The sequence below is a fragment of the Peromyscus leucopus genome, chromosome 14, assembly GCF_004664715.2.
Source record: "Peromyscus leucopus breed LL Stock chromosome 14, UCI_PerLeu_2.1, whole genome shotgun sequence".
Taxonomy (NCBI): Eukaryota; Metazoa; Chordata; class Mammalia; order Rodentia; family Cricetidae; genus Peromyscus; species Peromyscus leucopus.
The window spans coordinates 68,809,776-69,353,709 of record NC_051075.1 but is presented as its reverse complement, the minus strand read 5'-3'; the positions used below and the strand labels follow the sequence as shown (position 1 = coordinate 69,353,709).

The 543,934-nt window shown below is 46.9% G+C and overlaps 6 protein-coding genes and 1 long non-coding RNA gene across 12 annotated transcripts; 3 read left to right on the top strand and 4 right to left on the bottom strand.

Moving 5' to 3' along the window:
• Window positions 1-15,187: 15,187 nt before the first annotated feature.
• On the bottom strand, window positions 15,188-45,731 carry Golga5 (golgin A5). The gene is made up of 13 exons (XM_028888271.2): window positions 45,509-45,731; window positions 42,476-43,043; window positions 38,125-38,349; window positions 36,458-36,677; window positions 35,555-35,678; window positions 32,816-33,019; window positions 28,426-28,596; window positions 26,618-26,746; window positions 24,392-24,490; window positions 21,586-21,811; window positions 19,825-19,930; window positions 17,020-17,083; window positions 15,188-15,665 (listed from the first exon to the last, which is right to left on the bottom strand). The coding sequence occupies exons 2-13, from the start codon at window positions 43,011-43,013 to the stop codon at window positions 15,585-15,587; spliced, it is 2,187 nt and encodes a 728-aa protein (XP_028744104.1). The 5' UTR covers window positions 43,014-43,043; window positions 45,509-45,731; the 3' UTR covers window positions 15,188-15,584.
• Window positions 45,732-81,319: 35,588 nt separating this feature from the next.
• Lgmn (legumain) lies at window positions 81,320-120,600 on the top strand. 4 transcript variants are annotated; one of them, XM_028888262.2, is made up of 16 exons: window positions 81,320-81,398; window positions 84,872-84,936; window positions 93,207-93,265; window positions 96,710-96,871; window positions 108,347-108,444; window positions 109,163-109,244; window positions 110,703-110,788; window positions 111,417-111,492; window positions 112,357-112,419; window positions 113,120-113,186; window positions 114,307-114,425; window positions 114,529-114,618; window positions 116,222-116,422; window positions 118,767-118,937; window positions 119,745-119,812; window positions 120,083-120,599. In XM_028888262.2, exons 4-16 carry the CDS (start codon window positions 96,728-96,730, stop codon window positions 120,123-120,125), a joined length of 1,308 nt encoding a protein of 435 aa, XP_028744095.1. In that variant the 5' UTR covers window positions 81,320-81,398; window positions 84,872-84,936; window positions 93,207-93,265; window positions 96,710-96,727; the 3' UTR covers window positions 120,126-120,599. The 4 variants fall into 4 exon arrangements, with proteins under 4 accessions (XP_028744095.1, XP_028744097.1, XP_028744096.1 ...); XM_028888264.2 differs by lacking the exons at window positions 81,320-81,398; window positions 84,872-84,936 and adding an exon at window positions 85,413-85,523 and having other exon boundaries at window positions 120,083-120,600; XM_028888263.2 differs by lacking the exons at window positions 81,320-81,398; window positions 84,872-84,936 and adding an exon at window positions 85,413-85,564.
• Window positions 120,601-124,173: 3,573 nt separating this feature from the next.
• Rin3 (Ras and Rab interactor 3) lies at window positions 124,174-237,079 on the bottom strand. The gene is made up of 10 exons (XM_028888274.2): window positions 236,768-237,079; window positions 205,654-205,861; window positions 193,146-193,263; window positions 165,009-165,081; window positions 155,914-156,005; window positions 142,897-144,396; window positions 139,163-139,471; window positions 132,005-132,136; window positions 127,185-127,348; window positions 124,174-124,790 (listed from the first exon to the last, which is right to left on the bottom strand). The coding sequence occupies exons 1-10, from the start codon at window positions 236,806-236,808 to the stop codon at window positions 124,470-124,472; spliced, it is 2,958 nt and encodes a 985-aa protein (XP_028744107.1). The 5' UTR covers window positions 236,809-237,079; the 3' UTR covers window positions 124,174-124,469.
• A 9,990-nt stretch (window positions 237,080-247,069) lies between these two features.
• Window positions 247,070-255,601, top strand: LOC119089009. Its single transcript, XR_005092785.1, has 2 exons — window positions 247,070-250,266; window positions 253,777-255,601. It is a non-coding gene; the product is annotated as an uncharacterized LOC119089009 (long non-coding RNA).
• Slc24a4 (solute carrier family 24 member 4) lies at window positions 251,621-393,904 on the bottom strand. Of its 2 annotated transcripts, none has more exons than XM_028888294.2 (17): window positions 393,121-393,904; window positions 391,019-391,129; window positions 307,340-307,416; window positions 304,564-304,638; window positions 302,876-302,960; window positions 302,198-302,301; window positions 301,382-301,456; window positions 297,713-297,738; window positions 295,831-295,884; window positions 294,082-294,224; window positions 289,717-289,886; window positions 284,929-285,133; window positions 268,486-268,652; window positions 261,285-261,399; window positions 256,275-256,387; window positions 255,771-255,836; window positions 251,621-254,419 (listed from the first exon to the last, which is right to left on the bottom strand). In XM_028888294.2, the coding sequence occupies exons 1-17, from the start codon at window positions 393,248-393,250 to the stop codon at window positions 254,267-254,269; spliced, it is 1,869 nt and encodes a 622-aa protein (XP_028744127.1). In that variant the 5' UTR covers window positions 393,251-393,904; the 3' UTR covers window positions 251,621-254,266. The 2 variants fall into 2 exon arrangements, with proteins under 2 accessions (XP_028744127.1, XP_028744130.1); XM_028888297.2 differs by having other exon boundaries at window positions 294,139-294,224.
• Window positions 393,905-504,457: 110,553 nt separating this feature from the next.
• Cpsf2 (cleavage and polyadenylation specific factor 2) lies at window positions 504,458-533,870 on the bottom strand. Of its 2 annotated transcripts, none has more exons than XM_028888243.2 (15): window positions 533,726-533,870; window positions 527,482-527,663; window positions 526,400-526,559; window positions 526,215-526,320; window positions 524,641-524,770; window positions 522,854-522,969; window positions 521,570-521,757; window positions 520,026-520,316; window positions 514,918-515,018; window positions 514,374-514,574; window positions 512,154-512,306; window positions 511,241-511,466; window positions 509,804-510,103; window positions 508,039-508,173; window positions 504,458-507,663 (listed from the first exon to the last, which is right to left on the bottom strand). In XM_028888243.2, exons 2-15 carry the CDS (start codon window positions 527,628-527,630, stop codon window positions 507,571-507,573), a joined length of 2,349 nt encoding a protein of 782 aa, XP_028744076.1. In that variant the 5' UTR covers window positions 527,631-527,663; window positions 533,726-533,870; the 3' UTR covers window positions 504,458-507,570. The 2 variants fall into 2 exon arrangements, with proteins under 2 accessions (XP_028744076.1, XP_028744077.1); XM_028888244.2 differs by having other exon boundaries at window positions 527,482-527,653.
• Window positions 533,871-533,903: 33 nt separating this feature from the next.
• On the top strand, window positions 533,904-541,556 carry Ndufb1 (NADH:ubiquinone oxidoreductase subunit B1). The gene is made up of 3 exons (XM_028888245.2): window positions 533,904-534,200; window positions 539,877-540,015; window positions 541,443-541,556. Exons 2-3 carry the CDS (start codon window positions 539,885-539,887, stop codon window positions 541,477-541,479), a joined length of 168 nt encoding a protein of 55 aa, XP_028744078.1. The 5' UTR covers window positions 533,904-534,200; window positions 539,877-539,884; the 3' UTR covers window positions 541,480-541,556.
• Window positions 541,557-543,934: the final 2,378 nt, after the last annotated feature.

Genomic DNA, 543,934 nt, shown 5'->3' with positions numbered 1-543,934 from the left:
TGAAACAGGAATTTTGAAAGACTGTCCTACCTTATGTTGGCAAAGTTTGGGAGTCATTTTCTTTTGTGTCCTGCTCATCCAATTTGTACAGTATATTGTCAGCAATTGAGGCAAGGGCAGTTTCTTGCCCAGTGGCTAACTCTGCCACAACAAAAGCAAACTCCATATGGAGGAAGAGGAGGCAGAGTCTCGAGCTCTTGGAGCTGGGTTGGTCTTACACAGTGTACCTGAAGGGAGATGGGAGTGATATGAGCCTGTGCCAGGTCTGATTTTATACCTACTGGCCACAGTTGGTCCTGAAGCTCAAGTTATCCCATTGAGTAGATGGTGAGTGACATTCAGTCTAGTCATCCACTCATGCCGGTAAAGCCACATAGACTAGTCATTGCCCAGGAGACCTGCCAGCTAAGTACAGCCAATCTGCAGGCTCAGCCAAGATTAGCTGGCTTGGTCCAGATGACCAGAGCTTTCTCCTGACCTGTGGGCAATAACATGTGTGTCACTGAGTTTGAGGAGTGATTTTTGTTAGAAAACAGTAGCTTATTGATGGGGTCATTTGTATAATTTATCCTCAGGTGACAGCCATGTTCAGAACAGTATGTTCCCAATTTCTACTGCTCAGGATTGGGCAAACTAGGTGGTCCTAAGCATCCTGGAAAGGACCTGATAGGGAGGACATTCACCTTGCAGTGGTTCCCAGGCTGCAGAGGAGGCTACTCAGGGCTGGAACCACTATTCCTATCCCCTTGGGGTCTGTGAGGCTCTGGCTGATTGTCGTAAGTGGCTTTCAAATGCTTACCACATGTTTCCACTTCAGTGAAGATGGATCTCACTCAAGCTTGGAGCCAACTGCAAGGAGCAGGACCCCGGGAGAGGCTTCGTTTTAGACAGCTGTTACCTATGAGGCTTTGAGAAGCCTCCCACGCTTTCCCAGACTCAAAAGCTTCCCACATGTGTGGTGGCATGTCCCAGTGAGATGGAACTGGAGAGGCCCAGGCTTTCTATTTATTTTCAGCTAAAAGGCACACTCCCTGGGTCAGACAGATGGCTCAGTGGGTAAAGGCATTTGCTGCCAAGCCTGAAGACCTGAGTTCAATCCCTGAGACCCCACGTGGTGGGAGGGAAGATCCAACTCCCCCAGCCTGTCTTTCTGACTTCTACATGTGTGCCCTGGCATGATGTGTGTGTTCTCACACAAATAGATAAGTGTAATTTTTAGAAGTTTTAAACCCATTTTCTCAGGATACCAGTAATCTGTGTTAAGGATCCTTGATGGTTTTCAGACAGGTCCACAACCCAGGCCCAAAGCAGAGGCCCACACCTGCTTGGGCTAGGTAGTCAGCCACACATCTTGGGGTGTCACATCATGGAAAAGTGACTAGGCTGAGGCTCCTGTGCTAGGGTCCCAATCCTGAGGTACTGGCTCTCAGTTCTCTAGCCGGCTGTAGAAAACTGAGTGGAAACCCCATGTCCAGGTTGTTAAAATGAGGGATTTGGGTCAGATGGGTCTCTTGGCACCCTTCACACCCTTAAAGTCTACTGTGTTAGGTCCTAAGGGGGGGGGGGGTTCGCTTTGGGGATTGTCCTCATGGAAATGCCAGTGAGCTGCCCTACTGGAAGGGGAGAGTCTTACTAAAATGGCTGAGCCTGACTTCTGTGGAAAGCACAGCTGAATCCCAGCTGTGTGGGGTCTGCAGCTTCAACAGCAGGAAAGAGCTGGAGTCTCCCTGCATGGCAGTCTGCAGCATCCTACTCATGGAAAGCTGGTTACTCTGGTAACAGCTCTAGGAGGGTTGGCCTATCCTGGGAGAGAGCCACAGGGGAGAGCCCTCTCTGGCCTAATTTAACCTCCTGCACTGGGATTAAATTTTACCAGAACTTCTGAAATATTCACTTCATTCCTCCAGATTTCTAGTTAAAATGACCAGCTTTTGTAAAGTTTATTCAAGGAGTAGACACAAAAGAATCTACCTTCCCTCACAGCCATAATAGACCTGTGAGACAGCATTCTATGTGTAGACAAGCCTGCCTTCTAATCCTTGCCTGTGGGAGCACAGAGAGAGCCTCACTGCTGGTGGCTGGGGGAATTCATACAATCTTCTGGAAGGTAATCACAGGACTCGCAACCCAATAGACTTTGATGTGCTCCGACCCCTCACTTTTGCTTTAAAGCCAAGGAAAGATCGGAGCATCCAGTTTTTCATGATGGCGTTACTGTGAATGGTGAATTTCTCTCTCCTAAGCATCCAGTGTTAGAGCAATGGGGTAACTTAGTGCCGCTGTGACCGAGGACTTAGAAAAGCAATCTCAGGCAGTGCTTAACAGTTTTAGGACTTGTATTGTGTGTTAGTTTGTTGTTGACATAAGCTAGGGTCATTTGAGAAGAGAAAACCTCATTTGAGAAGCTGCCTCCATGAGATCGGCCTTTAGGCAAGTCTGCGGGCATCTGGGGCATTTTCTTGATTAATGATTGATATAGGAGGGCCCAGCCCACTGTGGGCACTATCACCCCTGGGCTGTATAAGAAAGCAGGCTGAACAAGCCATGAAGAACAAGCCTGTAAGCAGTGTTCGTCCATGGACTCTTCTTCAGTTCCTGCCTCCAGCTCCCGGGGAAGAGACCAGGCCAGGGCAAATTAGGGCAATTTCAATATCAGTAAGACCGATGAAGATAATGAATTTCAACGAATTGAATTTCAGAAAGGAATCTGCAAGTGACATAATGACAGGATTTAAAATGGGGACAGAGCAGAAGAAAGAGCCTTCAACCATATGAGAAGGAACGGTGAGACACCGTGACAAACATTTGCAACTACAGATGGGATAAGCTGGCCAAGGGCGATCCAAGCTTCTGCACACCTGCTGGAGTTTTATTGCTAGTGGGAACTTCACATTGTCTCCAGCTGTCACCCTACCCATCAGGCATTTTAGCAGCAAAGAGGAAACACAGTGTGTGTGTATGTGTGGTGTATGTGCATGGGTGTCGAGCACAGGTCTGCACACACCACAGAGGCCAGGGGAGGAGGTCAGGTGTCCTCCACTGTCACTGTCTACCTTATTCTCTTACAACAGAGTCTCTCACTGGACTTGGAGCTAAACTAGCAGCCAGAGAGCTCCAAGGATCCTCCTACCTCTGTACCCTTCAGCACGGGGATTGCAGGTACATGTGTGGCTGTACCCAGCTTTTTACATGGGTGCTGGGGAGTCAAATTCAGGTCTTCATGCTTGTACAGCAGGCATTCCTACCTACTAAGCCATATCCCCAGAGCCCAGAGATCATTTGTAGTGTAGTGTAGTTCAGTGACAGACCTTGTTGCCCAAAAAAATAAGTGGTAGAAGCACCCACATTGACCTCTGGCCTCCATACACGCACACACCAGTAAACACACACACACACACACACACACACACACACACACACACACACACACACACGAGTCGTGAGCTCATCAGGACAGATAGCCACAGTGGATAGCTATTGTTTTTATTGAGCCTTCATTTCGCCTTCTTTGTTTGTTATTTTAAGCCCTGCTGGGAATGGAACTCAGGATGTCACACATGCCATTCAAATGCTCTGCCACCGAGCTATACCTCTAGACCCATCAAAGAGGGACAGGAAAAATTCACAAAAAACACCATGGCTACCTTCCCTGCTTCCAACACATACTTGCTGAATTCTGGGTAGCTCTCCTGTGTCTTCCTAAGTCCACGGAGTTGTCACTAAGAAATGGGGGCAGCGATAGCCCTGAGGAGCACCGGCTGTGGCTTGAAATTTTACAATGAGTGTATATTTGTGTATTGTGTGATTAAAAAATACAATTAAAAATGGAAATTGTGGCTAGGGTGGAGCTTTGTGGTAGAACTTAGCAAAAGAGGGAAAGAGAGAGAGAGAGAGGGAGAGCGCTGTATGTACAGCATAACTTCATCCAGAGCTTTTCTTCTTGTGCTTCTAGGCATTACTATAGACATGCATACACAGCCAAAGAAAAAAGTCTGGAAGAGAGCAGGCCAAAACATGCTGGCTGACTAACGTGGATGAGTGGGTCTGTGAATTATTGACAGGAGTCTTTAAACTTGTGTCTTCCACAATTAAGGAATGTTACTCTAATAATCAGGGCGGGAAACCCACTCCAAATGATTTGAAATACTTTAAGGTCTAATTTTATGGCTGGAAATACAGCAAATGCTCTTGTTCACCTACTTTGAAAAGGCAATTTCCTGCTGGGGTGGTTGGAGAGGCATCTGTTCCTAGAGTCCAGAGCCATGGATCCGACCTGAGCAGGACACACCTGCTTCCTCTCACCCTGCTGGAGGGTCATCACCCTTCAGCAGAGTGCACCTGGCTCTGCCCCAGGACTACAAGTCCTTTGAAAGAAATATGGCAGATCGCCACCAGGGGCTAAAAGCTACTGGAAAGTTCTAGCCAAAGATGTGTAGTTGAAGGCCACATGCCAGACAGCTGTTAGGGACTGCTTGTAATGAAGTCGTCCAAAACCACAGCCATGAGAAAACAGGATATGTGTGACCCTGACAGTGAGTAATCAGAGGACCTTGGTGGCTGTCCAAACCTGTCTGCGTGTCTGTACGATTATGGAATTAAACAGGGAGAGTGTCTGTCCAAGCCACCTGTGGTCACAGTATACTGAGCACAAGTCTCGAAGTCAGGCATGGGCAGCATCACCTTGAGGAGGGATGGGATTTCTTGCAGGATGAGGCCCATGTTGAGTGGGCAGGGGGAAAGTTAATAGAGAGCTCTAGATTGTGTCCAGAGCCAAAGGCTCTCTGATGCCTGAGAACACTATCATCAACTAGAGGAAAGGCTCCATGCTGTTATCTCTGAAGGAACAGTGGTCTCTCAGCAAGAAGCAACGCCCAGTGGGATGTTCAGATTTCTGTGTTCCTGAGAGTAGCCTTCTCAATGTCTCCTCCAAGGGCTATGTTTGTTCCACAGGGCTGTGATAACTGGTTGTCAGTGAGGCAGGCCATTTTATACGTTCTGTCTCCTCCCAGTTGAGAACAAAGCACCCAACCAAGCTGACATTTGAGTAGGCTTCACCACTTCAAAAACAGCCTGTTAGGACAATGGCATTCTCCCCTTGTCTACGAATGAGAATATTGAGGGTTGGAGAAGCTGTGTCTTGCCGGACTTGGCAGCCTATACCCACCAGCCACAGACAGTTTTTTTGTCACTCAATTAGTCCTGGTTTTGAAAATTGATTGTTTTTTCTACAAACCTACCTTGAGTTCTTATTTTTTTAGAAGCATAAATATTTACTTGGAACAAAGGAGTTTGCATACAGTGTTGAAAGTCTACAAATTCTTGTTAAATTCACATTTGTACTTCACCTTTGTAAATAAACATTTATAATCATTTTATACAGATATAGATCTGTAAAAACAACATCAAGTTCAGTGGTCCTTTAGCATTTTCTGGAATTCCTTTGCCTATTCTGTTACCAAAAGGATGGCCTCTCATAGTTATTGATTTAAAAAACTGTTTCAATGAAAGCATGAAATTTGCAGGCAAATGGATGGAACTAGAAAAAAATCATCCTGAGTGAGGTAACCCAAACCCAGAAAGACAGTCATGGTATGTACTCACTCATAAGTGGATTCTAGATATAAAATAAAGAACAATCAGACTACAACCCATAGAACCATGGAGGTTATATATATAGCATGGAGGTCTCTAGGACGACTGTGGCTTATAATAAATTTTGGTTTTACTCAATTATTGAAAAAAAAATAGCCAAATGAATGGAAACACATGAACTATGAACCAAAGGCTGAGGGGCCCCCAGCTGGATCAGGCCCTCTGAATAGGTGAGACAGTTGATTGGCTTGATCAGTTTGGGAGGCAACTAGGCAGTGGGACCAAGTCCTGTGTTCATTGCATGAGTTGGCTGTTTGAAACCTGGAGCTTATGCAGGGACGCTTGGCTCAGTCTGAGAGGAAGGGACTGGACCTGCCTGGACTAAGTCTACCAGGTTGATCGCAGTCCTCGGGGAGGATTTGCCCTGGAGGAGGTGGGAATGGGGGTGGGCTGGGGTAAGGAGAGGAGGTGGGAGGGGGGAGAATAGGGGAACCCGTGGCTGATATGTAGAACTGAATGGTATGGTAAAATAAAATAAATAAAATTAAATTAAAAAAATAAATTAAAAAAAAAAAACTGTTTCTTTTCAATACCCTTACAAGAAAAAGACAGAGAAAGATTTGCCTTCACAGTGCCTACTTATAATAATTCTCAACCAGTTAAAAGATTTCAATGGAGGGTCCTACCACAGGGAATGTTGAATAGCCCAACCCTGTGCCAATATTTTGTACAACAGTCGTTGGAAGTGATACGTAAAGATTTTCCTAAATCTAAATTTATCACTATATGGATGATATATTACTAGCTGACTCAAATGCAGATACTTTTGAAAGAATGTTTGAAGAAGTAAAGAAAATTTTGCCTTTCTGGGAATTACAAATTGCTCCCAAAAAGATACAAAGAGGAGATTCTATTAATTATTTAGGATATAAAAATAGAGCTACAAAATATTAGACCCCAAAAGGTACAAATTAGGAGAGATCGATTACAGACTCTTAATGACTTTCAAAGATTATTTGGAGACATTTCTCATCTACGAACTATTGTTGGGGTAAAAAAATGATGAACTGAATAATTTGTTCAAAACCTTACAAGGTGACAAGGACTTAAATAGTCCAAGGGAATTATCACCTGAAGCTGAGAAGGAATTGGCCATGGTAGAAAAGAAAGTACATGAAGGACATGTGGATCGTATTGATCCAAGCTGGATTGCATTTTGGTTATTAAAAAAAAAAAAAAAGCCAAAAAACAACTTTCATTGCATTTGTTTGTTTGTTTGTTTGTTTATTAGTGGGGAAGGCATGTGTGTGCCAGAGCTTGTGTGTGGAGGTCAGAGGGCCGCTTTCAGGAGTCGGTTCTGCCACCATATGGGTGCTGGGGAATTGAACTCAGGGTGTCAGGCTTGGTGGCAAGCTTCTTCGTCGGCTGGGCCATCTCACTGGTCCATGCCTTGAGTTCTTAAGAACCCCTTGCACTGCTCTAGATTCTGGGTATAACTGTAACCAGAGAAGGATCTGAAGGCTGGAGTTCGGTGGAGTGATGGAGCCTTGGTCCTGTGCTGAGAGGCTCCTGTGCAGTGGGCATGTGTCACTAGGAGGGACACCATTAGTGTTCTTTTGCTGTCGAAGCTGATTGCTGTGAACTTGATGGCTTAAATAATATAATTTACCCTATAGTTCTGGAGGTGAGAGGTCTGAACCGGGTTTCACTGGGCTAAAGGTCTGGGCAGGACTGTTTCTTTTGGAGACTCTAGGGGTGTCCTCCAGCTTCTGGAGCGGCCTTTGTTCCTTGGCTCCCGGCCCCTCCCTCCACATTCAAAGGCAGCTCTATGCTGCTCTCCCCTGCATTCAGCAGCACGCATACTCCAGCTCTTCTGCTTCCTGCCTCTGCCTTTAGGGTCCTGAGACTCAAGCAAGCTTGCTAGTTCAGGTTAATGCTATTTTATGATTCCTCAACCATACCTGAAACATCCCTCTCTACACTGGTTACGGGAATTAAAAAAAACATGTGGATGTCTCGGGGCGGGGAAGGGAACATCATTCTGTGTGCTGTTGACTCCTAACCTGGGGTTTTGCTTGCTTGCTTTGTTTTTTTCTTTCTGGGTGGAAGGAGCCTTAGCTTTGATTTCACAGAGAAAGTAGCAGCTAAATTGCCAGGCTGGGGTATGCCAGGGAGGAAAATATCTTAGCAGAGGGGATGTCTGGGTTAACATGGGTTAAGAGCAAGCAGGGCACATTGGTGGATTTGTTAGTTATTGAGAGGTGCGTCACAGTAAAAACCTGGCGCCTTCATTCAGACTTCACACACACACACACACACACACACACACACACACACACACACACACACGTGCATCTTCCCCCAGGAGGAGTGGCACATGTATCTTCACTGATATTTCAACATCAAAGCAGGTCAGGTCTCATAGCCCAGGCTCAGGGACACAGGAAGCCAAGCTTTGCCACAGGCAAAGGCAGGAATGGCTGGTACAGTAACAGACTGCTACCATGGGGGAATGTCACAATGCTAGTGTGCACCTGCAGACACGTCTAGGCTTTGTGTGTAAAAGCAGTAAGGTTTTTTTGCCTCCCCCCCCCACCTTTCTCTCTCTGTGGGAGAGTGGGGGGGCGGCTGAATGAGGCAAGGACATTGAATTCACTGGGGATGGAGTTACTAGCAGTTGTGAGCCACCCAACATGGGTCTGAGGATTGAACTCGGGTCCTCTACAGGAGCAGGGCATGCTCTTAACCGCGGAGCCAGCTCTGCAGCCCAGCTTGGATGCTTTACATGTTTACGGCTTTCCTTCTTGGGAATGCTCACATACCTGTCTACTTTGTTTCTCTTCCTTGCTGTGGCTTTGGGACCCAGAGCAGTTGTGTGAACATGAGGGGAGAGAGGAGAAGCATCAGTTACCTGACAAGCAGTGCTCTGTGATCCCACAGGGGCTGACTATGGCTTTCTTCGTGTAACGAGATCAGGCATGTCTAAGTTTTGGTGGCGTGACAGCAGGGATGCCTGGCAGTGGCTCACACGAAAGTTAGTGAAAGGGAGATGCTTGCCTACAGATGCCGAAGGTTCTACTCCTAGATTTTGTCTTTCTGTTTGTTTTTGACTTGAACAGTGACGAGGGGTTAACCTTGAACATGGAGATCAAGAAGTCTGAGGGGACTTTTGCTTTCCTTGATTTGGTGTTATGTGAATGCAAGATTTCTCCCCACAGGGTCATGGAGCGGGGACTTGGTTACAAACTGCTAAGATTTTGGGAAGTGATTGGCTCCTGGGGGCCTTGACCTAATAAACAGACTGATCCCTTGATGGATTGATAATAGAGAGGTGCTGCAAGGACAAGGTGGGGCCTAGTTAGAGGAAGTTGGGAGGGGTGTTGTTGGGGGTTACATGATGCCCTGGCCACTGCCCTATCCACTGCATGTCCCTTTGCTTCCTGCCCCCCAGTGCTCGGTCCTTCCCCGTGCCCTGACCCTTCTCCAACTGTGACCCACAATAAATCCTCCCCTTAAGCTGCTTACGCAGCTTTTCTGTCACGCCAATGAAAAGTTCAGTGCATTTCGTCTTTCTGGTTAAACGCATTTGGGCAGTGATAAAGGTGAAGCTGTCTTCACCTCACACGGGGCGACTGCAGTCTCCAGACCCCAGACAAACACGGCTCGGCACAGGTTCTCTCTGTTTAAAGGTGGTGTTGACTCAGAGGACAAGGGATCACTATGCAGACACAACAAGAAGTTTTGAATCCTAAGTCTTTCCATTGGCTGACAGTCCCTTGGGCTGGCTCTGCATGCCCCCTCGTCCAGTTCTGTCCTGGCCACACTGGCTCCTCGTGGTTCTGAGCATACTGTGTGTTGCCCATCCAGATGTTTGACACTCACTGACCCTCCAGTGTAGAAAGTCCACCCCATATCCTTCTTGTCCCAATGACCACAAAAGCACCACCTCCCCAGTGTCCCACTTCACACCCATGGCCCATTTTACCTCTATTCAGTGACTTAACTCTAAATGACAGTCACAGTTTGCCTTCCCCACTTAACTGTAAATTCCCTGAGGGCAGAGAGTATGGTTCACATTCTACATCTGAGAAATGGCTGGGACACAGAACATTTATAAATTCAAATTATACTCTCACTGCCATTTAAAAGAAAATCATTCCAGATCTTTTTCTCTTTTAAAAATACAAACCAACATCAAACAAAAATGTGGAGCCTGATTTGTGTTGGCACACTACTGAGCAAGGGACCTGCCTGGAGTGTGGCTGATATGCCCCATGTCACTCCATTGAAGAAAACTGATTTCTCTCATCCCAACAGCTATCAAGGACATGGGAGGGCTTGAGGGATTGAGGAGAATAAATCAAAATATATTATATGGAAGAGATTGAATTTTTGAACAATGTTAAGGCTGTTAAAGGCCAAGACAACTTTTGAAGTTGGATTAGCTGCATTTTGCCTTTTGATATGGCCATGAACCTGTTGGGATTAAGGGCATAGTGTGGCTTGGATGAGAAATATCCCCCCATAAACTCCCGCATTTGAACACTTGGTCCTTAGTTGCTGTTTAGGGAGGGCATGGACATAGAGGAAGTACAATATGGTGGATGAGCTTTGAGGGTGTATAAGCTCACTCCACTTCCTGTTCTCTTCTACTTCTTGTGTGCAATTAAGATTTGTGATCTCATGCCTGGTGCATGGGTGGGCTTTTTGGAGCCCAGTGCCTAGGGTGTGACACCTTGCACAGCCTTGGTGCAGGGGGGAGGGGCTTGGACCTGCCTCAGCCGAGTGAGTCAGGCTCTGCTGACTCTCCATGGGAGACCTTGACTTGAAAAATGTGGGGATGGGGGGGAAGGCTGGTGGGTGGGAAGAGGGAAGAGGGGGGATCTGTGGTTGGTATGTAAAGTGAATAGAAAATTTGTTAATAAAAAAAAATTAAATAAATAAATAAATACAGCTTGGTATTGGCATTAAAAAAAAAAGATTTGTTACCTCTCAGTTTCCTGCCCCTGGGTCCACACCTTCACCATATTAATGGACATCTAGATGTCTAGCCCTTTGGAACCAAATTCCCAAATAAGCTCTTCCTTCTGATATATATATTCCCTTCCAGGAAGAGCTGGAAAAGCTATTGTGTCTTATGGTTTGAAAGGTACCGCCACTGTGGGAAGGAAGGCATGGTGGGGTTCATGCAGCCCTAGAAGGGAGGGCATGGTGGGGTTCACACAGCCATAGAAGGAGGGCATGGTGGGGTACACACAGTCATAGAAGAAGGGCATAGTGGGGTTCACGTGGTCATAGAAGGGAGGGCATGGTGGGGTTCACGTGGCCATAGAAGGAGGCATGGTGGAGTTCACGTGGTCATAGAAGGAGGGCATGGTGGGGTTCACACGGTCATAGAAGGGAGGCATGGTGGGGTTCACACAGTCATAGAAGGGAGGCATGGTGGGGTTCACGCGGCCATAGAAGGAGGGCATGATGGGGTTCACGCGGCCATAGAAGGAGGCATGATGGGGTTCACACGGTCATAGAAGGGAGGCATGGTGGGGTTCATGCGGCCATAGAAGGGAGGGCATGGTGGGGTTCACGCGGTCATAGAAGGAGGGCATGGTGGGGTTCACGTGGTCATAGAAGGAGGGCATGGTGGGGTTCACACGGTCATAGAAGGAGGCATGGTGGGGTTCACACGGCCATAGAAGGGAGGCATGGTGGGGTTCACACGGTCATAGAAGGGAGGCATGGTGGGGTTCACACAGTCATAGAAGGGAGGCATGGTGGGGTTCACAGTCATAGAAGGAGGCATGATGGGGTTCACACGGTCATAGAAGGAGGCATGATGGGGTTCACACGGCCATAGAAGGGAGGCATGGTGGGGTTCACAGTCATAGAAGGGAGGCATGGTGGGGTTCACAGTCATAGAAGGAGGCATGATGGGGTTCACAGTCATAGAAGGAGGCATGGCGGGGTTCACACGGCCATAGAAGGAGGCATGATGGGGTTCACACGGTCATAGAAGGGAGGCATGGTGGGGTTCACGTGGTCATAGAAGGAGGCATGGTGGGGTTCACACGGCCATAGAAGGAGGCATGATGGGGTTCACACGGTCATAGAAGGGAGGCATGGTGGGGTTCACGCGGCCATAGAAGGGAGGGCATGGTGGGGTTCACACGGTCATAGGAGGGCATGGTGGGGTTCACGTGGTCATAGAAGGAGGCATGGTGGGGTTCACGCGGTCATAGAAGGGAGGCATGGTGGGGTTCACGCGGCCATAGAAGGAGGGCATGGTGGGGTTCACACTGTCATAGAAGGAGGCATGGTGGGGTTCACACGGTCATAGAAGGAGGCATGATGGGGTTCACACGGTCATAGAAGGGAGGCATGGTGGGGTTCACGCGGCCATAGAAGGGAGGGCATGGTGGGGTTCATGCAGCCATAGAAGGGAGGCATGGCGGGGTTCACGCGGCCATAGAAGGAGGCATGGTGGGGTTCACGTGGCCATAGAAGGGAGGCATGGTGGGGTTCACACGGTCATAGAAGGGAGGCATGGTGGGGTTCACACAGTCATAGAAGGGAGGCATGGTGGGGTTCACAGTCATAGAAGGAGGCATGGCGGGGTTCACACGGTCATAGAAGGAGGCATGGCGGGGTTCACGCGGCCATAGAAGGGAGGCATGGTGGGGTTCACACGGCCGTACAAGGAGGGCATGGTGGGGTTCACGTGTTCATAGAAGGAGGGCATGATGGGGTTCACGCGGCCATAGAAGGAGGCATGGTGGGGTTCACAGTCATAGAAGGAGGGCATGGTGGGGTTCACACAGTCATAGAAGGGAGGCATGGTGGGGTTCACGTGGTCATAGAAGGAGGGCATGGCGGGGTTCACGTGGTCATAGAAGGGAGGGCATGGTGGGGTTCACGCGGCCATAGAAGGAGGGCATGGTGGGGTTCACGCGGCCATAGAAGGGAGGCATGATGGGGTTCACGTGGCCATGAGCTACCTGCTTTATATCCTAGCAGGTTAGGAAGACAGAGAAGTGGGGCTAGACTCTGTAGCCAAGGCCTGCTCCTAGTGGCCTACTTCCACCAGCCAGGTCTTAGCTCTAAAGGTTTCCAACCTCCTCAAACAGCACCATCAGCCAGGACCAAGAGTTCAAACACAAGAGCTATGGAGTTTACACACAAACCTTAACAGGTGAAGAACTTCTAGGAGGGAGGGATGGGAAATTTCCTCAAGCAGGCCTTATTTCTCTTTTCTTTGTACAGGTTCTCTGGATGTGCCATGGGTCAGATACAGGGTGGGAGCAAGCAACTTCACAAGCATGGGGCAGGAGTGGTTATCTACATCAGGCCTAGCTCGTTTGGAGTGTTCTGTTCTACAGCTGTGCAGTTAGACAGGCCTTTAGCAGATTTCCTCTTTCTCCTCAGAGAGTTCTATCCCTTAATTCTAAGAGGCTAAAAAGGAGAAAGATCCAATTGTTTCTCCTTTGGGTTTCTTTTTTGTTTCTTGTTTTTTGGAGACAGAGTTTCTCTGTGTAGCTTTGTGCCTTTCCTGGATCTCGCTCTGTAGACCAGGCTGGCCTCGAACTCAGAGATCCACCTGCCTCTGCCTCTCGAGAGCTGGGATTAAAGGCGTGTGCCACCACCGCCCAGCCCCTTCGGGTTTCTTATGACCAATCGGTCTCAAGAGTCTTGGGCCATGGGTCCTTGCCTCTCAGGCATCACCAACTCCTTCCTTCTTGTACCCACACTGAGGTCCATTCTGCCACTTCCAGCACTCAGGTGGCCCCTGGCAACAGGGGACTGGAGCCCAGTGAGGCCTAAGGAGTGTGCCCTATCCCACAGGTAAGCGGGGCATCTGCCTGGACCCTGGGCCCTTCACATTCTGCTCTAGGTGTGGTGGTGCACGCCTTTGATCCCAGCACTCAGAAGGCAGAAGCAAACCAAACCAAACCAAAAGGTCTTTCCTTGGGAAGTTTTGCTCTGTAGCCGCAGAAAAGATGGTTTTCACAAAGGACAATGTCTAGAAAGGGAATTTTAAAAATAATCTTGTTTTTCAACTGACACCTATCAATACAACGCAGTCCAAGAATTCTATGCATGTCTGAAATCCCTTTGAACACTGTTCTGGTGGAAGCCCCACCTTGCAAAAACTTTCCAAATACATGCACTGGCCCTAGACAGTCTACCGACCTGGCCTCTTGCAAGCCCTCTAATGAGGTCGAAGTTTCACATTGCCTTGCCCAGTTTGTGAGTGGTCAAGAGTAATGCATCTGAAACTCAATTAAAGACAACTGACTGTAGAGCCACGATCCCGGAAACCCTTAGTCAAACATTGCCAAAGCCAAGAATGTGCAGACTGGACAAAAGACTCACAGATGTCCCAACAAAAGCCAGGAGGACACAAAGACGGGAAGTCTGGCAACACACAGCAAAGAGCATGTGCTGTTTTCCATTTTAAGGGTGGAACCTGGTTTTAATCATTTTCCAGAAACATTTCCAAATTAGGAGAAAAAAAAAATCTTACAATCCATTAACAAGATTGAACTCTTCCCTTACTTGTCTGAGATAGACCTGACTCCACAGCTCAGACTGTGATGGCTCATCCCCAAGTAAGGCTCCTGCCAGCGATCTCCTAGATTCAGTGCCGAGCACTATGCCGAGCCCCCCGTTTATAGGATGTGAAACCCCCTACCTTTTTCAATTCTGCCACACTGAAAACAGAAGCCCAAACATGCCTAACATGAACTCGAAAACTGCATTTGAGTGTAGGAAACAGGAAACAAGCACTCCACAATATGCAAGAGTCTAGGGCTTTCTACTTACTCCCTGCATGCCAGTTCAAGTCATGGCAATGGAGTCACCAAGGTTCTCAGCTGGCATCAAGTGACCACATCAAGACATGCCCAAGAAGAGGACTGCTCCCACTCAGAGCCATGTGTATTAAGTTCATACAAAAAGACCACCAGGACCTGCGTGACAAGCAACATGTGACTCCAGATGAAGAGGAAAGACAATTCAAAGATCATGCTGGGCATACAGAAAATGTCCCCTTCAAAGGTTCACTATAGTACCTAGTTTTAGTGTTGGTAAACAGACATCTCCCACATGCTACAAGCAGAGGCTAACAACCCCATGAGCTGACCCTGAGACACAGGCTGGGGAAAAGGAAGACAACACGGGCAGAAAGGAGAGCAGCAGGGAACACCACAGTCACCTAGCGACTGTGGCTGTGTCACTAACCACTGGAGAGGTCTTCCCTAGAAAATCATTATTAAAGAAAGGAAAATGCACAGTGTGTTTTATTTATGTATTTTAAAAACCAGTTATACCATGCCGAGCGGTGGTGGCGCACGCCTTTAATCCCAGCACTCAGGAGGCAGAGCCAGGAGGATCTCTGTGAGTTCGAGGCCAGCCTGGTCTGCAGAGTGAGTTCCAGGAAAGGCGCAAAGCTACACAGAGAAACCCTGTCTCGAAAAACAAAACAAAACAAAACAAAACAACAACAACAACAAAAAAAAAAAACAGTTATACCAACCAGGAACCTAACATGCAAAAATGAAATAGTTGCAGTTAAATATATGAAAATAGAAAGCACACTAAGTTCTTAAAAAAGAAATCTTTTTATTTTTATCCCTAAATACAATTAGTTTCCCTGATTATAACCCATAATCAGTGTCACCTAAAATATAGAAAGGTCTGTACAGAGCAACAATCCCCAGGGTTCTCTTCTCTCTCTGTTTTTCTCTCTCTGTCTCTGTCTCTCTCTCTCTCTCAACCAACTGTACTCAGAAAAAGCAGAGCCAAATTTATTACTGTCTGCATTTAGAGACTCTTATGGAAATCAGGGAGAGTCAGACACCAGAGTAATAACTTAAAGATTAAAAGCTTTCCGTGAGGAATCCATCTTGTGCACTGTTCCAAGCAGTCTTAGGCATTGGTCTTTCTGCAGACCCCAGCTCTGGACAATGGCAGGCACTCTTGGGAACCAGCGGCTCAGTTCACTTGCCATACGGTTGGTCATGGTGCATTTCTGGTGAGTAAGTCAGCAGGACAATCATGACCCAGAGGTGAAGCAAAGCCTAGAGGGAGAGAAAACAATTCATGTGTCAGTCTTTAAGGAGTGTGCAGGGAGGACAGGGACCATGCCTTGTCTTTGTACCCTCTAGGACAAGGTCTGAAACACAGCAGCAGGGGCTCGGTATGTATACTGGCTGGACAAAGACAAATGACCAGTGGTGAACAAAGAGCTGCACACTGCAGATCTAGCTGGAGAGGCCCCAACACCAACACTCCTGACTTGTCGAATCTGCAGGACCAACCAAGCGGATGGCTGGCTGTGCAGAGCTGGGAAAGCACTGTTAGGCAGACAGCGCTGGCTGGCAAACCCTGTGAGACGGTTAGTGACTGGTGTTCTGAGGACAGCTTAGCCAGCTCTGGTGAAGAGATGGGAAAGCACACTTGACAGGAGCAACACGTCAGTGTCAGAGGTTGAATTAGTGACAAATCCCCGGCTCCTTTGGGGCACTATGAATGGTTCCATCAGTGGGATGTGTAAATTCTGTAGGCAGCACACACACAGCATCTAATGCCAACCGGTGCCCACAACACTCATGGTGGCAGGCGCCTGGGCAGTCGGCCCTGTGAGGTGCACTCTGAAATCTTTCTGATGCCCTTTTTTCTTCCTCCCCACCCATCCTCCTTTCCTAAAGCTTTTTATTTAGAGGAATGACTCCTCCCTCTAGTGGATCACATAGAAATTTCTTTTCAAGCAGGTTTCTTTCTCTTTCTTAAGAAAATAGCCTTTAAGTCAGCCTAATCTCTTAAAAGACACCCCTATACTCAGCACAGTGAGTGGCTTTTAGGCACAGCACACATGAACCAGCACCCCAATTTCTGCAACTGGTTCTGTGCAACTAAAAACCCAGAAGAAAATGAATTGGTCTTGAGATCCTTCTAGAAAAATAAAGTAAAACACATGAAAATAATCAGAGCAACTTTACAGCATTAAGATAAAAATTAAATCAGTGGTTCTCTACTGTATTTTTGTCATTAGACTTAAAAATGGAGGTGACTGTTAAAACTACATTACAGTTAACTTTATCTTCGGGAAAAGCCTCTGAGCAATGTATGTTCTCAACATAATAAATGGCTAACTTGTAATGTATTTAGAGAAAAGTTTATCAAAAATGAGCTCTATTCTCTATCAAAGTTAATTGGTAAAATATGAATAAGATTAGCAGCCAAAACAACAGACAGTAATCAAGTGTGGCACTACTTTTTAAAATAAATTTACTCGGCCGTGTGCACGCTTTAATCACACTCGAGCAGAGCAGGGATCTCGTGAGTTCGAGCAGCTGGCTACAGTGTCAGAATGCGAAAGCTAACAAAAACGTCGAAAAAAAAAAAAAAAAAAAAAAAAAAAAAAAAACTCACCATATAGATAATTACAAACACTCGTGCTATGGGGTATCTTCGGAGAAAAATTCCCAAGCGAATACTGTGCAAACAGGTGAGAAAAAAGGAATTATACTCAAAGCAAATCTTCCTGAGTTAACATCCTTTTTTGTGTGTGTTTGGTTTTTTGGAAATAGGGTTTCTCTTTATAGCCTTGGCTGTCCTGGAACTCACTCTGTAGATCAGGCTGTCCTCAAACTCAGAGATCCACCTGCCTCTGCCTCCCGAGTGCTGGGATTAAAGACATGTGCTACCACCACCTGGCTAATATCCAGTGGGTTTGTTTGTTTTGCTTTTGTTTTTTGAGACAGCACTCCACTGTGTAGCCCTGGCTGTCCTGGGACTTGCTTTGTAGACCAGGCTGGCCTTGAACTCACAGAGATTTACCTGCTTCTGCCTCCCAAGTGCCGGGATTAAAGACATGCACCACTACCACCCAGCCTATTCAGTATCCTCCCCACCCCCACCCCATCCCCCCAGATAGGATTTCTCCGTGTAGTTTTGGTGCCTGTCCTACATCTCACTCTGTAGACCAGGCTGGCCTCGAACTCACAGTGATCCACCTGGCAATGCCTCCTAAGTGCTGGGATTAATTTTTTAAAGCATCACTCAAACTATTCACGTGACTACCACAGAAGGATGGTCTAATTGTAGACTCACATGATTACTTAAAATGACTACACAAGAAGGTCAAACAAATACTTCTATTGTTATTTGTAGTTAGCTGTTAAAACTTCAGTTCAGCTGGAGAGATGACTCAGCAGTTAAGAGTACTGGCTGCTCTTCCAGAGGTCCTGAGTTCAATTCCCAGCAACCACATGGTGGCTCACAACCATCCGTAATGAGATCTGGTGCCTCTTCTGGCCTGCCTGCAGTCATACATGCAGATGGAACACTAGATACATCATAATACTAATAATAAAAGAATGCTGAAATCATAGGTATAAAAAAAAAAAACCAGTTCAAGCACTTACTTGGAAATGGTTAATCTAGAAACTTCTGCATAGACACATTTTTCCAAGAGGACTAAACCATAGGGATTCAGAAAGGGTTAGGTGTGGCAGTACACACCTTTAATCTCAGCACTGGTAAACAGATCTCTGTGGGTTTGAGGTCAGCCTGGACTGCACAGTGAGTTCTAGACCTGAGCTACAAAGTGAGACCCTGTCTCAAACAAACAAACAAACAAACAAACAAACAAACCACCCACCTCAGGCAGACATCTGAGTGAATGTGGTAGGGGCAGTATGGCAGCCACCCTCACTGCTCACAGCTCTTTGCAGGCTTTTCCTTATCAAGATGTGTGTATGAGGAGACATCCCTTTCCTTTGTCTTACTGCTGGTAGCACTCCCATGCCAGCTAAGTTTTCTAGGGTCTATGCTGAATACAAGCACTCTATTCACACAGCGACTACAGTCCTGTGGCTTCAGGAACAATCCCCACCCCTAAGTTTTTCTGAGACAGGGTTTCTCTGTGTAGCCTTGGCTGTCCTGGATCTCGCTCTGTAGACCAGGCTGGCCTTGTACTCACAGAGATCCACCTGCTTCTGCCTCCCAAGTGCTGGGATTAAAGGTGTGCGCCACCACCTGACTTTTTTTTTTTTTTAAACACCATAGCTTAGGGGGCTGGAGAGATGACTCAGCAGCTAAGAGCACTGGCTGCTCTTCCAGAGATTCTGAGTTCAATTCCCAGCAAACACATGGTGGCTCACAACCATCTGTAATGGGATCTGCTGCCCTCTTCTGGCCTGCATGTGTACATGCGGATACAGCACTCAATACACAAATCTAAAAACAATTACTAAAAAAGTTTCCTCTAAATAAATAACTCTATGCAATTAAAAAGAAAACAAAATACCACAGCTCTATTCTGACTCAGAAAGGCTAAGAAAACATTACTCTTACCACACACACAATTCATTAAGACCATGTCTAACTATCAACACTAATGGGAAAATTGGCATATTAGAGGTTTTTTTAAGATATGAAGTTCATCAAGGCTCTAGGTAAACTGTTAAAATATTTTCTTTATAAAGTGGATGCTTGAAAGCATAAAAATTCTGTATGTAAATACATAACATAAAATCTAAATATTACTTATGGACATATTAAAACAAGTTATAAGGAATATTGTTCAGCTCTCTATTGCAGCATCTTTTCTTCAACTCCACGATGAAGTACTAGATAAGACATCACATGGACACTTTCTCATGAGCAGAGGACTTATTTATTACTCAGTGAATTGTTCTGAGAAAGTCTCAATATGTGGTCCAAGCTGGTCTTGACCTTGGGAACTCAAATGGTCCTGTCTCTGTCTCCTTGGTGCTGGGACTGGTTTAGTGAGTGATGACAGCTTCAGCCATACATGGTGGTGTATGCCTTTAATCCCAGCACTGGGAGGCAGAGACAGGCATATCTCTGAGTTCAAGGCTAGCCTGGTCTGCAGAGCGAGTTCCAGGACAGCCAGGGCTACACAGAGAAACCCTATCTTGAAAAGAAAAAAGAAAAGAAAAAGAAGTGGATCTACCTCTTTCAAATTAGGTAATGCCAGCTTCTTGGTAGAGTTTGTTGGGAGGGGTTGGCCAGGACTGATAATGTTCAATAATGCTGAGGTACTGGCAGACTGCTTAAGACAACCTCACAGCTTGGGAGTATCACAAAGGAATAAGGGAACTGTCACTTTAAATATTAGCTCTGCCCCAATGGGCTCAGGGTGGCTGTACCAACTGGAAGACATTATTAAAATAGTTGAGGCTATCACTCATCCTGAGTGGCACTGCTTACCTAAATTGGTCAATGGAGCTAGCAGCTTTGCGAACCTTTCCATACATTCCTGCCAAATTAGTTTCTGTGTCATTAAAAAGAACAGGAACATTCCGAAGGCGTGTCCCTGTTGAAATAAGAGAACAGATTAACATACTGATACCAAAATTGACTTTCTAAGAAAACTAGAGTTGAAAATGTATCATATCATATGAGAAAGAATTTCTCAAGGCAGACTTTCTAAGAACGGCCCCTAGAGTAGAAAAAATCGTTAACACAGATCAACTAAGGAACTGCTTCAATTTCCACAAAATTTTAGTAGACACTAGAAAGTCTACAACATCTGGTGCTTTCAAGAGTCAACATTCCTGGGCCTTGGCTTTGAGAGAGGCCAGTGGTCCTGTAGCACTGAGGATGCTGGCTCCTAGATGGGCACTTCCAGCCCCCCCCCCCACTCCAGCCATCCGGCTGCTTATCTCTTTCTTCTGCATCACTAAGGGTATCAAGTTCATGTACCAACTATGATGATTTCAGTCTCTTTCTCTCTCTGGCAAACTCCTTCTCTTGATGTCTTCCCATTCTGGAACATAACAACTCCACTTTTCCATCCACTCAGGCCAAAATCCTTCACTCTTTTCTTGCAAGCTTATCAGTAAATTTTGCCAGCATGCTTTTCAAATAAGTTCTCACAGCCCTCCATCCCCCACCAATCCCACTCTGATCAAAACTACCATCTCTTACATAGGTTAATGCAAAGGCACCCTGGCTTCTCTGCCTGCCTGTGCTCTTAGCCCTCTGAAACTTAAGGGTTTTTTTTTTGGGGGGGGGGTGCTGAGGAAAAACCCTTACATGTTAGCAAATGCTGCACCACTGGACCACATCACCATGCCAGGTCTGAGTCACCCAGAGACATCACAATACGGTGCAAATCAGATCCCTACCTTACTTAGAGTGAAGTCCTTATATGTAGGTCTATGCAGCCTTCTCCAAGCTCTCTGAATTCACCTTGCCTCACTCCTTCCTGTTCCTGAATCATCAGGGCACCTGCTTTTCCAGCTACTTGGAACACTTTTCCTCCGGGCCTCTTTACAGTTCACATTTTTATCACACCCTTTGGAACTTTAATAATGTGTCACTTTTCAACTGGATTTTCCATTGGCCACCCTACTTAAATTCCAATTGATCCCTATACATGGCATCCTCTTTAAATTTTTTAATTTTTAAAGGAATGTTAAAGCCAAAGAACTGAGAGATTTCCTCCACGACTGCATATAGGTTTTATGAGGTTGTAAATTTAAAATTCTGACCTATCAATATTGGTGCTGACATACTCTTTTTGAATATGCATTTTAAAATCTTCATCTCAATAAACAAAAAAAACCTTCACATTTTGTTATCATAATTAAAGTGCATGGACAAACATGCAAATTAATACAGACATCAACACTGATTTACTAAGAGATAGTGAATACACATTGCCTTTAAGTGTACTGAAATTTCTAAGCTACTGAATTCCTGCCTTGTCTCTGTCAAGTATCTTCTTATTCCAACATGCTTCACAATGCCGGGCCCTCTTTCTCCAAGTCTAACAGCTGTGAGGTATTAGTCCAATCTACATCTTTCTAATGATTATACTAACAATACAGGAACCAGGTCTCACACCAGGAAAAGAGTCACTGAAGAAAATTCCTTTTCAGTAAAATGGGTCTTTCTGTAATTTTTCAGAATGTTTTGTTGCCGTGCTCTCTCTAGGCTTACCTTCAGTGCTCTCTCTAGGCTTACCTTCACCACTGTCAACTGCAGACATGTTAATGGAGGATCCGCTGCTGGGCCCGGTGGGGGCAGTGTGCACCTGCTGCTCCAGGCGCTCAAGCTGGAAGACCAACGAGTTCTTTTCTGTGCTCAGGCTCTCTAGCATGGTCTGCTTCTGGATGAGTGTCTCCGTCAGCTGATGGAGTCGGCTTTCTAGCTCTGACTGGCTGCTGTTGCTTAAAGTTTTGTTGGTAAGCTGCAGGGAAAGTGTCCACTTAATCAGTTCACAGGCTCAATGGTGTATGCTATAGAAAGGACATGAACTGGATCTTCAAATCTCTACAGCAATAAGAGATTTCTCACTGGCTAGAAGTAATCTTTAAACAACATCAGTAGGCCACCCACCAGCAGTTAGAGAATGTAATAGATGGGGTATTTCCTGGAATTCATATAGTACACAGTATACATATGTTATTGTGTTAACTTCTTTGTTATTATTAGATAGGGTCTCCTTTTGTATCTCTGAACTTACTATATAGCCCAGGTTGGCCTCAAACTCATCCTGCCTCAGCCTCCTGAATACTAACGTTATAGGCAGGTGCCACCAAGCTGGGATTCTTTTCTGGCTTTGTATTATAAATGCATGTGACTATGAAGACACATATAAACTACATTTCTTACTGCAGTTGACATGGTCAAGTTTACAGGCCACAGTTCAAACTTCTTAAACAGGATTCCAAATCCACAGTTCAATAGTGTGGCCCCCTAAAAGACTATGCTGTGATCCCCTAGCCATGCAACTTCAGACAGAACCGAACATTTCCATCACCACGCACAACCCACTTTCAATTCTGGCACCAGAGTTTGCTTTTGCCTATTTCTGGGTTTCCTGTAAGTAGACTGTCCTAGGGGAATAACGAACAGATTTAGCTAAGTTGTCACATCATTCCATACATTTTTATCATTTTGTTTTTATTTTATTTCATGTGTATGGGTGTTGTGTCTGCATGCATGTCTGCACACCTATTCATGCCTAGTGCTCATGGAGGCCAGAAGAGAGTACTGGATTCCCAGGAACTGGAATTACAGATGACTGTGAGCCACCATGTGGATGCTGGGAATCAAGCTCATTCCCAGGTCTTCTGGATGAGCAGACAGTATTCTTAGCTGCTGAGCCACTTCTCCAGCCTCAAGATATACTGGCTCACAACTTGTTTAGTCATTCACCTGCAGGGAAACCTGGTTGTTTCCAATTTGGACTGCTTATGAATAAACACAAAAGTCAAGTGTTTTTGTGGGATACACCTTCATTTGTAGTAAACATCTAGAGTCACAGGGAAGATAGTTGCTAACCTCACCAGAAACCGCAAACTGCCTGCCAGAAATAGTGGTTCATGACTATAAGCCCAGAACTTGGGAGGTTGCGGCAGAAGAATTACAGTGCATTCCAAGTCAGCCAGGACTAAATAGCAAGGCCTTACCTCTAAACAGATAAATAAGAAAAAATAAAGAGGGAGCCAGTTTCCCCAGCGCTGTGCAACAGCCAGCAGCACAGGCTTCTTGTTCTAACCTGAGAGCTGAGCCGCTGTCTTGAGCCTGTTTGGGACTCATCCTGATGACCCTGTGACCTACTCACAAGCACCTAACCCTTCAGAAAGGTCTGTTCAAGTCTTCTGCCCACAAAAACAAAATGGTATGGCAGCTTCTTATTGTCCACAGGAATTCTGGTGGCTGTTTGCTTCCCAGAGCTGGGCTGTGTGCGACACTGTCTGAGGAAGCATGAGGAAGGCTGAGGAGGTGCTGGAAACCCCCTCTCCCAGTCTGTGGCTCTCCTCCTTTCTTTTCTACACTGCCTTTTGGTAAGCAGAAACTTAAATTTTGATGAATTCAATTTATCAGTTTTTTTCTATGATTTGTGCCTTTTGTGTCTGCTCTAAGAAACCTCTCTTCTTAGTTGGGCAGTGGTTGCACAGGACTTTAATCCTAGCACTCAGGAGGCAGAGGCAGGTGGATCTCCGAGTTCAAAGTCAACATGGTCTACAGAGTGAGTTCCAGGACAGCCAGGGCTACACAGAGAAACCCTCTCTTGAAAAAAAAAAAAACAACAGCAACAACAATAATAACAACAACAACAACAAAAAAAAAAAAAAAAAGGGAAGGAAGGAAGACAAGAAACCTTTCTTCTAAATTGCATAAGGCCTTGTAGTTTAGGCCTACCCTCATCACAAAAACAATTTTTGAGGCTGGTCATGGTGGCACAAGCCTTTAATCCTAGTACTCAGGAGGCAGAGACAGGCAGATCTCGATGAGTTCAAGGCCAGTCTATAGAGTGAATTCCACACCAGCAAGGTAAGATCCTGTCTCAAAAAAAAAAAAATTGTAAACTTGACAAAAGGGGCAATGATTAAGATTTATTTTTTCTACTCCTATAGAATAGTTTTGAAAGAGTGGATGTATATGTAGGTGTTCATTATTTTATTTCACATTTTCAGAATTATAAAAAAAAGTATCGTGACTTTACAGATGTCCTACCCATTGAGCTATGAAGATTAATCAGTGAATTTTTGTCAGGAAAAGAAACAACAGTTATGAATGTGATAATCAGCACTCCCACACTCAGGTCAGAAGTCGTGCAGGTTTGGAGACAAGTCTAATCTCAGATGAAGTAGCTACAAGATACGTCTACAGAAGGAAGCCATAGTGTACTGCAATGAAGATTCAAGTGGTGTGAGATGAAAAATCTTCAGCAGCTCAAACCTCACATCAAATTCTGAAGGAAATAGAGAGAGGAGACCTCATTGAAGTGACTCAGGACACCCACTTTCCTCATTCCTACCTGATTCCTTAGTTTCTGAATTTCTTCCTCTCGATCTTTAATTCTGCTCTGCAGTGTGTTCTTTGTTCTATGCAGATCTTCTTCCATGTAATGGAATTCCTAGTGTAAGGCATGAATAAATTAATCTAAGTGTGCTCCATGCCACCTCCAGAGCCCCAAACCCACACTGACTCATACTGAGCACTCAGTTCATGTCACACTCACACAGAATGAACCAGACATGGATTTGGATAGGTTTGATGAAAAGTCAACACGTCAGCATGATGCTGTAACATTGGCTCTGAAATACATGCTAATAGGATAAATCATCAGGAAATACAATATATTCTTAGAGTAATGAGAAAGAATAGGTCATCATTTGTGAACATAAGATTTATTACAGAGTATTACTGTTGATCGTGATAAAACACTGAAGAAGACATTTGCTATCTATGATAAAGATTGATGCTGTCAGTAATATAATGTTTATAAATGATTTTTAAAAATACAAAATAAGGGCCAGTAAGATGGCTCAGTGGGTGCAAGGCTGATAACCCGGTAAAGATTTACTAGGAGTGTTACCAGATTTCTTCCATGTTCTAGTCTGTACAAATTCAAGGCTAAAATTACTTAATAAGGTACACATTTAATCCTAAAATTAAATACTTTACATCTGGCTGGGCTCTCTGACGAGTAAGTAGCCTACAGCTACAGTCAGCTTATGTTCCTCTACTTCATCGTTTACAAATGGCATTTGAGAGAGGGTGCAGGGAAACTTCTGCCACCTATCAAGCATGCAACTGTTGCCCTTTAATACATAGCATCTCCTTGAATAACCTAAAATGCAATTCTGAAAGGACAGCTAATCTTATAATTATATTAATTAAGACAACCTGCAACACACTTGCCTTGCAGGTCTCTGCTTGGTTTTTCTCTTAACATTAGTTTTAAGTACTATTTCCATAATAAGTCCTAATGAAAAACTCATTTAAAGAATTTAAATACACATAAAAAAGTAAAGAGAATTTAAAATATACAAAATTATGCCAGGTGGTGATGCACGCCTTTAATCCCAGCACTCAGGAGGCAGAGGCAGGTGGATCTCTGTGAGTTCGAGGTCAGCCTGGGCTCAAGAGTGAGTTCCAGGACAGGCTCCAAAGCTACACAGAGAAACCCTGTCTCAAAAAACCAAAAGAAATGTGGCTAATATGGCCACAAGTGTTTCTAGAAGTAGCAGTAGCAGTTTCACAATTCTAGGAAAGTAGATGTTAACACTTGAATACAATGTTTCATGTTTTTACACACACTCTGAGAGACAGATGGGATACAGACATAGGAAGTAGAAAGAATTCTGGGTTCTGAGCTGATGATGCTCTAGCTCATTTTACAGTATTGGGCAGTTATATCACCATCCTGTGCCCCATTTTCCATCTGTTAAGACAAAACAACAACAACAAAAACATGGGATAAAGTGATGCTCAGCAGTTAAGAGCACTTTATGCAAAATTATGAGGACTAGAGTTCAGCTCCCAGCATCCATGTAACAAGCCAGGAGTCCTGTAGCCCCTGCTCTGAGTAGATGAGGGCAGAGACAGGAGGATCATTAGGGCTTGCTGGTTCCAGCTAAGCTGAGACAACAAGTGCTCAAAGGACTAGGTAGAAAGTGATGGAGAAGGACACTGACATCCTCTTTTGGCATGTACACATGCACAGTCACATACACGTGCACACATACCTACAGAGATACATAAGACACACAAATAAATAAACAAACCTTTAAAAAAAAAAAAAACAATATTGCAGTCAGCAAGAAGGCTCAGTTGGAAGGTGTGTGGTGGTGCACGCCTTTAATCCCAGAACTTGGGAGGCAGAGGTAGGAGCCAACCCCCCAACAAAAACAAAACAACACAACAACAACAAAGGCTCAGTAGGTTAAGGCACTTATAGCTCAAGCCTGACAACCTGAGTTCAATCCCTCGACCCCATGCAAATATGGAAGGACAGAACCAACCCCACGAGTTGTCCTTTGACTTCCACAAGCAAGCAATGGCACATAGATGATAGCATGTATGTGCCTATACTGACACATCATACATATAAACAATTAAGAATAAACATAAAAAAAAAACCCAAACCAAAGTGGGTGAGACGGAAAAGCAAGAGGAATTGGTAAGCTTCTCCCTACCACTAACACTCAGGGTTAGGGTTAGGGTATAAGCTCTCTTGGGAGAAGTTCCCTCTCCTTACCTGTTTCATCCGGTCCAGCTCCGTCTCCAGCTCTTGTTTAGATGCTTTCTGCCTAGCTACCTGGTCTTGCAGATCTTGTAACTGTTCTCTCGATGATTCTGCTTCACTAACCTGCTGAGCCTCCATATCCTAAGAAGACCATGCACACGAAAGCAAAAACTAATGGTTCTGTTCAACACATACTGAACAACAATCATATGCTATGGACAGGGCTCAGCAGCTCCCAGAGGGATAAGGGGTCATGGGAATCAAATCAGGTATCTTCACTATGCAATTTGGCTAGGAGTGAGGGAATGACCAGGATGATACAGTTGCCTGGTCCACAAACCATCTAGCTTATGAATGACCAGCAGTTTGCTAGGCCATTCATGCCTCCACTGAAAAGCTAAGACTTTCAAAGAGCTGAAGTATAATACCAAAAGAGACTTTACTACCTTAGTTTCACTGCAGGCTGTAGGTAATGTGCACACAGAGAAAATAACTACTGACATCACTGAGGTTAGTATGTGAGCTGCTCCCAGCTTTACTACTGTTACTCAATTTCCTATCTCCCAATATTTCTTACTCTCACTTTTTCAAACTCAAAAGGAAGGCAGGAGTGGTGGTACACACCTTTAATGCCAGCACTCGGGAGGCAGAGACAGGACAGCTCTGGCTGTCCTGGAACTTGTTCTGTAGAACAGACTGTGCTCAAACTTGGAGATCCACCTGCCTCTGCCTCCCAATGCTGGAATTAAAGGCATGAGTCACCACACTGGCTGTATACCTATTTTTTAATTAAAAGATTATTATGTTTATGAATGGTAGGGAGCATGCCTGACACTGTCTGTATCTATAGGTCAGAGGACAAGGTGAAGTCAGCTCTTTCCTTCTATTTTTCTGTAGATTCTGGGGACCAAGCTGGTTATCAAGCTTGCACAGCAAGGCTCTGTGTATGCTGAGCCGGCTTGCCAGCTCTAACATCTTCTTTATTTGGCTAGACCTAACATAGATTTTGTAAATTTCTTGAACATGGGAAGAAAATGGGTCAGTGTTATTTATGATGCTGGGGTGAAATGTTAAAACACGTTTTTATATTCTTACCCCAAAAGCACTGAACATATATGAGTAAATTTAGCATCTACACAATTTCCAACTAGATGCAATTAAATTCTTTGGAAAAAAAAGACTAGAAGGTTCATTACCCTGCACTTAATCTCCAATCACCAGAGACCTTCTCGTATATCAAACATGCTATATTCATGTGGCCTAACTGGCCCAATTTACTGTTTTGTGCTAGGGGAACTGGACTGAGGGCTCCCACATGCTAGGTAAGCATGCTATTACTGAGTCATATCCCCAGATTGTTACTTTTAGATTAAACACAGCACTTATACACAAACTACAATTATAAGACTATGCATAAAAATATAATTAGTTTCTGAGTACATGCTAATATCAGGAAACATTTCAGTTTTATAAAAAAAAAAAAAAACTAAACAAATTCACTTTTCAGTAGCAGGATTTAAGATCCATACATTTAAAGATTCTTGTCTGTTTCCTGGTACAATTTAGGCTCTTAGGTACATGGCATCATGTGGTAAGTTCTTCACCTGTGTTTGGTACCCCTTGGAGTTACAATCAGTCAACAGAAAAGACACCTACTGCTGTAGATTGCTGTAGATACATATCTATATGGTAACTAACATTCTAGCAGAACGAAACACATTGTTTCAATATGCCATCTTCCCGTAAAATACAGAATCAACCTCTCAAACTGATGTAGCTGGGGTAAATGACTATTTGGGATGCTAAGCAGTGACTGTTACCTGTAGCTCAGATCTCAGCTGATGTATCTGGCCCATCAGCTTCTGGATCTCCTCCTTTTGCATCTCCTTCTCATGCCGAAGTTCTTCTAGCTCCATGCTGCTAGCAGTACTGCTATCTAGGCCTTCAAAACTGGAGCCTTCCTTTAAGCTGTTTATCAATTTTTCTTTAGACTGTTGTGAAACAGAGAGTATAATTAAGCAAAGATGTTATTAGCTTATTGTTCTTTTTATATTTATTTTATATGTGTAAGTGTTTTGCCTGCAAGTATGTCCGTGTATCATATAAGGCCTGGTGACCACAGAAGTCAGAAGAGGGCATCAGATCCTCTGGAACTAGTATAGATTGTTGTAAGCCACCAGCTGGGCACTGGGAACTGAATCCTCTCTAAGAGTAACAAGTGCTCTTAACTTCTGGGCCATCTATCGAGCCCCTAGCTTGTACTTCACTTCACTTTATACTGTGGTGCCGAAGACTGAGCCCAGGGCCACACACATGCTAAGCACACTTTTCACTAAGCATTATTCCCAGCTTGCTTATAAGTGTCATCTCACCACCAGACATTCATCCATAGAGGAAATCCACAGCTAATTAAAGCCATAGGGATAAAAATGCAAGAGATCCTGGCTGTACTGTCCTTGGATCTTTTGTTTTGTTTTTTTGAGACAGGGTTTCTCTGTGTTACAGCTCTGGCTGTTCTAGACCTTCACTTTGTAGACCAGGCTGGCCTCGAACTCACTGAGATCCGCCTGCCTCTGCCTCCTAAGATTAAAGGCATGCGCCAGCACCGCCTGTCCTGTCCTTGGATCTTAGTCCCCATGAACATGTTATAGTTGCAAATGTTTCATAAGATTGACCTCCCATTTTCTTCTTATCCCAATCACACTCCATGCAACTAATGCTTAGGGAGCATCCAAGATGTACTTGGCACTGTACCAAAGACCTCTGTGAGATAAAGACCTCTTCTGGAAAGCGCCTGCTGTCTCACAAACTAAACAGGAAATTAAAGGTACCCAGCAGAAGAATGCAATAAACCCAAACAAGGGGAAATGGTCAGATTACTGCAGAGTTCTGAGGAGGAGAGAAGGTTTCACTAGAAGTCAGCATTTATACTGACACTGAAATACAGCAAGTTTTAAAACATACCGAGAAACACAAAAGCACTGTGTGAGACAGCTCAGAGTTTGGGTCCATTTGTAAGTGCTTCAGATGCCAGGCTAAACTTTCATTTATTTTTGTTTTGTTTGAAATGAAGTCCCACACTGTAGCCCAGGTTGGCCTTGAACTTGTGGCAATCCTTCTGCTTCAGCTTCCTAAGTGCTAGACTAACAGGCAGGTGCCACCACATCTGGAGACAAATTTATTTTCATTTGACTTGATAGGCTAAATCAAATTACCAGACAGTGAACAGGAGAGTGCTGTCACCAAGATGCATTTTAGGAGGGTTGATCAGGAAGAAAGTATTGTACAGCAGGTGTCTAAATCATGGTCCATAGGTCAATCTGGTGGCCTGTTTCTGTACAGCTCAAAAACTAACCATGTATATCACATTTCAATATGATTGTAAGAAGTAAAAACAAAGAATACATGATTGTAACCATTTTAGTCCATAAAATATATAATATTTAGTATCTGGTCCTTTACAGAAAGATCTGTGGATCCCTGGCATGAAGGAAGAGCAGGAAGAAGAGATCTAAAAGACTTATGAAGATAACATATAAAGTGCCAGTTCTCAACCAGTAAGGATCGATTCTTTTACCTTGAATACAGAATGTTAAAGTTATTCTCCTTTCAAAAGAATTTTTCCTTTTAAGTGGCAGAATTATAGGCGTTTCCATTTCTTTCTTCAAACTTTACTTTTCAAATTTGCTACATTGAACCTCACCAATCACATACTGCCTCCCACCCCAATCACAGGACTCTAACCTGGCAACTCTCCCACATGCATCCAGCCTTTGGCCTTTCATTATGTAGCCAGTCAAGCTGTCACTGTCCTTACATCCTTACCACCCAAAGCACACTGGACCTCCCCCTTCTGAGAAACCCAGAGATTCCACATGCCAAATCCAAGAACTCTAGCTAGCCTTCATCACATTACAGAAGCTGCCTAACTGCCCATCACTGTCCTTGGGCACTCTACCCGGCCCAGCTTCTTCTGGTTCTCCAAACTTTGGCCACTTTCTTCTTAGGAGTTTTCTTTTTCTTTGCCCAATTTGTAAATGCTGATGTTTAGAATAGTCTAATAGTCCTAGGTCTCCTCTCAAGCTGCATATTATTCACAATTAATTTCCCCTACACCCTAACTGACACTATCTCCCATGGCTAACACCCATATCTTCTGCTGAGCTTCAGGCCTGAATTTCTAATTACCTTCCTGACACTTTCACATCATAGTCATATCAGTTTTTCAACCTCATTATAACTTGTCATAACCTCCCTCAACCCTAACATGTCATCATTCCTCTTTGTTCCTTTTAGAGGACAAGAAACAACATCCTTACATGCAAACAGAAACCCAGTCATCCCAGATTCCATCTGCTTTCTTTCCCTTCTCTCCAATTAAGTTTCCAATTTAAATTTCTCAACTATTCTATCTTCTACCCAGTAGCTATCCCATTAGCCATCTTCACTTTCACAAACCTAGGTCAGGCCACTAACACTTCTTATCATCACCTGTTAGCATCCACTTGCCTCTGATCTCACCATCTCACTTATTCCTTCATTACATTTCTTGAGTACCAGATATTGTTTCAGGATGCAACGATGAACAAGATGATATACAACTCTCACCTAAGTTCCTCACTGCTGCTACATTTCTTAATATCAAATCTTATAATGCTACTCAGTTTCTTTAGCACCTACAGGATAAAACCTGCAGGGGCTGTCACCATCTGGTTCCAGCCCGTCACTGGGTTTTATCCCCATCACCTAATCTTGGGCACTAGCTTCCCAGGCACACTGTGTTCTCTAAGGACCCCTGCTTCTGGCACAGCTTTTTTTTTTTTTTTTTTTTTTTTTTTTTTTTATCTAAATCTTTACCCTTGTGGGAGCCTTCCTACTCATCCTTCAAGGTTCTCTTTATAGTGTCAGCTCAGTGCAGTGAACCCTGGCACCCCTGGGCACATAAAGCATTTTTCTCTCCAAGTCCCACTGTACTGCATCAATGACCTTACTCTGTCAATTATTTATTTTGATTTTTTAAAATCTGCTAAGCTGAATGTACCCTTAAATCAAAGAGTTTTTTTTTTTTTTTTTTTTTTTTAAAAAAAGACTAAAGTTTTGTAAACAACTGTGTGGGTTCATGCTTTAGTGTCCAATGGCAGTAATATTTACCAGAACAAAACAATGAAGAAGCTGGTTTGGGAGTTGAGACTCTCAACCTAAAGAGCAAGCAGCAAAAACCCAAGGTCAGGAAGTGAGGGTTAGAGACATGCTGGAAGTCTCAGGAGAGGACAGGCAGAAGCAGAGTGAGCATACAGCAATGCAAGGTAGGAGAGAAGATTTAGGACAGGGCTTAAAGGGGCCTTTACTCTTTGGAGACTGGGAAGAAAACCCCAGAGAGCTGGAAACAAGAACAAAGTAGGAGCCAAGGTGGTATGTGGCACAGAAGGCCGGATCTCCAAGAAGGTGGGAGGGTCACAGAGTGACTGTGTCATCCAAGTCAAAGTGCATGCAAATAGCAAAATATAACCGCAAATACATGTTCAGGTCATCCTAGAACTTTTTGAGAAGAAAATTAAGAAATGTAATGGATAGAAATGATATGATGGAGCAAAGGGAACAAGTTCTTAATAAATGAAGATAGTCTAGTCCTAACCATTCTGATGTATCTGATGCTGAGACAAAACAGGAGCCAGTTCAAAGAAGAAAACATTAAAAAAAAAAAAAAAGGTCAAAACAAGAAACCAACTTTTTTTTTTTCTTTGGAAAGGGTCCCAAAATCTAGTCCCCATTCTTCTGCTAAGTGACCATATGCTTTTGTGAGCTAGGATACAGTAGCAGTAGTCATACACTTGAGAACAGTGAGACGTATGAGAAGCAACAAAAATGAAGCAGGCAGATGGAACCCATGCGCAGGCAGACAGACTACCCTAAATCAAACAAAAGCACACTTTTTCTCTCTGATGAGAAGTTGAAGGCTACATTGGTGACTGCAGTTTTTATAGGAACCACCAAAGGAGCATAACATAGGTGCTTAGCAACAACAGCGTCATCAGAGATGAAGGGAGCAAGCTGAAAATGTGAAGCAGGCAGTGGTAAGATCAAGAGAGTTTCTACCCTTTTCATAGGAGTTCTAAGTACAGCAGGGCAATGCAGCCAGCACATCATCTCGAGTATTTTAGAGTGCTGGTGCCTCCCAGCAAGCATGTCAGGGTGTACACTTGTGTTTACCTGGAGGATCCTTGTAGCTTTCTGCTTGTAGTCAAGTAACTCCTGCTTAGAAGACTCCAAGCTCGACCTGTGTAGCTTGACTTGCTGCTGGAGCTCATCAACCTTCTTCTTCTCCTCAGAGTACTTTCTTTCTGCCAGATTAACTGCTTCTGCCAAATTCTGACGTTCCACTTCCATTTTATTAAGGCGTGCAGCAAACTCACTCTGTGGTAAATTTTACATTATACTTATTCTGTCATTTAGCTTGAAATATATTTACAACCATGCATTCAGAATCTTAAGGGATTTATAGCTCTAACCAACAATGACGTCCAAAAAAGAATAGCAATGCATTAAAGTCAACTAGGAGTTTGCTCAAGGTGCAACAAGGTCTTTTTTGGGCTTAGTGAACTGGAATTTCCAATTTTGGTGCTGAGGATCTGTTTTCTAAGAAACACCCGGGTATGGTGTTGCACACCTAACTCCAGTACTTGGGAGGCAGAGGTAAGAGGATTGCCACAAATATAAAGCAACCCTCAGCAAATCAGTGAAAGCCACCTTTTAGTTTAGTTTAGTTTAGTTTAGTTTAGTTTAGTTTAGTTTAGTTTAGTTTGAGGCAGAGTCTCTCACTGAACCTGGAGCTTACCATGGCTAGACTGGCTGTCCAGAGAGCTCCAGGAGTCTGCGTGTTTCCTCTGTTTACCCAGAACTGAAGTCACTGATTTGTGCCACCATGTCCACTTTTTTACATGAATCCAATCCTAGGTCTTCGTGCTGGCATAGCACAAACTTTACTAAAGCATCACCCCAGCCTCACTTTATTCTTTTTTATGGCCTTAACAGGATTTCCTTATATGGACATACCACAACTTGTTTATCTCAGCATCAAGTAGCATTTTTATTTCCAGCTTTGCTCAGATATGAATACTGCTCTACACATAGTCAACAAGTTTTATGTGAACACACATTTTTTAATCTCTTAGACAGATAGATACCTAAAGTAGAACTGATAAACCATATGAGAACTCTATGTCTCTATGTTTAGCTTCTTGAGGAACTACCTGTTCTCAGAAAAACTTCTGAATATTTTTAGAACAACAGAGGTATGTGACTCTTGTTCATCTATAAATTTTAAGGAATCTAAATACAGACCAAATATCCCCAAGATAGTTTCAATATCTGAGTGAATGAATTGTAATGTGCTGTAAGTGTAAATAAAGTACACTATGTTTTAAAAATTCAGAAAACAGAAGAGAACATAAAATATCTCACTAATATATATTTTTCTTAGAAATAAGGTTTCTCTGTGTAGTCTTAGCTGTCCTGGAACTTGCTCTATAGACTAGATGGGCCTCAAATTCAAAGATCCACCTGCTTCTGTCTCCGGAGTGCTGGGATTAAAGGAGTGCGCCAACACCGCTCAGCCTCTCACTAATACTGTTTTAACATGAACTACATGTTGAAATACGTTATTTACGCCTTATCCAAAGTTCCCCAGAACCAGAAGTATTTCAGATTATAGAATATTTACAGATACAAAGTAAGAGTTTGCAACCTTGACTGGCCATTGGATTCAACCTTGAATATTATAAAAACAAACCACTAAACCGGGCACTATGGCAAATGCCCTGAATCCTGGCTTAGGAGGCAGAGGCAGGTGGACCTCTGTGATTTTGAGGCCAGCCTGGTCTACATAGCAAGATCCAGGACTTCTAGGGCTATGTAGTAAGACTCTATCTCTTTTTTGGTTTTTCAAGACAAGGTTTCTCTGTGTGGTTCTGGAGCCTGTCCAGGATCTCACTCTGTAGACCAGGCTGGCCTCGAACTCACAGATCCGCCTGGCTATGCCTCCCGAGTGCTGGGATTAAAGGCATACACCACCACCGCCAGACTCTATCTCAAAAACAAAGTAAAAACAAAAACAAAATAACCTTCCCCCATTGAAAAAAAAAAAAAACCCAAAACCTTTAGTAGATTCAGAGGTGACTTTCAAGTATAAACAGGTCAAAGACTGAACTACACTTAAAAATTCCTTGCCGGGCGGTGGTGGCGCACGCCTTTAGTCCCAGCACTCGGGAGGCAGAGCCAGGCGGATCTCTGTGAGTTCGAGGCCAGCCTGGGCTACCAAGTGAGCTCCAGGAAAGGCGCAAAGCTACACAGAGAAACCCTGTCTCGAAAAACCAAAAAAAAAAAAAAATTCCTTTAAAAGTAGAACTATAAACCAGCATGGTGGTGCACACCTTTAGTTCCAACTCTTGGGAGGCAGAGGCAGGTGGATCTCTGAATTTGAGGCCAGCTTAGTCTACAGAGCAAGTTCTTGGAACAGCCAGGGCTATACAAGGAAACCAAAACCAAGAGAGAGAGAGACAGAGAGAGAGACAGAGACAGAGAGAGAGAGAAGATGTAAATAGTATGTATAATTTTCTCTTGAAATAAATGAATCAGGCTAAACTAGAACTAGTCAAGATTAAATAAAAACAAACAAGATACCCCAAGATGAAACAAGATATCCCATTTGCTGAAATGGCAATGGTTGTTACAACCAAATTCAATGACAGATACACAGCTCTGATGAACATAAACCATTTTAATTTTCTCTCATACATAAAATTAACTTAGCAAGGGTTAAGATAATTTTTTTCAAATATCTAGGCTTCTGTTTGACAAGATGCCTGGTAGAATTCTGCTGAAGAATGAATGTGCTATGAAGTGCAGAGACAACCCTCTCTGCCTGAATACCAAGAGAAGGTCCCTTCTGACCTGCATTTGTTTGTAGCTCTCTTGCTCTCTCTTCAGAGTGGCATCCGCTTCATGCAGCCTCTCCTGAAGAGTTTGCAGAGCTTGATTCTGTAGGCTACTGCCTTCATTGTGATCCTGCATTATTCTAAAAGAAAATGCATCACATGAAAGAACACATTGCCACAGGGAGCAAGCCACCAGGTACCATAATTCCTAGAGCATCTATGAATTAGTCAAAGCAAAAAAGATGGTCTAAGACATTCTCCGCCCCCCCCTCCCCCCCGGAGCTGAAGACTGAACCCAGGGCCTTGCCTCTACCACTGAGCTAAATCCCCAACCCCAACATTCTTTTTTTTTAAATTAATTATTTATTTATTGGTATTTTGCTTGCATGTACGTCTATATGAGAATGTCAGATCCCCTGGAACTGTAGTTACAGACAATTGTGAGCTGCCATATGGGTGTTGGGAATTGAACCTGGGTCCTCTGGAAGAATAGCCATTGCTCTTAACCTTTGAAGCCATCTCACTAGCCTCAACCCAGGATGTTCTTTTTTTTTTTTTCCCCCAGAGCTGAGGACCAAACCCAGGGCCTTGTGATTGCTAGGCAAGTGCTCTACCACTGAGCTAAATCCCCAACTCCTAAGATATTTTTAACAGAATATTTTTGTATTTTTAGGCTAAATATAAGTACATACCATATACTAAAAAAGAATGGCACTATGCTTTTTAAATACTCTTAAATTTATAATTTTCTAACTATGTATCTCAAGGGTCAAAAAAATTTTAATCACTCACATTTCCAACGTTATAAAATTTTCCCTTTTAAATTTCTAAAAAAGCTGATTCTTCATAAGCTGTAAACACTACACTATTACCAAACATGTACACTCTAGCTTGCCTTTTCTTTATCAGAACCACCTACCGTGACTTTTCACTCTGTAAGGCTTCCAGTGCTTCTGTGCGGGAATTCAGCATCTGGTCAGCCTCCTGCAGTCGCACTTTGAGGACAGCCAGCTGGGAATCCTTGGCAGCCACTGCTTCAGTAAGGTCATCGACTTGGGCTCGTAGCTCCCGAGTTATCCGATCACTCTTGGAATGGTCAACGTTCCATTTTTCAACTCTTGCTCTTGCCTTATTTAATTCTAGAAAAAAAATGAAATTTCTCTACTCAAGCAAAACAGAACACATCTTTGCATGATATGCATAGTGAGATATGTAGTCTGCCACCAAAAACAATTTTAAAAGTACTGAAATGAACTTCATGGGGTTTCATGAAACATTGGTTTCAAAACATTTCATGGCTCCATTAGTCTGAGCAAATCAAAGGTTTTTTTGGTTTTTTTTTTTTTTTCCCTTTTTAATAATCTTATTCTGGCCCTCTGGCCTTCTTTCATGCCTAAATAAAACTTCCCACTGTTCCATCACACCTGATCTCATTGGCCCTAGGAACCAGAGTAGACATTTCCTATCCGTTTTCATCTCTCCTCAGCCACAGCCATAGTGTTCACACCCTCTCTGTCACCACATTACAGATATATTATTTCTTTTCTTTCTTTTTTTCCCCCAAGACAGAGTTTCTTTGTGTAGGTCTGGCTGTCCTGGAACTCACTCTGTAGACCAGGATGGTCTCGAACTCAGAGATCCACCTGCCTCTGCCTCCCGAGTGCTGGGATTATAGGCATGTGCCACCACCACCTGGTTTATTATTTCTTTTTTGAAAAGATTATTTTTATGTGTAGTTTTTGTCTGCATGTATGTATGTGCACCACATGCATGGCCAGTGCACCTGAAAATCGGCAGAGGACACTGGATCCCTAGAACTGGAGTTACAGATGGTTGTGACCTTCTCTATCGGTTCTGGGAATAGAACTCATCCTCTGGAAGAGCAGCCAGTGCTCTCCAGTCCCATCTGTTTCTTTTTGAATCATTTCTGAAGTATTAGAGGATTATCTACTTGTCATGTCACTGCACGGTTCTGGAGGGCACTAGTCACACAGAATTCCATGTGTATTTATGGTCCCTGGGGTGGCAACACTGTGACCCTGCCTACAAGTGTCTAGCACTTAACCCCAACTTTGGATCATGAAATAGTTCTCCTTAAAGCTCAGAATAAATAAATCAAATAATCAGATATTATTAATATCTGGTTTCTACTGGTTCTTAGTTAGTAATTTACATATGTAAACCTAGTAATCATCGGGCTGAAACAGAAAGACTGCTATATGTTTGACATTAGCCTAGGCTATAGTGTAAGAGTCTGTCCTCCCATATATTTTTTTTTTTAGTGGTTTCTTAAGAATCTGAACTAGGGGCTGGAGAGATGGCTCAGTGGTTAAGAATACTGGCTGCTTTTCCAGAGGTCCTAAGTTCAATTCCCAGCAACCATATGGTAGCTTACAACCATCTGTAATGAAATCTTGTGCCTTCTTCTGGCCTGCAGGCATGCATGCAGGCAGAATACTATATGCATAATAAATAAATCTAAAAAAAAAAATCTTAAAAAAAATAATAATCTGAACTAGCCAAAATTTAGGTTCTAAATTTCTGAGGAAAAAAACCTTTCACAAGCCCCATCTAATTAAGGCCTACCGTCTTGAGTTTCCTTGGATCTCTGAAGTAATGAGGCCATTTCCTGATTTAGAGACTGGACTTCATTCCTGAGCAGCTGATTCTCCAGTCGGAGGTTAGACAGCTCGTGTGAGTTGCTGCCATCACCAGGTGGCAGACTGTGCTCTGTGCTGGTGGCATTCGATGCCGTGCTTTCCTTTGAGGAGTCCTGGTGGCCTTCAGGCATAGACTCAGAACTATTTCCTTCTGTAAAACAAGAACACACTTGGGTATAACACACTGTCACTGTAAGCAGCTGTCATTTGCTTTTGGAATGCCTCTTGGTGAGTTAGTTGCTATAGTAAGGATTGCTGTGGTATGTCTTTTGTATGCTGTACATTACAGAGGAACTTTGGATGACTGTCCAGGCAGGCAGCTGTCTCTGTCATTCTAGATTTTTAGAAATCGCTTACAATGCATTTCCTGTTTACTTAGGTAATATTATATCCTCCTGGGATCTTTGATGCAATTGAAGACTAGATAGTCATAATTTTCCTTGGTTATAATAAAAGATAAATTAGATATGAAACTTTAGACTCACAAATATAGTATAGATGATAGAATATTTTCTTTAATTTTCCCAAATACAAATAGACTAGATATTGTACCTGTAATTCTTGCTTGATACTGTTTTGTTATATGTAATTTTACTATGTTAAAGTTAAAACTTTCCCTTTTGATTAGACAGAAAAGGGGGAGTGCTATGGGATGTCTTTCTTATGCTGTGAATGTGTTGCTCTGATTGGCTAATAAATAAAGCCATTTGGCCTATGGCAAGGCAGCTTAGAGGCAGGCAGGAAATACAAGCAGATAGACAGAAGAAAGGAGAGGAGAGAGAGATGCCAGCCTGCCGCCCAAGGAACAACACACCAGCAGATTGGTAAGCCACAGAACACATGGCAAGACAAGGATTAATAGAAATGGGTTAATTTAAGTTATAAGAGCTAGCTAGCAAGGAGCCTGCCATAGGCCATGCAATTAGTAATTAGTATAAGTCTCTGTGTGTTTACTTGGGTCTGAGTGGCTGCAGGACTGGGCAGAACACAGGAAAACTTCCAGCTATATAGGATCCCATAAAAATATCATTAATTCTCAACAGATACTCTCTAATGAAAATCTAGTCTCACAAATGGAGTCTACAGACCTTCAAGGACCCTCAAAGTCTGGACACAATGAAAGAAAAGGGACAAAATATAAAAATAGTTCTGGGAAGAAGAAAGCCAGAGATAATTTAAACACTAGATTTCCTTATTTCTGAAATGGTTTTGAAAAAAGGGGGTGCTGGGAAGTGGTGGCACATGCCTTTAATCCCAGCACTTGGGAGGCAGAGGCAGGTGGATCCTGTCTCGAAAAACCAAAAAACAAAGAAAGAGAGAGAGAGAGAGAGAGAGAGAGAGAGGGAGGGAGGGAGGGAGGAGGGAGGGAGGGAGGGAGGGAGGGAAGGAGAGGAGGAAGGAAGGAAGGAAGGAAGGAAGGAAGGAAGGAAGGAAGGAAGGAAAGAAAAAAGAGGGAAAGAGGGTATAAGTATCAACACTGAAAACACTGAGAAGGCACCAAAGAACAGCTGTGGGTTCAAGGCAATAAGACTAATACAACAGGTCACAGTAATATATTATAACCAAACTGAAATCTAAAATGTCTTACCAAAAGATGAGTTCAATTCATCTTGTTTTAAATTAACTTTTAATTTACTTTTATTTGTTTATTTAATTTTTAAATTTGTTTTTTGTTTTGTTTTTCAAGACAAGATTTCTCTGTATAGCCCTGGCTGTCCTGGAATTACTTTGTAAACCAAGCTGGCCTCAAACTCACAGAGATCCGTCTGCCTCTGCCTTCTAAGTGCTGGGATTAAAGGCATGTACTACCACCACTCAGCTTACTTTTGTATTTTTAATGTGTATAAATATTTGCCTGTATGTATTTGTACACCTTGTAAATGCCCTGTGTCTATGGAGGCCAGAAGAAGAGTATTGGATTCCCTGGAATTGGAGTTACAGACAGTTGTGAGGCATCATGTGGGTGCTATGAATCAAACCATGTCCTCTAAGAGCAGCCAGTGCTCTAAACCACTGAACCATTTCTCCAGCCCCACATTTAACTTATTTTTTAAATTAGACAGAAGGGGACTCTTCACAAGGTTAGATAACAAGTAATAACAAGGTGAAATCCTCAGTCTTTGGCAACTGCACAAATGCAAACTGAAAACACAAGAAGCCAGGTGTGGTGGTACACACTGTAATCCCACCTCTTGGGAGGCTGAGGCAGAAGGATCACCATAAAATGAGGCTAACCAGCGGAGCGGTGGTGGTACACGCCATTAATCCCAGCACTCAGGAGGCAGAAGCAGGCGGATCTCTGTGAGTTTGAGGCCAACCTGGTCTACAGAGTGACTTCAAGAACAGACAGGGATACACAGAAAAACCCTGTTTTGAAAAACAAAACAAAAAATATTGAGGCTGACCTATGAGATTAAGGACAACCTGGGCTAAAGTAGTTCTCAAAACTAATATCCCAGTGAGATCCAGGCTCATGGCACATGTAATCCCAGCACTAAGGAGGATGAGGTGGGACGGTTACAGGCTCTAGATCTTGTCTCAAAATGTCAATGAATAAAGAAGTAAAGAAAGAAAGACTTTTCCCCAAAAATTTGACTACAGGCTCAACAGGAAGAGGCTCTTGCTGCCAAACCTGATAACCTGAGTTAAATCCCCAGGACCTTCATAGGAGAGAACCCATGTAGGAGAAACAAATCCCTCAAACTGTCCTTTATCACTCCATGCTTCTGTGGCACACATGCACCCACACACCTCCAGAAAATAAACATATCTATTATTAAATATTGACAGCTCCTCATTAGGTCCAAAAATGTGTTAAAGATCTAAAAGTCTAATTTACAAATTTAATGCAAGGATTTAGATATGTATACATACACACACACACATACAAAACTTAACTGAAACTCACGGGCTGTTTTATCTGATTTCAGTGTTATCAAGTTAAAAATCATGAAAGTAGGAAAATTTCACATTTGTAACTAAGGGAAACTTTTAAGTAACTCAAAGTCAAAAGAAAAATCATAATTAAATTTAGAATGTATTTACCACTTACACATAAGTTTTAAAAATCTACATCTGTTAGTCAATAAATAAACTGTAAAACAAAGACTGTAGGGTGGCCTATAAATAAAAATTATATTAAGATCTCAATTCTTCTCTGGAATCTCAAAGATACCTTTTTTTTTTTTTTTTTTTCTTTTTTGAGACAGGGTTTCTCTGGGTAGTCCTGGCTGTCCTGGTATTCATTATAGAGTTAGGTTAGCCTTGAATTCAGTGATCCACATGCCTCTGCCTCCCAAGTACTAGTATTAAAGGCATGTGCTGCCGGGTGGTAGTGGCGCACTGCCTTTAATCCCAGCACTCGGGAGGCAGAGCCAGGCGGATCTCTGTGAGTTCGAGGCCAGCCTGGGCTACCAAGTGAGTTCCAGGAAAGGCGCAAAGCTACACAGAGAAACCCTGTCTTGAAAAAAAAAAAAAAGAGTTCTTCTGAATAAAGGCATGTACCACTACACCTGGCTTACAAATCTTTAAAAATATGATACAAACAGGAAATCAAAATACTGACTCAGTATTAAAAGATTACTAATTCTATTTTTCTTTTTTGTAGTACTAAGATTGAACACGAAGGCTTCCTGCATCCTAAGCAAGCGCTGCACTATTTAGCTTCATACACAGACTTTTATTATTAGTTTTTATTTTTAGACAGCATCTCACTAAATTGTCCAGGCTGGCCTGTAATTCATCCTATATCCTAGGCAGGCCCTGAACTTCTTATCCTCCTGCCTCAGGCTCCCAGGTAACTAGGATAATAGGCCTACATACCAGGCCTGGCCAGCAACTATAAAATTTTAAGGTGATAAATGTATGTTAGTGTTTTTTAGAGTAACAAAGAGAGGTGCTTCATAGGGGGAAAAAAGATGTAACATCTATCATAAAAAAAGAATGGGAAACAGGAAGGTATAAACAGAATACGAGCAAAATTGCTAGGGACGCAGCCTGGTGGTAGAATGGATGTCTAGTGTATACAAGGCTGAGTTCAGTCATGGGTATGGGAAAGGTCAACAGACAACATTCAAAAGTCCCTATTCTAACATAGCACTGACTAATGTAGACAACATTGTCACCCTTGTTTACACCACACATTGGCAAAGATCCTTCTCTTATACCTGTGAGGACAGTTCCTGTAATAGTGCGTGAGGAATACTATACAAACATTCTAACTTAGGATGACACATCCAATCTGCTTAATTCTGCAAGAAACAGGACTGACAAACTACCAGGACTTTGGCTCCCAGGATTTTCTTCAGTGGCCTTGATGGTGGTTACGCTGGTGTTCACAGAACTGACACTTGAGGACTGAGAGCTTGGAAAGACTGGTACTTTGCCCTTCTCTTTCTTGATTTCCACTCTCCCAGTGGGCTCCTTCTGGGAACTATTAAGAAAATCAAACAGCAGCTCATCATCAGGCTCTGACTTTTTCCTTCGAACAAACTGCGATGAAGGCCTAGGGACAGATGCATGTTCATTGGGATGGGAGGCCTCCCCGGCTGTCCTGGATCCGACTTTCACATTTGCTGTGCCAGCTATGACAGTGGCTTTTTGTCGGATGTTATCAGCAGCTGAGGAAATATAGTTAGCTTTAGGTCCAGTCTGGTATGGTGAATCTGTGTTTTGCTGGTGCAGTTCAGGGTAGTCAGTATTTTTGCTATAAAAGGTGTTGCTGGTATTCTCCTTTCTGAGAGCTGTGGCAGCCCCTTGATCAACTCGGTTTAAAAGATCTTCTGCCCTTCCAGCAAGATCAGCAAACCAAGACATGATGGTAGCAGGATAATCCTACTGATGAACCTGTTAAAAAGGATAGGATATGATCAGTGTATCATCCGGAAAGAGTCTTGGGTTAAAATCCTAACCTGCCTCTTACTAGTCAGGCAACCTTGAACAGATTACTAACAGAAGCTGAGAAACCCTATCTTGAAATGTCGGACAGTAAGTATACTTCCTTATAGAATGTTTTTGTAAATGTTCTGTCATGAGTTTGTGCTATGCTGCCTAAACTACCATGAACAAACCATCTTCCTATCCAAACTCCCAAGTAGTTGGGGCTACAGGGACTTATCACCATACCTAGCCCAGAATGGTTATAAGATCAAACAATAGGGGGAAACACTTTTTGATATACATAAAGAAACTTTTTGAGATGGCATAAAGAATCCCCTCTAGTAACTTCCACTATCATTACAACTACTACTATTTTCCTTATTTCAATGAAAGGCAAATCTTAACAGAGCAAAAACATATGTTAGAGACTACAATGCATTCCCAAAAATCCATATACTGAACTCCAAACCTAAAGACCTCCGAATGTGACTTTATGGAGACAGGGTCTTTAAAAATGTAATTTAAAGTAAACTGATGTCTGTGTTAGAAGAAATGTAGACACAAAGAGTCATAAGGAGAGACAAGGTGAAAACAAGAGAGAAGACAGTCATATGTAAGCCAGAAGAGGAATCCTCAGGAATCCTCAGGAATCAGCCTCAGACAAGAGTACTGGGCAGGTAAAAGCCCTTTCCCTGAAGCTTGACAATCTAAATTCAATCCATGGAACCCACAGGGGAAGGAGACAGGGGACTCAAGAAAGCTGTCGTCTGGCTACATACATGCTCACAACTGCAAGTGCACACACAACTAATAAGTAAATATATACAAATCAATACCTTCATCTCGGACTTAGACCACTGAGAAAAATCAACTTCTACTGTCTAATCCATCCAGCCTATGACACTTTTTCATGGATGCCCTAGCAAATTCAGACAGGATTCAAATAGCAAAGGACGTGCTCGGCAAAATTTCACTACAGCCGAATAAAAACAGTTCTCTGAAATTTGTTTCAGAGGGCTGAACTTGGGGGGGGGGGGGGGGGGGGGGGGGGGGGGGGGGACAAAAAAACAAACAAACAAACAAAACCCTCCTGATTATCACAAAAGCTGTTACTGTTAAAGTGAAGCACTCCCATGATTTATGGATGTACATATAGGTCTCAAGTAAATTTTTAATAATCTAAATACTTAGTACCTACCATGTGCATGTTAAGCTGAGTCCAAATTATTTTTAAATGACTGTATAAAAGATCTATCCTACCAACACATTTGAACACTTATAGGTGCCATGTAAGTCAAGGCAATGAAGGAATTAACCTTCATGCTATAGAAGAAAGTCAACATTCTTTGGCCCGGAACTGTTATGTAGCTAACTCTTGGGCTTTCTTCACTAAACTAGCATCAGAATTATCTTTCCTTTCATCGAAGCTAGGTCTTTGATTTCTGTGTGCACGCCCTTCTTTTGCCTTACAGTGCTTCAGGTCATTATAACTGTTGTTTTTAAAACATCGTCTCTCCCTCTTAGGGAAAGGGGAGTGGGTGGAGAAACACAATGTCTGTTTTGCTCACTAATGAATTCCCAGAATCTAGCCTACACAGGCACTCCTAGAAACATCACTGAAGCAGTTCATCTTTACATGCCAAGTGTTGTGCAAACAGTATCACGAATTACTTTCTCAACTACATTATGTGGCAAATTGCAATGTCCTTTAAAAAACAAACATGCATATGGTTTTAAAAGATCCCAGAGCTTAGATGGCACCTCAGACATTGAAATCTAAGTCAACCCAGTGTCAAGCCCACCTTTTAATCCCTTCCTCTCTGTATCTAACCTCGTCAATGAGCTCACTGTTTAGACACATTCTTTAGGAAACCCATTAGGTGTGTATTTCAGTTTATGAGAAATGAAATGAAAACGGAAGGTGACATGCATTCTGACTTATAAAACTCCACAAAAGCGTAAGTAAAATTTAGTAATGAGCTGGAGAAAACTGACTCTAATAAAAAAGCCTAAAACAACGTATTAATTAATGTTTTACCTCCCATCTGAAAGTTTATGGGGCTTTTAAAACACTACCATGGACCTTCGCATGGATTAGAGACACTGAGCTGGGGCCTGGGCTCTTGTCTCAGTGAGACTCCAAGAGGGGATTTCAGTGGTGCCAAGCCACCTGAAAGGTCAGATGTCACACAGAGGCGGTGTCAGGGGTCAGCGGCCAGGCCCGGCAGTCTGACGGACCCCGGGTGGCGAGGACACACCCCCATGGCGCCCCTACAGCAAGTTAGAGACGGGGGTGGAGGGCAGTCAGCCTCGGTGGCCGGAGCCCACGGGGCTGTGGCCCTGAGCGAAGACGAGCACGACGGCACTCGGGAAAGGCAGAGACCGGGTCCCACAGGCCAAGCCGTCCCGCCCGCGGCCTGGTCGCGCCTCACCTGAGGACGCCGAGCCACAACGCCACGGCCTCGTCGCCCACCCGGGCCGCCACAGCAGCGGGCTGCTCCCGGACCTGCCGGCTACCTCTTCCGGGAGACGTGGAAGGGCGGCGAGGACCTCAAAACAGAGTGGCCGCCCAGCTGCCTGAGCGGCGGGGAGCCGAGCGCCGCCCGCCGCCTAACAGGCCACTCAGGCGGCGGCGCCGGCGTCCGCGGGGCCCTAGCGCCTGGCCACGCCCCGCTTCCGTCGCTGGCCGAACCCGGCGCCGCGCCAGCGTGCGTGTGACGCAACCACCGCCTGCACGCGGCCGGCACAACATTGCGGGTCACGCCCACTATGGGGGCGTGGTCCGTGACGGGCTACGTGATGACGGGGGCGGGGGGGCGGTCTGAAGTGGGCGGGACGTAAGCATCTGGCGAGCTCGCACAGGTCTCTAAACTCCTCCTCCCTCTGGACTCCAAAAGTTTTGTAGGATTCCGAAGCAGAGGATGGGAATACAGAAAACATGATCCCTGGGCCTGTGAGATGGTTCAGTATATAAATAGGCAGCCTGATGGCCTGAGTTCCATCCACATAGTGGAAAGAGACTTGCACACAACACATACACATATTAATTAAGAATATGATTTTAGCTGGGCAGTGGTGGCGCACGCCTTTAATCCCACCACTCAGGAAGCAGAGCCAGGCAGATCTCTGTAAGTTCGAGGCCAGCCTGGTCTATAGAGTGAGTTCCAGGACAGCCAAGGCTGTTACATAGAGAAACCTTGTCTCGTCAAAAAAACCAAATATATATATATTTAGTATATATATTAAAGAAAACCTGATTGCTGATTTCATGGCACTTGCTTTTAAGTGACAGAGGCAGATATTACCTAAACCAATGAATGAACAATAATTTCAGAGCATTACAAAGGTTGTAAATCAAGAAAATCAGGGAGAAGTGACCAGAGGCAGGAAAATAAATCAGGCTGTCAGAGTCCCTTGAAGAAGAGATAACTTGAGCTGGGATCTAAACGACAGAGTAAAAGGCTTTTCATTCAATGGTACTATAGCTATGTTCTGCGTACAGTTCACAGACTTTGAAATCGTTCAATAATAAAATCTGTGTTCAATAATTCACTAAATGCTATATCTACTAGGTGAACAGGACAAGGCTAATTTGACCCTAATGAAAAGCCTACACTATATTCTCAAGTGTGTGCACTTGGGCACTGAGGAAACTAAGACTCAGAGATATTAATCTATCCAAGATTGCCTGTCCTAAAAGGGGGGGGGTCCATCTCACTCCAAAGTTTGTGCTCCTAGACTCCCACATTAAATACTGGGAATCATTGCAAACCATTTTCTTCCTATCAAGTCAGTTTAGCCCAGTCCAGTGAAGAGCAGAAGCAGATAATTGCTGTATCTATGATTTAAATGGAGAACCATTTTCGGAATCTTTGAGCTGCTTCATTCAATTTCCACAGCACTTTAGGAATGTACTGTTCCTATTGTGTGGCAGGTGCTATTGCAGCTCTCAACTAGTAAGTTGCTCTTCCTGTTAAGGGTTCTTTATCATCTGTGGTTGCCAGGTGACTGCAACACATCCCAGGATGGAGATGCCGTTTCCAGTTCTGCTGATGCTGATTTGATCATTTTGATCATATGACCCACCTTTTGCTGGTGGAATGTATATAAGCCTGTCTTCTGCCTCACCTAAACTTAAACTTTCAGAGTCAGTGATGTATTTCCTCCAGCTCTTTTTCCTCATGTAAGAGAGAGCTTATGTCCCAGCTGGGACTGTTCTGTCAGCCTGGGTCCTGAAAGGAAGAATGGAGCATTAAAACAGCTCACATCTAACATGTCACTAAATTAGAAATGGACCTTTGCAGTTATGAGCTAGTGAGATTTAGGATTGGCCTTTCCACAGCCTTACCTAATGAAACCTAGTACATTATCCTATCTTACAGATGAAGGCATGAGATGCAGTAAAATATAGTTACTTGGCCATGTTTCTTACTTTTCTATTGCTGTAAAGAGACACCATGACAAAGAAACTTAGAAAGTAAAACATTTAATTTGGGGACCCACAGTTCCAAAGGGTTAGAGTCTATGACCATCAAGGCACAGAGCATATGGAGGCAGGCAGACAGGCATGGCTCTGCTCCAGTAGCTAAGAACTTCTATCCTGATCTGGAAGCTGGAGGGAGAGATAGAGAGAAGAGAGAGAGAGAGAGAGAGAGAGAGAGAGAGAGAGAGAGAGAGAGAGAGAGAGAGAGAAGTGGGAATGGAATGGGCTTTTGAAACCTAAAAGCCCACCCCCAGTGACACACCTCCTCCAACAAGGCTACACCTCATAATCCTTCCTTTTCAGACAGTTCCACCAGATAAGGACCAAGCATTCAAAAATATATAAGCCAATGGGACCCATTCTCATCCAACCCAACCATACCATGTTACAGTTGAGATTTAAATCCAGGTTAATGTGACCCCAGAAATGGTTAAAGCTAACCACTGAAAGGTGAAAATGAAAAAAGTTGGAACAGAACCAAATCTTCCTTATCAAAAATATTGGCAGTAGCTGGGTGGTGGTGGTGGTGCACATCTTTAATCCCAGACCTTGAAAGGCAGACACAGGCAGATCTCTATGAGTTCCAGGCCAGCCTGGTCTACAGACTGAGTTCTAGGACAGCCCAGGTGACACAGTAAAACCCTGTCTTGAAAAATCAAAAAAAAATTTTGTGTGTGTGTGTGTGTGTGTGTGTGTGTGCGCGCGCGCTCCATGGACAGGCTGCCAAAAAAATATGTCAAGGACTGGTGGAGGAAAGAGGATCAGAAATTTGTATTCTTTTCCTCTGCCTTCAAGGCCAGGTCATGCTGTCTCTGATATGTGTCAGGTCCAAAGAAAGCTCCATTTCCCCAAATTCTGGTGGTTAAGCAAAAGCCAGCATTCCTCAGGAATTTGTGATGTTGGTTCCTCTCTACCAAAAGGAGCCTTTTCCCTCATCACTGTCTGATGTGGGATAGCGTTCTGTATGCTGTGTATATGTGTTGCTCTGATTGGTTGATAAGTAAAGCTATTTGGTCAATGGTGAGGCAGAATAAGGTTAGGCAGTACATTCCAACTGGAGAGAAAGGGAGGAGAAAGGCAGAGGGAGGAGACACTGCCAGCCGCTGCCAGGAGAAGCAAGATGTAAAAGTACTGGTAAGCCACAAGCCACGTGGCAAAGTATAGATTTATAGAAATAGGTTAATATAAGATGTGAGAGCTAGCTAGTGAGAAGCCTGAGCCATTAGGCCATATAGTTTGAAAATAATATAAGCCTCTGTGTGTTCATTTGGGTCTGATCAGCTGCAGGACCAGGCGGGACACAGGAAAACTTCCAGCTACAACTGGCAGAAGAAGCAAATGGTTATCCATGGTGCCTCTTAGCATACCAAAGTACATGCTGGCCTCCAGGCTCCCTCAGTATCACAAGTACTGTTACATAATTCAGGGTCCACGCTGGCCTCCAGCTCTCTTCACCTCCTCCCCTACCCTAACCTTCTCCAGTTCCTGTGCTTCCCTCCTGCCACCTACTCATTCTCCTTATGACCCTGCTATTTCGGCTATGCTCCCTCTTTTGTCCACTCTCTCTTCTCTTTGTCTTCCTCTCTCTGTCTCCCTCCTACCCCTCTCTCGGCTCTCCTGCATTCTCCTTCTCTCTGTGCCGCCCCGCCCCCCCAGCTCTGCTCCTGCTTCTCGCTTGGCCTGGTCCAGTCTTCTGGCCATGCTCAATCTACTACTTTCTCTCTCTGCTCTGGACTCCTCCAGATGCCTCTGCCTGTTCTCTTTCTCTCATATCTACAATAAAAACCTTCCCCTTAACCATGCCACAGAGTGGGCATGTCATCAGTTTATACAATATGATGCTGTATCTCTCCTAATGCTGACCCAACCCTGCCCTACGACCAGGACTGACTATAACACCCCCATGATTTCAAGGTGCTCTCATCTTAAAAAGCTTATTCTGAAGGATGATTTTGTGTCAGCACGTTTCCCAAAATAACCAATGTATCTTGATCTGATCTGTAACTGACTTAAAAAAAATAATTAAATAAAGTGAAGCAGCCCATTCACTCCCAAAGGAAATTCTTTTGTTTGATTTGTTTTGGCCTCAGAACAATAATTTTTTAAACATAAACATGCACTGAGATGGGCTGGCAAAATGACTTGGTGCATAAAAATGCCTGCTGTTGGGTTTGGGGATTTAGCTCAGTGGGCAGAGCACTTGCCTAGCAAGCTCAAGGCCCTGGATTCGATCCTCAGCTAAAAAAAAATATATAATGCCTGCTGTTAAGCTCAAGGACTGATTTCTGTCCCCAGGACCTTCATAGTAGAGAGAACTATTATCCTCATACCTCCACACATGCACAGCACAACACATTCATGCACTCACACACATCAACATCAAACAACAAAAATATGCCAATTAAAAAAAATTCAGCTGGGTGTGGTGTCACATGCCTTTAATCCCAGCACTTGGGAGGTGGAGGCAGGTGGATCTCTGTGAGTTCCAGGCCAGCCTGGTCTACAAAGTGAGTTCCAGGATAGCCAGGGCTACACAGAGAAAGCCTGTCTTGAAAAACCAAAACCAAAAACAAAAACAAAAACCTCTGAAGACTTTGATAAGAGTGTAGGGAAGTGGACATTGTACACACTATTGATAGAAATGTGGCCAGGCAGTTGTTACATATGTCTTTTAATTCCAGCACTTGGGAGCAGAGGCTGGCCTCGAACTCAGAGATCTGCCTGTCAATGCCTCCCAAGTGCTGGGATTAGGTGTGTGCCCCTCCACCACCCGGCTTTTTTGCCTTTCTTTCTCTCTCTCTCTCTCTCTCTCTCTCTCTCTCTCTCTCTCTCTCTCTCTCTCTCTTCCTTCCCTCCCTCCTTCCTTCCCTCCTTCCCTCCTTCCTTCCCTCCTTCCCTTCTTCCTTCCCTCCTTCCTTCCTTCCCTCTCCCCTCTCCCCCTCCCCTCTCTCCCTCTCTCCCCTCTCCCCCTCTCTCCTCTCCCCTCTCTCTGTCCTACTTTCCTGCTTCTCATGGCTGGCTGGTAGCTACCTGGCTTCTGGCCCCAGGCATGTCCCTCTCTTTCTCCCTCTTCCATGTCCCTCCCATACACACCTAGAGTTCTCCTACTTGTTCTCTCTGCCTGCCAGCCCCACCTATCCCTCTACTGCCTAGCTATTGGCCATTCAGCTTTTTATTAAACCAATCAGGTGCCTTAGGCAGGCAAGGTGAAACAACTGTAACACATCTTTACATAACTAAACAAATGCAGTATAAACAAATGTAACACATCTTTACATCTCTTAAAAAAGTAGCATAAATAAATTAACACATCTTTATGCAGTTAAAGTAATATTCCACAGCATAAACAAATGTAACACATCTTTACATAGTTAAAATAATATTCCACAACAGATAGATCTTTACATAGGACAATGGAGAAATGTGAATCAACATTTAAAATGGCCAAATCCTTGTTGAATTCCATACACAAATGAAAAAAAGAAAAGAAATAAAAAGGAAGGAATGGACATGACTGTTCTAGGTATGGTGGAGGAGAAAGTTTATTGTAAACATATTGGAGAGCACAGTCTGAGGCAGGGATATCTGGGAGAATCCAGAGTGGGCACGACCAAGCTGAGCTGGGCCACATGAAGAGAGTGGGGAGGGGAACCAGGTACAGTAGCCAGGAGGTCAAGGGTCCAAAAAGGGGCAGGTAACTGAAATGGTTGGATTATATAGGGAAGAGCAACTTAGCAGCCTAGGTAGGTTAGGGGGGTGGAATATGCAAGCCATACTCTATGACAGGACAGGCAGGGACTGAGGAATGCTGTGAGAACCTGTCTAGCTTTGATTTGTTAAAAAAGCACTTCTGAGCCGGGCGGTGGTGGCGCACGCCTTTAATCCCAGCACTTGGGAGGCAGAGCCAGGTGGATCTCTGTGAGTTCGAGGCCAGCCTGGGCTACAGAGTGAGATCCAGGAAAGGCACAAAGCTACACAGAGAAACCCTGTCTTGAAAAAAAAACAAACAAAAAAAAAGCACTTCTGTAGTAGGACAGGCCCATAGGGTTGAGGAAATTGGCTCAGACCAGTTGCCAAGGCATGCACATAACATACTCCTTATGAGCCAACCTGGAGGCGGCCTGAGGGCCTAACAACAGGTGCTATCAGAGTTCCTGCTTGATATCAGAGTTCCTGATCATGCTTAGCCAATGAGGGACAACTATGAAATGCCACCAAATTGCAACACAGACTGGGTGCTGCTGGGAGGAGGGTATATAAGGCCTTCCTCATTATTAAATAAATGAGTTCATCGTTTGCCTTCAACTGACTCCCTGTGTGCCATTGATGCCGTGCTTTCTCAATCCCCACCCCCCACCCCCTCACCCCCTTACTCCCCACCCCTCCACCCCACTGAGGGAGCCATTAGGATCCAGCAACACACCTCAAACTTGTTTGACTCTGCCTCAAGAGTGCTGGGATTATAGGTGTACACCACGATGCCTGATTTGAAACTTAGCAATACCCACTGAGAAAAAGAAATATTTATTTATTTATTTTTGTTTTTTTGAGAAAAAAATAAATCTTAACTCTTACTTGGCATTACTCATAAGAATAATTTCCAGGCCAGGTGGTGGTAGTGCACACCTTTAATTCCAGCACTCGGGAGGCAGAGGCAGGTGGAATCTCTGTGTTTAAGGCCAGCCTGGTCTACAGAGCAAGTTCCAGGATAGCCAAGGCTACACAGAGAAACCCTGTCTCAAACAAACAAACAAACAAACAAACACAGAACAAACAAAAAGAATAATTTCCAAAAAAAATATCAAAATATGAAAGGTAAAAATCATACCTTTCTACAAGAAATTTCTACAAGAAAACAAAGGTAACAACTCTATGACCTTGAGGCCACGAAAGCACTTGAATCCAGGCTAAGGAAAAAACAAAAACAAACAAACAAAAAGCTCTGAAAGAATTGTAACTTGAACTTTGAAAACATAGATTTGTATATTTATTTGTTTGTTTGTTTAATGTGTATATTGTGTAACTAAGAGTATATGTATGTGTACCACCTATGTGCAGGTATCCACAGAGGCCAGAAGAGGGTGTCAGATCCCCTAGAACTGGAGTGAAAGACAGTCGTGAGCAACCTAATGTAGTTGCTGGAAACCAATCCCAAGTCCTCTGTATTAGGTCCCTGGTAGTCCATATATCCAGAAGTGACCTCAAGATGGACTACAGGAGGATTTCTGAAGGTTAGATAAAAGGCAGCATTCCTCAGGAACTTGTGAAACCTATTCCCACCTGCCAAAAGGAATCATTTCCCTTACCTCTGTCAAAGGGACATATGTCTACTGTGGTACTTATCAGCATATCAAAGTCCAAGCCAGCCCCAGGCTCCCTCAGTGTCCCAAGTACCTGTTATACTTTTCAAAGCCCATCAGAGCATCCTGCCCTTCCCTCCCCACAGGTTCTCATCCTCTTTATAGCCCACAAGGTTTGTTCGCCTTTCTCTATTTCTATTCCCACTCTTGCTATTCTCTCACTCTCTCTGTCTCTCTCTCTCTCTCTTTTTTTAGATTTATTTATTTATTATGTATACAGCATGTATGACTGCAGGCCAGAAGAGGGCGCCAGATCTCATTACAGATGGTTGTGAGCCACCCTGTGGTTGCTGGGAATTGAACTCAAGACTTCTGGAAGAGCAGTCAGTGCTCTTAACCTCTGAGCCATCTCTCCAGCCCTCTCTGTCTCTTATTATCCCCCACTCTCTTTCTTTCTCTTACCCCCTCTTACTTCTCCCTTGCTCTCTCTTTCTCACACTATGCTCTAGTCCCTGTCCATTGCTCTCTCTCTATTTCCACTATTCTCTCCTGCTCCCTCACTTTCTTAGCTCTGGCCATGTCCAATCTGCTTTCTTTTCTCTCTGCTCTGGACTCTTTCAGATGTCTCTGGATATTTTCTCTCTCTTATTCATAATAAAACCATCCTAGTAATGGAGCAGCCATGTGGGCATTTTCTCCCCCGCTCCCAAACACTCTGCAAGAACAGCAAGTGCTCCTAACCACTCAACCATCTCTCCAGACCCAAATCTGAACTTTTAAAGATTAATTAATTTTGGGACAGAGCCCCAGTACATGTTCTTGCTGTGCAGACCAGACTGGCCTTGAATTCACCAAGAACCATCTGCCTCCTGAGTGCTTGAATTAAAGGAGAGAGAGAGAGAGAGAGAGAGAGAGAGAGAGAGAGAGAGAGAGAAGCCAACAGTCAGGAGAAACTTCATGGTGTGTACATCTGAGATGCCACTTGTGCTTGTTAATTATTAAAAACAGGAACAGTCTGAGAGGCTAGAAGATAGACTCCCTGGAAGGCAGACAGATTCGGGGAGGGGCCGTGGCTAGTTAATAAATGTGGGAATCTCCAAGATGGCTACCTTCTTCCTCAACCTTGAGACTTGGGGGACAAAGCTTGGCAGCTTTTGTCTCCCGCTACTAGGGGGCCCCCTACTGATGGACAGGCTCAACGAGTTCAAGACTGGATAAGGCTATGTCGCACCACAGTTCTGGCCAATCAACCATCCTAGGTTCCTTCAAACCAACCAGCTCTATAAGAGGTTTTAGAACCCCCAGAGGAGATTGGACTTTTCAGCCTCAGCTTTGCAGAGGGTCTTTTTCTCTGTGTGTCTGTTGCATGTGTGTGTTTCCTCACCCCCATAAATGCCTTTCTTAACTGCTGGTTCTGGTGGGATTTCTCTGCTGCTCCCTGTTGTGCTTCCGGTTTTCCCTGCTTTTTAATTCTTTAACTGGTAGGGAAAATGAAACCCACCGAGCCCCCCGGCCTGCACCATTTCAAGACCCCCTAGACTGTATACATCTAGTCCTCCTGACATCCAGTTGGCCAGAGCACATGAAAAGGTGTGTGAAATTATTAGTCACCAGAGAAACATAAATCAAAAGTCCCAGGAAAAGCTGTAGTACCCCTCCATAGTCACTAAATAAAAAGATGGGGAGCACCACGTCCTGCTGAGGATGTGGAACTGGGATGGGGGGACATTCCTGAAGGGAGTGTGAGTATGAGTGTGACAGGCCACTTTGGGAACGTTTTACTGTGACAAATGAAGTTAAACAGGCCTGTTCTGTGACCCCACAAAGGTCAAAGGCCTTCAGCCCTTCCTCTCGACCCTCCTCTCTGAGTTTGGACCACCCTCATTACATCATCTACTCGTCTATTCAGCCCCCCAGGCTCCCTGGCTATTCCAGCACCCTAACTAAGAGTCCTGTGTGTTTTCAGTTTGATTCTGTGACTCCCCTTCCTTGTTCTACCTGATGTCAGAAAATGACATCGAGGAAGCTGAGGAGATGGATTAGCAGTCAAGAGCACTTGCAGAGGACCAGAGTTCAGTTCCCAGTACTCCCGTTGGTCAGCTCACAACTACCTATAATTCCAGCCCCAGGGGATCTGATACCCTGTTATAGACTCTGTGGACACTCTCACTCACAAATGAAAATAATAATAAAAAACCTTAAAAAAAAAAAAAAAAAAAAAAAAGAACTGTTGCTCTATGTGCACTTTTAGCTTCCAGCAGCAGAGGGCACTTGGACTTAAAAATACATCTGTGCCTTCTCTCTGGATTGCCAGGTAAAATAAGCATTGTTCTATTTTGTTTCTAGAGTCTATGTCCACAAATGACATTTGATATTTCCTGGCCCATGTGGAAGTCCCTCCAGATGTGACAGGGAACTCTGCTGTTTTCCTGGTGGCTAAACTGCTCAGAGAGATGAGTTCCTCCACCACTGAACCCCTGAGGGAAACTCCCAGACCTACCTGGGTATTGACTGTTTGTATCTCTGATGTATGTGTTGGAAGTTTAATCCCCACAGCAAAGATGTTGAGGGTGGGGATTAAATTTAAGAACTCATTAGGTGGCCGGACAATGGTGGTGCACACCTTTGATCCCAGCAACCGTGAAGCAAGGGCAGGTGGATCTCTATGAATTCGATGCTAAGCTGGTCTTCAGAGTGAGTTCCAGGACAGGATCCAAAGCAACACAGACAAACCCTGTCTCAAAAAACAAAAGCAAAAAACAAAAAGAGAGGGAGAGAGAAAAGAAAAGAAAGACAAACCAGTAGGCATACTGGCCTGTAATCACAGTCCTTAGGTAAGTGAGGCAGGAGGGCCAGGAGTTTGAGCTATATAGCCAGTTCAAGACCAGTCTGGCCCAGGAGAGACACTGTCTTAAAACAAAAACAAGTGATTGGGTCATTGGGCAGAAATCATGGATTAATGTTTTTATCGTAGGAATGGGTTAGCTACTGCTGGAGCCAATTTCTAAGAAAAATAAGTTTGGCTCTCTTCTCTCCACCGATTTTCAGACTTTTGCCAGATTTCCTCATTCACGAATTCCCTAATGCATTCATTCCTGACACCTCTTTTATAAGCCTTGTCACATGATCAAAGCTGTCACTTTGCTTGCCTCTCCTAATCTCTTAGACTTTGAACTCTGGTGCCCCAAACTCCCCAAATTTGACGAGAACACTGATCTATCTCTATAGCCAATACCAATAACCTGACTTTGATGTTGAACAGTGATGTAAGCCCTGGACACTGGAAGAAGCTGGTGAATAGTACTCTGGATTTCTGAATGGCTGACTTTAGACATCCCCGTGAGTTCATAACTATTTCATTAGGACCAGTGAGATGGCCCAGTGGGTAGAAGCTCTTGCTGCTGCTGTCCTGAGCTCAATCCCAGAACCCACAGTGGAAGGAGAGAACCAACTCCTAACAGTTGCCCTCTGGCCTTCACATGCATGCTGTAGCATGCACGCCCACATTTATACAAAGGAGAATGCATGCGTACATGCACATACACACACGTACATATGCACACACACATACACACTAATTAATAAACATTTTAAAGGAAAAATTAAAATGCCTATGTCAATCATTTCCTCGATGCTACAACCATATCTGAGATTATGCACATAAAAAGATAAAAGCTTCATCTGACTCGTGGTTTTGGAGGTCCTGATCTTGACCCGCTGGTTCTGTTGCTTTGGGCCTCTGTTGAGGCAGCTGTGGAGGTATGTGATGGAATAAAACCACTTTTTTTTTTCCAGAGCTGAGAACCAAACCCAGGGCCTTGCGCTTGCTGGGCAAGCGCTCTACCACTGAACTAAATCCCCAACCCCGGAATAAAACCACTTAAACCATTGGCAGAACAGGAAAGGGGCTGAGTGCCATAAACTCCATTGTGCCATGCCCTCAGGGATTCACAGACCTCCTCATGGGTCGTCCCCCCAACCCTGTCCCCCCCATTCCCTTCCCACCCACCTCCATCCCCCATCCTAATGTTCCACTGCCTGCCAGTGGTGCCACACTGGGGACCAGGCTTTAATACACAGGCCGCAGCAATAATTAAAGTCTAAACGATACCAATACATACTGTGATATTATTTTATTGAAACATTTATGTCTGATACTGTCTTGCTACAATTGAAAGGACTCTGGTCTTGTGCTTCTCTCCCATTTTCTCTGCCTTGCTAAAACCCATTAATGACATTCCTAAAGCTAGCCCCCAAGGTCCATTCCCTTATTTGGTCCCTTTCTCCTCCTGAGCCTGACTACCAAGGTCCAGCTATCAAAATATTAAAGTTCAGCAATCGGCCGGGCGTTGGTGGTGCACACCTTTAATCCCAGCACTGGGGAGGCAGAGCCAGGCGGATCTCTGTGAGTTCAAGGTCAGCCTGGGCTACCAAGTGAGCTCCAGGAAAGGCGCAAAGCTACACAGAGAAACCCTGTCTCGAAAAACCAAAAAAAAAAAAAAAAAAAAAGTTCAGCAATCAGAAGCTCCCTTTGGTTCACTTAATTAATATGCCCAATCAAAATAAACCACCGTGGCCGGTGGTAATGGCACACGCCTTTAATCCCAGCACTCGGGAGGTAGAGCCAGGCAGATCTCTGTGAGTTCAAGGCCAGCCTGGTCTACAGATTGAGATCCAGGACAGGCACCAAAACTTCACAGAGAAACCATGTCTCAACGCCCCCCCCACCTCCGCCCCAATATATATACCACCACATTCTAGCCCATCCTTACACAGAACTCCCCTTTTTCTCATCTGAAAAATTATACCTGCAAGGTCATTTTGCCTGAGTCAGAAGCAGCCACTTTAACTTTTCTTCCCTGCTTAATAAAGGATCTCTCTGTGAAAACAGGTGTTTGGATGTGGTTTGTACCTAATCTGGGGTACAGGAGTAAATCCCCAATGTGCGGGGGGGCCAGTTGTGTGTGTGTGTGTGTGTGTGTGTGTGTGTGTGTGTGTGTGTGTGTATGTGTGTCTCCTTCAGCAACTGTAAATACCATCACTGTCCACAGTTTTTGTGACTCAGGAGGCTGCCTACCACAGGCTGCCTTCTGGTTGTCTCCAACTATTCAGTCCTTCGGATGTGAAAAATACATTCATCAGTCAGGCATGGTGACACACGCCTTTAGTCCAAGCACTCAGGAGGCAGAGGCAGGCAGGTCTATGTGAGTTTGAGGCCAACCTGGCCAACAAAGTGAGTTCCAAGACAACCAGGGCTACACAGAGAAACCCTGCCTTAAAAAAACAAACAAAAAGTTTGTCACTTCCCAGGATCTCAGGCATCTCTCTCTCTCTCTCTCTCTCTCTCTCTCTCTCTCTCTCTCTCTCTCTCTCTCTCTCTCTGTTTTTTTTTTTTTTCAAGACAGAGTTTCCTCTGTGTAGTTTTGGTGCCTGTCCTGGATCTCGCTCTGTAGACCAGGCTGGCCTGGAACTCACAGAGATCCTCCTGGCTCTGCCTCCTGAGTGCTGGGGTTAAAGGTGTGCACCACCACCACCTGGTTTGATCTGAGGCATCTTATCCCAGTGTGACAGGACAAGGCAATGCAGAGGTTCCTCCATCTTGTATTCTTGCTGAGGCCATTTCAGGTTTAATTAGAATTTGATGTCCTTAACGGAGAAGTCCATGGGAAATTACCAATCTCTATTCTAAGAACCGGAGGTCAAGATACCCCAGCTAACTTAACTTCTGTTAAACTGCCTGCTTGTGCTGACGCCCCTCCAGCAAACTGCTTATCTTAGCTTCCATTAAACTGCTTGCTTCCGTGAAGCCCCCCTGCAGCTGTCCACCCAGATGCCAGGACTCTGTTTTTGCCTTCAAAACCGCAGGCTCTGACACTCAGGGCTATACTTAGGTCCAGAATACCTGAGTGTATTCTCAGCGGGTGGGGTGCGGGGGCTGAAATAAAGGCTTTCAACTGGCTGTAAACTGTGTCTGAGAGGTCATTTCTGGTGGGTTCCCCATAACACCAGCACCAATCACTTCAAGGTGCAGAAGCTCACAATATAAATCACATTCAGTGAATTATTGTTAAAAACTTTGTGCAGGTATTGAATGACATGGAGAGATGTAACTTCTTTATCACCCCCTGTCCCCGGCAGTTCTCCACCACCCTTCCTGTACTCCTCCCATCCTCACTTAACCTCTCTCTGCCTCCTTTGTGCTTGTACAAAACTGTACTGGGAAATCTCAATTGGAAGAGACTTCTGCAACCTAGCACAGCGCGGCATTCACCACCAGCGAGCATGCACATGCTCCTCTCCATCCCAAGGCTGGAGCTTCCCAGTGCAGAACCACCCTCCACTTGAGCATGAGATCTGGGGGCGGCACATGATCACAACCACACAGGAAGGGGTGTTAGTTGAGGAACCTTCGAACTATTCCAAATCCCAGGCTTCAGAAGTCCTGAACAGGAATAGCTTTGTCCTCTAGTCCAGCTGCACAACAGAATAAACATTTCAGCTTGTGAAAATTACCAACTTAATCACTGCCCCACTCACCCATCTCCCCCAAACAACCATCCATGCAGCAAAAGAAAATATAAAATCCAAAATGAGTTAGATATTCTTCTTGGGGAAAATGGAAGGAACACCCTGAATTTAATCCAAAATCTAAGGCTAGAACTGAACCAAAATCCAGAAAACATGGAAAAAGAAAAAACAAAATCACATTAAAAAAAAAAAAGCTATATTGAACTTCTAATACCAGCACTCAGGAGGGAGAGGCAGGGGAATCTCTGAGTTCTAGACCAACCTGGTCTACATAGTAAGGTCTAGGACAGCCAGGACTACAAAGACAGACCCTGTCTCAACCATAAAAAAATTAGAAATAACAATAATTAAAAAAAAATCACATTCCGGTTCCTCAGAACAGTTACTCAAAATAAAAGTCCGTGAACCAAAAAGATAGCAGTTATCTGGATTGAGGGGGGGGGAGGGTGGCTTGGTGGGTAAAGTGTCTGATACACAGACATGAGGCTCAAAAATCAAGACCCTAGACCAAGAAACTGGGCGTGGTGGTGTATTCCTTTACTCAGAGTGAGGAGGCAGAGACAGGAGGAGCCCTGTGGAACTCACTGGCCAGCCAGCCAGTCTAGACAAATCAGAAAGTTCCAGGCTCAGGAAGAGACCTTATCTCTAAAAAATAAGATGGAGAGATTAATTCAAGAAGATAATGTCTCCCTCTGGCCTCCACACATGTGCACATACTTGTATACACACCTTTTATACACCCCCACATGAACACATATACACACAAAGAAATTTAAGAAAAGGTGGCTTATCTACCCTGACCCTACACACAGTGGTGGAGCAAGCTGCTGTTCATCAGTCTCAGTCTTTCTGTTCCAACACAGGACATGGGTGTGGGGCAGGTGGGAGGCAACACATGGGAAGCCTTGCTCCAGAGCCATGAGTTCTGAGTCCAGCAGGATGCATATTGTTAATGTCCTGATTGAAGTTTCCTGTTCTACCCTTTGAGTTATTACTCTCTGTGGAAACTAGCCTGGCTTTACTGCTGCGAGGTTTATATATAATATATAACATATATTATATATTCTGGAAAATTGTGGAAATCCAAAGATTTTTTTCACTTTAAAATCTTTTTAATTGTGTATACGTACATATGTCTGTATGTGCAGGTGCCCAAAGAGGCCTTGAAATATTGGATCTCCCTGGAACTGGAGTTACAGAGAACTGAAAACCATCTGATGTGGGTGCCTAGGAATTTACTTTGGCTCCTCTGCAAGAGCAATACACGATATTAACCACTGGCCATCTCTCGCCCCTCTCTTCCCCAAAGATTTTATTTCATGCCATCCTAATCCATTTGAGGTGCCAAGAAAGACAAGAAAAATGGAGGAGACATGAGAAGAGAAAGCACCCCTCACTCAAGAATCTAGCAGAGAGAAACTTCAGCAGGACTGATAAAATCTAAATTGCCTACAAAGATGGTGTTTAATTTTCCTGCAAACATCTCAGGCAAGGATGTGTTGACAACATCAAACTGTGTTTATGTAGGGCCCAATGTGAGCTGACTGTGCGTGATCTTCGAACTCAGCTTTATCAGCACTCATCTGCTCATCCCTAGACACCCCACAGACCTCATTTACAAAGGAAATCTGTCAAGATAAGAAAAACCAGCTTGTACTTTTGTACTTAATTTCTAAACTTTGCTTAATCTTTAAAACTTGTTGCAAATTACTTTAGGAGCAATGTGACTTGTAAAGACACAGAATAGTGTGTGTGTGTGTGTGTGTGTGTGTGTACGTGTACTGATTATGAAAACACTCAAAGTCTCTCTTTCCCTCCTCTGCCAGACCTGAAGTGTTTACTCTACTTAATTAACTCTGTACTCTTTCATTAGGACTTGTATTGAAATTCTCTTTTTCTACTGAAGTGAGACAACTGGTATACCTCAGTTTACATTGGTATACCCTGGCTTTATGTGCTGCAGGGGATTGAACCCTGGCTTTCATGTGTACCAGGGGAGCACTCTACAAACTGAGTTTTAGTCCCTAAAATTCTTTTCTGTGGCCTTAGTTAAGGATCCTGCTTCCATGATTGGAAGTCCCGGGATGGGAATCCCTCGAATTACTGAGGTGTGTCTCCCCACTACAGCTGATTGAATTAGCTGGCTTCTTCAGCAAGAGCCAGAGCACTTTGCCAATAAGGGTGCCAAATGAAGAGTCAGCACCTGAGAACAAACATATCCCTGAAATTGGCCTATTATCCCTCAGCAAACCATCTCTGTGACCAACAAGGAAGCCATAATGTCTTTTTTTTTTCAATTTTTTCTTTTATTTTTTATTTTTTCATTTTTCACTTTTTCAAATTAATCAATTTATCCACCTTTCTACTATCAGCTTGATACAGTATGTATTCCCATCTTAATTGTGAAATGTTTCATTGAGGCTTGCTCAGTAATTGAGTAGAACCAAAACTTATTATAACCCACAGTCATCCTAGGGTCCCCCATGCTATATATATATATATATATAGTCTCCATGGTTCTATGGGTTGTAGTCTGATTGTTCTTTATTTTATATCTAGAATCCACTTATGAGTGAGTACAAACCATGTTTGTCCTTCTGGGTTTGTGTTATCTCACTCAGGATTATTTTTTCTAGTTCCATCCATTTGCCTGCAAATTTCATGCTTTCATTGTTTTTCTCTGCTGAGTAGTACTCCATTGTGTATATGTACCACATTTTCTTAATCCATTCTTCAGTTGACGGGCATCTAGGTTGTTTCCAGGTTCTGGTTATTACAAATAGTGCTGCTACGAACATAGTTGAACATGTATCTTTGTGGTATGAATCAGCATTCCTTGGGTATATGCCCAAGAGTGGTATGGCTGGGTCTTGAGGTAGTTCGATTCCTAATTTTCTGAGAAACCGCCATACTGATTTCCACAGTGGTTGTACAAGTTTGCATTCCCACCAACAGTAGAGGAGTGTTCCCTTTGCTCCACATCCTCTCCAACATTGACTGTCATTGGTGTTTTTGATCATAGCCAGCCATGTCTTTTATGGCCATGGTGGGAGTGAGAAAGTAATGCTTCTATTTCAATCTACTGATTTCACAGACTGCCCCCTTCTCTGTGCGGCAGGAAAATACTCCAGGCTTGAACATTAGGAGGTGAAGATCATCAGGCACCATTCTGAGAGCGCAGTACCACACAGAAGAGAAAATAATGTTAGTAACTTGCTAGAATACTCTGAGTCGGGTAGATATAATGGAGATACAAAGCCACCGTGTCAGATCTGTTACCAGTTTTAGGACAAAGGCTGCTGGCTGTGTGAGTCCAGCCAGACTAGGCTCTGCCACACATGCCAATATGACAAAGGGATAATTAGTGGTGAAAGTCAGAGAACGAAGACTTAATCAGTGTGGCCACTTTGGGAAGAGGAAAGGAGGTCCGTGACTACCCACTTCCAAGTGTCTCCCCCGCACCTCCCCATAGTTTCTCATGTAGCCCTGGCTGGCCTTGAACTCAACTCAGAGATTCACTGCTTCTGCCTCCTGAGTGCAGGGTACAGGTGTGCACCACCACTGCCTGGCCCCAGTTCACTTTTGAGGTACCGATAAGGTACCTCAAGTTTAGAGGGGAAATGGAGGCTGGGATGAGAAGTTTGCATAATGAAGCATTCTAGGGTAAGGGTTAGCCCTTATCTACTGTCATGGCTTCAAGGGAGTGATTCAGTTTCCATAATGTGACCACTCTTACCCCAGGGGGCAGCCTCACCGGCAGAGATAATTGTGTCTTGCAGATGGTAGGGTGTATTTTCAGTCCGCCTGAGTCGGAATGACTCAGCAGGAAGTTGAAAGAGGCAAAAGGAGCCAAAGAAGGACAAAGTGCAATCAGTTCAACCAGAGACTAGACCAGAGGTTCTCAATCTGTGGGTTGAGACCTCTTTGGTGCCAAATGACCCTTTCACAGGGGTCGCCTAAGACCATCAGAAAACATAGATATTTGCATTATGATTCATAACAGTAGCAAAATTACAGCCATGAAGTAGAACAAAAATAATCATATGGTTGTGGGGGGGGGGTCACCACAACATGAGGAACTATATTAAAGGGTAGAGGCATTAGGAAGGTTGAAAACCACAGGACTAGACCCCCCATCACTCCCATTACTCCATGCTGCCTGTTTTAGCATGTTTGAGATTTTTCACAATAAAACGTTGAAATGAAAAAGGCCATGTGATAGCAGGTGGGCGTATTCCTGCTCAGCCACAGCGAAGGGACCGCTGCTCCAGCTCAAGGTCGCCTTCTCTCTGGGTCACCAGGCTCTATGACACACACTTTCCTAGATGGTCAAATTACCAGAAGGCTAGCATAATGACTTTTTTTTTTTTTTTTTTTTTTTGAGACAGGGTTTCTCTGTGTAGCTTTGCGCCTTGAACTCACAGAGATCTGCCTGCCTCTGCCTCCCAAGTGCTGGGATTAAAGGCGTGCGCCACCACCGCCCAGCTTCTAAATTATTTTTAAATAAAAATCATTATGTGGCTGAGTGGTGGCGCACACCTTTAATCCCAGCACTCGGGAGGCAGAGGCAGGCGGATCTCTGTGAGTTCGAGGCCAGCCTGGTCTATAAAGAGAGTTTTAGACTAGGCAGGCTCCATAGTGAGACGATGTTTTAAAAAAGAACCACAGACAAACACAAAACACGTAACTGGAGAGGTGGATGGCTCAGTGAGTGAACTGTTTGCTGCAACCATGAGATCCTGAATTCAGATCCTTGCCACCTGCAGAGAAGGCTGGGTGTGAGGATGGTATATACCTGGAGTCCCAGAGCTGGGAAGGGAGAGGCAGGAAGACCCCTGGAGCTCACTGACCAACAAGTAATGAATATTGAATCCATGAGCTCTACATTCTGTGAGAGAACCAACCCCCCCCCCCCAAAAAAAAAAAAGAGGAGTAATGTTGGGAGTGAGCAAGGAAAACACTGCCATCAATCTATAAGAAACCACAGCTCTCGTCTTAAAAGGGAGTAAGAGACCATTTATTCTGGAGCCATTTGAATGACCAGGGCCTGAGAACACAGATTTAGGTTACTCCAAACTCCATATTCCAGCTTGAAAGCAGTTTCACAAGGTTTTTATAGTTTTGCACAGCAAAGAAAGTCATGAATCAAGGCAAGTTTAAAATCCATTGGTGGGTACACCAGAGAGGTAGGTACAATGAGATGGGGGATGCTATTCTATAGGCTTAAGATGCCATCTGATGCATTCTTAGCTCTTGGATCAGCAGAAGCTGGTGTTCTGCTAAGTTAATAGCTTTGAAGAGTTGTTTTTTTTTTTTTAATTTATTATCACAATAATGTGTTAGTTCAGATACAAAGTGGGGCAAGACATGGCTGTTCCAGAGGCTAAAACTAACCTAAGATAACATAATTAGTCTCTGAACCTGCAAAATTCCAATTGCTCTACAACACTGAATTCCAATTGGACCATCAGTCTCTGCAGACACAGAAACTCCTTCCAGGAGCTTTTTTTGTTCACAGCCAGGGACAGCTTTTTTTTTTTTTTTTTGGTTTTTCGAGACAGGGTTTCTCTGTATAGCTTTGCACCTTTCCTAGAACTCGCTTTGGAGACCAGCTGGCCTCGAACTCACAAAGATCCGCCTGGCTCTGCCTCCCGAGTGCTGGGATTAAAGGCGTGGGCCGCCGCCGCCGCTGCCGCCGCCGCCGCCGCCGCCACCGCAACAGCTTTTTTTCATGAGTTTTTGTTCACAAACCTCTGGCCTCCACCCACACATCCACTTACAGGTATGTGTGAACACTCTGACATGCATGAATACATACACACAATAATTTAACTTTAATGGCAAAAAATTGCAGAAGTATATACATGGCCTAAATACATATAAAACAGGGCAAATTGTTGAACTGATAGATTTTTAAGTGTCAGAAACAAATAGGATACAGTCTTATGACTCAATAAAACTGATCATGGATATATGGATGTTTGTATTATAAGCATTTCTATTATTCGTGTGTGTGTGTGTGTGTGTGTGTGTGTGTGTGTGTGTGTGTGTGTGTGTGTATGCTGATAGTTTTATGTCAGCTTGATACAACCAGCATCATCTGAGAGGAGGGAACCTCAATTAAGAAATGCCCCTACAAGATCAGTTTGTAGAGCAAGTTAGTGTTGGCACATACCTTTAGTCCCAGCCCTGGGGAAGCAGAGACAGGTGGATCTCTGTGAGTTTGAGGCCAGTTTGGTATACAGAGTTAGTTCCAGGACAGCCAGGGCTACACAATAGAGAAACCCTGACTTGGCTTAGATGCAAGATTGTAAAACATCGGTAGCGAACTTCTGCCCTCTGGGGTTCTCCCATTGTGCTATAAGCCTGTATTTAAGACCTCCTCCCTCCTTCAATAAACTGCATTCAGCATTAAATAAATAAAATAAAATAAAATAAAATAGAATAGAATAGAATAAATGTTTTAAAGACAAGCTAAAATAAATGTCGCCGGGCGGTGGTGGTGCACACCTTTAATCCCAGCACTCAGGAGGCAGAGCCAGGCGGATCTCTGTGAGTTCGAGGCCAGCCTGGGCTACAGAGTGAGTTCTAGGAAAGGCGCAAAGCTACACAGAGAAACCCTTGTTAGTTATTTGGCCGCGTTGTGTTCTTACCCTGCAAGGAAATGTCACGAAACACGACAGAATCCGCTAATAAGAGTTTTATTAGAGATAAAGGGACAGAAAGTGTGCAGGCCTGTGGGAGAGACACGTGTGTGGAGAAGAAGAAGGAACCAGGAACATGGCGCTTGTTTTTTAAAGGCTGGGCGTGCCCAGGTCACGTCACTACTCCACGCATGTGTGTAGATCACATGGCCACGTTGCACGCTTACGTCACCATGAAACTGTGATACCTCAGTAAAACCCCCCACTCTATCCCCTACAGATGAAGAGAAGCTTAAACCAGGATTCGTAAGTGTAGATAAGAACTTAGACCCCTTTTCCCCAGGTGGCTGTATCTGCTACAGGGACTTTGGAAAACACAGTCAGGATATTCGACCAAAAGACTAAAAAGGGAGGCAGGTTAAAGTAAATTATATGGTCTGTGCCTTTAAGAACTAGCCTTACAAAGAAAGGGGAGTGCTCCTTCCAACCTCCCTGCTGTGAGTGAGAGATTTAGAAAGAGCCTCCCTGGAGGCTTGTATACTTAGACAACACCTTACTTTTGCATTCTGTACCTAAAGTCTCCAGTGGCGGCTTTGGGGACATGATCTAGGCACAACAAGACCCTCACTCTATTGTTTCAAAAAGGGGGCCTTAGACAAAGATATCTCAATATAGATAGACCCAGGCCAGTTTCAAGTCCCCAGAAATGATGGCGCCAGCCCCAGGAACAAAAGAACAGAGTCAGGATGTCTGATGGTAACCAATTAACCACGAGATGCCCCTCTCCAGAGATAACATGACCTGACCCCAGAGAGAAGTTGTAAAACTCCTGACAAGGCAAACAGACAAGCTAGAATAAGATAAAGTCCAGGCCCGGGAAAAACTGGACCAATCAAGGATGGACCTGTACTAACCCCCTCCCCTCTAAGAAATTTTATGGGTTTTGCCTATAAAAACTAACTTCCCCAAGAAAGAGGTACTCCTCCCTGGGTATAGGAATGAGTCCCTGTCTAGACTTGTATCTGCAGAATAAACCTTGCTGTTGCATTCTGGACATCCAAGGTCTTCGGTGGTCTCTTTGGGGGGTCACAATCTGGGCATAACAGAAACGTCATGTCACGAATCCTGGTCACGCGAGACGCCTTGACCCGGAAATGGCTATCTTGACCTGGAACTGGCTAGGCAGAAGTGTCCACCGGGCATATGCAAACACGCCCGACCGTGGGGGTGTGTTGTGAACCCTTCAACCTCGAAAAACCAAAAAAACAAAGTCAATAAGAATGAGAGCACACCTTTAATCCCAGCATTCGGGAGGCAGAGCTAGGCGGATCTCTGTGAGTTCGAGGCCAGCCTGGGCTACCAAGTGAGCTCCAGGAAAGGCGCAAAGCTACACAGAGAAACCCTGTCTCGAGAAAAAAAAAAAAAAAAAAAAAAAAAAAAAAAAGAATGAGAGAGAGAGAGAGAGAGAGAGAGAGAGAGAGAAACCCTGACTTAGAAAACCAAAAGATAAAAACAAATAAAAAAAATGCCTACAACCTGATCCTTTTTTTTCCCCCAAGACAGGATATTTCTGAGTATCCTTTGCTGTCCTGGAATACGCTCTATAGACCAGGCTGGCCTTGAACTCACAGAGATCCACCTGCCTCTGCCTTCTGAAAGTTGGGATTAAATGCATGCTCCACACCACCCAGCTAGAATTTTCTTAATTAATGATTGATGGGGAGGGCCCAGGCTATTGGGGTGGTGCCATCCTTGGACTGGTGGTCCTGAGTTCTATATGAAAGCAGGCTGAGAAAGCCATGTAGAGCAAGCCAGTAAGCAGCACCCCTCCATGGCCTCTGCATCAATTCCTACTTCTAGGCTCTGTTTGAGTTCCTGTCCTGACTTCTTTCAAAGATGAACAGTGATCTGGGGGTGTATGCCAAATAAACCCTTTTCTTCCCAACTAAGACTCTCTCTCTCTCTCTCTCTCTCTCTCTCTCTCTCTCTCTCTCTCTGTGTGTGTGTGTGTGTGTGTGTAGGACACTTGGAGGATGAAGGACAGTCTCGGTGTCATCTTCAGGAATGCTATCCTCGTCTATAGTCAGATATTTCTTTGGGCTTCCAGCTCACAAATATTGACAGGGAGACTTCTTATTAATTATGAAAGCTTGGCCTATAGCTTAGGCTTGTCCCACTAGCTCTTATAACAAATTAACCTGCTTTTATTAATCTATATTTTACCATGTGCTTTTTACCTTTCTTTTATTCTGTATGACCAACTCCCTCCATGTCTCATTGGTGTTTCCTCTGTGCCCTACCTCCTCCTACTTCCTCTCTCTGCCTGAAGTCCTACCTATACTTCCTGCCTAGCTATTGGCTGTTCAGCTTTTTATTACACCAATCACAAGAATGCACCTTCACACAGTGTACAAATATCCCATAATACCCCTCCTTTGAAATAAGGTGTCTCATTTGTCTGGAGGTCACCAATGCAGCTAGACAGGCTGGCTGGTGAGCCCCAGGAGATTCTGTGGTCTTATTTTGAAACATTTCCCAATAACAAATTATTTCTTTTTTTTAAAGATTTATTTATTTATTATGTATACAGTGTTGTTTGTGTGTATCCCTGCAGGCCAGAAGAAGGAGCCAGATCTCATTACAGATGGTTGTGAGCCACCATGTGGGTGCTGGGAATTGAACTCAGGACCTCTAGAAGAACAGCCAGTGCTCTTAACCTCTGAGCCATCTCTCCAGCCACAAATTATTTCTTGAAAAAAAAAAAAAAAAAAAAAAGCCAGGACAAGCCCTACTTACACTATTGTACCTGAAGCCACAACCAACGTAATAAAAGAAGAAAAATAAAATGTTTCAAATTGACGCAAATGATCCTGTTTTTTGTTTTTGTTTTTTTTTTAATGTCGAATGCCGTTTATTGAAGGAGGGAGAAGGTTGTTTTACAATCTTGAGGGTGAACCCCGGGGAGGGAATTAGCATAGGGAGGATATCAAGGTCAAGGTCAGCAAGCAAGGCAACAGTTACCCAAACAGGGGCCAGAGCCCTACAGGTCCCCCTTTTACTAATAAATGAGCTTCTGACTTAGGTTGCATGGGTGATCCTGGTATTGTCATAGTATCTGAAATAAAATCTTTTAGAGGATTTGGATAAGGGATTTAAAAAAAAAAAAAAAAACAATAGGAGCCATTGCTCAGGATTGGGAATACAATAAAGATGTGTAAGAGGCAGGCCTGAATGACTGAAGAAAAGGTGAGGACCTGGGTGTTTCTTACCACAAAGCAAGCACTCTTACTTGGTGTGTTGAATGTGCCTACACCAGCACTGGCTGTTTAAGTTTCATGTTGATTCAGGTCCCACTTGCAAGAGCCGTTCACCGAGAGACTTTCGCTGAGCCAGATATTTTCTGCTTCCTGTTTTTGAGTTTGTATTTCCTCAGTAGTGATCTGACTTTTAGAACAAATGCTTGTTCTAGAGAAAGAAGACAAAAAGAGGAACTCAGTTCTCGTGTTAACTATTTTTATTTTTGAGCTAACGCTATCATGTGTGCATTTTGCTGAATACCATAAGCAAGTCTTATTTCTTGTGCAATTCGGACCCAGCCGGGGAAGTCAGGGTTCCAGTATACCCACAGAAAGCAAAAAGGGATTTCATTAGCCCTCTTCCAGCTCATTACAGGGCTAGAAAGAGATGAACAAGAAGAGATAATAGTGGCAGTAGTTCTGTGATGTACTAAAATCTAAATTTGAAAAAGAAGGGCACTTTTGGAAGCATAAGAAAAGTAGGCCTAGCTGGGTGGTGGTATCACACGCCTTTAATCCCAGCATTTTGGAAACAGGCAGGCGGATCTCTGAATTTGAGACTAGCCTGGTCTACAGAGCTAGTTCCAGGATAGCCAGGACTACACAAAGAAACCCTGTCTCAAAAAACAAAAACAGCAACAACAAAAAACAAAAAAAGGAGGCCTAGTGATAACAGGAACTCACTCAACAAGTCGGGATATGTCAGCTCAGATTCTGCCCAGCCTCTCAACCTCTCTCCTACCCTGAGGTCCCTTGGCTGTGAACCAGATGCTTACTAGACCTTCTCTGCCTGAGCCCAGGTAGCCTGTATCCTTCAGGGCCTCAATTTATGTGTTTGAAAAACCAGGGTCCTGGGCTACTCATGGCCAAAGGTATTCCAGCTGTAAAATTACACAATCAAAAGTCAGAAAGAAAAAAAAAAAAAGTAAGGAAGGGAGTTCAGGGCTGGGGATGTGTGGCTCAGTGGTAGCGCATGGCGGCGGGTGCCTGTCATCCCAGGACTTGGGAGGTGGAGGCAGGAGGATCAGAAGTTCAAGGTCTCCTTTTTTTTTTTTTTTTTTTCAGGTTAACAAGCTTGCATTTAATAAGTCTGAAGTCATTCTCAGCACATGGCTATACACGGGCATCTGTGGAAACAGATTCATTTTAACAGGTCATAGTTTAAAAAAGTCATAGATACTGTGAGTTCTGTATAAACGGGTAGACGGCAAGTTAGTTCCTTTTGATTTATAGGCCTCAGTATCACTGCAGAATAAAGAATGTAGCCAAAGAAAGCGCTATCAGTCACTCGTACAGGACAGTGTTGTGTCTATAATCTGAAGCTTTCTGAACGAACAGGTTTAGGCCTGATGCAACTGTGAAAAGATTGCTCAGTGAATAGACTATCTGGGAACTGTACAAAGTGCCATTAACTTCCATCACTAATAGCTTACTCTTGCTATTTAAAATAGAAACTTGCTTCTGCGTCCCCATGGAGGCGGCCTGTGCACGCAGCCTTGATGCCCTGGCCACCTCGCGTCCAAGGTGTGCCAATACAGTCCAACAGGAACTTTGGCTTTAGGAAGGAGTCACAAACATGGAAAAGAATGTCTTTAATCGTCATTAAGTGTACGGTGGGGGGAGGGAGTGTGCTTCAGACAGTCTGGGCAGTGCGGGCGGCAGGCGACTCCTGCGGCTGACGCTGCAGACCCTATTTGTACATGACAAGACCAACAGGAAAAGCAGTCTCTTTCAAACAAACTTAAAAAATTGTTCCTAGTGCTTCGTATCAACAGAATGCATTTATGACAATTACGTGTACAGATTCACGCATCCTAGGATTTTCTTTATATCCTAAAGAAAACAAGCATTTACATTACTCATGATTTGTACTAAATTAAAAAAAGATCAATTGTACATTTCCTCCTCGGACAGGATAAACTACCGAGGTGTATAGCTTAACACCATCATCAGTTGTCTGCAAAGGAACAGAGGTTGAAAACAAAAATGCTTTCTTGAGAATGAAATGCCTCTCACTCGCTGCTACAACCAGCAAGTGCCAGCAGTAACCAAAATGGAGGGGGGCCCAGCAGGTCTCCCCGGGGAAGCCGACCAGCACACATTACAGTTTAAAAAGGAAGGTTGTGTATGCTATGTTACAAGTCCCAACTAGGTAGCGTCAAGTGACACTTCGAGACAGGGTTTCCCTGTGTAGCTTTGCGCCTTTCCTGGAACTCACTCTGTAGCCCAGGCTGGCCTCGAACTCACAGAGATCCGCCTGGTTCTGCCTCCCGAGTGCTGGGATCAAAGGCGGTGCGCCACCACCGCCCGGCTTCTTTGCTTGCTTTGTGATCATCCCCCTTGGTGGTGTGACAGGTCTCATGACGTTGGGCTTCTTTTTCTCTGTAGGCTTTAAAATCTAGAAGGAGCACATGAAGGTTTCATCCACACTCATCACGGCACCTGCATTGTCAAACTCACCACAGTAGTTGGGTGCAGAAAACAGAGTGACTAACTGCCTTTTTGTGAAAAACTCATACCCATTTTCAACTACCTGATGGGCTCTACATAAAAGATCCAAATCATGCTTATGGAGAAACTTTGCAACCACTTCTGCACCAAATGTGAAGGATACTCTTCTGTCATTTTCACCGTAGCCTAAGACATTTTTATCAGGGTCAGACCGCAAAAGATCACAAAGAAGACTCAAGGTCCATTTTTGGCTACATAGTGAGTTTGAGGCCAGTTTAGGCTATGAGAGAACCGCCCCGGGTTCTAGTCTATTCTAGAAAAGTCATCAGCAGTTGACTGCAGAGGGCTCTTCAGGTCATCTCCTCATTTGACACTCAGCCAGCATTTGCTAAGTGCTCATGGTGCTTTGCGGAACTGGGTGAAAGCACATCTCGGAACCTCACTGTGAATGAAGCAGTGATTTCTGAGCCAGACATGGTTTCAGGAAGTGGAAAAATCTGTCCAGGAAGACAGCAGAGCAACCCCACCTTCCTCATCCAGACCCTAGAGAAAGTATTCTCTAGGGAGGAGACTATCTTCAAACCTATTAGCCTGAGCTCCAGGGGAACCTAAGTGGAGGATCGTGAATATTTGAATGGGCTGAGGGAAGGGCATGACTTATGAATGTTGAAGTGGATCGGGTCTATTCTTCATCTCTCAGACCAGTTATTGTTCCAAACTGAGAAGGCTAAGTGAGATAGGACAAGAGCAGATGCTGGTGTGTCCCTATGTCCCACACTGCTCTAGGCTTCATCCAACCGACATGAACACATTCAGTCCTCACAACAGGGAGGAAGGAAAGTATAATCATTAGCCTCATTTCTCGGCCAGGGTAGCCAAGGCACAGGATGATAATTAATGCTTTCAAGATTGCCAACAGGTGTCACCAGCCAGACAGGGGAAGCAAGATGACAAGGCAGATCTGAGAAAAGGTGCTCCACAGCTGCTAAGTGTCTTTGTGTTGGGAGTCCTTCACGTTCATGTTCAGTTGACAACATATAGCCCTCATTAAGATGTGGGCTGCTGTGTGTTTACATGGGTATGGAACCAAGTCCACACAATAATAGCAATGAAGCTCAACATTTCAGCAGCTGGGAGAAGGGAAGACTGATTGCAGAAAGTTAATATTACCAAATAGTTTTCTAATTGTATAGACTAAAAACCAATGCAAAATTGATATCACTCTGAGGAAAACCATAAATGAGAACAAACTAAAAGGAGCAATATACTTCAGAATTGCCCCCCCCCCATGACGGGTGGGAACAGGAGTGGAGCCAGACATCTAGACATCCAGTTAGATGAGCACCATTTATTGAAGATGCTTTTTTCCACTGGATTCTTTATGAAAAATCAGACTTTCTGGACAGTGAGACATGTTTGCTCCTGGCAGCACCAATCTACTTTGGAGAAGATGATGGGCATTGAAGAAATTCCATATGGAGTTTACTTTCACTGTGGTAAAATTTAGCCACTAGGCGAAAAAAAATGTTCTTGCATTGACTGATTGACAGTATGTTGTATAAACTGGACATACAGGACCCATAGGAAAATGACTACTGAATTCTGCCAAAACAAGGTGAGATGGTCCTTCAGGTTCCTGCTTCATAGAGGAGACCGCCAGATATTCTACAGGACACAGGGAAAAGCAGCCAAAAAAACAACAACAACAACAACAACAACAACAAAAAACCTCTAGACCTATAGGCTGAAGATGGATGCCCCAACATTGCAGAGGAACTTTGGATGACTGTCCAGGCAGGCAGCTGTCTCTGTCATTCTAGATTTTTAGAAATTGCTTATAATGCACTTCCTGTTTACTTAGGTAATATATCTTTCTGGGGTCTTTGATGTAGTTGAAGACTAAATAGTTATAATTCTCCTTAGCTATGATAAAAGATAAATTAGATATGAAATTTTAGACTCACAAATATAGGATAGATAGAATATTTTCTTTAATTTTGCCAAATGTAACTGTAATTCCTGCTTGAAACTGTTCTATTATATGTAATTTTACTATGTTAAAGTTAAAACTTTCTTTTTTGATTTGACAGAAAAGGGGAAATGCTGTGGGGTAATGCTCTTGTACACTGGTTTAATAAAATGCTGATTGGCTAAGTAGCCAGGCAGGAAGTACAGGTGGGGTGGGCAGACTAGGGGAATGCTGAGAAGAGGAAGGGTGGAGTGAGGAGTCCCCAGCCAGACACAGAGGAAGCAAGACGACAAGGCAGAACTGAGAAAAGGTACCAAGCCATGTGGCTAAACATAGATAAGAATTATGGGTTAATTTAAGTGTAAGAGCTAGTCAGTAATAAGCCTGAGCTAATGGCCAAGCAGTTATAGTTTAAAAAAAATTGATTGTATTAAACTGATCAAGTGAAAATTGTGAAAAAGATATTTGTTTGCCATTAAAATTCATTGTTTTGCTCAAAAAAAAAAAAAAAAAAAAAAAAAAAAAAGAGATTGCCAACAATAAGCAGTAGACCTGGATTTAAACTCTTATGCCTGGAATATTGTACTCTGAACCCTAACCTCCCTAAATGGGTCTAGTCTATTCCTGGTAATAAAAGTGAAGTTGGGGTTGAATGAAAAGAGAAATAAAAAGGGAAGCGAAGGACATGACTGCTCCTAAGCAGGTGTGATGGAGGAGAAAGTTTATTGTAGATATGTGGGAGAACATAGTCAGAGGTAGGGATATCTGGGAGAGCCCAGAGTAGACATGGCCAGGCTGAGTTGGGCCATGTGGGTGTTGTACCCAGGGTCCCCCAAAGACCACTAAGAGACTGAACCTGATGCAAAAGCAAAGATTCTTTGTATTGTTATGAGTTAACTCAGGACTCTCTGTTTATCTGACACAGCAGCAGAGCAGGAAAGACCCTGAGTAGCGATGGGGCAGGGTTTTTAAAGCAAGCGGGGGCTTGGGGTCTACAGACTTCATAGGAGCAGACTCAGGATTGGTTTATGTGAGTGGCAATCATGTTAGTAACTTTTAATTGGCTAGGGTTAGTTGGGTTACAGTTACCATTTTTGGTCAGGCCTGGACAAGTCCTAGGCTCTGTCCTTGAGCTGCCATGGAGGCTGGCTGGCCTCTCACTTTCACAGTGACCCATGCACATAGCTCTAAGTTGGTGGGGTCCCAGACAATAAACAATTGACTGAACCTTGAGCGGTCAGAGTACATGCAGAAAGGGAGCTACTGCAAGGACTATGTCTTTTGTTCATGGCCCTCCCAGAAACTGCTCACTCAAGTCTCAGGAAACTGAAATTGAGGCCTGATCTTTGAGAGAAGACTGAGCAGCCTGTTATGGCCTCTGCTTGGCCCTTTCATGGGGAGAGGTAAAGGGCAAGGGAGGAGGGAGAAAAAGGAACCATGTGTAGCAGCCAGGAGGCCAAAGGTCCAAGAGGGAAGGCCAACCAGAATGTCTGGATTATATAGGGAAGAGCCTCTGGGGGAAAGGGTAGTCTAGTCCCTGGGCTGGAGAGTTCAGGGTAGAGAGCAGAGTATGTGAGCCATACCCTGTAACTGGTAGAAACTGAGGAATGCTGGGAGAACCTGTCAGCCAGGTCTGCTTGGCTATGTTAAATAGGCACTTCACCATCCCAGGTTTGAAACTTAACGGGGAGTCACCACAAGATCCAGTAGTTTTCTGTGGCTATTGGGATACAGACTTGGTGCCAAATACATATAAAGATGCAAAGAGATGCTGAGTGACTGCCAATCACTAAAAACTCTGCCTTTAAAGTGCTCACTGCCCTGCTGGTCTCCCTTTGCTATTGGACATGATAGCAGGGGCCTGGCTCACTGTGTTCCGAGGTCTCAAAGGTGAGGACCTGAGGGCGAGAGTTATTGGAGGGCACCCAGAATACAGCCTACCACTGAGTTAAGTGCTTAATCAGCTGACAGAAAGCTCAGTAAACTCCCTGCCTTTACTTACCACTCCATGTTAGTCTTTTCAGCAAAGACTTCATCACTGAGCTGCATCCCTGGCCTTGTAACACAATTTATTTAGTTAGTTTTTTTGAGACAAGGTCTCCTATAGGCCAAGCTGGCCTTTGAATTACTGATCCTCCTGCCTCTGTCTCCTAAGCACCTGGATTATAGGCATAGGAAGCCATGCCTGTCTGTTTAATTCAATTGATGTATTTTTACTAAGCACCTACTATGTGGTAATAGTTAACTATTTCAGATCTGAGCATTTAGAAAATAAATAGTTGAGTCCTAGCCATTAAGAATTTAAATTTTGAGGCTGGAGAGATGGCTCAGAGGTTAAGAGCAATGATTGCTCTTCCAGAGGTCCTGAGTTCAATTCCCAGCAACCACTTGGTGACTCACAACCATCTGTAATGAGATCTGGTGCCTTCTGGCCTGCAGTCATACATGCAGGCAGAACATTGTATACATAATATATAAATCTTTTTTTTTTTTTCTTTCGAGACAGGGTTTCTCTGTGTAGCTTTGCCCCTTTCCTGGAATTTGCTTGATAGCCCAGGCTGGCCTCGAACTCACAGAGATCCGCCCGGCAATAAATCTTAAAAAAAAAAAGAAAGAAAGAATTTGCTGGGGCGGTGGTGGTGCACGCCTTTAATCCCAGCACTCAGGAGGCAGAGCCAGGCGGATCTCTGTGAGTTCGAGGCCAGCCTGGGCTGCCAAGTGAGCTCCAGGAAAGGCGCAAAGCTACACAGAGAAACCCTGTCTCGAAAAACCAAAAAAAAAAAAAAAAAAAAAAAAAAGAATTTAAATTTTGGCTATCACCTAGAAAACTAACAAATTTAGTTTTTCTTTCTTTCTTTCTTTCTTTCTTTCTTTCTTTCTTTCTTTCTTTCTTTCTTTCTTTCTTTCCTTCTCTCTCTTTCTTTCTTCCTTCATTCCTTCTTTCCTTCCTTCCTTCCTTCCTTCCTTCATTCCTTCCTTTTTCTCTTCCTGTGCTAGGGATCAAACTGAGGGCTTCACACATTCAAGGTAGCATTTTTCAGGCTGTCTATATCCCCAGTCCCTCCCTCCCTCCTTCCCTTTTAATTTCTTTTACTTATTTCTTTTCATTTTTATGTGCATTGGTGTTTTGGCAGCATGTATGTCTGTATGAGGATGTCAGGTCCCATGGAACTGGAGTTAGAGGCAGTTGTGAGCTGTTATGTGGAATGGAACCCAGGTCCTCTAGAAGAGCAGCCAGTGCTCTTAACCACCAAGCCATTTCTCCAGCCCCTTCTTTTTTATTTTGAAGGCAGGGCCTTGTGTTGGGCTGCTCTGGAACTCCACTCAGGTTGAGTTCCTCAAACATGTGGTTGTCCTCAAACGTGTGGCAATTTCCTTCAGCCTTCCTAGAGCTGGTACTATAGACATTTGTCACCAAATTAGATACTACAATGATAAAGCTGGGTCGAAGGCTAGATCAAGAAAGGTATATAGGTTATTTTAAGTCAACTGACTCAAAAGTGATGCTCCGAGGAGGGGTTACCCTCCTGACCATAGGAACCAGCTGCGTGAGTGGAAGAGGAAGGACGTTTTGGGAACTGAATGCATAGAGGCAAAGGCTGGGGCCTGGCCAGTTGTGAAATGGCAGGAAATGAAGTCACAAGGAGAACCAGGGATCCGAGGTATCAGCAACACCCGTTGTTCCTGAAGGGATGGAATGGTTTTGCCTTGGAGATCGTGATATGAAGTTTTGGAAATGATGGTGATGGTAGCACAAGCATGTGGGTGTCACTGATGCTAGTGAACACACATTTAAAATGGGTATCATAGGGGTGGGGGTCTGGAGAGATCAGTTAAGAGAGCTAGCTACAGCCAGGGCAGCAGGGGCACACGCCTTTAATCCCATCACTCAGAGGCAGGTGGAGGCAGAGGCAGGTGGAGGATCAAAGCCATTCTGGTCTACAAAGCGAGTTCCAGCACAGCTAGGATTTTTACACATAGAAATCCTGTCTTGAAAGAGCAAAAACAAACAAACAAAAGTTTCCTGGGCCCCTTGGGTGCTGGTCAGGCTCAATTTCCTATCTACCAGATGGTTCCCTGGATGGGTTCAGGATGTGTTCATTTTGTGAATGTTTATTGAGCTTCACATTTACAATATTTATTTTCAAGATAGGGTTTCTTTGTGTAGCCCTAGCTGTCCTGGAACTCACTATGTAAACCAGGGTGGCCTTGAACTCTTAGATCCACCTGTCCCTGCCTCCCCAGTGCTGGGATCAAAGGTGTGCACCACCACCGCCAGGCCACATTTACAATTTGTGTGTTTTCTTTTTTGATTAAAATTGTGTGAGGCAGGCAGTGGTGGTGCACACCTTTAATCCCAGCACTCAGGAGGCTAAAGCAAGCTAACCTCTGAGTTAGGCTAGCCTGGTCTACATAGTAAGTTCCAGGACAGCCAGGGCTACAGAGAGGAAACCTGTCTTTAAAAAAAAATGTGTGTTTGTGTGTGTGTGTGTGTGTGTGTGTGTGTGTGTGTGTGTGTGTGAGAGAGAGAGAGAGAGAGAGAGAGAGAGAGATATGCTTGCAGAGTACAGTTATTCTTTCCTGAATGCACATGGATGTAGGGCTGTCTACTGTAGCTTGGGCAACCTACCAGGGGCCCCAACCCTGAGGGAAACTGACTTAGAGACCAGCAGACAAAGGAAGAGTAGAGGTTTATCTTGGTTTGTGGCTTGCCTTCTGGTGAGGGCTTTATTTCTATCTTGGGACATGGTGGAAGGGAAGAGGCGCTCATGTGGTATAAAATGAAGCAAGAGAAAGCCAAGGAAGTCAAATTCTGGCAATCTACTCTCAAAATCACTAGCCTCCTCTCACAAGAGCCAATTCACGCCTAAGAGAAGAGCATAAATTTTCATACTGTAGGTTCTATAGCCTACATACCACTATCTTTCCTCCTCCTCCTCCTCCACCACCTCCTCCTCCTCCTCTTCCTCTTCTCCTTCTTTGATTTTTCAAGACAGAGTTTCTCTGTGTATTCCTGGCTATCCTGGAACTAGCTCTGTTGACCAGGCTGGCCTTGAACTCACAGAACTAGGCCTGCTTGTGCCTCCCAAGTACTGGGATCAAAGGTATGTGCCTGCCGGGCGGTGGTGGCGCACGCCTTTAATCCCAGCACTTGGGAGGCAGAGCCAGGCGGATCTCTGTGAGTTCGAGGCCAGCCTGGGCTACCAAGTGAGTCCCAGGAAAGGCGCAAAGCTACACAGAGAAACCCTGTCTCACAAAACAGAAAACAAAACAAAACAAGAAATCAAAGGTGTGTGCCACCACTGTCCTGCTACCTACACACCTCTTTTTTTGGGGGTGTTTTTTTGAGACAGGGTTTCTCTGTGTAATCCTAGCTGTCTTAGAACTAATTCTGTAGACTAGGCTGGCCTTGAACTCACAGAGATCTGCCTGCCTCTGCCTCTGAAGTACTGGGATTAATGACATGAGCCACTGCTGCCACCACCACCACCACTATCCTGCATTTTTTTTGACATACCTCTTAAAGGCCCCATACCTCTCTCACATGATTGCACTGGGAATTATGGTGCAGCTCAGGACCTTTTAGGGACATATTCAAACAATAGCAGTCACTTTATGTGGTAGAGAGAATTGACTATGGGGTTTGGAGGGCTCAGGCTAGTGCTTGGCTCTGTTATGTACTTGGTAATTAGTTCACACTAATTACCACACTACGTGCTAGATCCTGTCTGAAGTTTTTTTCATTACATATTGTCTTCTCCGTTTGCACATCTAAAGCAGAAAGCCACAGTCCTTTATAAACTATAGAATTTTTTTATAGTTTTAAAAGCCAATCAAATGTATATAACTATTGAATTAAATTTATCATGCCCAATAGAATGAAAGATTAATTAACTGTGGTAGCTACTTTTGCTGTCAGGGTCTCCACTGTGCTAGCTGTAGTAAGCAATTATGAAATGGTAATCCTGGAAATAGTAGCAGTGGTGGCCGCCTCTGCTATAACAGCAACAACAGCAGCAGCAATGTCAAATTCTCTTCTGGAGTGTGTGGGCATCCACTGGCATGGATACAACTCCAGGAACACAAACCATCAAGGTCCATTTTTCTTGATCCCAGCATGACTTAAGGCAGCTCTGCAAAAGAACAACTAAGAACCATAAAGAAAAAACAGGCAGCTCACAAGGAGCATAACTAATGGTCTTATAATGGCTACAGGGTTCTGAACTTTTAAAGTCTCTATATTTCCACACTGTCCCTTGGGGGTTAAAGCAGAGTACTGTGGTTGTTATTGTAATGCCACAAATGCAGAAGCTGGAGCTCATTGAGTGGCAATGATTGTCAGGGGTTGTACAGCAGAAAGTCTTAGAGCTGGAATTGAGATCCAAGCAATCTGGACCCAGAGTCCACACCTTTGAGTGCCAGGTCAGACAGAATGAAAGGTTAAATACACGCATGAATGGATATATTCAGCTCTCTCTCTGAATAGCTAGGTCCAAATAGGGTGGTGTGGTATGGTGTGGTGTGTGTGGCGTGTGGCGTGTGGTGTGTGTGTGTGTGTGTGTGTGTGTGTGTTACCTCTCCTGGACAGTTTTTTTTTTAATTTTTAAGATCTTTATTGTTATTATTTTGTTTTTTAAAATTTTTTCCCATTTTTATTTATTTTTCTATTATCAGTTTGATACAGTATAAATTCTTATCCTAATAGTGAAATGTTTCATTGAGGCTTGCCCAGTAATTGAATAAAACCAAAACTTATTATAAGTCATGTTCATCCTAGTGTCCCCCCTACTATATAGCCTCCCTGGTTCTGTGGGTTGCAGTCTGATCGTTCTTTGCTTTATATCTAGTATCCACTTATGAGTGAGTACATACCATGTTTGTCTTTCTGGGTTTGGGTTACCTCACTCAGGATGATATTTTCTAGATCCATCAATTTGCCTGCAAATTTCATGTTGTCATTGTTTTTCTCTGCTGAGTAGTACTCCATTGTGTATATGTACCACATTTTCTTAATCCATTCTTCAGTTGACAGGCATCTAGATTGTTTCCGGGTTCTGGCTATTACAAATAGTGCTGCTATGAACATAATTGAGCACGTATCTTTGTGGTATGATTGAGCATTCCTTGGGTATATGCCTAAGAGTGGTATGACTGGGTCTTGAGGTAGATCGATTCTCAATTTTCTGAGAAACTGCCATACTGATTTCCACAGTAGTTGTACAAGTTTGTATTCCCAGCAACAGTGGAAGAGTGTTCCCTTTGCTCTGCTCTGGTGATATTTTATTTGTACTGAAATGTGATTTTATTTGTATGTTAATAAATGAAGTTGCCTGGGGGGTCAGAGCTAATAGCAAGCCAGGCGGTGATGGTGCACACCTTTAATCCTGATCACATGACAGGCAGATCTCTGTGTGTTCAAGGATACAGCCAGCATGGAGACACACGCCTTTAATCTCAATACCAACCATAGAAGACCTGGAGGTCTGTATAGACAGGCAGTGACGAAGAGGTCATGTGGTTGTGTTTACAACCACTGAGAAGGCAGAACAGAAAGTCAATAAAAAGACAGATACACAAGAAGTAGTTCTCTTTCTGAGGGGAAGGACAACAGCGGCAGCGACATCAGCGGCATCATCAGTGGCAGTGAAAGGTAAGAAAGGTTTTTACTATCAGCTCTTAGCTACTGCTCTGATCTCTTGGGCTTTTAACTCTGCATTTGGCTCTGTGTTTCTTTTTTTTTTGTGATATATATTTTTTATTTTACAATACCATTCAGTTCTGTGTTTCTTATTTAATAAGACTGTTCATGTACACATCCTCTCCAATATAGGCTGTCATTAGTGTTTTTGATCATAGCCATTCTGACAGGTGTAAGGTGGTATCTCAGAGTCGTTTTGATTTGCATTTCTCTGATGATTAAGGATGTTGAGCATTTCTTTCTTTCTTTGGTTTTTTCAAGACAGGATTTCTCTGTGTAGCTTTGCGCCTTTCCTGGAACTTGCTTTGGAGACCAGACTGGCCTCGAACTCACAGAGATCCGCCTGCCTCTGCTCCTGAGTGCTGGGATTAAAGGCGTGCACCACCACTGCCCACTGAGCATCTCTTTAAATGTCTTTCAGCCATTTGTGATTCTTCTTTTGAGAATTCTCTGTTTAGCTCTTTAGCCCATTTTTAAATTGGATTGTTCAGTATTTTGATGTCTAGTTTCCTGAATTCTTTATATGCTTTAGAGATCAGTCCTCCTGGACAGTTTTTTTGTAGCATCTGTGGACATTTTTTAATGTCACAACTTGGCAGAGGAATGCTACCTGCACCATGTGGCTAGAGGCCAGGCATGCTGCAAAGCATCCTCTAGCACACTGAACAGCTCTCCCTAGAACAAAGACTCACATACCCCACATGTCCGTGGTGCTGGGGCAGGAAACTGCTCTCACCCTAACCCAGAGCTTTCATACTTTCCCCAGCTCCTGCTGCAGTCTTTTGGTTGCTGTTTCTCAAAATGTGGGTCAAGGCTCTTTTATAGGGGTGGAATATCAGGTATTTACATTTCAATTCATATGGTGGCAGAATTACAGTTATGAAGTAGCAATGAAAGTGATTTTATGCTTGGAGTGCCACCACAACCCGAGGAACTGTATTAGAGGGTCGCAGCATTAGGAAGGTTGGGAACCACAGCTCTATGTACTCCCGACCGTCCTAGAATTCGCTATGTAGCTGGCTGGCCTTAAATTTACAGAGGTCCTTTTCCCTCTACTCTTGTATAATCTCAGTCTCTCATTCAATCTCTCACTGTTTGATTGCCGGAAACGGCCGTCTGTGCTGGTGTCTCTGACGAGCCAGGTGGCTGCCACACTCTGACATCACCATCTAACGTCCTGTCTCACTAACCTCTGACCCGAACACTGGAGCCACAACCAGGATTTTTCTGGCAGAAATTCTGCTGGAGTGTTTTCCTTGCCCGTGTGTCTACAGGGAGTCTGGTGCCAGCCTGCTTTCCAGGGGCTGTGTTGGTGCTTGCTTGAGTCAATGGTGCTTTCCTTTGGCTCAACACCTATCTTGTGCTGCTATCCCATGAGTGGGCACCATAGTGAAGGCAGTTCCCAAGGTCACAGAATCCCTCTCCCTCCCTCCGTCCTCTCTTCCCTCCCCTCTCTCTTTTTTTTGAGGCAGGGTATCATTATTAAGTAGCCCAGGCTTTTGGGGATTACATTGAGTTGTTTTCCTCATTAGAATTTTCAAGTTATACCCATTGCCCAAGGGATCACTGAACCTAAGTGGCTAATCTTTGTGGGACTCTTAGTTGATGCCAAGTGTGGGGGAATCTCAGCACTGAGGAGAAAAAGAGCTCCCTCAGGTCATACAGCCTGTAGTTGGCGGGTGTGGAGTTGAAATCTGAATCCAGACAACCTGAAAGCAGCCCTCACCCATGCTCCCAGGCCTGGGGTCAAACCTCTTTGACATCACCTTGCAGGTCTTCTGGGCACCTTGGCAACCACCAGCAGCTCCTCCCATTGGAGATCCACTTACAGTTCCTGCTCTTCTGGTCCACTCAGCTCAATTGCTGAGGGAGAGCAAAGGGGCTGTCCCAGGCCCTTTGTCTAAACATATCAGGCTACAGGTCACCACTTTCCTTTCATCATTAAGGCTTAAATAGTCAAAGTCCACCATTTATTGTGGGTAAAAAGGGAGAGGTTAAGGACACATTTCTTTCTTTCTTTTTTTTTTGTTTTTCGAGACAGGGTTTCTCTGGCCTCGAACTCAGATTACCCTGCCTCTGCCTCCCTAGTGCTGGGATTAAAGGCATGTGCCACCATCGCCCAGCTTAAGGACACATTTCTATATCTCCTGCTGGACAGTCAATTCCCAAAGGGAAGAAACAAAATCCTCTTTATCTCAATACTTGGCTACATGTGGCAATTCAAGGAGCCTGATAAACAGGGTGAATGAGCTTCGCACACTCATGGTGGAAGACCTGAAAGCATGTTTAGTCATGGGTCTTGACTTGAAGCCCACGTCACTTTGAAGCTTTACTCCTAGGCTGTATAGCTCATTGTATGCTAAAGCCAAGGACTGACAAAGGGTCAGTTGTTATCTTCATAGGGACGCCCTTACGGTCTGTTCGAGGCTGCCTTGTTTGCAAGAAATTGCCAGAGATAATACTAAGCTGGCAGTGTGGCTGTGATCTTATAATTTTTTGGTTTGTTGAGTAAGAGTTTCTCTGTGTAGTTTTGGGTCCCTGTCCTGGATCTCACTTTGTAGATCAGGCTGGCCTTGAACTCACTGAGATCCGCCAGGCTCTGCCTCCCTAGTGCTGGGATTAAAGATGTGTGTCACCGCTGCCTGGATTTTATTAACCAAGATAGGGAGCAGGCCTGGTGTGGGTTGCCAGGCCTAAGATTTACTGGGAAAAACAAACGCACAAGCAAACAAACATACAAACCACCAAAAAACCAAAAACTCAGGGCTGGGGAAATAGCTCAGTTGGCAAAGGACATGTTTTGCTAGTTTGATCTTCAGAATCTACATATTAAAAAACAAAAACAAAAAGCCAGGTGTGATGGGGCGTGCTTGTAATCTGACCATTAGGGAGAAGGACAAAGACTGATCCCTGGGACTCACTCACTGGCCAGTAGGCTACCCAACTCAGTAAGCTCCAGGCCAAATGAAATACCCTTGAGATACCCTTTTTCAAAACAGAAGGTAGATCTGGGCATAGTGAAGCATGTGTTTAACCCCAATACTAGGGAGGCAGAGGTAGGAGAGTCTCTGAGTTCAAGGCCAGCCTGGTCCACATACTGTGTTTTAGGTAGGACAGCCAAGACTACATAGAGAGACCCTGTCTCAACACCAAACCAACCCAAAACACACAGACAAAAGTAAAGGCGAATGGGTCCAGCAGTTAACCTCTGGCCTCTACATTCATATGCATATGCATACATACATACATACACCTGCAGGTACGTGCATGCGTGTACACACACCCCAGAAGGTGGCCCTGTCTTGGGTTCTGATAAACTCATGCAAGACTGCATGGATTTTATCACACCAACTCCATCAGTTCAACGTACTAAGCGCCGTCACGGCACTTGCACATACAGTATTTTTTTTTTTTCTTTCCTCCAGCTCACTGTGAAGCCCAACACTCGAGACAACAGCAGACTGGGATCTTGGGATTCAGGACGAGACTGGTAAGGTTTGCTCCCGCCACTGAAAGTGTTCTGGAAGCTTGAGAAAAAAAATTAAGCTCCATGATTTTGTTAGGTGTCCTGTCTGTAAAGTTGGGGTGGTCACTCGTCTCTTGGACTGATCACAGGTCAAGGCAGACCAACAAAATTACAACAGTTCCTGGGAGTGGACGACAGGGGAGCATCACTAGGTCCAATGCGCTGACATGTCAGGAGACCAGTGAGTCCTAGCGACCCTTCACTGCTCCTATAGTCCCCAGCTCAAGTCAAGCTCCTAATACAAGAGCGCAAGCCCAACCCCGGCCACAGGGCCCCGAGCCCCGCCCACAAGGCCCTGAAGCCCCGCCCACAATGTTGGTATTCGTAGTCTTTCTGGCTCGTCGGCCTCAGTCTCAGCATCTATTGGTTTTCTTAAACGCCACGCCCCGAGGCCGCACCAATCAGAGTACGCAGGTTTTCGAGCGCAGGGAGAGGTGGCGGCCCAGCTCAATCACAGCGGGGTGGACTCTGGAGGTGGTTGGTCTGAGGCTGCGCGACTCTCGGAGTTCCCACGGTCCTGCTGTCCGAGAGACAGTCACCCACCCGCCCAGGTAATCGCGGGCCCCCCAGGAGGACCCACGCCACACGAGAGGTGACTTACGGGCTCTTGGCTATGTTTTTTATTCCTCGACTCCCTCTGAGTAATAATTCCCTCCTGGGGCCACCCAGCCCTAGGCTTGTTTGTGTCGCGAGTGTGTTTTGCTGGAACGGCTGGTTCCCCTGGAGGGTTAAACTTAGACTGGAGGAGGAGTCGATTTGCTGAGGTCCCACAGCCAGGCAGCGCCTGGCAGGGTCCGGGTCGTGATTGTTGATGCTTTTAACGTGGAACATTGCACCCGTGGAGAGGGGCAATTCCCGATCTCAACAAAAATACCTCATAGGAATACCCCAAATATTCCTTCCGAGAAGAGCTGGTGGGTTTCAGGACTGCTCACATCCACCTTGAAAGTGAAAGATAGCCTTGTGTGGTCCCCGGCCCCTGTTAGGGTTAGAATTATTTCGTGCAAGCGGTTTAGACAGAGGGGTGGAGGATGGAGCTTATGTCACCTGCTCGGCTTTATAGATGAAAATGAGTGGTCAGGGTTTGAGACTCGCCCTGTGGTCTGTAGCGACTGGAATATTCTTTATTCTGGGACTGCAAAGCAAACATTTATTGGTCTGTAGTAAGCTTTTGTTTGGTTTTGGCCTTGACACAACACCTCAAACTCAACATGCTGGTTTTTAATTCAGTGACCTTCCTGCCTCAGCTTTCTGAAGGCTGAGATTACAGGATTCTGGGCCACCATGCTATGTTCGTTGCTAAAATTTTTGAGGCTAGTTTATTTTGTCAAGGATAGAGGTAGTCCTTCGTGTACAGGGACAACATCCAATTTTCATTTGGGAGGAAGCAGGACTTCGTGCAGCAGATAGTGAAGTTGGAGCTATGGGTGATGGACAGTGGCTAGTGTGGTGGAGGAGGAATGTGCATTACCTGGAATACAGCAAGGCAAAGTTGTGGACAATTTTTGGACCTAGAATTGTGGAGTCTGTTTAGAGTAAGGGATTACATGTGGGGAGTGAATTGATCAGGAGGAGAGACAGGTGCCCCTTTAGTGGGAAATTTGGATGTTGTCCTGAATATCCAGTGAGCTGCCTTTAGAGTGTAGATTTCTCTTTATCTGGAAGTGTTTGTAGCATAGAAAGTGTTAGAGGAGGCCACACTGAAGACTAGAAGGGCGTCACAATAGCCTCCAGGGGAGCTATATCTGTGGTAGGAAGAAAGAAAATTCGAGCCGGGTGGTGGTGGCGCACGCCTTCAATCCCAGCACTTGGGAGGCAGAACCAGGCAGATCTGTGAGTTCAAGGCCAGCCTGGGCTACCAAGTGAGCTCCAGGAAAGGTACAAAGCTACACAGAGAAACCCTGTCTCGGGGGGAAAAAAAAGGAAAGAAAGAAAGAAAGAAAAGAGAAAATTCGAGACCTGTTAAGTAGATGGCACCATGTCCAGGACATTGCTTATTGATGGGGATATGTTCTGCGACACATGTCAGTAGTCTGTGTTGCTGTGCATACACCACGGGGGGCTTTCACAGGAGCCTGGATAGTGTAGGGCACTCACTGGACAAGCTGCTAGGTGTGGTCAGAGATGATGTAGTGTGCATGAGAAGGATGAGGCTGCTGCCCGGCCAACCTGGCTGCTGTTTCACAGAATGTTTTCTATTTATACTAACTGGAGGACTCTCTGCAGTAACTAACTAGTGAAGGGTCATGCCTGGCACATAATTATGTGTGACTGGCAGCACAGGGGCTTGTTGTTACCAGCATCGCCAGAAACACATGAGTAAAGCACTGGGTCACAGCATCGTGGCAGCTACAGTGACACAGTGATGGGACATTCTGGCTCCTGATCTTCTGGGTCCACTGTTGTATATGTGATGTGGTTGCTGTTACAAACGAACAAGTCACATTTCACCGAGTTGAAGTGAAAACTCTGCCTCTGGAATTTTCCCGGGACTCTCTTTTGGAGAAATGCTTGTTATTCTTATTAATTTATTTTTTGAGACAGTGTCTCTATGTAGCGCTGGATGTCCTATAACTAACTATGTAGACCAGGCTGGCCTCACAGAGATAGACTTGCTTCTGCCTCCTGAGTGCTGGGATTAAATGTGTATGTCCCGTGTGCCACTCCAGGCCCCGTTTGTTATTTTTTTTTTTTTTTTGGTTTTTCGAGACAGGGTTTCTCTGTGTAGCTTTGCGCCTTTCCTGGAGCTCACTTGGTAGCCCAGGCTGGCCTCGAACTCACAGAGATCCGCCTGCCTCTGCCTCCCGAGTGCTGGGATTAAAGGCGTGTGCCACCAACGCCCGGCCCGTTTGTTATTTTTATGAGACAGGGTTTTGCTCTGTATTCAGATTGACCTCGAACTTGCAGTGATTCTCCTGCCTCAGCCTCTAGAATGCTGGGATTTTAGATTGTGACAACACTCTTGGCTCCAGCATTATTATTCTGGACTCTTTCTCTCCCTCCTCCCTCCCTCCCTCCCTCCCTCCCTCCCTCCCTCCCTCCCTCCACAATTGCACACCTTTCATGGCTCACATATGTCAATCAGAGGACACAGTTTACTCCAGGTTAGCTGGTCCTCTGGTATCTGTGATTCTCCCATTTCCTTCTATCCTTGGGTGGGTGTTCTGGGATTACAGATGCATGACTCAGTTTTTTTCTGGGTTCTGGGAATCAAGCCATCAGTCTTTCTTGGCAAGTGCCCTTACCCACTGAATTATCTCCAGGGCTGTCTAATATTTTTTAAGTTGCAGAAAGTTGCTTAGTAGACCAAAATTCAAATCTCAGTTTATGGTGAGGAAGTTGTCACATGCATTGAGGCTGTTGAAATCTGCATGATTAGATAAATATGTGGTGAGACTCATTTTTTAAACTAAAAAACCCCCATGATTCGATACTTATGTGTCCAGATTAGAGAATGTAAAGTTTGCTATCGGAAGAAAAGATGGAAGAAATGAGATTACTGTTTACCTTAGAACAGTGGTTCTCAACCTATGGGGGTTGCATATCAGGTATCCTGCATATCAAATATTTATATTATGATTCATAACAGTAGCAATAGTACAGTTATGAAGAATCAATGAAATAATTTTATGGTTGGGGTCACCACAGCATGAGGAACTGTTTTAAAGGGTCTCAGCATTAGGGAGGCTGAGAAAACCCCTGCCTTAGAACAAAGTAGCCCCTTACAAAAAGGGTGAATTAAACCCAGTGTTCTCAGCACTTGAGAGACAGAGGCAGGTGGATTTCTTTGAGTTCAAGGCCAGCCTGGTCTACCTAGAATTCCAGGAAACTAGGGCTACATAGACTCTGTCTCAAAACAGAACAAACACCTCCCCACCCCCATGGTTCTTGTAAATATCCTAGAGATTTGTGTATAAAGAGAGATTTGTTGTAGTGTTTGTGACATTGTTTATAGTGGCTAAGAAACCAGGAACAGGGCCGGGCGGTGGTGGCGCACGCCTTTAATCCCAGCACTCGGGAGGCAAAGCCAGGCGGATCTCTGTGAGTTCAAGGCCAGCCTGGGCTACCAAGTGAGCTCCAGGAAAGGCACAAAGCTACACAGAGAAACCCTGTCTCGAAGAAAAAAAAAAAACAAAAAAAAAAAAAAAACAAACCAGGAACAGCCCAAAACTCCAAAGTCAGGAAGTGTTCAGTGGATGGCTATAGATCTGTTTAAGAGTATAATGAGCCTGATAAAATTCTGGTTTACAATTCTTTCAGAGAAAACAAACAAACAAACAAACAAACAAACAAAAAGATACAGTAAAAAGTGCAAGCTCAGGTCCAGGCCTGGTGACACATGCCTTTAATCCCAGCACTCTGGAGGCAGGCAGGCCGGCCAATCTCTGTGAGTTCAAGGCCAGCCTGATATACCCTGATATACGGAGTGAGTTCCAGGACAGCCAGGAATCAATCAAAACAAAACCAAACAAATCAAACAAAATCAAAATCTAACAAAAAAGTCAAACTTCAAGGCTGGGTGTAGTAGTGCACACCTTTAGTTCCAGCACTCTGAAAGAGACTAGTGGGTCTTTTTGATTTCTAGGCCAGCCAGGGTTTTCTTTAAAAAGAAAAAAAAAGACAAAAGGACTAACCTCAGAGTTAACATGTAACTATGAAAGCTTCCTTTAGTCATTTTGGAAAAAGACCACAAACTGTAATGGAACCAAGTTTCAAAAATAATAATCGTGGTTTAAACAAATTCATATTTCAAATAGGCATTGAAAATAAAAGTGTTAAGTTGTCAGCCATTCACTAGAGGCTGTGTCTCTAGATGCCTGAGGCTTTGATTCTGTTTGCTTAGGAGTAGGTAGATGCTTGTGGTTTCTGTAATGGTAAAGATACTTTTTAAAGGTGAAGTTAAGATGTACATATCTTAAAAATGAACATGTGCTAAGGGCTTTGCTTAAATTATTAATAAGAAGACCTGTTGAGGTATTACAATCAGTTCAAAGGATGCTCCAGAGTGCAGCCATGTCTGTAGACTGGAAATACTGGAGTGTGAAATGGAGGAAGTCTGTGCCACCTCCCTTTGTTCGAATCCATTTGCATGTCTACATGAGAGTTTTTTGCATAGCTTTTATCCACAGGAAGTAGGTAGAGTAATTTTGATGGAACCAGAATTAGATGGGTCTAGAGAGGTTACAGTCTGGGTACAGTCTGGCTCCTCACCAAATCTGTCTCCTAGTTGAGGAAAATGGTAAAGTCATCTGGTAAGACATTTCATTTGAGATAGGATCTACTTACCTTAGTCTTCAAGAGGAAACCCAGAAGATGTGAGATCTTCGTACTATAGTCCTACTGGAGAGGGAGTGGTTTCCCTTGTTATAGCAGAGGGTCCTGTTTTAGAGAAATTAGGGCTGAGGATGAAGCTCAGTCATAGAGCATTTGCCTAGCACTTGTGAGTCCCTGGGTTTGATCGCTAGCATCTGAAAACAAGGCTGGGTACATGGCTCACTGTAACCCCAGCACTTGGGAGGTAGAGGCAGAAGCATCTGGAGTTATTTTGTGTGTGCGGGGTGGTGCGGGTGTTTCAAGATAGGGTTTCCCTGTGTAGCCCTAACTATTCTGGAGCTCTATAGACCAGACAGGCCTTGAACTCAGATCTACCGGTTTCTGTTTCCTGAGCACTGGGATTAAAGGTGTTTGCCACTAAATTGGGCTGCAAATCTGGGATTCTAAGTCGTCCTTAGTTACATAGTGAGTTTGAAGCCAGCCTAGGCTACTTGAGACTGTCTCAAAATACTGCAGAATACCATGTAATAAAGCAAAACAGAAAAGCAACACAGCAAAAAAGTTTGATTAAGGAAACTGCCTAGTGCAGAGGTATGCACACCTGTAATGCTAGTATCTTGGAGTTGGAGGCGGGAGGATTGTGTGTTCTGGGTCAGTCTTTGCTCTATAATGAGACCCTGAGTCAAAAACCCAACCAGACAATGGACAGTCATCCATACCACCTCTTTGTTCATCTTACATGTTGTCAGCTATTTGCAGGATGCTTTTACTCTAACCTCCCAGAGAACAGAGTATGATGAAGACTTTCCTGTTCTTCAATGATGTCATCATCTAACTAACTACTAGCTTCTTGGCTTGGCTTGATGCACCTGACCCAGATCCAGTCGTGAATGGTAGCTGGCAGTGAGAGGTCACACCTGTGGTGATGGAGATGTCATACCTGTCTTTGAACTTGACCTAGCTACTTAGATGACCCCACGACCTTGCCTTTATTACCTGTATGGCTCATGAGAATTCATCTAGACTGCTCACTCTGTCCCAATGTCCCTAGTTAAGTCCATTTGATGATCTGTTTCTTGAAGTTGAGGTGAGTCTTTAACTTGACTTTCTGGTCTAGCTGAACAGCATCATGGTAGGAATGACCAAGGATGAACCTTTGGCAGCTGGGAAAGTTTATGTTTGGCAGTTGACTTAGGGAGTGTGTGGCTCAAAGTCTCCATGGTGGGGCACACAAGAGCTCCCACTAGTGCCTTAAAATAGCACCAGAGAAGTCATAGGTGTCCTGGGGGAAGGGCTGAAGACCCACTCTGTGTTTGAACCCCAGGCTGGAGCTGTCTGTGGTCATGGACCCACCAGGAGCAGTGAGTTGGTGCAATGGGACAGGCATAGCCCACTCAGGCAGATTTATGTCACTCACCTGCAAGTTCCTCCTCTCCTCCCAGTCTCAGCTTCCTCCCTTTCTGAAAGTGATGTGTGCTTACAGGAATCACCCACTGTGAGAATGAATAAGGGGACCGAGGTGGACCTCTGCCTGTCTGCTGCTCCTTCCTAGCAGTACAGTGACACACGTATGAAAGGGCTGTGTTTGTACAGCTGCTGTAGTGTGGGCTCATCCAGGTGGCTAAACTGGCTGCCTCTATTGTACTGCTCACAGTCAGGTTGGACATTGATTCCAATACAGTCATCTGGGTGTCCTTGGGACTGCTTCCAAGGTTCCCTTGGATACCAACTAGGATGCTCAAGTCCTTTATGTGACATGACTTTTGTATAGAGCCTAGGCTTACTGTCTTAGAACTTTAATTCCTCATTGGATGACTTCCAATACCTAAGGTAATTGTCATCCTGCTGTGCTCTGGAGATGGTGACAAGAAAAGAAAGGCTCTTACAAATTCAGCATAGATGCCACCCCCATATCCATACATATATACCAGATGTATATGATGCGTTTATATGTGTGTGTGGGTACACACATTCATGTGTTTGAGTGCAGGTGTGTGCATGCTGCAGGTGCCTGTGGAGGCCATGGGGTAACCCTGGTGTTGATCCAGTTTGAGTAAGACAGAGTCTCTGTGGTTTACTGTCTGACCCACCAGCCTCTTGTGGATTCTTCTATTTCTGCCCCTAGTCTCGGTGTAGGAGTGTGGGGATTACAAATGACCGCTGCTACACCCGTCTTTGAATGGGTTCTGTTGATTCAAATCAGATCCTCATGCACACACAGTGGCAAGAGACTGACCCACTGAGACGCCTCCCTAACCCCTCCAAGTGGTTTTGATCCAAGCTTGGTTAAATCTGTGGCTCTGGAAACTTTGAACATAGAAAGCCATGTGGATTATATTTCTTACCCCGCTAAATATGAGGGGAAAAATCACATATCAATGCCACCCATGGAATGAGTGCTCTTTGGGACTAAGTCACACAACCAAACTTAGCAGAGGCTGATGTAAACCAGGGACCACTTTGGTAATTTATTTATTTATTTATTTATTTATTTATTTATTTATTTATTTATTTATTTTTGGTTTTCTGAGACAGGGTTTCTCTGTAGCTTTGGAGCCTGTCCTGGACTATCTCTGTAGACCAGGCTGGCCTCGAACTCACAGAGATCTATCTGCTTCTGCCTCCCGAGTGCTAAGATTACAGGCATGTGCCACCACTGCCCGGCTAGTTTGGTAATTTTGATGGGAGATTATACTAGCCATTCAGACTGTATTTGGGGCCAGGAGCTCATTCTGTTTCTTGGGCAAAGTCAGCAAACTGGCCCATAGGTCAAATTGATGCCTGTTTTTTGTTGTTGTTTGTTTGTTTGTTTTTAACAAAGTTTTATTTAAACAGCCATATTCATCCATTCCCATATTGTCTATGGTTGCTTTCATGAAATACTGGGAGGGTCAAATGATTTATGTTGGAGATGGTTTAGCTTGCAAAGCCAAAAATATTTGCTGTCTGGCCTTTTACAGGAAAGCATTGCTGACTGGATCTTGGAAAGCTTCCGGGCAGCTGAACTGAAGCTAAATAAGTAAGTGCAGGGCAAAGAAGCAGCAGGCTGCTGGTGGTCACGTGCACTTTCTGGTGGGGCCTGTGGAGAGCTCTGGGGACACGTGCTGCTGCTCTTTGGTGTCCTCTGGCTTGTCCTTTGTCCAAATATGCCTCATGGGGGGCCCTAATCAGGCCTTTAGGATTGTGGAGGAGCCTCCCTGGGTTGACATTAACAGATCAGCTGGTCCCTGCATTGAAACCACCTCAGCAGCTCACTAACCCTCCTTCCCCCACCCCCCTCATCACGGGACCAAACAGCAAACCTGGGATCGGATACTAGAGTTAATCCTCCCTCCATGAACTCTGCAGTGCCGTGAAAGAAATGGGAATTCTAGCTGGGTGTGGCGGTGCATGCTGTAGTCTCAGCTCTTGGGATGCTAAAGGGAGGGGATAGACATTGAGACTTGGGATGCTAAGGTATGACACACACACACACACACACACACACACACACACACACTTGGGATGCTAAGGTATGACACACACACACACACACACACACACACACACACTTGGGATGCTAAGGTATGCAGGGTGAGGAAGAAGAGGAGGAGGCAGGAAAAAAGGAACCTTAACTTACACTGACTGAGGCTTACAAACTCAGGATCTGGTTCTTGAATTTGAGACATTTGCAGTGACCAAGCATCCCAGTCCCAAGGGCAGGGGTGCTGGGTTTAGGGTCAGGGAGGATGGGAGCCCATGGATGGGGCTCATGCCTGAAGTCTCTGCATCCAAGTGCAATCTGAGGCTGGCAACATCTGTGTACCAGGAGTGCTTTAGAAGGGCAAGCTGTTCATGGGCCTGGCCTTCAGTCACAGTCTACCTAATGAGGTTCTCATGTGAACTGGGGCCTGATGTAGCCTCACGAGAGGCTCCACCCCAGGTACCCTGGCTTCCTTCCCCTTTCTCTGCAGACATAGGGCTTCCTTCCTTTCTTCTTTGTCTCTTCTCTGATTTTGGGAGTGTTAGCACAGAGGATGGGGCTTCTTCAGCTTAGAGATAGACCCAAGACCATAGTGCCTTAGCTGCTGTGTGTTTTCATGAGGGTGGAAACAAAGCGGAGCCTGTCCCACAGGTCCTCTCTGCTGAGTCCTCACACTTCTTATCACAGGGTCACAGGCCTGGGTGTGTCATTTCAGGACACAGGGAGAGGCTAATGTCACAATGTATGGTGGCTAGCATCCGGCCTTATTACTACCTTGTGTGTTAAAAGGTTTTTTGTTTTTTTGTTTTTTTTTGTTTTTTCGAGACAGGGTTTCTCTGTAGTTTTGGTTCCTATCCTGGATCTCACACTGTAGACCAGGGTGGCCTCGAACTCACAGAGATCCACCTGGCGAGTGCTGGGATTAAAGTTTTGGCATTAACAAGTGTGGTGGGACATGCCTGCAGCCCCAGCTTTTCTGGAAGCTGAGGCAGGAGGATTGTTTACCAGATGTTGGAGACCAGTTTGGGAAACACATCAGGACATTTGTCTCAATGCAAAACAAGTTTTGGCATTAAAGTATAATATAGGCTGGGTAATTCCTTAAGCATAAAGCCTTGAGATGCAGAACTATGGGGCAGAAACTAATGGGCTAGGAATCTAAAACACACAAGGCTGGTCTTGGGCTAAAGATACTCCAGAAATATGGGATGTGTCACTTCATACCTTCCTCTGCCTCCCTCTGTTTATTTTGAAAAAAATATTTTTTATTGTTAATTGTGTGTGTGTGTGTGTGTGTGTGTGTAAGTACACGTGAATGTAGGTGTCTGTAGAGCTTGGTAGAGCTTGGTAGAGGGGTGCCAGACTCTTGGCCCTGAGTTAAGGGCAGTTGTGAACGGCTCGACATGGATGCTGGGAACTGAGCTCAGCTCCCCTGCAGAAGCAGCACCCTCTCTTAACCTCTCCTTTTTAAAAACACGTGGGTAGTGTGGTGGTGGTACACGCCTTTAGTCCCAGGACTCAGGAGGCAGAGACAGGCAGATCTCCTTGAGTTCGAGGCCAGCCTGGTCTACAGAGTGAGATCCAGGAAAGGCACAAAGCTACACAGAGAAACCCTGTCTCAAAAAACAAACAACAAACAACAACAACAAAAAAACCCACGTGAAAATGTTTGCTCCACTGGGTACAAAGACACATGTACTTGGTGAGTGTCAAAGACAGGAATTCAAATTTGGTCATAGCTTATCCAGATGGCTCACACTTAGGCTTAAATCATTTTCACTATTGTTGACACAAAAACAGAGCTCTCGCCTCAGAGGGAATAAGAAAGCCAAATATGAATGACCTTAGCCCAGGGAACACAGATACCATGTGGAAGTGGTTGCATGTGGTTTTCATTAGGGGCAGAACAAAGAAAGTCATCGATCTAAGTATTTACCCCATCCAGTGGTGGGGATCGTAGACAGCAAAGTGGGGGTGTCACTGCTGTAGAAGTCAGATGCGAACCGATGACATTCTTGACTTTTGGACTGGTGGACTCTAGCAGTTTGCTAAGGCTACGTTGTGAGGTTGTGATAGTCACAAGGATGTTAGTTTAGACAGGGGAGGGCAGTGAATGATTTTCAAAGTAGCCCAAGATCATTTGGCTCCAGTCTGCAACATTTTAACTCCATAATCTTGAAGCCCAGTCCTTTGGTCTTGTAGAATCTTGAACACAGGTGCAGCATCTCTCCCCCACCTCCCCCATATTCTGTGCTCCCTTCCTGGAAACTTGAGTTCACATTATTGTTCATTGTACTGCATATTCAAACTTTGTAAGTAATCTACATTGGAACTGGTGAGGTGGCTCAGTGGGCAGAGGTGCTCGCTGCCAGGCCAGCGGACATTGAGTTCAGTCCCTGGGATCCGGAGTGGAACGAGAGAACCGACTCCCTAAAGTGGTCCTCTGACCTCTGTAACATGGCAGTACATGTTCCTACCCCAAGAATAAATAAAAAAATGTAAATACATCTGTCAAGTAATAAACATTTATTGTAATAAGAAGAAGCGGTTTAGGAGATTGCTCTGTCCTATCCACCACCCAGCAAAAAAACCTCCCATTACATTTTATGTCTGCTTTGCATATTTTTCTCTGCGCAGCTAGGTCACATGTGTGTTCTCGCACAAGCAGTTCAGAGTATGCTGTGGACATGTCACCGCACAGGATAGTTGGGATGTCATGTGCATTCTGGGCTGTGGTAGGAACTTGTGAAGTTGGCCTAAGTGCTCTCTGGATAGTATCCAGAGAGTTGGTTGTGGCATACCTGGCTCTTGTATGGAGGTTTGAGAGGTAGGGACAGGACTGCCCTTTGCCCCTCACCTGTGGCCAAAGCTCCGAGAGGTTCTTCATTGTTACCCTCAGCACATTCCTATGTGCTAAGCAGTATGCCCTCTGGCCCCAGGTGCTGTGATGTTATCTCTAGTTCCTGTCTCTTTAAAATCCCTCTGCACTTTCCTTTCTAGCTGACACTGTGGTGCAGAATGATCTGGAAAGCGGCTGTGCTTCTCAGCCTGGTGCTGGGTGCTGGTGCTCTCCCGGTTGGTGTGGATGATCCTGAGGATGGCGGCAAGCACTGGGTGGTGATTGTGGCGGGCTCCAATGGCTGGTATAATTACCGGCACCAGGTAAGAAACTGAAGTTTCTTTATTACTGGCTTTGGATCCACAAAGTGGTGTGGTCATTTTGGAAGACAATTTTGTCTTAGTATAATGCGGGATTTCCTTGTCTCTCACACTGGTGGCCTTCAGAACCAGTGTATTATTCCTTTTTTGGATCTGTAACTGTGTCTGAAGTGATGGCGGCATCACTTGCCTGCCTGTCACAATTCAAAAACTCAGTCTTCAGACATCACGGCATAACCTGGGTGCAAGATTACGAGGTGAAGCCCTTGGTAACGCCTTCATCTTACAGAAAGGACACTGAGGGCTAGAGAGGGGAGGCGACTTAACCGAGGTCCATGGCAGGAGGCAAGCGGGGCTGGAACTCTGGGAACACCACAGTCCTGACCCCTCTGCCCTCTGAGCCTCTGAAGCGGGGCTGGAACTCTGGGAACACAGTCCTGACCCCTCTGCCCACTCAGCCTCTGTCCCTTTACTTACCTTATGTCTCCTGGCGTTTCCATTGATTTGCAGAAACACACAACATCAGCTTGTGGAAATGAGAGGGAAAAGCATAGTTAACAGCCAGCCTCCGGTGGGGAAGAAGGGATGGCCTTGGGGAAGCAGCTTGGCAGTCCAGGAGAAGGTGAAATAGTTACCCCTCATCCAAAGATCCCACCCCAGGGTGTGGACCCAAAAGGAACAAAAAACATGTAAAATCTTGCACTGGTATCAGCCTTACTCAGATTAGCCAGTATGTGGATGGGAACATGATTGGTGTTAAGCCTAGATCCCAGGGACCCTTCAAAGACCAGCACAGAGACACCGGATCTGTATGCAAATGCAAAGAGGCTTTATTCAAGTCCGAGTTTGGATTCTCCATCTGTCTGCAGCAGTGGAAGCAGAGAGCCCCCGAGTCCAGGCAGAGTAGGTTTTTTTTTTTTGTTTTTTTCGAGACAGGATTTCTCTGTGTAGCTTTGCGACTTTCCTGGAGCTCACTTGGTAGCCCGGCTGGCCTCGAACTCACAGAGATCCGCCTGGCTCTGCCTCCCAAGTGCTGGGATTAAAGGCGTGCACCACCACGCCCTGCAAGAGTAGGGTTTTTAATCATAGCAGAGGTTGGGGTGAGGGGATTTCTAGGGTTCAGGACCTGGATTGGCTGACATTTGCCTAGGGGTATCTTGGTGAAGGAGAAATAGGTGTGTTCTAGGCTCAGTGACATTTGTCGGTCTTGCCGGGTGTGGCCGGTGGCGGCGGCGGCGGCGCACGCCTTTAATCCCAGCACTTGGGAGACAGAGCCAGGCGGATCTCTGAGTTCAAGGCCAGCCTGGGCTACAGAGTGAGTTCCAGGAAAGGCAAAAGGCACCAAAGCTACAATCCGCCTGGTCTAAAGGCTGACTTCTATGTAACTGATAACACTGTCATTTTAAAGTCGATTTAGCCAGGTGTGGTGGCGCACACCTTTAGTCCCACCACTTGGATGCAGAGGCAGGCAGATCTCTGAGTTGGAAGCCAATGTGGTCTACAGAACAGAGCTAGTTCCAGGACAGCCAGAGCTACACAGAGAAACTTTGTCTTGAAAAACCAAACCAAACCAAACCAAATCAACAACAAAAGTTGATTTAAACTTTAGATGCAAGGTGCGTAGATTGTCACAGGATCATGTTGTAGACTCTCCTCAGAGCATTCTGAGGTCTTTAATCCTCACAGTGAGGCTGTGTGGAGCCCAGCCTGTTCTCAATCCCTCTTTATCCACCAACACTTGGATGGAAGTGGCCAGCAGTTGGCCCGGTGTGGTTGGAGCTGGCAAGCGGTACATGGGGGGCTGGGTAGGATGCAGACCCAGCCAGCTGGCTTGAGAGCTGCCTGGTTCAGTAAGAGCTGCATGAGTCATGGAAAAACTCCTAGCAGCCACATTTGAAAAAGCTTAAAATATGTAGGAGGGGCTGAGGATAGTCTGTTCAGTAAAATGTCTGTTGTGCAGGCACTAGGACCTGGTTCAGCCCCTAGAACCCACTTAAAATAAAACTAAATACCAAAGAATATTGGGGTGCTCTTGTACTCCAAACACGATGTAAGGAGGTGGTGATAGATGGATCCCTGGGACTCACTGTCCAGCCAGCCTAGTCTGCCTCGCAAACTCCAGGCCGGTGGGAGACCATGTCTCAGAAAGGGGGTCTGTTGTGTTGGGGGTAGGCTGGAGAGGTAGCTCAGAGTTTAATAGCACTCACTGCTCTTCTAGAGGACCTGGGTTTGGGTCTCAGCTTCTACAGCTAGCAGCTCATAGCTTCCTGTTAACTCCAGCTCTAGGGGATCTGATGCCCTCTTCTGTACTCCTTGGGAAACTGCACATACATGTACATACAACCATACAGACATATAAATACGCAAATAAAAATAAAAATAGAGTAGCACCTGTCCTAGATCAAGGCAACTTTTTTTTTTTTTTTTTGGTTTTTCGAGACAGGGTTTCTCTGTGTAGCTTTGCGCCTTTCCTGGAACTCACTTGGTAGCCCAGGCTGGCCTCGAACTCACAGAGATCTGCCTGGCTCTGCCTCCCGAGTGCTGGGATTAAAGGTGTGTGCCACCACCGCCGCCGGCAACTTTTTTTTTTTAAGATTTATTTATTTATTATGTATACAGTGTTCTGTCTGCACGTATCTCTGCGGGCCAGAAGAGGGCACCAGATCTCATTACAGATGGTTGTGAGCCACCATGTGGTTGCTGGGAATTGAACTCAGGACCTTTGGAAGAGCAAGCAGTGCTCTTAACCTCTGAGCCACCTCTCCAGCCCCTCAAGGCAACTCTTATAAAAGAAAGCATCTAATTGGGGCCTTGTGTACAGTTTCATTGGTCTGTTCATTATTGTAGCAGGAAGCATGGTCTGGATGTAGCAGGCAGAGAGACACTGGCGTGATGTAGCTTTTGAAACCTCAAAGCCCACACCAGTGACACTTTCTCCAACAAGGCCACACCTCCGCAGTTCACCAACTGAGGACCAAGCATGCAAATATAAGATGAGCCTAATGGGGGCCATTCTCATTCAAACCACCACAGCACCTGAGGAGCAATTCCCCAGCTTGTTCATTTGCCTCCACATTCTCCTCTCTCTCCCTCTCCCTCTCCCTCTCTCTCCTCTCTCTCTCTCTCTCTCTCTCTCTCTCTCACACACACACACACACACACACACACACACACAAATGTGTAAACACAGAAAATAAATATATATATAGGAAAATTGACATTTTATTTAAACCAGGTGTCCAAATGAATATCAATTTACCATGTAGTTAATTGTTGAGATAGCCTACAGTCTTTAAAGAAGTTTTCATTAGATTTATTTATGTGTGTGTGTGTGAATGTGTGTATATGTGTATACTATTGCACATGTGTGGAGGTCAGAGGACAACTTGCAGGTTGTCTTTTTCTTTCTACCATGTGGGTCCTGGGGATCGAACTCAGGTTGTCAGATTTGGCACAAGCACCTTTATCAGTAGGGCCATCTTGATGGCCCCCATGTCCTTTTTTGATGCTAAGTCATTGAAGTCCAGTGTACACCAGGGTATCTGTTTAGACTGTCCATGGTGCAGGCGCTTGGCTCCTGAACAGTGGCTGGCTATTGGTGGGTTTTTCACAGAAGGTGCTGTGTCCCTGTGTCTGTCAGGGTGATTGTCTATATGTGTCAAAGGGGTTGGCTTAGGTGAAGTTCTGACTTATCTTGAATGGCCTTTGTGTGCTGACCAAAAAGGAAGTTTGGCCAGATTAAGCTTTGTTATCATGACTGATTCCTTTGCCTTTGAGTGAAAAGATAAGTCAAGCACAGACCACAGGCAGCAAGCTTGCTGGTTAATCAGCCGCCTGGTTTTTTATACAGCCATCTTAGGAAAATACACTAGTTGAACATTACCTTCATGACCATTTTTTTTTTTTGGTTGTTTGTAGATACAGCTGGTGCTTTATTGAATTTTTTTCAAAACAGGGTCTCATGCTATTGTCCAAGCTAGCCTTGAATTCAAAGTAATCTTCCTGCTTCAGCCTCCTGAGTGCTGGGATTGCAGTCAGAAGCTACCATGCTCAGCTGCTCCCAGAAACATTATTATTATTATTTAAAGATTTATTTATTATATACACAGTATTCTGTCTGCATGCCAGAAGAGGGCACCAGATCTCATTATACATGGTTGAGAGCCACCATGTGGTTGCTGGGAATTGAACTCAGGACCTCTGGAAGAGTAGCCAGCGCTCTTAACTACTGAGCCATCTCTCCAGCCCCTATTATTTTACCAGAAAAAACCAGGAGAACTGCTGGTTTTCCTGTTAAAATATGAAATATCAAATAGGTCAGGAAGTAGCTGCAGACATTAGTCTTTGTCTCCAACTAGGAAAGGATGGTGGAGCTGAGGCTGCGTGGGTGCTGCATGGGTGCTTCAGATTGAGTCTTTGTCTCCACCTAGGAAAGGATGGTGGAGCTGAGGCTGCATGGGTGCTACATGGGTGCTTCAGATGTGAGCCTTTGTCCACCTAGGAAAGGATGGTGGAGCTGAGGGTGTGGGTGCCTCTGTTCCTAGTGGACCTCCAGCACTGGAGGTTAAATCATTTAAGAACTCTCCCTTGATCCCATGCAGGTTTTAACTGGATGTATTTATAGAGGCTTGAGGTTCCCCCGCTTCCACAGGAGGTCCAGTCCTCAGCTCTTTTTTTGGTTTTAAACCATTTACCACATCCTTGCCAATGGCTCTGATATGCACTGTGGTGGTCATTTCTGCCTTGTTTTTTCTGGACCAAACTGGATTTCTGTTTTCCATACAGGAATGAGAGCAGAGGGGGCTGGTCTTGGAGACACTGGTGGGTCACTCTGTTGAGGACAAACAGGAGGCCTCTGGAAGCCCAGGGTCAGAGAAGAAGGTCCGGGTGAGGGCTCGGAGCAGGAGGGGACAGAAGAGTGAGGCAGGCAGCCTGCAGAATGGGGACTCCTCCCTCTCACAGAGGTGCCACATAGCATCTAAGGAAGGTGGTCAGGACTGGGAGGAGGGTCTGGCATGTGGGAGCTGAAGCCTAGAATGAGGTGAAAGGTCGTGGCTGGAAGTCATTCAGGAGCTGGACTTGCAGCAAATGGCTCGTCTTCCTTTGGGACATTCATGAGTCCACACAGTGAGTCAGGAGCAGTTCATGGGGATGACAATGTGGGGATAGGATACTACCTGCCCGTTACAACAGCACCCACTTTCTGGAAGGAGAATGCCACCCTTACTGGGTGTCTGTCCAGTGCCAAGCACTAGGCATGTATCTTCTCATTTATCCTCAGACAGCTCAAGAGAATGAGTCTTATTTCAGATCCGTTCTAAGACTGGCAAACTGAGACACAGAATGGTTAGGCAACTTGTAAAAGGTCACACAGCCAGGGAGAAGTACAATGGGATCTGAACCAGGCAGCATGACTCCAGTCTGCATTCATCACTTCCCTCTATCTACTTCCACGGCACAGGTATCTTTAAATTATCCAGATCTGTTTTAAAATGGTTCCTTTCTCTCTTATTAAAAATTAACATGTGTTTAAAGTTAGCACAGGAAACTTAGAAAAATCAGATAAACCAAAGAGAATAGATCGGTTGTGTTCATTAGCTTCCTGGTGTCTGGTGTAACATTCTAAACTGTCCTCCCCTATAGCCTCGCCCGAGGCACTTAGATAGAATTGACTTGAGCTGGCTCACCGTTCCATTTGACTTCTGTTACTTGGGAGCCCATGGTTTGCCAGGGGGTGTGGTGGTAGGGTGATAGAGGATGGTGGAGAGGCTCGCTGGCCTCACATTGACAAAGCTGGTTCTTGTGGGAACTCCCAAGTGCCAGATATATATGGGTCAGGGTGTAGCTATAGTTGGTCAGGTAGGTGTGTGTGTGTGTGTGTGTGTGTGTGTGTGTGTGTGTGTGACAGGAGAATGGGGGAAAGGGAGGGAAGGGCAAGGGGCTTCTGTGGAAGGAGCTATGGGAGAGCTGAGTGTTCCATGTGAACTGTGGCAACACAAAGCCACAGTGAGGGAATAGCCAGTCTGTCTGCCAGGTACCAGAACCTCTTCAGTGTTTTAAGTGGCAAATGCGGAGAGCTCTAGGCTGGCCACTTAAACTCAGGCCCATTTGACTAAAATCTATTCCGATTTTGAGGTCCTGTCTCCAGATAAACGCTCCTTGTTATAAAACGGTTACAGCAGCTCCCGGTGTCCCCTCCAAACAAAAACTGTAGAGGAGGAAAAAGAGGCCACCTGTGTCAGTTCCCGCTCTCGCTCCCTCTCAAGGGTGAGCCTCTTCCTGGGAGTCGGTTGGGAACTTTGCCCTCTCTGGCCGGCAACAGTTGCAATCACATATCACATGCTTATGTTCACATCAGCTTCTGGAGAAGGAAAGGGAGTTTCTAGGTCTGTCTGACTCAGTTCCTGAGGTGATGCAAGAATGACACATAGTCAAGACTGGAATAGGGATGGTGGGGAGAGTGGGAGTGAGGAACAGCGAGCTGTGTTAGAAGGACAAACTTACAAAGCCTCATTGTCTTCAGGTAACGAAAATTTGATGGAGACTGTCGTGGTAGCGCACGCCTTTGATCTCAGTGCTCGGGAGGCAGTGGCAGGTGGATCTCTATAAGTTTGAGGCTAGCCTGGTCTACATAGTGATTTCATGGCTAGCCGGGGTTACATAGTGAGACTCTGTAATAAAGATTTTTTTCCCTTGGACACAGGGTCTCTTTACATAGCCCTGGCTGTCTGGAACTCACTATGTAGACAAGGATGGTCTCAAACTCACAGAAATCCACTTACCTCTGCCTCCCGGCACTGGGATTAAATATGTGTGCCATAATGCCTGGCTAATACACATTTTTTGATAGAAAAGTTGGATTGTCTCCTACATAAGTACTAACAGGGGTGGGGCACCCCAAACCTTGTGAACCTGCTTAGCCGCTCCCCCCATAACCATACTCAGTGTAATACCACGACTGTCTGGCTCAGGACCAGTCAGCAGACTCTTCCAGAAAGAGCCAGGCAGTAAATATTTGAGTGTTTGGAGTGCAGAGAGGCAGAATGGAGGCTGGTGGGGACAGGAGCCAGGCAGCGGAAGTTGGGGAGGGGAAGCATCAGGGTGCCGACAGCAGCAGACAGTGCGAGCCATACAGTCTGTCCTTTAGACAAACTGCTCACTTAGGCTGATGTCTCTGAAGCTTGTCTTCATTGGTGCAGAGGTCAGCTGCTAATGCGTGAAACCAAACATCCTTTGAAGAGGGCATGCAGGAGAGGGTTGGGGAGGGGGGACTGGGTGGGGCTGACATGAGGCTGCTGAGCCCAACACTGATGAAGATGGGAGTGTTTGGGGTAGCTGGACTTGCTTTCCCTACTTACCCTGCTGTATAATGGGAACAAATGACATCAGCTCACTTTAAACCTCAGCCTCTTCCTTTGGAGTTGGTGAAAGGCTGGGCACTGCAGAACCCCAGCTCAGCACCTCCCCCCCACTGCACTTGGATGCAAGATGCCTGGGAGGCAGGATGCTGGGGAAACAGGATGTGGGCCAGGAGGGGAGGAGCTGTATGCACCTGTCAGGCAAGCATAAGCATGCCTGGCCAGAGAGCCTTTCCCGATGACTAAATACAGCACACACCAGCTGTATTTAGCCTTCGCTCCAAGTGCCCTGTCTTACTGTGCTTACAGCTGGTGGTGATGGCTGATGCCCACTGTATATGTGGCATCGTGAGAGGCTTCAGTATCAGGACGTCATGGGATTCCTCTGTGAGCCTGGCCTCTTCCCAGTGTCAGCTTTGAAGTCTGCTGAGTCACAACAATCTCTGCTCACCACAGAGGCTGTGCCCTGTATTGAGGTCATGCTCAGCCCGGCGTCATCTCCTTTGGCTTTTCTGAGGGGAAGACACCAGTTGTTCATTAACCTCTTCATCTCCGCGCAGAACCCTTTGAATTTACTAAGGTAGAGGCAGCTGAGTACTTCAGAGGACCCTGCATATGGTCCCAACTTCCCTTGGAAGCCACTGAATGGGGGTGGGGGTGGGGCATGGAGCAAGATACCTGGGTTTAGACCCTGATCTCATCCCACTTATAAAATGGAGTGAGCACCTGCCTGTCAGGGTGGTCCTGAGGGACTGAGGCAGCCCTGGAATGCATCAACACAGGACTCATCATCCCTGTGCCTCTTAAAGCCTCTGCCTTGACCAAGGCATTATTTCTGTGCCATCCCATCCATTTCAGGCTCTCAACTCTGGGTTATTTTAGTAATTTGCATGAGCCAGCACCAGAACAATTCTATCACCCCATGTACCCTATGTGGTCCCCTAAGCAACTACTAATCTACATTCTGTCTCATATATAAATTATAAATTGCCTTTTCTGATCCTTTGTAAAAGACAGGATCTCATGTAGCCTAGGCTGACCTTGAACTCACTATATAGCTGAAGATAACCTTCAACCCCTAGTCTTGCTGTCTCTACTTCCCTAATGCTGGGGTTACAGGTATGCTCTACCACAGTCAATCTTATGCAATGCTAGGGATTGAACCCAGCACCTCTTGCGTGCTAGTCAAGCACTCTACCAACACCCCCAGACTCTGACTAGAACTTGAATCTATTCAGAAGTCCACAGTGTAGTCTTTGGCTTTCTTAGATGATGTCCTGGATCACGGTCCACATTGCAGCAGGTGATGGTACTGCCCTCCTTCTTGTGACAATAGCATTCCACTGTGTGGACAGTTGGCTTGTCTGTGTCAGGTGATGGGCATCAGGCCTGCTTCTCATTTTGCTCCCATGGACAGTGTTGCTGAGCTCATGTATGTATGTTCTGGTCTTTGAGGATAAATGTTTTGTTTTTACTAGGTAGATACTTAAGGTAACTTGAGGCATTGTTAAGTAACTGTGCAGTGGTTTTCTACAGTGAGACTAATGACATTGAGCATCTTTCTCATGGACTTAGAGAATTGTCTTATTGGGTTAGGTGTTTTTCAAACCTTCACAAACTCTTGAGGGCCAAGCATTCTTTGTCTTTGGATGTAAGCCTTATCTAGTGTAGGTTTTGCAAATCTTTTCTATTCCCAGGTCCTCATATTTGGTGTGGCCAACACTTGACCACCTGAGCTCCAAGATCCTTTTTGTTTTCCTCATGGCATCTTTATTTTTACTCTTCAGTGCTGGGCATGGTACCCAGGGCTGTGTGTGTGCTAGGCAAGCGCTCTACCACCGATCTGCACTCCACCCCTTCAATAGCATTTCTTTAAGAAGATTTATTTATATTTCTAAATGGTATGTATGTATCTGTGTGTCAGTATGTGCATGTGAGTACAGGTCCCCACAAGCCAGAAGCTCCCCGGAGCTAGAGTTTCAGAAAGTCGCAAGCCACCCAACATGGGTGCTGGGAACTGAACTCAGGTCCTCCGCAAGAATAGTGAATGCTCTTAACTACTGAGCCTTCCCTCCAGCCCTTCTTCAGTAATGTTTTTGAAGCATTGAGTTTTAAATTCTGTGAAGTCTTATTTATTCGTTCTTTTCCTGATGGACCTTGCTTTTGGTGTCATATGACGTCATCACTCAAGGTCTTAAAGATCGTCTCTTATGTTACTTTCTTCAAGTTTTTTTCTAGCGGTGATCCATGCTGGGCTACCCTTGTGTGCTGTGGGACACTGCTCCTCCTTTTGCATGTGGCTCTCGATTCTGACCCCAGCACCACTGTTGGAGCTCCTTCCTTCCTTAGTGTGGCTTGGGAGGCAGAATGTGAAAGGCCTTCACCTTTGTTCTTTTTCCCAATTGTTTGGCTACTGTGGGTCTTTTGTAATTCCATGTCAATTTTAGAATCACCTTATCAGTTTCTGCTCATCTTTTCTTTTTTTCTTCCTTTTTAAATTTTTTATAGACAGGGTTTCTCTGTGTAGCCCTGGCTGTCCTGGAACTTGCTCTGTAGACCAGGCTGGCCTCGAACTCACAGAGATCCACCTGCTTCTGCCTCTGGAGTGCTGGGATTAAGGCGTGTACTATCACACCTGGCAAAAGTAACCATTGCCGTGTATATCTCTGTGTATATCCACCATTGCCCAGCTAAGGACAGACTCATAAGATCGATTGCTTAGACATGATAGCTGCTTTAGTTTGTGTGAACACTGAACAGAATCTCCACATGAGGCGAGTCTCAGATCCTATATGACTGTATATGTGATGATTGATGACTTGTTTTGTTTCTGTCTGGATTTTTAGCCCCTTGCTTTCTCTTGGGGCTTCTGTAAATTTAATGATTTCTCTGCTGCTCTCGCATGAAGAGCCATCAGGATCTGTAGTCAACATGATTGGCTTCTTTTTCCATGCACCTAGTGTGATGAGTGGGTCACCTCCTCTCCCCCAGCTGTAAGACGGGGGTCATGACCTTTATCACCTGAAGACTGAGGACTAATGAGATAGGGGCCTGAAGTCAGTCCAGGGCAAACTGAAGGTGGACGTTGTTGGCCTCACACTTAGCTGTCCACTTGTCTGGCAGCTCCTGAGTGCTGGACCCACGCTTCCCATACAGTCACAGCAGATGGATGGGCATCCGGAGGCATCTGGAGGCAGAAACCTGGCATTGTGGATGCTTTATTTTCTTTGTTACCTCATGTGCTACGTGCAGTGACTGTATATATGGAAGTGTCTGCCTGAGGGTGTCGAGGCTGGCCACACGCACCTCACTGTGTTTACTTAGGTTTCTGTTCTGGAACGACATTGTTAGTGGGAAGTTATGCAACGTGTTTCCTTCCTGGCCTCAATTGTTCTGCACAGAGTGCAGTGTGCATCATCTGAAGCAAGGAATTCCAACAGGAATGGTTTCTGTTCCTCTTGATGGCCTTCTTTTGTTTCAAATTATGAAACTAGTCATTTTTTTTTAAAGACGATAGATTTCTTGTTGCCTAGGATGACTTCAAACTCACTGTGTAGCTAAGGATGACCTGGAACTTCTGGCCTGCCTTTACCTCCCCAAAACGTATAACAAATGCAAGTGTGCCCCACCATACCCAGTTTGTGTGGTGGTGTGCTTGAACTTAGAGCTTTTGGCATGCTAGGCAAGCACTCTACCAACTGAGTTACATTCCTAACTATCATCATCATCATCATCATCCTGTGGTCTAAAATATGAACACAAGGTGCTTAGTACTTTCAAGGGCCCTTATTAACCTGTAGGTGTGACAGTGTGTGACTATGTGTATGTACACCTGTCCCTGTGTATTTATGCACGTCTGTGCCTGTATATTTACACACCTGTGTCTGTGTGTTTACACACATGTGCTTGATAGTACTACCTTGCTATCAGGTAAGTATGTAGATAATAAGAGTGGGATCTTTTAAAATTGATGTTAAAAAAAATAAAAATGAATGTTTTAAAAACTAATCATTTTGAACCTTGACCAGTAAGGAATGAGTCATAGCCTTCTGTAAGATTGTACCCCAAATGTGCCTCCTTCCCTGTGATATCTAAAAGCCGAGGGAATCATGTCTTCCAGGCAGACGCATGCCATGCCTACCAGATCATTCACCGGAATGGGATTCCTGATGAGCAGATCATAGTGATGATGTATGACGACATTGCCAACTCTGAAGAGTAAGTGGGGAGCTTTAAACTTGGCCACGAAACAGAATTTAAAAACACTGTCAGGCTTCTGGGGCTCCTTAGGTCAGTGGACCAGTGTGGGAACGGGAGTGGCCCCAGGAAAAAAGCCACAGGAATGTTGTATGTTAGGGTGCCCTGTGGGGTGGCAGGAAACAGGAGATGAGCAGAAGGAGGTACTCTGAGAGGGTTGAGACCCTGCACCCTGAAGTTGGGAGCCTGTTCTTAATCTCTGAGCCGGGGCACCTGCCTGTAGAAGGTTCTAGTTTATGCAGGACTTCCTACCATGCATGCTCCTTTCTGGTGTGTGTTTAGTATTCCATGTGGTTCTCTTGCACACTTGCCCAGGTTTTTCTGGAACTGAGAAAAGGCAGAGAGTGCTCTGAGCTTTAGCCATTTCTGAGTTCTGGCAGACTCCCTCCTGATTGTGGCACCTGAGCCTGGGTCTTCAGTTTTGCTTTGTGTCCTGTTTGTTTGGTTTTTCTAGACATGATTTCTCTGTTAGCCCTGGCTGTCCTAGAACTTGCTCTGTAGACCAGGCTGGCCTCTGCCTCCTGAGTGCTGAGATTAAAGATGTGTGCACGCACCACCACCGCCCGGCTTGTCCTTGTTTATTGAGAGCAGTGTTGTTTGCGTGATCTTGTCCCAAGATGCTCTCTGTTTGGAAGGGAGACAATTTGTGTTGCAACCGTGTCCTTGAATAATTTTTCAGCAACCCTACTCCAGGCATTGTGATCAACCGGCCCAATGGCGCAGATGTGTATAAAGGAGTCCTGAAGGATTACACTGGAGAGGTGAGCGCATCCTCATCTGCAGCCCAGTGGCTTTGGGCCTTAGTTTATTCATAGCTCCCCCTCCCTTATTTGTGCTTGAGAATTGAATGGGGAGAGATTTTCTTGGGGGAAATGGTGCTGGGCCTGTAACCAGGGTTCATATAATCTAGTCAAGTGTTCTACCACAGAGCCATATCCTCAGCCTTAGTTGTTGTTTGGATTTTTGAGATATGGGGTCTTTTTTTTTTCCCCGTTCAAACTAGCCTTGAACTCTTGGACCCATGTGATCTTCCTGCCTCCCCCGCCTCCCCACCCAGTAATGGGGACCATAGGCACGTGCTACTGTATCTAGTTTGATTAGTTTTGGAAGCCAACAGAGAAAAGGAAAAACAGGTCAAGTGTTCAAAAAAGGTTACAGTCAGTCTATTGCTATTTAGACTCTAGCCTTTGCATGTATCAAGCATGTTAATGTATTTCCTTCAGTGATAACCTGAATTTCGTGAGGTGTTAATTTAATCGGGTTAAAGATTATCTGCTCATTTATAAAAATTCATCTCCTCAGCCCACACCTAGCACAAAATATAGCAGGATTTTCCTGAAGATAATTTTTGTGGGGGATGGAGTGGAAGGGGGGTTCTAGACAGCATTTCTTTTCTCTGTGTGGCTCTGGCTGTCCTGGAACTCCCTCTGTAAACCAGACTGGCCTCAAACTCACAGAGACCTTCCTATTTAAATTCCTATTATTAATTTTCTAATACATTCCTCCCCAAATGCTTAATTTCCTCCCAGTTTATTGATACTGTATAAGCTGGCATTGATGGTCTTTGTACGTTTTTTTCTTAACTTTCTAAGGATGTCTTAGGAGGCAAAGAAACACTGGACCCAGAGCTTAGCATTTCTTTGTTTTGTTTTACTCTATGGTAACTTAAATTCAAAGGGAATGCGATATAGTTGGTCCCATCTTAAGAGAGAATTTCTTTCTCTATAGGGATATGTTTAAATCCTGGTGGTAGAATTGGGGATGATGTGGGTTTTTTTTTTTTTCCCTTTCTATTTTTTGCATTGGTTTTGATGCCCGAGGGTCCTTGGACATCTAGTTAGTATCCTTGGGACTCAGGCTCTGAGGTAGCAAGCTGGAGGCAAACCAAGGCCCTAACACCCTTAACTTCCTCTCTTTTGTCCTCTCTTTGAGTATTTTTATCCTGTGCTGGCAGAATCTTTTTGGGGGGTGGGGGTCCCCCACTTCATAGTTGTCGAGAAGGAATGAAAGGCTTGCTGAGTAGCCGCCGGCCTCAAACAAGGTGGCATTTCCACAGTTCATAGGTCCTGGGGCCCCAGGAATTGATGTCATCCTGGCTTGGTGTCGGGGTATTTGCTATTGAGCTTGAAGCTGGGTGCCCTGGGTCTGTCGTCACAGACTCTATAAAATGTTCTTGGAAGTAACAGCCGCATTCGGCTCTGACTCCCAATTCCTTGTAGGATGTGACTCCGGAGAACTTCCTGGCCGTGCTGAGAGGCGATGCAGAGGCTGTGAAGGGCAAAGGCTCTGGAAAAGTCCTGAGGAGGTACCGTCGGTTTCGTGGACTCCATCCACACTCTTAGAGCTGCAACCTTACCCAGAGGATCTAGAGAGGACAGCTTTGTCCTGACCCAGGATAGGTCACACAGGGCTGATATGTGGTTTGTCTGTTTCTGTGCCTCATACAGACCCCTGTCATCAGGGTCCCTTATGATTTTTCCCCCTTCATGACTTCATGCATGTACCATTAAGCAACAATCCTAGCACCCCCCCATTGCCTGCCCCTCCCTAGCACACCCTCCCATTTATTTTTTGATACAGGCTGTCATTAAATTGTCCAGGCTGCTCTTGAACTTGTAGTCTGACTCATCCTCTAGAATTAGCATGTGCCTGCATCCAGAAATTTTCCCCTTTCTGCATTTTTGAGACAGGGTCTCACTACGTAGTCGTGGCTGGTTTGGAACTCCCTGTATAGATAGACCAGGCTGGCCTCCAGCTCAGAGATCAGTCTGTCTCTAGCCTCTCTAGTGCTGGTATTAAAGGCACGTGATACCACGCCCTGCTCAAACGCCTTAACTTTTTGATGAAGGCAGCTTTTCAGAGACGTGGACATGGAAACAGGAACGGGAAGCTGTGGCTCCTTTGGCTCATGCTCTTCTGTCCTCTCTTGGCAGTGGTCCCCGGGATCATGTGTTTGTTTACTTCACTGATCACGGAGCAACTGGACTCCTGGTGTTCCCTAGTGCGGATGTGAGTTCTGCTTACCATTTTGATCGTCAGTTTTTGTTGTCATTGTTGTTTGACACTGGGGATTGATTGATTGAATGCAGGGCCTTGTGTTTGTTAGCCAAGGGCTGTACCTCTAAGTATGCTCCTAGTAATTTTTCTTAACATTAAAAATGGATTTTTACATTATTTATTTATTTATTTGTTTATTTTATTTATTTATTTATTTATTTATTTATTTATTTATTTATTTATTTATTTATTTATTTTATGTGCATGTGTGCCATGTCACCCATGTGGAGGTCTAAGGACCATTTTTGGAAGTCAGTTCTCATTTTTTTTTGTTTTTTGTTTTGTTTTTTTCCATCCTGCAGGTTCTGGGGATTGAACTCAGGTCATCAGGCTTGGCAGCAAGTCCTTTAACTGGCTAAGCCATCTCATGGCCCCCTTCTTAACTCTTTAAAGATAAATGAAAAGCATAGTTTTATTTATCTTTAAATTTTAAAGGAAAATAGAAAAGAAGGCCTGTGTGTTGAGATTAAACCTGTGACATGTTTTCTGAACGGCGGTATCAGCGCTGTGGTAGGGAGTGGGGGACAAATGTCGCAGCTGGAAGGCTGTATTTTCTAGCTGTTTCTCTCCATGCCACAGTATCAGTCAGGGCTGAGTACATTGCAGATACGGTACAAGAAAGTCTCCGAATGCCGAGGACGCTATGCACGGAGAAGCGTCTTCTCTTGTCTCTCATGAGCAATGGAATAGCCCGAGATGGCGTTCTAGATTTTACTGCTCACCGTGGTTTCTTTTACTGATTGGGAAAAGGACTTTATAAGGTGTTGGTGGCGTCTCTGGGCTGCTGGTCTGAATGTCCACCTTCTTACCTTTTAGCTTCATGTCAAGGACCTGAACAAGACTATTCGCTATATGTATGAACACAAAATGTACCAGAAGGTAACTTTAGTTCCTGAGTGCCTTGGGGAGGGAGGAGCCCGGGGGAGATACAGGAACAAAGTCCACACTGGCACAGCTGGCCCTTGGACAGGTTGCTGGCTCTGGATAGGGTTTCACCTGGTCAGCTTTAACCAGTGGAGTGCCAGGGTTCACTGTACCTCTTAGAGAGCTTGTTACCACACAGTGTGGGCCCCGCCCCCAGCTTGGACCTAGCAGGTATGGGCAGGGGCTGTGAATTAGCTGCTGCAGATACAGGGATCACATATGAGGACTGCAGTTCCTGAGACTACCCCAGTTTGGGACAATTGGGGAAGAACACCACTATCTTATTCTCTGTCCACTTTGGCCCTTTCTTCTCTGTAGAAGCTGTAGAGGGCGGGGTAAACATGAGGTTAATACAGAAAGATGGCCGCTTGTGGCCTGGCTCCAAGGAGCTTCTGCTGTCAGGTACCAGAACCGATGTCTTCAGCCTTGTAAGCTCCAGTCTTCCCTGTGTTCTGCTAACTCAAATCACTTTATCCATTGTGGAAGAAATGTGATTACTTTTTGTCAAATGGCTTCTGTAGCCTTTGGTAATAGCTTCTGTCCAGCAACAGTGACTCCCCAAATCCAGAGCAAAGGACAGTGGGCAGGGGTGGAAAGAGTGACGGCCCAGTGGCCGGCACTGCCTGCGGGAGCTCACCTGTCTTGATGTCTTCAGATGGTGTTCTACATTGAAGCATGCGAGTCTGGCTCCATGATGAACCACCTCCCCGATGACATCAATGGTAGGTGTTGAACAGGTTGAGGGTGGTTGTCCTTGGGTATTGCTCATTTGAGACCACGTGTTCCAGTGTGCAAGGCCACTGAGGGCAGATGGAAGACATGGTTGTGGCCAGATCTGGCTCCTTCTGCTGAACAAGTATTGGTAGGGAATAAAGATTCTGTGGGGGACTGGATACCCAGCTTAGTAGTCAGGAGCACTGGCTGCTCTTGTAGAAGATCTGGGTTTGAGTCCATCTAGAACTCCAGTTTCAGGGGAACTGATGCCCTCTTCTGGCCTCCTAGAATTCAAGGTACATGAATAGACAAACACTCACACTCACAAAATAAAATAAAGAAATGCTAAAACAACAACAAATCCCCCAAAAACAATAGTATCAAGAAGGGTCTCTAGGCAAGCTTTACAAAGACTGCCCAAACTTGACCAGCTCTGTTCCTTTGCTGTGTGTTGGTCACTCAGTGTCCATGATCTCAGGCAGGTAGGTGACTTGGTCCTTGAATGTGGGGATAATGACTGCCTGCATGTTAAGAGTTACATCTTAAATGCAGATACTTTAAAGGTCCTGCCCAGCTGAGTGGTTTCTATGAGGCAGAATTCCTGTAGTCCAGGCTGATGTCCGACTTGCTATGTAACTGAGGATGACTTTGAACTCCTGATTTTCCCTCTACCTCCCAAGTGCTGGGATTACAGGCATGCACTACCATGCTTGACTTTTTTGTTTGTTTGTTTGTTTAGTTTAACTGTTTTTTGCTCAGCAAGCATTTTGCTGTATTCCCAGTCCCCATTTCAGTGTTTTCTAAATAACTGTCAACCTTCCCTAGAAACCTAATTGGGCCCATATTCTTCTCGTTTCCCAATTCATTAAAATCTGTCAGCCATCTTCCCCTAAGTTGTGTTCTAAGCACACAAGTACACAAGATTTTGCTCATAGCTGCAGCAAGAGTCCCTCACTTGGCCATCTTCTGTCCCCATTTGAAAGGACTTACTGCTCTGAAGAGACAGGGCCATGCTCTCCCAGTGCTGAGTACAGCTTGGTGTCACCGAAGGAGGGACTCCAGTTTTAAGGGTAGTCCAAGGCTAGGCTAGGAGTAAAACATGGCTCACATACCTTTAATCAATTGTAGTTTACGCAACTACTGCCGCCAACCCCAAGGAGTCATCTTATGCCTGCTACTATGATGAGGAGAGAAGCACATACCTGGGTGACTGGTACAGTGTCAACTGGATGGAAGACTCCGACGTGGTAAGGCCCTTCGTGAGGACCGGTCAGCCCACTACGGTGTAGACCTCAGGCTTTGGTCCTTGAAGAAACAAAAGAAAAAACTTCCGTGTTTTTCTTCTCGCAGGAGGATCTGACCAAAGAGACACTCCACAAGCAGTATCACCTGGTGAAGTCCCACACCAACACCAGCCACGTCATGCAGTATGGGAACAAAGTGAGTGGGGCCTTGCTTTCTTGCTCCCTAGTCCTGGAGCCCCAAGCAGACTCATTCAGAACTGTCTCTTGATAAAGAGAAACCAGGTGTGGAATTGTCTCAGCATGGCTCTGCCTCACGTGGCCACTCTGTCCTGCGGTCTCAGGCTCAGGGACCAGACCTGCTAGGTTTGCACTTACAGACCTGGGCATTAGGGTGAGCTCTTTGAGTCTGTGTTCAGAGCCCTTGCTTGCAGGGTAGCCAGGTATACCTGGGAAGCACTGAGCTAGGACCTGTCATGTGGCAAGAGGCTGTGGAGACTGAAAGAAAGCCCACATTCTGTTTCATGACTGTCCCACTGAACTCCACATTTTGCATTCTCCAAAAATCTGTCTCATGCCAAGCTGCGAGTCATTAGTTTTCCTCATTGGCTAGAAGTTGGAGACTGTTCACACATACCTCACTGCTAACTCTGTCCAGCAAGGATCACCAGGGTCAGATAGTAGTACTCAGGGGGCCAGAGTGCTCTCTGGCTGCAGAGGCTTGAGCTTTGGGTGGGAAGGCTTTGGATGTATAGTTCAGCTGAAAAAAACTTAAAATGGAGCTTTCCAGTATGCCAATCCCCAGGCTTCAGAGATCTGTTCTTGGATGCAAGCTCAGGCATTCTAGAAGAAAATTCATAGCAGAAAGCCCAGCTCGCTTTAACACGTCCTGCAGAGCATGGCCTGAGAGGCTGTGAGTCTGTCAGCAGTGGGAGAGCCACAGCACACAAGAAGTGTGCCCAGGTTGCTTTGGCCTGGCCCGGCACTTGGATGGGTGTAGGAAGGAACAGGACATGGTGACAGTGACGCCAGGAATGCCCTGCCCCGCTACATGGCTTTGTCTTCAGCTTCCCATTCTCAGTACAGGTGCTTAGCTTAGTCCATTCCTAGTCTGTCTGTGTCTCTGTCTCTCTGTGTGAGTGATAGATCTTTTGGAACTTGCTGTTTTTCCATTTGTAGTTCGGTTTTTAGTTTTAGAATGAGTTTTGCATTAATGTTGCTCACTTTGAGAATGAGAGAGTCATTTCTTCCCCTGGGTTGAGTCTGTCTTGACCTGTGCGAGTAGACTCAGACTGCATTTGTATGCATTTTGTCAGCACCTGAGGCCCAGTGTCAGCCTGGCCCACGACTCTAGCTCTGCCATTCTCTTGGGACCCAGACTTCAGCTCTAGCCTGGACAGATGCCTGGAACCTCCATGCTGCTGCTGGTCCCTGGGGACAGGCAGGGGAGCAGGGGTGATGAGCACATCCAGGGTTGCTGAAATAAAACAAACTTTGCCCAACCATGGATCTGCAAGTTGGCTTTGCATGTGAAGGCGCTCTTCCTGCAAAGCACACTGGGTATTTCTGAAGTTCTTCGGTGGTAGATTTCAGCCACATGCATGTGTCATCTTGCCTGTCGAGTTGTCTCTGCCTGAGTTGGTCATGTGTTTTCAGGTGACTGGCGCCCTTTGGAGTTCTTAAAGCTAGGAGGGAACTATGACCTATGACCCTCTCACGGAGGGGCCGAGCCCTGGTATGCTTTGACACAGCTGCTTTTCTCACCAAACGGTTCGTGTTTGCTTGTGTTCTCCCCTCTCCAGTCGATCTCTGCCATGAAAGTGATGCAGTTTCAGGGTATGAAGCACCAAGCGAGTTCCCCTATCTCTCTGCCTCCGGTCACACGCCTTGACCTCACCCCCAGCCCAGAGGTGCCCCTGGCCATCCTGAAAAGGAAGCTGATGAGCACCAATGACCTGCAGCAGTCCCACAAACTCATGGGACAGATCCAGCAGCTTATGGATGTAAGTAGTGACTCACCAAAGGGACTCTTCCTTGAGACCAGGCCATCTAGACTGACGTGTGTGTGTGTGTGTGTGTGTGTGTGTGTGTGTGTGTGTGTGTGTGTGTGGCTCCTGGTATACACACAACCAGCGACCAGAATTTAGGCTGCTTCCTCCCCAGATATAGAAAGGAGTATGGCCTCTGTGCTCTTGGAAAGCAGAGCAGTAAGTTATTTTGATTCTTGACTTTGACCCCTTCAGCAACAGGAAGGAAAGAATTGAGGTCTAGCTCCTCAGAATCTTGCTAAGATGTTCTGGCTATGGGTGACCCCTTCCAGATGTTTCTCTCTAGTCACTAGTCAGTCTTTTTTTTGTGGGGGGGGGTTCGAGACAGGGTTTCTCTGTGTAGCTTTGGAGCCTGTCCTGGAATTTGCTTTGTAGACCAGGCTGACCTCGAACTCACAGAGAGATCCGCCTGCCCGCCTCTGCCTCTCGAGTGTTGGGATTAAAGGTGTGCGCCACCACTGCCTGGCTTTTTTTTTTTTTTTTTTTTTTTAAATCCAATCTATAAAGTCAGATTGTCTCATGGTCACAGCCTGACCTGAAACTACTGTCTCTCTGTCACAACTGTTGATGGAATTGGCAGGAGCATCTTTTTGATCAGAGCTGTGTACTCTCATTCCGGCCTGTTTGTTCCAGAGAAGCCACTTTGTGTTCATGCTTGTCCCCAGTCAACGTGGCACATTGATGGACACATGGAAAGATAAAAAAAACAAAAACAAAAACAAAAACAAATCCTTGTTTGTATTATTATTATTATTATTATTATTGTTTATTATTGTTTTTTGTATCCTGGGCTGGCCATCTCCAGCTTGCTACATAGCAGAGGGTGACCTTCACCTTCTGACTCTTCTGCCTTCTGGGTGCTGGTGTTCCATCATCCCCAGCGTGTGTGGCTCTTAGGATTAGGACTCGAACCCAGGGTTTTTTGCATGCGGGCAAGCGCTCTACCAGCTGAGCTACATCCCCAGCCCCCAGGTGGCTTTTCTCTTTTAAACTTGTCCCCTCTGAAATGACAACCTGAGTGGCCAGGATAGGTCAAGCACATGGGAACAAATGTCCTTCTGCTTTCCAATCTTTGGCCTCTTGATGCCTTTTATTGATCCTCGGGAGGTTTTGTCCATGGGAGTTATTACGTTTGTTGTGACTGCATTAAGAGTTAAAATGATTCAGGCAATGTGTCAGCTGCCTTAAATCCTAGCACTTGAGAGGTGGGGGCAGGGAGGTCAGGAGTCCTCAGCTACATACTGACTTAGAGGTTAGAGATCAGCGTGGGTTACATGAGACCCTGTCTCAAAACAGATAACAATGGCATGAAAGGGCATTCTGTCTTTATCCTCTGGGTAGTCACAGACACTAAACCCGGGTTTCCTTGTGTTGGTTTGAGCAATTGTGTACAGCGTAGAATTTCTCTGGTGTCTGCTGTAAATCTGAAAACTACTTCTAAGCCTATACACTTACTGGAGTCAACAGTTTCTTGGTAACTGTTGCATTGTTACATTTTTATGTAAAATAAAGAATTAAAAAAGTCAAGATTTTAAAGAAAGACATTTAACTTATTCAGAAATAAGCATAAGAAACAACCGTTTTTTTCAAAAACAAAGCAGGCTTTTCATGTGTGCAGAACAGCATCACTTCACATTTACAAACTTTTCTGTGCCCAGTGTGAGAGAAGACAGCTGGACACTGTGCTGATGTTTACCCTGTGGCTCTGGGGTTTTGGCTGGAGCATAGGGAAGCCGTTACAGGGACCACAAAGCTCTCTAGGGACCCTGTATTTGGGTCCAGCGCACCGTGGGTGGTGAGTGTGAAGAATTCAGCCATGAAGGAAAGGTTTCATGTGTGGGCCCGAGACTTGGATGGAGAAGTCAGGTTCAGGTTCAGGTTCGGCGGAGTCTTCTATACAGTGCTCTTTTATCCTCTGTGAGAAACCCGGGGCCTCTGCGCTTCCTATGTAACCAGCCATGGTTTCCTGAGCAGGCAAGGGTGCTCCAGAGCACGCAGCATCAAATGCTGAGACTAGCGGTGTGCTTCGGAGGCAGGCTTAAACCAGGCACAGGCTGCCCTCCCTCTGGGTGTCAGGTATCAGTTCTTCCATGGTGGAGGGAGGTCAAGAAGGCCAGGTCTTTCCAGTGTCCCAGAAGCCAAGTACACACTTTCCATCTCTCTTGAATGCATTTCTCGGCCTATTTTAATCCTCTGTGGGTTGAAGGCTACGTCAGGAGCGATGTTTGTCTATGCCTCTTACTGTAGGGCCCAGAGAGAGTCCATTAAGCCGATTTGAAATGCTGTCTTTTCTTCCTAGGCCAGGCACGTCATTGAGAAGTCTGTGTACAAGATTGTCTCCCTGCTGGCAGGGTTTGGGCTCTCTGCTGAGAGCCTCCTGTCGGAGAGAGCCATGCTCACAGCACATGATTGCTACCAGGAAGCTGTGACCCACTTCCGTACACACTGCTTCAACTGGCACTCCCCCACGGTGAGTCCAGCCAGGGTCCCCAGCCTCCCTGGGGCTGAGAGTGGGAAGCTAAACTCGGGTGCATTGGCTTATAGAAGGTTCTGTCTGGGCCTTCGGGACATGGATGCCCAAGTTCGGGGTTATATGTCTTGGTCCCAGGGAGTCTACCAGAGTTGTGGCTAACAACTCCAGTACTGTTGGCTTTGAAGCGTGCTTCCTTCTCTTGATGATATGGCCCTACCGGTCACCTGACCCTCACATCTGCCAGACATTGGCTTCTTCCTCTTCATGTCTCCTAACCATTCCCCAAGACCATGCACACCCTGGTCCATGGAGAGGGAAGAATGATGCTTCTGCCCATTGTAGAGGGTCAGTCAGCTAGCGGTCCCCTAAAAAGTCCTTACAAGGGAATGCTTGGATCCTGCTGGAGAAAGATGGGCAAACTGTGGCCTGTAGACCAAGCCCTGGCAGAGCCTGCTCTTGAGTCTTTGTCATCCAGTATGGAGTTTGGATGCCATCCTTCTCTCTGCTGGGTTTTCAAAATCAAAGGCAAGGTCCGCCACCATCCGGCCATTGCCAACGAGTCCTACCCTCAGACCTGACAGCGCTTTTGCAGACCCATCAGCTCCCTGAGGTCGTGTGTGGCCCTTACCTATGTGCATCTCTCCCGCGAGAGTATGTAAATACCTGTAGATTGACAAATGATGGAAGATCCATGACCCAAACAGACCTAGAACCCCTGGCTGAAGTAAATGGCTTTGTGTCTGAAAGCAGAAGCGAGGTGAGCTGACCGAATGGCTCATGTGCGGGTTCTTTGTTCTCTTGCAGTACGAGTATGCCCTGAGGCATTTGTATGTGCTGGCCAACCTCTGTGAAAAGCCATATCCAATTGACAGGTAAACAGCACTTGGCACTGGGAAGATGGGCATCATTCTGAATGCATCTGGGGGCACACCACTGGCGTAGGAAGACCTGGCCTAAGTAGACAACAGTGCCATGGCCCAATTTTGTTCTGGGGCCACTTGTCAGTGGAATCAGAGGGGCCGGCTTCGCAGTGGTGATGACCAGGGACTTTGTCCTAAGTGACTGCTGCCCAGGGTTGGATTATGTCTTGCTTTCTTCGGGGTTGGCCTAACTCACCACATTCGTCTTCCTGTCTCTCGCAGGATAAAGATGGCCATGGACAAGGTGTGTCTTAGTCACTACTGAACAGCTGCCTCCCCAGCGCTGCGTGAGGAGTGAACACAGTCCATTGGAATGTGTCCCAACCGGAGACTGGAAGGGTGGAGCCCGAGGCGGTACCTAAGCCCAGCTCCCCGGGAATGCTGTCAGCCCCTCCCAGGAATTGCTTTCTGATGATACTGACCCACTAAGAAGCCAGTTCCGGTGGGAAAGCTCCCTGGAGAAAGGAACTTTTGCTTCTTAGGAGTTTTGTTTTTTGTTTTCTTGTCCATTAGCTTTCAAGAGAAAATTCACTGTGGCTTCTGTAGCCATTGAAGGAATCTTCTGAGAAATTGGAAACTGAAACCTCTCCATCTCCACAGTGATTTTCCTGAAGAGGGCTGTAAGCCTCGAAGGGAGAATTATTTTTAGAAAAATATGATTTTTGATTGCTTTTGTATTTTATTCTGTGATAATGGATGTATTAAAAAATAATTGGTAAAGTGAGACGTTTGTTTCTGGCCTCTGGCTTCCTGGTCTGTGTTTCACACTCGTGGTGGGTCCTCTTCCCCTCCCATCACACTCCATTGCTCCACACTCTGTGAACTTGCAGCCCACGCCCTCAGGCCCCCACACCCCACACCCCTCAGGCCCCATGCCCCTCAGGCCCCCACGCCCTAGGCCGTTTCTCTTGTTCTGGAATGCCCCACTTTCCCTTCTTCCTCCATTCAACTTCAGGGGGCCTTTCGTCCTTAAGTTCGCTTCCGTCTCTCCATCTCCCTACCTGTTGTGGTTTGAGTGGGGAATGTTCCCAACAGGCCTCACTGCTGAGTGTTTGGTCCCTGGCTAGCAGCACTGTTTTGGGAAGTTCTGGAAACTTCAGGATGTGGGGCCTAGCTAGAGGAAGTAGGTCGCTGTGATACACTGTTAGAGGTTCTGCTTGATCCCAGGTCCTTCCTTTAGCTCGGTTTCTTGCCCACTGAGAGAGAGGTGTAGAAGCCCCTGTCTGCCATATACTACATTCCTGCCATTACGATGTTCTGCCCAAGTAACTGTGCACCAAACCCTCCGAGACTGTGGAGCAAAGTATTAGTAAGTCCCGCCTTCCCTAAGTTTTTTCACCACGGTGAAACAGTCTGACACTATCAAAAGCAGCTGTTCCTCCAGCCCTCTGAGGGTCATGCATCTCCAGCAGCATGGCCAGGTGCAAGGCAGGGAGGGGACAGAACCCTGGAGAAGGTGAGCTCCCCAGGGCTGAGGCCACCCACACTCTGTTTCTCTAGCACCGCACACTCAAAGTCTAGTGATGGGTTTGTCAGAGGTGGAGTCAGTGCTGCTGTATTCTATGCAGGGGAATATTGTACTGCAGCAAAAGGCAGGAAGTGTCTGTACAGGGCACAGCCTTATTAGGCCAACTGAATGAAGCAGTTGCTAAAACCATGTATCGTATAGCTTTGTTGATATGAAATGTGCAGAACAGGCAAATCCACACGGATGCTTATCGGTGCTAGGGACCAAGGAGGGAATAAACGGGAGTGGCTGCTGATGGGTGGACGCCTGCTCCCTCGGCCCCTGCCTACAGCATCTCACTGTTGCAAGGCAGGCCTGCCTGGAACTCAGGAATCTTCCTATCTCAGCCCCCGCCCACCTCCAGGTAGCCCGGATACAGGTGTGCTCCTTCATGCCTGGTTCAGTTTCCCTTCAGGGATGATGGAAGGGTTAGGAAGCGACGGTTGTGATTGATGGCTTCAGCCGTGCAAGCACGGTAAAGCCTCAGACACTGTGGGTTTGAATTGTGTGGGTCTATGTAGGAGCAGAGTCGCTTTTGGAGATTTGTTTGGAAAACACAGAGGACCTACATAACCCAGAAATAAAAAAAAAAATTTAAAGGTATGCCTTGAATATATAAAATATGTAGATAAGTCTATTTTATCACTACTATAAGTTATATACAGACCTATAATGAAAAGTTAAAATTTACATACACACACACACACACACACACACCTGGCATTGTCAACCATACATAAAAAGACATGTAAACCAAGTAAGATAGTGTTGCATCCTAGCTGCAAAAAGAGCCATTTCTTGGTATCAGCTCAAACTCAGGGCCTTGAAACAAGGACACGGAGCTTATCTGCTCTTCAGTTTATTTCATCTCCCAGGAAAGAGTGATTTCTCACACATCCCACCCTTCACCAACTATAACACTCAGTCCTAGGCTCTGGGGCTGGAGAAATGGCCCAGTGGTTCATGAGAGCATTGGCTGCTCTAGAGGACTCAGGTCCAATTCCCCAGCACTTGCCTGGTGGCTCACAATTGTGTGTAACTCCAGTTCCAGGAGATCCAGTGCCCTTGTCTGGCCTCCACAGGCACCAGGCACACATGTGGTGCACAGACAGACATCCAGGCAAAACAGCCATACACATTAAAAAAAAAAAAAACATAAAAAAAAACCAAAACCCCTAAACCCATGCTATGGACTAAGTTAGTGGTAAGGTCTTCAGTGGGCTGTTACTACTTAGATTTTGAGGGTGTCAAATGTTACATACTGTGGTGCTGGAGTCATGGCTCAGTAGTTAAGAGCTCTAACTGTACTTGCAGAAGACCTGAATTGGGCTCCCAACAGCTATGATGGCTCACAACCACTTGTAGCTCTGACTCCAGGGGCTTCTGACACCCCCTTCTGGCCTCCTTAGGCACTGCACACACCTGTGCATACCCCTGATACATAATGCACATATTAAAAGTAAAATGTCGTGGAGTTCTCTGCAGATTTCAACTGCTCGGGAGGTTAGATGACTGGCTTTAACCAGGAGAATTAAGTGGCATGTGAATTAAGTCTCGATAAAGTAAATGCCAGACGTAGTGGTATGTATCTGTAGTCCTGGCCACTGGGGAAGCTGAGGCAGGAGGATTGCTGAGTCCAGGAGTTCAAAGGTGGTGGGGGCAGCATAGCTAGGCTATGTCTCAAAAACAGAGCTGTAAGAAGGTCATATAGCCGGGTGGGTATTAAGATGGGTAGGGAGAAAGCAAAGGTAAGAAGCAGCATTGGGGTGAGGATGTAGCTCACTTAGTCAGGCAGCCCTGGGTTCCACCACCATATAAACTGGCCACGATGGTGCACACCTGTACTAACAGCAGTCCTAGAAGGCTCTAGATACTCAAGGTTATCTTTGGCTACATAATGAGCTTGAGGACTTTCTCAGGGGACCATGTCTCAATGAATGAATGAATGAAGAAAGGAAGGAAAGAAAGAAAGAAAAAGAAAGAAAGAAAGGAAGAAAGAAAGAAAGAAGAGGAATTAATGAAACCTGATAGTTCTGAGCAGCTAGCTGTCTTTATATATCTTGTTATCAGTGCGTTACTAACGTGGGGAGTCAAGGAAGACTTCCTGGAGATGGACTTTGAAGGACGAATATAAGGGCCAAGGGCAAAAGGATTGGAATTCCCAAGAGTAATAATAACAAAGGGTAGAAGGGATGGTTCTTGAAATCATCTAGAGCCTGGGGTGATGAGGACCAAGGACGGTGACGATGCACCAGGTCCCTGGACTGGTGAGCAGAACTTTGGCCAGTTCAGAGGACATGGCATTTGCAAAAGGGCTTTTATTACCGCCCCCCCTCACTCTCCCCCCTCACAGAGTGCATCTTGTCAACACTGATGACCTGTGGTGTTTCCACCAGGGGACAGGTCCTTCAATGCCCCCACCCCCCAGTCTCATGGCATTGGCTGAACTTGTCCATGTTTCCCTGGAGCTGGCTTGGCTATGTCCAGTGGGGCTCAGGAACCCTGGCAGACTGGGCAGTCTGGTAGCTGATGACAAGCACTGAGGCAGGGGTAAGGTGTAGGGCTGTCTCTTCAACACACACGTGGAGAAACCCCTGAGATCTTGGGTTGGTGTGGAACATCTCAGCTCCATCTTGAGGCTCAGGGAGCAAGCAGCTGGGGCCAGGAACCCCTTCGTTAGCCAGTCCTGGGGAAAGTGAGTTCTTTTCTTGAAGGTGGGGGTAGGGGGTGAGGCATGACCTGGGGAAGGCAGAGGGAATGGCCTGAGGGGCTGGGTGTGAGCAGGGTCAGGCTTGTTTGCTACAGCTGGCTAGAAAGCCTTTTCCTCCTCAGCCTTGTTTTTTTTTTCTTACTGTCTGTGCAAAGAAGAACATGGTGCCCCAGGTTATGACTCTGCCCTGTCCGTTTAGGCATGCTCCGTGGGTGGCATACCAGTGTGACCCACACAGGCACTTGTGTTGGGAGTATGTGTGGTCAGACACTCAGATGAATAAATGGGCATGGCTGACTGAGTTTGGGAGTGACCACTGAGAGCCGGATCCTTGTCCCTCTAGACTCCCAGTCTCAGGAGACCCTGCCACCACAGGTCAGCTGTGGGTCATCTCATAGGAAGTTGGGCTCCCGCACCACTAGACAGGGCTGGCTTGAGCCGTCCTTGCCACTGTCCAGGGGTCGATACACGAAGTGGAAGTCTCGCTTTGGCTCGCTCCGGAGCAGATAGCCCTTGATGCGGTGTGGCAGCGCCTCGTCGGCCAGCTGGAAGCAGCGCCTATCCACCAGCACAAAGAGCCGGTAGTTTTGGGGGTGTGCCACCTCAAACTTCTCGGCGCACTGTGCACACAGTGCCTGGGCTTCGGTGTCTGCCCGTGATGCCAGTGTCCGTGACTGCTGCTCGGGCTCCAGGTACGACACACAGATGAAGTCCTGCAGGCAAGATGGAGGAGACTTGACGTTACTAGGCTTGGCCAATAGCATCTTGGGTCAACCTCATCCCAACATCGGGAGCTAGGGCCAGCAGAAAGGAGCATGGTAGCATTGGACCTGTCTTTGTCTTCTCTGGACAGAGCGGTCTCAAATAGCTGTGAAGATGAGCATCTGTGCCCCCTTCTTACTCTGCCAACAACTGGGCCTGATAGATAACTTCCTTCTCTGGGTCTCACCTCCCCACTGGACTTACCCTGGGTGATTCAGTTATGTTTCAGATATGGATTTAGTTATTGCGTGTCTGCATGATATATCCATGTGCCCAAATGCCTGTGTGGAGGACCCAGGGCAGTTTTGTGGAGCTGGTTCCTCCTTCTACCTTTACATGGAGTCCAGGGATTGAACTTACATTGTTAAGTTTGCCTGGTTAAGGTGCCAAGCACCTTTACCAGCTAATCCACCACTTCTTGGCTGATTCAATCATTTTTGAGTCATGGCAAGGAGGGAGTTACCCCCTTCTCCCCGACACCCCCTGTGGCCCGTCTGTGGTTCTCTCTCATCCCTTTCTTATCATTCACGGTTTAATCATTCATTCAGTACTTGCCCACTGGGTCTGTCCTGCACCTAGGGTGCAGTGTTGGAAGGCAGTCTAAAGTGCCTGAACTAGCACCCACAGTTCAGGCAAGTGGAACAGTTTGGCCTCTAAGAGCAAGGGTTGCCTCTGTGGTTCAGAAGCAGGGTAGGAAGAAGCTCAGGGGACGCTGGAGGTGGGGAGCTGGGGAAGGGGTGAATTTAGGATGAGTGGAGGTGATGCCTGTGATACTAGGGATGAAGTGTTAAGTATGGGTCCATGAGCTCCCTGCCCTTCCCGGCTTTGAAGATGGTTCCATTTGCTGTGTGACCTGGACCTCTGCTGCTTCAATTGTAGACGGAGGGCAGTCCCAACTTCAAGGTAGTAAGACCCACAACTGCCCCCAAGCCAGTGTGAAACAATGTGTGTGGGGCTGCCCTACTGTGGATGGAGTACCAATATCAGTAGATGGTTCATGGCCACAACCATGAAAACACCAATGACCATGTTACAGGGTGGTGTGCACTTACAGGCGGCCAGGGTCTGGGCCTCAAGTAGTCTTCTGTTTCTTCCAGAAGGGAAAGGTGGGGCAGAAGTGCTATTGGGGGTGTGAGTGGTGGCGTGGCACTGGCTCATGCCAATATATACCAAGTTGGGACAGTCTATGTATGGTACGAATCTCCTTGTAACTCCTAGTTCAGCAATGCAAGTTGAAATTGACTTTGCTGGGAGTATTTATACCACAGGGAGTGGCAGAAGCTGAGGCCAGAACATTCTTTGCCCTGCCCATGGGTTCTAAGATGCTGTTGATTTGAGAGGGAGTAGAGATGCTGGATGGGCAGCTTAGAACATGGACAGGGAGTCAGAACTCATTCAGTTCAGTTGGCCGATGTGAATGGGAAATGGAGTTTCTGAGGGGGCTCGAGACCACACAGCAAGTTTTGGTAACCATTACTTCCAAATGATTAATCTAGGACTTTCTAGGATAAAGGTTTATTTATGTTTTGTTTTGCTAAGTTAAAGAATATGGATCAAATCAACTCTTAGTTCAAAGCTAGGTCTAGAATTCAGAACTCCTGCCTCCCAGAGGTCTGGGCTCCATTTTCTACACATAGTCCACACAGCTATGAATAGCTCTGGAGGGTTGTCTGGCCTCCTGGTCCAACTTCCTCCATTTTCTACATGTTGTAGTCTGGCTGTGTCCCAGGCTCTGGACCTCTGAGACACATGAACCATGGGCATTGTCCTCGCCAACATGAGAGCTTCATCCATAGAGGATTTACAGCATGACGTGATGAGTGGGGGAATGGGGGAGCAAGGGCAGGTGGCAGAGAGGAGACGAATGGTGTGTGTGTGTGTGTGTGTGTGTGTGTGTGTGTGTGCGCGCGCGCGCGCGCGCGCACTGGGGTGGGCTACTAGGGAACTTCTCATAGGAGGGCTGTTGGAGATGCTGGGTTGTTTTGTAGAAGCCAGTGACAACCAGTGAAGAAAAGGAGGTACACCAGCCTGGGTGGACACTGGGCAGCAGGGAGCTGATCTGGGCTGCTTGGGGACAAGTGGATGATGCAGCCTGGGGTGTGTGGAATGACTTGTTCCTCCCATACCACTTTGCCCACTGGGTTATAACACGTGTCTGGTGGCACTTCTATGACCAGCCAGGATCTACAGATCTGGGCAGATTGACAAGCAGGGGCTTGGATTCCTCTGTGGGAGCCCCACCATTCACCCTGAGGGTAAGGCTGGTAGGCCAAAGCAGCCACGCACAGAGCACAGGTGGCATCTGTGCAGTCTGCGGCCCCAGTCACGATGGTCCCCAGCATTACCTGCACAGAGGAGCGCGAGGCCCTGGCCTTGTTGAGCGTGCGCCTGCGTTCCCAGCGATGGATGGAGTCCTGCACCTCCATGCTCAGCTGCCTCGTCACTGTGATCTTGTCATAGTTCTTAATGTGCTCCAGGGCCCCATAGGTGGTGGTCAGATAGTAGGAACCTGGGGGGTCAAGGACACAGGTTGAACTAGGAAAGTCTGGATCCACTTGCACTGGGAGGGTCCGAAAGTGTGTGGCTCAGCCCACTGCTTCCAACATGCCTCTACCTCCATAGCCACCAGGGGGCGTCCACACTCTACAACCTGCTTCAGAGGCTTCACGCAACTGTAGTACACTGGGCAGCCTCAGCAGTTGGTATTTTACAGTACAGACTAGCTCACATCTTTCCTCGCTCACATCTTTCCTCAACCCCCTTCAAGAAGGAATCATTTGGAATACATAAACACATTCCATATATAACATATTTATATATAATTAATACACATAATACTTAGATACTATATAAAATAAAACAATTATATATTATACTATTATATAATATATATTTTATATAACATATATTACCACTTAGCCCTGGCCTGAAATTCAGGATGGAAACCAGGCTAGCCTCATAGAGCTCTTCCAGCCTTTACCTTCTGAGTGCTGGGATTAAAGGTGTGGTTCACCACACCTGGCTGAGGATATCTATTTAGCTCGGCCACATTAGGAGGAAAACAAAGAGACCTAGCAATTCCTCCAAGTCTGTCATCCAAACTCAGTATTTTTAAAATGATATTTTAAAATAAGTTTTTAATTTTAAAATGAGATTTTTTAAGTGTTTAAAATATATAGGATACATAAAAAATTTCTGGAAGGCAACTCTCACTGTATCATACACATGCTTTAAAATATGTGTATGTATTATGTATTATCTATTGTAATAGCATCATGAATATATTATCTATTGTAAAAATGATTTTCAAAGATGTACAGGAAATTTCAGTTATTGCGTAAAGTTTTTAAGGATTTAAAATAGTAAAAAATTTTGATGCTCGGTATCCATAATCCCATTACGCAGGAGGCAGAAGCAGGTGAATCTCTGAGCTGGATACCAACTTGGTCTACATAGCAAGTTCAAGGCCACCTGGAGCTACATAGTGAGACCTGGCCATTGAAAAAGATTATTACATTTAAAACTTTATTTTGTGTACACATATGTATGTATATTTGTGGGCGCACTCATGTGGAGGTCAGAGGGCAACTTGCAGAAGTCAGTTCTCTCCTTCCACCACATGAGTTGTGGGAATTGAACTGGGGTCCCCAGGCTTAGCAACAACCGCCTTTACCCACTGAGTCACCCACCAAAATATTGGCCCATTTAAGTTTCCTCTTTAAAAACAACCTGAATCTGTAATGTTTCCTCTAATTGAGCTTTTAAGGTACTTTAAGCTGCACAAACCACATACTTTCTCTCTGTAACCTTGGCTGTCCTGGAACTTGCTCTGTAGACCAGGCTGGCGACATCCGCCTGTGTCTGCCTTCTGAGTGCTGAGATTAAAGGCATGCACCACCACTGCCTGGTCAGAATTTTAAGTTCAAAGACAATATTCTGCAGGGATGTTTATCTGCTCATTAGCTTGTTAAGAGTTGAGAACCTTGTTGCGATGCTTCACTTTAAAGAAACTGAACCCCAGAAAAAGAGGCTGACATGGCCAAGATCACACAGTAACCCCCTACCCCAACCCCAAGCATCCTGCTCTCTTCCAGTCCTGTCTCTGCTAGCTTCCCTGACGCTCCCCAGACTGCTCTTCCTGGTTATTAAGGCCAGGACCATGATTTTGGACATAAGGCTGATTCTGCCAGTGACCTACCTGAATCCATCTTCCCATCCTAACTCTGCTGTTATCTGAGGAAGTGGCCCTGGCCTGAAAATGCTCACTTCCCAGACTCCTTAAGTTCAGCTGAGCAGGCACAGCCCTGACTCCTATCTCTGTGGCCAGGAGAGCAGGGCAAGGATAAGAATGCTCTGCTTCTGAGTCCCAGGGAAGAGCATGGCACCCTGAAGCAACCACTCGCTTCTCAATGTCATAATTTGTGTAAGGGGCCCGGGCTTAGTCATGCTTGGGTAATACAGTTATACGAGCTCAGATAATAGTTCTGGGGGATTCTGATCTTTGCAGAGGCAGAAAGGAGGAACTCCAAGCCCTGTTGGTGTTCTCTTGCCCCTTCAAGCCTTCCACATTCTTCATGGCCCTTCTAGCTCTTTTTGGTGGAGACTGTGTAGTGCCTGCTATGAGCACTAGGTGGCAGGCGACACCACTGTGAGTTTTGCAGACACTTCCCAGACAGTGTGTAGTGGGTTGATTGAAAAACTCCATTGGTGAGATTAACTGGACACAGGCAGCTGTCAGCAGGCCTGGGGAGGAGCTAAAAGGTCGATGAAGACACTTGTGGGAGAGGTTTGGCTTCTCAGTTGGCAATTCCCCTGAGATGGGGTCGGGGTAAACGGTGGGTATAAGAAGGGGGTCCCACCAGCTCTCCTACCTGCTCACAAGAAGCCCCTGATCCCTCCACCACAAATGCCTGCTGCAAAGACCATGGGAACCAGCCATCAGAGCTATGCTAAATCATACCACATCACAGGCTGGAGGGGGCAAGAGAACAGCTCGGAGATACAGTGTTTCCATAGGCAGGGAGTGAGCCAGGAACACAGACAGTTTGACCCCCGTCCCAGGACTTTCACGGACATGGTCTCAGAGTGGTGTCACTCTTTCAGCAGGGTGAGCGCTGGCTAGAGATCCTTGCCAACTTCCTCGGTCTCTGAGTGCTTCCGTGGGCATGGAAACCCAAGAAGCAGCCTTGAGGAGATGGGGGGTCACAAGTCTGGGTGCAGAGTTAGCTGTTTGCTCAGTCTCAGGAGACTCCCAGACTTTTCTGTCCTGCTCTGCACTGCAGCCCTATGCCTGGCATGGATGGTTCAATGAGCGCATGGGTTGGTAGATGGACAAATAGCTATGTGGGGGATGGGTAGACAGATGACAAGTATGGATGGACGGGTTGAGGAATGGGTAGGTAATTTTATGGATGGATGGACTGGTGAATAGATAAATGGGTGGATAGATGAGCTGGTGAATAGATGGAGGATGGAGAGATGATAGATAGGTAAATGAATTGGTAGATAGTTAGCTAGGTAGGTAGATGGACTAGTGAAGGCATAGATGGATGGATAGATGGACAGATGGATGGGTAAACATGTAGATGGATAGATGGATGGTGGTGGGTGGAAGGGTGGATGAATGTGTTGATGGACTGAAAAACATTTACTTCTTCTGAATTCCTGGACTTCCCAGGAAACACGTCTCTCCAATTGCTGGTAACGTTTAACTAACGAGGGAAAGAACGAGTTCCAGGTGTCATAGCCACAGCCCGAAGCCACATATGACAGCTAAGTTCTCAACTTTCCCTGTTGCCCTGAGCTGTGAAGACCTCGACGGAGCACTGACGTCAGGCTTTCTCTCTCTAGAGATGGGCAGATGCAAACACCATGCAAAGGTGGCCAGCCTCTCTCAAGAACCACAAAGCCCAAAGGGAACACTTGTGCCTGGGAGGCTGGTTCCATTCTTCTAGGGTGGAAGCCCCGAGGATGTGTCATGGTCCCTCAGAGCCCATAGCGGGGCTGCTGTATCTCAAGGGATTCTCAGTGGAGGGATGGCTGAGGTCCTGGCCTGAGGAAGTGGTGGGTAGAAAGACGGGGGAAGGGAAACTGAGATAGGGTACAGCAAATCATACCCCTCCTTCATTCAGCCAGGGAGTACAAAGCCCTTAACATCTCAGCAACTTCCTCCTACAGACAGAAGTCCTGGCCAGGGTTGGATAAACAAGGGCTGAGACTTAGGAGGACACCCCATCTAAGACCTGATTTCTACTAGTCACACTCTATGTCGACCAACACCTTCGGCCACTCCAGCCTCGCTTGTTAACCACCAACTTCTGCTGTGCCCTCCAGGAAGAATGCCACCCCCTTCTTTTTAATTTATTTATTTAGCTTTATTTGTTTATTTTTGAATCAGGGTCTCACTATACAGCCCTGGCTGGCCTAGAACTTAACCATGTAGACCATGTTGGCCTTGAACTCACAGAGATCCACTTGCTTCTGTTGTCTGAATGCTGGAATTAAAGGTGTGTGCCACTATGACCAGCTCCTTCCTTTTCTTTGTCTGCTGGCTCCCGCTCACCCTTCAATGCTCAGCCCAGGTATCACCTCCTCTAGAAGCCCTCCATGACTGCACTGTCTGGGTAACATGCTTCCAGTCTCTGAATTTCCCATCATCAAATTTTGTCAAGATATGGTAACACTTTTCTTTGCAGTCTGTCTGTCTTCTTAATCAATGAGCTATCCGGGCAGGGCCTGTGTGCAAGTCCCTCGGCCTTAAAGTCCTACCTAAGAAGTCCTTGCTGGGCCGCCTGGCTTGGGAGCTGGTGATGGGCCTGAGATGGTGTACTGTGGGATGTCTTTCTGTATGCTGTGAATATATGTGTTGCTTCCATTGACTAGTAAATAAGGCAACTTTGGCCCATGGCAAGACAGCTTAGAGGCAGGTGGGAAATCCAAACAGATACAGAGAGAAGGGTGGAGTAGGGGAGATGCTAGCCCGCCGTCCAAGGAGCAACATGTAATGGGACTCACGTAAATTGTAATTAATATTAAGCCTCTGAGTGATTATTTTATAAGTGGCTGTGGGACCTTGGATGGGAGAGATTTGTCTGGCCCGTGGGGCTGGGCGGGACTGGAGAAACTTCCAGCTACAGTGGTGGATGTAGGGGTGGCGCTGACTTACCCTCCCCCAACTGCAGGGCGGGGTCCATGAGCTCCATCATGTACTCCACATTGAGGAGCATCTCAGTGAGGTTGCTGCGGGCCAGTACGTACATGAGCACAGGCAGGAAGTCGTCGGCCCCGTAGGGCTTCCCTGCAAGAAGAGGATGAAAGCTGTGAGTGCCAGATGCCTGTGAGCCACTCAGGGATGGGAGGTCACCCTGGAAGAGCCAGGTTTCCATATTCTCACGATTCAACAGTGAGGACCCTAACAACTCCTAAGGTCAGCCCCTGTGGCCTGTGACTCAGTATAGGGTGGCAAGAAGGAACTGAGAAATCTCTGGGCTGGGGTGACAAAACTCTGGTTTCTTGCCCTTTCCTCATTCTTCCCCTATGGTTGCCCCTGGCTGCTTGCTGGGCCATCAAATTCTCATCACACTGAATTCATAGGCCCACCACTGCTGCATGGGCATCTCCAGGAATTTTTGCATAAGCCTGAGATCCAACCCTGTGCCCCAGATCTGCCCACTGCCTGAGGTCCACCATTCCTGAGATCTATCACTATTCTTGAGATCTACCACTATCCCTGACACCTACCATTAACTGAGATCCATCACTGAGCCTGAGATCCATCACTACCCCTAAGACCCACCTCTAACTGAGATCCACTAATGCCCCTGAGATCTACTGCTGAGATCCCACTCCTGTCTAAGATCTAGCACTGTGTGAGATCCACCCCTGCCCCTGAGATCCACCCCTGCCCTTGAGATCCACTGCTGAGATTTACTCCTGCCCCAAGTCCACCATTGTGCCTGAGATCCACCACTTGAGAATATCACTGTACATGAGATCCCTTCTTGCCCCAAGATCTATCACTGCCCGAGATCAATTATCACTCCAGAGACCCACCAATGTGCCTGAGATCCACCACTGCCAGTGGTCCAAACTGAGCCCCATGTGGATTCTCAGTTGACTGGGTAGAGAGATGCTTCACAACAGACTTTCCAAGGGAAAGGCAGAAACAGAAACTGACCTGCAGTGCTGGCCTATTTCCATGACGTAACCTTTTCCACAGTGACCAAGTTCAAACTGCAGACCTGAACATGGAGTCGGGAGCAGAGGCATAACTAGCTTCCCTGAGCTGGTGTGAGCTGCCCCCAGTACACCCACAGGTCCAACCTCACCATGGGCAGGGCAATGCTCAGAGCTGGGAGCCTATGCTCAAGTTCTGTGCTGATCACTGGTGGGACCAGATCTGTGTTGTGCTCCGTGTCCCCCACTCCCCCCACCCGACTCCCCTGTAGGCAGGGAGCATGTGCATGGGCACTGAGACCTGATGTCTGCTTAAGGACCAGCACTAGCTTTGAGCACAGCTGGAGCCCATCAGCTCCCAGCTGACTCTTCCAGCTGTACGCCAAGCGACAGGCAATATGCCCTGGGGCGATGGGGACAGCTGTGAAATGCTTCTCCTGTGATCTGAACAGCTGGCTTGCATGGATCGTGCCCTGCCAGCGTCAGCCTGTGTTTCCTGGTTTTAGCCTGTCTTTCCCAGTTCCATCTGCTCATCATCTGCAAGCACACCACGAGCTAATCACACTGCCAGGAGCTGGCAGAGACCTTCTGCACACTGTATGGACTGGGGGACTTTGGAGAGAGTGAACTTTTCTCTCCCGCCCCTGTAGTCCTCCTGGCTGTCCTGGAACTTGTTCTGCAGACCAGGCTGGCTTTGAATTTTGCAGAGACCTGCCTGCCTCTGCCACCCAAGTGCTGGGATTAAAGGCATGTGTCACTGCCGGCTGGCTGAGAGTGAACACTTATTCAGAGAAAAATAAACCAAGGAGGGCTCGTCTGGGTGCCCTGCAGACTGGAATAGGTAACTAGGAAGATCCTAGCACAGCCACTCTAGCTCTGCAAGATTGGGCCTCTCCTGAGGCCATGACAAGCCTCAGTTTCCCCATCTGAACACTGGGGGATAATAGTCTGTTACTCAGGAGTGTGGTGTGTGTCAAATGAGGAGATGACATAAAATACAGTTATTTGGGGGCATTATCTCTAGGACAGGCTAGCATAAAGCACCAGGTAGGAAATATTGTTTTCTCAGGCCATACATAGTCTCATTCCCAGCTATTCAATCGAGCCTCTGTCACCAAAGTGGCTGTAGACACCGTGCAAATAATACTGATGCAGTCTAAACAGAAGCACACACATAACACCAGGGGCCAGCCAGAAGGAGGGTGGCTTCCAGAGCCCTGTGTCCGCCTCTCTCCCATCCCATCCCCTGGTTTTGCTGAGTGGCCTTTTCCTGAAAGCAGGTAGCAGATGCAACTGTCCTGGGGCAGCTCGGGGCTCAGGACTAAGCTGTGGCTTAAAGTCCCTTCCTTTCTCCTGGAAGCCGTCCCTAAAGACCCCACCACTAGGTCTGATGCCCTTAAAATGGGTTTCTGGGTCCTGTCATGAAATAGTGGAAAAGTTAACATTAGATGGGGACAAATGGGCGCTTTTCCGGAGCACCTGGTCCAGATAAGAAACACCTGTACATCCCGGGGCCTCACCCCACTTCATCTGCTCTAGTAGCCCATGAGCTGGTGGGGTTTGTGTTTCTATTTACTTGTTCAAAGCTGGAGGCAGAGACACATAGCAGAGCAGGGTTACCTGCCTACCCAACTCCCTGGCTTCAATGCCAGTTCTATGCATGCCAGGGCTTTGAAATGGCTCAGGGTTAAGAACTGGGCTGGTTAGCTTTCGATGTCAATTTGTCCCAGCCAAGCCCAGTGGTTCTCACCCTTCCTAACGCTGCGACCCTTTAACACAGTCCTCACATTGTGGTGACCACCCCCCCCCCAAACCATGGAATTATTTTCGTTGCTACTTCATAATGAATTTTGCTACTGTTATGAATTGTAATGTAAATATCTTGTTTATAAATATTTTTTTCCGATGGTCTTAGGTGACCCCTATGAAAGGGTCATTCCACCCTAAGGGGGTCAAGACCCACAGGTTGAGAACTACTGACCCGGAATCACCAGGGAAGAGAATATGGCTGAGGAATTATCTAGATCTGGACAGCCCTTGGGTATGTCTGTGGTGGAATTGTTAACTTCCCAGCCTGCCTGACCCAGGACCCTCAAATGTGTGCTCAACTACTATCCCAAACCTGGCGCTTTCTCAGGATGGCCAGCTGGTGCAGTGATTATAGCATACGTTTGGTACAATGTGGCTCTACGTTTGCATTCTGGCCAGGTCTAGCCAAGTGTGATAACCGTTATCTTCCAGGCGAGGATAGTGTGACCAGCTACGTTTGGCTCCTGTCACTCCGAATGTGACTTGTCTTCTTACTGTCTCAACTGGTCTCACCCACAGCCGGGTTGTTTTATTTCTATATAAATGGGCCACGTAGGCTGGACATAAACTTCTCTCCCCTGTGTGGTGATGACAGGAGAGGCAGGAGGTGGGCTTCTTGCTCAGAGAGGAGGGCCTGAGGCCCAGGGTGGGTAGAGGTCTAGATGTCTAAGGCCCTAAGTGGCTCAAAGTTTAGGGATCCTGAAGCCTAGAAGGTCAGAGGTCTAGGAAGCCTGAGGTCTAGGGGTCAGAAGTCCGGGGAGCCTGAGGTCTAGGAGCCGTGCTGGGGCAGGTGTGGTGGGGTTCTCCCTGAGGGGGAGGCGAGCTCAACACAGGCTGCAGCAGCAGCTGACCAGCTCCCAGGCCTTCCGCACAGGGATGCTGGGGTGCGGATAACACTTCAGTCACAAGGTCACAGCCAGACAGCATGAGCTGCTGGGAACAGGGAAGGGAGTGGGGTGGGTAGGGACTGGGGGGTGGTGGTGTAGTCTTGAAATCAGCCAGTGTCAAGTCTGAAGAGAATTGGAGTCAACTGAGATGCAGCTAAGAATGTTTCACCTTCGTGGAACTGTAATAGCGTGAGCTGTCAACTCCACAGAATCTACAGTCACCCGGGAGATGGACCTCTGGGCAAGCCAATCAGAGGAGAGTCATCTTTATTTGGGTGAGACCTGGGCTTTGTAGGCTGCAGAAAGCACTAGCCAGCATTGATTGCTCTGTTTTTTTAAGTGTGGAATGCAATGTGACCAGCCACTTCGAGCGTCTGCTGTCGTGACTTCCCAGCTGAGACGGGCAACACCTTGAACTCTAAGTTGAAAAGACCCGGTTTTCTCTTCTGTCACTTTGGTCAGAGTGTTTGATCGTAGCAATGAGAAAGTGACTAAGTCAGCAACTGGGAGGGAAGTGTGACAGCATGAAATGAGAAACTGTGGCGTAGGTGAAAAAGATGGGTGTAGGAAGGAAGCCTGCATCCTCACAGATACCCACTGGGGCCAGAGAGATGGCTCAGCAGTTACGAGTGCACGCTGCTCTTGCAGGGGACCTGAGTTCCGGTCTCAGCACCCATATCAGGCAGCTCACAGGTGCCTGTACCTCTAGCTCCAGGAGTCCTATTGTACATATTCAACACACACACACACACACACACACACACACACACACACACACACACACAATTAAAATTAAAATAAATTTAAAAAAATCAGTGTAGTCAAAGAAAAGAAAGACCCTTGAAACACAGCTTACTAAAGGAAGCTGAACAGTGGCTCTCAGATGTGGAATTCCTAAGCCTTTCCGAGTCCTCCAGGACCTTTATAGATCAGTGACAACCCGTGATCCAGTGAGAGATGCTGTGTCTGCAGACGCTGACCCAGGCACTCACCCACAGCCGTCACGAGAGCTCTGCAGCCTGCAGGCACTCCCAGAGTCTGGAACAGAGACTCAGGAGGGCGCTGACTGGGAAAAGGTCCAGATATATAACTCATGGGATTTGAGGGAAAATGTGTGTGTTTGGAGACAGGGAAAGCACCTGACAATTGCTTGGATAAAAAAAACTCACAAGGGTACCTAGTCATCCTTGTTTCAATGAGCCATTTCCATTTAAAGATTTTAAGTTTTAAGTGATAGGTTAAAAAAAAAATGTTCTGGGGCTGGGAGATGACTCAGTCAATAGTGACTGCTGTACATGTGTGAGGACCCGAGTTCTGCTACCCAGCACCACCCATGGGAAGAGCTGAGCATGGTGTGTGTGTGTGTGTGTATGTGTGTGTGTGTGTGTGTGTGTAACAGGGAGATGGATCCCTGAAGTACACTGGTGGGCCAGTTAGCCAAACCGAACTGATGAGCTTCCAGTTCAGTGAGATACTGTCTCAAAAAGTGAAAAGGCAGGAAGCAGTTGAAGGAAGACAACACGTCTACAAGTGCACACGCACCTGTTGTTGCAGAAGAGAAAGCGTGAGTCGTTCCTAGATTGTTTCCATCAGCCACGAGGGGACCCTGACCTTCACCTTCCCATGGCTGCTGTCAGCCTTGCTGGGTGCCTTCCCTGGGTCCTGGGCCTCTGGGGCTGACTGTGCTGCTTGGGAGTGAGGCTCTGAATCCTGGAGGCTGTCCACGGTTGCTGCCATTTTTAGGCAGGATTCAGTTGTGCTCACAGCCTAACCTTGGTCTGCAGACTGCACAAGACCCCTGGCCTCCAAAAGACAAACTTGTCCTGATGATACCTTGCTTCTCACCACACTTGTCCATGACAACACAGCCATCATGTAGCTCTATCCCCAGGTGGCATTTGCCCTTCAGGAACTCAATTCATTCTCTCACAGTTGCAGGACACATATTGGTCCTCCACAAAAAAGGGCTTCTAACCTGGAGCTGCAGCCTCTGCCAGCCTCATGAGGGAAACTGGCTAGGGTGAAGGGACCTTGTTCCACGCCCCAGTGCCAGGCCAACAACTGGTTTGCCAGAGGCCCAGCTGGCTGCTCATTCCTAAGGCACATGCAGAGGAAGAGGGGCCTCTAAGCCAGCCCCAGGTATTGTACCTGCTGGTGCTGGGCACCTGGGGTCAGATGTCACAGCTTGTTTCTGATATCAGCAAGTGCCTAAGTGTGGCTCTGACCTACTAGAATCTGACTTCTCTTCCCATGAGGAAGCTGGGCTCAAAGAGATAAGTGACCCATTCCAGCTCCTACAAGTGGTAAGGGGCAGACTGGGAATCGGAAGCCAGGTCTGGGAGGTTACAACTGTGGTGTGACATTCTTTCCACTATCACCTGCCATGGTCCCCATGTAAACTAACTACACAGGTGGCCACCAGCACCAGGGCATCTAGCTAAAGGGCTGGGTGCAGGATGAACTCTGGGCAGCGTTTTATTCCCTATGGAGCACGGGTTCCGTTTCCTGTGTATCTAGAGGAGCGCTGTGGTCATTGGCTACAAATGGGCATGATGATTCCACTCCGTCTCTTCTTCCCTTCCTCCCTGTACCCCCTGCAATGTGACATTGAAGCTTTTTCCATCCAACGAGGACATATACTTCACCCCCTTGAATCTGGGTTCAGCTTGTGACTAGACAGTGCAGGGTGCCACACGGTCATGATGCCAGCTCTTACTACCCTGGACTCTAGCTGGCCACAGGTATATGCTTTGGCCCTGAAACCCACCCAGATGGCCTACATCAGGTACCCACTTGGGTATAGATGGGCCTAGTCATCTTTCATCAGCAGCTTCCACTGACTTTGGTGAGCCTAGACCAGGTTCTCTTTGGTCTAGTGAGCTACTACTATCAACAGTCACAGCTGGACCTGTCCCTTCTAAGTTCACACATGCTAAAGAGCCAACATTATTTCCCCAGAAGGTGACCTTTTGTGGATGTGATTGGCTGAGATGAAATCACACTAGGGGAGGGCCAACCCTGATCCACTGTGGCCTGCTTCCTCATAAGAGAGAAATGTGGACACAGAGCCCATGGGAGAATACTGAATGAAGACTGTTGGGTTTTCAGACTTAGGAGTGAGGCTGGATCAGATCCTACCCAGTGCCTAGAGAGAGCACAGCCCTGCTGCACTTTAATCTTGAACTCTATCTTTCAGCATTGAGGCACAATGGTTCTGTGTTTGAGTCATCTGGTGGCAGAACCATGTTTTTTCAGCCAGCACTCCCTGTAAACTCATAGGGTACCTTTTCCTGATGCACATGGGTGCAGGTGTAACCAGCTCATTGCCTGTCTTGAGGGCAGCAGGAAACACAATTTCCTTCCTTTCCCAGGTCACCCTGTGGGGTGTGCCCAGGGAATGCCTCCTACTCGCATCCTGCCCTAGTTCTGCAGGAGGGACCCAGCCTGCCTACCTGGGTTGCCGAGGGCCATAGAGTCGTAGATAAGCTTGCAGGTCTTCAGCAAGATGGAGATCTTCTTCCCAGGTGAGTAGGCCTTGTGCATGCTGCTCAGCTTCTGCAGGATCTTCTCCATGACAGCCACCTCAGGCACGCTGGTGGTCACGCCCAGGTCGGTGGTGGTGGTGGACAGGATCACCATCTGGTTCTCCTTGAGCTGCTGCAGTGAGCCATCGCGGCTGTGGATCTCCAGCAGGCTGGAGTTGATGGCATCCTTCAGGGGCTTCAGGACACACTTGTACAAGGCTGACTCCACAATGGCCTCTGGTGGGGTGAGAGGGAAAGGTAAGGAGAGAAGTTTGGGGGGGGGGGCCTCCCACCTGGCTCTGCTGCCTGGCAGCACAGCCCTTCCATCCCCAGTTCCTACTTAGCCCTGACACACAGGACAGGGAGCTGCTCTGCAACGGCACCGGCACCAGAGTCTCCCAGGCCTAATATCCTGGTCTCTCCAATGCGGTATTATCTCCAGTGCCAGGAACAGAGCCTGTCCATAAGCACATATTCCAGAAGGCACGAGATGTGCTACAGCTATGCAGTGTACAACCAGGGCAGCTGCGTACTAAGGGTTTGGGAGTCCAGTAAATGCAATGTAGAAATTTTCTTTTTTTGATTGTTTGTGTTTTTTTATTCGTTCATTCATTCATTCATTTTTTACAGGGTTTCTCTTTGTAGCTCTGGCTGTCCTGGAATTTGCTGTTGACCAGGCTAGCCTCAAACTCACAGAGATCTGCCTGCCTCTGCCTCCTGAGTGCTGGGATTAAAGGTGTGTGCCACCACTGCCTGGCTTGGTAGAATTATTCTTTTTTTTTTTTTTTTTTTTTTTTTAAACAAACATAATTTAAAAAAATAATTATTCTTTTTAAAAAATTACTTTTATTTTATGTGCACTGGTGTTTTGTCTGCATGTAAGTAAGTCTGTGTGAGGGTATCAGATCCCCTGGAACTAGAGTGACAGACAGCTGTGAGCTGCCATGAGGGTGCTGGGAATTGAACCCGGGTCTTCTGGAAGAGTAGCCAGTGCTCTTAACTGCTGAGCCATCTCTCCAGCCCAAGGTAGGATTATCCTCAATGCCTCTTGTGCTTCTCAAATCTAGGTGACTTGCCTCATCACCCACTCATGCTTTCCTTGCCCACACTGCTCCAGCCTGCCAGGCCTGCCTCTGCCCCTGGACTTCGGCATCTCATGCTCCCCTTGCTACACAGCTGTTCACACAGCTTGGCCCTAGCCATTCCGCTACCCCTTGGTCTTGATCAACCTGCGGGCTGGGAGCTAAGTGAGCTTGGATCTCATTAGGTTAATTGAGGTGGATTTTTCTAAACGTGGGCAGAACCATTCCATCCTGGGCTTGGGGCCTACGATGCATAAGGAGGAGAAAATGAGCCGAACGCTTGCATTCATCTCTGTTTCCTGAGGGTGAATGCAGTGAAACCAGTTGCCTCGGCCCCCTGCAGCCATGACTTCCCTATCACAAAGGACCGCATCCTCAAACATGAAACAAAACAAACAAGTCTTTCCTTGAGTTGCTTTTGTTAGGTATTTTGTTACAGCAACAGATGGGTAACTAATACCACTGGCCATGCCCTAGTCCAGTACTGGGATAGTTCTGGATCATCATTCCCTCTTTTATAGCTCTCCTCATCACCTCTGGGATCCATCCCTTCCATCCTTAGTATGACGTTCACAGCCTGGCATGGGTGGCCATATCATCCTCCTGCCTCATGTCCCACCTCTCTGCCTGACCCCATAGTCTGACCCCATAGCATCACCTCTGCCTGAAAGAAGCCTTCCCACCATCCTCTTTACAGCCTGTCCCCTCCCACTTCTGCTTAGGCCATGGGTTTTACCCTCTGTTCTGGCATGCATGGTTGACCACAGCTTCCTCAAGGCTTTGAGCTGTCCATGTCCTTCCATGTTTTTCTATGCCCGTTCACGGCCTCCTGTTCTGCACACTGCCTGCGATCTTCCCTAGGCTCGATCTGATTTTGTCTTGGGGCTGTTTGAGTGTTAGTGGGTTCCAGACATGTTGTCTCCCGGACTGTAGACTCAGCCTCAGAAGCCTCCACTCGTCCCCTCCTGGACGTCCAATGAGGTGGGAGGCCATCTCTCTGACACTGAACTTCTGACACAGAACACTGGGCTTCTCCAGGTTTGGGCCTTAGGACTCACAGCTGTGGCCTCCTGGGAATGCTCACACTGGCCCTCAGCTATGCAGAGCCCATATGAGGCCAGCCAGGTCTTCGCCGACTTCCATGGACTACATCTGTGCCCAGTGTTCCACCGTGTTGTCCCACCTACCTGCCCCCGGCACATCTTGTCACGACAGCTCTGCTTGTCTCTAGTCTCTCTGCTTTCACTCAGCTCAAGGAGCAGAGCCACACTGGGCACACGGGAAGCCCTGGCACTCCTGCCTTGAATCTGCCACAGCCTGGTTCCTTGCAGAAATGCTAAACCTTGGGGGCCATGATGCTGTGACCTACCTCTCCCAGAGCCTCCAGACTTCACTTCCTGTCTACTTTACACTTCTGTCATCTTCTTTCATGGCTCCCTGACTTTCTTGCAGGTTACCTGCCACTTGTCAGAATGAGAGCTCCCTGAGGGCAGGAGGGACTTTGTGATAAGCTTGCTGCCATTTCCCCCCAGTACAATAGGCAAGGAGCTGGAAGCATAGTGCTCTCTGTCAAACTACTTATATAACTCACTTCCTCCCCAGACAAGCTCTGTGGGGTAATGCCTGGGTCTCTGGGACATGGTAACTGTTAGTGGAAAAAGTCAGGGGTTGTGTGGGTGGCCTTCTCACGTAGCATCCTGCCTAGGTGAGCCCTCCATCCCTAGTGGCGTGCACACATAACTATGGCCTTCTGAGGAAGCAATGCCAGTCTTGGACCTCAACATAGCACCCACCACCTTACTACTGTGTCCTAATATTGTGACCTGGTAACTGTATCCATCCTCAGGAGCCAGCCATCAAATCCAGTCTCCACCAGAGAAGGTGGTACTTAATAGTCTCTTTCCCTAGGACCTCTCACTGTGAATCATCATCCTGTAGTGTCTCAAAGCACCTTTTTCTGTGTGTCCAGAACTGATGCTCTTAATTACTGGGAGAAGGAGAAAAGGTTCAGGACCACATGGAGGTGGTGCCTAGAGGGACAGTAATGTTTATCAGGTAACCCCTAAATCCCTCAATGTAGTTTTCTGTTTTGTTTTGCTTTTTGAGAGCCCAGGCTGACCTTCAACTCACTCCATAGCCAAGAAAGATTTTGATCCTTCTGCCTCCACTTTTCAAGTGCTGGGACTGCAGGTAGACGCACGCTATCCTACGGAGCTACAGCACTGTGGTCCAACCGAGTCTTTTCAATATGCACACAGACGCATAGGTGCGGCAGGGACACCTGCCACCATGCATGCTAATTGCAGAGCTTTGATGGTGACTGGGTTAGAGGCTGGAGGGGGAGGGGAGGGCTGCTGGTGGGGGGTTGGGGAGGGGTGGGGGGGGTGGCTTGACAGGAGTGGTCAGGAAAGTGGGCTGCCTTGAGTTGGCTTCCTAGAAGTGGAGCCTGAGAGAGGGATTTAGGCCCAGGAGCTTTGTGAGGCAGTCAGGACGAAAAATGAGGACATTAGGCAAGGTCCAGGGATGCCTGAGGGTACTGATGCACCACTTTCCCTCCCACCCTCCCAAGCTGGCACTGACCGAGTTCCTCCTCCGAGTGTAGGTTGGGCTCCACCAGGGCTTTGAGTTCAGTGCTCTGCAGCAGGTAGCTTTTGAGCTGGGTCATCATGGTTCGGATCTCCTGCAGCATCTCGGTGCTGGATGTCGGGCGGGCCATCATCTCCAGGCTGTACACCTTGTAGTCCTGCACTAGGCTGCCGAAGTAGGAGCCCTTGTCCTGTGCCAGCTCCACCACCTTCTTGTACAGCTTGCGGTCGTTGGAGAGGAAGGCGTGGAAGACGCTGGTGAAGCTGACGAAGCTGAGGCGGTGGCGGGCTTTGTCCAGGATCATCGAGGGCTTCTTCTTCACGTTGGGGCTGCTGAACTCGAGCTCCTCCTCTGCGCTGCTGGTTGAGTAGGAATCCTGGTCAGTGGCTGAGGCAGGCACCCCCAGGCTGTCTGAGAGCGAGGCCAGGGAACCCTTGAACTCTGGAGAGCTATGGGGACAGGCGCTGGTCTGGGCATGGAGCTGCTGCGTCCCAGCTTGTGGGGCTGGACTCAAGCCTTCCCAAGGTGCACCAGGTGCTGGTTTCTCAGGGGATGCCTCTCGTATGGGTTGTTTAGGGCTCTCCAAGGGGTTGAGCAGGGTGGCGGCGGCCAGCTGCCGAGAGACCCGCTTCTTCCTGGGGGGTGGGATAGGGGGCTGTTTGGTCTTGCCAGGAGGCACTGGTACATTGTCAGCATGGCTAGCTTTGGTCTCTGTATCCTGGCCTTGCTCTGTGGTCCTTGAAGGCCTGTCCCCAAGACTGCTCACGGTGCCATGGGAAGGAAGGCTGAGCGAGGCTGCCCTGGAAATGCTTGGGAGGTCCCTGTCTGCTGTAGTCCCCACATTCTGGCTTTCCAGAGACACCCTTTCAGAGATGCGCCGTCTGGGAGGAGCTGCTGGAAGAGTCTTCTTCAAGGGCAGTGGAGGGGGAGGAGCCGGCTGCAAGGGGCTGGGAGCTGTCCCAGGCTTCATCTCTTCTTCCCCAAAGGGGCCCAGGCCTACCGCTGGGCGCGCGAGACTCTCGCAGGCTGTCATGGGTGGTTGGTTGGGGTGGCCTGGGGGGCCCGGCGCATGGGGGGCGAGGTGAGAGGTGGGTATTAGGGGGGAGTTGGGCAAAGGAACAGCAGATGCAGGGGACACAGGAAGCGCAGGAGGCCGGGCAGGGCCAGCTGGAGGAAGCGTGGGTATGGGAGGTGGAGGTGGGGGACGGCGTGGGGATCCCTTGGAGGTAGGTGAGGTAGCATCCGAAGTGGCAGGTACCAAGCGTGGAGGGCAGCTGCCAAGAGGCGGTGGATCAGCCGGCAGGGCGCAGTCCTCGATGAAGATAGGATTCACAAACCACAGGCGGTCATTTCCCACCGACAGCTCGATTTCACAGGAACAGTTTGCGTAATGGGTTGTGGGCCGGAGGCTGGAGGCTGCAGGGGCCCCAGGGGCTGGGCCTCTGAGGGGCTCGACAGGACCTCTCGGAGGGTTCAGTGAGGAGTCCCAGAAGCCTGAGGAGAGAGAGCAGAGCAGAGGCAGTCAGTCCTCCTCCTCCTCCTCCTCCTCCTCCTCCTCCTCCTCCTCCTCGCAGTGGGGGAAGGGCCCTCGCTCGCGCGTATGTTTGTTTTCCCTTCTTGGACTCTCTTAACTTCTCCCACCACTTCCTGCCTGGAGGGGAAGTCCCCTGTGTACCCACCAGCAGAGGGTGGAGTAGAGCTGGGAGGGGACACAAGAGGCCCAGCTTCAGTTCTGGGCCCATGTGAGAGCTTGTCATGGAGAACAACTGTGATTCGGGTGGGGGTGACCATGGCTTTGGGCATGCGGGAGGAGGGCGTGGTAGGGACAGAGAGAATGAAGCTGTTTCCGCAGCTATCCAGCTGGGTACCCTGGGCAGACTGTGTCCTAGGGCTTGGTCTAGCTGTCCCTCCAATGGGTGTCTCAGCAGTAGCATCACAGGGTGCTGGGAGGGAACCCTACCGTAGACAGGAAGGGGCTAGAACTCATTACGGTCACTGCAGGTGGCAGACAGAGGAAAAGGGAACCAGAGAATTATGAGTGATGGAACTGGACCTATAGCTGTCTGCTACGGGCTGCTATGACTTAGGAGGGTCTTGACACTAACTGAGGAGCTAGGCTATGGGACAAGTGAGGACACAGCTCCTACCTTTGAGCAAGCCCTGCCCTGCTGGCTACTGACCAGTCTTCATAGCCTCATTATGACTTCTTGGCCCTGGGTATCACATACCAGCAAACACTCAGGGATGCTCAGGGCCTCCCAAAAGATACAGGGTTATGACTTCTGGAGAATAGGCTACTCTGAGCACAGAAGAGTGGTTCCATATGGAGAGAAACATGGGACCCAGGATCTGCTCAATGTGTTCATTTTAAAGGTAAGGAGATTATGAACCATGCCGCCTCAGGATTCTGGGAAGAATGGTGGACACAGCCTCTCTCCCATAGTTCCTCAGTGAGATGCCTATGTAAGGGAGTGTCAAAGAAGTCACCGAGGAATGACAGTCAGGGTTTGTGCAGTGGACAAGTCATGGGCTGCCGTTGTACGGGACGGTCTTGATGACCCGAGGCATTGGCCCCCACTTCACGGATGAAGGCAAGTGACTCAGCTGAAATGTGTTCACCTGGGGTCACAGAGTGCTGGAGGTTGAACAGGTCAGACTAGCCCGTTGCTGCCCTACAGGCTCCTTCTGAGGAACTTGCATCACTTCCCACTTGGGTTGCTCTGCCTATCAGTGGGTGGCTCTTACCCCAGCTAGAGGCTGGCGGGTTTTACCCCAGCTAGAGATGTGGTAAGAACACAGCAAGCACCTATGTTTTTTGTTTGTTTTTTTTTTCTGGTATTGGGGATTGAACCCAGGGTCTCCCACATGCTAGGCAAGTGCTCTACCACTGAGGGCCCTACCCCTTTTAAAAATGTTTTCAAATTTTGAGTAAGGGTTTCACGAAGTTGCCCAGGCTGCCTTGAACATTCAATCTTCTTGCCTCAGCTTCCAGAACAGCTAGGATTATAGGCCTGTGTCATCAGGCATGACTACTACAGGTTCTTGATTGTGAAAGGAGATATTGAAATATGGCAGGGTCATGCAGAGCCAGTTCTAATGATGTCCTGCTCAAAGACATGGACCTTGGCCACCTTGGTGCCCTGAGGTTGCATACCCATCAGTGTGAGCAGAGTCTAACCCCATGATAGAAAGCAAGCTGTGGCCTACCCAACCATGAGCACCAAAGCAGCATAGTACCCACCATGGAGCCTGGCTCTAGACAGACTCTGTTGCACCTGGCAGCCAGCCCAGAACACCCAGCTGTCACCACAAAAACAAGATGATGACCTTTCATGTGTCTTTCTACAGTATGCAAAGCTCCCTGCACATCACAGCCACAGGGTAAGATGTGACCAGGTTTAGTTTTTCCATAGCCTGAGGACCACTCTTCATGATGGCCAGGCTGTGGCTTTGCTTTCCAGGATAGCACTTGACCTCTGAGTGGCCAACTCTTGGTACCCAGAATACGCAGATGCTTGCTTTCTGTGGAGTAAGCATCGGAAACATGGTACCTATGTCTCTACAAGCCCAGTAGAGCAGGCTGGTCTCCTTGAAGTCTTTCTAGTGAGGAGCATCAGGTGGCCAGAAGGTGAACTATTCAGTAGTCCCAGGAAGCTGAGCTCAGCTCCCTCCATGCTCATGTCACAGTCCCTTAAGACATGTGGATGAAGGATAAAACCATGGGTAGCTGATGTCAAGAACTGCCCATCAATGCCTGGGTAGGCTCTCCCATCATTGTTTGCCTACATCACTCAAGGCCTGGGAGATATGCCCTATATATCTTTTCTAGAATTATCTACGGAGTCTTCACTCCATCTGCCATTCACTGCTTCCTGGACATGACATCTGCTGCCTTACCCTTGGGTCTTAGCTGATGCTGTTCCCTCTGCTTAGAATTATTTTCCTTCCTACCTGCCAGGTTCTTACTAATCTTCCAAGACTGGTAATTAGTCTTAGAAGACTGATACGTGCAGGATGCCCGTGTCCCTTAGCCCTACTGTGTCCTCTGACTACAGGAACCTCCATCAGGACTGCCATTCCATGCTTTTGTTTGAGTGCTCCACCTCACTCTGGGTTTCAGAAAGCACCATTGATGCCTCTTCCATTTGTGTATCTCCAGCCTCCAGGATGGTGCTCCAGCGAGCAGGGTCCAGGCATCAGCACCCAACACTAGTGAGTGAACCAGCTTAGTGAAAGCGGAGGCAGCATTCTAGGGTAGGGGGCACTGGCCAGTCTAGCTTTGCAAGCTAGGTAGGGACAAGCTGAGGGATGAGGGGATGAGGAGATGAGACAGTGAGAGAGGAAGAAAAAAGGAAGTAGAAGAGCTCCAGTTGGGGCAGAACTGTCAGCCAGCTTATCACTGGTCTGCAGACTTGGTCCCTTAGCAGGCACAGAATAGAACAACACATCTCCACATCTTGATAGCATCTTACAAGTGTGGAGCAGGCACCGGGGCTCCCCTGAGGTCCAGAGCTCAAGATGTTGCTTGCCTGCTCCCAGGACAATTCACAGGGCACAGGTTCTCCAAGACAATGCTACTTCCAGGGGAGGGTGATGCTGGGCACATACCAGGGCCTTTGGCTGTGTAAGGGAGGCAATGGGGCCGTTCAGGGCTTTGTGCTAAAAACAAAACAAAACAACACAACACAACAAAAAAAGGAAGTTCGAAAGTTCTCTGCAGCTTGCAAAGAGCCAAGGCTGGAGAAGCAGTCCCAGCAGTTGGCAGAGCTGTGGGCACCATGCCAAGTCTTAGCTCAGCTGTCCAAGTTCCAGTAAGAAAGGGCCTGTCCCTTTGACTGAGGCAGCCATTTTGCTGGTGCCAAGGCTTTCTGAACCTGGGTGGGGGGTAAGTCTTGCCAGCTTCAATCCCTGCAATGCTTGGGGGGACCTGGGATGTGCCAGGTGCTGGATTGTGGTGCCTGAGGGTAAAATTAGGATTCAGATACCCTGGAAATGGTTGAAAAGCTCTGGAGACTCTGGGAATACATATGTTTGTAGCATCCAAAGATGGCTGATTGAACTTTCACTCAACGCCAGTGTTTCATTTGGTGTGTAGTGGGCTGTGCAGGGACATGTGTGCCTATGTGGAAGCTGGAAGACAACCTCGGGTGAGCCAATCCTACTTTTTGAGGCTGTTTCTCATTGGCCTGGAACCCAACAATGAGCTAGTAAGCTGGCTAGGAACCTACCTGTTTTTATCTCCTTGGTGGTGGGATTACAAGTACAGGCTACCAGGCCCATTTTTTTTTCTTTTTTTAAATATGGATTTTAAAGCTCAAATCAGGTCCTCATGCTTGCATGGCAAGCAGTTTATTGATTAAGCTATCTCCCCAGTCCCCCAGCCTCAAGCTTTTAACAAATCTTTACTAACTAGGAAATAGTCTCATTGTATGCTATAAAGGAAAAAGCAAGGTTCACACAAACTTGGGAGAGCTACACATTGTGTGGCTTTCCTGTCTTTAAAACGCTAAGCATCCACCTGCCTCAAGCGTGTTCGAGACCCACAACACAGCATCCTCTTCCCTCTGCATTTAGAATCAGTTGCAAACAGCTCAGTGCTGAATTCAACCCTCTGTTAGTTTTGGGGCCCATGCTAGCCCAAGGCTCTGCGTCCAGGATGACATCCTATATAGCCTGCACTGTTGAACGTTGGTGTTTCCAGGTCTAAACTTGGTTTGTGTCAGCTCATGAACAAACACTCAAGAGCCATCTCATGGTGCTGAGCCTGCAAGGGAATAGCTTTGCGTTGGTAACATCACCCCTGTCCAAATAGCTTAGTCTACTCGTTCAAACCAAACCAAACCCAAACCAAGTGCAAAAAAAAAAAAAAAAAAAAAAAATACAGTCACTAACACGGAGGAAGGAAACGTGTCTCAAAACTAGGAATAATTGAGACCATTGGGAGCACTGAAAACCCAGTAAATCTACCATTGACTAGACACTTCTTGACTCTGGGTATGAGAAAACCAACTGAAAGTCACACATATGTTCACACAAAACAGTGGAAGGCAAGATGCAGAACTGTGTTTCTGCAGCAGTGGAGGGATTATGTACGATTTTCAGCCTTGTCTTTTTCTAGTCTTGTCAGTTAAAAAGAAACCCACAGCATGCTGGGATTTCATAATAAGAAAAAGATGTCATAAAAAAAAAAAAGACGTACTCAGAGCGTACATGGTAGAGAGAGGACTCGCTGCTCTCCCTAGCTCAACATTAAATACAGCCCCCCTCCCTTGGTGATAAGGTGCCATGTTATTTTCTGCTGGAGCCAGAGCAAGTGAGGAGGGAGCTGAAGAGCAGGAAGCAGTGAGCAAGGCTGAAAGGATCTGATGGCAGAGGGACAGACAGAAGACACAGAGGTCCCAGCTCCTACCACATCCTCTTCCAGGAGGCCTTAGGGTCCACCTCCCTCAACCATCTCAGCAGGAATACCATTCACATAGTTCACCTATTTAAAAAATCCCCTGGTGGCTTTCCCATATTCATAGTTGCACAACTGTCATTATAATAAATGTTAGGGCATTTTAGTCACCTCCCAACCCCCCAAGAAACTCCATGCCTACAATCAGCCATTCCCCATCCAGTGCTTTGAATGTGAAATATTTTCTGCAGGCTCATGTGTGAGCATTCGATCCCAGCTGGTGATCCTCGGTGGAGGAAGTGGGTCACTGGCTGATGGGCCTGGAGTTTTATAGCTTGGTCCAATTTCTAACCCTCTCTGGCTTCCTGGTGGGGATGTGAGATGTCCCAACCACACATTCCCATTGACGTAAACTCTTGCCACGATGGATTATGTCCCTCAAATCATGAGTCCAAACACGCTTTTATCACAGGAGTGAGACCCCGACCCTGGTGATGTGCCAGCCAGCCCTAATCTGATGGCACTGCTCTATCCCAGTCAATTAGCGACACTTCGCCCAGAGTGCTCAGACCTGTGTAATAATTTACACATAACTCCCCTGAGATGGCTAAAGAAACTTAATATTGTACCAGGCATCCCTACGGGCTGTTGCCCTTGGCCCTGGAATGCTTATGAGCTCCTAGTGGCCTGCAGGTAAGATAAGAATAGGGTAATGGTGTTTCGACTGTGAGGTATTAACCACTTGCTTTCTGCTTTTGTAAACCCACTTATTGCTGTGGGACTGGACTGACATGGTCTTTTTATTACTACACAAGGGGCAAGAGAAACGACTGAGGGGAGTAAACAATTTTCTTGCCCAGCTGTGGTTTCCATGGGTAACTGTAACACCTTTGATAACACCTTTGATATCCACCTTTACAAACCCTTCCTTCAGCCCCCTTTGGCATGGCATGCTGTTTGGCTCCAAGGTTGCCGTCCTTCTGCTAGCAGGAAGAGTAAATTCATTTCATCTAAGTTTGAATTGAGTCCATCTCTGGCCTTTCCCAGGGGATTTGAATGCCACGACAACACAACCTGGCGAGCACTAGACTGCTTTCCACATCTGTGGATTTGCCTCCTCTGAGCACATCTACGAGGGAGTCTTACAAGTGTTTCTCAGCCTGGCTTCTTTCACTAAACATCGTGTTTCAATCCATGTGGTACCATGAGCCAGTGCTTCATTCCGCTTATAGTTGAGGAAGACACCTTGAGTCCCATGGCTTCCTCTATCAAATGTGTGTGTGTGTATGTGTGTGTGTGTGTGTGTGTGTGTGTGTGTCTGTGTGCTGTATAAAATCTAATAATGAATGTATGCACCTAAGTCAGTGAATTTGCCTCCTATCATGCTTCTGAGTTGCCTGGAAATACTGACTGAATCAAGAGGACATTTGTTGCCAAGGACCCACCCCCGAAGCTGGGTAATGATTATCCCAATTCTCCCTAGAGGTCCTTTTGAGCAACAGCGGCTAGGTGGGCATGGGGATGGAGGCAGAGCCTGGAGGACTGGAGGACTCAGGGCTCTGAGCAGGCTGCATAGTGCAACGGGTTGTGGTACAGAGCAGAGGCTGTTGCTCACAAAGCCCAATGGCCCTGGACTCCATTTCTTAGGAATTCTCCATGCAAGTTTGAGTAGGTTTCAGCTTTCTGCTGTAACAAGTGTGTCTAATCCTTGACCAACAGGCTTCATGGGTCCCAGGATAACTATGAATGCAGCCCAGTACAAAATCATAAAGTTACTAAAAACATTGCGTTTTCTTTTCTTTTTATAATTTGATTGCATGGCTCTTGTGTGTGAACTCTGTAGGTGATAGCCTCCCGTTGCAATGTCAGAAGGCTGGACATGTTTGGTAGAGGAATGATGCACATGTGCTCAGCACAATGCCTTGGGTGCCCGAGTCCTTGGCAGATGCTCTCTGCAGTCATAATCGGAGCACACAAAGCCTGGCCAGGCTGCTGCTTGCACGTGCCAGGGCCAGGCATCTGACAGTTTCGGGTCTCCATCTGTTCAGGAGATGGACTGGAAAGCCAACCTTTCCTTGACTCTGGGAAAAAAAAATCAATCTGCCAAGCCTGGCTCTGTGTCTTCAGTGCCTGTGATACCTCATCGATCAGAACCTTCCAGGTGGTTCCTTAGTTTTTAATGCCTCAAAGAAGTCATTGCTGGCAGGCCAGTCTGCACCACCCTTGGCTTCCTGCATGGTGACTTCCATCTCCAGCTCACTCTGTGCCTGAGGCCACTCTATTCCAGCCAGGAATTCAATTCTCCTAAGTTGAGTAGCTTGTTTCTATCCAGCAAGTGCTCCCAGGCTGTCCCAGCAGGAGGAACCCACAGAGAATCTTGGACATCCACCCTAGGGACTCCTGCTTGAGTCTCAGAACAGGGCCAATGAGTGTGTGTAAAGTTCAATGCTGACTCCCAGTAACTCGGTGGACCAGCATAGCCGAGTCTGTTAAGGGGCAGTATGGAATGGGTATGAGTTTTTCTTTCACACCGCCATCCCCAGACCCCTCTGGGAGGAGGAGAGCAGCCTGGCCTGGGAGCTGGGGGTGGGGGTTGTCTTCTCTGGTCTGAGGTCTGCCCCTGACTTCCTCTGTGACCTGGCTCTTCAATCTGGGCTAGTTCTCCTCCATTTAGGCAACATTGGTATCTATCATGCCTGGTGTTTCTGGTCTGTGAATCAGCTGCAGACAGTGTCCTGTGAACAGCTGAATCTTAATGAAGAAGCCCTGTCTATAGACATCTCTTAGCTCTGGGTGTTGAAGTCCGGGGCCTCTGCCCCACCACTATCTACAGAGGCTGTTGGAGCATCTATTGCTACAAAATTGAGATTGATTTATATAGATATGATAAGATAAAAGGGTAGATTATTGAATCTACTTTTAGAAAGCAACTACTAGTTTTAAGTATTTTACATTGGATTGGATTTTTTTATATTATATACAAATTATATATATTGATATAAATTTGAGATTGTTTTTGTTAGAAAATACTATATGTGTATTTCTAATCTTGTTCAAGATATTGTACCTACACAGTTCATTTATCAATTTAATGCAATTTGCTAATCCTTAAAAGTTATTATTACCAACTATTAGGATATAGAGAAATGAAAGTTAGTAGTTAGTCATTACAATTGAACTTGTAGTCATATTAGGTATGTTTTCAAGGTCAAACAGAGATATATTTTAGATAGACAGGTCATCTTCAAATGCTTCAGAGATCTGCAGAACATGGCATTTAAGAATATCTGTTTTAATAACAGATTTTTTTTCTTTTTTATGATGATGAGACATGTTGGCTCCTGGTAGTACTAATCTACTTCAGAGAAGATACAGGCATTGAAGAAACTGAATATGGAGTTAACTTTCAATGTGGCAAAAGTTAGCCACTGGGCAAGAAAGCGCCCTTTCATCAACTGCTGACAGTATGCTGTCCAAAATGGACAAGCAGAACACACACACACACACACACACACACACACACACACACACACACACACACACACAAAGACTACTGATCCTTGCCAAGACAAGTTGTGGTTGCAGCTTTGGCCACAGGTGTCCTCTGAGGCCAAGACAAGACAATATGGCACATCGCTGATGTGGCTTTGCAATCCAGGAAAGGTACAGTGCCCCTTCCTTCGAAGGCAGCCGAGCAGGCAGGCAGTGGACCAATGGCTCCTGATGTGCAGCGGAACAGTAGTTGAAACAGTTATTCTTGAAGGAGTAACTAGGCTGACAGAGTCTAACCTCTCAATGGTAGACTGGCATTTAATAAAGGAGAAGCCACCCACAAGCAGAGAAAAATGGGAAGCTGAATTCCAAAACTACAAAAATTCCAGCAATTTCCAGAATTTAAAATCCTGAATTGTGACAGGTTACTGGCAGAATTTAAGTTTATCTGGTACATGGAAGACTTGCACCGAATGTGGGGTCAAGCTGTAGGCCTTGTGTACATCCTGTTTCACAAACGAGTCTGTCAGATATGCTAAGCCTGTAGGCCGAAGATGATGCCCCAGCATTGCAGAGAAACCTCGGGTGACTGTCCAGGCAGCTGGCTGTTTCTGTCATAACTCACATTTTTGGAAGTCGCTTATTTGCACTTCCTGTTTTACTAGGTAATATTATTATTGTACTTATTGTATATAGTTTTTCTTATATTAGTTATAACTTTTTTTATTTTTATACAAAAAAAGGGGAAATGTGGTGATATTTTCTTTGTGCACTCAAATAAAGCTTATCTGAGGATCAGAGGAAAAAGCCAGCCACTATATTAAACATAGAAGTCAGGCAATGGTAGCACACACCTTTAATCCTAGCATTTGGGAGGCAGAGATCTGGATCTCTGTGAGTTCAAAGTCACACTGGGAACAGATCAAGGCATGGTGGTACACACCTTTATTCCCAACACTAGTTAACCAAGGTCTGGAGGTCTGTACAGACAGACAGGAAGTGACAGAGCTAGGCAGAAAGAGGAAGTGATGTAGCTGGGCAGAGAGAGGAAGTAAAATGGCAGGGACAGAAAGGCATATAGAGTGGGTACACAAGAAGTAACTCTCTCTCTTTGGCTGAGGAGTTCTAGCAGTAGGAACATGGCTGGCTTCTTTCTGTTTCCCTGATTTTTCAGTTTTTACCCCAATATCTGGCTCCGAGTTTTTTATTAATAAGACCGTTTAGCAATTCATCTTACAACCATCTGCCTTAAACACACTACTCTGGATACCACACAGAAGTAGAATAATTCCTGTCCCCAACACATGCTGGCTTAGTGTCCCAGCAGCTACCAGCTTGGAGATCTTGGCTTCTTCAGAGCCAGCATTGATGAGACCCAGCCCTAGGTCAGCAGTGACCAAACCTCTGCCTGCAGAGACCTCAGTATGGCTAGACACCCATGAAGAGCCCAGGAAGTCTGGGTCGCTAATATATTCTTTTATGCAAAATAATGAAAGTTGGAGATGTTCCCAACCCCACCTTAGGATTGGTTGGCTGGACATGAAGAAGACCTAGGGCATGAGGAGCACACTCCAGTTCCCCATCACATCTAACCTGGCTAGCTCTATGTCAACTTGGCACAAGCTAGAGGCATCAGAGAGGAGGGAGCCTCAATGGAGAAAATGCCTCCATAAGATTGGGCTATAGGCAAGCCTGTAGGGCATTTTCTTAATTAATGACTGAAGGGGGAGGGCCCAGCCCATTGTGGGTGGGGCCATCCTGGACTGGTGGTCCTGGGTTCTATAAGAAAGCAGGCTTAGAAAACCATGTGGAACAGATCAGTTAGCAGCACCCTCCCCCCTTTATAGCACCCCTCTGCGTCAACTCCTATCTCCAGGCCCTGTTTGAGTTCCTGACCTGACTTTCTTTGCTGATGAACAGAGACGATGAAGTATAAGTCAAATAAACCCTTTCCTCCCCAAATTGCTTTTTGGTATGGTGTTTCATCAGACAGTAGTCACTCTAACTAGGATAGCATCCATGCTGCTTTTCCTCTTCATGAGGGCTGGGCCAGGGCCATGGCTGGGCCAGAAGAAGCAGGGCTGATGTGGGCCAGCCCTCAGAACTGCCTTGGTGTTGGCCTTGCTTTTCTCAGGGCCACTGCTGATGTAATCAGCCTAATGATGGTCCCTGGCTATGCAGGGGCCCTCTGTCTAGAACCCCAAGGATCTTCCTATTCAGTGGCTCCGCATGTCTGGGCCAAACTAAGGTTCAGGATCCAGCTTGGTGTCACCCAAGGATGTCTCTGCAGAGATCATTGGTGTGATGGCTGGTTTTAATGTTCACTTGCCACAAATTAGAATCACCTGAATAGGGACCCTCACCTGAGGGATGCCTTCATTGGTGTGGGAAGATCCACCCCAAATGTGGGCGGGACCTTCTGGTAGCAGCTCAGGTGAAACAGGGCAGGGCAGAAGGAAGATGACTCATCTTTTGCTTGCCTGACCTTCTCTCTGACTGCTGAGTTGATTTACCCTGTTGCAGTGGGTGATTCCTGTACAGCTACGGTTTCTAGGCCTCCAGTGTTGAAAGGACCAGTGGCTCCCTCCCGGAACCCTCTAGGTCTTCTAGGTCTTTGGTGCCAGCTGGGACTGACACAGCAGGCAGCCAGCCTTGTGGGTTGAATAAGTATTAAGTCCCAGGCTTCTCCAGTGTGAGACATCCACTGTAGGACTGACCAGATAGCCTGCCAAGGCATTGGGCCTCCAAAACCAAGCAACTGTCTGAGATTGTTACTACTTCAAGGTAAGCTAGGGAATACTCATTCTATTGGTTTTTTTTTTTTTTTTTTTTTGGAGACAGGGTTTCTCTGTGTAGCTTTGGAGCCTGTCCTGGATCTCGCTCTGTAGACCAGGTTGGCCTCAAACTCACTGAGATCCGCCTGCCTCTGCCTCCTGAGTGCTGGGATTAATGAAATGTTAAATGTTTTTATAAGAGTTGCCGTGGTCATGCTGTCTCTTCACAGCAACAGCACACTAAGAGTTCTGTTTATCTAGAGAACCTTGATTAATACAACGGCGGAAATCCTGGTACCCCCTTGCCTCAGTACCCACCCATTCTCTGGTTCTTCAGGGAAGACTTACCCAGGCCCAGGTTGGAGATGGTCTCAAGGTCCAGGAAGCTGCTGGCTTCAAGAATGGCCTGGGGCAGCCTCAACGTGAAGGGCAGTAAGTCTCTGTGAAGACAGGAAGGCTGTAGGTCAGGTACTAGAGGGCCAGAGTTCCCATTCTCCAGCATCCAGATGTCTAGCTCCACATCTCACATCCTGTGACTGCTAGGATTTTCATGTAACCTGGACATGTCTCTAGGGCCAAGGGACAGGGCTGCAGTTGAGGGAGCTGCCAGCAAGATCCAGATCTCAGGCCAGCTTCAGAGACCTGGAAAGAGCCCTCGAGGCATGGAGAATCCCCTTGCTTCTCCTTCCCTGCTGGGTCCACACTTCCTTCTGACCCTTGCCCTCCACATGGAGGTAGGTGGGCAAGTGATCTTTAGTAGCCTTTCAGACAGAGGGAAACCGAGGCCCAGAGGGAGACAAGTTTTTCTCAGGCACTGTGGTGGGCTGTGAGTAGATGGGGCTGGGTTCTGGTCCAGCCTCCAGCCTCCATCCTCCATCCCAGAGACTGCCTCTCCAGCCAGGATAGCTGGTCCTGATTCTATGTTTTATCCTGGCATTTAGGGCCTGTCTATCATCTTCCAGCCACTTCTCTCTTTCTCTTCTCTCCGGTTAGCTGGTCTTCCCTCCGTGAAGGCAGAAATTGACCAGGGGACCAAGAGGGCACAGAACTGCAGAGCTCAAAAACAGACAGCTACCAAGATTAGCAACCTGCTCCACCACTGCCCCTACATGCTCCACCCATCTCCTTCCCAAGCAGAGACATCTCATCCATCCACTTGTCATCTGTTGGGAGCCTTCCCTGTTAGCCCAGGGAGCTATCTCCCTCCACCCAGGTCCTTTACACTCCCTGTCTCTCCTTTCCTTGTAAGCCTAGGTTGGAGGCTTCCAGTTCCTGGCAGTGGTGGGGCAATGTCTGAGGTCTTGGAAATCCTGTAATGTACGGTAAACACCACGGCGACTAACAGACCTACCTGTTTACAATGGGACACGGAGCTGAAGAAAGAATAGCATCAGTGGTTGCCATGGGGCTGACAGGGGGTCCTCATGGCAGGGGGCCCAGACCACCCTACACCTGCCTGAGGCCTCTCTGCTAGGTGATTCTGCTAGTGGCTTCTGTTAGTACCCTCCACCCGCACTCTGGGAAGAAAGCACTGTTGCATATTTGGGGTGACTGTGGCACACTTGGGGTGGCTGTGGCTTCTTCACTGTTAGACCGGGTGGCACTGCAGCATCTTCAGTCATCATCATGTGACTCTCCCATACACCTGAGGCCTTCTGATGTCAACTGCCCATCTGTCTATACTAGTCCGGCTGGACTCCATTCTGGATAGGTTCTCAGGGTCCTATACCCCTCCTCACTACTCGAGTTTCAAAGGTTGACAAGATTCATCTCCCATTACCCCAGTTTTCCTGACTGACTCTCTAGTTTGTTGGTGTGGTTTTGGATGGTTTCTGTCCCCAGAAAAGTGCCTAGCACAGTGGCCAGCAGAGGTCACTCAATTCTCATGTTTCCTGTAATCTAACATTCATTTCTCTGTCTATGATGCTGAGATGGACCTACCCTCAAACTCCCACACACAGGAGACAGCCTGGGCCCTGCCCCACCCCTCCAGCAAGCTCTTCAAATGCTGCCACCCCCTTGCCTGCGCCTCAGTATACTCACTTCCCTGTAGTGAACGCACCATATTCCTAGACACCAGTCCCTTCTACTCATATCTGCTTAGATTACACGTATCCTTCAAAGCCACACCATGGGCCTCCTCTTCCTTCCAGACCTGGTTGTCATTGGCTTCATCATCCAGTTCCCCACTCCTCCCCCTGGAGGGGCACTCCTTCCATCCAGAACAGCACACAGGATGTGGCAGTTAGCTGAACAATATTATCTAACATCACTATTACACTACTACCGCACAGCAACCACATAGGTAGGCCATCATTCCAGCTTTATGGCTGGTAACTGGGGTGGGGAGAGGTTGAAGAAACTGCCCAAGACCACTCAGCTAACAAAATACTGTGTGTCAGAGTTGGGGATTTAGCTCAGTGGTAGAGTGCTTGCCTAGCAAGCGCAAGGCCCTAGGTTCGGTCCTCAGCTCTGGAAAAAAGAAAGAAAGAAAGAAAGAAAGAAAGAAAGAAAGAAAGAAAGAAAGAAAGAAAGAAAGAAAGAAAGAAAGAAAGAAAGAAAGAAAGAAAGAAAGAAAGAAAGAAAGAAAGAAAGAAAATACTGTTGTCTAGCATCACAAATCACTTGTTATTTATTTTGTCTCTGGTTTCCTACCCAGGCCTCATTACTCGCGGGGGATAACCACACGACTGTTGTCTTCACTTTTCAAAATGCTAGACTTTGGGTGGCTGGGGAGGTGGCTCAGCAGGTAGAGGTGCTTGCAGCCAAAGATGATGAATTAGATCCCTGGGACGCATATGATGAAAGACGAGAATTGCATCCCACAACCTGTCCTCTGGCCTCAGTGTTTGCACCATGGCAGGTGCACCCATAAAGATAAACAAACAAACAAATAATAAATAAATAAATGTAATAAAGATGTGAGACTTTGAGGTAAGGGGTGAGGATGGAACATAGGGTCTTGCCTGTGCTAGGCACATGATCTACCATGGAGCTACAGTCCAGCCCTACAGTCTGTTACTGTTTGTTTAATTAGAAACAGAAACATATTTGCTGTAAGAATTAAACATTACCAGCTGGGTGGTGGTGGTACATGCCTTTAATCCCAACACTCAGGGAGGCAGAGGTAGGCAGAGGTAGGCAGATCTCTGTGAGTTTGAGGCCAGCCTGGTCTACAGAGTGAGTTCCAGGACAGCCAAAGTTACATAGAGAAACCCTGTCTCAAAGCAAAAACAAAATCAAAACCAAAACAAAACAAAAAAATTAAATGGTACCCAAGTGTTTAAAATAAAATGTCCTTCCTCTTCAGATTCCCACCATCAATATTCTAGTGTATATCATCCTTCTCTGTGTGTGTGTGTGTGTATGTATGTGTGTGTGCATCTACATACACACTCACACACACAACTATTTTCAAAAGTGAATGCCAGCCTGCTTCTTCTATACACAGTCCTTCAGCTTGCTTTCTTCATACAATAATTGTAACAGCTGCCACTGAAGAACATTCCAGTTCACGCAGGCGCAGGAACACTGACTTTTCCCCTTTTCTGTGCCTCCAAGTACTCCATGGGAAGACTCGTGTATTTTCTTCTTTGGATGAGTATCTTACCCTGCTTCTTCTTTCATTCTAGCACATAGCTTATGCTGACTGTCTTCTGGTCTAGCACTTTCCACAGGTTCTCTCTCAAATGCTTTCATGGAAGTAGGTAGTTTCCCTAGACCCATTTCCTAACTAGGCAACAAGAGGCTGGAGACCAGCTTGTAATGCCAGTGTATGAACTTGAATCCAGATCGGATCTAAGGTCAGATTCTTTATCCCTAGACTGGACTGCCTTTTAGTAAAATAAACAAAAACAAAAAACAAAACAAAGACAAAAATATTTGCATATTGCCATTGGCTCAAACAATACTGCAAAGAAGAATTTTAGTTCCTGGTGATTCTGCTCTTGGCTAGTATTTCTTTTGGGTAGATTCCTAGTGAGCCTGCTCGGCCATGGGATATAATAGTTCAAGAGATGACAGCATTTGCTACCCTTGCCCCAAGCAAGGGTATAACCCATTGACACCCCAACAGAAATGGCTCCCAGATTATGGGACTTTTTGTCTTTCCAATCCTGAGTACAACTGAGCAGCCCGCTCTAGTGGACTTAGTGGTGGCCTCTGTCAGTGACAATGACATGCAAATTATCCAATTTGTGGTTTGGCAACTAAAGAAGTCTTAGCACAGTGTGAAGGTGGGGAAGGCAGGCAGCCAAAAACAGGCTTAGTCACACCCAAATTGTGAAGTCCCTGGGCTTTGGGATAATGTCAGGACAGCCCTCTGATGAAGTGCTAGGTCAGTGGGCATCTGTCTGTAAGCCTACCAACCATCGAAACTTAAAGGGGCACTGGACACTTCTGAGGGACCCTACCATGTTTTCAGTGTCTGTTCTCTGTAGACTTCCTAGATCAGAACTCCTGGGAAGAGGCCCAAAGTGTGAGCTCCTCTGCCCAAGGTTAGCAGCATTGGGCCTAGGAGAGCTGACACTAGCGTGCATTCATGTGTGCAAGCATGTGTGATGTAGGGAATTAGCTCAAGGCCTCAAGATATTAGGTCAGTGCCCTACTAATAAACAGCACCCTCAGCTACAGAACTTGCATTTCTAAACAGCTCACAAGTATATCCTAATGAGCACAGGCTTGGGTGGGGAATATGTGGATGGGAGTCATAGACCCTCCACCAAAGCAAAGGCTATTGAACAGCGAATTAATCAAATTTACAGATGCTCTGCATGTACACATACTTATCTATTTTCTTGTGAACCATAAAGCTCAGTAAAAGGCACCACAGAAATAGAGTTTGAAAGTGGGATCTTCAGAGTGGATGTTTTTACAACCATCCCTTACTTTTTGGGCCAGCTTGCACATGTTTAGGTACCTATACGTCTCTCTGGAGGCCCCTGTCCTCACCCCTGTTTACTTTTGATCGGGACTAATGTAAGAAAGACAAAGCATGGGCGGTGGTGGCACACGCCTTTAATCCCAGCACTCGGGAGGCAGAGGCAGGTGGATCTCTGTGAGTTTGAGGCCAGCCTGGGCTACAGAGTGAGTTCCAGGACAGGCTCCAAAGCTACACAGAGAAACCCTGTCTCAAAAAAACCAAAACAAACAAACAAACAAACAAACAAAAAACAAAAAAAGAAACACAAAGCAGCATACACACACACACACACACACACACACACACACACACACACACACTCAGCAACACAAGACTTACTCTACCTACATAGGGCATTTTAAAGGAGAATATAGCTCAGCTCACTTTCTTTCTTACATACAAAGTCACAGAATTGATTTTCTAGTCTAATGTCTCCATCTGCTCATCTACTGCGCTAGACACTGGGCATCTCAGCTCAGTTTGGTCCCAATGTTAGTTACCTGGAATTGAAACCAGACTCTGTAGACTTCGGGCCTCAGTGACCCCCACGGGATCCCCCACTTCCAATGCCAGTCATAAGGCCTGGAGCACCAGCACTTCTGAGCCACTTACACGGAATAGAGCTTCACAAGCACTGTGATGATAGTTATCTTCAAAGGTGGGAGTGACCAGTGAGCCACTCCCTGAGAAGGGTGGTGGCCTAGCCACTGTGTGGGGCATATCGGAGGGAGGATGGGCCCCCAGAGCGCCTTCCTTCCTCATCTTGGGTAACAGCGTTTGTTTGAGTTAACTGACCCTGTACCAGGGCTGTGTTGAGGGTCAGGCCCCATGATCCTGGTAAGGGTCTTAGCTGAGCATCTGGTACCATGCATATGCTCAAGAAGCAATGGAACTGTGAGCATCCCTGCCAGCAGGAAGGAAGCCCTGGTGTCTCCCATCTCCGCAGCCATGCCTCTTTTCTTCAGCGGCTGCCCCCTCCCTTTTGGGTGACATCTCTTCATGGCTCCAGATGACTTCAGCAACCCCTGGCTGTTCTTGCCTGTTCTCTTCCTTCAACCCCACTTCCTGCTGCAGCCATATTGCTCTGTTTGGGGCTGTCTAACCGTGGAAGACAGCATGGCTCACAGCAGCTGTGGAAGAAAGCCCCTGCTTCTCAAGGCATGGCTTTGCCCTGTCCTCTCCATGGAGCCATTCCTGAGGCTACCTCTGGCTTTCTTTCCTATCTATGTATCTATGTATCTATGTATCTATCTATGTATCTATCTATGTAAGTATGTATGTATGTATGTATTTATATTTTTCAAGACAGGGTTTCTCTGTGTAGCCTTGGCTGTTCTGGAACTCACTCTGTAGATGAGGACCTCAAACTCAGAGATCTGCCTGCTTCTGCCTCCTGAGTGCTGGGATTAAAGGCATGTGCCACCACCGTCTGGCTCTACCTATGGCCGGGCCCTTTGCCTATCCTGTTTCCTCTGCCTTGAATTTTCTCCCTGCCATCCTGGGCAGGCTCCCACATCGTCTTCCTGAGGAGGGAGGGCCTCCCAGCCCCATATACAGAGAGGATAGACTGAAGGGAAGCAACAGATTTATCATTTCCTCTACAAGCCTGGTACCACGCCAGGGCTCACGTCTGCCTTCAGAACCTGGCTGTGCCCCTTGAGGTCAGTCACACCCCAGCCCCAGTCTCCTCATCCCTAACATCACTAGGAACACATAGACTGGATTTATGAGTAATCCATACCTGCTGCTCTGCTAAGGCCCAAACAGAAAGCTTCAGCACAGTAGGGATAGGCACTACGAGCCTTGTGATGCATGGCCATGTTAGGGACTAAAAAGAGGAGTAGGACGCACTGAGCCCACAGACACTCAGGCAGCAGTCACGCTTCCAGTTCTGCACACTCATCACCAAGCTCCCGGGCACTGTCAAAACTGAGAAGCTTTTTGCAAGAACTGGGGCACCCAGAGAGGGGATTGTTTCTGAAGGCCTTGGCACCTGTGACCCTCACAAATGTCTGAGAGGGAGCTCCTAATCTGTCAGGCACAGATTAGGGGTGAGAAGTTTGAGATTTCTGCTGTGGTGAAGTCTTCACTGTGTACTGACCTCTAGGGCTAGTGTCCGTTGTCCTGGGAATGTCTCTATGAGCAGCCACCAGCTCACAGGGACCTCAGGTGCCCAATGAGAAGCACACTTTGTGAAGGAATCCAGTGGGCTTGCTCAGGGATGGCCTTGGGTTTAGTGTGGTGATGGGGGATACAGATCTAACATAGTCTAGACTAGACAAATACTCGCCAGCACATCCCCTGGCACAAAGCTATACAAAGCATCTCCGGTATATTTTCAGCTGCCTCCAGGGTTTGGTTCTGAAGGAGTCTGCAGGTGGGATCTTAGAATCTCAAAGTCAGAGACTCTCATACCTAACTCTTAATGTCCCCTGATAGAGAGGCAAGGGTGCCTGAATGATGGACCTGGGGTCACACAGCTGCAAGGTGATAGGCTTGTGACTCCAGGCCTGGCTCTTAAGGTGCTTAGCATTCAGGCCTTGTTGCCTGACACACCTCCCCCAGAACATGGTCAGGCCATCGCTGTCCCATGATCTCCTTCAGAGATCCCTGGAGTGTGAAGACAGGAGAACAGGTATCTGCTTTGCTGGATGGTGGAGAAGTAGCAGCCAGAGGAAGAGAGGTTGGGAAGCGACATGGGTAAGCTTGGTGACCATGGCTCCTGATCTCCCTGGGCACCAAGCTGTTGCCCACAAAAGTCTCCTATAGTCCAAATGGCAGAGATGGAATGAGAGAGTCTATGGGGTTCCAGGCAGTGTACTCTCTCTCTTTCATGGACATCAACTCACCCTTCCTCTAGCATCAAAGCAATTGATATGAGCACTCCCTTTTATAAAAGAGGAAATAGAGGCTCTGAGGTGTTAAATATCCAGCCTAATATCTGGACCATCCATGCATCTACTCATCCATCCACTCATCCATCCATTCATCCATCCATCCATCATCCATTATTCTATCCTTCTCTCTATCCATTTTTCTATCCTTCTATCCATCCATCTTTCTATTCATTCATTCATTGTGCCAAATACTGGACAGAGCTCCTTTAACTAACTAAACTCAAAAGGGCCTGTCTTCCCACAGTAGGGGGTGTTGTGAAGCACAAATATCCAGGGCCTCTGCAATTATTCCTTGTGAGTCAGTAGGCCAAGATGGTGAATAGAATTACTTACTTCAGGGTGCGCTGGTGGCAGAGCTTTCTTTAGATTAAACTTGGCCCTGCCGTTTTACCAGTCTCCATTTTCTCATCTGTGCAATGGGAAAAACCCTTGTGGGGTTGTTGGCAAGGTTTTAAAAGACAATGTGGAGGGATCTGGAGAGATGGCTCAGTGGTTACAAGCACTTGCTGCCCTTATAGAGGATTTGGGTTCGGTTCCCAGCACTCACATAGTGACTTACAATTGCCTGTAACTCCAGTCTCAGGGGATCTGATGCTGTCTTCTGGCCTTCTTGGGCACTGCGTGTACATGGTACACATACATACATGTAGGCAAATATTAAGACACATTAAAAAAATCTTTAAAAGGTAGTGGGTAGGGCTGGGCAGTGGTGGCACAAGCCTTTAATCCCAGCACTCAGAAGGCAGAGGCAGGCAGATCTCTATGTGTTTGAGGCCATGCTGGTCTACAGAGTAAGTTCCAGGACAGCCAGGGCTACACACAGAGAAAGCCTATTTAGAAACAAAACAAAACAAAGAAAGTGGTGGGTATAAAAATCTCTCAGGGGCCCACTGAGTGCTGGAGGGAGCCCTCTCTAGGCAGCAGGAGGGGTCAGCATCAGCTGTAATTATCAGTGTTGCTCTGCTGAGCTGAAGGGTGGGAAGGTGGGCTGGAGGTGTTATTAGTGGAGCATGTGTTTCAGCAGAGGTGCCTGGGGTTAAAGACCCCAACACATCTTACCAAACATCTGATCAGCCCTTGTGCAGGCCCTGCAGCTTCGGCTGATGGGTTATGCACCAAATGTATTTTTAAATTCTTGCTGATCGGAAACCAGTTCTGAGTGAATGGAGCGGAACTTACGGTGGTCTGCCCAGCTGAACAATCCCAGGCTCCCACCCACCAAGGGGCATCAGCTCTTCTTGCTGTCAATAGAGGAAGTTCCTTCTGTACTCCCTAGCACCAGTTGGTCTCAAGGGTCCCAAGCTGTCCCTGGTGCTGGTAACACTAGAAATTGAAAGACCACCAAGAGCCAGATGGTCAGGTGGCTGGCAGAGAAGTCCTTACCAGAAGAGTCCAGGAAACATCAGAGCTGATCTTTATTCTTGTAGTTACCAGAGCAAAGACAAGGGACTGTCCCCTCTCACTGCATCCCCTCCCTCTTTACTCTTTCCTCCCCCATCCCACAAACACACCCAAGGTTGCATAGAGGTCTGTTGCAACCAGATGGGTGTATTGCAACAAATGGACTTCTGTTAAGACAGGAAGGGAAGCCACCCCCACAACCTCCTCTGGGCCAGGTTACTCACCTACTGACACAGTAGAAAGCGATGAGTCTGAAGATGTCCTCAAACACAAGAACTGAGCCTTCCAGGTACAATACTGGGGAGACACAAGAAAGGCTCTTGTAAGTATCCTCTAACAACAGGGGGAGGGGCAGGCTGCTCTCCTAGATCCGGAAGGTGGTACACCCCTGCCATGCTCTCTGTGGGTCCTGGTGCCTCCCAAAGGACCCCTATATGTATCAGGAGCCAACTGCAGTGAGAAACGGGAGCTCAAGGTGTCAGTGTTGAGAGCTCAAGGATTACCAGTTACTGTGGCTGATATCAACTAATACAGAGTCTTTTTTTTTTTTTTTTTTTTTTTTTTTTTTTTTTTTTGGTGAACAGGATTCCAGATTGTAAAAGTGGAAGGAGTTGCTGATGACAATCTCAGTAGACACTGGCTTTCATGATGCCTAAGTCTCAGGCCCAGCCCAAACCTCTGCCAATTTTTGCTCCCTAAACTCAGGAGTCCACACTGGGCTTTCCTGGGCCTTGGTGGTGCTGAACAATATGTGAACTGAGTTCTGGTATCTTTTCCATGTGATACAGAAGGAGGTGGTTCAGCTGGACTTCCAGGCCTAGCTTTGACCCTGCAACTGATAGCCAGGCTCTGCAGGCATCCCTTTCCCTCTCAATGCTCAGTTTCCCACCTTCCAAGGGAGCAGCCCTTCCGACCCTAAATACACAATCATTTAGGTGATAGCAGCCTGCTATGTGGTTTGCAAAGCCTGGGCCAGTTTCCCACAGGGCAGAGAGTGACATAGATCCACAAATATACATATTTCAATTGCTTCCCCCCTCTCCCTGTAACCTAAGCACTGTTCTCAACAGCTCATGTGATTTTTAAAAAAATTCATATTTATCCATTTATGACAGACAATAGCTTCTTGTTTGGTTAGATATAAAAATTTATAAAGAAATAAAAAAAAAAAAAAAACCGTCCTTGGCATTTCTGCCCTCTGGGAATGTCCCCCATGGCTCCATCTGGGAATCTTGAGACTATCTTGTCCATGGTCTTAGAACTTCCAACATATGCTCACGGTCTTTCTCCCTTGAGACCCAAAGGGGCACCCTGAACCTGAGGGAGCCTGTCTAGACAGAGCCTCACAAACTTCTTGGAGTTGCGGAGCATGAAGTTAGTATGAGATGAACCCTCTTTTATCCCAGGACCTTTACTTGGTACTGCACCTGCCTAGCGGCTTGTATGTGCATCGGGACATCAAATCTCTATCAGGTTGTTGAATAGCCTCTCTGTGCCCTCAGTTTCTACAACTGTGAACCAGCATTATAAGTGTACCCATTTGTTGAGGACTGAACTGTCCCTCCTAGCCCCCCCCCCCAAGGCGTATTGAAGTCCTGAATCTTAGAACATGACATGTGACCTTGTTTGGAAATCACTGCCATGTTTGGTGCCCCCTTTTATAAGATGGCCTTCTGAAGATACAGGACACCAAGGCACAGAGAAGCGATGACCATGGAAGACAGAGGCGGAGCCTGGAGCTAGGAGACCAGGAACACACTTGGGTCTGAGGCTTCGAAAAATGTCAAGCCCACCCACACCTTCGTTTAAGGTCTCTGGCCCCCAGAATGATAAGAGAGTAAGTTTTTGTTACTGAAATGTGTGTCCTTTGTTGCAGCAGAAAGGAAGGACCATACCACCTCTTAAGCATGAAATAAAGAAATTCTCAGAAGCTGCTCCTGATAGCTCATGGCATGTCAAGACAACAGTAATGATCTCAAACAGTAGTTTCAGCCATTAAGATGATCAGAGAGGCCATTGGCAGTGGGAGGATTCCACCGCCACACCTGTCTGCACATGCAGCTTCTGCGCAGAAGCCATATGCCAAGGCTGTACCCTTTCTCCCCTCATTTCCACAATGCATTCCTCATTCCTCTCTCCTGTCTCTGCCTTTCCAGCCTCCAGAGCTCTCAGCCTTCATCTCCTCTCTATCCCTAACCTTTTCCCTCATTCCCATCCTTCCCTCTGCAGGGCCACACACAGGCAGAATCAGTGAGCCCTCAGCGGGTACCATAGGCTGGGAGCCGGCAGAGATCGAGAAGGTCTTTCTTTCCTGCCCATGTGCCCAGCATACCACTGAGATAGGCGCATAGGCAGGGCCCACAAAGCACAGGGTGGAAAGCCAGAGCATACCCTATCTAGAAAGAAGATGTGTGGTTGCTTAGGATGGTTGGGTGTAAGCTGGGGTGGGGGTAGAATGGTGGGTGGTAGGGAGTGGGGGAGGTTGGGATGAGGGGTTCTGGGCTAAACTATAGACAGCCTGTTTAGCAGAGTTCAGCGGCACTGTGTGTGTTCACACTGTTAGGCAACATGAGGTTTCTTTTAGATGTGGTGAAACATTCTTAAATGGTGGTGATGGTTGCCCAACTTTGAATATACTAATGCCACTGAATTATATACTTTAAATGGGCCAATCATATGATACCAAGCACAGTAAATAAACACATCTGAATAAAATTGAAATAAAAGCCATTACTTTAAAAAAAAATGAGGAAGATTCACTACAGAGTGGACTCAGCTTTCCTTCCTGCATTGTTTTGTGGGATTTTTTATAATGAGCAAGTATGACTTCTTCGAAAAATTTCTTATTGTTTTATTTTTATGTGCATCAATGCTTTGCCTGCAAGATTGTCTGTGCACCACATGCATGCCTAGGGCCTGTGGGAGGCCAGAAGAGGGCATTAGATTCCCTGAAACTGGAGTTAGAGACAGTTGTGGGCTGCTGTGTAGGCACTGAGAATTGAACCTGGGTCCTCTGGAAGAGCAGTCAGTGCTCTTAACCACTGAGCCATCTCTCCAGTCCCAAGAATGGCTTCTAGCCGGGTGGTGGTGGCGCATGCCTTTAATCCCAGCACTCGGGAGGCAGAGGCAGGCGGATCTCTGTGAGTTCCAGGCCAGCCTGGGCTACAGAGTGAGATCCAGGACAGGCGCCAAGCTGACAGAGAAACCCTGTCTCGAAAAACAAAAAAAAAAAAAAAAAAAAAAAAAAAAATGGCTTCTATAAGCAGGGGTTTGGCAGAGGGTGTCCCCTAAAGATCAGTTCCAGTATTTCCTCAGAAGCTGCCCAAAGCTGACAAGTGCCCAGACCCCAGCACTGCCAAGAGGCCATGCCACCTTACACCTCACATTGCCTTTACACAGCCTTGGGGACATCCAGTACCTACTTCTGCACTTGGCAATATCCTGTGGCACACAGAGCCTGCCAGCCTGTCCCTCCTGACAAAGACAGCAGGCCAGCCAGTCATGCTGGACTGTCACAGTGTTTACAGTCCTTCCCAGGGCTCCTCAGTAAGAGCCATAGTACAGACTAGTCCAGAGAGCTGACCTCACGTGGCCAGGTTCTCGTGCCAGCCAGTGGGAGCCAGGCTGTACTGAGGTGGCCACGGGTGACAGCAATCAGAATCTGCCTCTCAGCAGGAAGCCTGTCACCTTAGCACTCTCTACCAAGGCTGGACTGGGGATAGGTGGAGATAGACCAACCTGGCTCCTAGGCTTTTACAACATCAGTGTTAGAATGGAACAGCCATAAGAGACCTGAAAGCTATTAGGTATTGTTTTAAAAAAAAGAAATTCCACTTTGTCACCCTGTAAACACATGCCCTGCAAAAGGCAGAGACTGTATATGGCTCTCTTCTTTTCCATAGTACCTCCAGCACCTGGCATGGTGCTTGGCACAGTACCTCCATTACTTGGCATGGTGCTTGGCATAGTACCTCCAGCACCTGGCACGGTGCTTAGCATAGTACCTCCAGTACTTGCCATGGTGTTTGGCACAGTACCTCTAGCACCTGGCATGGTGCTTGGCATAGTCCCTCCAGCATATAAAGAGTGCCACTGTGAATATCTTCATGTACAAGCCTGCATGGACACATTCGTGGACTCTCTTTTGCATACAAGAGGCAGAATCCCTCCGTCAGATGGTAATTCTGAGTGTTTAAGAAACTACCAAACGATTTTCCACAGTGACGTCACTTTTGCATTCCCATCAGTCATGTACGGCAGCTCTAGTTTCTTCATATCCTTGTCAGTACTTGGTGTCTGGCGTCCTGACTGCAGCCGTCCATGTGGGTCTAACGTGGATCCTGTAGTTTTGATTTGCATTTCCCTAAAGCATTGTTCTATGTTTATTGACTGTGTATGGCTGAATACTTTTTTTTTCTTACAAAAACATCTATTTAGATCCCTTGCCTGTTTTTAAATGGGTTATTCATTTAAAACTTTTCCCCTTGAGCCAGGCATGGTAGCACACACTTCTGATCCCAGCACTCGGGAGGCAGAGGCAGATGGAGAGTTCAAGGCCAGACTGGTCTAAAAAGTGAATTCCAGGACATTCAGGGCTGTTACACAGAGAAACCTTGTCTTGCACCCCTTTATTTCTATGTGTCTGGGTATTTTGCCTGTATGTGTGTGTGTCTGTACACCATATACTTGTAGTACCTATGGAAGCCAGATGGGGGCATCAGATGTCTTGGAACTGTTCAAATCTTAGATGGTCTTTTAATAAAAAACCCTGAGCCAGATATTGGGGTGAAAGCTGAAAGATCAGAGAAGCAGGCAAGCCACAGCCAACCTCACCTTACCAACTCTTCAGCTGATCCTGTTTCCTCAGACTGAAAGCTTGAATCCTCACCTGAAAGGATCTCAGCTGAACTGCTTTAGTTCCAGTTTCCTCCACCTTATGTACCTTTCTCCGCCCAGCCGTGTCACTTCCTGGGATTAAAGTTGTGTGTGCTTCCCAGTACTGGGATTAAAGGTGTGTGTGCTTCCCAGTACTGAGATTAAAGGTGTGCACTACCACTGTCTGGCCTCTATGTCTAATCTAGTGACTGACTCTGTCCTCCAATCCCCAGGCAAGTTTATTAGGGCACACAATGTATCACTACATGGAACTGTAATTACAGAGCATTGTGAGCTGCCATGTGGATGCTGGGATTCAAACTCCAGGAAGACTAGTCAGTGCTGTTAACTGCTGAACCATCTCTCCAGCCCCAATCCCAATCGATTATTCATTTTTGACGATGAGTTTTGAGAGATAAAGTCTAGACACAAGCCTTTTGTCAGATTTATGCTTTGTAGACATTCACTCCAAATCTAACTTACCTTTCCAAAGATTCAAGAATGAGCAAAGACAGAATGCTGTCTAAATGTGTCCATTAGATTAGAGAGGCCCGGCTGGCATTGCATATTCCACCTCGGTGTGGCTAACGGACTTTCACTAACAGTCAGTTCTCCTGCCCTCTGCAACGGTTTATGTAGCGGTCCACTTTGCTGTCAACGTCACAGGATTTAGAGTCACCTAGGAGACATTACTCTGGATATTTTTGTGAGGGAGTTCCCAAAGAGGTTTAGCTGAGCTGGGAAGACCCATGCCAATTGTGAGCAGAACCATCCCATAGGCTGGGGTCCCAAACTAACAAGAAGGAGAAAGGGAGCTGGCCAGTGGCATGGCTCTCTCATCGCTTCCTGAGTACAGACACAAAGGGACCAGCCGCCTCCCATTCCCGAGGCACCTTCCCAACATGGCTGACTGCACCTTCACACTTTGTCCATGAGCCAAAATACACATTTACCTGTCCCTCCTTCAGCTGCTTTTTTTTTTGGGTCAAGAATTTTGTCACCGTTATGAGAAAAGTAACCAAGGCAGTTAAGACGCTGTGGGAATTGAACGGGCCACCATTCCCATGTAAGCCACAGTCTTCTCTGCGGTCTTATCCACACTGCTCTCCTCACAGACACTTTTTCATAGACAGTGTGGAAGGTAGCCCAGATCATGCCTGGTTTTACTCACTACAAATCCCCAGTGGCTGGGGCAAGTGTATTCAACAAACGAAAATGTGTCCTTTATGCTGTGTTCTTTAAGGTAGCATGGAACAGCTCTGACAAGGGTCACTAGTAAGTGCCAAGGGTCACTAGTAAGTGCCAAGGGTCACTAGCAAGTGCCAAGGGTCACTAGTAAGTGAAGGGTGAGCAGCTGGGACCCTCATCCCAGCTTTGATGAGAATACACAAAAACATCAAAAGGATACACCTTGCCAAAGATTACTGCGTGTGCAGTACACATTTACTTAGGAAACAGAAACTCAGCCTCCCACATTTAGACAGTTCCACTAACTGTAGATATTTCACTTCTTTTTTTTCTTTCTTTCTTTCTTTTTTTTTTTTCCTGAGACAGGGTTTCTTTGTGTAGCCCTGGCTGGAGATCTCACTGCCACGTGCTGTCAACAATAGCTCTTACTAAAATGTTTAGCTGTGACACCCACATAAAGGGCTTGGTCAGAGTTCCTCCCCAGCCTGGCCTGTAGAAACAAAGGGTCAGTGGGTGAGAAAACCGACATGAACTCACAGAAGGGCCTCAGGGACCTTTCCTTTCCATGGCCTGGGGACCTACCAGGAGCTTCTTCCCGGAAGTAGACACTGACGGAGCCATCTGCTTGTTCTCTCTGGATGACTGAAAATTGGGTTGGGCAGGTGGAGAGAGGCTAATTTGCTTTCTCCTGCATGCAGCCAGACCTCTCTGTGCACACTCAGGGGCTGAACAACCCATCAGTGGATCAGATCTGCCCCATGATGGAATTGCTGTGGAAGGGGTTCAGAAAGCTGGACACCCCTCCCCAGGAGAGGCTAAGAGCCAGCCTCTTAGAAGGCTTGGAGAAGAGAAAACCCCATCACACCCGGCTGGGGAAAACTTTGGGTGGGCTCAGGATGTACCCTAACCCAGGTTCTTAGGCGACACCATGGAGCTAATCTCTGCATTCCCCTGTCACCCCAGAAAGGGCTGGGTCATCTAACCCTGGTCAACTTTGACACCCTACCCCAAAGGGACGCTATGTTACTGGCCAAGTCCTTGGCAGGAAAAGGTAGACCCCAAGGACAGAAAAGGAAGGTGATAAGAGCCTGGGGACTAGGGAGAGAATAAAGCCTGCAGGGTTCCCCACAGTGAAGGGAAGCACCCCCCCCCCCCTTTCTAGGGACCATCCCATTCCCAGCCACAGTGTTCCCATAGGAATACTGCAGAGTGGGCTCCTTTCCCATTTTGAGGACCACAGTTGTCCTGTGTGTGTGTGTATGAGTATATGTGTATGTGTGTGTATGAGTATATGTGTATGTGTGTGTATGAGTATATGTGTATGTGTGTGTATGAGTATGTGTATATGTGTATGTGTGTGTATGTATGTGTGTGTATGTATGTATGTGTATATGTGTATGTGTGTATATGAGTGTGTGTATATGTGTATGTATGTATGTGTGTGTATGTATGTGTATATGTGTACGTGTGTATGTTTATGTGTATGAGTGTGTGTATATGTGTATATATGTATGTATGTATGTATGTATGTATGTGTATAAGTGTGTGTATGCATGTATGTATGTATGTATGTATGTATGTATGTATGTATGTAAGCAAGCTGCTGGGCAGTAGCTGTAACTGGCACCAGAAGCACCACTTGGCCAGTCTGTGGCTGGCATAGAGGAAGGACTGCCTTTTCCTCTCAGCTCAGTTCTGTAAGGCCTAGGAAACCTGCTTCCCCTGTTCCCACAGACGGCAGGGGTTTGTGGGGTGAGGTGGGGGAGGGAGTAACAATGACTCTGAGTCCTGGGGCCCCACAGTCTAAGGTCTCACTAGTGCTGAGAACCCTGCTGCAGTGCAGTTATCTCACCCGGGAGCCAGGAGAAGAGAGGCCTGAGTCTGCTGAAGAGAGGGATTTGTGGTCAGAGCTGCCAGCCTCACGGCTCTCACAGACTAGAAGGAGTCAGGATGAGGAAGGACTAACCACCCTCTCACTCCCACCCCTGTCCAGAAAAACTCCTGTCTCCTCTTGGGAGAGCTAGTTCCCCCACAGGTCGAGGCTGCACAACAGTCAAGCCCCTTCTAGTCACAGACTAAGGCAAAGCCTTTCTGAGACTCACTTTTGGAGTGCAGGTCAGAGCCGCAGTGGCTGACCGAGGCGCTGTGGGTCAGTGTGCAAAGGCCAGAGTGACATGCCACCAGGGCTGAGTGAAGGAGAGCAGCCATTTCAATAGCAACGGCACCACAAAGGTCCAGAGACCCTGGGTGTGGAGGGTAATGCAGAGTGAGGCTCGGGCAGCTGGGAGAGTGTTGTTCCAAATGTTCCAGGGTGACTGCCCTTTCTTGCCTGGCTGTTAAGGATAATCTGGGGACGCCTCTGCCTCCAGTGTCCTGCTGATCGAAGCACCCCTTCACTGTGCTCCCGACAGCCAGCCCAACCCTCATGGCACCGCCCATCTCTGCAGCGCCTGGGTTTGTATATGATAATCTTCCTCAGGCCCCGATTCTCCACCAATCTAGGCCCCGGCAGGATTCGGAGCATGGAGGGGACAGAGTGAGTCTTGCCTGGGGTACCACAGCTGGAAGCTAATGGGACAGGTACAAGGAGGCCAGGCAGAGGTTGAAACATGGGTCCATCCCTTCCAAATGCCTTGGTCATTGCTAAAGGCAGGAAACCAGGAAGGTTCAGTAGCTGGTCCAGAGGTGTGGTCAGGTGGTGGTAGGTGACACAAAAAAGCTCACTAGGCACTTTTTTCGGGAGCAGTGGCATGGAGACAGGAGGTAGAGGATAGGGAGGATACATGAGAGTTCCCATCGGAAATCAGTCCTTGGCCCCTGGCTGGTGTCAGCACCCAGCCTCTCCTTCAGGCCAGCCTCCCCCTTGACACTGGAAGGCAGCAGCTGGGGAGGCCTTCCTGGGCAGATTGCTCACCCCTCTCTCTGACTCAGGCACTGACTGCTCACATCTTGTTTTCTAGAACAGGGTGTTACCACATCACAGGTGCCACAGGCTCAGCCTGGGCGAAGCATGAAGAACACCGGGCCATTTCTTCCCACCGTCTCAGCTCTAGGATCTTTTTTGGGGTTCTTATTACATGCTCCCCGGGTTTACATTTGTGAAAGACCATCTCTGAGCCCCACAGAGGCAGCCGCACGGTTCCTTATTACGCCATTCTTGTTTAAATAGAAGGCTCTCCTGTTTTTGGAGGCTGCCCTTTCTTATTGAGCAAGTGCAAACAAGAGGCTTCCAGAATCTGAAAGGGAACACAGGACAAACTGTCACGACGCAGCCGGGACTTCATCTGGAAACTATATATAGGTTCGGATGCCAACACAGAAGGGGGCACTGGACAGATTTGCGAATTGCCAAGTGTCAACAGGGAAGACTAAATAAAGAGCAGGACATGGGAGGTTTTCTGGGAGAAGGCAGGTGGGAGTGTGGGGATGCTGAGGAGCTGTGGACCTGGGAAAACCATCCCTTCTCCCCGCTACACTAAAGCAGCCAAGGGCGGCTTGTGGCTGCCCACACATGTCAAGAGAAGAGGTAAGTGGGGAGGAAGGTGGCCCAGGCGCCACCCTGATAGGGAGGTCAGCTCTGAGGGTTATGAAGGCGTCACCATGAATAGCCAGAGACCACCACTTCAACTTTATGATCTTACAAGTACATGCAAAATTAGCTTCTTAACATACTACTAAGACGCCACCCAGCAGACATTCTGTGTTCTCTTTTTCGTACTATGTGTGAAAGATCTGGGGTGTGCTTTGCACTCATGCTTAATCTTAGTGCAACTTAGCCACATTTCAAAGGCGTGAGAGTCACCACACCAGATAAAACCTTGGTTCTTACCTGGGAGCAAAGTGGTGCCCCAGGGTTGGCGATGTGCGCAGATAGTTCTTTCTGGTTATCGCACCTCAGGAGAGTGCTACTGGCACCTAGTGGTCAGAGGTCAGGAATGCTGACATCATGCCCAGCCCAGGACAGCCTCATACAACAAGGGAGGACCTGCTAGGAACTGGTGCGGGTACTCTGAAGCACCTGTCGGGGTGGGGTGTGGGGTGGGGACGGACGGACAGACGGACGGACGGACTCGAAGTGCTTAGCATAACAGCTCCTAGCCTGCTGCTGGCACATAGTGGGCTCCCAAGAACCAAGCTTGGAACTGAGTTCAGTGGACACCTCAGCCCTAAAGGGTCTGGGTTCCCATGTTCTAAACTAGTAACACAGAAACACAGAGCCACAGTGGAAATCGGGAATCAGGAACAAAGGGGCCAGTCTTGGGCAACTGGTACTTTGCCTGCTGGGAGACTACTGAGCCAGACTTACCAACTTTCTTCTCTCCTCTCGGCTGCCTTTAGCATCTCAGGCAGGCTGAGCCCTTGCTCAGCCAGGAGTCTGCAGCTCTAGGGAACAAGGCTGATGGAGGTATGGATGGGGGTATCCCCTCATCCAGCTATTGGTCAGTTTGTCGAGTCCCTCCATCTTCCTCACCGTGTCTACTTGTGTGTAGGTTGTGAGAGGAGGATATTGGTGGTAGAGCAGAGCCCTGCCCTCCCCAGATCCCTGCAGGCACAGGCCATAGCTCCTAATTCACCCCTACCACAGCCCTAGGTCAGGATGGGGTGCTGCCGTTGTTGGAGGACATTCCTGGGCATTCCCTTACTACCTGCCAGCTGGGAGCTAGCTGGAAGTCCTCCTAGGCCGACTCAGGTTTCACATTTCTCTAGCAGGTTTTTTAATTCAAATTCTCTTTGGTGACAAGTTGCCACCCTAGGAGAGCAGATCAGATTGCCCTCTAGTTGCAGAGATGAAAAGGCCTCTTGGTCCCAAACATAAGGTAAGAACATTATGAAGAGACATGTACAATTTAACCTCTCACTCTGGGAGCTCCCTTTTGCTAAGGGCCCTCAAATTTGCACCCCACACACTGCCCCATCCTGGCACCAGACCAGGAGCTCATCCAGCCTTTATTTGGTAACTATTTGGTAAGCACCTACCGCATGCCAATCCCATACCAAGTGCCCTGGCTAGCCATGCCATTTGCTGTGTCCCTCCCACAGTGCCCTTTCCTTCTGCAAGCCAGTTCGCTTGAACATTTCTGGGACATGGTCCTTCTCTTCGTGCCCACCATGACTGCTGGGTCGAGTCCCACATGCTGTCCCTAACTGCTGCCCTAGACTACCCTCTAGTCTTCAACCTCAGGGTCTCTCTTGAATTCTAGCCTTTAGCGGACCCCCCCTCCCCAGACATGTAACTTCTCTGTGAAAGGCACATCAGATGATGTCCCCACCCACATGACCTTCATTGGGTCCTGGAGGGCTTTGGACAAAGGCTGAGCCTCACTCAAGGCCTGTGTGCACAGCTCTGGGACAGCCTCGTGGGCCTCCGCTGGCATCTGGTTCTCTGTTCACCCCTCCCTTCCACACACCCACATTCTGCCCACACTTAACTTCCCCTGGACACACCCAGCACCCTGGCACTCTGCATGAGCTGTCCTGCCACTCGATACGCACTTCCTTTCTTGTCCAAATCTCTCTGTCCTTCAGGACACTCCACATGTCCACACCCACCTGCCCATCACCAGTGCTTGGAGGATTCTTGTGAGGGCAGTAAAGTCTTCACATTGCTCTAACATAGTCATCTATGTGTACCTTGGGCCCAGTGTACTTAAACTGAATAAACGGATAAACTAAGGCATATAAACCTCTAATCCTGGCAAGGGCGTGACTCCTCTCGGATAGACACTTCCTAAGAGAAGCAGTGGCTGCTGCTGCTTCCTCCCCCTCCTCTTCCTCTTTCTCTCCTCTCCTCCTCCTTCTTCTCCCCCTCCTATTCTTCCTCTTCTTTCTCCTCTTCTTCTCCTCCTCCTCTTCCTGAGACCGAGTCTCATTTTATGGCTCAGGATGGTTTCAAAGTTTGCTTCCTCCTCCAGCCCCTCAAATGCTGGGATTACAGGTATGCAGCATCATATGGAGCTTGGAAGCATTTGTTTGGGGTTTATAAATTACATTTATTTATATGTAGAGGAGGGGCAAGTCACAGTGCATGTGGCAACAGAGCCTGTGTGGAGGTCAGAGGACAACCTGGGGGAATTGGTTTTCTCCTCTACCATGTGAGTGGGCCCTGGGGTTGGAACACAGTTGTCACAGTTGGTAGTAGGGGCCTTTGCCTGGTGAGCCATTTCACTGGCCCATGAGCAGAACCACTGAGTACTAGGAGCAGGTACTCGGAGCTGGGTTCCTGGGGTCTGAACCCTGGCTTTGCTGTCAGTAATGTGTGATTCTGAGCAGCATCAGTTATTGGAAAACAGGCGTTTGGTTCTTGTTATCTACTGCTGTGTAACAAAAGACAAAGCAGAGTGACTTGGAAATAACAACCATCTTCTTACAACTTACTGTGGGTCTGAAATGGCAGTGCTCACCTGGGCGACATTTCCACTCCTTGGGGAGCTTTTTATTGGCTGCTATCAGGTGGGGCCTGGTTTGGTTTGGAGGGTCCAGGATGTTTTCCTCAAATGAGCTCTTTGGCACAGAGAGTTAAAAGGCTACAGTCAGCCAGGTCCATCTCCCTTCCAGGCCTCTCTCCTTAGGATGGAGGCAACTCAGCTCTTAGAATTTAAGAAGTACCAGCTCTCTGAAAACCTATGAGGAACTGGCTAGAGTCATTTCTGCTTATTTTGTTGACCGCAGAAGTCACAGACCAAAGTAGAAGGGAGGGGCAATAGACTCCACCCCAAGAAGGAAGAACTGTCAAAAAAAAAAAAATACTTTAATCTGCCACACTGTGGCACCATATCCTAAAGCTGACATGCAGATTAAATTAGCAGAGCAATCGTAATCCCAGCAGTTAGGAGCCTAAGGCAGGAAGATAGTGTGTTTGAGGCAATCTGGGTGTGGAAAGAGATCCTGTCTCAAAATTAAAAAATAAACAATTCATACCAAATGCTTAATAAATGACTGCTATGATACCATAGTCCTTCGGTCCCATTATAACTGCCTAAAGCCCAGTAACTAGCCAAATCTCACTAAGTAATTTTTGTGCCATCATTCTATGGAGGAAGAGGCATTTGGGCAATGTTTTAGGCTAGGCTAGAAGGGGGAGATTTTTGTGCCAATCCATGGGCCATATTCTGAAGACTTGGGATCCTGTTGGAGTCCCAAGACTGGTAGGAAACTACAGTCCTCAGAGACACAGAGGGTCCAACACAATCTAACACGTCATTAGACTCCAAGGGTCTCCCCCAAAGTCTGCTATGGGGAGGCTCCATGGGCCACAGGAAAGGAAACTGAACTCCTGCCCAGGTTCATCCACGTGGTATGTGACTACTAGACTTCAAAGCTAAGCCTATCTGCTGGCTTTTTCTTTCATAGCCCCTGCCATTGATATTTCTTAAAGAAAAGCATGGGAAATCTCCACGGCATCCTTTCTGTGAATGACAGGCTGTGGTCCTCAGGATGCTGAAGCCAAGAGAAGCACCTCAGGTGTCTATGAGGAAGTTCCTCAAGACTGCAAATACTAGCCATGAGTAGCTGAGTTATGTCATTCATCTGGTTTCTTCAGAATCTGTGTTCCTATCATAGAGTGCTCAGATTCCATCTCTCTCTCTCTCTCTCTCTCTCTCTCTCTCTCTCTCTCTCTCTCTCTCTCTCTCTCTCACACACACACACACACACACACACACACAAACACACACACGTCATGCTTTGGTTTGTAAGATGCTCACATACATGTCAAGGCCCAAGGGTGGCTCTTCACACATCCTGATTTTCCAGATGGGAAGTAGCAGCAGCAGGAGGGACGGCCACAATTAACTCCCTAGGGAAAAACCACCCTGGATATAGCCCCTGCTGGTTTCATGATATACTTAATCCCTAGCTGGGAAGAGCCAGCTCTCCCCAGGGGCTCTGACTGGTTCTAACACTACCAGGGCCACAGCCCAGAACAAGATTGCTTATTGCTGTGGGATGGTCTGTATGTCAAATTACTCTGATTGGTCAATAAATAAAACACTGATTGGCCAGTGGCTAGGCAGGAAGTATAGGTGGGACTAACAGAGAGGAGAAAAGAAAGAACAGGAAGACGAAGGGGTCACTGCCAGCCGCCACCATGACAAGCAGCATGTGAAGACGCCAGTAAGCCACGAGCCACGTGGCAAGGTATAGATTTATGGAAATGGATTAATTTAAGCTATAAGAACAGTAAGAAGCCTGCCACGGCCATACAGTTTGAAGCAATATAAGTCTCTGTGTTTACTTGGTTGGGTCTGAGTGGCTGTGGGACTGGCAGTCACAGAGATTTGTCCTGACTGTGGCAAGGCAGGAAAACTCTAGCTACAAATGTGCCAATGTGGGCAAGAGTTTCCACTAAAACCTGAGTAAAAAATTCTAAAACAGCTAAAAACAGTTCCTAGCTTTCTCTCAAGTTAGTGCAGCCTGCATGTTTGAGCTACTATAGCGGGTTCCTGCATGTGAGCTTGACCTACAGTATTGTGGGAATGAGGCTCTCAAATGGCACATTAAACTGCGTGGTGGATTAGCCTTTGCTAGTACAAAACAAAACAAAAAAGAGGTTCTGTGCTACACACTGCTTTGATAAAAGCATAGACCCACGATGGCTCCCAGAGCTGACAGAAAATGTACCACAACCATGTTGGGAAGCTGAAGTGGGCGAGCCAGCAGCCACATCGCTTAGAAGGCTGCAGTTTAAAGCAAAAGCTCAAGGTAATATAAAAAATAAGCCACATAAAGGTGGCTATCACACAGAGAATCTGGATTATGTTCTCTTTGATATTCGTAACTGAAGAAAAACATTTGATTGCAAAAGCTGTTGAGTTATACCAAAATGTATATTTAAAAGGTACCTTGACTTCAAAATTTGGATGTAAGGATATGTTGCTTTGGAAAAGAGGCTCTACTTTTGTTTCCACAGAAAGCCAGAGGCTATGGATTTGTTCCAGATTAAGATACATCAGGTTTGACCAGCCAAGACCACCTGAAAGGTCTCTGATGACACCAAGGCTCAGATGATCCAACATCCAGAATCGTTTCAAGGCAACTGGCTCAGACAATACAGCCTCATGGACTACTCTATGATTCTAAAATTTTCTTTGTGTCCCCATAAGATACAGCGCCCCCCTCCAGCAGGAAGTAGTAAGAGAAACTATGCCCAAATTCCCAAATATACCAAGCTGGCTTTGGAGATGTGTAAAAGTTAAAACCTTCCTTTTTAAAAAAGAAAAGGGGAAGTGCTGTGGATGATCTGTATGTCAAATTACTCTGATTGGTCAATAAATAAAACACTGATTGGCCAGTGCTAGGCAAGTATAGTGACAACAGAAAGAAAAAAAAAGAAACAGAATCATGAGCCAATGACAAAGATAAAAGCTAACACAACGTGAATAAGATTATGAAAAAAAAGCATAAAACAATAAAAGCATATACAGTTGTAACAATAAGTCTCTGTGTTACTGTGGTCGAGGCGTGGATGCAGGTCACAGAGATTTGTCCTGACTATGGGCAAGGCAGGAAAACTCTAGCTACAGCTTATGTTCAATTGTCAGAGGCAGGGTCAGGCCTGGAACTCTCATCTCCATGGCCCTTCTCACTAAGGCCACATAGCCCTACCTGCTCCTTTTCTGCCTGGCTCTAGCTCTGTGTCAGGAACACAAAGAGGAAACAATGACATGATTATGAGAATATTAACGACTGGATTATTGTCTGCTCTATTTCTCTCTCTGCCATCTTCCTCTGGCCCTTGGAGAGCCCGTTGAATGAAGAATACAGAGACATGACCAGAAACAACTGGATTCTGGCGAAAGAGCCATACATCTCTGACTCGGCTGAATCCCAGTTGACATCCTTGGGCACCATTAGCTCATCTGCAAAGAGGAGATCCTAACACTTGCTTCAGAGGTGGTGAAGACAGAACAGGCAGTCCAAAAGCCATGTGGTAAGTCTCCAAAAACTGAGACCGAAGGCCTACAATTTCAGAGCCCAGTAACAGTGGTTTAGTTTCACCAGGAGGCTTCTACATTTGGAGGTGCTGAGGGCAGTATTGGACAGGGAACTACACAAAAGGAACATTCCAGCAGGGGAAATTCCTCTAGGGCAAGTTCCCTAAATGTTGACTCTATGATAACCAAGGCAGAAGCAATAAACATAATAAAGGTTGAGTCAGCTGTGCCACAAAGAGCAAGACAAACCTTTCATTGATTCTGACAAGTGAGAGGAGACAGGCACAAAGAGCCACAGAAGACACCAGTCTGTTTTTTTCTTTTTTGTGGAACTTCCCAGAAGTTCTTGCCTCTGTTGGTGAGACATACTAATATGGCTTCCCCAAAGGCAGCTAGATTATCTGGACATGGCACCATGCATTTTCTAGGTTGTGGGGAGGCTTTCTGATCTAGGTGTGTGGGACACATATAGTTGGGCAAAGCTGTGGGGCCTTATATCTTCCAGGGCACTTTGAATCTATTACTTGCCAGAAGTCAGGAGTTCCCTTCCCCAGGAGGCTTAGAAGCACTGAGTGGCTTATATAAAGACACACAGCAAGTTATCGGGGAAGCCTGATGAGAACCCACTTCACTGATACCCAGCCAGGGCTTTGTTCAATCTCACAATGGCTCTACTGCTGTTCATTCTTCTTAGGGTAGTGCTGCCTGGGAATTCCCGGGGCAAAAGCAAACCTGGGAAGTGAGCCAGATCAACTTCCCCAAACTTCCCCAGAGCTAAGGTTCCTAAGAATCTCTCCTTAGATGTCCTCGATGTCAGGAATTCCACTCAGCTCAAGCCTCCTCACAGGGAAGTGCTGAGAACTACAGGACACAAGCCCCTTGTCTGGTTTTGTCTAGTCTTGCTCCCATCCACTCAGGTGCCCTAGTGACTCTTAGGAGCCAACTCTGGTTGAGTGTCACATCTGTGCTTTCTCTGGAACCTTGGTTTATAGTATAATGCCATCCCTCACCCTCTTACTTGATTACAAGAGCCCTAATCACACTATTCCGTAGCTGCCTGTTCTGCCTCCCTGGCCAGACTTGAAGACAAGAAACCTTATCATCACCAGGAGCCAATAAATGCTAAGTACTCATATTCATAAACAGATGAATACAGGAACACACACAGCAGTGTTTGGACCACTCCTGTACTTTGTAGGTCTTAGGTATGTCCACACACATTTCTTGTCCATTCTTCCTACAGCTTCTTTAGAGGTATAATGGGCCCGTATGTGACTGATGGGAATGAGGGCCACGTGTCACATGATCTTTAGTTTCCAGAGCCAGTTAAGTGAGAGTACTGAATAGGAAATTTGATTTCATTCTCTTCTAATGTATGCATTCAATGCTATATATTTCCCGTAGGTGCTGCCTACTATACACATTTTGAGAAGTTTGGATTTTCATTTAAAGTATTTACAAATTTTCCATGAGTTTTTTCCTTTGACATGGTATTATGGTGGATGAGTTGTTTAATCTAGTAGGGATGTGCCGCTGTCTTTCTGCTTGTCGATTCCTACTTTGGTTCCATGTGGTTGGTCTGGTTTCTGTTCTCCATAATCTCTTAAGGCACACCACAGGGCGTCCCAGAGTGTGGTCTGTTTGATGCATGCTTCCCTTAAATGGGAGAGGCATGTGTATACGCCTGTGTTGATGAAGTGGTCCACGGGTCTAGTGGTCTGTCACATCCAGTTGGTAGGCTCTGCTGAGCTCAACTGGGTCCTTACTGAGTTTCTGCCTGCTGCATCCATCCATCCATATCTGAAAAAGGGGTGAAGTTTCTAACTCTGACTTCTCTTTGACTTAAGGAAGGGAGAGAGGGAGAGAGAGAGAGAGAGAGAGAGAGAGAGAGAGAGAGAGAGAGAGAGAGAGAGAGAACACCTTGGGTGTTGTTCCTCAGGAGCCATTCATCTTATTTTTGAGAGAGTCTCTTGCTGGCCTTCGGGTTCACCAATTCAGCTAGCCTGACTGGCTACTGAGCCCTAGGGACAGGCTTGTCTCTACTCTCCAGTGTGCAAGCACATGGACTACACCTGGTTTTATGTAGACCTGGGCATTGGACCCAGGGCTTTATGTATGTATATTAGGTAAGACTCAACCAATGTAGCCACATTCCCATCTCTTAATTATTTTATTTGACTTAATATGTGATGCTGGGATGAAATGCAGGCCTCATGTGTGCTAGGTAAGTGCTCTACCACTAAACCACAGTCTTGAGTCTTTACAAAGCTTCAAGCAGGGTTCAGCTCACTGGTCCTTCCACTTCTTGCCACGGAGAGCACAGCTCCCTGCCCCTCCATAGGATGAAACAGTAAGGCACCATGCTGGAGCAGGGAGTAGCTCTCAGCAGACGGTGTTACCTGCCCATGACTTAATGTTGGCCTTCCTAGCTCCCAAAATTGAGAAATGAATGTCTCTTTTTTAGACCATACCCAGGCCCAGTTATTTGTTATAGCAATACAGATGAGCTCAAACATATGCTAAGCCAAGATCACCCAGGCCTGAGACGGAAGCCAGGAGACCCTAGGGCTTGGCTCCGACGTCCTCTACCACTGCCTTCAAAGGAAGGGTGGCTGAGTAGAGGCCTTTGGTCCAGAAATAGCCAAGTCAAGCTGCTGCCCCCTAGATGGGTTTCTTGAAGCTGCAAAGTCCCTAAAGGTGGGCAGTCACACACATGCAGATCAGGACCACCCACAGGCAAGCCAGGACCACCCCCACAGGCAGGCCAGGACCACCCACAGGCAGGCCAGGACCACACCCACAGGCAAGCCAGGACCACCAACAGGCAGACCAGGACCACCCCCACAGGCAGACCAGGACCACCCACAGGCAGACAGGACCACCCCCACAGGCAGACCAGGACCACACAGCAGGATCACCCACAGGCAGACCAGGACCACCCCCACAGGTAGGCCAGGACCACCCACAGGCAGACCAGGACCACCCACAGGCAGACCAGGACCACCCACAGGTAGGCCAGGACCACCCACAGGCAGACCAGGACCACCCCACAGCAGACCAGATCACCCCACAGGCAGACCAGGACCACCCACAGGCAGACCAGGACCACCCCCACAGGCAGGCCAGGACCACACTCACAGGCAGATCAGGACCACCCACAGGCAGACTAGGACCACCCATAGGCAGACCAGGATCACACCCAGGCAGACCAGGACCACCCACAGGCAGACCAGGACCACCCACAGCAGACAGGACCACCCCCACAGGCAGACCAGGACCACCCCACAGGCAGACCAGGACCACCCACAGGCAGGACCAGGACCACCCCCACAGGCAGACCAGGACCACCCCCCACCCCCCCCCACAGCAGACCAGACCACCCCCACAGCACCACCACCCCCACACAGACCCCCCCCACCCCCCCCCAGACCAACCCCCACAGGCCAGACCACCCCCACCAGCCAGACCACCCCCACAGGCAGCAGACCCCCCCACCCCCCCCCCCACCCCCACCCCCACAGGCAGCCAGGACCACCCCACAGGCAGACCAGGACCACCCACCAGACCGACCACCCACAGGCAGACCAGGACCACCCCAGCAACAGGACACACAGGCACCAGGACCACACCCAGGCAGATCAGGACCCACAGGCAGACCACACAGGCAGATCAGGACCACCCACAGGCAGACCAGGACCACCCCCACAGCCAGACCCCCCACAGCAGACCAGGACCACCCACAGGCAGACCAGGACCACCCCAGCAGACCAGGACCACCCACAGGCAGACCAGGACCACCCCCACAGGTAGCCAGGACCACCCACAGGCAGATCAGGACCACCCCACAGGCAGATCAGGACCACCCACAGGCAGATCAGGACCACCCCACAGCAGACCAGACCACCCACAGCAGACCACCCCCACAGGCACCACCCCCACAGGCAGACCAGGACCACCCACAGGCAGATCAGGACCACCCCCACAGGCAGACCAGGACCACCCCCACAGGTAGGCCAGGACCACCCCCACAGGTAGGCCAGGACCACCCCCACAGGCAGGCCAGGACCACCCCCACAGGCAGGCCAGGACCACCCACAGGCAGACCAGGATCACACACTGTGACACCAACCTCTTTTCACCATCCTTTTCCTTTCATAATCAACAAGACCCTGTGATTTGGATCTTTTTTGGGCTCTCTTAGAACAAAACAAACTCCTCTAGCCACCATGGTCACGTTTACTGGAGGAGTGTTGCTGCCCTATTTTTCTGTCGAGGCACTGACCCTGTGGAGCGCTCCTCTTCTCACCTGTTGGACTCTCCTGCCTGTCTAGGAGGACATGACAACTCAGAGTGCTCTCTTTCTCCAGGGCCCACCCCCAGACCTGCCTTCCAGCTCTCCAGCCCCAACACCTAAGCAGTCATAAAAGCTTTTACCATCTGCGGTCTTCTACAACTCCTCTTTCCTCTTCGGTTGTGACTGGTCGCTGTCCCTGCCAGCTGCCACACAACCCAGGGGGCCTAAATCATTTATCCCATTGGGCTGCTTCCTGCTCAAAACCTTCCCATGACACTTCAAACCAAATCCTCACAGCTGCTGGTGACCCAGCCAATTCCACCCTCGATGCCTTGGTTTTGTCTCTTCTGTTACCACCTGACCAGCCCGGGCTTCCTTGTTTCTGAGCTTTGACATAGAAGACTGTGGCTTCAGCTTCTCAAGCCTGTTCCCCAAAGTTCTTCCTCACAATTGTTTCTCAACTCCCCAGCCCCAAAGGGACCCAGGTGATCTCCCCTAGTCAGGAATAAGGAGTGTTGACATCTCAAGAGCATGGTTACATTATAGGACCTAAGACAGTGGCCTTGTGTGTAGTTGTAGGTGCCTCTTTTCACTTGGTTCAGGGTTGGGGCTGTGTCTTAGCCCCCTTATAAGTGTCTTCCCTCAAAACCCATTCAGCAGATACTTAATTGGGGATACATTTTGTGACATGCTTAGCAGCATGGAGCTGAGAAAGCTCATGATAAAACAAGATGGTGAACATGGAAGGGTAAACAGTGGCATTCGTGACCGTGACTCAAAATCTATTGAAAGAAGAAGAAAAAAGCTAGGTGTGTAATCACAGCACCCAGGAGGCAGAAGATTCATTTGAGGCCACCCTGGGCTTCAAAAAATACAAAGGGAAGACAGGACTATGGAGAGGTGGAAAGATGAGGAAGTAGGGAGCCCGGTCGTGTATGCCTGTGATTCAATACTCAGGGGGTTGAGGCAGGAAGAGATCAAATTCGAAGCTAGCCTGAGCTTTCCTGTGAGATTTTCAAAATGAAGAACTAAAAGAGGAGGAGGAGGAGGAGGAGGAGGAGGAGGAGGAGGAGGAGGAGGAGGAGGAGCAGGAGCAGGAGGAGGAGCAGGAGGAGGAGGAGCAGGAGGAGGAGGAGGAGGAGCAGGAGGAAGAAGTTAACTTGGTTTCCCAAGGTTTTGCAGTAGATCTCTTAGAGCTAAACTGACCTCCCTGCCTCATCCTGACACAACTCCAGGTCTGGAAGCTCCAAGCAGGAATGATGAAGGCAGAATGAAGTAAACCATGGCTATTTTAGCCCAAGCTCCTGTGGCCACTCAGCAGCCCGGGACGCATCTGCTTTTTAGAGCAGTCCTCAGGACGGGCAGTACAGGAAATGAGGGGTTGCGAGGTGTGAGCTGCAGGGTGCTAATTATAACTGCCACTGTGCACCGAGCACTTGCTACACGTGGGGCTCGTGACTTCTTCCCAGAAGTGTCTACATTTAGATACAAAGATGCCGAGTGCTTCCCCGCTCATAGCTTCTTTCAAGGATCTGCTCATAGCTATGCTGGGGAGTCCCCCTCAGTTCACAGATAAAGAAACAGTAACAAGAACATCAGGCATCTTACCTGATCTCACAAGAATAAAAATCTAGGACCTACAGTCATCCTATCCAAAATTCATGTTCTTAAAAAAAAGGGGGGGGGTTGCATTGACAAGCCTGTGAGATCTCCCACAAGGCAGTCAAACCCACCTCATCTCCTGCTAAAATATGGAGGAGTCTCTATACCAATCCCTCCTTTATGAATAACAATTTCTCACCTGTTCATGGCCTTAAGCCACCTCCATTCAAAAACAGGTCAGATTTCATTCTAGGGTTTCAGCTGGTGACAATTACCCTCAAGAGTATGGAGAGAAGTTAAAGGCATTCTGGCAACACTCTACCATGCCTATATGCATCTCTACTGCCCAGGAGGACTCACCCCGAGAGCTCTCCCTTGCATCCATTGGTGATGACCCCTACACCAAACAGCATGAGAATTCGCCATACTTGCCCAGGAGATGGGCTGTTCTCCAGATGCTGATATACCCAACCTGATGTAAAACTCACACCTGAGAGTGACGACTCACTCAGAATTCGTGGACAGATCTTTCTAAAGTCAAGGGTCAGGGGGCAGAGGGACTAGGTGTGAGTGACAGAACTGTGGCTCAGGCCTTGTGCACTGCAGAGCCCACTTCCTGCATGGGCCTGGCTAACACACCACCTCAGGGCTGCTCTGGTAGAGACAGTCCCAAATGGCTTTTCTTCTTCCTTTATTCAGCAACCACTAGGAAAATGCCATCCCATGAATCTGTTTATCATCCTCACTACCTCAATGCATATTAATGAAAAAGCAGGTCCAGCTGAGCACTCTCTCTCTGGAAATTTGAAATCCGAAAGGCTCCCAACTCCAAAACTGTTTGGTCCACTGACATCTTGCCACAAGTGAAGACTTCTACACCTGATGTCAACTGACAAGCAGAGTTAAAAGGCAGGTGCATTGGAGAGATTATAAAAGAAAAATCACTTTAAGGCTATGTTATACAGCATGTATAAAGCATAAATAAGTATCCTTGTTAGGCTTAGGTCTCATCCCCAAGACAACTCATTACACACGTGCAAATACTTCACAATCTGGGGCAAGTCTGCAACACTCCTGGCTCAAGCATTTAGGATAAAGGATGCTCCTGCTACAGTGTCCTCTAGGACAGGTTGTTTATACCAGCCATCAAGGGGCAGGCTTACCTCCCGGAAGCTGGCATAGCCCCATCCACCCTTTGCTCTGCTCCTGTAACAGGTGCATCCCTGCTGTAAATCCTCTTTTGCTTAATCTCTGGTGTCCCTTCCCCTTCCTGCTGGCCACATGTATGAGGGGAGATTATTCTTCCCACCCCACTGGGCTCCAGCCTGGCCATGTGGCCTGGTTTGGTCATGCAGGGAAGTGGTGGCTGCCATTCCTGAGTGGAACCTTCCAGAGTCATTATGGAATTCTGCTTTCTCTCTCATTCCCCGGATGGGTACGGCTCTTCCACAGCCTTGCAGTGTGACGAAACTCAGCTGCGGGTCGTTCATGTCACATCAGTGAGAACACACTCGTTACTTTGTATATGTTTGTCATAATCATATGTGTAGTACAACAGTACGTCCATGTTACTTTGTAAGTAATTAAGGTTTAGGGCAGTCTGTTACCACTACAAGCTCAGCTGACAGAATCAGGATTTTTCAAAGAAAAATCTTTGTAAGAAACCAGAGAGGGAAGCTGGGCAGTGGTGGTACAGACCTCTAATCCCAGCACTGGGGAGGCAGAGGCAAGCGGATCTCTGTGAGTTCGAGGCCAGCCTGGTCTACAGAGTGAGTTTCAGGACAGCCAGGACTGTGACACAGAGAAACCCTGTCTCAAAAACAAAAATAAAAACAAAAACAAAGAAGAAGGAGAAGGAGAAGGAGAGAGCGGATTCTAAGTGCCTCAAAGCAAAGCTGTGGTCAAGCAAAACTCACTTTTGGGGCATCCCCTGGTCTCCTCCCTCCACTCGTGTGGGGAAACCCAGAAAGCTCCAGTTCTAGGTCTGGGCCTTTGCGTTCCCACTTCCTCCTCGGGACGCTCCAGTGCAGCCATCCCGGCCACAAAGTCTCACGTTCTATGTCTTCTGGACAACAGATTCCTTCCAGGATTCTGACAAAGGCACCATCATTATTTCTACCTCACAGACAGGGATGCCAGGGCCTGGAGAGGTGGAGCATCTTGCCCTAGTCACACAAGTAGCAGGAGGCAGAGGTGAGAGTCTACCAGGCTGGGTGGCTCCCACGGTCAGTGCTGAGTCCTGAAGGCAGTAACAGCACAGAATTAAAAGAGAGGGTGGAGGGATGGACCTGGAATCGCTGAGGCAGAGAAATAGCCACTGGCCTTGCTCTGGCGGCAGACCTCAAGGGAAAGAGGTTTGGGAGCAGCAGAGTAATGTAAAGAGAGAACAAAATATACAAACCACGGGCATCTCTGTGTTTGTGGTAAATGTGGAGGAATAAGGATTGAAGAACCAGATTGCCTGGATGACTTTGGTTTGCATTTTGATTACCTTCAGGGCAAAGCTAAACACTGAATTTATTTAAAGCCTTAAAAATGCAGGGAATTCTACCATGTGGCCCTTGGAGGAAACCAAAAGCCTGAGACATCAGTGCTTCCATTTCTGAATGGCCTGGTGCAATCATTGTGGCAGAAATGAAGATACTCTCAAGAGACACTGGTACCCATTTCTCTGTGCTATCACACTATTGAAGTCATTGTCGCCAAGGAATTGAAGTGTCAGCTAGGAGAAGGAGAAGGCTGGGGTCCAGGGGCCAGCAAGAGGAGGCCTTATTTCCTGGAAAGAGATTGAGCAGTTCTGATAATACTTCAAACAACCTTGCAGGACACACTGGGATCCAGACAATAATGGGGGGTCAGGGATCAGTCAGGGATGACCACACCCCTTGGCCAGGGCTGCTTAGTTATGCAGACCTCTCACCCTCAACTGAAACCTCATGTCAAGACTCTGAAGATGGACTTTGTGGGGGATGGTGACGGGATCTCTTTATTTGTTCCTCTCCCGACACTGAGCGGCTCTCTTTCCTCATTTTTTCACTATTATCTGTTTAATTTGCCTATGGAGAACCAGTGGGCCAGCCCGGTTGGTTGGGCCTGCCAGGGCCCAGGCTCTGACCTTCATAGCTCGAGTAACACTGTCCATCTGCCGTAACAGAACGTCACTCAACTAAATGGTCACAGGCTCCTGGACCTTCTCAGAAGTCCCTCCATGTACTTCCTGTTTCAGCAATAACCCCTTTTTTCGAGACAGGGTTTCTCTGTGCAGCTTTGCACCTTTCCTGGAACTCGCTTTGTAGACCAGGCTGGCCTCGAACTCACAGAGATCCGCCTGGCTCTGCCTCCCGAGTGTTGGGATTAAAGACATGCACCACCACCGCCCGGCACACAATAACCCCTTTAAGTGCGTGGGGGAATCTCTGCTCTGCCTCTCTGATCACCATCTATACCCAATTGGGTTTTTCTTGTTTCCCATCCTTTAGAAGTGGGGCCAATCTGCCCACCTTCAGCCAGCACCCCATCGAATCATCCCTCCCCACCTTGCTATAAATTCCCACCTGTGCAAGCCGGATCAGGATTGAGCCAGTTCTGTGCTGAGGGTTCCTTCCCATGGCTGCAATGCTTCTGAATTGGGTCTGCTTTAACTCTAGTTACCACCATCCTACTCTGTCTTCTGCAGGCTCAGACTCGGAAAGGGGACATGAAATCACACTGCCACCCTGCCTCCAAGGGGTGTGCTGTGTTTAAGGTGCAGAGGCCTCCATGTGATGGCCCCAAAGGCAGCAGCAGGCAGGTGGAAAGGCATAGCGGACAGAAGAGCAGAACAGAAGCCCAGGCAGTTTCTGGGCCAGCCACACTCTCCCCGTCACCTCCAAAAACCTCTGGTACCCTCCTTGAACCAGTAATCTCTCCACAGAGCCCCGGGCACAACCTTACCTGACCACTTTTCCAGTCCTACAGGCTGAAACTCACTCAAGGCACTTGGGTCCCTAAAAGTTCAGAGGTAACTAATGTGTGGCAGCCTAGTCCCAGAAGTCATGACTCTCAGTAAGAGGTAGGACTATCCTGAAATCCCAGACCATCAGTTTGTGGCCTATTGGTCAACTTTCTCTAGGGGTCACAAACACATCCAGGACCATGTGGTGCCAGAGACACTGTGAAGGTCACTTTCCCCGGGCCATAGGAACCCAGGTTTCTTGGGAAACAGAAAACAAGCCAAACAACTCCACCCCTTCTGAGTCACCAAGGGACATGTATTCCAGTGGTTTAGAAAAAAAAACCACAGCACCCCCGGCCCCATCCTCTTTGAGAACTCCACCCTCGCCCCCTGACTCCACAGCCTTTTCCTAGTTCCACATCTCTACCCTCATACTCAGGGAGCAACTCCTAGCAGGTCATTAAAATCCAGCAGCTTTGTTTTCCTGGGCACAAAATTGACTGCATTTCCCAGTGTCCCTTGCAGGTGGCTTGGTCATATGATTGAGTTCTTGTCAATAAAATATGGGTATAGGAGACACCTAGACTCCTTTCCCAGTCTAACTGTTGCCTTGGACCCAACCCTAAAATATGGAGGCCACGTGCTGGCTGGCGGTAGAGCAGCAGGGTCATACAGGGTTCCAGAGGGAGGCGCGTCTTGCCTGTGCTTCCTGAAACTTTAAGGCATTTCTTGGTATTGTGGCAGCTGGCTGATTTTCCACATGGCCACATTGCCCGAGACAGTAAACACCTTCCCACTGCTGTCTCTTATCTCACTTGATACCCTAGAAGGCAGGTGCCGTGTGTTCCTGCCACAAGATGCACTCTCTGTAACCATGGGACAAGCATAGGATGTGTTTTATTCACGTGGTCTGAGTCTCTGGAAAGACCCCCTCCAAGCAGGATGGGAACCTGCTCTACTTTCCTTTTGTAGAAAATCAGTCTTTTATTGGACTAATACAAGCACCTTCACACATTTAGGACCCAGCCCTAAAGCTTCCCCCTCTTAGATACCTTTCCAGATTCTTCCTACAGAAGGGAGGATCTGGGCCCTCATACACTTGGACAGCAGTCCCTTGGCAGTAATACCTGTCAATCGACATCATGAGAAGAATAGAGATCTGTTTGCCCTGTTCTAGCATAGCCCTCCAACCTGACTGGAGACCCCCACCCCCAGGCCAGGACTGTCATCTTATTTCTCTATGTACTTTCTCAGTGTCTTGAACAACAAGCAGGAGAGTATTTACTGTAGCTTCCTTAGCTGCTGTCACTCTGTGGTTGACGAGGGTGACGAGGTTCAGGGGACACCCTGGAATTGTTTCTATGGGTGTCATTAGTTGGTGCTTGGAATAGCCTATGAATTCTTTTTTGTTTGTTTGTTTGAGACAGGGTTTCTCTGTGTATCAGTTCTAGCTGTCCTGGAACTCACTTTGTAGATCAGGCTGGCCTTGAACACATAGATCCACCTGCCTCTGCTTCCTGAATGCTGGGATTAAAGGTGTATGTACCACCACTCAGTTTATCCATGGATTCTCATCACAGGCTTCTTGGATTTTAAAACCTAACCCGTGAACACGGCCTTTGAAAGGATGCAGAAGTTAGTGCAGATGGGTGAGCCTAGCCAGACGAGATCCAAGACCCAAGATGTCTTGATCAGTACAAAGCCACCCCAGGATGCAGGCATGGTAGTGTGTACCTCTCAGTGTGACAGTGGAGAGGCTGAGGTCGGAGGCCTATGAGTTTGAGGCTAGCTTGGACTAAAGATCCCCAGACAGGTTCTCCCTAACCCCGCTCTGCTCTGATAGTCCTGTGCACACCCAGAACTAACACCCTGTCTTTAGAAGTGCTTGCTCATGTGACCATTTCAAAGGCTCTGGGACAGAGGTAGGACAGTGATCGTTAGTTTCATTTGATGGAAGAAAAAGCCTGAGAAGCTACATGACATACCCAAGATCACAATCACAATTTGAGAATGTACTAATATGTCATTGAAACCCAGGACTAGACATCTTACTTCTTCACCTTTCTCTATCATCCTTTGTGCTCACAAACAAGAAAGAACTTGACTATGGCTACTGGGAAGCAAAGACAACCAAGCTGAGCAGAGACAGTGAAAATTAACAGTGACTTTGCTTAGTGTTTTGAAGTAGTGTCTTTCTAATTTGATACTTTGTGACCTGACACTCACTGCGTAGCTGGGCAGGCCTCCAAGTTAACCAAGCACGCACTACCATGTCTGGCAATTTTAACATTTGAGTGATAAGCTGAGTTTAAAACAAACCTGGTCAAGGTCTAGTCCATATAATGTGGGCACAGGAAACATACAGGAAACATGTGTCTCCTCTCAAACTCTTACCTAATCCAAACTGCTACCTTCAACCCAACTCTGAAAATGATTTTCCCCATTCTAGTTTCAAACATGGGGACAGAGTGGAGGATGTGTGGCTAGCAGGTTCTACCGTGTAGCTTGGAGGGAGGAAGGTGAGGTGAGAACTTACTAGATTTTTCTTCTTTGATTGGGTACTCCAGGACCTCGGTGGAGCTGTCCTTCAGCGAAGGGAAATGGACGCACAGCACCAGGCGTTTCAGGCTGCTGTCCCGGCAAACGAGGAACATCTGAAATGGTAGAAGCAGAGGCTCAGTGAACCGGAAGCTTTGGTGGAGGAAGAGGGACGGAGGCAGGGTGGAAATCATCCAGAGGGTATCTGAAACAAACTCGAAGAGGAAGTGGTCACACATCCCTTGAGAAAAGTGAACCTGACCCATATCCAGAGTGGAGTCTCAGTTTCTCCACTGCTGATGCATGGGCGTGGGTGGGGTTCTGTATGCCGGTGGCCCAGGATCTAGGCTCAGAAAAGCCCTCATAGTTGGGAGTTGGTTGAATTTCAACTCATGGCTTTATCATCCAGCTTTTTTTGGGGGAGGGGTGGGGTTGGAGGTGGAGACTGTCTGTTGGAAACAATCATAGGTACCAGAAAATTTATACTTTTTCTCCTTTGCAAAACAAAAAAGAGCAGGTAGGTGGTGGTAACGCAAGTTTTTAATCCCAGCACTTGGGAGACAGAGGCAGGCGGATCTCTGCAAGTTCGAGGCCAGCAGTGTCTACAGAGCTAGTTCCAGGACAGCTAAGACTACCAGAGAAATCCATCTTCAAAAAAACAAAAAAAACAAATCAATAAATAAAAATAGCTATTTTGTTTGGACTTTATGGTACTGGAGACTGAACACAGGGCCTTGAGGGTGCTAAGCAAGACCCTGCTACTAAGTTTCAGACTCAGCCTTCCTTTCATTTTCCTTTGAATGTCTCAAGCTTTTCCAGCACTCAGCAACGTGATCCTTATTCGACATTCTTCCATCTAGAAAGGCCAGCTACACAGAGAAACCTGTCTCACCAAGAGATAAGGTCTCACTAAGTTGCCCAGGCTGGACTTGAACACACTCTGTAGCCCACATGGGCCTTGCTTGAACTTTTGATCCTCTGGTTTACCTCCTGAGTAGCTGAGATTATGGACCTTTGCTATCAGTCCCTGCTAAAAATAGCAGACAGTTAACCTGGAGCTCTCTGTGGCAGGAACTGTTAGGATATATCATATACTCACTGGCTCCATTTTCTCCATCACCCCATGGTGTGAGTTTTGTTATGGTCCCCAGTTGACAGGTGAGAAGCGAAGAGACCCTGACTATCACTGCCCACTACACCCCAGGAGGGTGTGGTATCTGAGTAAATACCTGCCTGGACCACAGGATGAACTCAGGAAGGTTGGCCTGGCCAGGACATTAGAAAACAACAGTTTGTAACAATGGAGAGGTCTCTCACTGTGACTGCGCCTGGGAGGCCACTGCCTCCGGGGACCATTTGAAGTGGAGCACTACATGATCAGAAGTGGTACAACCTGGGAATCTATAAATACAAACTTAGTCACTGGCTTCCTGGCTGTGAGGGGCTGAATGGGATCCAGCCTCAGGATACCCAGGACCTTCACCATGCAAGGGCTCTCTGCACTAACCTGAAATGAAGTTCTTCCAGGTCTTCTGCTGCAAATTCCCTCTGAGTTGACAGAATCAACAGACGACCCTCTGGGCCAGGGGACATGTGTGTCTGTGCTCTATTAAGCCAGTACTAGCTGACCACGGACACCAGGAACAGCTCAGAACGGGAACCATCTATTTATAGACTCCTAGGCTGTACCACTTCTGATCATGTAGTGGCTCCACTTCCGAGTGATCCCCAGAGGCAGTGGCCTCCTAGGTGCAGTCACAATGATAGGCCCTTCCTTTGTTATAAACTGTTCTTTAATAATGTTCTTTGCAGGTCCAGCTGGCCCTTCCCAAGCCCACCCTTCCTTCCCAGGTGACACCTTCGGGAATACTCGTAGCCTCCTGGAACACACTGTCAACAGAAGGGAAGCACTCGGTCTGTGTTCCCATTCTTTCCATGCTCACACTGCCCCTGGACTCTGTCTCCTGGGCTCAGGTCCCAAACAGCTCAGCTGGAATTCCCAAGGCCAGGAGTGTAGCCAAGCTGTTGAGGGCTGGCTGAGGAGCGAGGACACCAGGACATCCCCAAATGTGAGGACATGACCCCAAGTGTGGGAAGCTCTGGAGAAGACCTCTCCTTAGGCTCCAGATTCTGCTACCACAACTACTGATTATTAATCCCACCGTGACACTGCCAGGTCATCTTAGGCATGAGTGCAGTGTTGTTAATAAAACACACAGTGAGCTCACTGCTCCTGATCCACAGCAGCTGACGTGTACCATCTCCCCAGTTGGCCCCAAGCCTGAACTTGCAACTTCTCATACTAAATCTACAGGGGGTGTGGTTAGGAGGAAACAGTGTTAAGGAGAGCCAGGTAATGCTTAAGACAGCACAGGAGATGCTAGAGATGGGTTTTAAACTCAGGCCCTTGACTCTAGGTCTCAGGCATGACCCTCCCCTATCTCACCAGGCTCTTAAAAGTCATTTCTTCATGGGCATGCATGGCCCTTCTGGAAGTTAGCTGAAGTGGGAAGACGTGGAGGGGGGGGCAGTGGTTAGCCTCTCTCTTCTGGGCAGGGTGGAAAGAGCATGAGAACCAGAAGCAGAAGTAGAGAGAAGGGAAGAGGAGCTGCTAGTCTGTCTGCTTGTTTCTAGATGCTTCCATTAGCTCTCACTCCTGCCCAGAGACAATGGTTGAGACACTGAACTTTAACTGTCCCAAATATGTCTCTCAAATATGAAGTCACTTTGTTTCTTCTACAGAGGTTCAAGGTCAGTTTGCCTCCTTGCCCATAGATCCATGGGAACCAGCGGGGCTGGAGGAAACGCGTGCGAATGAGTTTCTGAGTGGGTGTGGCACAATATGAAATACAGCTGGTCTTTGTTTCCAGTTCTTGGTACAGAGCTTCAAAACCCTGGGAACTTCCTGAGGCAGGGGCATCTGTCCTTTCTAAGGACCTTTTCTGACCAGGCATGGGGTTATGCTAACAGGAGGCTCTTAGGCCCTTGGTTTCAGAGGGAGACTGAAGACTGATTCCAGGCTGAAGCTTCCAACCCCACTCTGACCTGGGGGAGGTGAGCAGGGTTGGGATGGGTACCCTTACACAATCTGTGATTGCATTCCTGCCCAGTAGACCTCAGGAGAATGCTGCTGGCTAGATCCGGTAGCACATGCCTGGAAGTCTAGCGTTTCTGTCGCCCTAAGCATCTCTGAACCAGAAGAGTGACCACCAGGTATGGCAAGGAAACCTTTCAGGCCTAATTCCAAACTCAGAGCCTCGGCTCTGAGTGGAGAGGCGCCAGAGTGAGCAACACAGGAGCAGGCAATAGGGCCTTCTGCTCATTCCTGGACGCTTACCAGGGTGACTGGTCACAGAGCGGTTCACTCTCCTGCCCACACTGCCAAGGTTCCTGCTCCTGAACCATTTCTCCGATTCACCAGGGCACCAGTAGACCTCGCCGGTCCCAGGGTCCTCACCTACCTGACCTGACATCTGGGTCTGGCTCCTCTGTCCCCTGTCTCCTTTCATCAGCTCCTCTAAGACAATCCACTAGGAACCCCCTAGAAAGCAGAATGGCCTTCCCCGAACAGTGTAAGCCACTGGACCACATGACACATTGGGGTCTCACTTCTGTGACAGTCAGGATTCCCCCAGCTGATCTCTGAACGAGATGATGGTGAGAGGCCTGGGCACTGAGTCTGAATAGTTGTGTCCTTCTAAATTCCAATGCAGAACTGCTCTGTGTTGTCAGGGAGGTCACCTGCCCTCTCTGAGCTGGCTCTGTAGGAAAGAAAACATGTAGGATTCCAATGCTCTTCTTGCTCCAGCACCTTGGGGGCCTTCCTAGCCCCTCCCCCCAAGGTTGCAAGAGAGCTCATGTTGTGATGAATTAAGGCAATCTGAGGCTGGTGTCTTGGCCAGTATGGAGTAATTTTGTTTTTTTCTTTTTCTTTTTGGTTTTTCGAGACAGGATTTCTCTTTGTAGCTTTGTGCCTTTCCTGGATCTCACTCTGTAGACCAACCTGGCCTCGAACTCACAAAGATCCGCCTGCCTCTGCCTCCCGAGTGCTGGGATTAAAGGCTTGCACCACCACCGCCCGGCTGAGTAATTTTGTTGTTCTGTTTTTTGACACAGTGTCTTGCTAAGTAGTCCAAGCTGGGCTGAAACATGCTATAGAGACCAGCAGAACATCAAACTTGCAGTGATTCCCCTGCTTCCGCCTCCTGAAAGCTGTGATTGCAGGCATATCCAACCACAGATCATACCCTACCAGGATGTCTGGTTTTCTTTTGAGATAGGGTATGGCCTTGAACTCACAGAGATTCACCCACCTCGCCTCCGCCTCCCAAGTACTGGGATAAGATAGGATGGGTTTTGAACAGGCCAATGTTTTCAACAATAGCTGGGATGGAAAAAGACTCAGGCAAAGAATTACAGGGCCACAGTAATCCCCTCAAATAAATAAAAACTCCAATCTAGATACACTCTAAATGGCTATGTTTTCATCTTTCATTTTGGACCAGAACTGTTTGCTGCTGGAGGAATTTCCCATCATGCCTATGGGCAGCCCAGTAGCCATCCTGGGCTCATATAGCTGTGGTAGTTCATTGGCGCCAAGGACCTCTCACCCCAGGGTTCCCACCCCAACAGAGCTGGGGAGTGCATGCAGAAGATCAGAGACCCGGAAATGGACTGAAGGACACATTGACCAAGATTCATTTATGAGACATGGAGAAACTGCAGCTCATCATTCCTCTGACTTACAACTCGGCCATGGTAAGGCCCAGGCAGCATTTCTCAAGGCTGGCCACAGCTCGGAGTCACCTTGGGAGTTTTTAAAGCATGCCAAAGGCTCCTCTTTCAGAGAGGAGAAACACAACTTGGTGCCAACGGATAGATTAGCTTCTCAAGCACTGAGGGGGAGACCAAATGTCCCAGCCCCATACAGAGCGCCCCCACCCATCACCTAGCACGTCTGGGGATGTTAGGTGGAAGAATCCCTACTTTTTAAGCCAAGCCAAAGGACTAAGCATTTGGCCTGGGGGGCTGATGCTGTAATTTTTTTGGGTCTCTGAAGGCAGCCAGTGGTGGAACCAAATGAGACACCACAATTGGAAGCCAAACTCAGACCATGTGTTCCTCTTGCAGGGCTGTTTCCTACGTGTGGATGGAGAGTGTGCCCCTGTTCACAGGGATGCCACAAGGATGAGAGAGGGGACCACTGAACCTCCCAACCACTGTCAATGCCACCTTTCTCAGCCTCATCCCATGCAGAGGGAAATAGGACTTCCCTGTATTACCAAAGACGCTTGTCAGAATGGAATTAGCACTCTTGCAATCTGCCAAACCATCGTCTGCCAGTCCATCTGACAACATGCATTCCCACAGCTCTTAGGCTAAATTCTCACCACCACAGAGGCTCCTCTTATTGAAGACTACCTTTTAAGGGCTATCGAGATAGCTCAGCAGGGAAAAACACTTGCCACCAAGCCGGATGACCTGAGTTTGATCCCCCAAACCCACATGGCGGAAGGAAAGAACCAACTTCTACAAGTCGTCCTCTGAGCTCCACACTCCCACTGTGGCATGTGCATCTCTCCTCCATAAACTAGAAAAATAATAAATGAAAACTGTCTTTCAACCTAGAAATGATGACAATTCAGTCATAACAGATCTAGGTCACACACAGACCTTGGCTTCTAGGAGAGTTCCTTAATCAAAGGAAGCAGAAGTCCTTGGAGACACAGGATGTGGCTGGTCCCTGGGCTGAGGCAGAGAGTGTACAAGATAACAGCATCTTGTATGGCCAGAAAATAAGGAAGTGCTCCAACGGAAAGCAGGCAAGGACATCTGTACTCACGACTGTGGAGTGCTGGGGTCCAAGGGACACAAGAGCCATGTCTTTGTTTGCTTTCTATTGCTGCGACAAACACGGAGACCAAAAGTATCTTGGGGAGGAAAGAGTTTATTTCATCTTACCGCTCACAGTCCATTATTGAGGGAAGTCATGGCAGGAACTGGAGGTTGGAACCTGGACTCAGGAACCCAAGCAGAGACTGTGGAGTAATACTGCCCACAAGCATGCTCTGCTGGCTTTCTTATACAACCTAGGGCCTCCTGCCTGGAGATGGCATCACCCCCAGTGGCCTAGGGCCTCCTGCCTAGAAGTGGCATCACCCCCAGTGGCCTAGGCTCTCCCATAGTAGTCATCAACAAGAAAATGCCCCTCGGACCTGCCTATAAGCTAATCTGATGGAGCCATTTTCTCAACTGAGATTCCCTTTCCCAGATGACCCTAGATCGTGTCAGGCTGACAAAAGCTAACCGTCACAATCCATGCAAGAGACTTCTGTGGACAGCTTTCCACAGAATTGCATATTAGGATCCAGGGAGATAGCTTAGTGGGTAAAACGCGTCTTGCAAACCATCAAGCCATTAGTTCCTGAGTTTGTGGCCCAGAACCCTTGCAAAAGGTGGTGGCACACACTAAATCCTGGCGCTGAGGAGACAGACACAAGCAGAGGATCTCTGGGGCTCACTAGCCAGCTAGCCTTGCCTTGTTTTATTTTTTGGTTTTCTGAGACAGGGTTTCTCCGTGTAGTTTTGGTGCCTGTCCTGCATCTCCCTCTATGGACCAGGCAGGCCTCGAACTCACAGAGATCTGCCTGGCTCTGCCTCCCGAGTGCTGGGATTAAAGGCGTGCGCCACTGCTGCCTGGCCTAGCCTTGCCTTCTTATTGAAGGTACAATGAGACCAGGTTCTATGGACTCTCAATAAATAAATAAATACCAACCTGATAAACAATACCTGAAGTTGACCTTTGGCCCCCATAGCAGGGGTACACACACAAGGTTGAAAACTAGTTTGCACCTAAAGTATAAAACTAGTCTTAGGATTACATATTGATGGGCATGATTAAGCAAACAAGGGGAAAGAGATGAATCTTATGCAGAACTCTAATGTCTCTGGAGCCCTGTCATCCAGGAGGCAGGGTGTAATGCCCTCCTTACAGCAGAGCGACTTTCCTTCCAAAGATTAGGGAAAGAGGAGGGCAAGAATGAGGTTGAGGTGGAGAGACATCACAAACTGGGCAGGCAAAGCCAGTGCCGCCAGGACAAATTGCATTGTTATTTGGTATCTGTTGTGGTTTGAATAGGACATGCCCCCTACAGATTCATGTGTTGAAGACTTGAAGCCAAGGTCTCTGACTTAGTGTGCTAATTCAGAGCTCTGGAAACCTTAGGAGATGTGGTTTGGCTAAAGGACATAGGTCATTTGGGGGCAGGTCTTTATATGGCCCTAGGTCCTTCCTGTTTGGCTGTGTGTGTTCTGTCCACCATGAGGTGATGGGCTTTGCTCCATCACTTCCTGTCCACTATGAGGTGATGGGCCTTGCTCTGTCACTTCCTGTCCACCATGAATTGATAAGCTTTGCTCCATCACTTTCTGTCCACCATGAGTTGATAGATTTGCTCCATCACTTCCTGTCCACCATGAGTTGATAGACTTTGCTCCATCACTTCCTGTCCACCACGAGGTGATGGACTTTGCTCTGTTACTTCCTGTCTACTGTAGGGTGTGGGCTTTGCTCATCATTGGCTCTCTGTCATGCCATTCAGCATCACTTCAGGTCTACGGCAATGTTAACCAAATACAAACTTACATCTCTCAAACCATGAGCCCATGTTAAGTCCTTCATCTTTTAATCAGTTTTTAATTCTCGGGAATTCATCACTGCAGCAAAAATCATGACTAACACAGAACTTTTGAATGATGGGTTGGTCCCAGCTTTGCCTCTGTTACTCCACCGAGACTTGTCAACTCATGCTTAACCACTTGACAAACTCCAATGGAGGACATCCTGCTAAATGCCCCACCTGTCCTCCTCAAATCTCACTAACTGTCCCCACCAAGAGGAGTCAAAGGAGCTATGATGACTGCATGGCATATGAGTCCTGGAGAGGGTCCTGGGGCAGACAGAGGACATCAGGCAAAAGCAAGCCCAGACTTTAGCTGACACTGATGTGCCAGGACCAGTACAGAAACTGTGGCAAGTGTTGGTTAGCTGCTGTCAGCGGCAGGGCCTGCATGTGGGTGGGCACAGGGCATGCTCTGTTCTCAGGGTACAGGGCACTCTCTGTTCTGGGCTTGCAACTTTTCCGTAACTCTAAAACCATGCTAACTGAAACAACAAACCAGCCTGAGTGCAGAAGAAATAAAGGCAACTTTCTGTTGCTGGGTACATACGACTTTTTTCTTTTAAAAAGGGCCACAGTGTTCCCAAGTCCTTATCAGAGAAGAGGCTGCTGGGAGTAGAGGCAGGTCCCGAGGAAGGAAGTAGATGTGGCCAAGGTCACACAGACACTGGGGATGGGCAAGAGAGCTGGCTCTAGGCATGACAACGGCTGCCTCTCACAATGCTTCAGGAGGTGGACCCAGGAGGTCTCTGGGCTGTCTTAAAGTACAGGGACCACCCATGGTGTCTGTGCTTTTCCAAATAATGACATCATCATCGCACTGGTTCTGTGGGAAGCATATTGAGCAGCAAAGGGTTTTCCCAGCATCTTCGAAGATCACACCATGTGCCTCTCTTTCCTTTTTCTTTGGAATAGTGTCTTACACGGTGGTCCAGGCTGGCCTGGAACTCACTGAGCTATATTCTCCAGCCCCACTCTCCTAGCCCTGTGACTTTAGGCAACATCTCTGTACCTCAACTTCCTCATCTGGAAAGGGGGATGCTGATTATATCTAGTTGACAGAAATGGCTACAAGGTTCAGATAATATTGGCAAGTAGCCATCTTAGCTTGTGTAAGTATGTTATGGGACGTTGGCTCAACAATGATAAAATAGCCTAGTGATCACCTTTCAGAACACATCACCGTCCTCAGCTAAGACACCTGAATCTCTATACAACCTGCTCACATCCTCCTCTAGTCTCTAAACCCTCCCGGGACCTTCTGTCAACTCTGAGCCAGCCCAATGCTGTGCAAACAGGAGTTAGGCTGTATTATTTAGAGTCTGTACTGTTCAGTGCAACTGTCCCCACAAACATTTTCCATCCACGGTTAATGTGCAGATGCAATATGGAGATATGAGGTGACTGTGTTTGCTTCCTTCCTGTTTCTTCTTTGCTGCTCTAGTCCCCACTCTGCCCCAGGTAGGCCACCACTCACTAGCCTTATAACCCGAGGCAGGTGACCTCACTCCCCAGGACTAGCAGCCTGGCTGCCCACCCAGCCCTGGCTTTCCCTAGACTTCTAGACTCTAGCCCTGCCTCCTGTAGCCAGCTCCACATCTCTTGACCTCAGGGCTGTTCTTGGCAGGTGATTGTTCTCACAGAACAGGCAGAGAGAAAGGATGGGAAAATGAACTGTCAAACCCATATAATAGTAATAGACTGATGAACAGCACAAAGCTCCCAGACCATCAGGTGACAGAGCCCTGAGGTGTACGCTCCACACTACTTTCAGGGGGATTCAGTCAGTGTATATAATAACTTCTGCCAGCCTCTTTCGCTTTCTGTGGCTTCTTGAGGACTCTTTATTGGGTACCAATGGCTCTAAAAGGCTGGCACTGAAAAAACAACTCAGGCCTCCTCATGGCTTTCGAAATAGGATAAAAGCAGAGCCTGCTAATGACAAGGTGACATCTGGATAGCGCAGGGACGGCGCTCTGTGAAGATGTCAAGTTTCTTTGCTTTTTGAAGAAAGGATGGTATGGGGAAACGGGGTGCTTGCTAAACACGGCATTCACACTACCACTGAGCCTAACTCTAGCCACAGAAATACTTCTGACAAGTCCACAGCTTCTATTGCCCCAGTTTGTGGTATGACTCCCAACAGTATTCTTCCAGAGACTGGGGGTGGGGTGGGTGGGGTGGATCTGTTCCTTACTACTCACTGACTAGACCCTCCTTCACACAGCCTAGACACACCCTTCCTGAAGGCCAGCTGTGGTGGTCTGACTGATAAATGTCCCTCCACAGTGTCAGGCATTTGAATACTTGGTCCCCACCCGATGGCACTGTTTGGGTAGGTTCAGGAGGCGTGGCCTTGCCGGAGGAAGTATGCCACTGGGGTGGGCTTTGAGCGTAACAAGTTTTTACCTATGTCTGGGTCGTTCTTTCTGCTTCTGTGCTTGTGGGTCAAGATGTTAACTCTTAGCTGGCTACTCCAGTAGCCACGCCTGCCACTTCTCCTCCATGACAGACTCTTAATTCCTCTGGACCCATCACAGTGCTTGTCACAGCAACAGAAAAGCAACGAACAGTACACCAGGCACCAGCTTGCTCCTTGACCCGCCTTTAAGCTGCCTCCTCACAAGAATGGAGGAGTGACTCCTGTCTCACAGGGGAAGGGGCAGGCTGCTGGGGGTGCCTGCTGTGTGGGCCCCAGTCACTGAAGGACTAGAAACCTTTTGAGAGAGAGGAATAAACAGTGGGTTTGTTTTCTGGGCCATGGCATCTCCCTGCCCCCCCTCCCCCTGCTTCCTGCTGTGCACCCCTGTGGGAAAAGAGGCATCTATGAATACTCAGGCTAACCTATGGGCTGGGGTAGGGATATTATCACCTTCCCAGCCCTACACCCTGTGGCAGGGTGGCTGGGACTTGGCTAGAGGTCCCCTGGACTCCAATCTTCCCAGTTTTCAGGCACCAATGACAGCTCTGTGAATGTAATATATTTGGGGGGTGGGAGAATCTGAGCCCCATGTTCTAGACGGAGGATGACTCCCAGGAGACAGAGAAGTGCCACAATCCACACCCAGATGAGAACAGCTAGGAAGCAAGAGTCTCCAGTATCAGACACAGTGTGAGATAGATTCTAGGAGCCCTGGACGGCCCAGGTTCAAACTCTGGCTCTGCCACTCAGTCCCCGTGGCTCCTGAGATGCAGTAGCAATATGCTATGGAACAACCCTTTTCTATACTATGAATATGTATCACTCTCATTGGTTAATAAAAAACTGACAGGCAGGTAGCTGGGCAGGAAGTTAGATGGGAAAGCCAAACTGAGGATGATGGGAAGAAGGAAGGTGGAATCAGCAGAGACACTAGCCAGCTACTGCCAGGCAAGCAGGACATGTAAAAATGAGGTAACAAGCCATGAGCATAAACAGAAATATTGGTTAATTTAAGAGGAAGAGTTAGTTAGTAATAAGCCTGAGCTACTGGCCAAGCTCCCCCCCCCCCACCAGCTGAGGACCGGACCCAGGGCCTTGAGCTTCCTAGGCAAGTGCTCTACCACTGATCTAAATCACCAACCCCTGGCCAAGCTTTTATAATCAATATAAGCCTCTGTGTGGTAATTTGGGAAGTGGCTGCTGGGTATTTGGGAGTTACTAGCGGACAGAAACTCCCCTCTGCTTGCAGCAATAGTTGCCTTAGGTAGTTAGGGGTCATGGCTCATTCCTGAGAAGACAGTGGGAGAGAGCCTCGGACACAGTGAATCTTTGGGGAATATGGCTGCTAGGGTGTGGGGCACTGTCTGGAAGATGACTCAAAGGATACAATGTTGGTCTCTTTCAGAATGATTGTGGAAGCATAGTGGATCCTGGGGTGGAGGGGGAAATGGATAGGCGCTGCTTAATGGAGACAGGGCTGTCTTTTGAGCTGAAGAAAATGTCTCAGAACCATATGGAGGCAGTAGCTGCATACTAATGCACAGCATACTAAATTCCTATGGTACACTTTAAATGTCTGTTTTTATGTGATGTGATGTGATGTGTATTTTGCCTTAACTTTTTAAAATGCCTTCTGGGGAGTGAGTTGGCCTTGAGTAGGTGGAAAAAGCCTTCATTAGACATTTTACTTCTGACAATTTTGTTCATTTCTGTCCAGCTTGTTTTTTTTTTAAATAACAAATGCGTATATGGATCACTTTTATAATTAAAACAAATTACATGCTGTTTTCAAAAGGGAATAGCATTTGAGAAAATGTGTGGGGGTGACAGGAGCAGGGGAGGTGCTCTGACTCATTCTATCAACTGTCATCTGGTCATCTCTGTTCAGCCATCATCTTATCTATTCATGTTCCCATCCACCCATCCACCCACCCACCCATCCACCCACCCATCCACTCACCCATCCACCCACCCACCTATCCACCCACTCACCCACCCATCTGCCCACCCACCCATCCACCCACCCATCTGCCCATCCATCCACTCATGCATTCACTCATCCACCCACCCACCCACACCATCCACCCACCACCCCCCCCCCCCCCCCCCCCCCCCCCCCCCCCCCCCCCCCCCCCCCCCCCACCACCCCACCCACCCCATCCACGCACCCATCCACCCACCCATCCACCATCTACTGTTCACTCTCTCTTCCCATGTACTGGGAACAGCACATGGAGAGGAGATATTAAAGCTTCCATTTCAAAGAAACAAAAATGAGTCCCAGAAACCTAACGCCATTTGTCCACCCCAAAGCCTGACTCCAGAGCATCTGCTGATGAGCCATGGTGCATCCTGAGCTCCTCACAGCTATACCTGCCTCAATGGAGTGGACAGAGCTGACTTACCCCAGCGCTCTCCCGCTGCAGGATCCTGGCAGCCTCTGCCTGGCTTAGCCCTAGCTGCAGCCACACAGGGCAGGTCTTCACCAGCTTCTCCAGGACACTGATGCCCCGGCGTGGGATGCAGTTCTTTGCGGTGGTTGGCAAACCGAGCCTCATGCCATCTTTCTCCTCATCTTCTTCTCCCTCTCCTTTGCCAGCATCTGAAACAGGACTGAGACAGGACATAGAATCAAATGGTCAGTGCCTCCCTCGGAGGACCGTGGGAGGATGGACAACAAGTAGGGATTGAACTAACCCCATTTGCTCATTTAACATCTATGTGGCCAGGGCCCTTTTGGGGAATGATATCAACAGACAAGTCTCCACCTAAGGCATGTATCATTACAGCAAGTAAGACACACACAGAAACAGCCAGCTAAGGCGCAAGAAGGGACTAATAATAATAGGAGCAGAGTAGACACACTGGCTAGCTTCAGCCCAGGTGGACTCAAGGAAGCATGGCAGCATCTGAGTAGATCCTGAAGAAGGGTTTTGAAACCTTTTAATTGAAGAACAACTGGTAGGCTATGAGATGTACACATGGCTTGTATACAGCTAGCTCCATTTTGACCTGTCCACGCCCATGTAGTTACCACCGTGAATGAGAGAGACCTGCACCATCCAATGTGACTTGCCACACATTGGTCACTGGGTTAAGAGGGACTGGTCCATACTGAAAATATAGGCTGAGAGCATTCTAGGCACGGGTGACCACAGTGTGCAAAATGGTGAGAGAGAGAGAGAGAGAGAGAGAGAGAGAGAGAGAGAGAGAGAGAGAGAGACTCCACGAACCATCTAGGCATTTGCATTTCAGATGGAAAGGAGGTAGTGGGTGGGGTAGACTGGACAGCAGAACTGCAAGGGAAGGGCCGGGGGCGGGGCCTGGAAGGCGAAGGAGGACCCCAGTACACAGTCACTTTAGACTGAAAACTGCAGGTGTCTGGGGGAGAGATGTCCAGGAGGAACTTCAGGGATGGGGGCAGGTGACAGGGGTGAATTTGGAAGGTGAAGTTAGAAGAGGCAAGGGACCCCAGGAGTTCTGTAGTCACTGGGAGCCTTGGCTCTGAGTATTCAAGCAGCTCCCCTGGAACCCCAGCGCTGGGAGGAGCCTCTGAACCCTGTTCCCTGGACGGACCTTGGGCTTCCTAAGCCTGGGATCTTTGCAGACCTGCGGAGGTGGCTCCACTCCCTCTCCCCCACGTTCCTCTCTGCATCCTGAGTTGTAGGCTGCTGCTCTCGGGTGACCAAGTGGAAACTGTTCCAGACTCTAGCTTGAGTCACGTGGTCCTAATACTGTGCATCCCTGCTCCAAAAGCTTCTGTGGCTCCCACTTCCTAAAGAATTCAGGCCAGTGCCCTATTATTCAAGGCATTCTCATCCTGAAAGGACCCCCTGAAAGGCAGCTGTCCAGCACCCCCCCATAGAACCTACATATCTTTCTCCAGTCTCCTGCTTGAACTGCCTGTCTGCCTATAGTTCCCATGGGGCTCTTGACTCACTGCAGCTGATAAGCAGAGATATGAGACAAGATGTCAAAAAACAACTACTGTATTTAAAAAAAAATCGTTGAATTAGAGTTGAAAACTTCTGCCCAGGTCTGGGGTGACTGGAGGTAAAGTATTTGCCAGGCAAGCATAAGATCTGAGTTTGATACCCAGAATCCACAAAAAAAGCTGGGCATGGTGGCACACACTTGCAGTTCTAGCACTGAGGAGGTAGAGACAGGTGGATGTCTGGGGCTTCCTCACCAGGCAGCCTAGCCTCCTTGGCAAGTTCTAGGCCAGTGAGAGATCTAGTGTCTTTGGGTTACTATTTCTGTGATGGGACACCAGGAGCACAGCAACTCTTATGAAGGAAAGCATTTTAATTGGGGCTGGCTTATAGTTTCAGAGGCTCAGTCCATTGTCACCATGGCAGGGAGCATGGCAGCATGCAGGCAGACCTGGTGTTGAAGTAGCTGAGTGCCCTACGTGTGAATCCACAGGCAGCAGGAAGAGAGGGGCACTGGGCCTGGCTTGGGCTTTTGAAACCTCAAATCCCACACCCAGTGACATTTCCTCCAACCCCCAACAAGGCCACACCCACTCCAACAAGACCACACCTCCTAATTCTTTTCAAGTAGTGCCACTCCATAATGACTAAGCATGACAAATATATGAGCCCATGGGAGCCATTCTTATCCAAACCACCACATTTTGTCTCCAAGAACAAGTTGGAAGGTGTCTGAAGAACACCCGAGTTTGTCCTCTGCCCTCCACAGACATGTGCACCTACTACGCATGTGCACGCAGACACATGTACACACCTCTGCCCATCGACCTGGATGGAAATATTTGCAAAACACATACTTCATGAGTGACAGGCAAGTCAATTAAAAAAGGGAAGTCAAAAGATCTGAACAGATTCTCCACAGACAACATACATGGGCCAATAAGCAGGCGAAAAGGTGCTAGAAATCTTTGGTTATTAGGGACATGCAAATTAAAACCGCAAGGTGACACTGTTGTGCAACCGGAAGATTGAAATAAAGACCGCCCCCACCACTTTTGCTAAGGATGGTTCAGGTACCAGAAGGCTCTCAGATTTGCTTGTGTAAATGTACATTGGTACAACCACTTTGGAAAATGACAGGGCAAGTTGTCACAACCTGAACACATGGTCTCCATGGCAGGTCTCACTCCTCAGTACATTCCCCAAAGGAACGAAAGCCCACATCTGTAAAAAGGTGGGTAAGGAAATGGTCACAGCAGCTTGACTTACAATAACTCCAAACTGGCCCAGGGACCCATCGATGGAAGGAGGATGAAGAGGCTGGGCTCCCCACACAAGGGAGCAGCCAGCAACAAAGAGATCCACCGATGAATAGCCACGTGGGTGAATCACAAATGCCCACACTACATCAAAGCCATGGGCAAAGAAAACAGATCCCACGAGTCAATGCAAAGTTCAAACAGTGCATACTTCCATCCGTGTGTTTGTTTACTTTGCTCACATCCATTTTATACTAAAGCAGCAAAGAGCGGTTGTCTACTGAACTCTGTAATTAACAACCTATATGCTAACATATTCAGGGAGGGCTAGAGCTTCCTCTGGAATGCACAAAAAACAAAGGGAACTTTCAGATAGATGAAGGCAGGTAATAACGCAAACAGGGGAAAACATTAAGGGTAAGTGGTAGATATGACTGTTCACTACAAAATCTACTCTTCTGCATGTTTAAACATTCAATTTTACTTTTTCAGGAAACTAAGATAAAATTCTTCACACCCTGTGAAGCCCATGCAAATGAAGCCTGATTGCTGTACCAGAAGCCTGGATCTGAATTCACGCTGTGTGGCTTTAGGCTCATTATCTTACCTCTCTGGGCTTCAGTTTAATTACTGTTAAAAAAAAAAAAAAGTCTTTGCTTGGCAGGATGACTGTGCCGATCTGATGCAGTCTGTGGAAGATTTAGCACAGTGTTTCCTGTAATTCAGCAGAGCTAGCTAATGTGTTCCTATCCTTCCGCTCTCCAGCCGCCATTCTTCTCCGTCTGCTGCAATCCCCTATTGTGTGCGGACTTCATATGAGGACTTCCGGCACGTTTGACTAGAGTGAACGATGCTCATCTCTGTGTGCTGCTGTCCGAGACTTCTGGCCCTGGTGGCAACCCATGAGTTCGAGTGTACAGGAAACATGCAGCCTGGCATGAACGCAAACACAGTTGCCAAGAGAATCTGAGTTTCTTGACCAAGTAAACCCCAGGGAGGGCTCTTCTCATGCCCTAAGTGCAGCTGGTGGATGAAGAGGCAAGGCCAGGTGGCCACACAGCTGGCCGTGACAAGCACCATAGGTCAGCCCAACATGGGCTCAAAGATGCTTTCCAGAAAGTCAGCTCCTTGAGGTTCCTCGGGGTCCATGCTGAGTGTGAACATGACAGAGGCTGGCTCGGAGCCCTTTTGTTTTTGTTTTGTTTTGTTTTTGTTTTTGTTTTTTTTTTTTCCCTAGAGGACTCTGTAGGATGTCAAAGGCCACAGTCCTTGTCTCCTGGCAAGGTATAGAAGCTGGAGACACCAAAGCCTCAGGGAGGTGTGGACTTCATACTAGGTTGGAAGAGTGACAGGAACCAAGGGACAAAGCCACACGGTATCTGCCATAACCAAGCTAGAGACAGATGACACAGGGAAACCTGAGTTCTCAACTGTCCACAGGGAAGAGGTGTGATCGCACATGCTGAGCCGGCCCACTCTGAGCTTTGCCTGTGGCTGTGACTCCTGCTGTCAGTGGTGGTGGCTGAACCCTCCTGGCACTGTGCCTGTCATCGGTTGGCAGAGCAGAGACTCTGACACCCACGCCCTCCCTCCTGACAGCAGATGCTGCGGCCGCTGTACCCTGAGATCTTTGATTGTAGATAAAGAAGCAAGCAGGCGTGACATGTGGCAGTGACGGGGCCATCATGAATGGAGTTGACAGCATGAAGGAACTAGGCCAGGGGTTACAAAGGAGCTCTGCCTCAAAGAGAAGCCCTCCAAGACAGATGCTCCTCCAGTGTGTGGCTCATCCCCTCCCACAGCTGCCCAGGGACACTCTGCTGCCTCTGTGTGCCTGTGGTCAGTTGCTCAAGAAGCCCACAGTGTACCTCAGCACCCGGCTTCTCCGGGATGTTCTGAGCAGCTCTGGAAGAAGGAATGGGCCCTGTCACAGGCCTAATGAACTTAAGTGGGAAGAAGACAGAGCAGTGGGGTAGCGGCCTGGGTGCTGGCCGGCTACCACCCGCCTGGAGGAGAGCGCAGAAGTTTCCTGGCCAAGAGCCAGAGGCTTTGGCTGCCCGGTGAGCTCCTGGAAGCGTTACTGGGAGAACTGAGACCTCTTGTGTAGACTTGGACAGAAAGTGGGGGGTTTGAGAGATGGAAGGTCTAGGAAATAAGCCATGTCACCCCACCTATCATCATGACTTCTGGCAAGGCCCGGACACTCTGCACAGGACTCCGCAGAGAAAGAAAGCAGGAAGAGCTTCACAGAGGTGATGTGAACTCTCTGTGACCCTCACACCTGCTGCACGAGGCTGAGCTGAGTGCCTCAAAGAGAGTCTAAATCTCAACCCCAGTGCCCATGTAGGAGACTTGGAGAGAGGGTCTTTGCAGGTGGGATCAAGTTAAGGGTCCTAAGATGAGACAGCCTGGGGTCAGGCTCTGGAATCTGTTTCTAACCATTGCACTAGTTCCCCCAAATTGGGTCAATGAGACGGCTCAGTGAGTAAAGGGCTTGCTGCCAAGCCTGAAGATCTGTGTTTGATCCCCAGGACCCACATGGTGGAAGGAGAGAACTGACTCTTACAACTTGTCCTCTGACCTCCGCACGTACCTCATAGTACACATAACCCCACATGCAATAAATAATTAAATGATCAATGCAATAAAAGAGGGTTTTTTTTTTACAAGTTAAAATCTTTAACTTTAGAAAAAGGTGATTTTTTTCAAGTTCCACATTTGCATATCTTTATAGTAGATGGCAAAGAAAATTCAATAATTTTTTTTTTAAATCTTATTTGGGAACAGATACATACAGAGACATATAAATATGCACAAGGAATATAATTTGCAGACGGCCATGGAAGGCATCATTATAGACAGTTCTGAGACATGCAGGGGGGTGGCTCAAATCATAATGACTACACATTGATTCTACGATGAAAATCATTTTAAACCCACGGTTTTCTCATCTGCTCCACGGGGTTGGTGATGTCTGGCCCATGGGAACAGTTCAGCTAGCTCTTGCTGGGTAACAACGTTGGCGGTCACATGTGCTTCTCCCAGGAGTACCTACACTTTTCGGTCACCTGCCTGTTCATCACTCCCAGATCCACCCACTCCTCATGCCCACTGTGCCTCACTCACTGTGAAACAAAACAGCACCTAAGGAGGACCATTTCTCAGGACCTAAAAGCTAGGCAAGCATGGGGGCTGGGGGGACATACCCTAAGAATGGAAGGTTGTGCCCCCTCACATGACAATCTGTCAGATCTGAGATGTGAGACGCTGTCACACTTCCCAGCACCTCCTTTGCTGGAGATGGTGACAAAGGCCACCACTGCTGTAGTATGTACCAATTTAAAAAATGGGAGAAAGCAGATTTCAGGGCGGGATGCTGGCTGTAGGTAATGTGCTTTTTGTGCAAGCAGGGGGACCTGAGTTCAGATCCCCAACACACATACAAAAGACAAGTGTGAGAACATGTGTCTGTAATCTAGTGCTGGAGGGAGGGGCAGACATGGGAGAATCCTTGGAGTTGGCTGGCCAGCGGTCTAACCAAATGGCAAGCTCCAGGTTCGGTGACAGATCAGTCTCAAAAAATAAGGCAGTGAATGATGGACAAAGACATCCAGCATCAACCTCTGGTCGCCATATTAGCATGCATGGATGCACATATGAACAGATACACATCACCTGCTCACATATACCACACCTACACACACCATGTGTATCCCTCAAAAAGTACCAATCTAGAAGATAAATCTATAACTTTATAAGATAAACTTCCAGCAATCTTCAGCTGTCACAAGGCAACTGACACCCGCCCCCCCCCCACACACATGCACAAAGACTATGTACCTGGTGCTCATTTCCCATTTCATCCCTGGGGCAGAGGAGAAAGGGACGTATGTCCTCAGCTCTGAGAATAAGTCACTGAGATCTATAAGGCAAAACAAAACCAAACAACAACAAAAACAGGGCCTGAAACTTCATGTTCTACTGTAGCCTGAGTTTTCCGCCTTGCCCACAGTCAGGACAGTCCCACAGCCGCTCAAACCCAACCAAGTAAACACAGAGACTTATATTGCTTACAAACTGTATGGCCGTGGCAGGCTTCTTGCTAACTGTGCTTATAGCTTAAATTAGTCATTTCCATAAATCTATACCTTGCACGTGGTGGTGGCATACCGCATCTTCACATGCTGCTGGTCATGGCGGCGGCTGCAGTGTCTCTGGTCATGGCGGCGGCTGCAGCGAGTCCTTCTGCCTTTCTGTCCTTTTATTTCTCCTGTTAGTCCGCTATCTTCCTGCTAGCACAGCGATCAGGTTTTATTTATTAACCAATCAGAGCAACTTGACATACAGACCATCCACCAGCACAGCCAAGTGCAGACCATCTCAAACACCTGCACTCAGCCATGGTCCTAATCATCCTCTATACGGACCTGCTGGGTAACGCCACAAAGAACCCAAGAAAGGCTCCCACAGGACATACAGAACATCCCACAGCATTCTACTGAGTCAGGGAAAAAGAAGAGGGGAGGAGAAGGGAGACAGAGTGTTCACATCGATGAGAGAGGAGCTGCCACAGGAATTTTTTGTTCTGTTCCTGCAGCTACCCCAGGAGTCTGGGATGAAGCCCAAAGAGAAAGTCCTAAAATCAAACAAACAAAAACACCAGAATATGGAGAGCAATAAGCAAACTACTGAGTCCAAAAGTATTCACAACAGCTGTATGTCTCCTCTGTGGCCACAGTTCACCAGTGTGGGTGAGGGTGCTCCCCAGTAGGGAGGTGAGGGTGCTCCCTGGCGGCGGGGGTGGGGTGTGAGGGTGCTCACTTCGACCAGAGTTCTAAGACTACTAAAAAAGAAAGACTCAAGGCAGATGTGGTAACACAATGGGATGTCACAAGCTGGATTGCAGCTACACAGGGCATCGCTGAGTTCTCTGTAGGTTTCTCTGGACTTGGAATAGTTCTAACTTTTAAATTACTTTTATTCATTATGCGTGGCTGTGGAGCCCAGGTGCCACAGCATAAGCATGGAGGTCAGAGGGTAACTTGTGAGAGGCTGGCTGGTTCTTTCCTTTTCCCACGTGGGTCCTGGTGATCAAGGTCAGGGCTGTCAGGTTTGGCAGCAGTGTGTTTTACCTGCTGAGCCACCCCACCAGCCCTGGGTTCCAACATTTGTTTGAAATAACAAAAAAGCCCATGTGCTTGCACCCCCTTCCCTGAGGTGCTGGGGAAAGTAGTCTGAGGAACCCAAGCCTTTTCCTTCTGCTGGCATAAGCCCTTCACCCCATCTGATGGGAGGGACAGAGTCTCACTACCTTCCTGGACAGCTCAATCTCAGCAGCAATTCTTGGTTTCCATGCAGAAGACATCTGTGCGTTGCCTTGGCAGAGCTTCGGAGTCAGGTCAGAAGCCTGCACGTCCATGTTAGGAAGGAATTGGAGAGCTCACCCTGGGGGGGGGCAGTCTATGGCCACCCAGAGACTTGGGGTCCAGGCATTTTTAGGGAGCAGCTTGGGCAGCCACCTCTAGGACATCATAGCAGAAGGCCATGAAGGCCATTGGGAACTGTTCCGCTCTCCTGTGGCAGCTACAGGACTTTGGGCAAAGAGCAGCAGCCGATACTGAAGGTCATCCGACCCGAAAGCCTGGGTTTAGGATGTTCACAGTAGCATAAGGCAGGTTACAGTCTCAGGGAAAGGACGGAACCTCATTCTGGGGCCACTGCATCCTGTGAGCAGTCTTTGGTAAAACAGGGAGGACCATGCCACCTACCTTAGTGGTGAGGTAAGGACTAAAGGAGACAGCAGAGCCAAGAGTTCAGTTCATCACTGACAGAGCAAATAGCTACTGCTATTGAGATGAGGCCCTCCAACCAGTGTCAGGAGGGAGTCGAGACTTAGTGACAATAGGCAGTGTTGGGGAGTAAGTCCTACTAGGACAGAGGTGAGCAGGGTGAGGGCTGGGGAGATGGCTCAGTTGATAAAGTGCTTTCTGTAAACACAAGGATTGAGCTGGCTGTGGCAATGTGCACCTGTAATCCCAGTGCTGAGGATCAGGGCTGGTTGACCAGCCAGTCTAGCCAACTGGTGAGCTCTAGATTCATCGAGAGACTCTTGCTTTTTTCTGCACTTTGCAGGGCTGTGGTGACAACCTCTTGCCCCTATATAGCACCTCCCCCCAACTTTGTGATGACAAAATGTACACCTCTCTGTAGACGGAAGTTTTCCTGTGTCCTTCCTGGTCCTATAGCCGTTTAGTCTCAAATAAACACACAGAGGCTTATATGAGTTACACACTGTTTGGCTTATCATTAACTAGCTCTTACAACTTAATTCAACACATTTCTATTAATCTGTGTTTTGCCACATGGCTTTGTGGTGTTACCTGTGTTCCATTACATCTTGCCCCCCCTTAACCCCCAGCAGCACTCAGTGTCTCTCTCGACTCTGCCTTCCTTCTGCCTATATCTCTGCTTGGATTCCCCACCTGGCTCTATTCTGCCTTGCCATAGGCCACAGCAGCTTCTTCACTAACCACCACAGCACCTCCTTCTCTAGGATCTGTACCAGCCAGGCTGAGCAGTCCCTTTGCCACGAAGCACTCAGTAGGAACATCTGTCAGCTGCTTCTTCCAGACAGACACCAAGCCACACGCTGGCACACACCACCTCTAGAAATATGCTGACCAAGCCGTCACTTTTGAAATAGTTCTAGGAGTATCTGACTCCATGGTTTTTACTATTGTCACAGCTGTGCGGCCATCACCACAACTAGTCTTAGAACATGTTAGCCACTGGTCAGTCCCCATCCCCCATCACCAACTACCACTCATTTGCTCTCTCCTTACAGACTCGGCTAGTCTGGGTATTTCCTGTAAGTGGACCTGGGCACTGTTTAGTTTCTTCCACTTTGCAGAATGTTCTTGAGGTCCACCCCCATCATTGTGGTGACTGGTGGAGCCTATCAGGGCTTCTCTAGCAACCTTTTGTTTCTTATGGACAGACAGCATTGCTTTCTACGGACAGACCACATTCTATCCAGTTAACTCTTGTTAATAAGACCTAAGGTAGCAAGCATCAGATTTCTACAGATCAATAATTGGAGAAATTGTAACAGATTAACTTGTCCGAGGGTGGAGTTAGACTGTAGAAATGAAGGGAGACAAGGACTCGTGAGTTGAGGAGTTCATAACAAATGCTGTTATCGGCAGAACAGGGATGGCATTGGGCATGGAGTCTGATCGTGGACCAGGCACCTCTCCTCCCCCATCTCTCAATGCAGCAGCCTCTTCAGGAAAATGAGAGGGTTGGGCTCAACCTCAGATGCCTGGTAGGTTGAATTTCCCCACATGAACCCCAGCTGCTTGGCAATACTCAGACAGTTATGCTGAGGGCACCACAGAGCAAGAACGTGGGGGATTAACTAATGATGTCTGTGGGGTGCTCCATGCGGGAGAACAGCTGTGCCTGCTGCTCTATATACTGACTGGGCCTCTCTCTCAGGCCAAACACTAAAGGTCCTTCCAGCCCTGCAAATTCCCTGTCTCTATGACTCATCTGACCCTTGGCTGTGGGCCTCTGAAGGCTTCTCTTTCTAGCTGGGCTGGCCCTGCCCCAGAAGACAGCACAGAAGAGGCAGGAGGCCAGGCCAGCCTCGCCTCTCCTGCCAGATCCTTTCCCCTGAGTGTGCACAACTCAGCCGCAGCTGCTGTCTCTTTCCTCGTCTGGCCCAGGTTGCAGAGAGGCAGGACCAATAGCAGAGCTCGGGGGCCTGTGGGCTAGAGGAGAAGTAGCTGGCTTCAGACCTCTTTCACCCCTGTTCCACAGACACCTGCAGCCCATTTCCAGGGTGGCATGACTGTTGGCGGTGCAGGTCAGTACCCACAGGCAGTGACCAGAACCCATGTTTCATGGATCTCTTCTTCTCCTAACACTGAAAGCCTTGTATGGTAAGATAGGCCCTCCACAGTTTTGCCCAGCACTGGCCAGTTCTGCAGGCTGCCCACAGCCTCTTAAAAGGGAAGTCAGCTCAAGTAGGTCTTCCGGCCCCCGGAAATAATGAGAGCAGACCAGGTCACCTCAGGTCATACGTCACAGGCCACATCAAGGGGTCTGGCAAGTCAGAAGCCTTCATGCTTTCTGTGTCTACCTACAGAGGCCTTCGTCTCTCCTGAGTCAATAGTCACAGCCCAGTTCCCAGCCCTGCCTTCCTGAATCTACCATGGGTTCCAGCGTTCCCTCTGGACTCACACTCACTGTGCCCACATTCTCTCTCTCTCTCTCTCTCTCTCTCTCTCTCTCTCTCTCTCTCTCACGCACGCGCGCGCGCGCGCTCACACACCACACACACACACACACACACACACACACACCACACACACGTACACACGAGCCCTACAGAGGCCACAGAGGCATTGCTAAGGCTCTTCGGATGGCAGCCTCCACTACGATAGGCCAGTCCTAAACCTGCTTCTCAGATGCTCTGACCTGCTCACTGTGCCATGTCCTCTATATCTCCATCCCTGACTGCTTTCTTTTTACCTTGGGCCCTAGACACCCACTCACCTGATTTGAGTCCATCTGTCTTCCTTCAGTACTTCCTCTGGATCACAGGATTCCTTCCTGCTAATGTTTGACCTGAGTAGGCCCAGCCTACTACCCTGCCCCCACTCCCTGAGTCTTGGATGGGACTGTCTACTCCCATCGGGTTCCAGTTTGCAGGTGATTGTGCCAGTTCTTGGCCATCGGTATGACCAGGGGTATGTTGCTTGGTCCCTAGGGTATGCTCTTATTTGTTTTCTATTGCTGTAATAAAATGCTGACCAAAACCAACTTGGGTGAGGAAATGGTTTATCTGACTTACAGGTCCAGATTACAGCCCACCATAGAGGGAAGTCAGGGCACGAACCAAACTAGGAGCAGAGGCAGAAGCCATGGAGGGAAGCTGCTTGCATACTGGCTTGCTCTCCCTGGCTTGCTCAGCCTGCTGTCTTACATACCCCAGTGATGGGGGAATGTCTTTCTGTATGCTGTGAATGTGTTGCTTTGATTGGTTGATAAATAAAAAGCTGATTGGCTAGTAGCCAGGCAGGAAGTATAGGCAGGATAAACAGACAAGGTAAATTCTGGAAAAGAGGAAGGCTGAGTCAGGAGACACCAGCCCACCAATCAGGGAGCAGCATGTAATGGCACACAGGCAAATCCACGGAACACATGGCAACATATAGAGTAACAAAATGGGCTGAGTTTAAGTGTAAGAGCTAGTCAGTGGTAAGCCTAAGCTAATGGCTGAGCAGTTTTAATTAATTAAGCTTCTGTGTATTTATTTAGGTCCGAGTGACTACGGGACTGGTGGGTGAGAGAGATTTGTCCTGACTGCAGGTCAGGTGGGACACAGGAAAACTTCAGCTACACCCCAGACCCACCTGCCCAGGGGTGGCACCACCCATAGTGGGCTGGGGCCTCCCACATTAATCACTGATCAACAAAATGCTGCTGTGAAATAATCCTCTTGTATACTATAAAGATTTGTCACTCAAACTGGTTTAATAAAGCGCTGATTGGCCAGTAGCCAGGCAGGAAGTATAGGCAGGGCAACCAAACTAAGGATGATGGGAAGAAGAAGGGCGGAGTCAGGAGTCACCAGCTAGATGCAGAGGGAGCAGGAGATGAACGTGCCATGCTAATAAAGGTACTGCCATGTGACAGAGCATAAATAAGGAATATGGGTTAAATTAAAATGTAAGAGCTAGTTAGTAATAAGCCTGAGCTACTGGCTGAGCATTTATCGTTTATATTAAGCTCTGAGTCAATTATTTGGGAAGCAGCTGCCAGGTATTTGGGAATAGGCAATCGGGAGAGAAATGTCTGTTTACAAAATGCCACACAGACTTGTCTACAGGCCAATCTGATGGAGGCTGTGGTGGTTTTAATGAGAATGGCTCCTATAGGCTCATATTTGAATGCTTGGTCTCTAGTTGGTAGAACCATTTGGGAAGGATTAAGAGGCATGGCTTTGTTAGAGGAGCTATGAAACTTGGGGTGGGCTTTGAGGTTTCAAAAGCCCATGCCATTCCCAGTTAGCTCTCTTTCTCTGCCTCCAATTTGGGAATAAGACGTAAGCTCTTAGCTGCTGCTCCAGCATCTTGCTGCTGCCTGCCTGCCACAGACTCACATCCTCCAATAAACACATTCTTCTATAGTTGCCTTGGTCATGGTATTTTGTCATGGCAATAGAAAAGTAACTAAAGAGAAGTATTATCTCAACTAAGGTTCCCTCTTCCTAGATGGCCCTAGTGTGTACCAAAATCACAAAAAACTAACTTGCTGAGGATGTGAGCTTGAAAACCAGGAAGCCTGCAGAAAGAGTCCCAGCTGGGTGGCCTATGCACGTGACAGCTCCTGTCTTTGCCCCTCTGCACATGTATTTAAGTGGGGGTGGGAGCCTGAGCACTTTGTATACTGGTTCTAAGAGCTTGATGCTGTACTGTAGCGAAAGCAATGCCCAATAATATTGATACCACCCACCGATGCATCCACCCATCCATTATATCGATTCTAGGCTAAGCATAATACTATTGAAGTAAGCATTGCAGCCAGCAGCTGAAGAGATGGCTCAGTTATTAAAACATGTACTGCTCTTGCAGAGAACCTGAGTTTTGTTCCAAGCACCCACCCTGGGTGGCTCACAACCAGCTGTAACTCCAGTTCCAGGGAACCTGACACCTCTTTTGGACTTTATGCACTAGCACTCACATGTGCATATACCTACACACAGACACACAGACACAGACATAAACATACACAACTAAAAACAAAATAAATCTTTAAAACAAAAGGCAGCTGGCATCCTGCACCCACTCCAAAGAGACACCAAGAAATGTCACTAGATATGGAGAAGGTATGGAGAAGGCAGGATTCAGTGATCCATGTATTGGCCAGGACTGAAGTTAAAAACCTCAAAGGCACAGTACCCAAGTCCCTGTGGCAGAGACAAGCCCTGGGCATGTATGCTACACACTCATATCAGGATGATCTCAGGATACCTGTGCAGGGACAGAGAGAAAGGTGCCCAGAGGTGCCCAGAGGGGACAGATAGAGGACCTTCCATGTCATCCTGCTGTCCTTTCTAATTTTGAATCACGTGACTACACTGTGGGTTAGGGATATAACAAAGGTGGCTGGAAACTCCAAGGAAGCCAAGTTCTCCTTAGGAGGATTCCCCATGTGCGGCTGAGCAGCACCATACAGTCCCACTCACAGAGCTCGGCCCTCTTTGGGCTCAGCGTATCTATGGTAGGCCATTTTTCTTTTGAATCTACGTCAAAGAGCTCTCTCAAGAATGCAAATGTGTTTCCTGTGGCATGATTCACAGTTGAGGAAAATGGGAAAAAAATCAAACGGTGAAGGTGTCACACCCCATCCATGCAGATCCCTCTCCTTCCCAGTCTGTGTTTTGGTGCTGAGGTTGTCTACAACCTTGGTCCAGCACAGAGCAGAGGTGAAGAAGGAAAAAAGAATGATGTATGAAGACACATCGGCATTATAGGCAACTGGCAATATCCATCCATACTTGATCTCCAGAGAAAGCAACTTTAGATGCTGAACTTAGCACATGCTGAAATAATAGACAGCCATTAAAAAAGTTCCTACGGTCCATTTAGCTGGCCAGAATGTCGGGCAGTACAGCTTCCATGGAGGGTTAACTTTTTAACTTATAACACAATTGCAGACACACATGCCCTTTAACCTAGCAGCTGTGGGAGAGTCATCTTCACAGATGGAGCTGCCATGTGCAAAATGATTCCTGGAACAACCACTATTCCCTGGAGTCACGGGAGCATTGTCTGTACAGGAGAAATGACTGGAAACAACCTACGTGCCCATTGGTAAGGGATCAGAGAAATGAGGGGCAAATTATGCAACTGAAAAACAAAACAAAAAACAAACAACAACAACAACAAAAAAAAAAAAACCGGAGGAGGCTATGTTACTGCTATGGCAGAATGACTGGATGTGGCTAATGATAGACAGACGGAAGAGAGTATGTCCTGAGTTTCTCTGTTGAACAGAGTGGTGGTGGTGGTGGGGGTATTGAGAATGGAGCAGGGAGAAGGGGAGGAGGGAGGAGAGGGACAGGTGGAGGATGGAGAGGGAAAGGCTGAAAATCTGACTAGCGCTTGTAGGGATAACCATGAAGACAGACACCCCCTCCCGCCCTACTGGCATAGGAGAGGGGAACCCGGCCCTGGCTTTACATGGGGAGAGCACCAGGCACCATGGGCTTCTTCACATCGAGATCCAGAGATTTCTGTCTCCTCTCTACTTTTCTGTACAGACTACACTTCTGTAAGTTTATATTAATACTAATTACTGTTATCAGAAAGTAACGGGAAACTACGAAGGTAGAAAATAGGGCTGAGGGAGGCCCAGTCAGCAAAGAGCTTGCCTCAAAAAAAAAAAAAAAAAAAAAATAAAGGTAAACTCTGAGTTCCATCCCTAGAACCCACATAAGAAGCTGGGTGCAGTGGTGCGTGTTTCTAATCTAAGAGATGGTGAGATGGGAGATGGAGGTGGACTTAGCCCACTTGGTGAAATTTCAGGCCAATGAGAGACCCTATCTCAAGCCAAAAGCAGAAGGCTCCTAAGCCTGAGGTTGTCCTCAGATCTCCACACTCAGGGCACATATATGTGATGTGTGTAACACACACACACACACACACACACACACACACACACACACACACACCCCGCCACACACACACGTGAAAGAATGGAGACCCAGGAACAAGCCTTCCAGACTTACTTGCTACTTGCCTGTCGGGGTTTCTTGTGTGACACAGGGCAGAATTGGGCAGGGGAGTGGCAGGGGGGGGCAGGGGGGGTGGCTCAGTGCCTAGGAGCACCTTGGACACCCTGACAGTGCCCGGGAAAGACTGGGCCAGCACTCCCCACACTTGAGGCTCTTTGCCTTCTCTGTGCTCCAGCATCACAGAGTGGATCTGAAGCGTCTCCCCAAAACCTGTGAGTGAAGGGCCCAAGGCAGTGGAGTTCAGAAGTGAGGCCTGCGAGAGGTGACAGGTCACGAGGACTCCAACCTCATCCTTGTAGTCATTCACCGTGGATCGTGGTTCCATGAGCTTTCGGGGGCGGTGGCTTTGCTTCACAAGTGACGTTTCCTCACTGCTGCCCAGCCACAGGTGAGGCAGACATCTCCTGCCATGACGCTCTGCCTTAACACACAGACCCCAGAGCAACCGAGCCGGGTGAGCATGATGGGAGCCTGAAACCGTGAGACAGAACAGACCCTTCCTCCTTGAGTCGATTCTGTTGGGTATTTTATCCGAGCCAACTAACCCATTCAGATCCCTCCTCTGGAGGGAAAAACAAAGTAGGGGAAATATCCTCATCTATCCATAGGGCCAGAAGCCAGGGGGATCAGACAGGACTGTGTATGTGGAGATGTCTGAGCGCAGGAATGCTGTCTCCAGGATACTCCACGAGTGCCAGTACATATGATGGGGCCAGAGGAATCCAGCCCATTCCAGACGTTAGTCAGTGGCTGCTGGCAGGTTTTGCTAGTTTGTGGTGTAGCCAGTGCTGTCCATGTGATGCTGGCAACCTGGCAGACCTCTACCACCTGGTGCAGCCTTCACTAACTGCATTTAATGTGTGGAGAGCTGCACAAGGCCAGTGGTTATCCCGGGGCTAAGGCAGATCTAGACTTCTCTATTGTTTGCCTTTTCAGGGTGTTCATGAACGTGTGTTACTTGCAATTTGGTTTCGATTGGACAGAAAAGGGGACTGGGAGGGAGAATCTCATATCCTTACTGTGCAGCCCTGCTGGGAAAGCCCCCCAGGAAAGAAACACCACCCTACCATCAATGGCTTTTCTCCCTGGAACTGTTGTATGGGGCAGGCTGGACGCCAGGCCTCGGCTTTAGCAGGTTGACTCCAGCTGCCCTGGGGTTCCCAGGCTTCTATTGACCCCCCCCCCAGCTTGGTGCTGTTTCCCTGTTTCTGCTGCTTTCTTTTCCCAGGGAGGGAGCTCTTGAGAAAACTGGACCAAGGAGGCTTGAGGTACAGTCAGCCAGGGGTAGAGTCCCCATCCAGGTCAGCCATTCTAGCTTTGAGTACTACAGTAGATAGTGTCTCCCACCGCCCACTGTCACCCCACCTCTGGCCCTGCTTGCTTACTTAGGGTTGAGGTGGAGGGAAGGGAGAGACAGCACACCCCCCTCCCCCCACCATGCACTGACACAGGAGCTCAGGATGTGGGGGAAGGGACACAACTCACAGAAGGGGACAGAGACCAAGTACTTCAGCCAGGCACCTGCCTGCAGTGTACTGAGATTCGCATACTACTCTTCCAGTCACGGTACCAATCCTGACTGACCCAGAAGGGCTGCTGTGGGGAGCACCAGAACCAGGGCATCTGGCTCAGTAAATGGTCAGCTATGGCCACCGTCCATCCAACTTGCACAGTAGGGTAGGAAAAGTACTGCCCTGGGAAGGGAGCAATCATCTGGTCTAGCCTCTGCTACTGACTTGCTGTGTGAGCTCTGGCTACTCCCCCTCCCTGCCCCCCCCCCAAATCTGTTTCCTCAGCAGTAAAACAAGACAAAGGTTATGTGCCCCTATTGGCTTCACAGGGCTACTGGAGGGCAGAGATGCCTGTAGGGAGGAAGCATGCTTTGACAAAGGATCTCTGAACGGAAAGGTGACTCAGAACGCAAGGCTGGCTTCCAGCTGCTGCCTCTCCTTGGGTCACCACTAAGAACGAGAGGGTGCAGACAGGACACAGGCCTGACCCGCGTCTTGCACAAACCACCAAAGCATCACGTCTCTCCAGTACCTGTGACACGGAGTCACTTGGCGCCCTCCCAAACAGCGGCTGTGGCCACATTTCCTCTGCCGGGTGTCAGGTGTGCTTCTGTGCACCCGAGGCTGACGAGTCTCCTGCCGATTCTAAGGGAGCCACCTCCCGGGCTACCTCCAAAAGCCAAACAGAGTTGCCTGCCCTGGCCCAAAACCCTACCATTCAGTTACTCCCTGTTACTCTACACCCAACTACCCCATCAGATGGGACATGCGACAGGTGTGAGTGTTCAGGTGAGAGGCTGGAGGAAGCTGAAGACACTGGCTGTCACAGACCCCTGTCTGTGTGCTTCCAGATGCCCACGACAGAGCCTTACCTTATGGGATGATATGAGGAGATGGTGCCTTTGGGAAGGGATTATATCATGAGGGAGGGTGAAGCCTTCTGGGTGGATATTTTGCCTCAGAAGAGAGGTCCAGAACACAGCTTGGCCCCTTTCCATGTGAGGACAGAACCAGCAGCCTTGTGAGAAATAGAAAATGGTCCCCCCTGACACTGAACCTATTGGCACTTTGATTTTGAATTTCACAGCTCCAAAACTGTGAGAGGGAAACCGCTACTGTTTACAAACCACTATGTTGGGCATTTTGTCGTAGCAGCAGGAGCTGGCAAGATACTGGCTAGAGAACTTGAGGCAGGGTGAGGTCCGGAGGTGGGAGAGAGTGGGAGCTGAAGGGAGAGACTCAGGGCATATGCTCCACACACCCATTTCAAGTGTCCCTGGAATTCCAAGGACAGGGTGTGGCCTGTCATCCTTTCTGTGCCTTCCAGCTCGGGTGTCACCCTGCAGTGGGGCTGGGAGGATGGGAAGGCCAAATGGCAGTCCAGCAGGGACCCAAGGCATTCCTGGATCGAGGGAGGCATCAGGTGTGAGCCTCATCAGTGGCACAAGGATGCAAGGTTCAGGGGATTCATGGCTAGGCAGAGGATCTGGCTGGGATGGAGCCCCATTCTGGTTCCACCTCTACTCTCTCGGTCTCCTCACCTGCCAAGAGGCACCAGAACTCCAGCGTTGGAAGACGGCGACCATAGGGAGAATTCTCAACAGAGTGATCAGAAGTAGATCCTCAGGGTGCAAGCTGGGGTAACCAAGGCACAGCCAAGAATGCTCAGAGCCCTGCTCCTGTCTCAATAACACGCAATAGTCACACTCCCAAGAGTTCTTCTATTAGAGTCACCAAAGAACCAAAGCTACTTGCACAGACTACTGACCTCCTCAGACACTGGCCTTCCTAAACTCAGACTTCAGTGGAGGTGAGGGAAGTCCCAGGGCCTGCCCAGGCAGGGCCTAAGGGACAGTGTGTGCTTTTCTAGGCAGACCACAGATAAAGCAGACACTCCATAGCCTGGAGGCCTAGGAGGGAAGGAGCTGGCAGGCTTATCCTTAGATTCTTACTTCTGTGAATACTGAGAGCCAATACGGAACCCTGTTCTCAGGGCCTCTGGCCAGCCCGAGGTTCAGCTATGTACAGAGTGAATACACACCCTCCAGTCATCACTACGAAACACCACATGCCACGACATCACAGTTCACGCCCATCAGAAGCTTGCAGCACCCATAGACCTCCCAGATACATCATGGCCTCCTGTGCTTAGGAACAAGACATTTCAGTGCTGTTGAGGCCACTTAGAACAATAAAACGGCCACCAACAACAAAAAGCACCATGATGCAGAACACATCTGATGTGAAGGATGCTTTGACAAGGACCTCTATCTGTAGCATGAAGTGGAGAGACCACGGAAGGATGCGTGTCCACCTTATCACCTGCTGTCCTGTCAGAGAACTGCTAGCGCTTGGCAGGCACTCTTAGAGAATTTCACATGAATTTTAGCCAGCAGGCAGATTTTCAAACAGAAGCCATGGAGTATGAGGATCCACTGGAAATGTCCCCATGCTATGATACCAATGGTAGCCATTGTGAGCCTGGCTTCTACACAGGACCCTGGGAAACCAAGATCCATGTGTGTGTGGGGAGGTGGCTCTCCACACAGAGCCTGGAAGCAGCCTGCTCACTCAGCTCCCTGTGGCAGCTGTAAGAGACTCTCCCAGCCTCCAAATTTGGAGGGGGTGTCTCCCAAGAAGCAGGCTTCCTCCTCACCCCACCATGAATGAGGAGGTCATAAACCTTTGTGAAGTGTCACTGTGTGAGGGCTGTGAGGCCACCCACCACTTACTTCATTCTGGTGACCTGCACATGGGTCCTCTGCATCTCCATGCTGCATTCACAGAGGAAGCAAGGACTAGAGAGGGCAAGCATCCATCCCAAGGATTCAAAGCAAGTCAAAGTGGACATGGACAGGAACTAGAGACCAGTTTGTACAAGGCATAGAAACACTATGAACTGGGTTACAGCCAGAAGGCTGAGTGACAGGCACATAAGCGTGAGGAGCAGAGACCTTCAGAAAAACATGTCACCGAACTCCTACTTTATGCTCAACCCTGTTCAAACTGCTCACACATATTAACTCACAAAATCCAGTAACTCTGTGATTTAGGAACAGTTATGACTTTACTTGTACAATGAGGAAACTGAGGCAGAGGTGCGTCCTGCCAGTTTGCTCTAGACCCTTCTTCTCTGACCACAGTGTACTGGCCTCACTGAGAGCATGCTGAGCCATGGCTGCCCTGTCCCTGGGGAGTTTCCTGGGGAGGGGATAGCACCCTCCCCACCTGAAGACATGTGCACACACAGTTCCGGTCAGGTCCCACGCACTCTCCATTCTAGGGAAACTTGCAGCAACCCAACTGCACCCTGGTTCCTCTACCAAGATCTGGTCCAGATCCTGAGCCTCATTCAGCCGAGACTCCTGTAGTAGCCTCCACAGCCAGGGTCACCCACTCTCTTTACCTAGCAGCCTGAACGGATGCAGCCATGTGGGTTCCACTATGGAAGTCTGGGCATAGACATCTGTGGTGCCTGCATTTGTGATCACCCCAACTGGAAGCCACCCACCAGGCTGTGAGGACCTGGATCCACAAACCAGCATACCAACCCAGTGAGATTCCAAGTGAAAACAGGAAATGCCTACTGGGCCCCAAGCCGCTCAGACGGCTTCAAATTCATCAAGCTAAGGAGTTGCAGCCTGCTTACATAGGGCATACTGGCTGGGTCCATTCCAAGGACAACCGAAGGGCACAGAGAAGCGAGTGACTACAGGCCTGGGTGGGGCCCTGGGAGCTGGCATCCCTCACTCAGCGGGGTGCATGCGTGCCCTCCAAGCCCTGGGATGCAAGCTCCTCCCCAGCCCTGGCCACTGTCCCTCAGCACGCTTCCTCTGGGCTGAGTATTCTATGCCCCACATATGCTAATTAGTGTCTTCTTTGGTTGGGGTCCCCAGTGGCCCACAGGGTGCCTCTGTGCAACTTGGAGGAAGGTGCTCTTTGCTCTCCCTAGAAGCAGGCCGAGCCCACCCCGCCTCCCACACAGCTGTCATGACACTCAGCTCTGAGCAAAATGCAATTTCCTCCCCCCTCCCCCTCTGGTGCTCTCTCAGCCAGGCAGGCCCATCTGAGCAGTGAACAACCTGCACAATGGTATGCAGCAGTCTTGAGGAGGTATGACACATCCCAGAGCACACGGCGCTGCCGTCAGACGAGAACCAGAATAAATAGCCTGAAGCTTCCAGTGAAGTCTAAAACTCGCATGCCCGCAACCTAGTCCTAGAGGAGGAGGCCTCTCCTCTCTCTTCCTTTTTCTCCTTTCTGCCCCACTGAGAACAAGAACTTGCACATAGCCCTAAAATTCGGTTTAGTATTTCTGGGTATGGACAAAAGATATAAAACTGCTACTTGGGATAGAATTTGTATAGCAGAGAAAGTAAAATCGCAGTGATTTAGACAAGATGATTATGTGTTCCTTCCTCATAATGAGGAGATGCATGTAACTCTGGGTAAATAGTCCAGAGCAAGAATGATGCTTTATGTTTTGAGACCCTAACCATATTGGTATCGCACCCCACATAGCTTCTGCATTTAAGTTTACCCCAGAATCCAAGATGGCTGCCTCAGTTCCAGAGATGATATCTGCATTTCAGCCAATAGGAAACACAAATCCTTTCAGTGTAAAGGCATCTTTGAGCAAATTCGACTCTCTCCTTACACCTCACTATCCTGAACTTAATCAAATGACTATATCTACTTGCGAGAAAATGGAAGAAATGCTTGGCTTAAAAGTTATGCACACCTAAAATGCAGGGGTCAGCTGTGAAGATTTGCTTCACTGTCATCTCAAACTCAAGAGATTCTCGGGTAGAGATGAAGAACTACTCTTGAGGAAGTCATCCCTAAATCTCAGACCCGCACATGTCTTCAGAGGTTTAATTTAACACAGAGGAGACTTGGGATGATGTTGAGCAGCCCACAGAGGCAATGACTAAGTTGGCTCTGTCCATTCCATGACCATAACACAGGCCAGAGAGATGGCTCAGTGGATAAGGGCACTTTCACCAAGCTTGGCGACCTGAGTTCCAGTCTCAGGACCCACATGAAGGAAAGGATGAACTGACTCAAGAAGTTATTCTCTGATCTCCACCGTGTACCATGGCGCGCGCGCGCGCACACACACACACACACACACACACACACAATGTAATTCTACATCACATGGTGCCATGATGGTTGGCAGGCAACACATGTCCCCAGCACATGTAGAAACATGGAAGGAAGTAAACTTTGGTGCAAAAAGAAGAACACAAGTCATCATGTACATACAGATTAAAATTATACAAACACACATTTGGTCTGGGTACAGACTAAGAGATAAATGTTTGAGGCTTTCAATTTCATCATTTTTGTCTATGAATTTTTAAAGTAGATAATAAAAACTGCTTTTGAGAATCAATAGTATCCACATGTGTAATAGTATGTATGTGTGCACACAAGCACACACACATGTGCACATGCACACAGGGTTCCCAACGGCCTCACAGCCCAAAGAGCTGAGCACACTGTCTCTGGTCACCATGACAACACTGTGGGAGCTGGGGTTGCCACCCAATCACCAGTGCGAGAGGAAGAAGGTGCTGTGGCAGGTTCAGCTGCACGTCTTGCCCAGTACTGCTGAGCTGCCACTAAGTGGAGGAACAGGCCCATGGTCTTCATCACTATGGGAAATAGAAGCCAAACTCTTCTACAGAGAGCCAAGTAGAACCCCTCCATGCCTTCACACACAGCACCTTCCCCTGCCCCACACCAGACTCTTCAGGGCTCCACACACATGGCCTGTTGGTACCAACTTTTCTACTTCTCACTCAAGCTAACTCCTAATTGAATTCCTTTCCCTATATTCCTGATCTCAGTCATTAATACATACTTACCCTTCAAGACATAACCCCAGTGCTATCCCTGCCAGAACCCTCCCTGCTCACCACAGCCAATGGTAGTACCGCCTCAGCGCCGTTACCTACAGGGCCTTGTACTTCAGCAGTACATATGCCTTAGTAGATAAACTGGAAATGTCTAGATATCTACGTGCTCAGTGAATGGCTAGATGGATAGAGATAAACTGATGAATGAATGGGTGGAGGAATAGATGAATAGATGGATGGGCAGATAGATGGGGGGACAGATGAATAGATAGATGAATGAATAGATGAGTGGAAAAATGAATGGATGGATAAATGTGTGGACAGATGAATGACTGTAGAGGTGGTACATAGATGGACTGAACTTCTGGTTAGATGGCTGTATGAAAGAGCAAGTGGAGGGTGGACAGGTGGCAGGGAGCTGGCTGGTGGTGGGAGGACCTTGGGTGGATGATGGATGGATCAACAGGTGGTAGATGGATGGATAGCTGTCTGAATGGCTGCATGGGTCAGCAGATGGATGAGTGGACAGGTGGCAGGTAGTTGGCTGGCTATAGGAGAATGTGTCGATGAATGAACAGGAAGATATTTACCAACTGAAAAGTGCCTGAATATGCTTTAGAAGGAATAGGTTTTAGAAGCTCTACCTAACACATAGAGCAGGAAGATACAGGTTTAACTGACAGTGTCACCAGATGCCATCCTTAGAAACTGTCCTTTAATCTTAATGCTCTAGACACATCCACATGGCCAGCCTCGGGCACCGGCAGAGAGGGAGGAAACCAGACGTGAGTCTGGAAAGAGCTGAGTGAATCTTGTCTCGACAGCTGACCCATTAGCCAGAGACCATTAGACTGAGCGCAGCCTGGCTTATTCCTCACCAGCCTCTGGGCCCCAGGGAACCTATAGAAGAGGGCTTCCCAATGCCTGAGGTCCCTCACCTTCTGGGCCAGCTTGGCCTTTGAGAAAACACGCTCCTTTCATAGGCTCCAGCATCCCCACTGGGTTCCAGTCACCAGTAGGATGGCAAACACATCTGAAGTCTCATCTCTTACTACTGAATAACAAGCTCTTGGCTTGTTTAAAGATCCTAGAGCCAGCAACAAGAAGAGGCCAGCATCCCAGGGGGGCAGTGTCCAATAGGACAGCCTGTCTAAGGTCCCACCCCTACCTCTCTGTCATAGATTCTTTCCTTCCCAGGCCAGAACTAGAGGTCCCTTAGTCTACCTGGCCCTGAATAGGAAGATGCAGCCTTGACCCAGAGCCTGGGGCCAACGCTTTATAGGATGTGGCCTGAGCTCACTGTAGCTACCTCAGATACAGACAAGCCTGACCACAACCCTGCAGAGGTGGGCCACTTTGTCTGAAAGGAACTAAGATTCTGTCTCAGGCTGGTGCATTCTTTTAAATCTACCGACAGAGTGGGGACATGGTAGGAATTGGTGAGAGCATGAGGGACTCTGTGACCCTTTTCAAAGCTTGAGGCTATCGACTATCGGCCTGTACCTGCTTTGGAGCAGCCCTCACAGGACTTGATCTAGGGGACAGGAACTGCATCTGAAGTAGAAATCAAGGTACTTCCAGATTCTTCCATGAAAAGACGAGGCTGACAGCCTGAGAGATAGAGAGATGAGAAAGCCCCCTTCTGCCTTGTTGATATCTGAAGAAAGATTCTTCTGGCCTGTGCTGTTCTGTCTCCTTCAAGGGCACTCTATACTGATTGGCAATGGAGGACACAGAGTCACTTCCTGGCCTCCTACACAGGGACTGGCTGACTGGTGTGAAGAAGGCCTTAGAGTGTGGTGAGGAGACCTTACTCTGGTGGGTAGCCTAAGAACCCTTCCCAGGCAGGGTCTTCACTGATCTCCATCTTTCCACCCTGGCAAAGGTTGACGTCACAGGTGACTTACACACAGTGTAGACAAGTGAAGGTTGTTGGGACTTCCCTGTTGTTCTTACTCTACCCACTGGGAGGTCACTCAAACCTGCTTGATGGCACCTCTCCCCAGGGAAGCCGTCCTACCCACCCTCAGTCAAAGCTCTACTAGCTCCAAAAACCATTGGTCTTATCCACAGGCGCTCTTAAAACACAGCTCTTTTACAAGAACAGTTTTGTCAAATAAATGCCACGGTATGAGAAAGCATTTCCTCCCAGCTGCTTGGAGAGAGAGGTGGTCCAGAAGGCTCCTTTCTGAATCTGCCTTTGTTTCTTAGGAAAGGGAATAGCATGTTCTAGACTATTCTGAAGACTACTTTTCTAGCCATTGGCAGGAGAAGCACTCACTGCCTGCCCTATTGATGTACCCTAGTCTTATTGTAGGATTTCCATTCCTGCTGCCCATGAGTCAGCACTGGAGGGAATTACTGGATGTCCCTGGTACAGTGGCTCAGAGATAAGAGTCTATTTGGGGACCAGAGCTGCAGAGAATTGCTTCCTAGGAAACCAATCCTCAAACTTGAGAGGGGAAAGGACCCCAGGATATCCGTTAGCTCTACAGATGATCTATATGCAGCCTCCAGATCAAAGAAAGACACGCTCTCTCCAACCCTGCAGCCCTCCCCAACAAGAGCGCCTTAAAATTCTGAGTTTCTCTGAGTTCAGAGATCTGCAATTGAAACCTTGCGAGGCAGTCAGGGACTCCAGAACTTGCACTTCCGGCCCACTCCATTCTCCAAGGCTCAGGAGATGGTCCACTCTGCCCATCCCTGAGAGGGGCTCATAACATCCTGGTAGTTAAGGACCATGGTGGAGTGGATCCCCTTTCAATGTCCTGGGAATCTAGCCCTTTCTGTCTTCTAGACTAGGGAGGGTGTAAAGACCTTGGGGTCTGAACTCCCTTGAGGGGCTTTTTAAACAGGTAAGCATGCACCTGAAGGTGACAAGGGGCTGGAGAGGCATGCTGCTCTCCTCGCCTAGCCTGAGACTCTTCCAAGCAGCTGAAACAGCTGCCCTCTTTCTTATCAGCAACACTGTGCCACTATGGTCATAAGGGCTTCTGATGACAGAGGAGAGGTGGGGCACAGGCTACAAAAGCCACTAACGTTGTGGACTTGATCCTTAGGTCCATCATTGGGGAACACTTCCATGGTCCTGATTCTGAGAATAAAAGGCAGGTTCTGGGCAGCAGATGCCTAGACAGAAAGGTCTAGAATTAGTGGTCGGCTCTGCACTAACCCACTGTGCTGGCTAATTTAATGTCAGCTTGATATAAATTAGAGTCATTTTCAAAGAGGGAAACTCAGTTGAGAAAATGCCCCCCACCACATTGGCCTGGGCTGCATTTTCTTAATTGATGGTTGATGTGTGAGGGAGGGTCCAGCTCTCTGGGCAGTGCTGACTGTCCTGGGTACTTTGAAAAGGTAGACTGAGCAAGCCATGAGGGGCAAGCCACTAAGAACATTTTTCCATGGCTTCCAGTTCCTGACCTGACTTTCTTGGATGATGAACTGTGAGGCAGATGCGCCAGATAAGATAAACCTTTTTCTCCCCAAGTTGCTTTTGGTCATGGTGTTTTATCACAGCGATAGAAACCCCAACTAAGTCATCCACTAACTGGGCACAAGATGACTCATAGCCACCTATCCCTTCACTAAGGAGGGACTGACAGAGGGGCACAGAAGACTTTCAGAGGTTCTTCTAGATCCCCTCCCCTGTGCCTGGGCTCTTTCTGGGCACACAATTCTCTCAAACTCCTACAATAGCTGGGAGGCCACCTCCATACACCTGTATCTTTTCCATCTAACCCTCCCACCCCCCACATCCTGCAACCCTGGCCAATGTCTTCTTTTTCCAAGGTCACTGGAGAAGGTACAGGGTCATCCACTTCTGGGGAGGGCAGGGCTTCACCCTCCCTCCCAGGCATGCAAAGGATTCCAGTTCCAAGCCTTTCCGGGCTCCTTGCTTCTCCAAACCTGCTCTCCCTCCCTGCTTCATGGCTGCCTGCCAGTTTAGCTCATTCGTCACTGTCTAGTGACACGAACCAAGGAATGATTCACTGGCCATGACAGGTGGAAGCTGGGGGAAGGCCCTCAGGGAGAAACTGCAGCCACCCTGGGACCCTGAAGGCCAGTTCTCACTCCCTCTGCGGACTAGTTGTGGGAGGTGGAGAGGATGGACAGGGCTGCCTCTGATACCATGGCCGCCTTCTGCTTCCAGCAGAGACACTGTGGGTTTCTCCACTTGTGATGTCCAGACCCCATCTGTGTTAGAAGGCTAGCGCCTGGTAACATCTTAAGTTTTCCACACAGACCGGGACCCAGGACAGGCAGGTACCAAGAGAGGAAGGAGGGCAACAGGGATGGGTGCGCCTAAATTCCTCCATGCCATGCCAACTGCACCCCCCCCCCCACATCCCTGATAAGAAAACCCTTCACTGCCCCAGGTCAGGTTCTCTGTCAGGAGGTGGATGCCAGTCACGACTACCCAAGAACATCAGACCCTGAAAGTCAAGAAGCCAGAGAAGGCGGAGGAGCTGTAGGAGCCGAGGCCCCGTTCTAGGGGCCTCATCCTGATGATCTCTGAGTCTCAGAGCCTAGAGAGACTAAGGATTCATCTGCAGGGCCTTAACAGAACCCCTGTATCATGTCAGGCCAAAGGCTCAGAGACCCAAGTTCACCTTCTTTCAGGATCTCCGTTTCCTCGCTGTTACATTGAGGACAGATTGGGTCAGGGCTCACCACATTTGTTCTAAGAGAGGAATTCTTTTACAAATACAATTCTAAGTAACCCGTAAGCCCTCGACATAGCAAACTTAGGAAAATGCACTGGGTGTGTTTCCTAGAGCAGGGCAGTGTCGGGTACCTGCCAGCTCTCCCCTGGGCCTAGAAACCTTCCAGCTCTCATAGGCTCTGTAGGACACCATTCTCCTAGGACTCCACACAGCTGGGCATCTGACCCTAAGCAGTAGCCTTCCGCCATCTCAGCCTCTCTGGAGTTGCCCCTTATTTCCTATTCCATTCATCTAACTTCAGTCCATCAGCAAAGGCTGCCACTCTAACTTCTCCTGCCTCAACTGTCCATCCTGTCTATGCCTGGCTACAAGGCTACCTAAGCACCCCCACCCCAGCTGCTGTGAGTCCGGCTGCAGTCCATCACCCTCTGTGCAAACCTCAGCTGGGCCCTGAGCACTCACCAGAGACCGCTCAACCCCTGCAAGACCCACTTTCTATAGCCCTGGCTCCTGCTAACCACATTGCCCTACCCCTAGAATGTTCTAGATTTTCTTAACCTCTGCTCAGTGTCCTCTCTTCCCTCTGACCACCTGTCTAGAATGCTCTGAGGGTTCCTCATGCCTCCCTGCCCAACTTAGGTCCTCAGAGGACACCAGTCAGTGGGCAGAGCCAGCTTTAGGAGTTGTTAACAGTCTTAAATTTATGGCAGATGTCCTTCCTGCAACAGTGGGTGGGAAAAAAAATGGCTGCCCCAGGAGCTCGCAACCTAGCTGCATTTTCTCTTCTCCCAGCCAACCGTTTCAAGAAGAAGCAGAATTTGCTTGTGAAGACCCTCAGGACAGGGGTCAGAACTGAAGCGGCTGCTTGCAGGTAGCATCCCCCCACCACCATCTGAATCCCTCCCACCCCAGAAAGGCAAGGGCTCTGGACCAGTAGGGTGCAAAGACAGACTCAAGCTTTCAGGACCAGTCCTGGTAGCAGCAGGGCCTGGGGGTGCCTTGGGGTGAAAGGCCTTTGAGATTTTTAGATATGTAGGCTCAGGTGCAGGGTGTGTTGGAAAGTACCCCCTAGGACTTGAAAGGGACCAGCCCCTGAGCAGGGACCAGAGTTATTAGAAGCAGACGTCACTTCGGTTTCTGTACACAGAGGGTGGCCACTCATGGTAGCAAGCCCTTTGCCAGTGGCGGGGTATGAAAGGTCATTTTGAAAATGTTGCCCTGAGGTCTCTGCCCCAGGTACAAGGTTTCACACATGCCACCTAGGAATCTTTCCCACGAAAAAGGCCTCTAGAGTATCAAGCATTTTCAGCAGCAAATTTCTACTCACAGAGTGCTGAACATGTACCAGGCACTGTCCTAGGCAGGTCAGAGTAGTGGCCTAACTCCTATACTGCCTGTAGACAGATGCTTAAATACAGCTCTTCTGGGTTCTGGGGAGAGGACTCAACCAGTAAACGGCTTGCTGTGTAGGCATGAGCCTCTGAATCTGCCCCTCCAGAACTCATGTAAAATCTGGGGGACATCTGTAGCTCGCTGGCCAGGCAGTCAAGCTGAACCAGTGAGGTCCAGTGAGAGACCGTGTCTCAAAAAAACTGAAGGCCAAGCGTGACTAAAAAAGACACATGACATCAGTGTTGGCCTCTATACACACATGAGCACACAGGTTCACACATACCAACACATACTCCTCACTCCCACACACCACAATCCATCCAATCCAATCTCAGAGTGAGGGAGGGATTCTAGGACTCTGGATCTTCAGAGGCGGAGAAGTCAGATCACTTTGTCCCAATCACCCAGTTGGCAAAAGGAAGGGTCCCACCCAACAGATGACAATAATAATGAACATAATAACTATTGAGGATGTCGCCTCCCAGCCAAGCTGCGTAATGCTTTCGACTAATTTAACTCTCAAAGACAACCTGAGAGGAGTAGAGACTACTGCTTATCCTTGCAGGTAAACTGAGGCACGGATTAAATCACTGGTGCCAGCATGAATAAGGCAAGGCAGGAGGAGATAGGTCAGGCCATGGAAGTAGATGAGGTCAGAGCCTGGTTCCTTCCTTCCTTATCCTCCTTTTCTACCCAGTTTGCTCCCAGGAGACCCCCTCCCCATCGGAATTCCCAGTTCCCCAGCGGATGACATTTGTCTCTGCAGAGATCACTTCCAAGGGAAGCATCAACACAGAATTTCCGGGCTGTGACTGTAGCTGGGATTGGGGGTAGGAGGGAGGAGGCAGCCACATCTACATGACTTAAGGGTCCCGACAGGCCAGTCCCTCCTACCGGAATGAGGGCCAGTTACATCCTACTGCCCCTCAACAGCCCCCCCCCCCATCCCCGACCGCACAAGATCGGTACAGCATTCCTGTTCTACTGAGTGGAGATCCAAGGCCATGGGAGATGAGGTCACAGACTTAAAACAGGCAGCCAGCCTCGGGAGGCCACTCGGGACTAGGCCCGGGACTTTTAAATGGAAATACAAAGTATGGCACCCCAAATGCGCCCATCAGCCACGGCACCTCAGAAAGTCCTGGAAGGCTTTCCCAGAAATCGCTTCCTACTCGGTGCGGCTTCAAACCTGACCCTTCCAGAGCTACCCTCAGGACTGGGCTGGATGACAGATTCCCAGCGGTGCGCGGCTCTGGGCAGTGTCCCAGTTCTCGTGGTGGGGGGAGGGAGTAGGGAAGAGCACCAAAGTAGGAATCTCTTCCGAATGGCAGTCCCCAAACCACTTAGTTTCACCCACTTCACGATGAATCTGTGCCCTGGGATCCCACCAACCATAAGTACCTGAGCACCCTAGACCCTCCTTACACCAGGCTTTGCAGATGCAGAGGGCAGTCCAAAGATCACTGCCCCCAGGAGATCAAGCGGGCTAGCAAAGGGGATCCCGGTGGCGCCTCAGTCCCCGCAGAGGATCAGCTGCCTGGTGGGGCTGCCTGAAGTTGTCGGTGCTTTTGATCCTACTACCCTACTCTCCTCCTGGCCCCAGGATCTGAGGGAGCAAGGGATTTGTGGGCGCAAGTGGGGGTCGGGGGCTCAGGCAGAGCATCGGTGCATTGGGGTCCACGGGGCTGGCTGGGTCGGGACAACGAGTGCTTGCATCCAAAGTTCAGCCCGGGCAGGAGCCATGTCTACACAGACACACCGGGCTCGAACAAGTACAACAAATACAGATATACTCTAACCAAACCCGCCCAGCCGCGGGGAATGTGCGCTGTTTTTCCAGTTAACAAAGTCTGAGTTTGAAAGTTTGGCCAAGTGTTGCAGTCACCAGGGCCGCCCCCTTTCCCTGTAGAACCTAGGTCTGGCCTTGGTTCCTGCTGGGGGTGGGGTGGGGTGGGGGGTCCCATCTCAGCACGACACTCAAGATGTCCTCAGCCCAGGGTCCTCCTGATCACCCAAGAAAACCTGCCAGCAGAGCAAAGGTGCAGGACCCGGGCCACCTGGGGAGAGGCGGGCGCGGGGTGCGACTTACCCGGCCGGGTGGGCACTCGCGGGCGCCTCAGCACGTCTCATCGTGGGGCCCGCAGTTGGGGGACGCGGCTCCGCGGGACTCAGGGGCGCGGCGACCTCCGCGTGGCGCCAGCGCTGTCCCTTGCCGAGGGCCGGGCCAGGCGCCGCCGCCAGCCGCGCGCCCAGTGGGGAAGCGCGGGGCCGCTGCCTTCCACTTCCTGGATCGCTGCGCGCGGGGCTCGCAGGAAGAGGCCGGCCCTGGTGGTCAAGGGCTTTTTGTCAGAAGCCATTCGGCGGCGGCTGCTTGCAGCCGGGAGCCCCCTGGGGATCGCGGAAGCCGGGCCGCGCCCCTGGGGCCGGGCCTGGCGGCGGGCGGTGCCGGGGTCCGAGGGCTGCGCTGGCTGTGGCCGTGGCCCGCGGGAAGCCTGCGAGGGAAACTTATAGGAAAGTTTCCAAGTTGGCACCGGGCAGCGAGGCGCTCAGGGCCGGCAGGTGACGAGGCCCAGGGCCTGGCTGGGAGCTTCTCCATCCCAGCCCATCCTCAGCTCCCAAGGCAGGGCACCTCCTCCACATCCCTGACAGGTGGCCATGCTGTCTCCCTTTGATGCCACCTCTGCTGATAAGCTCAGTATTTAACAGGGCAGATAGCGTCCGGCAAGCCTGACATCTAACACACCTGTGCTAGGTACCACACCCAGATGAAGGCAGAGGGAGAAATCCTGCCAGCTTCTACAAAAACCGCAAGGCTTGTGGCCTCTCCTTTAAGTGCCCAGACACTCAAAAACGTCTCCTGAGCCTGCTAAGCCCGTGAGACCCGGTAAGAGCAGACCTCAAAATATCACCTTGTCTAATTCATTCTCAGCCTGGGCACTATTTAGACAACTGGGAACAGATGAAATGTTTTGTGCTTGGGGCTGTCTTGGACATTATAGGAGTAACCCAACGACCATCCACATCTTACACACTTCTGCTCGAGTGTCCACACCTTCACCACTCTTTCTCGTGTCATTTCCTCCAAATCAGCCTGGGGAATTGAGAAAAGCATAGTGAACAGCCTCCTGCTGGGAATGGAAATGGGGCAGTTGTTTTGGGAAGTGGCCTTGGCAGTCCCTCAAAAAGGTTACCCTGTATTCAGAAATCCTACCTGAATTGCATATCCATAGAGTGTTATTTTAGCTTTCAATTCCAGATTACAGTTCATCATTGTGGGGAAGTCAAGGCAGGGATGTCAAACAGCTGGTCACATGACAGCCACAGTCAAGAGCAGAGAGAAATGGAATGTGTACATGCTTGCACTCCGTTCTCCACTCATGTATCGTTCAGGACACCCTGCCCAGGGAATAGTGCTGCCCACAGTGGGCTGAGTCTTCCCACATCAATAACATAATTAAGACAATCCCTCACCAGCATGCTCACAGGCCAAACTAATGTAGACATTCCTTATTGAGAATCTCTTCTCAGTGATTCTAGGGTTATGTGAAGTTGACAGTTAAAGCGATCCATCACAGTGTGTCCAGTGAAAACCTTGCATATGACTTTATATCAGCCTTATTCATATCCAGAGCTGGGGCAGGAGCTCAGTGGTAGAATGCTTGCCTAGCATGTGTATGTGAGGCCCTACATTCAGTCTCCAGCACAGAAAGAAATACACACCATTCACAGTAGCCAGTATGTGGAGGCAATCAAGCGTTCATCAATTGATGAATGAGTACACCTGATAAGTGATATTCAATCAGGGACTATAATTCAGCCACAAAAATGAGTGGGGCCCCAACAAAATGGTGCTTCCACATGGATGAATCTTGAAAACATGCTAAGTGACGGAAGCCAGTCACTAAACCCACATTCCATTTGTATGAAGTGTTCAGAATAGGCAATTTCACAGACACAGAAAATAAACTGGTGGTTGCTAGAAGCTGGGGGAAAGAAAGGGAGAGTGGAGAGCGACTGGCAATGGCTGTGGCGTTTCTTTGGGGGTGATAAAAATGTTTTTAAATTGACTGTGGTGCCGCTTACACAACTTTGTGGCTGTCCTGAAAACCATCAAATTATACACTTTAAGTGGGTGAATTGCATCCCAATCAAACTAGTTTTTTTTTTTTTTGAAAGGCACAAAAAGTGTGGTCTCCAGAAGGCCATCCCAGCCATTCCAGCCCACACTATATCCCCTCTTTGTATCCAAATTGCTGTCGGTCTTCCTCTCAGGTCACCACAAGGCCCTACAGGCATCTCTTCTCCAAGACTAACTCCTCCCTGGGCCACAGTCACACTTTTTACCATCTCCCTCAACACCCTGTAGCTTCCTGCTTGGAGGCTGGGCACAGAGGACAGCCACGTGTTCACATCCAACCCCAGGACTATCCGGGCAGCAGTGGTTACATCTTTCTCAGAGCCTCCATCGTTCATCTGTGATAGCGTGAACACAGACGAGGTGTGGGAGAAAGCACCCCCTTCAGGAAGGAATCTTTGGTTGTTGTTCCTCAGATGAGCCGGCAGGCCACTCTTAGGTGGCCTTGGACCTAGGTTGGTGGGTCACCCTATACTGCAAGCTGGCCAGGCTCTTCAGGCTGATACGATTAACCCTACACGCCCAGACCCCATAAGTTTCCTTCCAGGACACTGCTCTGACTCTAGACAAACGTCTAAGAGCCTGAGTTCCACAGAACAGTCCCAGGCCTTCCTTCTGTCCTATCAGAAGCCTCCTGAAGGCTGGCCGCTCACCTCCTCTGAGAAGGCACAATTCCTCAGGTATGTATCATGGAATTACTCTTGCTGATAAATGACTGGGGGGTGGGGTGGGGTAGTCTGCCAAGATTCCAGAAGGCTGAGTGGACACTGTTAGTGATGATGTGTGGTCGGTTTGTCTTTACCCTCTTCCTGGATTCCCTTTCCAGTCCTCATCACTCCCCCGCCCCCCCAGTCTTGCATCTTAACACCCAGGAGGGCGGTATGAGGGCCCGTCATGATTTGCACCTGTAAGATCCTCTTTTGATCACCCCTTTGGCAACAGAACCCAGGTTTCCGTTAAAGAGCCTCCCCTTTCCTCCTCTCCCCCTCCATTTTACAGGAAACATGTGAAGCACATCTGGCCAATCAGAGAACTCCAAATACCTGTCACTGGGATTTGGTTCACAGATAAGTGTATATATAACTCAGCAGGGCCAAAAGATGCCTCTCTGGTACTTTGGCTGGCAGGACCAGAAACACTCCAGTCTGCTCTCATGCCAAACTCCTGTAACCAAGACAAGTACAAACTTGGAGTAGCCAAAGCCAGCCTGGGCTACCATGCTCTAAAAGTCTACTAGTTAAGAAAGCCAAAATGGAGGGAAGCCATGCACACACTGTCCTTGTGAGATCACCATGGGGGCCCAGGGTCTCCTGTGCTTTAAGCCAGGGGCTTCGTCAGAAAAACCAATGCAGACCTCTCTGTTCTTTTTATTTCTGAAAACCTAACCCATCTAGATGGGCTTCTAGAGTGGCCACAGAGACTCTAGCTCGGCATGCTGGCAGCATACCTGGTACCTTCCATTCTCTCCTTGTTGGGGGAGGAAAACTGAGGTCATTTAGGGATGAGGTATCATTCTCAGTATGAGAACTTGATCTGTATCTCTGGGTCCTCCTAGGGTAGTGCTCACCTCCATGGCTCTTCAGTCTCCTCCTCCTCCCTCTATACAAGGTTCCAAATTGCTGGGTCCCCAGTAGGAAAATGGGGAGCGGGGCTTTGAGGGGAAAGTGGCCTTAAGCAAGGCCAACTCAAAGCTTCCTGGAGTTTGGGGGGCTATTAGTAAAGACAAAGGCCTCATAGCCCAGTTTTGCTTTTCAACAGCCTCGCAAACCTTGCTCTGGTTTTTAGCAAACAGCATATTTTGTCTTTCTGTAGTGGATAAGAAGAGCAAGGGCTTCAGGGTTCAAAGCTAGGCTTTGCCACGTAGTGGCTGTGTCATCTTGCCTAGTTACTGTGCCTCTCTGTGCCCCACTGTCCTCACAGGTGTGATAACAAAACGGCCTACCTCACAGGATGTCTGATACAAAACGGCCTACCTCACAGGATGTCTCCGGTACTGGTAGAGCCATGGGAGGAGAGTGCTTTGGACAGAAGCTGGAATGCGCCCCGTTAGAAATTGTAACAATTGTAATTGTTAGTTGTATTGTAACTAGACCCTCACTGTGTCAGTCCTGTTACCTAGGGAACAGATGACTCTTCTGATTAGATTGACAGGAGAAGGATTCAAGAAATGCTCTGGAGCTAGGTGTGGCGCCACAGGCTTGTGATCCCAGAACTCTGGAGGCTGAAGCAAGTTTCAGGCCAGCCCGGGCTGTGTGGGGAGACATTGTATCAAAGGAAAAAGGAAAGGAAAGAATAGGGAGGTACAAGTGAGAGCGCCACAACCCCCAGATCTATTACTACCCTAAGCTCCCAAGAGGAGGAGCGGGTGGCTACCAGACCCGGAAATAGTTGTGCCCTGCAGATACCACCAGGCAGAGGCTCCCAGTGAACCTAGGGGAGCAACCAGGAAGGAAACATAGGCTTCCTTCCTGACCCTTTGTGACTGTGGAAGCAGGAGGACTGGACGAGGAAGCTCATTGGTCAGGCCCTGTGGGTCCTTTGGTGTGTGTTGGGGGAGGAGATCAGAGCCTGGGGCTTCTGGCTCTGAGCCCTGGACAGAGTAACAAAGGCACTGGACTGTGCTAGCATGGCTGCTGTCAGATAACTGCCACTCAGGTGCTTCTTTTGATGTCGGATGGGGTAGAAGTGCCACAGATGAGCCGGTCTAAACACCTGACTAGAGAATCTGTCACAGTGACACAGTGGCTCTTTAGGAAGTCTCCTTCAGCAAAAAGAGATCAGCAGGAAGCAGTTTGTAGGTTCTCACCTTCTTCTGACGCCCAACAGGTTCCCACACCTCCGTTTCCTAAGGCTTTGGAGTATGGACATACTGTCATTGCAAAATCAGTCACCCTGTGCCGTGGCCGTACAGACACACAAACATCTGCCCTGGCTGAAGAGGGTTTGAGGTGACCTGCCACCAGACTCTGCAGGGAGAGGCAGCAGCTGTTGGTAAGCACAAGGGGCAGTAAACATGCACACCCCTATCTCTGAGCACATGCTGAGGCCTGTCTCATATTCTTGTCTCCCAGGCAGTAGCTGAGTGCTGCCAGGCTGGGGTCCCATGTGCATGCTCAGCCAGGGAGGAGTCTACCCCCAGGCAGGCACATGGGCAGGGCTGAGATCCTTAAAGGCTCTGGGCTGAGGATCTCAGCCACCTCCCTCGGCTCCTCACACTCCTCCATGTGCTCAGACTGGGATGGCCAAGTGAGGGCTCTTGCACCAAAGCTGGGAAGTCCTGGTCTTACACAACCTGATCACCACAGAGGTGGCATCTAGTCATAGAGGTGATATCTAATCACACAGGGGACATCTAATCACAGAGGTGGCATCTAGTCATAGAGGTGGCATCTAATCAGAGGTGGCATCTAGTCACAGAGGTGACGTCATCTTACTTTGTGTGGTCAAAGCCAAGTCAGGTGCATAACCGGCACCGGAATAGTGCTTGTCAGCCATCTTTGGAAACTGTCTGCTGTGGTTGAATTCATATGTGAAGAAGGAGCCAGGGGTTGGATGTTGCCATCAGTCACTGATATTCGAGCCCTCTCCCTGCTCTGTCCTCCTTGGGATTAGCCTCTCTAAGGTTAGCTCTCCTATGGCTTCAAGGTAGCTCATGAGAACAACTGGGATCATGTAGTCTGTCTGTGCTGTAGGAAAGGAAAAAGCCTTCCTCCTATTATGGACTGAAACTCCATGTGCAATTGGTCACATGCCTGCCCTGTGAATAGGAAAATGCCAGACCCTGATGGGTCATAGCAATAAGAACCCATACTTGGCCTGTGAAGGTTGTGTGTGTGTGTGTGTGTGTGTGTGTGTGTGTGTGTGTGTGACTTTTTCCTTAACCAAGCAGGGGAGGGGATGAAACCTGATCAAAAAGACGCTGACATTAGCCTAAAACTATGCACACTTCATCATTTTCTCCTCTATCTGTGTCACAGCTTGGGTTCACGCCTAAGGACACTCTGATAAATACATTCAATATCTTGCCTATCATGGTGTTTAAAACTATTTTAAATTGTATTTATTTACCTATTTACTTACTCATTTTGTGTGTTTGATATCTGTGTGTGCATGTGGGCTTGCTCACAGCATGGAGCATGTGTGGAGGTCAGAGGACAGCTTGTGGGGGCTGATTCTCTCTTTCTTCCCTGTGGGCCCGAGGGACCAAACTCAGGTTGTCAAGCTTGGTGGCAGGCACCTTTAACAAGGTGAGTCATCTTGCACGCTGTCCCGTGGTATTGGTCTCTGCAGGGCTATTCCTACATCTAGACTCACTAAACTATACGCTTAAACTCAGGATTATTATGGGCGGATTAGATTTCAAAGCAGCTGATTTAAAAAGCATCATTTTGGGCTGTTACGCTGTAAAAATCAAAAAACAAAACAATTATCATCACAATTTATCTTTGGTAGTAAGCAAAAATATGTTCAGTTATAGTATATTTTATGTCATTTATCAGTTGCAAAGAGGTTGTTATAGCCACAAGAGGCTGACAAAAAAATCAGCAAAAATGACTTGTGGACACGCTGTACAGAGTTCATAACGAAGGGTATTGTGTAATTTATTATCATTAAAAGGCAAAGCCCTGAGTCACTATTGTCATTTAAATTGCTGACAGTGTGGTTTAAAAACAGTAAGCGCAGAGAGTCATTTTTCTGGAAGATTCTTTTCTTGCCCCTGACAATGTAGGATAGTCACAAAGAAAAAGGAGCCTAGATAGACTCAGCCCTGGTAGCAAGCTCAGGCAGGCTCTCCCCTGCTGGCCCAGCTGGGCCTTCCCTTTGGCAGCCCTGAGAATGAGGGGATGGAAAGAGACTTTGCAACAGTGACCTCTGGGAAGCCTAGCTACATTTTTGACAAGAGGCCAGTGGTTACATATTAAGCAGCCCCAAGCGGCCTCATCTGCCAGAAGGCAAGCCAGGAGGTCACGCTCATCCTGGAGAGCAGAGTTTCCACTGCGAGCCAGGCAAATGCAGCCCTACTGTGTGCTCGGGTTGAGGGAAGGGAGGCAGATCAGAAAGATGGAAAATTATGTTTACATGGGAAGGGAAAGGAGTTTGGCTACAGTCTGGCTGTAACCTCTTGCCATCTGGGAACCAGAATGTCAGCTCGATTAACATTTCTTTAAGGCCACTCTCCCTTCGCATCCATAAACCTGCAATTCTCTAGGAATCTCCCCAGCTACTCAGTTTATAGTAAAAAGGTGTAGTCTAGTCTCCTTTGTAACCCTGGTGGCTCCTGGTTTTACCAGATCAGATTGTCTTCTTATCTCTGGCACCTTAGGAACCACCCTATAACTTTAATTACCACACTAAAAAAAAAGATAGATAGATAGATAGAAAGTAGATAAAAATGTAAATAGAGATTATTTATTTAAGGGTTTATTTAAGGAGGGTCCCTTAAAAACATAACAAATTTAAGTTAAAATTTATTCAAAAGTTAAATTTCACAAATGTAAATAAATAGAAATTGTTTATTTAAGGGACGCAGGGACCCTTAGAAACCCTTTAAGCAAGGAAATTCCAGGTCTCTAAAATCCTGTATGCAGTCACCTCTAGGACATTAAAAAACCACTCTTATTTGAGAAACACACCTATACTCTTGGGTGTGCCCTGCTCTTTCCCTGGGTACTTTTCGTCCTATTTTTAATAAACTTCAACTCTACTTAATACTGGCTCATTCTAAAATTCTTTTCTGTGGCAAAGTCAAGGATCCATCTTTACCTGGGTGGAGGTCCCGAAAGGCTTCGGAGAACCCCTCAGGATGCTGGCCACAGTTCTGGGCCGGGTCTACTGCTACAGTACCGCTGACACAAAGACAAGTGTGACAAGACTCCTTTCTCCTCCCTCAGAACTTGTGTAGGCAATCAGAAGCCCCTTCCCCTTCATCCATGCAGTCCTGGCTTAGGGACTCAGGAATACATGGTGGAAATATTGTATATATAGTGTTATTTACCACTGAAGGATAGAAAATTACCTCCAAACATAACAGCTTTAAACAACAATATCCATACCCCCCTCCATTTTATATCGTTTCTATGGGTCAGGATCAATCTATGTCTTTTTTTTTTTTTTTGAGACAGAGTGTTGCTATGGAGCCCCAATTGGCCTTGAGCTTGAGGTCTTGTTTCCCCGGCCGTCCAAGTGCTAGGATATGAGGCATCAGGCACCAGACCCTTGCTTGGCTAAAATTGGTTGGTTCTGACTCAAGGGTGCTCATGAGGTTGCAGCCAAGATGAAGTCAGGACTTTTGGACTTTGAGGAAGTAGCCTAGAAGGACGCTGGGTCACTGGCACCATGGAGTGCATTGAACTTTCTCATCTACAGGAACGAGAAGAAAACTCTCACCCTGTTTCAGTCAGGGTTTCTTAGAGTAAGCTTTTTGTTTGTTTGTTTAGGCAGAGTCTCCCTATATCCCCTATGCTAACCCGGAATTATAATCCCCTTGCCTCAACCTCCCTATAATCCCTGAAATTATAGGCAGGTACCATCACATAAACCCTTGAGTAGGCTTTCAAGGAAATTTCAAGAAATGGAGGAAATAATGGAAGGACATCTTTAGGGGATGATATGAAAAGACCTAGAGACAAGACCATATCTCCATCTTTAGCTAGTGATGAGAGAAAAACAAATTACAGCCTATAATAGCGCTAGTACCCATGGTGGAAACTTCTGGAATTACTAGTCTCTCACAGGTCTTTTCCCCCAGAGTCCAGGGCAGGGAGCCTTGTGTCTTAGCAGAGTTGGTTGCTCCCCAACTGCTTGAGGGCAGTAGTGATTATTTCTTTTTCACTCTTTGGAATTGATTAGTGTCCATCTCATGTCTCTCTGGGGAGAACATCTACTTTCTCTGTGAATCGCCTTGGTGTCCTCAGGCCATCTTCCACGTGAACAAGGGAGGCTCCCATGAAACTGACTGGTGATAGGTAGGATGAAGGGACACCCAATCCTGCCTGGTGGTCACCAGGCCATGGTCCCAGCCTGGGCTTCTGCTGTTATCTCAGCTGAGGCCCCTGAGTCCTCAGGTCAACGTATCCTCAAATGGGGACTCACTCTCCTGGGGGGCTGCTAAGGGTGTTCAGTTGCTAGGAGACAGCATCTTTCTCTGCTTCAGATGACAGGGTTCCGGTCTCAGCTCCCTTCTTTTCTTCCCCACAGTGTGGCCTTGGGTAAACTCCTTAAACTCCTGGGGCCAACCTCCTCTAAAAGGTGGGCATCCAGGAGCCCAGCCACAGCAGCCTGTGAGGAGTCTGTAGGAGGTGGCTAACTGTCTGCCAAGTAGTGGGGTCATAACAAATGGTGCTTTCTTTTCATTCACTTTCTTTTTTTTCTTTTTCTTTTTCTTCTTTTTTAGTTATTTTTATTATATTTACATGTGTTTTTTCTTGTATGTCTGGTACCACATGTGTACCTGGTACCTTCAGAGGTTAGAAAGGGGCATCAGAGCCCATGAGCTGGAGTTATAGGTGATTATTAACTCCCATGTGGATGCTGGGAACTGAACCCAGGTCCTCTACAAGAGCAGCAAGTGTTCTTAGCTGCTGAGTCTCTTCAGCCCATGCTTGTTTAGTCAGCGCATAGACAAGGTTCATTACGGTGCTTTCCTATACGGGTTGTTTAGGTTGGTCCTCCCTCACTCCCCCACTGTACCCTTTCTCTTCTAGTCTCCACAAGTACTCTATTCCCCTCCTCCACCCCCTCAACTCCCTCTCCCCTCTCAGAGGCCCCTTTCTATTTTCCTGGCCCCTATACACACTCATCCCACATAAATATGACATATGGTATATACAGCTGTGGTGGTCCATGCCTTTAATACAGCCCTTGGGAAGCAGAGAGAGACAAATGTTTTTGAGTTCAAGGCCAGCCTGGTTGACATAGGGAGTTCCAGGACAGCCAGAATCACAGAGACCCTGTCTTAAAAGCAACAACAACAATAACAACGACAACACCCCACCAAATAAATAAATAAATAAAAATGAGAAGCTAAGACATATGAGAGAGATCATAAAGTGTTTGTCTTTTTGAATCTTGGTTATTTCACTTAATATTTTACAGTTCCATTCGTTTTCCTGCAAATTTTATAATTTTTGTTTGCTTGTTTGTTTGTTTTGAGACAGGGTTTCTCTGTGCAGCTTTGGAGCCTGTCCTGGAACTCGTTCTGTAGACCAGGTTGGCCTCAAACTCACAGAGATCCGCCAGCCTCTGTCTCCCAAGTGCTGGGATTAAAGGTGTGTGCCACCACTGCCCGGCATATTTTATAAAATTTTTATGGCTGAAATTCCACTTTCTGTCTGCTATCTTTTCTTTATCCATCCATTCTTCCATGAACATCTAGGCTGATCCATCTCCTTGCTATTGTGAATAGTGCATATGCGTAAGTATCTCTGTGGGGCCAGTGTGACGGTTCAGCACATCAAAGTACTCGCTGCCAAGATCAACAACTTGAGTTCAATCTTTGGGATCCTTCAATCATGGTGGAAGGAAAGAAGCGACTCCCACAGGTTGTCTTCTCATTTTCACATGGGCTTTGTGGTATGTACATGAGTCCCTCCCCCAGTAAATACATATAATAAAAAGTATCTCTGTGGTCTGATGGCTCAGTTATATAGCAGTGCTGTTTTCAATGAGAGATACTGCCTCAAAAAGTCAGGTGGGAAGCCATAGAAGACACCACCTGATGTCAATCTCAGGTCTCCAAATGTACACATGCACACTCAAAAGTGTCTATAACATGTGCAACACACACACACACACACACACACACACACACACACACGGATTTCAAGATAGTAACAACTAAGCTGAGGCCCTTTAAAGCGTGTGGTGGGGCACAGTGAGATGACTTGGCTGCCACGAGGAAAGGGTGGTGCCATCTGGGCTCATCGCAGCTAGTCTGGGTGTACCACAAGCCCAATTCTGTTTATCCATTTCCAACTATTGTAATTAAGAGCTCCAACTTCTCGTCCTTTTTTTTGAAGTTTATTTTTTCTCAATATGCAAATAGAAATGGTTTTCAATGGCTGTTATTCCAATGTAATTAAAAAAAATACACGTCTGTGTCTATGAAAAGGTGGATGAAGATCTATCAGGAGGGCTGACTTGTGCTTTTTTTATTGTATGGACAGTGTACAGGGTTTTGATATACTGCATCACAATACTGACTGCTAGGTTTCTTATAAAGGTTTAGTTTCATATTTTAGATTCATATTCTAGATTGTTTTTCTGCACAATAAAAGTAAGCTCATGCCAGTGTTTAGGAACCAATAATATCAATTCATTCAAATTTAATGACAGTTTTATTAAACTAGGAATCTCATATCACAGAGCATTCACAGTGCAGGAGGTCACAGTTATTGAAAAAATAAATAGCGGCATAAATATATTTATTATTTACAGCTTTCCAACCCCTTGCTCCTGCTCTGCCTGTTAGAGAATGAACAAAGACAGCGATGTTCAGCCCAGCATGCTATGCGGATGTCTTGTGGGCACTCGGTGGCGGATGGATGGCCTCACAAGTTCTCGGTTTGGAGTGTTTTTAAGGAGGCTATTTTAAGATTCAAGACTCCTCTGTTTCCATCTGCCTGTGACCTGGTAAGTCGAGGCTGTGTTGAGAAAAGGTCCAAATCCCCCGGGGAAACTGTGCCCAGCCTGGCCCTTGGCATCTTGGATGTTCCTGGCCTCTTCACGCCCAGCTTGCCTTGGCGGTCCGACCTCTGCCCCGGATCTGGCGCAGCTGGCACAGCTGGCTGGCAGCCTTCTGTCGTCTCAGGGTGATCAAAGCTGCCTTTGTATCAGACATCAGGAAGGACTTTGGAGACACGGGGGTGAGCACCCTGCCAGGAGTGAGTGCTCTGAATGGTACATCCAGCCTCACAGACTAGCAGCCAACCCTCCACAGACTGGAGATCCCCGAAAGTCAGCCACTGTGGATCAGCCACAGCTTTGTCTGCTGGGTCCCCAAATGAACTTGGGGTAGGTCAAATGGAAGAAGCCAGAGCATATTCACAGGGTCCACAGCTCAGAGGGGTAGTGGTTCAAACTGAGGCAGGACACCCAGCAGCGAGATCCCCTCCGCCCAACAGAGCACTTCCCTTAGTTGAACAGAGTGACCCTGTCTCGGTCCCAGGCATGTTCAGAAGTAGGAAAGTCTTCCTATTGGAAGAGGACTGTTGTGTTTCCTCTGGAGTGGACCCCAAAACTTCCTTGTTGGGAATTCTAGAGTGATGAGGGGTGAGTGTTGTCTTGGACCCTTCCTTAGTAGAGTAAAGCTGATCACACCAAACCAAAAGCCACATGGTCTCTTCTATTAATAGCTAAAAACAGCAACAAATAAACTTGTTTTCTAAGGATGGGTAGGGAAGGCCCAGGCTCTCTCCAGGATAAAGGATTTTCTGGAACTCACGGATGGAAAAGCCCCAACCAGCATTGTGCCTAGCCAACCACTGCTCTAATTTTGGCAGTACTGTGGGAAGAGCTGTGGGTCATGCTGGCGTGTATCCTGGATTTTAACAAGGAGCAGGCAAGCCCTGACCCCGCCAATGTAACGGATAGACGAGCCACGCAGCCACAGCCTTGACCTTCACAGAAGCAGACTGTGTTCTCAACGCTTCCCAGAGCCCTAGGACTACACCAGGGCACACCAGAGGAGATTCGATTTCAGCCCTGCTGAAGGGAGTAGAGGAGGCTATCCAACTTGGACAACTGGACCGGAAACAGTGGGAATAGAAGAAGAGTTTAAGAAACACAGGGCGAAGGACACCTCAGTGGGGAGCCCTGACTCCCTAGCAGTGCAGAAGTGGTGTGCGGGTGTGTGTGAGTATTTGCGGGTGCAGCAGAGCTGCATGGGAACTGGAAGGCAAAAAGGGTTGAAAAGCTATAGTGCTTAACGGGCCCCCCTCCCCTGCCCTGGGGCCCACCAAAGCTCCTAAGCCGCTCAGCTGGCTTTCCTAAAATGATAGCTCCTCCTGGGTGGCAGAGGTGGAGAAAAGTGCCCCTTTTCCCAACTGCGTGAAGACATGCATTTGCTTATATTGTACTGTGATGAAGGGACATTGTCTCAAATCAGACATGAAGGGAATCACAAGGTGAGCACCCAGGTTGAGGCTGCCTTTTATCAAAAAATAACCATCAGGAGTATCCAACATACAGCCCTGAGCCACACCAGACTGTAAACTTACTTATATTAGATTTTTTTTGGTGGGGGGAATATATAGTATATATACATACATGTATATATATATGTGTGTGTGTACACTATATATATTTGGTAACCTGACTGCATGCTTCATGTATGTGAACTTTGTAGATGATGCTGTGGCTTCAGAAAAACCCAACATGGGACCATTCTGCTGGCGGTGCCCGGGAACATGCCTTTCAGGCACCAACGCTCTGCAGCAAGGCAAAGCCTTACGCAAGTAAGACAGGAAGAAGGCTGGCTGTGTTTGAGTGTCCTCTTCTCTGCCCTGTGGGGAGAGCCCATGAAAGTCTCTCTCCTGTGCCCACATAACTGACAATGGGAAGAGTTGCCTAGAAAACAGGAAGAGCCCCTTCCCTAGGTCAGTGGTTCCCAACTTTCCTAATGCTGCGACCCTTTAATACAGTTCCTCATCTTGTGGTGACCCCCAACCATACAATTAGTTTAGTTGCTACTTCCCAATTTAGCTATTGTTATTAATCATAATGTAAATATCTGTGTTTCTGATGGTTTTAGGTGACCCCTGTGAAAAGGTTGTTTGATCCCCCCAAAGAGGTTGATAGTCACAGGTTGAGAACTGCTGCTCTAGACTTTTGAGGAAGTCTAGTTGGGGTATGACCCTTGAGGGGCTCATGGGATGTGACAAACTGCAGAGACCAGAGAACCAAGATGGAGTGTTCACACCTGGAGAAAGCAGGGTACTTGCTCTCTGAGTAAGTCTATACAGGACAGAGGGAGCTGGGCTCAGGGAGGCAGGGCCTTAGCTAGTCAACTGGTAGGAATTAGGACTTCTTGTCACTCAAGAGTTAACTAGAGAGCATTTTCAAAATTTTCTACAAGTTTCTATGGACACGACATGGCATCTGAGCCATTCCCAGGTATGGATCCCCGCAGGATGTGTCCTGGATACATCTGCTCACTGCCCCAGAGAAGGAGGACCCCATGTGGAGGTTGTGTTGGGAGACATCACAGCACATCTGGCATGTATCTAGAGCCTGGCTGATGGATTCAATCTCCTGGCGATTTTTAACTCTAACCAGCAAGTTCTTTGTCCCTTATGCACCTACCAAGACACAGCCATCTTTTCCATCCATTTACAAGGGAATCTTACAAAGGAGGGGAGGCAGGTAGTAAAGAGAGGACCACGCCTTCCCCCAGGGGCCTAGGCAGGATTGGGGTAGTGTGTAGGTGGACATCAGCGCCTTGGTGGGTTCAAAAGTGTCTGCTATTCGCTGCTGACTTCCTGGGGAGACAAGCCAAGGTGGGCTAGAAGGCCACTGATGTGGTATGGGACAAGAGCAGCCTAATCTTACACCTGGGGAGGGGGAGGCCACAGAGGGCAGCCTCCAGTGCTATTCTGGACTCTCTCCTGCTTTCCCAGGAGAAATGACCCAAGCCCCTCTTAGTCCCCATTGTCTCTGTCCACAGGCTGCCCCACCTCAGTCCTGTGAAGGATTCAGGGAGGACAGAGGTCAGGAGAGAGACAGACACCTTCCATTTGAACACAGCAATGTGCTTGCTTTTCTGCCTCTGAAGAGAAAAAAAGCTGTGTATTTTTTTAACTATTTTTTTTCTTTTTTTTTTTTTTTTTTTGTAGCAGAAGTAATTACACCATGCTAATTTAGCTTTAGGGATAAAACAAAGAAAGTAATTCTGTATAGTAATGGAAGGATGTTTTTAAAAACAAAAGCCTATATTACCAAATGAATCTTTAAACTCATGAGGAAAAATTATTTAGTTAAACAGAGAACTTTTTACTTTCAGCCTGTAGTTTCCCAGATATGAGAGATGCCCAGAGCCTTTGAGGACATTGGCACATAACGATCAAAGAAAACTAGTAAGAGGTGTGCCCTACATGCTCAAAGCATAATTTTCCATTTCTAACTGCAGTTGTGAGACATTTTATAGCTTCCAGCAAATCCTGAAGGAGGGGGAAGGTCTCTGAAAAGCTATACGAGGACTCGGAGGGTCAAAACACAGTGCGGAACCTCAGAGGCTGTGGCTTGTGCCTTAACAACATCTAAAAATTAGCATTTGGTCTTTTTTTTTTTCAGGAAAAAATAGGGATATTCAAAAAGGGCAGCTATTAGAATATGATTTGGGAAACTTCTGGGTAAATTTAATATTCTGAGAGGTTGGTTTTGACCCAAGAAATAAGTTTCCTACATCTCCACTCAGGGCAAAATCACACTCATGCCACTGGGCCAGGCTGGCCAATCAGGTGTACTAGCTAAATCGAGACCGGTGATGGGTACCTTTGGCCCCAGCTCCGCTACATCCTGAAGTTAAACTAGATCCACGTGATGTTAATTGCTGATGAAATGAGAATAATCCAAATTTACATCACAGAGCAGTTAGGCGGTTCAAAGGGGAGACAGAAGCACTCAGAGCTAGCATGTGCCTGTGAAAGGGAGGTGGAGGGGTGTGTGTGTGTGTGTGTGTGTGTGTGTGTGTGTGTGTGTACGAGCTACTAGGGTTTAGAGAAACCCTGAAGCCTCTTGCAGCTGAGTTTATACTGAGGCACCTTCAGGCTCCTTCACTCAAGCTTAGCCGTTTTTTTTTAAGGGAAATCTGTAGTCTCACTCTGAAGGCCACCAAACTTATTCAGATAGATGAAAAGCAAAGCCTTGACTCAGTTGAGCTACTAATACTGATGTGAACCCTGAATTGAAGGCTGGGCAATGGGAGTGAGGTCTCATCATAGTTCTGCTTAAGGGAACACAAGCTTGAACACTTTGTCCCTTGAAATTTAGAGAACATCACTACAGAGTCCACCATGGGCCCAGAAGGACTCAGCTGCTGGATTTACAGTAGCCACCAAGGTTAAAAATCACTAAACTCATTACCCTGGCTCATTCCCATGCCTTCTACTGTGCAAAATATCTCAGTATTCAAAGTGCATCAGACCCGATAGACTTTTGCAATAGAAACATTAAAAAAATAAAAACCTCACTATATAAAATTAATTTGTGCTTTCTCATTAGAACCCAGGAATGGTTTATAGTCATGAATCTGTTACACAGAGATTTCAGAGCTATGAAGCAGTCAAACAATGTTTCATATTCGCCTGTGTTTGGGTCCATCTCCCATCCCTGGCCTTGCATGTGCAGCAAACTCTGCAGTTGAAAAGACTTAGCTCTAAAAATTCTAAGGTACGCCTTTCACACTTGGCTTCGGCCAACCAGGAGAGTGATTTGTGGGCACTCTCTTCTTGTCATTAGCCATCGCTTCTGCAATTGGTTGGGAATATAAACAACTGGGTCTTTCAGTGGGGTGGTTTTGAAAGCAGAGCATTAACAGAGCCGTTACAAACCTGAAGGGCGGTGCATGGCATCCTAAGGTCTGAAATGTGTAGCTGTGACTACATTGCCCACTGTGTCTCTGAGTTAGCACCTGTTTCTGTGTGGTCGTCCACCTTTTGCTATATTCCAAACCAAATCGTCCCGGAGCCAGCACAAGATGACACGCAAAGGATTCATTTTTTTTTTTTTTTCTCCAAGGGTAACCTTTTTGGTCCCTGTCAATGATCCTCTCCTTTTGTGTGGAATGATATTCTTCAAGTATGATGATCTATATGTGACGTTTTATTTTTAATATTTCATTGCTCATTTTCTGAATGTGTCAATAAAAAGGATAACAGTATTTGCTTGCTTTTCTCTCTTCTACTGGGAAATAATGCTTCCACTCTTCCTATTTTTCCTATAACTGTAGTGGTCTCAATTCCCTGCAGGTGAATGCCTTGTCTCTTCCAAGTTTCCAGTGTTCCCAGCAGAGTCGGATGTTCATCGTGACACAATCTGCCTTCTCCAGGCCCAGAGTTGACACTTGCCAACCACAGTCCTACTTTGCACTCATCTAGGACACCTCACGTTCACTGACTGACTCATTTCTGAGGTTGCCCATGGGACAGAAAGACAAACAGCACACAGAAGTCCTGTTGACTAAAGTGTGCAAGAGAGAAGAGACACGATGCATCCCCGCAGCCGGCAGCCAAGAGTCTGTGGAGTTGCTCAAATGATGCCTGGACCCTGCCATGCAGGGACAGATACCCAGCAGCCTGGCCCATGACCGGACAAAGACCATGGTGGCCCGTCCTTCCAGCTCATGAAAGAATTGACAGTGGCTGCCAAGGCAGGAGAGACCTGTGTGGAGAAGGAGAGAGAGAGGACGCCAGCATCATGGTGGCCACAGCAGTTTCTTTTCCGGGCAACAGCTCAGCTTTAGTCGTCTTCTCGGCACATGGGCAAGTTGACGAAGGTAAAGACGTTAAACTCTATCATTATGGAGAAGCACAGGAAGACGGCATACAGGACCAGCACGTAGATGCCCAGCTTTCGGTCCAGGTGCCATTTGTTGAGGTGGATGCCAAGGACCTGGGAGGAGACAAGAGCAGAGCTAGACTTGGTGGGCTGACAGACTCAGAGACCTTTTAAACCAAAGATAACAGTGTGGGCTCCAGAACTTTTTGTAAAATGTAGTCAAGATTCTGGTCCAGTTGAGACTAGACTCTGAGACCTGCCCCATGACATGGCTGATCCACGGTAGCAGCTCTCATACACTGGCCCTCCCCTAGGAGACAGGCTACTTCCTCAAGGTCCAATGTGTCCTCGCCATGGCCCTTCCCTAAGGAAACCAGACCTTCCCCTTTGCCTCAGAACTTGGCTCATAATTGTTTGTCTTCAGCACATTTCCCAGGCTCATTTGAGCCACTCTGGGTGAACTTCTGCCTGGGCCTCCCTTTGTTGTTGGGGGAACAAGCTCCCCCCACCCCACCCCAAGTGCCCTTGCTCTTATCCCTGAATCAAGGCTTTTCTGGGTTGGACCACAGCTGCCTCCACAGAGCACAGAGATCTGTAAAGACAGAGAAACCTGGCTTCAAAGCACATTTTTGCCACTTGCTAACTCTGCGGCCTTGGGCAAATTGCTTAACTCCTGAGCCTTGATTTCTTCTGCAAAATGGAAATAATAGTACCCTCCTCATCAGGGGTGGTGGGGACTGAACAAAATACCACAGATATAAAGTACCCAGCATAGGTCTGTGTATGAGAGCTGGGAGGATCGCACTGTTGTTACATTTTGTCCCGAAGACTGTCATATCTATTTGTCAGCTCAGCAGGTGAGCAGAGTTTCTATCTCACTGGATCAGTTGGAAAGAAATGAAATGTAATCATGTGACATGACAACCCTTGAGACATGTTTGTGTGCGCGTGTGGGTACATGTAGAGACGAGAGGACAATCTTGGCTGTCATTCCTCAAACACTATTCACCTTCTTTTTGAGTCTCTTACTGAACCTGGAACATTCTAATTTGGCTAGGCTGGGTGGTCAGAGAACCCCTAACGGCCTGCCTGACTCTGCTTCCCTGCACTTGAATTACAAGTGTGCATCATTATGACCCCTTATTTGAACAACATGGGTTCTGGGACTCTAACTTGGCTTTAACTGACCAAGCTCATCTCCCAGGTCCCCTGGTGACATCTCATTTGCTCAGGATGAAGTACCATGGTGTCTATAGTTATTCTTGATTCCCCCGCCCCCCAAAAAAAAGAAAGAAAGAAAAGAAAAAGAAAAAAGTAGGTTTTGGATATCTTTGAATATATACATCTCCTTGGCTTTGTCCCTCAGTTCGGAAGACAAGTAACAGGAGGTGTACACAGCCAGGCTGAATTAGATGAAACGCAGTGTGCGTGATGCTCCCTCCCATTTTGAAATGGTAAAACTCACAGTGAGAGCGACGGACCCCAGCAACAGCACCACGGAATAGACCAGTCCCCGGCTGTTGATCTTCACCTGGAAAGTGAAGCACACAGGCCCAAAGCTTGAGTTGCTTGGCCAGTCTTTTCCCAAAGCCCAGCCCTCTTCAGAATATTCACTCTCTCCTCCAGGAAACACAGGGCTCCCTCTGGTGAGCATGCAGGAATGGTCAGGACCTCGTGACAAGGGGGAGCCATGGGTTCAAGTCTGCACTTGGTTCATCAGGAAGTGGCCCAAGATGGGAATAGGTGCCAGTGGGCTTCGTCAAGAGGAAGAGACACTGGTGAGCAGGTAGCAAGCACGGACTCGCTCCTGCAGACAAGACTAGACTGTTCTAGAAGCCATCAAACGAAGTGGCTGCTAAGGACCCACATTGGTAGCACATCTCCCCGGAACTCCGGTCTGGAACCGGGTGGACAGATCCTTCCCTCTGAAACATACCTATGCCCTTCTTCAGGAAGTGGCAGGACTTACTGTGGATCCATAATTAATAACCATGGTCTGCAGGCCCCACGGGATGCCAAGCCCCACCAGGATGTCAAACACATTGCTTCCAATGGTGTTAGAGACTGCCATGTCTCCAAGTCCTGGGGGGATAAGCAACACATTTCCTTCCATCAGGAGTTGGTCTCAGGGAACCCCCACTTCCTCTCTGAGGAAGTCCTAACCCCATACCAGCACTTCAGAATGCGGCCTTATTTGGAGATAACGGGTTATGATGAAGGCATTAGGCTGAACCATGGTCCAGCCCGACTGACTGGTGTCCTAGGAAAAGGAGAAATCCAGATATCAACAGTACACAGGAGAAAATCAGGCCAGGGCAAAGGTCGCCAAGTAGAGGATTCTCCCTCACAGCTGCCAAAGGTGTCAGCTTTGCCCATGTCTTGACCTTGGCTTTCCAGCCTTCAGAAATGTGAGATGTAAACACTGTTTAAGTCCCTCTGCCAATACCAGTTCTAGAAAAGAACACAGGCTCCACCATTATTCTCCTTCAGGTTTGTCTGCTGCCATTCTCAAGGGTCTACCACTGGCTCCGCCTCTTTTAGTTCCTCCATCTCTGCTGGGTTTGGGTGGTGTGGGAGGCCAGCTGGGAGACCGGCTCCCACATTTTACCCCAGGGCATCTTGAGGAGCAAGGGATAAGAGATTCAGATAGAAGGATAGAGAAGAGAGAAACAGAAACACAGGATAACCTTGGGAGGGCCTGAATCCTTATCCACCAGCCCCTCCTGTCTCTTCTAAAGGACTATTTATTGGAATGCCAAGGAGTGGAGCAAAAAATTTCTCCCCAGCACAGCCAAGTGCAGACCCTTTCCAATCACCTGGTAACCACACACATGGTCAAGCTCAAGCCATCTTCTAATGCAGCCTTGCTGAGTGAAGCAAGCTCAGATCTCTCTAGGAAACCTTTATGGGCCTTACCACTCTCACCCGGCAGGTGACCAAGGGCTAATCCTTTGCTAGAGGCTCAGTCTCAGGATTCTGGTCTCGTATCTTTCCACCAAGCCATGATGTATATAGCTGTGCCAAGACAGTGGCATCCATGGCTTTATCTGGGACCACAGAGCATCAGCCCTTACATTCCTGTGGTTTCTGCAGGATGACCTTTCTCTTTCCAATCAGAGGCCATTGTTCCCTTTCCTGCCCCACTGTCCAAGATCCTGTTGGTCACACAGCTGAGGCCCATCCTCTCTTGAGGTGGGGATCATGAATTAGAACACATTTTAAGAAAACACTCGTGTTGGCTGAACTCTGACATTGTTCCAGCACCCACAAATGAGGGCACAGAAGGAACAAGCCTGAAACACCAATGTCTACAACCTAACATAGCTTTGGTAGCTGCGTCATTCATCAGCAAGTCCATTTGGCATCCAGACCTGCCTCTTCACTACCCTCCAGTGTGCCAGGCCATTCCTTCTCCCTCGTTCTCACCGCTGTCCTCTGATGACGCCCAGCACATGCCTCTCCCTCCCTGGTGTGAAAGACTTCAGCTTCTTGGCAGCTTAGGGCTCTGAGGTCTGGATCTCTATGACCCTGGTCCACTAGGCTCCTAGACTCTAGCAATGTGAAGGAACTGTGCAGTTGATTGTTTGGGACCAGCTACTTGTACCTGGTGAGGACAGGCTAGAGATGTTGGAATTTAGAGGTGGGTGGGGGATATAGGAGATGGAAATGAGGGATGATGATGATGATGATGATGATGATGATGATTGTGTCTCAAAACAACTCTCTGGGCTGCACAGGTGGCTGGGAGCTTTAGGGCAGTGTGACACACCCCTTAATGGGCACATAAGTCACCTGGGGCTGTTGTAACATGCAGGTCGTGACTGAGCAGGGACAGTACACGGCCTGAAGGTCTGGGAATATTGTGAGTGCCCCTGTCAATTTCTGCCTGCTACACTTTGACCTGTAGGGAGCCTGCAGAGAGGCCTAGTGCAGAAGCTCCTGTCAGGGAACCCGTGTGATCTCCTGCTTCACACAGTTGACTCTGAACCCTTTGTCATAGAGAAGCTTCTAAGCCGGACCATGTCTACCCGGTCCTGTGGATCACATCGATGTTACCTTATGACAGCTTTGCACTCCAAACCTTAGCCATATTCACACTTCTTCTGCCATGGCTAGTGTGAGACTGTGTCCTACTACAGGACTCTGCTTGTCCTTGTTCCTAAATAAGACTCTTCATTGACACTGAGACCAGCCAAACTGCAATACTTCCTGCTAGCCAGGGTTTAAACCAAACATCCTTTTGTCTTGTTGTCTTTGCCTGGTGCTCACCCAGAGGTGACTTTGTCACCTGTGTGCCGTGGAGTATCCATGAGACTGACTTTTCCCAGGTTCACGTGACTGAATGCCAGCTAGGGCCCCACGTCCCTCCGCTTTCTTTCCACTCATTGTATTTGTGTAAGGTGTTGCCTGCCTCCACTTCATGTCCACCCCAAGCCTCTGACTGTGACTGAATTTAGGATTTTTACAGATGCCATCAAATAAAGTTATACTGAACTAAGTGGGCTCTCACCCAGCATCAGCTGTTTTTATCAGAAGGAAGCATGGCTGCAGAAACACAGAGACACACAGCCTGGAACAACAGAAGCAGAGCTGAGAGGGGTACAGCTGCAGGCTGAGTAAGCCAAAGAGCCCCAGTTCACAGGAGGCCTCAAGCAGGCTCTTCCTGGAATTTGAAAGGTGGCTAGGTGCCCCAGGCTCCAGGCCCTGGGTTTCAGACTTTGAGTAAGGTCAAGTTCAGTTGTGTTGATCTGCCCTAGGAAGCAAACATACTAATGTCAAAGGTCACCCAATTAAATTCCATTCCCCTCAGCTGCTGTTTCCAATGGCCTCTAATTTTCTACAGCAGGCACCTGTCTACCCAGCACTCAACACGATCTCACACTGTCTCAGCCTTTGCATCTCTGGGAGGAATGTGTCTTTTTTCCAGAACCAACCTTTCTCCCTGGTGGTGCCTTCTTCTCCTGTCTCCTGGGGACGTTCTTCCTGTTTGGCCTTCCCATCCCATGGACTTTCAAAACTCTTGCCTACCAGGAAGACATGCACTAGCCCACTCTGGGAAGCTGTCTCCTTGGTAGAGAGGAGCGGAGAACGGAAGGCCAGGCTTAGCAGCTCTTTGGTTTTTGGGTCAAAGACTGTGAATCCCTCCTCATTTTGCTCAACTTGGGTCACTTCACAAACCCAAAAGAAACCCAACATACAAAGCAAAACGCTTCACATCTTCTAGAATTCAGGGGGACAGGAAAGAGCCGTTGTCTAGGATTTTCACGATGCCTGTCTGAGGCAGACATGGTTCTCATTTGTTATGGCTTGAATCTAAAATGTTTCCAACAGGCTCATGCTCTGGACACTTGTTCCTCAGATGGTGGCACTATTTGGGGACACTGCAGAGCTGCTGGGAAGTGGAGTCTAACTTGTGAAAGTAGGTCACTACTTCCAGTTTCTGGTTCCCATCCACCATGATGTAAACACTCATTGCCACCTACGTCTAGTGCCATGTTCTACCCTGCGGTCCCTGTTGTGATGGGCTGAGCTCTCTGGAAATGATGAGCAAAGATAAAGCTTTCTTCCCTTAGGTCATTTTGGTCAGGTAATTTGGCCACAGCAGAACAAAAGTAACTAATGCATATAATCAGTCATTTGCTGTATGACTTCTAGGTTGAGGCTCTGTTCCCAACTCATGCTGTGACCTCAGGACCCATCTCCTTTAAAACAACCACACAGGAAAATACTTCGAAAGATCTAGGGGAGTCCATCCTAGTATTTGCTGTAGTGTGGTTTTCTTTCTTCTGGGCATATCAAGACCATCCCATATCCATCCTGGAGCAGAGATAACTTTGGCCCTGTAGTCATGATAATGAAATGAGGAGAACCATACAGTGACAGTTGGGCCTGTGGGTGACTTCCCAAGCAGGAGAGGAATGAGGATTATTAGATCCTCACCTGGCATTCTACCCTACCACTCACCTCCCAGCTACACAAGGCCTATTGGCTCTAGCATCCCCTTCCCCACCACTCACCCCTGCCTCCTGGTTACACAAGGCCTATTGGCTCTAGCATCCCCTTCCCCATCACTCACCCCTGCCTCCTGGTTACACAAGGCCTATTGGCTCTAACATCCCCTTCCCCCTGCCTCCTGGTTACACAAGGCCTATTGGCTTTAGCATCCCCTTCCCCATCACTCACCCCTGCCTCCTGGTTACACAAGGCCTATTGGCTCTAGCATCCCCCTCCCCACCACTTACCCCTGCTCCTGCTTACACAGACCTATTGGCTCTAGCATCCCCTTCCCTATCACTCACCCCTGCCTCCTGGTTACACAAGGCCTATTGGCTCTAGCATCCCCTTCCCCACCACTCACCCCTGCCTCCTGCTTACACAGACCTATTGGCTCTAGCATCCCCTTCCCTATCACTCACCCCTGCCTCCTGGTTACACAAGGCCTATTGGCTCTAGCATCCCCTTCCCCATCACTCACCCCTGGCTCCTGGTTACACAGACCTATTGGCTCTATCATCCCCTCCCAACCAGGGCCTGTGCAGCTGAGAAGCAGGAGGGAGGGATGCACGGATTCCATGATGCAGCTTCCATGAGGCTGTCATCCACAGTGGGGTGGGACTTTATTATGATGCAGCTGTTTGGAGGTTACCCACATTCCTGTAGTAGCCAGGCCCTCCCTCACCATACTCTGTGTAAGTAATGGCACTAAAGTCTCTGGTTCCCCAGGCTAGACTGAGATGGAGTCATTTCTTGGGCTGTCATTAGTACCCTGTATGGTGTGAAGAGATATGTGCTCCTGTCTCCTCAGGAATAGTGACACAACAGTAGTCACCCCACAAGGGAATCTAATAGATGACAACTTCTAGATACCATGGCACCCTCTGGGCGGGACCTGACAACTGCCAGTTCTAAGAGCCATAGCTCAGCCAGTGGAGATGGGGAGCTTGCCAGAGGGTGCAGGAGGTTGAGGCTCAATCCGTACCTTGTCTTGCCACAATCAAGCTGGCCATGCAGTCTGGAACACTTGTGCCTGCTGCCAGGAAGGTGATGCCCATGATGACATCAGGGATCCCAAGAGTGTATCCGATAATAGTCACCTGCAGAAGAGGCCAGAGTCAGAGATCGGAGTGAACTCACGATGCAACAACCCTGCAAACTCTCCTTACCCAGTGTGCTTTTAAATTAAATGCGATGGTGTTGTAATTAGGAGAAAAATCTTGAATATGGTTTACTTATTTATTTATTTTTGGAGGCAAATTCCCATGTAGCCCAGGCTGGCCTTGAACTTGCTATGTAGCTAAGGATGGCCTTGAACTTGGAGTCTTCCTGCCTCCATCTACCTCCTGAAAGCTGGGATTCCTGGCATGCAGCACCACACCTGCTCTATGTAGTACTGGGGACTGAAATCAGGGCTTTATGCGTACCAGATAAGCACTCTACCAATGGAGCCACGGCCTCACCTTCTTAAGGAAAAATTTTTTTCTGAGACAGGGTCTTACTATGAAGACCAGGCAGGCCTCAAACTCAGAGATTCTTGTGTCTCTGCCTCCCCGGTGCTGGGATTAAAGGCGTGCACCACCATGCTCAGCAGAGAAATCTTTGCATGTTTTTTTTCCCTGATCACGTAGTATCTGCTTATGGCTTTAAAAACTTTCTTTAATTTTTCCCCCATTTTACTTATTTTTTTTATGTGCATGAGAGTTCTGTGTGCATGTAGTTCCCAAGGAGGGCAGAAGAAGCATAAGATCCCCTGGAACTGAATTTACAGATGGCTGTGAGCTGCCACGTGGGTGACAGCAATTGAACCTAGGTCCTCTGGAAGAGCAGCCAGTGTTTTTATCCACTGAGCCATTTCTCCAGTCTTGCATTAAACATCTTTATAAAATAAAATGAAAATGACAGTTAACTACCATTTTTTAAGAGCCATCGACAACCACTATTGACACATTACATCTGTAGGTAGGTCCCAGACTTGAGGACAAAGACAGTCCCTTGGAGGGTTTATTAGAACCAGACCACCAGGCCACACCCCAGAGTCCCACTGTGAGGCCTAACAACTTGAATTCCCAGGTGGTTAATACCCTGAAGCTGCTGGTCTGAGAACATTTGAAAATGTGTGTGCATCCTTGTTTTTGGGAAAAAAGGGAGGTCAGATCATATTATCACTATTCTTTTTGTTTTTTTTTTTTTTTTTTTTTTTTTTTTTTTTTTTTTTTGTGTTTTTCAAGACAGGGTTTCTCTGTGTAGCTTTGCTGGAACTCACTTTGTAGCCCAGGCTGGCCTCAAACTCACAGAGATCCACCTGTCTCTGCCTCCCGAGTGCTGGGATTAAAGGTGTGTGCCACCACTGCCTGGCCACTATTCATTTTGTAACTGTTTGTTTCATGTAATAATATACCACAAATACCTCTCCACTAGCAACCATCGCCTACACACATTTTAAAAAGATGCTTAGATTTCACTGTATGGCCTGTGCATTATAACTAACCCATCACTAATATTTCGATGGATTCTTGTTGGATCCCTATTGAGGACTTACTGTATCCCAGGCAGTCTACAAAGGTATCTTACTCTCTGTCTTAGGGTTTTTATTGCTGTGAAGAGACACCATGACCACAGCAACTCTTATAAAGAAAAACATTTAATTGGGACTGGCTTACAGTTCAGAGGTTCAGTCTATTATCATCATGGTGGGACATGGCAGCATGCAGGCAGACATGGTGCTGGAGAGGTAGCTGAGAGTTCTACATCTTGTGCAGGCAACGGGAACTAATCTGTCTCACTGGACATGACTTGAGCATATATGGGACTCAAAGCCCACCTCCACAGTGACACACTTCTTCCAATAAGACAACACCTACTCTAACAAGGCCACACCTCCTAATAGTGCCACTTCCTCGGGGGGCCATTTTCTTTCAAACCACCACATTCCACTTCCAAAAGCTTGTAGCCATATCATAATGCAAAAATGCATTCAGTCCAACTTTAAAAGTCCCCAGAGTCTGATATAACAGTCTCAAACTTATTTAAGAACCTAAAGTTCAAAGTTTCTTCTGAGATTCATGCAATCTCTTAACTGTAATCCCCTATAAAATCAAAATCAAAAAGTAGATCACATACTTCTGACATATAATGACACAGGATATAAATTACCATTCCAAAATGTAGGGAAGGGAGCACAGTGGGGAAATACTGTACTAAAGCAAGACCAAAAACCAGCTGGGCAAACTCCACAGTCTGCATCTCTATGTCTGAGGTCAAAGTACTCTTCAGATCTCCAACTCCTTTGGACTTGGTTAAATGCAACACATTTCTTTCTCTTGGGCTGATTCCACTCCCAGTTAGCAGCTTTCCTTGGCAGGTATCCCATGACTCTGGTATCTCTAACATCTTGGGGTCTCCAAGGCAATCCAAGCTTCAACTTCATAGCTTCATGCAATGGCCTCTTCAGCCCTCCATTCAGAGACATCCCTGACACATGCCTGGCCTCAGCAGCTTTCTTTAGTCATGGAAGCAAATTCTATAACCCTTTTCTTCGATTTTCACCAAATTATATCTTCACCTATTCTTCACCAAAATATCTCAAGAAAGATCTCTAGGCAACATACTAAAATTCCTCCCCTCTGAAACTTCTTGAGTCAGCTCTGCTACCCATCCCCAGTTCAAACCACACTCAACACTGCTGTCTTCCATGTTCCTACTAGAACGGCCCATCAAGCAGTACTTAAAGTGTTCAACTGCTTTTCTAATCCATAGTCCCAAGCTCCATATTCCTTCAAACAAAAGCATGGTCAGGCCTATCAAAGCAACACCCAACTTCTGTCTTAGTTAGGGTTTCTATTGCTGTGAAGAGACACCACGACCACAGCAACTCTTAATAAGGAAAACATTTAATTGGGGTAGCTCACTTACAGTTCAGAAAGTTCAGTCCCTTATCATCATGGTGGAACATGGTGTTGTACAGACAGACATTATGCTGAGAGGTAGCTGAGAGTTCTAATCTTGCACAGGCAACAGGAAGTCATCTGTCTCACTGGGTGTGGCTTGAGCATATGAGACCTCAAAGTCTACCTTCACAGTGACACACTTTCTCCAACAAAGCCACGCCTCCTAATAGTGCCACTCTCTTTGGGGGCCATTTTCTTTCAAACCACCACACTTTCATAATCTTATCTATCCTATTATTTTCTGCCTACTGGTGAGAAAGACACTATTGTTATGCCAAACGAGAGACAGAGAGGTTAAGTACCAATGTCCGTGGGCACCAGCTGCTCATAGTAGAGCATGGATTCCCAGCCAAATGCTCCAATCTCCTCTGCATCAGTGTGTCTGTAGGTCAATGTCTGAATTGTCATCTTTTTACTTCCTTAAGGAGAAACTCCAAGACACAGACCTGCTGGATCAAAGGCTTCTCAAGAAGATCTTGATGCATAGTCACAGTCTGCCAGTGAATGCCATCTGAACTAATGGCACTGGCAAGGCAGCTGAAGCCATTAGGAGCAGAGTTGGGGCAGTCAGATAGAAAGTCTTAGAGGCATTTGGACTACCCTGGTTTACCCCTTGGCTGCAGCTTGCCTCTTTTCAGAGATATCAACAGTGATATCCCTCAGAACTGATCATATCTCAGTTGTGAGAGTTTTAATTGTCAACTTGACACGTTAGAGTTATTAGAAAGGAAAAAAACCTCAATTGAGAAAATGTATCCATAAGATCTAGCTGTCGGGCATTTTCTTAATTAGTGATTAATAGGCAAGGGCCCAGCTCACGACGGGTGGTACCATCCCTGGGCTGGTGGTCCTGGATTCTGTACGAAAGCAGGCTGAGAAAGCCATAAGGAGCAAGCCAGTAAGCATCTCTCCTCCATGGCCTCTGCTTCAGCTCCTGCCTCCAGGTTCCTGCCCTATTTGAGTTCCTGCCCTGACTTCCTTCAATGATGAACAGTGATATGGAAGCATACCCAAATAAACCCCACCCCCACCCCCACCCCCCGCTTGCTTTGGTCACGGTTTTTCATTATAACAATAGAAACCCTAAGATAACCTTAGAATTACCTGGGAAGATAGTAATAATGAGGGATTGTCTAGATGAGGTTGGCTTGTGGGCATGTGTGTGGGAGGATTGTTTAATTGTGTTAACAGATATGAGAAGAGCCAGACCACTATGGGCAGCACCATCCCTAGGTTGGGGTCCTGAACTATAGAAGCATGGAGAAAGTGAGCTGAGCACTAAGCGTTCATGCATTCACGTCTCTCTCTGTTCTTGAGTGTGGATGTGATATGACTAGTGGTCCTAAGTTCCTTTAGGTTGCTTTCTGTCCAGGTATTTTTTTTTTTCCACAGCAACAGTAATGAAACTAGGACACTAATTAATGGTTCCAGTCCCAGCAACTGCTGTATGACTTCAGACAATCAGGCTTGCTTCTCTAAGCCGCTGCTCTCTCATGGATGGGCTCAGTGGCAAGAATGCAATGAGGAAGTGTAATGTGAATACCTGGCCAGGGCCACATGGCCATGGTGCAGTGTTTCCTTCTATTTCAATCATTTGTTTGTATTCTATGGGGACAAGAAAATGAGAGCCATCAGATTTCAGCGTCCTGAGAGCCCCAGGCTAAAGGTGCTTCCCAAGTGCCAGGCTCAGCCAGTTTGTGTGGATTACAGAAACAGCCCTGGGAGAAGAGCAACAGATGAGTTTGAACATACTGCCCACACTCAGAGAGGGTCCAACACACTACCAGGTACCCCTGCTCTTGCGTGGGGACAGAGAGACAGACACACACACCCCTCATTTTCTCAGACAGTGGCACACTGCTAACATGCCCTGGCCCTGGAAGGAGGGGCTCAGGAGAGGGATAAAAGAACAACTGATTCATCATTACCAAGTCCACACTGTTGACCAAAGGCATCTCCGCAAGCCACTAGCTGTGACATACGAGGTTTGAATCGGTGATGCTGGACATCTTAAGGGAGCCACTGAGCTACAGTGAAGTTGCTAGGAGTAACTCCTTTTTAAACCACTGAACTGTATGGCTAAGAAGCAGCAGGGTGGGGGGGGGTGGACAAAAGATGGGCACAATTTGTAGGTATGCCCACACACTTCAGGGTCTGGGGTCAGGAATGTCACATGAACCTTATTTTACCCTGGACTCAAACTCCAGTGCTCCAAGCCTCCAGATGGGAAGCCATGTTCCCAGCTTCTCTTTGTTCCCCAGTGTCCCCAACTGTGCTTTAGAAAGGACAGTCCATTTGAAGGTCCCTCTGCTTGATACTGACATTGGTGCATTGTTTTTTTGTTTTTGTTTTTTAATTGAGACAAGGTTTCTCTTTGTAGCCTGGCTGTTCTAGAACTCATAGAGACTGGCCTGCTTCTGTTTCCAAGAGCTAGGATTGAAGGTGCACACCTCTGACATTTGTAAGTGGTTCTTCTTAACCCCTTAGAGGTGACAGCCTTTAAGGCGAGGGGTTGGGGATGGCCCAGTGGCTTCACTTCTCCCTGGTGCCCCATTAGGACATAATGGAAGCCAGCACTGGCCACCAGGGCAGGCACATCTTAGAGGTCAAGGTGAGCTCAGAGACACTGTCTTCTTTATCTCCTCTTATCATCAAGAAACCGAGGCCATCAATGCTCAAAGCCATACCACAGGTCAGACTGGCCCAGTAGGGTGGCACTCATGACCCCAGTCCAACCTGGGCTAGGAGTCTGGTTTTCAAAACAAAAGCAGGATTTGTAAATGAAGATACTGAAGGTGGGAGTGTCCCATCTCTTTGCCACCTAGAGCTCTCTGAACAGTGCTGACATTTTCCGTAATGAGAGAGGAAAGAATTTCACAAATTCTTTAATTTGACCTTCCTAATTCCCATGCCTACTCAAAGTTCACAAAATACTCTACTTTTTTTTTTTAAAAAAAACTTGTCATGTTTTGGGAATATGACTTAGTAAACATCATTGGTCCCTTTACAATGTAAAGATGGCTCACTTTTCATTTTGTAAGATGTGAGATTCAATTCCTTTAAGGTGCGGCTATTATCGTCTTTGAGACGCATCTTTTTCTAGGGATGTGGGTAGGAAATATTTCAAGCCCCCCAAACAAACAAACAAACAAGCCAACAAATGTAATCAGGATCCAACAACTGGGCTCTCTCCACACAGGGCTGGGAAAAAGGGAAATGAGACGGTGGCTGGTTGGAGAGCAGGATGTCTAACAATGAATGGGCCAACAGGCTTGAGAGGCAGTGGTGGTCACCCCAACTTCACGGAGGGGCTCACCTCGGCTCCAGGAGTTGGGTCAGTCAGCCACTTGCTCCACTGTAATGGTCTTAAGAGGCAGGACCAGGCTTCAAATGTGTTCTCTTGGGCAGAGTATGTGGTTCAGTACCAAGTACTTGCCTAGCATATGCAGGTCCCTAGGTGACTCTCCACAGCCTATCCTTCCTGCTAGCCTGCATCCTTCCTCTAGGGTGAAGGGAAAGAGGCCCTTGGGCTCACAAAGAACTTCTCCTGGCCCCATTGCCTCAGCAGTCAAAGCCTGCTCACCTCCCTGATGCTGCCCTCTGTGTTAGGAGGAAGAGGAAATGATCTAATGAGGTACATGCACTGACAGACGAGCTTCCCAATGAATGGAAATCCAGCCATATTGTAGCTACCCCCCCCCCTTATTGCTCCTAACCCCCGGCAGAAACATGGGTTTTCCAGTTCCATCATTAGTCCCAGCTATTCAGACAACTGTGGGTTCTCCATGCGTCAGTTTCTCATCAGCAAAGTAGGGACACTAAAAATATTTATCCCATGGGGATGTTAGGAGGCCCAAATGGGGCTTCTATAAAATTGCCCTGTGTGTCTGGCACAAAACAGGGCAGCTTTTTGACAGAGGGTTCCTGCTACCTTTCAGTGACCCCATTTCCTTCCTTTACATTCCTCTGGGAACCCTAGAAATGAGGGGCCCAGGACTGGTGTCTGCTCACTCTGCCCAGCCCATCAGTATAGCCTCTTGTATGTCTCCCTTTCCAATGCCTGCTCCCATCTTAGAGGGGACAAAGCATGGCGCTCACTCTGGGTACACGGAAGGTACTGCGGTCCTATGTTAATACCACTTTCTACTGAGAAAGAGACCGAGGTCAACAAGGCCAGTAACTTGCCCACAGGTGGGACCGGAGCTTAGAAGAGGCTGGGCGGGGGCTGTCACTCACCAGCCACACCATGAGGTAGGAGAACACGGCGATCCACAGCGTGGCCGTGATGAAGGTGACCATGAAGAACTTCTCCCAGCGGGGCTTGCTGCAGTTGGGGATGGTGATGCAGAGGAGGAAGATGAGGGGCCAAGTGAACACCCACTTAGCCTTGTCGCCTTTGGCCTCTGCAAAGGGGGGTGGGGTAGAGCAAGGGGTGGGAGAGAAAGATATTGGATTATGTGATTGCTAGTCCACTCCTGGTTTATTGTTTTCAAGTTAAACTTGTTGTGACTTCAAGCCACTGAGGCCACGGAATTATCCTCCAGCATGTCATCTGGAAGTAGCAGGAGGACTCAATGCTTGTTGGCTGATCAACTTTAGTCCACTGAAATCCTTAAATTGACCAGACAAGGAAGGTGAGCCAGGAGTGGGTTGACACTGGTCCAGGGGAGCTGTGAGGGGGAGGTGGGCTATGGGCTCTGGAGTCAGACAGCCTAGAGTAATTCCATCAACTCTACTTGTTCCTCTGAGGGTAAGGGTCAAACTAGGACAATGACAATGTAGTAACTGGCCTATGGAGTGTGGCAAGCACGGTGCTGAGCGCTTGGCATCTTGCTGTCTTCATCTGCTCATAAGAACATTCTCCTTGTCTTGGTTGTTGCAGGGATGGTGTGACACGGAGTGTGGGAAGCACCAGGCATGCAGCCCAGCACATGGGAGGAGGCAGCAGACGCTGGAAGGCACGCCGAGAACTCGTGTGCAAGACCCAAGAGCTGACGGAAAGCATCAGTATGTGCATGCAAGAAAGGCACGTGTTGGGGCCGGTGAGGTAGCTCTGTGGGTAAAAGCTCTAGTGACTTATTGTACAACTGCCTCCTAAAAATTGTCCTCAAGCCTCCACACAACCCATGCATGCCTGCACTCACACACAATGTGCACATATGACAAAAACAAAATATTTTATTACACACACACACACACACACACATTTCTGCATGTATTTATTTTGTATGAGTGCATGGGGGGTTGCGTCACAGTGCTGGTGTGTGCAGGTCGGGGGACAACTTGTGAGAACCAGTTCTTTCCTTCTACTATGTGGGTCTGGGTCACTGAACTCAGGTCATCAGGCTTGTGTCAAGAGTCACATTGTGTCACATTGTGTCAATGAGCCATCTCACTGGCCCTCAAATATTAAAAAAAAAAATAAAGTACACACACTCCCTCTGAGTACACACCAACAGTTCTCTAGAACAGACTGAGCGTGGGGCTGTAAAACAAGACCCAGTGGGTTTAGAAGGACTGATATCAGGCAGTGTGTGCTTGCCAACCTCAGGGAATGGGATTAGAACTCAATGTTGGGAGGAAGGCTGGAAGATTTGCAAACAATTGGAAGTCACATAGGCCAGTCCTAGTAACTGAGAGGTCAGAGAAGAAATCACGGGGGAAATTAGGAAATACTGCAGGAAACAGAAAGCAAAATGTAAAAGGTCAAAACTCACAGGATGTGGTGGAGACTGGCCCCAAAGGAAATGTCTAACTGTAAATGCCCATGTTGAAGTGGGAACCATTTGAAAACCCAGGACCTTATTCTCCTCCCAAGACAAGACAAAGAGAAGCGAGGATTAGGTTAAAAAACTGCAGAAGAAGGAAGGAGTGGCCATGGAGGATCCCTGGGGTGTGGAGTAGACAGACTAGCTAAACTGGAGAACCTGTCTCAAAAACAAGGTATACGGCTCCTGAGAAATGACACCTGAAATTGATTTCTGGCTTCCACACACATACACTTCCTATACACATGTGCACCTGTGTGCACATTCAAGAGAAAAGGGTTTTGAACAGACCATTCTCCAAAGACACAAATAGCCATCAAACCTATTTTATAATGCCCAACACACAAAATAAAAAAAAAATACATAAGTGTAAATTTCTTTAGTCATTAAGAAAATACAATTAAAATTATTTCACACCCAAAACTATGACTATAGTAAAAAGACATAACAAATATTATCAAAGATGTGGAAAAGTAAAAACCCTCACATATTGGTGGAATAATACAAATGTATAGACTCCTTAGAAAACAGTCCAACAGTTCCCCTAAAGAGTTCAACATAGCGGCCTCATCAGTCACTACCTGGCTTCTCCATGCACACCTGAGAGATGAAGACAGATGTTGTCACAAAAACTCAAATGCTCACACCGTCACCCCAGTGAGGAATGAATAAGCCAGCTGTGCTATGTCAGACCAGGGAAAGACTGAAATGCTGAGGCATGCATGCCTCCATAGGGAGGGGTGCTGGAATGATCCTCACAAGGAGGGAAGCCAGACACAAAAGCCACATAGTGCTAGGCTCCATCCAGATGAAATGTCTGGAAGAGGCTAATCCGGAAACAGACCAGCAGTCACCAGGGAGACAGACGGGACTGGGAATCTTCATTGGTGGATGTATTTGGTGATTTTTTTTGTTTTGTTTTATAATAAAAATATTTTGGAATTATGTACTGACAAGGGTCATATTGTTCTCTGAATACAGAAGAGAAAATGTGCCATATAGAATCTATTTCATGGCATATGGATATCTCCATTTTTTAAATGTCAGAGCAGGTTGGAGTTCATCAATTTCAGAGCTGTGTATGTGCGCATTATTATTTCCTAAATAATTATAATCAAAATGTGTTTACTTACAAAAACAAAACAAAACAAATCAACAATGACAACAGACTAATCCAGACTGCTTATTAGGAGCAAAGAAAACGTGGTTAGCTTGAGATCAGCAAGTCAGCTGGTTATCCATCCAGATGCTGCAATTAGGAAAATATCTGTCTCCTATCTCTTTCCAAAGGCACCTCTCCATACTGGGTATACCCAGCATAAACAGGAGAACCGTTTTTGTCCCATGGTTTGGCCCAAATTCCAGGCTCCCCTCTTGTCAACTACATCCCAATCCATCCGGGCTGCTGAGGAAGGCTGAGGCATTCTAAGACTCCATGCATAGGAGAATAATTAACTTCACGGAATTGTGACCCTGGCCACCTAAGTACCCAGGAACCTCTCTGCAGATAGACACAACACTGCAGAAGGACACATTTCTTTCACAGACACCAAATCACATCAGGCATTTGTCCCTTTGCTGGTATGGGCTTTGCATATTGTTTTGACATCTGTCATCATCTTGGCCCCACCCAAGCAGTTAGCATCAACACCCACCATGGTTTCCTTGGAAACAATACTCTAGCAGACCCTGTCTCTACTGTTGTGGTTTTTAACAGTTGGGTGTTTTACACTGGTGGATTAGAAAAATCACTTTAGTGGATAAAACCAATATTTCCATAAGAAGAAATAGAAAATAATGGGGTTACACATAGTGAAAGCTAAATATCATTCCATGAAACCAGTGTGTGTGTGTGTGCGTGTGTGTGTGTGTGTGTGTGTGTGTGTGTGTGTGTGTGTGTGTTTGTGCATGCACGTACACACATATATATGCATACATGTGAGTATATAGGCCAGAGGTCAACCTTGAATGTCATTCCTTGGGACTTAGCCACCTTGCTTTTATTCTGAACTGGGTGCCATTTCCTCCAGGCTTGTTGGCCTGTCTCACTCTCCCAGCATGAGGACTACAAACACACACCACCAAGAAATAATTTTAAAAGGCCATGAGGCTACAGGGTGATGGGAAAATGTCCACCCCAAGGAACATCCAGTGCTGATGGTCAGTGGTAGCATTCTTGCCTCCCAAATGACAGCCACCCCAATGCTTCTGGAAGCCTCTCCTGGTGCCCAGCCTTTCCCTTCCTGTGCGCCATCACAGACTGATAGATATGTCAACACCAAGGAGAAGGTCTTCTTTCTTTCCCTAACTCGCTGATTTCTCCCTTGAAGTAGAACATTACAACTTAATTATGTGACAAAAAAGTATTTAAGACGAACTGTAACCAAACAGATGGCCCACCATGCCAGAGGGAAAGAACAGATGTAGCAGTTGATGAAAACCTCACACTAATTTGGATGGTTCACTAATTGGACACTTCAATTAAGGGAGTGGCTAAGTTGTGGTCCTGGGGGTAGACTGCACCCCTGGCTGCTGGAGAGATATTCTTGGGCCCTGGAGCTAAGTGTCCACATGGCTTAGACAGTGTTCCTGCTTCTCAAATGCAGAGCCCCTTGGAAGGATCTGACCAGCCTACAGGTCTGATGCTTTGGAAGGTCTGGATGAAGGATCTGGAAATTTGCATTTTTCAAAAAATATTGTATCTCCTCTATGTGGTTCAGGTTGGCCTCCCACTTCTGGCTCCTCCCACTCAGCCTGCAGTAGCTGGAGATACAGGGAGTTGTTACCTAAGATACTTTTATCTGGGCTGGAGAGACAGCTCAGTGGTTAAGGGCACGAGCGGCTCTTCCAGAGGACTCAGGTTTGTTTCTCAGCACCTTACAACAGCCTGTAACTCCAGTTCCAGAGGTCCTGATACCTTCTTTTGGCCTCTCCATGTGCTAGGCATACAAGTGGTGCAGACGTACATGCAGGCCATCCATTCACATTACAAAAAGAAGAGGAGGAGGAGGAGGAAAAGGAGGAGGAGGAAGAGGAGGAGGAGGAGGTGGCAGCAGCGATGACAAAGACATATTTCTAACTAGTTCCTAGAGTTGCTCTTAGGCTGGGCTATAGCTTGAGAACCCCACTGCAGGTTAACTCCATTTGAAAACACTGGAGATATAAGTACCACATCAAAAAGTCACCCATTTGAAGTGTTTGGTTAGGTGGGTTTTAGTACTTACATAGCCATTAAGTACGACAGCATTCAAAATAATGTCCATCATCCCCAATAGAAACCCATACCTATTAATAGCGTTCCCTACTTTCTCTAAACTCTGGGAACCACGGACTTGTTTTCAACCTTCAGATTTAATTATTCTGCACAGCTCAGCTAAATGGGATAGAAATGTGTCCTTTTGTGCCTGTTTTTTTTTTTTCACTTAGCACTGTGTTCATGTAGCAGGTGCTAACACTTTATTCCTTTTCACAGATGAATAATCTTCAACAATATGAATATGTTTTTTTCCCAGGGCTGGGGATTGAACTCAATGCCTGGCATCTGCTAGGCCAGTGCAGACAAGTGCTCTGCTACTGAGCTGCATCCTCAGTTCTATATGAAACTGTATTATGCTTATTCATCATTTAATTAATGGAATATTCCTACTTCTGGGCTTCTATGAATAGTGTGGTTTGAATACAAGTGTTTGTGTGTTTTTGTTTCTCCACTTTGCTGTATTACCTCTTTTTATTTTGAGACATACATATGTATATACATATATGTACACACACACATTTCTGGCCTCTCCTTGCACTAGGCACATAGTGGTGCAGACATACGTGTGGGCGAAACATCCATACACTTTAAAAAAAGAAGAAGTCATATTTCTAACTAGTTTCGAGTGGAAGCAGAGGAGTAGAATCGCAGGTCCGTAGTAACTCTGTTTAACTCTTTGAGAAACAGCTGGTGTGCTGTCTAAAATGGTGGTAACATTTCACTTCCCTTCCAGTAATGTGTAAAGTCCTTTCCCTCCACCTTCTGGGTATTTGTTATCAACTCTCTTCTTTGATTTCAGTCACGTAAAGGCTGTGAAGTGGCACATCACTGTTTTTTGCTTGTTTTTAACAAACAGTCCAGCCATGTAGTCCAGGCTGGCTTTGAACTTGCCATCCTCCTACCTCAGTTTCCTGAGTGCTGGGATTAGAGGCGTGAGCCACCACAACTGGCCTCGCTGCATTTTAAATTAGGATTTTCCTAATGACTTAGATGTTGAGCATCCTTTAGGGCTTATTGGTCATTTGTACATCTTAAGAGAAACATCTACCTTAACCCTTTGTTCATTTTCTGAGTTTGGGCAAAACTTCTCAGTCTTCCGCTGAGTGTGCACAGAAAGTGGCAGGGTTTCAGTGCTGCTTATTATCAGGTTGAAGAGATTTTGTTACATGCTTTCTGAAAAAATTTTAATCAAGAAAGAGTATCGATCTTTGGTTATATTACATTGTCTAATATTGCCCTGTCCCTGTGTGTGTGTGTGTGTGTGTGTGTGTGTGTGTGTGTGTGTGTGTGTGTGTGTGTACTGGGGATGGAACCTCAGGCCTGCTGCCTTAAACTATACTATATTACAACTATTTTTTCTTTTTTCTTTTGAGACTGAGTTTCCTGAGTTGCCCGGGTTGACCTTGAACTTGCTTTGTAGCCCAGGCAGGTCTTGAATTTGAGATCTTCCTGTGTCAGCCTTCCAGCTAGCTGGGATTACAGATCTGTGCCATCAGGTCTGGTGACACTGACTGATCATATGTGTTGATCAGAACTGGAATTCCTGGGATAAACCCCACTTGGTAAAATCCATTTTATAAAGTTAAACCATACCTTGTGGAGACTAACGAACAGCTCATGCAATAGTAACGGCACAAACCGAGTCTTCCACAGGTAGCCTCAGCTGTGGGGAGGGAAGGAGATGTGGTTGGGGTGGGGGGAGACAGTGCTGTCTTGTCATTGGCCAACATTTACACTGTCTCCCACATTGTACAGGCACTGCTTGGAAATATTCTGCTTTCTGTATCAGGTTTTGGAGATGGTAGTCTCCCTATTTCACAGCTCAGTAAGTGGAGGGTTGGTGAAATCCAATGGCTTATTTAAGCATCTCAGATGGCAGGAGATGGTACCAGCTCTTCAGATCTCCACCCTGCTCCCCTGTGCTATTTGCTTGCTTATCCCTGAGTCTCACGATTCCAGATCCGTGGGAGTCCCTCTCTACCCACAGGCTGGCAGGTGCCAACAGTCACGATCCATGCACCGTCAATTATCCCATAGCTTTGGAAGCAACAGGAAAGTCTGTTAAGGTTCTCCAGGCTTTGGGCTGCAGAGATGGCTCAGAGGCTAAGAGCATGTGCTGCTCTTCCAGAGAACCCAAGTTCTGTTCCCAGCACCCCCTTCAGGGGGCTCACAATGGCCTGCAACTTCAGCTCCTGTTTGATATGTATGTTCTCATACACATACACAATTAAAAATAATAGACAATCTTTAAAAGGTTCTTCCATCCTCTTAATCCTGGGAATAAACTTTACAACCAATAATTTTTTGTTATTTTTATGACATTGATGAATTTAGATTCTTCTCATTAATAATACTTCTCATTATTCTTCTCAATAAATTGGCTGTTTTCTGACAGGCACTGTGGCTTTGTAACCAACTGTAGCGCTATTGGGAATCCAAGCACTGATGTGCACATAGCTGTGTGACCTTGGGAGCATAGTCACCCTCTCTGCATCTTGGTTGTTTTGTTTTTTTGCTTGTTTAGTTTTTAGCTGAAAATTGGGAGAGCAAGACAAGTTTCTCATGATGCACATGGCTGTGCTGAACAGGGCCTGGCGCAGAGGAAGCACTAATTAGAGCTACTCTTGTCCCTCCCCCATTCTCTTCCACCTATCACATGCCTCCTTTTCAAGCACTGCTTGGGGTTCTGAACAGATGGGTTTTGATCCTGAGGGCTCTAGAGGGTCAAAGAGGAGTTCAGCAGGTAGAGATCTGTGGCTGAGGTTTGCAGAAGGGGAGCATGGGAGAGATGGTATGTGGGGAAACATTAAACATCAGTAAGATTGGGGGCAGGTCCTGCTCAGGGTTAACACACAGGTAGGCTGGCAGGCTGGTGGACAGGGACACCCCCCCAGGAAGAGTCTCTTCCTGGCAGCAGACCCTGGAGGCCTTCCTGAGGGCCTGGTCTTCCTCTCATGCTGATGAGCAACTAAGGGAACTCTGTTAGGCTTCTTGAGAGCATAGCTGTGCTGTGTCCCAGAGACCATTGTCCTCAAGTCCATCAAGAGATGCAGCCCTGACCTGCATCTCTCTGTCTATGGAGAAGTCAGAGTCCCCTCATTTGGGGACTCACGAGACCCTTGGCCCAGCCCCTCGGAGCTTCCTGGTCCTCATCTGTGGGAGAGTCCTGCCTACCCCCTGCCCACCTCCTCAAGGATGCTCAGTCTTGCTAAGGAAAGCTGAGGATTCAAATGTAGGCTCTGCCTCTGAGGGACTTGCCTTGAGTTCAGAGGCCCTAGAATGGGTTCAGTGGTGGATGAATGCCAGAAGCCCTGAGGGACTGTGAGTACTTTGCTGGCCCCATCCGGCCCTCTCAGCAGAGTGGGCTCTAGGGCCCAGTGCTCACCAGACACAGAGCTAGCAGCACATCCTTCCTTCCCATTGTCCGTACCATTTTCACTGAAGCCAAAAGAGGGCACAGCCAGAGGCAACCATTTACAGTCAGACCTGGGTGCCAGTCCCAACTGTGGCTCCTATTCACCTGTATGGGGCTTGCCTAATCCCAGACTCCTCATTAGGGAAATGGGATTCCACTAGCTCTCCTAGCACGGCCCCTGGCAGAGTCCAAGTACAAACATAAGATGTTTAGCAGATATTACGGACCACTGGGGGTAGGGAAGAACCCTGCTATGCAGCCAGAGCCCACCCATCTCTCAGCCTCACTAAGCTCTGTGGGCTCCCCGGGCTCCCCCGGCCTCAGGTCTCGGTTAGCAGTGAAGGTGCTTTATTGCTTCCCCAACTTCACCATGACTGACCCGCAGACACTGGGGTACTAAGGTGGCCCTTAGCATCTTCCATGGCCAGGTGTCGTATCCGTGGTCTGCCATGTACCCCCCCACCTCACCCACCCACCCCCTGTCTGTAGAAGCTGCAAAGAAAGTGAAGGGCATCCTCCTCCTCCTCCCCCTCCTCCTCATTCTGGCTTCCCAGAAGGTTCCTCAATCTGAAAAGCAGAAGCGAGGAGAGGTGGGCCCCCCTCTCCCCCTTTTCTGTGGCTTTGGGTTCATGAGCATGGAGTAGGCTGCAGGAGAATTGTATTTGCTATAGCACTGAGCACAGCCTGACAAGCTTCTTCTTAACAACTCCCTTTGGGCAAAAGGAGGTGTGCTGCTTCTGTTGCCAGCCTCAGGCATCACAGAAAAGCCCAGGGCTCCCGGACACAGAGTCCTGGGTGTCCCAGCCAGTGCTCCTCTGATCTGGTAGATGGGATGGGTCTTGGGATTTCCTAGAAAACTGACGTGATGCTTGGGTTTGGGCCTGGTGGAGATTTCCCCTTGAGTAAGGCACCGACTCAGTTTCCTATTTGGAATATACGGGTTCTAGTCTAAAAATTCCTAATAATGCTTTAAACTTTAACATTTAGAGACAATTTGCTGCTAACCACAGAGAACTACTGCTTTCCTTGAAGAAAAAATACTGAGCCTCCTGAAATAGAGTATGAGGTTCTACTAGTTCTTTGAACAACCACTTACAGGGCTGGAGTTATGGCTCAGTGGTAGAGCACTAGCCTAGCATGCACAAGGATACGGGTTTGATTCCCCAACATGGCAAACTAATGCTAACAAGTAGTTGATAAATTAACCATATTAAAACTACTTAAAGCCAAGAAGTAGAAGCAGCCCAAATGTCTATGCAAGTGTGGCATATTCACTAAAAAGAAAAAGTACAGTACACATTACAATGTGGATAAGCCTTAAAAAACGCTATGCTAGAAGCAGTCTGGAACAAGAGGTTGTACATCACATGATTTCATATGTCTGAAACATGCAGGTTATCTCTCTAAAGAGACAGGAAGTAGGTTAGCTGTGGGGGGGGGGCATGGGCGGCAATGGTTATACAGTTTCTTTGGGGGAATGATAAAACCCCTTAATAATGACTGTGGTGATGATTGCACAACCTGGCAAACCCATGAAAAGGTGTGAATTATGTCTCAATAAAGCTGCTGAATTCGAGAATAAGTGCTCAGCCAGGATTTGTTTGTTCATATTGGTCTGTGAGCTGATGCCTCCGGGGTGCACAGAGTGACTGACAGGGGAGTGACCGGAAGGGACAAGTCTTTGAAATCATGACCCTGACTTAGAGGCTGCACACTGAGTGTGAGGTGTCTCTGGCAGCTCCCATGACCAAGGAAAGAGAAAGCTCATTTCCGACAAAAGTTCCAAGAGTCTCTGGGGCCCAGGGAAGAGCGGGTGGAGCTGTGCACATCACCCTAGGAGCTGCAGATAGGCTGTCCCACCCAAGAGGCGGCAGTCCCAGGAGTTCGGCAGAGATGCTTTCATCAGTACCAGAACTGGGGGTGGAAGGACCCAAAGGCCTTCCCGACCAGAACACTATCAGAAGCCCCACTGAGCGGAGGAAGATGGGGTGTAAGGGTAGATGCCCTGAGAAATCCTGGAATGATGAACTGCATCCTTTGCTACTTCAATTGAGAGCTGAAGTATTTGGGGTCAGGGCATTTAGGAGGCAATTCAGGTTCAGTGAGTTCTGAAGGGCAAAGGAAGAGGAACATGATTTAGCCAGTAAAGTACTTGCCCTGTAAGTGTATGAGGACCTGAGTTCAATCTCTGGAATCCACAGAAAGTAATAATAATAATAAAAAGCCAGGTGTGCTGCTGTTTTTAATCCTCGAACTAGAGAGATGGAAATGGGTAGAATCCTGGGGCTCACTGGCCAGCCATCCAAGCTGAATCCACCAGTCCCTGGCTCATTGAGAGACCCCACCTCCCCCATCTCAAGAAACAAGATGGGGAGTGACTGAGGAAGACTCTTGAGGTTGACCTCTGACCTTTACATGGATATACACACAGACACATGCGAGGTTGACCTCTGGCCTTCACATGGACACACATAGACATATGTGAGGTTGACCTCTGGCCTTCACATGGATACACAAGTAGACACATACACGCACACGGACACACAGAGAGTTGGGGAAAGAGATTCTGAATGTTCTCTTTCCAGGTGCATGCACCAAACAGAGGCAGGCAGCTGAGCATGCAATGAGCAGCCAGAAGGGCATCCCTTGGCAGAGCCTAGTCATGCTGCTACCCTGAGGGAAGACTTCAGGCCTCCAGCACTGTGTGAGGAGAGATTCCTGTGGCTTACAGGGGCCAGTCTATGCTGTCCTGTTTCAGCACTCTGACTAGTACAGACAGCTAGAGGTGTTCTGTTTTGTTTGGCCCCTGGCATGTGTCCCAGCAGATGTTGGCTGACCTGATGATGGAAGGTCCTGGTAGGTACAATACAGAGTGGGAGAAAACAGTTCCATTGCAGGGTCAGGAAGGCACCCATGGACACTCAGGGCATCCCAGATCATAACACAGCTACAAACAACTCATGTGTGGGGTTTCCTCTGGCTAGGGCTCAGGGTCTGGTTAGGGCAGAGCAAGGACTAGAGACCCTGGTTTCCACAAGAGGCCATGATTCTCCTTTTCCCTGGGAGACCACACCTTAGCTTCTGGGGGCCAGGGTGGGAAGAGGAAACCAGCATCAGCAAGGTGGGTCTAGGCTATGGGGAGGCTTGGGCATTACAGCCCTAGCCTTTGGATGGCCAAGGAGGGCCTCTGCACCCTGTTCTGGACGGCTATAGTTGGGGAAGAAGGGCATGTGTAATGGGGGTGGCTAGGCCATAATGGGCAAAGTAGAACTTTCTTGGGCCATACATTAAATTTCAGGGATGTCTAACCTAAAGCCCATGAGTTATTACAACTCTCTCTCTCTCTCTCTCTCTCTCTCTCTCTCTCTCTCTCTCTCTCTCTCTCTCTCCCTCTCCCTCTCCCTCCCCCTCCCCCTCTCTCTCTCACGGGCGTGCGCAGGCGCGTGCACACATTCACGCACACACGCGAGTATGCACACGCATACACATGCACACACAGTTTCTTTTTCATGTGACACTGTGACACAACACTGTCATCCATAAAGTTCATGACTGAGAAATGCCCAGTTTAAAAAAAAAAAGTCTTGATATTTTAGCAGGTAGATTTTGTGATGACTTCATTCACAGCTAGCCTGGGCTACATTCAGGTTGAACGCACCTGATAGAAAACACATCATGTGGTCATCTACTCAGATTTGCCTGGCAAGCCTGGAAGCTCCTAGGGAACAGTGATCATGGCCTGCCCTGTCCGAACTGCAGTTCTAAGGGCAGAACAAAGCCTAGTGCCCAGATGTTGACCGACGAGGTGAATAACGGCAAACTGCCTGTAGCCCAGTGCCTGGCATGTAACAGGCACTCAGCGCGGCCATTTCCTTCCTTTGACCTTCAAAATGGAGGCAGGCCCAGGCCCACAGGGGCTCCTGAGCCTGTGACTTTTCTAGGACACTGCCTGTGGTCGAATCAGAATAGATGGAAGCTGGGTACAGCACACACTAAGTGGATGAAGCATGTTGCAGTCCACATGAATTCTTCGGAGTGCCTACTATGCATTGGATAGTATAAGGCCTGATGATACCATCATATGAACTGTTGAGGATACAAGTGCCAGCAACCTGCTGTGTGGATGAGGAGTAGAGGGTCAGGGAAGTGAGCAGCTGGGGAAGTGAGCAGCTGGCCCAGGGTCACAGAGCTGGGGAGAGGCAGGGCTGAAATTCAAATCTAGCACCTTGGACTCCAGAGCTTGCTTCCAGCCTGCCTGAAACATCAGCATGGGTATGGCTGACACCAGTCTCTTGAGCCCTTGATATAGCTACATGGCTTCCAAGCTGGCCCCGGGGACAGCATCCTCCCTTTCCAAAGATCCTAGCCCCTGGTATTCCTAGAGGGCCGTGGTGGGAAAAGCAGCAGCCTCATGGACCCCTAAGGGGCACCTCAGAGCTACCAGAGGCCTGAGGCCTGTGAAATCAGCAGAGCTGAACTGAAAGGAGGTCAAGCAGGCCCAGAACTGAGATCATGGGTGTGGTATTCACCGGCCTCCACCAACTTCCTGTGAACCTCGACCTCTACCTCCCTTGGCCCAGGTCACTGTCCACACCTAGAGGGACAGCCACCACCCTGTACTGTTTCCATGGCTATTCTGCTCCCAGGGAGGAAGAAGAGGGACTACAGTTTGCATGGGCAACTCTGTAAACAGCTCTGCTACACAAAGGGAGCTTTCCGTGGATATGGGAAGCAGGCTGGATCCTGAGCATGGAGCCAGCATGGAGGGGAAGCCAAGGAAGCTGTTGTTCTTGGCTAGGTCAAGGCCACACCTAAGGACATCCTGGAACCAAGAAAGAAGGTGGGCCAACTACGGTCCTCCCCAAAGGGCCCAGGGGGGAATCACAAGCAGTCACCTAGAAGGCAGCTGGGGCACACGCATAGAGGGTGGGAGTGGGGTCCCTTGCATCAGCACCATCCTATGTAGTGACCCGTCCAGAGACCCCCACAGCTATATCCCTAAGGTGCTCCAGATCTGGATGCAGGGGAGAGGGGCAGGTCCTAGCGGCTGCTCCACTTATTCCTGCCACATTTGAGGCTGGGAGGAAACAGGAATGAATCATCCTTCCAAGGGGCTGCCTTACTTTACAGAGCAAGTGGCGACCCTCACGTGTCTCTCCAGTCGCCTCCTGGACATCTCGGGACCAGGATGGCAGTGCAGTGGCCAGTGGGAAGTGGCAGAGGGAAGCACAGAGCTGCCCATACCCACCTCTCAGAGTGGGGGCCCATGCACATAGATAACTAAGGGACTGTCATCACAGGCTCCAGACTGTGTCTTTCTTGCTGTGGCCTGTTCCAATTCTCTCCCCGCACTGGTCCTTTGATTACCATAGCCCTGTCTCCCCTGACTTAACCCCATAGACCCTGGAGAGGAATGGGGCCGGCGGTGGGATGACCCAGGGCTGTAAAGGGGCACCCAGGACGTAACCCAAGGCCTGTGTCCCTGTCTTTTATAAACCCAGGGCCCAAACTGGTCTACTGGCCTGGAGCTGGCTTTGGGAGGATGGACTGCTCTCTCAGGCCCCTGCTCTATGGAAGGCCTCCTCATCAGTGTGTCCTAACAGGGACCTCAGTATGGGGGACCCTGGATCTGGAGAAGACCACTCCTTTTGACTTTCAGGATCCCAGATAACTCAGAGAGAGCTTCTACCAAATTCACCCTGGTCAGCCAAATGGGCTGAGCATACATGGCGTGTGGTCCCACAGGACACAAGGATGCATCTCTGGTGATCCAGATACCAGTTCTTTGGGTCATCTGGATGGCAGAGGAGGCCTAGAAAGGTTGAATCCCAGGACAAAGCTCAGAGATCCCCAGAGACCCCTCAGATTTCATTTTTTGGGGGGTCTATCTTTGGTATAGGGGGAAAAAAGGTGTTTGATCAGGTCTAGCAGTTCCTGGAACCCAACCAAATCCCTGAACTACTCCAGAGAAGCTTGGAGCTAGGCCCTGAGTTTGAGGAAGAGCTCTGGTGTTGTGGAATATTTTTTTATACTGTAAAGATGTGTCTTTGCCAATGCGCCTTCTGATTGGGTTAATAAAGAGCTGAATGGCCAATAGCCAGGGGGTATAGGTGGGATTTCTGGGCAGATAGAGAACTATGGGAAGAAGAAGGTAGAGTTGCCAGCCAGATGTGGAGGAAGCTGCATGGGCAATATGGAGAGATGAGGTAATGAGCCACTTGACAGAACGTAGATTAAAATAAATGGTTTAATTTAAATTATAAGAGCTGGTGGGACATGCCTAAGCTAAGGCCAAGCTTTCTTAATTAATAATAAGTCTCCGTGTCATTATTTGTGAGCTGGCAGCCCAAAGAAAAATCCGACTACACCCTGGAGTGGAAGTAAGGCACATACCATGGAGGCTTTCGAATCCAGAAACTCCAGGGAAGTCTATGGTTCTAGGAGAGCCTGTATCTCCATATACAGCTACCCAGGGTCCCAGACTGGCAGGCCCAGACCAGCTACACAGATGTGGCCAAAGCAGAGCAGGTGCTTAGTGAATTAGGTGTTAATCACAGAATTTTTATTAGAACAATATGAAGCTTTGGATTGGAAAGTTCCAGAATTCTGCTGCCTCCTAGGATGGTGGGCAGCAGGACAGAATACCCAGGAATGGATCCCAGTGCTTAGGACTCCAGGCCCCACCTAGGACAGCAGAGAGCTCCTGGAAGGCTGAGTACAGTGAACAACACAGGGTGGGTTCTGGATCCTCTCACAGGCAAACTCTTGAGTTTACTCACGCAACAGGTTCCCAAGGGTGCAGACATGGTGCTGGGATACAGAAGTCAAATAGACAAAGATGTCTGCCCCCAAAGAACTGATAGTTTAGTGGAGGGAGACACTCAAGATACAAAATTATAGAAAGCACTTATAATAAGGTGACCTAGGGACAGGGCTGGAGAGATGGCTCAGTGGTTAAAAGCACTGGCTGTTTTTCCAGAGGACCCAGGTTCAATTCCCAGCACCCACGTGGCAGCTCACAACTGTCTGTAACTCCAGTTCCAGGGGATCCGACACCCTCACACAGACACACATGCAGACAAGACACCAATGCTCATAAAATAAAAATAATAAATCTTAAACAAAGGTCAGGTGACCTGGGAAGACCATCCTGATATGGTGACACTGGAGCAGGAGCGAGGGAGCAAGTTGTGTGGAAAACTGAGGCAAGCGCATTCCAGCAAAGGGCAGTGTGAAGGCATCAAGGTAGGCACATGTGCACTGTGTTTGAGGGACAGCAGTGAGGAGGCCAGTGTGGCTGCAGCCGAAGGTACGGGAGAGAAAAGAGCAGGTAAATTCAGCAAGGACCCAGCAGTTAGGTGACCCTAGGCCTGTAGGGCAGACTCCAAGAGAGACAGAAGGATGCTCGAGACCTGAGGCAGCCTGTGGTCTGACCTAGCTTATTTACAGAAGTGCATCCAGATACATCTGGTGAAACTGAGTAAGGAGAAGTTTTACCTTAGACTAGCCCATCTAGAAGTGAGGGCATATGTGGACAAAAGTGTCCTGCTCCTGAAAGTGAAGGGCAAGAGTGTAAGGATGTCCATAGAGAGCACAGAGATGGCCCAGCAGGTAAACGTACTTGCTATGCAAGCAGGAAGACCTAAGTTCAAATCCCAGCACCTATATAAAAAGCCAGGTAGAGCTGTATGAGCTTGTAACCCCCGTGCTGTGGGAGGCAGAGACAGGAAGATCACCGGGGCTTGCTGACCACCGGCCTAGCTCCAGATTCAGTGATAGACCCTGTCTCAGAGGAATAAGATGGAGAGCGACAGAGCAGGGCACCCAGTGCCACCTTCTTTTGACCTCTGCATCAATGCCTGGGTGCATGTAACAGCCCCCTGCACCAGGGTCCATAGAGACAGTATTACCAGTTGCTGCCTTTTTATTGTAAGACAGATCAGCTGCCCATAGCATTCAAGTGTGGCCACTAGGAGTTACTGGTGCTTCCTGAGGGCCAGATTGCCTCTCTCTGGCCCTCAGGCTCCAACCGTATTCAGCGGTGTCTGCATCTACCCAACTCTTACCTGTAATACTGACAGTATGCCTATCCCGTGCCTTAGGGTGCCCTGGTGACCTAATGTTAGCCCTCTGTACCAATCTACCACTCCAGAGTCAGGGCCTCCCTACTGAAGACCTAGGCATGGTCCCACCAGCACCCACAGAAAGCGTGGCTAGAGAGCCAGCACTCCCAGACTCACCAGGCATTGAGAAGGGGGACAGGAAGACTGTCTCTACCGACTCTGGTTCTGGAGGTGGCGGCTGTGGTGGCGGCTGCTGCTCCTGGCCCTGCTGTGGGTCTTCAGGGTTCTCCACAGGAACGTTTCCATTCTCCATGTTCTCCTGTCTCCCGTTCTGCAGTGGCTTGCTATTAACACCATTGGCCGAGTTGATCAACCTCTGTCGCTGGGGGGGACAGGAAGCAACCCAGACACCAAGCTGAGTGACACAGAACCATGCAATGCCCTCTTTCTTACAATCTCCCGACTCTTAAAAGAGCCATCAGTTGTCTCCCATCCTCGACAACACTTGCTATAGTCGGTCCTTTGCACTTGAACCACTCTGGATGTGTGCTAGTCTGAAATCTAGCTTCAGTCAGCCCTTCTCCAACAACCAACTGCTCCAAACATCTTACTAGGATGTTGGCCAATGGATCGTCCCGCTGAGTTTCAGTCCATGTCTGATGAGGGTGTTCTCCAAAGCCAGCAGCTTGTACCAAACCCATCCCCTTCTCTCCCACCCACTTTGCCATGGCTAATGACAAAAGTAGCTTTGGTGCCACCCTAGCCTGGTTGGTCTTGCTTGATCCATGGGCTTCTTTGAATACAGGCATGGACTGAAGACATGTTATTTGAAACTAACAGGGCGGAGGACATAGCTCAGTTGGTAGAGTATCTGCTTAGCATGCATGAAGTCCTGGGTTTGAACCTCACACTGAATGAGCCGGCTTGGAGGCAAATGATGGAGCTCCAGCACTTGGAGGCTGGAGGCAGTAGGATCCTAATCAAGGATTATGCTTGGCTACCTAGTAAGTTTGGGGTCAGTTTGAGCTATAAGAAACCCTATATCAAAAGAAAAGAAAGAAGGAAAGAACAAAAGAAAAGAAATGAAGAAATAAACAGGCCTCATATTCTCTAGAACCTATCTCTCCATTCAGCTTTCTTCTCCTCGTTTCCAGTCATGGCTTATGGATCAGCTCCACAGGTCATGGGTATTCCACAATGACATTCAAATCCTTCCCTACCACTTCAACAAGAGACTTGGGGATGGAGCTGTGGCCCTTAGCAAACTTCCATAATGGGGTACTCAGCACCCATCCTGGTGGTCTCATGGAGGGCATTACCACTCATAATGAAGGTACACCCTTGCTCTGAAGACTTCTGAGCTGACCTCATGTAGGTTTGAGACAAAGATTCCTAAGCCAGGAAAAGCATGGTGTGTGTGTGTGTGTGTGTGTGTGTGTGTGTGTGTGTGTGTGTGTATACACACAAGCATGTTAGGATGAGGGGTACTTCTCAACTTTTTCCCACAAACAGTTCTTAACACTTAGCCCACCAAAAAGAGCAAAGGGGCCTTTGTCTGATAGGCCTAGACACACGGTATTTGGTTAGTTAACTGGGATTAAATGAAAAGCCATGCATGAAGTCCCAAACAAACAAAAACAAACATAAAAAGACCTATTTATGTAGAGATAGAATTTTAAAGGCAGGACCATTGCTTCACAGTAGGATGAAGGTGATAACTGTTATACTTGAGGGCTACAGTTCTGGCTTTACAGAATCAACAGAGAATTACACCCTATCCCACACACATGTGCATAATTAAAAATAAAAATTAAAAAAATTTGAAAATGACTAAGGAAATGAGACCTCAGTGTCACATATGTGCATGCATGCATTTGTGAATGAGTGTGTGTGTGTGTGTGTGTGTGTGTGTGTGTTTACATGTGCATGTTTACGTGCACATACAGATGCAGGTGTGTATATGCAAGTACAAAGTGTAGGTGTGCATGCAATGGTGACCACTCATGTGGAGGACAATGGGTTAACCTCAAGAGCTGTCTGAAATGGAACATGAGTGTTGGGTTTGCAAGTACATGCCAACAGGCTTGGCTTGTTAAATGTGGGTTCTGAGGATCGAACTCAGGTCCCTGTGCTTTTGAGACAAGCCCCTTACTGACTGAGCTATTTCCTCAGAACACCTCAGTAAGTAAGTCTGAACTTGGATATTTTGTGGGGTTTGTTCTCCACTCTTCCATCCCTATGATGACTGTCCTTAATGTGGTGATACAGTGTGTACCCTAATAAAGCTTGCCTGAGGATCAGAGGAGAGAGCCAGCTATTAGATTGGACATAAAGGCCAGACAGTGGTGGCACACACCATCTGGATCTCTGTGTGTTCAAGGCCACACTGGAAACAGAGCCAGGCAGTGGTGGCGCACACCTTTAATCCCAGTACTGGGAAGCACACATGCCTTTAATCCTAGGAAGTGATGGGAGGACAGAGAAAGATATATAAGGCCTGAGGAACAGGAACTAAAGCAGTTCAGCTGAGACTCTTTCAGGTGAGGACTCAGAGGATTTCAGTCAGAGGATTTGTGGAGTTGGTGAGGTAATAGGTGTTGGCTGTGGCTTGCTCTGCTTCTCTGATCTTTTAGCTTTCACCCCAATATCTGGCTCTGGGTTTTTTTTTAAAAGACCATCTAAGATTCAAACAACAGTCCTTAAAGTTACCTAGGCCCCAGGCACAACTCTCCAATGCATGTGGATGAAATTTTAAAACTGACAGCATCCTGTTCAGGAACCTCAGACAGGAACTGAGGCCAAGGAGACTGAGAGGTTTAGTGGTGGGTATGAGATTAGAACTCACTTCATTTCCCCTGGGGCCAGCCTCTGTGGCTCTCAGGCTGCCTTACAGAGCAGGGCAACCCCAGCAGCTGAAAACATTTGTGGCACCAACAGCTCATATTCACAAGCTCATCAAAACCTGCTTCTCCAGCCTAGTGTGGTGCACATAACTGTAAGACCAGCCCACAGGAGCTGAGGCAGGAGGATCTTGAGTTCCAGGCCAGCCTGGACCACACTGTGAAGTAAAGACTAGCCTAAATTTCTCAAAAAAATCAACAACCTCAAATCCATGTGTGATGAAAAACACTATAAAGCCACTGCCCAAGTCTTTTAGAGTTATTTATCACACCCCAAAAGCACCCTGGGGGCAATATTCTCATGCTTATGATAAATGGTCAGGATTCTATACAATTTCACTGAAATAAATTTCACTAACATAGACCAGAATGATTTAAAGCCCAGAAAGGCATTTCCCTTGCTTAATGGACTTTCCACACATATGACACATTGAGCCACAAATCAAAGCACAAGTGTCCCAAAGAGACACCCTTTAGTCACTGGGAAATAATGCTTTTGCAGACACCCATGTGCTAAGTTCCATCCTCTGGCCACTGCATGCTTCGGAGAATGAGTCTGGCAAGTCCTAGAATGCACTTAGAAAGGAAGGCCCAGAAACAGGTTAGGCTGCTGAGGAGCACACCATATTATCTTTGCAGTCTGGTTGAGTGATATCCAAGTTATGACTACTTTTTCCAAATGAGGAGACACCCAGAATGCCAGGTGTGAAGAGCAAATCCTCAGAGGCCATCTCTATTCACCAGTGTGGCGGTTTGAAGGCAAATGGCCTTCATAGACTTGTGTTCGAATGCTTGGTCCCCAGTTAGTGGAACTGTTTGGGAAGGATTAAGAGGTGTGGTTTTGTTGCAGGTGCATCACTGGGGGTGGGCTTTGACTCCAAGAATGTAGAAGTCTTAAAGAAAAGTGCTGGGTAGGGGGGACTTTGAAGCTGGGTCCCCACAAGCTGTCCACAGCCCTGATGTTTTAGGAGGGAATCTGCCTCCAGGAGCTCCTGAGTCCTGCTGCTTTGCTCCTGAGTCCTGCTCCTTTGTGCTGTGATTCGTGCCCCATGGCAAAAAAGATAAAATGGCTGTTTAAAAAGCCCACACCAGCTAGGCACGCCCTTAATCTCAGCACTCAGGAGGCAGAGCCAGGTGGATCTCTCTGAGTTCGAGGCCAGCCTGGTCTACAGAGCAAGATCCAGGACAGGCACCAAAACTAGACAGAGTAACCCTGTCTCAAAACAAAAAACAAAAACAAAAAGCCCACAGGCCCAGTCTGTCTGTCTGTCTGTCTCCTTCCTTCTGTCCGGCACTATCCCTGCCCACTGCTACTTGTGGGTTGGATGTGAGCTCTCAGCTACTTCTCCAGCACCATGCCTCCTTGCCTTCTGCCTCACTGCCTGCCAGGATGATGGACTAACCTTCTGACACTGTAAGCAAGGCCCCAATTAGATGCTTCCTTTTATAAATTGCCTTGGTCATGGTGAACAGCAATGGAACAGTAAGACAACTGGTGATTCTTCAAGGGTCATAATCCACAGAGAATGGGAGTGTGTTCACGCTTGGTTCCCTAATTAACACTGTGAAGAAACCACCCAGACTTTAGGTTCTGCTTTCTCTAATTAGCTCAACTCTAGCAACTGACAAATAGTGAAATACCTCAGACGGGTGTGTGTGTGTGTGTGTGTGTGTGTGTGTGTGTGTGTGTGTGTGTGTGCCTCCACCTTCTGCTTAAACTTCCATGACAAGCCTCTGTAGGCCCCCACCCTTCCTTCCTCCCATGCCTGAGACTCTAGGAAGAGTCCTAAGGGGATAGGGTCCATGGAACTGCCAGACCCACCCAAGATCACTCACTTTCTGCTAGCCAGTGTGCCCAACCTTTTGACATGCAACATGGTCTTATCATCTGCAAAGTTCATGCTTGAGAACCATGCACTTGAGTTACCAAAAAAAAAAAAAAAAAAAAAAAAAAAATCATGTTTTAAGTAAGGTTACAATCATGTGCTGGGTTGTATTCATAGCCACTCTCCACCACACGCAGTCTGAGGGTTATGGGTTGTACCCATGTGCTGGGTTAACTTACCTCATTAATTATGATCCTGCTGGCCATCCGTAGTCGGGTTCTGGGCCCAAACTTGTTGGTGATCATGATGCGCAGGCCAGCCTCAGGGAAGGTGAACTTGGGGGGGCTGGAGCTCATAATCTCATCCACCATCACCACGGGGGTCTTGCCATAGGGAAGTTTTTCCTTCACTGTAGACCACACCCCATGATCAGTGTTGAATCTTTGGAGGACAGTGCCCTAGTGATAGGGGCTAATTTCCCTGCATGGCCAACATCTTGGGGCTATGCTTGGCAGCTGGTAGCTACTCAGAGACTTGGCTTACTTCTGAAATACCCATGACTCAGCAAGTTAGACAGACCCAGCAGGTACTTTGCCAACCATGTGTTATATCTGACCCCTCTAAGGGTCGGTGCCTGACTCTCTCAGATCTCTCTTTTCTGGGGTTCAGCCTTGGCTGGCTGCAAGGGTCTTTCAGTGTCTTTTCTAGGACTCACTGGGATAACCTTCCTATGCCATACACAGGTCCCTGCACCTGTCACTCATGATCAAGTCAGGACCACCACCACTACCACCCTGATTTTCAGACACTTAGATGACACTTTCTAAGTCAATAAGGGTCTTTAGGAGTGGGAAATGCTGGGAAACAGAGGACAGTGTCACTGTAACCTTTCCTGTGGTCCTTTTCTCTGTCTTAAAGTGAGTCATCTTCACTGCTACTGGGGTGGCTGCTTCCAATTTTGTTTCCCAGAAGGATAGCAGGGTGATCAAGGATTTGGCCCTAGGCCCTAAACTAGATGTCAGGGGTCCTAGAAGGAGTCTGTTGTCTGAGGACTTGCTGCTGTCCGGGCTCAGTGTCTTCGATGAACCCTGACACCCTTCAAGTGGTTGGCTGCCCTCGCCAATGCATTCCTTTCCCTTGGGAGACAGAACATAAGGCTCAGTCCTGTGCCTGTGTCCATAGGAGCTTGGCATGGCACTCCAGGTACCAGGGAAAATAATCAAACCACTCACGAACACAGCACCTTGAAGCAAGTAGCATATCCCCTTGAAGGGGCTAAGAAAACAGGTATGTTCCTCTGCACTCATTACCAGATCCTGTGGCATCCAGCATGAAGAGTTGAGTGACCAAGGAGCAGGTTCAGAGGGCAAAGTCATGCAGAAGTTAATGGTATAAAAATGCACAAAATGCACAGCAAACAGCCCCATACCCCACCCCACCCCCGCCCTAGCAAACACACTCACAAACACTACACCCCACACAGGCAGCAAGGCTCAGCAGACAGGAGGCAGGTGGATTAGAAATAGCCGGAGGCCCATGCGCCTGTCCAAGATGGACACTAACCTCCACAGAGGTGGACAGTGTGGGGCTTGGCTCACAGATTGTGTTTATTGCTTAAAAGCATGTGTTACGGCCAGGATGAGAACAGATTACTTACAATTTAGAAGAAGAGTTAAGGACACAGAGGCCGGCACAGATGGCCACAGGTGGGTTAGCGTGCGGCGGCAGAATCTGGGGGCAGAGCTCTTGCTGGTGATGGGGATGCCAGGGGTTACATGAAGGAGGGTGTTAGTAGCAGGCTCCTTTCCAGGGAGCCTCGATGCTCTGGGCTGCCAGAGGGAGGGGCACCAGCAAACGCCGCCGGTAGCAGGTACCACACTCCAATCTGTAGAACCAGCCTCATTACAGGTACCCCACGGAGAGCACTTGGCCTCAAAAGCTTGTGGAGCCGGTGAGGCAGGAGCCATGACCCCTGCCTCCCTTCCCCCCATCATGCCCAAGCTACGAGTGGTAGACCAGAGGGTACTCAACTGCAAGATGCTTTCCGGGCAACTCCATCTAAGGCCTGGTATTGCCTCTCCTGTCTCTTTCTAAACTTAGGTTGTGTCTAACACCAGGGCAACTTGGAAGGGCCCCTTGGGAGCTCTCTGAGCTCGATCAGCTTCATCCAGTACGGCAGCCGGTGGCCAGGCAGACTTGGCTGCAAGGCTGTGAACAAGGCCACCAGAGCACCAGTCAGGAGACTGAAGCTACATGGTGTCTAAGAATATTAAAGTACAAAAGGGCTTCTCCCTGCTTCTCCTACAAATAAGCTGAGCTTCAAGCTTTAGATTTTATATGAGAAATGCAGGGTTGGGGAGAGCAGGTTATTTCCTATTTATTCTTCCTAGAGGCTTGTGTGTGCCAGCCAAGCACCCTACCATTGAGTTACAAGCCCAGCCCAAGGGACTCCTTGAAATGTCAGGAGGCAATTCAGACATCCTCTTCTGTGGTGTGGCTGGAGAGCCACTTGCCAGGGGGCTGAGGATGGCAAAGGAAGTGATGTTATCTCCTGGCAACATTGTTAGACAACCAAAGTGGGAAGTCCTGGTCATCTCAGTCCCTGGGTGTCAGTGGGAGCTCTTCCTCCCACCGTATTCAGGGGAAATTACATTGTAGCAACTTGCAAATGGTCCCAGGGAGTGTCTTCTGGGGATAGTAAAGATCAGATGCAACCCCTGAGTCCACAAACCCAGAAATCAAGGTCTGTGACTCCTTATCTAACCTTCTGGGACCGTTTCCTCCCACGGCCTCCCCTATAAATGCATCTGTTTAATAAGGGTAAGAGACTCGCTTCTCCCTCAGTCCCAGTGCCCGGGCCAGCTCTGTGACCGGTCTTCCAACTTTCTAGAAGTTACCCTGGACGTAGAGATGGTGGTGTTAAACCCATGAAGCCCTACTGTCTCTGAGCACAAAAGTGATGGAGAGTCACCACAGAGCTCCAGAAATGGGCCATGCATGTGGGCAGCAGGCTTGGGGAGCCTGGGCTTCCTGGGAAAGTTCGAGCTGGGGATCCCAGGGTACTGGGAATGGCTCTCACAGGGTACTGGGGTTGGGCTTCACTGCCAGCCTCAGGACAGGAGGCAGATCTTGGGCAGTTCATCAGGAAGTGGGTGCATCCTGATTCTCCACTCAGATATCTCTTCTTTGCCAGCCAGGTTCAAAGGACCTTCCGGTGGCACTTATGTGCTGAGCAGGGCAGCCTCTATCCTGCCAGACTTTGGGACCTGCAATGGGTACCCCAGAGTCCCTGTGACTATGGAGGTTAAATTCCAAATCATGGCCAATGTTGGGCCTCCCCCTTAGTGGATGGTGTCCCACAACCTGCTCCCTGTGACGCCTGCTGGGAATTTAGGAAACACCATGTGTAACGCCTTCGTCTCCATGATATAGGCTTCCTTGGTTCTCTCCCTCATGGGTGTGCCTCCAGTGGCTAGAGTGGGTTCCCCTGAATTGAAAACCCTCTCCTGTCTCAATGGGTTTCCTCCTTCCACGTAAAAAGATGTGTCATTCAGTACAGCATCTGTGGCAAGTGCCTTCCTCTTGGGAAACCCAAGACAGGACAGGAGACACTTGTGCAAAATGCATCTGAGAGGAAACTTCTGCCTTGCTCTGCCCAGGACAGAGGCTGCAGAGGGCCGAGGAACACAGGTTCCTTAGCTACCAACATAGGCAAGGAGAACCTCTGAGACCACACACTCCTGATATGACGAGCAAGTTAAAGACCCCTATGAAATGCTGAGACTTGCCTGGGGCATTGAGGAATAAGGGTAGAGGATGCCTGGAGTGGACCAAGGATGTCACATAGCTTTGGATTTCCTTTTCCTAACCCAAGCACCATTCAGGCTTTAATGCTGGTCTAGATGGGACAGCTGTCCCATGGTGGGGGTGTTACCTGACAACTAGCTGGATTATTAAGAATTGAGGCTATTCGCAAGAAAGCAGCTCTCAGATCAAGACAATTCAAAGGCTGTGACCAAGAAGACAGAGCCTGGCTCCAGAGGCTCCCAGTTCCCACAGGAGCCAGGGTAATGAAGCTGCTTTTAGGAGTGGGCCTGCAAACAGGCCTCTGGGTTGGGCTGGGCTGCCTGTGAAGCTCTGAGGCTGTCCCTTTAGGTAAGTGTTAGCAAGCCTTGGAGGTGACACTTTCTAGGATGGATTTCTCAGGGACAAGGCCTGGCACTTGAGATGCACAGAGAGGCCTAGGTTCTGTCACTTAAGCTTCCTATTCTGAGTTTTCTCTTGGGCAACAACATTGCATCTCTAAAGTCAATCAGGCTTCCCACCTGCCTCTGGAAGCATGGGAAAATGTCAATGATTTAATTCATTTTTTTTCTTTTATAGGAATTTCCCCTTCTAGCCTTTCTTTATTTAAGTGAATGTCAATCTGAGCAACATCTCAAATGTGGGTCTTCTTTCCTCATTTGGGGTGTGCATGACTAAAGGTTGATGGTAACGGTGTGTGAGTGTGTGTGTGTGTGTGTGTGTCTGTGTGTGACTGTTCTGTGTGTCTATGTAAGAGTGGCTTCCACAAGGGTCCACAGCTCCTGTCTGCTCAGCCTTACCTTGCCCCAGCAATGGCACAGAAGGGTCGTCATAGCTACCGTCATAGAGGTCATTACCATCTTCCAGCTCGCTGCTGACTGGGTTACCATTTGCAATGCTCTTTTGTTTGGTTGTGAAAAACGTCTGCATCTTCATATTGTATCTGTGAGTCAGGTAAAGCAGGAGGTCAGAGCAGTCCCAGGTGGGTGGGGTACCAGGCGTACAGTGAACAGGGCGTTGGGCATGGGCGGTAACCAGGGAGGCTCTCTAATGGAGCTGAAGGAGGTTCTCGGCAGGAACGTTGGGATCATGTGTGGTCTGGAGGCACCTGCTTCTACTGGGCTATAGTGCCCTCCTGGGGGTATCAGAAGCCTTACAGCCAAATGCATTTAATGCTTTGTATGAGCTTATCCTAATAAAAGCAATTCAGTCTAACCAACAGGACAGATGCAAAGGTGGCATCACTACCATGCTCCCCCCCCCCAAAGCAACTGTTGCTCAAGTGGCTGCTTGGTGACCATCTACCTCCCATGTCATTCATGACCAGCACAGCACTCCCTGAGAGAAGAGAGTGGCTCTCCATCTCTAAGCCTCTCTGCTGGTTGTTCACTAAAAAGCTGTTGATGGGCAGTCACTGAGCAATTCTCGAGCTGCTGGACACTTTAATTCCCCACTTTAGAAAATAAATTTTGTGAAATATTTATACAATACAATGTTTTACATAAAGCGAAGACCCTCATAACACCCATGGTGTTGTCTTTTTAATTACATGAGAGAAGAGAAACCTGCGTGTAGCTAGGCTCATGAATATTCATAAGTAGTTATTTTTTGTTATAGTTATGTATATATACACACATATGTATGTATTATATATACATATATATATAATTTACCATTATAGTTATTTCCTATGTTCTAAGAACACACTTTGGTGTTGTTGATTATACTTACTACTATACAATCATCACTAATAATTCCCCAACTTTTTATCATTCCAACAGCAAACCTACACCTACTAATCAGTCCTCATCACTCCAGCCTCTCACTGACCTCTAATCTATGTGTCTCCACAGACTTGACCCTTTGGGATACCAGGTGAACAATGAATTATATCTAACAGTGGCCTTTTAGGAATAGCCATTATGTATATATATTTGGTGAGTTTTTAAAGGTTCATCTGTACTAAGGCATGTGTCAGAACTTCATCTTTGAGTCTGTCTAGTCTTCCTTATGGGTCATTTTAAGGTAGTTCAGACTCAAGCAGCTTCCAAGTGGCTCAAGGTTTCCCAACCCAGAATACAGTGCTTGTACCCCCAGAATATGAGTGGGGTTCTGTTGCCTATGGCATAAGCAGTGGCCCCGACAAGTGGCATCAGATAAACCCTGGGGCAGAGGTTAAGTTGAGCCTTTTGAGAATGGTATTGTTACTAGATTTATTGAAACAGCAAGAGTGGTTACCTTGGTGCAGAGGAGTTGCCCAGAGCAGGGAGGGACACAGGTCTTTGCTGGGGATTCATTTTCGGAAAGCAGTGTCTATTTGCCCTACATCAACCACCCAACATTGTCCCCTAACCTGGGGATGGGCTACACCAGAGTCTGAGCCAGTTCCCCACACTGGATGCCCTGAATGATGTCGACTAGAGAATGAAGGCTTCCCCAAAGGAACTGGAAGATGGGGTGGAGTATATTCCCTGTTCTGACAAGAGACATGCGTAGGATATGAAGGAAAGGGTACCTCCAGGTCTCAAGGAAGGGGAGAGGCCACTTACTTCATGATAAGAATATAAAACACGTACAAGATGATGAGCACCAGGCCTTCCCACCTTGGAGAGATAAAGGAGAGTGTGGTTAGAGCGCAGGAGGTCATGGCGCCCACAAGCTGGGGCTGCATGGTCAAGATTAGTGGCAAGGTGGGATACCCTTGCTTTTCTGTCCCTGGGATTCAGGTGGGACATCCCAGCATAGGGATGTTTAATCACAGAGAGTCCTCTTGGTAACCGAGAGAAGGCTGGGTCTGGTTCTTCTCAATCATAATGGTCTCCAGGACTCAGGAGAGCCCCACACCCAGCTGTCACTCCCAGATGCCAAATCCCATGGCCTTAGCCCTAAGAGAACGTAGGCCCACTCAAGAGTCTGTTCAGGGACCAGAGAGGCTATGGGAGCAGGCAGGAAAAAGCCCAACCCCTGGACGAGGGGCATGGCGGAGCACAGAAGCCTCTGGGGCCATCCACCAGCACAGTGTGGTTCTGTCTTTTGGGAACATTCTACCACCGCTGTGTTGTAGATATAGCCCAACCCCACAAGCTATGTGTGTGAGGAGTGGGGTTGCATCTGTGATCACAAACTTGAGAAGCCACACAGTTTTTACTTCTGTGACAATGTGCTGAAGTCCCTGCATACTGAGCTCGGCCAGTCATTTTGGGAGCCCATCCTTTGCTAACATGCAGCCCATGGACCAGAAATGGACCTATAGACCATCTCAGTAGGACTGTCCCAAGCCACCCACAGCTGAAGATATTAGACCAGGAGTGGCCTTTAACTAAGGCTCTCTGGGTGCTGGGCATAAAGCCACTCTTGTCAAGCGATTGATGTTCTTAGTGGTCATCTGAGTGTATTCTCAGAAGTTGTCACCTACAGGATGCATATTCTGGACCATGTCAGTGACCAGGCAATTGTGTGGAATATGAACTGAGATGCCAACATACCCCATGGAGGAGGGTAGAAGAATCAACTTATTTTCAGAAGTTTGTGCTTCATGAATTCCAATTAAGAAAGTTAATTCCAAAAATAAAAAAAAAGAAAGCCAATTCCTATTCAGTGTCACAAAGATGAGCAAGTCCTTGTATTTTCTTACAGAAATTATTTTAAAAAATTTTCTGGTTTTGATGTGTATGCACGTGGTATACATGTCTGTACATATACATATGTGCATACAGATGCACACCCACATGCACGTGAGGCCAGAGGTTGTTACTGGGCGGCTTCCCCAATCATTCTCCACTTTATTTTTTGAGACAGGGTCTCTTACTGAAACTGGAGCTCACTGATTTGGCCAGACAAGATGGCAGAGAGCCCCTAGGGATCTGCCTGTCCCCGCCTCTCCAGTGCTGGGATTAGGATGTGTGCTCCCATACCTGGCTTTTTATGTGGGCGCTGGGAATCTGGACTCAGATCCTCTCTGCTTGTGAGGCAGGTATTTCCCAGCTTCTTGATTTTTATAGCAAGACCTTTAAGTCCCTTGAGCTTGATTCCTCTACAAGTCACAAGGGAGGGATCTGCATGACATGCCTTTGCCTTGGTGGCATCTGAGACCCTATCCTTCACTCACTGCCTTGCCAGGGCACCGCTGCTTCCTCTCCCTCCCAGAAACAGACCCACAACCAGATCCTTTCTCATTCTTGCTTATCTTCATGTAAAGTATGATTGCCCTCATTAGTTTTATGTGTATCTTGATAGCAGCTAGGCTGGTAACTTAGGTGAAATGATTCTTGTCACTCTAATAGGACAAAGGCAAGGTTGGTTAGAATGATAGCCCCATCATTTCCATAAGCTAGCAAATCCATGTTTGCAAAAATAAATCTGAAAATGATTTGGTAACCCAACTGGCAATTAACAACAACAACTACAACAACAAAAATGTTAAAAACTTACCACACAATTTCCTCATCATATATGAACTAGAAAGCAAAGAAAACAAAGGGATACACTTATTACAAGGGAACATGTGCTTCTGCCCGCTGGCTCAGTGTGGTCATTCCAAGAGAGGTGGCCTGTGTTTTCTTATAGCACAGGTAGTTGCTGGGGCAGACCTGGCAGGAGCTTCCCCTGCTATGAGAACAGAGTTACTAAAGTTCAAGAGAGTGCAGAGAAGGCAGCTATACCCCTATGCCTACGTATATGTCACACGTGTGTGGCTTTGAGGCTAGTTTTCTTAAAAACAAAGAGTAACCAGCTGTCTAAATGAAGGCTGTGTGTGTGTGTGTGTGTGTGTGTGTGTGTGTGTGTGTGTGTGTGTAGGAGAAAAGTGATAGAGGGACAATAGGCTAATCTTTAAGTGCCAACTTGCCTGGCTTCAGGGTACCCAGATAGTTGTAGAATATTATTTCTGGTGTGTCATAATACCAGAAGGTGTTCATGGAAGGGACTAGCATTAAAATCAGTGGACTGAGAAAGGAAGATCTACCTTCACTCACGATGGATGGACTGCTGTGGATATTGCTCTATATAAATAAAACACTGATGGCCAGTGACCAGGCAGGAAGTAGGTTGCCAGGCAGGAAGTAGGTAGGACAAGGAGAGAGGAGAATTCTGGGAAGCAGAAGGCTGAGGTGAGAGACACTGCAGCCACCGCCAGGACAAGCAGCATGTGAAGACTCTGGTAAGCCACCAGCCACGTGGCAAGGTATAGATTTTTAAAAATGGATTAATTTAAGATATAAAAACAGTTAGCAAGAAGCCTGCCATGGCCATACAGTTTGTATGCAATATAAGTCTTTGTGTTTACTTGGTTGGGTCTAAGCGGCTATGGGACTGGCGGGTGACAAAGATTTGTGGCCAAGGCAGGAAAACTCTAGCTACAATGGACACCATAAATTAGCTGAGGACTCAGAGTAGAAAGGCCTGAGGATGGTCACTATGACCCCATTCCTTCTCCTTCCAGGTTCAGCCTTTTACTCTACAATTTATACCAGTTGGTGCCATGGTTTCTCGAGCCCTTGGCCTAAGGCTGCGCTGTGTTACTGAGTTCCCTGGGTCTCCAGCTTACAGGTGGCATGGTCTAGGATCACTTGAACCCATTCCCCAATACATCTCTATCCATGCATTCATCTGTCCTTCCATTCATCAGTCCATCTACCCATCTTTCAGTCTATCCATCTACATCTACCTACTACTTCATCTATCGGTCTCAGTTCTTTTTTTTCTGCACAACCCCAACTACCATGCCTCCCATCCAGCATCTCTGGGACAAGACACAAATGAAGGATGCTCTGTGGCCAAGGGAAGGGGTGGACTCCACAGCCATGTGTAGGAGGAGGTGGCAGGGATGTTCCCAACAACCTGACCATGAAAACAAAAGGGTCCCTACATATGGTACCAGAAGAGGCTAGGGGCTCTTGTCTGGACTTGGGTCTACTGTCTCTTGCAATGGGCAGCACACACAGGCCCTGCTTTAGGAAGTCACTTCAAGCACCCTAGCCAGACATCATTGGGAGCCTTTTGGACCCAAGGCTCTGAGGACACTTGACAGAGGAAGAAGGAGAATCTGGGATGCTTTTACAGGGACATTTTTAGCTTATACAGCCCAAAGGAGGGCTACTGGTATTTGTGGGCAATGACAGCAAGAATGTGAGGAGACCAAGACATGGAGACAGTCCCACACCGTGAGGTTTTTTCACATTTGGGATGAGAAATATATAATATGTAAAATACATAGTAAATATGTTACAACAAATATCCAGGCAACAGAAAAACAATGACCTTGACTTTAACTTGACTGCACAAATCCAAGTGTTTAAAGGGAATATTTAATTCACAGTCAGGAAATTTTACGAAAACTGAAGAATGTTCCTGGGTCATTTTAGTGTTTTATGAGGAATAATTCATTATCTGGGGAATCACTTCACAATGGGGAGGGGGGCACCACCCCTGGGGTCAAGCCCCAAACACTGGCACCGGTCTGCTTTTGCAGTGGAGGGTTGGGAGAGTTTCTGGACGGGCAACAGATGACATCATTGAATATTCCAGGGACTTTCTGCCAAAATGATTACCAAAAGAACGTCAGGCTTTTATGAGTTATTTTTATTGCCCATTTATGGTATGTTTAGGGTACTGTGGATTTATCTTTTGAAATTTCACATAGGTATCTTGTTTCCCCTCTCAATGTCATTTTCTGAGTGTGGTGGGCAGTTTCTGAGCTGGCTTGGTAATCCTACTGATTATCTATGTTCCCTCTGAACATGGGGGGAGGGTGGGAGCTGCTGACTTGCCTCTAGCCATTTTCAAGGTGGAAGCCACAGCCTTTTGGTAACCTGGCCTTCTCACCTCCTCACCTCTGTTGTGAGGGCAGGCGCCTTGCCAGCGCTTGCCCTCACTGTGGGATGGCCTGCAAGGCCTTGAAGTCAGCTGATAGCTACCAGAGTGTTCCTGAAGAGGGTGCTCACCGGACTGTGTGTCCTGAGACCCTCCTCTTCCTAGCTCAGCCACCTCCAGATTTCTCACTTGCGGGGTCACTGCTTGCTGTCTTGAGCTGTTAGGTGTGGGGACCCTTTTTTATTTGACAGCATCTCACTATAATAGCCAACACTGGCCTGGGCCTCACATTCCTCTTGCCTTAGCTTCCCAGGTGCTATACCTCTGGCCCTTGACTGCAGGTGCGCCCCACCCATGCCCAGCTTTGGAGGAATTTTGTTATAAAGCAGTAGATAACTAATATAAGGGCAGTCACACCCCTGGGTCTGGAAAGGTAGAAAACTGTCACCCATGTCCTTGGAATCAGCATGCCACAGGCATCTGTCCTTGTGCGTCACTGTAGAGATCAAAACTGTTCCCCTATGGATGGCACACACTTGATAGTGTGTTTCACTGTATCGGCCACAATGCCCGCCCCAGCCCTTGGGACCTGCGGGGGTATATTCCACACTAACGGACCCCAGGGGTCTTCTTTTGGCTCCTCTGCCTTTTCCCTTGTCCCTGGCTCCCACTGCCCCTGTGATGGCTTTGAGGCGGCCCTCTCCTGGGCTGCAGTGCCACAGGACCTAGAAACTTGCTGCTTCTTATTTACTTTGCAGGACTGAATCCAGGCCCTTTCTTGCACACTCTCGGCGAGCACTCGGCCACTGAGCTACATCCGCACATTTCTACAGTTCTCACTCTGAGATACAGTCGCCCCAAGTCGCCGAAGTTGATCATGTTCCTCCAGCCACAGTCTCCTGGTTATCTAGGTGATGACCCAGCTTGAAACCTGCTTCCTAGAAGCAGGTCTGAAGAGTGGGTGGGTCTCAATGTAGGGTTGGGAGGACCTCATGTGAGTTCATGCTTGAACTTCCACCATATATATATATCTCCCCCGAGGCTTTTAATCATCAAAATAGTCCTGGATTTAGTTGCATTATGCCGAGACCAAAGATGAGGTATTCAGAAAGGGAGGTGTAGTGTGGGTAGAGGTGTGAGGGGCCCATGTGAACACAGCGAGGGGTCAACACATTCCACTGTTGCTGCTGTGACCTCTCTCGTCATAGGGTCAAGAACAGACAGGCAGGCACCTGTGCCTTCTCGGGACCCTGACCACCCAACACTTGGGGTGTTTTGGGGGTGACTCACCGCTATGAGCACGACGACAGAGAGCGTGTAATACACAGAGTCACGGCACACAGCCCACCATGTCAACCGCACCACCTGCCAGAGCAGAGACAAGTCATCAGCTGCCATTGCCTAGAGGCTGGGAATGCAGCCAGCTGCCCAGAGAGCTGAAGGATGGGCCTCGGGGTGCCTCCCCACCTACCTCTAGCTCTTGGACACAGCTGGGAAAGACAACAGAACCAAATAAAGTTCTCAGGTGTGGGAAAATCAGAAACTGGCTCTAGTCCTCTGTGGTGGTGGCTAGGCACATTTCACAGCAGGAGCTGGCCATTGAGGTAGAGACAAGGAGCATCACCATGTCCCGCCAGCCGCCTACCTCTGTCACCCTGAGCAAGGTAGGGCCTTGCCATGATCTTCTGTTGTGAGGCAAGCCTAACATTCCCTGAGACTCTGACCTCCTGTCAAATGTGTTCTGACCACAGTTAGCCTTGTGCCTACAGAGGAGGTGGGCAGCCCAGGTGGCTCCAAGACCTCACTCCAACCAGGGTCCAAGGAGATCCTTCTTAAGTAGCTGTTGCTGTTGCATGAGTGCCCACCATAAACTGACAGGTCCACCAACATGGCTCTCAAGCTGGTGGAAGGAAAGGAGTGTCAAGGTCACTGCATGGGGGGGACATGGGTTCAGAGGAGAATGTAGATAAATGACATGACCAGGCTCATCAGGGTGTCCCCATTGCCACCTTGCCAACCATCTCAGGAGAAGCTCACCCCCATCCTACAGGGTACTGGTTAGGCAGGCAAAGAAAAAAAAAAAAAAAAAAAAAAACATCTACTGACCTGTCCAGCAAAGAGTCCACACACTCCAATGATACATAGGATGTTGAACACAGCAGAGCCCACAATAGTCCCCACACCGACATCTCCGTGGGTAATGAACACACCTGGAATGAGATAATGGCCAAGCCAGACAGTGGGGCCCTGGGAACCTGCTCTTCCCATACACTTATGTTTTGCCATTCAATCAAATTAAATGTATCATCATCATCATATGTATGGTGTGTGTATGTGTGTGTGTGCATGTGAGTGTGTGTGTACATGTGTGGTAGTCAGAGGACAATTTTCAGTAGTGGGTTCTCTCCTTGGGTTTAGGGGATTGAACTCAAGCTTTCAGGCTTGCATGCTAAGCAATTTTACTGGCTGAGCCATCCCATGTTTTTAAATAACTTTATTGAGACATAATTAACATGTCTAGTGATGCAGTCCAGCAATTTGGCAGCTCCACAAAATTTTACAACCCAAGCCATAATCTAGTTTTAGAACACTGTCATCTCATAAGAAGCCCAGTGCCCATTAGGATCCCACGCTCTAAGAAACCACCAATCTACTTCCTGCCCCTCTGACTCCTTGGGCTTACAGGTAGGGAAATTGAGCCTCAGAGCTGGTGAATGCCCCACTGCACTGGGCAACAAGCCCTGGCTCTCTCTGCATGGTGTCCTAGCTGTCTGGTGTCCTTACCAATGACAGAAGCAAACAGTTCAGGAGTGGAGCTTCCTGCAGCCATGAAGGTGGCACCAGCCACATCTTCACTCAGATGAAGTTTCTGAAACAGAGAGAACACAGGCGACTGGGGTGTGGCAGGGTGGAGTGGACACAGCCACTGTGCTGGTGGGCAGCAAAAAGCTCTCAGTGGCCCAGTGCTGGACTGAGCCCAGCTTGGCAGCCATGGCCTCTCCTCCGGAAGCACACGCCTTATGCCGTCTGCCGGACTTCAATTCTCCCTTTCCCTCCTGACCCATCTGTCTGTTCTTCATTCTCTGCACTCTTAGATCCCTGTCCACGACTCTGGAGGAAGTCTTCCCAGCATTCTCAGAGTTGGCCACACCCTCTCAGACCCCATTTGTTTTATCCTCATCGAACAGATTCTGTGATGAGGGTTTGCAGTCCACACGCTCACCTTCCCCTCTGGACCACCAAGGCAGAGTTGGACCTGTGGGTCCCTAGAGCCTAGAACAGGCTGGAGTCTGCAGTGGTGTGCAATGAGGGTCTCAAAGCTGTCCTGAGGCTGTGGGATCTGGACCCCAAAACATGCCTGTTCCTACATTCTGGATGCTTCTCCATGGCAAGCCCAGTACCCAGACAGAGTCTCAGACACCCAGAGGGCCTGTCCCCAGGATTGAGCTGGCATGGGACAAGGTTAGGAACTTTTTGTATGAGTCCATGCTGCTCAGCAAGGCCATGTTCCAGCCATGGAGGCCCATCATCAGATCCACAATGGAAGACAGGGGACCCCTAGGTAGCTGGCCCTAGGTGGTCTGGGCTCTGTGACACAATGCTCCCCTGGCTGTGCCCAGAAATAAGCTGAGCTGAAGGCAGGCATCTGTCCCTAAGAGCCATCTGTCCCCACCCTGACACTATGACCTCAAAGAGCTGGGCAAGGGGTGGCAAGTTCCCAAGGGGCTGCACATGACAAGCGCTGCAAACAAAAGTTTTTTTTTCTACTTGGTTGGATGCTACAAGAAAGGCCCAACACAGAGGGGCCCGGGGTCTTGCACATGGGAAAGGGAAGATAAATGAACAAAATAGCTAAAGGAAGAACATGGTGTAAACGGGGGACAGAGAGGAATCCTGTCACCATGGCTTAGTGTTCACCCAGGGGAGCACTTAGGGAGCACGGGTCCCCTTGGGGACTGCTGGCCATGGTTTATAGGAGATGTGCCAATGCAGTCACAGGCTTGACTGTTCTCTTGCTAGCCAGGTTTGGCTCACACCCCATGGCATCTAGAACAGTGGTTCTCAACCTGTGGGTCGTGACCCCTTGGCTCCATATCAGATATTTACATTATGACTCATAACAGTAGCAAAATTACGGTTATGAATTAGCAACAAAAATAATTTTATGGTTGGGGGTGACCACAACATGAGGAACTGTATTAAAGTGTCGAAACATTAGGAAGATTAAAACCACTGTTTCTAGAGCATGATGGCCCGGAGGGTGACTTCACAGAGTCCATGGCTTCTGCTGAGCTTTGGGATAGGACGTCATCACTGACATTGATTGGCTGTGGCACCAGGCGGCTGTATGATGGTCTTCTCTACCAGAGTGTGTCTTGTCCTATCTCAGACTTTCTGTCCTTGTTATCTATATGACAGACACTCCTAGTCCCCCAGGGCTTTGTGGAGGGTTCCAGGTCCTCTGCACGTACCTCGCAGATCTTCTCTAGGGATGGGACAAAGAAGTCATCACACACGATGGCCAGGGCGTAGAACATGTAGAGGGCCTGTGAAGGGAAAGCTGGTTTCAGGCAAGGTCCCTAATACCCACACCAGGCAGAAGCACAAGTGGACAGCACCAGCAACTGAGAATTAGTCTCCCCATATCCTCCCTGACGGACAAGGAAACCGAGGCCTAGAGAAGGGAAACAGAATGCTGAGCAGCAGACAGTCATAAATCCAGGCCACACAGGCCTGTACTTTCCCCCAGCACTGCCACAGCAATACAGATCTGGAGCTGGGCAGGGCAGTGCATCCCTGCAGTCTCAGCCCTCAGGATGCTTCGGTAGGAAGATTACAAATTCCAGGCTAGCCTGGGCTACCTAGTGAGATCCTATTTCAAAAAAATAAAAGAGAGGAGCTGGGAAGACAGCTCAGTTGACCAAGTGCTTGCTGTATAAACATAAGGAGCTGAGTTCGGATCCCTAGCACCTATGTAAAAAGTGGGTGCAGTGGCACATGCCTGTAACCCCTGCTCTGGGGGGTGGAGACAGGAGAACTCTCGGAGCTTGATGAACAACCGCTCTAGCTGAATTAGTAAGCCTAGGTCCAGCGAGAGGTGCTATCTCAAAAAATAAGGTGAAACCCAACTGAACAGAACATCAAATATAGAACTCTGGCCTCCATAACCATGTGTGTGCACATGTAATAAATGCATAGATGTGCACACACAAACACATACATGCCACAAGAGAGAGGGAGAGAGGGGAAGAGGGAGGGAGGGAGGAGGGAGGGAGGGAGGGAGAGAGAGAGACTACTCCTAATATACACACATGTGGGGAGTGAGTGAGTCATATTTTAGCTTCTGTAGGTCAAATGGTCTCTGCTATATACTACCCCTGCTCTTATAGAACCAAAGCAGCTCTGGAATGCGTGTGCATGTGTTCTAATAAAACTTTATTCATACAATCCAGTAATGGTCTGGGTTCAGTCCTCCAGTCTTAGCTTGGTAATTACCATTCTGAAGGGTTCTTGCCAAATTTCTGAGGTACTGACCCTCAGGTTCAAACATAAAAGTTTTGTTTATGAGACAGAGCCACAGAACTATGGGGAAAACCAGCTGAATTTGCATCTCCTAGTAAAAGGGGATGGAATGTGAATGCCAGGATGTCTGGAAGATAATAACTCCATCCTAGAAATAATACACAGGCCTGCAGTTCAAAATTTGCCCACAATTCCTATTCTATCTGCCACTTTCATTAGTGGTTTATCGTGCCAATCACAACTTCACTCATTCGTCATCTTACGTCCTTGTTTGCCACCAGAGAATTAAATTACCTCTAGAAAAAGACTAGTGGTTAACAGAATTTAAATTTATAAGCAGTGCTGAGCAGCCCAACTGCTGAACAGAAGGAAATTTGCTGGGGCTGATTTGAAAGAGAGAAAAAAATAAAGCCAACCACGACCAGCTTCACTTTCTGGCAATCATTCAACAGCGTCTTCTACTGGTTCCCACAAGGGCCAGAAAGCAGTTTGGGCTCTGGAGACCACGTACTTCAATGCAGCTTTGCAGTCCTGCCGCTGAAGTTCAAAAGCAGCCACAGAACGTGGGTGGTGGTGGCACACGCCAGTACTCCCAGCACTCGGAGGCAGATGCAGATGGGTCTCTGTGAGTTCGAGGCAGCCACAGAGATCACAGCAATGGATGGAGTGGCTGTGTTGTAACGAAGAACTTTACTGATGAAGGGGCTGGGGCTGGCTCGTTTAGTAGACTGCTTGCCTAGCATACACAAGGCCGGGGTTTTAATCCTCAGTATGGCATACACTGGACAAGGTGGCATACCCCTATAACCTCAGCACTTGGGAGATGCATGAGGAAGGGTGGGTGGGGGGAGCAGATCAGAAGTTTTTGGTCATCCTCAACTACACAGCAGATTTGAGGCCAGCCTCGATACAGAAGACGCTATCTCAAATAAACACATAAATAAATAAATCAACAAATCTTTGTAGAAATAGGCAGGGGGGCGAAATACTTTGGGCTTGACTTCCTCGTTCCCATTCAAGTTGTCACTGAACTCTACTGTCTGCCATCAGGGTTTGTCTGACTATGGAGAGGAGATGGCCATGGCCAACCACCCTGAATGTGCTGGATCTCATCCGAATGTAAAGGAGAATGAGAAAGGTGGCAAAAGAGATTTGGAAAGCAGTCACAGGAACCATGGCAGCCAGCATGTACAGAGGACCTGTGTACCACACCACGTCTGATGCAGTTGACATCTAGTCCTGATGTGTACATGGGGGCCATCAACCCTATTTTATGAAAGTAGAAAATGAGGCACAGGAAAAGAACCCCGTCCTTGTGCTGGGAGTGGAGACACTAGGTGGCGCTGGGTAAGTCACCTGACATTAAAGAAACGCCTCTTGTTGGGCAAGATAGCCTAGTGTCTAGTCTCTTCCCAGGCTGTAACAAGGATTAAAGAAGAGTTCAGATACTCTATGGCAGTTGTTCTCAAACTGTGGGTCATGACTCCCTTGGGGGTTCCATATCAGATATTTACATCATGATTCACAACAGTAGCAAAATTAGTTATGAAGTAGTAACAAAATATGTTTATGGTTGGGGGGGTTCACCATAACATGGGAAAATATATTAAAATGTCACAGCATTAGGAAGGTTGGGAACCACTGCTCTCTGGTCATTTATACACTATACAGATGGCGTTCCTGCGCCAGAAGATTAGTGGCTTCTGGCCCCTTGAGGACACTTACACCGAGGATGTGTAGCAGGACAGCGCCATGCTGTCGCTCTTTGTTGGAGAACAGGTCTGTGGGGAACTCGTGAATCGCTGGAAGAGAAAAGGAGACAGCAAGGTGTTAGTTAGCAGGGCACCATCAGCAAACCCACCCGAGAACCACAGTCCACCAAGCAGCTCAGGACTCCCTGGTTTCGGACTAACTGACCAGGGGGAGGTCAGCTGGATCTCAGTGTGGGGCAGACTGGTGCTTTTAGGAAAATGCTGGTTACTGGATTAGTCACAGATATCCCAGTACTGGAGAGCTGATTGGGATTTAGATCTGCCTTGGGTCCTGAAAGAGAGTATAATGCACTTCGCACACACCGGGACAGCTGCAGTCAGAAAGACAGACCCTGCTGGTGGAATGAGAAATAGGGTGGCTTTTGGAGCTCTCCAGACAATGACACAATTTGCCCAGGGACAACTCATCTGCCTCAGAATGCCCATAGCCAGTGGAGGAATAGTCCCTTCTCACTGTGCGTTATCCCATGCTACTGGGATGCTGTCACAATTGCCATCCCTCAGGTATCTGGAAAGATAGCTGGTCCACAGCAGGCACTCAATAGATGTCCTAGACAGAAATCCTATTCTGTAAATACAACATGGCCCTAAGTTCTGAAAGCGAATGTTATAAAATCTCACTTTTCAACATCAGATTCCCTTGACGAGAAACTGAATCTGGCAGCTATCCAGGCACCAGAGAGCCTGCCCACTTTGAAGCAAGAAGTACTTAAAGAAAAATGTCTTCATTCCTTTCTTTATATTTTTTATTTTCTAATCAAACTTCTTATTAAAGAATTACAGCTACCGCTTCCAGGGCCTGCATCTGCTACTTGGGGATGGAGAATTATAGAGGAAGAGAGTCCACATCCCTGTGGCTGGGATTCTGTTTGCAGAACCTCTGGGACTTTGCAGCATTGATCCTAAGCCAGTGGTTCTGCCCAGAGCTTTCAAGACATTTCCTGATTCTCAAGCCAGTGTGAGGAGAGCTGGCAATTTACACAATCCTGGGGGCATCTTTGAGAATGAGAATAAATCTCTGCTTTTCAGAGGTGGAGGACATGTCATCTGGCCTCCAGCCAGGATGGAGCTGTGGGTTATATAAATCACTTTTGTCCCTGGTACGACTAGACTTTTCATACAGCTCCGCTGCCTTCCCCGCACCCCTAAGTGCAGGCTGGAAGGCTGCAGGGTACAGTGAATGTCATCCGTAGTCTTAATTTTGGCAGCAAATCAGTAGGTGACCTGTAGAGCTCCCAGCTGCTATGGGCCCCCTATTATCATGCCCACCCAAAGCTTTTCACACATTGGGATATAGGTGCTGGGATATACAAGTGCTAGCCTCAGAGAGAAAAGCAATTGGGTGACAGAATCCAAGACTCTGAATTCAGGGCCTCAGGTTCATCTACTTTGGTGTTTTGCATAAGAAATGTCCCCCACTGGGGCTGGCATTTGAATGCTTGGTCCCTGGTTGGTCTGTTTAGGGAGCTTTGGAGGTGCAGTTTTGCTGGAGGAAGTACATCATGGCAGATGGGCTCACTGCTTCATACTTGTTGGTGAGATGTGATCTCTCTGCTTCCTGCTCTGGCCACCATGCTTGCCTGCTGCCATGCCTCCCTAACCGCGATGGAGCCTTATCCCTTTTATCCTTCTGTAGGTTGCCTTTAGTCATGATGTTCTGTTAGAGCAACAGAAAAGAAACTAACTAATCCACCTACCCATGGACTGTGGTTGAGTCACCTAACCTCTAGGGCCCTCTGCCTCTTCAGTGACAATCTGCTGTGAAAACACAAGGCTGGGTGAATATGTACGGCACTCCTTGGCTTGGACAGCAAAGGCTTCAGTGGGTGGAGGGCCATACCACCCCTCCCAGTAGGCTACTGTACCAGCACACTCTGTCCCCATGGCTGCAGGTGATGTGCATCCTTGGGTTGTGAAAGTAAGACAATAAAACGGTTTTGGTGGGGAGGGGGCATGACCAAAGACGGTGAGAGTAAGCCACAGACTGTAACAGGCCACAGGAGAACCTACCTGCTGGAGCAGTGTCACTCCAGGTTCCCCAGGAAACCTACTCTCTCTTTCCAAAGCTTGCCAGGATGAGGAGCACCCAGACCATGTTCAAGTGTGTGAGGCTTGCAGGTCTGAGAGGGCTCATTGCACCCCCACTGCTCAGATCCACCCCAGGGAGGAGGGAGGGATCAGCAGGGCACACATGGCTTTTGAGGTCACACCTAAGCTTTTAAGCTGCAGAAATCCCTGGTGGCAGGTGTGGGGGGAGGAGAGATTTGTCTGCAGGTCCTGCAGCAGGCCCCCAAAGCTCAGGGAAGTAGGATGATGCCAGCATCCTCCAGAGCCCAGGAGGAGGAGGGAGCCAGGAAGGCAACATGATGAAAGGCAGCCTTCCCTTTGGACCTTGGCCCCAGAAGGACTTGTCTCTCACTTCTGATTCCGGACATACTTGGGCAACCCTATACACAGTATCTACCCCATTTTGCACTCTGCTTTGGCGTGTATGCAAAGCTCAGGATATCTGGGGAGATCTCTCCTGCTACCTACCTTCGTGAGCATTGAAGGGGAGACCCTATGGGCCCTGGGTCTATTAGTACCCACAATTCCTTCAGCACCTACACACTGCCACTTGAAGTCCCCATGGAACACTTTAGCATGGGGGACACAGAAAGCTACTTGGTGATTTTCTGCCGGCATAGTCCTTTTCAAGCTATACTTTTGCCAGTGGTGCCGCTCATCAAAATGTATGAATTTATTCAGTGGGCATTTCCAGAGCACCCACTCAGTGAACCTGTACTCTGGGAACTGCTGAATAATAGTCTGTGTATCTTGAGCCTCCTTGAGTACAGCAACTGCATCTTGGAGGGTGACCTGACTTTCAGAGACCACCAAAGCTATTGAGAAAGCAGAAGCCTATTAATGTGAGAATACCCCTATCCTGAAAGAATAGGAGTACCTCCAGTGTTTACTCCACATCAAATGTTAAGTAGAGTGCTGAGTCTCAGGCATCTGCCCCTGTGGCACATCTGGCCCAGTGCATGGGACAAGCTAACAACTGACTGTTTTAGTTAGGGTTTCTATTGTTATGGAGAGACATCATGACCATGGCAACTTTTATAAAGAAAACCATGTAACTCGGGCTTGCTTACAGTTTTAGAGGTTTAGTCTCTTATCATGGCAGCATGCAGGCAGACATGGTGCTAGACGGGTAGCTGGGAGCTCTACATCTTGATCGGCAGGCAACACGAAGTGAACTGTCTACCACACTAGGCATAGCTGGAGCATGAGACCTCGAAGCCTTCCCTCCCCTACTCCCCTGTAGTGACACACTTCCTTCAACAAGGCCAGACCTACTCCAACAAGGCCACACCTCCTAATAGTGCCACTCCCTATAGGCCAAGCATTCAAGCACAAGTCTATGTGGCCTTTCCTATTCAAACCACCACACTGAGCAATGGTGAAGGCCTCTGGGGCAGTGACCAATGGGTTGAGCAAGCCACCACTGACTTGGGGGAAGTGGAGAACATGAAGTGAATCCATAGAAAGGGCACCCATGTCAAGGCCTGAAGGTCACATTGTCAACTTCTCAAAGCCCTAATCTCCCAGACAATCCCAAGAAACACACCATTCCCACTTACTGATGAACGACCTGGCCTGCAAGGCTGAAGGAGTCACCTACAGCCACACAACCACAATAGGGGACAGGTAAAGAACCCAAGATGAAGCTCAACCAATATGTGGCTTTCCTCAGCTGAGCATCTTCTCTACAACAGGCAGACTTCTGAGAGACAAGGCCCTTATCTGAGGGGCAGGCTCTGTTTTCTGGGATCTCAAAGGGCCATGACAAGAGATTATGCTCCTGGAAAGAGAGAAATGCCTGGCATCTCACTGGTCAAGTTCATCTGCAGCCCACAATCCACTACAAATTCCATGGATCCAGGGGAGAGCCAGCATGTGTGGTGATGTTTTAATTGTGGTGAAATATGATTTTTGTTTGTATGTTAATAAATAAAGTTTGCCTGGAGATCAGAGGTCATAGCGAGCTAGGAACACAAGTCAGATGGTGGTAGCCATGCCTTAATCTGATCACATGGCAGGCAGAGTCTCTGTGTGGTCAAGGACACAGCCAAGTATGGTGACACGAACCTTTAATTCAGTACCAACCATAGAGACCTGGAGGTCTGTACAGACAGGCAGTGACGAGCAAGTCATGTGGTTGGGTTTAGAGGCAGTGAGAAGGCAGAACAGAAAGGCAATAAAAAGACAAGTCACACAGGATAAAAAGCTCTCTCAGGGAAGGATAGCAGCGAGTGGTGAGCTAAAGGTAGTCTTGGCTCTTTGCTAGTGCTCGGATCTCTTGGGCTTTTAACTCTGTATTTGACTCTGTGTTTCTTATTTAAAAAGACTATTTAGAAATTCGTCTACAAGCATGGGTATTCTTCAGTCTCCTTAGAACCTTTGACAGAACTGACTGCTGCTCAGGCAGAGGAGACGGCTCTGTGGGTAAGAACTTTATGTACCAGCATGAGGACCTGAGTTCAGATTCCCAGCACTCATGTGAAAGGTGAGGTATGACAGCACCTGACTGTAGTCCCAGCATGGAGAGAGGCGGAGCTCTGGGGTTTGCAGGTCAGCTTGACCAGCTATAACAGTGAGCTTCAGGTTCAGTAAGAGACTGTGTCTCAAAAAAGCAAGGTGGAGGCTAGAGAGATAGCTCAGTGGTTAAGAGCATGGACTGCTTTTCCAGAGGACCTGGGTTTGATCCCAGCCCCTACACTGTAGCTAACCATCTGTAACTAAAGTTCCAGGGGATCTGACACCTTCTTCTGGCCTCCATAAGCACCAGGCACACACATGGTGTGCAGACATACATGTAGGCAAAACACCCACCCACCCATGTAAAAAATTAAATCTCAAAAGATAAAATAAACAAGGGAGAAAGCAATGGAGGAAGATATATATGTGTGTGTCATCCACCCATCCATCCATCATTCATCTATCTGCCTATTCACCCACTCATCCATCTCTCCATCCATCCACCCATCCACCCACCCATCCATCCACCCATCCACCCACCCATCCATCCATCTACCCATCATCCAGCCAGCTATCTCTCAATTTTCTATATGATAAAGTCTATATTTTGTGGCGTGTAGTTCTCTGAGTTTTAGAAATGTGTGAGGTCATGCATGTATCCAATATCACACTCAAAGACAAAATAGTTCCATCACACCCAAAGTGCCTCGTGCTGAATATTTGTAATCAATATCTACCTAGCCCCCAAATCCTGGCCACTAGGGGTTATTATGTGTCCTTTACAGAAGGTCCTATCAATGGAGTCTTATTACAGGAAAGCTTTTCAGTCAGCATCTTTCACTTAGCAAAAATGCTTGAAGAGATTTCCACCTTGTATGCTCCACCTCTTCAGACTTCCTTGTTTAGTTTCTTTGACTCTCTTGCTCCTCTCTCATCTCCCTTGGCTGGCTCCGTGTCCAGGGCAGGACCCCTGAATGCTGTGTTCTTAGGGCCTCCTCCCTGTCTTCTCTTCTCTCTGCTCATTCTCTGTGGTTTTGTTTCTCTAATCTCTACAGACACCTCCCAAATTTCAACATTGCCAAGCAGCCATTGTCACACAATCCTTGGCAATCATGTAGGCACCCCAAACCTCAGTGAATGGTCCACCATCTACATGGGCTGAAGGAAGGAAATCCTGGCACATTCTTAAGATCTCCCATTTCCTCCAATCCTATGATATAGGAAAGACCATGATGCATCCAGTTTCCATTTTACTTTCTTCCTTGGACCTTCCCATGGGGGACTAGTCCCATACACCATCATATGCTGTGTTCTGATGAGCCTTGGCTTGCTTGTGTATGGTTCTGACTGTGAAATAGGTCCTGTTGACCATGGGGACTTCCAGAGCAGAAAAGAGGTCAACTGTCTTCTCACTGCTGTTTCCATGGGCAACCATGGCTACAGACACCGGCAGGCTCTGCTGACAACAGCCCCACATCCTAATTTCTGAGCAGGGAGCTTTGGGGTTGGATTTTTCTATTTCCTGCTTGCCTCAGTCCATCTGTGCTGCTGTAACAAAAGATGCTAACCCAAGGTGCTTACTAAATACAGAAAACTTACTTCTCATAGTTTTAGAGGGCCAGAAGTCTAAGATCAAGGCCTTGCTTCCTAGGTCATGGAAGCTGCCATCTCTGTGTCCACACATGGATGGGGTCAGGCAGCATTCTAGAGTCATCCCCACCCCCCATGGTACTGGAAATTGAACACCATGGGTATTATGCATGTTAGGCAAGTACTCTACCACTGCCTATATCCCCACTGCTCTTTTAATTTTGAGACAAGGACTCACTAAGTTGCCTGGGATGGCTTTAAACTCACTTCAAGGTCCAACTGGCCTTGTCTTTGTGGATACTCTAGACTCAGCCCCCCCCCCCCAGTAGCTGATTTTATAGGCTGTGCTACCAGGTTTGCCAGAGCCTTGTTTCTAGGGATGTTAACTACCCCAGTGGTGAAAGCACAGTCCTCATGACCCAACCAACTCCCAGAGTCTACCTTCTTACACCATTATTTGGGGGTTAAGATTCTTTGCAATTCTTTTTTGAGATGAAATATTATTGCATAACTCAGGCTGGCCTTAAACTTGTGACTCCTGCCTGTTTCCTGAGTGCTAGGATTATAGGTATATATCACCACACCCAGCTAGAATTTCTCATATGAGTTTGGGGGTGACCCAAACATTCAAGCCACAGAACCTCTTCCTCAGCTGTTCCTGTACTTTTCTGAGTACCTAGTTCCCTGAATGAAATTATTTTCTGTGTAAACTATCTAAGATGGTTTCTACATCCTGTAGTAAGTTGACTTAAATCACCAGCCTCCCTGAGAGCTGAGAGAGAGACTGGGAAAGCTTTATTTTTCAAACCATTCTTGACTCTGTCCCCCTTTTCACCTCCACCTCTGACAGCATCTACTGCTGGACCATCACTCTGATCTTCTAGCTAGCCTCCCATCTGTTTCCACCTAGCAGCTAGGCAGCTTCTCAACATCCACAGAAGACAAATGCTGAAGCTGGTCCAGATCTTCCAAGCTCAGCACCGTCTGGCTCTACCTGCCTGTATGGCCTGGATCATCCCAAGGTGTGCTCTCAGCTCTAGCCATGCTGGCCAGGCTCATACTACCAGGTCCTGGCACAACCTGCTACCAGGCCAGCATTCAGGAGGTGCCTTTGAGGTGTCAAGCCTTTGGCCTCCTATTTAACTGAAGGGCAATTGAAGAGCCTGCCCAGAAGGCTTTGTGAGCCTGGCCTGTCTGGCCCTGCATCCCTGGCACTAGGCTATCAGCCACAGCACAGTGCCCCTCCACAGACAGAAAGCCCACAGAGCTGTGCTTTCTGTTGGATGCAAATCTTTCCCAAACCTTTCAATTAGTTGATTCTCTTTAGGGAATGTAAACTGTGAAGTGATTTTTTTTTTTTTAAAGAAACTGCCTCCAAACATGCCATTTTCTTTGCTTTCTGGTAAAAATAACCCCATGTTCTAAGCCATGACGTTTATTATGAAACTATGAAAAGGAGACTGGGAGGCTGGGAAGTCGTTTAAATAGCTTCAAATTTCCATTATTTCAACTTACATAAGGTATGTGTTTTAGAAACCACTCAGGCGCCGGGAGCCAAAAGCCAAGAAATCAAGATTCCCCACCCCCAATTCATTGGTTTAAAATAACTTTGCTGAAAATCTCATGCCTTTCATGGGCAATAGTTCACATGTTAAGGTCTTATACCACTGCTTCCTGTCCCAAACAGGAGTAAACATCAGATGAAGATGTTGCCTTAGCCAGCATGAAAAGGAGTTTGAAATCCTATCTTCAGTGCATTCCTAAAATAGATTATGCACTAGAAAAAAATAAATATGATTGAAAAGCTCAGCCACAGGATTGTTCCTTCCTGGAATCGTGGAATTTTATACCTGTCCAGATAGCGCATCTTTGTTTATTTCCACCCAGGAGGGAATGGAGATTTATAGGTGTCCAAAGAGCTGTGGGCTCCAAGCCACCCTGCCAAGCCCCGAGGATGCTGAGCACCCTTGCTGGTCTCCTCATCAGCCCCAAATCTTACAGGGGACGTGAGTATCCAGAGAGGTCAGCTGTTCTACTCAGCATCACAGGCAGTCGGTGACAGAAGGTCAGGAGCCAGAGCACAGACTTGGTAAGCCCAGACAGGACAGCACATCTGACTTGAAGTCCCTGGACCATGGACTTTGTAACCATCAGGTCCAGTGCCCAGGGCTCAGTCTCAGTGACCACCAGCTCCAACTCAAGTCCAAGTGCTGCAGCTTGGATCTTGAGTGTCCTCTGAAGGTTCATGTGTTGAAGGCTCAGTTCCCCAGGTATGACGATCAGGAGGTCACAGAGGCTTTAAAGGGAGTTCTAGTGGGAAATCCTTTGGTCGTCAAGGACATGCCCTCAAAGGGGATTGTGAGATCCTACCCCATCCCTCCTCTCCTTTGATGGCCGTGAGAGGACATAATTTCATTCTTCTGAATTCTTCTGTCCACTTATTGATTGGGTCATTTATTCTTTTGCTGCTTCTTTGACGTCTTCCTATATTTTAGATATTAATTCCTGCCAGATGAATAGTGACAAAAATTCTCTTCCATTTTGTGGTTGACCCTTAACTCTGTATGTGATCCAGTCAAATCATATTTGGGTATATGACCCAAAGGACCAAAGTCACTTACTATAGACACAGCTTCCTATAGAGATACCTACGCCTGTCACACTGTTCATGACAGCCAAATTATGAAAACAGACAAGGTGCACAGCAGATAAGGAAGCCGGGCTGTAGTGGGATGGTGGTGACGCATGCCTTTAATCCCAGCACTTGGGAGGCAGAGCCAGGCGGATCTCTGTGAGTTCAAGGCCAGCCTGGGCTAGAGAGTGAGTTCCAGGAAAGGTGCAAAGCTACACAGAGAAACCCTGTCTCGAAAACAAACAAACAAACAAAAAACCCCAAACAAACAAACAAACAAATGGCCTTTTATGATCAATATCCCGTTCCATCCTCTTAAGGAGCCTGTGAAATATCACCATGCGCTCCATGAACTGAAGGACAATCTGTCAACAGACTGGACTGTACAGCAAGAACCATGGAACATTTCTTCTCTTGGTCCAACAATTCTTCATCCAGTGTTTGTTCTAAGAATAACATTTCAAATGCGGGGGGCGGGGGGGAGTGTGGACTGATCTATGGGGACGCTTGGTACTGCTGACCATAAGACAGTGGGAGCCACCAGCTGTCCAGGAAGACCATCACGGTCAAATTATTGTGATGCTTGTCCCAGCACTGTTGCTGAGCTACATCCTTGAACAAGAAGGGCCAGAGCACTGCCCTCCTGCAAAGACTGTTGCTATAGATTTTAAAGAGCAACACGAGAGTCACGTGTGGTTTATTTACAGCTGTGAATGAAGACGCCTATGCAAAGATCTGGAGGCGACCCAAAGAGACTCAGGTAGGCACAGCACAGAAAGGATTCTCCATGGCTCCCCTCTGTAATGCTTTTATTATCAACATATTAAGTCAACTTACTATGATTCATAAGAAAGACTCAAGGGTAAAGGTGATGCATGTGGCCCTGGAAAGAGAGTAACAGACTTCAAGAAAGCAGGTAAGGAAAGTGCTAGAATGTATATGATAGCAAAGTGAGAGGGCGGAAGGGCAGAGCAATCAGGGAATGAAAACACAGAGGGCAAGGGTCAGGGGTATGGAAATCAAACCTAAGGACATGTAAAGACGTCATAAGGTGACCTGTTACATTGCATTAAAAAATAAGACAATGCATGAATGAATCCAGTACTAGACAGCACAGTGTGGCCCTTCCCACACCCATGAGGCCCAAGAACTGTCAAGACAGGGAAATCAAAATGCTAGGGTGAGGGAAGGAACTGCATAGAAAAGATCACAAGTAAATCTCTCCGCTAATAGAGCTATTCCAGGTTGCAGTTGGAGTGGGTACACCGCTTAGTCCATTTGTCAAAACACAATCAGTGTACTTAAAAAAGCCTGCATTTTATTGTATAAAAGTTATACCTCATAAGGGGCTATGGATGCGTCTCAGTGGTCTAGTGCTTGCCTAGTGTGAACAAGGCCCTGGGTTTGAGTCCCAGCTACACACACCCACAGATCCCCCTCCCCCCACACACCACAAACAAAACCTTAAGAAGCCAGAGCTGACTGTGTCAAAGTCCAGTGAATAGAAGCATGCCACTACTGACATCCCTCAGGGCCCCCAGGTGTGCCGTTCCTCATGACAAGGACAAACAGGTGACCGGCACCCAGTTCCCACATGTGCACAGGGCACACATCGTCCATAGACAGAGGTGACCTTGATGGAGATGGTCACCACAGTCGCTGCTCCCTGAAGATGGATGCATCTCCATTGGTCAGAAGTCAACTGCAGACGCCCCAGAAGCTACCAGGGAGGCTCTGAGCCGGGGACCAGTCTCAGGTAAGTTCTTGTCACTGTGCAGTGTGTCTTCAAGGAAGCAGGACTGCGGGTCACCGAGCTGTCACTGTCATCATTGGTGACAGTGGAACTCAATGTGCTGGGGCCAGGCCTCACACACTCCCTACACATTCTTGACGGGCAGAGGTGGCTGCCTGAGTGAATCGGGGCCGTGTGTTAACTGGAGCTGTCTCTCCACCAGCAGAAACAATTATTCATTGTCTGGTGAGGGCCAGATGGCAGCGGGCTGTGGAAAGTCCCCAGGCTGGACTCGCCTGAGAGTGAGCTGTTTCGGCTGCGGGTCGTGATGTGTTCCTGCCACTCATAGCCAAACGGGCCATGATCGGGACACTGGGGGTAGGGTGTCACCGGCAGAGTTTCCTAGGACTCTGAAAGGAGGCAAAGTGTCACACACCTAAAGACCAGGATCCATCCCATGCATAGATGTGAGCTTGGTGGACATGGTCACCACAGCCACTGTTTCCTGAAGATGGACGTACCTCCATCTGTCAGAAGTCAGCTGAAGAAGTCTCAGAAGCCACTATGGAGGCTCTGATGCTGAGACCAGTCTCAGGTAAGACCCATGACACTTCCGGGCATCCAGAATCCAGGTGCTGGCAAGACTGAGTGACAGTTAATTCAGTCAACCTGACTGGCTCTACAATCACATTGGAGACAAGCCTGGGCACAGGTGTGGTGGAGTCTCTAGACTGAGTTGAGTGAGGTGGGAGACCCACCCTAATTGGGAGGGGGGCACCATTTCACAGGCTGGGGTCCCCAACTGAATAAAAAGGAGAAAGTGAGCTGAGCACCAGCATCCATCTTTCTGCTTCCTGACTGAGGACACAATGTGAGCAGGCGCACTCTGACCACAGTGACTCCACTATCGTGCTGGACCGTGACCTCAGAGCTGTGAGCTAAAATAAATCCTTGTCCCCTTCAGTTGCCTTTTTGGGCATTTTGTCCCCGCGATGGGAAAAACAAGCAGTACAGACTGGTATAGACTGGTTCCCACGGCAGCCTCAGGGAGCAGATGTTCTGGGTCCCTTTCAGCACCTGGTAGTGGCCAAGGTCCTTGGTATTTACTGGCTAGTAGACATGTCATGCCTCTGTCATCCTTGGTCTTCATTAGACATTCTCTTCTTGTTGGGGTCTCCATATGGCTTTCTCAAAAGGACGCCAGGCACTGGCTTTGGGCCCCACCTTTATCCAGCATGACCTCATTTTGACTAATCAAAAAGTTCCTGTTTCCAAGCAACTGCACAGTCATAGGTACCAGGGGTTGGGGCTGTGATGTGGTTGTTTTGGAAAACAAGTCACCCTCCACCATATACATATCTGTTGACCCCTTTAACCCTGTTCACAGAACATGGGTACCTGAAGCTCCCCTGTGAGCACATGCTCGACCATGGCAACAGCCTTTGGTCACGGTTAGGTTCTATAGTGTAGGTCTTGGGATTTGCTATACAACCCAGGCCAGCCTTGAACTCAAGGCAATTGTCCTGCCTGAGCTTCCCCAAGTTCTGGGATTATAGGTATGAGCTACCCACCACACACAGGTCTATTTTTGTTGTTGTTCTTGTTGTTTTTGAGACAGGGTTTCTCTGTATAGTTTTGGTGCCTGTCCTGGATCTCGCTCTATAGACCAGGCTGGCCTCGAGCTCACAGAGATCCACCTGGCTCTGCCTCCTGAGTGCTGGGATTAAAGGTGTGCACCACCGCCCGGCCCACACGGGTCTTTTATATCCTATGATCTATGGGCACTGCCCTGAGTCATAGCTGTTATCTAGTGAAATCAGCAGTGTCTCCCTCCAGGGTGTCACTATTTGGCTGATACCTCCTTTCCTGGGGCACACTACTCTTTTGGAGTATGTTGAGCTGGAGAGAACATTAAACCCAATTAACCAAGAGAGTTCAAATTGCTGATCAGCCAGGAAGGATCTCTGTGATTCCCCAGGGACACAGGGTTCTTCCCTGTCTCGGCCAGCCTCACACTCAGCCAGTGGAAGATGGGTTGGGGAAAGGTGGGTTCTTGGGTTCAGGGGCTCCCCAACCTGGGTGTGAGGGGTGGTGATTCAGGCTCTCTCTGACAGGGAGGAATGAGGAAGGCTGGCTCTCCTGTCCTCTCACAGGCGCTGGTCTTCAGGGTAGGAAGCTGAGAGCTGGTTGCCATGTGAATCGTGTGTGCCAACTTGACCAGGCTGTCAGAAACAGCTATTTAATCATATGCAAATCTAGGCTTTACTGTGAGCCTGTTGTATAAATGCGGCTAACAGTTACCATCTGCTGAGTTTAAGGAAACGAGATTACTCCCAGTACTTCGGGTGTGAATTCAACTCCACTCAGGTTAGTTGAAGACTTCACAGCAAAGCTAAGGCTTCTGGGAGAAGACACTCGGCCTGCAGACAGCACCCTAGCTTCTGTGTATGAATTCTCTACTGCCTGCCACTCACGGTGAGCCTGTAAGCCCATCTTTTAAATACATCAATGCCAATAGGACACACACACACACACACACACACACACACAGAGAGAGAGAGAGAGCGAGAGAGAGCGCTATGGTTTGGATGAGTGTTCCCCCACAGATTCCTGTATTAAGGGGTTGGTCTCCTAGGTCATACAATTGGGAGGTGAGATGGATCTTTAAAGGGGACTGTGCAGAGGGAAGCCTGTAGGTAACTGGAGCATGTCCTCAAAAGGGGATTGTGGGAGCCAGGTCTCATTCCCTTCTTCTCTTGCTTCCCGCTGTATGTGTAGAGCCATTCACTCTAACAAAGACTCTTGCGATGATGTGTCTATTCAACAGAGGCTCAAAGCCATAGGGACTGGATTTGGACGAGGACCTCCAAAGCCATATGCTGACAAAATGGAACCTCTCCTCTACTGATCAATTGCCTCAGGTAGCTTGTTATAGTGACGGGAAACTCACAAATGCACTATATACAAATACCATCTTTACAAAGATTGATGGATTTATAGCTTCACAGAGAGATACAAGGGGTGTGTGTGTGTGTGTGTGTGTGTGTGTGTGTGTGTGTGTGTGCGGTGCCTATTGACTCCATTTCTCTGGAGAAGCTGCCATTATTCTGGGCCTTGCCAGGCTTGGGCTGGGAGGCATAAGGAGCCACCCCAACCTCAAGTAAGACAGAACTAGGCAGGCAGGCTAGTGAAGGGCAAACATATGAGAGTTCCTGGAGGGACTTGCATCCCACTGCTGGAAGCCAAGGCTGCTCTTCTTCACACTCTGAGTCAGCCCCTACAGCTGACCTGATTGCACAGTATCATGGTCCTTGATCCAAGCCTGTCTCTTACACCAAGTCCCTACCTTCCTCCTACAATCCAACCCCTACAATCTCAGAAGAACAAAAGTGTCTGTGAGATTCTTCTCTAGGCACAGGGCTGATTTTCATCTCAGAATCTAATTGTAAGGAGCACTTCTAAGAGTTGCTAGGGTCTAAGTTCTATTCCTGGCTTTTCCATCACAAGCATAAAGGAGATGGTTTAGTTTGCTGCTTCCCCTACAGGCATGTGAAGTTGGAGGAGGCTCCCAGCTCGTTATGAACAGGTTTTACAGAACCATTGAGCAGAAACAAGATCAGCCATACTGGGCCACTGGGCCTCTTTGGTGGCTTCCCCTCCTTCAGATGTCTTCTGGGACTATCATCTCCCTTCAAACATGTCAACAAGATCACAGAAGCTATAGTGAGAAATCTGACCTTCCTGAGGACTGTCAGGAGAGCTCAGCTTGAGCTGTTAGCAGAGCTGGCCTCAAGAGCATGCAGTGATCTGTGAGCTGTCTCAGTGCATGTCTGCCCAGTTCAAGTTCATTCTTCTCCCTCCCACGGAGCAGCAGCAGGAGGCTGATCTGGACTGGAAGGCACCTCTTTGCTTCCCTGGTGTCTCTCTTGTTCTTCCTGCTCAATGCTATGAGTTCTTCATTAAGCCTACAGCATCTCATGTCTACTCTACACAGTCAGGAAAGATGTCAATGCATGTGGCACTGGCTATGCACTTCCTTCAGCCTGGCATGCACATGGCACAGGGTGCCTTCCTGACCCAGCGAGGATTGTAGGTATGTCTGCCTTTACAGAGTTTCAGGTTTAGAAGTTAAAGCATGCATTCTTCATGCCGTCTCTCCCCTTGGACCATAGAACAAAAGACAAGAACATTAACTTTCCAAGAACAATCATTCAACAAACACAGAAGGTAACCTACACTCAGGGCCAGAACACAGAATATGATCCACCTGTCGCCAAGGAGGAGCTGGCAGAGGACTTGCCACAAAGACCCCCCATTTCCAAAGCTACCAACTTCGGGGAATGACCATGAGTTGAAACAACATGTAAGAAGATAATGAATAGGTACTGCTCCAGTCCTTCCTCGCATAAGGTGATGATGGGGAAGTACCTCTGCGGCCCCTCCCCAACAAGGTTCCGAACAATCTGTGGCTCTCCAGAGTGGCTCATCATGGGAGAGGCCATGATCTGCCTTCCCACCAGATGGCAGCTATCCCTCCTTCAGGTCCTTCCTCCCACCTGAATACACATGCTGGAAGGAAAAATCAGTGTACAAAGATGATGAGAAACACTAAGTCATAAGCATGAGGTCCGTGGAGATGGTGCTGTGGGTGAGGTGGTGCGCAACTGTAATCCCAGCACTGGGGAGGCAGAGACAGGAGAACCTGGAACTTAGTGGCCAGCCAGTCTAGGCAATGGCACACTCCAGATATGGAGAGCAATTGAGGAAGGTATCTGATGTCAGCCTCTGACCTGCCTACACACAGACACACACACATACACGCACGCACGCACGCACGCACGCACGCACGCACGCACGCACGCACGCAGGCGCACATGCACAGGAAGGGGGCACTGTTAAAAATCCTATTAAAATTCATAAGGTGTTACTTAGCTCCAGATGCCAGTAATGGCTGGCTGAGAAACCCTGATCCCAGAATCCAAACAAACTGGAATGTGTCTGCCTTCTTTTCACACTGAACACAGATGCTGGCCTCACTCCACCTTCTTGTTAATACCTTGACTCTCCCCATCTCCATCATGATTTCTTGACCAGTCTACATACAGTCAGAACACGGAACACATGCTCTCTACTCCCGGGGGAGTCCTCCTCCACTTGGGAGGCTAGGAATACATAAGAATGCTCCGTGACTTCACACATCTCTGTTCCATTTCTTAATGTCTCGTTAAGTCAACTTAAAGCCCCATCTTTGAAGATCGGCACATCTTTTGTCTGTGTAAGTGAGCTACCTTTGAACAGCATAGAATGACAACATGCTCCTATTCATCTTTCCCTAATCCTTCTATTCTGCCACCCGTGGTTCTCTGACAGCACATAGCCTGCATGCTGGTCCTGCGAGCAGAAAACACTCATAACCCAGATCCTCACTGCTATCCCTTGACACAAGCACAGAGCATGCTGTACTCCCAGGAAGATCTGTACTGAGGGCTGTTAGGGAGCAAGGATGGATCAGGCTCACTGTGCAGTCTGCTGGGAAGGCAGAGACAGATGTGTGACTAATGGTGACTGTAACAAGACAAGGCACCACAGGAGGAGGCCGAACCAGGCTTTTGTGGGATGTGGAAAGTAAACAAGGAACTCTAGCCGAGAGCAGACAGCTCAGGGAAAAGTTGGGTCCAAGGACATCCTCACAGACATACTGAGCTAGGGATGCCCTCTGGAGCGATACTTCAGGAGGCAGTGTGGGGTTCTCAGCAGACATGGGTTCAGGCAACATGAGCCACAGGTATCTGGAACTTGTCTCATGCCCCAAGAATAGGCTCAGCTGAGGGGTAGCAGCTAGTGGGCATAGTGCCAGCTATGAGGACTTGAGGGTAAATGCCTAACCAAAGGATGGAGGCACTGCTCTCAGAGATGGGCAGGATTAGGGCATCACACATGCTTGTTTCCTAGCAGTGGAGGGCTAGGTAGAAGAGCGAATGAGGAGAGAAAGCTCTTGTCTCCCCTCCTGACCTGTTTGGGGGTGCTAGGCTGGAAGAGAGTATGGGAAGATGCTGGGGAGGTAGAGTGGGGTCTTAGGCCAGCGCTCCTCATAGTACTCAGTCATGAGCTACATGGGATGTAAGCAGAGAGAGGCTGGTCAGTTAATCACCAGCAGGATGCAGAACAGTGGGTATGGCTGCCGAGGCTAGACCCATCATCACACAATGCACTGTCTGCTTCTGCAGAGAACCTACTCCTTCATCTGGTCACACAGAGGCTGCCTCTGAGATGGAGTGTCCACCTTTGGGAAAGCCAGCACGAATGCTCAGAGACTGCACACACACACCCTCCCGGGGCACAGGAAAGGGGGTGCACAGACACCGGGGGAGAATTTCTGTTAGGGACCTAACCATGGAGGTGGTAGTAACCTTGGTCACTCTGCCTTTCTCAACACCTCCAGGGTGGAGGCACCCTCTACTTTCACCCAAGGGTGTGGCCCGGCTCTGCTGGCTCAACTCTTGTTCTGACTCCTCGGAGTGGCCTTGGACCAGCTCATGTTGTGCCAGCTTCCCCTACTGGTGCCACAGGGGTGATCTTAGCACCTACCCTTTAGACTGGGGGACGGGAGGGCTGAGGCCCACGGAAGGTGAAGGAAGGGCCCTGGTCCTGGGAGAGGCTCTCTGCTTTTGCAACTGTGAACAAGAACAGTGGGGCCATGACAGTCTCTCTTGGTGCCAGGAGACTTTACCTTAAAGAGGTGTCCTTCTAAAAGTAACCTCCCCTGTTTCCAGCAGAAACACAGGGCTACTTGGGGGAGGGTGCAGGGACAATGGGGACAAGGTGCTCTGCGGGCAGCAGTATTTTGTTCCTTGGTCGAGACATGTGACACTGGTACGCTGAGATGACAACATGCTGACTACACTTTTCTGTGTCTGTCATCCTTCAATAGGACATTTTCCCCTCCCCCAACAACGGCTGTTCATAAGCAACCATGGCTGCTGTGCGTTCATGAGTGACAGCCAGGCCACACAGAAGACAGCGGTTCGCAGCCCTCTGTCCCTTGATGTCCCCTGAGCCTTGGAGGGAGTGATGAGTGTCCTGTTTAATGCTGAGCCCTCAACCATCTCTTGCTCAGCACCTTGACCAACCCCCAGTCTCGAGTAATCTCACAGCAGGAAATCCTCCTTATGATTGTGGTGGTGGTGAGGGAACCCAGGGCCTTGTACATGTCCTGACCTCCACCCCTGCGCCATGATCGGGTCCTACAGAAAGTTCTCAGAATACCTCTAGCTGAGGCTGTCGTGGCTCTGGCAGGGAGCCTGGTCCACATCTGCCCACAGAGCACACCAAGAGCCACCCACATGGCGTCTGAGGACACGCCCCCTTTCAGGGCTCTGCGCTTCCTCCAAGAGCTCCATCCAGGCTTGGGTGTGTGGATGCGGACAACAGCAGCTGAGATTCACAGACACTGGCTGCCAGCTCCCTGTATTCTCTTGGGGGGGGCAGTAAGGAGTGGAAGGGCACAGAAAAAAACCTTCCTGACTCAATTTCCCCAGGGAAACTTCTCTTATGGGGAACATGCAGTGACTGACCCACTTTGGGATAAGGGATGAGGTAACACACACTCAACTCCAGGGAAGAAAAAAAGAAAGTGATCTTTAACTCTGCCTCTTTTTATCCTATATCCTCCAGGGAAGAGTCCACTAGCCCTAATTTGTGGGTGATAAAAGAGGCTGAGATAGGTCCCGTGACTGGCCGGCACCATCCTATGCGGAAGGGACAACTCCGAGTCACCGGCTTCTCTCTCTCTTGGACCTCTTCTTGTGGCCTCGATCTTGAAACAGAAGTTTCTATCCCCTGTGGGCTCTGGAGAATCAGCTCCTGGGCTTACAGCAACCGCTGTATAGCTTCCAGCCCAAGGGTGCAGGCCGCTTGCTATTCTGGGACAGCTAAGTCCACACGGGCAAGGCACTTCCTTAAAGATATACCCAGAAGACTGCATCAACCATCATCCAAGCAGAGGAGTCCAAGTCCCAGGTCAATTTAGTCACCTTCTTTGCCTTTTATTTCCATCCTGACTCATCCCCCTGTGGGTGTACACACACACACACACACACACACACACACACACACACACACACACACACACGTCCTGATGTTGTCATCCATCAGATCCCAGGATCCCACTGCTACTGGGTCCTACCACAGTGGCAAGGTCAGGGACTCTTCCTTGTCACTCCAACCACAGGTCAAAAGAAGGTTCTGTCCTCTGTTCATAACCCCCTGCTGCGAATGCCATCAGCACTTGGCTCTGCTCCTTATCATGCCCAGTCTCTCTCCAGAGGGGCTGTGGCCTCTGGACAGAGGGCTACCCCAACAATTTAGTCTGCTTGGCCCCGCGTACACCATCCTGGGAGGTTGCAGAAACATCTACAACAGCTGACTGAAGGGCCACAGAGAAGTTAGGTAACTTGGCCGAAGTCTCACAGCAAGAGGTCAAGTTGGGGCTTGTACCCAGACCATCAGCCCCCTGTTACTACTGTGTGGCTTGCCTGTTCAGGGGTCACGTGCAGGACCAAGGGCATCTACTCACTCTTTTCTGATGGTGGCTGAACTAGAGTGGTTTGTTCAAATGTTTTCCTTTTAAAATTCAGCAATTATTTCCCAGGGAGTAAACAGCACCAGCCAAACACACCCCACAGAATCTGTTAGAGATGTGAATTAGAGAAATGCAGAAGAAAAAAGCCAACAGACGTCACTTCACAATCTGGTGAAAGGCGACCCTAACGGTGTCTGATGTCAGTGACTGAGGACTCCCTGTGTGGGGCAAGGCAGTGATGGGTCCTGCCTGGCCTGGGGCAGGATGAGGCTTCTGGGTGGGAGAAGGAGTGTTACCAAGGACCTGCACCCCCAGAGCAGAGGCGCTGCCTGGAAGCAAGCACCCCCGGTCTGTACCCACGGGTCACTTCTGTCCCTGGCTATGTGGCAGCGGCATCTCCTAGCTCTGCCGTACTTCTCCTTGAAAGCCACCTCCGGGAGATAGCAGAGCATCAGGCCAGGAGCCCAGGTCCCTGCATCTCCATCGAGGATGCTGTCGAGCACCCAGACTGGAAGGCTGCATGGTGACCTCTGGGTTTCTGGGTTTCTCAGCCACCGTGGCTGTAACCTCGCACCGTTTTCTACAGGTCTGGAATAGCTCGTTGGTCCACCTGCACTGCCCACCACAGTTTGGCGGGAGTAGAGGGACGCTGGGGTGGCTTCTGAAAGAGTAGAGCTTCCTTCCCAGGGGTCACCAAGGATGCAGACCCAGAAAAGGTAGAAGGGGGGATGTGGGTGCTCAACTAGCACACTTCGGGGCCTGGGGATTGTAGCTCAGTTGGCAAAGTACTTGCTTTGCATTCATGAAGCCCTGGGTTCAATTCCCAGCATGGTATGAACTAGGCATGGTAGTGCAGGCTGTCATCCCAGTGAGGAAGGGGAGGTAGGGGGATCAGAATTCAGGGCCAGGGAATACAGGGAATTTAAGGCAAGGATGGCTATGTGAAATCATGTCTCAAAATAACAATAATGATAACGATAACAACAATAATAATAACAGCCCACTTGGGGACCAAGGGTGCTAACAACATATGAGACCAGGGTCCCACCGCTCCCTAGGACCCACACACCACAGGGCATTTGACACATACTGCTCGCTTATTCCTGTAAACATGGACACTGCTCACCTTCACCCTGTGAGCTGATAGTCACCTCGGGACTGCAGTCAGCACATGATAACGTTGTGGAAGGTTCTAGAGCCTGTGCCTTCCACCACTTATCAGCCCACCACCCAGGAAACTGGGCAGCAGGCTTGTGACTGTGTGTGCCCCGGGTCTCTCTTCTTTTTTCATAGGCACCAATGGATTGTGCGGAATCCATTTGGCCTGGTCTGGTCTGGACCTTGGGGAGAAACTGGAGCATTGTGGGGAAGAGGAGGGAGAGTACTATTCTACAGGACTGGGACTCTCCTGTGCTCTAGACTTGCTTCCTACATGACCACTTAGTTGGCTGGACATACTCACCTCGGGGTATTGCAGGAAGAGTAGGAGTCCAGGTAGTACACAGGAAAGTTAGATAACTTGCCTGAGTCACACAGTAAGCAGCACAGTTGGGATTTGAACTCAGGCAGTCTGGATTTGCTATTACAAAGAGCTGACCCTCTGCATGGGGGAACACTCTTCCCAACGAGGGTGGCCCTTGGAGGAGTCCTCCATGAACTCTCTTAGGCATATGGATGGTATTTCTAAGTTCCTCTCGGCTTTGAATACATACCTATTGAAGCCACTGTCCTGTTGCCTTGCAATTATTCTTCTGTCTCCACATGTCAGCCATACTAGCCCAAGGGGGCCATAGTTAGAAATTTTTCCCTCAAGATATCTACTTCCATTGGCCAGAATATTGTTATAACACAGAGACAAATCAACCATGTTTGCGTGCTACCCTCTAGGGTTGTGCAAGGGACAATGGCCAGCAGCACACATCAGTCTCTTACTAGATTCATAGTACAACTTGGCTATAGTTGCCCATTTGACTCCCAGCTCCTAGCCCGGCTCCAGCCACACACTGGTGCCTCAGATCCTTATGGACTTGGCTGCTGAGTGTGACTGGAGCACGCTGGAGGCTTCCATTCTTCCTTTTGAATCCAGGGGCCAGGCTGTTCATGTCTGTTCATGGTGTTTGCCTGTCTCGCTGCGAGGTAACAAGGGCTGTTGTGTGACTGCATGGAGACACATGTAGAGGGGTCACAGTCACTGGACCTTCCTATTTCTTTCCTGGGTTCTTCTGTGTTGAGACAGACTCATCAGTAACCCTTCAAATACTTGTTTGCCCCAGGCTAAAACCTGAACTTGCATTTGCTGAGTCTACATCTCTCAGTAAACACCAATGCCCACATGGAGGAAAGCCAAAGTGAACAGGAGACTCACAACTCAGGTCAGCTGGATGAAGCCAAATGCATGACTGACCATCGTTGTGGCCCATGGCCATGGGGTCTCCTCGCAGGTGACTGTGTATTCAATTAGAAACCACTGAATATGTCAGTCAAAGGTAAAACTGATGGACTGCATGGCCCAAAGGTGGCAGCTGCATCTATGGCTTCTTGGACATGTCCTGTTTTACTGTTCTTCTCTGTCCACCTTCTCAGTGAACAAATTTGACTCTCTCTCTCTTGCAATTCTCCAATCCAGGAGAACTCCAGAGCCTCCAGCCACCCTAGGAGTGAGGGAGCCTCTCTTCTATGTTCACAGCCTTAGTGGCCAGCTGAATTCCTGCCCAAAAGGCCGGCAGAAGGAGTTGAGGAAGCTTCCAGATTGCATGAGCAATAGAACAGCTGCCACCAAATCATGGGCAGCACCAAATTTAAAATGGGACTGTGTGTATCTTAGTTGTGAAGAGACACCATGACCATGGCAACTCTTACAAGGAAAACACTTAATTGAGGTGGTGGCTTACAGCTTCAGAGGTTCAGTCCATTATCATCATGACAGGGAACATGGCGGTGTGCAGGCAGATGTGGTGCTGGCTACATCTTGACCAGAAGGCACCAGGAAGTCGACTGACAGTCACACTGAGGGAAGCTTGAGCAAAAAAGACCTCAAAGCCCACCCCCACAGTGACACACCTCCTCCAACCAGGCCACCCCTCCTCCAACCAGGCCACCCCTCCTCCAACCAGGCCACCCCTCCTCCAACCAGGCCACACCTCCTCCAACCAGGCCACACCCCCTCCAACTAGGCCACACCTCCTCCAACCAGGCCACACCTCCTCCAACCAGCCCACCTTCTCCAACCAGGCCACACCTCCTCCAACCAGGCCACACCTCCTCCAACCAGGCCACACCTCCTCCAAACAGGCCACACCTCCTAATATCGCCATTCCCTTTGGGGGCCATCTTCTTTCAAATCACCACAGTGTGGAACACACTTCCTTCCTCGGGTAGCTCACCATACACAGAAAGTGACTGTAAAGTCTGTAAAAACCCAGTAGTCTTTTCCTAATTCTCTAGACACACTCCTTGCCCCATTGCTGGGTATAGGAAGAGCTGACCAGGGGCTGCTGGCCTGACCTGTCTATATCGGCCATGATGGATGAGAAATCCTTCCTCCCACCTTCAAAATGCTGGGTGTGAGGTGATGTCCCAGCTGCCAGAACAAGCAGATGAGCCCCACAGGATGACACTTGTGACCCAGTGCCCATGAAATTAACAAATTCTTTTCCTGGCACCTGGGTCTGGAGGACTCTGTAGCTGCCAGAAATGCATTTCAGTCCATTGAGGTTTGAATTGGAGGACAGGGCTTTCCCAGTGTCGCTCCACGTGATTGGGCTGCTGAGATAGTTAATAAGACCCTAAATCTTGCTGGAGTCCTTCTGAAGCTGTATATGTGATCACCCTTCAACACTGCAAGGTTGCTGGACAAGCCACCCCGCACTGGGAAGCAGGGCCATAGCACTGGGCTGTGCCGCAGCTGGTGGGACCTGCGTGAGGACCCAACAGAGGAGCAGGCTGGCAGGCTGCAGGGCCTTAGAGCAAAGGGCTGAGGCTAGCCCACCTTGCTGTAGGGCTCTGGCAACTTCAGAAAGGAAATGTTCATGATACCAGATTTTGGAAGGCTGGCTCTTTATTCATTCTCTCTCTCTCTCTCTCTCTCTCTCTCTCTCTCTCTCGTCTATCTATGTTCTATCTATCTATCATCTACCTATCTATCTATCTATCTATCTATCTATCTATCTACCTACCTACCTACTTACCTACTTATTTTCTTTATTCCTTTGGTGCTGAGGATCAAGCCCAGGGCCTTGCTCACCGTAAGACAGTTCCCTACCACTGAGCTCTCAGCTCTGAACCTCCTTTTCACATCCAGCCCTCCTATAAGTCTTCTCTCGAAGACCATTCTTAGGTGACCACATCTCTGGCACTCCCCAGTGGTGCCCCCTCCAGCTGAGAGCTGATGCCAGTCTGACCTCTCTTGGGCCCAATGTGATTGGGCCATGCTGCTCCTCAAAGGCCTTTTGTGGATTCTACTGACCTGGAGATGAGAGCATCCTTTGTTCAGCACCAAATCATCCTGTGACCACTGGCTCCCAAGAGATTTGGCAACCCTGGTGCCCAATTTTGGATGTCGACCTGAGTGGATCAAGGGATTCGTGGAGAACTGGGGTGTGTCTTCCTGAGAGGATGGGTGCCTGGCATCCATCCATCACTCAGTTTGGTTTTATGGCTCCATCTTAGTGAGGGTGCTGAGGGGTCAGGGCCTATTGGGAGACAAATCCCATATATTCTATAGGTTCAAAACACCAGAGTGCTAGTGCACCAATGTTTAGAGTGAGAATTTTGGTGCTGGTAGGAAAGACCTGGGCATGGGTGAGCTCTTATTTTACCTTTATTGAATCCCAGCATGACAATTCCAGGTCAATCCAAACAGAACTCTTAGCAACCATCTTCACTGCTTCAAACTTTGACCCGGGTTATTGCTCTAGCCTAGCCAGCAGCTCTCAAAGCACCCCTCCCTCAAGCCTTATCACCCTCTCCTGCACCCACTTTCTCTTGTCTGACCTTCACACTTGCTCACTTGCCCTTTCTGGGTTTGCCAATCTAATCCTCCTTGGAATGGGAGCACAGTGCACCTCTATAATCACGACCACTCTAGGGTAGAGGCAGGAGAATCGCCTGAGCCCAGGGCTTGAACCCGGGTGTTCAAGGCAAGCCTGGGCCACATAGCAAAAGCCCGTCTCAAAAGCAAGCAAGTAAGTAAATAAATATATAAGCCCCCCTGGAGCTGTGGGAGAGCCCTGTGACAGAGCACTGGGTTTGATCTTTCACACTCCAAACTATAAAGAAAATTCAAGTGATGTTAGCCTAGAGGGGGTCCAGGCTCCACAGCTTTGGCCACCTTCTCACGCATGCAAAAGCTCTTCCCTCATCACCAGTAGGCAAGAGAGTGAAGGAAGCTACTCTTGGCTCATTATAGATTCATTTTCAAGCCAAAGACACAAACCCAAATAACTCCAGGCCGTGATCGTTCAATTAGTTACAGATGGCCACAAGCACAGTGACTCAGGCGGGAGCCAGGCAGGAACAGCAGGTGCTGGGCACAGAAGGCGGCTCCTGTGCTGTGGGAGTCTTGGAATAGACACCTCTGCATTCCCAATTACAATCTCAGTCATCTACCCTAGTCGATTTCACACTAGGCCCAACGACAAGCAGCTGAGAACAAACTGTGAAGTACCACAGAAAGGGCCATAATGATAATGAAGCTCTGTGGTGTGTGTGTGTTTTGTGGTATGTGTGCACATGGACGTGCAACTGCACACAAAGGCCATAGGATGATGTCAAGCGTCCTGCTCTATGACTTCCCTCCTTATTCCTTTGAGGCAGAGGCTCTCACTGGACCCAGAGCTAGGCTGGCAGGCAGGAAGCTCCAGCTACCCTACTGTCTCTGCCCTCACAGTGCTAGGGTTATGGGCATGAGCATGACCATGCCCAGCTTTTGATGTGGGTGCTGGAGATTTGAACTCAGGTCCTCATGCTACAAGCATTCTACCAATTGAGCCACCTCAGCCCCTCATCTAATTTTTAGTAAACGATAGCCAAGACATGCATATGCAGCTAACTTCACCCCCTGATGCAAACAAAGAGATTGTTGCTGTGGGATGTTCTGTATGTCCTGTGGGAGCCCTTCTTGGGTTCTTTGTGGCGTTACCCAGCAGGTCCGCATAGAGGATGATTAGGACCATGGGCCTGAGTGCAGGTGTCTGAGATGGTCTGCACTTGGCTGTGCTGGGGGATGGTCTGTATGTCAAGTTGTTCTGATTGATCAATAAATAAAACCTGATCGGCTGTGGCTAGGCAGGAAGGATAGGCGGGACTAACAGAGAGGAGAAATAAAAGGACAGGAAGGCAGAAGGACTGACTGCCAGATGCCGCCAGCACAAGAAGCATGTGAAGATGCTGGTAAGCCACGAGCCACGTGGCAAGGTATAGATTTCTAGAAATGGGTTACTTTAAGATATAAGAAAAGTTAGCAAGAAGCCTGCCACGGCCATACAGTTTGTATGCAATATAAGTCTCTGTGTTTGCTTGGTTGGGTCTGAGCGGCTGTGGGACTGGCGGGTGACAAGGATTTGTCCTGACTGTGGGCAAGGCAGGAAGACTCTGGCAACAGATTGTCATCAAAGGAAGCCAGAGATAAAGCTAACAGTGCTTTACTTAAAACTGGAGAGCAGGAAAGGCAGCCATAAAAGATGAGAGCTATCTCAAGACCATCAATGACCAGGGCCCTCACAGAGCAAAGCACATGTCCCCAGACCGGGGAGTCCAACTCTTCATGTCCACACATGCAGACAGAGTTCGCAACTGTCCTGTAAAAACCTCAGAAGAGGTGCTGCCACTGACTCCTTGAAAGTCCCCCAACAATAGACAAGGAAAGAGAGCCCTGGCCAATGTTTTCACCCACTCCGTGCCTCAACACTTCCTCTGCACACCTCGGATGGCTTTGCCGTTCCATGCCTGAGATGGAACTTCATATGCTCACACCATACAGCTTAAAAGCAACAGAAATGTACCATTCTGGAGGCTCAGAAGCTCCAGATCAAGGTACCAGCATCCTCATCAGTGACAGCTCTTTTATGTGTCCTTACATGACAGGATCCCCTCAGGTCTGGACACTTCCCCAAAGGCCCTTCATCTTAACACTACCACACAGAGATTAAATTTCAAAACAAGAATTTTGGTGAGGAGGACATAAATATTCAAACTCAACCAGGGTATCTAGGTGACTAGCTCCTATCTAAGGCTATGGAATGATCTGGAAGGAAATACTGGCTATGAGCAGGATGTACATTGGAGCTAAGCGTCCTGATGATGGATGATCATTGCTAAGAGCCAAATCTGCCCACACCACCCAGACATGAGCAGCATCTCTTGCAGCAACCAGAGTCCTAATCTTCATGAGCCAATGTCAGCCTTATGGGACTCCATGAGGCTGGGATGATGCCAGGCTGACACAGCTCAGGGCTCACATTTATCAGTCACTCTAAGTCACCCATGAGTCATCAACTATTAGATATGTTTGTCAGTTCAACACATTCCTTTCCTTCGTGTGGACATTTGAGTCTGGAAATCTCACTGTGCTGGTTTGGAAGAAAATGGTCCCCAAAGGGAGCAGCACTATTAGGAGGTGTGGCCTTGCTGGAGGAAAAGTGTCACTGTGGGGTGGGCTTTGAGGTCTCTTTTGCTCAAACTTTCCTCAGTGTGATGGTCAGTTCACTTCCTGTTGCCAGCACAATGTAGCGCTCTCAGCTCCAGCGCCATATCTGCCTGCATGCTGCCATGATGATAATGGACTGAACCTCTGAAACTGTAAGTGAGCCACCCCAATTAAATGTTTTCTTTAGAAGAGTTACGGTGGTCATGGTGTCTCCTCACAGCAATAAAGCCCCTAAGACACCTGCCTCATCTCTGGAAGACTTCCTGCTTGAGTTCCTGATGCCATTAAAAGAAAGAAAGCCAGATGACAGGCAGGGGACAGGGAAGGGGGAAGGAGCTGACTGAGAAAGGAGCCACAGCATCCTCCTGTTGCCAGAGCAGATGGCTGAGAACACAGAGCTGAGGCAATACCGTCTGCACCCAGGGGTCTCAGGCGTGACAGTGGGATGGTGCTGAGGTCTCTGTCACCTGAAGGCCTGACTCAGTGTGGAACACACATGACCAGCACTCACAGTCAGCTGGGAACTCTGACATCACCTGCGCTGCTGTGAGCCCTAGGAGACAGATGGAAGCTGCTAACGGAGTCTCCAACACGCACATGGTCCTTTCTGTCACATCCTGCTGATCAAGAAAGTCATATGCCCCGACTCAGAGGGAGGGGACGGTGACAAGATGGTGGCAGAGTCACACCACGGAAGAGTGGGCACAATGATGTTTCTAGGGATGGCTACAACATGACTCCCGCCATATGTTACATGCTGTTTTGGGCACCCATGGCATGGGCATGGGCACGACTGAGGGCCTCTTTCCCTGGGGTTCACTTTCCAGTGGCAACAAGCAGGGGGCGCCAGGGTAGATTCTGAGGAGGTCTTGAGTCACATGGTAACTCTCTTCCACTGTCCCCTCCATTCCCATATATGTCAGACACAGTCAGCGGCACTCTTGCGCCCTCTGTGATTCTCTCTTCCCACGGCAATGTTGCCACGCTTCGTCCACCCAGGCACGGTTCTCACATTGCTGGTGCACTGGGCCAGATACTCTATTCTCTCAGTGCAGGGACACCTGCTCTCCAGACCCACCAGCCAGACAGTAAGTATGTTTATTCCACCAAAGAGGCGGCTGAGCCACAAGAGAGAAGGAGCCTGGGTCCCTAAGTAACCACATGAAGGGTGTTCCACCACCAGGAACCCAGCCTGAAATACTACTAAGATGTTGAAACATCAGGGCCTGCCACACAGGGTAGCATCACCTCACCCAGTGCCATATCACCTCAACCAGTGCCACACCACCTCCCTGGCCACATCCAACCTGGAGTTCCTAAAGTTAAAGCCATAATGTCCCCAGGCCACTTGAGTTAAAAGCTGTTGGCTGTGGGTGAGGTAAGGAAAAAAGAAGCAAGAAAGGAAGGCCTGGAGGGGCTGGGGGACAGCAAAGCTACAGAGTATGACTGCCTGTTCTTATCTCACACCAAAGGCTGTAAAGGAACAAATTCTAAAGCCGGGCGGTGGTGGCGCACACCTTTAATCCCAGCACTCGGGAGGCAGAGGCAGGCGGATCTCTGTGAGTTCGAGGCCAGCCTGGTCTCCAAAGCGAGTTCCAGGAAAGGCACAAAGCTACACAGAGAAAACCTGTCTCCGGTGGGGGGTGGGGGGGAAGGAACACATTCTAGAAACCATTCTAATCAGGTCCATGGTATATCTTTAAGTGGGGAAACCAAGGGATCAGAGGCAGGTCTCTGTCCAAAGGGGCTAAAGTGGGGCAAAGGTAGTGAGAAGTATTTGTAAGCCTCTCCCACGTGACACTGAGGAGGTGTGGGCATTGGGTCCTGTCCGAGAGCAGCAGCAACTGACCCTTCTCTGGTTGGGACACACACAAGAGTGGTCAGGCCCAGTGTGGTGATGTGGGCACTCTCTCTGTCTGTGACCCGGAGAAGACTGTCAGCCTCGGCTGTGAGGAAGAGGACATAGGTGGGAACAATCCAGAAGAGGAGACACTGCCTAGGCTCAGCAGGAACAATGCAGTTGGAAAGACAGGTCCAGAGGAGCGGGGCAGCCTGGGACAAGGGAAGGGAAGGGTCCTCTATTATGGGGTTCCTGCAAACACAGGTGAGAAGAAGATGCCCTGCTCTGCCAAAGGGACTCGCTGGCATCAGACCAAATGAGCAGAGAGGCGCCAGCTACGACACCAAACAACCGGAAGAAAACACGCGGAAGAGGGTGCTTGGGAATTCGACGCTCAGGGATCGAGGGAGCCCGAGGCCCAGCAAATATTTGAGCAGCAAAGTTCAGGAGCCCGGGGAAGGTACAGGAAATAATAGTGGCTAATGAGCAGCGGAGTCCTGGGGGAGGGCAGGAGGTTATGCTTTGGGGGATACAGCAAGGATGGAGACTGTGGGAAGGAAGCAAAGAGGATGCAGCTTTGCCCCGAGTCTTCCGGTGTCCAGAGCCATGTCATCACCCCACTGAACTTTCTGTGTGGTCATCTCTGTCTTCATACCAGCAGGAGCTACAGGGAGGGAAAGGAGATGGGCCAAGCCACAAGGGAAGCCAGAGAAGCTGGGTGGGGCTGGATCCAGGGCTATGTTAGCTTGGGCTACAGAACCATTAGGACCCAGACAGCAGTTTTGTGGAGGGGTAGGGTTAGGGTCTCATTCAGATCCCAGCTCTGCCACCCTCTGGGAGAAGTGTCGGGGAGCCTCAGTTACTCACACGGCAGCAACCATGGCCTGTGTATTGTGAGTATCCAGTGACAGGATGGAGGGAAGTGGTCATGCATAAGAGGCAGACACGAGACGACAGTGTGCTTCCGAGCACAGAGTGAGAAAAAGGTTGCACAGTTTGCAGGCCCTTTTGCTAGTACCCGGGGCCAGATGTCCTTGCTCTCACTAACTTAGGGACATGTGCCCGCCCACCAGGTTCACCAGCCACACAACATATACAATTACTCTACCAAAGGAGGCTGAGCCACAAGCAGTGAGGAGCCTGTGTCCTTGAGTGACCATATGGAAATTGGTCTATTAGTCAGGGACTCGGCCTGGAATACTGCATAAGGGACGTAAACCCTTACTGTGCTGAGATGCTGAAGTACCGTGGCTGCTGTGCTGGGTGGCATTGCTTCACCCAGAAAACATCAAAAGTACGTAGGAATTCAGAGAATATTGTATGGACACCCACGTATCGATCGAGGCTTGGACAATGATCAGTGCAGGGCTGATGTGATCTCTCTCTCTCTCTCTCTCTCTCTCTCTCTCTCTCTCTCTCTCTCTCTCTCCACCTTTGCTGCAGTCTCCTGTACCCCATTCTTCCTGCCCCCTTGCACATAAATAGTTAAAAACCCCGATAAACGTTCTACAAGCAATAAAGCACAGAATTACCACACGGTCCAGCAGCAATTCCATTTCCAAGTATAGACCCTGACGGACTGAAAGCAGGCACTTGAGCAGAAATTCATGCACAAATACACTCAGTGGTGTACTCATACCAACAAAGAAACTCAAGCGTCTGTGAACAGGTGATAAAACGTGCTGTGTGCAAAGAATAGAATACTATTCGGTCCTGAAAAAGAAAAGGGGACCTGACGTTGGGCTCAGCATGGATGAACCCTGGAGCCACTATGCTAAGTGAAATAAACTAGTTAGAGCAGAGCTGGAAATGCCCGATTCCGTCTTCACGGGGTGCTTAGGGTATTCAAAGTCACAAGCCCAGCAAATGGGAATGGTTGTTGCCAGGTACCAGGGGCAAGGGAATGAGGTGCTGGTGACAGAGGATCTGCTTGGGAGGATGCAAGATTTCTGGAGCTGGGTGGAGCAATGGCTGCCCCATATTGTGATTGTCCTTGATACCACGGTGAAGGAAGTTGTATGTTACATGTATCTTACACTGAAAGAGGAGCTAAATCTGTATGGCTTCTTACCACATTTGGCTGGTAATTTTAAATCACAACAGTAATAAAAATAACAACAACAACAACAAAACTCCTCTCTGCAGATAGAACACCCTGCAGATAGTACATCCTGCTGCCTAGCCCCTCCCTGCCGCTTCCTTCTCTCATTAGAAGGGTGGAGCCTTGGTGGAGGGTGTCTATGGGAGCCAGAGGGTGACTGACAGTGGGCTCCCTTTCTGCGCCTCAGAAGTGACAGGGTTGACAGCCACCTTACAGACACCTCTTCACAGCCTCAGGAGCCTCCTGCCTAACCCAAAATGTCACTACTGTGAACCCCGCTGGAATTTCCACTCAGGGAGTGAACAAGCCTTAGGATTCACATGACAGGCCCACAGCTCAGGCCACAGTCTGGTCTGTCACCCCTCGGGAGGCCAAGTTCTGCTCAGACAACCTGCTCACTACAGAAACAGATTACTGCCCACATCACACAAAACCTTTTAGCAGGATGGCTCACATTGTGGCCTTTGGTCTGCTTTGACATGCGCTGGCTCAACTGACCTTTGGGGACAGAAGAGCAGGGTTCACTTTAAATAGTCATTTGGTTAGAGCACTCACTGAGCACTCCTCCTTTAGGACTGATCCTGTGGGGCTCAAAGTTAACCCTTCCCCCAGGAAAAGGGCTTGAGCTGTTTGCTCCCAGCTGGACCTCAGAACAGCAGGATGCGGGGGAGGGGGTGGCTAGCAGCTGTGTTGCAGGGTCGCTCCTGAAGGAGCCCTCTGAAGTGTGTCAGAATCCGCACAGCAGCCTCAGGAGGTAGGTATGCACGAGGCTAGCGCTCACCATCAGCTTGACTGAGTTTAGAACTAGCTAGAAGGTTGCAGCACACTCTGGGTGTGTCTGTATGTTACTGCGGAGGGACCATTGCAGGGGCACAGCCACTCTGGATGTGGCTGACATCTTCCTGAGGGCTGGGAGGAAGCCAGCTGAGCATCAGTGTGCCCACCCCTCTGCTTTCTGGTTAGGCATGGTGGGGACCATCTTTGCTCTCTACTCCTGCAGCTGAAGCCAACCTCTTCAACCCCGCCCACCCCGCCCACCCTGCCATGGTGGACTGAAACCCTCTGATTCCGTGAACTGAAACCCAATATTTTCTCCCTGAAGAAGGTATATTGGTAGTTAGAGTTGATCTGTCTGTCCCCATCCCTCCCCTGCACATGCTGCCTATAAGATACAAATGTGAAACATTCCTTCCTGGCCCACACCACCCTGGCACAGAGCAAGCGACTTGTCCCTCAGCTCTTGCTGTATTTAGTGCTCCCCTCTCCCTCATGTAGGGGTCCCCTATTCTGCACATGTTCTCACATGGGACCTTGTCAAGGCAGCAGTAAGTATGTCTTTCAGCAGCTGTTTCTATTCCAGCAAGGTGCCCGACACAGGAAGGGGCCAGTGTTTGTGAGTGAGTGAATGAATGAATGAATGAATGAATGAATGAATGAATGAATGAATGAAAATGAAGAGAGATGCTTCTCACCCTTCAACATCATTGGCCTTCACGCATCTTCACAGCCCATGCTCGTGGGGCCTCTGGGTTCATTTGCCCTTCCATCCCAGACCCAGCATTATGTGGAATATCTCCAGTACATAAGCCAGAATTAGTTTGTAAGAACAGCTTAATGACTCCGGCTTGACTCAAAAGAGACATGAGCCCATCAACATGAGCGAAATGAATTTCTGATTGGTGCTCGGGCGTTGTGAATATTTCTGTCTTGCCTGGTGTTTTCCCCTCAACTGAAGCATGAAATATGCTGGGCAGCTCCTCAGAAGAGCTGCGGGAGTGGGGGGAGGGGGTTGGGGACAGAGCGCCGAGGACAGAGAAATGCTGGAAATAATCCACAGGAGAATGGAAAGGACAGGCCTGATCTGGCAGTGGTCTTGGCTCTAGCCAGTAATTATAATTTGCTTTCAATTTCACGGCTGCATTGGTCAAGGCTGAGGGGTGAGGGCCAACAGCAAAGCACCAGCCATATTTCGAGCCTGTGGTTCTGAAGGGAGGTTCAAAGACTCCTTCTAATGTCTAGAAACGCTCTCAGCGTGTACTGGAGACTGGTCTGTGCCTGTAGTGTGGGGACGGAAAGGTGGCTTAGGTAAGAGCCATAAGCACACAGCTGTAGATTAGGTAGACAGGTCCTGGGGCTCAAGTAAGGACCTGTCAGAGCCTAGCAGGTGATTCTGGAGGGCTTCATGGAAGTAGTATTCTTTGCAAATCTCAGCATAGACAGTATCAACGCCCCTAAGCTAGCGTCATCCAAAAGCTAGTTAGACAGGCTCGTAACTGAGTGATCCCATTATTTGGATGTGAAGTCAGGAGGAATGTGGCTTCTCTCCCCCTTCGTATCCCTGCCCCAATCCACTACCCTCCGCCGTCCCCCCCCCCTCCCCCCCCTTCCATCCCATTGTCTTTAGCCTGAGCCTGCAACTGTTAATCTCACATTAGGAGCTCATTTCTCTCAGGGACTTCGGGAGTCATGTGAGAACGTGTGCAGAATAGGGGATCCCTACATGAGGGAGGGGGAGGGCTAAATACATCCAGCAAGAGCTGAGGGACAAGTCGCTTGCTCTGTGCCGGGTTCTGTGGGCCAGGAAGGAATGTTTCAGAGGAGAGGAGACACGTTTGTATCTTACGGGCAGCGTAGGCATGTGCAGAGAGAGGGGGCGGGGCAGCACACACGGTGCCAGTAATACCCAAGGATTTTGGTCTCCTATCTGATGGAATCTTCATGGCTCCCCCACCCAGCTTCTATGGCACATGGAAGCGCTAAGCATTCTCTGGATCTATGAAGAAATGTGTGCAGGAGAGGAGGTCCCCAGATGAGACTAGAGGGCATGGTGGGGGCCAGGTATGCGGCACACCTACAAGCCTTCAATCAACAGGACGGCCCCTGAGCTCTTTACCCATGAAAGTAACGTGAACCAGTCTGCTGGTTAACAAGACGACTGTAAAACCTTGTGAATGAGAGTCGGGGGCCTGTGAGACTGACTGCTGGCCTATGACTGCCATGGTCACCTAGGTCAGCAGGAGTCAATGGAAGGCAAGGCGGGCCCCTGGAGGCAAAGCTAAGAAGCAGCAGCAACGCCTCACTGCTCCTGACCGGAGATGGACAGGGATGTGGGTTTCTGACCTGTCCACTCTAGAGCCATCTGGGAGGCTGCACACCATAGGAAAGTTGCAGTTCCAGAATCTGCCACTAGAGGGCAGAATGCCCAAGGCAGGTCTGGGTCAGAGTCCCAGCCTGGAGGCACAGCTTGGTCCATCAGCTTCCTCAGCAGCTTCTCCGGGATGGAGTCACAGGGCTGGGTCCTGGTGTTAATAATCAAGTGGCCTATGAAGGAAGTGGCTTGGATCCATGTCCAATTCCTCCTCTATCAGTGGACTGCCCCACCCTCACAGAGAAATTCAGTGGAATGGGGAGATTAAACGTAATGATACTGTACTTAGCAGAGCCTAACATAGTCCTTTGGCATATTCCAAAGGCCAGATGACACAAATGGCATGTTTGTTACATGCTAGGCACAGTTACACATGTAATAGTCCTCATAATATCTATGGTCATTGACTATTGCCTCCACTTAACAGAGGGAGCCACCAAAGCTCAGAGGGTTTAGCTGACTTGCCTGAGTACAAGAGCTTTGGGTTGTAGAGGGAGGGCAGATCCTTCTTCAAGCTGGAGGATTTTTCATTATGTGTGCATGTATGTGTATGCATGTACTTGTGTGTGCATGTGCTTGTGTGCACACATGTACTTGTGTGTACATGCATTTTTCTTTTACAAATTTTTCCTTTTTATTGAAGGCAGATTTTTTTTAAGTTACCACTCGAAAAAAAATCATGAAAAACATAAATCTCCCTTTAAAATTTAATATTCCTAGTGGCAGAAAAATCTGTGCTTGCTATAGAAAGAAAATCTCAAAATATCAAAGGAGCCCAAAGAAGAAAGTGGGGTTCACTCAGAGACTGACCCTCAGCTTGCAGGCTGAAATCTTTCCAGATCATCTTTTAGTTGTGGATCATCATCCCTCCTGAACATGGAACTGCACAGTCATTTATAGAGAGCACTGTAGTGTTTTCATGTCACCTGTGCACATCTTCCTGTGTGCTCTGAATCCCGCAGCACCTAACACAATCCAAATGCTGTCTAAGCAGTTTTTGCACTGTATTGTTGGGGAATGAAAAACAAGGTCAGCACACATTCTGTACGGGGGCAGTTTTTTAAAAATATTTTCAACCTGGTGTTGGCTGCCTCTGCAGATACAGAACCCTCAGTTACAGAGAGCTGTATTTATGATTCTGAACTGAAATTGTTCACGACAATATCGGGCACCGACCTCATGCCCAGCCCCACAGCAACCTAAAGTCACACAGATTGCTCTTTTTCGTCAGATGTGTACTGTATACAGAGCAAGTGAATACATTCATGCACCAGCCTCAATCAGCAACTCCACTCCAGGGCCAGAAGCTGCCATGGACTCAGCCCACTAAGGATTTGCAGACACTCAAAGTGCACGGTCAACACGAAACATTCAACCCTGCACACAGTTAAGCAGCACTTACTTGTCAGCGACCTGCATGCCAGGCAATGGGAGCCAGTGAACGTGCTGGGCAGGGTTAAAGTAAATCAATAGATCAAACCATAGCAGCCCTAAAGCTGTGAAGGGCAGTGTGGCCCAGCATGACGGCATTGTGTCTGTGTGGCGAAGGTGTGTGTGTGTGTGTGTGTGTTTGTGCGTGCGCGCGCTTGAGACTGGGAAGTCTGGGATGGCTTCTCTGAAGAGATGACAAGCAATCAAGGCATTGAATGACCATCAAAATCCAAAAATGAATGTTCCAGAAAGAATAATAGCAAGTGTGGAGGCCTCAAGGCAGAAACAGATTGGGAAGAAAGTCAATGCCAGTGTTCAGGGGACAAGCTGAAGAACCGCCTTGAACAACAACAGGTAGGATGGGAGGTAGAAACTGCTGAAGAGAAAGAGCATCCATAGAAAACTGGGCAAAGATATCTAAACGTCGAGGGGAAAAAAGCACTATGCAGGCCAGGAAATGGCTCAGTCAGTCAGTAGAGCACAAGGAACTGAGTGTGCAGCCCAGAAACTAGGTTAAAATGTGGAGAAAGTTGTAGTGCTGCATGCTGGTAAACCCAGCACTGTGGCACAGGAAGGCAGATCCCTGGAGCTCGTTGGCCAGCCAGACTAGCCTAGCGCCAGGTCAGAGAGACAACTCGTCTTTAAATCACAAGGTGGACAGTGTCCTGAGGAATGACATCCAAGGTTGCCCTCTGTCCTCCATTTACACACTTACACATACACACACACACACACACACACACACACACTTTTTTTTAAGGCACTTAGTGGCTAGAGAGATGGCTCAGAAGTTAAGAACACATACTATTCTTCCAAGGACCCAAGTTCGGTTCCCAGCACCCACATCAGGCAGCTTACAACTACCTAACTTTAGCTCCAGGGGAATCTGACCTCTTGGTACCTACACTCACATGCACATACCACCCCCACATAGACATAAGTAAAAATAATATAATGACTCTTTTTTTAAAAAGTCATTCAGAACCTCGACTCTTCGGGGAATGCACCTTAAATTTACCAGATCCACGAACAAAGATGTTGGTGGTGACAGGAAGTAGCAGAACGCCGACACTCACAAGTGGGACACAAAATGACAGGCTTTGAAAACCATTTGGCTCTGTCTATGAATGATGCAGACTCACGGCCACAACCCAATAATTCTACTGTCACCCAAGAGAAATTACACCTATGCCCCTCAAACCACAGGTACATAGGTGCTCAAGGCAGCATTACCCATAATAGTTCCAAATACCAGCAGTTGAGTGCGTAGGATAATTTACTCACGTTCCTACTATGGGAACATGAAAAGCTGGGGATGAGGGAGAACTTGGTACACCCAGCCCTGCACCTCACACGTGATGAGATGCCTTGGCAGCTGGGCTCCTGCCCACCCATTCCCAAGGCCAGGCTTAACTACTCACCAGAAAAAACTTGTTTCCCACAGTGGTTCAAAGCCTTGCTGTTAGGTATGGTCACTCTGCTCCACCACCACCCTAGGGTTCTCCCTCTGTGCCATAGGGCAAGCTGACTAATAAATAGAATGCAGTATCTTCCCCCTCCATCCACTCCTCAGGCAGAACATTAGGCTCTGTGGGAAGATTCCACTCTCCTCCAGACCCACATGTCTCTCCTGGCACTCTAGGTCAGCCATCCCTTTGCTGATGCTGTTCCACGCCCTTCCCTCCTCCCTTCCCTGTGCTGCAGGCCTCAGATCCAGAATGGAGTCAGGCATCAGCCCTGCAGTGTGAGGAAGCAGGTCTCCTTTGCCTTGGTTCTTCATACTTGGCATGACACGTTGAATTTGTCTGTTTGAAAGTCTGCCTGCCCCTCCCCACCCATGATGCTCCAAAGGACGATCACAAACAAGGACAGCTACACAGCTCTCAGGAAAAAAAGGGCACTCATGAAGCCTGGCTTATCTAAGTAAAGAGTCTTTTTCCTGTTTGATCTGGTGTGGCCACAAGGTATGAGTCCGTCCCTCATTTTAATAATGGGTGATTAAATCAACAGGGCTAGACAGATCTAGGTCTGAATCCTAGCTCTACTGTGTGGTAGTTGTGGGTCTCAAACAAGTCATTCATCCCTTGTGGGCCTTATCCCATGAGGTAGAGTGACACCTTCTCAGTCACTGGGATATGGAGGTGGTGCACAAGGTAAGAGCTTGGTGAGGAAGTTCCTGGGCAACAGATTCACCAAAACCAGGGGCCTCAGACTCAGCACTTATGGACACCTTGGGCCACACTGCTTTGTCTGAGCTATCCTGTGCCTTGCAGGATGTCCTGAAGCCTCCCTGCCCATGTCCAGGCACCATAACACCAAATGTCTTCAAACACTGTGGAATGAACCTTTGGAGCCACTGACTTGAGTCTGATCCCAGGAACCTAAAATCTCTGGGCACCTGTGTTAAAGCAGCTTTAATAGTTGGCCCTGGAGCTGGGATATAATCCCCAATGGAAAAATTTGTGGCCCAGCTTGGGCCAGATGACCTGTGTTGCCTCCCAGAAGGATCTAGAGAGGTAGGGACTGGTCTAGCACCTGGCAAATGGCTCCAGGGGCCTTGGTCAGCTTGGTGCAGGCCCCTGTGGGCAGAGTACAGCAGCTGGGTTCCAGAAGAAAGGCAAGCCGGCAATATTTAAAAGTTTGCCTGGATGAGGTTGGGGATATGCCTTAATGGGTAAAGTGCTTGCCATACAAGCAATGAGGACCTGAGATTGAATCCCCCGCATCCACATCAAATGCCTGGCATGGTGATAAGTGCCTGTAATCTCAGTGCTGGGACAACATGGGGGTGGGAACAGAAGGGTCCTGGAGGGCTCACTGGACAGCTAGTTTAGCTAAAATAACAAGCAGCAGGTTCAGTGAGAAATCCTGCTTAAAAAAATAAGATGAAGAGTGATAGCCTCCACACAGGCACACACAGACAAGTGAGCACACACCCTACACATACTTACCATTTATACACCACACACTAAATAAATTCTGCTTGGACGTCTGCCCTTTACACTGCCCCAAAGTCTGAGAGCCACTGGTGGGGATGCAGAGTGCACTTCCACCCAGGCAAGAGTCAGGGACGTAATGGAATGGTTCACACTCCTATAGAAGAGGGAACCAGAAGGGGAATGCAAAACCACTCTTCACAGACAATACTGTGTCGCCAGCAACCCTGTGAGGTGGGTCCTGTGGGCCACTGCATGCTGCCTATGAGAGGAAAATTGATAACTAACAACATACTGCAGGGAGGAGCCAGGACTGAACCACGCCCACCTCTCTCTAGAGCCCATTCTGCGGTATTGTGCTGTCCAAGCCACCAGCTTGCAGAAGCCGGGAGTCTCTTGTTTGCATAACAAACAGGAGCACAGTGGAATACTGACTATGAGAGCCCAAACTGCTGCTCTTTCTCTGCCCCTGTGCAGGTGTGGGTACCCAGATGCATGTCCACATGTGTGTCGAATTATGTGTGGGTTGGGGCCTGAACCCAGGGCCTTGTGCATGCTAAGCACATGCTGTGGCACTGAGCTATATCCTCCATCCCTTTTTATTGTTCTGATGATTTTGTTGGGAATCTCATACATGAATATAATGTGTTTTGATTATATCCACCATTTTGATTATATCCACTATTCCCTACCCTCCAATCCCTCTCTGATCCTCCACTACCATTTTTTTCTACCAACTTCACACATTCTTTCTTTCTTTTTTTAAAGCCACCCAAGTCCAATTGCGATGTCTAACTCATACAACCATATTCATGAGCCATAAGTTCGGTGACATTTAATAGTTGTGATGTCATGTAGACACACCATCTAGTTGTAAACATTTTCCTCATTCAAATATTCTGTATCCCTTACCTAGTTATTCCTCCCACCCCACCCCCTCCACAAACAGTGCCCTTGACAACCACTAGTCTACGAATCTGGTCGAGTCATTTCTTATAAATGGAATTATTCCCTATGTGGGTTTTTTCTTTTCTTTTTTTTTTTTAATGTCTGGTTTCTTTCCCTTGGAGCAATGTTTTTTCATATTAATTATTATTGAAATAATCAGGATACTGTTCCTTGTTATGAATAAGTCATGTTTTATTTTTTGGATATACCACATTTTATTCATTGATTTCTTAGCTTGTGCTACTGTGAATACTACTGCGATAAATACTTGTCAGCCATTGTTTGTTTGGGCATCTGTGTATGGTTATCCCATGTGGGAAGCTGGGAGTGCACTTGCTGGGCCAAGTGGCCATTCCTGCTTTAACCTGCTCAGGGCCCACCATGCTGCTCTCCACCACGGCAGCACTCTTTTACACCACCACCAGCAACACGCAGGGCCGACAGGTTCTCTGGGTCCCCCCTGGTGCATTTGTTTGAAATTGTGAACACTCCAGTGGGCCTAGGTTGGCATCTCCTCCCTGATCAAACACTCAGCGAGCCTAATTCTAGATGTTATAGCTCACTTGGAGGAGCACAGGGTTAAAGTCACCTCATCCTGTTAAATCCAATCCCTTGAGAAGAATTTGGTAAACGCCGGAATTGTTGGAGGAGAACTTAATCTTTGGTTTAATTTCTTGGGTTTCCCCAGCCCTCTAATCAGAAGTTCTGGGGTAAGACTGGCAGGGGGCAAGCCTCCTTTCTAATGAGATTTAGGTTGGTGTTCTATTCCTGAGGGCTTCAGGCAATGAAAAAAAAAATGTACTGTTTAATCTGTTGACATTTTGTTACCCTGGAGGACTCAACAATACATGTGCATTCCGGAATTTAATAAAACCCAAGGATGGGGCAAATTTAAAGAGAATTAAAGACCCATTAGCAAAAATAGGTCAAGCAAGCAAACCGCAAAGCAGGACACCCACCGTTTAAAGGTCCCCTACTCCAACTGTGTAACAGCACGCGGAAACTCCTGCTTTTTTGAGGCCTAATATACGAGGAGCAGAGTTTTAAATTCAGGCCCAGATCTCAATGGCTGAACCCAATGAGGAAATGGCAAAGATGGATGGGGATCTGAGGAAAGGGAACGATTGGGGAAGACGACCTGCTCCCTCCACGGCATCTTGTTTAACTTCTCCAGAATGTCTACATAGTGTGGGCAAGGTGCTCAGCCCAATCTACTGACACCCATGGGGTGACCTCAGGCACAGAGAGAAGCTCCACAGTCACAGATCAACTCTCCTGTTTGCTGCCAACTTTCTCGGAAGTGACTGCTCACAGGCGATGACCAGAGGCGGGTCCTACAAGGTGAATCCCATCTTGGCCTGGCCAAGAAATCACTGCCTGGGGACAAGCTGAGACATTATCTTCTTGGTTCAGTGGCAGCTGCACCACCTCTGAGGCTCTTCGCACAGGTGGAGGCAGACCCCTTCCCTGCGGAGCTTCAGGTGAGCTGGCAGCAGTACATGGGGCCCTGGGGGGCTCACACTCATCCACCAGTCTCTAGGACTGGGCCTGAGAACAAGCAATGAGCACGACTTTGGGGGTATTCTCTCTGTGCTGGGGCTGGGGGGTTCCCTTTCCAAGGCAGTGTTAAGCCCGGGTTTGGTGTGAATAAAAGAGATTTCCCAGGTCTGAGAATGGTATGCAGGCATGATGGTCATAACATTCAGTAGACTTGGAAATCGGTACTGAAGTTGACAAGTGGAATCACCATGTAGGGTTTTCCACCAAGGAATAAAGGAAGAGGCAAATGCAGGGAGAATCCATCAGGGGCTGGCCTCAAAGATGACCATTGGGTGCAACAGGTGAAGGACTAGACAGGGTGGTTCGAATGAGAGATGTCCCACATAGGTACAGGTGTTTGAATATGTGGTTCCCAGTTGTTGCCATTATTTGGGAAGTTATGGAACCATTAGGAGAGAGGTGAGAACGAGGGAGATGCCTGGGGCCAGAAGCCAGGCAGCCAACAGACATAGAGTAAGACACACAGAAATAAAATTAGAAAAGGTAAAAAGCCCCGAGGCAAAAGGTAGATAAAGAGAAATAGGTTAATTTAAGTTAAAAGAGCTAGCTAGAAATGAGCCTAAGCTCATGACTGGGGAGCTGGTTGGTGGCCCAAAGAAATGCCTGGTACACAGCATCGTCTGACTGTGGCTGTCTGGACAGTGAGGTAGGAGGTCACTACACCCTAATGAGGCACCTCGTGACACGGGCTGAGTCCAGAGGCTGTGGGTGTCTTCTTCTTCTCAGATCCGGGGACCCAGTCTTGGCGTGGTCAGCAAGTATCTGACTGATGGCAGCCAGGGAGGGCAGAGGAGAGGCTGAGTCCTTCCGGTCAAGAATACGTAGTAGACTGTGGAAGGCTACCAGGGACCAGAGTGGAGTATGAAAGGTGGGCACCCACAAGGCCACTGTGACGCCGAGACATTCTGTTTTAGTTCACATGCCTTCCTGATTCTCTCTGCTTTGAATCTTGATGGAGGCTCGGCCTATAGGTAAATTAAGGGGAGGGACTCAAGGCTTTTCCAAGACTCACCCAGTGGCCTCCAGCATCAGCACCTCTGTTAGAAAGTCCCATGCCACACTTCTGAATCCTCTGGTTTCGACCTTTTTCTCTGCCTTTGGAAGCTTCTATACACCTTTCTCAGTACAATCTGCCAGTGTTAAATGGATGCCAAATTGGTGAGCCCCAGATCTGGCTTTTTGCTAAGGATTTGTTTGTTTTGAGGCAGTATCTCCTGTAGCTCAGGCTAGCTTCAGACACTCTGTTTAGCTGAGGTTGACCTTGAACTCCTGACCCTCCTGCCTCTGCCTCCTGAGCACTGGGATTATAGGCATATGCCACCACACTCTGTTTATGTGGTGCTGGGGATCAAACTCATGGCCTTGTGAGTACTAATCAAAAATTCTACCAACCGAGCCGCAACCCTGGCCCGTACTGCGGACTTAACAAATACACTGTCTGGAAATTCGGTTCCACATATCCTCAGATTAATTTATACGATGCTGCTCCCCCCCCCCCCCCCTCTTCCTTTTCTAGAATATTCTTATTATTGGACCTTGGACATTGGGCCTTCTGATGGTATTCCCTCATTTCGAATAATTTATATTCTTTCACATTTGTTTTTAGTAACAGAATGTTTTATCTATATACACACATTTTCAAATAACGTTTCTCAAATAAGTATATAAAATGGGTCACCAAATGCACTCAGAGTAAAAAGTACAGACGCCATTCACGGAAAGTATTTCCTGAGCCTCAGGGACCTTCACTCCACGTCAGAGCACCGTGTTTGTTTGGCATCTCTGTGAAAGGCAGACAGAAGTGACAAGCTCCCCTCCATCCCGTGAAAAGGCCTGAGACTCAGGAGATGAGGCAGACTTGGGCACCTGGGGTCCTTGCCTCCCTGATCTTCTGCTCTGCTATCTGGCACACTTTTGAGCTCCTCACTTCAGCTGAACTTCTTTCTGTGGGCTCCTTTCTGACATTTTTGTATCAACTCATTTTGAGAATTCCCAAATCTAAACAGAAGTTGAAAGACTCAACAGATACCCAGGGTCTTTGACCTAGATCGGCCGATGAAAACTGCCACAGCCCCTGCCTTTTCTACATGCTCATTTTTCTGTCGGAGTTGTGTGCCAGTGTGCATAGGTGGTGTGTGGGTGTGTCGTGCATGCACTCATGTGGCAGCATGGACTCATGCATGCCAAAGCCAGATGACATGTGTGGCCTGCTCTATCGCGCTCCACCTTATAGACAGGGTCTGTCTCTCCCTGAACTTGGAGCTGGACTGGCACCCAGCAAGCCCCAGCAACCCTCCTGTCCCTGTCCGCTCCCGCAGCACTGAGGTTACAGGCGTATATGTAGCCACTCTCAGATTTTTATGTGGGTGCTGGAGATTCTAACTGGGGTCACTAATCCATCCCAAGCTCCCGCACACTTGTTTGGCTGAGCCATTAGGAAGAAGATTGCTAACACACGCAATCCCACCCTAAATATGTTACTACCTTTTTCTCCCTAGAACAAAATTCTTCCCTTCCATCTCAATGGGCCTCAGCCAAGGGCAAATTTGCAGACTATCTCCCACCAAAGGGAACCTTTACAAGATTTAGAGATGCTTTTATTCATCGAGACACAAAGGGGACTATACTGAGGCATTTTGTGGATGGAGACAGGAGGCAGCAGGATGCCTTCAAGCCCAGAACAGCCCCCAACCAAGTAATTACACCCAACATAACAATGGCATTGAAGCTGACTTCTCCCCCGCCCAAATACACACACTCTGTTATGACTGCCAAGGAATTTAATTTTAATACAACATTATCTCACATAGTCATAGTCAGACTTCTCTAATTGTCCCGAAGACAGATACAGCAAATAGTCACAGGCCCTTTACTTGGGCTGGCCGGTGGGTACTTGCCAGTTATCTTCTCTGTACCACATGTTAGTTTTGCTGAGCCATTCAAAAGCAGAGTCATTGATGCATAATGTTTCCTGCTCTAGAGGTAACATTGTGGATGGTAGGTATGGCTCTCTTGCAGTGGTTCTCAACCTTCCTAATGCTACAACTCTTTAACACAGTTCCTCATGTCGTGGTGATCCCCCCAACCATAACATTATTTCATTGCTACTTCATAACTGGAATTTTGCTGTTATGAATCATAATGTAAATATCTGATATGTGACACACACACACACCCGTGTCTACCCACAGGTTGACAACCACTGATCTATTGGCTCTTTTGCACGCCTCCAGACCAGGTCAATAGAGAGCACCCCACATATGGGTTTGTCAGATCCTTGCAAGAGTACCCCATGGGGAAGACGAAGCCCACTTTCCTTCAGCAGTCTGTGGTTCCCCCAGTTTTCATCTCCCTCCCTTCACAGCTGGCTGCCTTCAAGAAGTCATAACTGTGTTTTGTGTATGTGACAGGGAGCAGTCAACTTCAGTGCTGTTGTTATGTTGGGTGATTTACTTTGTGGGGGGCTATCCTGGGCTTTGAGGGGTGTCCGGCAACCTCCTGATCTCTATCCATGACATGCCCACATATCTTGATGAATAAAAGCTGTTTGTCTTGAACTCATGAGAACATGCCTTTCTTGGTCATCTGTCTGGTCTTTTAAGTAAGACATACGGAACACTTCCAGCCAGCTCTAGGTGCGTGGGTGAAGTTGATGGCTGTGGACCTTGTAGTAGGGTGATGAAGCGCTTTCTGGGGATGCCTCTGGAGGAAGGGTCTTCCCTTCCATCTCAATGGGCCTCAGCCAAGGATGAGCAGTCTCCCCAGAGAAAAATTTTCTAGTCTCCTGAGGGGGGGCCAGACCTGGCCACTAGCTGGCTTAGATGGGGAAAGGAGCTACAGGTATTGGCATTCAAATGTATATTTCCTCTTAATTACTTTCTTATATACTCTCAACTTCCTTCTCTCTAGAGTGAACCCTCATTTGCTTCCAAAGGCAAAGGATATTCTATTAGTGCTAACAGGCAAGGGGGCCTGGACCTTAACCGTTTGTGCTGGTTAAGATCGACTGTGACCTAGGAATGGATTAAGAGACATGTAGACAGGTGAAACATACTTCTTGGTGTCTGTGGGGGCATTTCCAAAAACAGCCACAGGGGAGAGACCCACCCTGAGCCTGGGTGACACCATCGACAGACTGACTTTGAATGCCAGGACCAAGGGTGGAGTGAGAGAGAAGAAAGATGTCCAGCTAGCACAGAGGAGCTCTCTGCTTCCTGGCCACCAGGAGGTAAGCTTCCCTGTCCCACCACACACTCCCTGTAGGATGTTCAGCCTCAGCCTCACTTCAGGCCCTTGGCCATGAACAAGCCCAGGCTGACACCTTCACAGTCATGAGCCAAAGCATACATTTTCTCCTTAAAATTGTTTCTCTCCGGTATTCGTCACAGTGACAAAATTCTCTGATTGATGCACCAAGCTTTTGTTGCTCCAACCCCTGCCCACCCTGCCACACCCCTGCCCACCCCTGCCTATCCCTGCCACACCCCTACCCAAACTGCCACACCCCTGCCCACCCCTGCCCACCTGCCTATCCCTGCCACACTCCTGCCCACCCTGCCACACCCCTGCCCACCCTGCCCTTTCTTCCCCTGTCCATCCCTGCTGCAGCCTTTCCTAGTCAACCAACTTCCTTCTCAAACCTCTGTTTTCCAGCTTCCAGAATTCTTGATCTTTTTTGCTTTCTTGACTTCCTGGATTTAACTTTGTAATTGATTTCTCGTTTCTGTAATGGGCCTCTGAGGAGCAATGGAGGTCGAGATACATTTCAGCTCACTGTGTTTAACAGCAAGCTGGTGGCCTTTACTACTGAAATAGCAACTGAATCCCAAGCCCATTTACTGGAGGAATTCAGCAGCATCTGCCCCCAGATGTGTCGCTTCGAGGAAATACATTATACAGAAAGCCAGTGTGACACACACAGGTATCCACTGTCCCTTTAAGTCCCACCGGGTTCTATCTGACAGGCCCAGGAACCAGAGGCAGCCATCCTTCCTTTCTCCTTCTCCACCTGGCCCCAAGCTGCAGCCTTACCTCCCGTGTGTATCACTCTCTCGAAACTCTCCAACCTCAGATGCTCTCCATGCAATAGAGACTGGAGGGGTCGGTGTGTGCCTTACCCACCCCTGCAGCCCAGCACACACCAGCCACCTGGCCAAGCTAGCCTCAACAGCAGGATGGGCCCCCTCTCTCCTGGACCTGCTTGCTAGCATTTCTATCTGGCTGCTGCTGCACTACACAGCTGGCCGCTTTCCTTGCTGGCCCCCTCCCCCCAATTCTCAATCACTTTCCAGGTGGAACATTCCAGCTCAGGAGGGATGTCTCCTCTCTTCTAAACCAGGCTGGGAGTCATCCTCCCGGCAACAAAATTCTCTCCCATCCCTGCTCCAGCACCATGGGGTGGAGGGCGGGCCTGAGCATATGGGTGTGTGTCCCAGACCCACCGTTCACTAACTGCACAATGTGGACTTCAGCCTGCCTTGGTTTGCTTGACATGCCATGTCACATCAATTTACTTTCTGAAAGGGAGATCACAGGGCACACAAGAAGTCCTTGAGAACTACCTCTGACCTCTGGCTCTGACCAGCACTGAGCTACCCCATCCTGTCTCTGCCACTCATACCATGTGACCTGTGCAAGTTCATTTTTCTCCTACCTTCTGCTTCAGTTTCCCTAAGTCTTGCAAGGAACGGTTATTATACATTAAACTCCAAGAACAGTGGTCAATGCATAGTAAGTAATCGCTGACTAGGAACTGACATTCTAATCATCTTTGGTCTGCTTGGGGACCTTCTAGGCATGCTACTCCAAATGATTTTAAGAAGCTAGGAAGGAAGTCTGATTGGTTATCCCCAACATGTCACAATGTAAGATAAGACATGATGGACATCCAGCTCAGGGAAGGGCTTAGGAAGAGAAAGAATCCGGAATGAGCACCCAGAGCTCAACTGTCCTCAAAGCTCAGGGAGCTCCCGATACCTGGGCACCTTGAAAGACTGTGGGGCTTCAGGATAAGCCCATGCAGGCTGGTTGTCCATACAAGAATGCCCTGACCATGAGCTGAAAGTCCTACAGAAGGCCCAGCTCCAAGTGAGGATCCCGGAGGTGACAGCCGAGCTGTGGAGAGCCCAGAGTCCTCTGAAGAGCCCGGGCTGCCCTACAGATTTCCCAACATTCCAGTTGCTTAGCTGGGAGGATTTCAGTTGACCTCAAACTTTGCATCCCTAGAATATCAATCAGGTAAGTGGTCCTGATGCTTGGGCAGCTCTCAAGACAGGACAGTAGGAGGGGATGGTAGGGGACTCGGCAGAGGAGGGTGATGTCAACCAAGTGGCCTGGCTGTGCTGAGGGAGGACAGACCCACTCAGACCAGCATACCCGGAAGGCTCTGGGGGAACCATAGGAGCTCAATGAGAAGCATGGGCAAGGAAGAGGTCAGGTGAGAGACAAAAGCAGGGCAGTGATTCCAGGGCACATGTGGGATGTGGATGGGTCCCTAGGAGGAGGGAAGAGGGCAAGAGAGCAAGCCTGTGCCCGGCACTGAGTCTGCTCTGCACCCAGGTCACTGGTGTAGTTTGCCATCTATCAGGGCCAATGGGTGGCTCTGAGTTCCTATGGGGATCATGGGAGGGAAACCTGAAAGAAGACAGGGAACTGGCTGTGTAAAGATGGAAGGAAATTCTGGGAAGAAGGAACTCCCTCCCCCCTCATTCCTTTCTTCCTTCCCTCCCTTCTTCCCTTCCTTCCCCTGCCTCTCCCTCCTATGATCACAGTGATACCAAGGGGAAAGACTGTGTTCTCTAGTGTCTGAAGTCACTTTTTGTGCCCACACCCAAAGTCCCCAACTCTGACATCTGCTGCACACAGCTGCTGCTGCTGTGTGTATACCATCTTGGCCCTGTGTGTTTACGGATAACTCCTCGGGCCTTTCAGTCCCTTCCTGTCCATTGTCCTCAAGAACAGCCCTCAGCCTGCCTCCTCCTTCCCATACAAGGCTTCACCACCTGGCTTTGTCTTGGCCTTCCCACCTCCCTAGAGTGGGGTAGGGGGCTAGCAGAGCACCCTGTCCATAAGTGCCGACACCCTCCATCAGTCTAGTCCACAGAGGTTAGGAACCATCATGTCCCCAGCACCAGCTGGTATGAGCCCCAGTACTCACAGCCTGTCTAGGAAGACAGCTAATTATGATAAGCTAATTATGTGACACACTAATAATTATAATCTAATTATGTCATGAAAGCGGCAGTGGAAAAACAGAATAACACTGCCTGAGCAAGCTGGGGGAATGCTTCTGTGGGGAGGTGCTGTGGAGGCTGGATAAAGAAGGAGCCAGAAGTACCTCGAAGAAGAAGCGCAGAGGCAAGGGAGCACCTGAGGTGCCACAGAAAAGGAGCACACTGGAATCCTATGCAAGGGTGGCTGGAATCCTGTGCAAATGAAGCTATAGTGGAAAGACAGGCTGCAGGCTTGGAAGTTTCTACTGCATCCCAAGGGTGATGGAGGAGTCTGGAGACTTTAACCAAATGTCAAAGGTGGTTAGGAAGTGTCTTCAGAAGTCATGGTGGCAGGCAAAGGCAACTTTTGGCCCCCACCAGGCTCTGTTTCTCTCAATTGTTGACACCTGGTAAAATCAGTGCCTCAGATGTCTGAGGAGTACAGGACCAGTAGCTACTGAGGACCAGTAGCCAGCATCAGCTAGGTACTGGTAGCCAACTCGAAGCAGCACACAGCCTGGCCTGGGACAGCCCCTGGCGGGTGGAGTCATTCACGCCGCAAAGCCACGTGAGCCAAGTGTGTTGACCCAGCACAGAGCCAGGAGTAGAACGCTCTGTAGACCCAGAAGGAAAAGGGGATCAGACCTGAGGCCTCAGGACAAGGCAAGTCAGTACTGCCAGAGACTATTGCCTTAGCAAGGCTACTGGCTTCTGAGACCACTCCCCTCACTTTTCCTCAAAGTTTCCATTTCCCCAGCAGTCCTGGGATGTCAGCTCCCCTGCTGTGACCTCAGATCCTTCCTGTAGGTATCCATTTGAGTCTGGGCTAGGTGATGTAAATCACAAAGGGTCTGGCCTACCTGGCTTATCTACCTCCACCTTCCAGTCTGCTCCAGAGTGGCAGCAGGTGGGCAGCAGAGGACCCCTCCCCCACCAGAGAGGGGAGGGTGGACAGGAGGAAGATCACAGATCTGAAGGAGCTGGCCATGTGGAGCTGGTGTGGCTGAGGTTCTACCCAAATCAGGCACCTTGGGAATGGAGCACTGGGGCTCTCTCTCCAGAGCCCTGGGAAGCCAGACAGGAGAGGGGCAGGCCTGGCCCAGAGCTGAGCCGTCAGAGGACTGTGGGCATGCACCAGGCAGCCTCATGTCTACATCCCCTTTCTGCTCTGGACTGGATCAACACACTTGGCTCACGTGACTTCACAGCATGAATGACTCCAGGGATTGTCCCAGGCTGTGCTATGTGCTGTGGCTGGTTGGCTAGTTGGCTCCTAGTACCTAGCCTGAGGTTTACATTCTGATCCAAGCAAGGAAGGACAGAAAATGCCAGGCCTTATCTCCCAAACACAAGGCCCAGGAACCAGGCCTGCTATGACCTCCCTGAAGCTCAGGCCATCAGTCCCACACATTACTTCATCTCTCTTAAGCACATGGAAGCCAGACATTGTTCTGGGGTCTTTCTGGGGTGGTGGGATGACTCAAGACTGGGTATTTCCAAGGGACAATACTCCACCTCAAGATACCACAGACAGCCTTGGACCTATCTGATGTCCAAGCTCCATTTCCAGCCCCTAACTGGACACTTGTCCCTGCCTGGAAGAGCCATGGAGAGCTCACAGCCAATGCCACCAAAGCAGAGCTTCTCTCGCAGGCCCCACAGAGCCACCTTGCCTACCCAGAAGCCCTCATTCAAGATGTAAAGATGGGCTGTTCATTCTCTCAAGTACAGCCCACTTATTTACCAACTTCCCACTCTCCCCCACGATGTGGCACCATGTGGGTAAGGACCTCATTCTGTTTTACTCTGCCCCACACCTGAGCTTGTCACGGAATGAATACATCTCTGCTGCTGGCTTGGAAAGGTCTGTCCCTTCACACTTTCCCTTTTGACTCTGGTCTTCAGTGGCTTTAGTCTTCACAAATACAGACAACAAGCAAAAATTTGTGTAGCAGAGATCTTATAATTAAAAAAAAATTACTTCACCTGCCCTGACAACTTCAAATATGCCCAAACTCTCCAGCCTGGCTTCTCTTCCCCCTGTGTGACACATTCCAAGGAGAATACATGAAGCTGAAGACTGTTTTTAAAACACTTTTTTTTTTTTTTTTTTTTTTTATAGCTAGCGCAGGGAACATTTTTGCACTTTCAAACGGTATCTTCAGAACTAAAAAATCATTCTATTACATAATTGGTCAACATTCTTCAGCAGAGATGCATGTGGGGGAGACAGTCACAGCCATGGGCATGCTTGGCTGTGGACACCTGTGACTTTGCACACCCCATCACCTTGGACATGGAAGCCACAATCCAGTGCATGCTGGGACATGGCAACATGATGATGACCCTTTCATTTCAAATGTCTGACTCGGCCAGTTTATTCCAATTTCACCAGCATACAAAAAGTCTTGTCCTGTGAAAAGTGCATCAGAGATGGACAGAAAGGATTTTTGTGGTAGAAATCTCAGGAGGAGGCTCTGTGGTCACCTGCACATGTGTGCACCAGGTAAAACGGGAGATGGCATATCCAGGGGTCACGAGTGACCTTATTAGCTGGGTCACTTGAGAAAATGACTCAAGCCGGACAGCTGACGTGAAATGTGTTTGTTGGGCACTACACACCCAGATGAAGAGGACAGCTGACTTGGGAAGGAAGGCTCACACACTCAGAGGGGGTGAGGACAACTCAGGGATTTCCTGGCTTCTCCATGTAGCAGCTTCCTCACCCATCCATGGGTGTTTATAGACTGAGACAGATTCTGGTCCTACCTCACACAGCTTCTGTAAGGATCACATGGGGAGAGTCAGCATGTCCACATGTTAAAAACTGTATGCAGCACAGGATATACATTTTTTTATTAGCCAAGAGTAGAGTAGGCATTCGGCCAACACATCCTCTTCAGCAACCAAGGAGAATGCTCCAGATCCTTTCACTTAAGGATTTCCCTCCTGGCCCTCAAACATTTAGCTTCTTCAGGATTCTACTAAAATACAAGGAGCTTGGTTGGGACATTAACTCCCTGCTCCAACTGTTAACAGGAGAAACTGAGTCTAGGTCCAGAGGTGGTTGTATATGTGCCTGGGCTCAAACCAGAAGTCGATGAGATGAGTTTCCATAGCCAGAACCCAGCACTGACATGTTCCTGCCCTGAGCTAAACCTCCAGGCCCAGCAGCCACAATGAAGCTCATCTCTGATCAGCCTTTCTTCATCCAGTTAGACTGTCTCTCCTGCTCCAACAGCTGCACACTCCCCTGGTGGACAAAACCCACTAATATCATCTGTTTACACCACAAGAAAGAAACTATAGAGCTTGGAACAAAAGAAGATGATTCTTGGCCAATAAGCGGTCTTGCTTTTACACAGGAAGAGAACTTGAACTGAGCTTATGAAATTCCATAGCATCAATGATCTAACCTGGGGTCTCCTTTCTAAAATTTATTATTGTTGTGTGTAGGGGGTGAATGCTAAGGCATGTGGGTGGGGTCAAAGGGCAACTCTGGGTTCTGAGGCTTGAACTCAGGTCATCAGGCACCCCAGGATTTTCTAATTAAAAATGGGTTTGGTTAAAAACAGAGAGGGGGGGATTTTCTATACCACACATAGTGAGCCAGTATGATCTCCTTTGGAAAGTGGATTGACAAATCAAGGCCTTAAAATCATGTGTGCTCTGCCCAAATAATTTTACTTCCAGGAGAAAGAGCCCTACGCCAGAAAAACTCTGAATGTTAAACTGATTTATGAACCAAGTGGTAAAGAAGAAGAAAAATCAGGCTAGAAGACTTCAATACACTTGTCTCTGTGTTAAAACAAAAACAAAAACAAAAACTTCATTTATTAGAGATGGAAAGAAATGCACCCAAGCTTTTAAAATTGCTCATGTTTACATGAAATTCCCTTGTGTTTGCTAAATACACATGAATTTCAAGTTAACAATAAACTTATTTCTAAAAATCTGTTCCATACAAGGTCAATGAACACATGGTTACTAGTGATGCCAAAAGCAGGTTGTGCTCATATGGAGCCGGGGGTGCCAGGGGACACTGGGGTGTTGGAGATGCTGAGGTACACACAGCGTGCACTGCATCATCCCTCTTCAGCTGTGCACTTCCCAGACACCGCAGGTCAGCTTGACAGAGCCCCTGTGCAATGCCACAGTAGGCCCCAGTGCATGCTGGGGATTTGAGGCTCGAATCCTAGAAAGACAGTGGTTCTCTCTTCCCACTCTTTCCAGCCACAGTCTCAGACTTAACCCTTCCCTGCCTGAACCTGAAGTCCAGGCTCGCCATGCCCCAGTTAGGCGGCCATAAGTATTTAATGTCATTCCTCACTTTCCTTATCTGCAAAATTGGCGCAATGGCACTAATTCTGCCCCAACGGATTTCTATAACCGAGTTCCTGTTTTGCATGGGATCCTGTATAACAATGCCCGGGATGTGCGAGCACCAAGTAAGTGCTGGTAAAGAAAAGGACTCAGTACAATCAATGGCACTTTCAATTTCCACAAAAATCCATGAGTGTGTGTGTGTGTGTGTGTGTGTGTGTGTGTGTGTGTGTGTGGTGTGTGTGTGTAAGCCATATGTCAACCTCGAATGTTGTTTTTAAGGAGCTGTTGACGGTGTTTATTGGTTTGTTTTGACACAGGGTCTCTCACTGGGACTTGGGGCTGTCTGATTCAGCTAACTTGGCGGCCGATGAACCCCAAGGATCCTGCTGTCTTTGCTGCCCCAGCACTAGGTCTAAATGTGCATGCCACCACTTCTGGCTTTTCACATGGGCGCTGGGCATTGAACTCGGGTGGGTATTCATGCCTCATGACTGCATAGCACTTTACTAGCTGAGTTACCTACCTGGCCCACCAAAATCCTTTAAGGACAGTGTGGCCCTTTCCCTACAGGATTGCTTGTTCACAAAATCCTTTCTCACTCACTCACTCAACAGTGAGTCAGTGCCAACAGTAGCTCTTCTTGAGTACAACCATAGTGGAACACTGCTGCAGCGAGGTTATCATTGGAAAGACCATCAAAACTAAGACGGAGTAAAAGTCTAGGTTTACCAGAACTCCTAGACACCGCTAGAGGGAACACAGGTGGGTGCAGACGCTTGGGAAAGTGGCTGGTTCCTCTGTTTCTGCATCTTACTCAACAGAAATGGAAGCAGGTGTGCCAGGTGACAGGCGTACCTGGTGTACACAGGAAACAACGGCCCACACGTCTACGTTGCATAGGGATGAGGTGGGCAGCATTCCACCCCCTAAAGAGGCCCCCCCAACAAATGCAAATGATGGAATAGGAACATAACAATTCAATGTCAACTAAAGAAAGTGTGTGTGTGTGTGTGTGTGTGAGAGAGAGAGAGAGAGAGAGAGAGAGAGAGAGAGAGAGAGAGAGAGAGAGAGACCTATATTCACTAAGAAAGGTTTTTTTTTTTTTAAGTAAGATCAAGCAAGTTGAACTTAGTTTAGGAAACACAGGCAGGGGCCAGTTATATCTGGGTAAGCCTGTGGTTCTGGGGAAGGTGGATGGTGTGCTGAGCAGCAGGCAGGAGATGGCTTTTGGGGTTCCTGGGAAAGCCGCCTCTGGAATCCCAGTCCATCACAGGCTCCCTCCATATGACTTGTTACACCTACAATTCTGCTTATATACACTTCTGTGTGGTAATGTTCCCTGACATTTGGGAGAGCTTCCGTTGGCTCCTGACTGAGACTGGGAGAGAAGAAAGGCAGGGGGCACAGTAAGAGGGTCTTGCACCAGGCTAGACTACCAGTCAGGCTGGGCCAGCTAACAACGTAACCTCAGAACAAAGCTTGACCTGAAGAGGGCTCCTGGATAGGCTAAGACAGGGTGAAATAAATTTCCTTGATGTGTTATGATTTTGAAATGCAACTCATATATTTTAACTTCTGGAAATCATGTTAACATACACACATTACACAAATTCATCACCAACTATTTTCAAGGGCATGGTTTGGTGAAATTAACTCCACGCACTGTGGTGCAATCAACACCATCAGTCTCCAGGATTGTGAGTCTCTCCAAACAGAAACTATATCCATTCATCAGTAACTTCCCATGCTCCTCTGTGGTCTCTGCAACCCCCATTCTACTTTTCATCTTTATGAATCTGACTACTCCGGGTGCCTCAGAGACCCAGAAACATTTGGGACAGGCTCATTGCTGTTAGTGTGATGTCCTCAAGGTTCATCTGCATGGTAGCATGAATCAGAACTGCCTTTTAAAAGCTGGATGAGCCTGGTGGTGGTGGTGGTGGTGGTGGTGGTGGCAAACGCCTTTAATCCCAGCACTCAGGAGACAGAGGCAGGTGGATCTCTGTGAGTTCGAGGCCAGCCTGGGCTACAGAATGAGTTCCAGGAAAGGCACAAAGCTGCACAGAGAAACCCTGTCTTGAAAAAACAAAAAACAAAAACAAAAACAAACAAACAAACAAAAAAAAGCTGGATGATAGCTCATGGTTTGTACAAACCATGTGTGCTCATCCATTCGACTGTCAATAGGCATTCTAGTTGTTTCCCCCTTTTGACTGTCAGGAATATGGCTGCTACGAGCATGGATGTACAAATACTCCTTCTAAGGCTGGCTGTGTGCGGCATGACTGTAATCCCAGCACTCGGGAGGTGGAGACAGGAAGGTAGTATGTTCAAGGCCAGCATCAGCTACATACAAGACCTTGTCTTAAAACACCACAACTCAGGATGAAAATGAACAGGGACTGTGGAGAAGGCTCGGTCTTCAGTCAGCAAAGTGCTTGCCTCACGAGCATGAGGACCTGAATTCAGATTCCCAGAACCCATGTAAAAAGCTAGCACAGTGGTGTGAGCCTCTACTGCCTCTGGTGGTGAGACAGGAGAGGAGACAGATGGCCTAGTCTACTTGTTGAAGTTCCAGGTCAGTGAGAGACCCTGTCTCAGGTAAAAAGATGGGAGGGAGGTGACTGAGAAGTGACACGCAAGGCCTCTGACCTCCATACATACATATACACTGTGCACACTCACAGAAACAGGATTGCATACACACTGACATACACAATCAATCTCTGTCTCTGTCTCTCTCTCTCTCTTTCCTGTTTAAAAAATCTTAACCTTGCTTCAGTCTGACTTCTTCTTTGGAAGTTCATCTTTATTAATAAATTCTCTTACTTTGATTGCTACTAGACAAACAAAAACCCCACCCCAAATGAAAAACACTCCACAAATATTTCTTTTAGTCGGGCATCCAGCATTTATTCTTTGTAGCTTAGTTACCTTTGTGATACTCAATAAGGGTGACCAGCTTCTGCTTTGACCCAGGATACCTGATTCTTCAGGCAACCATCCTTTCTGATGTTAACTGATAATTCAGGAAATTTCTCCTTGGGTCCTAGCTGTGCCCAGTCCTGCTGTAGCTGACTCCAAACTTATTCCTCCAAGGAAGCCTATGACTAAGAAAAGTGGCTCCAATCCTGGGGGAGAATGGAATGCACTAGCTGAAACTCGCCAAAGCTGGAACTATGATGAAGATAGGAAGGAGACAGCAGCACTCAGTCCCAGCACCAGCCACTGCCTGTCTCCAGGGACCCTAGTGACCTGCCATACTATGTGGATCAGCTCTCTTCAGTGTTTACCTGGTCAGAAAGGCTCTGGTAGAGTATGCACCCCCAAGGGCATCAGAGGTGCGGAAGAGAGCCCAGCACATCTGGGCTATCAGGCTGGTGAGGAGCATTAGGACAGAACTGGAACCGAGAACAGAGCCAGGTCCCATTGAGAATTGGACATGCCTATAGCGTTCTCAACGCTGGCCTCTGTTTATAGGAATTAACCAATGTTGTATCAAAGAGGAGAGATCCACATTGCTGGAGGATGCTCCAGGCACTATGCACTTAGATTTACATGTACCAATTGCTCACAGCAACCTAATCTGAGACTCACTCTCTAGTTTTGCCCTCCTCCAGGACAGTTCTGGCTAACAAGCAACACAATGTAGTTGCACATCCAATATCATGTGACAGACTAAAGTAAAAATGTGGATACACTGAAAATATTAAATAAAATTACCTCCAGGCTATGGGTATAAAGTATATAAAATATAAATGAATTTTTTATTTAGACTTGGGCCCCATACCCAAGACATCTCATTATGTATATGCAAATATTCGAAACTGAAAAGCACCCAAAACTCTCCTGGTCCCTGGGATGCTCAGTCTGTATTAAAACAATAGGCCAGTGTCTGCATGAACTACAAATGTCCCCACACCTGCATCTTCAAGAGCAAATGCTAGGGATGAAGGCTTGGGCCTCAGGGGAAGCCGGAGCCTCTGGGTAAGTCACCCAGCATGCCATGCAGCTTCTACCTGAGAGCGGGATCCATGGGGGCGGCTGCTGTGGTGTCTGTGTGCAGTGTCAGTTCCTGATGCTGTGATGTATGACACCAGGGCACACCTGCCCTTTCCCCACCTCTGGAGTTCATCCTCTGACCCTCCCTCACCTGACTCTAGCTACCCTCCCCTGCTAGTCCCCAACTATCCCCCTTCAGACCCACACAGAGTGGCTTTCCCCTCAAGAACCCCCCCCCCATTTCATGCCCTCTTTGGCACAAATATCACTTTCTCAGTGAGGCCTTTGCTGGGAGGCCCAGGAGAGATGCCAGCACAGAAGGTCCCCTCACTCTGCCCTCTTTTCTCCATGAGGAACAGCTTTCAGGGCCATGCTAGTCACCATGCACAATCTCAGGACAGGGACGGACGGACACACACACACACACACACACACACACACACACACACCTCCAGTCAGGAGCTGCACCTCACCAGAGTCCCCAGGTCCCACAGGCATTGTCCTGTCAGAAAGGCATGTGAACTGGGAATTCTATTTTCACACACTCTGCCCCTAGCTCAGACAATGCGTCTGTTTCCTTCCCACCAGACTGTAAGCATCATGGGTAGACAGACATTCATCTGTTCTGAACATCACTGTGTCTCCAGATAGAGAAGAATCCTCTTCACTGTAGGCATGCCTCTGATAACAAACACATGAATGAGTCAAAAGCAGGCCAGGCCAGTAATGCAGAAGCTCGCACAGGATCTGGACACACCTCTCCAAGGGGCAGGCTGGCACCCTGAGGCCCCAGCCCCAGCTCTGGGTTTCCCACAGGCAAATCCTTATGACCAACCTCATGAGAAGGCCACAAAACCCAGGCAGTTCTCTTAGTGGGTAACCGTGGGGTAACTCCAGCCCTAGAGGGCTGTGGCAGGTGCAGGTGGGACAATTGGCTGCTTGAGAGACCTGACCTGGCAAAGCCCTTCCCTGGCTGCACTAGGCTGACCACTGAGGAATCTGTCTACCAACCTGACCAATCTAAACCCTCTTTCTAAGACCACTGAACCCAAGCAAAGTGAGATTAATCAAAGATCTGCAAAGAAAATGGTATGAGCAACAAACAGCCCACGGATTGGGCGCTCCCACGGCTCAACTAGGAAAGGATGCTCAGCCTCCATCACGAGAAAAGTAGGAACCAAAGCTGATTCCCTTCCACACTGACAACACCATGGGAGCTGGAGAACTGGCCTCTCTTCTGTGAAGGTAGGACAAGGTTACCAACCAATGGGAGCTTGATTCAGGACCATGTGACACTATCTGTCACAACAACACATCCTGGTCCCCTCTGGACCAGGGATTGCCATTTCTGAGCTACCCACGGCAACATTGGTTCTGTCCTCTTCCACGGCAGCAGCAACAGTGTAAACGTATGTAGATCGCTGGGGAACCAATGAAATGACCACGGCTGATCGCACAGCATGCTGGGTATGGGTGGTAAAGTAAAGGGGAGACAGACCACTTTTCACTTATGATCAGGGCTGGCCTTCTAAGGCTGGAAAAGGAAAGCACTGAGCTATACTAGGACTGGGCTTCTCATCATAGCAGGAAATATCTGGAAAATCACACACCTCATGCTCTGTATATACACGGGTTGAGTCTCTCTTCTCCAGTGTGCCTGTGGACAGAAAGGATCTAGATTTTGGACTTCTCTGGACTTTGGAATGTCTATATAGACTTGATTGGGTGAACATTCCAGATGGGTGAGTCCAAAATCCAAAGTGATCCAAGTTCCAGTTTTTTCTTTTCCTTACTTTCTGCTACTTAAAAACAATTTTTAAATTTAAATATATTTTGATCATATTTTTCTCTCCCACAAGTCTTTCCAGATTCTCTCCCTCTCCTTGCCTACCCAACTTTCTTTCTCAAAAAAACAAACAAAAACCCAATGCAACAACAAAGCCCCACACTCTAGAAAACAGAATAACACAACCCCCCACACACACACACATTTCACTTATGAGGGTCCACCCTCATGATCTGATCCCTTTCCAGACTCTACACCCAAACACCACCACACTGAGGGTGGGGCACAAACATCTGGTCCACAGACTGCTTCTCATCAGCATCAGCTACTCGGCTAATTCGAAGAATCACGTGGGTTTGCTGGTAACTTAAGGCTGACAGAGTGGGTGCTAAAAGTGGACACTCATGCATGCCTTCAATGTCATTTGAGAGGCATGGCTAAGCAGAGGGAATTCAGAGACCATCTTCACTTAGGGTAACCAGCGATAGAAACTTGCGTCCTGGGTCCTTAGAAGTGGTACCCAAAGCCTGATCTCCAAACGGTCCTGAGTCTACCTTGGCTTGGTGAACCTGACTGTGAGGTGAGCCGCATCCTACTGCATGAGAATTGTTTTAATAGACTCATGCTGCTCATGAGACACTTGCTGCTCATGATTGAGGTGTATGACTGAGGCACGCTTGAGTCCCTCTCTTCTGCAGGCTGCAGACAGAAAAGGGTGTGGAATGTTGAGACATCTGTGTGAGGCGTAATTTCATTTTCTCCCCCTCCTCTCTCTCTCTCTCTCTCTCTCTCTCTCTCTCTCTCTCTCTCTCTCTCTCTCTCTCTGTGTGTGTGTGTGTGTGTGTGTGTGTGTGTGTGTGAATGCCTTGGACAGGTCTCTTACTAGCTCAGGACTCACCAATTAGGCTAGGTGGGCTGGCTGGCTCCATCTCCCAGTGCTAGGATTACAGCTGTGCATCGCCATGTCCAGCTGTTTTTTGGTTGTTATTGTTTTGTTTGCTTGTTTGTTTTTTTTGAAACAGGGTTTCCTCTGTGTAGCCCTGGCTGTCCTGGAACTAGCTCTGTAGACCAGGCTGGCCTCAAACTCACAGACAGAATATCCATCTGCTTCTGCCTCCCGAATGCTGGGATTAAAGATGTGTGCCACCACTGCCCAGCTCTGTCCAGCTGTTTTTATGTGGATTCTGGGGGTGGCATTTAGGTTCTCATGTTTTCACAGTAAGAAATTTATTAATTGAGCCGCCCCTGTAGCCCCTGCAACACACTTTCTCTATAACCTAGTAGCCAGGGTTCCGGGAAGCTGGTTCTGACTCCCTCCTCTGAGCAGTTTCCCCAAAAGAATCTCCCCGTGTTATCAATGGCATAGGTTAGTCAGCAGCAACCATTGTTCTGTGCTGACTGTGTAAGAGAAGACCTTAGCAGCCAGCACAAGCAAATTCATTCTGCCCAGCCTGGCAAGTTTCCCCAAGGTTGTTTGCTTCGAAGGGAAGATAATGTCTGTGGTCAGCCCCTAGGTTCTTTTGTCCAGCGTCTGCCAGGTGAAGAGACAAATATCTTCCCTGTGGACCCACTGGGTGGTTCATTCCCAAACCCACAAGAACGTTCATTTAGGAAGATGCTTATTTGCAAAGCATCTTTTGGATGCTGGTGCTGGCAACAGGACTCTTAGCTACAGGCAGCGTTTGAAAACATGAGTCATTAACACACTTGACCTACTCTTCTGGCCATCAGGTTCCCAAAATTTCAATAAGAGCTTATATTCACACCAGATATGGTAGCATATGCCTTTAATTCCAGGCATAGGCAGGCAGAGCTCTGTGGGTTCAAGGATATCCTGGTCTACACAGCAAGCTGCAGGCCAGCCAGGGATACATAGTGAGACCCCGAAAATAATCATTCTTGGGGTGACAGATGTGCTCTGTGTCTTGGCTATGTCAGTGTTAGCACCCTGATTGTGACAGTGTCTTGGAGTTGTACAAAACTCTGCCATTGAGGAATGGAAGTAAGAGAGGCACAAGGAGATGAAAGTATTTTCCCCAGTTGTATGGGAATCTACGGATAATCTATTATGCAATTAGCTTAATTGAAATGTGTATGAAAAATGTAGCCTAAAAAGATTGAAAAGAAAATGCCCTCTATTCTCAAGAAATTTCTTCCAGCTGCTTTCCTTAGTTATGATGATGGGGATCTCGGGGGGGGGGCTGTCAGGATGCAGCAAGCAAGCCTCAAGCCAGACTTCTTACCTGGAAGGAGGGCTTTGTGGGGTCCGTTCGATGGGCTTCACTGAACTGTCACCATGAACAAGGCTTTTTCCTTGGAACTGGGTCATAACCCACCCTTGGCATACTCTGCCTTCTGTTCTGAGTTTTCTCTCCACTCCCACAAATCACTCTCATTGTGAGCAATACCTGCCATTCAGAAGCATCAGACTCCACTCCTCAGTGGTCCCCAGCTACAGAAAGCCTTCACCAACAGAACTCTTAGATGAGACTTTCTGAAGCCTTTAGTTAGTCTGACACTCAGAGAGAAAAATGAACCCCCAAAAGGAAGCAATGGTCAACCCCGAAGCAGTTAGTGGATAGTCCTATTTCTAATGCAGAGTAGCACAGGGCCAGAGAAAGAGCTCCAGGTTCTGGAAACCGAGAACTACAAATCAGCTTGGGGACCTCAGCTCAGTGTTAATAAAGTTTTATTGTCACACATTCATTTATAGATTCATTCTAGAATGGACAGGTTGAGTGGCCGCTGCAGACTGCAAAGGGCATGCTCTCTTTACAGAGACAGTCAGTTGACCCCTGATGTAGAGCAAAACTCAGTATAAAAGTATTCCCAAGTCAATGTTCAGAACAGGCAAGCCCTTCTTGTCCAGCCTTAATGTGGGGGGTTGTACCTAGTCTTACTACATCTTGTTATTCAGTGTTTGGTTGATATCCCTGGGAGAACTGCTCTTTTCTGAAGGGAAACAGAGGAGCAGTGTATCTTGGGGAAAGGGGAGGTGGGGAAGGTGGTCTGGGAGGAGTGGAGGGGGGTGCTGCAGTCAGGATATATTGTATGAGAGGAGAATAAATAAGTAAAAATAATAAGAAGAACCAGGCTCCTTGCTTAGGAGTTGCCTTAATGAATCCAAATACATGTGAATCTGTACAGCCAGTCCCATTGGCATCTCGTGAATCAGGATACTGAGGCTCAATGGAGGCTGAAACCTGCTGAGTCCACACACTTAGAAGACAAGGTACCTGACTCCATCTGTCAGAGTGTCTTCCTGAAAAGTCAGCCCTCGATCTTGCATGCTCATCTGGGGACGACAAGGATGTACAAGCAGCTCTGATACCTCATCTACTCTTTTTAAAATAAGGAGAACCAGTCTGCCAATGAGATAGCTAGGCACAAGACATACTTTCTTCAAAAGTGTGTGTGCGTGTGTGTGTGTGTGTGTGTGTGTGTGTGCGCGCGTGCGTGCGTGTTCACATGCACATACATGCATGCAGAGCTCCAAGAACAACCTCAGGTGTTGTCCTCAGGCACCATGCACCTTTATTTGGGGACAGTGTCTCTCACTGACCTAGAACTCTCCAACTAGGCTAGACTGACTGGCCAGCAAGCTGCAGCTGCCATCTTTTCTTACTCTTGGGGTAATGCTCAGACAGGATGAATAACTCATTCTAATTCTGGCCTAATCAACAAGCTCTGGGTCCCAGTGAGAGATCCTATCTCAAAAATACAAGGTTGGGGCCAGAGATATGGCTCAGTGGGTAAGAGTGCTTGCTGTACAAGCGTGAGAACCGGGGTCAAATCCTAAGTACTCACATAAAATGGTGGGCATGGTCATGAGTCCATACCATCAACTCTGCTGTTGTGGGATAGGGAGCAGAGACAGGAGGATCACTCGGGTCTGCTACCTGTCAATATCACTCCAGGCTGAGTGAGAAACCCTATCTTGAAGGAAAAAGGTGGATGGAACAAGTCATCTACTGTCCTCCTGTCTTTGCACATGCATACACAGGCATGTACACCTGTGCATACACACATTCACACACACACACATTCACTCACACACACACACACATATAGTCACACCTAGGCACAACCCCCCCAACACACACACACACACACACACACACACACACACACACACACACACACACATTGGTTCCCTGTACTACCCTAAGAGTTTATCATTAACTCCCTGATATAAATAAACAAAGGTTGATAGTAGATCCTGGGGAAAGTATGTCCTTTGCCTTTTTATTATGAATAGAGATATTCATAAAGCATTCCCACTTTTTATGACACTTGTTTCAGAGATTTTGACTTTGAGGTCATTCTTTTCATGGTCTTTATCTCAGAGGAGGTGATCCTGAATCTGCATGTCCAGAATCTCCTAGAACAAGGGTGGTCACTCCTCCACCCAGCCTGACTCAGTGATTCCTAACCATGGCCACATGTTCTGACCAAGGAGGAAGTTTACCACCCACTCACACTGCTCCATGCCCAAACACACCATAACCTCCGGGCTTTCCAAAGCTCCCAGGTAACTCTATGGAGCAGCCACCATGGAGAACCACAGCCCAAGATACTAGCTCCTGACCTCAGGGTCATCTTCTGCTTTCACAGGAGCCATCGCCACCACAAGCAGTCACTGTGGCTTCAGATCACAGCTAGGAGACAGACACTTTCCATTTTTAAGATGATTCAGCAGTGAGCCATCCCTCTCTCCTGAGCTCAGGTTTTATCCTGATGCCTCATCTGGGAGATGCTCCCATCTTGACCTCAGCCACCCGTTCTCGGGGCTAGCACTGATTCATGAGTTGTGTTTTGCTTTGTTTTGGAGCCAGAGTCTTAATGGTAACCCAAGCTTCAAACTCATGATTATCCTCTTGTGTCCCAGGCTCCCAAATGCTAGGATCACAAGTGGGAACCTGCACACCCAGCTGCAGTACTTTCTAGAACACTTGCAGACTCTATGAAACCTAGACCTGTCGTGGATGCAGAGACCCATGATGTCCTTAGAGGGAAGAGAAACTGCTGAAATGAGTTCACTCTGTGCTGGTCACACCTGGAAGAGACCAACACACACTTCCTTGAGGCTTTCACGATTTCTTTCCCTTGGCCAGACATGAATGTACGAAGTCCCCATGGTTCCCTTTCTCTACCAGACAACTACACAGTCCTCTTCCAGCATCATTGGATCCCAATGGCCTCCAAGAGGCATCCCCAAATGTCTCACCATAGCTTTTGAAATCCATCCTGGTCGCCACCTCCTTACCCACCGTTTTTCCTCATGGTATTTATCACTGATGCTAGATAGACATTTACTTGTTTGCATATTTATTTTATTCTTTGTCTTCTTGAATTAAATCAAACTCCTAAGAGCAAAGGCATTATTCACCACTGTTTCCCCAGTGCCTGGTGCTTCTAAGGGGTGCTCCAGAATAACACACACACACACACACACACACACACACACACACACACACACACACACAGAGAGAGAGAGAGAGAGAGAGAGAAGACAGACAGAGAGAGAGAGAGAGAGAGAGAGAGAGAGAGAGAGAGAGAACTCATCAAGTTCTCGTTCCCATTCCACACATAAGGAAATTAAAGCACAGAAGGGTTTTCAACTGACTTATTGGAAGCCAATGCAGGAGATGGCAGAGCCATGTTTAACCCCAGCCAGCACATTCCACACTCTGCAGCCCATACTAGTCTTAAACTGGCAGTCCTCCTGTCTCCACCTACCAGGTGCTAGGTTATAGGGCTGTGCCACCATGCCTGGCTCAGTCTGCTCTCTTAACATGCTACTGGATGAAGAAAGACTGATGAATGGTTTATGGTTGGTAGTGCTCTGCTGACCGATGAGAAGGGCTGCCAACGAGATCCCTACATGGGATCCCTTCATTTTGTTATGGGGTACAGTACACTTGATGGGCTCACCCTGGCTGCCATCATTCCATCCATCTCAGGTAGGTGCCTCCCATCTCCGTCCCCTCAAGAATAGCAGCAGAACCTTAAAGTCTGCCCAACTCCTGGCTCCCTAGATGTCTCGCTTTTATATAGACAAGGGCTGCAGTTTGGATGGAGGCAATGCTAGGCACTTGGCAGACCAGCCAGAGAGTGCTCACTGGGCCAACCTATCCTCCCTGCCTGTCTGAGGACAGCTCCTCTCCCCTGCCCCCGCCCCCGGCAGCTGCCATGTCTATGTCACTCTGACCAAGATTCAATTCTTTGAATGGGACCCTCCCCACCAGTGTAAGTATAGCTGTTGGTAAGTCAAGGCAAATAGCAGGACAAGCCACCAGGACCCCGGGGCCTAGCTCCATGCAGTTTCCTCTGCTCGTGGTATAAAATCACCCTTACCTTCAAGGCCAATCCCTCCTGGAGGCCCCAAGGAAAAGACTCTTGCTCCTCTGGGTTATGGAATGGTTTCTTCTGCTGCCAGGATACACAGATCTGCATGTCTCCAAGCACATTTTTTCAGCTACTGGTGTTTCGTGCTTTGACTTTCCTATCAGATGACAATTGAGGATCCCTGAACATGGAGCCCATTTCCTTACCTAAGCCATCTGCACACAGCATTAAAGCAATGCTCATTTAGTGGGTGGATGAGTTTACGGAGAGCTAGCCCTCCATTTGATTTAGAGATTGTGTGTGTTCAGTGGGGGTGGGGGGGGGGTTGAGCAGTTACATTGCTCATGATGCTTACGATGTCAGCTCTGACTTTCCTCCCCTCTCGCTGAGCATTACTTGAGGTGAGCTTTATTCTATTCATCTACAGTTGCTGAAGTCTCCCTTATATCAGAGGTTCTAGGATTTCTTGGATAAATAAGCAGTGAACAGATGCCTGAGCAAACTTCAGCCCCAGAGGTGGCAAAAGAGGATCAAGAGTGGAAGCCTGCTGCCCTGGGAGGCCAGAGAAGCTAGTTAGGAAAATCCAGCCTCCAGGATTAGCTGTTCTTGAAAGCAAGCATCACTCAAGCCCATGGAGAGTGACAGGAAATGTCTGATAAGTCTGCAGGTGCTCCTCACTGTCTGCCAACTTCTCCTGAAAGAGAGACAACAGGCACTATCGTTTCCCGACAGCCGGCAAGCAGAAGGTGGATCTCAAGACCTGGCTGTAGGGGGAGGTGTGACGGGGTTCCCGAGGAAGTGGGAAGAGAGCATCTGGGATGCATATGATCAAGATGGAACATGTATGGAACTGTCAAATAATAGATTAAAGATATTCTATTTTAAAAAAAGATCTGGGGGGCTGGAGAAGGCTCAGACATTATGAACACTGGCTACTCTTACAGAGGACTAGGGATTCTGTTTCCAGAACTCACATTGTGGCTCACAGCCATCTGTAACCCTAGTTCTAGGAATACAGTGCCCTCTTCTGGCTTCTGTGGGCACTGCATGCACATGTTGCATACACATACATACACACACACACACACACACACACACACACACACACACACACACACAGGCAAAACACCCATAACACAAAAATAAATAAATTAAAATATTTTTTAAAAGATCTGAATGCAGAAGAGGGTACATAGAGGAATGGCAGAGGAACCATCACCAATTCCCATTAAGCACATACAAGAAATGGTTTCCTCATGGTCTCTCAGGGTCACAGCTGCTCCTCACTGCCATCCTGACCTCATCTTTCTGAAGACAAGAAGAAAGAAGAGTGGAAAATGCTGGCCAAGACCTACACAGCAGAAGGGCAAGCTGAGCAGGGTCAGAAATGGTGACTCAGGGCTTTGGAGTCAAGTGCTATTTGATGGGCCCCTAATACCTGCAAGCCCACACCCCGGAATTGGACCCACCAGCACAGGATCCCAGATTCACACACATCAAGAATGGCAATGTCCCTGCTCCATGGAATTTTCTAGCCTGTCCAAAGGAAGGAATGATGGTGTGTGTGTGTGTGTGTGTGTGTGTGTGTGTGTGTGTAGCACCCTGATATATAAAGGAGGAGTGGCCAGGTTGGCCTGCACAGATCTGGAGACAGAGGACATTACAAAGCCATAAAACTGGTTTTTTAAAATTTTTTCATGTTGGGGATACTAAGCAAATGCAGGACTACTGAGTTATACTCGAGCCAAAACACACCCAAATGCTGTGTGTGCATATGGATGCATTCTTATATGCATACAGGTGCACATATGTGTGGAGAGGCATGTGCATGCATGTATGTATGCATGTGAAATCCACAGGTCAACCCCAGGTAAAATTCCTCGGCTCTGCCCATCTTGATATTTTTGAGACAGGATTTCTCACTGGCCTGTGGCTCACTGCTCAAGCCTAGCTAGCTTGCCAGGGAGTCTACCCAGGGATCCACCTGTGTTCACCTCCCCAGGGCTGAGGTTACAAGCAAGTGTCAACACACTCTCCACATGTGTGCACCTGCATGTACTTAAAAATGCACACATGTGCACACAAAACATTTGGGTGGTGTTTTGTCTAGGGGTATAACTCAGTGGTCCTGGATTTGCTCAATATCCCCAACAACAAAAATTTTTAAAGGAGCCTGGCAGTGGTGGTGCATGCCTTTAATCCCAGAACTTGGGAGGCAGAGCCAGGCGGATCTCTGCGAGTTCGAGGCCAGCCTGGTCTACAGAGTGAGATCCAGGACAGGAACCAAAACTACACAGAAAAACCCTGTCTTGAAAAAAAACAATAACAAAAAATTTTTAAAGGAGAATGGTTTTATGGCTTTTTAAGTGTGGGTTCTGGGGATGGACAGCAAGTCTTTCACCGACCGATCCATCTCCCCATCAGAATTCCTTAAAGGGGGCTATTGTTAAGAACCAGTCATCACCTTTGCTATTGCCCTTTAATTACTTCTGATATTACACATCATAATGGAGAAACCAGCTCTGAGAATTTTTGCCAGTTTGTTCAAACTGCATCAGTCACTCTCTCTAAATGGGAAAAGAATGATATCGATAGCCCATTGCCCCATGACACGAAGGTCAGGCAGACTGTACTGGAAGCAGATTTTTCTCACCCTCAGGCTCAGCAGTCTGCCTGAGGACTGGTTACTAAGACTGAAGGGAACATGTGGGCCCCGTTACCATGGGTTCACCAGCTCTGCTCCTGCAAACTGTGCTCAGGGAGCCAGGAAACAGACGTCCCCAGAGTGCCCAGAGGATGTGACAAAACACTGCTAGCATCTAGAGCTTGCTGTGTTCGGGTGGGTGGGTTCTTTATGAAAGACACTGGGATCAGACACCCCTAGAAAGGCAACCGAGTCAGAAGACTTAATTTAAAATAAAAACAGACTTTGAGGTTTGTTTTCAGCAAGGCCCATCCTATACTTTAAAAGTAATAACTGAAGTTATTCCTCCATACCCTCATACATCAAACCAAAGCGAACTCAGACATCACAATGCCAGACAGGCTGGCAGACCACTAAATAGTGGCTCCAGGGTTAAACCATGCTGAGGTAAATCTCTGTCTCTAGGGAGGGGCATCATTCACAAGCAGGGTTGTGTGGTCAGGAGGCCTAGGCCAGAGACTCCAATCTTGAATTGAGGAATGTGAACTCTGGTGCTTTCGGGGCCTCTATCAGCAAAAAACTGTTGTCCGTATAAAAAATGATCCTTTGAAGCTGTAGTCGGCCCTGCACACTACAGAGATGGGTCCTAGTGTGGCTGCTGGCTTGCGTCCTGTTATCTGAATCTGCTTGGTGATTTCATGTGGATATAGACCGGTCCCTGGCTGGGTACCCCTAGAGGACACAACTCTCCCAGACTCCCTAGCAATGGAGGACTTATGGGAGCCAGAGGCCAAGGATGACCATCCATCCATCCCCTCAATTCTGTTCATTCCATCTGTGGAATGGTCTTTGACTGGAACTCCAGCCTGGCAGAGGCTCTGGATGAGCCAGACCTATACAGGAGACACATCGCAGGGCATTGTAGGATTCAATAGTTCTCAATTCTTTGTTTGTTTGTTGGTTCGGTTTGGTTTGGTTTTTTGAGACAGGGTTTCTCTGTTTAACCACCCTGGCTGTCCTGGAACTCACTCTGTAAATGAGGCTGGCCTTGAACTCACAGAGATCTGCTTGCCTCTGCCTTGAGTGCTGGGATTAAAGGCATGCACCATCACTGCCTGGCTTAGTTCCCAGTTCTTGATCTGACCTTGAACTGCTGATGGATGTGAGTCTTAGCAGCTGTGCCAAAGAGCATCTTTCATCCGTGGGTCCTCGGAAAATCACCTAGGAGACTGAAACACTTGTGTACTTGTTCCCACCTTAGAGGGTCTGATTCAATTAGCTCATGGGAGGACCTAGCATGGGTATTTTTGTCTAGCTCCCAGATGAATCTACGGCACAGCCGGGGCTAAGAACCTCAGCTAAGGATCTGTGTTCCCCTGCAAAAAAAACAATAGTTTAATATTAAGTTTATGAAATTTTACAGTGCAAACCTATTTTACATACATGTTCACAGTGGTATTATTTAAAATAACAAAATAAATAAAATACAAAAACCAGGAGCAACTAATTGTCCATCAGTGGATGAATAAACAAAATGTGGTTTGTGCAGACAATAAAATAGCATTTGACCATAAAAGGGAAAGAAGCTCTGGGGCTGGGCAGCTATCTCAGATCATAAATGGTTGTTTTGCAAGCATGAGGACCTGAGTTCAGTTCCCAGAACCCATGTTAATACATGTGGCATGTGCTTGTAATCACAGTCTGGAAAGGCAGAGATGAATAGAGCCTGGGGTTCTCATCAGCCAGTTCAGTTGGAGAGTTATAGGCCAGTGAGAAACCCTGTCTCCAAAGAAAGAAAGAGAGAGAGACAGGAGAGGAGAGAGAGAGAGACAGAGAGAGAGAGAGAGAGAGGGAGGAAGAACAATGGCTGGAGTCACGAGGAGGGGTTGACACTTCAGGAACAACACCAGAGTTGATCTCTGGCTGCCAGACACACCCACCCACATAATATGCCCCCCACACACACAAGGAAAGATTATTGACACCTGCTACAACATAAATGGATTTTGAGAACACTGTGCTGAGTAGATGAAGCCAGACACCCAAGAAAGACACCATATGATCCCATTGATATGAACAGTCACATTCATAGAGTCGGGAGTCAGGAGTGGCTGTCAGGGGTTAGGGAGGGAAATGGGGATCATGGTTAATGGGTGTGGGGGACCTGCGCCTACCTTTTCCCCCAGGGTACTCTTGAGGAGTGAGAGATAAGAGATTTAGATAGAAATATAGAGGGGAGAGAAACAGATGGAAACACAGGATAGCCTCAGGAGGGCCTGGATCCTTATCCACTGGCCCCATTGTCTCTTCTAAAGGGCTATTTATAGGAATGCCAAGGGTTGGCGCAAAAGACCTCCCCCCAGCGCAGCCAAGTGTAGACCTTCCAAACACCTGGTAACCATGCATGTGGTCAATCCATCCCCTTATACAGCCCTGCTGGGTAAAGCAAGCTCAGCTCTCACTAGGAAACTTCTGTGGGTTCCCACAAATGGACACACTGTTTCAGATTAAAGATGAGAAAAAGTAACAGACATGGACCATGGAAATGGTTACACCACAATGTGAATGTACCAGACTCACATAGTTAAATGGTAAATTTTGTTACATGTGTTTCTGTAATTAAAATGTCTACTTTTACAGTTTAAAGATTTCTTGACTGCTAAACATCTCAGAACCTTGAATATATTACTGTGGTCCCATCACCAAGAAAGACTGAGTCTACAGTTTTGCCCCAAACTATGTGGTTATGGAAAGTACCTCAAGGAAGAGGAATAGAGATAGGGGGAAGTCACCTTGTAGACCAAGAGGGCACCTCCAAGAAGCTTGGGGGATGTTAGGGTAAGCTCCAAATGACCAGCTTATAGCACTGAGCTTCAGCAATGTGTGGGTCACAGAGCTCAGCAGCCAATGGGCGTGGGCTGCCGGGACTCATGCCAGGCAAGCCCTGAGACTCACTGAGAGAGAAGCAGAAGCTCAAGGAGGCCAAGCAACTTGCTCAAGACCACATGGCTCACCAGCAAACCAGGAACATAAACCTAGAGCAGGCAGACTACACTGCCACCACCCAAGTGATGTTGTCGCCCAGGGGCTGGGCAGAGGTACAGACCTCCTGCATCTGCATTTCAGCAACAGCCCAGGTGGACATGTACATTAGTGGGACATACTGTCTCTTCCTCTGCCTTCGCCTTCCACACCCCCACAGCCATCTTTTCACCTGGCCCTGTGGTGGTTGAAGATGCACAGTGAGCCAGGACTGTGGAGGCCACAGCAACATCTTTCCCAAGTGTGAGGGATGCACTGCCCCCCACCTTCCCTTGCTTCTTCCTAATGATATGGGTCTGCCAAAGCCTACAAGTTATTTAGCTTCTTGTCACACCTCACTAAATTGAGGCATTTGCCAGCTAAGGAAAATGCAGGCAAGGTTTAAATGATCAAAGGGATTTCAAAGCAGTTCTTTGCAGACAGAACCTACCCACTCCCAGGCCTGCAGAGGAATTACCAAGAATTACAAAGTGTAAAGCTGCAGTGATGAGGCTAGCCTACCTCTCTGGTGCCTTAGCATCCTCCCAAATACTCCTCCACACTCTGTTCTGTCTAATCCAAAGCCCCAAGTGGTGGAGTTTCCCTGTGGTTTCCTGGGGGAGGCTGACTGAGGAGCCTGCGTGTTGTGCCAGAGGCATTTTAAGCAGAGGAGGCTGACCCTTGGCTCTGCTTCTCCTGGGCCTAAGGATTCCCTGGATGCAGGCCTGGCAGGTGAATCGCTACAAGGCAGGGCCAGGAGCCCCTTCTTACAGGCTTTCTTCACAGTGGCTCAGCTAATAAGCCAGAACCTCTTAGCCTCTCTAATCTTGCTCATAAATCATTCCATCTTCTCTGCTAATCGTCTTTATCAATGCACCTGTGAACCTCTGCGGAGTGTCTACTCTTTTCTAGAACCAGCTTCTCTTAGATGAGGCCTTTTGAGGTGGTGATGCCCATGTCTGGCTCACACTGGCATCCCATGTACAAGCCAATGACCCACATCATCCAAGCACCCAATCTGGAAGGCTGTTTTCATGGTCAGATTCCATCAGCCACCTTCACAGGAAAGCTGATTGTCCCCTCAGCAGTAAGAAGACATTTCAGTAAGGAGTCAGGGGACCCTCACCCCAGGAGCTCATCTCCAAATAGGTTCAGACATAAGGCAACCAGGCCATGGGTCCTCCTACAGGAGGCATGTGGGAGTCTGCTGGAGCCCTGCTCCCACCTGTGGAAGGGTTCTTGGGGGAAGAGAGAGAAATGAGGAAATGATAGAAAGACAGAAAAAGATAAGAAAGACAGAGACACAGGATAGCTTCGGGAGGGCCCTGGATCAATACCGAGTCACCTCATCCATTATTCTAATGGGTTTTTATACACTACCAAGTGGAGAGGCAAAAGATCTCCCCCTTTCAAGATCAAAGCACAACATACAGTCAAGTGTAGAGCCTTCCAAACACCTGGTAACCACGCCCGTGGCCAAATCATCCCATTATTCAGCCCTGCTGGGTAAAGCAAGCCCAGATTCTCTGACCCTGAGTAAAGTCACACTAGAGAGCCTCCATGGGCCTCCACAGAGGCATACCAGATGTTCCCTAAAAGATTTAGCAATGCAGCAGAAAGAGGCAGAAGAGGATATGAGGGCGAGAACCCTGGTAGGTAAGGTCCTCACAATAAGGGCCACAGGTCCTTCCTTGTCATGTTTTAGATACAAGGCTACATATTTCCTAATTTTCCTTGTAGTTTTAAGGGCTTCCAAAATGGCTTCTAAAAAAAAAAGTCTCTACACAGTGGTCTAGGGCAGTGGTTCTCAACCTGTAGGTCACAACCCTTTTGGGATTGCATATCAGATATCCTGCATATCAGATACTTACATTAAGATTCATTACAGTAGCAAAATTACAGTTATGAAGTAGCAATGAAATAATTTTATGGTTGGGAGTCATGCCAACATGAAGAACCGTATTAAAGGCTCGCAGCATTGGGAGTGTCGAGAACCACTGGTCTAGAGATGACTGTGGGAGCAAAGCCTGCTGGCATAAAAAGTGTTGTAAGTGGGGCTGTAGGGATGGCTCTGTGTTTAAGAGCACATACTATTCTTGTAGGACCTGAGTTTGGTTCCCAGCACCCACCTGTAACTCCCATTCCAGAAGATCTGATGCCTCAGGCTTCCGAGGGTACCTGTGCTCATGTGTGCACATGTGCATGCATATGAATGTGCACACACACACACTTAAAAATACATCTCTAGTTTGAAGTGTAATACACTGATGTCCACGCCTGGGAGGTGTCATGTGGCCAGAGCACACATGTTGGAGCAACCCGGGCTCCCCTCTCCTTGGTGCTTCATGAATGACACTGGCACTTCCGTCATCCCTGAATCTCCCACCCATCTGCCCAGTGCCAGGAGACAACAGTGATCTTTTCTGCTCTTCAAACCTCCCATGAAAGAAAGCCAGCAGAGTCCCAACTTTGGGGGCAGCATACAGGACTGGACATCCTCTGGCCTCAGGGGTCAGCTGCAATATGCCCAGCTGCCTCAGGCTACTGTCACTACACCTTTCCCATCATGACGGACAGCACTCTCAGACTGTGAGCCATAATGAGCCCTTCATTCTTTACATTGTGTTTCTCAGGTATTTGTCACAGTGACGAGAAAAGCAGCGAAGACAGCCAGGGAGGCAAACCCAAAGCCAACTGAATATATCCCCTTGGCCCTTGGATCTCTCTGGGCTTCCTGTTTCTATAGCCACTGTACCCACCAGCACGTCCTGCCACCCATCTGTCCAGCAAGCACCCATCTGCAGCAAGGGACAGCTGACACTGCATCCTTTGTGAAACCTTCCAGTCATACCAGACCCTTCCACGTGCCTTTCTGGGTTGCAGGGAATGAAGATAAGCCAACCTCATCCTTCCAACCTGTGAGGATAAGGATGGCTTTCCTTAGCATCCTCCAGGGTTTTGACATGGATGACCAGTGAGCGTCTGTCAGAGGCACACTTTGGAATATAAGGTAAAATTCAGGCAGTGTGTTTGGGGAAAAGACCTTCTTGGATTAGGGTTCCACAGAGGATTCTATGAGAAATGGAGTGGGGAGGGAGGGACTTCCCATGCTCCCACCTCAGAAAGTGGTGGTGTTATGTCCACAGATGTCACCTGTGGTGGTGCTGACAACAGATTCTGCACACCTCACTCCATTTAATAGCATCCTACACAAGACTATTATCTTTGCCTAAATTTCCTTACAATAGGTTCAAGTTCTTCCATCTTCACTTTCTTCTGTCAAATCCAAGGCAAAGGAAGCTTATTTAGCACAATGCTAACAACACTGATACATCTCAGTCGGAGTCCTCCGTGTTGCTAGCACAAAGACACAGAGCTGCTCAGAATCCACCAGGAACTCCCACTGTCCATAGACAGAGCACAGAGGCTCCTGGGTGTTTCGGGCTCTCAGTCTCAACATATAAGACAGGATGATTCTCTGACCCAACCCATCTATGCACCTTGTGCCCTCAACTTCCCCAGACTCACTACTCCGTGCCTGAGGGCATCCATGACCTCCTACCCTAAGGAGCACAGGCTATGATCAGGATGCTTAGATTCAACTCTGAGCTAGAGACACTGGAGAAGTTATTTAGCCTCCTTGTATCTAACTTGCAGCTTTGGAAAAATGGAAGCAAGGATGCCACCTCATCGTCTTACAGGAGGAGTGACCAGGATTGGCAAGGCCATGTGCATTAAGCACTTAGAACAGTGTCGCTCTCTTACTCTTCAACACCTGCCTTCCCAACCTTTGGCGCCTCCTTTATTTAATGTTCTCTTTGGGCCCGACGCTGAAGACTTAACACCTCCATATGTTCCACCAAGAGTGCAGTGCTGTGCGTGTTACAGATTAGTTCCATAGACTTTTACCTTCTTTACTAGAATGGATGTTCTCTGGAGGCAGAGCCCACACTTGGGTCAGTTAAATCTCCCTATGGGCTCAGCCAACAAGCTAGCCCAGTCAGTATGTGTCCAGCAGCTAACTATACCATAACACACAGATGGTTTCCTGCTCCAAAGAAATGACCCCGGAGGCCTCCTTCACAGGGCGATTTTACGTCTATGTAGTTACCTCAGTAAGCACATGTTAAGCCTGAATGGAATCAGTTAGTGTGAGATCTGCTGAGCTCTCACTGGGTGTGGAGTCCATAATGAAAAGTCAGATGTGTGTGGTATGAATGAGATGAAACAATGGTGGATACAGTGTGTGTGTGTGTGTGTGTGTGTGTGTGTGTGTGTGTGTGTGCAGACAGATAGACAGATGGCCTAGCGGGTGGATCTAACTTTTCAACACTGGGAATAATGTTATCATTTACAGACTTCACACTCAAGAACAATGTTCTCAAGTTATAAAAAGAAACACACTCACACACACAAACACACACACACACACACACACACATACACACCACCCTTCATAATGTGTGCAGTAAACTTAGGATTTTATAGCGATTGTTGGCTGCATGGGGTCTCATGCAGGACACCCACAGGCTGCAAGTTGGACCTTCCTGGTTCAAATGATCTTTAGCCTTCTACTCTAGCTATACACAAAATCAATGGGGTCTTTGCTTCACACAAGAAGACACATTTTCAACAAATCCTAGTTATAAAGGGGTCAATTCTGAAAGGTCCCAAATAATTGGTTTTCTTTGTCACATGGAGTGGACGGTCTTGAGATGCATTAATACCCCAAGAAGGTGGTCACAATCACATCTACACAACACTTTGCGCTGAGCCCACAGAAGCCTGAGGGATGCCCTGGGTCAGCATTCTACCCATTTCACAGCCAGGAAGGCAAGGCCCAGATAACTAGTGTCTTCTACAGAATGATAGGCAGTCAGTGCCACGGCATAAAAACTGGTCTCTGAGCTCCGTGTTTCATGCCTCGGGGCTCATGTGACGCAGAGAAAGTACCAGATGTAGAACAGACTCACTGAGGACCACGGCAGTGCGTAGTCAGCACTGTCCTCTGGTCATCCCTGCAAAAAGCAACAGTCTCTTCTCTCCAAAGAAACGGTAACAAGAAAGCATGAGAGTAAGGTATTTGCTCTCTGGGGTGGGGGTAGAGAGCTCAAAACAAAGCCTAAAGTCAAACACGCCTCTCATATGAACACACGTGGTACACTCACACACACACACATACACACACACACACACACACACACACACACACACACACACACACATTTTCTGCACACCAGTTATGGTTCCAGACCTGAGGATATATCCACAAGCTGAACAAACCTTGCCCTTTCCCTCAGGCTACATGATCACTAGAGTTCAAGGTCTCAGAACTAGGAAGGGCAGAGCTTAGAGACCAGAAGTCTTGTCTCTGGAGTCATGTTCTTAATCCTCAACTTTCCCTGCATGAGTGTTCTGGGTCAACGCCCTCCGGTATCCACAAGCTAGAAGAGACAGTGGAGAGGCAGCAGCCATGTCTGCGGGGTACAGCTCCCCAGTGGGTAGAGCCAAGGGCTCTATGAAGCCAGTCACCATAGACTATGAACTGAGTTTTTGCCTCAGCCTCAGAGACAAGGACAAAGTGCATACGGTCCCTGCCCTCCCAGAGTCAGAGTTCAAAGGCTGAAGGGCAAAGAGTGGAAAATGCCTGTGTTGTTTCATCTGCGGCCTTCCATGAACTGTCTCTGTGTCCAGCACGGAACTGAGATGGCTCTCTCTCCTGTTGACTTGCCATGGCTGCTGGGAACCAGTTGGCAACTTTATCCTGGCCTCACGGCATACACTTATCCAGTGCCTCTCCGTATTGGCTACAGAATATTACAATCAAAGTCATCTGTCTTCGCTCTCACCTTCGCTAAGCACTGACTGCTTGCTAACTCCCTGAAGCCTAATTACTCACTACTGTGCCAGCACTCCTGGCTGCTGTTTGTTTGCTCTGTCCCCTCGGACAGCCACGAGTGAGACACGCGGCTGTTGTCAGTAAGCATTCCTCCAGGTACAGAGATGCTACTGTGACTCAAATACCGACAGCGCCATCTGCTTAGCTGTCCATCCATGCTACCCCGAGCCTTTGAGGTCAGGCTCCCCCATTCAAGTCTGTACCCCTTTGCAGCAAGGCCTGGGTCCCTTCTGGCTTAGAGCTTCATACAGAGCCAAGGAATACCTGAGAAATGAGTGTTGTGTTGCAGTTGCTTTGAGTACAGGGCTGGGGCTGTGCTTTTAATTGAAGTATCAAAAGAAGTGATAGGATCACAACCCAACAGTCCTATTTGCCAAGGGCAGAGCTCTCCTCCCTTCCCTCTCAGCCACCAGTGGACTCCCATTCCTTTCCCAAGGAGGATATTCACAGCTTTCCCAAGAGAAACACTGAGAGAATCCAGCATGGTTATTTGTCTTCCTTTTTGGTGAAATGCCATGTTCCAATACCTCCTTAATAATGGAGCACACTAAATACAAAAATCCCATCTTCAGTATGCTACTCTGGGGTTGGAATCACAGGGCTAGATCGCTCCTACCCGAGGCAGTACATGGCGGTGCCTAATCATTTCCATTTTTAACCCAGGCAGGAACACTCTCAGAGTTCAACAGGAAGCCGAGTGGGCACACTCTGGATTGCAGGAGGCCTGAGAGTGGCAAGGGTGGCTGTTAGGAACCGAGTATCTGCAAGTCCGGGGGCAGCAGACGGCCCAGCAGGGAGGAGGGTTTGCTAGCAGATGGCCCCAATAGTTTGGATAAAGGGGACTGCTGTGGGACGGTCTGTATGTCAAATTGCTCTGATTGGTCAATAAATAAAACACTGGTTGGCCAGTGGCCAGGCAGGAAGTAGGTGGGACAAGGAGAGAGGAGAATTCTGGGAAGTGGAAGGTTGATGCGGAGAGACACTGCAGCCGCCACCATGACCAGCAGCATGTGAAGATGCCGGTAAGCCACCAGCCACGTGGCAAGGTATAGATTTATGGAAATGGATTAATTTAAGCTATAAGAACAGTTAGCAAGAAGCCTGCCACGGCCATACAGTTTGTATGCAATATAAGTCTCTGTGTTTACTTGGTTGGGTCTGAGCGGCTGTGGGACTGGCGGGTGACAAAGATTTGTCCTGACTGTGGGCAAGGCAGGAAAACTCTAGCTACAGGGGACTACTGGTTTTTGATTGAAAACAAATCAGTATTAGAAACTAGAAACATACCAAGAAACAAACTGATGTTTGTTGGTGCCAGGGATGGGCACACCTCATTCCTCAGAAGGGCATCCAGCAGGGACGAGCCCACTTCCCTAATTTGTCTTTTTCTGCCCCATTTACTAAAACTATGGATCAGGATATGGGCTCACAGTTCAACACCCTCCCCTTACTCCTTTTTAAAGACAGGCTCTCACACAGCCCGGGCTAGCTTTGAACTGGCTATCGAGCCAAGCATGACCTTGAATTGCTGTTCCTCCTGCCTCCACCTGGTGAATGCTGAGGTTACAGGCATGTGCCACCATACTCAGTCTTATGCAACACCAGGGATAGAACCCAGAGCCTCGTGCATGCTAGGAAAATACTCTACCAACTTAGCCACATTCCCAGTCCATACTTTATAAGCTGCTTCCACAAGGGACTTTTAAGGCAGCCAGATCATTTGGTATGCATCAGTAATGGTGGACACACATCTATCAGAACCCACAGGAGCGAGGACAGAGTGGCTGCTGAAGTTACTTGCAGGCTTTGGTTAATACAATGTGTGAATATTAATTCACGTGTGCAATCGTAACACCCTAAGGCTAGGTGTAAACTGCTATAGGACCAGGACCAAGAAAGTGGATCTCTATATTTTTTTCTGCTTGTTTAATTTTTCTATAAACCTAAAACTTCTCTAGAAAAATAATTATTGAGTATATTCTCTCCTCCCCACCCCCTTCTGCTTTTTGTTTGGTTTTCTCAACTGCAGAACAAGAGCATCCATAGCCCCTATGTAAAGAGTTCTTAGAAGAAGCAACACAGAGTGTACTCAGAATATGCCCAACACATGGTGCCCTAGGGCATCACTGCCATGTGCTAGGTACCACTTAAGAACTTCATCTGTCAAGTGGCTCAAGTCTCATGGCAGCCTGGTAAAGTGGGTAGGAACTTCTATTATCCTCATTACAAAAGGGAAAACTTGAAACTTAGAGATTACATAACTTGTTCAAGGCCACATCACTGGTCAGAAGTAAGCTGGGACTCAAACTCCAGCGCCTGCTTTTACTACACAAACCAGCATCTCCAAAATGGGCAGACACAAGCCTTTCCTGGCTCCTGGAAATCTTCATACCTATCCCAGCCTACCTCATTTTGTTCACAGGTGAGAGAGGTAGAGCCCAAATGCCAACAGGCAGAGTCTTGGTACTGCTGACATTAGAACCCAGACTTCTGCCTCCCAAAGCACTGGACCCACTTGACTCCACATCACCCCCCAAGCAGCAAAATGTGGGTGTGCTGATGACAGTGCTGCCCCTCTCTGCCTCCACTGGGATCAGGTTGGTGGCTCTGCCACAATACTGCCTTGTAGCCTGTACCCGGCACCTCCCCACTGATCCCGATACACTTTGTGCAGTTCAGTTCTCCTCCTCCTTCTCTTTATTTCTCATGCCTTTGGCACCTCTGCTTCCTGCATCTGTGAGACCTGTTGCTGGGATGCCTGTCCAATGATGTCATTTATTCCTGGTCCAGTTACAGTACCAGTTGTCCTGTCCCTCCCATCCTTACCCATTCTGCCATAGGCTTTTCTTCACATCTGCCTTTACCTCCATCCACTACAGGAAAAAAAAAAAAACAGAGTCAAAAAGCAAGGGCAGAGTCACAAAAGCAAGTGGACCACAAAGCATCCTCCATCTAAACCCTGCATCAGAGTCACAAAAGCAAGTGGACCACAAAGCATCCTCCATCCAAACCCTGCATCAGTTTTGCTTCCCTGAAATGCTACAAGACCTGCCATCTTCAGTCTCTCTCAAGCTGGTCATCAGCCTGCTCCTCCCAGCCTTCCTCCCAAGGACACACAGCCAGCAGGCATTTCAGAATGCACATTCAAAAGAGGAAAGCCCAACAGAACACAGCAAACTCTACAGGAGGGCTGAATCCCCCAGCAGCAACGGGAGGGAGAGCAAACCAACTTCCTCTCTCCTTCACCTTTCTTTTAAAGATGCAGGATACCAGAAACCCAAACTACAGGGTGACAGAGATGACAATGAGGCGCTCACTAAATCTCAAATCAGGTTGGGTGGGGATAGGCACAGGGGGAGCCTTGCTCCGTCCAGTTTAGAAGGAAAAAAACCCAAGCAGGAGGTAAGCATTTTTCTATATAAAAATGTTCTAGTAAACTATCCTCAGAATTCGAAATCCTCCAAACATAAGACACAGCAAGCTAAGAAATGCTTGTTTCCACAAGACAAGAGTAAATGTTTGGTGATGTGTGTGGTTAACTCATCTTCATCAAGCTCCATCAACAAAATGGCTTCTCAGGGCTTGTGATAGCCCAGCTCTGTCTCATCCCCAGAGGGAGCAGGCGAAAAACTAAGCATCTAATAGTCCTATAACACAGGTCAGAGGGTGTTTTACATGCCGAACACCATATTAAGGGCTGATGAGTGGTAATGTGTACAATCCTAGCCAGCCTGTAAAGCAGACGTAATTAGTACTCCTGCATCCCATGCTCCAGACACGAAAGCTGAATCGCATGCTATGGTTTTGGAGAGCAATCTAGGCTTGTGTGGTGTGTGCTCGAGAGCAGTGAGCGATGTAACAATGGGCAGAATGGACACTTGTGAGGGGCTGAAACAAGACAGCCAGTGGTTAAGGGTCTAATTAGGACTGGGTAGCCAGGGACAACCTTTAGATGTGGCAGTGATGAGCAGAAACCCATGTGAGATAAGGACAGAGAGGTCACGTGCCCAGAAGCCCTTAAAAGTTGCACCTGTCACTGGTCCTGATTTCCAGTTCAGGGCTGGGCCTTGGCATCTACATTCCCCAGGAAGTGTCTCTTTCTGCAGTCCAGGGTTGAGAAGAACCACCCTTAAGCAGTCTAGTGCTACCATCAAGAGAGGCCTGGAAACGCATTGGTTCCTTCTATAAACTGAATGGGCTCCACAGCCGCCATCCTTATGTTGAAGCCCTAACTCTCTATTTGACAGTATTTGGAAGTGATGCCTTTGGGTATATGGGGTGGAAATTAGGGTTAAATGAGACCATGATGGTGGGGTTCCTATGATGGGATTAGCATGATTATATGAAGGAGGAGGATAAGGGGCAGGAGGAAAAAGAGAGAAAGAGAAGGAGGAGGGGGAGAAGGAGGAAGCAGGAGAGAGGGGAGCTTAATCATTTTTTCTCAGTACCATAGGGGCATGAAGCAAAAAGTCAGCTCTAAGGCAGGCAGTGAGCCCTCACCAGACACCAAGGCAACCAGCAACTTGATCTTCAATTTCCCAAGCTCCAGAACGGTAAGAAAGCATCTGGTTAGCCACCCAGCCTGGGGTATTTTGTTAGAGCAGCCAGGAGTAGTAACTAAGGAACTCAAGGTCTGCGTCACTCATTACTATTCCACAGAGCGTGTGCACACTCAGCCCCTGCCTGCTGTAGTGCCTGCTCTGTACAGACCAGAGTCCTCAACCTATGGGTCATGACCCTTTTGGGGGTCAAATGGCCCTTTCACAAGGGTCACTAAGACCATTGGAAAACATAGATATTTACATTATGATTCATAACAGTAGCAAAATTATAGTTATGAAGGAGCAACAAAAAGAATTTTATGGTTGGGGGTCATCAACACATGAGAAACTGTACTAAAGGGTCGCAACATTAGGAAGGGTGAGAACCATTGGTACAGACTGTGAAAAGAAATATCTAAGGCCTGGAGGCCAAATCATGCCTTCAAATTTCTGAGGGAAAAATATGAATTTCTTATAGACATCATTGGCCATGATGAAGTAATTATTTTTATTTCCCTATGTGAAAAATAAATAAACAAATACTTAGGAAAACTACTATGTTAAACCAAGTCTAACTTTTTTTTTTCCTTTTTTTTTTTTCTTTTTGGTTTTTCCAGACAGGGTTTCTCTGTGTAGCTTTGTGCCTTTCCCGGAACTCACTTGGTAGCCCAGGCTGGGCTTGAACTCACAGAGATCCGCCTGGCTCTGCCTCCCGAGTGCTGGGATTAAAGGCGTGCGCCACCACCGCCCGGCCTAACTTTTTATTAAACATTCACATGTGATTTTTTTCAGTGCTGGGACCATCAAAAGCAGAGCCTTGTGCATGACAGGCAAATGCTCTACCACTAAGCCATGCCTCCAGTCTAACATTCAAATGCTGATCAAGCATCTACCTGCAAGTGTCCAGCACACACTCTAGGGCATGCTCACTGGCATCTGGTGTACACATGACTCACTGAGGACCTTGTTAGAATGTGTATTCTGATCTAGTAGAAGAGAGGGCGACATGGTATTCTTAGCAGGTTCCTGGTGATGCCCCTACCATGAACCTCTAGGCCCCAGCCTTCACAGCACCAACTCTGACTTCCTCTTGGAAACACCTATCACACTCTTGAAAAGGATGGACTCCGTCACACTCCTGAGCATCTAACCTGGAACCCCAGCCCACCTTTATCAGAACAGCAGCCCAGGATGAGAGCCTTGGGTGAGCATCTACCTGCTCCCCAGGTGTCCAGCCATGCTGACCAATAAGTGCTCAGCCACAAGACCCGCTAGGTGCCCAGGCATACAGCCTCTCAGGTTCCCAGTGACACTAACGCAAGAGGACAGCCACACGGACCCCCAGGTGCACACTGACTCCCAGATGGAGCCTGGAGAAGTAGCTTTGTTTGCTCACTCTAGATGTTTAGCTTGTGCTGAGGCCCAAGACAATCCAGAGCCGAATATTCATCTGGCCCGAATAGTTGACTTAGGGTTATCATATGGGCAAGTCAGGAGAACATGTCTCAGGGTTCAGATATACTCTTTGCAACATTCAGAGCCTGCAAGGACATTAGAGTAGCCTTTTGGTGACCATTATCCCATGCTAGAACACAACTGAGTCCAGAGACTGGGGGAAGCTGAGTTACAGATACCTTCTAACCTCTGACCCCACTCCAGTTACCAAGCCAATCATTTGCCTTGTTTGCTAAGCTCAGTCGGGAAGGTTTCTGTCACTGAAACAAAGGCCAATCCCATCTATACCCAGAACCCCAGCAGGCCAGCTCTTCGTCCTGTGTGCACCAAAAAGGAAGTGTCTCCTGCAGGACTGACTGCAGGTCTCTGTGATCCTTCATTGTCACCTGGCTTTTCTGGGTCAAGAGCTTGCCCACTCTACTTGACTGTAAGCTACCTAATGGCAGAGGCTGCCTCTTGTAACCTGCTTAGACTCCACTGTCTGTGTCCACATGGGAGCTGGCATACAATAATAGCAAATGCTTGCTGAGATGTAAATAGAAAGAAGGGAGGCAGGAAGGGAAGTCCCTACCTGGCCTGGGAAGAGATGGGGGTGGGAGTGGGAAGAGCAGGGCACTTCAGGTGGCTTGAATGAGAATGGCTCATACATTTGAAGACTTGGGTCCCCACATTGGTAGAAGTATTTAGGGAGAATTAGGAGGTGTGGCTTTGTTGGAGGAGGTATGTCAGAGGCTAGACTTGAGGTTTCAAAAGATTTGTGCCATTACCAGTGTGTGTGTGTGTGTGTGTGTGTGTGTGTGTGTGTGTGTGTGTGTGTGTGCCATCTCCTACATACAGCCCTCTGTAGAGCTTCACCAGATTCTCCAACAACCCAGAGTAGGCAAGCACTATTCAGTCTACTTTACAGGTTAGAAATCCCCGAAAATTATGTGATTTTTCCCAGCAACTCAGTGGAAAAGCCATCTACAACAAAAGCTATTTCCTTCAGGGCTTTTGAATTCTTCACCCTACTCTATTCTCTTCACAAAGACCCCCAAGAGATTGATCCAGAGCAAATGCCCTAGACCTGTGCCTTGAGAGGTCTGGGCAGCTTTCACATGCCTACTGCTGGCACGTTTACTCTCTACTCCTGAGAATCTTTGTGCTGTTTTAAGTGAAGCCTGCCTGAAGCAGAATAGACCAGATGTTACCCCTGGGAACTTACCACCCCAGATACCCCAGAAAAGAACATTAAAACTGATTCCCAGGACAAGCAAAACCCAACTACCTGAGAACTTCCATTAGAGGAAGGGCTCAGCAACCAACCCAGAGTTCTCCCTTTCGGTGGACTGGAGCACCCCCACCCTGGTAGGTCATCTCACAAAGATACCCACCACAAGCTATGTCCCAAGGGGGTCATCAAATGCACACAGTGATCCAAGTGGAGAACGAAGACACCAGGGCAAAGCCAAAGAATCAAAAGAGCAGGGGAAATGCATTGCCTTTAGAACAAAAGATAACATTTTTAGACTCTTGTGTGTGACCTTCGTAGTTGCTGGATAAGGAAAGCTCTTGTGTTGCTTAGCAGCGTGGCTGACGAATGTCTATAGGTTTCATCTCAACACCATGCAGCTCCCCTTTCTCACTCAGGTTCCTAAGATGGTCTTTCCCAGCATTAACTGGGTCTGTCCACATAAGCATCAAATCCAGGCTAGGTTAAATGCCTGCGAGAGAGGGGAGACTACATCTTACCGGGATCTGTGCAGTTCTTAGCCGGCGGAGTCCCATTTATCGGTGCCATCAACTTTCTATTTCGCCACGTGTCTGGCAGAACACGTTTGCTGGCAGAAGCTGTTTTGTGGCCTGGATTGGAAAAAAACAAGTCACAGATACCATCAGGTCAACGTGATTCTTGAGTTCTCAAAAATGACCTTACACCTGTCCATATAGCTAGGTCAGCCACAGCCATGGGCTATTTATTTTTATTTTTAAATTATATGTATTTGTTCGTATGGGGGGGGGAGTAAGTGCACTTGAGTTCAGGTGTCCACAGAGGCCAGAAGAGTCAGATCTGCCTATAGCTGGAGTTACAGGTGGTTGTGGGCCGCCTCACTGGGGGTGCTGGGAATCGGCCTCAGGTCTTCAAGAAGAGCAGTACATGCTCTCAACTGCTGAGCCATCTCTCCAGCCTCAGATTTGCCTGTGTAGAGCCACCTGTAGGGAGTGATTCGGGGATTGCCAGTATGCTATCACCTGCTTACATGTAGTATTCTGTTTCCTGAATCTAATCCATTGTTTCTAGTTTCACACGGGTCATTGTGTGATCTGACCTTGGACAAGATTGAGCTGGTCTCAGCTCCTTCCATCCACCCCCACCCAACAAAGGATTTCATTAGGAGCATTAAATACTTTCTCAGTAAATTTGCTCAAGGTGGTTCCTATGACTGGATGGTTAAATTTGTGAGTTCAGCCAACTGATGGTAGGCGGCCAGCTGTGCACACACATCACCTACGGATCTGGTCAAAAATACAACTCTGATTCAGTAGATTCAAGGTGGAGATTGAGAGTCTGTAGTAGCAAGCTCCCAGGTCATCGTGCTGTGGTCCAGGGGCCGCACAGAGCCATATCAGAGAAGGCATGGATGCCTCTGAGCAGAGATGGTTAAATACCCAAAGCTAACTCCTGATCTAGCAAATAAAAATAGCTATGGCTTCAGACTGCACCCCAAGTATCCATTTACCTTATCCGGATGCCCACTGTTTCAGCTGGGTAGCAATGCCTCCTCCAGAATGCCTACACCTCACAGCCTAGACATTTTGTTATTTCTTGTGCTTAATTGTCCAGTTGTAAAACACTGGGTATTTCCAAATCACAGTTTGGATGTTGAAAGACAGTGGTGTCTTTTTCTTTTTAAAGTTTAATCGGGTTTCACTTGCTTTTCTCTTCACTGCACAGGTCTCTAAATGGTCCCAAGACGCTATGTTAATGAGCTTTCTAACCACTCAAAAAGGTGCCCTCTCTCTACTGTGTCTCTGCCTTGGTGGCTAAGTTGGCAACACTGATTTTACATGGAAGGAACCCCGAAAGGTTCACAGCACCCAGTTCTGAAATATCTAGGCAGTAAATGTTCTTTAAAGACCAAACAGGAGCCCCAATGCCCCCGAAATAAATATTTCATAAGTTTCTTCTCTTCCCCACTCCGTCTGAAATTTGCATATCTTAACAGTCTCCCGGGTCGCCTTCTGCTTGGAGGAGTGTAGATCAGGGCTCTGCACGCCAGTCCTCCCTTTAAATCCTAGGTGGGATTTAAGCGGAGTTGAGAGAAAGGATGCTGGAACCTGGCAGCAATCTCCCACGGGAACTGCCTCTCTCTGTTTAGGATCCGGGGAGGACGCGCCAGGAAACCCAGGCTACCCATGTGGATCAGGGGAGAGCTGAGACCTAGCCTGAGAATCTAGGGGGGGGGCTGAGCACAACCTTTACATCTATGCAGAACAGGAAAGTGGACTGCTCAGTTTCACATACCCTAAAGCAAGAGAATCTATCCCTAGGCCGCCCTGAGTTGCCCAATGCCCGCACACTCGAGGGAGAGGTGGTGTAGGCTTCAGTTCCAGCAACACACACCTACAGCCGCGTCCGGAACCCCAGGGAGCTTGAGCAGCTTAGCGGAACCGGCGCCACAGTCCAGCGCATGTCTCAGCCCTCCTGGGTGAGCACTACACCACCCCCTACCCCGGCGGGGAGGGAAAACCCTGGGGACCAATCTGACTGGGAAGGAGCTGGAACTGTCCTGAGGCTTTCCAGCTCAGGGCCCCCAACTCCCGGGGTGGAGAACATCCTTCCCCGCACCTACCCAAGCTTCCGAAGAGGCTGCACGCACAGCACACCAGAGCCAGCACAGCGCACACGAAGCCAACTTGCTGCGGCAGCATCTCTCGCCTCCTGCGAACTTTGCGCGGCCGGAGGGGTCCGCGGAGCGCCATCTCAATGCGCTCGGCGTCCCTGGGAGAAGATCCCGAGTTTGTAGGGTCAGAGCGCTGTCGGTGGTCCAGCGGCGCTGGGGCTGCAGCGGGGTGATGAGCAGCTCAGAAGCAAGGAGCTCCAGGCGATAGCATCATGGTCCGCGAGCAAGGCAGGCGCGGGAATCTCGGATGGGGATACCGGAGGAGGGGGCGCACTGCGCGGCCGGAGCTCAGAGTTCCGCGCAGGGTGTGCGCGCTACGCGCACCATGACTCCGAGGCGGAGACGATGCCTGCACGGTGGCGCTGGCGGCCTTGGCTGGTAGGTTTGGCGCAGTCCGGGCGCTTGGAGTCACTACCTGCCTACTGCGCCTCGGCGCGCTGGAGCCCGCCGGGAGCGATCAGAGCTTGGCGAGCGCCCCCGCGCCCCGCGCCGCCGCGCCCACTCGCAGCATCCTCCTCGTCCAAGTTTAGTCGCGGCCGCCCCGGCTGCCCGCCCGCGAGGCTCCACTGCTTCTCGGAAGGCAGAGCCCGGGCAGCCAAGTGCGTGCAGGCAAACGGCGCGCTACACACGCGGGACTCGAGACCGTCTGGCCAGCCGCAGCAGCTTGGGTCCTCCCGCGGGTGAACTGTCCCCGGGAACTTTCTCTCTGGCTCTTCGGCGGCCGGCGCCTGCGTCTGCGAGGCCGTGGCGCCTCCCGCAAGCTGCTCTCGCCTCCCTACTCCTCCCCTCCTGCCCGCCCGCCCGCCTGCCTCTCACCCTCCCTCCCCTGCACGTGTACACCTCCCCTAGGGCGCTCTCCCCTTGCGGTTCTCTCTTTCCCAGGGGAAGGCCCAAGCGCTGACCAATATAATCCCCTTTCCTTGACCCTCCCCCCCCCTTTTCTCTCCCTCTGACCCTGGGGAGCCGAAATGAGTCCTCAGCATCTGTGGTTGCTGTAGGGAGGAACAGGTTACGGCATCGCCGGGGACTCTCAAAGCCAGGGTTTCTATAGCGCTCTCGCTCGGTCCGGGTTCCCCACGAGCCCCCCGAGCGACCCAGGCGGTCACCACCAGCACCCCTAGGTCGCTACAGCACAAGCAGCTTAATTGCTCGCTCAGCGCTAACAAACAGGCTTGCACCAAGCCAACCGACGCCCGCCGGGACCGGTTTCTGCAGGGCTCTCCGGGCTAACTAGGGACCTGGGTAGCGGGGGCGCAACACCGACCTACGAAACGCTGGTAATCTGGCAAAGGGAGAAACCCGGCAGTTCTGAGGCTCCACCCCCTACAGTTGGGAGCTTTTGATGTTTTGCAACCTTACGGCTTCTCAGGACTTTCTGGTTTGGGTTTATTTGCCCACCTCTCTTCCTTTGGCTCTCTAAAGTAAACCGCGTTTAAAATGTGACGGGAGTGAAATTTCCGAAGAGCAACGAAGGTATCCTCCGGGTGCAGATAAAAGGGGACCTTGATCGGGAAGGATCTCTAACTCAGACTTCTTCCCTGTTGGTTTTTATCCCGTGGTGATCTAGGGCCTACTAGGGGTTAAGTCTACTTAAAATCATGTTTGGACCAAAGCCAACTTTGTTTAATTAAATAAATACATGCCCACCATGTGTGGGCTCCGTGCCAAGTGCCAGCCAGCCAAGAAACGAAACAAAACAAAACAACAACAACAAAAATGTGTATTAAGACCCAGTATCTGCTTTCAAGGAACCCTGAATCAAAAGGGGCCGGTCCCTCAGATGCGTGCCTGCTAAGTGGGATTCTGGAAGTGAGTGTTTTGCATAGAGAGCCTGCAATCCCTTGCCGCTCATTAGGCCTGTGGTCCACAGCAGCCAAGGCATTGCCTGGGAGCTTAGGAGGCTTGCAGGCAGCACAGCTCCACCCTAGACCTACTGAGCAACAATGTGAATTTTAAACCAGATCCCTGGAGACCTTGGGCACAGTCAAGTGTGAGGAGTTCCCTTCTGGGGACTGTCCCAAAACGCCTCCATGAGTTGGCCACCACTTGCAAGGTTCCTTTGTACTTCACAGACAAGGTCATTTTTCCATTTGTTAGCCAAGCAAAGGGACACAGGAAAGAGGTACCCAGTAGCTGGGGCTGTGGTCCGGGAGGGAGGAGGAGGAAATCACCGTTTTCAGTATCTTCGTTTCTACATTGTCCAATATGGTCAGGAGAATGGGTGGGCGCACCACCTTTAATCCCAGCACTCGGGAGGCAGAGGCAGGTGGATCTCTGTGAGTTCGAGGCCAGCCTGGTCTACAAAGCGAGTACCAGGAAAGGTGCAAAGCTACACAGAGAAACCCTGTCTCGAAAAACAAACAAACAAACAAACAAAGAGTTTATTAACTATAGAAAAAACTAAAATGAAAGGACAAAAAGCAGGCAGGCAGGTAAATAAATAGCAGAACATTACCAAATATGAGGTTTACAAACACCCAGCAGAAAGGGACCCGGGAAGTTGAGGCAGTCCGGCTTTACCTTCTAGTTCCTCTCAAGGACACAATGTTTTTATTCTTGGACATTTTGCTGCCCCCCCCCATCTCCCAACCACAGAGTTGGAGGAGGGCAGCCCATCCCCAGACAAGGGATCTTGAGACACAAACATGATAGGGTCTGAAGCTGGGAATGACAGCCTCATTTCCAACTTCTCAGAGAACTCTAACAACATGGGATAATTTGCCAATATAACAGACATTACAAAGACACTAAAAGTGTGGACACAAAACTAATCCACGAGTGAAAAGCCCTAGAGGGTATGAAACAGAAAGAGCCAAAGTGGGCCTTGTGTAGAACCTTCCAGAATTCTGTCTGGTCTCACCATTGAGGCTCATCCTCAAGTTCGGTGCTAGCTACCAAGCGTGAACACTGGCTATTGAAAAGTTACGTTCCACAGATCTTCAGAATTTCCTCCTTATGGAATAGACTAGACAAGGATGAATTCATCAATAACAAAGGGAAGAAGAAACTGTTAAATATGCTTCCTGGAAAGCAGCTTGGCCAGGGCCCTTGATACCCAATTTAAGACAGAGGAAAGAGCCGACATGATAATACACCTATGTCTGATATCCAAGATGGCATTCAGATGACATTAGATAAAGCAACAGTAGCAAAAACACAAACAAACAAACTCAGGGGCTTGTTTCTGAGATTTAATACTTGAAACTTGCATCCATGAAGTTTACACAGGGCTAATGAAAACAAAGTTTTGAGTCCAAGTCAGGTCAAAGGGGTCATCAGTTTCTACCTGGAAACGTTCAGCCAGCCCTGGAGTAGAACACTTCTTCTCTTAGACGTTTTTTCAACTGCTCTCAGTTAATAGTTAGAATCCTTGGAATGATCTCACATGCACAAATGGATTCCTTTTATTTGACAGTTTAAAAAGCAATTCGTTTGAAATTGTACTTTTTTTTTTTGGCTTCATTTAAATAGTGCCCATTACCAAATAGCCTCAGCAACAGCACTAATGACTCAGCTTGCAGAAGAGAGAATTGGATATTATGTACCTTTCAAATTCAAAGCATTCAGGAGCATTTCCTAAATCAGCTAGGCCACAGGCACAAATGGAAAGTACTTTCCTGGGTTTATCTTGAGCCCTGGCGTCAATGCCACTGGACTCTGAGTGTCTTTCTGCAATTGTGCATTTGTGGTAGATGTCCACACAGCCAGACAGTCTTTTAGCTATCTAGACAGGGTGGCTCAGTCGGTGGGCGATGGGTACAGTGCTGTTTTTCCTTTAGGACCCTTTCCCATCACATGATAAATCTTGTTATTTCATTACTTGGGTTTTGAAAGTTTGCTAGAATGACCCTCTCTGTGACTTCTCTAAATTTATTTTTGGGGGGAGACATATGCGTGTGTGCACCGGGGTACAGTGATAGATAGGCCAGAGGTTCACACTGGTATCTTCTTCTGTTACTTTGCACTTGCTTTGTTTTTAGACAGAGTTGAGATCTCGCTGAACCTAGAGCTTACCACTTTGAGCTAGACTGATTGGCCAGTGAGTGCCAGGGATCCAGCTGTCCCCTGCCCCTTCCTACCTCCAGCACTGGAGTTACAGCTGCATGCCACCACACCTGACTTTTATGTGGCTCATGGGTGCTGTGGATTTGAACCCGGACCTACATGCTTGTACGTACAATAAGCGCTTTACCCACTGAGCCACCCTCCCCTCTTCCTCTGTGAGTCCTAATTCCTCTCCTGTAAGATGACTGATTTAGTCTGCCTAGGCCAGGCAGTGGTTCTCAAACTTTCTTGTGCCTCAGCATCTCCCCCCTCCCCCAGGTTTGTTAAAACCTACCCTGCTGAGCTGTACCCCGTTTCTGCTTCAATCATCCCGGGTGAGGCCTGAGTATTTGTATTTCTAGCACCTTTCTAAGTAAAACAAATGCTACCTGTCCTGGGCTCACACTTCGAGAACCCAGGGGCCAGATTGCACCATATGAATAAGGACAAATAAGGCAAACAACAAAAGTTTCTTTTTAGCTCGTGCTGTTTGTCTGTGATGGGCAGTATATCGAGGGGCGGGGCCACACAGGTACCGAGGAGTAGCCACAGCAGCAAAGATCGCTGCCTGTCCATGCCAAAAGGGAAAGGAGACCTGCAGGCTTCTGTGCTGGCTACAGAAGTTATACCCTGGAGGTAGCCTGTTGACCAAAGCTTACCACTTTCTGGCCTGGTCTCATCAAGCTGAGGGGACTTCTAAAAGTGCCGTGGGAGCTGATGGACTCCAGCTCTGCCGTAGACCATCCAGGGACATCTGCGTCAGGGTAGACCTTCCCCTGCTCCTTGCCTTCTGAGACTTCCTGCCTGCCCTTCCTCCCGCTGCTGAAGTTGGTTCCACTTTGTTCCAAAGACTCCGGTATACATCTCTACTGTAGCATGTCTCCTCCTGGTGAGTGAGGGACTCCGTCCAGGGCTTGCTATCTTCTCTGCAGTTTGTGGTGCCCAGCCCACGAGGTGCTTAATAAAGCTCTCACAGAGCAGGAAAACACAGTTGTGACTATGCACAGAGGAGATAAAGAGTGTTTCCCTGTCAGCCACTGTCACTTCAGCTCCAGCCCAGATTTCTACCTACCTTCACAGTCAAGGTCATCAGGGACTTGTGGCTCTGTCTCAGTGCCCTTGGACACTCCTGCTTGGCCTCTTCTTACAGTAGTCACACCATTAACTTACTTGACAGTGCTGCTTTCCATAAAGGAAGATATGCAGTTGTTAAGTACTTTGTAAACTTGCCCTTCAGGTTCTTGTGATTTCAGTGCAGAAGTAACCAATACCTGTGTTCGCTGTTCATTCAGAAGACACTGCTTGGACACCTAATAGCAGAGCACTTTACACTTATATACTTTCTACACCATAACCTAAAATATATAACCAAAAGGAATGACAGACCACAGCAATGAGTTCAGCACCAGAGCGCCAAAGAGAACATGCAGCCAGACCAGGGGGTAGTACAGTGGGGAAGTGCTGCTTAGGCATGAAGCTGTGGATCCCCAGGGCCTTTGTAAAGCCATCTGTAACCCCAATGTCCCTAAGATGAGATGGGAGGTGGAGACAGGAGAATCCCCAGAAGCCTGCAAGCCAGCTAGTCTGGCTTATATAATGATAATCAACAAATGACCCTGTCCCAAACAAGGTGAGTGGGGCTGGGGAGATGACCCAGTGGTTAAGAGCACTGGCTACTCTTCCAGAGGACCCAAGTTCAGTTCCCAGCACTCAAATTAGACAGCTTCTGTCTTATGGCCTCTAAGGATATGCAGACACACACACACACACACACACACATACACAGAGAGAGAGAGAGAGAGAGAGAGAGAGAGAGAGAGAGAGAGTGAATGAATGAATGAATGAACGAATGAGAATCATAAAAACATAAAACAGATGGAAGGCAAGGACTAAGATGTCTTCTGGCTTCCACATGCATACCATAGCATTCATGCACCTAAACTCACACACACAAACACATATATCACACACAACAGGAAAATGACAATACAATACTCTTTTAAGAGCAGCCGGGTTTGGAAGTCCAGACTCCTCATTGCCACTCAGGGCTCCTAGTCCATTCTACATTGTGGCTCTGCCATCCCCTTGGACATTTCATCTACAGGATCACAGCTGACTCATCAGCACACCTGGGTTGTGTCAATAGGTGTGGAGGAGAGTAGGACAGAGGAATATCCAGTGTCATAAGTCCCAGACACCTCTCATATTCCACTGGTGGACACTTGGTCACATGATCATGCTTATCAAAGGAAGACTGGAAAAAGTCTAACTGAGCAGCTTGGCACAGGGAGACTTCTGTTAAGTGAACCATTACCCACCTCCGCTCAAGATAGGGAATTATGATCAAGTGACATGTCCAGACTTGAGCTTCCAACCTCAGATGACCCTCCACTCACTGGTCCTCTGCTCACTCCTCTCCTGTCACCCAAGGCAGGGAGAAGATCTCAGGCCCAGTGACGAGAACTATTTGGCAAGACATTTGGCTCCAATTTAGACCCCCGATAATGCTGTGCGACTGGCTGCTTCTTGCTCAGTACAAGCTGTGACATGGCACAAAAGCCAGACTTTCCTTTATAAGCATCAGTACCCTGTACAGCCAAAAGCGAAGGAGGCTTGGGGTTTTGACCTTTAGCCAACACACTCTCATGTTTTCATATTTCTTCATTTATTTGTTACAGTTCGAGAATCAAAAGCCTTGCCTCTCTGCCTGTCTGAAAGAGCCTTAATACATGGGTGAGAAGGGTGATGTTATGGTGGAGAATGAAGGCACAGGAAAGAGGGCAGAGAGAGTGTTGGGGGGCTTTATACCTAGGGCAAAGTCTGCATGTGGGAATTATTAGACGAAGTGAGGATACAGGAATGATACAGCTCCACCTCAGATCAAGCATCAGTTAGGCAGCCTCTCCCCTCCAGAGCTAGTACCATGTGCTGAGTCTCTCTCTGGCCCCCTGTTTTGCAGGGACATGTGTCTATTCTGAGTTTTAATGAGGAGACGTTTCCATTTTCCCCATTCTGGGGCCCCCAGGTGGGCATTCCTGCTCATTCCCACTCTGAGGATAGGCAAGCTAGGAAGGCAGGGGGCCAACAAGGCTCTGCAGACTGAAACGATATATTTGGACGTGGGCTACTGCCTGGGTAACCCTAGCAGCTCCCTGTGGCATCTGGGCAGAAATACGCTCCATTGTCCAGAGTGTGGGGGCAGTCAGCCCAGGCGGCCAGCTTGGGCAACCATCTGCAGAGAGCTCGCCAGGTACCAGGGCCAGCACTTGCCAGACATGCAAGCTTGTGTCCCCAGCTAGAGAACTGGGAGTACTTTGGTTGTTACCCAGTACTTTGGTTGTTACCCAGTTCCTAGTCAGAAACTAGGAACTGAGCGATCAAACAATTGCAACCAGGTTTGGTCCCTCAGGGACGGTGTCTCAATCCCATTAGACTTGGTACCTAACCCAGGGCGTTGCTATGGGAACTCGTTACCCCCAAATCTCACTGACTTAGCACTTTAGGAGTTTATTTCTCTCTCACATGAAGCCCAAACTAGGAATATCACAGGTGGCTAGTCTCCAACTGGTTGTTGAAACTTCTTTGTCCCTTTTATCCTGTGACTGTGCCATCTTTAATAATATGGCTTTTAGGGGCAACATGTTCATCTAGAGACGGCAGTGGGGGAGAGATGTAAAGAATCCCATGGGAAGGTTTTGATGGGTCAGCTCTGAACATGGTAACTTTCTTCTATTCTCATGGGTTAGAACTCAACTATTGGCCATGGCTGCCTGTCAGGATAGGAAATGAAGCCAAAGATAAGAGGAGGGTTTTCTGCCATACATGATTGATCATCTTGCTGGGGGCCTCCACAAAATCCATTATAACTGTAGATCACATGTAGTGGGTAGCCATTCCAGCTTTGATCTGGAAGTTCCAACCCCCATTGAGGCTTCAGTAACTGTCACGCCTACAAGGCGGGGCCAAGAGAGGATCCTGAAGACCCAAGATCCAGATGTGCCACATCTCTTGGTTCCTGGACCCTAGACGCTGGAGGTAGACCGAGTAGAGTTCTCCAGAGAACACCGCTGGACTGTGCTACGCCTTTCCCAGACCCTGCAGCCTACCTATCCCTTTATTTGTAAGTTACGTCCACTAAATAAACCTCCCTTTTAACTACGTGGAGTGGCCTTAATAATTTCACCAATATCCACGTTTATTGGCCCTCATTCTTGGCCAGACAGTCATCACAGCCTTTGACATCCATCTACTCACTGAATCTTCCTATCAGCTCTATGGGCTGAGTACCATCATGATCAACATTTGCAGATGTCGGAGGCCAAGGCTCTGAAGAGGTAAGTAACTTGCTCAAAGTCACACAACGGGAAGTGACAACGCTGGAGTCCAAGACCCCTGCTCCTAATCATCTTGCCAAGGAGGAGCCTCCTCACCCAAACCCTCCTCTTGGGAAAACTGAAGCCCAGAAGTATACAGGGAGGAGAGAGGTTGTACAGCCAGTGCTCGGATGCGTGTACTGGTTGCCATCACACACTTGTCTCAGTGAACGAACAGCTGCTGATGCCGCTGCAGATGTAGAGTAGAAACGTATTGAAGATATCAAGCACCTCTTGAATCCTAGGTCCCAACTTTTGTGTGCTCTGCCATCCTTGCGTGGAGGCCGAAAACAGAATAGAAGGCCAGGATGAACACAGATGCGGCCCCATTTAAAAATAAATTAGCAAACAACAACTCTTTGGGGGAATTTTTTTTAAGGCCCAGAGGAGATTTAGCAGTAGCTTGCATAACAGAGTACCCCCAAAGTAATGCTAATACTTTAATGGCTGTTATGCAATGGGATGGATCTGAATGATTCAGCGTTTTAATTTAATTTAAAGGATTTCTGATGGATGTTCTTGGTTAGCTTTGGGGACTGCTCTTTGCCCCCTCCCTCCTTTTAAACCAGGTTTTAAAGACAAATTCTGCAACAAATTCTTACTTTCTATTAGATGGAGCGATTCCAGGTAGGGAAATGCCAATTTTTTTTTTTTTGAAGATCTCAAAGTGGGGACAGGAAAGAGCTTGTTGGTTCCAAGAGCAGAATAGTTCTCTGTCCTCCTCCTCACCATCAGCTGAAACCATCCTCCTGTAGGTCACGAGTGTGAGTAGTCATGAGGCCATTGAAGCCCAGAGAATGCTAATCCCTCGGGCTGCTGGTAAATATAATATATAAAACTTATTATTAGCATTCTGTCTCAAAGGCCCGCACTCAAAAGGCAGCAGACGGCAGATAGGTGAACCTCAGAACTCTGCCTTAGAATTCCCTTCTGAGGACTTCTCACCGGGTGTGCCTTGGTTCCTAGGAATCTTCTCTTCATCACCTTAAGCTGTGTGTGTGTGTGTGTGTGTGTGTGTGTGTGTGTGTGTGTGTGTGCATGTGCACTCATGCGCACAGCCACGGGTTGTGTGTTTGTGCATGCATTGTGTGTGTGTGTGTGTGTGTGTGTGTGTGTGTGTCCAGGCTGTGCTCTGTAATGGGAGGAGGAGAAGGAGGAGGAGGAGGAGGTCTTTGCCACCATTCTTCAGCTTCTCACCTTGGCTCCTGAGTTTACACAGAAACAGCACTGCTGAACGCCCTGTATCAGTGAGCGAGAGAGAAATGTGTACCCTTGAGCGATGACTTTACAAATGGCGCCCTGGTGACCTGTAAGAGATAGATTTCTGGATATAGCAGTCATTTTCTCTCTGCCATGGAGCATCAATATTCAGGAGCTGAGTTTCATAACGAAGAGCCACATGGTGGCTTTTAGAACATTCACACCAGACCTGGGAGAAAAGTTAAGGATGTCATGGCCCTCCTGAGATAGAGTCGCTGCTGGCCCCCCCTTGTTTTCCATTTCTTCTTTTTCTGTCGCTTATCCCCTCTAGTTCCTGTCAAGACACCATAGTCTCATCTGGGATGTGCTCATTTCCAAATTGCTACAGAACCAAATTTCATTTCCACAATTTTGGACATGCTACCTGCTCTGGGGACGGCATATTTACGGGCCTGAGAAGATTCACAGGAGACCATCTTTTACTTCACTGCATTTGGGATTTCCAAGCCTGTATCACGTGAGGTCCATTTTGTTCCTCCCACCACCCGGTATCCCTACAGAATGGGTGTTTAAGGAAGATGAATACAAACTAGTCCCTGCACTTTATAGATGGGGAAACTGAGGCTCAGGGAAGGGGCATGACTTTCTCAGCGTCACAGTGAGGCAGTGATGGAGTTGGATGTCTGAGCTTGTTCTCCTGTCTCAGAGCTCTTTTTTTTTTTTTTTTCTGAGCCCCTCTTTGCTCTGAGAGGAAACCACAGAACAGAGAGAGGCACACAGCCCTGTGTCTGAGAGGCTAAGGGTGGTCTTCTTCTACTACCTGGGTTTAATGTTCCACTCCCTCTTCAGTCTTCCCAGCTTGGAGCCCTGACAGGCTTGTGAATTTCATCTCATGAGAAATATTCTGGGGGCCTGAGAGGAGGCTCATGATAGAGACCTCAGTAGGACCTGCTCAGAATAGGCAGCAAGCAGCAGGCCTACCTCTTGGGGACCCTCTTAGAGTTCCTTGTGACTCTAGCTGGTGTCTCTGGGGTGGCCTGGTGGGCCATCTTTAGGAGGATAGACAGCAGACAAGCCCCACCCCAAGGCAGCGATGTTATGGTGGCTGTGAGTAGAGCAGGCCATAGATCCCCCAGGACACTGCAAGGGTGGCAGGTGCTCTGTACCAGTGGCACTAAGTGACTGTCACTTGTTAAAAATCTTCCAATGATGATTTAAGATCTTCCAAATCTTCTCTATACCTCCCTCACTACTCCAAAATCTAGCTAGCAGCTAGGTGGGAACCTCACCACCACCACCTCCCAGCAGTACCCATCCCCCAGAGTGCCTGAGGCTGGCATTTTTTCCAACTTCTTCTGTGAGCCTTTCTTGAACTTCCTGAGGCCATGAGTGTCCTTTGGCTCATTGCTAAAGACACAGAAATCATGTGATCATTTGCTCAGAAGTCAAAGAATGCTAAGGGTTGCTAAGAAGTTGAAAGAAAATGGTCTGAGGTTTTTTTTTTTTTTTTTTAAGAAGAAAGAAAGAACAGTCTCGCCTTGCTTCTGAAGATGTGGAAATTGTGGACACTACTATGTGTGGGTGAGACTGGAAACAAAAATAGCTCCTTTGATAAAAAGAAAATAGCAATGCCTTCAGCAGGGTCCTCAGCTGTTCTTGGGGCAGCAGGCTGAGTCCCCACGTTCCTTAGCGGAAAAAAAAAAAATACAACTTCTGAAGCCCCAAGAACCCCATGAATGCAGGCCCATGTGAGGTCTTTGCAGCGTGGCCTGGGTGTCCAGCTGGGCGACAGGCACAGTGCTGACCTTAGGAAGAACTGCTCAGTATGCAGGCTCTGTAGAGGAGAATGCCGAGATGCACCAATAGTGACTGCCATGGACTCAGGCTGGGGGCTGCCGGGGCACGCTTGCAGGGGAAACATTTGCATTTCTCAGACAAGCCCCAGTTCTTGTCTTAGCTCTGTCACAATAGGAGCAACTTATGTCACTTCCGGGACCCCGAGACTCTTCATCCCTCAGTGATGGTAGAGGAGTCCCCCCAACTCTTCCTATATGCTAAATGTCCCCTCACCGAAAGAACCGAGTGGTCTGTAACTGTCTGATATCTTGATCCCCACAAGCTGCCGTGGGCACCCCCTGTGTGAATGCCAGCACCTTGATTCTCAGTGGCCCACCTGCCCCTGTAATCGCACGCTTCTCAGCTTTGGCTCCAGTCCCCTAAATTGGGAAATGTTCAACAGCAGATTGTTTACATTGTGTATTCAGAGTAGGAAGTGGTGTTTGAGGAGTGTTGCTATGGAAACAGTGAAGTGAGGAGGCAGCTAACTATGAAGAGAAATAATCCAATATTAACACATACAAGCTACGCTGTTGGGGCTGTTGTAAATGAAATATCACATTATTGGGCAGGTGGCCACTGTCTGTGTGCCTGGCCTTTTCTTAAAAAACAAGAAGAAATTACTTTGTGTGTCTATCTGGCGAAATGGAACAACCCAAGGCTCCTGGTTCTGCAGGTGAGGCTCCTTCCAGCTCTAAGAGCTGAACCTCCAGATGCACGGTTTTCATGTGTTGTTGCCAGGGGACTCTCTTGAAAAGGACCAGAGATCCCCTAGTCATTGCCCCCTTCAGTCCCAAATTTCCAGTGGGAAGGGAATGTGTGACAATATGCCATGCCACTTATAAGGAAATATAAATGAAGTCAGAGGTCTGTCTTTGCACAGGATATGGATGCCTTCAATGTGAGTCACAGTATCTGTAATGTTAGAGTCTAGTTACTCGGAAATTAAAGCACCCCATGGTTGATTAATTGTCCACACTGCCAGGTTAGTCTAATGTCTCATTAAAGTCTCCATGGATACACCTGCTGCTGAACTCACTGCACCATAAGCCATGGAAAAGCTTTGAATGGAAGCCCATCCCACCATATACCACACCACCGAGAGCCAGTGATGCGAATCCTTCCCCAAACTGCAGGATCCCAGCTGTCCCTGTTGTCCAGAGCTGGGTGGCAGCTGGACTTCATAGGGATGTTGAACGACAGCCTTCCATTGTCTCAATAGGTAGGTGTATCTGACTTTATACACACCATACATCAGAAACCTTCAATACTCACCTTGATCATATGTTACGACAGCCGTCAAGATAGTGTGCCCTTTGCTTGGAGAAAAGATTGGTGTTGTCAGGAGGGTGCCAGAAGCCCCCCAGAGGGCTGCAGATCATCCTTGAATCATGAGCACCAAAGCCAGGTACAAAGCAGTTTAAGTACATGTACCTGAAGCTCTGTCCTTCTCTCTGGATCACCCAATATGGGAGATGCTGAGATAACCCTGCCCCTGCCTATAGGCCAAGCTACGTTAGTGTCATCTGGAGAATTTGGGACGGAGGCTTCCAGTCCTGTGAATTCTTACTCACAAGATCAGGGAAACAGGTTGGGGACCTACATTTCCGAAAAAACGTCTCCAGAGCAAGGAAGGAACATCCTTCTGTTGAAACTGTGGACTGGGAGGGTCAATCAGAGCAGGCGTGACCTCCCAGGCCACATCTTCCTTCCAGGAACTATAGTGAGACTGAGAACTCAATACCTCTGTGTCTCCATTGGTATGCTGAAGATGAAATATCTGCCCAGAGTGCCATGGGACTAATGGCTACAGACATTTTCTTAGTTCCTGACAGGTCCCTGCTACCATTCATTTGGAAGCCTATGAGCCCTCGGGGGTCAGGCTCACAGGGATAGCATTTATTGTTACACCTAATAACTACATATGTGCTACATATATCTCTTTATATGTACCAAATATTCAACCATAGTTAATTTTTTTTTTAAGTTCTTGTTTTGGGGGCAGAGAATACAGTTTGGAGTGAAAAGCAACCAGTGTTCAAATCCCAATTCTCCCATTATCAGTGCCCACCAGCTCTCGAAACAGATGCTCTCACCTTAAAAAAAAAAAAACAAAAAGATATTTTATGTGTACGTGTGGGTACCTACAATGTATATATTTCCATGTATATGTGAATGCTCGGAGCCCTTAGAGGTCAGAAGAAGGCATCATGTGGGTACTGGGAACTGAACTCAGGTCTTCTGCCAGGGCTAACAGTTAGACAAGTCATCTCTCTGACTCCTCCTCCTTTTAAAAATTGAAATAATAGCTGGGCGGTGGTGGTGTACTCCTTTAATTCCAGCACTCGGGAGGCAGAGACAAGCAAATCTTTGTGAGTTGTGAGTTCAAGGCCAGCCTGGTCTACAGAGTGAGTACCAGAATAGTCTCCAAAGCTACACAGAGAAACCCTGTCTCAAAAAAACAAACAAAAAAAAACTGGAAATAATAATTTTTATCTCACATGGATTTCATGGGGAATAAAAAGAAAACAAATAGAATTTTACCTCAAATTCTTTTATCAAGGAACCCAGATCTAACAATTGGAAAAAGTTAGTGGAGTGGTTGGATTAGAAGAGGAAGAAGACCACAGCATGCATTTCCCAATGCCCAGGGCATGGGAGGAATCATGTGCAGCCTCTGGTCTTGACAGGCCCTTTCAGCGAAGCTTGCATCATGGCTTATGAACATCAGATGGATATCAGGCACCCTAAAAGAATGGGGCTAACCATTGAGGGGGTTGCCTAAGACTACCAGAAAACAGATATTTACATTACAATTCATAACAGTAGCAAAATTACAGTTATGAAGTAGCAACAAAAGTAATTTTATGGTTGGTGGGGGGTCACCGCAACATGAGGAACTATATTAAAGGGTCATAGCATTAGGAAGGTTTAAATGATTCATTCATTAACCGAACATTCTTCATATTACCTTGCTAAATCTAGCAATCCGAAGACACAGGTTCACCTCTCTCTTACTTGAGAGTCATATTGGTCTAGACTGATGGTCATTCAGGGACCCACTTTCATCTTCTTGCTTCACCATCCTGAGGAGCTCTTGGTTCAAAAGCCAACAGCAGCAGCATTGGGAGACTTGATAAGGATGCAGTTCCCACTCCAGATATCCCGAGGATAGGTCCAGGGATTGATGCATTAACAATCTAATCTCTAGGTGATTCCGATTAGCTTGAGTTTGACAACTGCTGACCTTAGGTGCTATCCTCTTCAGTTTGATTGAAGTTTGGCTTTTTCGTACCCTCTTTTCCATCAGGTGGAGGAATTTGGGGTGGGGAAGGGGAGAAAACATGGATGAGCCTGTCTAGACCACCAAGAGCCTCAAATACTTTCCATTGACAGCTGGTCACATGGCCATGCCTATCCTCAAGGAGAGTCAAGAATGTCATCTCCAGTGAGGCAGTTGGGTGTTCAGCCACAGCTCTTTTTACAAAATGGAAGAAATGGGCTGGAGATGTAGCTCAGATGGTATAGTGTTAGCCTAGTATACAAGAAGCCATGGGTTTTTATTCCCCACCTCATGTAAAACTAGACATGGTAGCAAACACCTTCGATCCTAGCACTTAGGAGGTGGAGGCAGGAGGATCAAAAGTTTAGGGTCATCTTTGGCTATACAGCAAGTTCAAGGTCAGCCTGAAATACATAAGACCCTGTCTCCAAAGAGGGAAGGGGAGGAGGAGGAAGATGAGGGAAGGAATGCTTTTCATCACTATCACTAAAGCATCTAAGGATTTATTCTGACTCAGTTTCAGAAGTCTCAATTCATGACCAGATGACTCCATAGCTTCCTGCCTGAGGTGGGGCAGAACATTGTGAAGCAGGAGCACACAACAGAGGAGCTGCCCGCTTCATGGTGGTCAACAAACAGAGGAGGGGTGTCCCCTTCAAGAACACCGCAATCTATGTTCTACAGCTAGGGCATATCTCCTATGGCTTCTGTCAAAGTCTGTTCAGCTATGAGCCTATCTGTAGATTAATCTACCATAGAGGTCAGAGCCATCATGATTCAATCACTTCCAAAAAGCCCATCAGCTAGCAACCTAACAGTTAGCACATGGCTTAGAGGGGACAGTTTAGATCCCATCAAAACAGAAGGAGAGAACAGATTTGGATGGACCACTAGCAGCTTCAGCTGGACCTGCCCTCTGGTCACCCTGGCAACAATAGCAGGGGGCTTAAATCAGCTCAACCAGAAAATAAGGTGCCTAAAGTTAGGGTGTTGGTGGATCCACATGCAAAGATCCAAGGAGGGCAGAGAAAGTGGGTGTATGGCTTGGGGAGCTGACCAAAGCCTTCCTGTCTTAGTGTCTATTCTGTTCTTTTTTTAGCAGCTAGATCACTGCCTGGGCCCCATTGGGGAGTTCCCACGGTAACCCCTTCATTCCAGCAGCTCATGTTTTCTTGATTTCTTGTTCTTAAACCTTACCTTCTCTGTATGCCATAATAATTCCAAGTGGAAGTTTAGCCTAATGACTCATTCAGGCCCCAGGGGCATCCGTGGAAGCACAGATCCCAACCCAAGTAAGTAATAGAGGCAATTCCATGCTGTTTCTCCAGCCAAAGGTTGCATGTCATATTATGTTCTGGTGGCCGGGCTCTGAACTGAATTTAAAAATTTAAAACATACTTAACAACAACTGTGATGGTTGGGGAATTGTTTAGATTGAAGAGGAAGCCCTCAGAGGTGTTTCATCTTGGAGCACTAAAAAAGGCGGCCATAGAAGAAAGTTTGACCTATTCCATGTAGTCAAAGTAGAAACAGTAACCGTTGAGCACAAGATACAGGAGGCCAACATGGGTTCCATGATGCTAAGGAGAAGCAGGATTGAGGTTTGACCAGCAATGCAGTAAGGCAGTCATCTTCATTGTTTAGATTCCCAGCAGACATGGGGTGACTGTGAGATATTATAGACTGTAGCCCATCCCCAACACAGAGTCTTTAGGTTTAAAGTATATTTGCTGGTGACTCTAAGCAAGCCATTTAACCTTTCTGTTGTTTTTGTTGCTTGGTTGGTTTTTTGGTTTTGTTTTGTTTTGGTTTGGTTTTTTGTCTGTAAAAGTAGGAGCCTTGCTCTGGTGTGTTTCAGTTGGGTCAAATGATAAGATAGACAAAGACCCCTGTAACTGTAAAGGATAGTCAAATCATAGTTCATGATGGCAATAGCATACTCCTATGACCCAGTGCCTCTAATAATTGCTAAGCATTATTAGCTTAATGGATCAAAGTTCAACACCTCACATGAAAGAGTGTCAGGGAGAGGAGGACAGTACTTTGATGGGACATTGAAACTTCTCAGCTCTCTGCACCTCTTTGGCCCTACACTTGTGACTGCAGCTGTCGGAAGACATCTTAACTGGAACTCTGCCAGGCAAGTGGGGCATGTGTCCCCTGCTCCTCTGCTCTTGACTGTAAATCCGCTTGACATTTTTATTTACAAATAGAGCTTTTCAGGCTTCTCAGGAGAGCCTCTTTGTCATCACAGTCTAGCTTGTCTCAGCTCCACTGAGGTCTCTTTCACAGATCCCTCAAGGGTAGGGGGTGGGGAAGCAGGTTTTGGATAATGCCACCCTGCAGAATCGAGCCATTGTCAACCAACAAATGTGAGGCTGACGACATGGACCTATTATCTGAGCCGTGATAACTGCTGGGAAAGGACTGCTGGCTGGCTATTGTCAGGGCTCAGTTGACCAAAAAGCCAAGGGCAGTGAGCGGGGCAGCCACTGAGCTCTCTGCTGATCATTTTGCTGATTGTGTGGCCAGTGGGGACAGAGAAAGTTCCATCAACTGGCTCCACACAACTGTGGCGGAGGGAGAATTGGTGGGGCTCTGTGCCTACTCTTCTTTATAGTCATGCAAAAAAGAGGGGTGGGGGAGCTCCTGAAAAAGCAGTTATTCATCCTACAGTGTACTGTCTATTCTGTTGGATTCTTATTCTGTCCTGTTTATAGTTATGAAGCCAATGCAGGACATAGTGACATTTTAGAGACTGCGATGCTTATAACATTTGCTTAGATGGGTTTCTCCCACTCAGGATAGAGAAGTATGGTGATGTGGTGTGCGACTGCATGTATGTGACATTTTTTAGGAGCAGAACTTATCTCTTACTAGATTAAACAAGTCATTTTAATAGGTGAGGACATTGGCTTGCATGTTATTAGAGTCTAAGATTGAAACAGGATAGCATTCTTTCAAGTATACATTCACTTAGTAAGTAGTGATGAAGCACCTCCTATGTGGTGGATCCTGACCTAGAGATGAGCCTGGAGCATCCATCAGACAGGTGGATGGAGCCTGGAGCATCCACCAGACAGATCCTGCTCTGATGGGCTTATGCTGTATAGAGAAATCTACACACACACACACACACACAAACACACAAACACACACGGGTATATTGCCTAGATCTTACCCAGTGTTGGGCCCATAACCAATTGCTTATAAATATCCAATAACTGAAAGAACAAGAGTTGGGGACATTATTCAATTGGTAAAGCATGTGAAGATCTTATAGATATGAAGATCTGGGTTTAGACCCCAGAACCCTTATAATAAAAGCCCGGTGTGGTGGCATTAGCCAGAGATTGCAAGATAGCCAGTACAGACAGGCAAATCCCTGGCAGCTCACTGGCCAGGTGAATTAGCCTGCTTATTTCATAAAGCTCCAGATTGATGAGAGACCCTGCCTCAAACAAAATACATGGAAGGTATCTGAAAAAATGACACCTGAGACTGTCCTCTGACTTTCATACAGATGTGCACACATGTGCACTTATATACCCCCTCAACACACACACCATAAGAAAAGAAAGAACAACGCATAAGAGTGACCTTGGATCCGTGACCCCTTTTTCATTTCCCAAGGCCATGAGGTGTTCTGGATAGCACTGAACCAAGATGAAGGTAAGGATGCTTGCGGATGGATTTATTAGTGCCATTCCAGGGAACAATTTGACTTTCCCATGAAGCATGAACTTGGAATAATTTCCAAACGGAAGGTGCACAAATTATTTCCCTAAGGAGAAGACAATTTCATCTTTCCCCTTTCATCATGCAAATCTTCCAAAGGCAGGTTTATAAGAAGCAGAAATGGATATTGAACTGTTTAGAAAAAAAATGAGTTCCATTGAAAAAGAGATTGAATCAGACAAAGGGCTGTGGGGGAGCAGTGGCTGTGTCTGAGTCATGAGAGCTGGGGGAAAGGAGGCAGGAGGTCAGGGGTTGAGAGGGAGACCTCTCAACTTTTAATATGAATGTTTAATAGTCAAGGCGATGGGCTCAACTGTTGCTTTCCCTCTGTTCATGCTCCTGTGCCCACAGAGCCAGCCTGAACAGACTTGCCAGGAGGTTCAAAGTCATTCATGATCAGACCCCCACCTGCCTTCCTAATACAGTTACTAAAGTGGGGTCGTGGAACAGCCTTTCAGGGACCTCTTAAAGATATTCATTAGTTTGAGATGCACACAGGCTTGGGAGCAGGGGGATGGACCACAAACAGGATGGGGATGAAGATGAGGCAAAGAGAGGTCAGGGTGTCTGTCCCTGTCTGCCTCTCTTCTGGCTGGAGCACAGTCTTTAGAATGACCTCTTTCTATCACAGTCTTGATCTCTCCCAGGTAGCCCCTCTCTCCAGACCCCATCTCATACCCAGACTCCACCAACTACATTCCCTTCTTGGCCCTTCACACCTAGGGATATGGATGTCTTCTGGCTGCAGGGAGTCCCTAGAGGCCACAGCATCCCACTCTTTTTATTTTATTTGCACCTTTATTTATAGGTCTTGACTTTCCAACTTTCAGCTGTACATGTTAAACTCTTCATCTCTGGCAAGCCCACAATTCTGATTAAGAAAATACCGGGTATCATTCTACACAGGGTATCAGCCAACATGCTTATTTTTTTTTAATATTTTTTTATTATTATGTATACAGAAGAGGGCGCCAGATCTCATTATAGGTGGTTGTGAGCCACCATGTGGTTGCTGGGAATTGAACTCAGGACCTCTGGAAGAACAGTCGGTGCTCTTAACCTCTGAGCCATCTCTCCAGCCCCCCAACATGCTTATTTTATAAACAAAGTTTTATTAGAACACAGTCATGAGTATTTGCTTACGAAATGTCTGGCTGCTTTCAACCTATTATACCAACAGACACAAAACTCTGACAGAGACAGAAAGGCCTATAAACCCTACAACATTTGCTATTTGGTCCTTTACAGTCAAAGTGTGCCTATCCCTGATAATCCTGATAATTACTAACTGTGTGTTGGAAGACTGATGCTTTTTAAAAATATTTTTTAATTTTTTGGAATTCTTATATAATTGCATCTCCTCCCTTTTCTCCTTCCAACCACTCCACTCCATGACTTCTTTTTCTGTCATTGTTACACACACACACACACACACACACACACACACACACACACACACACACTCCTAAATATATGAATATAACCTGTTCAGTATATATACTGTTACTTGTATGTATGTGGTTTCAGGGCTGACCACTTGGTATTGGATACCCAATTAGGGGACCTTCCCTGAGGAAGACTGTTTCTTCCACTATCAACATCCTTGGGTGCCTGTAGTTCTTTGTCTAGGATTGGGGTCCCATTAGATTTCCCCTCTTTGTGTTAGTGTGTCTATAGGTGTATTCCTTGTTCTACTTAGGCAGCCATGTTGATGAAACTTCATGTTGCTTTAATCCATCTATATATAGTGCCTCCTAGGGATCACTGCTTCTAAGGTCTGGTTCTCCCATCTGCCCTCTCTTCTCACTATTTTCCCATCTGTTCTTCATGGGACTTCCAGGCAGATGCTGCCCAAACAGGTTTGACCCTGCTCACTCTCCTTCTGGACTCCACAAGGTAAATCTTGACTCTGAGAGCCCATCTCTCTCCATATTCCACCTCTCTCATCGTATCGGTCACTTGTCATGGAGGCTTCTCAGATGCAAGTCACTCTTGATCATGTTGACTTCCCAGCACTGGAGGTGGAGAGAGAGCAAGGGTTCTGCCTGAGAGACTGGCATGGGCAGATCTGGCTTTTAAAAAACTGTTCTTAGGGGTGTGATGGCTGCTGAGAGAGCTTGGTGGTTAAAGACATTTGCTGCTGTTCCAGAGGACCTGAGTTTGGTTCACTGCAGTCACACTGGGTGTGTCACAGCTACTTGTAACTCCAACTTCAGGGGGATTTAACACCCTCTCCTGGCCTCTGTGGGCACCTGCATATGCACGAGCATATGCACATACATTAAAAATAAAATACATTTCAAAAACCTTCTGAGGAGCTGGGGTTGTGGCTCAGTTTCTAAAGCTTGCCTTACTGATAGGAGGAGTTGTGTTCAATCCCCAGGATCCACACACAAAAGAGAGACAGAAAGAGAGCAAGGAAGGAAGGAAAAAGAAAGAAAGGAAGAAAGAAAGAAGAAAGGAAAGAACGGAGGAAGGAAGGAAGGAAGGAAGGAAGGAAGGAAGGAAGGAAGGAAGGAAGGAAGAAAGGAAGGAGGGAAGGAAGGAAGGGTGTTGGGTATGGTGGCTCAAGTTTATAATATCAGTGCTGGAGAGGAGGAGACGGGAGTATTTCTGGGGCAGACCCCAGTCTAGCCTAGTCAGCTAGTTGCAGGCCAGAGAGACCCTGGCTTAGTGGAGGTGGATGATGCTTCTAAGAATGATGCCTGAGGCTGTCTTCTCTCCACATGCATACACCCACATGTGCACCCACTCCCACATACATACATACTCCATCCCTGAGGTCGGGTATAGTGAGTGGCGTACATCTGTCATCGTAAGCATTTGGGAGGTAGGAGCAGGAGGAGCAGGAGTTCAAGTCCATCCTAAACTCACCCGAGAACATCAATTACATAGTGAGTTTTTGAGACTCTCTCTCAAACAAACAAAAACAACCCACAAATTAAAACCATTCTGCAACTGTCATGGAAGGAAGGTTGAAGAGGCAATTACAGGGAGGCCAATGAGTCAAAGAACACCAGTTTATCACAGGCCTGACATCAGGGCACTGACTCCCAAGAAATTCAGAGTGGAGTGGACTGGCTGGGACTGGAAGCAGGGCTGGGGCAGCAGAAGAGGAGGAGCTGGGATGCTCCCAAGCCTCTGTCCTGAGAATCTGGAAGAACCAGATACATGCTGGGGCTAAGGGAGCTCACATGAAACCTTATATTTCCTTCATCCTTAAACCCAGATTCAGTTCTTGCCCCTTGAGTAAGCTCTAATATGAGTGACGTGCCTCTTCTGGTGTTACAAATGTCCTTGGGAAATCCACCATCTAGAACTGTGTGGCCTTGGCTGGCTTCCACATACCCTGAGAGGCCTCTGATCTGGGGGACATTCACACGCAAGGGTACAAGTGGAGATGGCTGACTTTTCTCATGAAGCCTGCAGAATCATCCCCAAGCCTTCCCAGGACACTACCTCCTCGGACTTGTCCCATGACCAGCCTCACAGAATGATGTAGCAATGAAGAGAGGTGAAAGCCCCCACTGTCCAGGGAGCATCCAGCCCCACGAGGGGCACTTGCTCCGGAGCAGGGTGCTCCCAGTTCTGACAAAGGTGCTCTGCTGCCTAAGAATCCCCCCAAAAGGTCCAGCTAAGGGTCCCCTCACTTCCTCAGCTCTTAGGAATGAATACTAACTTGTCAAAAGTAAGGTCTGTGCCCCAAGAATAGGCATCAAGACCTTTCTTACCAAAGGCAGGAATGTAAAAGAGTGGTCCCCTATCATTCCCGAGAAATTGATACACAAGAGATGACCACCAGCCATGGACAGCAGGAGGGAGTACACTCAGAGCTGGGGTGGCAGCAGATGGCTGAGATGCTGGAAGCGAGAATCATCTCTCCCTTTGCCTGGCCTGCTGAGAGATCAAGACCCAGGCAGCCTGAGGAGACACTTTCTTTGTGAGGAGTGATGTGAAATTAATGAAGGACGGCATGTCAGAAGGACCAAAAGTTTCAGTTGGATGATAAAAAATGACTATAACAAAGCACCCGAGGTAGGGACCTGTATAAAGAAAAAGAAAAGGTTTATTTTGCTCATTTGTTTAGCATGGTGCCAGATCTGGTGAGGCCTCCTGATAGCTATATTGTTTTGTGGTAGACAGAATTACTACATGAGCTGGTGTGAGGAGAGATTCTCTAGCCAAAGAGAAAGCCAGCCTCAGGAAGGATCCAGTTCTAGCCTCCCATAGCCCCACCTCTTCAAAGTCCCACCACCATTTGAAGTCTCCAACAGGATCAAGTTTTCTGTACATGACTCAAACTATAGCAGATGTGCATGTCTAGACCAGTTCCTGAAGGGCAGGGTTGAGGTTCACCTGGAGTTTAAGCTAAAGAAAATAATAGTATCCTCCCAGTACTGTTCAGATGTCTCTGGGGTCACCAGCTAAACAGAGGCCATCACTTCCCATTTGTACATGTGTGACTTGCTTCCAAGACTATTCTGATTCATTTTCTCCAGTGGATGAAGCAGATAAGTAGGGGCATCACTGTGCTCTCCTCTCCTGCCAAGAACCCAATGACCTCACACTCTTCTGAATTCTCATAGTTGAGGGGTGATGAAGCCTGGGGTGCTGGTTACTATTGGGAAGGGTGGGATGCTCCTAATCTATAGCTCTCTCTCCTTGACCCACAAGCTGACCTTTAAATGTCTTCATTGTATCAGGAGAGACCCCAGAAGAAAAAGAAAGATGCTTCCATGGATGTGACCGAATCTGTCACAAAACTCTTAACACAGGTGTAAGAGGCCATGTATTAACTCAGCCAAAATATATTTGTTTTTAAGTCACGTTTAGGGGTGCTAACCGCTCTGAGCAAAGTTGACTAGATCATCTGAAATATTTGATTGCTTCTAATCACCAAATAACTATTTTAAAAAATCACCCATCCAATTAATTATGCTTTTAATTATGAGAGAAGTGCAAGATTTTCTGAATGCTACTTAATAAGGCTTTTAGTGTGAAGCATATTGTGTCATTTTGTTCTATTTACCACAAAGACCTGCCTTGGAGGAGATTAAAGTGAGGATTCTTCAAAGGGGATAATTTCTGCTGAAGTGCATAGTGAGCTCTTTATGCTGAGCCTCTGAGAACAGTGACTTTATTCTACTCAAAACTTTTCAAAGAGAAGGTGAGGTTTGAGACAGGGAGAGAGGATGAGAAGCAGCCGAGGGCAGAGAGGGGACAGGGTTGGAGAGGGAGTAGGGTCCTTAGTTTCCCCAATTATAAGAATAGTATAGAAGGCTGAGGACATGGCTCAGGAGGGAAAGTGCCTGCCATGCAAACATCAGGACTTGAGGAGTGCTGATCCCCAGCCCCGATGTGACAGTTGAGTACAGGTGTCCCTGTCTGTACAGTGTTGGAGTGGCCGAGATGGGGATTCCAGGGGCTTGCTGGCCAGACAGTCTGGCAACACTGTCAAGCTCCAGGTTCAGTGAGAGACCCTGTCTCAAAAATTAGGACATAGAATGATAGATAAAAATGCCCAGTGTTGACTTCTGGCCTCTATATGCATACACATGCATACACTCAACACACATGTATACACGAGCAAACACACACACTCTCACACACTCACACATACACACACACACACACATACACACACATGCAGTCACATATAATGTAAAGATAAAAATCAGTGGAGCAGGTTGGGAGTTGGGGTATCAGCAAGAAGGCAAGAGTTAGGGGGTTCAGCTTTGGAGATTCAGCTTCTGGTTGGAGGTCTTCTCTGCTTTGGCTGGTCTGTCTACATGCTCTGAGCACTGAGTGAGAAGCAGGCAGGCCCGGATAATAAATCCCACTTGCTTCTCCCTCCCTCTCGTCTTCCTTCCCCAAGAAACTGGGCTTGTGGCCACTCTGGGTAAAGCAATGCCTTCACAGGTAATCCCCATTTTGAAATAACTGGCCCCTATTCTCTCATCTGACACCCAAACAAGACAAGGAAATGGCTGGGCAGGAGTTACAGAGACATTGTACAAATGAACAGGCTGAGGTTCATAGAGCTAAATGTCTCATCCACAGTCCCCAGAAAGTAATGGTGCAAATCTCCCCTGTCAAAGCCGGGTTCTGAAATGAATTCCTATTCATAAGCCCAGATCCTATATTGTGTCTCTATTTGAATCTCCTTTTCCAGGCTGAACCCTGTTTTCCTATTGATGAGAGTGTGCTCCAAAGTGGGAGATTAATTGAGGTTGGGAGTCAGCAAAAGGGCACAGTGACAGAGTGGTATTTGTGAGATATTGGGGTCAGTTGGCTGAGGACACATGTTTTTCTGAGGAACCAATGAGAAAAGGCTTTTATATCTTACTATATCCAAAAGACCTTAGAGGGCAGAGAAGGTGGTTCAGTGGGTAAGCGCTTGCTACACCAGCATGAGGGTCTGCATTCATACCCTCATGCATACACTGAAGAAAGAAGAAGGAGAGAGGAGGAGGAAGAGGAGGAGGAGGAGGAGGAGGAGGAGGAGGAGGAGGAGGAGGAGGAGGAGGAGGAGAAGAAGAAGAAGAAGAAGAAGAAGAAGAAGAAGAAGAAGAAGAAGAAGAAGAAGAAGAAGAAGAAGAAGAAGAAGCTGTCAGGTATGGCCACATGTGCCTGTAACATCAGGGCTGGGAGAGGGTGGGACAGAGACAGGAAGATTGTTGGAGCTTTGCTGGCATCAGCCTTGCCAAAAATGGTGACTCCAGATTCAGTAAGAGACCCTGCCTAAAAGGAATAAAGCAAAGAACAACAGATGTCTACCTCTGGTCTCTACATCCACGTAAGGGCACACAAATTACACACATGTGTACATGGATGCATAAATCACACACACAACTGCCCCCCTCTGTCTCTCTGTGTCTCTGTCTCTGTCTCTGTCTCTGTCTCTGTCTCTCTCTCTCTCTCTCTCTCTCTTCTTCTCTGTGTGTGTGTTGTGTGTGTGTGTGTGTGTGTGTGTGTGTGTGTGTTTTAAATAAATAAAAGTGCCAAAATACCTTAGGACTCAGGGTGTCTAGGGCTGCCTCAACCAATGTCCACATTCAGGGTAGCCCAAGACAATAGAAGGTCATTTTCCTTGGTTCTAGAGGCTGGAAGTAAGATCCAGGCAGCCACAGGAACATGCTCTGTCTGAAGGGTCTTGGGAAGGGTCCTGTCTGGTTTCCTAGGTTTCTATCTAGATTCAGGCAGCTGGGGGCATCCTTGGTGTCTCTCGGCTGGCAGCTGTGCCACCCTGATCTGCCCCAGTCATCGCCTTCTGCTTCCTCTCTGGGTCTAGACCTTGAAATTCAAATGGTCTCATCTTATAAAGACATCTGCCACCGGGCGGGTTTGGACTCACCCTCCCTCATCTTAACTTGATGACATCTGCCAAGACCCCCTTTCCAGTTAAGATCACTTTCACTGGTACAGCGACTTCTACCTTAACATATCTTTCTAAGCGACACCATTTTACCCATAACTGTGGCTGTCTTTCCCATTTCACCAATTCACAGGGGTTCATAAATAATTGTCAGAAAGGCTTCCTGCCATGGACACATTTCACATGTTCTGCCTTTGGGGAAAAAAAAGAAATAACCTTAAGCAACTTCAAAGAAAATATTTTTTTCTGTATTTGTGCAAGAAAGGAATTGCAATGTCTTCAAGCCTATTTTTCCCAGCACTCTATATTACTTATAAGAAAATTGAAGCCCCTCTGTTGGAACTCCTCCAGGTGTGACAATCTACTTAATGCTAAATGGGGTTCATAAAGCTCTCTGAACAAAGTCGCTATTGTTGGTGGAGTTTGCAGGGCCACTCTCGCTCTGTGCACACTGTGCTTAGGAAGCCCATTCTGTGTTGCCGATCCATTTGAATGCTTATCTTAATACGTACTTTCTAAAGAGGTGGCTTTACCTACCTTGGCCCTTAGAACTGAAGAGTGTTTTTGCCAGAACGTTAAGGAATATGGTGCTTTTGTTAGAGGTGATGTGGATTCAAGGCAAACAAATGAAAGAAAGCAGCAGTAAAAATTACAGAAAAGATGTTCCCATTTTGACACATCATTAGCTTCTCCTGCTGTCATGAGAGGGGTCTTATTCTTGTTTGGTGTCAACTGGAGATGTTTGCCTGTGCGTGCACACATGCCGTGGCATTCACAGGGAGGTCAAGGGACAACTTTCAGAGTTGTTTTCTCTTTGTGCCATGTGGGTCTGAGGAATGAAACACAGGTGGTCGGGTTTGGTGTGGCAAATGTCTTTTTTGGCCAAACTACCTCACGCCCCCCCCCACACACACACACCACTACTCACCTGATTCTTCCCCTGAATCTTTGCACGTATTTCCATAATTTGAGAAAAAAATATAGAAAATGTCTAATATACATGTTCTTCATTCCTTCTACATTTAAAAAATTATAATATAATTACATATATAATATAAATATTTCCCTTTTCTTCCTCCAAATCCTCTCATACACCCCTCCTTGGTCTCTTTCAAATTCATGGCTTCTTTTTTTCATCACTGTATTTTGTTTGTTTGTTTTTTCAAGACAGGGTTTCTCTGTGTAACCCTGGCTGTCCTGGATCTCACTCTGCAGACTAGGCTGGCCCCAGTCTCACAGAGATCCGCCTGCTTCTGCCTACTGAGTGCTGGAAATAAAGGTATGTGCCATCACTGCTCGATTTCATCACTGTATTTGAAAATATATTTTTATTTATGTGTGTGTATATGCACGAGTGCCACAGGTGTACAGGTACCCACAGATGCCAGAAAGGGTGTTGGAACTCCTGAGTCTGAGTTGTAGATAGTTGTGAGCTGCCCTGTGTGATGCTGGAGATGGAACTTAGGTACTCTATAAGAGCAACAAGTGTTCTTAACTACTAGGTCACCTTCCCAGCCTGTGTATTTTGATATTTGAAAGAAACACCCACTTGCTGGTTCTCTGGACACCTTGGAAAACCATTAATTCTGCATCTGAGAAAAGAATGCTTTTCCTAGGACACATACAAGGTGGAAGGAGCCAGTCTACACACTGAATCTACTGGGGTTATAGCATGTGGTTCTGCTCCAGCCTCAGACTGGCTGTTCCAGGTGACCTACAGAGCCAAGTCCTCACAAATTCTAAGAAGACAGGACATGCAGTCCAACCCCACTTCTTTCTCTTCAGATCTATCCCTCCTCTTCTCTATTGGGCATCTGTGGGTCTTCCTTGGGATTAATGCTCCTCTTCTTACTCCCCAGCAGCCTCCAATTTCTGCCTGAGAGTCTTTTTGATTCAGAAATAGCTACTTGTACATGATTCCAGAGACCAAAATGAAACCCAAGACTGAGCCAAGCACTGCTTTTGGTGACCCTGGCCTAGGCTCAGGTATGGGGAAACATTCGCAGAAGACCCATTGTCCCCTTGAGACAGGAATGAGGAATATCCCCACTCCGGGAGCTACTGGCAGCTACTCTATGTCCAAGGTGGTGCTTACTTTTGCATAGTCTACACTGTGTGTGTGTGTGTGTGTGTGTGTGTGTGTGTGTGTGTGTGCGCGCGCGCACGCGCGCGCGCAGAGAGATGGCCTTTGCAAACACTGGCCAGTTGCTTGATTAAAGCTTCAAGCAAAACCTGTGCCCCATTTAGTGTAAAGAACAATCAACTCCCCTTAGTCACTTAAGCTCATTCATAGTGGGTTGTATGCTACTTAACAACGAAAGCCAATCTGTAATCCTCTCTCTCTCTCTCTCTCTCTCTCTCTCTCTCTCTCTCTCTTCTCTCTCTCTCTCTCTCTCTCTTTTATTATCCTAAATAGTTTTTAATAATAACTTTCAAGGACTGGAATTTTGCATTACATTGTTGAATGAGTTGTATAGGTACAATACCTTGAAGAAGAGTAGAAATGTATGCACAGTACGCTCTAACAAAAATAATCTTAATTTTGTATCAATACACAAAATTTGTATACAATATACAAAAGTACAATCCAATGTAAAATATTTAAAAGCAACTATCCTCTCTCTCTTATGTCTGTTTACTCGCCCTCTTTTTCACACATCCCAATAGTCTACGAGTAATATACTCTTCTTTGTTTTTGTTTTGCTTTGTTTTGTTTTTAGTTTTTCAAGACAGGGTTTCTCTTTATAGCCTTGGCCATCCTGGAGTACACTTTGTAGACCAGGCTGGTTTTGAGTTTACAGAAATCCACCTGCCTCTGCCTTCTGAGTACTGGAATTAAAGGCTTGTGCCACCACTGCCTGGCAATGAGACATAACAGTGAGGTGCTTGCAGAATACCCAAGGGCAATAAAATCTGAATAATGCTGTCCAAAATGGTTAGCATTTTGTGCCATTAACAAACCCTCAAAATGCATCTTATATGTGTGTGTACATGTATGTATATTGTGTGTGGGTGTACATGTACCATGGCAAGGTGTGGTAGTCTGAGAACAACTTGCTAAGTTGCTTCCTTTCTTCCACCATGAGCATCCCAGGGATTGAACTCACTCAGGTCATCAGGCCTGGTGGCCTTTTCCTGCTGAGCCATCTTGCTAGGTCTCAATTTTACTTAAAGAATCAGTATTTGAGGAGCTGGAAAGATGGCTCAGTGGTTAAAGCACTTATTTATTTTTCTTGTAGAGGATCTGGATTTGATTCCCTGAACTTACGTGTGGGGCTCATAACCATCTGTAAGTCCAGTTCCAAGAGATCCAATGTCCTCTTCTGACCTCTGATGGCACCAAGCATTTATGTGGGACACGAACAAACAGTCAGGCTAAACAAAACTCACACAGATAAAAATAATGTATAGAAATCTTTAAAAAGTACACATTAAATATTTTAAAATAATACATTTTTAAAGAGAATGGAATTTGAATAACTCATAGGGCTAGCAGCAGCTGTACTGAGTAACTAGAGCTGTTAGGAGCTAAGACATATACTGGGTGAGGGCAGAAAGTTGGGGGTCTCAAAGGTGCTTGGAGGATGTAGAGTAAGGATGGAGCAAAGGGGCAGTTTTCCAGTGATGTCTATGCACAAGTAGAAGGAGAGGAGCCGGCAAAGGCTACTAAGAACACAAAGATGTGTGGCTGATATATTGTGCACCCCATTAAACTTATCTGGGGGTCAGAGAACAGAACAGCCATAATATTAAACATAGAGGTTAGGCAGTGGTAGCACATGCCTTTAATCCTAGCATTCCAGAGGCAGAGATCTGCCTGGGTCTCTGTGAGTTCAAGGCCACACAGGAAACAGCCAGGCGTGGTAACAAGAGCCTTTAATCCCAGGAAGTAATGGCAGGAGGCAAAATGGTATATAAGGCATGAGGACCAGGAACTAGAGCTGGTTAAGCTTTTAGGCTTTTGAGCAGCAGTTCAGCTGAGATCCATTCAGATGAGGACTGAGAGGCTTCCAGTATGAGGAACAGGATCAGCTGAGAAATTGGCGAGGTGAGGTAGTTGTGGCTTGTTCTGCTTCTCTGATCTTCCAGCATTCACCTCAATACCCTGTTCCAGGTTTGTTTTTATTAATAAGACCTTTTAAAATTGGCGTTACAGGGATGAGAAGTGAGAAACACATAAGATAAGGCATGTTGAAACCTAAAGAAGGAAGTGTCCACAGCAGAGTCACATGCAGTGGAGAGAAAACCAAAGAAAGTGTCCATTGACCTCATCAACAGGAAGGTCGCTAGTGATCTTTGGATGCGTGGATGGGGAAGCCAGATGGGTTGCAGGATCAGAACCAAGATGCCCCCATCATGGTCACTGCCAATCTTATTCAGACCATAGGATGTCCCGGCAGTGGCAGCCAAGGAAGTGAGGGCATCTAGTTATGACATTGGTCACCTGTCAGCTGCCAGGACTGGTTCAGCAGATCTGGTTGGCTAGGGAGTGTGATAGTTAATACTGACTGTCAGTTTGACAGACTAGAATTAATGACCGGAATCCCTGGGGGGGGGGGGGCAAGTCTCTGAGCACAGCTGTGAAGGATTACCTAGGTTAGGTTCATTGAGTTCAAGGGCCACATGAGCCGAGGGTGGCACCATTCCACAGGCTGGGATCCAGGACTGAATCGAGCTACCACTAGCCACATCCCTCTCTGCTACCTGACTTTGTATGCAATGTGGCCAGACTCCACAGCGCCTGCTGCCATGGCTTCCCCATCATGGCGAACAATACCTTGGAACTGGGAACTAAAATGGATCCCCTCCCTTGTTTGTGTGAGAACATTTTATGACGGCATCAGGAGCTGTAACCCAGACAGCAGACCTCCCCCTCCTGCCTTCTGTCTCCCTGTGCCTCTGCCAGAGCTGCTGACTGACCTTCTGTCTGGGGTAAAGCAGCTGTATTCTCCTGCTAGAACTTCCACAGGAGTTCTCAAGGAGCCAGCAGACAAGTGGCCAACAGCTCATCCATCCCTGGCTTTTCACCTTGCTTGTCTTGACTTGTTTTTAGAGAACACGGTGATGTTTATTCCCCAATGACCTTGTTGGAAAACACTGTAGTATCTCATGATTATAATCTGGTTCTAATCTCCACACTCTTGGTTTAGGCTGACCACCAACAATTCCTTCTAAATCACCCCTTTCTTTTTTCCCTTACCTCTGATATATATTTATTTGGGGCTTCTATTTTTAGCTTGTCTGAAGGGGGGTGGGAGGGTAATGGGAATTCACAGGATTTATTGCCCAAATTACTTCTCTGGCTCGCTCCAACCTCCATCCAAGCCTCTGACGGTGGCACTGTATTTCTTATTTATTAGATTGTTTCAGTGCTCTGTTAGGCAGCAGACAAGCTGCCCCGGATGTCGCTGCAACCCATGTGCACAATGGCTGCTGGGAATTGGTCACAGGTCAGATGTGTCCCATCTTTGGATTGAAATCGCACAGAGTCTCATCATCTGCAGCCTAGGTTCCACATAGAGATTGTTAGAGGACTTAAAAAAAAAAAAGAAAGAAAAGAAAAGAAAAAGAGGGGATGGATTAATTGGTAAAGTGTTTGCCATGCAAATATAAAGAACTGAATTCAGACATCCAGTGTCCACATAAAAAGCCTAGCACAGCAGTACATAGCTGTAATGTCAATGCTGGAGAGGCAGACACCGGACGACCCTAGAGACTGGCTAGCCACTTTAGAGGAAGTGGTGTGTGCTAGCTGCAAAACCTGTCTCAAAAAAAAAAAAAAAAAAAAAATAGATGAAGAACAACTGGGGAGGATGCCAGACATCAATTTCAGGCCTCCATACCCACACACAAACATGTGCACACACAAAACACACACAGATATACACATGTACATGAACACACATATACAAATTTAAAAAAAAAATCAGAGAGACTAATGTCTGTTGTTAGCTCATTTATAAGATACACAAGTGGAGAATTGTTTAGCCTCCATACTAAAGCCCAAAGTGAAGGTCAAAAACACATTTTCAAATATTTGCAAACCATTATGTCTCCTACAATAGTCACAGGACTTACAGTTCACTTTCGAGCTACTAAGTTGTAAACAGGGGCTTTGTTTGTTTGTTTTTGTTTTTGTTTGGTTTTTCAAGACAGGGTTTCTCTGTGTAACAGTCGTGGCTGTCCTGGAACTCACTTTGTAGGCCAGGCTGGCCTTGAACTCACTGAGATCCACTTGCCTCTGCCTTCCAAGTGCTGGGATTAAAGGCATGCACCACCACCACAACCCGCCCCCACCCCCCCCCCCCCCCCCCCCCCCAGCATGAAGCAGGTTTTTGAGAGACTTCTCCTTTTACTACATTTATTTTCTCAGGTTTTGCTGCTCAGAATCTCATCAGGACACAAGAACAGCCAGTCATAGGGGGAGGCAATCATACACTTCTCCCTGGTTGAAGACCCAGACCCTGTGACCATGGTTCCACATTGCCTCTGACCTTGAGCTATAGATAAACTGACTCTTTTCAAGCTTGCTGCCTTAGCAAATACATTTTCTCTGCTTCAAATGCCCGCCATGTGTAGGTGGTAGCAAACTCCTATTGGTCCTTCAAGGCCCTTTTCATGGTGTCCCTATGTCCTATGTGTGTTAGAATTTTCAGTGTAACAGTGTTGAGACTTGGCACTCGAATAAGTAGAACAGATTAATGTTGTGTGCTGGTTAGTTCATTCATCAACTTGACACAGACTAAAATCATCCAGAAATCGGGACTCCTAATTCCCCAAATTACCTCCATCAATCTGTCTATGAAGCATCTTTCTTCTTGGCTAATGATTGATAGGAAAGGACCCAGCCCACTGTTGGTGGTGCCACTCCTGGGCAGTTGTCCTGGGGGTGTGTAAGAAAGCAGACTGAGACTGAGCAAGCAGTGAGGAGCAGGCCAGGAATCAGCATTCCTCCCCGGCCTCTGCTTCAGTTGTGCCTCCAGGCTCCTGCCCTGCCTGAGTTCAGCCTTTGGTGTCCTTCAAGAACCATGTGCTTAGAGCGTGTAAGCCAGATAAACCTTTCCTCTCCATGTTACCATCAGTCCTGGTGATTACCACAGTAATAGAAAACAACCTAGGGCATCCTCTTATGGTAGAAGTGGATTCCTGATTTTAAAGAGAAGAATGTGTTCGGCTCATGTTCTCTGTCTTGCTCTCGCTTTCACTCTCTCCTCCCCACCCCCACACACGTCACGGAATGCTTTCTACCTTGTAATGATGGTGTAGCCTGAGGCCTTCACCAGGTGCAGCTCTTTGTTCTTGGACTTCCTAGCCTCCAAAACCATGAGACGAATAACTTCTGTTCATTATAAATTAACCAGCCTATGCCATTCCGTGATGGAACCACAAAATGAGATAAGACAACTTGACAACTTTATCTGGCCTCTGTGTCCCTCCTCGGAGCACACACTTCCACTCCACAGCACCAACACATTGCCTTTTGTTTATTCATGAGTCATTCCCTCCAGACAGATTCTTCTAGGAAAGGGGCCGTGTCTCATCCATGGACCCCCAAAGCCTGCTTCATCATAGCTAGCCTCCATGTGTGGCTAAATAGAAAGCTGGAGATGAATGAATGGATGTTTTCTCCAGAATCCAAACCTGGGTCTGCATGATGAATGCCCAGTGGAGATTTTAGAACAAACGCAAAAGAGATTTAGGGTAAAACAAAATAATCTCTGAGCAAATAAAGCATGGTTGAAAAGAGGGACCAGATAAGAGCTGAGGTGGGGACCACAGACTGTCTCTGGCACTAAAGATGTCCCATGTGATATGGAAGAGTTGCTTTCATCTCTGGCTCCTTACTGGACAATATGGCACAACCCATTGGCCACTAACATGCCTTCCAGTCGCCTCTTCTCTATGCCAGTGGTGACTGACCATGTGACAGATTTTAACAGGCATCAGAGAGGAGAAATTTAAATTCATCTTGCTTCCAATATTTATATATATATATAATGTATCCTCTTTGTTAATGCTTCACTCTGCCTCAAGCTCTCTTACCCATCTTGATGTTGATATAAAGAAGGTTCCATGGATGTTGTTGTCCCTACACATTTCCAGGTTGGCATTCTCTTCTTAGTAAGTCACTCATTTCTTCATTCCATCCATAAATCTCTTCCTTCACTCAGCTACTCACCCGTTCAACCCCTCCTCTATCTATTCTTGCAGCCATTCGATAAACATCAGATTGTGCCAAGGCACCCAACATGGCACCAAGTCCTGAGGTGGTTATCAGGCAGCATTTTGGTGTGGGTGGTGTGGATGGCAGCCTTACTTTGGCGAGAAATAAATGAAGAAATGAGCTATTCCAACAGGAATCTTGCCTCCAATGACTTTGCCAGGCATCTTCACCGTGTGTGAGAAGGGTGAAGATTACAGGTTCTTGCCACCCACAGAAGTAGCGTGTGGGGACCCAGGAATGGGGACACTTCCAATCTGAAGGTTTTCTCTAAATGCCACGGGTTGTCTGCAGCGAGGCCATCCTATACAGTTACAGGAAGCAAGTGTCTGCCTCACCTATGAGAACACTGGCTGGGAGAGCGGTCTGGAAATGAAATGGGCCGCCAGGGAAGGTAATGAGTTTTCTGGCATGGGACATGATTGTACAAGGGCTAGATAATCATCATTTGCTGGGGCTGTCACAGAGGGAATTCAAGCATGGGACAGAGAAGTCAGGCAAGGTGATCTTCAAAGTTCCCTTTTTGCTCAGAAGTTTTAGATGGCTAGGAGGAAGACGACACCGTGTGTCCCACTCAGCACACAGACAGGCCAGTGAGTGCCAGCCCTGCATGCCTCCCCACCCCCCAAGCTTCTGATGCAGCAGCAGATTGCATGGCAGGGAATATGACAACCTCTTCACCAGGCCAGTTGCCCCTGTCGGTCTATGAAATCAGCTTAGCTGCAGAAATCCTTGGACAGGGAGTCAGGGCTGGGAACAGTGCTGTCAGTAAAGAGCTTGTTTTACAAGCACGAGGAACGGAGTTGTATCCCAGGACCCCATGTTGTTGTTGTTATGTCAACCAGATGTAGTGGTACATCCTGTTAGTCCCAGCTCTTGGAGGCAGAGGCAGACAGATCTCTGTGAGCTTGATGGCAGTCTGATCTACATAGTGATTCCCAGGCTAGTCAGGCCTATATAGTTAAGACCATGTCTCAAAAATATATAAATAATAAAATTTAGAAACAAAGCCAGGGGCCAGTGAGACGGCTCAGTGGGTAAAGGTGTCTGCCACCAAACCTGACAACTTGAGTTCAGCCCCCAGGCCCTGCATGGTGGAAGTCAAGAAGTGACTCCCATACATTATCTTCTGACTGCCACACACACCTCATGGCACAAGCAACCCCCACCCCGCAACACACACACATAGATAGATAGATAGATAGATAGATAGATAGATAGATAGATGGATATATAGATAAACAGAAGTTTTAAAGAAGAGTTCAAGGTCATCTTCAGCTACATAGAGAATTTGAGGCCATCCGGGCTACATTTGACTCTATCTCAAAAACAAACAAATCCAGAAGTGGTGGCATGATTGTATTTCCAGCACTGGGGAGGTAGAGACAGGTGGGTCCCTGGGGCTTTCTAGCCAGCCAGTCCAGCCTACTTAACAAGTTTCAGGCCAGTGAAAGAGAGAGAAAGAGACTATGTCTCAAAAATAGCCAAGTGGCTAGCACCTGAAAGACCACATCCAAGGTTGTTCTCTAGTAACACAAACATGTGTGCACATGTGCATGTGGATTTCAAATCCACTGGCTTCTTCACACTTACCTTGTACCCAAATGAACCATGGAAGACAATTGTCCTACATCCAGGAGCCAGGTGTCCTCTGCAACTGTGTCATTCTGTGGCTTGGAGCCTGCAGGACCAACTTGGTCCCTTATGGAATGATGAGTTTGCTGACAGCCATGCCTGTCATCTCTACCTTCCCTGACAGGAGAACCACTCTCTTAGATCATAAACCATCTTCTCTCATATTAAAAATTAAGGCTGTCAACAGAACAAAGGAAATAGCTCCGCGCCACACCACCACCATCACCTCCACCAGGAATCTCACGTAGCCCTATAAACATGGAGACAAATGCCAGGGACGTTGCCTTGATCACCAACCAGCTGGCAGTAAGATTTCTGGAAATTCCCATGGTCCTTTTCTCCTGCACTCAACAACACAGGGGTTCTGGGTACATCCTGGGTCTGGCTTTCATTTCCCTGTAGGAACAGCAGATGAATGTGGCGGCCTGCAGAGTGGCGTTTATTGGAGAGATAAATCTCTTTGGCTAAATATGAACCACGCATAGGAGACAAAGGAACTGCTTTTTTAATGAAGGAGGTTTACACAAAGCCCAACAGCAGAAAGCAGAACGCCAATTAAGCAGAGATGGGAAAACAGAGTCTAAGAGATCACTTGCAAGCACATGTACCAGGAATGGGCTGGGCTGGTGGGATTTGAGAGGTAAGGAGCTTCCCTTGCACTCTGGGCGTGGGTACCCAATGGGGCTAGTGCTGTGTGGGGCCAAATAAAGAGGACGAAACAAGGTAAGGACAACAATGATTGATGTATGACAGTGTTGGACATAACAAGGTGAGGATGCTGATTGATGTATGATAGGGCTGGGCAACAACTTGGAGGGGGAGAGGGCTTCCAGAAACTGTGCCGCTGACCTTGTCCTGAAATATGTGAACAGTCTAGAAGGACAAGGGGATGAGTTCATCCAGACAGGAGACAGATTGTGTGCAGAGAGCTCAGGAAAGAAGAGGGCACATGAGGTTGGAAACAATGCCAAGGTCGACCTGAGTCTGGTTATGAGAAAGGAAACTAGACAGGTAGACTAGATCCCAGCTGCAAATGTCACAGGTGTCGGGAAGGCTTCAGAAATGTATTCCGCAGCCAAGGGCTCTCAAACACATAGGACTTAGGGAGCTTATATCAAAGTACTGATGGACAAGACCCTGTCTGAACAAATAAACAAAACGTTAATCCTGAGACTGTAGCTCTAGCAACTGGGAATCTGTAGCTGTGAGGCAGGACCTGGAAATTTGCACTGTGACCCGTGATGCTTTGGGACAGGGAAGTAGTCGCCTGGAAGAGCTGAGAGAGAAAGGCAAGTGAATCTGGGAGCTCTCACTGGTCTCCATAGGACTGACTTGAGGAGGGGGTGGGTGGGAAGGGGGCCCTCACAGGCTGATATGTAGGAGGGGTCCTGGCATGAGGCCAAGGAGGTTTCGCTCTGGTGGATTGTTCGTGGCATCTTGAATCAGTGCATCCAGGAAGAGGAACCTAGGCCAAGGAGCCAGGGAGGAAGAGGCAGAATCCACTTCTTTAGAGGCAGTGCCCAGGGGAAGCTAGCCATCCCAAGGGGCCCAGACCTCATTTATATGTTGTGTTACTAATTGATCCCGGAGCCCCAAGGTGAGGCAGGGGCCAGCTCCTGGGCCTGGGCCGAAACTGGAACAACAACAACAAGCTGGCCTGGCCCTGAGGGCAGCATGTGTGGACACCCTGCCCCTGCCCGGTGACAACTGATGATGATAATCCAGTCCCCACCACTGCCCCAGTCTGGGCTCCCAGGTGTCCCGGCTTCTCAGGCTGTTACTGTTTGGCATATATAACTGGGCTCGGAGGACCTATTCTTTCAGATATCTGTCCTCATTCTCAACTCTTACACCAGAAAGCAGGGTGACAGATGTTCAGGAACATTGGCGGTGACCAGTCTAGCATCTGATTCATAGTCTGTTCAGGTGACAGCACAAGACTAGTTCCAAGAAGGCTCTACATCAGTCCAGTGACACCAAGAAGGTAAAGAAATGTCAGTCACCAAGAAAGCCTCTGCTTGGACAAAGCTGGTATAAATGGAGTCTTAGAATATCTTGTAATATGGTCCCAACCCTGATTTTAAAATATATTCAAAACTCCTGTACCTTTAAGTGAAGTTTTTAGATAAAACCACTCAACTCATTTCAAAACAATATCCAATGTGTTGGCTGTAGAAAACTGAGAGGAAGTTGTAGTCACACATGTCCCAGCTATACTGGACGACGCAGTGAGGCAGACACCTGCAGACATGAGCAGAACAGCCATGGCTGAGACAATGCCTGTAAACAGGAGAGCTGCCTTGGGATCAGGCACCACAATCACAGTTGCTCCTAGAGACCTGCTTCAGGAGCCTGTGCCATAGAAAATAAGTGTTGTCTAAACTAAGTTTTGGTAAAGGTTTAAAGCAAGTAACACACAACCTCCTCCAGGTTTGACTGGCTAGGCATGTCTACAAAGAGCATGCATTGACAGTTTGCAAAGGGAAATATGGTCTTTCCATAGGGAATTGGCTCCAGAATTCCCCACAGATGCCCAAATCCAACTCCTTTTACACAGAACAGTATTGTGTTTGCAACATAACCTGCAAACATCCTCCTGGATAATTTAAGTGACTTCACACTACTGATGATTCTTGATACAAAGTAAATGTTAAGGGGATGTGATTTCTCTTGGACTGAATTGTTTAGGGGATAATGACAATAAAAAAGAGAATATGGGTTCAGCATAGACACAAATTTTCTGCTATGTTTTTCTCTCTGAGGTTTTTCTCTCTGAGGACACCAGGGGCCCACTGTACCTTTTGATTATATGTGGAATAGAATTAGATGCTAGATTATTATGAACATTTTCTCCCACCACATGAATGTACAGAGATAGCTGTGACTGACAGCTCAGTTCATTGTGTGGGACTATCCCTCACGTATCCACACTTCTCCCTAGCTCCTGTTCACTAAATGTTCAGGGGTCCAACCATCTTAACAACCCCACACATGTAACATAGATTTCCAAAATTCCTCTTAGAGAGTGCTGTCCCTTGGAGGGCCCTTACTGGAGAGTTCACATTGTCCCTTCTTGTATATCCACTGATGCACTGCTCCCATTGGAGGAAGGCCAAGCAGCTATGAAAGTGGAGGTCCAGAGATCCCCACCAGGGGAGTTAGCAAGGCAGAGAGAACCTGGGATCTCAGCATCTTGAGACAGGATGCTGCTATGAGCCTAACTGCATCCTCTCCAAATCATCCTTCTCAGCCCCTCATCCTTCACAGCATAGCCGGATTCGGATGTGATTTAAAGGGCCAGCACACAGCTCATTCGGGTAAAGTACTTGCCACACAAGCAGAGAGATCTGAGTTTGAGCCCCAGAAACCACATTTTTAAAAAGCCAGGCACAGGGGCACACATTTGTAATCCCAGAGCTAGGGAGGCAGAGGCCAGCAGACTTTCTTGGGCTTACTGGCCAGCTCATCTAGAGTTAGCAAGCTACAGGCCAGTGAGAGACTGTCTAAAAGAAATGTGACAGACAAGGACCTGAAGAATGACACCTGATGTCAACCTCTGATCCTCACACAAGCACATGTGTACCCATATAGATGAACTCCGACATACATGAACATACATGCACAAAAACAACAACAATAAAAATATCCCAGTGTGTGTTTAAGGTCCAATAAAGTTGTGTTGTTGGGACCTCATCCAGTGTGGCTGGTGTTGGTCCAATAGGAGATTAGGCCATGGGCTCATGCAGATCCTATGAAAACAGAGAGAAGTGCCATGGGCAAGCCAAGAGAGAGGCCTCAAAGCCACCCTGTCAACACTTTGATCTCAGACTTCCAGCCACCAGAATTGTGAGAAAATAGACTTGCTTAATCCCAGGTCTGTGGTTCTTGGTTTGGTCAGCCCTAACAAACTCACAGGGGACTTTGCAGGTCAACTTGCCCAACTGTCTGCCCTGTATAAATTGCCTTGTGATGACCAGAAGTCAATCTTGTGGCTTTCTGTCCGCTGTTCTCCATGCACTGCAGAGTTGAAAATACAGACACTGCATGTTTACTGTATAAATCAGATGAAGTAATTCACACCACACCAGGTAAATGCAAGAAGAGTCTCCCACAAGCTGAGTCAATAAGGACTCATGTAGCAACCTCTAATTGTATCTCAAACACTTTCCAGACCTGTGTGGTCCAGATGAGAGTAAATCAGACCAATTAATTACCCAAATTACACGAATTACCCAAATCTCTGTGTTGAGACCTTGTCTCCTTGACCAAAGGGGAATCCTAGTCATTGCCTGGGCTCGCAGCCTCACCTAGTATTGGTGACTCATGTCTAGAGCCTAGTATTTTTGCCTTCACATTCTGCTCATCCTGAAATTGGAATGAAAAACCAGGTGGCCTGTGGAAGCCAGACTGTGCATATGTCGTCTCCTGCTCACTCCGCAGGGATCTGGGTCCCGTCTGCAGCCCTCCATCCTGAGAAAGAACTGAATTCCCTTTCCAAGCCAAACCGCCTTCTATGTTCTACTTCCCAGGGCTTCCTGGTACAGCAGCCTCGCCCCCATATGTCCCCTCTCCATTTCTCTCCACAGATACAGACCTGCCCTCCCAAAGCCCCAGGCAGCTTAGGAGTTGCCCTTAGATGGGCTCCTGGCGCACGCCTTATCCAGCACCGGAGCAGACCAGCGATCTCTGGATTCGAGCCAGCCTGGCACAAGTGAGTCAAAAGCGCAAAGCACACAGAGAAACCTTCCGAAAAACAAAAAAAAAAAAAAAAAAAAAAAAAAAAAGATGGGCTCCTGGACTAGCTTCTTTGACGAGCCCATGGCCAACTCTCCCACTCCAGTTTGAATCTTCTGTGATCCGCAAAGAGCATTTGCTTGAAGCCTGTGGTACTTCTGGGAGGTGGTGGGACCTTTAGAGGTGGGGCCTAGAGGGAAGGAGTTAGGTCATCAAGGGCACTGGGGCCCCAGCCTCTTCCTCTGTCTCTTTTTCTCCCTAAAGCAGCTGCCTCTTCATGTGCTCCCCAGCCATGAAGCGCTGAGCTGCCACAAGCCCGAAGAAATGAGGCCAAATGACCATGGACCAAAACTTCTGAGATCATGAGCTAAAGAATTCTTCCTGTTCTCCTTTCAAGTTGATTTGTTTTTCAGTTCACAGTGACAGAAAGGTAGCTAACATATTCCTCTTGGCAGCAGTTTGGAGAGTCCCCGGGATCAGATCTGGGGTGCCTTCTCTGCTTTGTCTATGTGCAGTCCTTGGGTTACGCTCATGGTTTTAAACACCATGTTGGAACTTAAGTCCCTAAATTGAACTCTCTCTCTCTCTCTCCCAGACGTCCCCGTCCACACTGCATGCATGTTCTCCTCTCACAGCTGCTTCTCGGCTGAACATCTGCCAACTCCATTCCTCGGGGTCACCCTAACCATGTGATTTGGGCAAGTTACTTAGCACTCTGTGCTTTAACAGATTCCTGTTTCTCAACTTCCTGGTGCTTTGTAGAGCTGTTATAGAATGGTGTCTTTTCACCTTTATAAATGACCAAGACAGGGGTCTGAGATATAAAAACTGTTACAAGTTGCTTTAACTATCTGTTCCATTAAACCAACCCTTGTCTCTTCTTTTCCTTTCCCATTTTACTGTGTGTGAGGGTGTAGGTACATGCACACGGATGTGGAGGTCAGAGGTCAATATCATGTGTCTTCCTCGGGCATTCTCTACCTCCTTCCTTCTATTTCTTTCTTTCTTCTTCCTCCCTCCCTCCCTCCCTTCCTTAGTTCCTTCCTTCTTTTCTTATCTAATCTATCTATTTATCTATCTATCTATCTATCTATCTATCAATATCTATCTATCTATCTTGTTTTTTTGGCAGGGTATCTCACTGATCTTGGAGCTCACTGATTTGACTAGAATGGCTGGCCAGTGAGCTTACACATCCCCCTGTTTCTGCTCCCCAGTGCTGGGATTACAGGTGCATGCCACCGTATCTGGCTTTTTGTGGGGGGTGCTGGGGGTCTGAACTTGAGTCAGTAAGCACCTTTACTGACTGAGCCAACTCCCCAAACCTCAGACTTCATTTTGAATCCATCAGCAAATCTTCTCCCCCACATCCACAAAACAGTACCTGACTCGTTCCCACTGCCTGCTCCGTCACCTCCCCGATCCAAACCAATGATTTTTCTTTGAGTAAATTTATAGTTACACAACCGTTGCCACAGTCTAATTTTAGAACATTTCCGTCATGTCTCCTTTAGGCGTTTGACATACGTAGATCATACCATATGTGGTCTTTTGTGTCTGGCTTCTTTCCGCATAATGTTCTGAGGTTATCCATGTTGTGGCATGTATGAGTTGATTCCATCTTAATGCTGAACCATGCCTGATACCTCTTAGAAATGGTCCCCTCATGGGTCTCTCTGCTTCTTCCTGTCTGCCCTGACTCCCTGAGTTCTGAGTAGAGCAGCCAGACAGATTCATTGGAAATCTAACTTAGTACGTGCTGTTCTAGACTCAAACCCTCTCACGGCTCCCAGTGTGGAGTAAAGGTCCCAGCAGAGGTGTCTTAGCCAGCTCAAGATGCATATGAGTGGCTTACCTAACACACTTTTGCCCTCACAGCTCTGGAGGCTGCAGGCCTGAGGTGAGGGTGCCAGCCTGCCTGGGTCCTACTGGATTGTAGAATGTCTGCCAGCTTCTGTCTGTGTCCTCAAGTGGCCATTCCTCACTGAAGGCACTCCACCTTCTTTAAGACCTTAGCGATTTCCCAAACACCTGACTCTGAATACAGCTCCACCAGGACTTAGGATATCAATAAATGGATCGAGGGAGGAAACATAATTTAATAGACAGCAAGAAGCCACAAGGCCCTGACTAATTGTGCCTCAGAACACTATGCAGAATAGAAGAAGCCAGACACAAAAGACACATATGGTATGATTTACGTATGTCAAACGGCTAGGGGAGACATGACGGAAATGTTCTAAAATTAGACTGTGGCAACAGTTGTGTAACTATAAATTTACTCAAAGAAAAATCATTGGTTTGGATCGGGGAGGTGACGGAGCAGGCAGTGGGAACGAGTCAGGTACTGTTTTGTGGATGTGGGGGAGAAGATTTGCTGATGGATTCAAAATGAAGTCTGAGGTTTGGGGAGTTGGCTCAGTCAGTAAAGGTGCTTACTGACTCAAGTTCAGACCCCCAGCACCCCCCACAAAAAGCCAGATACGGTGGCATGCACCTGTAATCCCAGCACTGGGGAGCAGAAACAGGGGGATGTGTAAGCTCACTGGCCAGCCATTCTAGTCAAACCAGTGAGCTCCAGGTTCAGCGAGGTACCCTGCCACAAAAAAAAAGAAGAGAGAGAGAGAGAAGGAAAAAAAGAAAAAAAAACCAAAAAGGTAGAGCATAATTGAGGAGACATCTGATGTTGGCCTCTGGCTTACACATCCATGTGCATGCACCCATATTCACCCATATGCACCCATATTCACACTCATAGGCCTCAAATATGTCCAGCACCCTCGCACCTCAGGCCTTTGTCTTTGCTGGTTCCTCTCCCCTAGTTCTCTCGAGTCAGTGCTCCATCACTCCTGAGACTGACTTGTTTATTCTGCTGCAAACTGTGACCCCTTAACACTGCCCTGTCCCGTCTCCACCTTCCCTTTTCCACTCCTGCTCACGCGGTAACATCTGACAAAATCTTGAATTTTTCTTCGTTCTTGCTTTATGTGCTTAGCGCGTAAACTCTCTGAGGGTGAGCCATCATGTTGCTTGGTCAGGCTCTATCTTCAGTCCTTCCGTGGCACACAGCAAGCACACCACAGATAGCTATACGAAGGAGCAATGAGATGCTGTTGAGTTTCAGGTCCTACTGCCACCGCGTTCCTCCCTCAGGACAGGGGGCAGATCTGAACATCACAGGCAATGTCAATATCCGGTAACAGAGATGAAGCTGAGCTCATGTATGGGTCAGGAAGAGTTTGCTTAGGCAGGACTGCACGTGGCCCCACTCAGATTCTACCCATTCATTCCGCCAAGGAATGAATGTTCTGCTCATGTGCTCCACCTGCAAAGCTAAGAGGCATAGTCCCTGTCCCTGGGAGCTCACAGCTCTGCTGGGTTGGGGAGACAGGCTCCCTTCAAAGCGGTTAAGACTCCAAGCCAAAGAGGCACCAAGGAGTCGACCCCCCATCCTGAGCTGGGTTTGCTTCCTGCCTTTGGAACTGTCTTGGAAGATGAATACATGTTGATAGTCAATGTAGTGAAGCTTATGTTCTTATTGCATGGGGATGGACTGGAAAGGTAGGGCAAAGGGGAATAATGCAGACAAGCTGGACCAGCACAGAAGGGCCACGTACTAAGGCTTTAGAAGTTTAGTCTGTAGACCAGTTTTGAAACTTTGCTTTGAAGCTCTCTATGAGGTCTTTACAACCACCCAAGGTGAAAGACAGGCAGAATTCTGAACTGCTTCAGTCAGAACTTTCTCTCCCATCGGTTTTACATAGAGGACCACAGTGGTTTGGATGTGGTCTAAGTGTGTTCCCCACATGTTTGTGAATTGGAAGCTTAGTTTAAGTGTGATAGTGTTAAAAGGTGGTGGGACATTTAAGAGGCAGGGCCTCGTAGAAGGCCATTAAGCCATTGGGGACATGCCCTCGGAAGGGATTAACACAGGATTCCTGGTTGTTGTCTGGCTTCCTGTCTCACCAGATGATCCTTCATCCCTTCTCATACACTCCTGCCATGGGGCACTCATAGAAGCCAGGCTGACCCAGCACCAGGCCCTTGTGAATTAAACAGATCTCTTTTCCTTATAAAATTCCTACCTTCTGGTGCTTTGTTGCAGTAACAGAAAATAGACTGATACAAGGACTTTATCCTATGACATCATTTTATGAAAACTTTGGAAAATCAAGTCACAGGCTGAGGAAACAGCTCCATTGGTTACATGCTTAGATGGCAAGTATGAGGACCTGAGTTGAACTCCCACAACACACACACATGCACGCACGCACGCACACACCCATGCACACAGACACATCAAAAACAAGCATGGTAGCAGAATGCTTATAATCCCAGCATTAAGGAAGCAGGCACAGGTAAATCCCTATAACTTTCCAGACAGCCAACATTGCTTAATTGGGAAGTTCCAGACCAGCGAAGAACTCTGTCTCAAAAATTCATGTCCCAGGAGAGTTCATCCTATGTGTAAATTGCTGTCTCCAATGTGACTTCTGGCTTCCTGTGAACTTCTGAGAAACCAAAGCTGTGTGTCAAAGAGATAGCAGTTCAGAGACAGGGGCTGTGGGGGCAGGCACAATGAGACTACAGTCTGTGAACCTTGGTGTGGGTCTTCTATCACAGGCGAGCCTAAGACCCTATGTTCCAAGGGCAACCGTCTGCAGGGTATTATTCCTTGTTCATTCCTCTCCTCCCCTAGAATGTGAGCTACAAGAAGACACAGACCATTTGGTCTTGCTTGGCTTTGTGCCAGACACCACAGGGCCCACTACAGTTTTTAACTAGGAGTCCAGAAAACACCTGTTAAATGAGTCGGTTGCAATGGAAAGATACTTTAAAGTCTTAGAAGAGATGGCAGGACCACATTTGTCTTTCCAAAATCCAAAAGAGAGTGGTGGTTTGAATGAGAATGGCCCTCATAGGCTCATATATCTGAATGCTTGGTCTGAAGTTGGTGGAACTGTTTGAGGAGGATTAGGAGTATGGCCTTGTTAGAGGAGGTGTGACATTGGGGTGGGAGGATGCGCTTTGAGGTTTCAAAAGCCCATGCCATTCCCAATTAGCACTATTGTTCCCACTCTCTCCCTTCCTTTCCTGTCCCTCCCTCCCTCCCTCCCTCTCTCTCGGCCTCAAGTTTGTGGATCAAAAGTAAGCTCTCAGCTACTGCTCCAGCACCATACCTGCCTGCCTGCTTCCATGATAGTCATAGACTCACCCTCTGAAACTGTAAGAAAGTTTCCAATTACATGGTTTCATTTATAAGTTTCCTTCATCGTGGTGTTTTGTTCCATCAATAGAACATCAGGAGACAGTTAGAAACAATACATGAGCCAAATCTCAAAAGATGGAGTGGAAGTCTAGGAAACAGGGCCAATTCTCCAGCAAAGGGGTTGTGGTGAAGGGTCAGCAGTAATGACCTACTGAGGGCACTGAGAAGCAACCAGACGGCTTTCAAACTCCCAGAAAACTCCTTAGCACAGATGGCTGAGCCTCACACCAGCAGCTCTGATCTAGGGAGCCTGGGCTGGGCTTGGCAGGGCAGTTGCGTTTCCTACCAGTCCCCAAGCACTGTTTGAGAATCTCTTCACATCACCTCTTTCTGCTGTCCATCCCTCAGCAAGGATGATCACATCCTCACTAAGATCACCCAGTCTTTTATGGATTGTGACCCCTGACCCCTGATAGGTGCTGTGGGCCTCCTATCTCCCTGATGGAGCAAGAATGGAGTGCAAGGGATGTGGTCTTGTTCATCTCTGTGTCTGCACATCCCAACTCAGTGTGGGTGCGCACCAGAGCTTGATTGACAGCTGTCCTTATTCTCAAGTGAGTGAATGACAGCCTGCCATGCATGCATTTATAACATTATCAGGGCATCATTCACAGTGATGCAAAGCCGACGACCTTCAGGATGAATTACAGTTTCAACGCCGCCTGTAGAAGTCTCCCTCTGAGGGAAGGAAGCGCTAATTGCTTTGAGAAATTGACATCAATGAATTTTCTCAGTGTGCAGAGGGAAAGCCAAGTTGGGGAAGGTGAGAATTGGAAGATAAGCTGCTCTGTGTGGTACTCAAGGCAGAGAATCGCCCTCAGAAAGATTTTGAGACAGGGACCCAGAAGGGAGAGGATACTAGCTAGCTACATGCACCCTAAGAGGCAGGAGGCATGCTGGCAAGAGATGGATGGTATCCCACTGCACAAGCTCAGCAGCAGCAGATGTAACCACAGAGAGGCGGGCAGCCCATTGGCCAGAGTCATGGGCAGCCATCCAGGAGCATGGAGCTCCTCTCTCAGATGCCATGTGTTCCCTTTCCCACCACAGTTCCTGAGGCTCTGAAAACATTGGTAAGGCAGTGATTTTAACTGGGCTTTAGAGAGCCATGATGAGGTATTGAAAGAGGGAGCAGGCCAGATAGGCCAATGGGGGAATGTGAGAGATGAGCCCAGAGAGGAGTCTGGCTGGGATGGTTTCAATCATCCCTGTTTTGGGGGGACTGAGGGTTGCCCAGGACACAGGATGTCTAGTGCCAATGCTGGCAAAGCCCCTGACAGACCAGGACAAGGTGACCATTCTACTACCTGGAATGATGGGAGACAGGACCCATTTGTAGCATGTATAAGCAGCCCTCTGAGATATCCCCTAAATACGTCAGGAGTGAGGGCAATGAAGTGCTCCCCAACCACGTTCTGAAGGAAGACAAAACTGGTTAGCTATTGAAGGAAAAGCCAACCCTGAAGGCTGGCATCTGAGAAACATAGGAGGTATCTTAGCAATCTGAAGGTGTTTTGAAATCCATACTGTGGCTAATGACTTTATAGCAATCCTCGTCGTCGTGGGAAAACACCCAGCAAAGATGACAGAGTAGGCCTAGACATAGCTAGGAGCCCTATGCCCCGAACTCTACTCCCAGCCTCTCCAGACCCACTGTGTGCCACAGACAAGAGAGGCTGGATCATCCTTTCTAGGCTCCACTTTCTTCATTTATAAAGATTTAAGTTTAGGGGCTACAGAGATGACTCAATTACAAAGTGCTTGCCTCACACCATGAGGACCTGAGTTTGGATCCCTAACACAAGGCACAGAGGCACACATCTACAACTCCAATGCTCAGGGAGGAGGGAATCACAAACAGGCCATCTCTGAAGCTCACTGGCTCCAGGATTAGTGAGAGATCCTGTCTCAACAGCAAAATGGAGAGACTGAAGAAGACACCTGACATTGTCCTCTAGCCTACACATGCATGTGTGCACATGAGGGCAAATACACACACACACACACACACACACACACACACACACACACACACACACACACACACACCTCACATATACATGTTGTATGTTGAAGTTCCAAATCTCTGTAGCTAAGGAAATGATTCTTCAGACAGGGACTTTATATAGGTGACTATAGTTCAATGATGTCATATGGAAACTTGCTAATCTTATAAGAAGAGTAGAATATGACACAGCTATGCAAAGTGGGATGACCATGCAAGAACACAGGGAGGCAGACATATGCAGGTCAAGGAGTTCCACCTCAGAAGAAGCCAGTCCTACAACACCTTTACCTTGAGTGTCTGGACTCCAGAATTATGGGAAATACATTTTTGTTGTTTAAGACACTCAGCCCATAGTATTTTGTTATAGCAGCACCCACAATCTGATACAACTCTCCAGTCAATAGATGCCAAGTTGAGGACTACAGAGTCAGACAATGCCATAGGTCCTTTCAACTTTCTCATGATACCAAGGCACCTATGACAGGCAAGAAGGGCACTGTCATTCTTCTTGTTGCTATGACCAATGTCCCTATTGAAGCAACTCAAAGGAGGATTTAGTTTGGGGCTCTGGGTTTGAGTGAGTGCATCCTGTCATGGCAGGGAAGGCATGGTGGTGGGAGCAGCTTGAGGCTTGCTCATATCTCAGCACCAACCAGGGAACAGAGAAAGTGGACTCAGGACAGAACCAGCTCTGGCCTCTAACCCATGAGCCTCCACCCTGTCTGCCAACTAGACTCCATGTCCTGAGAGTCCTACAAGCTCTCCAAACAGAGCCACCAGCTGGGGGCCAACTGCTCAGACAGTGAGCCTTTGAGTCACATTTCATATTAGGACCATAACGGGTGCTGTAGATGCAAATAGAAAGGTCAAGACCTCAGGCTACTACAGGACAAGTTAGGGTGTCAGCGAGACCCAAATACCATTGGACCCCATTTGGTCTGTGATTGCTGCTGTCCCTGTGAGCTAGTCTCATATCCTCACACCTCGGAGTGCAGAATCTGGGAGATAACCTCAAGGGCAGACAGTCCTGTGGGCTTGACAGTGTATCTACAGACAGCCAAGTCTGCAAGGCTACATGGCTTTGACTCTGAGGCACAGTGATGGTGCCTGCAAGTGACAGAATAGGCTCTAAGAACTGAGGTCACATGCCAAGTCCTTGTGAGGAGCAGTCTTCCTGTCCCCAAGCCGTCACTAATTTCAAAACATCGAGATCTCTGTTCCAGGTGTGCCATCTCCCAGCCAGGGGACAGTAATGGTCAGAGGCAGTGATGATGGTCTGGGCATCTTGGGGTTCTGAAGAGGTAGAACTGTAGAAGGACAGAAGGAAATAAAGGAAGAGGAAGTAAGGTCTGGGTGAGGAGAGGGACAGGAGAGACAGGAAGAAGAAAGAAAAGGAAGCAATCAGGAGGGCAGGTCACTTCTGAAGCTGCCGGAGGTTCCGTTGTCTCTCCAGGGACTGCCGATGACCCAGGACAATGAGAATGAGGACTTTGGCAGGACCTCATCACACCCCGACACCTTCCAAACCAGTGATTCCTCATGAGAGCCCTTTTCCCTACCAGCACACGACGGAGTGAAGCCATCCCCCTGCAGACCCAATTCCACAATTTCCAATTTCCAGATCCTAATTCTGGAAGGTGGACGAGGAGGGGCAGTGCTGCTTTTCTGCCTGCCCAAGAGGGGTCTTGACAGGAAGTTGCCTCCATACACAGGTAGGCTGCCCACCCCTGGGGCTCCCACTGCTCTCCCCAGCTAGAGCCCCAGCCTCTACCTTCTCAGGAAAAAAAAATCTTTGACACCATTTATTTTCTTGATGCCAGTTTGTTTTCAGTCCCAGCCACCCTGATATGCTGTTTAATGTGTCTCTAGGGAAGCAGGGTGAAGCCGCTGCAATTGCTGAGGTAAATACCTAATTAGGATGCTTCTGAAGGGCGTATTATTTACATGGGAGAATGTAGCTTGGATGTCTCTGCAATTAAGGAGGTTATTATTTTCTCTGGTTCCGGCAGGTCTTGCACTTAAATATGTCATTAGGTGCTGCTTAAAGTATCTGGGGTACCTAGAAGGCACCTTTATTTATTTTTAAGATACTTGCCTATTGCAGCAACCATACAGCAGAGCCACTACGATGAGGAGAGATGAGTTTCTAGTCTAACTACACAGCTGAAAGACACAGAGCAACACTCGGCAAGCATCCAGCTCAACAAGTAGCAATTAGTGATTCAGAGCCCGAAGGATCCATTGATTCAATCAGGAATGTGGTCTATCCAGGGCACAGCGCTCATCATTTTTAATTTAGTATTCCATTTAATCCTCAGCCCAGTACTATAAGGGGACATTATTCCTGTTTTATATTATAGATGAGAAAAGAGGCTCAGTGGAGAAACATGTCCAAAGTCACAAAGCTAATGAGAAGCCAGGCCACCACACCAAGAGTCCAACATAGGAACAGCAGATTACTGCTGAGAAATCTACAGGACTGACTTCTTTCTTTCTTTTTTTTTCTAAGCAGGAAAGCTAAGTGGGAAAACTCAAAGTCAAACGGAGATGAAACTAGGACACCAGAGGAATCTGAAGGGTTTAGAGTGCACAACCATATTAAATATTAAACACACCCCACTGTTAGATGATGAACAGAAAACCTCCGCTAACTGCCTCCTTACTTCCATTGCTGTCTCCCAGTGTGATACCTCCAGCTCCCCGCCAGAAGTTACAAGGTTTGCCCAAAAGTAAGAAAACTCACCGAGTCCACAAGGCAGTCCCTAGAACCAGACTCATTCCAATAGGGCAGATGAGGATGTCAGGCAGGGGATCTCAAGTAAAATGATTGCTATGTATGCACAATGCTTGTAAGGACATACGGCTAAGTAAGCAAAGAAAATGGAATTTTAAGAAAACACCAAAAGGAAATGTTAGAAATTAAGGACCTCATGACAGAAATGAAGGCTGGCATTCAGAACTGGAGATGTCACTCAGTGGTAAAGCGTTTTTAATCCCCAGCATGGAAAAAAAAAAAAGTAAGAAAGAAAAGGAAAGAAGGAGGGAGAGAGGGAGGGAGAGAGAAAGGGAATGCCTTTCAGGGATTCATCAGGAGACTGACATAGTCAACTCAGGCAGCTTGAAGACAGAGCAATAGAATTATTTCTAACTGAAATGCAAAGAGAAGGAATGTCCAAGATAGCAGGACATCAAGAAGTATGGGGTAGGGCCTTCAGATGGCTCAGGGAATAAGAACACTGCAGAGCCAGAGCCTGTTGATCTGAGTTCGAGTCCCAGAGCCCACACGGTGGAAGGAGAGAACCAACTCCTGCAAGTTGTCCGGCCACAACCTGTTCCTCCAAAGGCCCCTCCCTGTCCCACTCTGCACCCTAAAGGGACCTGGAGACAGACTCAGTCATATAACCTAAGAGCCCAGTGAATGGAGCCTGTTGAGAATGTGTTGAATTTGTAGCTTTCCGGGACTGAAAGAGCTTGGTCAGCTGACATCTTGGAAAGTCAAAAGCCAAGAGTTGTGTGGGAGCAGGAAGGGTGTGCTTTGTCGGGTGTGAGGGAACTGGTGCTTGGAGGGGCGGAAGGAAAGAACAGTCTATCACCTGAGCTCGAATGCACTTACTAAACTTGATTCTATCGGAGCCCTTATCTTTCGAGAAGGACTCTTGACTTCCCCAGTGCTTGAGTGGATGTCTGCTTCTTACACTTTGGTAGCACTAACTGAATGTTAATGTGTGGATCTCACCCACCAGCCTAGGCGCACCTCCTGCATTCCTAGGCACTCCTGTGGTTTCTGGGTGCACAAATGCTTCTTTAAGAGAGCCAGGAGTGGCCAAGTGTGGTGGCACACACTTTTAATCATAGTATTCTGGCAGAGGCAGCCATATCTCTATGAGGCCAGCCTGGTCTACATAGCAAGTTCCAGGACAGCCAGGGTTACCCAAAGACACTGTCTCAAAAAAAAAAAACGACCTAGTAGCACTCATTTATAATCTCAGGACTTGGGAGGTGGAGACAAGAGGCCTCAAAGTCAATTTGCTACACAGCAAGACTCCCACACAAAAAAAAAAAAAATAAGGAAGGGGGGGGGGAGAGGAAGGAAGGAAGGAAGGAAGGAAGGAAGGAAGAAAGAAAGAAAGAAAGAAAGAAAGAAAGAAAGAAAGAAAGAAAGAAAGAAAGAAAGAAAGAAAGAAAGAAAGAAAGAGAATAGAGAGAAGGTTGGGAGATTGGAAGGCAGATATGCACCATTCTAACCCTTATTTCCCATGATGTTCCTACATCCAGCCTCACCCACTTCCTTTGACCCTGATGGTCCTTTGGTCTAAGGAATCCCTCTTATGCATCCTCAAATCATAAAACGCTACTGGAGAGGTCTCTTATGTTACACAGCCTGGTTGGTGCTTACCACACCAGAGATGGAGAGGGCAATGGATGATTTTTGGAGAGCCATCCTAGGAGACACTACTGACTTAAGGAAGCCAGCTGGATCCAGAGGCTGGGCTCGTCACAGGGATGATGATCCCTAAGATGTGTCCAGGCATCTTAGGTCTTGTATGTACCTTCCCTGAGCCTGCCAAACAGGCTCTGAGTCTCCCTGCTCCAGCTGACAGAAGGGATGTCCCCTGTCAGCCTCTGGGTTCAGCCAGGAGAGTGGACTGTAGAGACAGGACAGGACAGGGATTTCTCCTCCCTGTCTCAGGTGTCCTGTGCCTAGGACTATGTACAATGACAGGGTCAGCCCCATGCTTCTAGCATACCTGGTGGTGTGACCCTATGTGAAGGTCCTGTCACCTCTTCCCAGGACCCTCAGGCCCAGAGCTATCTTCTGTTCATCCTTGGTTTTCCTTGCTTTCCCCACCAAGCAGCCATCACCTGTTCAGAATGCTGTTTTCAAATCTCCAGGGCTTCCCATTTCCTCAGCATGCCTGTGGAGCTCACATCCTCTACATTCACCCCAAGCAAACAGAACCCTATGAGCGGCTCACCACAGGTTGGACAGTAGATGGTCAATGATGCTGGATTTGAACACAGCGCTGCCTGACCCAAAGGTCATGCTTCAACCATATACCTCCTCCACTACCCCTGAACACTCCTCAGTCTCCAGGGAACCAGCTCCACTTCTACCTGATCTGTGACATCCTTGGAAAGGGTCACAGTCCTGCCTGGACAGCAGGCTCCGGGCCACTTGGCAGCCATCACTGGGCTCCATGTTAAGTTCAAACTCAAAAGCTCTATCCCTGGTGCTGGAAAGTGTCTGCCCTGCTTTCCCAGCGACTGTGAACATGGATGGTTCTGATGAGGCTCTTGAAGCTCTTGGCTTAACTGGCTTCTTCATGCCCTTAAGGAATCAAACCTGAGAATCTGTAATCCTCTCCCAAGCAGTGGAACAAGTGAGTCTTAGTCCCTGTGTTCTCCAGCCCTGCCTGTACCTCTGCCTGTATTCCCCCCCCTGCCCCCCCCCCCCCCCGCCTCAAGGTACAGGTGATTTAGGAAGCCATCTGGATCTTTGTTAGAAGTGTAAGACTAGTCTTTTCAGCCAGCTTAATGCTTGACAGACCTCATGTAAGGGTTGGAGAGGGTGGCCATAGATACTTCCATTCATATTTCCTGGGCACTGGTTGTACATAATTTCCTAACAATGCTACCTACCTTGTAGCGGATTAAATAAGTTGACACATGAGTGAACTATGCTTGATGTAAAGAAAGTGCTATATAATGTGGTACAATATTCATTTTTGCTATGTGTGTGCATATGTTTCTGCCCGGGTATGTAAACATGTATGCAGGCACACATACACGTGTGTGGGTAGGTGTTCTCCTCGATAGCTTTCCTCCTTCTCTTTCGAGACAGGGCCTCACTGAACCTGGGGTTCACCAAGTCAGCTGAATTAACTGGCCAGCAAGCCCTGGGGAATCCTCCTGTCTCCACTTCCCCAGAGCTGGGATTACAGGTGAGCCACCACACATGGCTTTTTATCTAAGTGTTGGAGTTCAAACTCCAGTCCTCAGGCTTGCCCAGGGGAGCGCTATACTGACAGAACCATCTCCCCCAGGCCATCACAGTCATTTTTACAATCTGCTAGACCTTAAGTCAAGCACTACGTGGCTCAAAGATTAATAGATGACTGGGGCAGAGCTGGGCTGGGAGGAATGCTCAGACTGTAGCAGGCTAAGGGACGGAAAACGGCCTGTGTTGTAACTGAGACACAGGACAGACCAGACTGAGCAGCACTCTGTGATTTGCTGACAATTCACACATGACTCTGAGCATGGCAATTTATGAGTCCTCTATTGCCTCAGAAGAACACCTTAAATGTACATCCTGTAACTTCAGACTCAGTGTCCTTGCATGTAGCCACATGGCTGTCCCCAAAGAGAACGTAGCAGGCCACCACACCTCTGGCAAATTCCATGTGGAAGCCTGCATTTGGAAACTGCATCTTAGGGCAATGCTAAGCTTCAGATGTGGCTCCTGTACCCCCAAAGACCCACGTGCTGAGAGGTGGGTTCCCAGTGTAGCAATGCTGAGAGGCCGGGGGACCTTGGAGAGGTGAACTAGGATAGGAGGGAACTGAGTTCTGATCACCCTCAGAGGGGTCCTGCTGGTCTAAAGGATCAGGTCTGGTAGGAGTGAATTACCTTCTACCAGAAGAGGTAACTGTAAACAGTGAGCTTCCTTCCCTTCTCCCCCCTCTTCCTCACTCTCTTGCACCCACCTTGATGTATGACATTTTTGGCATGCCCTTCTCTATTGTGGTGGCATGTGCTGTGAGACCCTCTAAAGAGCCGGGCAGATGCTAGCACTATGTTCTTGAGCCTCCAGAATCATAAGCTAAATAAACCATCTTTCTCTATAAAGCCCCCTCTCCAGTATTTTGTTACAGCTATGGAAACCAGAACAATCCCGACATTGCATCATTCTCATTAATTTTATTATTGGAGTTCAGTGGCCAGGTTGGTACCACTGCTTCTCAGAAGTCATAGACATAGTAGGGCTGGAGAGATCACTCAGTGGATAAGAAGGCTGGGTGCTCTTCCAGAGGACCTGGGTTCAATACCTAGCACCCACAGGATGGCTCACTGCCATGTGTAACTCCAGTCCCATGGGCTCTGATGCCTTCTTCTGGCCTCTGTGGGCACCAGGCATACAAGTGATGAAAGCCAAACACCAATACACACAAAATATGGGGCTGGTGATGCACACTGGTACTGCCAGTTCTCAAGAGCTGAAGGCCAAGGTCTTCTGGGCTTCAGAGTGAGTTCAAAGCCAGCCTGGGTAACTAGTGAGACACCATCTCAAAATAAAAAGAGCTGGGACATTCATTTCTCATTTTTTACCTTGATTTATGTCTGTTTGAATCAGGGTCTCATATATTTCAGGCTTGCCTTGAACTCCTCATCCTCCTGCCTTCTAGAATGCTAAAATTACAAGTGTATACCACCACACCCAGCTCTACGTTTTTCCTTAAATTAGCATGTGTTAATTTTCAATATAAGGTGTTTCATTGTAACATTTGCATACATGCATATCATGTACCTGGATCATATGCACTCTGCCATTCCTCTTTATTATGGCCCTTCACACCCCTCCTTTCCTGATTCTCTTCTACAATCCTAGCATATCCCCCATTAGTTTACATCTTTCTTTCTTTTTTTTAAGCTTTCACAGGTGAGAGGAAACATCTTCTGAGTCTGGCTTATTTTACTTAATATGATGATGCTGTCCAGTTCCAGCCATTTAAATAAAACAACAAAACAAAACAAAACACAATGCCATTCTTCTTTATTGCTCAGTACCACTCCACTGTGTATAGATGCCACTCATCTGTTAATAGACACCTTAAAGTAACTCCACAATTTGGCTATGGTGGTTAGTGTGGCAACAGACATGGGTGTGCTTTTGCCAAAGCAAGCTGATTCTGGTTCTAGATCCAACAGTGGTACAGCTGGGGCATAAGGGAGTTCTGTTCTTAGTTGCTTTTGTTTGTTTGTTTATTTGGTTTTCTGCAGCATTTCCATCCTGATTTGCATAGTGACTGGACTAATTTGCATCCTCCACAGTGACTAAGGGTACATTTGTTGTTTTCTTGCTGATGGCCATTCTGACTGGAGAGATGGAATCTCACTGTGTAGTCTTGATTTGCATGCCTTTGTATTGTCTTAGCATTTCCATAATGTAGTATCCCTGTGGCTGGCTAAGGAAAATCAGAATCTTAAGAGACCCCAAAACACAGAGAGCATATTCTCAGGCAAGCAGGAAACATAGGATTAAGTCACTGATTCTTGATAAGACCATTCAAACACACACCACTCTCCAGCCATGTCCCTCTTTGGGAGAAAGGGCTGTCTGTGATGGCTTGAGGAGTGGAGGCATTTTCTTTAAGTTTTAAAATGTGGTGTCTTCCCTAGTTTGATGGAACAGGAAGAATACCTGTCCTGTGAGACCTTGGCCAAACACTAATAGCCACAATATTATCACAATAGCTAAATCCAACCCAAGGAACAGTCTACAAAAACCTGATGTGACTCCTCAAAATTGTCAAGGTTATGGGAGACAAGGACTGAGAAACTGTGATGGAGTAGAGGACACCAGGGGGACCCGTGGACTACATCCCTTCATGAAATCCTGCCCCAGAAAAGAGACTTCCACCAAAATTTGGATGATATCCCAATAAGGTCTAGAGTTTAGTTGAGCAAGCAGGTCATCACTGTGGGCTACCAGGACTCAGGCTTCCCTGGAAACACAGGAAATGGTAAACGTGGCAGCTCAGAGCTACCCTCCAGGAGGCAAAGATGCTAGGATTCTTATCTTCCGTTCTTGGCAGCCATTGCTGGAGGGTAACCAGGATCCAGATGCTTCCTATCTACCTCACGTGGGCCTCACAGGCTTGAGCAACTAGAGGCAGTCCTAACAGAGTCTTGGGGCTTACAGCTCAACACTGCCCTGTTGACAAGCTAAAATGTGTGGCAGATGGATGGGTTGCTGGCAACACTGTTGTTCCCAACATCTTGCTTGAAAATCTATAACTGCTTCCTGAATGATGGCATCAAACACATCATTCTATCATAATAATGTCTTGACCAGGTCTGATGACATTATTTAAAACATCCACATTCTTTGTTAGAGTTCTATTAACATTAATATCAGACCATGTTCCCAGAGAAATAGTGGGACCCGGAAAGACATCGTCTTCTCCAGGTGTACCTAATCCTGATGATGCCTGATTCTGCCTGCTGTTTCTGTCACTGAGGCAACAGCAGGTGAGGGCCACTTGTGCTGATATTTTATTTGTGCTCTAACAAATAAAATAAAGCTTGCCTGGGATTTAGAGGACAAAGCCAGGTGCTATATTAAACATAGAAGTCAGGCAGCGGTAGCACATGCCTTTAATCTTAGCATTTGGGAGACAGAGATTCATCCAATTTCTGTGAGTTCAAGGCCACACTGGGAACAGAGCCAGGCATGATGGCACACACCTTTAATCCCAGCACTAGTTAACCATAGAGGTCTGGAGGTCTGTACAGACAGATAGGAAGTGATAGAGCTGGGCAGAAAGAGGAAGTGATGTAGAACATGGCAGGGCACAGAAAAGTATATAAGGCATGAGTGTACAGGAAGTAGCTCTCTTGGGCTGAGGATTTCCTAGCAGTAAGAACTTGTGGCTGGCTTGTTCTATTCCTCTGATCTTTCGACTTTCACCCCAATATCTAGCTCCATTTTTTTTAATTAATAAGACCATTTAGCAATTGGTGTTACAGCCATTGTTACAGCAATCAGTGTTGGGGGGAGTTGGGATTTGAGGTTCCTAACTTCTGTGTCAGCTCTGGGGCTTGGGATATTGTAGTTGTGGTGGTTTAAATGACAGATGCCCCATGGGCTCATGCATTTGAATACTTGATCCCCTTCTGGGCACTGCTTGGGGAGGTTACGGAACCTTTAGGTGGAGGAGCCTTGCTGGAGGAAGTGGGTCACTGGGGGCGGGCTTTGAGGGTTTAGAGCCTCACCCTACCTACTCATGCTCTTCTCTGCTTTCCGTGTGGATGAAAATCTGATGGCCAGCTTCCTGTTCTTGCCATGCTGTGCCGACGGCCATGAATGGGCTCGATCCCTCTGGAAGCATAAGCCCAAATCAACTCTTTCTTCCTTAAGTTGTCTTTGCCTGTAATGTTTATCACAGCAACAGGAAAGCAACTAAGATGGTGGCCCTCAGCCTTTAGGGCTTGGCAGTTCCCGGGAACTCTTCCAGCCACTATGACCTGCGGCCCTTTGTCCTGGGCTGTACACACTCTATCTTCCCTATCCTCTTTACTGGCCAGCAGCCCTTGGTCGTCTCCACTACCTCTGCTTCCTGCTGCCTCTGCCCCAGTTGCTATTTGAAATTCTCCAGCTGCCCTCCTGTACTGCACTTGCTGATGTTCCCCTGCTGCAGACTGGACAGACAGCACTTCATGGCAAAGACCAAACGACTTGGGAGAAAGTCTTTCACTGGAGCCTAGTGTTGCAACATCAGGGTGCACCATACAGAAGGGACCTCCTGCGTGACCCCAAAAGGAAATGGGGCTGTCTGGTTATACAACCAGGAGGGGTGTGGCATGTGTGTGTGGTATGTTGTGGGATTTCTGCCATTTGGACCAATGACCAATGGGAACGGTTTGGTCCTGTGGGCGTGGTCTTCTCTGAGGATACAGGACCCTTTAAGAATTCGTGAGAGGTGAGTTGCACGCTCTCTTTTGGGGTGGTCCCTCTCTCTTGGGGTAGGTGGAGCAGGAGGGAGCAGCGGAGAAGCATGGTTGCAAGTTTGGCTCCGTCTTCCCTGCAGACTGCAGCACAGCAGCAGCTGAATCGGCGGTGGCAAGTCTCCACTCTGTTCTCTGTTGTGAGTGTACTTATTTGATCACCTGTTAAGAAACTTGATTTCACTCTAGAATTCAGTCCCGCATTAGTGGTATGCAAATGTGGTACCTAAAACTTGCACCACTCACAGCATGGCTTCCAGTTTTGTCAAGGTCGATCACAGCCAAGCACTGGTACAGCCCTGGCATCTGTCCATCACATGCTTTTTCTGAGTTATTAGGGGAGTGTACTTACTCCTCCAGACCTGATAGAAGATGCCTTGGCAAGGTCTAGAGTAGTCAAAGGTCAGACTTTCTGGAACAGCCGAAAGTGAGGTCACTTAGAGTCTACTGAAGCTTTTCCTGCATGCAGTGAAGGCTTCCCACACTGCTGCGGATATGGCTGGAGGTCTCCTGAAGCAGGAGTCTTCAGCAGCTGTGGTTACCATGTCCCTTGTAGCTGGAGTGCAGAGCTGTGGACAGGTCCTGCTGAAGTCTGTTGAATAGACTCTCCTGCAGCTTCATTCATCCACAGAAATACATCAAAAGGTGTTTGTGAGACAAGACTAACAAAAGGCTTAGCTGGTATCTCAGTGGCATTTGACTGTCATCAGTAATATTTAACAGGTTTCATCTCTGCCCCAGCACCTCAGGGGAGAAGTTGGCCCCTACAATTTCACATAAGGATGACAGCTGTGGCCAGAGAGGCACTGCAGGGAGGAGACACAGTCGTGGCTTCTGCTGGAAGCAGCAGCATGGAGGCTGACCCCCAGCCTCCTTCCCAACTGTCCTGACTCAACCAGAAGCCTGAGAAGTTCTCCCTGTCAGGGTCTGTCTCCTGGCAAAGAGTGCAGCTGAGGCTCACATGCACATCCCCAGTTCCCACAAGCCATCATACAGGGAGAAGCAAACTGCCCATGACTGTCAATACGGCTGACCTATAAACGACATAAGAACTCTCTACTTGTCACCATCCTCAAAGCACTCAATTACCCTTTTGTAAAGCCAGAGACTGGCTTTTCTCACTTGCATGGTGTTCTGTACTCATGGCCTTTCACGAGTTTGCTTCAATTGACCACATTCACAGAGGGTCAAGTTGTCAGGCTTGTCCATGTGAGCGCTGGGGGATGCTGCTGGCAGCTTTGAAAGCATACTTCCTTTCTGATAGCAGTAAGTAATGACTCCAAAATTTCCATCCCCTTTGTCTTTTGACACAAGACAGGCTAGTCATCAGCGTCGTGATATCATTGATGGACAGTGTAGAAAATTGAAGTCTGGCCCTGGAGTGGAGGTGCTTCCTGTGGTCACAGCACTCAGGAGGTAGAGGCAGGGGGATCTAAAATGTGAAGCCACATGGGCTTCACTTAAAGACTCTGCCAAGGAAGGAAAGAAAGGAGGGAGGGAAGAAGGAAAGGAGGGAGAGAGGTGAAAATCTGCCTGGAGGGCTAGGAATGTAGCTCAGTGGGGAGAGGTGAAGATTAATGGTAGAGCCCATGCCAAGCATACACAGACCCTGGATTCAGGGGAGAAAAAAGTCTGACTGTAAGGCATTTAGTACTGACAAAGTTGGAAACATTTATTTTTGACATCATGAAATTACATTGATAGTTTTACTTCTGTATAGTATCTTGCTGAGCCTCATTTTTTTAGTGTGTGTGGTGTGAGCATGTCTTCATGTTTGTGTGTGTGTGTGTGTGTGCCCAGTTGTGTGTATACATGTGTACATTCACACAGAGACCAGAGGCTTCTATCAAGTGTCTTCCTCAATGCTCCCCACATTAGGATTTTTGAGACACAGTCTCTCACTTAATCCAGAGCTCATCAATTTTGTGAGGTCAGCTGACCAGTGAGCTCCAGAAACCCTATTTCTGCCTCCCCAGTGCTGAGATTACAGCCATGTACCAGTTTTTCCTGCTTTTTACATGAGTGCTGGGAATCTGAAGTTGGGTCCCTATGTTTGTTTGGCAAGCACTTTACTGACCAACCAAGCCTTAATCCCAACCCTAAGCATCACTTAAAAAAATAGCCTGCAGCTCTGTGACAAAGACTTGCCCAACAGAACCAAAATAGCCAGAGGAAGAGACCTGAGCACTGGCTTTAAAAAGGGCAAAAAACGTTGAGGAATGGGGAGATTTCTCAGTGGTTGAGCACACTGGCTGCTCCTCCAGAGGACTTGGGTTTGATTCCCAGCACCCACATGGCAGCTCACAACTGTCTGCAACTCCAGTTCCAGGATCCCCTCTTCTGTTCTCCATGAGCACTGCATAAACATGGTATAAAGATATACAAGCGGGAAAAACACCTATATTCACTTAAAAAAAAAAAAGTGTGTGTTTTAAAAAGACCAAGACCTAAGCCAAGTCTTCTCCAGAGGGGAGGACCATGTTCAGTGACTGAACACACTTCCCATCTGCCCGGGTGCTGCTCAGCTGCTCCATCTTCACTGCCCACCTTGGGGGCATATGGTGTCTCTGTCTCTTTTACATACAAGAAAACAAATTTACACAGGTCCTGATGTGTTTAAACTCGGCTAACCCACTTGCGGAACTTGTTCTCAAGACCACTGCACTGTAAGCTATAGGTCCTCTCTGGCCCTAGTTACTCATCTTCATACTACAAGGCCACCAAGCCTTTGCCCATATGGTCTGTTCTTCCTTCCTGAGCACAGACCACCTACCTTGACCTTCAACTTCCTACTGGAAGGCTCTGCCCCTGTGTTCTCCTATACACGATGCCTACTAGAGCTGAACGTGAATGTACTCATGTCTGTATGTGCCTCATTAGACCCAGAGCCCCTCAACGGCAGATTCTGCATCTCATTCATCTTCATGTTCATGCTACACCATGTTTGACGGGAGGCAGGTGTCCCAGGTGTATGTGATGAAGGAAGGAAGAGAGAAGCCTGGACCCCACATAGCTCAGGAAAAGACTTTCAGTGCATGGGACAGCAGACAGCTGATGGATCCCACCCCAGTCATTCCCGACTTAGGTAAAGGGGTCTTGTCCTCACCCATATCTAAGTGCACATGGAGATTATAATGCAGCTTGTAGCCCATTTCTCTGCTAATGAAGCAGCCTGATTTGTTTCTGCTAATAATCTGAGAAGTCACTGAGGAGAACTGGAGAGAGGTCAGAGATTAAAGACTAAGTCTAATTTGGGGGCCTAAAGGCCCTTGATAACCAGTAGTTGCTAAAGAAGCCCAAATTCAGTCATTTTCCCCAGAATGAGAAATTCACTAGCATGGACAGGGCACACTCAAATGTTTTTGGAAATGGCTGATGCATGTATCCAGTCATTCACATTGTCACCTTCCAAGGCACATATCACGGAGTGAGCAGCACCCAGGATTCCTCAGACTTAAAAACTGTGGGCATTTGGGCAGTGCCAGGTTGGTGTGGAGCCCTCTTTAATGAATGCATAATTAGCATTCTGCTGGACTGCCAAGGGCCACTGCTCAAATCCTTGAAAACAGTCAGTTCCCTGAAATAGGTTAACCTTCCCTTCCAATGCCAGTTACCTCCTTTACACTATTGACTCCGCCACAATGCCTATATGAAGAAAACAAGTCCCAAAAGAAATTATTAGTGTTGGCATAGCAACAATATGTTAATTGCATCTCCCCTGAACATCCCAGCAGGACCTCTTGGCCAAGCTTGGTCCAGTTACAATGCACTTGACAATAGAATAAAATTGTGTTCCTAGAACTGAAGCTGCATTTCAGGCCCTCCCTTCCATTTAACCCAAGTTAATAGGGTTTGGGGGGCGGTGTTTAATGCCTCCATGCTGAGACAGAAACAAGCTGAGTCTTGATCTACAGGATTGTCTTGATGTTGGGACCCTGAACATTGAGATCATTATCTTCTCCTCTGCCTCACCCCAGACTCTCTCCACTGCACCTCTGAAGTCTAGTTAGTCAAAGAAAGAGGGCACCTGAGTTTAATGTAATAAACTCATGACAGCTACTCTGCTTTGTGATACAGATGATGGAGCCCTACTCAGACTGAGAGATGGGAGGCAGCATGAACAGCTTTGCAGAAGCTTTAAGAAGAGCGTGCAGGCTGGTTGTTTTTGCAGCTCATGGATGTAACAGAAGGCTGGGGTCGTGCCTGATCTCTGCTCTTGCAAGTACAGTCCAAGACTGGACCCCTGGGGTAATGGCTATCAGCACTCCAGGGAAAGGAGAAAGAAACAGCTAGGTAGCAGGAAGGCACAGGAAGAGAATGAATCTGGCTGCCCTGCCCACCCCTAAAGGGAAAACTGTTTATCCAGAGTCCTTCAGCAAACCAGTGTTGCATCTTATTGGTAGAATCAAGGCACCTACCCATTCCAGAACTAGCTGAATATAAAAAGGTAAAGTCTCCAGTGTATTAAGGTCATGTTCTTCTCTGTGGGAGCTTTCTTCAAAGTCATGTTCTTCTCTGTGGGAGCTCTGGGTTGACTGCGAGACTCTGACTTAAAAAATAAAGCAGAGGGTGACTGAGGAAGACACCTGGAATCACCCTCTCTGGCTTCTACATACACCTACACAGGCCAAAACACACCCACCCACCCACACCCATGTACGTACACACACACACACACACACACACACACACACACACACACACGTGCGCGCACGCGGAGGGGGTAGGCTGATTTCAGCTGAAAACAGCAGGAGAGGACACTTTCAAACTAAACATAGCTTAAACAAAATAGAAGGTCTCCCCCTCCGCCCCTTTCCTTAGTTTAGAAGTACAGATAATAACTGATCTTGCAGCGCTTTGGGAGTGCTCATGTTCTTTGTACTTTTTTTCCTATTATGTTCTTACAGTATGAAGTAAATGGGTTTCCAGACTAGTGCTGGAACTCAAGCATATTCCTGTTGGACCTTCAGCTCCAGTGACCAACCTGCATTTGCAATCCCATTCTCGTGGATTTCCTGCTCTTGCATGCAGGTGTGTGTGCCTAGCAGTTGCTGATGGGACACAGTTAACAATTTAACTAATCGTTAACAATTTAAGTGAACCAGTTAAAGGGTGTTCATTCCCAGCTGTCTTTCTTTGGAGGTGGTCAAAATTAAAAGATTCCAATTTATTGTTGGATTAAGTCAGGAAAACCACCAAAAATATTTGATCATTTTTGTGGCTGTCTGCATTCATCCCATGATCCCTCTAGCAAAGTGCCTGAAGTCAGGTTTTTTGAAGTTGGGACAGAAAGCTTTGCCGTGCACTTGCCTGTTTTTTTTTTTTTTTTTTTTTTTTTTTAAAGATAATCCTTCGTATTTACAAATTTGCAATTTCCAAAGTGCTTTTGGATGCAGTGGGTCATCCAGATCTGCAGTGACTCATCACAAGGACAGATAATATTTTCCCCATTTTACAGATCAGCAGATTACTTTATGAGAATTACACCAATTAGAATGGTTCTCACATCATCACACAGCCCTGATTGAAACAACCTCTTCTTCCACCTAAAACCCCAGGAAGCAGGGTGGGGCTGGCCGAGTGATGATGAGGGCCCTGCTCTAGATGTCAATGTACACTCGAAGTGAGAGGCTCAAGGGACACTGAGAGGAGCTCTCACATTTCTGTTGGCTGAAAAGTCACCCAGGAAATCATAGGGTAGGATTGAGCAGGACCATGGACTTTTATATTAGTATCATTTTAAGATTTTTAAAAATGTGATATGTCTGAGTATTTCCCTACATGGATGAATGTACATGTACTACATGTGTTCCTGGTGTTATTAAAGGCTAGAAGAGGGGTTGAAGACCCTGGAACTGGGGTTACAGATGGCTTGTGCAATGCCATCTGGACTGAACTGGGGTCCTTGGCAAGAGTGGCAAGTGCTCTTAACCACTGAGCCATCTGTCTGCCCCACTGTAAAGTTCTCGATACTTGAAGAGTGGTCCCCAAACCCAAACCACCTGGGGAGCTTGTTAGAAATGCAAACATTCAAATTCTTGCCCCAGCCCTGCTGCCCGAAAACCAGCATTTGAAGATCTACAAGCCAAGAGTGCACATGAACATCTGAGAAGCCATTCCTATCTAGATTCCACCTTCCTAAACAGGGCCCTTGCACAAAACAAAATCAATTCATTCAGTTCACGCACTCTACTGCATAAATAGGGTAAATCAAGGAATTAGAATAACCATGGGGTGAGGGTTAGGGGTGCTGAGAATCTAGCCCAGTACCTTGTCCATGCTATGTTCAGACTCTGAGCTATCCTCCAGCCCCTAAAAACAGTTTTTGAATTAGTGCACCACTACTGACAACTCTGGGGTGCAGGCTGGATGATCAGTGTGGGGACGAGCCTTTGTGAGGGAGCTGCCAACATTTGTTGCCATCTGTTCAGTAGCTCCACAGAGTGAGCGTATCGTCACGGTTCTAAAGACTGGAAATAGGATCTCAGAAAATGGGAATGATTTGTCTAGGATCACACTCAGCACCGAAGACAGAGCCAGCATCATACCAAGGTCCATGTGATCTTCTCTTGTAGAACTTGTGTGGTACCTGGTTTTCAGATGCTCTGTAGTAGTACTCCTCCAACATGTAGTATTAGCATCGCTTGGGAAGTTGCTAGAGATGCAGTCTGGAGCCCCACCCTAGAGCTTCTGAATCAGAAAGTCTGTTGAGTGGGGCTGGGGGGTGGTGGCAGGGATAGCTGCTGTGTTCTGTGCTTTAATACATCAAGTGGGTCTACTACACAGTGATGCATAATCTGCCTGCAGATCCACACCTGATAAAATGCAGGGCCAGAAGGAGGGCCGGAGATTCTCACCTCCCAGGGGCCATGGTCCTAGAGGTCATGATGTTGAGAAGCACTCCTGACTTCAGTGTCCCTAAAATCCCAGCATAGGTAACCCTTCAAAAATGCAATGCCATGGGCCTTGATGCTTAAAGTGTACACACATGCATTGCTATGGGGCCTTGATATTTAAAGTACATGCACCTCTAGCAGCTGCTATACTTCTTGGAAGCTTCTAGAGATGCAGCATCCAGGACCCACCCCTAGATCTGCCCGAGCAGAGCTAGTGTATTAGGAAGTTCCAGAAGCACTCTAAAGAAAGTGATGGAGTGGAGTGAGTACCAGGCTTAACATCTTCATTCCTGAGCATAAATTCCAGTTTTACCCCTTCCTTAGCCTTCCATCTAGGACTCCCATCCCACTTAATTCTGGAGTCAGTAAAACCCAGTAAGTCTCAGAGCCAGCCCTGGTCTCCTACTAGGGTCCTGCCCTTGACCCTGTGAAGTCCTGGGATGTGATGTTATGCTAGGTCATCAGCAAGCAAAGACAAGAAGAAACACAAGGTTACCTCGAATATAGCTAAGAGAGATGTGAGTGAAGGCATCGACAGAAAGGATGGCGGGGAGGACAGGGACCACAGCCTAAGGAAACAGAGCAAAGGAGGAGGGGCAGGAAGGATGAAGTTGATGACTTAGAAACTTCAGTCTGTGGACACTGATGGCTGTGCTGTGCAGGGCAATCCTGACGGTACCAAACTCAATCCTAGTACTGGATTAGTCTCCACACGTGTGCCCTTGCATCCTGCCTCTGCCCTAGGCACATCCTGAAGAGCCAATCTTCTGGGCAGGAGACATGGCTCAGCAGTTACAAGTACTTACTACTCTTGCAGAGGACCAGGGTTCACGTCCCAGCACCTACATGGTGGCTAACAACTATCTGCAACTACAATTCCCAGGAATCATGCTGTGGTGGTATTGTGTTCCCCAAAATATTGTGCACCCTAATAAATTTATCTGGGATCAGAGAACAGGACAGCCACAATATTAAACATAGAGGATAGGCAGTGGTAGCACATGCCTTTAATCCCAGCATTCCAGAGGCAGAAATCCCTCTGAATCTCTGAGTTCAAGGCTACATTGGAAGCAGCCAGGCATCGTGACTCACGCCTTTAATCCCAAGAAGTGAGCCTTTAATCCCAGGCAGTGATGGCAAAAACAGAAAGATATATAAGGCATGGAGACCAGAAACTAGAAGCATTTGCCTGGTTAAGGATTTGGCTGGTTAAGCTTTTAGGCTTTTGAGCTACAGTTCAGCTGAGACCCATTCTGGATGAGGACTCAGAGGCTTCCAGTCTGAGGAAACAGGATTAGCTGAGGAACTGGCAAGGTGAGGTAGCTGTGGCTTGTTCTGCTTCTCTGATCTTCCAGCTTTCACCCCAATACCTGGCCTCATGTTTGTTTTTATTAATAAGAGCTTTTAAGATTCCTGCTACATCTTACACCCTCTTGTGGCCTCCATGGGCACCAGGCATTTAGGTGGTATACATGCATACACACAGACAAGGCACTCATACACATAAAATAAAAATAAATGATCGTAATAATAGTAATAAAGAGGTGGCCAAGGGGAAAGCAATCCAAACTAAGGATTGTGAGGTGAGAACTGGCCGTGGTAAAGGCATCCAAGCTTTGGGGAAATCCAATATGCACATGCCTGCGGATTTTAAATCATCACTTTTTGATTAAAGCCACTTGATATCCAGGAAGCCTTGGGAGATAATTCAGTAGCCTTTGTTAAACTCTCTTTTCAACAGCAGGAAGTTGTGTTCTGCCAGGAGAGGATTACTTGGTTGCGAGATTATGTCTATAAGATCCCAGAAAGATCTAACCTGGCCCCAGCCTAGAGAGGATCCTGTTGGTGAGCTTGCCCATCCTCCTGCCCTGGGAGATCTCTCTGGAATCCAGGTGTCCTCTTCAGCAGAGTCTACCACCACAGAATATCATAGGCTGGGTGATATGAAGTCACCAACTCCATTCAGGAAGCTGGGTCCACAGTCAGGGCTCAGCAGGTTGTGAGTCTGATGGAGGCTCCTTTTGGCTAACAGATGGTGCCTCTTGCTGTGTTCTCCTGTGGTCCATGGTGTACACACTCCTGATGTCTGTCTCCTCTAATGGGGACAGTGGTCCTATTGGGTTAGAGTCCTCAGCATGCAAAATGAGAGACAATGGGCTACCCATAATGCAGTGAGACAGACTGGATAGATGCGTCATGTAAGGACAGGAAGAATGGAGAAGGAGCTTTCAGAAGAGTCCAAGAAATGAAACCAGTTCACCTGTATGATACCAACTAGCCTTAATTAGTTCATTAAGAAGCCCTATCTCCACACACTGATTAGTGCTTTTCCATTTGGAAGGGCAATGCCTGAATGCATGACCCAAGATTAAAAAGCAGGCTGTGATCACTGGGCAGGAAAAAGCAAGACAAGCCTGTTATGTGGTGAACCATCTGGACCTCGGGCTCTTCCTCTGTACAGACTGAAGTCAGACAACAAACAAAAAAAGCCCTCTTGGGAGGTCAGGACATCTTAGATTTATAGAGCACCTGAATGTCACAGGGCTGTGTGTGTGTGTGTGTGTGTGTGTGTGTGTGTGTGTGTGTGTATCTCCCTGCCTGCCTGCCTGCCTGTCTGTCTGTCTGCCTATCTGTGTTGCTGAGGATCAGATCTAGAGTCTGGTGTTTGCTAAACTGGCACTCTACTAATGAGCTATATTCACATCCCATTTTTAACTTTTATTTTGAGACAGTGTCTCATTAATTTTCCCAGATGACTTTGAGTTCATTCTGAAGCCCATTCTGGTCTTGACTTTGTGATGCTCCTGTCTCAGCCTCCTGAAATGTATAGAATTATGGATAGTTACCACCAGGCCCAAAAGTATATGGTGTGTGTGTGTGTGTGTGTGTGTGTGTGTGTGTGTGTGTGTGTGTGTGTGTGAGAGAGAGAGAGACAGAGACAGAGAGAAAGAGAGAGAGAGAGAGCTCTCATTCCTGCACTTTTTGCAATTCTGTAGATGAAATTAAGACCCTGCAAAAAGCTAGGGAAGTGCTCCACTGAGCTACATCCCAAGTCCTCACATAGCACCCCCCGAAACAGGGTCTCACTATGTAGCCTTGACTGGTCTAGAACCCACTAAATTGACTGGGCTAGCCTTGAACTCACAGAGTTCTGCCTGTCCCTGCCTCCAGGGTACTGGTATTAAAGGTATGTGCCAGCACACCTGGGCTTTTGTTTTCCATGTAGCCTTTTTATGATCAATTTCCCTCCTATATAAAAAGAGGCATTATTCCAACAACTAAGAAATGGGCAAAGGACTTCAATAGGGATTTCTTCAGACAAAATACTCAAATAGCCAACACCCACATGAAAAGGGAAATGGGAATCAGAACTGCAGTGAGATACCATCTTATACCCACGAGGATGGTCATGATCAGAAAACAAAATCACTAGTACAGGAGATGGTGGGAAGAAACTGGAACCTTTCCACATTGTTGGTGAGAATATAAAATGGGAAATGGTCTAACAGTCTCCCCAAATTAAATATAGAATTACATATAATTCAGAAATTTCACTTCTGGGTACATGTCCAAAAGAATGGACTGGAGCAGCTCCTGCTCACCATGTTTACAGAAACACTGCCCACAAAAGACAAAGTGTGCAACCAAACCAAGGAAGAGAGATTCTGGTACAAGCTGTGTGAGGACATTGTGCTAGATAATCCAGTCACAGAAGAACAAATGTCGATGGTGTAACTCTATGACTGAGTCTGACCTTGGAAGCGAAGCAGCATCCAGCCTAGTCAGTACTTGAAGACGAAAGAACAAATTGGTAGGATTCCACTCAAATGAAAAGTTGAACAGTTGGCAAGGAGGGACTAGAGGATTAATGTTCAGTGGGGACAGTTTTAGTCTGACAGGATGAAAATATTCTGGGGGTGGACTGGGGGTGTTGTATACTGAGGATGCCATTGAATTATACACTTAAACATGGTTTAAATGGTAAGTTTTATATTATATGCATTTTACCACAACAGAAAAAAAAATTAAATGGGGCACTAGGCCATGTCTAATGTGTCACCCAGCCATGAAATTCAATGTGTCTTGCTGCTGACAGAGCAACAAGAGTCCCTCCTTCCTTTCTTCTAATGGCAAAGGAATCCTCAGCCTCTGCCCAATGGCACTGACCAGACCCATTCGGGAAATGAACATCTATTAGAATCCTGGTTCAGCTGTCTGTTATCTAACCTAGGAATGCCTGCTGGTGGTGCAGGCAGCCTGGGCAAGACCTTTGTGATTCTTGGGAGGGAGATAATCTTTTGAAAAATGATTTATTTTATGTATGTAGGGAGTATGTGCACATGTGTGCATGTGCCTGTGGGGGTCAGAGGCGACAGATCCTCGTGAGCTGGAGCAGCAGGGGTTTATGAGCTATCTCATGTGGGTACTGGAGCCAAACCTGGATCCTTTGCAAGAACAGCAAGTACTCTTAACTGCTCAGCCATCCCTCTAGCCCCAGGAAGTACATCTTTACAATTTGGCGTCCTTAGACTTTTGGGTAAGTCTTGCTTGATGTATTTCTTAGCTGGGAGAAGTGTCTAGGGCTTTGTCTCAGGAAAGCTGGGCTTCCTTGCTCAGCATTTGAACAAAATTATGGGGAGTTCTAGGCTAGAAATTGATTAGGAACTTTGATGTGTGCGTGTACACGTTTGTGTGAATATGTGCACATGTGTGCTCAAGTGAAGGGATGTGCTGAGGCCAGAGATCAACACAGTCATCTTCACTCTCAACCTTAGTTTGGGGTTTTTTTTCACCTTTTTATGTTTTGAAATTATAATATAAATACATCCTTTGCTGCTTCCTTTCCTTCCTCCAAACTCTTCCCTATACCTCTTCTTGCTGTCTTTCAAATTTACAACTTTATTTTTATTAATTATTGGTACATGCATATATGTATCTGTATCTTATTTCAATACTCTCTCACAATTATGCTTCCAAAGGATGGGTTTTGTATTTTGGCCTCATTATTTTTTAATTTTTTTTATAAAGTAGACTGAAATTATCTTTGAATCGATAGTAAATTTGAAATTGTTGACATTTTCCAAAGACTCTTCTCTATAGATCATGAATTTTTTAATTGATAAAGCATCCCCTTTAAGACAGACTCTCACACTATAGCTCAGGCTGGCCTAATACCCATGGTGATTCTCCTGCTTCAGCCTCTTGAGCGCCAGAATTATAGACATGTACAACCATAGCCAGTTCAGAAAATATTTTTTGCAGGTACCAATATATTTAGTTAGTTTCAAGGAAAATGATCTAATATTTAACCTATATCATATTAAAAAGCATAACTAGGGGCTGGAGAGATGGCTCAGCAGTTAAGAGCACTGGCTGTTCTTCCAGAGGACCCGGGTTCAATTCCCAGCACCCACATGTCAGCTAACAACTGCTTGTAACTCCAAGATCTGACACCCTCACACAAAAATACATGCAGGCAAAACATCAATGCATATACAATAAAAATAAATTTAAAAAATTATTAAAAGCATAACTATTTTAACCCAAATATTTTCACAGAAATTGTCTTTTTATCTTCTTTTAGAGTACCTCTTTTTGATAAATACTGTTACAAGATTTTTTAAAATCATCAATTAAAGTATTTTATCATTTTGAATATTTTTCCACTCTTAGAGTGCTAGCCTTCTCAATTCTGTCCGACTCGGGTAAGGAATATGAATTTATGCAGTTATCCACGTATTCAGCTCCTCTCCCTCCGGTTAAGATTGTCTAGAGCAGTGTGTGGGCGGCACCACAGATGTGCTGTCTTCAGCTTTGCTCAGTTCCTTCCCTGTTCTCCTCAGGGATGCACCTCCATGCCTTGCCATTTGCAGCTTTGTTGGTTCCTTTTCTTTTTCCCAGTGTTAGAATTGAACCCAAGGTCTTGTGCCCAGCGGACAAGCGCTCTGCCATAGGACCTGACCATGTGTCTTGTACACTTTGATTTCAACCATTGCAAATTAACAGTTGTTTTTTTTTTTTAACTTCATTAGTGTTCCATGCAGAGTATTTTGATTAACTATTCCCAAGTGATTTTTGATCAAAATATAGAGAAGACTCTTTTGGAAGAAAATCAAAAGTCTGGTATGATTGCTAGATGTGGGCTGATTCACAGGCACAGGTAGCCTGCCATATGCATAGGTAGCCATGCATAGGTAGCCTGCCATATGCATAAGTAGTCTACCACATGCATAGGTAGCCCTCCATATGCATAGATAGCCTGCCAGATGCATAGGTTTCACATTGGAAGACTCAGCCAACTACAAATCAAAAATATTTCAGAGATGAACTATGTCTTCACCAAATATGTACAGACACTTTTCTTTGTTCTTATTTTCTAACAGGTGATTAGAACAACTATTGACATAGCATTTATGTTATTTTAGATCAGGGGTATCTATCCTTCTAGCTCCTTTTGGCTACAAAGGATGAAAAGCTGCCTTGGTCCACACATTAATTCTAGGAGTGTCTAACCTACAGCCCTTGGGTTGTGAGAGCATACATGTTTGGATGATATCATGACATGGTGTTATCACCTACAAAGTTTGTGCTTGAGAACTATGCAGTTGATTCACACACACACACACACACACACACACACACAACACACACACACACAAGTAAAAAAAATCTCAGTGGTTTTTGTTTTTGTTTTGTTGGTTTTTTGAGACAAGTTCTCACTCTGTAGACCAAGTTGGCCTCAATCTCACAGAGATCCACCTGCCTCAGCCTACCAAGTGCTAGGATTAAAGGTGTGCACCACCATACCTAGCAAATCTCGTGGCATTTTAAGTACCGTTTGTGATTTCATGTTGGACTGCATTCATAGTTACCCTGGGACACAGGGGGTCCGCAGACTATGGGTTGGACACCCATGTTACAGTGTTAAAAGTCATTCTACAGGCAAAAAATATACACTGAAGGATGTGCATAGGTTACATGCAACTACTCTGCCATTTTTTACAAAGGATTTATGCATCCATCCCCAATTTGGGTGTTCACAGGGTCTCCTGGAACTTACTCAATTTTATATTTCTGCCAAAGCTTGAGCATTTCTAAACTCTGATTAATGGCTTTTAGCAAAAGCAAGCAAACATGCTCTGTGCCAGATTTTTTGTTGTTGCTGTTGAATATGACTTCAGCTTTATCACAGTTACTCTGGGTATATATAAAAATATTTGTCTCATTTAACAACTGCAGTTTTAATTTCAGTTGGTTAGATTATCACAGCTGTTCTGAATGAATTAGAAATTACAAGTTCATCACAACCAATTCCAGGGTCATTGCTACTCAATAGTTAAATTTAGCAAAACCATTATTTGTTTTATTATGAAACTGCCTTCCACCAAAATGGATATTTGAGACCACAAAGCCAATTTTATCTTGAATGCCGGGCATTTTAACTAAATCTGTGGTCATGTTTACATTCTTTTTGGATACCTCATATTTGGCAGGATGAGCTTCCTAAAGCCTTATTTTGAATCCGTGAATCAGTTGAGAAAAAGCAAACCCTCTTTAGAGCTATCTGATCCTTTGCTTGACACAGCAGCTGGCATTGCCCTGGAGTTGGCATCATCTGTCTGTCGGCAATGCTGTTCTCCTGGTAGAGCCCACACATTAGCAGTTATCATTTCTCACTGCACATGTGCAGAAATGCTTGATATTTAAAAAAAAAAAAGTGAGCAAGAGGGTTTCTATTTAAGGTAAAATATACATATACATTATAAAATTTCTCATTTAGCCATTTTTAATTTGTTTTTATTATTTGTATTCAACACATAATAATTGATTGGGAATGGGAATAATCTCAGTGGGATACTGCTTGCCAACCATGCTCAAGGCCTTGGGTTCCATCCAGAGCATTGTTAAAAGTACTGTGTACATTATGCTTTTTGATGACCCAAGTTCAGTATATTCACATTGCTGTTCCACCTCATCGTTATCTCTGGAGCTTTTTTCCATTAGTTCTTTTTATCATCTATTGTATTGGATTTTAATTATATGCTCGTGCGCGCGCGCGCACACACACACACACACACACACACACACACACACACACACACAAAGGTCAGAGTACAACTTGTAGGAACTAGATCTCTCCTTCCACCATATGGGTCCCAAGAATTGAACTTCAGGTGGTCAGGTGTGGCAGCAAGTGTCTTTACCTGCTGAGTCATCTTGCTGGCCCCATCTGTTTTAAATGTGAAATGTCTCCGTAGGCTCATGTTTGAACAATTGGTCCCCAGCCGATAGTCCTTTTTGGGAAGGCTGTGGATCCTTTTAGGGGTTAAGCCTCCCTGGAGGAAATGGGTCACTGGCTACAGGCTTTGAAGCTGGATAGCCCAGTTCTAGTTCCTGCTCACTCTCTGCAGGCGAGTGTAATGTGTGTGAGTGTGAGTGTAATGTGACCAGCTGGCTCCCTGCCACTGGGCCTTCTCCATGGTGATGGACTGTATCTCCCTGGAACTACAAGACAAAATATTATCTTTTCTCCCTTCAGCTGCCTTTGTCAGGACATTTTATCTTTAGCAACAGAAAAGCAAACAAGACGCTATCCTAAATGGAAATAGTAAGTCCCTGTATTTCTGGTACCCACTGTTACACTTTCCTTGCAGATTCCGCTACTGACCATGCTTGACACAAGCGGGATCACGTCAGAGTGGCTGCTTCACTGCTGCTTAGTGTCTTCAGGGCTCATTATTCCGCAGTGTGTATCGGAGTCTCTGCCTTTTAAAGGATGAGTAATACTCCAGTGAGTATCAAGAACACATCTTGTCTACTCATTCATCCATTCTTGGCACGTGGACTGCTTCCTCTCTTTTGTAAAAAATGCTGCTGTGCACAGAAGTAGACCACATCAATTTCCATCCCTGACTCAACTCTTTGGGGCATTTGCCCAAAGGTGGAATGGCCCGGGCAGGTGTGCATTCTTTGCTGTATTTTTAACTTTCTAAGAGAATTCTGAGGAACTGGCAGACCATTTCCTCCCTTCTTTAAAAAAATTATTTTGTTATTTTATATGTCTGTTTTGAGGCAGGGTCTCATGTATCCCAGTCTGACCTTGAACTCCTAATCCTCCTGCTACCCCTCCCACGCACAGGGACTTCAGCTCTGTGCCACTTGTTAGTGGTCTGAGCTTGGATGCCAGCCATCCTCTTGAGCACTGATGTGTTTGCTTCCTTCATTTTTGATTGGCACTTCCTTAGTAACGGGTGGTGATAAGAATCTTCTCACGTGCTTATTGGCAACAAAATATCTTCCTTGGAGATGTGTCTGTTCAGTTCATTTGCTCCCCACATGAGCAGGATTAATTTTAAAGAACAGTCCTTTCAGATGAATCAAGAGCCCTGACAACAGAAAGCTGTAGAAATATCCTTTCCTGTAGTTGCTGATGCTAAAGCGTTCTCCTTGGGTGTCCCATCCAAAAACTAGCATCTTTGCTCTTTCGGCACAAATGGATATTCACCATCAGATTTAGTCTTCTAGTTTTTATACGGCCAGTGACGTTAGCCCCCTCGGATGTTTGCAAACGTCTTTATCTTGTGTCAAGTATATGATTACCATAAGCTTTTTTTTTTTTTTTTTTTGAGAAACCGAACGGGTATTTAAGTGTCCTTTGGATACACACAGCTGGTCTTTCTGAATGATCTTTCTGAATGATGTGAAAACATCACTAAGCAGAGCAAAGACTGGGAAGAGAAACGCTCTCAATGACTGACAGCTGTAACAATGTGGCCAAGAACATTAGTGCTTCTCTGCTCAATGCTCAGCCTCTCTTTCCAACACATTAATATGACTCCTAATTTATGACTTCCCATATTTCCTACTGATACCATCCATTGGCAGCCCAATGACTTCAAGATCTCATGGATCACAGCAAAGGCTCCAGGTACAAGCCACTGGTACAAGTGCCTATAAGGTCTAGTGCATCAAATGAAATACTTTTTCTACACACAAGGCAAAACTACAACAGTTAGCTCTCCCTGGTCACATGTGCTATAGAACATCCATTTTTGATTCCCTCTGCATGCTGTCCTTGAAAAGGGGGTGTTGGTCAATTTGTACAACAGAGAATTAAGGCTACTGCTAATAATCATCTAAATTTGACTACAGATTAAAGTATTCTCATGGGCTGGAGATGGCTCAGCTGTTTAGAGCACTTACTGCTTTTCCAGAGGACCATGTTTGATCCCTGGCACCAACATGGTGGCTTACAATCATCTGTAACTCCAGTCCCTCTTTAGGCCTTTATGGATATCAGTCATGCACATAGTACACAGGCATACATGTAGGCAAAACACCCACATACATAGAATACATTTTTAAAAAATTAAAGTGTTCTCAAGTTGCTATGGTTTCAATATGTCCCTCTAAATTTTCATGGACAAAAAATTTAATCCCCAGATTTACATATTAATGGTATTTGAATGTGAGATCTTTGAAAGGTCATTAGTATTATCTAACCAAGGTAATGAGGATGGGGTCCCCATGATGGCACTAGTGACTTTATAAGAAGAGGGACCCACTCTTACATGCTTATTGAATGTCACTATGTGGTGCTTCCATCAGATTATGATGTAGAAAGAAGATCCTGGACAGATGAGAAGTAGATGCTGGCACCATGCTCTTGAACTTCCCAACCTCCAGAAGCATGATTCAAATAAACTTCTCTTTATAAATTACCTGGTCTCGAGTATTCTGTTATAGCAACAGAATGGGCTGAGATACATGTTACACACAACTAAGCTAGAAGTACCCCTGGGAGCTGAACTTAAACCCATCCAATCTGACTTACCAGAAATAATATAATAAGATGAATGCTGACCTTGTGCTGGGAGTGATGGCACACACCCGAAACTCCAGAACTAAGAAGGCCCAGGCAGGAGGATTGTTGTAAATTCTAATCTAGTATGGATTCCACATAAGTTCAAGCCCAGCCTGGGGGACACAGTGAGACTCTATCTCAACGCCCCCTTCTCCTGCCCCAGACACACAAAGTCTAAATCAGATGAGACTTGGAGCCTTCACTAAGAACTATTCCGGGGAAACTAGGATGGATGGTGGCTTACCATGACTGATCCACAGGGACATTTACATGCCCTTTGCCAGGACAAGCTCTGGTGCCCACATTATACCAATTTCTTCCACAAAGGCATTCTCAAAGACACCTCACTTGCATTAGATATTTCCTGGGCAAGAATCAAACACCAATCAAAATGCTTTCCACTGCTTCATCTCAGGACACGAGCACCAGGCCACTCCTCTGCAAAGCCTGGAAAGAGATGCTCTCAATGATTGACAGCACTGTAGCCAAGAACACTCATCTTCTCTCCATCTGCTCAATGCTCAGCCTCTCTTTCCAACACATTAATGTTACTCTTATAAGCTCAGATCACTGTTGAATGGCAAAGAACCCACCAAGGCTCTACCTTGAAGGAGGTTCTGGATTGAGACTTTCCAGTCCAGCCCTCTACTAAGCAGCTGTGCAAAGCAGGATAGACACCTCTATTACTCTGTTTCTTGTCTTCAAAATGGTATAAATATTTGACTTACTGGCCATGGGCTTGCCAGATAAAGTTAGAAACCAATATATTTGGAATTTAGATTAACAGCTATTTTTAGTGTAAGTGTGTCCTGAATTTAACTGGGCATCTTGGAATTTTTGTTTGCTAAATCTTGGCTTCTCCACGGATCTACCAGATAGAGGGCATGTCTGGCAGGTTGTAAGTGGCCTGGATAGAGTTACTAGCAGATGGAAGCAGCTGGAGGGTGCACAGGGACAGAGCTGCTTGTTGGGTGCCTTGTGATGTCTGCTCCTTGGCTCTCAGGAACTCTGTGGCCCTCCACGGTTGGACTCTCCTGACGTGGTACCTCACTAACATCTGACTCAACAAGAGTCTCCAACCTCATGCCTACACCAACTCGTAGAGCCAATCCTGTCTCCGTTTGGATTGTTGAAGACGCAGATCCTAAAGAAAAGAATTTCAGATGAGTAGCCAAGTCTATTTGGGAGATAGCCCCCAAAACACCTTTAAGGGAGTAAGTGAGGCAGGGAAAAGAAGTCAGAAAATGGGGCATTATCAAATAAATGGCTGTTATAGGTAACTAAACTGGGAGCTGTTTAAAAAAACTCTGGAAAACTGCCGTTTCAGCCGAGGGTCAAGGAAACTGGGTACATTTATCCACTGACTCTGTTCGGCATACTGAGGGCTGCTCTGGGGCCATTCATTCAGTGGTGCTTCTGGCTGGCCTTGGGCATGGGTGGAGCACATTCTCAGCATTAGGCAAAAGTCCTGGCGTGAAGAGCAGACAGCTGTGTCACAAAGCTATGTGTGTATGTGATGTTGAGGAGCTACATGTGGGACCCCAACAAAATCTGCCAGTCCTGTGCAGTAGACTAGTTCAGATTCTCAGGGGAAAGCAACTGATGGACAGTGGCCAGCCAGAGGCCCTGTGGTCTTGGTAAGGTGGCAGACCTTACCCTTTATCAGCTGTGCAGGGTGAGGGTGTGGGGGGATGTAGGACCTGCTCTTTTGGCAGAGGCTCTGACCCGGGATAGCAATCACAAAAGGGGACTGGGTGGGGGAGGCCCTCCTCACTAACCACCCTTTCTGACATTAATCCAGACTATGTTTATGTATGAAGCCAAGCTGTGCCCTTGCCTGGGTCAGGAACTTTCTAGAACATACCTAGTGCCTCCTTTCTATCAGACACTGTGCTCATGGAGCCTTTCTCTTTTCTAGACTAAATCAACACCCCCCAGTTTCTTCTTCACACCAGAGTCGCATTGTTAGAAGAAGTCCAATAGGCAGATGTGGGTGAGGACCGTGGAGGCAGGGAACTTTTCTTCTCACTTGGGCCTGGAATCTTGCCGAGCTGATAAAGCCAGCTGGCAGGCCCATGGGGCAGAAGGCCTGGCCCTAGCCAGAACCACCTTGTCACAAATGTCAGTCAACACCGTAGGCTGCAGCCTCCGAGGGGGCTGCTCAGAAGAGGGGTGAGCAACCCATACCTCACTGCCCTTGATAACTAAGCCAGTGTCTGGGAAACCCTGAAGTGAGCAGTCTTCCTGGTGACTGGGGCAGCTTCATTTCAACAAAGGAAGGACAAGCATTCTGTCTTAGAGTCCATCTCTATCCCTCAAGTCGGCCTGTTTGCCTCACTAGAAACCCTCGTGTTTTCACCAGGAGCACTAAGTAGGATCAAGACAAAAGACACAACAGGATAAACAAATTAGTCACGTCAAAAGGAAGCTGAGCATCAGTCCTGGTGAACAGCATGCTCTCACCTGGGTCCTCTCGCTTATCTCACTCCATTTCAGGAGAACCAACTCACTGTACAGTGCCCAGCCCACAGCTTGATGCCACCCAGGGCTTCTCTGTCACACAGAGTTGGCTTTTCCTTCGTGTATGTGGGGTGTGTGAGTGTGTCTGTCTGTCGTCTGTATTCTTGTGTGCAGATGCACATGGGGGGACTATATGTGCACATGTACATGTGTACATATGGAGGCTACATGATCCCTCAGACATTGCTATTCATTTATTTATGTATTTATTTATTTATTTATTTGTTTATTTATTTATTTTGGTTTTTCGAGACAGGGTTTCTCTGTAGTTTTGGTGCCTGTCCTTGATCTCTCTCTGTAGACCAGACTGGCCTTGAACTCACAGAGATCCATCTAGCTCTGTCTCCCGAGTATTGTGTTTAAAGGCATGCACCACTGCCACCCAGCCACCTTTTTTTTTTTTTTTTTTTTTTTTTTGAGACAGGGTCTCTCTCCTGTTTTCCTTCCCTTTCTTCCTTTATCTCCTCTCTCCTTCCACTCTCCTCCCGCCACTGAGTGGGCTAGGCTGGCCAGCCAGTGAGCTCCAGGGATCCACCCGCCTTTGCCTCTCAGGGCCTGCGATTATAAGTGCACACAACATGCCTGTGCTGTGGGATGGTCTGTGTGTCAAACTACTCTGGTTGGTCAATAAATAAAACACTGATTGGCCAGTGGCCAGGCAGGAAGTATAGGCGGGACTAACAGAGAGGAGAAAGGAGGGAACAGAAAGACAGAGGGAGACACTGCCAGCCGCCGCCATGAAAAGAAGCATGTGAAGATGCCGGAAAGCCACGAGCCACGTGGCAAGGTATAGATTTATGGAAATGGATTGATTTAAGATATAAGAACACAGTTAGCAAGAAGCCTGCCACGGCCATACAGTTTGTAAGCAATATAAGTCTCTGTGTTTACTTGGTTGGGTCTGAACGGCTATGGGACTGGCGGGTGACAGAGATTTGTCCTGACTGTGGGCAAGGCAGGAAAACTCTAGCTACATGCCTGCTTTTTACTTTGCTTACGTTTGGTTGGCCTGTCATATGAGGACTGCCCTGGCTTCCCTATGTAGAATCCCATGCCCGTTTGCCCCGCACTTCTACAGCCCTTTCCCTCTTGCAACTTCTCTCCTCCAGGGGAGCCAACAGATGTTCTCATGGTCATCCATTTCCCCCACCTCTAGAAATGGCCACTTCGCAGGGGCAGGAGTCTAACTCTCCTGCTTGTTCACAGATCATCAGTCCTTAGAACGCTGGTGTGCTAACCATCCACTTATCCTTTTGTGCACATTCATGCAACAAATGTGAATTGTGTGTCTGTGCTGTGTCAAGCACTGGTCTTTGTCCTCATTCGGTGTCCACAGATTTCTCTGATTTCCACTGCCCAAACCCGCTATCTTTTGAACTCCATGCATGGCCAGTCTTCTGGGCTCTAGGCAGATCCAGGCCTCTATGATTTGTTGTCTTCCGTGACTGGAGTGACAGAGAGTGTGAGTGCACCCTTTTAGTGTGGCATGATCATAGGCGAGCCCCTCCTCACAGCTCCCCGCTGCCCTTTGAGGTTGAGCTCTTTGAAGCCAGAGCCTTGGGCTGCTCGTTTGTAAGTGATGATAGGTTTAGCGACTCAGCACTTCTGCCGGAGCCTCTGACAACCACTGCTGTCTAATCAGCCTGAGTTTGAGCCAGCCAGCCAGCAGCATCTCACCTTCACATAAGCACCTCACACTGCCTGCCCGCGCTGTGGGGCTGGGCACATTTCACCTTCAAAGCTCACGTTACTGGACTGTGGCGAAACATGTCTACAATACAGAGACTTCCCGTGTCAGGCATAATGATTACAGAACTGACCAGAGTCTCTTGACATTCCCTCAGCGTGTGTGAAATGCAACCAGAAGGAAGGGAAGAGGGGTAAGCAACAACAGAGAAAGAGAGAAACAAAGGAAGGAAGGAAGGAAGGGAGGGAGGGAGGGAGGGAGGGAGGGAGGAAAGAGAGAAAAGGAAGGAAGAAAGAAGGGAAGGGAGGAAGGAAGGAAAGAATTGTATATGTAAAATAACCCTGCTTTGACAGGCATGTTACACCTTCTGTTTGGAAAAGCCGAGGGACTACTGTCAGAGATAGAGATTTTAGCTGCTGAAACCCTAAAGGCAAAATCATTCCCAAGAGGGCTGCAGACAATGTGGTCCAGGGCTTGGCTGCAGTTTGTCTACAGAGCTGGGAACTCAGTGGGCAATGGGTATTCGCGGCGCTTTCCTGAACAGCAGAGATACCTCTTTTCCCCTTGCCAGGTTCTGGAAGACAGATGCTAAGGAAGGATGCAGACTACTCTGAGGGTTTGTCGATGAAATGCATCATGTTCTCTTTGGTCACAGCTGAAGACAAAAGAGGGAACATGGATGGAGGGAGCTGAGAGAAGGGTGATTTCACACTGGGTAGAAGGAAGTACCCCTTGTCTGCCCCTCTTCAAAAGTAGTGAAGTATGCTGCCCATGCCCCCAGGGTACAGAGAACACCCCAAAGTGAAGGACGCCTTAGGTAAGAACAGTGCAAACCGGGACACTGGGAGCCCCCTGGCATGCTGGGAATTGGGGAATACAATCAGCATCAGACTCACACAGGAACTGCTGAGATGGCTTCGCTGGTCAAGTGCCTGTCACAGAAGCATAAGGATTTGAGTTAGATCCCCAGTGCCCAGGGTTTTCTTATTGCCAGATGCGTATAATCCCTGCACTGGCGTGAGTGACAGGCAGATCCTTGGGCTTGCTGGCAGCCAGTGTAGCGGAGTCAGAGAGCTCTAGGTTCAGAGAGAGACCCTGTGTCAACAAACAAGGTGGAGAGTGACTGAGGGAGATGCCCACTGTGGATCTCTGGCTCTGCGTGCACATTCACACACATACATGCACACCTGCACGTACACATGCAAACTAGAGCCTGGAGATATAGCTCAGTGTGTGAAACTCAGCATCAAAACAATTTTAAAATTTTAGCTGGGTGGCGGCGGCGGCGGCGGTGGCGGCGGCGGCGGCGCACTCCTTTAATCCCAGCACTTGGGAGGCAGAGGCAGGCGGATCTCTGTGAGTTCGAGGCCAGCCTGGTCTACAGAGTGAGTTCCAGGACAGGCTCCAAAGATACACAGAGAAACCCTGTCTCGAAAAACCAAAATAATAAATAAATAAATAAATAAATAAATAATAAAAAGTTTAAAAGTAAACTGTATTATGTTGCATCTTTGCTTAGAATCTTTCAGTGACCTGGACGTGGTGGTATAGCCTGTAATCCCATATTTGGAGACTGAGGCAGGTGTCTCTTCGGTTCGAGGCCAGGCTAGGTTATGCAGCAGGACTCTGCCCAACAACATATGACAAAACTTCAAGTGACTTCTGGATCGGAATCATATGCAGACCCTCTGTCACAGCCGATGCGGCCTGATGGAATCTGGCCTCTCCCTTCTTCCTCCATTCTTCCCAGCACTCACCACACGTCTGTCTCCACTTCCTTTGGTTAGTGTCTCACATGTCCCAGCTCTTTCCTGCCACAGGGCTTTGTGCTGGCAGCTTTCTCTGCTTCAGAGACCCTTTTTGGGTCTTCACACCGTGATATAACTCCTTTCCATGTCATCTCAAATGTGAGTTCTTGATGACCAAGTCTTCGTTAGCTATTCTTCCTGTCTGAAATGCCCCCTCATCTGAAATGACCCCTCATCTCACTACCAGAAACCCCAAAAATCTCCCAGCATTTCACCTTTGTAAGAATTATCATCGATCTATAATTATACTGTTTATTTGGCTAATTAGAATGCACAGCATAAGAATGGAGACAGCTAGACCAGAGGGCCAGGAAAAAAGGGAACCGATTCCACCCAGGTCCCACCCCCAACATACAGAATGGCAGCACAGACAGCCTGACAATGTCTGTCTCCAGTGGATTGCATTGCCGGCTCTGGGGAGAGCGTGGAAAGTAACATAAGTGCTCAGAATCCATTCATTTTTATTTTATTTTATTTTTTTTAGAGCAGAAGTTTTGAAACTGAGCATAATGGGCTTGCATCTCTGTGAGCACAAAGCCAAAAATAGCACAGCCAAGAGATAAAAGAACAGAGAAAGATCTATTAGCTTCAGTGCATAAGGAGAGCAAGGGAGTTATTTCCAAAGCAATGCTCTCACAGGCCATGGTGGCACACACCTGTAATTGAAATATTCAGAGGTAAAGACAGGAAGGCTGAGACTAAGGCCAGACCTAAATATACAGTGTGACCCTATCTCAAACAAGCCAAAACAAACAAACAAACAAATAAACAGCAACAAAAAGCAATACTCTCCCCAAACAAAAAGAAGTTTATTCCAAGAAAAACATAGGTATATATTTATATATATTCCTATAGGGGACAGCAGGTTCCTGAGCATGCTCATTTCAAGGTCATAGTTCAAGAATGAAAGATGGTGGACACATTTCTGAGCATGCTCAGCTCCCAGAAGGTTGGTATCATAGCACACAGAGTCAACAGCTGTATGAGACTCCTAATGACTTTTCTCCTTTTGCTGCCTACACAGGACTGTCAGGCACTGCAAAAGCGAGCCAGTGAGGAGGAAGCTTCCAGCCCAGATCCAGGTTGACCCCTCTGTGTTCCACAACCAAAATACATGGTGTCTTCAAAAATATGGACTTATCACCTAGTTCCAGTAAACAACCAAAAACAACAGCTATATATTGTGTGGCCTATATTGTGTCAGAGGCCTCCAGGGCCTCCCTGACTAACTGCATAAGGAAGCATCCCACACTTGACACTGGGGTTTTCACTGAGTAACCTATGGCTTCTAGGTCTGCACATTCTACAGTGTAATGGCTTGCTCCTCTGCTTGTCCCTGTGGTCACAGATGGCTGCCACGATTCCAACACCATGCATATGCAGAACAACATCTACATGAAGAAGATGATTGATACCTGTTTAGCTCTTAGTCTTAGAGAAGAAAACCTTACCCAGGAGACACTAAAATATCCCCCTTCTTAGAAGTTCCACAGGGCTGATCAGAGCACATATTTCCCAGTTTTGTTGTAAATGGGGTTGGAACAGGAAGAAGTAAGTACGTGGCCATTTCAGTCTCTTTATGGGAGGAGAGGAAAGAGGGGGAAATGGTTGGTTGGTTGATGGCTGTTATGCCAAGAGTCCAAAAAGATAGCTTGAGAGTCCAGAGAGATTTCACCACCACTAAGGATGTGAACCAAGAAAAGCCAAACCAAGTCCTGAGATAAATTCCCACAACTGGTAGCTGGGGCTGGAGAGTAACTGGGAAATGCCCACTGCACCAGAACAAAACAACAGCTTGTAGATAACTGAGGGAAAGAAAAGCCTGTGACTTACAGTGGCTGAAGGGAAGAGGTGCTGGGGGTGGTGTATCAGAAGTCCTTGCTGTTTCTGGGCAGGTTGGCGTTAACAGTCCCAGGAGTTTACAGTGAACCAGGTGATTGCCCTGGTAGTCCGCCTGCAGGAATGGACAAAGTAGAGGTCTCAACATACACGTCTTTCGGCTGGTTTTCTCCTAGCTGTTCAGATCCACTCCCCTTATCTTTGCCTTTCTCCACCTTCTGATTTTCCAAACTTATTTTATGGGTATGGGTGCTTTACCTGTGTCTGTGCACCACATGCATGTCTGGTGCCCAAGAAGGTCAGAAGAGGGCATCAGATCCCCTGGAACTGGAGTGACAGACAGTTTCAAACTGCCATGTAGGTGCTGGGAATCAAACCCTGGTTCTCTGGAAGAACAGCCAGTGTTCTTAACTACTGAGCCGCTCTGCAGCCTACCTTCGGATTTCTATAAATCAATTAGAGCATCTCTGATTTTTATTGGCTGGTTACACCTGTTTCCCTCCACCCGACTCCCTGCTCCTTCCCATATTTTCTATCTCCTTTTCCAAGCATCCTCCTGACTTCCTTCCTTGGTTGGGAACTGGACATCTCTCTGGAGACAGCAGCCTATGGGTGCAGTTTTACTGATGTGTAGGTGTACAGTGGATGAGGACCAAGATCCTCTGAGCATTTAGGATGTGTCTAGGGTTGGTGAGAGTTGGGCAGAGAAATCCAGATGCTTGTGGACAGGGAAGGAGAGAACGCTGAGAAGTCGGTGGGTGGGATCAGTAGATGAGATGCAGAGACCAGGACAGGAAGCAGTGAGAGAGGCCTGAGATGCTCTGGGAGCACAAGGGGGAAAAGGTTTGGTTTCCAATCCTCAAATTGGCCTCTCCTCATCCTCCCTATGCTCTTCCCAGCCTCTGTCTCCTCTTTCTTGTTCCTTCAGGGCCCTGATGCTACTGGAAAATCTAGCCTCTGGGACTAGGGACAGTAGTGAGGCATGCCTCCTGCTCCTCTTCTATTTTGGGGTAGCCTGACTGGTCCAAAACCTGAGAAAGGACATTCTTGAGGACATCCATGGGCTGCAGAGCCCAGATGGGCTCCCAGATGGACAGGCCAACAGATCCAGCTAAAGTATGTGCAGTAATGTGTCCACGGCTTTTAATTGATTTCAGATCCTGTGAATAGTCAATAGCCACCTGCTAAGCTGCAATTAAGCTCTTGGCCTTGGTTGGAAAGGTAAGAGCTGGGAATGCACCCTTCACATACCGGCATAGCGGACTTTGCAATTCCTCTCTGCCTCTATCATTGGGACCTTTCCCTTTGCAGTAAATCTCCTGAGAAGACAAAGCAAGCTTCCCGCTACAGATGTTCCCAACAGGAACACAGAAAACACTCCGGTTTTTCAAGCACAGGAATTTAATAAAAGGACTGTATGTGTGCAGCATAGGAATCGGGTACACACACTTTGTCTCATTAGACACAGAGAGGTGGGACTACATATCTGTGTAGAAAATTGTCCAACTGTTCTCCAACATGGTCAGATCGCCTTATTTCTGCCAGCACCGGCCAGAGTCCCAGCTGCTTAGCATTCTTACCAGCACTGGATATCATCAGATTGAAAAAGATGAACACTCCATTATTTCATTAGGTACTTCATTATAGATTTTTTTTTTTTTTTTAAGAAATTTTCTTTGAGATAGGATTTTACTCTGTTCCTTAGTTGTCCTTGAACTTCTGGACTCAAGCAATTTTCCTGCCTCAACCTTCAGGACCAGTTTCCTTAAAGTTTGACTTGTATTGGCTTAATTGTCATCATAGACTCAGTGTGTGTTTTGTAACTGTGGAGTGTAGCGTTATCACTCATCACATATCCTTTGGCAAAGTTTCTGTTTGAATCTTTTGCTGATTTTGTGTTGCTTTTTTACTTCATTCATTTCACTTTTGTTGCTGTGATTAAAAAAACAAAAACAAACAAACAAACAAACAAACAAAAAAGAACATCCCAATACAAGCAAGACAAAGGGAGAAGGCTTATTTTGGATTACTGGTTCCAGAGAGCTGGAGTCTATCGTGGTGGGGGCGTGAAACAGGTAGAGAAGGAATGGAGGTGGGAGCGGGAAGCTGGCTGCTCACACTGCACACACACTCAGGAGGCCGAGAGCGAACAGCAAGTGGTACCTGGCTATAAAACCTCAAATCCCACCCCAATGACATACTTCCCACCTCTTAAAAGCTCCATGACTTTTCCAAACAGTGCCCCCAGCTGGGGACCAAATGTTCAAACACATGAACCTCATTGGGAGGGCAGGGACATTTCTCTTTTAAACCACTGCAGGACTTTTTTCTTTTTTTTTTTTTTTTTTTTGGTTTTTCGAGACAGGGTTTCGCTGTGTAGCTTTGTGCCTTTCCTGGAACTCACTTTGGAGACCAGGCTGGCCTCGAATTCACAGAGATCCACCTGCCTCTACCTCCCGAGTGCTAGGATTAAAGGCGTGCGCCACCACCGCCCGGCTAGGACCTTTTCTTATTACTGAATTTTATTTAGAGTTCTTTATGTATTCTAGTTACCAGTCCTTTATCAGATATGTTTTGCAAATTTGTTCTTCCAGTCTGTGGTTTGATTTTTTTTTCATAAGTGTCTTTCAATGTAGAAGCTCTGATCTGTCTGCAATTTCATTTTATTTCTTTTTTTTTTTAAATTTGGTGGCTCATGTTTCGTGTGTACCTAGAAATATTTATCTAGCCCCAAATAACAAAGATTTCCTCCTTTGCTTCATAATTTTAGCTTCTTGCATTAAGTATTTCAAAATGGCTGTGGCATGAAGTCTTACATTTTGCATAGAAATAGCCAAGAGTTCCTTCACCTTTTGCTGAAACCCCAACCTTCCTCTGTGAACTACCTTAGCATCAACACCACAAATCACTTGTGCATTTTTCCAGACTGCTCCCTGTTGTGTTGACCTCTGTGTGTGTCCTATCAATTGCACCATACTGTGTTGATCACTACAGTTCTGTCTCCAATAAGCCTTCAAATCATGTAGTATCAGTCCTATAGTTTTGTTTTTTATCAATACCGTTTGGGCCAATTTAGGCACCTTGCTCTTTTATATAAATGTTAAAATCACCTTTTCAATTCTCAACAGAGGCCTGCTAGTATTTTGATTAGAATTGCATTGAATCTGGAGATCCATAGGATGGTGGAGGTTGGGATGAGGAGGTACTGGCATGTTGATAGGTTCCATTATTTCCAGCCCATGAGCACAGTATCTCACTTGAGACTTCTGGGATTTCTCTCATTAATATTTTGCAGTTTTCAGCTTCCAAATCTTGCACATTATGTATCTCTAAGTATCTCACGGTTTTGTTGCTGCTGTAAGTGGCATCATTTGAATTTCTTTCAATGTTCTAGGGTTCATTGCTAACATGTAGGGATGCAATGAAATATGTACATTTTAGGGCATTGAACTGGTGTGTTGCATTCTCCTAAACTCACTTGCTAGATCTAATAGGAACTAGAAATTCTTTGAGCTTTCCTATGTAGATACAATGTTGCCTGTTTGAAGTTCTTTATCATTCTGCCTTTTCTCTCTTTCTCCCAACTCTTTCTACTGACCACATGTTGACTAGGAGTGGTGAGAAAAGACATCTTTACCTTTTCCAGTTTGGTAGGAAATATCCAGTCTCTGACATTAAGTATGTCAGTAGCCATAGATTTTTGCAGACACTCTTCATTAGGGTGAGGAGCTCCCTGCTAGTCCCAGTTTGCTGAGAGTGCTTGTCATAAATAGATGTCCATTGACCTTTTAATACATTTCTTTTATGCTTAAATCAACCAGAGATGGTGTCTGTTTCAAATAAAAGTTCTGACTGATTTAGCAGCCTTGTAAGGTTAGGTAAGTTCTTCGATTTCATCTGACTCAGGGTCTAAAGGGAAGATTAGGGATGGAAATTTTAAGTTCTCTTAATTTTACTACCCAAAAAGACTAGGCATGTGCTTGCTTGAGAAGCACATACATTAAAATTAGAATGGTCCAGAGCAGTGGTTCTCAACCTGCCTAATACTGTGACCCTTTAATACAGCTCCTCATGTTGTATTGACCCAATCATAAAATTATTTTGTTGCTACTTCACAATTGCAATTTTGCTACTGTTATGAATCATAATGTAAATCTGATATACAGGATATCAGATATGCGACCCCTGTGAAAGTGTGGCTTGACCCCCATGTTGTAGAATATTATTTCAAGGTGTGTTACTTTTGTTTATGCTCTGAAGCGTTTGTTTAATGATGCAAAGATGTGTTTGATTAAATAAAATTCACCTGCGGTCTGGAGGCTCAGTCAGCAACTAGCTGACAGGAAGTGGGAGGGAGGAGCCAGGTGAGAAAGGGTTTATAAGGAGGGCTGAGGAGATGCACCAGGGCTTTTTGGGGGACTCGAGGAAGGAGAGGAGGTTAGGTACTTGCTATTCAGCCTCTATGAAGAGCAGAATTCCGTCTTAACCTTTGAATCTTTAGAGGGAGAGAGGTTTGGTTAAGCTCCCTTCGTAGCTTTGCAAGAGTTGGAGCGGAGGGAACAGAGTTGGAGCGGAGGGAACGGATTTCCCTCCGGCTGCGGCCCTTGTGGTTCCGCTGTGGGTAGTGCAGAGCTGCGGTTGCTGATTCAGACAGCTGTGGCCTAAAGGGCAACAACCATTTAAAAAAGGACAGCACCCCAAAAGGGGTCACGACCAGAGGTTGAGAACCACTGGTCTAGAGACTAGCATAACCCCTGCACAAGGGTGATGTACACAAGAACAGCCATGGCAATCTTCAAGGCTGTCCACTGTGTTAGAGAAAAACTCCGAGTTGATTATTTTTCTTTCATCTCACCTTCAATAACCTTGATGGTAATATTTATATAAGTAACTTAGACACATTGTAAGCCACCTGAATGAATCTTTAAAACATGAAGACAGTTAAAGGTGCCCTGGATGTTTCCATCTTGAGATTAATTACCACTAACTATTTGACAGCCATCCTTTATGATTTCACATGAATGAACCCAAAATATGCATGCTGCTTTATCATGGGCATGTGGCTACTTCCTCTCTCCATCCACATATATAAAATTCCACTCTATCTTCCAAGGTTCTTTGTAGTGACTAGGCCCCACTGGGTGCCTCTCACATGGGGTCTGTCATGTTCTTGCAAGCAAATATTTGCAGCTGTGATGGTCTGAATTCTCATCTAAATTGGGTGTCTACACTGGTGTCCGCTGTGGTCAGCACTTGGCAGAGACAGTCAACCAGGGCTTGGTTTTAGCTGCTGACTGTACATAGCCTCTTCTGGGACCTCGGAATGCTTTGAAGAGGAACAGAGTCCAAAAGGGAGTCATCCAGGAGTGAGCATTCCAAGAACTCCAGGTAGAACCCTAAATACTTCTTACAACAGGTTCAGAGGACCTAGAGCATCACTTCTGCTGGGTTGCATTGGTTGAATGAGCCACTGAGGCAAGCCTCCATGCAGAGTGAGGAGAGACAAACCCACCTCTCAACTGGAGAATTCACAAAGAATGCATGCCTACCTTTAACATACCATTTCAAACAAATATTGGGCACCTATTGCATACCAGATGTTATTGTTAAGTGCTGGAGATACAGACTGTGCAAAGTTCCTTGTGTCAGTCTCGAGGCTTGAACCTGGGAGTTTGGAAGCGCTAGGCCAGTGCTTTACCACTGAGCTACATCCTCAGCCCTCTTACATCCTATTGTGAGGCAACATCTCCCTTAGTTGCCTCACTTGGCCCTGAACTCACTCTATAGTAAAAGCACACCTTGAATTTGGGATCCTCCTGCTTCAGTCCTCTGCGTAGCTGAGCTCACAGGCCCAGGACACTAGGCCTGGCTCAACATTCCTACGTTCATCAAACTTATATTTTATTGTCTGTCTGCAGACAATAGGCACAGCAGCAAATAAAGCTAAACAAACATATGACTGATGTTAATTGCATATTAATTAATATTGTCCCTGTCTGGAATCCAATTGTCCTTGACTTGAGTACCACATCCCTTTCTGCTCCGCCCTTCAGGCGTTGTTATTCCAGCTGGCATGGGGGGGGGGAATCATGCCATTTCTATCCTGGTCTCTTCTGAAGGTCACACAGGGTACATGCATTCAACAGTGACTATATAGTAGGGTGCTTTGGAGCATGAGAGCTGTGAGCCTGATAATGTGGCTTTAAATCATAGTTCTACCTACCTGCTGTGTGACCTTAGTGACCTCATTTCTCCATGCCTCAGTTTCCCCATCTAGAAATGGAGGAACTGGAGCTAAGATTAGACACTGCTCAGGAGAGCTAATATTTGTGAGACTCTTGGACAGCTCCTGGAACACAGCAGGTGATAGCCTGGGCTCTATAGGATAAACACAGAGCCTCAAGCCTCAGACAAACTGAGTCAGCTTCCATCACAGGGTTGCAGAGGGGGGGGATCTGGGAACATTGTGGAAACCTGAAGCAGCCAGCCACCAACATACTGGCCTGTACCAGTGTGCATGTGTGGGAGCAAGGCAGAACCCCACACTGCAGTTCCTGTTTCCAAATAACCCCTTGGTGATGGAGATGAGCAGATGAAATGACTGACCCACAAGTCATTTCAAGAAAGACACATAGACATTGCCCCTTGGGGACTGCAGCAAACTCACTCCACCACAGTTACATCCCAGGAAGGCAGAAGGGTTCTGAGAGGCAGGAACAAGTTCATTAATAATTCACCACACAGAGGACTTCATATTTCCCCCAGTGGAGCTCTGCGGTACAATGCCAGAATTCAAGTCCCTGAAGCCAAGTAGCCCGGGACAGTGACAGCCTCGCTGAATCTCAGCTCCCAGCCCACCACCCGCTTTGCGCATGTGGAGTGATGTGGGTCTCTGTCTCCCACAGGTCATTAAGTCACTGGCTTACCTCCTGTGCCTTCTAGCCTTGGAAGTAGGCTAAGGCCAGCCTGGGAGATTATTTGCAGGGAATTAGCGTGGGGGAGAGCAGGATTAGAGCAACCTTTCAGTTAGGGCTCAGCAGCTCCACCTGCCAGGAGTTGGTGCCACCTTCAGCTGAGGAGGGGTGCAGCTGCTCTCCTTGTTTAGGAAGGACAGGAAGGAGGAAGGGGTAGTGTTGGTGGGAGGAGCTTCCAGGCCAGCTTCCAGAGGGGCTCCTCTGAGCCTTAAAGCAGGCAGATAGCTTCCTGTGCTTTTCTTCTTCCTCAGAGTGTGAGTCTTTGTCTAAAGCCCAGTGGTGGTCAGTTCTGCAGGCCACCCACAGGTATCGGGGAGCAAGGAGACCTGGGAGGACAAGGGCATTTTCTGTTCTGCTACTTACTCTATGACCTGGACAAGTCACCGTCCTTTTCTGGGCCTACATTTTCCCACCTGAAAAGTGAGAGGCTGGAGCAAAAGACCCACAAGCAACCACATGCTTGAAATGGCTCCATCAAATCACGAGGGAGGTGGATGAGGAGAAAGGACCCATAAGGGATTCCTACGAGGTTGGAAGCAGCAGCCCCAGCAGCAAAGGAAGAGATTTAACTGTAACTTTGTCTCTGTCTCTGTATATGGGTGTGTGTGTGTGTGTGTGTGTGTGTGTGTGTGTGTGTGCATAAGTGCATGTGTCCAGGGTATATGTATATGCATACATGTATAGAGGCCAGAGATCAATGTTAGGTGTTTTCCTCAACTGAAGTCTATCTTATTTTTAAATGTTTATTTATTTAATTTTATGTGTATGTGTGTGTTCCTGAGTGTATGTACGTGTACTACATACTTGCAGGAGCCCACAGAGGCCAGAAGAGGCATCAAATCCCCTGGAACTATAATTAAAGGGAGTTGTGAGCTGCCTTGTGGGTGCCGGAAACTGAACCTGAACCCGGGGATGAGCAGCAAGTGCTCTTAACTACTGAGTACAACTCTTTTTTCAGGCAGTGTCTCTCACTGAACCTGGAGCTCCTGAACTGGCATGGCTGACTGATCAGTGAGCTCCAGGGATCTGCCTACACACACACACACACACACACACACACACACACACACACACACACGTGTACACACACACACGTGTACACACACGTGTACACACATGCACACACATGTGCACACACATGCACACACAAATACATATGTGTACACACATGCACACACACACACACATGCCTGCATGCACACACACACTCACATGCCTGCATGCACACACACACAGAGAAAAACAGAGAGAGCATGTGGGAGTCCACTGGGATTCCAGAAGTATGCCATCACTTTTACACAAATTCTGGGAATCTGAATTCAGGTCCTTCCATAGCAGGCACTCTACCAACTGAGCCATCTCCCCAGACCCCTCACTAACAAGGAGCCTTCACAACTGAGTGAGTGACTCAACGAGTGAATGAATGAATGAATGAATGAAGCAGTAGCACAGTTTTCCCCCAAGGATACAGAAATGGTAAGGTTAATTATATAATCCACATAAAATGAATAAATAAGATCAAAACTATTCAAACATACTTTATGTAGCATGAATAGTTAGCATTTATTGAATACTTATTCCTTAGAAACTGGTCTTCTTGAGTCAGGTGGTGGTGGTGATGGCGGCGGCGGCGGCGGCGGCGGCAGCGGCGGCTGCTGCGGAGGCAGCAGCGGTAGCGGTGGGTGGTGGCGGCAGCAGCGAACGCCTTTAATCCCAGCACTCGGAGGCAGAGCCAGGCGGATCTTTGTGAGTTCAAGGCCAGCCTGGTCTACAGAACGAGATCCAGGACAGGCACCAAAACTACACAGAGAAATCCTGTCTCAAAAAACCAAATAAAATGAAATTTGGGAGGTGATCTCCATTGCTGGTTCCTATGCAATGTGCTCTCTTTAGACAGAACTTTTGTGCTGCAAATTCTAGAAAAGCTAGCTCAAACTAGCTGAAATGAACAAGCAAGCGTTTTGGGTCAAGAACCTATGAGCGTTTGTAGTTAACTTCCTGAGGCACTCAGGTGACAGCACCAGCTTCGTGGATTTCTCTCTACTCCCTCCCTTTTAGCTTTCTTCTGTGTTGACTTCTTTCTGGGGCAGACTGTTCCCCCAGGAAGAGGCAAAAATGACCCCTTCCCCAGGGCTAGATCCCACCAAATCAGTAGCCTAATAGGAAGTGGAGTGTTCTTTCTCAAATGCTCTGGGTCTGGAGATGCAATTCAGTGGGTGAATGTTCACCTTGAAAACCACACACAAGGTCTTGGGGTCAGTCTTCAGCATACACAAGTAAAACGGTCTGGGGCTGAAGTCCTGGGACCCTGGACTGAGTAAGGTTACACCAATCACTGTGTCTCTACCTTTAGTCACATGCTCAGCCCTGGAACTGAGAGTGTGGTCCTACCTCTTCAGAGCAGGGAAGAGATGGGTTTCTCAGAGCAAAACCTAGCATTCTTACTAGCAAAGGGGGAAATGGATATTGGGCAGGTAAAAAACTGTGGGAATGAATCCGTTTACATCCACGGTCTCCTTAGGCAAGTGAAGCCGAGAGGTTTTGTCTTGGGGGTCACAGACAAGTGTGACTCCAGGTCTCAGGGCTCACTTCCACACTGATGGAGAGAAACCCACTTTCATACCTCAACTCGGTGCCTCTGCTCCCCAGCTCTAAACCTGCTGTGAGAAACCCCACATGTCTCCATCTCAAACTGAGCTCCAGCTGTGCTCTGAAGAACACCTGTTTATTTAGTTAGCATCCTCTAGTTCAGCTGAGCCACCGTGCAAACCCTCTCCTGTTCTTTTAGATTTTCCAGGAGGCAAAGAGAAACCCTGGGCCCAGCCACTGTTCCTTCATCTCCTGTTCCTCCATCCGAAGCTGACTCTACCCTGCACCAGCTATATCCTGCCAGTAGGAGACATGCCCTTCCTCACCATCATGCCTCTTTCCCTCTGTGGTCAGCCCAGGCAACCCTCTGACTGCTTCTTTCTGATTTATTGAGGAGACTGCACTATCCATAGTCTCCCTTTCTCTGTTATTTTCTTTTTTCTTCAGTGCAGAGGATTGAACCCGGGGCTTTAAACATACTAGGCAAGCAGGACAAGGGCTCTGCCACTGTGCTACATCCCCAAGCCGGGTGTCCATGGTCTGTCTTAGCATGCAGTCATCCAAAGCCAGGACTGCACTTCATGTCTTCCTCCTCCAGAGTGCCCCAGGATGCTCCCCAGAGTCAGTTTCCGATCAACGGTTCTGTCTGGCACCAGTCCCACTTTGGGGGTTTCTTGAAGGTTAACATTCCACAGGCTAGAAAGAATGAAAGACAACAGGTACTACTCATTTCTATTTTTAACTTTGCTAATCATAAATTGTTCAAGAAGCTATGGATTATGGGGTGTAGATGGGAGCAATTCCATAAGTGTTGTGCAGGACGTAGATCCGTTCTGGGTTATTTTGTTATTTGTTGCTTTGTAGAATATGTTCTCCCCATCCCCCATCTGTGGTCAGATCCATTGCCCATTTCTGGCTCATCAGAATATGCTTTTTAAAAAAAAGATTTATGTATTTTATGTTTATGGTGTTTTGCGTACATGTGTGTCTGTGCACTAGTTGAATGACTAGTGACTGCAGAGGCCAGAAGAAGGCTTTAAATGCTCTGGCACTAGACTAAGAGAAGGTTGTGAGCTGCCATCTAGGTGCTGGGAATCAAATCCATGTCTTTTGGAAGAGCAGCCAGTGCTCTCAACCACCGAGACATCTCTCTAGTCCAGAATATGCTTTTAAAATAACCTCTTCCGATAGTGTCCTTTCCTAGCCTAGCTACTCACTGCAAAAAAACTTCCCCTTCTGCATTTCCACACTCTTTCTGGAAATAGATAACTGCAGATGAAGTCATGGATTTCATTCTCCTCGAATTTTTATATCTTCTTTGGCTTCTAGCCCCAACTTCAGGCTGAGGAAAGGGAGTTAGGGAAGTCAGAGCATTAAAGATTTATCACCGCCACTGCTCTTTGTAGAATTCCTTTTATTCTGAGGACTATCTCATTTGCTTAGGCTATTTTGCAGGAGAGACAGTTTAAAGGGAAGTTGGGGCAGGCAAGATGGCTCATAGGGCAAAGATGCCTGCCACCAAGCCTGATGACCAGAGTCTGATCGCTGGGACCTATACAGGAGAAAACCTATTTCCAAAAGCTCAACCGACCACACGCAAACCTTGGCATAAATGCTAGTACACAGACACACACACAGACACACACACAGACACACACACAGACACACACACACACACACACACACACACACACACACACACTTTTTAAAGGGGAAGCTAAAGTTTTTCAAAGCCCTGTATGAGTTTTTAAAAATCTGTAGCTGCTGAGTTTTTAATGACGCCAACTAATTACCCTTTCCTAATGATTAGATCTTAAGTCGAAATCATCAGTTTTACCACCATTGAAAAGTACAAATAAAACTGATTTGTTGTAAAGAAAATGTGGTTTCAATACGAAATTACCCCCAGGGGATGGCCATTTGTACAACAAAGAGTGTCCCTAGTTCAGGTCTGTGGGAGGCAGATAGCAAATTGATTCCACATAGGAATGCTATTTGCAAGTTTGCAAGTGCTGAAATTCTGTGCACCGTCCCCCCTTTAGCTGAAGAGTGAGCTGCATTAATGCAGTATTTGTTTATCCCCACTGGGTGCTCTGGCAATGAGGAGAGGGAGGGCTGAGTGGAGGATGGCGGCAGTGGGGACCCAGAGAGGCATTCAGCAGCCAGGTCTCACATTCATTACCTACTCCCCAGTGTGCTGCATTTAAAACATGGCAGGTCCTCAGCAACACAGTGTCTGTGGCACAGAGGACAGAATCAGAATGTAAACAGGGATCTTATTGATTATCTGGTCTAACCCCAACCCCATCTCCACTTGACAGACAAATACACGGAGGATCCGAGAGGCCCGGAGACATTCAAATGTTCCAAATCTGCCGTCAATCCACTCTGCATAGACACATCACGCTTGTCAGAACAAGAACCCAGCTACTTCTGCCAAAATGAGTGGGCACGTTCTTCAAGAATCTTCCTGAAACCATGCTAGTATCTGAGCTCGTCTGGTCTTCTTAAAGGGCAATGAATCTCAGATCAGAAATAGAGTGGTCATAGATTAGATGACATTGTGATGTTCTCAAAGAAGGGATGCCACTTATGCCAGGGTAGGTGATGAAGAACAACAATATAGGCTGAGGGTAGCCAGGCTCTGCAGCAGGCCACGCCTTCTGTTCATCGTTCCCCCTTCTGCCCCCCATCACCTCCTCCGCTACCTCTTCCAAGCCATTACATACCAGCATGGGGAGTAGGGAAGAGCAGGATTTTCATGCCACATCCCTGTTTCCTTAAAGTACTTATTCACTGGGACAGAAGCAAATGGTAGTGAGAGTCATAAACTGTGTGCTTCAAAAAAAAAAAAATCTCATTTTCAGTACGGGCAGGGGCTAGAATCTTCCCTTGGCCATTTGCAAATGCAGCTTTCTAAGTGACCTCGAGTCCTCTTCTGCATCTTACTGACCTTTTGTTTGTGGGGCTTGTTTTTGTTTCTAAACAGTCCTACTATTCAGTTCTGGCTTTCCTAAAACTCACTATCTAGACCAGGTTGGCCTGGACCTCAGAGTTCCACCTGCCTCTGCCTCCCAAGTGCTTGGATTAAAGCCGTGTACCATCATGCCTGGCCTTTTACTGATACTTTATTATAATACAACACAAACATTTTTTCAGGTCAGGATTAGTACTATCCAGTCTACCCATCTAAATTATATTTATTATTATTATTATTATTATTATTATTATTATTTTATTATTATTATTTTCAAGATAGGGTTTCTCTGTGTTGCCCTGACTGTCTGTGACTCACTCTATAGACCAGTCTGGCCTCGAACTCACAGAGATCTGCCTGCTCTGCTGGCATTAAAGGTGTGCGCCACCACTGCCCGGCTAAATTTTTTTTTTTTTTTTTTTTTTAAAGAAGGTTTAAATATTCCACAGAGTGGCCAGGTCATATTACCCAAAGGACATATCAGGGGCCAGCCAGAGAGTGAATACAGTCTTTAGCCTCCCTGCTCAGTCTGTCCCTCCTCACCCTTCCCCGCCCTCTCCTCCCCACCCTCTACAGACAGGGAATTAGAATGCAGGCGGCAGTGAGCCCAGTACAAGGCCTCCTAGTAATCACTCAGTAGTACTTGTGCCCTTGCTGAGCTGGTAGGTTTTCCCTTGACTTCTGATTTGCATTTGACACTAGTCCTTTCCTTACTGTATTTCCGAGGTGGAAATCTTGAAATGTTAAATCTGCCCAGAGCAGCTCTGCCAGCAGCAGAAAAAATGTCCCCACAGCGGGACAGGCGAGCCAGCACGGTACTACTGCAAATGCATTTTGAACAGGTGAGGCTGAGTGTGAATTAAGTCCCAGCCTTAACGAAAATGATCACTATTCCTATTGTGAAGGGAGAAGGTGAGGAACAAGGAAAGCCCCAGAAATAACAGATCCTGGGGGTTCAACCCAGCAGAGAGAAACTTGGAGGTTTCTTTTTCTGAAGGCAGGAAATGGAATTTTTGAACTATTCCGAATCCTATCTTTCCAGCTATATAATGCCGCCTTCCTCTTTTCCTATATCTGAGCCAGCCTGTTTTCTTTCTTTCTTCCTATATTTCTCTGTCCCTCCCTCCCTCCCTCCCTCCCTCCCTCCCTCCCTCCCCCACTTCCTTCCTTTTTGTAGTGCTGGGAATGAAATTCATGGGTCTTACACATACTGGGCAAATACCTGCTGCTGAGCTACATGCCCAGTGCCCCACCTCCTCCCTCCCTCCTCCCTCCCTCCCTCCCTCCCTCCCTCCCTCTCCTCTCTCCCTCTGTTTTGAGATAATAGTTTTTGCTATGCAGCCTAGGCTGGCCTTGATCTCTTAATTCTCCGGCCTCAGCTTCCCCATTGTTGGTATTACAGTATGTGCCACCATGCCCAGCTCCTACTGCCACGTTAGGATGGGTCTAACAGTCTTGGCCACTCTTTTTTGATTTTTTTTGTTTTTAATATAATATTTTTATTTATTCCATATGTGCATGGTTGTGGACAATTCACTGGAGCATGGGCAGCCTACCAGTGGCCGAACGCCCCAAGACAAACAACTATCTCTCTCCTAGTAGCCACCAATTGCCAACTGCCTCATGAGCTCCTTATTCATCCATGCTGGGATATTGACTGACTTCATTTTCTTTTCTTTCTTTCTTTTTTCTTTTTTTTTTTTTGAGACAGAGTTTCACTGTGTGGCTCTGGCTGTCTTGGAACTTGCTTCGTAGACCAGGCTAGCCTCAAACTCACAGAGATCCACCTGCCTCTACCTCCTAAGTGCTGGGATTAAAGGCATGCACCACCAGTGCCTGGCTGACTGACTGGCTTCATCTTGTGCAAGCAACCACAAGGGCTGTGAGTTCATGAATATAACAGCTATGTCACTTCCAAAGACAGCATTTCACAGTACTCCTCTCCATCCTTCCAGCCCTTACGTTCTTTCCACTCCCATTTCAAGGGTCTTCCCTGAGCCTTGGGGGTTGGGGATGGTAGGTATAAAGGTCCCATTAGGGCTGAGTACTCAGAGTCACTTATTATCAGCATTTTCACCAGCTGTGCGTCTCTGTAATAACTGTTGAACGAGCAAAAAGAAGCTTCTCCAAACAAGGTTGAGGGGAGCACTGACTTGTTGGTGTAAACATATTTAAGAGGCAGTTTGACAATATGACCATTTAGCAAAACAACAATAGCCGGTCCCCACCTAGAACCTATGACCTCCCCATCCATAGAGTTTTAACCAGGGTTATAGTGCAGGCATGAATTCCCTCTTGTGGAGTAGGTCTCAAACTCAATCAGAAAGCCATTTGTTACTCCCCAACAGTCATGCCACTATCCCACCACTGGGCATATCTTGCCTGGCAGGTCAGTATTGATTCCAGCACTAAATAAGATCATTGAAATCTTTTCTCCCCCAGAAAGCTGAATAATGAAATCTAGCCAGCAGGGAGAGTTTCGAGATGAATTTCTTTGTCTTGCAACCAAAATGTGTGGTGTCTCCATCAATGTGTGGTGTCTTACCATCTATTTATGGTGGAACCAAGAGCAATGACACTAGCCTGTGTTATTTTGAGTCCTCTGGTATCTCCTTGGCAAGAACTTGTAAGGAAGGGTCCCATGCATCACTGAGATTTTCATTTACTAACCCATCTCTTCTGGGAGAAGCATTGCCTTTTTCATTCATCCTTAGTTTTGTTTAACCCATTCATTCTCTCCCCTCCCCCTCCCTCATCCCCCTTTAAATATTTAACCAATTGCCGTGCAAGTGTGCACTTGGGGGTGCTCAAAATCTGATTCATATCCTTACGGTGGATTTTATTCCTACTGATTGGCACCTAGAGAAACTGTGAGCCTGGATCTTTACTTCTTCATCTGTAAGGTCTGATAACCCTGCTAGATCTGGCATGGGAGGCTGGAGGATTAAATCAAAGTAATGTACGGCAGGTGTGTGCCCATGATGAATGCTTCAGTCCAAGACCATTAGGCAGTGACTAAATAAACATGCTGGGCCCAGTGTATTAGAGTGTAATGTGCTCTGTCATTACGGTTTAGTTTATTTTAGGTCCTTCATTGATTTTTGTAGAATTTCCAATGGAAGTTCATTCTTTTAGCATATTGGGACTAACCAGGTTAATACTGGCTTCGTGTCTCAGGAAAGTCAAGACTGGTGCCTGGATGGGTTTGTAATGGCTCTCCTTTTCCCCACTATGACATTTTTTTTTTGTCTTTTTAAAAATATTTTGTGTTCATTATTATCATGTATGGTGTGATGTGTGTGTAGGCATGTACATGCCATAACATGTGTGTGCATGTCCAAAGACAACTGTGTGGATTCAGTTCTCTCCTCCCACTTTTATGTGGGTCTCAGGGATTGAACTCCGGTCATCGGGCTTGTTTGGGGAGCTCCTTTATCTACCGAGCCATCTAGCTGGCCAGAAGAGACCTTTTCACTCCAATCCTTTAAAATATTTTTTGGATTAGCATACAAAGCACTGGGTTTCATCATGACATCTTCATGCATGTGTCATGCTTTGTTCCCATCCATTTCCTGCCAGTGCCCCCTCTACCTGTGACTTATTCCCTTCCTGTCCCCAGTTTCCTCTTCTTCTTTCTTTTAAAGATCTTTTTATTACATTAACCTTTTTATTTTATGCATGTATGTGCACCTACACAAGCCATGGTGTACATGTGGAGAACAGAGGACAAGTGTCAGGTGTCAGTTTTCTCCTTCTGCCTTTTGGGCCCTGGAACTTGAGCTCAGGTTGTCAGGCTTGGCGGCAAGTGCCTTTACCCTCTGAGCCATCTTGCTGCCCGTCTTTTGCTTTCTTCTTACAGATATTTCACGACCTTCGTATCTCTCATCCCTTTAAAAATCTCTTCCTGGCCGGGTGGCGGCGGCACACGCCTTTAATCCCAGCACTCGGGAAGCAGAGGCAAGCGGTATCTGTGAGTTCGAGGCCAGCCTGGGCTACCAAGTGAGTTCCAGGAAAGGTGCAAAGCTACACAGAGAAACACTGTCTTGAAAAACCAAAAATAAATAAATAAATAAATAAAAATCTCTTCCTCCCATCTCATGGTCCCCTTGCTAGTTTTATGACCTACATACGCACAAACACTCATGCACACAACACACACACACACACACACACACACACACCTCACACACACACACACATACACACACACACACACACATAACCCTAGGTTATACGTATTCAAGAATCTTTTGTTTGTCTGAATATTTCATGTAGCATAATGATTTCTGATCCTATCCATTTTCTTTACATCATGGAATTCCATCATGTGCATGACCACATTTGTCCTTCATCTGTTGGTGGGCATCTAGGTTAGTTCCATGTTGCTGGCTATTGTGAATAGCATAGCAATAAATGTGGGTGTGTTGATATCTCTATGGTATGCTGACTTAGAGTTCTTCAGGTACATTCTTTTTTTTTTTTTTTTTTTAAAGATTTATTTACTTATTATGTATACAGTGTTCTGTTAGCATGTACCCCTGCAGGACAGAAGAGGGCACCAGATGTCATTACGGATAGTTGTGAGCCACCATGTGGTTGCTGGGAATTGAACTCAGGACCTCTGGAGGAGCAGTCAGTGCTCTTAACCTCTGAGCCATCTCTCCAGCCCCCTTCAGGTACATTCTTAAGAATAGCATATATGGTAGGTTTTTTTTTTTTTTTTTGAAAGGTTCTACATTTTATTACTGGACAAACCACAGGCCCCCCCCCCCCATTTAAACATGATGAAGTCTCCAGGTTAAAGATGTTGAACTCCATCTGATAGGATTGATTGATGAACATGATTCAGTCAGTATAAACCCTTAGTCTTGCCATCGTGTGAATCCTGGCAGACCCATCTTCATTCTCCTCCGGTGTCTTCCCTTGGAGTTGTACCTGATTTTATTACCATTTGTTTTCATCCAAATCCATTGAGGAACAGGACGATTTTACTTTTGTTTGTTGGCCAGGAATCCTTTGATTCTGGAAGTCTTGTGAGAAGACATAGTGAGAAGCTGAGTTAGGTATGGAGCATGATGGCGGAGGAAAGAAGACAGTCAGGGTTTGTTTGTTTGTTTGTTTTTAAACCTCCATATTGACTTCCACAGAGGCTGTGGAATATATATACTTATGTCAGCAATGAGTAAGTGAGTAAGGGATCCTCTTTCCATTCATCTTCACCAGTCTTTGTAGTCATTTGTTTTCTTGAAAATAGCCATTCTATGGTGACATGGAATTTCAAAGTTTGTTTTTTTTTTTTTTTTTTTTTTTTTTTGGTTTTTCGAGACAGGGTTTCTCTGTGTAGCTTTGCGCCTTTCCTGGAGCTCACTTGGTAGCCCAGGCTGGCCTCGAACTCACAGAGATCCGCCTGGCTCTGCCTCCCGAGTGCTGGGATTAAAGGCGTGCGCCACCAACGCCCGGCTCAAAGTTGTTTTGATTAGCATTTCCCTAATGACTAAGTGTGGGGATTAATCTTGATTGTCTACTTAATGTTATTTAGAATCACCATAGGAAACAAACCTTTGGCTATGCCTGTGAGGAATTATCTGAATTATGTTCATGGAGGTGGGAAAATCCACCTATTCTCTGGTCTGGGGTCCTAGACTGGATGAAAAGAAAGTGATCTGAGATCAAGCAAACAAATTTGACATTTTGTTTTCTGACTATAGATGTAATGTGACCAGATAATGGAAATGTCTACCCCTACAACTCCTATCAGACTTCTCTGCCATGATGGACTGTGTACCCTCAAACCCTGAGCCAAAATACACCCATCCTTGTTCGTTAGGCATCTTGTCGCAGCAACAAGACAGCTAGCATGCTGAGAATATGGAACAATTTTTCACGTGCTTATCGGCCACTTTCACTTCTTTTGTGTGTAGTTAGCAAAGATGTTTTTTCCCCCATTCTCTACTCTGCCTCTACTCTCTGGTGATTGTTTCCTCTGGCATGCAAAAACTTTTCAGTGCCATATAATCCCACTTGTTACTTCTTGGGATTTGAACCCAGGTCCTCTGGAAGAGCAGCTGATGTTCTTAACCACTGAGCCAAGACTCTGCAGTCTTATGGGGATTTCTTTACCAGACCTCAGAATAGCCGCCACACCAGCTTGTCTCCAGGTTCTGTTTACTTGATTGCTTCTATCCTCGACTATCAAAAGCGTAAGAAGCAATCCTGTGGTGATATATTGTGTACCCTAATAAACTTGCCTGACAATCAGAGAAGCAGAGCAGCCAGGCACTAGTTCTTACCTCTACAAAATTCTCAGCCTAAAGAGAGTGAGTTCCTGTTTCCTCACACCTTATATACCTTTCTCTGCCCTGCCATATTACTTCCTGGGATTAAAGGTGTGTGTGCTTCCCAAGCAAAGGCATGAGATCTCAGTTGCTGGGATTAAAGGTGTGTGCCACCACTGCCTGACCTCTATGTCTAATCTAGTGGCTGGCTCTGTCCTCTGATCCTCAGGCAAGTTTATTAGGGTACACACTGTATCACTACACAATCCCAACACTGAGGTCCGTATACACAGAGCACCTGGCTGTGCTTTCAAGACCTCCTGAGTATTAATCACCCTGTGGAAGGCTGTGGCAGTCAAGTACATCTCTAGAACCTCTGAATTCTTGAGCTCCGAAGGGCAGTGAAGGGCTAATATGTGGCTCTAGAATTTGACCCATCTACAGCCTCAGGCTCAGAGCTGTCAAACTCCAGAGTTTCCTCAGATGATGAGATCTGCTCATGGCTCTAAGGATGGGGCTAGCTCCCCCTATGTACTTCCCAGGATGAACCAAGTCCCTCATTGCCCACAGCCCGACATGGTTCTCTTGCTCTCCACAACTGTCTTTCTGCTTTCCCCCATTCCAGAGCCGTGGCAGGCCAACCTGGGGCTCTTTGACCTGTGCTTGTTTCTTGATCTTGGGCTCCAATTTCACTGCAGGAGCTCTGGGATTATAGATGTACACCGATGTATCAGTTTCTTGTTTGTTTGTTTGTTTGTTTGTTTGTTTGTTTGTTTTTCTGGAGCTGAGGATGGAACCCAGGGCCTTGCGCTTGCTAGGCAAGTGCTCTACCACTGAGCTAAATCCCCAACCCCCGACATATCAGTTTTATACAAGTCCTGAAGATCTGTATTTGGGGCCTCTGGCTGGCACAGCAAGTGCTTTACCCCCTGACCCATCTCCCTAGCCCAATTGTTGTTGTTGTTTTTAATTTTATGTGCACTGATGTTTTGCTCCCTCAAATGGGAGTTACAGACAGTTGTGAGCCACCATGTGGTTGCTGGGAATTGAACCCAGGTCCTCTGGAAGAACAGTCAGTGCTCTTAACTGCTGAGCCATCTCTCCAGCCCCAGGTTTTTTTTTTTTGTTGTTGTTGTTGTTTTTTTTTCCTCCCAAAACAGGGTTTCTCTGTGTAGTTTTAGTACCTGTCCTGGATCTCGCTCTGTAGACCAGGCTGGCCTTGAACTCACAGAGATCTGCCTGCCTCTGCCTCGTGAGTGCTGGGATTAAAGGCGTGCTCCACCACCGCCCGGCAGTTTTTATGTTTTAAATGTGGTATTGGGAATCAAACTGAGGACTTTCAAATACAGGGTAATTTTTTGTTATCTTTCTTCTTTCTTTCTCTCTTCCTTCCTTCTTCCTTCCTTCCTTTTTTTTTTCTGAGACAGAGTTTCTTTGTACAGCCCTGGCTGTCCTGGAACTCACTCTGTAGACCAGGCTGGCCTTGAACTCACAGAGATCCACCTGCCTCTGCCTCCCAAGTGTTGGGATTAAAGGTGTAAGCCTCTACTGCTGATGCAAGGTAAGTTCTTCATCATTTATCTACTTGCCTCTCATTTTGCTGTTAAATGTTGAAGATGTTTATCTTCTTCCATCTACTACACATGGAATACAGAAATGAAGGACACTATGGGGGCAAAGGGGAGTGAAGCTTGCCTGACCAGCAGCTTTGTGGAGGCCTACTGATTCTTCACTGGCATCTTTGGGGGATGGTGTCTCTCTCAAATGAGTCCTAATGTACATCTAACCTAACAATCTTTAGATTTCCGGATCCTTCAGTATGCTGGCTGTGCTCCTCTGGACCTACACCAGAGATTAATGTTCTTCAAAAGCTGTACTTGAGCATTTGAAATTGTTTGCTAGAATGTATTTCACCATGCTGCCTGACTTGATGCATCTCTGCATTTCCAGCTACATAGAAAAAGGTTGGAAACCTTAGCCAATGATTAGGAAGAAATTAATAAATAATGATACAGGCATTTGATGAAGTATTTGCTTATAAATATAGGAAAGTTTCCCCTAAGGGCACAATATCTACAAACATATGTATGTGTAGTAATATTTTATTTTTTTTAAAAAGTTAGATATTGGCCAAACTGGTAAAAAAAATACTATATCTAATATAGGACATTTCTACTCATGTTTTCTTGTACCTAAACTTTTCTATAACGAGTCTTTACAACTTTGTTGAGGTGTCAGTAAAAGGTTGGGAGGGGGTAAGTGTACGGAATAGAAGTTCTAAATGGAGCCTTACCAGTAAAATGAAACAGGATCAGTCCACCTTTATTGTAAAATCTATTAGTAATTAGAGTCCACTGGTCTGTTAGCAATATGGCCCAACTATCCATTTCTTCTTTTTTGGCAGCCATCTTTATATTCAAGTTTCAGTCTCAAGAAATGCTTCTTGTATAAAATCCAGATTCTGAGCTTTAATACTACACTATATACTTGTGCCACCAGTTTAGAAAGACAGGTGACATTTCATTTTCTTAGATTTAGCCCATTGCCCAAACTTGTCAAGATTCAGGCATCTCACACGAGGGCCATTTCCTCCAGTGGCAGGTCATTTGCCAAGTTTCGTAACTTGTCATCTATCTCTTCAACCAAGATTTATAAAAATGTCAAGAGAAGGAGGATGAAGACAGCCTCCACATCAAATCAGCACAGACCCACCAACGAGCAGTCTTGGGAAAGAGCACTGAAGGACCAGAAACCTACTGATTGACTCTAAACCGGCATATCCCTTACTTATCCATAAAGATTTTTATGAGAAACTGCTAGGGGGTTTTTTAGAGACTGCATGGAAGCATTCCTGGATAAACATGTTTTAAGATTCTCATGCAGCCCATGGGTTTTCTTTTTTGAACAGCAGAGGGCTGTTTTCTCTTATTCTGTGGACAACAGCATACAACCAGCAGTAGAGAGAATATTCAGTAACTTTAAGATGAATGCATTATCTCATTGATCAAACTAGAAAGCTTGCTACTTTATATGTGTTAGACCTACATTAGGCCACATGGTAGAAATTCCCCTGTTGTTTAGAGGACATTGTAATACAATTGGAAGTTATTTTAGAAGTTCTTGTCTAGAAGCTGAAAGGATAAATATGAGTGCTTTTTTTTTTTTTTGTACACAAAGTGGCATGTTAAAAGCTCTAGTTCACCAGTAATCAGCTCTGTGACTTTGAAAAGCTATTTAGACCCCTCAGAGCAAGTTCTTTTAAATTTGAAAACGGAGATGACACCTAGCCTTAGAGTCATTATGTAGTGCTGGGAGGCAATGTCTGTGAGCGTGGCATTTAATCATGAACATGTGCTGGGAGGCTTCCTGTGCACATGCTGAGGGCTTTGGATGGTTCAGACCACTGATCCTGGGAATGGTGCATCCACCATTCTCACTGACTTGAGGTGTTAGGGTAAGGCCACTGGTCCAGTCCACACAATGATGGCCATGGTATTTGAAACCCTTGACTCTTGAACCTTCTTCGCTCTCAAGCCCTGTGCCTATGGAGTAGATATTTATCTTGCCTTACAGCATATTCTTCTACCTTTTGATAATAGCTACTCAAATCTTCATGGACAACTGTGGTGGTATTGTGCTCCCCAAAATATTGTGCACCCTAATAAACTTACCTGGGGTCAGAGACTGAACAGCCACTAGATACAAAGGCTAGAAAATGGTGGTACTCACACCTTTAATCCTAGCATTTCAGAGGTAGAAATCCCTCTGGATCTCTGTGAGTTCAAGGCCACAATGGAAACAGCCAGGCATGGCGACACATGCCTTTAATCCTAGAAAGTGAACCTTTAATCCCAGGGAGTGATAGTAGAAAGGAAAGATATATAAGGCGTGAGGACCAGAAACAAGAAACATTTGGCTGGTTAAGCATTTGGCTGGTTAAGCTTTTAGGTTTTGAGCAGCACAGTTCAGCTGAGAGCCATTTGGATATGAGGACACAGAGGCTTCCAGTCTGAGGAAACAAGATCAGCTGAGAAGTTGGCCAGGTGAGGTTAGCTCTGGCTTGTTCTGTCTCTTTGACCATCCAGCATTTCACCCCAATACCTGGCCCGGATTTGTTTTATTAATAAGAACTTTTAAGACTCCTGTTGCCGGGCGGTGGTGGCGCACGCCTTTAATCCCAGCACTCGGAAGGCAGAGCCAGGCGATCTCTGTGAGTCGAGCCAGCCTGGCTACCAAGTGAGTCCCAGGAAAGGCGCAAAGCTACACAGAGAAACCCTGTCTCGAAAAATCAAAAAAAAAAAAAAAAAAGACTCCTGCTACAGACAACTCTCCCTATCTGTACCTAATTTTGGTAAAAGCATCACATTAGCCATGAAAGCATGTCAGAGAGGAAAGGGCCCAAATTGTAGCCGATTCATTCTTTTACTAGTACCATCATAGACTGTCAGGCCCGCTGCCTTGATCTTCAGAGACAACTGAGATATCGTCTCAGTAAGGTCCATTCGTTCCTAACATGACCATGGATAGTTTCTTCAGCTCGATCTGAAGAATTCTGATAGAACTTGAAAACTATCCGCTGGGCTGGACATGGTAGCACATACCTTTAATATCCCAGCACTTCTCTGTGAGTTTGAGGCCAGCCTGGTCTACCTACCCAGTCCCAGGCCAACCTGGGCTATATAGTGAGACTCTGTCTCAAACAAAACAAAACAAAAAACTATTACACATTGTTGGTGGCACTAAGGTGTCTCAGAGGCTTGAGTTCAGTTCCTGGGATTCACGTGGTAGAAGGCAGAAGCCACTCCAACCAATTGCCCTTTGACCTCCACACATGGACTCTGACACACAAATAAATGGAATTTTACAAGTTATTTTTAAAGACCATCATATACTGAAATCCCTATCATGTGTAATCAATGGCAATCAATGACAGACTGTAAGCCTCAGTTGCCTCATTTATCAGTGAGGATTATAAGTTGCCCATACAGCCCACAACTGTGAAAGCTGAGGCAATGTACATAAAGTGCTTAGCACAGCACGTGGTAAAAATAAAAGACTCAGTGAGAGCTACTATAGGTTAGGGGCTTGGGTTTTTTGCTTGTTTGTCTTTTGCAAAAAAGGAAGAAAAAAAATTATTCTCATTAAGTGAGCCAAGTCTGTAAAATGGAAATAATTATGGTCACAGAACCCATTTCCCCCACAGGTAAGAACAAGTTCTAAAAGGTTGCCCACATCAGTTATGTAACTGGACCCCATCCTGCGCTTACCGAGGAAGCATTTGTCCAGGGGCATATTATTCCACCCACTCCAAACTGTTAAGACTGAAAAATGACTGTTTAATAAAAGAACATCTCAACGTTCAAAATAGTGAACTTGGTCCTGACACTACCAAAACTTAAGAGTTAAGGGGGTGGATGATCCACATGAACTGACAGTCAAAGTTCTTTGGCAAGGACAGTTATAAAATCGTGCTAGCACGTTACTTAAGATCTGGAACTGCTAATGTTTTCTAGCTTAGAAAACCAGACTGAGATCACTACAGCTCCTTTTTCATCGATCCCTCCACTAACAAGCCCCCTCCACAGCAATCATTTTTTCAGCTTCGCTTACCTGAGCAGTGAATATAAGACTGATTGACAGAGAGTTATGAGGAGAATGTTTAACAGGACAGCCAAAACAGGGGGCTGAAGACGAAAGGGAAATCAAATTTAAGTGCAGACATAACCCTGGTCGATAGGAGCTATTAAGAGCACTTTAAAAACAAATGGCAGCTACTTTCTTGGAGCTGCCTGTGAAATGCTCACCATCAGGGCTGCTTTCGAACCTCTGGTGAAGCCCAAGACTGTCAAAAAGAGGACCCAGAAGTTCTTCCAGCACCAGTCAGAGGGATATGTCAAAGTTAGGTACAGCTGACGAAAACCCAGAGTACTGACGACAGGGTGTAAGATTCAGGGGCCAGATCCTGAAGCCCAGCATTGGTTATGAGAGAGGAAAACGGCACAGGCCACCTGGTGGCTTCCAGAAGTTCCTGGTCCACAGCATCAAGGATCTGAAGCCCTGATGTGAGCAGATCTGACCGTGCTGAGATCACTCGCAGTGTTTCCTCCAGGAAACCAAAACCACCACGGAAACAGCGGCCCAGCTGGCTCACCAATCCCAGTGCCAGGCTGTGCCACAGCTGGCTCACCAATCCCAATGCCAGGCTGTGCCACAGCTGGCTCACCAATCCCAATGCCAGGCTGTGCAGCTAAGAAAGGGAATAGATGGCTCATATGCATGTTTTATTTGTGCTTAGAAAAAAAAGCTGCAAATAAATAAATAGCAACATCTGGATGGGGCTTGTGCATCTGGTTGTTGTTTTTTTTTTTTTTTCTTTCTTTCTTTCAAAAATACTGACAGGCCAGTGTGGTAGTACAGGCCTGTAACCCCAGTACTTGGGAGGTGGAGGCAGTATGACTCAGTAATACTCCCTGCTGCTATTGCAGAAGACCTAGGTTCTGTTCCCAGCACCCACCTCAGGCAGCTAACAACCACTTGCTAATTTTAGTTTCAGGGGATTGCTCTCTCCTGGCCTCACTGGGCACTGCATGCATGTTGAAAATCATAATTTGGGGCATATGTGCCTGGAGCCTGCACAGGCCAGAAGAACACCAAATCCCCTGAGACTGGCATTATAAACCGCCCTTACCTCATCACCTCTCCTGAAGTTGTTTTAAATTTATTTTGAAAAATGGAAAAAGTCCAACCTTTCTCTTCGACCTGCTCAGGTGGGCATGGCTAAGTTTTCCTTCCTTTTCTAGCTGCATCTTCACTCACTTGTCCCTCACTCACCAACAAAGTGAAGACAAACCGCAGAAAGATTGGAAAATGAATCTAGAAGGGTTTCGTGTCCCCCAAACCACCCTGCCTCTCAATGAATTAGTGATCACTACTGACCCCCTGTGCCTTAAGCGACGATTAGTTTATTAATACTTGAAAGGGAAACACAGGATTGGACACATGAATTCTTTAAAGAGAAGCACAGGGTCTCACCTTTAGTGGTTGACATATGATGGAAGTCAGTATTCTCATGCTAGTGTCCTATCAGGTGCCATTCTTGGAGCAGATGAACTGGACGTATGATCCCCAAGCAAAGTAAACAGGCCAAGGAACTGAAGTGGCACACTGGATTCTTTTAGATAGTCTTGCTGTGAAACCCAGAATGGCTTCGGATTGGTGATTCTTCGGCTTCAGCCTCCACATGCTAGGAAACTAAGGATGGACTGCCATGCCCGACTCTGGGGACTAGACTCCCCACAGCTGGGCTCCAATTCCAACCCGGCTTTTAACTAGCTTTGTGCCTCTCAAACTAATTCTTCCTATTCCACAGCTTTGTTTATTTAATATGAAAATGTGTCGGACTAGATAAATTCCACACAGACCTTTTTAGACACTGCATTGTAAGATTTGAAGTAATTTCAATAGTTCCCCTTCCCTATTAAGAGAGGGCTTTTTGCTGAAGTTGATGAACTGATTGCAAAATTCACATGGGAATGCAAAGGACTCCTTACAGATGAAGCAAGTCCTGAAGGGAAACAGGTTAGGGGATTCAATTGTCCCCATCTCACAGCTTACCAACACCAAGTTGTTCAGACGGTGTAACCCTGGCATGAAGATACAGCGATCAATGAAACAGAACTGGGCAAGCAGACACAAACTTGGATTTGGTCAACTGACTTTCCACAAGGCAAAATAATTTGATAGGAAATTCAACAAATGATACCAGGCCAACTGGACATCCACATGCAGAAAAATGAAATTAGATGCTTACTTCATAATTCAAAAACAAACAAAAACAAAACAAAAACCTACCTGTAAGAGTTGAAACTGTAACTATTAGGAAAAAAAAAAAAGTCTACCTTTGCATCTTTGGATGAAGCTTTTAAAAGATGGGTGTAAAGGCAAAGGATGGCTTAGCAGGTAAAGTGCTTGAGCCTGACAACCTGAGTTTGATCCCTGGGTCCCGCAGGGTGGAAGGAGAGAAGGGACTCCTGCAAGTTGTCCTCTGACCTCCACAAACGCTATGGCAATTGTGCACCTGCCCCCACCTCCAAATAAATTAAAACATTCAAAATAAGAGAAGGCTTTTAAAGAATGACACCAATAATGCAGGTAATTGAAAAGAGCAAAAACAAACAAACAACAACAAAAAAACCCAAAAAAACTGACTTCAAAATTATACATTTTGTTCATTTCACATGACCAACAAAGTGAAGACAAGCCACTTAAGTATTTACCACTCATATATAGAATTATCTAGAAAAAATACAAAGCTTCTAACAACGAAAAAGATAAACAGTTTACAAACGGACAAAGGAGCTGAAGAGTCCTTACTCCAAAGACATACAAACATCCAATAAGCACAAGAAACACAGCATGCTCAACATCACTGTTTATTAATGAAATACAAAGTAAAACCTCCAGGCAATCCCTCCTCACATGCTAGGGGTGGTGAGGACAGAAGATGTAGTCAAGAGTACATGTGACAAAAATGGGACCCTCACACATATGCCAATTGGGACAGGAAATGGTACAGCTACTTCACAAGACAGTCGGTAGTTCCTTAGATGGTTAACCAGAGTTGCCATATGATCCAGCAATCACAAGAAAATTTAAAACACAAATGTTTATATTTTAAAAAATTTTGTACAAGAATGTCCAAAGCAACATTTTTGATAGCAGCCAGAAACTGGGAACCACTCAACGTACAGCAACTGATGAACAAACACGACACCGAGACAAAGGGGTGTCACATTACTGTAAATGGATACTGAAAATGTACACCTATAATCCCAGCATTCTAGAGGCAGGAAGATTATGAGTTGGAAACCAGCTTGAGCTATACAATGCAAGACTACGTCTCAAAGCAAACAAAAAATGATGCTAACCCATTACTACATTAATGAATCTTGAAAAACAAGTGTTAATTGAAAGAAGACACAAAAGGCCACATGTTGCATGATTCTTTTTTTATGAAATGTCAAGAGACAGAAAGATTGATGACTGACTAGGGAGAAGAGAAAACGAGGGGCAAATGGTTACTGGGTTTCTTTTTGGAATGATAAAAACTAATCTGGAATTACTTGTACTGGCTGCACATTCTGGATATACCAAAACCAGTGAATTATATATTTTAAGAGTAAATATTTTATGGTATGTGAGCTGCACAAACACACAAAAAGGTGAAGAACCCACCTGACAAAACCGAATTCTTTAACATAGGTTCAGGTCACCTACTGAGTCACAGAAATACAGAAATAACTGCAATGATACTTGACATGTATAGCACTGTAACAAATACAATAAGAAACCCCCAACCTCCAGACCTGGGCCTCACACAAGCTAGATAAGTATTCTTCCACTGAGCTACATCCCCATCCCTTTTCTTCTTCTTTTGAGCCGAGTCTTATGCTGTTCAGGCTGGCCTTAAGCCAAGTTTGAATGAAGTGATGAAATTACAGGCATGTGTCATCATGCCCAGATAAAATTTCTTTTTAAGAAAACTATTTGTGGTATCAGCTGATAGTTCACATGCTGTATTTATTCTTGCGTCTCAAAGCTTCTCTGCACTCATGATTTATCTCACTGTGTCTTTCAAAGTCATGCTTTTCTTAAGTAGCTGAGGCTGTAATGAAGGTCTCCATTTCAGGAATTTTAGGATAATGTCATCTAGACACAGGCAGAAGTATTGTTCTCTAATGGCATTATATAGAACAGCCATCTTCAAGCAGTACTTTAAGTTTAATTCCTATTCACAGGACAGCAGAAAGGCTAGGCAAGAAATACTTTTACATGTAAGTATTACCATGTAATAGGTGTAGCCAGAAACTTTATGCTATGTAACAACTGCAGGTTTTCCTCCCCTGGAATAGAAATAGAATTACAGGCTTCCTCTATGTAGTAATGGGGAACAAGAGGAATGTTTCATGACTGCAAAAAAGAAAACACACTCTTAAACTCATCTCTGCAACACTATTTTGTACATCTGCTTTTCAGTATCAGAAGGCTACAAACTTGCTTCAGGGCTGTAATCCAGAACAGAAGGCTCCATCAGCATCTGAGACTGAAAAAAAAGGCTAATTCTAGTCTGACAGTGGTTCACTGGGTTGAAATAACATAGCTCTGAAGTTAAATAGGATTGAGGCTTCTCTAAATGCTCAGTGCAGAGAGGAGGGCTTAAAGCTTAAGCAAGCATCAAGGACTACCTTGATTACACTGCCTTCTAAGAAATAAACCAACAGGTTACAATGGGACAACATGGCTCATTGTTCAAGTCAATGGAATTGCATATTTTCAGTTTTCACTCTTAAGCAGGACTCTTTGTACTATATTAAGTGAGGCAATTACCCTAGTTCAGTACTATTTTTGTAGTAATAAGCATAAAATCCAACCACTGTTTACATAAACTTAGAAAACAAGCTAAGAAAGGAAAACATTTACACCCTTTAATTAAATTACACTGTTACCTTATAAAACTGTGAGAGTCAACATTTGTTTTTTTAAAAACAAGAGCATTGGACAGTTTCAAATACAGCTGCTTGGCCAATAGGCAAGATGTGTCTAAATAAAACGTCCACAGAACCGGTAACACGCGCCCGACTTTCCTTTTGCTGGGTTTACACAGTCTCTCACTATGTAGCTCAGGCTGGCCTCTAATTCACAATCCTCCCACGCCAGTCTCCTGAATGCTGCTGGGATTACGGCATACGCACCACACTCAGCTTCAAGGCTTTCTTTTAGATGACATTTATTCAAATGATGAGGTTATAAATTCAAATTGAACAACAAAAAAACTTCATAAACAAGAAATGGGAGAAATAAAAATTTATTTCTAAACTAAATGTGCGCTGCCTCATATGCACTGAAAGAAGAGGGTAAAGAGAACCATGTGGAGGCAACTGCAGATCAGAATTCAAAAGGAGAAGCAGCACAGCACGCTTTTTTAAAAAATGTTTCACCAGTTTTTTGTTTGTGTTTGTATCTTTTATAGCATATCCTTTCTATATAATTCTCCCTTTTCATTCCAGAAAACGTGAGAAACTGTCTGTACAAATGCATGCATACCAGTTTCTGTAAGGCCATGAACTGGTCTGCTAAGTTGCACTGTTTGTTTTTTCAAGTAATAAACCCTTTGAAGCAAGGGGTCTGCAGAGGAAATCAACACCTTCAGCTCTGGGCCTGTCTCTTCGCTGGGCCTCTAGCATTCCAAGCAAGGTAGAGCATTTACAAAATGGGTTCTATTTACATTTTCTTTCTTTCTTCAGTACTGGGAATCAAACCCAGGGCCTCGCACATGCTAGGCAAGAGCTCTACCACTGAGCTACGCCCCAGGCCCTTGATTCATATTTTTCAAAATCTAATACATGCTCACGTTTTCTGGCAGATTCTTTTTGTATGTTACAAAACAAGACAGCGAAAGCTTAGCCTCAGATGAGAATCCTTTCTTCCTGAGAAAGGTCAAGCAGACACTTCCTGACATCATGTCCTTTATACAATGGCATATTGTTCATATAAAAGGTCTCGTATTCTATAAAAGTCTTGACAAAGGCAGCCTTCTAAACCGATGCGTCCAGTTTCTGTCTAGAAAAACAGTTTAAAAAGTTCTTTAGTATATTTCCCATTCATCAACATGCAGAAACAATAAACAACATCTATAACATGGGCCACTTTATGACTGGTCAGGAAATGGGTCGCCCTGACTTGGGAATATAGGTATAATACTGTAGTAATGAGTTTTTATAGACACATAAATGTCAGAGAATTCAAATAATAAAAATTTTCTATAAAATTATGTACCATGTATTTGAATCACTGCTATAAGCCTTTAAGGTCATCATTATGACTGTAAATGGCTGGTTTTCAGTTTTATGAAATTATAAGAACTACAGAATAAATCTGGTAAGGCCTCAGAAGTGCATGCATGTTCAATGCAGCCCTTATTAAAAATAAACTTACTCTGCGGACTGCTACTTGGTTGTTGCAGACAAGTACGCCTCCTACAAATTCCGCTTGAATCCCCTCCCGCAAAAGAACTTGCTTGAAGTCAGACAGTCTTGGTTCATTCATAAAAACCGACTGATGTCCAGGAACCTTGAATAAAGTCAAAGGCGAGAGAATAACTTCAATAAAACAATAGGCACAAAGCTGTATTGGATAAAGTGGAGCACTGCATGATCTCTAAGATACTTATTCCTTCAAGTCCTTTGACAGGTCACATCAAGACTGTAAGTCACATTCCAAGTTTGTGACTCTGGTTCTACTTTGTCACTTACCATTACAAAACCCTTCACAGTTTCTGATGTTTCACAATTTTCTTAGTCATGTCTCCTAATAACAGAGACTCAAGGTAATATTATGCTCTTCACCCACCCACTTGCTGGAGGGGTCAACTAGAGTGTCAAGAGGCAGAATTGAACCGAAACCCCATTTCCAGGCCCCAGCCCCCTGCTGAGTTCAGAGTCTAAGTCTTCCTAAAGCCACTTCCACGTCCCCTCCTCCTCAGAGTGACTGCAATGGATGCTCTGGGCTGAGAACCAGAAAGGCAAGTGGTTTTGCCCACTCTGAAAGGGCTTTGAAGAGCACTATAGCTTTAGCACAGAGAAAAAACTCCTTGTCCCCCCTCCTCCCAATTTCAAGAGCAGTGCTAGATCAGAAGCCAGCAGAAGGGGCTGTCTCCCTCTCAACTCCATGATGTGCTAAAGACTGCACTTGACAAGCCTGTAGGACTCTTACAGTATTAATATTGCTCTAGCTTCATTGCCTAGGAGCTTTTCTAATTAACTAGGTCCCTCTTGAGAACATGTAACTTCTAGGCTAGCATTAAAGCTGTACTCAACGGAAGATGCTTAACTGCATCAAAACCAAAGTGATTTGAACGGAACTGATAACATAGAAAAATGGCATTCTTAGAAAACTCCCATCTCCTCCCTGGAGAGCCTCACAATCAGACTCCACATTTTCCACACTGAAAACACATCCTGAACAACTGCGTTATTAGCTAGGCGAGGGGAATAATATGGCACACATGATGATATGAAAGCAGAAAGGGGGGCAGAGGATGAGGGAGAAGAGAAAGGGAGAATTGACAAAAAAAAATTCTGTTTAAAAACAGATAATAAAACATAATACTATGTATTCTACTTAAAATTTTAAAAACAGGCTCATTTATTTAATGTATGTTGGGGTTTTGCCTGCAAGTATGTCTGTATGAGGGTATCATATCCCCTGGAATTGGTTTTACAGACAGTTGTGAACTGCTATGTGGATGCTGGGAATTGAACCCAGCTCCTTTGGAAGAGCAGTCTTTGCTCCTCACCACTAAGCTATCATCTCTCCAGGCCCCGTCCTTAAAATTTTTTAATAATAATAATAAAAAAGATTTGTTAAAGGTTTCCTCTAAGTTATCATCCTCTAGCTGCAAAGATTGAGACACACAGACACATGCCCTGGGCAGTCCTTTGTAAGAACTCCAAGTTCGGGCCCCACATAATGTGTTTACATGGCCAAAAGCACAACAGGGGGACCAGAAGGATGACAAACGCAGGACAGACGACTACAGGACAGACGGACTACAGGACAGACGGACTACAGGACAGACGGACTACAGGACAGACGGACTGGGGATGCAGCTCAATGGCAGAGCACGTAGCTAGCACGTGTGAGGGAGGCCCCATCAATCCCTAGGACCACTCAACAAAAAGAGAAAGCAGAGGCCTCTCACCTCATGAGGCGGCAAAGGCTCCAGTGTGGGGATGATCTCACTCTCTTCGCCCAACTCTTTGTCGTCGTCTCCAAACAAACTCTTCATGGCCTTCTGCTGGGCTATGGCACTGGAGTCTGAAGGAGCATCCACTTGCATCTCTGAGTCTTCTCCATCGTCCTTGAGCTCCCCTTCTTCTAAAATAACTCCGGTGTCCACTTTGGAAACCCTCATGTCTAAGACGCCATCTATCCAAGCTAACTCGGCATCTTTAGCTTTACAAAACTGCAGGGAGCTGACAAGGGAGTCCTTTAACCTGACCTGGATATGCAAAGAGAGGGGAGGAACAAAACCCACAGGGTGTACGTTAACAAATCAAACACAGCCTTTGGCCATTTTCTAACTCTGCAATATGAGCAACATCTGAAAATCTCTCTCCTCAGATCATCAATCTTCACAATGACCTAATTATCTGTAAAGGCTTGAGGATCCTTGGCCACTTTCCAAAACAAGGTTCTCAATCTGAATGCACAACAGAATCACATGGAGTCCCCAGCCCGATACTAACACTGGGGTGCTACCTCTAGTATTTCTAGCGTAATTACTGAAATTAAGATGGGAGCTCAGATGACCAACTGTGCAGCTACGGCCGCTGTGCCTTAGAGTGCTGGCTCCTATGCTTTCTGGAATGTGCCACGTAATTTCACACCTCCATGTCTCTTTCTCTTACTTACCCAGAATAATTGTCTGCCTGGCAAGTTCTAACTTCTTCCAGATATAGATATCACACCTACCTTCAACTGTCACTATCTCCCACAACCAGATAAGACTAGCTCTCCTCTACTAGCTGCTTTCTGTACCTGTCCCTATTTTTTTGCCATTAGGAGATCTGTGGCATCTGTTGAGTGCTTAAACAAAATTATGTGAGGCTGGGCATGGTAGTACATGCCTATAATTCTAACACTTTGGAAGTTAAGGCATGAGAATCGAGTTTGAGACTAGCCTGGGCTACACAGTCAGACCCTGTCATTCACGAATGAAGAAACGAACATCTTTTTGATTTTGAGAACACTTATCACTCCCTCACATTGGTCCTTTGGCCAAAGTTGTCTATCTGACTATAACACTCTTCTTTCCCCACTCTTTGCTGCTGTCTGTCCTGACAACCTAGCTGTACATCCAATAACAGCCTGTTTAGTTAGCATTTCTTCCAGAAAGCCTTTTCCAAACTTCCAAACTTGAGTTGGAGCCCTCTGCTCTATCCCCTGGCACCTTGCATACCACCAAAGGAATAAGCGTAAGGGGAATTCCATTTGTTTGGTTTCAACATCCCAAACTACGGGATGTTGTTAGGACGGGGAGCTGTACCCATCTCACTCGCCATATTCCTAACATACGGGAGCTAGTGTGCTGACAGCCATGTCTATTTCCCAATGGCTCCACTGCCAACATATTTACCTGGTAGATATGCGTTTCACTTGTGGCATCAACTGTCTCATGGAGTTTGGGCATGTACACTTTAATGTCCTTCCCACCGAAGGCCCGGCAGCACTCGGCCAGATCCTGACTGGCCTCTGGTGGGCCGTGGACAATGATCAGCTGTCGAGGTTTCATCTGGTTGATGATCTTCTTAATGGAGTCTCCATCCGAGCGCCCTTCATAGTCTATGTAAGTAACTCTGGCTCTGTAATTAGACATCATTAGTCAAGCTCACTTTCCTGATAAGCTAATTCTAAAACTAGGCTCTTACCATCAGGAAAGAAATGCATACAACTATATAAGGGGAAATTGTGAAATGCATGTTACAGTATGTATCCCAACTAAGCTCTGTCCAAGAATATATATAAACGATGTCACTGGACAAAAGACCAGTTGTTCTCTGATGATTCACATTCTGAATTATCACTCCTTGGCAGTACTAACTATATTCTGTAGCAAAGGAAAGCGTTTCTTAACTACTCCTGGTCCTGATAAACTTTCTACTCCCAAGCATTAGAATGTCTAAGTCAAGAAGGACATTTCAGGAACCAAGCAGTAACGCAGAAGAATTAGTTTCCCAGCTACACTGTTCTCCTACCTGCTATTAGACTTATTAGAAAGGCCGGAAATAATGTGTCTTCATATAAATGTACAATTTAATGTTCAGCTCCTTCCTCAAACTACCACTAACCCAATTACTTTGGTATTCGAGAATCATCAATGAAAATACCACCATACTTTGCAGGTCTTTTCACTGAAAAGGGAATTTTAAAAGCATGAACTCACTATAGGCTCTGCTGAAATTTCACTTTTGAAACAATACAAGTTATGTAATTCAAGCGTTGAAACGGTGGATTCTACCCTCATCTCCAAACCCCACAAAGGCACTTACTTGATCTCAATAGACTCTGTTGCAGAAACACACTTGGTGGGAACATCAGACAGGTCCTGATCCATGGGCTCGTCTCCATTTGTCAAACCAGATTCTAATTTGCTTTTTTCTTCTTCAGTAGCTTGAAGTTCTGGCACTAAGAAATCTTCTGGCCTAAACAGCAAGTCTCTAATTAGACATGTGGAAGGCACACTAACATTATGTAACATATGTAACCAACTAATAGGTGGCATAATTTAAAGACTCCTTGTGCATTTTAAGACTTACTCATTTAACTCAAAGCTAATTAATACACGATATCAATCAGATGATTACATGCATAATGTTTTTATAACCACTGAAGAGTGCTGTTTAATTATTTAGCTAGCAGCACTAAGGATTGAACCCAGGACCTTGCACAGCTAGGCAAGCATGCTATTCCTGAGCTACATCTCCAGCCCAAGAGTACTCTTTGAGGATGCTGTAGACCACTGAGAACCCCTAAAACGTCAAGAGAAGATCTGAATGGTTGTAAGGAGCCACAGACACCCTTCCTTTTTCTTTTCTTTCTTTTTCTTTTTTTTTTTTTTTGAGACAGGGTTTCTCTTTGTAGCCCTGGCTGTCCTGGAACTATCTTTGTAGACCAGGCTGTCCTCGAACACAGGGATCTACCTGTCTCTACCTCCCAAGTGCTGGGACTAAAGGCGTGTGCCACCACTATCCCATGGCACTGTATTCTTTTTATAACTTACTTATTAGTGTGAGTGTGTGTGTGTGTGTGTGCCCCAAAACAAAGTTCTCTGTGTGAGCATTACTGAAAAGAGGGAGATACCTGTTGTTACAATTCTCTAACACCCTGTGATCACCCTTCTAACTTTCTAGTCCAGTCTCACTCCTCTCTGAGAACCCAGGCTCTATTCTCTAACAGTCACATTGCTACAGCTTCTTATTCCCCAGGGCAACATCTCCAACTGTAAACCACAGACTAACAATAGCGGTAACAACCACTTAAAGCATTTTTAGTATGATTCCAGGCCAGAGACCTTAAAAATAAAACCTCACAGGCTGGAGTGTAACTCAGTGATAGAAAACTGCCTAGCATGTACAAGGCCCAGAAAGCCCTAGAGCCCCACCCCAACCCCTCAAAAGAAACAAAGCAACAACTACCTCCTACAACATTTAATTTGTATCCCCATGTTTCTTAGGAAAGTCGATCTGAAGAGTAGTGTCCAGTACATTGAGAAATCTCAATGGGTTAAGTAAGTTGCTGCCCAAATTGACAACCTGAGCCTGATCTCCAGAACCTACAGTGGAATGAAAGAACTGACTCCTGCAAGTTGTGCTCTGGTTTCCACATGCACGTATGTATACAAGGTGCAGACACACACACACACACACACACACTGGTCTCCACATGCACATATGTATACAAGTGCAGACACACACACACACACACACAGGTCTCCACATGCACATATGTATACAAGGTGCAGACACACACACCAGTAGGCAGCAGACTGGTCACTTATCAAATGAAACTAAACAACCACCAGCGATGTTTCCATTGCTGTTTCTCTTGGTTGTTTAGAGGGCTATGTAGACAATGGAACTTTCCTAAGTAAGCCAAGAATGATCTAAGTCTGCCACCTGCTCAACAGCATTAGGGAAGTAGTAGGTAAGTACAAAGTCCATGCTTATAATCCTGGCTACAAGCGGTAAATAAGTGTGTATCACTGCACAGAGAGAGACACTTAAGTATATCTATGTATAGCCAGAGAGGGAGGGGAAGAGGAAAACCTGAGAGGAAGCAGGAAAGAACTAAGAGTGTCAGACACTGCACATTAGGCAGAAGTATGAGGGGATCAGAGAGCAATTATGTTGCGTGTTATTCAGCTATTTTTCATGGTTCTACCCTTTATCTCATATTTCCCTTGTAGCCAAAAGCATCAGAAGACATGTCCCAAATAAATACAATCACCAACAAGTTCTTTCTCCACAACATGTCCCTTCTTAATCAGAGAAAGGATGTCTAAATCATCTTTCTTAAAATCTTTCATGCAACTGAGTAATGAAACCATAGTCTCTTTACTACTAATTCTCAAGATGCCCCTCAATGCTTGTATTTTTATGCTTCAAATTAGAAGCCTCCTGTATCTTTCAAGCCAAGGCATTCAGGAGCAAAGCACACGGTGACCAGAGAGCAAATTCACTGAGTCCAAAGAGTTTGTTTTGCTCACATACTTGATGATCTCTCCATATTCATCCCATTTAATTCTCTCTTCTGGGGCAGGAAACATGGGGTAGGATTTTTTGGCCTGCTTGAAGAAGCTGCCTTTGCGACTGCCTTCCCCTTTCATCATTAGGTCATGCTTTGTCTTGTGAGCTGAAGGCTGGTCGATATCTTCTTCCACGTCACTCTCATCACTGGAGTCGATATCTGCCCTAGGAGGATTTGGGAACACAGCAGGGTCATAATGTCCCTAAGTCAGTTTGACTTAATATTTATACAACTATGAATGAATTACTCTCCAACCTTAACCCAAATCATAATAGTCAGTACATGTGGATCAATGTTTCGTAAAAACCTAACATTAACTTCCTCAATAAATTGGTATTATTAGCACTAAAAGGATTTTACTTTTGCCATTTGTAAAGTTTAATAAAAGTCACAAAGTCCTAAGGAAATTTAAGTTGTTTCCACTGAATGATTGAATCCTACAATGTGTTCTTTTTCCATCATCTGTAGACTTAGCCTTATGAATTACTCTTTAGGTGAGTGACTCACTCTTTGGACTGTTCAAGTTTCTTAGCAGCTTCTTTCTTTAGTTTCTCTTTCTCCACATATTCTTCAAGTTCTTTCCCTTCAAGCTTCACACGTTTCCTTAGCTAATGGAGAACAGACAAAAGAAAAGGCAGTGTCAGGAGAGTTGGGCAGCAGGGGTGAGACACCTCGCTCCTCTAAAGTGACCCACGCCCTTTAATTCTCATCCGAAATTCATCAGGCTTCCACCGACTTAGAGATCTTATTTAGATTAGTACTAAAACTGAGCTGTTAGAGAAGATGGATTTAAATCAAACGGGCTAAAACACACCAGTCAACTGGGAGAAGGAAGCAGTTAGGTACTTTTATAATTTGAAGTAGAAAAGCCACATCAAGCACCAAAGCTCTAAGTCTTAAGGAAAGAGTGAATAATTAATTATCCAACACGGAGAAGATAAAACATCTTTTATATTTTAAATTTCACAGAACTAAAAGAAAAGGTGAAAATATTGGCTGTACTGACTGTAAGAATCTATATTTTCCTAAGAACTCCCAAATCAAGAAAGAGATAATATATCAAAAAGGACAAAATATGTAGAGGAAATTTAAAAACTAAGAAACATGGATAGCTTATAGCCATGGATAGATAACTAAGTTTATCAGTGGTTGTTGACACAGGTAACACATAAAAGTTAACACACTTTAATTTGCAAGACTGGAAATGCCTACCTGGAGAAGGGACACCTTCAGCTGTTTCCAGCAGATATTATCAGTAAACTGTTAGAAGACAATTTGCTAACAACTAAAACTAAAAATGTGCTTGTCTTTTGATGCAGTTCTCCCTATTTCTAGAACAGAGATGTTTTTAAAAAGTATATAATAGTAATGTTGAAAATAAAAAACTAGCAAATTCATCCATGTGGAACAACTGAATTAGTAGTAATTCATTCTCTTGTCCTCAGAGTACCTTAAAAGCTAGAGACCCTGGGGCTGGTGAGGCGGCTCGGTGGGGAAAGGCACTTGTCAAGAAGGCCTCATGACATATGCCCCAAGCCCAGAACCCACTGTGGGAGGAAGGGACTCCAGAAAGTTGTCTGAGCTCTGACTTCCATGTGTGTATACACAACTCAGATAAATAATAAATTAAAACATAACCAAAGAATCCCAGAGGTTGGAGAGATGGCTTAGAGAACTGACTCCTCTTCCAGATGATCTGGGTCCAGTTCTCAGAACCTACACAGCAGCTCACAACTGTCTGTAACTGCAGTTCCAGGGCATCCAACACCCTCTTCTGGCCTCCATGGGCACGAGGCATGCACATGGTGCAGGCATACACACAGACAAACCATCCATATACATAAAATAATGCAAAAATATTTAATGTAAACAGAGCCTAGATTTTAAATTGTGTGTACATATGTATTTATATATGGGGGGGGTCATGAAATTAGAAAGGGGGTCATGAAAAAGGAGGAAGAAATGTGAGAGGAGAAATAGACAGTAATGGAATACATTTGCCAAGAGCAGAAAGGGGAACTATTTGGGTCAGGAAGGAACTAGTGGGGCAGGGGACAGGGACAAAGAGAACGAAGTGCAATGGCACACTTGTACATCAAAATGCCACAGTGAAACTCACCACTTTGCATGCTAACCTAAAATTATTAATGATTTTTAAATGTCAAGTCATAACAACTCAACCCAACATGTACTCCTGGGTGGGATCACAGACAAAACTGGAACAGGTAATTAAAAAGGATACTGTTGTGCCAACCAGCTCGAGTTGGCCGGGTCAGTGGATTAAAAGGTAGTATGGTGTCAGTGTTTATCTCCTGTTTTCAGTGGCTCTTGTTTCCACACAATACACACTGTGGTACTATTGAAGAAATGCTGGAATAACTGCCATTTCTTTCCAATGGTTTAGAGAAAAAAGTGTGTGTAATACTGTGTCTGTGTAGATACAAGATTTGATAGAGCAAACCCAGCTAAAACCTTGACAACTGGGGAGTTGGAGTATTCACATTATTTTTTCAACTTTTGGTTAAATTTGAAATTATTTCAAAATAAAAATTAAACCAAAATCAAGTGATGAACACTAACAAATGTGGCATCTCACATCTGGCTCTTGGCTTACTTGAAATATGTTTTAAAATTATAAACTGTTAGCAACTTACATAAATACCTTGGACAAAAATAAATTGTAATTAAGTATTTAATTCCCTGATTTAACTTGTACCTCTTAAAAATGTTGTTCTTAGCCTGGTGTGGTGGCGCACACCCTGTATTCCCAGCAGTGAGGAAGCGGAGGCAGACGGCTGGGACCGTACAAAGTGATGGGAGAGAAGGAAAGTGGGGACAGAACCTGAGCACACTCAGGAGCCTTTCAAACTAAAGCCTCTCACTTTGTTCCTGCTGTTTCTGATACCATGAGGATGTTTTGGAATATCATTTTCTTTTTCTTTTTCTCCAAACTTTTAATGTCCTTTTAATTCCTCAATGGCATATCAACCTTAATTGAGTTTCTAGTAATTAAAATTTTCAAATTCAGCATTTCATCTCTCATGAAACCATTTTAAGTACTTCTAAGTTATTTTAACTTGGTATTTCTAAGCTATTAAATAACCCAAGACAGTATTTTATTTTGATATGCCTGCTTGGAATCCTTGATCAGCAATGCTGTAGTTAGTGAATACTTATTAGACTTTAGTCACGGATAATGATGCTTTTCTTTCTTTTTTTTTTTTTTTTTTTTTTTTTTTTTTTTTTTTTTTTTTTTTTTTTTTTTGTTGTGAACTCACAGAATATGCTTGTAGTGCTGGATTAACGTGCCACATAATGATGCTTTTCTTAAATGACTTAAAAGACAAGGATACCACATAGCTTTTCACAAATATTCCTTCAAATGATGCTATGAGGATAAAATACAAAATGACCACCTAAAACTATGCATAGTCCTGCAGTTACTAGCCAACCCACTTGAAATGATGGCTATGGACTTCTGTCAACAATACCAGCTGTGGAAAACAGACAATTTGATGGCTTGGTTATCAAGCAAAATCTTTCCACATCTTGGCTGTTCTGCTAGTTGTCTTGTGGATGAAGGTGCAGAGGTGGGTTAGTGGATTTAGTGGTAGGACAGGAATTCCTGACTGATCTCTTCTACTTCTCTGTTAAATTCAGACAAGGTCTGTGCTAGGGATGAGGCTAGGTTAGTTGTGGAACATTGGAAGGAAAGAAGGCAAAGGTTGGCTTACCGAGGAATGAGAAAATGAACATCCTGTTGAATGTTACAGTTGGTACCCTTCTGAGGTGAGGTCTCAACATGAAGGGAAATCTGTTTACTGCTCCTGTTTAACTCACATGGCGTAAAGCTGCCTGAACACAGGCGCACACTAGGGCAAAGGTGTGGCCAGGCGAGAGGAAAGGTAGGCTTGCTAACAGTGCCTGCATGGTGTTTAATCCCGGGGCACTGTCTCTATGCTAATAGGACAATGCATGGTAAAGGGGAGGGGGGCTAATGAACTGAAAAACCCAATGAGACTGACAAGCTGCCGACCCACGAGTTAGAGAAAGGCAGCTTAAGATCAGACTCAGACACTAGAAGCAGACAGGGAAGCAGCCTAGCAGAGTGGACAAAGGCCATTAGGAAATGGACAGGGGCTGGGTGTGAAGACACACATCTTTAATTCTAGCACGCAGGATGTAGAGGCAGGTGGATCTCTGTGAGCTCACTCCAGAATGGCTCTCATATATAAATAAAAAGAAAGGAAGGAAGGAAGGAAGGAAGGAAGGAGGAGGGAGAGAAGAAAGAAAGAAAGAGAGAGGGGGGGAGGGAGGGAGAGGGAGAGGGAGAGGGAGAGGAGAGGGAGAGGAGAGGAGAGGAGAGGAGAGGAGAGAGAGAGAGGAGAGGAAAGAAAGAAAGAAAGAAAGAAAGAAAGAAAGAAAGAAAGAAAGAAAGAAAGAAAGAAAGAAAGAGACCAAAGCCTAGGGCACATGTATACATGAACACACAAACTAAAAATTAAAATGTGCGCGTGTGCGTTTTCTTTATATATAGTTAAAGTGTGTAAGGGTGCTTGCTGCCAAGCCTGATGACCTATTTTTAATCCCCAGGACCAACATGTCAGAAGGAAAGAAATGACTCCAGAAAGTTGTCCTCTGCTTGAAGAATCAAGGTCAAAAGTCAGTAATGGGGCTGGGCGTGTGGCTCAGTGGCAGAATTGCCTGCCTATCATGGGCAAGGTCCTCAGTTTTAGCATGGGAAATAAACGTCACAGGAAGATTAACAAATGCCTAAAACAAGAAGGATTAGGAAATCATGGTGACTGACAATATGAACTGCAAAGGAAAGAAAAATGGGTGAAGACTATGATATAGAGTAAGTACACCAAACCAAGGCACAAAACCAGTAAAAGATCACCTCCTTGAGTGTGGCCCACTGGTGCGACAGTGGCATGTTGTTATGGGTCTAACCAACTGATTGGAGTTGAGGCATGTTCTACAGGAGGGAATTCCTAACAGGCAATACTAAACCTGGTCAAAAGCTCTGACTAGAGAGGTCAGTGGCCACTGTGGGGAACTTACTGTTGCTTTGATATATGGCTATGTTGCCAAACTGCCTTCCAAATATGTATGTTTACACCCATAGATTAATGCTGCTCTCAACCTTGGGGAGAGAAGCTTTTGGCAATGGGCAGCAGTTAAAGGAGACTCTTTGCTGGTCAACTGAGACTGTGAGTGCTAAGCCCTAGACAGGAGAACTGTATCAGCTGCCCTGCACCCCCAAGGCTCAGGGAACACAGCAGAAGAGGAGACAGAAAGGACGTAAGAGCTGGAGGATGTGGAGGAGTGCTGTGAAATGCTGTCTTCTGGGTATAATGTGTGTGTTGTACTCAGAACTCATGGCAGCTGTGGTTACCTGCATACGATCATGCCAGTCAAATCGAGCTGAAGAGCTACTGGCAGGTGATGGCTGCTGAGGTGGGGAGATCATTTTTCTTTGGGGATACGGCACAAGCATGTTGGCCATGCTTCAGTAGATGGCTTCATGCACACTCATATGTAAACAGGCAGCACTAACTGGAGCCAGTGCCAGATAAATATAATACATTTAAAGTTTGAATACAAGTGCTTACCTCTATTTCTGTAACTTTCTCAGAAGGATTATCAATCAAGAAACGTGCTAAAGTCCCAGGAGTTGTTCTATAGGTTAGAATGATTGAGTTTTTAGGGTCCTGACACCACTGAATAAAGAGGTCCCTTGAGAATCCACACTCCAGGTCAGGTTGGCTGGCAAGTACAACTTTGGGGCTTGGAACTCGAGCCAAGTCAGAAAGACCATGGCACAGAGAGAGATGGCGAAACTGAAATGGGTTATTTCTTTTGTCTTCAAAACATCTCATCAATTTATCACTCATCCATTCTACCTAATACAAGGGGGGAAAATGACAATAATTAGAAAATGCCATATGTGTGAGATATTTAACAATAATCAAATTTTAAGTCTTTCCCCCACTAGTTGACTAAATTTGTGCCATTTGGACAAGTAGCTAATTGGCTTCTTTTTCCCATTAGATTCTCCTACTCCAGTTTTTAATCCTTAAAAAACAAAACAAGGGCTGGAGAGATGGCTCAGAGGTTAAGAGCACCGACTGCTCTTCCAGAGGTCCTGAGTTCAATTCCCAGCACCCACATGGTGGCTCACAACCATCTGTAATGAGATCTGGCACCGTCTTCTGTGTACATAATAAATAAATAAATGTTTTTTAAAAAAAGGAAACCAAAAGAGTTAAAAACAAACAAACAAACAAACAAAAAAAAATTTTGTTGAGTTTAGTGTTGCCTGCCTTTAATCCTTACACTTGGGAGGCAGAAGCAGGAGTTGGGGCCAGCCTGGTCTACAGATTGAGTTCCAAAGCCAGGGCTACACAGAGAAACCCTGTCTCAATAAACAACAATTTTACAGTGTTTCACTTATTCCTGAGACGAGAATGTTGTTCTAAATGAATACTGGAACCCATGTATCCATGTATCTTTGGAGAGAAAGAACTCATTTTAAGAATAATGATGCTGGGCAGTGGTGGCGCACGCCTTTAATCCCAGCACTCGGGAGATAGAGGCAGGCAGATCTCTGTGAGTTCCAGGCCAGCTTGGTCTACAGAGCGAGATCCAGGACAGGCACCAAAACTACACAGAGAAACCCTGTCTCGAAAAAACAAAACAAAACAAAACAAATAATAAGAATTCTAGCATTGTTTTTTTTTTTAATTTTCCCCCCATTTTATAGATAAGAAAACCAAGAGTTAGAAAACAAGCAACTTGCATAACTTATAAAAAGGAGACAAAAATAGAAACTTTATGCTTAAGTGAAATAACATATGTGAAGAACACAGGACAGTAAACAGTTAACATTCAGCTGCTGTTTTTATCAACTGCAGAAAATATCTGAAGGGCAATTAAGATGAGCCACGCAGTGGTGGCGCATGCCTTTAATACTAGCACTCAGGAGGAAGAGGTAGGCGGATCTCTGTGAGTTCAAGGCCAGCCTGGTCTACAGAGTGAGTTCTAGAATAGGCTCCAAAAGCTACACAGAGAAATCTTGTCTCAAAAAACAAAAAACGAAACAAGAAAAAGAGATACTACATTTAACCTCTTTACACAATGTCACAAAAGAACAAACCTGTGACTTAGAAAACTCCACCACGTTATAACTGACGTTATTCAGGAGTGCCAGTGAATAAACACCCAATCCGGCATCTTTAGTTCTCCAAATCTGGTCAAGAAGTTGAGCAAGTTCCAGAACTCTGCCTGCTGTGTCCACTGCTATTAACACGTTTCCATCACCCCGAAGAGTTTCCAGGACATTTGCTTAAACAAGAACAGAAGATCCCTATAACGCATGTGCTTTGCAACAAAATTAAACACAATTTCCCAGCATCTTTGATAAAGACTGCATAAGTAATTACTAGGACACATATAAAAAGTATTTGTTCAGATCAACACAATTACTTTTGACTTGGTTAAGTATATCTTTCTAGGAATAAAACATGATACATGTTTTGTATGCATGCATGTAGAATAAAACTTAGAACATGTTCCCTTCCTAGAAGAAAATCATCTTTGGCAATAGATGTCCTTGTTCTCAAAGTCAGCTTGAAGTGTGGGGTAAAAGCAAACTCTACCTAGCAAGAAAACACACACACACACACACACACACACACACACACACACACACACACACACACACGAATTGAGGAGCTTCTTAAAGTTAGTGAATTGTTAAGTAGACAGATGAGAGTGCTTGCTCACACATTTAAAAGTGGAACCCAGCTTTCCTGTTGCCATTACATATGGCTTATAAAAAATAACACAAAGCACAGCAGAATGCGTCAAAGCTGAAGCGAGAGGTGACGGCTCAGAGGCGCCTCAGTAAAATCAAGATAACTCTGTCAGAATAGAACAAGCAGCAGCCAGCCAGCAGACCTTGCACACTTCCAGTTCTCTCTTGGGCTCACTTTCACTCAGTTTTTCAGAGACCAATGAATGCCTGAAGGAGCTATCTACATGCTGAGTGGTAGAGGAAGCCAACCTTTAGGGAGCATCTCGACATGGTCACATTAACATTTCCTAAAACAAAACAAAACACCACAGGAATTATGGGGCCAGCAAAATAGCTTAGTGGGTGAGGCACTTGTTGCCAAGCCTGATGACCTGAGTTTGATCCCGAGACCCAGATGGTGGGAGGAAAGAACTGACTTGCACAAGTTGTCCTCTGACCTCTACATGTACTCTGTGGCAAGCATACACATATACATACACACACACACTGCATAAATGTATAAAATGTAATTAGAAAATTACTAGAGTTAGCCAATCTCTTATGACATAGCTAAAGAGAATAAGCAGTAATTGCTATCTGCACACACTTCCACAGCTATTCCAACAGAATACTAGACATACGTACTCAGGAGTTGCTCATCTCTCTGTTTCCTTCTAGGCTGCACATATGTAGCATTAAATGAATCTGTGATAAGTAGAGAGGGTCTGCTTAGCATTTCCAGGGAACATCCATTTAAGTGGCTATAACAAAGTTTAAAGATGAAGAACACCTGTCATTTCAAATGAACAGTGATAGCTTCACCTATCACAAAAGTAGCTGCTTTATAAGTAACCCCCCACCCCAACCCCAACTACAAAGGAGGAAAGTAAAAATGTTTCAGAGGACCAGTTCAAGACAAGTGCTATGATATATTGGACATATCCTTCTAAACACACAAATTTTCTTGTGTATCTAAAAATGCATTTAGAACATAGACATCCCATGTACATTCCTATATATTTATTTCTGTCTTCTGGCCTTTCCCATGACATTAACATTTTTTTCTAAACTTAACTTTTAGAAACTGTAAAAACTTTCTGCCTGGCATTTGTTTTTAAAGAAATAGGCTATAGCAGCCCAGGTGATGTCACAATCCTCCTACCTTAGCCTCCCAATAGCTAGGCATGTATAAAGGTATCCAGCTCCCAATTGTAAAAACTTTCTATTTTATCTGTACTATATTGTATTTATCTGATCATTTATTTTTACCTGTTTAAGTCACCTTTTCACCATTTTATTTTTGAAAGAGATGTTTTTGAAGTCCCAATCCTCCTGCCTCCATCTCTCAAGTACTGGGATTACAGAGGCGTGCCACCACCCTAGCTGTATTTTTTATTTCTTTAGGACACATTCCTTGAAATGTATATACAACTAGTGTCAATGGCTTTCCAGAAAGGCTCAACCACCAAGACTGAAAAGCTCAATTCTTCCTAGAAGGCTATCAATATTTTAAAATAATATAAACATATCTAATAAGTACATACTATTTCAACATTCTCTTTTTGACTAATGCTTGCCCATTTTGCAATTAGTGTATTTTTAATTTCTTGAGACATCCCTAGTCTTATACGTATGTAAACCTTTGGCTAATTGTTACAGTATTTCCCCTGGTTTAATGGCTTTATAGTGTAGGTTACTGTTTTAGTTTAAATCTGTATATAAGCAAACTTACCAATCTTCTTTTGTAAATCTCTTCCAAGTCAGACTGGACACAGCAACACTGCTTCCTTTTCTAGTTCATTCTAAACCTGCCTATAATTTATTGCTGCACTTTCTAAAGTGGTTGAATTCATTCACCATTTACTCAGTTTTCCAACCTTCTCATCCCATGATTACAAGTATAAATTCAATCTGTTAGTCCTTAATGTTCCTTAATGTAAAGATCTTGAGATGACTGCAATCTAACACGAAATAGTCATGAACTTAATGTACAGATGTAGCAAAGGAAGTCTGTAGGACAGTGAGCACACACACAAAATTTACACTATTTTTCTGAATATCAAAGGAATAATGTAAAATTATAACCATCATATTCCCCTTTAAAGGAAATCTGTTATCAAATATCATTAAATTAGATGGTAATTACTACCCAGCCCCCAAAGACAAGAAGTCACAAATTTCTATCAAGAAATAAGTCAAGATCATATAAAATAAATTCACTACTTTTTGAACACCTCCAGGGAAATATCTGCTTCATAGAATAGATATTGACATATAAAAAGTTTAAAGCTCTACAATGAAAATACTTAGTATTTGACATTTTTAAATTGCTGTAGAGTTCTGATGAAAAAACAAAAAGTTGCTTCTAATTTTCCCTTCAGTGAATGAAACAGTAACTGCATTGCTTTTAGCACATGTGTAGATATACCTACATCTCCCTCTTGTGGTTGAAGTCAACGGCATAAACAATTTCTTCTTCTCCATCCTTGACTATTTTCCATATTGTTCCTCCTATCATATGACCGGCTGGCAGGGGTGTGATAGACAAACCATGGCCTTTGCCTACATAACAAGATAATGACAATACTCAGATATTTTTCACAACCCCAAGGACAGATGTATTTCTAGGTTATGTTAACAGCAACATGTTCATTGGTACAAACTTCAGATGTTACAACGCTTACAGTGAACAGAAAGCCTCCTCTCCTGTCTCCAGCTACTCTACTCCCTTATTGGAGACAACTGTTCTTCTCATTTCATTGTGCATTCCCCCAGAGTATCCAGCTGTGCTTAGGAATACTGGGTCAGAAAGCCAGCACACTATTATTCAGCATCAACTGTACGTTGTATTTGTAGTGACATGGACTGAGTCCTGGGACGTACGCACACCAGGCAAACACTACATCTCCAGGACTAAGTTTTGATATATGTATTGCACAAGTAATTGCCAAGTTGTTTCCGCACCTGTTAATCTAACTGATAGAATAGCAATTCAAACCTCATTATGGTAAAGAATTTACAAAACCGAACAAAAACTAAGACTAGTCCACTAACGGTCATTTTTTGGCTTAATCGTTAGCATCGACTGCTGCTGTTATCACTTTTCTTGGCTGGCTTTTTTATTTTTATTTTTTAGATAGAATTTCACTATGTACAGTCCAGGCTGCCTGAACTGGGCCTAACTGGGCCTTGAACTCATGATCCTTCTCTCAGGCCTCCCAAGCACTGGGGTTACAGGCATGAGCCACCACACTAGCTACTGTGCCATGTTTTTAATGCCAGAGTTCACATTTAGGAACTTTGGTAACAGGATTCCCTCTTGCAGACTTGGTATTTGATATCCTTATTAAGTAATAAATTTTCCACTATGCTCTTCAAGTATTTCATTTGCTTCGGTTATTACATTTAGGGCTCTGAGTCACTTTGTCTCCTCAACCTAACTGTAAATTATAAGGAAGATCCAGATATATTAGCTTTGTTCATTTTACACTGTTTCCCACCTAGCTATGAGGACATCCAAGCTGTTAACATATTGTTATTATTTAGTCTGAAATATTTTGAAATTCTAATGGAAATTCCAGGTAGAAAGTGCTAATCCCACCTCATCTCCCCCAAACAGGGTTTCTCTGTGTAGCCCTGGCTATCCTGGAACTCACTCTGTAGACCAGGCTGGTCTCAAAACTCAGAGATCTGCCTGCCTCTGCCTCCCAAGTGCTGGGATTAAAGGCATGCACCACCATGGCCTGGCAGAAAGTGCTAACTTTTATTCCCACACCACAGTGCCTATAACTTGCACTATGAAGTCCTCTCAGTACTTTTCAGAAGGCAACTCACTCATTACTCCAGGCTGGGTAGGATGTGGCTAAGGGTAGATTCCTTGCCCACTTAGCATGAGTGAGGCTCTGGGTTGGATCCCAGCACTGTAAAAACTAAAAAGCTAAAAACAAAAAGAAAAAGGAAAACAACAGAACTTCCACTCCATCAGTTCATCAATTTACTACATTACCTTTCAAGTTCACAATCTGAGAGAATTTTAGCTGCTGTATTTTATCAAAGGCTGCATCCACATCATCTAATGTAAAGAGAGTAAAATCTTCGGTATTGTGTCGAGACTAAAGAAAAACACAAGCCAAGGTTAAAAATGATCATGAGTGGAGCACAGAAGCCCCCCTTGTTAACTGCTTCACTTACCTGATAAAGATCGTACATGAACATCTGCCCCATTTTATAAACAGGAATTGTAGCATAGATGGCACAGTTCAGACCCAGCTTCCCCACAGCGAATGGAAGGGCACCGAGGTGGAGAGGGTCGGGGTGAGACAGGAGCACCGCGTCAATCTGGTGAACATGCCTGTGAACACAACCAAGGGGCAGCTCCGTCAGCTCTTTAAGCATAAAGGGCAGAAGCACCGTCATGATTCCCCTACTCTAGACTCAAGGCTAGCTGAGGTAGAGAGCAGACCCCAGGGCTAAGACAGTGACACCATGAACTGTAATTACTACTGTTAGAGTATCCGCTGTGCTTTAAGCCACTTCAAAGGGAAACCATAGACACCACATTTAAGTTGATCTTGGATGGGTATTACCTATGCTATTAAAGTTAGGAAATCAGCTTGGAATTGAGGAAATTGTAAAGGAGCGATATTTAAATGCTCAAATAGTTGGTACTGACTTTGCTTCAGTTTTCTAGCTTGATAACAAAATAAAATGACAATTGTTATAAATATCATTAACCACCGAAGCATATGCCCTCAAGGGCAACAGGATTAAAGGAGATGCCTTAGAGATTTTTTTTTCTTTTTTTGCTTCATGTTCTCCTTTTTCATTCATTAATAGTAATAATGTAGCAAAAGTAACTGTTTTTCCTGACATATTTGTATCAGTAGATACCATTCAAAGAATAAAGTCACAATGTTGACCACAGAGACACAGAAAGTCAGGTAATGTGATCGAGGACAGAGCTTTCACAGGGAAGTGCCGGAGCCTCTCCTCAGGTTTTGACAGATTCATTCTCTTTCCAAAAATTAAAGAGCACACTTTCCGTGGTCAACGCAACAACGTTTTCCCGAATTTCAAAACCAAAACTTATTGGCCAATCAAAACTTTGTCAATGACAATGGTTACAATTTAGCTTTCTGCCATAAATAAAACTTACTGTAAACCAAAGAAATGATAGCAATAGTATATAACATCAGAATGACATTATACAAGTATAGAAAAAGTCGAGGATCTGGCTTTTTTAAAGCTGATTTAAAGTACAAACTGTAACTTACTTCCTCAGGGAATCAATAATGTCCATAGAGAAGTGTTCATCCCAGCCACAGTCCAACAAAAACCTAAACTCATCAACCTGGAGAAGATAGCAAAGTGCAGACTCCTCTTGGACCCCAGAGAGGGTAGTTAATTTGATGATGGATGTCATCTTTCTGGTCCGCTAATGGTTACCTAAACGGTGCTTACAAATAAAAATACAATTAAACATAAAGCATGGTCCACATTAACAGGCAAATTATTTCAATTTTTAAGTGTGCCGAAATTCCAGAGTCTGCTTAAAATTTAACATGTTAAATCCATTCCATCCCAGCCACATGTAAAAGTATAACCTTGTTTACAGGGTCCTTCAGAGGCTCCCCAGGGCGTGCCTGTGAATAGTAGGGAACTTTGGAATCACTGATCCAGATTTCAAATCAACTTCTACATGATTCAGGGCAAGTTAATTACCTTTCCTTACCTAGGGACTCCAGTCCATAAAACATTAATATTAATATACAAATACAGAGGGTAGAGGATTTCAAATATTTTTCTCTATGTAAGAGGTCTTAAATATAGGGACTCTCTTGAGAATCTGATTAAAAACCATGGCTTCTCTGTAGCAGGAATCTTAAAAGGTCTTATTAATAAAAACAAACCCGGAGCCAGGTATTGGGGTGAACACTGAAAGACCAGAGAGACAGAACAGGCCACAGCTAACCTTACCTGGACAACTTCTCAGCTGATCCTGTTTCCTCAAACTAGAAGCCTCTGAGTCCTCATCCAGAATGAATCTCAACTGAACTGCTGCTAAAAGCCTAAAAGCTTAACCAGCTCTAGTTCCTGGTCCTCAGGCCTTATATACCTTTCTGCTTCCTGCCATCACTTCCTGGGGTTAAAGGCAATGTCACCATGCCTGGCTGTTTCCAGTGTGGCTTTGAACTCAGAGATCCAGACGGATCTCTGCCTCTGGAATGCTAGGATTAAAGGTGTGTGTACCATCATTTTCTGGCCTCTATGTCTATCTAGTGGCTGTTCTGTCCTCTGACCCCAGATAAGTTTATTAGGATGCACAATATATTGGGGGACACAATATTGCCTTTCTCCCACACTCCTTTCTCCCACAATCCTCAACACACCCACACGGGAAATGTATATACTCATAGAAACTCACATACTTTTCAGGAAGCTTAATGTTAACAACACTTGTGCTACATTGTAAGCAACAGAAAAACATCTTAATGTTTGTAATTCTGACAGTATCGTAATGTTCCCAATTCCCAAAACAAAACCTGACACAAAGTAGGCACTCAACATAAATCCAATGCAATGTATATGGGGATATCTACTACACATTTTCCAAAAAGACTAATATGAATACTCTTTTGTAGTAAATTTGTAGGACAAAGTTTTTGGTAAAAGTCAGTGAGATGGCTCAGCAGGTAATGTAGGAGTCTACATTTAAACCATTCCAACTCCCTTTTGTTTATTTATTTAATTTTTTTTTATTTTGGTTTTTCAAGACAGGGTTTCTCTGTGTAGCTTTGTGTCTTTCCTGGAACTCATTCTGTAGCCCACACTGGCCTGGAACTCCCAGAGATCAACCTGCCTCTGCTTCCCGAGTGCTGGGACTAAAAGTGTGTGCCACCACTGCCTGGCCTCCCTTTTATTTATTTTCTTTTTGAGACAAGATCTCATGTAATGTAGATGGCCTCTCTATGCAGCAAAAGATGACTTTAAACTCCTCATCCTCCTGCCTCCCCTTCCTAAATACTGGGATCATAGGCCTGGGTAATCACATCTTACTAGACTTGAGCCATTTGATAACATTAATTGGCAGAAGCACATAGTAGCTGTTCTAGTAAGTTAAAATCTGAAATACACTGATTTACTGTATTCCTATTTGAGGTATGAGAAGTAAGCACATGCATTTTCTATTATTTTTGTTTGTCTGTTTTTAAGATATGGTATTATGTAGCCCTGGCTGTCCTAGAACTCACAATGTAGACCAAGCTGGCCTTGAACTCACAGAGCTCTACCTCTCTCTGCCTCCAGATTAAAGGACTATTAAACACTATGCCCGGCTTAATTTTCTACTCTATAAACTTCTATTTGGGGGGAGGGCAGTGCTTGAATTCAAACTTGGGGTCCCATACATGTTAAGCAAGTGCTCTATCTAGCATTGAGCTGAATGCCCAACTCTTTAAAACTACTTCAGCTCTCAGTGTTACTTAATTATGAACTCAAAATACAAAGTGCTTGCAGGTATAACTGAATGAATTCCCATTAAAACTTTTACAGAAAGACTCATACTCAACAGATGGAAAATATCATGTAGGTCCTTATGGTAAAAATGTATTCTTATCAGACATTCATTACTTACTGATAACTCAGCCGAAGATATGATAAAATACACATTCAGAAGAGTTCTTTATAAATCTTAAAAAAAAAAAAAAAGTCTTGTGGATGTAATGTAATTTGCTTGTTTATAATTATGGTGTTTTAATTTCTACATCTTTCCCTCAGATCATGAGCAGAAGTAGCACATGCTTTTGTTTGTCTGGTTTTGTTGTTTTCGAGACAGGTTTCTCTGTGTAGTTTTGGTGTCTCTCCTGGATCTCCCTCTGTAGACCAGGCTGGCCTTGAACTCACAGAGATCCCTGGCTCTGCCTCCCAAGTGCTGGGACTAAAGGCGTGCACTACAGCCCTCAGGCCCAACCATTTTCAAGATAGCTGGCCAAGCTGTTTGTCTGTTTTTTAAGACAAGTTCTTCCTATGAAGCCAGGTTGGTCTGGAACTGAAAAGCCCAAATGGCCTTGGTTCTTTCTACCCTGACCTCAGCCTTTCAAATGCTAGGATTCTAGGAATGTACAATCATGCCTCGCCCTATATATTCTATTTTAAAAAAGAAAAATTGGGGCTGGAGAAATGACTCGGCAGTTAAAGGCACTTGCTGTTCTTATAGAGGACCTGGGTTCTGTTTCTAGTACCCACACAGTGATTCATAATGATCCATAACTCCAGTTCTAGGGGACCCAAAGCCCTAAACTCAACAAGGCATCAGACATATATATGTTGCACATACATTCATACATACATATATACAGGCAAAACACTCATACACATAAAATAAAATATCTAAAAAGAGAAACAATTGTAAGGTGTTAATTTACTAAAGGGATAAAACAATCATGAGCCAAACTGGTTATAACCTGCTTACATATACAGTTTAGAAAATGAATTTTAAAAATTCTCAATTGCTTCTGTTATTAAAAGAACTAAGATTACTTATTAAAGATTTATAAGGTCAGGGCAGAAAGAGAAAAGACGTTCAAAAGATTGGAATAACATCAGTTAAGACACAAAACACAAAGTGAAGAACTCAGCCTGCCATGCTGACACAGAAAGACAGACAGACTGACCTAATGCGCAGGAAAGGCCCAGCTGAAGGGGCCTGGATACCCTGGATCTAGTTCTACAGGCAATAAAGAAGCATTTAAAATTTCATTAACAAGCCGAGTGGTGGTGGCCCACGCCTTTAATCCCAGCACTCAGGAGGCAGAGCCAGGCAGATCTCTGTGAGTTCAGGGCCAGCCAGGACAACTACACAGAGAAACCCTGTCTCGAACCCCCACTCCCCAAAAAAGAAACTTCATTAACAGGAAGACGGCATGATACAGGCAACTCTGTACTGAAGGAAAGCAGGTGATGTGCATGACTGAACACTAACAGAACAGACACAGAAAAGATGTTTAATTAGACTCCAAATACTTCTCTCCACTTCACTGAGTTTAGTCTTTTCGTCCTGACTGTATTTTATAATTCTTTATCAGTTCATTGGTTTTTAGCTAAGTAGTCAAGGCTGAAGGTCTTCCCTTTATTTCTCTGGGAAGTATCAATTTGTCCCCTATCAATTTGGGGTTGTTTTTCCCTCAGAACACCTTGACAAACACCATCCCTCTTCTATTCTACTGTCAACACCTGAACGTCTGGCCTCATTACCTTACCTTCCGGTTTCTCCATTTCTTCCCCTGCGGCTCTCCCTCCCTTCATCTCAATGGAAACACCACTGCCAGGTTAATCTAAAACATCCCTACACACATTACCCTTTGCTCAAAAGCCTTTGAAGGCAGGGCTGGCAAGACAGCTCAGGGGTTAACTTGAACCTGCGTTCAATCCCTCGTATCCACATGGCGGAAGCAGAGTAACTACTCCAACAAGCTGCCTCTGACCTTCATCTGTGCACTGTGGTTCATGCATGCACCACACATAAAGTTTAAAATTAACAAACAAACAAACAAAAACCAAAACCCTTAAAAATGTCTGATTGCCTGAGGGGAAAAAATAAAAACAAATAACTTAAGAGTGTTATTACTTGCAGGTGGGGTGCGGAGTCACAGGAAGCTGCCTGGACATCAGTTTACTCTTCTCTCGGGGTCTGGATCAAATTTTGCCCCCTTACTCTTCTCTCGTCATTAGTCTAGACTAACAGAACTCATAGCCACAGATGTAATCTAAGGTTTTTCACAGCCACATTTAAAAGTAAAAGAAGGTAAAGCCTGATGTTTTATATTTAACAGTCACCATTTCAACACGTGATCATTTAACGAGTCTGTTTACATTGTTTTTGTACTGTCTTCAAATTCCAGTACATCTTTGACCCACCTCATTTCAAGTGCTCGATATTGCATGTGGCTAGTGGCGACTGTAACAGCAGAGGTCTAGACTCCCAAATCAATGCTTTAGGCTGCGAGACACTGTGGTTTTGCCACTGCTAAAGAGCAGAGCTGGCACCATCCTGTTTTTATGTATCTGTCTCAGACTGGATTGCAATGGTGTCACCCATCGTGAGGCCTCCAGACTAAAAGCGAGCCACCCCTACCAGCAAATTAATACTCACTAGTTGAATCCTATGCGGCATTTACTTCATTCTCTTGGTCTTTCTTCTCCTGCCTTTGATGGAGGTACTTAGTGCCTTACCCGAATGACTGCAATTTCATCTAGTTTTCTTGCCTCAAGTTGGTCTTCCATACCTTTACCATGCCTACTCCCTACAAGTATGCACTGGCTTCCTGCTAACTATTGAATACCATCCAAACTGGAAATCAAGACCACTCCCAAGCTCTTCACAACCCCCAATTTGCACCTTCAGTCTTTTGTTTTCAAATCTCCCTTAACAATGCCCAACCTTCTCAGGTTTTTAATCCCTGTTCTGCATGCAGGAGTGACCTTGTTTTCCCAGGTCTAGCAAATTCCTTCTGATCCAGATCAGGTGCAGCCTTTTCATTGTCCCCAGGTAAAGTTGGTTGCTTGATTACTTAGCACAAAGGAGGCACAAAGAATATTTGCTGAACAGATACTGAGTGTCTAAAAGTGATCGTCTTTACATCACCCAAACCAAGCATAGGGCTCACAGCAATATAAATGCAGGCTGAAAGCAGTGAAATTCCTTCAGGGTAGTGATTTTGACTATCTCTGCTTCATCCCGAATATATACTTGCTTTCTCAAGAATGAGCGTGCATGGTTGAGGACAACCAATGAGAAGTATGCAAAAGTCTAAGAATAAAGATGGGTCTGGACTAGTCCTGGGGCTTAGAGAGTGGGAGAAGCCTCCCCTCAGTCGTTCAGGTAAAGAAGGGCTTTGAAACAGGCAAGGGAGTTGGAACGTTTAAAGGTTAGAGGGCAGGCAGATAGTGGCTTAAGTTCTCCCGGTCACAGAGGGTCAGACCACTGGGGTTAGAGGTGGCTTGACCTCTGGTTTCCTGAAAAGTATGTAAACAAGGAAAGTAAGAATGAGGTCTCGGGAACCACAATGACTGTGGAAGCACTAAGAGCGACAATTCTAACAAGGCGCGGCATAAACATCTCCAGAGTCTTTGAAGTTAAGGAGCCAAGAGGGCACCTGGCCTCGTGGTCTCTGAACCCAAGATGGGCAGGGAAGGCTTGGGGGTACCGCGGCACCACGGAAAGGGGTCCAGGCTGGACTCGGATTAACTCTTAGCTCCAACAGGTTGAAAGGTCAAAGGAAATATACAGGAGGGAGGGAAGGAGCAAAGGAGAACCGCAGGAGCGCCACAAACACCCGGAGGTTCCGACCCGTGGAAAAGTCACTTCCCTTTCCCCTTGCGGAACGCTTATTCCAGGAACCACGGAGACGGTCGCAACCGAAACTGCGGGAGCGCGTCAGGGCGACACCGGGCCGAGGAGGGAACCCCGGGAGGGCCTCCTCCCAGACCCGAAGGCTCCTTTCTTTTTCCCGTCCTCACCTGCCTGGTCAGGCTCCCCCAGCACCGTCCACGGCCCTTCCCAACCCCCAGTAAAACCCAGGTTCAAGTGCGAGCGGGGCAGGCGCGCGCTCAGCGGCGGAGGGCGGCCGGCAGGAGCTCCGGTGTGGCGGCCGCCATCTTGGGCCTGAGGCGAGCCGCTGAGGCGGGGACGACCCGGGCGACACCATCTGTGGGGGTGGCGGGGGACCGGGTTGGGGAAGACGACAGCGCAAAAGCTCACCGGATCATGTCAAGCTTGGATCCAGGTTTTATGCAGAACCTCTCCTGACTATGGAAGCTTAAAAATTAAAGGAATCAACGAGAGATTACGAAGAGAGCGAGGCGTTGGTTGACGTCGCCACCCCTCTCCTCAGGGTGGCGCGGAGAGTGGCAGCTCCTGAGGTCACAGCTTCCGCCAGTGGCCTAGCTCCCTACCGCTGCCCTTGATCGTGCTGTGCTTGTCACCGGGCTGCAGGTGGGTTTGGGGACCCGGGCGCCCCCCGTCGAGATGGTGCAGGCGGGAGGGTGCTGGGGAAGGCAGGGTCGCCCTCGGGGACCATTCCGGGCTGCCCGCTCCACACCTTTTACCAAGGGTGCTCTGATGCTGGCTTAACCAGAGCGTCTTTGGGGACCACCCGATGGCTTTGCCCTCTTGGGACTGGAGAGGGCACGCGGGGATCCGGCTCTGAGCCCACAGCAGGGAACGAACGTTCCAGAAGCCCCGCACATTCGCCCAGACCCAGACATCTGCCCCCTCGCCCAACTTCACTCTCCTAAACAGGAACCATTTGCCTTTTAAAAACATGACTTTATGCCTGGTTTCCAGCTTGTGCATGTCACGATCTCAAGGGTCCCATTGCCCTACGCATTCAGTTCTGTTTTCCATGGCTTAGGCGACACTTTGTGAGTAGTACTTATAAAGTCCTGTGGGATCCAGTTAGATACAAGGTTTATCTCTTTAAATGCCTACATGTTTCTAAAGTGAATCCAGAGCGGACTCACTAAAATAACACGCCAGTTTGTTTTCTTCTTGGAAGGGGAAAGAAAATTGTGTTAGAGAAAAATATTAGAAAAAAATTGTGGGTTTTGTTGTTGTTTTTTAAAAAACAAAAAACAAAAGTTGGTTATGGTAGTGCACGCCTTTAATCCCAGTGCCGCAGAGGCAGAGGCAGGTGTATCCCTGTGAGTTTGAGACTAGATTGGTGTACAGAGTTCTGGGTTACATAGTGAGGCTCTGCAAAGAAAAAAAAAGTTATTTAAATGTTTACCTCTGTACATAACGTGGAGACAGTAGAACACAAGAGCTTAAGCCATGTCACGATAAAGATTGCCTGGGTATTATGCTAATCCCATCTCTTCACTCTATAACTTAAAGCAAGTTACTTTACCATGACTGAACTTGGATTTCTTCATCTGGAAAAAAAAAATGCCCACTGCATTGAGACATGGTTACTTAACAAACCTACAGTGCTAGAGAGGACTGTATGACTTAGTGATTATGCTGAGGCACCTCTCAAAAGTGGCCCACAACTGTAATTCCAGCTACTTATGAGGATGAGGCAGGGGGATAGTAAGTTTGAAGTCAGCCTAGCAACACAGTAACTGTTAAAAAATAATAATAATAAAATAAAAAGATTCAGCTCCTTAGAAGTTTGACAAAAAAATTGGATCACTTTCTTTTTTCAGAGCTGAGGGCCGAACCCAGGGCCTTGTGCTTGCTAGGCAAGCACTCTACCACTGAGCTAAATCCCCAACCCCTGGATCACTTTCATATTAAAAGATACATGACCAAGGCAGTGTGTGCAGCTCTGTATTAGAGCATGTGCTTTACAGAGCCAATGCAACTCTTAGCATCCTCCCTTCCTCCCCCGTCCCTCCATGTGAGTCCTTACTGCTCTAAATGAAACCCAGTCCTTTTTTCCTTTAAGAAACACTATGGTTCCCACACCATAATCCCAGAACTCAGGAGGCAGAGGCAGGTGGATCTCCATGAGTTCAAGGCTAGCCTGGTCTACAGTGTGAGTTCTAGGACAGCCAGGGCTACAAAGTGAAACCCTGTCTAGAAAAACAAAACAATCCAAAAAAACAAACATCAACAACAAAAGAGAAATGCTATAGTTGCTCCAAATTCTGAAATAACAAAATTATTTTATGGGCCCTCATACAAAGAGACACCCCTGGGGCTAGAGAGATGGCTCAGTGCTTGCTGCTTTCCCAGAGGGCCTGAGTTTGGTTCCTTAGAACCCGTATTGGGTGGCTCACAACACCAGCTCCAAAGGGCTCTGATGCCTCTCGCCTTCTCAGACACCTGTACTCATGTGCACAGGCATGCGCGCGCGCACACACACACACACACACACACACACACACACACACAAATTAAAAAAATAAATCTGAAGAGGTAAAAGGAGACTATTAATATGTATAATGCCTCATAAGCACCAGCCAGGAATATAATCCTTAAAGCAGTTCATTGGCCCTGCCTCATGCTAACATTCTTAGCTCATTCAAAACCTAGACTTACCTCAGTGAAGCTTGTCCAGTCCTCACCACCTTTGCCTATACTAGATGGAGCTCTGTGGATTTGGGCCCGTGGCCGAGATCCTCACTCTATGTCTCCTCTTACCCATTTTATGGAAAATCATTCTGACTAACAGAAGTCCGTCTTTGCCCTCCCTGTTCATCTACTTGCAGGAAAATATCCATGCAGATGTTCACTGCACTGCTCCCAAGCCCATTGAATATATAGTGTACCACTGTAATATGAGACACCTTTCTAGGACTGAGGCTTGTCGTTATCTCTTATGGATATTCCTTCATGGTGACTGAATCCTACCATGGAATCTATAAAGAATCCTTTTCTTAGTACCATTGTCATTATGTCTGGAGTCTATAAGAACCCATATGTGGCAAAAGCCCCATAGGCCTACTTCATCTCTTCTAAATAGAGCCAGACTAAACCTATTTCTTAGGATGCCAGTAGTAATGGCTTGTAGCCTACAGGTAGCTGAGCTTATTTTAAACTCTTCTGAGCTGGAAATCAGTAAGTACTCGTTAATACAAAATGATATCTAACAGCTGTGGAAATGATGAAGCTAATGCCTCTTTTTTTTTTTTTAACATTTATTTGTGTGTGTGTGTGTGTGTGTGTGTGTGTGTGTATGTGTGTGTGTACCTTCATGCCACAGCATACATGTTGGTGCAGAGGTTAGAGGACAACTTTCAATTGATGGTTCTCTCCTTCTATCATGTGGGTCCCAGGAATCAAATTTAGGTCCTTAGACCTGAGGGCCAGTGCCTTTACCTGCTGAGCATGTTTCTGGCCCTTCAGTTTGCAATAAGGACAGGAAGTGTAGGTGACCACTGAGTTTGTGGAACTTGAACAGAGGCTCATAAACATAGACATTGTCTAGTATTTCGTAGTTGAGTGCTTTGAAAGTAAGTTCATATTATTATCAAGGGTCTTTATCATCTCCAGTCTTGACTTGCTCAAGTTTACAAAGCAGGTAAACAGTTCACTTGGTGAGCCCTTGGTTAGCATTCCAAGAGCTACTTTAAATAAAAGTGATACTACTTAACAAAGGCTAAGAGAACCACTGTCTTCTAGGAAATAAAGTAAGATTGGCTTTACATTTGTATCTTCAAGAAGCATTTGTATCCAGATCAGTGGGTGAGTTGTTCCGAGTCTGTAAGAGCCCATATGTGGCAAGAGCCCCATAGTCCTAACTCATTTCTTTTCTTGTCAATGGAGCCAGGCCAGTAGTAATGGCTCTATTCTAGTCTCATCCTGGAGATGAGGCCAAAGATCCCCTAGTTTAAAAAAGACTCCCCAGGTGGTTCTGATGTGTGGTTAAGGTTGAGAATTCCAGCTGTAGCTAGGCAACTACAACATAAACTAACAAATGGACAAGTTGTAAGTAAACTGGAATTTGCTATAAGGAACATGGCATATTCTGAACTATATATTAACTGCAAATTTTACCTCAATCTGACGAGTAGAATTGTGTTCGCATACAGACTCATATAGGAGGTGAAGCAGGAATGGACTCTACATAAGCCGAGCACAGGCTGTGCTAAGCACTTCTGGCAGTAACGCATTCCTTCTCCCAGGGTTGTCACCTCCTCTCGGCCACTCACGTGAAGTATCATTCATATGTGGGTGTGTTATTGTTTCAGCTGTGTACAAATCTTAACATAAAACTGGCAATTCAGTGGCGTTTTTATTGAATTCAGAGGCGTTTTTATTGAATTCAGCACACATTTGCTATTTTTTACTTGATTCCCAGTTCTGTTCTTCTTTATCTGCCCTTTGGAAAATGTTAAAAGCTAAAAAGCACTTAATAACTAGGAATATCAACTCAGGGAGAGAAAATGGGCTATGACACAGGAGGCATTGTTTGGAGCGGACCTGAATTTGAACAGCAGCTTGCAATCATTAGCTACTTGAGTTAAGCTGTTGGGTTTTTAGTGTATTTTACTTTTTGCTTGTTTTGTCTGCATGTATGTGTGTACACCATGTTTGAGCCTCGTGTTCTTGGAAGTGAGAAGAGGTCACCGGATTCCCTGGAACTGGAGTTATGGATGGTTGTGAGCTTGAACTTGTGTACTGGGAACAGAATCTACATCCTCTGCAAGAACAAGTCCTTAATCACTGAGCCAGCTCTCCAACCCTGAGTTAAGCTGTTTTCATACCATATAAAATGAGGATAAGAGTTACTCCACATTCTATACAGAAATATGATAGCCTAGGCTCCAGTACCATTTAATAGGCACCATTCTATAAAATTCTTTATCTTTTATAGTCATTTAATTTTCTGATACTGTGACATTATGTTCTTTGCAATTTTTTTTTATCCTTCAAAAAATAGTTTTCAATAAATTTATCTTTACTGAAAAATTCTAGCCAGGTGGTAGTGACAAACACCTTTAATTCCAGCATTTGGAGGCAGAGGCAGGTGGATCTCTGTGAGTTGTAGACCAGCCTGGGCTACAGAGAGTTCCAAGACAGCCAGTGTTACACAGAGAAACCCTATCTTGAAAAACCACACACACACACACACACACACACACACACACACACACACACACACACAAAGTCAACCCAGTAAAATAATATTGAGTTTGCATCTGTGTTGTGAGAGCACCCACAAATATTTTACGTATGTGGAAGTTGAGAAGCAACACAGAGATGCAAATATTCACTTTACAGGTAAAATTTTCTAAGTTCTCCACTTCTTTGCTCTACAGCATATCAAATCACCGATGAAATGAAAAATAAGATTTCATAAATAGTGTGATACAGTATAATTTTTTAAAAAGCTTTATTTTATTACGTAGTGTTCTGCCTGTATGTATGCCTGCACGCCAGAAGAGGGCGCCAGATCTCATTACAGATGGTTGTGAGCCACCATTCTAGATGGTTGCTGGGAATTGAACTCAGGACCTCTGGAAAAGCAGCCAGTTCTTTCAACTGCTGAGCCATCTCTCCAGCCCCACAGTATAATTTTTATTACATTTATTTGTGCATATGTGCATGCATGCATACATGGAGGTCAGAGTATAACCTGTGGAATGGTTCTCTCCCTCAACCATGTATGTGGGTTCAGGGATCAGTAAGTGCCCTCACCCGGTGAGCCATCACACTGGCCCAAATACAGTGAATCTTATACCAACCACTGCTGTCTAGTTTAGGTTTTAATTGCATTCTGATGCCAAGAAAACCTAAAGAGGCTTGTTATGCTTTAATCTGTCATGTCCGCAGCTATCTTCTCATTTCAGATAAAGATTTAGAAGATAATTTGTTTTAAGCCAGGTGTGGTAGCTTATACTTGTAGTCACAGCACTAGGAAGGCAGAGTCAGGAACATCTGTGGCAGGCTCAAGGTCAGTCTAGTCTACACAGTGGACTCCAGAACATAACTGTAGCAAGGTTGAGCCTGTCTCAAGAAAATCTCCAAAGCACAGGGTACTTATTAAAACACTAGTTGTGCATATTAATGGAATTCCCATTCATACAGCATGCATTGATTATATCCATCCTTCCATCCTCATCCCCTTCCTACAGTGTATTGTTCCCAGCCCCTAGTAATCCCTTTCCTCCAACATTTCAAAGGCAGATGTATTTTAATTTTATTTTCCCCCCTCTGTTTTAGCAATCACGATGCTTCAGCTTATACGTGACTACTGGGTTCATGTATTGGTTCCCATGGGATTTGTCTTTGGATGCTATCTAGACAAGAGGAATGACGAAAAGCTAACTGCCTTCCGGAATAAGAGTATGCTATTTCAAAGGTTAGTTCACGAGGCTCTGGTGCATTTGGGCTCTTTTCCAAAGATAAAGATGTGGGGTTTTTTTTCTACTCTGATGATTAACAGACAAATGATGGATAGATACTTCAGGCTTGTTATTTAATCATTGGATGAAATTGTATGATTACCTCTGGAATGTAAATCTTTAGTTCATGATCTAGCCCTTTCAGATCTTTGAAATTTCCTGTTTTTCTTGTATTAATTTTTTTCATAGTGACTTTTTTAAAAATGGTTTTTATTTATGTGTCACATATTGTGTGTGGGTACTCTTTGAGGCCAGAGGAGGGCATCAGGTTCCCTGGAGCTGGAGCCTCCCAGTGTGGAGATCCTATGTGAGAACAATAAGCACTCAGAACCACTGAGCCATTTTCCAGTGCCCTCATTATGCAGATATTTGTGCTTTTCGTCCCCTTCACTGGTTCCCTTCCTCTCCCAAATGGACTCCCTTCTATTTTCATGCCACATCTATTTAAATCTAGATTTTGCGTGATGGGAGAAATGCAGTATTTTGTCTTTTCTAATTTTCATGACCTTTTATTGTTGCCCTTTCCCTTGAGGCCTCCCCTCATAGTTCCCCCTTCTGCAAAGTTAGAATTTTTAAAAGTGTATTTTAGTGTAGAAACAAAAGTGAAGCCAGCTGCCCCAAACCTATCATATATGCTTTCATATGTGTTACTGTATATGTCTTAAGCCATGATATAGCTGAAATAAATGGTAATACTGTGGCATCACTGCTTGAGAGCTTAACATATGGTGACTGAGCGGTGACACCAGCAGTTGCCAGGGTCTATGGCACACCTAACAAGACCAGATAGTGTAGCTATCTGCCAGTGGCTATCGCGTTCTGGATTGGAAGCTCAAGGGATAGAGAGACTAGTAGCATCCCGTGCAGGTGTGGTTCACAAGTCTGGTATTTCAAGAAAGATAAAATGAGCTGCAAAGAATCTAGAAGCCATTAAGTGCACTCAAAAGAACAGAGCTATCATGTAAATAAAGAGATTACTGTTCTTTGAGCTGGGAAAGAGACAGTAAAAGTTTATGAGAGAATTGAAGGAATGTTTAGATTAATCTAATGTAAAACTTCAATAAGTCAGTTTGATAGAATGTAAACAAATATAAACTTCTGGCCCTCTCAAAAAAAATTTACATGGGGGCTGGAGATATGGCTCAGTGGTTAAAAGCATTTGCTGCTCTTAAAGAGGACCCAGGTTTGGTTCCTGGCACCCACATGGTGGCTCACAACTGCCTAATTCCAGTTCCAGGGGACCCACTGCCCTCTCCTGGCATGCTAGGACACCTGCGCACACATGGTCATGTATATACTCTAAGGCACACACATACACATAAAATTTTAATATTTTCTGTAAGTTGATTTACTGTTTTTCCTTTCTTTATTTCTATTCACACAGGGAACTGAGGCCCAATGAAGAAGTTACTTGGAAGTAAAGCCTGTGGCTAAATCACAGAATATTCACATTTTAAAAGTTATTGGAGAAATAAAAACATTTATTAATTAATTGGAAGGATTTAAAATGTGATTCTTTCTTTACTTTTTATTGAGGTAATCAACTATGTCCTTTGTATTTTATTGAAGTATCTATGGTGATATTTTATTTGTACTGAAATGTGATTTTTTTCGTATATTAATAAATAAAGTTGCCTGGGGGTCAGAGTTAATAGCAAGCCATAGCAGAAGTCTGGCAGTGGTAGCACACACCCTTAATCCTGATCACATGACAGACAGATCTCTGTGTGTTCAAGGATACAGCCAGCATGGAGACACATGCCTTTAACCTCAATACCAACCATAGAAGACCTGGTGGTCTGTATAGATGGGCAGTGACGAGGAGGTCATGTAGTTGGGTTTACAACCAATGAGAAGGCAGAACAAAAAGTCAATAAAAAGGACAAACACACAGGAAGTAGCTCTTGCGGAGAGGTAGGACAGCAGCGGCAGTGAAGGGTAAGGTTTTTAGTCTCAGCTCTTAGCCATTGCTCTGACCTCTTGGCTTTTAACTCTGTATTTGGCTCCATGTTTCTTATTTAACAAGATGGTTACATCTACAAGTATCTTTCAAGTATCAGGCACAGATGACTTAAAAAATGACTGTTGAGGCCAAGTGGGGTAGTGAAGTCTGTAATCTTAACACTGAGGAGGCAGAAGCAGAAAGATTGCTGTAAATGCCACATCAGCTTGATTTACATAGTAGACTCTAGATCAGCCAAGGAGATCTCTATCTATCTATATCTATCTATCTATCTATCTATCTATCTATCTATCTATCTATCTATCTATCTATCTATCTCAAGACCATGTCTCAAAAACAACTACAATTGACACGATGTTGTATACATAGGTATCTCATTTATTAGCACTTCATTTTTATTTCTCTCTTTGGATTACAGGTCTAAGTCATAACTACCATTTTTTCCCTCATATTTTTTAAATGTATGCTATGGTTTCAGAGTGTCCCCCAGGAGTTGGTGTGTTCAAGTTTAATCTCCACTGTGAAGTATTAAAAGAATAGAAACGTCTTTGAATCCTGTGTATAGAAGTAGGATTCTGAGAAGTGATTGGACTAGACTGTGCATCAGGATATTGCAGCTATAATTGAATGTCTGGTGATTTTGTAAGAGCTGTCAGGACTGGCAACAAGAAGGCCAACATTGGATGTGGCCCTTGACCTTGTAATTTCAGAATCCTGAGCAAAAACCAACCTCTTTATTAAAGTTGTCTGGCCTCGAACACCTTGTTACAGAAAGTGCTTCCAAAGATCTCTAAAGGATGATGCTAGGGTTTTTTTTTTTTTTAAATTACACTCATGAGATTAATCACATTTGTGGTATTCATAGATTACATTTGCAGTATTCATTCAATTATATATATATATGTATTATATATATATATATAATTTTTTTTTAATTTAAATGTTGAATGTCATTTCTTGAAGTGGGTAGGAGGTCTTAAATACAGGCTTACAGCACAATGGGAGGACCATGGAGGGCAGAAGTTCCCTACTGATTTTTTACAATCTTGCATCTAAGCTGTTAACACCCATTATTTAGGATACACAGACAAGGAACTTCCTTTAAGCATTCAGGAGGGTGGAACCTGGCAGGGAATTAACATTGGGAGGATATCAAGGTCAAGGTCCGCAAGCATGGTAACAGTTACCCAAAACGGGGGCCAGGGCCCTGCAGGTTCCCCTTTTATTAAAAAATGAGCTTCTGACTTGGGTTGCATGGGATGTCAGCAGGTCACCTTATCCATTATGGAGACGCCTGTCCAGGCCACACAGGTGCTCTGTCTTAGGTTGGTGAGTGCCACCCAGGCATTACCCGTCTCTGAATACTCATTATCATACTGGCTCAATCGTGTATGAGCTGCAGTTAATTGCTGCCAAAGATCTCAGAGTGGCACTGGGCTTACAATCTGTGTGTTCGATACAGAAAAGACCAACAGAGGTCCTATCTCACCCATAGTCAGTAGGCTAAAGGCAACTGAGCCATTCCCTTCCTTAACAAGCCATACTGTATGTTGGAGTCCTTGTAAGATAGTATCCCCAAAGCAACTGGAACTTGAGTTTATAATGCCCCTCTGTAAGATGGAATGTGTTCCCTGTCCTTGGAATATTCTCTTTCTTCACTAGCTTCCTTGCAAGATGGAATATTTCTCCTCCCTTAGAATATAGTATCCTGCACCGTAAAGAGCTTCCCTCCAATATGGACAGCTTTATCTGTTTTATCTCAAGAGGAAATTGCACACAGAATGTTCAACAAGTAATATGGCACTTCCCTTGAGCTGGTCTTCACTGGTAGTCTCCATTTCCTCACCTCTCACTTCCCTGCTTTTCTTGAACTTGTACTCACAAAGATGATCTTAACAGAAACAAAACTAAGC

What these genes read in the sequence shown, in the direction of transcription:
- Golga5 (XM_028888271.2), bottom strand. Translation starts at nt 43,013, where the DNA reads ATGTCTTGGTTTGCTGATCTTGCTGGAAGGGCAGAAGATCTTTTAAAC. An exon ending in AGAGCTACAAACAAATGCAG is followed by an intron (nt 33,020 to 35,554) that starts GTCAGAAGGGAC and finishes AATTTACCACAG; the next exon opens with AGTGAGTTTGCTGCACGCCT. An exon ending in AGCTGGACCGGATGAAACAG is followed by an intron (nt 24,491 to 26,617) that starts GTAAGGAGAGGG and finishes GCCTTACACTAG; the next exon opens with GAATTCCATTACATGGAAGA.
- Lgmn (XM_028888264.2), top strand. Translation starts at nt 96,728, where the DNA reads ATGATCTGGAAAGCGGCTGTGCTTCTCAGCCTGGTGCTGGGTGCTGGT. An exon ending in GACATTGCCAACTCTGAAGA is followed by an intron (nt 108,445 to 109,162) that starts GTAAGTGGGGAG and finishes ATAATTTTTCAG; the next exon opens with CAACCCTACTCCAGGCATTG. An exon ending in TCATGCAGTATGGGAACAAA is followed by an intron (nt 114,619 to 116,221) that starts GTGAGTGGGGCC and finishes TCCCCTCTCCAG; the next exon opens with TCGATCTCTGCCATGAAAGT.
- Rin3 (XM_028888274.2), bottom strand. Translation starts at nt 236,808, where the DNA reads ATGAGACGTGCTGAGGCGCCCGCGAGTGCCCACCCGGCCGG. An exon ending in TGCAGCGGGAGAGCGCTGGG is followed by an intron (nt 193,264 to 205,653) that starts GTAAGTCAGCTC and finishes CTACCATTTCAG; the next exon opens with ATGTTCCTCGTTTGCCGGGA. An exon ending in AATCAAAGAAGAAAAATCTA is followed by an intron (nt 165,082 to 193,145) that starts GTAAGTTCTCAC and finishes GTGTCTCCCCAG; the next exon opens with TATTGTACCTGGAAGGCTCA.
- Slc24a4 (XM_028888294.2), bottom strand. Translation starts at nt 393,250, where the DNA reads ATGGCGCTCCGCGGACCCCTCCGGCCGCGCAAAGTTCGCAGGAGGCGA. An exon ending in GTGGACTCTTTGCTGGACAG is followed by an intron (nt 301,457 to 302,197) that starts GTCAGTAGATGT and finishes CTGCTCTGGCAG; the next exon opens with GTGGTGCGGTTGACATGGTG. An exon ending in TGGGGTCCGTCGCTCTCACT is followed by an intron (nt 254,420 to 255,770) that starts GTGAGTTTTACC and finishes GTCTCCTCCCAG; the next exon opens with GTCCTTGGCATCCACCTCAA.
- Cpsf2 (XM_028888243.2), bottom strand. Translation starts at nt 527,630, where the DNA reads ATGACATCCATCATCAAATTAACTACCCTCTCTGGGGTCCAAGAGGAG. An exon ending in TTCAACCACAAGAGGGAGAT is followed by an intron (nt 522,970 to 524,640) that starts GTAGGTATATCT and finishes ACTTTGTTATAG; the next exon opens with CCACTTAAATGGATGTTCCC. An exon ending in GAATATGGAGAGATCATCAA is followed by an intron (nt 512,307 to 514,373) that starts GTATGTGAGCAA and finishes CTTGCTGTTTAG; the next exon opens with GCCAGAAGATTTCTTAGTGC.
- Ndufb1 (XM_028888245.2), top strand. Translation starts at nt 539,885, where the DNA reads ATGCTTCAGCTTATACGTGACTACTGGGTTCATGTATTGGTTCCCATG. An exon ending in AAGAGTATGCTATTTCAAAG is followed by an intron (nt 540,016 to 541,442) that starts GTTAGTTCACGA and finishes CTATTCACACAG; the next exon opens with GGAACTGAGGCCCAATGAAG.